This window comes from Mastigoproctus giganteus, chromosome 5, assembly GCF_048544385.1.
Source record: "Mastigoproctus giganteus isolate SK-2022 chromosome 5, ASM4854438v1, whole genome shotgun sequence".
NCBI lineage: Eukaryota > Metazoa > Arthropoda > Arachnida > Uropygi > Thelyphonidae > Mastigoproctus > Mastigoproctus giganteus.
In genome coordinates, this window is record NC_143579.1 from 210,310,873 (window position 1) to 210,839,184 (window position 528,312).

Consider the following 528,312-nt stretch of genomic DNA (forward strand, 5'->3'; position numbering starts at 1 on the left):
ACAATATAAAGGATCAGTTGTAATATGTTAAAAAACATGAGTAAAATAGATTAATTTAAATTTGTTTAATGTAATAGTAGCATAATAGATGCAGAGTACAGCAAGAATTTTACTTTGTTGTAAAAAGTGTTAAACTCTAAGCAACCACAACTCAACTGACAGCAATATCATTCCACTCCATAGTTCACAACATAATAAATGCATTGCTCAGATATTTATTGGCTGCTATGTCACATAATGTGAGAAACTTGAAATTGCTGTCTTTCCTATAAATGTATGCATCAAAACTTAGTTTCTGGAGGTCATTCTTAATTATTGCTTGAGTTGGCTACAGATACTATTGTAAGACATTTGCATTAAATTGAACTATGATTTATGTTTAGTGAAATGGTTTAGCATAACATGTTTCATTTATTTGTATTTTTACATATTTGTACTTTCAGCATTATATTAACTAAACAGAGATCACTAAGCTTTGTAGAAATTAACTTTTTTTTTTTTTTTTCTTTCTTTTTCAGTAAGAAGATTCAAAATATTCAAACCATGATTGACTGGAGAGGTTGGGTTGACTATATTGCTAGATGGGCAGCAGAAAATCCATGGGAATTCATTTACTATGTTCTGTTGGGTTTATCTCCCTTTTTCATGGCAAGTGCAATCCTTTCTTGGAAGCTAGCCAAACATATAGAAGCAGAAGAAAAAAAGAAAAAACAAAAATCTAGGAGGAATGCAAATATTGCAGACACTCGGAGAACAAAGAGTGACTGAGAACAGTGTAAGAGTGCTTTATCACAAACTGAATTGTTATCTTAAATACACTCTTCACATAAATGAATCACAAGGTGATAAGAGCTATGGCTGATATGAGAAGCATAACTAGTCTTTGATACCCATTAAAAACATTCCTTTGAACTTACTGTACAGATGTGGCTTTAAATGTAATGTGTAGTCTGTATTTGGGAAGAAAAAACAAAGAAATGTGACTTATACTGCTGATTGTTTAATTTTTACAAAATAAATAATTGTTACTTCTTGTTTGGTGGTATTCCAGGTTCTTTTTCATATTCATCATATGTTGGAAATGCTAAAAGTGAAAAAAAAAAAAAAACTTGGAATCTCAATATACTTCTAAGTTATCAATGATTAATGTTATAGCATCTTTCAAGAGGACTACCAGCAGAAATTTCTGATATCACTGCTAAAAGGCATTTCTAAAGTAAATAACCATAAAGATACTTCACATTATATTCTTTTTAATTTAAATTAGCCATAGATCTTGAGTGCTTACACTAAAAACCAAAGTTTAAAATTTTAAACTAGTGCTCTGATTTAAGTTAATGACAGTTTAGAAACTGGTATCTAAATTTGAATATTCTATTTCTATATAAAATAAATGCATTAGTATTTTTTTGTAAATAGGTATGGTATTAAACTGAGTTTAAGGTCATATTGGCATTTGTAATTTGATCAGTACAACTATTAAAAAAAAAAAAGTTAATGGATTTGTCCCAAACTTATACTGTGACCTTGTTAATTCATTGGTACCATTCATTTAGGTTTCAAGCTTGCAATTTGGAGTTTTTTGGCAGAATGAGATTAGATAGAATTTGGCATGCTATATGCATTCACAAATCCACAGCCAATTTTACCTGTTTGTGGCATACAAGTGCAATTTATATATCACAGTTTGTATAAGAGTTAAGGTGGTTAGGCTTTGGAGGTATATATGTAGGATGTATCATAACATGTGGGACCTACTTCAGGGATGGATTTAGGACTTTAAAAATAAATAAATCATGTCAGCATAGGTCTGATTTTGCCTTGTTTCCAAAGTACAGCTATTTTTTGTGTTCTAGAAATTCTTTCCAAAAACTTGAGTTAGCATAGCTGGCCTCATTCAACTGTTTACAAACAATGCTCTATCTCATGGAGGGCCTTGCTGATAGTTATGTAAACAATATCCCAGTGTTCTTTGAGTGATTTCAGTTAGTTCCACTGATACAGACACTATTTGGAGCTTATTATTAACATTTTAATACCGTACATTTGCTGTGATAATGGAGGCTTATTCAAATTGAGAGATGTCAGACATGCATCTCATGTATGGACTTGCTTGGCACAATGTAGCTGAGGAAAGACATCTACATGCAGAACTTCCCTAATTATTCTGTGCCAAATAAGACCTTTCAGATGGTGGTAGACCCATCAGCACCAGAACAGCAAATCCGACACACACCTGGAACTTTTGAGTGGGCGAGGAAATCTATAATGAGGCGTTTGCAGGGGCTTACATTCAGGTGCAGAGTGATCATTTACTGGAAATGTAAGCAGACAGTTGCTGGAACACAAAAATAGCTGTAACTGAGAAACAAGGTAAAATCAGACCTAACATGAATTTTTTTTATTATTGTTTTCTTTGAAGTGGGTCCCACAGCTTATGACACCCCAGTAGATAGTTTATATGAAAAGTTACTAAAACCTAATTTGCAGACCTGTTTACATATACACTCCGTACTGCCAAAAATAATGACACCCTGGAATTTAAGAGAAATGAACTACATCCACAAATCAGGAATAGAATATAAAAGTAACTGTATCCACATTAGAGGTAACCAGATCAACAAAATTCAATAGATGGATTGAGCTTAATGACTTCCAATAAAGAGTCAAATAAGATTTATTAGTTAAGAGGAAGTGATATTATGACCAGGAAACATTTGGGTAGACTGCAAAAATTAAAGGCAAGAGGCAGACCAGTCCTCATGTCATACTATCAACCAAGTAGAAGGAAGGCCACAGGAACTGGCATTAGTAAAGGGCAATATGTGGGGAGCTGCAACACACAGTGCACTGCCAAACTTGCCTGGTACACAACCCAATTTGTAACTAATTCTTGGAATGTTGGAACACTTTATTATGGAATGACAAATCACATGGGAAAACAAAGATTAAAATGTATAAATGCATTACTTTGACCCATATCATCAGATAAACACAGATCTCTATTACTCTTCTTCCCCTATCAGTTTCCCCAAACCCTTAAGGTATTCTCAATGATACTGGCAAAAATCCTTGTAGACCTTTGTTCAAATGAATACAATCTCTACAAAACAGATTCCTTCCACCTACAAATGTGGGCTATGCTAATAAAAATTTCCCCCCTAGAGTCTTGCACAGTCTCAAGTCTTGAGTTAATCCATAAGGCTTTCAGCATATAATCCCTCCTAGTGTGCCTGGGCAAAAATGCAGACATACACATTTTGACTAACTCACAGCATTTTTTTAACATGGTCCTATATTTATCCAACAAATTGTCACGTTGTGTTCATATAGTATTGTTAGTCTCCACATGAATAATAATGCTCTCCCTACCTCTTAAAATCTCACAATCTGTTGGTAAAATCACCAATTGTTGCTCCTGGCAAACACAAAAGGGTCCACCTATCTTTATTGCAAAAAGATGCTACCCATTCCCTGATAATAGAATCTCCCAATAAAACTAAATCTCATTCAAATCAGAACAGTATGCTCTTGATTATTCTTTTCTGAGACCTGAATCAGGGGTGGTAGTAGTAGTAGCAGCACTATTTGTATACAATGACAAATAGTGCAAGAAAGCAAGCTTATATAGCATCAGCTAAAAAAAAAACACCTATACAGTTTACCAATCCCTTCCCTCCAACAATTTGTCTAATTCTTTCTTGAATTTATTCAACCCATCCACTTCCACAACAACAGATGGAAGCCTGTTCTAATAATCAACCATCCACTGGCTGAAGGAAAACTTCCACACATCAATCCTACAACCATCCTTTCTCAACTTGAATTTATATCACCTCGTGTGTGTAGTATCAGCAAATGAAAGAATGCCATTAACATTCACCTTACTCCATACATTCAAGGCTTTAAACACTTCAGTTTAAAGTGAGGCCTTCTTCCTAAAGTGAGGCCTCCAGACCTGTATACAGTGCTCAAGATGCAGCCTAACCATGGCTTTATACAAAGGGATAATCACCTTATCCCTGCTAGCAAAGTTTTTCTATATCAATACCCTGTGAGTTGTCCTCGTAGCATGTCTGCATTGCACAGAGAATTTAATGCCTGACTGCACAATTACCCTCAGATCTCTTTCATTCTCCACTACCCGAGTGTAGTACCACACAGTTGATAAGTCACTCTGGGGTTACTGCTGCCCATATGCAGTACCTTGCATTCGTCAATGTTAAACTTCAACTGCCATTTCTCAGCCCACTGACCCAATTTTCTAAGATCTTTAACCATCCTGCCAACCTTTATATCATCTGAAAACTTAGACATTAAGCCTGATATACCTTCATCAATATTATTGATGAATATTGAAAACAACAATGGGCCCAGCACTGAACCTTGGGGAACTCCACTGATAACATTAGTCCACAAAGAACACTGCTCACTGATAACTACTCTGTCTTCTTCTCACTGATAACTACTCTGTCTTCTTCCACTTAACCATCCCTTTATCCATAGCAGTAACTTGCCCTTAATGCCACATTGTTCCAGTTTGTACAGCAGTCTTATGTGCAACAGTATCAAAAGCCTTCCTGAAATCCAAGTATATGATGTCAAAATTATTTTTTTGCATCCAGTTCCTTGGTCACGGCATCGTAGTAACCTATCAGATTGGTTAGACAAGACTTTACTTGGCTGGTCACAAGATACTTGAGTCACATTTGTTTCTAGGGCAAGCAGCCATTTCTTCAGTGACTCAAATTCTAGTAATGCATCAAGTTTTAATTTGAGAATCACCAATCAGTATACTACTTACATCAGGTGCAAAGAAATGAATCATCAGTTGAGCATGATTTTTCTACCAGACCAACCTTCAAATACATGCAACAGGGTATGCAAACAACAAATTCGTGACTTACACTGGAAATGCCCACAGGAATTTCTGTCTGAGTCATGATGCCCTTGGACGATGTATTGAAAGAGGATTGTATAACAACCATTATTTAGATAAAATCTGAGCTTAAAGATTACAAAATTTAAATTTACAATATACAGTAAACCCCCGCTATTCGCGGTATCTGTATTCGCGGTCGCTGATTTAATATAAAATGAAACCTAAAAAATGTGAATTTTAAAGTGCCATGAACATTTTCTGCCGTAGAAAAACGTGGGCGTAGCTAAAATTATCTTTCCTGGTCAAAACAGCGCTCAGTTGGGTGACAAAATCGCAAGCGTGGATGTTTCTCGCTAATCCTTGTTCAGTATGTTATGCACTTGTCATCGTTTGCTTTTAATTTATATGCTTACAAAAGTGATAAATCTACTGTTTTGCAGTGCAAAACAGACTTTTTCGAGTGTGTTAACAGAAGAAAGTGACTTTATATGGACAAGTTCTTTCTAACCCGTACAAAAATATGGCTACGAATAACAAGAGAAATGTGAAAAGATCAAAGGCGATGACATTAGCGAATAAAATTGAGTTATTAGACAAAATTTCTAATGGTGAAAGTGTCTCCTCAGTGGCAAAACATTATAAAATCAATGAGTCAACGGTAAGATCAATCAAAAAATGGGAAGAAAAAATCCACCGTAGTGTCCATGAAAATGCGCTAATTGCTTCAAAAGTTTGCTCTGTAACTCGTGATGTTAAATTAGAAAAAATGAAAAAAGCTTTAAATCTGTGGATAGAAGACCGAATTCAAACTATAATTCCGTTAAGTTCACTTTTTCCTCGTGAAAAGGCAAAACTGCTTTATCAACGCTTTAGCGAAACTGGTGATAGCACTGGCGGGATAAGTTTTTTAGCTAGCAAAGACGCTGGTTTGAAAGATTTGTTTGAAATTTCTAATAAATATTACATTTAATATTAAATTGTTTCTTATTTTCATTTCGATGCCATATGCTTGCATTTCACTATGTACATAGTCATATTATGAAGGTACATATAATACATACATAGACAAAATTTTAGACTAGTTTTTCTTATATATTTCATACTTTGGAACAGAACCCCTTTATTACTATGGGAGCCATAACTCAGTACTCACGTTTTCGGTATTCGCGGCATTTCTCAGGAACATAACCCCCGCGAATAGCGAGGGTTTACTGTATCATAGAATATAAATTAACAAAGTATTAGAAATTAAACTGTTACCAATACTTTATCCACTAGTGAAATTAAAATTAAGCTACCAAAGTTACTAGAAAGAATTTAACTTAGCAGAAATACTTTAAAAAGTTAAGGGTTATATTCACAAAATCTTGTAGAAATTAATTTCACAAAATTACTAAATAAAATTTAAAATATTACTGAAATAAGATTTTAAAATTATAGAAATTAAATTTCAACAAATTTTAAACAAAACAATGTTGTCTACCAGTCGCCTGATATTAATCCCCTTCATTTAGGCAGCTGCAGACAACTTAAAGCACATCTGCTCTCTTCGACCACCTACAGTAGAATGATATAAACTTATCCCTTATGTATACACAACTGTATTCACAAAAGGGTTAATATAGCTTATCTATGAATGCTATGCATTTAAATTTTCAAATATTTTATTACCTGATGAATGCTTTTCAGTATCAGTTTCCTCCTTTGTTTCTTTTATCTCCTGAAAGCAACAGAAAATTAATCTAGTTTTACTTCTTAAAAAACAACTAAACTTTTACAATAGTGCTGTAGCCAGAGACTTCAAAAAGATAAGGAGAGGAGTATAAAAAAAATACACAATCCAACTTCTGTACATAGCTAACAGAATGTTAATGCTGTGGTAGAGTTATTTGGAAGAATTTTCTATTGACTATATTAACAATTAAAAAATTCAAAAGTTGTTTTTGAAACAAGAACTTGCCACATGCTATGATACATCTACCATGCATTTGTCCATGGTAGATGTAGCATTGTTTTATTTCTTTGAACCTCCATTAACCACATATCTTACTTCAGCAAGTTACTGGAAGAGTTTATGTATCAGGAGTAATTGTCAAGTGTTCTTTCGACAGGATAGGAACCCAGCTCATCAGTGTATACGAATTCCTCAATTAAGTTTGAGACAAGTGGATTAAATGTGGTTCATAAATTTTTCTGGGTAATCCCAAAACTTAGATTTGCAATCTGCCATTAAGGGACAATGCACTTAGTTCTCACACCATGCATGGAGGCATATAATTGTGATTTATGAAAATGGTGTTGCATGCAAATACCCTGGATAAGTTCTGGATTGGTCTTAGCTGTTATCTTGTTGTTTATCCCCAGGAATTATTCCAATCCCTACTTTTTTTGCACACCAAAAAATACAGGGATAAGTTACAATTAAAGTTAATCTGGGGTTGAAATTTTATATTGATGAGCCAGTTTACACATGTATGAGAGGAGGAAGTCCTTACTACCAATGACTGTAAATGGATGGGAAAAAGGTAGTTGTTTTATTTGTTTAATCACAAGTTTTAGAATTCGAATTAAAATAAGTTAGGTGACAGCATTGCATTACATTACAAATAAAATAACACACCTCAAAGTGGCTAAAATCTTCTATAGTATACTTGAGAGGTGTTCATCAAACTTTACCACATCACGTTCAAGTGGTGGGCAACTATGAAGAGAGCACTGTGGAGTAGTACTTAACCCAGGAGTGGTGGAGCAAATTTTATAACATGGTAGCACAGCACCTGACAGGTGCCAAGTTTTTTTTTAATTTCTGGAAAAAACTTTTCGGTGTTTTTGGATTATGCCAATACTTCATCTTTTCTTAAGATTGCAATACTTATTGCATTATCGAATCTAAATTTCTAAAATGACCAGTCTTATACCACATGAATATTATGATAGTTTATTTATCTATTAACTAAATCACTATGCATTAAGGCAGTGGTTTTCAACCGGGGTGCCACAACAACATTCCAGGGGTGCCACGTAATTTGCGTTTAAGTTACTTAAACTTATTATTTTTTAATTTATATGTTAATTTCATTATAAAAAAGTGTACAGTATCTTTTTAATTTTGTTGATCTATAATTGATGTTTACTTAATACCTCTGTATAAAGAATAAAATTATATACTGTATATATATGAAATGTAATTTTTATAATTATATTATTATTGTAAAATATCATATAACATATATATATATTTTACACACACACACAGAATCGGATCTCACAGGGAGAAAATTGAGTAGGGGGTGCCGCAAAATAAAATAAGTTACTTAGGGGTGCCATTATTAAAAAAAAGGTTGAAAACCACTGCCTGCATTAAGGTTCAGGAACCTTGCCAGAACCCATCTTCAGACCATACATAGGCTGTTGTCAGCCTCCTGCTTGCTGAATGTCCCAATTCCAACTGCATGTTCTGTCATGTTCTTAATTCCAAATGCACATTCGAATGTGTAGTCAGAATTGAGATATTCAGCAAGTAGGAGGCTGACAACAGCCTGTATATGATCTGAGGATGGGTTCCAGCAAGGTTTTTTACTGTATAATGATTTCGTTAATAGCTAAATAAACTATCTCAATATTTACATAATGTAATACATTATAGAAATTTAGATTCCATGGAAAACTACCACATAATGTCTTTCTCCAACTATATTATTGCATTATCTTTTTATTTTTAATAAAAAATTTTTTATAAAACAGTTTTTTTTTTTATTTTTACCACTTCAAAAAAAAAATTATTTCTTCTGAAAATTAAGTATCAAGCAAAAAATAGACTTGAATCTATTCTGATACATTTTTCAGTTGAAAAATGCTTCAGAATGTGCATGTTTAATATTCCATGAATATTAAACATGCACATTCCCATATATTTCTGCTTATTATATATATATATATACAGGGTGATTCACTACCAGTGCGACAAACTTGCAGGAGGTGTAGGGGGGGGCACAAAGACGAATTGGAATCACATAGCATTGCAGGGTCCGAAATGCCTTCGTCACGTGGTAGAGGACGTTGAACGGGAGGTCGCGTGAACAGCGATCCCGCTGGAAGTCAGCATTTGAAAACCGTTTCTGTTGAAGAAACCAAGTAGCAAAAGTCCTCCGGAGTGGATAATCCGCAGGCTCCAATGATTGGACGCGTTGCAGATGGTATGAACTCATTTGGTTTGTTGACAGTAATCTTCCATACAGTGGATTGGGAAATACCCAATTGTTGGCCTATCGCTTGAGTACTCGTATTCTGATTGCCTTCTGCAAGACGTAGGACATTCTCCTCATCGTCTGGCATCCTCGTCGTTCGCTCTCGATTCATGGTACCTCTCGTGAAACAACCAGTCTCACGTAACCTTCTGTGCACACGTGTGAAAATCGTATGATGAGGAGCACGCCTGTGTGGGAAACATTCCTGGTACAAGCGCAGAGCGGCGCGCCCGTTACAGTCCGCAGCTCCATACGCGAGGTGCATGTCAGCCAGTTCGTTTGAATACTCATCCATCCTACTGCCTCAGGAACCGGTTCGCAAATGCTGACTTACAGCGGGATCACTGTTCACGCGACCTCCCGTTCAATGTCCTCTACCGCATGACGAAGGCATTTCGGACCCTGCAATGCTATGTGATTCCGATTCGTCTTTGTGCCCCCTACACCTCCTGCAAGTTTGTCGCACTGTATATACAAATACTTCTAAAAATTAAAAAAATATGTACATATCAGATACTATTCTAGACTTCATATTTCTTCAAAGTTTTATTTAAAATTTGGCTGCTTCATAATGCTCATTTGTGATACCTACTTATCTTGCTTCCCACAGAGTAGCATTCATCTTGAATAATTACTGTGTTGCATTTCTGCATCTCTACTATGTGAAAACAACTCTTGTGTGACCATAGATGTTTATTTAAGATGTGAAAGTCAAAACGCAATAAACCTTGAATGTTAAACAAATGCAGAATTCAAAAGCAAAGTCAGTTCCCACAATATTATTCACACAAATGGAAAAGTGTTACATAAACGGTGGTGCAGCACCCGATAGGCACTTGAATTTAATTACTCCACAAAAATTGCAAAAAAAAAAAAAATCCAGGAACTATTGCAGTAAAACTCTGACTATATTTAGGAACCTAAAAACTATTTGGTTTTTCATCATTAATAATTTTTCGTATCCCTCCATATGTAAATGTTTACAGGCAAAGAAAAAAGTGCAATTCAATTACTGTACTGTCAAGAAAATTCATTTATAAAGAGCTTCCATATATATATATATAAATCAGCTTACATTGTAAGAAAAACAAATTGTAATATTTTTCCTGTTTTTATTTTTAATCTTTTTTGTTTCAAATATGAAAATATCAACTCAAAATAAAATTTACTTAAACATCAAAATTCACCTCCAAAATCAATATAAAATTTGCTTTCGGTGTGACACTTGAGCTTGTTTCTTTTTTCACAAATGTTGAATTCTTGTCCAAATTTTTGACAAACACACATTTCTTCCTTGACAGGAGGCAGATGATTTCTTTCTTTGCTTTTAATGTTTGTCAGATAAGAGAAAGAGCTTGTTCACTGAGATAAGAAGCTGAGAACTGGAATAAAATGTTCACTGCTTTTGTTGAAATCACAGGATATTCTTTTCTTATTAAAATCCAAAACACATCAGGTGATACCATTAAATTTTACCTTCAAAGTTTGATCACACTGTAGTTCAGTCAGTTGTTCTTCTTGTGGACCAAGTATATATTGTGAATTTGGTGAGAACTCAAAAAAGGAGTTTCTAACCCAGTCATATATTTCTGATGACAAAGAAGGAAAGTATTGGGCAAGCTTTTTTGTCAGTGATTGCAGATAATTTATAATTAATGGGATAGCTCAGCTACTAAACAGTTTGCTTCTTGAGCATTTTCACTGACAGCTACTTTCTTCTCAAAACCTTTACATTATTTGCCTTGTGAATCGAAAAGTCAATGAAAGTAATCAACTGTTTTAATTGACAAATAGCCATGATTAGTAGTGAAGTATCAATTTAACTTGGCCAGAGTCATAGCTGTGTTAGTTTTTTCCCCCATAAACAACACATATTGGAAAAGGCAATTTTCATTTCCAGTCCATGTAAAAACCTCACAAAGTAACTGTCATTGCAAAGGCAAATTTTATTTTAATATTGTTACTTTTCATCCTGCTTTACTCACTTGGCTCTGATAATTCTGATTTATTTTCACTGTCTTCTTCTACTTCACTAGCATGCCTTCTTCTCATAATCTTCATTTTTCAATCTTCAACAACCATATGAAAATACTCTTACATCGGTAGGATTTTAGATGCACAATAAAAGCCATGGTTTCGGTAAAAATGCTAATTACAGAACTTCAAAACAGCACATGACTGTAACATGCACTAAACACCACTTGTGAAATCACTTTTGAAAATAAATCAAAGCAGTTTGAGATCCACAAAGCTGAATGCTGACTCAGCTGCTCTATCATCATTCATTATAAATTTTAAATAAAAAGAATCTTTTCAAACAATCTGGTAGCAAAGAGATAGAAAAAACGACTTGAAATGCAAAAAATTCTGGGTAGAAATCAGCAGGTGAAAGGGATTCTCAGAACTAATTCTGCAGATGCAGACACCGCTTCCAGGAAGAGTATTCACCACAATTCTCTTTATTACTTGGTGGCACAGGGCTTGGCTTTCTGTCATTTCTCCCATTTCAATCCATTCCTTTTCTTCAATAATGTCTTTTCTGTTCAGCTCCTTTGTTTGGCATGTTATTTATTTCATTTTTCTGATAAACAGATTAATGAATGAATATAGAAAGGAACACCATACATTGGACTTTCTAAAATTCAGCCCACTATACTGATTGTAAGTATTTATATGGAGTTTTTAACCCTTAAAGATATCCAGTTTTTCTGTTTTAATTTTGCTATCATTGATTTTCTACGTTTTGCTATCATTGATTTGAGGTAGAAAAAGTTATGATTTTTCTACCTTTTGAAATTTTTAACTTAGTGGCAAAACATTTTCCCATCTTCTTGACACAGTAAAATCCCATTACAATTAATGCTGTTTTAAAAAAAAAATTCAGTATAATGAATGAAACAGTTAGCATTATCATTAGCAGTGGCATATGATGCAAGAAAGCAGCATCAGCAAAAAAAAAAAAAAAAAAAATTCCCATTTCACCTAACCATTCCCTCCAATAGTTTGTCTAGTTCTTCCTTGGATTTATCCAAGCTATCAACTTTCACAACAACAGATGGAAGTCTGTTCCAGCAATCAACCACCTGCTGGCTAAAGGCAAACTTCTGCACATCTATTCTGTAACCATCCTTCCTCAATTTGAATTTGTGCCTCTTCATGTATGTGTATGGTCTGAACAAAGACTCCCAACATTACTGAGCTTGCTCAATCCATTCAAAGCCTTCAACACCTCAATCAGATCACCACACAGGTGCCTAGTCTCCAATAGTTCTGCAAATTGCAGAACTAAAGCCGTTCTTAGTAACAGTGCCCCTTTGTTCCCCTCACCAATCTGTCCTTTGTACTCATTCCATTAGCTCCACATGCTGACTAAAATTAGACCTCCAGATGTGTATGCAGTACTCAAAATGGAGCCTGACCATTGCCTTATACAATGGTATAATCACCTCCTTATCCTTGCTATCAAAATTCCTATATAACATTGATCTTTTGGGCTGTCCTGGCTGCATCTCTGCACTGCTCAGAGAACTTCATATCTGACTGCACAATTACCCCCAGGTCTTTTTTATTTTCCACTACCCTGAGCATAGTATATCACACAGGACCATGCCGAGCCATTTTAGTACCTGAGGCAAGACAACGTTGCCATCATTAACAATAATGATGGCAACGTTGACAATTATTTAATCTTTCTTTTGGTGCCTCTTTCAGCTTTTCACGTGAGGGTGAGCTTCATTCGTCTCAGCACGGCTCTGGTATCACACAATTGGTACGTTACTCTGGGGTTACTGCTACCCATATGCAGAACTTTAAATTTGTCACTGTTAAAATTCAGTTGCCATTTCTCAGTCCACCTGTCTAACTTTTCTAGATCCTGTTGCCGTAGCATACTGTCATTGACCACCCAGCCAACCTTTGTATCATCGGCAAACTTGGACATTAAGCCTGATATGCCTTCATCAATATCATTAATAAATACAGAAAACAACAATCGGCCCAACATCAAACTCTTGGGGACTCCACTAACAACATTAGTCCATGAAGAGCAGTATCCACTGATTACCACTTTGTCTTCTCTCACTCAACCTGCAACCTGCCCTTGATACCACACTGCTCCAATTTGTACAGCAGTCTTTTATCTGCAATAGTATCAAAAGCAGTATCAAAAATTCTCACAAAAAATTCAGTATAATAAATGAAACAGTTCTCACAAACAACTTGGTATGGATTAGTTTCCAAGTCCAGATATGAATAAAATGCACTGATTTACCTGAAAAACAGTCAAACAAAAAAACTTTTCAAACACCCTGTATATATTTTTGGCCCGAATAATGCTTCTAACATGGGAAAGGAACTTGTGTCCCATATTCAGGCTGACCACAAAACAAGAATTAAAAAGAACCTCTCAAGTTGGAATATCATATGGTAGCTACCATGCCACCATAACTAATATTTAAATGTTATGCAACAGTACAGTGGACCCCCCGCTTTACAATATTAATCCGTTCCAGGGACACCATCGTATCGTGAAAATATCGTAATGTGAACCCAATAACACAGTGTTTTTTGGTAATTTGTTCCAAGATTCCCCGGAAATTGGAAATTTCACTATATAACTAAGTTACTTATCTCTCTAAAAGGTGATTTTTATAATGGAAATTGAAATTATACATATTGATTAAAACTAATATATTGATTAAAGCACAACACAAAAAAATCACTTCAATTAAAGGATGCAAAAACAAAATACGTGTCCACCATGTTTACAAACACTGCTATTGGTTCAGAGGAAGGATGATGTGGTTGTGGAAGGATGATGTGGAAGGATGATGATAAGTCCATCGTAAAGTGAAATAAGTAGGCACCAGTTAACGTGATCACTTGTTAGTAGAATCAGCTGCTTTATAGAATCAAATTTCAAAAATTCAAATCATTAAAATGCTCTACACTGTCATTGTTATCATATGTTCAGTTATAAGAATCAATTCTGAATGCCTTTGTGATATTTTTCAAAAGAACATTTCTGGAGGTCACTACCATAAAACAATAAAAACAATTTGATAAAAACAATTTGCAGTTTCCAGCTTATTGTTAGTGCAATCTATTACAAATGGGTAGTAAACATGATCTTATTGCATTTGCGATAATACTGATAGCTGGAATTCTATTATTATGGTGAAATATGTTCCCCTTCCATGAAATCTTCAATCATATAAAAAACTTAAATAAATTTTCAGAATCTTCTCCTCTTCATTCCTATTTTTTAAGCTTTGTAAACTTGTTACTCTGTACCTCATTTACACATATTGTGTTAGTTGCAATTTGTGTATGCTGTGTTCTTTGTTATCGATTGCTTATCTTTTTTATTGTTTTAAATTTTACAACACAAAAAAAAAAAAAAAAAGTCAGTGAACAGAAATATCAATTAGTTAGTACGTACATATTACAGTATTAATTAAGCTATATACATAAACGTAAATTTATTTTTGTTTTGCTAACCTGTGGAAAATATTCTTCTGATTTTCACATAACACTTAATTTTGTTAATTGGTAAGATAATAGTATAAATTTGTGCTTTATACCTTTACTTTTATAGTCTGTGGATAATATTCTTCCTATTTTTGTTTATACCCGTATATAATAGAATTAAAATTCAATTCACAAATGTGATCACAATGACCACCAACACTTACTACATATCATATAGTGAACGATATTTTATTATGGAGAGTCCATCACTATATCTACGATCTAGTCATTACATCACAGCACATAAGGACTCCTTAAAATATCATCAGGAGAGTCCATCATAAAGTGATTTGATCGTACAGTGAACCAATCGTAAAGCGGGGGTCGACTATATATAATTTCATGCTGTTTATTTGTTTCCAAGTTTTAACAGCAGATTGGACAGGGATAACCATATTTCTATTTGTCCAATTTTAATGAAATGTGGAACAGCTTTACAAATATCTCTAAAAGATCCAAATTTAAAACCTCATGAAAATTCATTCAATGGGAGTTGAGTTGTTGTTGAGTAGGACAGATGGACTTTTCAAAGGACAAGATAGATGGACAGGGTCTTTCAAAAGTATATTCAAAAAAATTCTGCGATATATTCTAGAGTCAAAACTAAGAAACAAAAATGAAGGACTGTGTAGTACACTGCCAGATTCTATTACAGGGCTATAGCTGTGGAGTTTTAAATGATAAAAAATAATACAAATAAATAGACATGTACCTAGTATAAACAAGCATTTTACCGGGCACACATGTCTGCTTATCCTTATTTGTTCTTTTAATTTTTTTATTATTTTTTACCATTCAAAATTCCATAGCCATTTCTTTACAAATGCTAATAATAAGTTGATAATAATGACAAATCTGCAAAAATGAACTTTGCAATCATTCATAACTGGACACATGTTTATAATTTTTTAAAATTATTATTTTGGGTCACACAATGTCTCAAAATTTTTTGCACATCATTTTGAAACATCCTATATACAGGGAGTTCTCGACTTTACAAGTTAATTCGTTCCTAGCGCACGCTTGTAAAGCGAAAATTCTTAAAGCGGGAATTTATTTCCCATAGACTTACTTAATGTTAAAAATAGGGGTTACGTTCTCAACAATGAAATTAGTTAGCTAATTAGTTTATGTTTAAACAATGATTGATTTATCGAAAGAAACGAAAACGTAGCCTGTAAAATCAAGCAAATTATAATAACAGAGAAATTATTTACGACTTACAAACGTTAAAGAATGTTTATTCTTCATCATCATCGACTAAATGCACACTCGATCACTCATTATTGGCTCGGCATTCATTGGTTTGTTGCACAAGGAGTCTTCTTCTTCAGAAATGTTTCAAGAGGCGTTCTGTTTCCAAGATAATCTTCTCTTTTAATTATAAATTTCACGATTGCACGCATTAGCATTTTTTAACGGCACACACAAATTGCAACTAACACGATTTGCGTGGTGTAACAAGTTTACGAAGCTTAAAAAAAAAAACGGAATGAAGAGAAGATTCTGAAAATTTATTTATGTTTTTATACGATTGAAGATTTCGGTAAAGGGGAAACACATTTCACCATAATAACGTAAAAAAAAAACCCACACAATTCCAGCTATCAGTATTTTCACAAATGCAAGAAGATCGAGTTTACTACTCGTTTATATGGCGCCTCCGTAGCCAGGTGGGAAGGAGCAGCAGTGCGTAGCACACGCTTCTTGATTAGACCGGGGTTCGAGCCCGTCACCACCAAATACGGAGGATGCGGAAAGGTCAGGGAATGACCACCGCATATCCCGGAGCAATATGGCCTTAGTTGCTAATGCTCCTAAAAACCAAATAACTAACTAACTAACTAACTACTCGTTTATAATGAATAGCAGTAACAGAAAAGCGTCATAAACTGGAAAGTGCAAATTGTTTTTATTGTTTTATGGTCGTGACCTCCAGAAATGTGCGTTAGAAAAATATCACAAAGGCATTTAAAATTGATTCGTATAACGGAACACACAATAATGATGAAAGTGTAGTGCATTTTAATGATTTCAATTGGTAACTAATACAATTTACAAACCACACTCATGACCTTTTATATGCCCTTAAGGTCATGCTCATGACCTTAAAAATGACATTTTTAGAGATAATTAGCTTAGTTATACAGCGAAAAGAAACAAATTACCAAAAACTATGTGCTATTGGGTTCACATTACAATATTTTAACGATATGATGGTGTCTCTGGAACTGATTAATATCAATAAGCAGGGTACACTGTATTGTATAGCTATGCACGTGGTTTGGAACGTGGTATTTATGAACGTTTAACATTCATTTTTTGCAATTAATGTTCATATTTTCGATTTTGTTGATACTTGGGGGGAAAAAACTCGTAAACCCGAAAACTCGTAAAGCGAGAACTGCCCATATACACACGGTAGGATAAAAAGTTCCAAGACTGAATTTGTTAAAAATACTTGAACATCAAATAAAAAAACCTTATTTTATTTTGAACCTACAAGTCTAGAATTTTTTACAAGTTCGATAGCATTTTGGTTGCACACATGCAAAGGTTTATTTTTATCTATTGTCAATGGTAAGTAATTCTGTACGATTGCTCTTCAAAATGTCATTTTTTGAACCAAGGTCCACAAGAGCTTGTTTTTGCTGAAGAAATTAGCCTTAGAGATTATAGAAATGATTATTGTAGCACATGATGTAAAAACTTTATCAAGAAGTATGATATCTGAATGGTACAAGTGCTACAAAGATGTTGATTCTCCTATACATGCAATATCATGATGCAGACATCATGATATTGCAGGTATGGGAGACTTCAACAACAACAATCAGCCAAAATAAGGCTTCTAACATGAGAATGGAACGTGTGCCCTACGTTAAAGCATTATTCAGGTCGATCATAAAATAAGAATTAAAAAGAGCCTCTTGAGTTGGAATATCATATGGTAGTTACCAAGCCACCATATCTAATATTTAAACATGAAATGTTATGCAGCAGCATATCATTTAACACTGTTTATTTGTTTCCAAGTTTTTAACAGCAGATTATCCAGGGAATAGCCATATTTATATTTGTCCAATTTTAATGAAATTTTAGAATGGATTTTACAAATCTTTCTAAAAGATCAAAATTTAAAATATGAAAATTTATTCACTGGGAGTTGAGTTGTTAGATGCAGTAGGACAAATGGATACGATAATAACAACAGATGCTTTATATATTTGGGAAACAGCTAAAAAGGCATAAATGCAAGAAACAATTCTTTGTTAGGTAGAATGATAAAACTAATTTTTTTAACTATATTTGTGAAGGATTGTGTAGTGCACATTATTTTTGACAATTGCTTAATTAATGTTCTGTTCTTAATATTGACAAATGTAAAATACTGCATATGGGAAGCAGTAACTCCAGAGTAATGTATCAACTGTGTGGTACTACACTGACAGGGGTAGAGAGTGAAAAGGACCTGGGGATAATTGCAGGCAGATATGAAGTTTTCTGAACAGTGCAGACGGTCTACAAGAGTACCTCATGGTGTCTTATCAATGATATACAGGAATTTTTCTAGCAAGGATAAGGATGTGATTATCCCCTTGTATAAGGAAATGGTCAGGCCACACTTGAGTACTGTATACAGGTCTGGAGGCTTCATTTTAAGAAGGATGTAGAGCTTCTAGAACGAGTACAGAGAAGGGCAACGAGATTAGTGAATGGAACACAGGGTTGCTCTTATGAAGAAAGGCTTAAGTTTTGTAAATTACAGTGTCTGGAGACTAGGCACCTGCAAGGTGATCTGATTGAGGTGTATAAAGTCTTGAATAGTTTGAGCATGCTCAATGCTGACAGGATTCTTCCTCTTGCTCAGAATAATGACTAATCTTGCTCAGAATAATCGCCTGAGAGGGCATAAATTCAAATTGAGGAAAGACAGTTGTAGGATAGATGTGCAGAAGTTTTCCGGAATAAACTTCCATCTGTCATAGAAGTTGATAGCTTCAAGGCAAAACTAGACAAACCTTTGGAGCGAGTGGATGGGTGAAATGAGAAGGAGTTTTTTTTTGGCTGATGCTATATAAGCTTGCTTTCTTGCATCTGTGCCTTTACTAATGCTAATTCCTGTCAGCATATACATACTTGATACTTGTATACATATATTTTTTTTTCACACATATATATATATATATATATATATATATATATATTATGTAAGGTAAAAGTTAGGTAAAAGTAATAAAAATAAATAAATATGGCTATGTAGCTATCATTAGAGGCAGCAAATGCACATCCTCCACATGATGCCTAATTATATCTGATAATTAAAATAAATATGATATTTAACTGGCTGATGATTTTATTTAAATATCATATTTATTTTAATTATCAGATATATATATATATATATATATTTTTTTTTTTTTTTTTTTTAAATTACAATGCACAAAACAGTAGTATGATGTAAATATTCCTGAAACTTTTTCCAGGTCAGCTGTCTGTGGAAACTGAGCCAAAACAAATCTACAAAAGGAATAACACACACCATCTAATGCTATTACAAAAATTATCATACTGTCTGCTACTAACTATCTGCTATGCAGCAGTCACAACAGTTAAAAAATGTCATTAGTGTATTGGGCTCAATGACTAGAAAAAAAAAAAAGGTTTTAATACAGCTTGCACCAAAAACACAATAAAACATAAATATTTAACTGTCTATTAGAATTACCTAAATGTGAGTTTTAGTATTCCCCAATATGTATTCACCTTTGACCCATCATTAATTTCTTCTAACTGGAAAAGTACAGCATAAAAAAATTTTACAGCACCATTCTTATAACAAAGTTTAGGTGTCCCCCACATTTCACTGTCCTGAGATGATTTAGCCATACATTAGTTGGAAAATACAGTAGAACCCGGATAAGAAGTTTTCCAAGGGACTGGAGGTTTAGAACTTTTCACGTGGGAAAACTTCTTAGAAGGGAAAAAAATGACCCAAGGGTATGAAATATTTACTACACAAATAAAAATGAAGATACACATACATAAGTTAAAGATCATTTTTAAGTACTATTTCAGAATTAATAAATATTTTATGGGAAATATTTCTAAACTCTGCCTATGGGAAATATTTTTAAACTGAGGATTTCTAATTGCTTAACATTCTGTTCATTAAACTCGTCACCAAGTTGAAAAATGAGCTCCTTTGGAGTTTCAACATACCTTATAAGGTCACAATTACAATACGACAGAGCAACAATCCACTAAGTAATTCAGAACTGTTCACAACAATCAGAACTTAACACTCAACGTGATCTACATATCCAATTATGGATATCGATGAAAACAAATTGCAATATGTCACTTCCATTATATCAAAATGTTTCAACTAAAAAGGTTTTAGCACTGAAAGCCTCAGACTATGAAAAATTCACTAATTGAACAAGTTAATTCCAAGCATCACTTTAGTTCGCAGTAAACCACTGAAGTAGCATAGTGAAATAGCATAGTTTCTGTTATATCTCATATTGTGAATGCCTTCGCAATGAGTTGCCCTGATATTGAACTACTTCGAATAAGCAATGCTTCGCCAATGGATTCTCGAATAGGCAACACTTCGCCAATGGATTCTTGGTGGATACCATCACCCCACAACCCCTGGGTAGTGATATCTGCCAAGAATAAGTAACATTAGTCTTCTCCATTGGCGAAGCGTTGCTTATTGGAGGCAGTGCAATATCAGGGCAACTCATGAAGGCATTCACAATATGAGATAAATGTATATCAAAAGCGATGCCATTTCACCTACTTACTGGTTTACTACGAACTAAAATGATGCTTGGCACTAACTTGTTCGATTACCAAATGTTTATATTGTTTAATATTAAAAATAAATAATTTCTATATTTAAAAAAAGTATTAAGTGAGAAAATGTCATTATGATAATACACCGTGTATTCTTTATCACAAACTTTTTAAGCGGAAAATTTTTTTACCCGGGAAACTTCTTATGCGAGAAAATAATACATTACAACACATAGAGTTGAAATTGGGACTTAAGAAGCCAAACCTAGTATAGGGGAAAACTTCTTATGTGGGAATTTCTTATCAAGGTTCTATTGTACAGTAATACCCCAAAGTTACGCGATAGGTGGGTCCGACGAAAATCGCTTAAGTCGAATTCGCGTAAGTCGGGGTACAACTTTGCATATAAATACATATAAATTTTGTTTAATTGGGACCAAGGACTAACAAAAACACTAGTTTAGAAGAAAAATATTAATAAAATTGCAGTTCTTCATACATATTAATACAAAATATGTATTAAAAAAATAAATGACTTACGTAAAAAAGTTATTTCGATGTCGATGGCTTCATAAAATCTAACAAATTCGTCTGACGACACAGCGCCTTCTTTTTTTCACGCAGAATTTCTTCGTAGCAAGCTAATAATTTTTTTATTCCTTGCTTTGTAGCTATAACGCATTCTTCGTTAGAGCTATGTTTTCTAAAATTTTTAAGCCCTTTACAATTGAGCCCTTTTCAATTTTCAACCTGTCAAGTTTGCAATTGTCATGTGCTTTTCGCCGTTTCTTCATTTAGGCCTGTAGCACGTGCAATATCACAGGTCTTTCATTTCGCTCAAAGCGTTTCACAATTTCATAATTTTTCTCTATCGACAGAGGCGGACTGGCCATAAGCCTTACCAGGGAAACCCCGGTGGGCCTGTGTGATTTTGGCCATAAACCATAGTATGAGGCCACTATAAATTTTCCCGGGTAAGAATTTTTGACCCAGTCCGCCTCTGTTTATCGATAATTGCTTTTCTTTTTCTCTCTGAATCTGCAGTGTCTTCACCAGTATGCTTCCTTTTCACACCTTTTAAGTATTTTACTCATTTTTAGGGAATCAAGCACAATTACAAAATGAGGAGGCACGCCTGATACGCATAAACAAAGCGGCGCGCATGTAGCAACTGAATAAACAACAAGCTAATAATTTTTCTAGGGGTTACTACCATAAAACAATAAAAATCCAGTTACGTTTCTGCTAGTGAAATCTGCTGGTAGTAAACTCGATCTAATTGAATACCGATAGCTGGAATTGTGTCGGTTTTTACGTTATTATGGTGAAATGTGTTTCCCCTTCACTGATATAAAAAACATAAATACATTTTCTGAATCTTCTCTTCATTCCTATCGTGTTGTGTTCGGTTGGGGTGATTCTGCGTTCGACTGCCATTTCTTGTAAACACAAAGGCGAATCGTGCATAAGCCAATTCGGTTCGTGTTATATTATAAGATATCGTTACCGTATTTATAAATAGTGTATGATCGAATTCATGTAGTGTAAACACACGAATTCGATACACATACAGTCGATACACATACAGACTGACACACATACAGTCAGTCCTCGTATAACACATACGAGGACTGACTGTATACTGCTCGACCGGCGCGGTCCATTTCTCTCGTGAAAATGATGTAATTTCCGACAAAAGTTGAGCACGAATTCGAACGCACACATATAAATACGACAGTTGGAATACAAATTCTTGTATATGTGTGTGTGCAGCTCATGCGCAGCAAAGTTGAATTTTGTTCATCTTTCGCTCTCATTCTCCGCCGTCGCACCGTATATCGATAACATATGAAAAACGACCTTGAAGATAGTGGGCGGCAGTGTTGCCAAACGAAAAAATCAAGAACCGCGTAACTCCGAGTTCATGTAAGTCGGGGTAGCGTAAGTCGGGGTATTACTGTATATGTTTTTTATATTTTTGGGATAACAAGACATTAGCAATGTTTTTAATAATGTTTTTTGATTTTATTATACAATACTAGCAGTACCCACTGCAAAAATTTCGCAATTTATAGCAGAGTTTTTCTCTAGCTATCCTAAAGAAATGTAGTCCATGTTTTGTTGTTTTTGTCTGATATTTTCCCGAAAATTTATCGACAATTCGTTGTCATCTCTATAAAATACTACTGAAAAGGGCAGAATATTAAAAAGTACACTGAAAACTCACCTTTCACTAAAAACTTGGTCAAACTTTCATTATTAGTGTTTCATTTCTTTTGTTTTCTGCAGATCCTTCTACTGTACAGTACCTCTTCACTATCCAGCAAATATCAGCCCTGATATTTGCCCCAACTTCTTGAAGTTCGTCAACATATTTTCAACTGTAGTCTGATAGTCTGGATTTTTATTGTTCTCTAAAAAATTCTCAACCACAGACCTGAAACTAATGCATACCTGAATTTATCTTTTAAATTTTGTTCCCTCATTAGTGTGCAAATATAGTTTTTTCTAGCTGTTCTAAAGAAATGTAGTAAGTGTTTTGTTGTAAGCAGGTAAGCCAGAACGTGTTGAATCCTTTGTCATTTCTTGTATCTGAGGAAACATACATTTTCTTTGATTTCACCATTTCAGACCAATCCTGAATACATTTACAGAAACATGAAAAGGCAACTATCTTCTTTGCCGCAAGATACGTTCAACACAAACGATCATAGTAACAAGGCGACAGACATGTCTTCCTGACCGTGACATAATTCTAAATCCTTAAATTATTACTCACCTTAAAAAACAAATAAACTCTAAGTTGATAACAAAAATTGATAACTTCTGAACGTTTTAAACGTAACGAGTGGCAATCAATGAATGAGCTCACATGCACAATGTGGGGGGATGTATAGTGAACGAACAGTCAATAGAATCCTTTAGTTCTTTCTTTTAAGGTAAGTAATTTCGCAATTGGTAGCAGAGTTTTATTATTATTATTATTTATTATTTTTTGGAACAAAGGACACGATTGTGCAAATTGTTAATCAGAAAAAAATGCCTTATCAACTTAGACAACTGTTTGTTTAATAGTGAGCATCTTACTGTGGCTCCATCTATGAAGTGAATGTTGAAATATTTTCGTTTGTACTACAAAACTGGCCCGTTCCGTAAAATAAAACTATTTGGAATTTTTAAATTTTAACAACTTTGTGCACACCTAGGAAGAAATAGCTTCAATTTGAGCCCACTTCCAGCCCGATTGGTTAAGGCTATCGTTCACACTGACTGTTGAAAGAAAACACCTTCCGTATTATTATACAATATAACGTTAAAATTAAGAATAAAATTAGTTTCCCATTTTAAACTATTTTGTGCTTTTTTTTTTCCAAAAAAAAAAAAAAAAAAAAAACGATGATTAGTGAAGGGCACCATGCATCTGCTGTTAGTTTTTTTTTTTTTTTAAAGGTTGAAGTTTCATACCCAAGCTTCGTTTATAAAGAAAAACCCTTTGTTTCCCTTCCAAAGAAAGTTTATTTTCTATACTGTTAATAAGAAATTACAAGGAAATTACAAACAAACTTGCTGACTGAAACTGACATGTAATGCACAACCACTGGATGAGCAACCTGAGTTAACAAAGGTAATATAAATTTTAGCATCTGAACACACAAATTTTTATAATCCAAAATTTTTCCTGGTTCACTTCTATGTTAACTCTGTGAATATAAGATCAGAAATAATTAAATCTGTCAACTAGGAGGGAGGCAATGATTGCTGTTTCAAATTCTGTCTCAAGCAAGGATTGCATGATCTTTTCTCACATAGAAAAGTTCAAATTATTCATATTATACATGCAATTTGCAGGCATAATATATGCAGGCATAATGCCTAAGTGATATCCAAGTTGACATTGTGATGGGAGCCTTATTTGTCTTAGTGTAGTTAAAACAATCTCATTCACCCAATGATACCCCCCCCCACACAGAAACTTACCTTTTCCTTTTCTTCTAGTTCTTTTGCTCTTTCTTTCTTTATGAGCATTATTTCATAATTTCTTTCAACTTCCTATAGAAAGTAAAAATGAAACTATATCTCAATAAAAACTACATCATTAAAACATTGTAATTTATTTCAGAGGATAATAGTGAATGAAGTTAATAACAAAAATAACTAATACTCTACCCATGCATTTCCCATCCAAATGTACAACAGCATTCTTATCAAGAATGCTGTTGTACATGTGAAAATAAATTGTGGGTGTCAAACTATCTACAAATATTACCTTGGCAGCTAGTTTTTACTATTTTATCTACATTTGGTCTTTAACTTCAAATGTACAACCAGAAAATACTTCATGGTTGCAGGCTAGGTTAAAAAAGTGAACACTTTTCACTTGTTGAAATTTCTCATTAGAACCTGTGTGCATTTAAAACTATAGTAAAGGTTCAGTACATATCTTTATAATCAACCAATGTAAAGTTTATTTTAATAAAGTAATATGCAGACAATCATGGAATGCTCAACTAACAAGTTGGATAAATGTGAAATTGAGAGCAATAGGTATCTTGGTAATTCCACTGAAAAGGAAAGATTCAAAGTTCATCAGCAGAATGGTAAATAAGTAGAGGATTCAAATCTGGATGCAGAAGGAAATGCCGACCATGAGAGGTTATATGGAAATTTTTATAGTAAATTAAATCTGACCACATCAATTATTTTTTAATTATTACTAATAGAAATTGATTACAATTACACTCTCAATTCTTCAAACTGCCATCTAATCTGGCTTGACTTTATTTACTTGATTCACTACTTCCTCACTAACTTTACTAGCAATGAAATTTATTTTTTTTATTATTATTTTTTTTTTTTATGAACACCCCAAACAGAAGAGGTATTAGAACCTATAGACTTAGTACCATGCTTGGGTTGGAGGTTGAGAAGACGAAAGAAGATATTTGTTGACATTAGACTTGAACTTCTGTAGACTGTAATTTTCTGGAAATACGTACAAAGGAAGGTTGTTCCAGAAAACGGCAGTTGAATGAATAAATGAGGAAGATGAAAAGTTGGTTCTCTGAGTTTGAAGTTGGACAGTAAATGGATGTTGGCTGATGGCGGCATGTGTTCGGACTGTTTTGAAAGAAAGAGCGGAAATTATAGAAGCCAATTCAGAAGAACAGTGCCCATGGAAGTATCTATAGAAAAGGCATGCAGCAGAAACAGTACTTCTATGAGACAGTGAGTGGAGAGACTCTGTTAGAGAGGAGTCATTAATTAACCTAACTGCCCTCTTCTGAATGGAATCTAGAAGTCTGAGAGAGGTTTTGGGGGCACCACCCAAATGTGGGAACAATATTCCATGGTAGGGTGGATTTGCGATTTGTACAGAGTGAACAGCTGTTTGGAAGAAAAGTAACACCGAGAACGAAAGAGAAACCCAAGTTTTTTAGATGCACAGGAAGCAATATTTGTAATGTACTTGTGCCAAGAGAGATTAGAAGTCAGGGTAATCCCCAAAAGAGAAATATCATTTTCATTTTACCTAGAAATCGGAGTGTCACCAAAGATAAGCATAGGAGCGGAAGAATCCTTTTTGCGAGACGTAAGACAAGACTGAGTTTTGGAAGGATTGAATCAACTAAGTTGTCTTTGCCCCATTGGAGAAGTACCTGGAGATTGGCATTTAAGGAATTGGTAGCGGATATTCGAGAAGTTGAAGCTGATTGAGCAGAGCAAGGTTTCTCAAAATGGAAAGGGGAATGCAATGTATATCATTGGCAAAACTATGGATAGGATTTCCAGTCAATGGAAGAAGGTCATTAATATATAAGAGGAAAAGAGTGGGAGAAAGAACTGAACCTTGGAGGACACCAGCATTAGTGGAGAAGTTAGAAGACAGAGAGCCATCCACCATCACCCTCAGTGAGTGATCAGAGAGAAAACTGAATAACCAATTACAAAAAACAGTTGGCAAACCATAAGATGGAAGACCTTGTTTAGAAGACCTTTATGCCAAACACGATCAAAAGTCTTTGGGATGTCAAGAGCAACTGCTCGTGTTTCGCCAAATGAGTAACATAAGCCAGCATATCACCAGTGGATCGACACTGACGGAATCTATACTGGCGATCGGTGATCAGACAGAAGGTTTCTAGGTAGTTTAAGAGTTGGCGGTTAATTGATTTCTCCATTACTTTAGAAAGAGTAGAAGTAATTGCAATAGGACGATAATTGAATGGGAGTGATTTGTCACCCTTTTTTAGGAACTGGCTGGATATGAGCAAATTTTCAAGCAGAAGGAAAAACACCTTCGGAATAAAAAAGTGAAAAAAGGCAGCAAAGAACAGGAGTAAGTTCAGGAGCACAGGTTTTGAGAACAAGTGGAGAAATACAATCAGGCCCCGGAGCTCTCTTTGCATCAAGATTCATCAAAATCCTTCTGACATCCTTTTGACGGAAGACCACAGGAGGCATTGAATGGAGCCTGTTGGGAATGGTGGGAGGTGTTACAGTATATACAGTAGAACATTGGCTATCCAGAATAATTTGTAAGGCTGATCTTTCTTCTTTTATTAACGGTAGTATAGTAAGCTCCGGTTATAGCAATCACATTTGCAAACTGAATTTGGATTATAATAAGTGAAAGATCGAGTTTACTACCTGTTTATAACGGATTGTACAAAGAACGCCCAATAAACCAAAAACTGCAAATTGTTTTTATTGTTTTATGGTTGTGACCTCTAGAATTCTATGTGACCTTAAGAAATGTACTTTAGAAAAATATCACAGGGACTACTGGGTTTTCTTGGAAACCATGAGTGAATTTCAGATTAGTTTAGCTCCAGACTAGGTAAGAATAATATCAGCCCGAAACTGTGTAATTTATTATTTTTCTCATTTTTTTACGGTAAAATGTGAACGAAAAGAAAACACATAGTTTTAACATTGCAACAAAAAACGGAAATTATTAATAGAATTAGAAAAGGTGAAAATTTAGGAAATCTCTCCAAAGAGATTAATGTGGGGACTTCAACGATTTATGACATCAAGAAAAATTCCAATGCTATAACAGAATTTGTGTCAATTATGGATAGTGAAGGAGAATCTAGTAGGGAAAAAATTGTCGAAACCTGAAAATGCCACTGTAGAGAGTGCACTCACTTTATTTTTTTGTTTTCTTCAGAGGGAAGTTTAGGTGAACCGATATCTGGCCCAATGTTGTGTGAAAAAAGCATTGGATTTTAATAAAAAATTAATAGGTAATGAAGATTTTAAGGCAAGCACAGGTTGGCTGAAACACTTTAAACTGAGACACGGTATACGTGAGCTAGATATTCAAGGCGAGAAACTAGCCACTAAAAGAGAAATGCCTGCACCAAGTTTTAAGATGAGAAAAGAGCAAGTTACAATTGCTGTGTGTGTAAATGCCACTGGGATGCACAGATTGTCCTGTATTGTATAAAAATCATAAAAATGCTTGGATGAATGTTTCTGTTTTCCGAGATTGGTTTATAATTTTTTTAAAAATTTCATTTTATGTTTTATTTCAAATCTTATTTAATTTAACAGTGATCACAAAACAGCGTTCAGGTGCTATATCAAAGATGGAACAGCTGTTAATGATATGGATGGAAAATCAGATTCAGAAGCGAGTGCCTTGAGTCTAATGACCATTCAAGCAAAAGCAACAAGTATTTATAAAGATATTAAGGGTAAGTACGGCGAACCCCAAGCCAAGTTCATGGCAAGCAATAGGTGGTTAAATAGGTTCAAGCATTGTGCTCGTTTCCACAATGTTAAAGTATGCGGTGAAGTAGCCAATGCTAATTCTGCAGCTGCAGAGAAATTTTGTGATGTGTTGGAAAAAATTATTGATGAAGGCAACTATTCAATGCAGCAAATTTTTAACGTCGACGAGACTGCTCTGTATTGGAAAAAAATTCCGGATCGAACATAGATTGCCAAAGAGGAAAATACAATACCAGGTTTCAAGGTGTCAAAAGATAGGGCCACACTCTTGCTTGTGGCTAATGGAGCAGGAGATTACAGATTAAAACCACTGCTTGTGTACCATTCTGGAAATTCTCATGCATTTAAGGGCATCAATAAAGCCACCCTACCCGTGCATTTCCGATCAAACCAGAGATCATGGATAACAATATCTCTCTTTGAGGATTGGTTTAAATGCTACTTCATCCCCGAGGTTGAACGTTCCTTTCAAGACTTTTTATCTATTAGATAATGCTCCTGGACATCCCACGCATCTAGATGATTTCAATTTGAATGTGACAGTTATATTTTTACCACCAAACACGACTTCACTCATTCATTCAGATTAGGGTGTTATTTCGAATTTAAAAGCATACTATTTACGTACAACATTTGCTTGAGCATTGTCTGCAGTAGACAATGAGAAAAATTTGAAGTTAAGAGACTTTTGGAAATCTTTACCACGCCATCTTAAACATTCATAAGGCCTGGGTGGAAAGTACTAAAAGTTGTTTAAATGGTGCATGGAAGAAAATATGTCCATGGCACTTGAAAGGCTTCAAAGGATTTGAAAAAGACGAATCATATGAAGAGGTTACAGATAAGATTGTAAAGGTTGCAGAGTTACTTCAGCTGGAGGTTGAGGCAAAAGTTGTAGGGCAGTTAACAGAGGAAGAAGAGAAGGGATTATCTAACAAAGAACTTATTGACTAGCAGGCAGCAATAGTGAAAAAAGAAAATTCTGATGAAGCTCAAGATGAACCAAATAAGGAGCCGAGACACTTCATCACCAGAGAAATGGCAATGGCATTTCATGAAATTGCATCAGCAATGGCAAGGTTTGAGTTAGTTAGTTAGTTAGTTGAGTTTTATTGGCGCATCAGCAACTTAGGCTATAATGCGCCAAAACTCTGTCAACAAAATTAGTAAAACATTCAGTGACCTAATGAATTAGGTCACTAAGTCAGAGTATAAAAACAATTGTAAACTGTAAAAGACAAATATCTGTAAACGAGTAACAATAGTAAACCTTAAAAAAGAAGATTTTTTTTTTTTTTTTTTAAATACGAGTAAAAAGGTTTACTGTTTTTAGGAAACTAAAAATAGCAGACACATGGTCATTGTCGGATAAAATCTGACTGAGTGTATATGGCTCAGTCAGATGGTTAAAAGCGGTATAACGAGCATTTCTAAAATTGGTACAGTCACATAAAATATGTTTGATGGATAAAATGGTGTCGCACTGCTCGCACATAGGAGGGTCATCAGCCCTCAGCAAAAAGGAGTGTGTTAGATGACAGTGTCCTATGCGGAGCCGAGCAAGAACAACTTCCTCTTTGCGATCCCTGCGTAAGCTGGACCGCCATGGATGGATCATAGGCTTAATTCGACATAGTTTGTTTGTAGTAATCAGTCGATGCCACGAATCTTGCCACTGAGATTGTAGGTTACTACGGATCACTTGCCTGTAGTCTGTATAGGGGACTAACAGGTCAAGATTATCCGTCAGGGTTGCCGATTTGGCTGCAGTGTCAGCCAAATCATTTCCTCTAATCCCGATGTGACTGGGGATCCAGCAGAATCGGATATCGAATCCACCTACAAAGAGGCTGTATATTATCTGCTGGATTCGGGACAGGGTTGGATGATTAGTGTGTGACATCGCTGATAAAGCCTGTAGTGCACTCATTGAGTCGGCATATATAATACTCCGTTGGTAACGGTGTTTTCTTATGTGATCTAGAGCTAACTCTATGGCATGCAGCTCTGCAGTGTAAATGCTGCAGTCAAGGGGTATCTGCTCTGATACGGTATTATTTGGAAAGACAGCAGCAGATCCCACATACGATTCTGACTTCGAGCCGTCTGTGTAAACTGGCAAGAAGTCAGAATGTTCTGCACGGTGTTGTGAATAGAGCTGAAGGTAGACAGAGGCTGGAGTATTAGACTTCGTCGCAAGTTTGAGCGAGAAGTCACATGCTGGTGTTTGTGCATGCCAGGGTGGAAGGGGCTCCTTTGGTGATCGAGCGACCTTGTCAACCGAGATGTTAAGCTCATTGAGTAGCTCTTGAACACGAATGCCGAATGGGCGATTGGCGGTCCGCCGTGTGTTATAAAGATTTTCCCATCGTGGCTCGAAAACGGATGTCCACGTGGGATGGTCCGGCAGGGACTTCAGCTTGAAGGCATATTGTAGAGACAACTGCATTCGTCGAAGCGACAACGATGGTTCATTTGCTTCGACATACAGACTTTGGACAGGTGATGTTCGGAATGCACCAGTAGCGATACGAATGGCTTGGTGATGGATGGGGTCAAGCCAACGAACGGCGCTATTTCTGGCAGATGCATACACCTGAGACCCATAATCTAATTTTGAGCGTACAAGTGCACGGTACAGACGTAGTAGAGTGCATCGGTCTGCACCCCAAGAGGTAGAAGAGAGAGAGCGGAGGATGTTAAGCCCTCTCGTACACTTCGTACGTAGCTGACGAATGTGTTGAACAAATGTCAACTTTTTGTCAAAAATGAGTCCCAGGAAGTTTGCCTCTGATACGACTGGGATGGTGCTTTGTCCAAGTCGTAATTCAGGCTCAGGGTGGAGGTTACGTTTGCGACAAAAATGGACGCAAACGGTCTTCTCCGGTGAGAACCTGAAACCACTGGCCGTGGCCCAGATGTTAACACGGTCAATAGCTTGTTGCAGTTGTCTCTCAATAACCCTCATATTGCATGATTGAGAGAATATGCTGAAGTCATCGACATAGAGTGCACTGTTTACAGTTGGAGGAAGTTGTTCTGAAATAGAATTTATTTTAATGGCAAAAAGCGTAACACTTAAGACAGATCCTTGTGGTACCCCCTCCTCTTGGCAAAAAGGCCGCGAAAGGGAGGATCCTACACAAACTTGGAAATAACGGCAGGATAAAAAATTTTTAATAAAAATGGGAAGGTGGCCTCTCAGACCGAGATTGTATAGGTCTCTTAAAATACCAAATCTCCAAGTTGTGTCGTACGCTTTTTCCATGTCAAAGAACACCGACACCAAATGTTCTCTTTTTAGGAAAGCATCTCGGATAGATGTTTCCAGTCTAACTAAGTGGTCCAATGTGGACCTATTTCTTCGGAAGCCGCACTGAAAGCGGGAGAGAAGGTCATTCGACTCTAAATACCATAAGAGCCGAGCATTGACCATTCTCTCCAATATTTTGCACAGACAGCTGGTCAGAGCAATAGGACGATAGTTATTTGGATATTTAGGATCCTTTCCTGGCTTAGCAAAAGCAAGAATAGTTGCCTTGCGCCAGGTTTCCGGAAAGTGCTCTTCGAGGAAGATTCTGTTGTACAGGAGGAGCAGACGGTCCATGGATTCTGGTGAAAGATGTTTGATCATTTCATAATGGATGTTATCTGGTCCAACAGCGGTAGCCTTTGTACGGGCGAGTGCTGTTTTCAGCTCATGGATATTAAATGGCCCATTGTATGGGTGGGATCCCTTCGATGTGAATTTAAGGGCCTGTTTTTCAGCGTTGCGCTTTAGGACCAGAAACTCTGGGGAGTAAGATGATGTTGCGGAGATTTTAGAAAAAGTTTCCCCAAGAGCATTCGCTATTGCAGTAAAGTCTGCAATAGTACATCCATTATATTCAAGGACCGATGAGGGGTGCGCTGTGTATTTTCCCTTCATTTTCCGGATTTTATCCCAGACTACCTTAGAGTTGGTAGACTGGTTAATAGATGATGTAAAACGGATCCACGATTCCTTTTGACTCTGACGACGGATGTAGCGTGCTTTGGCTCGTGCACGTTTAAAGGCTATAAGGTTGGTCGTGGTAGGATATCGGCGGAATATCCCCCACGCTTTGTTTTGAGCCTTTTTTGCTGCTGTGCATTGTGAATTCCACCAGGGTTTGGGAAATGGTGGAAACCGGGCAGATGTTTTTGGAACAGTATTCGCAGCTGCTTGTACAATATTTTCTGTGATGTACTTAACTGCATCATTGATAGGCTCTTGACTGACTGTACTAAGATTAAAATTTGCCTGATGTTGGAAGGCAGTCCAGTCAGCCTGATCAAACTTCCACCGTGGTAACCTGAAGGGAAGACATGGTCTCCCACTGTGTAACAAGGTTATCACAGGGAAGTGATCACTTCCGTATGGATTCTCCTCCACTTCCCAAGTGAGTGAAGGGAGCAGAGAAGGGGAGCAGATAGAGAGATCAATGGCAGAAAAGGTACGGGTAGGCATGTGGAAAAAGGTGTTTGTTCCAGTATTTAGAAGGGAAAGGTCATTGTCATTGAGCATACGCTCTATGACTCGTCCCCTTCCGTTGATGCTAGCACTACCCCACAGGGTGTTATGTCCATTCATATCCCCGAGAAGTAATAAAGGGGGAGGCAACTGCGTTAGAAGATCATCAAGGTCTGCCTGGGAGATGTCAGTCCCAGGTGGCAAATAAATAGAGCATACAGTTAATAAGAATCCCACTGAAAGGCAAATTGCAACAGCCTCTATGCTGGTTGTAATTAGCAAGGGCTGCACTGGGGTATGGTTACCCACAAGGATAGCCACTCCCCCATGTACAGAGCCGTCCGCAATTCTATCCTTTCGAAAAACTGTGATGTTGTGCATGGTGGGATCATCATTTGCCTTTAGATATGTCTCCTGCAAGCAAAAGCAAACTGGCTCGTGCTTTTGCAGGAGGGCCTTGATGTCATCTATATTTCGCCGGAATCCACGACAATTCCATTGTAGGAATTTAGCCATTATTTTGGCTTGGTGGGTCCATCAGGCGGCTTCCGAGGTGCTGAGGGCTTACTTTTGTCAGTCTTGGATTTATCTTTTTTGGGGAAGAAAGGACGCTGTCCCGTGTCCATTTCCTCCTCCGCAAAGAGTTCCAAGACTGACTCTTCGGGTACCTCCTTCTGCTCGACATCCATCTTTTCTTGGGTACTAGGGGGGACTTCCCCTTTCTTATTCTTTTCTTTCATAACTACCTTTGTAATTTGTGGAGCATTAGGAGGTACCGATATAGGAGTGGCAGCTGATTGGTCCTTCTGTGTAGGTTTTTGCGAACTTAAGAGCTACCGCGCGATGGGAGTGAAAGACTCCTTTGGAGGAATGGTCATGTCCGTCTGAGTTCCGACGGAACATCTCCCTGCTACCTTCTGGGCGTAGGTAGGTCTGTTGATATTCAGGGGTTTGACCGATTTCCTTGCCTCCTGGTATGATATATTTAGCTCTGCCTTCAGCCGTTGAATTTCTTTTTCTTCTTTCCACCTCTGGCATGCTCGTGAGTAGGCCGGATGTTCGCCCTCACAGTTAATACAGGTGGGTTTTGCGGCTGAACAAGCTGTTGTTTCGTGGTCCTTTGCACCGCATCGAGCGCATGCAAGGACTCCACGGCAGGCCATTTGAGAATGTCCATACTTCTGGCACTTAAAGCACCGTAAAGGGTTCGGAACGTATGGACGCACTGAACAGTTGATGTATCCAGCTTTAATCTCGTCAGGAGGTTTAGGAGTGTTAAAAGTCAGGATTACGCTCCTGGTTTTAACAATTTTTCCATCCCTTCGCGCAGTGATTCTCTTGACAGCAATGACTCCCTGTGGTTTTAATTCGGAGCAGATTTCCTCCTCGGTCACGTCGAGAAGGTCCCACTCCGAAATGACACCTCTCGATGAATTGAGTGTTCTGTGTGGTGTCACTGTTACAGGGATTCCTCCGATTGATGTTACTCGGAGTAGATGTTCGGATTGCCTGTCATTTTTTGTTTCAATTAAGAGGTCTCCAGAACGGAGCCTCTTAACTGATTTGGGAGAACCTACTAACCCATCTAACCCTTTTTGAATAAAAAAGGGCGTACCAATCGGTTTTTCACTGGTGGAATGAATAATTAGGAATCTTGGGACAGGCCCTGATGATGATGTTTCAGTTCGCTGCCTCTTTGTTGCAATAATATCTGCCTCTCCGTCTATATTTTCAGATAGGGACCGGGTTGGGGCCCCTGAAGAAGTAAGTTTCTCAGGATTCATGAAGGTTATTTAGTTGTTCAGTGCCCGGGCTCCCCACCCACCACGGAGCCCAAAGGGACGCCCACTACCCGGCATGCAATAAATGCGCTCGGGAGTGGGACGCCAGGGCTACCCAGACACTATACCCGCACCGCCGCCAGCCTGAATCCTGTCCCTCGGACCATGAGGGTAGGGGCGTGGCATTGACACGGTTGACCCTCGCAGGCGAACCTACTAGCCGATTGATCCTAGCCGGGCCTTCCAGGACCACCCGTCTTGTCGAAGCAGGGGCCAAAGTGGTGTATTGAAGCTGGGCCCCTCAACCACCAGGATCCCCCTTTCCGAGTTTCCACGGGTCGCAGCGCACGGCAAACACGCCGGATTCCATTGATGTAAGCCCGGAACCTAGGCTGTGGGCGTTGGATCCCAGTGATGCTAGTCTGGAAGTCCAGCAGCGTCACTGGGAGGTCCCCTCACCACGTACAGGTGCCCACGTCGAGGGGCAAGGTTTGAGAAGATGGATCCTGACAGCGAATGATTCTTAAAAGTTAACAGAAGGGTGAATGATATACTTGCTTGCTACAAAGAAATCTACGATGAAAAGAAAAAAGCCACCGTCCAATCATCCATTAATATGTTCTTTCATAAGATTGAGTGGTCAACTCCTAAATCTCCACAGCCCTCAACCTCTGCAGCGGTGTACTTATCAGCTGAAAATGTCGATTTTGGCAATGATGCTCGAGAGGTAAAACTTACTGACGTTATGCCTGTCTCCTCTCATTTTTTGTAATTTCATAATTTTGAAATTTTTTTAAATTGCACACTTTTGTAATTTTTCCTGCACATGAGATAAAAAATCGAATAAATAAAATAAATAATTCTATTTACATATTCGTTGAACATTTCTTTTTTGATTCAATCAATTCAGCGAGCACAGTTGCGAGTTCTGCACAAGCGTGGAGGAAATTTTGATTTACACAGCGTTCCACGGAACGCAACCCATACGTAAGTCAGGGAGTTCCTGTATACGTAATTCAGATCAATCCATAAAGCCTATTTAAATAACATCTACAAGGATCTGTATCACAATATCTTGCATTTTTGCAATAAGTTAGCAAAGAAATATATGATAGCTCATGAAGCATTTCAAAATTGGATAAACATTGTATACCAAGACATTGTAAAAACAGTTTCTGACGATTATAATCTTTATAATAATCTGCACGTGAAGTATTCTTATCTTTAAAACCTCTTTTAGATTTACAGCAGAACTTTATCATCACCCCATTGGATAAGGCTTCAAACAACTTTTTTTTATTTTTCGCAAACAGTTCTATTATACCACTCTTAAAAAGGAAGTTGACAGCAGCAGCACTACTTTTCTACATTGTTATCTTGACATTAACACAACCATTAAAAAACTTATGGCCCTACATAAAACGTTGCACACTAAAATTTGAAATTCTACACTACCATATATATGATAGCCAAGTTCCACAAGCAACCTGTCGGCTTCAGATTCATTGCAAGCACTGAAAAAAGTGGCTGTTATATGCCAGATAAGCAAGTTTTTAAATTGAACAATAATCAAAACCATTAATTCTAATAATAACATTTTTAGCAATGAAATATATGACTTTTAAAACCTATTTAACTCTCTGCCACATCATCTGATTATTTCTGTACTTAATCAATTATACTCTAAATATAAGAACGTTTTACATGTAGATGAGGTTGTTTGGAATAGCTATATTAACCTGAGCAGATTTACTCAACAAGTACAGGTCACAGTTGAAAAAGGGTCGCGAGTTAGGGTTGGATGTGAAAGTGTCTGCAATTCTGCCCAGACACGATAGGAGGGAGTATATGATGAGAGCCTTGTCAATCAATTCGGCCCTGGAGAGATTGTGCAAGGCTCAAGGGGTAGAATTTTTTTCAGCCTGGTCTGTGCTTGTTGACAGGAGAGACTGCTTCTACAGGGATGGGATACACTTAAATAGAAAGGGTGCAAGAATATTTGCTGGTGGGTCGGAAAACTGCTAGTGTGGGGGAGATACACAGACTAAAAGGTTAACAGTGACTGCAGGCAGAGGCAAAAGTGATTCTTGCACTGCTTCTATTAGAATAGGCAGCAGACTGGAAAGCAAGGTAATGGAGATTTCCAGGACTGCTGGGAGTCAGTGGAACAAGTAAATATATGGGCTGTGTTAGGGTGGCTAGGAGCAGGAACAGGTGCATGTATACTTGCATGTACACCAATGCTAGGAGTATAGTTAATAAATTTGATGAGCTTGAAGTGCTAGTCAAGACATCAAAGGCAGATATTGTTGGGATATCAGATACGTGGTGTCACACAGATATAAGCAGTGCAGAGTTGGAATTTGCGGAGTACAATGTGTATAGGAAGGATAGACAGGATAGGAAGGGAGGAGGAGTTATGCTGTTAGTTTTTTTTTTTTTTTTTATGTGAACCCCCAAACATGAGAAGTATTAGAACCTATAGTACTTAGTACCGTGCTTGGATTGGGGTTGAGAAGACGAAAGAAGATATTTGTTGACATTAGAATTGAACTTCTGTAGATTGTAATTTTCAGGAAATACGTATGAAGGAAGGTTGTTTCAGAAAACGGCAATTGAATGAATAAATGAGGAAGATGAATAGTTAAGAAACACATAAAATCTAAGGAAGTGCATCCAATTGATGCTGGTGGACAATGCAGTGTTGAGTCTGTTTGGTGTGAAATAAGCACTGGGAAAGGAAAAATGAGAGTAGGGGTGTGTGTGTGTGTGTGTGTTATAGGCCTAATGAATCTGATGAGTATAATGAGCAATTGTGCAGAGAAATAGAGTGGGCCAGTAAATCAGAATGCCTTATAATGGGAGATTTTAACTTTCCAGATATTGACTGGAACTTGTGGGTTGGTCACTCACACACTAGCAAGACTTTTGTGGATTTACTGGATGACTGTTTTCTACAGCAACATGTTCGAGAGGCAACCAGAGGGAGTAATACTCTTGATCTGATTATCAGTAGTGATTCTTCATGCATTAAGAATCTGCAGATAAAGGAACCACTGGGCGACAGTGATCACAATGTATTGATGTGGGAATTATTTAAAGATGTAACTACAATCAAGGCTAAAGGGAAGGGCTTTTGTTTTCATAAAGGTGACTACAGAGGTCTCAGACAGTTTTTAAATTCTGTACAGTGGGATCAACTGATGATGTTACCAACAGTGAATTCTAAATGGGAAGCATTCAGAGACTTAATTTTGGAGGCTACTAGGCTTTTCATTCCAACTAAGAAATACTGTTCAAGGTTTAGGCCTAAATGGATGTCAAGTGACTTAATGAGGCGAGTGGTGGAGAAGAAGAATGTATGGGATGCATATAAAGTATCAGGTGACACAGAAGCCTAGAAGTCATGGAGGCAGTGTTTTGGGACAAAGATGGAGTTTTGCTTGTGGGCTTCTTGGAGAATGGCACCACAATCAACTCAGATCGATATTTGGAAACGTTGAAAGCCTGCATCGTAGAGTTTGACCGGACAAAAACCTTAATAAGGTTCTTCTCCATGACAATGCACAACCCCATACCAGTCCATACATGACGGAGGTCATTGCAAAACTGGGGTGCACTGTTCTTCCTCACCCCTCTCGAGTCCGGATCTTGCACCTTCTGACTATCACCTCTTTGGCCTGCTGAAGGATGCCCTCCACGGAACCCATTTTGCAGACGACAACCAGCTCAAACACAGCATTTGCAAAGCCCCCTAGAGCAAGAATAAGGACTTTTACAGGATTGGAATACAGTGTCTGACTCAGAGATGGCAGAAGTGCATAGAAAATAATGGTGACTTTGTGGAAAAATAACAGTGTTTATTATGATTGAGGATTAATTGATGTAAAATGCATAGTTGTAGGAATTAAAGTTTCTGAGGGAAAAAAATAGGAGGAATTATTTTTGTACTGCTCCTCATAAATTGTACAGATATTAATGAATAAATAATTAATTTTACAGTCAACAAAATAGCTAAAAATTAAATTTTATAACAAATAAATACAATAAAATGATTTAAAAGCTTACCATTTTTATTTATTTCAAGGCACTACTTCTACTTAAAATCAAATGCATATTTAAAATCATTCACAATTTCATGAATTTTGGGACTCTTTCAATAAAAATCAATGCTCTAAACCATTACACTCCCCCTTCCTTCTAATAACATGAAAAATGATCAGGAACCCATTCACCATGAATATCAAAAGTACAAAGCATGAGGTACTTCAATTGCAATAATGAGTTGCCAAAAGACAGATCTAATAATTTAGACCTGTCTTTTTCTGAACCTAGAGCTGTTGATTTTAAGTAAAAGTATCTAGCACCTTAAATGAAAAAGAAATATAAGCTTTCAAATCATTTTATAGTATATTCAAATTCAAGATGCAATGGACTTTATATACAGTTTTGGGTTAATAATACAACCAAAGTGGGGTCTCAACTTACAATGACATCGATATCCAATATTCTCAGGAACTGATATACCTTCCACACGATCGTTTATTTCAAGGCCCGATGATATCTGCAGGTACCGGTGGCTTTCTGATATAGTTGGAACGATACATAGGTGGAAATTTTCAGATGCATGGTGCACAGAACATCACTCGTATGATTATTCTCAACCAATTAGCGTCTTTTTTATTGTTAAACGCATGGCACCCAAAACACCTTTCGTATGATTGTTTCATATCTATAATGATCTGAAACTTATAGTTCCATCAACCAGTGACAGTACTGTGTGCTTTGAAGACTTTAAAGCCAGCAGAGGCTGGTTTGAGTCCTTCAAAAAAGGGCGTCAAAAAAAAAAAGCTTGAAGTTTTGTCCTTCAGTGAAATCTTGAGAAAAATAAGCTTCCTGTGAAGGCACTGCTCCTGCTGGATAATGTGCCAGGCCATGATACCAACCTTGTTCAATCCCTTGAGGCACAATTTGACTTTGTTCAAGTCAAATTTTTGCTACCCAACACCATTCCTCTTCTTCAACCAATGGACCAGCAAGTGAATGCAAACTTCAAGAAAATCTACACCACGAAAATGTTCACAAGTTGCTTTGCGCAACCTCTGGTGAAAATGCTGTCACCCTCAAAGATTTTTGGAGGTTGAAGTTCAACATGGATTGTGTGAAGCTAATTGTAAGTTCTTGGAATGACGTTTCCACCAGGTTCTTAAATTTAGTCTTGAAAAACATCTGGCCTTTAATTATCCATAACAGTGACTGATTTGAAGGTGATGGTGATGTTACAAATGATATTGTTGCTCTTGGTAAATCAATGGGTCTGGAGGTTAGCGAAGAGGATATGGAGGACCTTATTGATGGCCATGGGCATGAGCTAGCAACAGAGGAGCTACAAGAGTTGGAGAAAATTATGGAGAGTGACACTGGAGAGGAAGAAAAAGACACTCAAAAAAGTGTCAGCTGCAGAAGACTGTCATTTCTTGTTGGGGGCGTTTAAGCCAAGTGGTAAAAAAACGCCCAGACATTGAAAACACTGAACTCATGATGTGCAAAACGGAAAATGAAGTCATTTCTTACTTCAGGAAGCCACAAATAAAGACAGTTTCTTTGCCAGTAGCAACAAAAGACTGAAAAGACACCTGACGCTTCATATAGTCCCACCACCACTATGCCACCACTGATTTCATCAGCTCTGCACTTCAAGTCTAAGTTAAATACTAATTTATTATTTTTTTTTTATTTTAAGATATTTTGACTATTTATTAAATAATCTTTATAAAACACAAATTTTAATATAAAAATGAAGTATAACATGTAAGAAATACTTATTTCATGTGATATTGGGGGACAAATTACAGGAAATCAAAGTATTATTATTTTCAATTTACAATATTTTCAACATACAATGGGTTTTGTGGAATGAATTGCCATCGGATGTTGGGGCCCCACTATACTACAAGAATGGCATCTAACAGGCACCATGTGTTCAGATTTGATTCTATCTGCAGGGTTAAGGAAAAACACAATAGAGAAATATGCAGTCAACAGATTTAAAACCACAACACTTGTAAGATTACAAATCAACTTTCTAGAAACAAAATTTTAACCAAAGACTTGCACAAATAGAGAGAGAGAGAGAAAATACAAATAAATATTTAGGTCTTCTACAGTAAAGATATCAAAAAAAAAAAAGAAAAAAGAGCCATAGTGTTTATTAGCCCAACGTGAATTAATTATAAAAAACAAGTTCTTAACTATTGCAGATAAATGTTAATTTATCAATTTCTTGGTGCCAAAACCAGCTTTTGGCACTGATTTAGAATCTTCAAGCTAAGCTGTGACAGTCTACATTGGGAACAGATAGCACAGTTTCCCTTAAACAGACTTGGAAAACCATTCTAGTCTCTCCCTCCCCCCAACTTTTGAAGCATTCTATATTATCTCAAACCGAGGAAACTTTCCATCAAGAGAGATGGCTGCTTCAGAGTTCATACCCCTTATTTCAAGTTGGCTTCCAGCCAATAAAGAGATCTATCCCCTTTACAAATCACTCTTCACAAAATGTTTTCTATAAATCCTAGAGGAGTATAATTTCCTCAGATCTGGACTTTAGCATGCAAAGTACCATGAAAAAAAAAAAAAAAAACTTGAACCAGCTGTCACATGTGGTCCAGTTCATCATATTCCAAGCCTTGGTCTTTTAGTTTCCAGCTTGTATAGCTAACAGCAGAGGGAAAGCCCACAAGAAAACTTAATAAAAATGTCTGCTTTATTTCTATATTTAGATGTATTCTTAAGTATTGAATAAACAGTTTTTTTTTTTTAAATATCTAAAATAACTCGAAAACATTTCCTCTTACCTCTGTAGTTGGAGGTTCTGAACGTCGCTTTCGTAACCAAGCTGTAATAACAATAAAAATTTTATTAGTTATTGCTTAAGTATTATACATTATGAAAAAATAAAACGGAATGACTATTTTAATGAACCATTCACCCAATAAATATCAATGTCAATTTCAAGGACATCCTGTATACATCAAGTTGGCTTAGAAAAATGGGAATAAGTTAATAAAATTCTTATTTCTGCTATTTTGAAAGAGTCACTTGCAAGTTTGATGTAGGAAATAATTTTGACGTCATTTGTTTGGACTTGCCTTTAACACTGTTTTATACAAGAGGTTGCTGTATAAATGGGAACATGTTAGTATCAGGGGTAAGATTTTTGCAAGGACCACAAGTTGGCTGCGGGACAGGCGGCTGAGAGTTGTGAATCACAACTCTCAGCTGCCTGTCCTGCAGCATCTGGAGCTAGTGTTATAAGTGGGGTTCCGCACTTCGGGGATGGTCAGAGAAGTGGAAGTTATTTTAATGCTACAAAATACAGCAAGGTTTTATACTTGGGAAATAACAATCCCAAAATAACTTATATATTATGGAGAGATGAGTTAAAGAGAGTAAGAGAAGGAAAGAGAAAGATTTTGTGATTACTATCCATGCAGACAGTTTTTCATGTAGTGTAAACAGGTAGCAAGGAGAGCCAATGGTATCCTAATGATGATTTATAAAACATTTACTTGTAAAGAGGCTATAATCCCACTGTATAAGGTAATGGTGAGAGAGACTGCATTTTGGAGTACTGTGTCCAAATATGGACCCCACACCTAAAGAAAGAAAGAAAGCTTCTTATATTCAGCAAAAAGGGTGAATTCATTCAAGTCTTTCCTCATATGGGAAAAAATCCTTGAATATATGGGCTACAAAGCCTGGTAACTAGGCATCTTAGATCTAGAGGACATCAATACAGATTACAGGGTGGCAGTCTAGATCAGACTGATGGAAATTTCCTTTAGCAAACAAACTGTAAGTCACTAGAATTACTTACTTCCATGAGTACTTGAGGGTGACAGTTTGAGAAAATTCAAAGCTGGATTTGTGCTGATGTGATGAGTGGAATACATAAGGATTTGATTTTATTTTATTTTTCTGGCGCAGAAAAAGCCTGAAACTTCCTTACACCATATGGTACATACTAATTTCTTAGCAAAATATACATACATACAACAGAGTCATATAAATATGAGATTTTGATTGTCTAAATTCAAATTACATCCATCATAGGTGTAAATTTAAGGATTGTATTAAATATTGGGTATATTGGCTGTCCTGTATGTGCAGCGAGTGATGTGCAGCAGCAGAATCTTCTTGGCACAGTATAACCGTAGTCGTTTTTGCACCAATAAAATCAATCAATCAAGCAGCAGCATGCTTGTTACATGGATGTGCTTGAACAAGCATGTCCAAGCTATTACAACCCAATATTATTCAATTTCTCACATGCCCATGAGTATATGAGCAGACAAATCAGTTCCGTGTAGGAAGAAAAACTTTGGATGACGACCCTTACTCAGGTCAACCTCACACAGCTGTCACAGAAGAAAACATTTTGGTAGATAATATCATTAAGGTAAACTGGGATGCGGAAGGAAATGATGTGGCCATGGAGTGGAATAACAGTCGTGGGCCTGCCTACACCGTCACCCATGATTTTCATGTGTTTGGAAGACTGCAGCATGATCTAGCAAGATGCAAATTCCACAAAGATGATAACATAAAGGAAACTGTCAAAAAATGGTAATAACAGTAACCAAAAGGCTTTTATGAGCAGGATACAGGGCTTGGAATGGATGGAAAACACCAGAACTCCATTCCTGTTTGTCATATACATGGGCTGTTAGGGTAACTACAAGTAAGAACAGGTGCATGTATACTTGCATGTACAACAATGCTAGCAGTATAGTAAATAAATTTGATGAATTTGAAGTGCTGGTCAAGACATCAAAGGTGAATAGTGTTGGGATATCAGAGACATGGTATCACACAGATATAAGCAGTGCAGAATTTAAATATGAGGAGTATAATGTGCACAGAAAGGATAGACAGGATGGGAAGGGAGAAGGGGTTATGCCGTTAGTTAAGAAACTAACTAAAGAAGTGTATCCAGTTGACATAGATGTACAGTGCAACATTGAGTCAATTTGGTGTGACATCAGCGCTGAAAAACCAAAAATGAGGGTAAAAGTGTGTTATAGGCCTAATGACTCTGATGAGTACAATGAAAAACTGTACGGAGAAATAGAGTGGGCCAGTAAATCAGATTGTCTAATAATGGGGGATTTTAACTTCCCAGATATTGACCAGAACTTGTGGGTTGTTCACTCACACACTAGCAAGACTTTTGTGGATTTATTGAATGATTGTTTTCTACAACAGCATGTCCAAGAGGCAATCAGAGGGAGTAATATCTTGATCTGATTATCGGCAGTGATTAATCATGCATTAAGAATTTGAAGATAAAGGAACCACTAGGTGGCAGTGATCACAGTGTACTGATGTGGGATTTACATAAAGATGTAACTACCATCAGGTGGGTATTTGCTTTCGTAAAGTACCATGAAAACTGTAGTGGTTTGAGACCACTACAGTGGTCTCAAACAATTACAGTTTTCATGGTAAAACTGTTTAAAAACTGTTTGAGACCACTACAGTGGTCTCAAACAGTTTTTAAATTCTATACAGTTGGACCAAATGATGATGGGACTAAATGGGAAGCTACTAGGCTTTTCATCCCAACTAAGAAATATTGCTCAAGGTTTAGGCCTAAATGGATGTCACGTGAACTAATGAGACTCGTGGCTGAGAAGAAAAATGCATGGGATGCATATAAATTATCAGGTGACACAGAAGCCTATGGTAGACATAAGCTAGTCTGCAACCAAGTCACAAAGGAAGTTAAGCAAGCAAAGGCAGATTATGAGAAATCTTTGGCAAAGGATGCAAACGCTTCTTCACCTTACTTCTTTACTCTAGAAGGAAGAGGATGAATCATGTTGGTCCACTTGATATCGACGGTTCGACTGCTGATGATCCTGCTCAAACAGCTGACAAACTAAACAAGTATTTTGCATCTACATTCACACATGAGAAATTCTGTAGGGAAGTGGAGGCTCTTGACAGGGAACCAAATGATTTTGTAATAACTGAGCACAAAGTGGAGGAGAAATTGTTGAAGTTAAACATAAGAGGAGCACCTGGGGTGAATGGGATTTACCTAGTTATAATAAAGGAGGCAGCAAAGGGTAACGCAAGTAATTACAGACCTGTTAGTTTAACTTCTGTTCCGAGAAAAATAATGGAGCCACTGGTTAAAGAAGCATTGCAGGATCATCTAGACAAGACTGCAGTTATAGCTCAGACACAGCATGGGTTTCTTAAGGAGAAGTCTTGTCTGACCAATTTCATTGGATACTACAATATAGTCAACAAAGGAATTGGATGCAAAAAATAATTTTGATATCATATACTTGGATTTCAGGAAAGCTTTTGATACTGTTGCATGTGGAGACTGCTGTACAAATGGGGGTGGTGTGGCATTAAAGGCAAGTTGCTACAATGGATAAAAGGGTGGTTGAGTGGGAGAAGATAGAGTGGTAATCAATAGACACTGCTCTTCATGGATTAATGTTATTAATGGAGTCCCCCACTAATAAGGTTGGCAGGGTTGTTAATGACAGTATGCTACTGCAACAGGATCTAGAAAAGTTGGGTAGATGGGCTGAGAAGTTTAAGTGACAAATGCAAGGTACTGCACATGGGTAGAAGTAACCCGAGAGAAATGTACCAACTGTGTGGTACTACACTCAAGGTGGTAAAGAATGAAAAAGACCTGGGGGTAATTGTGCAGTCAGATATGAAGTTTTCTGAAGGTCTTTAGAAATTGCTCCAGTCTACGACAGGTCTCGAAGCCAGACCTCTCAAAATGAAAGACAAGTGGCAAAAGGACTATACATCATGATAGATCCTCCCATAGTGGCATCTCTAGTATATTAATATAAGTAGTCATCTAATCTGATATTTCTTAACATTTGGGTATAACACACCAGTGGGCCACAAAAACTTCTGGGTAGGTAGGTCAAAACATTTTTTAAAAAAGCAAAAGAATTTGATTAAAAATAAATCATAATATGCAATAATGGAGGTGTACTTTTTTTGTGAATTATATTTATAATTTGGATATGTTTGTACATGCAATAAACACTGTAAAATCTGGCACATTATAATCTGAAATTCTTTAAAATCTAGCACAATTTAGAAAAAAAATCAACATTTCAAAATTCAGAAATATTAAGAAAGAAATCCAGCAATCATATCAATGATCACATTTGTATTTAAGAATTCACACAAAAAAAAGGGTCACATTACTCTCTTTATGAGATGCTTATGGTAACCATTGTCCTTAAAATCATGCTGGTGGGAAAACAGTTTAAACGGCATAGACAATGTAATGGTCTTAATTATTCTCACAATAGAACAAACTTGACTGCAACAAATTGTCCTGGTATTGCACTATTTTCAAATAGATGGTCTCACCAAAAGATTAACAGGTCATTTGTTTAAAGGATAAGACGACTGCTATGACAGCCTGTATAAGTACCACCATCCCTCATCAGATAGTAAGTTGTCTCTAGCAGAAACACTCAAACAAAACAGTTGTAAAGAAGTCTTTCGATGTGAGCTGCCATGTGGTATATGAAATCAGAGTTTTCAAAACTCTAACATGGCTAATGCTATCTATCTTGTCTGAGTGTTATCACTTAGGACCAGTTGCTATCTCATGAGAGAGCAATTTGTCCTAATACAGTCAATCATAGGATGGGCAATTAACTTTTAAAAAGGCCATCAGTTTGAAAGTAGTACAATACAAAGGTAAGTTTAATCTGCAGTGACAATTAGACCATAGCCTTAACTGATCAACACCAAAAATGTTTCTGGCTTGAAAATAGTCAATTTTTCTTAATTTCAGCATGAGAAACACAAATACTGGAACTCCCCGACTCACATAATACTCAACTTATAGAAATTCGACTTTACGCAAGTTTTTGTTGGACGGTGCAAACTGAAAAAAATCATGGAAACGTATTTTGCATCCCGTAGGAATAAATGGAGCTATCGTGAAAATATCGTAATGTGAACCCGATAACACTGTTTTTTTTGTAATTCATTCCAAGTCCTTGGAAGTTGAAAATTTCGCTATATAACTAAGCTATTTATCTCTCTAAAAGGTCATTCTTATAATGGAAATTGTGCTACACTTTCATAATTATAACAATCAATTTTGAATGCCTTTGTGATATTTTTCTAAAGCACGTTTATGGAGTTCACGACCAGAAAACAATAAAAACAATTTGCACTTTCCGGTTTATTGGGGTTTTCTGTTATTGCAATCTATTATAAATGGATAGTAAACTCGATCTTATTGCATTTATAATCCTGATATCTGCAGTTGTGTGGGTTTTTACGTTACGGTATTATTATGAAATGAGTTCCCCTTCACTGAAATCTTCAATCATATAAAAAACAAATTTTCAGAAACTTCTCTTCATTCCTATTTACGTTTTACAATGATGAAAGGAAAGCGACCAACAAAAAGTGCAAGTGCTGGTAATTCCAGGAAACAAAACAAAATTGATTTAGAAATGAAGATGATAATGATTAAGAAGTACAAAGCAGGACAAAGTTGTCATCTATTACAAGGGAATTAGGCCTCACTGCTTCAACAGTGAATACTATTTTAAAGGATAGTGCATGTATAAAAGAACCTGTCAAAGGATCAACGAATTTAAGATCAACAGTGATCACAAAACAGCATTCAGGTGCTATATCAAAGATGGAACAGCTGTTAATAATATGGATGGAAAATCAGATTCAGAAGCGAGTGCCTTGAGTCTAATGACTATTCCAGCAAAAGCAACAAGTATTTATAAAGATATTAAGGATAAGTATGGTGAACCCCAAGCAAAGTTTGTGGCAAGCAACGGGTTGTTATTGTTATTTGGTTTTTTTCAGGAGCATTAGCAACTAAGGCCATATTGCTCCGGGATATGCGGTGGTCATTCCCTGACCTCTCCGCATCCTCCGTATTTGGTGGTGACGGGCTCGAACCCCGGTCTAATCAAGAAGCGTGTGCTACGCACTGCTGCTCCTTCCCACCTGGCTACGGAGAAGCCAAGCAACGGGTGGTTTAATAGGTTCAAGCATCGCGCTGGTTTCCTCAATGTTAAAGTACGCGGTGAAGTCACCAGTGCTGATTCTGCAGCTGCAGAGAAATTTTTTGATTTGTTGGAAAAAATTATTGATGAAGGTGGCTATTCAATGCAGCAAATTTTTAGCATTGATGAGCCTGTTCTGTATTGGAAAAAAATGATGGATCGAACATCCACTGCCAAAGAGGAAAATACAATGCCAGGTTTCAAGGTTTCAAAAGATAGGGCCATGCTCCTGCTTGGGGCTAATGCAGCAGGAGATTACAGATTAAAACCACTGCTTGCATACCATTCTGGAAATCTCACGCATTTAAGGGCATCATATAGCCACCCTACCCGTGCATTTCCGATCGAACCAGAGAGCATGGATAACAATATCTCCCTTTGAGGATTGGTTTATATGCTGCTTCATTCCCAAGGTTGAAACATATTGTAAAGACAACGACGTTCCTTCCAAGATTTTGCGTCTATTAGATAATGCTCCTGAACATCCTACACATCTAGATGATTTCAATTTGAACGTGAGAGTCATATTTCTACTACCAAATACAACTTCACTCATTCATTGAACCTATGGATCAGGGTGTTATTTCGAATTTAAAAGCATACTATTTATGTACAACATTTGCTCAGGCATTGTGTGCAGTAGACGATGAGAAAAATTTTATGTTAAGAGACTTGGAAATCTTATGATATTTACCACGTCATCTTAAACATTAATAAGACCTGGGTGGAAAGTACTAAAAGTTGTTTAAATGGCGCATGGAAGAAAATATGCTCACGGCATGTGAAAGGCTTCGAAGGATTTGAAAAAGATGAATCATACGAAGAGGTTACAGATAAGAATGTAAAGGTTGCAGAGCTACTTCAGTTGGAGATTGATGCCAAAGACATAGAGCAGTTAATAGAGGAAGAAAAGAAGGAATTATCTAACAAAGAACTTATTAACTTGCAGGCAGCAATAGTGAAAGAAGAAAATGCTGGCAAAGCTCAAGATGAACCAAATAAGGAGCCAAGACGCTTCATCACCAGAGAGATGGCAATGGCATTTTGTGAAATTGCATCGGCAATGGTGAGGTTTGAGAAGATGGATCCTGACAGCGAATGATTCTTAAAAGTTAACAGAGGGGTGAATGATATGCTTGCTTGCTTGCTTGCTACAAAGAAATCTACGACGAAAAGAAAAAACCACCGTCCAGTCATCCATTAATATGTTCTTTTGTAAGGTTGAGCAGCCAACCCCTTCTAAATCTCCATAGCCCTCAACCTCCGCAGCAGCGTACTTATCTGCTGAAGATGTCGATTCTGGCAATGATGCTGAATGAGGAGACAGGCATAACATCGGTAAAAATTACTGACGTTATGCCTGTCTCCTCTCTTTTTTGTAATTTTATAATTTTTTTAAAATTGCATGCTTTTGTAATTTTTCCTATGCATGAGATAATAAACTGAATAAATACAATAAATAATTCTATTCACATGTTCATTGAACATTTCTTTTTTGATTCAATCAATTCAGCAAGCATAGTTGCGAGTGCTGCACAAACACCAGGAAATTTCACCTTACGTAAAATCTGACTTACGCAGTGTTCCACGGAACGCAACCCTTACATAAGTCGGGGAGTTCCTGTATAAATTTAAAACTCTTAGTTAGCTCTAGGATCCATGATATAGTCCCTCTTATGATTTAGGAGAATATTGGTGAATACTAGGAAATTTTGGAGTCTAGAGAATAGATAGGGTGGTAACACTGAACCAGGAACCGAAACACCATGTTTTTTTTTTTATTTCTGTGTATCATTTACCTTGCAAGTGATGTTATGAGTGATGTTCATTTCTTTTTTTTTTTTCCTAGGTTTATGAACAAAAATTACGTAACAAGCCAGGATGCCACGTAAACGTGTTAACAGTGTTGACAATTTGGCGAAGGTAAAGAAAGCCCACACGAGAAGCACGCAAAAGTTCGATAAATTTAACGGTAAAAGTACTTTGCAGTAATGGAATTTGTATTGTTGCTCGCTCAGTAAACATACAGTGGGTGTTATCGGTCAGGAGTAGAAATTGAATCCCACGGGAGATTGAAACCCTCCCATAGTGGAGGGGGTAACCTGACCTTTTTTTTTAATTTATCCACTAGTCCACCAGTAGACGAGTGGATAAATTGTTTATTAAGAAAAAAAAAGGCAAAGGAAGCCCACACGAGAAGCAAGGCAAACTTCGAAAAAGTTTACTGGTGAAAATACATTACGAACATTTTTTACGATGCCAGAACTTCCAATATGACTCTGTTCATGATTCAGTTAGTGATCCTAAATAAAAAAGGTCAGGTTACTCCCCCTCCACTTTGGGAAGACTTCAAGCTCCCATGGGATTCAATTTCTACTCCAGATGGATAACACCCACCGTCTGTTTAGCGAGCGAGCAACAATACAAATGCCTTTACGGCAAACTACTTTTACAGGTAAATTTCATCAAACTTTTGCATGCTTATCGTGTGTGCTTTCTTTACTTTAGCCTACAATGTTTGTTATGTGTGTGGTGATGTGACATTTTCCACTCAGAAATGCCAATTGACTCCACTTGTGAAGGCAACCTATTACCATTATTTTGGCTGTAAGGTAGGGGATGAAGACAAACCTTGGGCACCTCATATTTGCTGCAACACATGTGCTGTAAATCTCCGTGGATGGTTGAATAACAAAGGACGTTCAATGCCTTTTGCCATCCCAATGATTTGGAGGGAGCCTTCAAATCATGTAAATTATTATTATTATTAGTCATATGGTGCAAGGAAGCCTGAGACATGCTGCACCAGCCAAAAAAAAAATTCTCATGTTAACCTGAGAGAAAAAGAGGGAGAAAGAAATAGAAGAGAATCACCAAGAAAGAGAAGAATGATGGTATCCAGCTCAGGACCCTGGGTTTGCCAAGCCCATACTCATCAGATGTGAGCCCCTGGGGTAGTGACTGTTATTTCAGCATGGCATGTCAATGTTACTGTTGGACAGTAACAAGAGATGCTCCAGAAGTGGAATATAAGCAACAAGTGAAAAGAAGGTGCTGTCGTGAATAGGCCACATTTTCAGAAAGTACCACCCTTTTTATTTTTGTTTTTTTACGTTTTTTATTATTATTAGCCATATGGTGCAAGGAAGCCTGAGGCTTATGCTGCACCAGCCAAAAAAAAAAAAAAAATTTCTGAATTACCCCGAGAGAGAGAGAGAGAGAGAGAGACAGAGAGAGAGAGAGAGAGAGAGAGAGAGAGAGAGAGAGAGAGAGAGAGTGTCAGAAGTAGAAGGGAATCACCAAGAAAGAGAAGAATGATGACATCCAGCTCAGGACCCTGGGTGTGCCAAGCCCATACTCACCAGATGTGAGCTTTTTTTTTTTAATTAAAAACAACTGTGATTTATGTTGTATCAAGAAAATGTAAATATGGGATTGTTTTAATATTACTTTTCACTCCGACTACTACTGAAATTACTATATTCTTAGACAATAGCGAAAGTACTGTATCTCAAAAACTAGAACTAATAAAAAATTTCTGAAGTCATATTCGTTTTTCTCGACCCAAAATTAGTAAAGTTTGCCTATTTTAAGAAAGGAAACAAATTCAAAGAATTTTTTGTTGAACAGTGCTATCAATGCTATTTAAATACAGCTGCCCATAAAAGCAGACAAAAGGACAGTGTAGTCCTGCAAACATCTTATAATTTCTCTGAGGCCTCAGCATTTCTTTGAACTTGTTCTCTTTCACTGATATTTCTTAGTCAGTAAACTTCATAAATTAATGTGAACTGCACTTATGACTAGCTATATGACTAGCCATACAGCACTTACATGAGCTGGTGACTTGGACATCACTTTAAGACAGCTGAGAGCAAAAATGAAAGACTGAAAATGCCCAGTGACAGTACAGCTAGAAAAATGTATACCTCATTAAATCTGTAGTTAATCTCTTCTATGAACAGCGACTTACTTATGCACACAAACGATAAGTTTCACACATCCAAAGTTTTTTTTGCCAACATTATAATTACTCATACGGCTCATCAGGTGCATGACTACTGCAGGAATAAAAACAGGTAGCTCAAGGTTACTCACTTGGCTTCCAATTCCATACTAACAGTTTGGAAGAGAAAGCCTAATGAGCAACCCTGACCACCTGTTTTATCTCTCTCTCTCTCTCTGATATAATTATAACGGTGGCAAAAACAAAATTCAACTATCTTTGTTATTATGTACAAGAAATTTATTGAATTTCTCCATAGTACATCATTAAAAGCAAAATGCCACATAAACTGATGAAGATTGACTCATAATAATTATTCCTCGAGAAGAATTGTTAAGATTTTCTTATTCTCCATTGGGAAAGTAATTTTTTTTCTGAAGGACATCCATAAATATTCTGAAATCTACTGTGACTATATTTATTGTCATTTAACATATTCATTAAATATGTCATTGACATTTAACAAATTGAACTGTTGTTTACATTTTACCACCAGTATTATCTTTCAGTTACTATAAACATTTACAGATGTAAATAAGTTCAGTCGTTAGTATTTATTTAATATTCATTGAAATGTGCTTCTCCAAAATTGCTTACTAGGTATGCACCCCTCTAAAATCAGGAAAATTTTAAAATCCAGCACTTCTCAATCCCCGAGGGTGCTGCGCTTTAAAGAGTTTACTGTATATCCAAATTAAAAATAATATTTTAATATAATATAATATGCAATAATGTTTAAGTATGCTTTTTTGTGAATTATATTTATAATTTCAATATGAATTTTTGCTTAGTTTATGTGGGTTGCATTATAAAAAAAGGATAAGATATGCTAATCTTATTGATCCAGAAATATACTGTTGTTGAAGCAATCCATCACAATTTTCAGTCTATCTCCTGAAAACTGAAATCCTCCATAATAATACATTCATATATCTGTTTGCCACTCCATTTGTTAGCATAAACTGCTATTATATTCATCACAGAATCACATGGTCCAATGTCATTTTTTTTGCTTTTCCATCACTAATTTCACACCAGCATCACAGAATAATACCAGATTTCAAGCTGGTCACCTAATATACCTCAAAAGTTATTAGCCAAAATCTAAGCCACATGCCTCCCTCAATGGATGAATTTGACTCCAATGAAAATTGATAGATATGTTTTTTAAAGTAACTCAAAAATAATTTAGCTATGGAAAATTCTTCAAAATAGTCTCACTTTCTTACCTTCCCACTCAGCTGGAACTTCCTGCTGAAAATTTTCACCATCTTCTGGAATGAACCACCGAACAGGATGCCGTTTTCCTTTTTGAGGTTCTAATAGTGAAAAGAAAAAAATGCACAGAAGTATCTGCATAAGAATTCACACATATCACCAAACTAAATAATTAAGAAATTGTTAACAATATTTCAAAAACATAGTATAGAAAATTGGAAAATGTATCTCACCATCCCAAATCTTCAGTAGTCACGTCACCTTTTGTGATACCATTAGTCACATGGAGGACTATTGTCCTCCAATTTTTGAAAATTCATTTTTGTGCTTGCAAATTTATTTTTGGGAGAAAAAGTTGCTGGGTCATCTCTCTCATGCTTGATAGTGGCAGGAAATGTGTTAGAATTTCACTTACATTGAACAAGGAATAAAGACATGGTTTCCAGTATGTGCCTATTAGGTAGGATATACATTTTGAAGAAACATTTCTCTTGAAAAATAGTAACTAAGCTGTTCTTTTAGTGACATGTGCACAAGTAAATTGAAATAGAGAATAGTGAAAATCTAAGTAATTCAACTTACACTGAGTGAAATCGGTCTTTAATTTATTGAAGGAATACAGATAATTTTCAGATGTTTCACAATACTTCCTGAGTCACTTCTTCAGTGAATCAATTGCCATCCTTATTACACTTCACAGATGCAAACTTGCTCTAATAAGGGCAACAATTCAGTCACTGAAGAAATGGCACAAAAAGTACCGTGGAATATCTGAGGATTATCTCTTATTCATCTAAAAATTAGACAGATTTCAGGTCTACATAGGTACTTAGATTTTCATTCTCCCAAATAATAAGTGCAATTCATTTTACTACTGTAAAAATACAGAAATAGTATTTGTAAGTTCCTTCTCCTACACTATCCATGATTCTGATTGTAAGCAATGCGGGAGAAAGATATCGGAATGCAAGCAGAAGTGAGGTTTCTGAGAGGTTTGTGGAAAGACTAAGAGAGAGAGAATATGAAACATGATCAGTAGAGAGAAAGTGGGAGAAGAATGATTACAAGAAAAAACTGAGAGGAACAGACTAAGATGGTTTGGACATATAAAGAAAATGGAGAATAGCAAGCCTGCCAAAGAGGTTGCTATAAATAGAAATGGAAGGAAAAAGACAATGAGGAAGGCCAAGAAGGAGATGGTGAGAGGAAGTGAAGAGCGTATGGAGAGAAGGGAAATTAAATGGATAGAGAGAGAGAGAGAGAGAAGAGCAATGGTAGAAACATAGAACTAAATGGAAACATAGAACTAAATGAAAAAAAACTGGTTTCTTATCAACCTGGCAAGAAGCTGAAACAACAATAGATAAGTAAGTAATAACCATACAGTGCAAGGAAGCCACAGGCTTTTGCAACACTGGCAGGGGAAAAAAAAACGGTAGATACGAAAATACTAATTATTTGCTACCCTCCTCACATAGGTAACTATCCAGTTGACCTTTTGAATTTATTCAAAATGTAATTAGTAAATGTAATTCAAAATGTAATAAATTCAAAAGGTCAACTATCCAGTTGACCTTTTGAATTTATTCAAAATGTAATTACCCATGAAGGCAACCTGTTCCAGCAATCAGGCTAAAAGAAAACTCCTACAATCTAGTATAAACCTCTTCCCCTGTAATCTGAATTTATGCCCACAATTCTAGAATTCTCTATAACAGTGAAAATTTGCCTTCATTCATTTTTCTGACCCCTCTCAAGAGCCTTATAAACCTCAATCAGATCACCCCTGAGGTGCCTGGTTGCCAAGCTCTGTAGCCACATATACGGAGTGAGCCTTTCCACATATGGTCACCCATTTGCTGATCTCACCATGAAGCTCATGTCTTTTTTCAGATGAGGTCTCCATACTTGAACACTGTATTCCAAATGTGGTCTTACAATTGTCTTATACAGTGGGACTATGACCTCCATATCTCTACAGGATAATGTTCAATAAATCATCGATAAAACACCATGGGCTTTCCTGTCAGCCTGTTTATGCTTCTCAGAAAACTTCATATCTGCCCGTATTATAACTCCCAGATCCCTTTCTTCCTCTACTGTTTATAATTCAACCCCACCAAGTGTATAATTTATTTTGGGGTTGCTATTCCCCAAGTGTAAAACCTTGCATTTTGCTGCATTAAAACATAGCTGCCACTTTTCTGACCATTCTTGCAGCCTGTTCAAGTCATCCTGAAGGATGCACTGCGTGGTACTGATCATTTATAACTACCAATCTTTATATCATCTGCAAATTTTGACATCAAGCCTTCTATCCCATCATTGATGTAGTTTATGAAATTCAGAAACAGTGGTCCAAGGCCTGATCCCTGCGGGACCCCACTTCTGACTTTACATCAGTAGGAAGAATATCCATTAATCACAACCTTCCGGCCTGCAGCCATCCTGCAATCAATCTTAAAATTTTTCCAGTAATCCCAACATGTTCCAGCTTATACAATAACCTCTCATAAAATCCAAATAAACTATGTCAAAATTGTTCCTTACATCCAGCTCATCAGTAACTGTGTCAAAATAGCTTACTAAGTTAGTTAAACATGATTTTCCCTTAACAAAACCATGTGTGTTATTCAGAATGCCATATCTATCTAAAAATCCCTGGACTGCACTCTTAATCACTGTTTCTGAGATTTTCTCTACCACTGAAGTCAGACTAACCAGTCTGCATTACCAATTTCGTTCTTAGAACTGCCTTTACAAAGGAATCTCTGCAGAGTCCAAAGATGCACTCATAATTAACTTCAGTGGTTCAATACACTCCCTGGCAGCCTCCCTCAAAATTACTGGGTATATGTCATCAACTCCAGAGCCATACTTGCCTTTATGCTCAAATATTTGTAAGTCAATAATGTATAAGTTAATGTTTGTAAGTCAAACAGGAAACTTTGAAAGATGCTAATTTTTGTTTAAGTGCTACAGTATGAGATACTATTATTATTACAGACTATGTTCAGGATAGCAAAAATTTATAAAAAAAAATTTAACCACTGAATAATATATTATAAGATCGTTCAACAATTTCATTCATCATAAGGTTGTAATGATTTTGATTCAGTTGTTGTTATTTTGGATTTTAGGAGCATTAGCAACTAAGGCCATACTGCTCCGGGGATATGCAGCGGTCATTCCCTGACCTTTCCGCATCCTCCGTATTTGGTGGTCATGGGCTTGAAGCCTGGTCTAATCAAGAAGCATGTGCTATGCACTGCTGCTCCTGCCCACCTGGCTACAGAAGCACCGATTCAGCTGTGATTGTTCAAACAGTTTACATACATATCATTAGCATAATTGGGGAAAATTCACTAAAAAAATTTTTCCAGTGTCGTCTGCTTGGAGCAGAATTGCAGACACTACATCCAATACTGTCAGCTTCAATACAGTTGTCTCCATTTTCAAAATTATTTACTTCCAGGAGTGTCAAAAGCCAGTATGGGCCCTTTGATAAACAGCCTCACTGAGTATATCTTTCTGTCCAATTTCTCTTTTCTGTAACTCATAAACAATGCCAGATTTCAGTAGTCTGGAGCCATGCACACATAAATATTGAAAGCTAAAAAAAAACTTTACTCTTCACAGTACCTGTGTCGTCTTTGCTACCCCCTCCTCCATCCCAGATGTCATCATGGCCTAGAGAAATTGCGCCACTGTACTCTAGTAAATCAGGCCTTTCATATTGGCATTCCTCAACCCACACAACATAGCGGTAGCATAAAGACAAAACTAGTCTTTGTCAGACCATAAAACACAATATAGCGACTGTCGTATTCAGCTGGATGATACAGTTATGCAAAATTCTGACTTCTAGTTTGGAAAGCAAAAATTCTCAACAGTTTTGAACTAAAGGTGATTTTGTAACATGGTCACTGTCTTAAATACAGCTATCTTAGGTATCTGTCAATATTTGGTCACCTCTCAGGCACTGCATCCTCCTAAGAGGGACATTTTAAACGAACTTCAATGTATTGAAGGACAGAATGGCCTTCCTTGTTTTTTTTTTATCACTAACACGTCCAGTCAATTCTGGCTCTAACATGTCCTTGAAGGATCACATGAACATTATGTAAGTTTTAAAACAGTGATCGAATACGAATTGGAGTAATTTAATACATCATAATTCAGAACGTAATACTAGGAAAGTGCTGAGTTGTTTTGGCACTTTTAGTACACTGACTACTCTGGTGGTAGCAACTACCAGTTCATATGGTATGTTATTTCGCATAATCTTTATCAAGTATTGACCTAGTAATATGTGTTTTCGAACTGATCTGAATGTTGTGCAGGCTGAAAAAAAATCCCACTCCCTAGAGTAAATGCGACTATTTTTACCTCTGACTTTATGACAAGGTATACACTAGTATTATCTATATACAGCACTTCTTAAAACTAATAAGAATTTTTTTCGTGACTACTTCTCTTAAATGTCCTTTAATATACGAGTATTTGTATTGGTTAGGACTTTAATAACTACGAAAGTTCACAAAACCACAGTTCGGCGTAAAATTTCAATTTATCAACACTGTGTTCATACATACCGGCAGGTATTTCATAATATGTATTTCCAAAGTGGTCTTTTCCAATTAAGTTCCCTTTAAGTTGTTTTTTCCTTAATGACTGAATAAAATTAGATACTATCATCCGCAATATACTCTTCGATCCCATGCTTCGAAGAGATATATTCTATATACGAATTAAGAGAAAATGTACCGCTCCACGCATTTTATTCAGCTGATCATCACATCCGTCTAATTTCAACTACCATGATTTAAAAAAAAAAAAACAAACTCATCAACTTTCTAAAAAGTCGATAGTTTTTAATTCGAGCACAAGCAACCAATCAAATATATGACACGTGACTTTGGCCTCGGGTAGAAAAGCAAGCACAACCCTACGCAAAGGAGCCTCACCAAGCCCGCTTTTCGCTTCCATACTTGCGCTTTCTACACCAATTCACGCCCAAAAACACGAAAAGAAGTAAAAGTGGCCGGCCCTCATACCTTAAGACAGAGACTCGAAATCGGAAGTGCTCAGGGCCACAGATATAGTTATCGGGTAACTAGAGGGGCCACTGAAACGGTTGTGGGTGGCTGCGGACCACATCATTGTGCAAACAGCATATCACTAGCATTATTCAGCAAAATATATAAATATTATTAGTCATATGGTGCAAGGAAGCCTGAGGCTTATGCTGCACCAGCCAAAAAAAAAAAAAAAAAAAAAAAAATTCCCGAGTTACCCTGAGAGAGAGAGAGAGACAGAAGTAGAAAGCAATCACCAAGAAAGAGAAGAATGATGATATCTAGTTCAGGATCGTGGGTATGCCAAGCCGATACTCACCAGATGTGAGCCCATGAGGTGAGGGACTTGAACGCTGGACAATTAGGTTAAAAGCCTAATGCTCTACAAACTGAGCTATCCGGGCTCTCAATTAAATATATTCCTTGAGCAAAAATACGCGATCTCATAACCAATTTAAATTTTATATTAGTGTATCTCCTTTAAGTGTCACAATTTACCATTTGGGTTATTATTTCCAGTAAAATATGGTGTGAAACTTTACAACACTTGGGTGGCCGCCGAACAAACGCTTGAGGGGCACACATAGCCAACTGGTCAACACTTTGACATGCCTACTTTTAGGAAATATGAAACGTCTTGCATACAACATTCTTGTTAATACCGACCAAAAAGAAAATACATGATGAAAAACTTCCATTAAAGTGCCAAACCAAAATTCGTCCACATAGAAATATACTGATAACAATATCAATATATTGGGTCTGTAACAGGTTACTTTTTCTATCTGTTTGACTCTTTGTTGGACGAAAAACGCAAATTTTTGAGAGATAAAACTATTCAATCCTCGCCCAAAACCTCGTCGAAAAGGTGGTAAATTACATCTTGGTGCACATTCAGCCATATTTCTTGCGCTTGAACTGTCAGATTGCCTACTTAGGTTGGATTTGTATTAAGCCAATAAAAATTATTCGCATCGATAGGAGATTCGAATCATACTTTTCTGCACAGTGCAGAATGAGGATGATTGAGTTCGTTACTTTTCGATCTATTCAAGTTCGACAGCTTAAGTTCGGTTTTGAATATTGAAATCTGACTTCCAATTTCTAAGCAAGCACTACATGAGTGTTTATGTTATCCATTTATTTTGTTTTTCTTCTTCTATATACACTGCTCGACAAAATTAACAGAACACGTATAAAACGTGGTGTAACTCGTGCAGTCTGCGATGAAGCGGGAAAAAATTCGGTAATGTGGGCTACCATAGAATAACCATGAAATAAGAAGATAGCGAGAAACTTCGAACAAGTATAACGAATATTTACAGGGGTTGTATAAGAATTACCAAAAAGATCACATTACAGAAATCGATACAAGATGCTCGAAAATATGGTCACATGACATCAGTACGGCGTATGATCCCCTCCAACTGTTAAACAGGCATAACAGCGGTGAAGCGCGCTCGACATAAGGGTACCTATAAGATTCTCTGGCAATAAATCCCATTCCTCTACCAGCACAGACTTTAACTCGCGAAGTGACCGAGGAGTTGGCTGTCGAGTGCAATGCAACGCTGAAGAGCGTCCCACACATGTTCGATCGGATTTAAGTGTGATTGTAAGATGATGTGCTGGCCATGGCAGTCGTTGGATATCTTCAGTTTCAAGATATTCCTCCACTACTTGAGCTCTGTGTGCGGTGGCGTTGTCGTGCATGAAAAGAAAATCTGGGCCAACCCCATTCTTAAAAAGTCGCACATAGGGTTCTAGGATCGGTTCACGGTACCTCTTCGCATTTACGATACCTCTATCAAAAACATGAAGGGGTGCGGCCGTTGATCATTATTCCGCCCTACACGAGAACACCACCTTTACCGTAAGTGTCCCTTTCTCTGATGTTGGAGGGATGGCACCACATTTCTCATTGTCTCCAGATGAAATAACGTCTAGAATCTATTTGTAGGCTAAAATGGAACTCATCAGAGAACAGAACTGTACCCCATTTGTCAGGGCTGCATGGCACCAATTTCGACGAACACTGCGGTGGTTTAGGATTAATGGGATACAATCCACTGGCTTTCTTGCTTAGAGTCCATTTCAGTTGAGCCTTCTTAGTAGAGTCCTGTCGGAAATCTTTTCACCTGTGGCCACAGCAGCCTCAACAGACAGTTGATGATAGGACATCATAGGGTTCCGTCGGATAGCAGTCTGTTCCGGTGATGTAGCCCTCGGACGACCTTGGCCAGCTCTTCTCGTAATGCAACTGCTTCCACATTATTATTATTATTAGGGTCACCCGTAATTGATTACATCTACCCATGTGTTTTTGGTCTGTAAATTGCGTGTGTTCTCTAGTCGATTTGCCTTTTTTTTTTTTTTTTCAACGAAATACTCCAGTTTCTGGGGAGGGGAACCTGCTATCTACACCTGAGACTGACTAACTCAGCCACGGAGCGAAAAAAGCCCATTAAAGTTCCTCGCGTGATCGACGGGATTCGAACCCTGGCCATTTTCACCCGGTGTGTGGAGGACGGTGACGTCTCCACTGTGCTACCCGCGCAGACAAACTGCTTCCATATTGCAAAGATGACACTGCGTGACACCTTAAGTCAACTTGCTACCTCCGCCTGCGATTGCCCGGCTTCAAGTCGTCCAACGGCCCGCCTTCTCAAAGAATCATTAAAACGACGATTACTTGTCGTTCTGAGCACTGGAGATGTAGCTGCCTCACTGCGAAAGCCAAAAAAAAAAAAAAAAAAAAAGAGAATTGAGTGATGTGGTCGCAACTGGTGTTTTTGCACGCTAGGCGTCTCCCCCAGCGCGTCCCATATGTGTTCGATGGGATTTAGATTGGCGGGGAGGAACGGCCAGGCCAATCCATACGAACAATGTCCACACTTTCCAAAAGCATATCAACAGCTGCAGTGCGATGGGGTGTATCGTTATCATCCATAAACACGAATTCGGGGCCAATGGCATCTCGGAACAGACGCACATGGGGAGGAATTACCTCAGTACTGTAGCGTGCTCCGGTTACAGTATCGCTTTCCAGTATCTGGAGTTGTGTACGTCCATCCAAGATAACGTGGATGATACCGTGTGCCAAACTTTCGCCAGATTAGCTGACGCCCAGAATCACTGCTGAGACTGAATCTACTCTCATCAGTAAAGAGTACCTTAAGTAAAGATTTTGTGGTTCTAACCTGTAGAAATAGTGTTGGTCCTTAAGTTGTAAAACACACCAGTGTATATTTATGCTAGCATGTATTTGAATTATCTAGTGTTAAATGCATACTCAACTATTTTAAAAAATGAATTAATTTTGTTAATTGTTAAAGCTGAAATTCAGGATAAACACTTAACTGTTAAAAAAAAAAAAAATGCCTGTCATATGTAATTCAGTTTTTCTCAAGGAATGCAGTTATTTGTAAATGAACATCATCGTTTTATCATAATGATACAATTTGTTTTATTATTTTATCATAATGATCGCGTGGTGAATTTGCAATATCGCCACCTGTTGACAATATTTGAGGTTGTCGGGGAAAATAAAAAGAGAAAAGGGAATTATGGGAGTAGGCTTGTGTTTTACAATCGTTTATATGACTGGATAAGTGTATTAAATGCCTTATATTTACGTGAGGGAACTAACTGCATTAGAAATGGTTAGTATATATAACGTAAATAATTTTAATAGGTATATAATAGTTTTCTTAATCTTGTAAATAATTTATAATTTGTTTGTTGGCTATGTATTACTATAAGAATATGTTTAAAAAGGATCGTCTGCTTAAATTCAATTGCTATATGTTTAAGGTTAAAAAGATATGTATTACTCATCCACAATATACACACTGACCACCGATGGATTTATGTATTATGCACAGGATCTGAGCTGCGTAATATCAGGTATTGTTATTTTTCTGTTCTCATAATCATATCAAAGCTAAGAAAGCCACTCTAATAAGAGAAATCTGAGCCAAGAAGCTTTGAAAATTTTAAAACAACATCAAACTGTTGACTCGTTATCTTTGTGTATAGTATTAAGAGGGCTAGTTTATGTATTTTTATCGTTTAAGGGCGAATTTATTTATTTTGTATTTCAAATAAACAAATATATGTTGATCTTAAGTAAGCATGGCATTGCCTTTTCATTTATTAATATTCAGCATAAATTTAACAGGAAATATATTTATATGTTTCTGTTAAATGAAATTGATACTCAAAGGTAATATTGGGTGGAATATAAAGTCTATGTTTTGTAACCTGTGTATGGTAGGTGGTTTAATAGATAATACATCACTATCAAAGTTTTACTTTCACCGTCCAAAAATTGGAAACATTTTGCAACTAGCGCAATGGATAGTTAAACGTATGTAAAAGTAGTTGTCAGCTGGTGCGATCACAGATTCCTTGATTTTAGTGGATCTGATCATGGGGTAGGACAGGTGATCTTTACGATTTTCAGTAAGTTATATCAATAAATTTGGTGTAAGTTTAGCAAGAGCCACAAATGAGAAAACAAAGCAAACTAGTTTGTCAAAAGCAACCCAAAAGTGTACAATGAGCAGAAGACGAAAGGATAACGAAACGCAGCTCTTAAAGGGAAAAATGCGGTAGAAAGTCTGCATTCCAAGAATGAGACTATATAAATTTAATGCGAATTATGGATCAGAATGCAGCAACTGACTGGAAATTCAATTTAGGCAACGAAGGGCCCATTTCGAACCGAACTTTGCGGAGGGAGTTGAAGAATCTGGGATTTGGTGGTCGCGGGCCTATAGGAAAGTCACGTGTTTCTGCAAAAAATCAAATCATTCGACTATAGTGGTGCCACCAACGACAAGACTTTACTGTGGAACAGTGGTAAAAAGATCACGTGGTCTGAGGAGTCTCCCAGTTTAGAGCGAAATTTAGTTGCTACGTAGTAGTAGTAGTGGCATGTGATGCAAGAACGCAAGTGTATGAGCTTATGTAGCATCAGCCAAAAAAAAAAAAAAATCACACCATTCCCTCCAAATGCCTGTCCAGTTCCTCCTTAAATTAATTTAACTTATCAACTTCCACAACGACAGATGGAAGTTTGTTCCAGCAATTAACCACTCCTGGCTAGAGGCAAATTTCCGCACATCTATTCTACATCTGTCTTTTGTTAATTTGAATTTATGCCCCCTTAGGTTCGTAATCTGAACAAGTGGAAGGATCCCATCAGAATTCAGCGTGCTCAACCCATTCAAGGCCTTATATACCTCAATCAGATCACCTCGCAGGTGCCTAGTCACCAGCCATTGCAATTTGCAGAACTTAAGCCTCTCTTGGAAAGAGGATCCCTTCATTCCCCTCACCAATCTTGTTGCCCTTCTCTGTACATGCTCAAGTAAATCTACATCCTTCCTAAAATGAGGCCTCCAGACCTGTACGCAGTACTCAAGGCGTGGCCTGATCATTGCCTTATACAGAGGGACAATCACCTCCTTTTCCCTGCTAGCAAAATTCCTATATATCATTGACAAAACCCCATGACCTGCCCTGGCAGCCTGTCTGCATTGCTCAGAAAACTTCATATCTGACTGCACAATTACTCCCAGGTCTTTCATTTTCTGCCACCTTAAGTGTAGTACCACACAGTTGGTACGTTTCTCTGGGGTTACTTCTACCCATATGCAGTACTTTGCATTCGTCAAGGTTAAACTTCAGTTGCCATTTCTTAGCCCTAAGCAAGTATATAACTCCATTCCTGCAATCCATTTCACTCTAATGACCCTTTACAGAGGGTTGATAAGCAAGTGAGGTGACGCCCCCCTTGTTTCCCTCTGTTTTTGTCTAAGAATTCGTTCAAATAGTAGCCAAACGTCAGCATGACGTTGGCTCTTTACAGCGGGGATAATCCCTATTAAGGTTATTATATTATAATTCATATGGTGTATGCAGTGTATGCCGGCTGATTAAGGATATTACCGATACGGCCAGTGGTTTTTTTTTTTGGCACCTTTATTAACAGTGACATTTGGATGCAATGCACTTCGAAATTTGTAATATTCCGTAACTTTTTTTCACATGTTTACTATTCAAATAAACTTAAAATTTAACTAAATTTACATCTCTTTCAAAACAGTCCGAACACGTACCACCACCACCACCAGTCAACATCCATTTACTGTCCAACTTCAAACCCACAGAACCAACTTTTCATCTTCCTCGTTTATTCATTCAACTGCCGTTTTCTGGAACAACCTTCCTTCATATGTATTTCCTGAAAATTACAGTCTACAGAAGTTCAAGTCCAATGTGAACAAATATCTTCTTTCGTCTTCTCAACCTCCAACCCAAGCACGGTACTAAGTACTATAGGTTCTAATACCTCTCGTGTTTGGGGTTTACATAAAAAAAAAAAAAAAAAAAATTTACTGTCTATTGTTAAGATATTTTCTATATAAAACTGTATAACCATTTTTATAATTCTAAATTGCTGACTCGGACCTCTGTTTAATTATTTTGAATTCCCCTTAGAAGTTACATTTGAAATAGTTTCTGTTGTGCAAAGAAAATTTTCATATAGCGAACGGATTAGGAAAGAATTAACTGGGTACGCCCTTTTCGCATTTCTGGCCTTCAGGCAATTAGTGCTCCTGCGCGAATTAAGAGCGCTAAAGGGATTAGCATTCTGCAACTTAGTGGTACCTGGTAAAACCTATCCGACCCCCTTTTCCACATACGAAGTCGCGCTTTGCTAACACCTTAAGTGTAGTACCACACAGTTGGTACGTTTCTCTGGGGTTACTTCTACCCATATGCAGTGAGCAGATCAAAGTGTATTCCCAATGGGCTCTGGCCCACCTTCTACTGCAGTGATGTCCAACCTTTTCCCGTACAGGGACCATATTCAAAAAAATTCAAAGTTACATTTCTTTAGTGTGTTGTTGCATGTAAAACTAAAATTGAAAATATTCAAAAATTTTATTAAGCGCAATACACGCGGGAGAGAGAGTATTAAGTACAATACTCGTGGGAGAGAACAGCATGAACATAGGTAGTTGATGCACAAACACTGCTGGGTCCTTTCCCCGTGTGTTCAGTAATTAATCGGAGCATTAAAGTGGCGAGTGCAGGGCATGTTGGCTTGGATGCGATGGAGAGAAAGCTTTTCATTTTGCAGACTGTCTGGACAGTCGTTGACTATTCCTTACTGGAGGGAACCTGGGGTGAATTTGCATATCACTTGATTGCTTCGAGGATGCCCTGAGTCTATGCTAAGTGATTAGAGGGCATGGGATGTGAGGGATCCCGAATCCTCTTCCTATAGTGTCGGTTAACTGAAAATTTCTCTAAATTGGCATCGATGCCCTGAATTCTTCGGAGCATCTGGTAGGGTAGGAAGCGATCTGATAAGTGGAGGCGTGAGTGAAGAGGACAAATTGTTGGGGTGGCTCAGAGCTGGGCAGGTGGAATCCTCCAGCCACAGATCTCCCAGAATGAAGGAGATGTGATGAGACCGGTCAGCATCTTTATTGTGATTACCAGTCTCCTTTGTTCAATGAGAGAGGGCAGCCTGGGAATTCCCAGGGCCATTTCAGTCGTATGGGCTTGGGGGTGGTATCCTGGGTTTGTAGGTTATCCACTTGAGGAGCCAGTACTCTGCTGCCCAGATGGATTTGTGTTCGTGGGTGCTCCCGACGCCCAGATTTCTGGTGCATAAAGTAGCGGGGGGGTATATGATGGTCCAGACATATTTTGTTGCGGTAACCTTGTCTGAGACGTAATGAAAGTGCTGCTTCGCTCTCCATTTCAGGTACGCCGTTCGCCTGATGAGTTTTTCGATGTGATGGTTAAATGTCAGCTTTTTGTCAAAAACCACCTCCAAATATAATTGACATGAAACGGGATTTTCTTTTACCATGATTTTATTTTACCGAGAAATAATCATCTGTTGTTTCGCGAAAGTGCGTTATCTACATTTCTCCCATCTCTGTTTACATGGTCACAGTACCTGAATATCCGAATGACACCGATATTTTGGACAGTTTCAAAAAAAAAAAAAAAAAAATTCAAATTTAAGAACTAATAACAATACCGATCATCGAGAGGACAACGAAGGTATTAATCCTTCTAAACATGAATTGTTGGCATTTGGTGATGAAGTTAGAAAATTGTCAATTACAGTTAAATGCAATTGATAAGAAGGTATCAGAAGAATTGAAGCATTTGATGAACGCTTTGAGTACGGTACCAATTTCACCGAGTGAATGTGAACGAGGATTTTCACAAATGAATCTGATCGCCAGCCCAACCAGCGCTTTGTTGATGACAAAAACAGTTTCTTCACTACTGTTTCTTAAAACTGTAGGCCCACTGCTGATCCGCTTTTTTTTTTTTTTTTTTTTTTGTTAGTTGTTGGCGCATCAGCGGCCATAACGCACCACACAAAGTTTTTGCATTTTACTGTGATCCAAGCCCGAAGCGGGATTCGAACCCGCGACCTTTGGGGTGCCAGGCAGGCAGTTTACCCACCTGGCTAATCCGGTCGGCTGACCCGCTTCGATCCAGCAAAATATGTCGATTCGTGGCTGCTTCGAAAACGTTATTCAGCAACTGACACACAAAGAGGAGGTTTGATTTTTGATTTGGTAGTTGTTGGCGCATCGGCTTCTGTGGCCATATTGCACCTCCCAAGGTTTTTGCAGTACTTTGATCCAAGCCCGAGGCGGGAATCGAACCCGCGACCTTTGGGTTGCCAGGCAGGTACTTTACCCATTCGGCTAGCCCGGTCGGCCACAAAGAGGAGGAAAAGCCGGCATAAGGTGTCAGATGAGAACTTAATCAAAATTTGGAATATTCTATAAAAACTTTATTATGAAATTATTTTTACTTATTTTACTCACATTTTACTTATTTTTTATATACTTTAATAATAAATTTATGCTTAATAAACTGTGTTAATATATTTAATTTGTTCTTTTTCTAAAAACATTACTACTAAAGTAACAATATCAGGGGAAAATTTTTTTAGAGTATTTTTCATATCCTTTTAATTTTCAATTTTTCCTGATTACAAAAAATGAGTACCGGCACCTATTTTTTTTTTTTTTTACAAAAAAAAAAAAATAATAATAATAAATAAAAAAAGCACTGCCGATACCTATCATCGGACCATGCTGAAATGCTGTTTACATGGATGGAACATTTAAAGTTATTCCTCTATTATTTTGCCAACTTCATGCTATGCGTAGAGGCCAAATGTTTCCATTTCTTTATATTCTTCTTCCAGATAAGTCAAAATCAACTTACAATCTCGTTCCAATTAATTCAACAGAAAGCATTGCAAATTGGGACGTCTCAACCAAGAAAATTCCAAGTTGATTACAAAAGTGCTGTCATTAGATCCATAAAAGAAATGTTTTATGATGCTGATATTAATTAATAAGGGCTGCTTATTTCATTTCAGTCAAGTAATTTGGCAGAAAGTACAACATTTAGGATTACAAGCATCATATATCGAAGAACAAATTGTCAGAAAGTTAGTGAAGTCAATGGTGGGATTGGCATGTTTCTTTAGATGAACTAGAGGAAGCTTGGGAAGGAATCATTCAAGGACGTCCACCGTCAGAACATCCTTCATCTGAAAAGTGCGAAGAGCTTATAAAATACTACGAAACAAATTGGATTTGACCCACTGGGTGGTGGTATCCGCTGAGAATAAGTAACAATAGTCTTCTCCATTAGAGAAGTGTTACTTATTCGAGGTAGTGCAATATCATGGCAACTCGCTGTGAAGGTATTCACAATATGAGATATACTTAAATGATGCCAATTCTTATCTACTTTAGTGGTTTGCTGCGCACTAAAATTATGCATTTTCACTAACTTGTACATCAGTTAACTTCTATGCAATCCGAGGCTTTAGCCCTAAAATGGTTTCTAGTACCGACAAAGATTAACCAATGAGAAAGCAATATAAAAAAAAAAAAATTGGCATTCTCCTGAACTGCTGTCTCTAGGCGATGCCTACCCACTTGCGATGGCACTGATTTTAGGATGAGGATATCGCCCAGGGGGCTCACATCTGGTTTTTTTTTTTTTTTTTTTGGTAGTTGTTGGCGCATCGGCTTCTGTGGCCATATTGCACCTCCCAAGGTTTTTGCAGTACTTTGATCCAAGCCCGAGGCGGGAATCGAACCCGCGACCTTTGGGTTGCCGGGCAGGTACTTTTACCCACTCGGCTAGCCCGGTCGGCACTCTCACATCTGGTGAATATGGGCTTGGTACACCCAGGGTCCTGAGCTGGATATCATCATTCTTCTTTTTCTTAGTGATTCCTTTCTACTTCTGTCTCTCAAGGTAACTCGGGAATTTTTTTTTTTTTTTTTTTTGGCTGGTGCAGCATAAGCCTCAGGATTCCTTGCACCATAATGCTAATAATAATAACGAAATTTATTTTTCACTTCTATGAATCACAGAAAAAGAAAAAAATATACATATTTAATTGAAATAAAATGGAACTCGCCTGAAGTGTAAACGCACTTAGTATATTAATTTTTTCGAGCTATTAACTCTTAACAAAAACTTTATTTTGTACCACTGTAGTTTTTTTTTTTAGAGATTGACTATATCAAAATGACTCGGCACTGAATAAACAAATGTCGTAAAAAAAAAAACCCAATATTAATCAAGCAATAAAAGACTTCGAAATTTTATTTTTCTATCGCAAAATGCACACCTTAAAGGAATTAAATTTATCTTTTAGAAATTTCTCAGTTCCCATTCGCTACAACACAGACAAGTGAAACAAAATTATTCATCTAATCGCGTTCACTTCTTGCTTCAGATCTTTTCCGACCAACCATGATCATCCAGCAAACAGCGGTCACTGAAACTCTACTTGCGATGTCTCCGTAGCATTTCCTTCTACTGGTCTGCGTGTTTTTCTCTTCTTAAGCTTATCCACTTCTATATTTGTTTGGCCAGCATTTTTTGAAACCTCAATAAGCTTCCCTTTTACGCTTTCCTGTTCTGCATTTTTCATCTTTGTAAAAGCTTTTAAAGTAGCGAATTCACTTTTTAGTTTTTCTATAACATCGTTCTGGTTTTGTATCGCAATGATACCGGAACAAACATCTAATTTGGCTGCATTCAACTGATGATTCAAACGACGCTCTTGCTCCAGCAAATACATTACTTCTTGGCTTCTTGCCCGATGCGCTTCTTTTAATTCCACAATATCCTTCCGTTGTCGATCCGAATAATCATTTACTCTATCGCATGTAAATGCCGAAATCCATCTCTGTACATCTTCAATTTTTTTATCCGAATCGTAGATCTGCTGGAGTAGCTCCTGATCACTTTCCAGATTCACGCCTTTTTTAAAATTTGCCTCTCTTTTTTTGGCACTAATTAAGAATTCCAACTTATTCTTCAATCTTCTGTATATAAAGACTGCATACATGGAAACTATTAGAATGTTGACCATAACGAGTAAAGTAGTATTTATTAAATCAATATAATTATTCATTGTAAATGTTCTCTTGGATTCCATCACGGAAATAGGTAAATACACAATATTTGTCCGTTTAAACAATTAAATAATGCCTTCACAGCAAACCATACTGGAATCTATAAAAACACTTTAAATACCGCAAAGAATAAGCAAAAATTCTACATGGTCTCTATCCGACATTTTACTTTGCCAGTATAACTACCTTGTAAGGGTTAACCTATAAGCAATATCGTATAATAGCAAGAATATAATATAAAATACTTCATCTATTTTAAGTTGTCCACTGGAACAAAACGTATTGAAATACAGACGCATGCCCATTGACGATCTCGCCCTTTTTTTTTTTTAATTGTGACGTCCGTGCTCACAGTACTATATGCTCTATGTTTTCACATATCAAATGAAATCACCAGTAGTGTTTAATGCATGTAAACTGGTATCATGTGGGGGTATCGCTGATACCACCACAAAGAAGCGTAGTAACGGAATTGTCATGGTTATATTTGCTGCTAAGTTACACGATGTTTTCCATTTTTTTTTTTTTTTTATGTATTTTGTCAGTAATTAGGCGCGTTAGCATATATGTAGCTATAAATTATAAGGCGCCTATTGTCTTCACCACGGCCGTTCGCGTGTAATAACTCGGCTCCTAGTGTATGAATTTGGATGAAATTTTTTATTTGGACCTTTTACTATTTGTCGACTCTTCCAAAATTTCATTAAAATCGGACCAACAGAAATCCGGAGAGTATTATTTAATTTATTATTATTTTTTAAATACATATCATCACGTAGGCTACCATAACTTTATATTGTAGCCAAAGCAGTGGCGAATACGCAGAAACGAAATGTTCTCGTTTCGCGTGGTATTTTTTCTTTTTTTAATCGTAAATTATGTGCTAACGTGCTTGAAATGTAATGCCTTGCAAATATTAAATTCTCATTATATTTGGAGTTTGGTATATATTTTAGCCTCAATAAGATTCCTACAAGCAGTCTGAGAACAATTAAAAAGTTCAAGATGAGTTAGTCCCTCAATGGAGATAGTAACACCTACCATCAGGACATGGTCTGACCACAGGGTTCTCAATTTGATGGTATTTAAATTGCCAGTCAGAAGTTGAACAAGGCTGCTCACACCATACATAAGCTTTAAGTTTGCATGTAACATATCTCATGATATTGTAAATTTATAGGATTGAGATTTGGAAATATAGATAGTTATCCCACGATTTCTTTCCACTCAGTGTAGATGATCCTGCATTATATTTTTAATCAGTCACTCCATAATCTCCCTGGAACAGAAGTTGTCTGAGTTTTTAAATTTTATGTTACCAACAGCAAATTCTAAATGGGAAGAATTCAAGGAATTAATCTTGGAAGCTACTAGGCTTTTCATACCAAGAAATACTGTTCAAGGTTTAGGCCTAAATGAATATCAGATGAACTACTGAGACTCGTCACAGAGAAAAATGTATTTGATGCATACAAATTATCAGGAAACACAGAAGCCTATGGTAGATATCAGCTAGTCTGTAATCGTCACAAGGGAAGTTAGGCAAGCGAAGGGAATGAATCAGCTTGGTCCACTTGATATCCATGGTTCGAGCTGTTGATGATCCTGCTCAGCTAGCCGAAAAAGTGAATGAGTATTTTGCTTCTATCTACATTCACACATGAGGAATTATTTGGCTAAGAGGAGGCCAGAAGTTTATCCCGCTCTAAAAAATAACAGGAAGCTAAATGATTTTGTAATAACTGAGAGGAAAGTGGAAGAGAAATTGTTGAAGTTAAACATAAATTAAACATGGGGTGAATGCAATCTATCCAATTATATTAAGGGAGGCAGCAAAGGAAGTAATTTTAGTCATAATTATGAGAGCATCCTTGTATTCAGAGGTCCCTGCAGATAGAGATGTGTGCACCTATCCCAAATTCACAGAAGGGAATCAAAGGGTGACACGATTGCTTACAGTTTGTGTTTGTTTGTTATCTGGTTTTTAGGAGCATTAGCAACTAAGGCCATATTGCTCCGGGGATATGCGGTGGTCATTCCACATTCTCCGTATTTGGTGGGCACGGGCTCGAACCCCAGTCTAATCAAGAAGCGTGTGCTACGCACTGCTGCTCCTGCCCACCTGGCTACGGAGGTGCCATGATTGCTTACAGACCTGTTAGTTTAACTTGTTCCAGGGAGATTATGGAGTGACTGGTTAAAATGTAATGCAGGATCATCTAGATAAGACTGCAGTAACTTTTCAGACAGAGCATGGTTTTTTAAGGGGAAACCTTGTCTAAGCAACCAGTGGTCACAAAGCAACTGGATGCAAAAAAAAAAAAAAAAATGTTCATTTCATATACTTGGATATAAGTGAAAATGCCTAATGTACTATGGATTCATTATATATATTATTACTATGTGACACAAAGCAACACGATAAGAAAAGTACAGGAAAGTAATACAAAGCTTTCGGACAGTATGGTGCCCTTCATCAGTTTTGACCATTAATCTAAAAATCTAGAACCTATGTATGTGTGATGGCAGTCATGTATGGTGAACTGCGTGTATGCAACAATTAGCTGTTAGAAGGCAAAGCTTGTGACTGTGATGCATGAGAATGTAAATGCCAATGTTTGTCAGCCATGAGGATGGTTACCTCAATAATGGGATAGACACAACATCCTCTGTTTCTGTTAAAAGTATCATCACAGCACGAGATGTGCAGTGATTCCAACCACGCGCAGCGACGGTAATGGCGGGACTGATCAATAATCATGACATCGCAGCGTGGGTCAATCAGAAGTGCTGAGCCTCCCTGCCAGTTTCCCCAACATAGCAGCTAGTGAAGTCACAGCAGGAAATATGGTAGACTAATCCACTCTGCAGCAAGGGGGGGGGGAACTGATGTTTTAACTATGGAAATGAGGGATCAGAACTGCCTGCCCGGGGAGCTGTAGCACTTTATCCCATGAGCCTTTAAAACTCTAGAAATCTGTTGTGATAGGTTTGGGTAGAATGGGATAAAGGCAGTTGTGGCAGAGTCATTACTGTGAACAGTCCTGTTGGCCATTCACAGTAACATGGTCACGGGACTGTAGGTTGCACCTGTCTAGGGTACTGGTGAGGTAGCCACACCTTGCAAGATCTGTCTTGACTCTAGTAATCTCAGTGCGCCTCTCATCCACAGAACTAGAGTGGGTCCAGGTGCAGGTTAACAGGGTTCGCACTGTGCCGAAAAGATGGTTGCATTTGTGTGCTGACCGGTAGTTGAATTGGTCCACACATTGCCTTGCGATAGACTGTTGTCTTCAAACACGTGCTCTCACGCCAGACAAGGGTATTGTCTGACTCCAGCTCGATGGTGAATTGTATGAAAGGCGACATAGTTAAGGTGATGCAAAAGTTGGTTGCCTGACTCCCGATGAATAACCACAAACACGTCATCCACATAGCGACACCAAAAGGCAATGGGATCTGGTAGATCCACAAATGTGCACCCCTCCAATGGAGGACATATGCAGTACTCAACGTGTAGAGTACTGCATATAGGTCTGGAAGAGCTGCTGGTACAAGTACAGAGAAGGTCAGCAAGATTGGTGATGGAAAGAACAGGGTGCTCTTATGAAGAAAGGCTTCAGTTCTGTAAATAGTCTGAAGACTAGGCACCTGCAAGGTGATCTGGTTGAGGTGTTTAAGGCTTTGAATGGTTTGAGCAAGCTTAATGCTGATGGGATTCCTCTTGCTCAGATTACACACTTGAGGGAACATAATTCAAATTGAGGAGACAGTTGCAGAATAGATGTGTGGATTTTTGTCTGTAGCTAGCAAGTGGTTGATTGCTGGAAGATTTTTCCATCTCATTGTGGAAGTTGATAGTTGAAATGAATTGAAGGAAGAACTACACAAACATTTGGAGGGAATGGATAAGTGAAATGTGTTTTTTTTTTTTGGCTGATGCTGTATAAGCTTGATTTCTTGCATCATATGCCACTACTAATGCTACTACCACAAACCCCAGGGGGTAAATGGAAGCTGCAGTTTTTTGAAGCTCTAGGCACCTAGGTGGCTTGAACAGATGTACTCCCCCTATTTAGTCAAAGTGACTATGCATACATCATTAGAATGAACAATCCAACATTTTCATCTCTTTGGCACTAACAAGTTGTCCAGAAAAATGACCAGCATTCTAAATTTTGTTCAATTTAGATCATAATTATTAATTTTTAAATGTTACCTGAGAAATATTTAAAACTTGTTGTAGGGTTTTAGTTACATCAGCAGCAGCTTGGACCATATTGAGCTGGGATTATCTGTAAATTGAGTATTAGCATTAGTAGAGGCATTTGATGCAAGAAAGCAAGCTTATGCAGCATCAGCCAAAAAAAAAAAAAAAAAAAACCCCACTTCCACTTCACCCTTCTGTTCGTTCAAAATACCTGTCCAGCTGAGCCTTAAACTTATTTAGGCTATCAACCTCCACCACAAGGGATGGAAGTCTGTTCCACCAACCAACCACCCGCTGGCTAAAGGCAAATTTCCGCACGTCTATCCTACATCTGTCTTTCCTCAATTTGAATTTATGCCCTCTCAGGTGATTTTTCTGAGCTAGAGGAAGAACCCATCAGCATTGAGCATGCTTAAACCATTCAAGGCTTTATACACCTCTATCAGATCACCTCGCTGGTGCCTAGTCTCCAGACACTGTAATTTGCAAAACTTAAGCCTTTCTTCGTAAGAGCACCCCTTTGTTCCATTCACTAATCTTGTCGCCCTTCTCTGTACTCGTTCCAGCAGCTCTACATCCTTCTTGAAATGAGGCCTCCAGACCTGTATACAATACTCTAGGTGTGGCCTGACCATTGCCTTATACAATGGAATAATCACCTCCTTATCCCTGCTGGAAAAATTCCTGTATATCATTGACAATACTCCATGAGCTACTCTTGCAGCCCGTCTGCACTGCTCAGAGAACTTCATATCTGCCTGCACAACCACCCCCAAGTCCCTTTCATTCTCTACCACTGTCAGTGTAGTACCAGACTAGGCACACATTCTCTATGAATGTATAATATATGACATCCCCAGAACAGAGCTAATAGCACAGATTGGTCCCCTTCCCAGGGGAGAAGAACATCTCTTCATCATAGAAGAGCAAAATTATAAAGCTTTTACATCTTTCACACAGAAAGTTTTCGAAATGCGCAGAGCAATTTCAGCCCCCCAGCAATTAAACAATAATCAATAGTAAAATTGCCCAAGTTTCCCACCACGCCCAGATGATGACTTAAAAACTGTTAGGATAGCAGTATTCTGCACCCTGACAGAAACCTGACATAACAAAACTCCCCATGACTACCATGCCATGTGTAGGAACCTGGGCCCCAAACCAATGTAGGGGAGGGGGATGGGAATGCATGCAGAGAAAGTGAATGGGAGTGAGCAAAAGAGCAAATGTAATTGACTGAAAGAATACAAAGTTAAAAATAACTTACATTACTTTATATATACTGTACCAACAAACATTTACAAACCACATAAACACTATCACTGCATTCTCCCCTGGCCTGCAAAAAAAAAAAAAAAAACCTTGCAGCTAGGCCTGCACCACAACTGAAGAATAACAGTAAGTTGCGGTGCCCAGAGAGTGCAGTGCAGAAAGAAAGAGTCGAATAAATGAGATGAGAGCTAGAAGAATGAATAAAAGTGCAAGCGTGAGAGAAAAGAACACAAACCACAAATGCTAAGTTAAGTACACACTAACCCTGGTTTTAATTATTATTTAAATTTACGCTACCCATCATTGCATCCCCTCCTGGTGTGTGAGAAAAAGATGAATGAGTTGAGTGAAATAAAAAAAAATAATAATAAAATATAAAATAAGAAAAAAGTATAAAAAAATAAAATAAAATAAAATAAAATAAAAATAAAAGAAATAAATAAAAAAAAATTATAAAATAAGAAAAAAAGTATTAAAAAAATAAAATAATAAATAAATAAAAAAAAAAAAAAAGAATGCAAGTAGAGCGAGAATGCACATTACGAATGAAGTAAATGTGTGCATCTCCCCCCCTTCACCTGGTAGGTTCCCCACTGCCAGCTAACATATCCCACCCCCAGAGCGGGATGGGCAGCTGGACCTTCATACTGGATTCGACACTCCTTGGACAAGACACCGACGAAGACATTCTGCAGCTTTGCTGCCAACACGCCATTGGCGATCCGAACTGGGTACTCTAACCTGGTTCCCTTTAAAACCCCATCCCCAGGCAGGGAATGGAGGAGACGGATCTCTGTCTCCTCTCCTCCCTGCCTACCCCCCATATTTCGCCTGGTGGGGCTAGTCTCCACTGACCTCTTTGGGGATGCCTACTCTATCCATCCCTATTCTTCTATCTGTTTCCTCCCCAGTCTTCAATCTCCCCCCACTCTCTCTCACTAAATCGATCGAGTACACCCCTTAACAATGCCGCCAAATTATAACCAACGTCTAAATTCTACTGGTTTTGTGCAAATCTCTAAGATATCTAACACTATCAGCTTTTATCTAGCGTTACATGTCTAAATTTAATAACATCAAAATTTTGCCCGACCTATTTGGCCTTTAACACATCTCTTTAGTGTTCAACCCTAACCAGCGATTTCCTAACAGCAATCCCATTAAGCATTAATGTCAAAAGCATAAACTTTTACTTTATTTTACTTTATTTATTTATTTATTTTTTTAAATAGGCCCTAGCCACTGAAATCCCAGGAAACTAGGTGGCAGGACCTGCCAGAGCAAATTGTTGTGATACTGGATACACCTGGCTAGCCTCCACGTGGCAGGGTATGGGCAACGTCGGGCCCCACTAGGGGCCTGGCGGCCAATAAGCCGGATAAACAATGGGCACAACATATCACACTGCACAGACACGACCCACACACTTTCAAGTCTCTGGCTTGACAGTGTACTGTCCTCGATACAGCGAAACACACGCGGAGATGGGAGAAATCCCAGGTGCCGTCTGACACGAACATACCTTATACCTTGTCAGTGTAGTACCACAGAGTTGATACGTTGCTGTTTCCCATGTGTAGTACTTTACATTTGTCAATGTTAAACTTCATTTGCCACCTCTCAGCCCATCTGCTCAACCTTTCCAGATCCTGTTGTAGCAGCATAGTGTCAGTAGTGTCCTTGACAACCCTGCCAACCTTTGTATCGTCTGCAAACTTGGACATTAAGCTTGATATACCATCGTCAATATCATTTATAAATACAGAAAACAATAATGAACCCAACACTGAGCCCTGAGGGACTCCACTAATAACATTAGTCCACGATGACCAGTGTCCATTGATTACCACTCTCTGTCTTCTCCCCCTCAACCACCCCTTTATCCATAGCAGCAATTTGCCTCCAATGTCACACTGCTCCAATTTGTGTAGCAGTCTTCCATGTGCACCAGTATCAAAAGCCTTTCTAAGATACAAGTATATAATATCAAAGTTATTCCCTGCATCCAGTTCTTTTGTGACTGCATCATAGTATCCAATCAAGTTGGTCAGGCAAGACTTCCCCTTAACAAAACTATGCTGTGTCTGAGCTATAACTGAAGTCTTGTCTAAATGATCTTGCAGTGCTTCTTTAACCAGTGCCTCCATTAATTTTCCTGGAACAGAAGTTAAGCTCACAGGTCTATAATTACTTGTGTCAGCCTTTGATCTTCCTTTGTGAATTGGGGTCACATTTGCACATTTCCAGTCTATGGGTACCTCCCCTGAGTCCAAGGAAGCTCTCATAATTATGGCTAAGGGTTTGCTTACTTCCTTTGCTGCCTCCTTTAATATAACTGGATAGATCCCATCCACCCCGGGTGCCTTTCTTGTGTTTATCTTCAACAGTTTCTCCTCCACTTTACTCCCAGTTATTTCAAGATTCTGTAGCTTACTGCTAGAGTTGAATACACCTCTGGCATTCCCTTTGCTGAATAACCCCTCATGTGTGAATGTCGATGCAAAATATTCATTTAGTTTGTTAGCTACCTGAGCAGGATCATCAACAGTTGACCCATCAATATCAAGTGGACCAATCTGATTCATCCCCTTCCTTCTAGAGTTTACATAAGTAAAGAACTATTTGCTGTTTTTCTTTGCATCCCTTGCCAAGGATTTCTCGTAATCTGCCTTCACCTGCCTAACCTCCTTTGTAACTTGGTTGCATATCAACTTGTATCCATCATAGGCTTCTGTGTCATGTGTTAATTTGTAAGTATCCCATGTATTTTTCTTCTCTGCCATATGCCTCATTAGTTCATCTGACATCCATTTTGGCCTTAACCTTGAACAATATTTCTTAGTTGGTATGTAAAGCTTAGTAGCTTCCAAGATAAGTTCTTTGAATGCTTCCCATTTTGAATTTGCTGTTGGTAACATCATCAGTTGGTCCCACTGTATAGAATTTAAATACTGTCTCAGTCCATCGTAGTCGCCTTTACGGAAGCAATAACCCTTCCCTTTACCCCTAATGGTAGTTACCTCTTTGAGTAAATCCCACTTCAGCACACTGTGATCACTGCCACCTAGTGGTTCATTTATCTGCAGATTCTTAATGCATGAAGAATCACTGCTGATAATCAAAACCAGAGTATTACTCCCTCTAGTTGCCTCCCGAACATGCTGATGTAGAAAAAATCATCCAATAAATCCACAAAAGCCCTGCTAGTGTGAGTAACCAGCCCCCAAATTCCAGTCAATATCTGGGAAATTAAAATCTCCCATTATAAGACTCTCTGATTTACTGGCCCACTCTATTTCCCTGTACAGTTCCTTATTATACTCATCAGAGTCATTAGGCCTATAGCACACTCCTACTCTCAATTTTGATCTCCCAATGCTTATGTAACACCAAACTGACTCAACACTACACTGTCCAGCGATGTCGACTGGCTTCACTTCCTTGGTTTTTATGTGTTTCTTAACTAATAGCATAACCCCTCCCCCTTCCTATCCTGTCTATCCTTTCTGTAGACGTTGTACTCCCCAAATTGCAGTTCTGCATCCCTTATATCTGTGTGACACCACGTCTCTGATATCCCAACAATATCTGCCTTCGATGTTTTGAGCAATACCTCAAATTCATCAAATTTATTTACTAAACTCCTAGCATTGGTGTACACGCAAGTATACCTGCACCTGTTTCTATTCTTAGCTACCCTAACACAACCCATGTGTTTACTTGTACCGCAATGGCTCCCAGCAGTCTCTGAAATACCATGCATCTTGTTTTTCAGGCTTCTGCTCATTCGAATAGAAGCAGTGCAAGAATCTCTTTTCACCTCTGCCAGTGGCTACTGTCAATCTATTGGTCTTTGTCTCCCCCAAGCTAGCAGTTTTCCGACCCACCTAACACTGCCTCGATAGCATCAGCAAATATTCTTGCACCCTTTCTATTTAAGTGTATCCCATCCCTGTAGAAGTAATCTCTCCTGTTAACAAGTACAGTCCAGGCTGAAAAAAATTCTACCCCTTGAGCCTTGCACAATCTTTCCAGGGCCGAATTGATCGACAAGGCTCTCATCATATACTCCCTCCTATCGTGTCTGGGCAGAATTGCAGACACTTTCAAATTCAACCCTAATTCTCGGCTTTTGTTCAACAGTGACCTGTACTTGTTAAGTAATTCTGCCGGTCTCCTACTTTTAATATTATTAGTGCCAACGTGTACAACTATATCACCTTTTGTGCCCTTAAAAGATGATATTCGCTCTACAACGTCATCAACCTTTGCACCTGGCAGACATACCCTGGTCCTGTTCCACCTATCTTTTTTACAAAGCACGTTCCCCGTTTCCCTGACAATAGTCACCAACAACTACTAGTTCCTTCGGGACCAGCGCATTCTGCCTTGGGGGTTGTCTCTGTGTCACGCGATGCCCAAGTGCAAGCTCTGGCGTTGATGTGGGCAGCTGAGAGCTTGATGGGCCCCTCAATTTAGTTTCTTCGAGGGCATCCACCCTGTCCTTCAAGCTCTCATATAGGCCCACAAGAACGCCGAGTTGTTGCCTGATATCGATACCCTCCTTGCATCGCGCACACACAAAGACATCCCTCTTGGCAGCATCATGTCCCGTACCCGATTGCTCTGCAAACATCAAGCAAACAGTGCATTTTTTAAGGCTGTGAGTCAGAGGACAACTGCCCCCCTCAGTTCTGCTCTGAGCCACAGCACTTCCATTAGCTTGAGCCTTTTGCTTTGCTGCTCTGGTCTGAGTCATGATTCTATTAAATTATTAATTAATTATGTTATGTTATTAATTATGTTAAATTAATTATATTACGTTTGTAATCTAAGTCGTTATATGTATTTATTTAAACGTACAATTTAACTGCTAACGAAGTTCAACTAACGCTATCTAGTACGGTATATAACTATCGTATCACAACGACGGGAAAGTTACGAATGGTAGCGGAGTTGAAACACGTGGAAACCCTTACCGATACTTTTATGCAATTACAAGGCCGAGTAAAGAATAAATACACCAAATTAATCAGAAAATCACAAATAATGTTATACTACTAAATTTAAATCAAAAGTTTTAGAAAAACAATAATTTCAAATCAATAAATAAGAAAAATCCACTTAGCGGCTTTGAACACGACCGTCTCCTAGTAGCCTCGTCAGCAGACAACATTTGGAGGGAATGGATAAGTGAAATGTGTTTTTTTTTTTTTTGGCTGATGCTGTATAAGCTTGATTTCTTGCATCTTATGCCACTACTAATGCTACTACCCCAAACCCCAGGGGGTAAATGGAAGCTGCAGTTTTTTGAAGCTCTAGGCACCTAGGTGGCTTGAACAGATGTACTACCCCTATTTAGTTAAAGTGACTATGCATACATCATTAGAATGAACAATCCAACATTTTCATCTCTTTGGCACTAACAAGTTGTCCAGAAAAATGACCAGCATTCTAAATTTTGTTCAATTTAGATCATAATTATTAATTTTTAAATGTTACCTGAGAAATATTTAAAACCTGTTGTAGGGTTTTAGTTACATCAGCAGCAGCTTGGACCATATTGAGCTGGGAATATCTGTAAATTGAGTATTCCGTGGCTGATTTGCTGTACAAAAAACCTGAGTTTCCAGGAGGAAAAAGACCAAGCTACCTTCATCTCAGCCACATTGTGAAAAATACTCATAAAAATTTGTCATTGATAGGATTCAAACTCAGATCTTTTCCACCCATTTGCAGGAAGGACTGTCATTATACATACTATGCTATACAAGAGGGCATTTAAATGCATCTGTTTATGGAATGAATGTATTTAATAGATAAGCCTTAAAAATTGTGTATCCTGGTTTGGAACAATAGTTCCTGACCTTTTTGAGTATAACAATCCCTTTATAACAAAAAAAAAAAAAAATTCTCACCTCCCCACTCACGATAACATTTGGTATCTGTTGACTGAGAAAATACATAAATGACAAAATACTACTGAGAATTCAGTAACTTGCTTTTAATAATTTGTATTTTACTAATTCATACTGCATATTTTGTTGGAACTAAATAAATATCAAAATCATAATGCTTGGGGCACACCAATCCCTTGCTATTACTCTACAGCTCTCATTTTGGGAACCGCTGGGATAGAAAGCGAACTATTTGATGGATGTCTCATATGTAAGAAAGTGTTCCATTGATTGTGAAATATGAGAATAAAATGAGAAAAATTTTTATACAAGTTGCGATGGATTTTTATTGAAATATATTTATCAGAATCATTCTTATCTTGATAATAAGAAATATATACAAAAATGTTAAAAAAGTTAGTCCAGTTTTTATTTACCTGTGGCAAATGCAATCACACTAAAATACGTTCATTGGTGAACTAACAGTAATAGTGGCATGTGATGCAAGAACGCAAGGGTATGAGCTTATGCAGCATCAGCCAAAAAAAAACACACCATTCCCTCCAAATGCCTGTCCAGTTCCTCCTTAAATTTATTTAACTTATCAACTTCCACAACGACAGATGGAAGTTTGTTCCAGCAATTAACCACTCGCTGGCTAAAGGCAAATTTCTGCATATCTATTCTACATCTGTCTTTTCTTAATTTGAATTTATGACCCCTTAGGTTCCTAATCTGAACAAGTGGAAGAATCCCATCAGAATTCAGCGTGCTCAACCCATTCAAGGCCTTATACACCTCAATCAGATCACCGCGCAGACGCCTAGTCTCCAGCCACTGCAATTTGCAGAACTTAAGCCTCTCTTGGTAAGAGGATCCCTTCATTCCTCTCACCAATCTTGTTGGCCTTCTCTGTACACGCTCAAGCAAATCTATATCCTTCCTAAAATGAGGCCTCCAGACCTGTACACAGTACTCAATGCGTGGCCTGACCATTGCCTTATACAGAGGGACAATCACCACCTTTTCACTGCTAGCAAAATTCCTATATATCATTGACAAAACCCCATGACCTGCCCTGGCAGCCTGTCTGCATTGCTCAGAGAACTTCATATCTGACTGCACAATTACTCCCAGGTCTTTTTCATTTTCTACCACCTTAAGTGTAGTACCACACAGTTGGTACGTTTCTCTGGGGTTACTTCTACCCATATGCAGTACTTTGCATTTGTCAAGGTTAAACTTCAGTTGCCACCTCTTAGCCCATCTGCCCAAATTATCTAGATCCTGTTGCAGTAGCACACTGCCATTACTGTCATTAACAACCTTTGTATCATCTGCAAACTTCGATACTAAGCCTGAGCCTGATATACCTTCATCAATATCATTAATAAGTATACAAAACAGAGGACCCAACACCGAACCCTGTGGGACTCCACTAATAACATTAGTCCATGAAGAGCAGCACCCATTAATTACCACCCTCTGTCTTCTCCCACTCAACCATCCTTTTATCCATTGCAGCAACTTACCCTTAATACCAATCTGCTCCAATTTGTACAATAGTCTTCCATGCGCAACAGTGTCAAAAGCTTTCCTGAAATCCAAATATATGATATCAAAATTATTTTTTGCATCCAGTTCCTTTGTAACCACATCATAATATTCTATCAAATTTGTCAGCCAAGACTTTCCCTTAACAAACCTATGCTGTGTCAGAATTATTACTGCAGTCTTGTCTAGATGATCCTGCAATGCATCTTTAACCAGTAACTCCATTATTTTACCCGGAACAGAAGTAAAACTAACTGGTCTGTAATTACTCGTGTCACCCTTCGATCCCCCTTTGTGAATTGGGGATACATTTGCACATCTCCAGTCCGTGGGAACCTCCCCTGAGTCCAATGATGCTCTCATAATTATGGCTAAGGGTTTGCTTAGTTGCTTTGCCGCCTCCTTTAATATAACTGGATAGATCCCATCCCCTCCCCAGGTGCCTTTCTTATGTTTAACTTCAATAATTTCTTAATTTCTTCTCCACTTTGCTCTCAGTTATTACAAAATCATTACGCACCCTGCTACAATTTGATAACCTTCTGCCATTTTCAAACCTTAATAACTCCTCATGTGTGAATGTAGATGCAAAATACTCATTCAGTTTGTTTGCTATCTGAGCAGGATCATCAACAGTCAAACCATCGATATCAAGTGGACCAATCAGATTCATCCCCTTCTTTTTAGCGTTTATATAAGTAAAGAAATCCTTGCTGTTTTTCTTCTCGTAATCTGCCTTCGCCTGCCTAACCTCCTTTGTGACCTGATTACAGACTGGCTTATATCTGCCATAGGCTTCTGAGTCTCTTGATAATTTATATGCATCCCATGCATTTTTCTTCTCTGTCACGAGTGTCATTAGTTCATTTGATAACCATTTAGGCCTAAACTTGAACAATATTTTTTAATAGGTATGAAACTTGTAGTAGCTTTTGAGGAGGGGGGATACAAGGACTAATAGATTAACAGTAGCCACTGGCAGAGGTGAAAGTGATTCTTGCACTGCTTCTATTAGAATGGGCAGCAGACTGGAAAGCAAGGTAATGCAGATTTCCAGGACTGCTGGGAGTCATTGCGATACAAGTAAACACATGGGTTGTGTTAGGGTAGCTAAGAATAGGAACAGGTGCATGTATACTTGCACGTACAACAATGCTAGCAGTATAGTAAATAAATTTGATGAATTTAAGGTGCTGGTCAAGATATCAAAGGCGAATATTGTTGGGATATCAGTCACACAGATATAAGGAATGTAGAACTGGAATTTGGGGAGTACAATGTGTACAGGGAGGATAGACAGGATAGGAAGGGAGGAGGGGTTATGCTATTAGTTAAGAAACAAAATCCAAGGAAGTGCAGCCAGCAGACATTGCTGGACAGTGCAGTGTCAAGTCAGTTTGGTGTGACATAAGCACTGGGAGATCAAAATTGAGAGTAGGAGTGTGTTATAGGCCTAATAACTCTGATGAATATAATAAGAAGCTGTACAGGGAAATAGAGTGGGCCAGTAAATCAGAGAGTCTTGTAAATGGGGGATTTTAATTTCCCGGATATTGACTGGAACTTGTGGGTTGGTCACTCACACACTAGCAAGGCTTTGGATTTATTGGATGATTGTTTTCTACATCAGCATGTTCGGGAGGCAACTAGAGGGAGTAATACGCTTGATCTGATTATCAGTAGTGATTCTTCATGCACTAAGAATCTGCAGATAAAGGAACCACTAGGTGGCAGTGATCACAGTGTGCTGAAGTGGGATTTACTCAAAGAGGTAACTACCATCAGTGGTAAAGGGAAGGGTTTTTGCTTTCGTAAAGGCAACTATGGTGGTCTGAGACAGTATTTAAATTCTATACGGTGGGACCAACTGATGATGTTACCAACAGCAAATTCAAAATGAGAGACATTCAAAGAATTAATCTTGGAAGCTACTAGGCTTTACATACCAACTAACGAGACATGTGGCAGAGAAGAAAAATGCATGGGATGCATATAAATTAAAGGGTGACATGGAAGCCTATGATAGATATAACCTGGTCTGTAACCAAGTCACAAAGGAGATTAGGCAGGCAAAGGCAGATGAGAAATCTTTGGAAAAGGATGCAAAGAAAAACATCAAACAGCAAAGAGTTCTTTACCTATGTAAACTCTAGAAGGAAAGGGATCAATCAGATTGGTCCACTGGATATTGATGGTTCAAGTGTTGATGATCCTGCTCAAGTGGCTAACAAACTAAATGAGTATTTTGCATCTACATTCACACATGAGGAACTCCTCATGTGTGAATGTAGAAGTTTAACTTCTGTTCCAGGGAAATTAATGGAGGCACTGGTTAAAGAAGCACTGCAGGATCATCTAGACAAGACTTCAGTTATAGCTCAGACACAGCATGGTTTTGTTAAGGGGAAGTTTTGCCTGACCAATTTGATTGGATACTATGATGTGGTCACAAAGGAACTGGATGCAGGGAATAACTTTGATATCATATATTTGGATCTTAGAAAGGCTTCTGATACTGTTGCACATGGAAGACTGCTGCACAAATTGGAGCAGTGTGGCATTGGAGGCAAATTGCTGCTATGGATAAAGGGATGGTTGAGTAGGAGAAGACAGAGTGGTAATCAATGGACACTGCTCTTCGTGGACTAATGTTATTAGTGGAGTCCCCCAGGGTTCAGTGTTGGGTCCATTGTTGTTTTCTGTATTTATAAATGATATTGATGATGGTATATCAGGCTTAATGTCGAAGTTTGCAGATGATACAAAGGTTGTCAGGGTTGTTAAGGACACTAATGACAGGACGCTGCTGCAACAGGATCTAGAGAAGTTGAGCATATGGGCTGAGAGGTGGCAAATGAAATTTAACATTGATAAATGTAAAGTACTACATATGGGAAACAGTAACCCCAGAGTATCAACTCTGTGGTACTACACTGACAGTAGTAGAGAATAAAAAGGACCTGGGGGTAATTGTGCAGGCAGATGTGAAGTTTTCTGAGCAGTGCAGATGGTCTGCAAGAGTAGCTTATGGTGTCTTGTCAGTGATATACGGGAATTTTTCTAGCAGGGATAAGGAGGTGATTATCCCCTTGTATAAGGCAACGGTCAGGTCACACCTTGAGTACTGTATACAGGTCTGGAGGCCTCATTTTAAGAAGGATATAGAGCTGTTGGAACGAGTACAGAGAAGGGCAACAAGATTAGTGAATGGAACAAAGGGTTGCTCTTACGAAGAAAGGCTTAAGTTTGCAGATTACAGTGTTTGGAGACTAGGCAGATGCGAGGTGATCTGATTGAGGCATATAAAGCCTTCAATGGTTTGAGCATGCACAATTCTGATGGGATTCTTCTCCTTGCTCAAAATAATTACCTGAGAGGGCATAAATTCAAATTGAGGAAAGACAGTTGTAGGATAGATGTGCGGAAGTTTGTCTTTAACCAGCAGGTAGTTGATAGCCTAAATAAATTTAAGGCTGAGCTGGACAAGTATTTGCAACAAACGGAGGGGTGAAATAGGAGTGTTTTTTTTTTTTTTTTTTTGGCTGATGCTGCATAAGCTTGCTTTCTTGCATCATATTCCTCTACTAATGTTATTTAGAAGGTGGGAACCAAGCATATTCAAGGACAATCTGCAGTAGATAAGCACACAATATGTGTGCCACAGAAAACCTAAGAAAGTGGGAAGAAAAGGTTAAACAATATAGAATATTATTAAAGGGGACAAGATTATGGATACCAAATCCAAGAATAATCCAAGATTCACAATCATAGTTTACAAGATTTGGCAGTGCATATTATCAGAAAAAAAATAACAATATTAAAAATGAATGCATAAAAATTAGCATTTTATTGCAAATTAAGAGAAATGGCTGATTTTATCACAAATGTAATGAATCATAAATTATCAGTGAATTCTTGCATGCATTCTACTGTAATATTTCCAGATTAACATGATATTCATTTATTATTTAAACTGTTCAAAATCTCATTTTCTCTATGCGTACATTCTGTAAGTCCGCAATGACAGCGAGTAGGGCCCACCAAATAATTACTATGTGAAATTTTGCAGAAGCTTATACTTTTACTCTAGAGAAATAACATTATGCATATTTTTTCTCTCCTTCTCAATATTGTAGTTGAAATTGTTCAAATGAACGCAAGTGTCAAGAATATCACATTAAATAAATATGTTATTTTGCTTGTCTCTATATTTATCTTAATTTTATTTCTATATCACATAAAAACATGTTTTGAAAAGTAGATTTTCCCCCTCTCAAAGTGTAAAAAGCATGTACACACCTACATGCACAGTTTTTATTTTTTAAAGATAACAGACTGGAGAAAATCAAATACTTTGTAAATACAGAAAATATATTTTAACCTCAGTTTTTGTTGCAACATGTATAAAACATCGGTACTTTCTTTTATATTCAAAGGGTATAAAAGGTTTGTACCTTGTACATATTATTTATTAGGGAAATAAAGCTGCAAAAATTTACGTCCAGCTTTGTTATTTATGCATTACACACACATCAATCAGAAAAAAAAAAAAAAAAAAAATGCTAAAAAGCTCACAAATCTGTATGCATATACAGAGTAAAAATTAATATAAATCAAGGAATAAAAACAGCTGTGTACTGTGCTCTTACCTTTCACCAGGGTTGTCCAACAACTGGCCATACACGTCACTGACTTCTCGTCATTTACAGGGGGAGAAGGGAGATCAGTGAATAATCAGTCTTCCTATTATACAATCACTGATAATGAATGATAAAACGATGATTACAGGAAAGTTTCCCACAGGACTAGTGAACTTTTGTCAGTGGATTAATCATTTAGCATGTGTGTGTGTGTGTGTGTGTGTGTGTGTGATTTCCTTTCTGAGCTCTGTGGAGTATGCACATATATACGATTTTGAAGGAGATTGTTTTGATGCAGTGTCAATGAACTATACCTGTATATGTACAAACTGTCTTTAAATTTTACAGGGATGTGGCACCATCTATTAACTGTTTAAAAGTAATCGTAACCATTTTTATATTTATGATAGTTTCAAAATTGAGCATATCAGGGTGTAACCTTTTTACAAGGGTCAAGATGATGTACACTTCTATAAGCCAAAACTGAAGAAATTCTCTGGAATTCCATCACAGAAGTTGATAAAACTGAATCAAGAAATACATATATAAATGCATGGGATACTATGCAATTAAAAAAAAAATAAAAATAAATATATATATAGGTAACCCTCGTATAAACAGTAGTTAGGTTTCTATAAAATCTTGTGTAGTGCAAAACTGTGTTATATGGGGCTAAGAACCAGTACAAAAAGGGGGAGGGGAGTAACGTTCCAAAAGCTAACAAAAATACACAATCTTTCTGTGTCATCGGCATTGAAAACTTTTCTTTTTTTTTTTTTTTATGTAAACCCCAAACATGAGAGGTTGTTGTTTGTTATTTGGTTTTTAGGAGCATTAGCAACTAAGGCCATATTGCTCCGGTGATATGCGGTGGTCATTCCCCGACCTTTCCGCATCTTCCGTATTTGGTGGTTACGGGCTCAAACCCCGGTCTAATCAAGAAGCGTGTGCTACGCACTGCTGCTCCTGCCCACCACACACGAGAGGTATTAGAACCTATAGTACTTAGTACCATGCTTGGGTTTGAGGTTGAGAAGACGAAAGAAGATATTTGTTGATATTGGACTTGAACTTCTGTAGACTGTAATTTTCTGGAAATACGTACGAAGGAAGGTTGTTCCAAAAAACGGCAGTTGAATGAATAAACGAGGAAGATGAAAATTTGGTTCTGTGAGTTTGAAGTTGGACAGTAAATGGATGTTGGCTGGTGGCTGCACGTGTTCGGACCGTTTTGAAGGAGAGAGCGGGAATTATAGAAGCCAATTCAGAAGAACAGTGCCAATGGAAATATCTGTAGAAGAGGCATGCAGCAGAAACAGTACATCTATGAGACAGCAAGTGAAGAGACTCTGTTAGAGATGAATCATTAATTAACCTAACTGCCCTCTTCTGAATGGAATCAAGAAGACTGAGAGAGGTTTTGGGGGCACCACCCAAATGTGGGAACAATATTCTATGGTAGGGCAGATTTGCAATTTATACAGAGTGAGCAGCTGTTTGGAAGAAAAGTAACGCTGAGAGCAAAAGAGAAAACCAAGTTTTTTAGATGCAGAGGAAGCAATATTTGTAATATGCTTGTGCCAAGAGAGATTAGAAGTCAGGGTAATCCCCAAAAGAGATATATCATTTTGCCTAGAAATCGGAGTGTCATCAAAGATAAGCATAGGAGGAGCAGAAGAATCCTTTTTGCGAGATATAAGACAAGACTGAGTTTCAGAAGGATTGAAATCAACTAAACTCTCTTTGCCCCACTGGAGAATTACCTGAAGATCGGCATTTAAGGAGTTGGTAGCAGATTTTCAAGAAGTTGAAGCTGATTGAGCAGGGCAAGGTTTCTCAAAATGGAAAGTGGAATGCAATGTGCTATCATCAGCAAAACTATGGATAGGATTTCCAGTCAATGGAAGAAGGTCATTAATATACAAGAGGAAAAGAGTGGGGGAAAGAACTGAACCTTGGGGGACACCGGCATTAGTGGAGAAGTTAGAAGACAGAGAGCCATCTACCATCATCCTCAGTGAGCGATTAGAGAGAAAACTGGATAACCAATTACAAAAAACATTTGGCAAACCATAAGATGGAAGTTTGTTTAGAAGACCTTTATCCCAAACACGATCGAAAGCCTTTGAGATGTCAAGAGCAACTACTTGTGTTTCACTGAACTTTTTCATTGGATTTGTCCATAAATGGGTAACATAAGCCAGAATATCACCAGTGGATCGACACTGACGGAATCCATACTGGCGATCATTGATCAGACGGAAGGTTTCTAGGTAGTTTAAGAGTTGGCTGTTAATTGATTTCTCCATTACTTTAGAAAGAGTAGAAGTAATTGCAATGGGACAACAATTGGATGGGAGGGATTTGTCACCCTTTTTAGGAACTGGCTGGATATGAGCAAATTTCCAAGCAGAAGAAAAAACACCTTTGGAATAAGAAAGTGAAAAAAGGAGGCAAAGAATAGGAGTAAGTTCAGGAGCACAGGTTTTGAGAACAAGTAGAGAAATATCATCGGGACCTGGAGCTTTCTTAGCATCAAGATTCATCAAAATCCTTCTGACATCCTTTTGACGGAAGGCCACAGGAGGCATTGAACGGAGTGTGTTGCGAATGGTGGGAGGTGTTTTACCAAGATCATTAATACATGAGTTGGAAGAAAAATGGGATGCTAGAAGGTCAGCTTCATCCTTGGCTGAAGTGACAACAGAACCATCTAGTTTGGACAGAGGTGGGAGCAGAGATGGGCAAAAGTTGCGGCCAATAGCTTTGGCAAGAGACCATAATGCTCGGCTACCATTAGGGAAAGAAGCAAGTTTTCTACTCTTAGCCTGTTCAAACTCTAGTTTGGACTGATTAATAACTGTTTTACAATTGTTGCAAGCTTTGGTGTAGGCAGAAAATGAAACTGAAGAATTAGAAACAAGCCAATTACACTATGCAATATTCTTCTCTTGAACAACCTTAGCACATTTATTGGAAAACCAAGATTTAGATAAAGGACGAGATTTTAAAGTGGAGTGTGGGATAAAGGATTCCATTCCTGCAAGAATAATTTCACTGACACGATCTGAGTAAACGTTGACATCAGAAGTTTTGAAACAGTAATCCGACTAAGGAAAAGAAGAAAATAAATCTCGCAGGTCATCCCATTTTGCATTCTTGTAATGCCAAACAACACGAGGTTGGGAATAGCCATGAGATAAAGGCTCCATCGGAGAAGAGACAATCACCAAGTTGTGATCTGAAGTGCCTAAAGAACCTCACTTCAACCGTGTAATTAGAAGGGTTGTTTGTGAGAAAAAGATCAAGCGGGTTGGCTGTATGATTAGGATTGTCTGGTATTCTTGTAGGTAAATGAACAATCTGTGCAAGGTCATTAGCAATTGTAAAAGCCTCAATCTCGACCAGCTGGATCAGTGTGACTATAAAACGGAAGCCAGCTGGTGTTGTGAACATTAAAATCACCAAGGAAAGTTACCTCACTGTTAGGAAAGTTAGAATAGAGGAAGTCAAGTTGCAAAGAGAGGAAGTCAAAGAGCTCCAAGTGATTAGTGGAGTTGGGAGAACAGTAGAGACAACAGATAAATTTGACACAATGAGGTAGAGAGATCTTAAGCCAGAGAACATCGAAGAGAGGAGATTCCAAATATACAAGTCTCTGACAGGGAATATCAGAACAGACATATGCACAAGTACCACCTTTGAGGCAAAAGGAATCATACAGCAAATAATTTGGGCATCTGAAATGAGCAGTAGTTGAATCAACCGATAACTGAGATTCTGTCAAAAAACGTACATGGGGTTTGGCAGACTGCAAGTGGAAATGGACATCGTTCAGATTAGAATTGAGACCACGTATATTTGTAAAATGGATTAGGAAGTGTATCCGTGCTCTTCAATAATTTTTTGAAATTTCCCAGCATACTTCTTGGCAGCTTCATTATCAGCCAATGCACTTTCCCTTGAATGCTTATGTTACATAACGAGAAGCTGTTTTTAAATCGCTCAAACCATCCCTTTACTGGCAACAAACTCTGGGTTAACAGAAGATTCTCCATTTTGTTTTAGATGGTTATAAATTTTTAGTGTCTTTTGTTTAATTACATTTCTGTCTAATGGGATCCGTTTTTTACTGCTATCATCAATCCAAATACTGAGTGCTTTTTCCATTTTCTAAATTATTGGCACTTGTGAACAAGCTATCATATTTGGGAAAATTAAAGATCCTTCATCAACAGCAGTTCTAATTTTCTGTTCATTTTTTTAATGGTCTGGATTGTTGCTTCATTTAAACTTTTTGCAATGCATGATACCTTCTCCCCATTTTTTATTTTCCTTAGGCATAATTTAGGGCTGGAATTTAATTCACAACAAAGAAATTATTCTAATACGGTTTTTAAGAACAGAGTTTAGTAATACCTACCTGGAAAAATTTATAAACAATCAAATAAAAACCAAAATAACCTTACAAAAACCTTAAAAGTCATGAGCTGCATGCTTTTAAGTCAATTTTTTATGATCCCAAACAAGCACAAGTTCAATAGCATAGAACCTAACACATGAATTTCCCAACAAAATAAAATACAAGGATTTCCCAATAATTTTTTTTTTTGCATAACAACTAGTGAGTCAACAGTAGGGATTCACAAAAAAAAAAAAAAAAAAAGGAAATGTTGAAAAATTACATCCAACGTAGGGATCTCCCTGCACGAAAGCTCAAAAATACCGTTATACAAATTTGCCACAATTCTCTAACCGTGTTAGAGCAAAACCATGTTGTAGAAGTACTGTGTTATACAGGGGTTGCCTGTATATAAATAAATAAAAAATTTAATTTAATTTCATTCCTTTAAAAATATAAAAAGTAGCTAGTTGTTATACTTATGTTTTTTTTTTTAATTTACTTTTAATCTTGATTTTATTTTTGATGATAATCTCATTGTAACATTTGATATAAAGTCATTTAAAAACATTTACATACAGTTTTTCAGTTTTTATAGAACTTCCAGATTCCCTGAGAAACAGCTTACTCTAGTGGGCTTGCATACTGCCAAGAAACCCATTTGCAAAAGGGTTAATTACTAATAACAGCAACTGAATAGTGCTTGCTAATTGCCTGCTCACTAAGAGTAGAGAAATTGTAACATGCATCAAGTAGAATTTCCCACGAGAACTGTGGCCAGAGTCAGATGATTTTATATTCACCTTCAATTTGGTGTTTTAACAGAATTGCTACATACAAAAGTGGCTGGAGTAATAAAAGCACAGATAAAGCAATTAAAAAAATATATACATATATATGTATATATTTTTTTAATTGCTTTATCTGTGCTTATATATATATATATATATATATAGGTATTTTGTTTCTACAATAATACATATAAAAATATGAAAGTACTAGAAGTGAGGCATAGCAGATGATTTTTTACAAAAAAAGTGTAATGACTTGGGTGACCCTTGCAAGAGATCAGCAAATACAGGCTGGCCTCGATTAATGCGATTAATTCATCCCGCAAGCGCATCGCGCAAAACGGAAATGCATTAATCGAATATAATAATCAATAGGAAAAATTATAATTGGTCCTTGACCTTCTGGAATATCCATAAAGAATTTTAAAAATACCTTTTAAATAACTTTTTAACTGTATACAATGTAAAAGATAATGAAAATAATTATGGAATTAAATGTTTATTGCATAAAACAGCGGTTCTCAAACTGTGTGCCGCAGAATATTTTAAATTTTCGAGGGAAACAGCGTTACTCGACATCTGTTGGACACCGCTTGAACTACTAACTCGGGGTAGTTCACAGTTTCAACATTTCTTATTAAGTTGTTTGGACATAACTACTAAATGGAACTGTTAGGTATTTCTTTTGGTCTGGGTGCGCCGTCAAAAAGTTACTGAGACACTAAGGGTGCCGTGAACCAAGAAAGTTTGGGAACCTCTGACATAAAATACATAATGAAGAAATGACTGTTGCGGAAATATTCAATTTCTGATAGCTGACAACAATCTTCTCTGGGCCCCAGCGAAGGTATTTAAAAATTAGAATTTAAAAGACTTAAAAGAATTTAAAAGTCTGTATTGACTTTATTAGCGGGAGACGAACAAGTAACACATCTTCTTCCGATGGTTGATGGAACACACCCAGGCGGGTAGCAGGCAAACGTTTGTTTATTGCCCGTCCGACTCGTGGTAAGCTTAACGTGCGATTCAAATTTTTTTCAACTATCTCATAAAAAAAAAAAAAGAGATCGCGTTAACTGGAAGTTTGCACCGTGTAAAGTTAAAACTGGTATAATTTTTTCAAATAGCGGTAACTGAAAAACGTGTTAATCAAACTCGTGTTATGCAAGGCCTGGCTGTATAGAGGAAGTCACCTGTTAAATGAATGAATAATCAATGATCTAATGTACTGTCCTCTGTTGGCATTACAATGCTTCATCCCTCAACTTGTTTACAAAAGTTTGATGAGATCCCTATTTCAAATGAAAAAGTACCTCCCATCCAAGTAACTCTGGGTTTATCAGCTTGCACAACATGCACATCAGCCCACAGAAAAGCATACTTGCACAGATAAAATACACATTGGTCATATTAAGACTAGTCACCCAACAAGCTGAGAAATTGACTTAAAAAAAAAAAAAAAAAAATATCCCTGCTCACAACAATGGGCATGTTAAAATAGATGGCAATTTTACATGCACATGCAAAATTGCCATCACACACAAACACACAGTATAAATTGCATGTGTATAAATTTATGGCAGTAGAAATCCTACATCTGTTTAAAACTGAACTTTGGTCATGACGAGTTAAAAAAAAAAAAACTTTATAACAGAGAATGTGTTAAGTCTGCAAGAAAAATTAAATCTTACACCACCTTTGTTCAAATTACAAAGTGAAAAAAACCACTACACTGTCATGGTGGATGACTGCATCTGTGATGGATAGGTGATGCAGATGTCAGTACAACACTAATTTCTAGGAAGAGCTTTTGTTCCTCCCCATACTGTTTTTCTATTTGCATTTCTGTTTTTACAAATGTTTTCAAAATTTTAAAAATTTAGTAGTTCTATATCTTATTTCTGAAAAATATAATCTTCATTAAGAAGCCATTCCAGTGGTGTGAGTAAGTTTTAATCTGAATTATAGTATTCAGATTAAAAAAGTTTAATAACTAGCTTTTAAAAATAAGACTATGTTGAAGTTCTAAAACAGAACAGTCATCAAACAAAACAAAAAAGTAAAATTTAATATAAAAATCACATGTATAAACATATATAACCACTTTCAGTTATTAAGACATTTATTCCAGCACTAATATATTTACAATGTTTTCCTTTAACAAGAATAGTTATTTTCCTTGCCACAATTACCTTTCTGTGGGGTGGGAGGGGGGGGGGAAGAATTACGCACAGTAACAACAGCAATTCTGCCTTTTTATGGAGGGAGTTGTTCAGAATATGAAAATTTATTAGAGGCTCCCATAAAAGACTTTAAATAGCATAATTTACAGCTGATGTCGCAGCTTTACAGAGAACATTTCGGTAACCTCCTGATTTTTTGATCATATTTTACAAATGCTGAAAAGCCTTCCTCACACTGAAGGATCAATTCCATCTATCAAATGGAAATTCTAGATACTTAAACAATTAGCATTTTGATGCCTTGAATTTATAAATGGCATTAAATTGTGGATTTACACAACAAATGCCAGCATAAATTAAGATTTTTTTGTTCTTAACATATATATTCATAGATACTCTAAAAGAGCACATAAAATAATGAAGCAGTAAATCAACAAAAGTAACTAAATAAAAATCGTGTATATACATACACGCAACAGTATGTTTAAAGGTATCTATAAACTGCCAAAATATTTTGCTTGTTTTATATTTAGTCCATTTCTTTTGTTTTTTAAACAGGCCAGACTACTTTCGGAATGTTAGTAATTACCACATCTCACTTGAAATAATCAAAATTCTTTCAAGATTCTAGTACTTTGAGTACTTGCAACAATTTGGATACCCCGACATAATAACTTGTTGATGGCATGGTTGCATAAGAATGTCACTATGCAACCCAAATCCTTTGTTGTCCACCTTTCCTTTTCTTCCTCCTCTGCACATGTATGTGTGATTAAAAGTTTCTTATATGAGGAGGAATAGGAATACTGAATATATTTCCCAACAATAAAGAATTAATATTGCTATCCTCATAGTGTTTTACTTGATGAAGGACATAAAAGCATCTTCATTTCATCTAACACACTTGACAGAAGCTGGCTGTTTGTGCTCTTACCGTCTATACTGAGGCGATTGGGGTTCTAGAAAGGAAAGAAAAAAAAAAAAAACATTTGAATATTTCAGAATACAGATGAGAAACATTTGCTTAAAAAAATTCTGTTAAATCAGTATTACGATTTACAAATTTATTATTATGCTAAGAATTTATACTATTATATAGGATTATTACTGTAAATAATGAACATGGAAAAAAGAAAACCTGTCTTTATAATTAGTATTAGTACTGGAAAAACAAAGACAGTAAGCTTTTGTAGCATCAGCCAAAAAATAGTAACTAATCAGTGTTTCTGATTTAATATTATTATGATTAATAGGCATTTATGTCATTTTTTGATTAAATCAATATATATGTTAAGAATTGATTGGTGTGGGTTGCTAGTATAATTTTTGGAAAGCAAAGTTTTTTTAATACTATAAACACGAGCATTGGGAAAAAAGAAAACCCATCTTTATATTACAGAAGAAAAACCCTTCACATCAATGAGAAATCCTGGGAGTGAAGTTGAAAAAAATGTAATTAATGATGTTGAAATTTCACATGTTTATTTAATGAAAAAACTTTCGAGCCTACAGGCCAGTAAGGCTCCTGGGGTTGATAGCATTAACCTATAATCTTAAGGGAGGCGGCAAGTGAGTGCATTGAACCATTGAGGCTAATTATGAGAGCATCACTGGACTCGGGAGTGATCTCGCTGGATTGGAAAAGTGCCAATGTACCTCCAATATACCTCAAGATATGAAAAAGTCTAGACTATGTATAAGTTTAGTTTATCCATCTGAGAATAATATTCTGTTAATTCAGATTTGGCTATGTATTATTGATGCTATCGCACTAAACTTAAAAATAATCTAGACTTTTTCATAGCTTGAGGCTTTAGCCTTAAACGCTTTATAGTCTAAACACATCATACACCATCACGCATCTCTCATATTGTGGAGTTATACTTCATAACTGTTTTGCCCTCATTTCATCACTTGGGTACTTACCCACCCACCCACTGAAGAATGGCCAAATAGCTCTGAAATGGTGCCGTCTTGGCGGTGGTATCCACCTGAGAATAAGTAACATTAGTCTTCTCCTCAGGTGAAGCATTACTTATTCGACATAGTGCAATATCATGGCAACTCGTGAAGGTATTCACAACGAGTTACCATGATAAGTTATATCACATTATGAGATATATCTTAAAACAATGCCGTTTTGCAAATATTCTGTTAATTCAGATTTGGCTATGTATTATTGATGCTATCGCACGAAACTTTGATGCTATCGCACTAAACTTATACATAGTATAATCTGGTTAGCTATTTTGACAGAGTTACTCAAGAGACTCAGGGAATAATTTCGATGTTGTTTATTTGGATTTCAGCAAAGCATATGACTCAGTTCCACATGAGCGGTTACTTTTTAAGCTGGAACGGGTTGGAATCACAGATAAAATCCTTAGATGGATAGCAGGGTGGCTTCAGGGCAGGAGGCAGAGGGTTGTGATAAATGGCTATTCCTCAGATTGGGTTGATGTAAGAAGTGGGGTTCCCCAAGGATCAGTATTAGGTTTGGTTTGGTTGTTTTGTTGTTTATTGGCGCATTGACAATGGAGATCATATCAGTATTAGGACCACTGTTGTTTTTAATTTTCATAAATGATATTGGTGAAGGGATAGAGAGCACGATGTCTAAATTTGCAGATGATGTAAAGATTGGTAGAGTAGTTAATGATTGCTGCCAAGCAGAGCTTCTTCAGAGTGATCTAGATAGACATTAGACTGGGGTTCGATGCCGTGCCTACCAAATACGGAGGATGCGGAAAGGTCAGGGAATGACCACTGCATATCCCCGGAGCAATATGGCCTTGGTTGCTAATGCTCCTGAAAACAACAACAACATCTAGATAGACTTCAGAGATGGTCAGAAAATGGCAGCTATGCTTTAATCCAGCAAAGTGTAAGGTATTGCACCTGGGGAACAGTAACCCCAAAATAACTTATACACTTGGCGGAGTTGAACTAAAGCCGGTAGTGGAGGAAAGGGACTTGGGTATTATGATACGGTCAGATATGAAGTTCTCTGAGCATTGTAGACTGGTTGCAAGGAGGGCCCATCGTGTCCTATCGAGGATTTCTCAAACAATCACTAGTAGAGATAAGGACGTCATAATCCCATAATATCAGGCTATTGTTAGACCACACTTGGAATACTGTGTTCAAGTATGGAGACCGCACCTAAAGAAAGACATTGTTCTTCTTGAAAGGGTCCAAAGACGGGTAACTCGCCTGGTGAGATACGCAAAAGGGCGTTCATAAGAGGAAAGACTTTGAATATGTGGGTTGTAGAGCTTGGAAACTAGGCACCTTAAAGGAGACTTGATTGAGATGTTTAAGACTCCGAGAGGCATAATCAAAATGAATAAGCATGAAATTTTCACAATTATAAATGATTCTAGAACTAGGGGCCATAATTTCAAGTTATGGGGGGAGTTGTTTAGATTGGATCACAGGAAGTTTTATTTTAGCAGCGAATTATAAATTACTGGAATAAGTGACCTAAATGGGTGGTAGACACTGACAGTCTGGGGAAATTCAAAGGTCAGCTGGATAATTACCTAAGGGAGGAGGGAAATGCATTGGTTGTCCATTTCCTTTTCTCTTATTAATTTTTATTATTATTATTTTTTAAAATATTATTATTAATTTGTTTTTATTCTTTTTATTTTATTTTATGTATTTTTTGTTATTTTATTATTATTATTTATTTATTTTATTATATTTTTTGGTTGGTGCAGCATAAGCCATAGGCTTCCTTGCACTATGTGGCCATTGCTAATACTAATTAGTATTAGAACTGGAAAAAACAATGTGAGGAAGTAAGCTTTTTTAGCATCAGCCAAAAAAAAAAAAAAGATTAATTAATTAATGTCACCTTTCCTCATTTCACGTAACCATTTCTTTCAAGTATTTCTCTAATTTCTCTTTAAATTTAGATAAACTTCTAACTTCTACAAGAATAGGTACGAGCAGTCAATCACTCTTTGAAGGAAAATTTTCAGACATTCAATCTACAATTTTATCCTCTCCTTCAATATAAATTTAATCCTTCCCCTTTGTGTATGTTACATGACTAAGAGCAAAGATGCCCTGCATTTAATTTACTCAGCTGGCTTCCAAACATTGTAACTTACAGAACACTGCCTCCCAATGAGAATTCCCCTTTGTGCATTTAACCATTTTTTGCTCTTCTCTGTACCCACTCCCAACAGGTCTATATCTTTCCTGGAATGGTGTCTCCAAATCTGTATGGAAGATTCAAAATGTGGCCTAGCTACTGCTTTATATAAATAAATAACCATCTCTTTGCCTCTGTTTTGTATTTACATGCTAAAATTTTACAATCTGCATTTTTCTTATATACATAAATTAAAGACAGTCTCCTTAAACAAAAGAATATGACAATTATTGCTTCTGTCTCTCATAGATCATGGAAGGGGGAAGCTCTGGTGTACAGTTCAGTGGGAGGGGATTTGTTTGTGTTCTTTCTCAGTGGTTCCCAAGCTTTGGTCATTTGAGTCAAACCTAAAGAGTGACAACCAACTGAACTCAATGAAACTATTTCTAAAATTGCAGCAAATTTGAAGAAAGTCTTGGGTAACACAGTTTGATAAGTCCATGCACCATTCTGGAACATCACCAATAGTATGGCATGGGGTATTATTCTGTTAAAACAAACATAGGTCTGTACCAGAGAAGTTCAGCCCACCTTTCAAACCCATCAGTACCATACACTACCCTCCAAAAAAGTATTTTGATACACAATGGCACATCAGTAACCCTTTTCATGCTGCTCTGGTACACAATACACCCACCTGGGTCAGCTTTCCACTAATGAATGATAGATTACTACAATCCATTCCTCCAGCAGAACAGTGACCAGTTAACCCACTGACGTAGGGCATGGTTTGGCCTTCACTTGACATTTCACTTCATTCCACAGGTGTTACACAATGGGCTTCTGCACTAGACATTCCAACTTTTGTACATTCATGTTCATGTACCATTCTGGAATGTTACCAATACAATGTTCAGGATTCCTTGCACTACTAAAGCTACTACCATGTGAAACAGTTCTGCACCATAACACCACCTCCTCTGACATTGAATGTTAGTACAATGCACTGTGGCAAAAAATATACTCCAGGCGTCCACCAAAAACCTGCCTACTGAATAAGAATAGGTTGTAACGAGATTTGTCGCGTTACAGAACTGATTTTCACTGCTCTATGGGTGAATTATGGCATCTGTTCCATCATGTGCAATGTGAGACTGCCAGTTGCAGTTGGCAATGTTTGGCTTGAGCATCATTGCTTTCTAAAGGCTGTGGAGATGCACATATATGGTGTGTTTCTATAGATTTCAACTCCTGTTTATTGCTTGAACTCCAGGTTGATGTTTCCCAGGGATATCTGATGAGAGTGTTATATTAAGTACCCACTAGTCATGTGTATGAACTTCCACGAACCTTCCTGCTTGTTGCTGGGTGTGTCATGCTAACATCATCGATAGTTAACAATTGCCTGCACCATTAGCAATTCATTTAACTGCTGATGGTGTAGGCCATCAGCAATTAATGAATTTACAAGCCAGTATATGTAGCAACTGAGAACACCTCACTTGAAATCAGTATACTTATTTCAAATTAGTTGTTCATGCCATGACAAGAACAACTAATTTCTGTGGCACTGCACATGGATGTGTTACTGACTCTGCAGAGTTATGTTTCTGACTACATTTATGTTTTTGACAGATGTATTCTGGACTTGTTATGAAAGGCTTTGAAGCTTACCAACATTTTGTATGTATACATATCTGTTCAATCATTAATCTTTTTATCTTATTGTGCTAAAAACTGCATTTTTGTATTGCATAAAAGGAAAATAAAGTTTAGTGTGTTTTTTCATATTTTATTGGCATATTTACTATTTTCCCCCGAACTTTCTATTTTCTGTACGACTTGAGCCTTTCCAGTGATACTTTTCAAGAATGTATTACCCATAGTAGAGAAGGGATTACTGGGCAATATACTTTTTAGATTATATAATATTAATGTTGGATATAATTAAAATCTTAAACAAAAATACTTAAAAATATACTTACTAAGTGCTTGACTAGTAAACATATGTGATCATCTTGGATGGAGCGGCTATACAATGAGGCACTTAGTCCTACTTGCTCTACAACTGCAAAATTAGAGAAAATATCTTAAATAAAAGGATAAATAATTTAATCAATTGCAACCTTAATTTCATGTTAAAAAAATTAAAGTTGGAAAAAGGTATTCTCTCTTTTATTTAGATGTTAACAATGGAATTTATCACAATCAACTACTATGAATTAACTGTAATAAAAACAGTAATGAAGAAATGATGTAAACAGGGTAGTGTAAGTTTCTCAATTAGCAGTCAGAACATGCCCTCACTGCAACCATTTGCATCCCAAAAGATATCCTCAAGGGATGATGATATGTTTCTCAACCAGAAAATTCCCTCTCCAAGGAGATCTTTGGGAGCGTGATTTTTTCTATCTTGCTTCTAAATGACACAAATAAAGCTCACATAATCAATAAATAATAAAAACGACTATAACAAACAAACCACAAGAACAGGTGTACAAAACTCTTAAGATGTTTTGTACACCTGTAAAAAAACTATCACCAAAACATAAAAGGTTCTCAAGTATGGCATTGTTTCTAACATGTACTATTTTTTGTTATGCATCCCTTTAATTTCCCTGATCTCTATGTACATGTTGTCACATCCTATTTATCGTGTTAATAACAAATGAATGACAAACACTGAGACTAATATCTTACACTTATTTGAGGCTACTGTTCTGCTGAAAACCAAATCTAAAATGCCCACTTACAACTACAGCATGCTTACAATGGATATTGCAGAAATGATGCTTCAAAATAAATACAACTCATCAAGAATAATTTACAAATACTAGGTGACAGAGGTGATTGACTAATGGAATAAATAGATGCAATGGAGACAGTCAGTGGAGATAGAAATGAACATCAAGAAATGTGTAGGTAATAGCTGTTTATTTCTCTTCATAATTTCATTACAGAGTTCTTTATAAGGTATACAGCAGTTTCAATTTTCTTTTCATGGTTGGGCTTTGGTCCATAAAAAGATCAGCCTAACAATTCTGGCATTAATTTCACTACCCGTTTTTAAAATTTTTGCTATTGCTACTATAAAGCTGTTAAGGCAAAGTTCAATGGGCAGTTCCTCTAAATGTTTGGTGGAACTATCCATTTAACCTATCTCCAACATTAGAGGAGAGGTTCAATGACACATTCTGGCTACAGTTTCTTTCAGCAGCAGCTGTTTAATGTCATCTATATCTCTCAGAATATTGGTCTTCCCAGCAATCCAAAGCAGTTATAGAAGGATCAACCTCAACTGTTTCCAAGAGATATGGCTGGAGTACTACTATCAATGATATTTTAATGATAAAAATGACAAGTGAACTTATTATCACAGTGGCTAAACAGACAAATGGCCAAAAGTGTGAATATTTACATTCACACTTTTGGCCATTTATCTGTTTATTGACAATAGCCAATACTGTTTTATTTAATTACTGAATAGTTATTGATTTTGTTAATTTAACATTACAATAAGTTTTGATGTAATATTTTTCTCCTTGCATATTAAAAATAAATAATACATGTATGTATGTATGTTCAAAAGTAATTACAGAATTTAACAAATATGAGATAGTAAGAGTTGCATTTTTTTTTTTTTTATAAAACCTAAACTCAATGATAATTTGCTGAATATCAATCTCTGTATTCTCCACGAATAAGCAAAATCGCAACTGATTAAATTTTCACAATTTGTTATATATTTTTAAATTTTATATAATATGTAGACAGTAAAGGACACAAATTGCAATTGTAAATTTTTCACAAAACAAGCATTAGAACTGGAACAATTGCCCCACAGATGGAATTTGGTTAATAAAATGTCCAAAAATGAGTAACTACTATTTTACATTTGGTGATCACTGAACCACCTACCTGATACCATGTTGTGCCACCATTCACATGGATAACAGCCACTATTCATCTAGGCAATGACTCCATTAGATGTTTGAAGACATCCATAAGGATCTGTACCGGTGCTGCCTGCACGGCTTTCCACAGTATTAGAATAGATGACAGCTGCATGTCCATACACCTCACTTTCCACTCCAAAACATCCCACAGGTGTTAAATTGGATTGAGGTCAGGTGAATTTGGAGGTATTAGTATTAGCAATGGTCGCATTGTGCAAGGAAGCCTATAGCTTATGCTGTACCAGCTAAAAAAATAAAAATAAAAAATCAAGATGGGTGATACTTCACCGTGTTCCTCAAACCATGCACTGTGTGGGCCCAATGACTCAGCTCATTATCATCTTGGAAGGTCCTGTTTCTGTCCAGGAAAAAATGCGACATGGTAAGGTGTATGTGTTCTCCTAAGGGCTGCCAGTAGACCTCACCAGTGAAATGCTTGTCCATACACAACAGGGGTCATAGTTCTTGCCAGCAAAACATGCCCCATACATGATGGGTCCATGGACTCATATTGCTCGTGCCACGCACAAAGGTATTGGCCTATTGCATTAGGTATTAGACTATCATCTAATTAGCACACTCACTTCCAGTTCTTCAATGTCCAGCCAGCATGTTGTTGACACCAGTGCATTCACCATCAATGATGGTGAATGCGCTGGTGGTGAATCAGCAGTGAGGAGAGGGTGTCTTGAGTCATTTGCTGTGGAACCCCATACATCTGGTGTGAGGTCCATCCTCATTTGGGCTATTGTTCTTTCATTTCGCTATATTGTATTGGAATGTTAACCGTCACACAGTGACCTGCTGTTAAGCCCATACAATGCAATGCACCCTTCAATACCATTCTTTGTAGTACACCTCAACCACAGCAGACCTGAGCAACTGACAAGGTGTGCCATTTCTGATATGGAAGCACCAGATTCATAAGCTCCCACAATCATGCCCTTTTGAAACTCCATGATATCTGTACTACACCCCATAATTGCTAATCACTTTGACTTGCATAACCAGATGAAAATTACCACTGATCTAGTGTACAAAGTTGTTTGGTTTTTTTATACTGCGAGCTATGCAGCATAGTCCATATGGATGGGGTGATCATAATTCAGTGATCAGTGAGCATATTGATAACAGAAATTAAAAAACTTAACTATTTAAGCATATTCAGAAAAAGAGAAATGCAGTGATGACCACATGAACACTTTTCTGTTGTGAATGATGTTCAGAGTTGCATTATAAAAATAAATTACTAATTCAAATCAAAAGGGACTACGAAGCCCAATAAGTCATTATTATAATAATCTTAAAGTATAGGAGAAAACCTCATACCTTTCTAGTAGGACTGTTAATCTCTCAACACTCAATCGTGAATGATTTTAATATGAACTTACCCCCCCCCCAGGGGGATAGTCATAAATAAATCAAATTAATTATTTCTTTTTTTTTTTTTTATGTAAACCCCAAACACGAGGTATTGGAACATATAGTACTTAGTACCGTGCTTGGGCTAGAGGTTGACATTAGACTTGAACTTCTGCAGACTGTAATTTTCAGGAAATATGTACGAAGGAAGGTTGTTCCAGAAAACAGCAGTTGAATGAATAAACGAGGAAGATGAAAAGTTGGTTCTGTGAGTTTGAAGTTGGGCAGTAAATAGATGTTGGCTGGTGGCGGCATGTGTTCGGACTGTTTTGAAAGAGAGAGGGGGAATTATAGAAGCCAATTCAGAAGAACAGTCCCCATGGAAGTATCTGTAGAAGAGGCATGCAGCAGAAACAGTACGTCTATGAGACAGCGAGTGGATAGACTCTGTTAGAGATGAATCATTAATGAACCTAACTGCTCTCTTCTGAATGGAATCAAGATGCTTGAGAGAGGTTTTGGGGGCATCACCCCAAGATGTGGGAACAATATTCCATGGTACGATGGATTTGCGATTTATAAAGAGTGAACAGCTGTTTGGAAGAAAAGTAACGCCAAGAGTGAAAGAGAAAACCAAGTTTTTTAGATGCAGAGGAAGCAATATTTGTAATGTGCTTGTGCCAAGAGAGATTAGAAGTCAGGGTAATCCCCAAAAGAGATATATCATTTTGCCTAGAAATCGGAGTGTCACCAAAGATAAGCATAGGAGCAGAAGAATCCTTTTTGCGAGATATAAGACAAGACTGAGTTTTAGAAGGATTGAAATCAACTAAATTGTCTTTGCCCCACTGGAGAATTACCTGGAGATCGGCATTTAAGGAATTGGTAGCAGATTTTCGAGAAGTTGAAGCTGATTGAGCAGGGCAGGGGCTTAGAGGGGAACAGGTATTCTGTGTGTTAACAGCCACTCAGTCTAAAACACTGATGGATCCAATATCTTTCTATTACAGAAGATTTAGGAGAAGTCCAGTTGGCCTGCCTCCATAAAATCCACTCATGCACACCTTCTCGATGGTAAGCCCTGTTACGCCACTTAGGTGGCAACAAACGTGTAGAGTGGTTCTCTTCAAGACGCCTGGTCAGCGTGAAGAGGAAAAGACCAAACCCTCCAGCATATGACAGCATGAAGAAACAAATGGCCCTCAGTCCGCAGCGGCTTTCACTCCCCCTCTTACGGCAGTGAGAGGATCAGAGTGGAAGCAGAGGATGCTAAGAATCTCTGGGTATGACCAGGCTGCCATGCACGGAAACTGAACTTGGTCTGTTACAACATAAGATCACTCATCAGTAAAGACAGGATATTAGAGCTGGAAAAGGAATTAGAAAATGTGAATTGGAATATCATCGGTTTGGCTGAAACAAGAAGAAGAAATGAATCACTTATAAGTTTACCAAGTGGAAATCTGCTGTACACCAATGGAAACAGTGAAAGGAGTGAAGGTGGAGTTGGGTTTCTGGTCCATCAAGATTTATTATAATTTTTTTGGTTTTTTTAGGAGCATTAGCAACTAAGGCCATATCACTCCTGGGATATGCGGTGGTCATTCCCTGACCTTTCCACATCCTCCGTATTTGGTGGTCATGGGCTCGAACCCCAGTCTAATCAAGAAGCATGTGCTATGCACTGCTGCTCCTGCCCACCTGGCTACGGAAGCACCATAAAGATTAAAAAAAAAAAAACCATTTTGGAATTAAAAAGTACATCACCAAGGGTGTCAAGACTAATGCTCAAAATTTCTAAGAGGTACAAGCTAAAGGTTATAATGATTTATGCACCAACATCAAGCCATGATAATGAAGAGGTTGAAGAAATGCACACCAAAATTGAGTCTTCTAGATGAGCAGAAAACCCACTACACTACACTATGCTATTATTATAGGGGACTTCAATGCTAAGGTTGGAAAAAGACAAAACAGCACAGAAAGGGGAACTATAGGAAATTTTGGAATTGGTGAAAGAGATGAAAGAGGCGAAAGACTTATTGCTGGACAGTGCAGTGTTGAGTCAGTTTGGTGTGACATAAGCATTGGGAGATCAAAATTGAGAGTAGGAGTGTGCTATAGGCCTAATGACTCTGATGAGTATAATAAGGAACTGTACAGGGAAATAGAGTGGGCCAGTAAATCAGAGTCTTATAATGGGAGATTTTAATTTCCCAGATATTGACTGGAATTTGGGGGCTGGTTACTCACACTAGCAGGGCTTTTGTGGATTTATTGGATGATTGTTTTCTACATCAGCATGTTCGGGAGGCAACTAGAGGGAGTAATACTCTGGATTTGATTATCAGTAGTGATTCTTCATGCATTAAGAATCTGCAGATAAATGAACCACTAGGTGGCAGTGAACACAGTGTGCTGAAGTGGAATTTACTCAAAGAGGTAACTACCATTAGGGGTAAAGGGAAGGGTTATTGTTTCCGTAAAGGCGACTACGATGGACTGAGACAGTATTTAAATTCTATACAGTGGGACCAACTGATGATGTTACCAACAGCAAATTCAAAATGGGAAGCATTCAAAGAACTTATCTTGGAAGCTACTAGGCTTTACATACCAACTAAGAAATATTGTTCAAGGTTTAGGCCAAAATGGATGTCAGATGAACTAATGAGGCATATGGCAGAGAAGAAAAATGCATGGGATACTTACAAATTAACACATGACACAGAAGCCTATGATAGATACAAGTTGATATGCAACCAAGTTACAAAGGAGGTTAGGCAGGCGAAGGCAGATTACGAGAAATCCTTGGCAAGGAATGCAAAGAAAAACAGCAAAAGAGTTCTTTACTTATGTAAACTCTAGAAGGAAGGGGATGAATCAGATTGGTCCACTTGATATTGATGGGTCAACTGTTGATGAGCCTGCTCAGGTAGCTAACAAACTAAATGAATATTTTGCATCGACATTCACACATGAGGAGTTATTCAGCGAGGGGAATGCCAGAGGTGTATTCAACTCTAGCAGTAAGCTACAGAATCTTGAAATAACTGGGAGTAAAGTGGAGGAGAAACTGTTGAAGATAAACACAAGAAAGGCACCCGGGGTGGATGGGATCTATCCAGTTATATTAAAGGAGGCAGCAAAGGAAGTAAGCAAACCCTTAGCCATAATTATGAGAGCTTCCTTGGACTCGGGGAGGTACCCATAGACTGGAAATGTGCAAATGTGACCCCAATTCACAAAGGAGGATCAAAGGCTGACACAAGTAATTATAGACCTGTGAGCTTAACTTCTGTTCCAGGAAAATTAATGGAGGCACTGGTTAAAGAAGCACTGCAGGATCATTTAGACAAGACTTCAGTTATAGCTCAGACACAGCATGGTTTTGTTAAGGGGAAGTCTTGCCTGACCAACTTGATTGGATACTATGATGCAGTCACAAAAGAACTGGATGCAGGGAATAGCTTTGATATTATATACTTGGATCTTAGAAAGGCTTTTGATACTGTTGCACATGGAAGACTGCTACACAAATTGGAGCAGTGTGACATTGGAGGCAAATTGCTGCTATGGATAAAGGGGTTGTTGAGGGGGAGAAGACAAAGAGTGGTAAACAATGGACACTGCTCATCGTGGACTAATGTTATTAGTGGAGTCCCTCATGGCTCAGTGTTGGGTCCATTATTGTTTTCTGTATTTATAAATGATATTGATGATGGTATATCAAGCTTAATGTCCAAGTTTGCAGACGATACAAAGGTTGGCAGGGTTGTCAAGGACACTACTGACACTATGCTACTGCAACAGGATCTGGAAAGGTTGAGCAGATGGGCTGAGAGGTGGCAAATGAAGTTTAACATTGACAAATGTAAAGTGCTACACATGGGAAACAGCAACCGCAGAGCAACGTATCAACTCTGTGGTACTACACTGACAGTGGTAGAGAATGAAAGGGACTTGGGGGTGGTTGTGCAGGCAGATATGAAGTTCTCTGAGCAGTGCAGACGGGCTGCAAGAGTAGCTCATGGAGTATTGTCAATGATATACAGGAATTTTTCCAGCAGGGATAAGTTAGTGATTATTCCCTTGTATAAGGCAATGGTCAGGCCACACCTAGAGTACTGTATACAGGTCTGGAGGCCTCATTTCAAGAAGGATGTAGAGCTGCTGGAACGAGTACAGAGAAGGGCAACAAGATTAGCGAATGGAACAAAGGGGAGCTCTTACGAAGAAAGGCTTAAGTTTTGCAAATTACAGTGTCTGGAGACTAGGCACCAGCGAGGTGATCAGATAGAGGTGTATAACGCCTTGTATGGTTTGAGCATGCTCAGTGCTGATGGGATTCTTCCTCTAGCTCAGAAAAATCACCTGAGAGGGCATAAATTCAAATTGAGGAAAGACAGATGTAGGATAGACGTGCGGAAATTTGCCTTTAGCCAGCGGGTGGTTGGTTGGTGGAACAGACTTCCATCCCTTGTAGTGGAGGTTGATAGCCTAAATAAGTTTAAGGCTCAGCTGGACAGGTATTTTGAACGAACAGAGGGGTGAAGTGGAAGTGTTTTTTTTTTTTTTTTTTTTTTGGCTGATGCTGCATAAGCTTGCTTTCTTGCATCAAATGCCTCTACTAATGCTAGTGCTAAGACATGGAATTTGCAGAATCTCAAGGATTGTCAGTAATGAACACTTTTTTCAAGAAAAGAGTGAACAGAAAGTGGACATGGAAGAGTCCAAATGGATTAACAACTAATGAAATCGACTTCATCCTCATTAACAGAAGATATATCATGAATGATGTTACCGTCCTGAATAAGGTAAATGTTGGAAATGATCACAGAATGGTAAGATGTACACTTGATATAGACGTAGGAAAGCAAAAAAACTGACTCGAGTAAATAATACAGAGGTCTTTGAGATAACAGAAGATGAGAAAAAGCAGTATGTACTGGAACTTAAGAACAATTAAGCTCAGGACCAAGATATCGACGAGGAATATTACAACTTTCTGAAAGTGATAAAGCCCAAGAAACCTATAGTGAAAAAGAAATCCAAAGAAGAAAAATTAGTCAAGAAACACTTGTTATGATGAACCGAAGGCGACAAATGAAGAGCAAGATAAACACTGACAAGGAGAAAATTTAGTATAATGAGTTATGCAAAGCCATTAGAAAGAGACTCAGAGAGAGGACATAAGAAGATTTAACACAAGAAAAGTAGAACAAGAATTAAGGGAAAACAAAAGACTTAAATCGGCAGCCACGAGCAGTAATACAGAAGGACAAATGATACTAAAACTGAAGAATACCATACCAATGGTGTACTTATAAATAGCAGAGAAGGCATAATTCAAATAGCAGAAGACTACTATAGAGAATTATACAAGTAGCGAGGGAATGATGCCAGCAGTGGGAAAGATGGATCGCAAATTAGCAACACATACGACATACCCGATATTCTTCCTGATGAGGTAGAACACACATTGAAGAAAATGAAGAATCAGAAAGCCCCGGTGGAAGATGAAGTTACTTTTTTTTTTTTATTTTGGTAGTTGTTGGCACATTGGCTTCTGTAGCCATAATGCACCTCCCAAGGTTTTTGCAGTACTTTGATCCAAGCCCGAGGCGGGATTCGAACCCGCAACCTTTGGGTTGCCAGGCAGGCACTTTACCCACCTGGCTAGCCCGGTTGGGGATGAAGTTACTGTAGAGTTGTTAAAATTAGGAGGAAGAGACATAACACAAAAACTGGCAAGGCTCTTCACAAAGTGCATTAGAAAAGGTGTGACGCCTAAGCAATGGAATAATGCAATCATAGTTTTGCTGCATAAGAAAGGAGATAAATCAGAAATTGGAAATTATAGACCAATTAGTTTGGAAATTGGAAATTATAGACCAATCCCACATCTACAAGTTGTTCACAAGGGGCATTACTAACAGATTAGAAAGAATACTTGATGAAAATCAACCGAAAGAGCAAGATGGCTTTAGGACAGGATTCTCAACTATGGATCACCTTCACGTAATATCACAGCTAATGGAGAAAGCAAATGAATATAAAACACCATTATGCCTGGCATTTGTGGATTATGAAAAGGCATTTGATTCCATAAAGCATAAGGCAATGTTTTAGGCACTGGAAAGGCACAGATACCCCATATATTATGATTTTGAAGAAAATATATGAGAACGCTATCTCCTTTATTAGACTAGACAAAGACAGTAGCAAATTTAAAATTGAGAAAGGAGTTTGATAAGGAGACATAATATCTCCTAAGCTGTTTACTGCTGCCCTTGAGGGAGTTTTCAGTAGATTAGACTGGTCGCAGAAAGGAGTCAATGTGAATGGAGAGTACCTAAACCATTTACGATTTGCAGATGACACTGTGGTCATAAGCCACGATACCAAAGAATTAGAGGAAAATCTTAATCAGTTATGCACAGTTAGTAAGGATTTTGGACTAAAGATGAATATGACTAAAACAAAAGTAATGATGAACAAGTATGCCACAGAAAGGGACATAATGATTGAAGGAGCAGTAATTGAAAAGGTGGAGTCATATACTTATCTGGGACAAGTTATTAGCTCTAATAATGATAAATGGCTGGAAGTCAAGAGAAGAATAAATTTTGGATGGATAGCATTCAGGAAATATAGTCCCATACTGCAGAGCAATATCCTAGTTTGTCTGAAACGTAAAATAATGAACCAATGTATACTTTCCACCATGACTTATGGAAGTGAAACTTGGGCACTCACCAAAAGAATGGAAGAGAAGCTGAGAACTACACAGCAAAAAATGGAACAAATTATATTGGGAATCAGACTGTTAGATAAGAAGAGAAACACATGGATTAGGCAGAAAACTCAAGTAAAGGATATTCTTATCAAAACTAAAGAACTAAAATGGTCTTGGGCAGGACACATAGCTCGAAGACATGATGACAGATGGACTAAGAAAATAACACAGTTGTACCCAAGAGGAGCTAAGAGAAAACCTGGAAGACAACAATGGAGAGGGAAAAATGAAATTCATGAGTTTGTGGGTAGTAAATGGATGGCCATTGCACAAAACAGAAGGAACTGGAAAGTTGTTGGAGAGGCCTTCATCCTGCAATGGATTTAAAATGGCTGATGATGAGCAGGGCAAGGTTTCTCAAAATGAAAAGTGGAATGCAATGTGCTATCATTGGCAAAATTGTGGATAGGATTTCCAGTCAATGGAAGGTCATTAATATACAAGAGGAAAAGAGTGGGGGAAAGAACTGAACCTTGGGGGATACCAGCATTACTGGAGAAGTTAGAAGACAGAGAGCCATCTACCATCACCCTCAGTGAGCGATCAGAGAGAAAACTGGATAACCAATTACAAAAAACAGTTGGCAAACCACAAGATGGAAGCTTGTTTAGAAGACCTTTATGCCAAACACGATCGAAACCCTTTGAGATGTCAAGAGCAACTGCTTGTGTTTCACCGAACTTTTCCATAGAATTAGTCCATAAATGGGTAACATAAGCCAGAATATCACCAGTGGATCGACACTGACGGAATCCATACTGGCGATCATTGATCAGACGGAAGGTTTCTAGGTAGTTTAAGAGTTGGCTGTTAATTGATTTCTCCATTACTTTAGAAAGAGTAGAAGTAATTGCAATGGGATAATAACTGGATGGGAGGGATTTGTCACCCTTTTTAAGAACTGGCTGGATATGAGCAAATTTCCAATCAGAAGGAAAAACACCTTTAGAATAAGAAAGTGAAAAAAGGCGGCAAAGAAAAGGAATAAGTTCAGGAGCACAGATTTTGAGAACAAGTGGAGAAATACCATCAGGACCTGGGGCTTTCTTAGCATCAAGATTTGTCAAAATCCTGACATCCTTTTGACGGAAGACCACAGGAGACATTGAATGGGGCGTGTTGGGAATGGTGGAAGGTGTTTTATCAAGATCAATAATACATGAGTTGGAAGAAAAATGGGTTGCTAGCAGGTCAGCTTTATCCTTGGCTGAAGTGACAACAGAACCATCTGGTTTGGACAGAGGTGGGAGCAGAGATGGGCAAAAGTTGAGGCCAATAGCTTTGGAAAGAGACCAGAATGCTCGGCTACCATTAGGGCAAGAAGCAAGTTTTCTACTCTTAGCCTGTTCAAACTCTAGTTTGGAATGATTAATAACTGCTTTACAATTGTTGCAAGCTTTGGTGTAGGCAGAAAATGAAACTGAAGAATTAGAAACAAGACAATTATGGTATGCAATGTTCTTCTCTTGAACAGCCTTAGCACATTTATTGGAAAACTAAGGTTTAGATAAAGGACGAGATTTTAAAGTGGAGTGTGGGATAAACGATTCCATTCTTACAAGAATAATTTCACTGACACGATCTGAGCCAATGTTGACATCAGAAGTTTTGAAACAGTAATCCGACCAAGGAAAAGAAGAAAATAAATATCGCAGGTCATCCCATTTTGCATTCTTGTAATGCCAAACAATACGAGGTTGGGAATAGCCATGAGATAAAGGCTCCATTGGAGAAGAGACAATCACCAAGTTGTGATCTGAGGTGCCTAAAGGACCTCTCACTTTGACCATGTACTTAGAAGAGTTGTTTGTGAGAAAAAGATCAAGCATGTTGGCTGTATGATTAGGATTGTCCGGTATTCTTGTAGGTAAATGAACAATCTGTGCAAGGTCATTTGTAATTGCAAAAGCCTCAGTATCTCGACTAGCTGAGTCTGTGTGACTAGAAAACGGAAGCCAGCTGGAGCTGTGAACATTAAAATCACCAAGGAAAATTACCTCACTGTTAGGAAAGTTGGACAGGAGAAAGTCAAGTTGCAAAGAGAGGATGTCAAAGAGCTCCAAGTGATTAGTGGAATTGGGAGAATGGTAGACAGAACAGACGAATATGACACGAGGTAGAGAGATTTTATGCCAGAGAAGATCGAAAAGAGGAGATTCCAAATTACTAAGTTTCTGACAGGGAATATCAGAACGGACATATGCACAAGTACCACCTTTGAGGCGAAAGGAATCATACAGCGAATAATTTGGGCAACTGATATGGGTTGATTCAACTACTTGAATCAACTGATAACTGAGTTTCTGTCAGAAAAAGTACATGGGATTTGGTAGACTGTAAGTGGAAATGGATATCGTTGAGATTAGAATTGAGACCATGTATATTTGTGAAATGAATTAGGAAGTGTTTGGGAAGTTTAGATCTTTTCGCAGATAAGCTTACTCTATTAGTTTGAGAATTCGTGATGTATTCAATGATAATAAAAGTGGGTGGGACATGCTGTATGAAGTATTGAAATTTTTGGATATGGCGTACATATGGTAAGAATATACCCAGATCCTTGACATAACGTGGCCTTGACAATGCTGTGTGCACACCAACACTGTGTGCACAAGTCAACTGCATAGTTGCTACGTAGTAGTAGTAGTGGCATGTGATGCAAGAAAGCAAGTGTATGAGCTTATGCAGCATCAGCCAAAAAAAAAAAAAAAAAAAAAACACACCATTCTCTCCAAATGCCTGTCCAGTTCCTCCTTAAATTTATTTAACCTATCAACTTCCACAATGACAGATGGAAGTTTGTTCCAGCAATTAACCACCCACTGGCTAAAGGCAAATTTCCGCACATCTATTCTACATCTGTCTTTTCTTAATTTGAATTTATGGCCCCTTAAGTTCGTAATCTGAACAAGTGGAAGGATCCCATCAGAATTCAGTGCATACTCAACCCATTCAAGGCCTTATACACCTCAATCAGATCACCGCGCAGGTGCTTAGTCTATAGCCACTGCAATTTGCAGAACTTAAGTCTCTCTTGGTAAGAGGATCCCTTCATTCCCCTCACCAATCTTGTTGCCCTTCTCTGTACACACTCAAGCAAATCTACATCCTTCCTAAAATGAAGCCTTCAGACCTGTACGCAGTACTCAAGGCGTGGCCTGACCATTGCCTTATACAGAGGGACAATCACCTCCTTTTCCCTGCTAGAAAAATTCCTATATATCATTGACAAAACCCCATTACCAGCCCTGGCAGCCTGTCTGCATTGCTCAGAAAACTTCATATCTGACTGCACAATTACTCCCAGGTCTTTTTCATTTTCTACCACCTTAAGTGTAGTACCACACAGTTGGTATGTTTCTCTGGGGTTACTTCTACCCATATGCAGTACTTTGCATTTGTCAAGGTTAAACTTCAGTTGCCGCTTCTTAGCCCATCTGCCCAAATTTTCCAGATTCTGTTGCAGTAGCACACTGCCATTACTGTCATTAACAACCCTGCCAACCTTTGTATCATTTGCAACTTCGACACTAAGCCTGAGCCTGATATACCTTCATCAATATCATTGATAAATATACAAAACAACAGTGGACCCAACACCGATGATGTAGATTTTTAAACCAAGCTATATGATGTAGCTTGGTTTGGTCTTAAATTCCACAGCTCAGCTAGAAATAGCATGCACTATGGTTGTTCATGAAAAATTATGATCATCATTATACAACTCTCCTAACTTGGAGGTAATATTTTTTATGATTGCTGTGTGCATATACATAAGCCATGATTTGTGAGGAACAAAACTTTTTTTTTAACGTGCACAAATAGAATTTAAGAGTATACATACCAGAAAAATGACAGTGGAAGCAAATTTTGGCTAAAACATGAGAGAATTCAAACTCCACACCATCAAGAGTAAGACAACTCTTTTCAATAAGTTCTCCACTTGTTAGCAACTCAGCAAACGTATCCCTGTAACATAGAAGGGGTTTTAATAGAAATAATACATATTATATTATTTAAAATTTAGATAATTTTTAATTACATTTATTTAGTTATTTATATTCCTCAATTTTGTTATTAATTTATTGGACAAAGTATGCAGTTTTATAAGTTTTCTGATTATCATCATGTAAGGTACAGTGATTATAAAAACAGAACTAAATCTGAACCAGTTTTCTCCCGTAGAAACAATAATATAATACAGTTGTTTTTATTATTTTTATTATTATTTATATATTACATTAGCATTTACAATGTAACAGGGACTATATTCTTGAACAAGGGCAACTTTCTGTAGATATAAATGCAAATACACATTCAATCAGCTACCAGCTATAGTGCTCATAACTATCGTAATTCTCTGTCAAGCCATTGTAAATGTTATCATTTCCCCCCCTCCCCTTTCACTTCTGATGTAATGGCCTTTCTTTATGCTATGTTTCTTTATAATTAAATCATTTGAGCACTGACCTTCCATTAACTATTTTTAAGAAGAAAATACACAAAACATGCTTAAAAATCAAAAATATACATACATTTAGCACCAGGGTGATTTGAAAAGAAAACTGTGGTGTACTAATTTCTTTGTGCAGAACACTAAATGTTGAACTGAGTCAGCATCATGGTGTAAGTGCAGATCAAATCATGTATTTTTAAAAAAATGTAAAAATTGTGTATTTCATGGCATTAAAAGTATAATTTTGATTTTTTTAAAGGTTGATTTTCATGTGTGTAAATGTCATATGCTATTCTTATTTTAATGAAAAAGGCCTACGTGCTCTGGATTCATTACGAAAAATTTTTTATTGTTTCTCAGAGCAAACTAAACTAAAATTACAATTAATTAGCTTTCGGCTGAGTGGACAGCCTTCTTCAGATAGAAAAATACTTTGAATGGCAGTTGGAATAGAGATGTGCACTACCAGGATTGTGTGTGAGGTGCGTGGCTAATTGTTTGAGGTTGATGTTTGTGGCTGTGACGTATGGTGGTGACGTGGCCAGCGTTTGTCTATGGACAGAATTACTGCCTCTGTGATGGGGTTAACTTGACAACCACTGTTCCTGTTCAAAGAGGTATCCGAGCATTTTATGTTTAACGATTCCAACCAGGTGCGCCTTAGATAATTGTAGGACCTGTCCAGACATGCTCGGCGACAGCTGAGTGTTCCACATCTGCCAAACGGATCGCCCTTTTATGTTCTGAAAGATGTTTCTCGAGTCAACGTCCAGTCTCTCCAAAGTAGCAGCTAGTGCAGTCACGGCAAGAGATGCGATAGATGCTATCGCATCTCTTGCCGTGACTGCACTAGCTAACCGCTCAGTAGAAGGGTGGGGACGGGTGTTTTTACGTTGGAAATGAGAAAACGCAGTTTCTTGCCTGGGAGTTGGATGCACTTTATCCCATGTGATTTTAGGATTCTACCGATCTGTTGTGACAGGTTGGGGTAGTATGGGATAAATGCCCTCGTAGATGACTCGTCACTGTTGGCGTTGCTGTTGGTAAATTGGCCAGCACACATAGGTTTACGATAAACTGTCATCTTCAAGCATTTGTCTTGGCGCCGGACGAGGGTATCTAGGTATGGTATAGTGTTGTTCGACTCCAGCTCAATCGTGAATTTTATGAAGGGCGATAGTGAGTTGAGGTGGGTTAGGAGTCGCTGACCTGAGTCTCTAGGGATAACTACGAACACATCGTCTACATAGCGACACCAAAAGGCGATGTGATCTGGTGCGTGTGTAAACGCACGTCCCTCTAACTCCTCCATCACGATGTTTGCTGTGACTGAACTGACAGGGGAACCCATGGCTCTGCCATGTACCTGCTGGTAGATTGAGTCGTTAAACATGATTGCACCCCTGTTAAGCACAGTCTGAGGGCGGCGGAAATGTCATCAGGCGTCAGTCTAGTTCTGTCGTTAAGGGTTTCATCATTGTCCAAGAGTTGTTTTGCACAAGAGATGGCAAGTTCCACTGGGATGGAGGTAAAGAGTGATATTACGTCGAACGATGCCATGACTTGATCTTGTGAGATGGATACAGTGTGGATCCTTTCTATAAACTCAATACTGTTGGAGACGGTGTAGGTGGTCTTGCCAACTAGAGGAGAAAGAAGCCTCGAGACAAACTTAGGCAACTCGTAAGTCGGTGATCCACAGCAGGATACAATTGGTCTTAGTGGTGTGTCTTCTTTGTGTACCTTCGGCAGGCCGTAAAACCGTGGGATCTGACACCCGGAGGCACGGAGGTGATTACGGGTTGACTGCGTTATTTCCCCCCCTGTTTGAGCCAATTGTTGATGAGAATATTCACCTCTGACTCCCATTGTTCCAAAACTCTGTTGGGGTTAACGGTTAACATAAAATGCTCGGATACCTCTTTGAACAGGTTGTCAAGTTAACCCCATCACAGAGGCAGTAATTCTGTCCATAGACAAACGCTGGCCACGTCACCACCGCCATATGTCACAGCCACAAACATCAACTTCAAACAATTAGCCACGCACCTCACGCACAATCCTGGCAGTGCACATCTCTATTCCAACTGCCATTCAAAGTATTTTTCTATCTGAAGAAGGCTGTCCACTCAGCCGAAAGCTAATTAATTGTAATTTTAGTTTAGTTTGCTCTGAGAAACAATAATAAAAATTTTTCGTAATGAATCCAGAGCACGTAGGCCTTTTTCATTATATTCGGACTATTCTTGGCCAACCAGCATACGATATGGTTGTGAGACTACAGAAAGATTTCATCTTTATAGCCCGTGGCAGACAACAGCTGAGGTTTGCACATAGATGCAAAGCTAACAAGATTATACCGAAAGGGTTTCGGTATAAACAACCGTTTTCTAATGAGCGTATGGGACGTGCCTGTCGGAACTTCGGCTTCAAGACTCTGCACATATGGATCGGCTGCCTCCACCATGACATACAACGTGCTTCAGCGAGCAAAGCAGCCCTACTAGCCGACATTAAGGCTCTGATTCCCGATCCTATCTACACCAATGTAATCAATACTTTATGTTACCAGGCCGTCAGAGAATCAGATCATTATTGTGCCCGACAGAAACGTAAGTTCAATACTTTAATTAATGAATCCCATCAATTTCGTCGCCAGCATAATGCCCCTTCCACAACTTGCACAGATTTCGTATTGAACCTGAGTAGCAAGCAGTTATCTGCAGAACAAATAAACTTATTGACCCCTGGCATGACATTTGCCGTTCTTCCAAAGTACCCACCGATCACCGACATCGCCTTGGGTGTGGAAACATGTCTATCATGCCTCCCAGAAGATGTAGCCAACACAATCCGCTTAAAGACCGCAGCAGTTCTACACCATGCTCGCCCCGTCTCTTCAAACCTCAGCCGTATGCAGATTTCTACCCTCAAGGCACTGAAACAGGATTCGTCCATCGTCATTCTACCGGTGGACAAAGGCCGTTGTACGGTTGTAATGAACCACGCTGATTACATGGCGAAAGCCTTACTGCTTTTACGAGACACTTCTGTCTACAAACCCTTAACCGTTAACCCCAACAGAGTTTTGGAATGACGGTAGTCAGAGGTGAATATCCTCATCAACAATTGGCTCAAACAGGGGAAAATAACGCAGTCAACCCGTAATCACCTCCGTGCCTCCGGGTGTCAGATCCCACGGTTTTACGGCCTGCCGAAGGTACACAAAGAAGACACACCACTAAGACCAATTGTATCCTGCTGTGGATCACCGACTTACGAGTTGCCTAAGTTTGTCTCGAGGCTTCTTTCTCCTCTAGTTGGCAAGACCACCTACACCGTCTCCAACAGTATTGAGTTCATAGAAAGGATCCACACTATATCCATCTCACAAGATCAAGTCATGGCATCGTTCAATGTAATATCACTCTTTCCCTCCATCCCAGTGGAACTTGCCATCTCTTGTGCAAAACAACTCTTGGGCAATGATGAAACCCTTAACGACAGAACTAGACTGACGCCTGATGACATTTCTGCCGCCCTCAGACTGTGCTTAACAGGGGGTGCAATCATGTTTAACGACTCAATCTACCAGCAGGTACATGGCACAGCCATGGGTTCCCCTGTCAGTTCAGTCACAGCAAACATCGTGATGGAGGAGTTTGAGGTACGTGCGTTTACACACGCACCAGATCACATCGCCTTTTGGTGTCGCTATGTAGACGATGTGTTCGTAGTTATCCCTAGAGACTCAGGTCAGCGACTCCTAACCCACCTCAACTCACTATCGCCCTTCATAAAATTCACGATTGAGCTGGAGTCGAACAACACTATACCGTACCTAGATACCCTTGTCCGGCGCAAAGACACATGCTTGAAGACGACAGTTTATCGCAAACCTATGTGTGCTGGCCAATTTACCAACTTCCGGCCAGCACACGCGCGGGGCCACCTCCTCTCCACTGCCCGAACCTTGCTAACTCACGCCTGGACACACTCCAGCTCCGCAGATGAAAGACGCAAAGAGATCACCAGGGTCAAAGTAGACCTTACGAGGTGTGGCTACCCCATCCTTGACAGGTGTGATCTACAGGCACGGGACAACGTGACGACCAACAGCAACGCCAATAGTGACGAGTCATCTACGAGGGCATTTATCCCATACTACCCCAACTTGTCACAACAGATCGGTAGAATCCTAAAATCACATGGGATAAAGTGCATCCAACTCCCAGGCAAGAAGCTGCGTTCTCTCATTTCCAACGTAAAAACACCCGTCCCCACCCTTCTACAGAGCGGTTAGCTAGTGCAGTCACGGCAAGAGATGTGATAGCATCTATCGCATCTCTTGCCGTGACTGCACTAGCTGCTACTTTGGAGAGACTGGACGTCGACTCGAGAAACGTCTTTCAGAACATAAAAGGGCGATCCGTTTGGCAGATGTGGAACACTCAGCTATCGCTGAGCATGTCTGGACAACCCACCACGACATTGACCCACACCGCGATGTCATGGTCGTGGACAGGTCCCACCATTATCTAAGGCGCACCTGGTTGGAATCGTTAAACATAAAATGCTCGGATACCTCTTTGAACAGGAACAGTGGTTGTCAAGTTAACCCCATCACAGAGGCAGTAATTCTGTCCATAGACAAACGCTGGCCACGTCACCACCATACGTCACAGCCACAAACATCAACCTCAAACAATTAGCCACGCACCTCACGCACAATCCTGGCAGTGCACATCTCTATTCCAACTGCCATTCAAAGTATTTTTCTATCTGAAGAAGGCTGTCCACTCAGCCGAAAGCTAATTAATTGTAATTTTAGTTTAGTTTGCTCTGAGAAACAATAATAAAAATTTTTCGTATTCTTATTTTGTCTGTGCTGTTGCTGTATTGTACTGTTTGGTGAAATATAAAAATAAAAAAAAAAGTGGAGCAAACTGCTATAAATAATAACACACCTGACATTAAGGAAGTGCAGGTTAGCATAAGTTGCAATCTGTCCGTATTTTCAAATTCTTACGCTTCAAAGTTTTCTTAAAAAAAATTTAATGAAATTTATAAAATTCATTTATTTGTACATAACTCTAAATGCTAAACACTTCATGAACCTTTACTGACTGGACATTTTTCATTGCTTCAGCATTATTTTTCTGATCAAAAACTTATAAAACTGCAATGATCTGCTTCCCATTGTATTTGACAAACAAAGTTTAACACTTGCAAATATGCTGCATATGTGATCAAAGAAAGGGGAGGGAATTCCACACTTTTGGGGACTATCCTTAGACACTAGATCATTATGCTTGAAATTATGATCACACACTGTTTAAATGAATTAATTGAAGACTGCTTCAACAAAACTGCCTAAAAGGTAAGTTTATACTCTTACTGTACAGTACTTGAAGTTTTATTTTTGTGTGTGAAATGGAATTGTAGTGCCCCAGTAATTATTAAAAATATTAAACACTAATGTATTAATACCCAAAGTATCCAATGCTTATGGGCACTGCACCTACCTTAAGATAACCCTGGTAAATGTAATCACTACTATCAGCAAAGGCAACCTATTGTTTGAATCTTTCTTGTAAAAATTCTGTCAATGTCCTAATTTTATATTTGATTTTGCTACCTAATTATCTAATGTATGTTGAAGCAAAGCAATCTAAAATATGTGGAGGTAGTGAGAAATCACTCATACCATCTGTTAATAGATTAAATTTTGTTTAATTAGCAAACCTTCCTCAAAATCACTATCTAAAAGTTTTCTTTATTTCTTTTTTTATTATTATAATTTTTTGTTAAAATGGGTTAATTTAGTGATATTCAATAACTTCAAGACTTCTAGACAAACACTTTCTACTCAAATTAATGTAACAACTTTTTCTAACCTCTTCTTGGCACAAACAATCACTTCTTACTGATCTGCAATCACTTTGAATAGACCTGAACAGAAAGCATTTTGTGTGTTTCATCACATTTTAAAATGAGTGATTTTATTGACTTATAATGAATTTGCATCAAATTTTAATTAAACTTGAGAAGGACATTATATGGAATTACTACTAAGTACGGTTAGTAAAGACACTCTACCATAAAGTATTCAATTAGTTTACTGGAATGAGAAGAGAAGTTATTACAATAGACCCAAACAGCCCCAACAACTAAATAAATGACTATGTTTCGGATTACTGTGTTGAATTCTGTCTTTGATCTTTGAGTTAGGATAAGTTTATAACTCAACCATGGAGAGACCTTGTTGTGCCACAATTTGGTATCTCCTGCAGTACAGTTTGGTCTTCCATGGTCAAGTTATAAACTTATCTTAAACTAAAAATCCAGGCTCAAACTCAAAAATAGATTTCAACAAAGAAATATGAAATGCAACCAATTTATTTAGCGTTTGGGACTGTTTGGGTCTATAATAATAATTGTCCTCTAGTTAAAATAAACTAATTAAGTACTTCACATGGTAAAGTGTCTTTACTAAACCTGCACCAGATTCTGTTTCAAACTAATGAAAAATTCAAGAGAAACACACAAAATTAAAACTGAAATGGAAGATGCTATGTGCTTTTTGAAGACTTTCATGTGCTTTATTAATTATGTAACTCTGGTGAGATAATTAATAAAGCTGCCAGAGTGAGATAAATTATTATCTTACTTTGGCAGTCCTTCAAAAAAACCAGTGGTTCAATTGCTTGCATTCCTGATCAGAAGCGATAATTCACTATATTTAACTTTCTTCACAGAAAGTTAAATATAGTGAATGTCTGGATATCATTCATTCCAAATTTTGCTTTTGCAATTAAATTAACAATATAATTTAAATTAATGACAATTTAATTATGGCTACTCTGCATTAATTCTCAAAATTAGTCTGCTTCTTGTGTTTTAGACTAATCTACATTATCTCTCACCTTTTATATAAAGTACCAATTAGGTAGGAAGAGACAGGGAGATGAAGCTTGAAGTCCAATTTCTCATGCGTGGACCCATCTTCTTTCTGTAAAAAGAGGTTTCATAATACATTAATTTAAAGAGACAACAAATTCAACTATTAATATTAATGATTAGCTTCAAATCTAAAAGAAATCTGCCATTATTGAAATAAAATAAAGCCTTTAAAAACTGATGATTTCGCAGGGGTGAAATCATCAGTTTTTAAACTATCCAGTTTGTTCATATTTTTTAAAAATCTGAATCCCAAGACTACAAGTGAACACGTGGTCTGTTAAGTAAATAAGATCTACTAGAACTAGAATACCCATGGCAAATATTTCCCCAAAACTGTTTCAGAGAAGAGGTAAAGATTAATATTGAAGTAATTATAAAAGCCTTTCCCTTGGCTCCCTTTGCTGCTAGTTAAGATGTCAATGGGATGGACTTGAGTAAAAATGTAATTTGATAATTTTTCACATGTATGACTATATCGTCCTTTTAAAAAAAATTACAATACTGCAAAAGGAACTGGGCCAGAAGCTTGTTCAGTCTGAGTTATTCAAGTTCAGAGAGTGTTCCCAGACAGAGGGACATAAGCAAATTATTATATAGATAACCAAACAGCACATAAAAAGAAAATATAAGATCAGAGAATGAACAATTAAATTCTTGTGAACAGCCTGAAGTGACCAGGAAATACTTGTATAGGGAGTAATATTCTTTTTTTTTTTTTTTTTTTTTTGACATCTCTCTTTTGAAACATTTGACATGCCTTTTAAAACATTCAGGAATGAGATAAATATCAATTATACCTCACAATATGGAGAAGTGACATTTTCAGTGTAAGAATTAGGCAATTCAAGGTTATCTGCTTCACAACATGAGATGTTTAACGATTTTGTGACAAATCTAGTTCAGGTTTTTAGCTGAATATGGGAACTAGCCAATGCAATTGGCAATACAAAATCAGGGCAGGCTCTAGCTTGACTATACAGAAATAGATGTAGTTAAACACTTCTACTAATCATGATATGAGGTCTTGTTATCAATAATATAATGCTTGTAGGAGGTCAAGTCTTTCCGGATGTTAAGAAAGAAGTTCTATTACAGATTTTATTAAAGCCAGAAAAACCCGTTCACAAACTTCACAGACCTTAGGTAAAATATCAGAAAGACGCATGGCACCCCAGTTTTTCCAAGAATATATTCTGTATAAAAGCTAGTTCTCATTAGCAATTTTCTTTTAAGAAATGAAAATCAGCTGGGGATACCATGCAGCAGATTACAAATTCTCAGGTGAGTAAACGTGTCTTAGGAACCTTTGTTGACATCAAGGTTGCCTTAAATAACCTTTAATGGAAGGCACCCTCGAAGGAATAAAAATCTAAGTGCTCACTGACTTGTTTGGCTTATTTTGAGAATGTTTTAGAAACAGGCACATGCTTGTAAAAACCAAATATGACATTAGCATTGGTAGAGGCATATGATGCAAGAAAGCAAGCTTATACAGCATCAGCCAAAAAAACCCCCTTCCCATTTCACCCTTCCATTCGCTCCAAATGTTTCTCTAGTTTTGCCTTGAATTTATTTAACCCTCCTGTGGTGTTCGCATTTTGGTTACACTTATTGTGTTCAGGTCAATATGACCCGAGCATCTATGGGTTTCGTTTTAACCCATAAACGTCTCTCCTAATCCGTTTGTTATATGAAAATTTTCTTCACTGAATGGAAAATATTTTAAATGTAATTTCCAAGGAAAATTCAAAAATATTCGCTATAAAAGTAGTTCGTTAAACAGAGGTCCGACTGAGTAATTTAGAATTCTAAAAATGGTTATAAAGTTTTATATAGAAAATATCTTTACAACAAACTTCTTCTTCTTCCAGTCACATAGCTGCCTGTGGCCACCAACAAATTCCTTCAACTGCATCGATCGTGTGCTATACGAGCAGTATAAAAAAGTGTCATGCCCAGAAGTTCACTGATCCCATCCTTCCACCTAGTTGCAGGTCTTCCTCTGCAAGACTTCCCCTCGGTTTTTCCTTCCATTATATTCTTGAACAGAAAATTTTCCCTTCTTACTATATGATCAAAAAACTAGAGTTTTCTTTTGTTGATGCTATGAAGAAGAATTAGGCCTGCCAATTTTATTCAATACCCACTCATATGTTCTTTGATCCAAGTAAGTTATACACAGTATTCTCCTGTAACACCACATTTCAAATGACTCAATTTTCTTCCTGTAAAGTCTTTTCAGATTCCATCCTTCACATCCATAAGTGGTAACTGGAAAAATTAACAAATCAATGATTCTCAGTTTCATCTTTAGGGGCAGATCATGATCTCTCCATAATTTTATCAGATCAGTGATCAACATTTTAGCAATTGCCTGTCTTCTCTTTACGTCATTTGAGCAGTCACTATTTTTATTTATTCTTGACCCTAAGTAATCAAATTCATCAACTTCTTCGATATCTTGCCAATTAACCTTCACTTTACTGGAACTGAGATTATCATTAATCACCATAATTTTAGTTTTACACACATTCAGAAACAATCCTTTTTTCTTGCTTCACATACTCTCCTCAGAGTTTTTTTACAAATTAGCACAGTATCATCTGCATAACGAAGGTTGTTTATCTTTGCTCCTCCAATTTTGATGCCAGTCTCTAAATCTTCTAAAGCTCCACACATGATATCTTCGGCATAAAGATTAAAAAGGTGAGGTGACAAAATACAGCCCTGCCTGATACCGTTACCTATTAAGAAAAAGTCTGTGTTTCCCATGTGCGTTCTCACAGTTCCTTCCTGTTCCTGGTACAGTAGCTTAATCAGCTGAATTATGTGGATTGGGAAACCCATAATAGTCATTGTTTCCCATAGTTTCTCATGTTGAACACAGTCAAATTTGCATAATCTATAAAACACAAAACGACGAATTCTTTTGTCGAATTGAAAACATTGAATTCTTTGCATTTTTTGTAGACTTACGATCTGATCTCTGGTTTCTCTACCCCTTCTGAAACCTGCTTGCTCTTCTGGCATTTCTTCAAGTTTTCTTGAGATTCTGTTTAATATGATTTTTTAAGAAGAATCTTGCTAGTGTGAGAAATTAGGCTAACAGTCCTGCCTGTAATTTGAGAAAATTTTCAGATCTCTTTTTTTGGTAAGGGGATGAAAATTGATTCCTTCCAATCTGAGAACCACCGTCCCATTTTCCAAATTTTTACAATCATTTTATGAAAAAACTCTGCACCCTTTTCACCTGTAGCTTTAATCAATTCCGCTGGGATTTCATCAATTCCAGGTGACTTGCCACACGTTAGTTCTCTGATGGCTTTTTCAACTTCTTCCTTCAGTGGTACTGGTTCATGATCACATCCTTGAAAAGGGGGTGGCGGATCATTACTGCCTGCAGGTGTGTATTCTTTCCACCTTCCTTTGATTGTTCTCCTCCGTTAAAATCTATCTCCCCTTTGGAGTCCTTAATTACATTAAGTTTTGGTCGGAACTTTTGTCTTAAGGACTTAATTACACCATCCATCTTTTTAGTCTTGTTGTTTTGTTTGTTGTGGTATTCAATTTCTCTACACTTTCAATTGATATAATCCTGTTTGTAATGGCTTAAACAGCACTTGATGACTTTGCTTAGTTCCTGATACCCTTTGTTTCCTTGTACACCCTGCAGTTTTGCAGTTCTTCTCTGTTCAATAAGTTTAAAAGTGGCTTCTGTAATCCAAGGCTTCCTGATCCTTGACCTTTCTCTAATGTGTCTATTTAACTAAATGCAAATTTAGTTAAATAACTTTAAGCTTATTTGAATAGTAGGTAAACGTGAAAAAAATTTACGGAATATTACAAATTTCGAAGTGTACTGCATACAAATGTCACACGTCACTGTTAATAAAGGTGTCGGTACACCATACCATTGCGTACTGTGCCAAAAAAAGCACTGGTTCCAGTAATCAACCATCTGCTGGCTAAAGGCAAATTTCCACACATCTATTCTACAACTGTCTTTCCTCAATTTGAATTTGTCCCCTCAGGCACTGTCATTATTGACAACCTTCGTATCATCGTATTGTCAACATTAAAAGACAAGTTTAGAAAGAATTCTTTCAGGTGTCGATTTCAGGTCCATTTTGTGGAATACCGCAATGGACCAACTCTTAGACCAGGGGTAGGCAACCTCCGGCCTGCAAAAGTGCGTGATCTGGCCCGTGGCCATATTCAAAATATATATAATAAACAGCCAGCTGTTTATTATATATATTTTTGAATTAATGGAATTTCTAACAAATTTGGAAAACACTCTGCACATTGTTATGACAAATATCGATTCACTGATAAAAATAAACAGTATCAAATCTCTCATTAAATATTATAAAAATAAAATATTGCAATTTTTGTTACTGGAATTGTATTTGTATTTTTTTGTTACTATAATTCTATTTTTGTAATTTTATCTTGAATTTGTATTTCGTTTTTCTTATTAATAACTAATTATATGTATGTGTATGTATTACAATGAATACATGAATGAATATTACAATGAATAATATAAAACTGGTTAAGACAATTTTTTCATTACACACCAGTTCAATAATCCTAAAAATCGTGGAAAGCTAAAAAAAATTATGGCGCACCATTTATAAAGGCTGCTCGCCTCTGTCTTAGACTATAGCATATGCATATTATTTCCTTATGTTAACTAAAGCAAATTCAAGGAGAGAATTGGAAGAAAGGGCTGCAAGTGCAGTTAAAAATCATTGAGATCTGGAGCATCCTTAAAGTATAAGTTTCATCATTCACGAACATCCTACTGTTAAATTTTTTGGTGTCTATTTTTCCTGTTATCACAGTCCGATATTTAGTTCTTTGATAAAAGACTGACATTATTGAATCACAATAAATATCTTAAGAATAAAATGAGGGTTATTTTAAATTTAAGAAAATAATAAGAGCAAAATGGGGATTTAAGGACAGATCACAGAATAACTATATCAATGTACATTTGTAATGGTTAGGCTATGCTGCTGCTAAGGCCTACTGACATTTCAGTAGCAATAAAAGGTATTAGGAATTTTTTCAGAGCTTAATAGAATGTACAATAGGGATTCTATTAGAGAGGAAACTAAGAGAATATATAAATTATGTATATTCCATGGTAGGATTCCCGAGAGACAGATCAATACTGGCAATCTTAAAAAGAAATCATGATTAATTAAGAATTAAAGAGCAAATCTTAAGTTTGGGTTTCACTGAGAATGATCTCTGTTGGGCTCCTGGAAATTGGGGTTCATATTGTACTGCACTCTCCTATTTACCTGCATTTAGACATGTTTATTATGTTTTTTATGTTTATTATCTTCACAGAAATTATTTGCAAATAATAATGCAAGTTTACAAGGCTTATTCTGTTAATAAGGTCTTTAACATATCATTTGAATTTATAAATATCTGCAGAAATTGTCTGAACTAAGTTTTAATAACACTAGCCATCAAGATTTTTAACCTCCAAGAACTTAAATGCTGTTTTTAATCACTTTTTATGAGTAGATTTTGAAAAGCACCATGAGTTTCACATAATGTCACAGTTATTAAATATAGAGGGAGTGTTACATTTTACCAAAATATGCCAATTTCACATAATCTAGCCAGTAATGTAAGACATACTGATTTATTTTAACAGATATAACTAATTCTCTTAATTTTATCAGTTGATTCTGGCCTTGGTTTTCTTGTGATAAACATAATCAGATTTCTACCTATGGTTCTTAGGTTCAAATTCCGATGCAACAATTTACAATTTGAAGAGAGATCACTTAGCATTTTTGGCAAGGATTTTTGTACACTGTGCCAAGGTTTTCCAAGTATTAACTGATTGTGACATGTTCTCATGGGTGAAAATCTATCCTCCAAACAGTAGTTTGGAAGATAGATTTACAACAGTAGTGAGGAAGGTAATACTGATCAAGATCAAGTTGAGGATTCCCTGGAAGCCTCAACTTCACAAGATGTCAACTATCAGCCAGTAAGTTCAGGTAGTGAGGTGCATTTAATCAAACAAGATGAGTTGAATGATTTGTTTCGAGACTTAAATTTGCCGAAAGAACAAGCTGAACCATTAGGTTCTAGGTTACAGCAGTGGAATATACTCAGAGCAGAAACAAAGATTTCAGTGTTTTGAAAAAGACATAAGTTTTTGAAATATTTTGCTATGGAGGACAGTATGCATTTTTGCAAAGACATTATTGGACTTCTGAAAGAACTAGGTGTCATGCATAAGTCTGATGAAAGGCGTTTATTCATAGATGCCTCAAAATTAAGTTTGAAAGCAGTTCTGCTTCATAATGGCAACGAATCAGTTCCTGTGTTTCATTCAGTTGGACTAAAAGAAAGTCATGAAAGCATGTCTAAGATTCTACATGCTATAAAATACTAGAACTATGGTTGCAAGGTCGTATGCAGTGATCTTAAGGTGTGTAGGAGGTTTCCTTTATTGGTTTGTAGGAGGGTTTCACAAAATATTGTTTATGTTTGTGGGACACGTGTGTCAGAAGAACATATGTTGTGAAATATTGGGACAAGTGGGAGGAGTTCATACCATGACAATGTAATGTAAAATATATTCCTTTAGTGCAATCAAACAAGGTTCTTCTTCCACTCCTGTACATCACAAAAATTTTGTGAAGGGATTAGATAGAAAAGGTAACGGATTGCATACTTGAGAAGTGTGGTTTCTAATTTAGCATATGCCAAACTTAAGAATTTTTGTAGGACCCCAACTTAGGAAACACCTGAAAGATGATGTGTTTGAAACCCAGTTAAGGAGGTTGAATTGGCAGCTTGCCGATCATTTAAGGCAGTAGTACATGGTTTTTTTGGGTAATAGGAAAGAAGAAAACTATGAAATGTTGGTGTCTAATTTACTCGAGTACTACAAAAACATGGGCTGTCGAATGTCTTTGAAAATTCATTTTCTTCATTTCTATCTCGAAATTTTCCCTGAAAATCTGGGAGATGTGAGTGATGATTGGGGATTACTGCTGATTCCTTGTGAGGGAGAGCAAGCAGGAATACAAGAGAAAATCCCTTAGTAGCAAACATTTTTAAGGACAATTACAGGTATGCTGATTATATATTATTGAAATATAACTATTTCGTATGATTTATGATATTTTTTCCAAAGTTAAATAATTATAGATAACGTATATTTTTTTACTTATATTACCAACTTGAATTATACGTATATATCCCTTTATTTAAAAATTAAATGTTGGTTCATCTTTTGATGTGGATGTGATAGAGACTTTTGATGGTTATTTCTGGAATCAGCGCGTTTATTTCCTCTATATTTTCATTGTAGAGGTGTGACAAAAAATATTTTTTGTTGGATAGTTTAATTAGAGTTAGCAATGCTTTTAGTGTTATTACCCAAGCTTTAGCACTGAGAACTCGGTGCTTGATCCTCAGTGAGGGCACAATGTCTCACCATAATCAAAATTGAACACAGGTAATGCATACAAATATTGATTTTTTTTTTTTCAACTGCTGCATTGAAATAATGCTAGCACTGTAATTTTTACTTTAGTAAAAACTACAAAGAAACCAGTACATATTCAATACAATTCTAATTATAATACAATGATGCACTTTTAAAAATATCCTATGCTACAATTTATAATATAGAAGTGTATATAACTTAAGTTAGAACACCAGTAAAATTAGTTCAACTTAAAAAAAAAAATTAAGAACTTTAAAATCCCAAGAAAAAGTGAGTGCACCTTTCAGAAGATTAGACTAGAATTTCATAACAAAAAAAAAAAACAAAAAAAAAAAAAAAAAAAAACACAAACACCCCTAACCCCTAGAACTTAAGAAATATACTTTGAATGGAAAATACCCCATGAAATTATTTAATAATTTTAGTGTGAGACACTTAAGAGGTACAAACCCCTTCAAGCATTTTCAGTGTTAAAATATACAATCTGGTTATGTTTCTAGATTCTTACTGAATCTGATCTTCAGACCAACATGAGGTAGGGAATATCTATAAATTATATTAATTATTAATTAATTTTACTTATTAAAGAAAAATTAGTAAACAATACATGTCAAACTACTAATCGAAATTCTATATGATTACCAACTAAAAAATTCAACATAAATTCTTTAAATCAGTGAAATAGTTTGATGTAGTACAAAGCTGAAAATTGTACCCAGTATTAAGGATACCAGTACACCCTGTAAATTTTTCATTTATGTACTTCATTGATGTCTCCATTAACCAAACATGGAATATTATCCTTGTTATGTAACACTGCCTTCTCATTTATAGGCAGATAATATACCTAAGTTCCCATGTCTATTCAAATCTAGTCAAGAGGGTCTTTTCAGAAAATAAGAATAAAAGTTTCTCATGAAAGAAATTAGGTACTCACCACAACCATGTATGTGAAAGTCCCTCGTAACCTCTGAGACATAACAATGCTATCTACACTGAAGGCAAACTGTCCTTCATTGGCAGTGCTAGGAGGTAGCTGAAATGGAACCTTAATGCCATCATGATTATTTGTATTTCCCTGTAAAAGTACAAACCAAATGACTATTTTTTTTTTTTAATCTGGTTTAAGAGAACTTATACTATACAAATTAAATATCCTTCTAAACAAATACAAAGCTAATGTTTCCCTTTAAAAGTTAAATAAGTTTAAAAATGGTAATATAATGCTAAAAAAAGCCCTGTAACTAATACTATAATAATAGTATTTACACATTAACCAGTCCCCCTTTCCACAAGTCTGTGAAACAAACTTGTTATAGGTGTGTACATATTTTTAACAATCCTTAAAAAGGAAAGCGATTTTCTTTATAAACAAATTTCAAAAAATTACTGCTGTATGGTGCCTATAAAGATAAAATATAAATTACAAAATGATCTGTAATTGATAGTTACCAATTATATGCGCTTTTTGAAAAAAATATATTATTAACTTTTTTGTGCTTGAGAAACAGACGTTTAATTTTATTATGCATATTTTTTTAATGTCCAAACTTCTTTTTACCTAAATTTGAATAACCAGAAAAAAATAACTTCAACTCTTTTAATTGTGAAAATCCACATCACCTGCTCTCCATGGCCTAGGTAGTTGAATACTTGCCACCACCAGCTTGGGAAAAAGATCTAGACTCAAAAAAATATATATATTTTTAAATGAAAACTCCAAACACAAAAGGCATTAGAACAGTGTAAGGGCTGAAGGCTGAGGGGACAGAAAATACCCGTTGACACTATACTTGAATTTCTATACATTGTAATATTTAAGAAATACATGTAAAGAAAAGGCCATGCTAGGAGAACAGAAATAGGAGGAATAAATGATTGGAATTGGACAGTGAGTGAGTGCTGACTGGTTCAGGCATGTGTCCAGACTGATTTTGAAGGAGGTTGGGAGAATAACAGATGCCAGAGAGAAAGAGAGAGGGAGAGAGAGAGAGAGAGAAAGAAAGAAATGTGGGAACAATATTCTATAGTAGAGTAAATCTGTATAGAATGAGTAGTTGTTTAGAAGAAAAGTAACACTGATTGAAAAAAAAAAACAAAAAAAACCAGTTTCTTTGATGCAGAGGAAGCAATACTAGAAATCTTAGTGTGATCAAAGATGACACGGAGCATGTAGACTGTTTTATATAAAAAATAAGATTGAATTTAACTAAGTTTTCTTTGCCCCACTGGAGAATTACCTGGAGATTTGGAATTTAGGAGTTGGTGGTGGATAATCACGATGTTGATGGTGTTTGTGCAGGCACGGTTTCTCAAACTGGAAGATGAAATGTAGCACACAGCTGAGTGCTGTCATCATATGGACAGGATTTCCAATAAGTGGAAGAAGATCATTTATTTATTTCGTATGATGTGATCAATACACGAAGGAACCAGTTTTTTCTTGCTTCCTTTGTGTATCGTGGCCGGGATATCCAACCAACCGGTTGGTTCGGCACCATCCACTGTCCAGCCCGAGGCGGGAATCGAACCCACGACCTTTGGGTTGCCAGGCAGGCACTTTACCTACCCGGCTAGCCCGGTCGGCAAGAAGATCATTAATATATATATGAGGAAAAGAGTGAAGAAAGAACCAAACCTTGGGGAACACTAGCATTGCTGAAGAAATTATAAGATGTTTCTAATAAAACTAGAAATTAGAAATCTGATTGCAAAAAACAGTCAGCAATCTATAGGATGAGAGCTTGTGTTGAAGACGTTTTTGCCAAACAGTCAAAAGACTTAGAAAGGTTAAGCACAACTGCTTGAGTTTCACCAATTTTTCCATCAAATTTGTACAAATATGAGTAACATAAGCCAATATATCACCAGTGGATCAACAACAACCTTTCAATCTGAATCCATACTGGTGATCCTTGATCGAATGAAACGTTTTGATTTATTCACAAGCAATATTCACAATAATAGATATTTTTCCATGTCCAACAACATGGTTTGGCCTCTCCAAGTCCTTCCTTTCCTTCGAGGTTGTTTACACATACTGAGTATGTGAACAACTACCCCCAAGATTGTATCTACTTTTTCATTTCATTCACCAAAGTGAGGTCTACATGTAGCTTGGTCTCGGTAAATCAACACAGATTTTAATCTAATTTTTCCTTTTGATTTTTACTCTGTATTTTAATTCATTAGTTCTCTGTAGGGTTAACAATAATCAAAGTGCACTGTGCATACATACATTTATAAAATTATAAAAAAAAAATTTAAATTAAAACATTATTGGCTTTTACATAACCTATAAGGCTGATTAATACATTTGGTAATGCCATACTGTGTATTGATTATCACAGATACAAAGAATCCCTTATCATTGTTTTTCCTTTCAATCTGAGTGGTTGATACTTGAAAATGTCACCCTGATTGTGGGTATGCAATGATTGGTATTTTGTATATCACCCCATAGATATTTTAACAATCTCTAACATGAATTTACCTATGCACACTCTATATATTTAAAAAAAATCTTTTATATTTATGTTTATTTTAATATAAACTTTTAGGTTTCTTTTAAGTTTATTTAAATATAAAAATCATTATATTTAAATAAACTCAGTGCCTTGTACATAATTACACTCAATCCAGGTTGCCAAAAGTTTTCCATTCTTTCCATTACATTGCTTCTTGTTATTCTGGTGGCACTCAATACACACTATATGTACAATTTATAAAAGTAGAAAAAAAATTAAAAAGTTAAAACATTATACTGTAGTTGTACATAACCTTTAGGCCTGATTATACATTTGGTAATGCCATACCATATTGATTATCACAGAAATAGAGTACCCCCTTATTGTTATGTTTCCTTTCAATTTGAATGGATGATCCTTGAAAAAGTCACTCAGATCTGGGGTAAGCAATGATAGGCATTTTGTATATTATTCTGTAGATATTAACAGAGCAGTCTCATCAAGGTTAAAAATTTGCTGCATTGAATAGCCGCCTTCATCAATAATTTTTTCCAACACATCACAAAATTTCTCTGCAGCTGCAGAATCGGAACTGACGACTTCACCGCATACTTTAATGTTGTGGTAACCAGCGCGATGCTTGAACCTATTAAACCACCCGTTGCTTGCCACGAACTTGGCTTGGGGTTCACCGTACTTATCCTTAATATCTTCATAAATACTTCTTGTTTTTGCTTCAATGACAATTGGACTTAGGGGCACTTGCTTCTGAATCTGATTTTCCATCCATATTATTAATAGCTGTTCCATCCATATTATTAATAGCTGTTCCATCTTCGATATAGCACCCGAACGCTGTTTTGTGATCACCGTTGATCCTTTAACATGTTCTTTTATATGTGCAGTGTCCCTTAAAATAGTATTCACTGTTGAAGCAGCGTGACCTAATTCCGTGCAATAGATGACAAACTTTGTCCTGCTTCATACTTCTTAATCATTTTCATCTTCATTTCCAAATAAATTTTGTTTCATTTCCCAGCACAAGCACTTTCCATTGGTCCCTTTCCCTTCACCATTGTAATAAGTAAAGGGATGAAGAGAAGATTCTGAAAATTTATTTGTTTTTTATATGATTGAGGATTTCAGTGAAGGGGAACTCATTTCACCGTAATGTAAAAACCCACATAATTCCAGTTATCAGTATTATCGCAAATGCAATAAGATCGAGTTTACTACCCATTTATAATTAGATTGTACTAACAGAAAAGCCCAATAAACCGGAAAGTGCAAATTGTTCTTATTGTTTTATGGTAGTAACCTCCAGAAATGTGTTTTAGAAAAATATCACAAAGATGTTCAAAATTGATTCTTATAATGGGAACATATGATAACGATGAAAGTATAGTGCAATTTGCATTATAAATATGATCCTTTAGAGAAATAAATAGCTTAGTAATATAGTGAAATTTTCAACTTCCAAGGACTTGGAACGAATTACAAAAAAAAAAAAAAAAAACCCAATGTGTTATTGGGTTCACATTATGATATTTTCAATACCTCCATTTATTCCTACACATACAAAATGCATTTCCATATTTTTTTCAGTTTGCACCAGCTGGTAAAAACTTATGTAAAGTCGAATTTGCGTAAGTCGGGGAGTTCCTGTATTCAATTTTTTAATAGAAGGTTAAGCATTGTACTTCTGCAAGCTGGATTAAAAACTAAAAACATTTTTTCAGAAATAAAAACAAGTGGGCTTGTCAGATCCTGAAAAACCATTTTTGTAACAGTTGTTACCATCGCCATTGAGTTAAGACTGTTTTAAATGAAGCAGTGATATACCTCAATGTATCTCTTTATTTACTTGGTTTGCTTAAGGAATAATAAGAATCCAATTTTCTTTATATATTTTTCTGTATAAATTTATGATTAATTAATCCTTAAACACTAACATATACACTCTGCTGCCACTTTATTAGGTACACCTACCTAGTAGCATGTTGAGCCATCTTTAGCCTTCAAAACAGCCTAAATTTGTCTAGGCATGGATTGAACAAGATGCTGAAAACCTTGTACAGGAATGGAGTACCATGCGGACACGAGTGTGTCACGCAGTTCCTTGAGATTCAACAGAGGTGTAGGCCTGCAGCGAACAGCTCTTTCCAACTCATCCCAAGGATATTCAATACGATTGAGAACTGGGGACTGAGTGGGCCACTGCAGCAAAGAAAAGTCACCATCATGTTCCTGGAACCATCCCATAGTGATTCAGGCTTTTTGCACCGGCATATTATCCTGCTGGAAGTAACCATCTGACTGAGGATAAACTGTCAACATGAACGTATGCACTTGGTCAGCAACGATGTTTAGGTGCGATGTGGCATTCAGAAGTGAATCTATGGGTATCAATGGACCCAATGTGCGCCAAGAAAACATTCCCCACACCATAACACTTTCCCCACCACTTTGCACAGTAGTAGTCAGACATGACGGGCCCATGGATTCATGTTGTTTTTGCCAAATTCTGAGCCTTCCATCAACATGATGCACCAGAAACATCAACTTGTGAGACCAAGCAAATGTTTTCCAATCCTCGATAGTTCATTGCTGGTGTTGCTGTGCACACAGGAGGTGTGCTCTCTTGTTCTTCATTGATAACAAAGTATGCGATGTGGCTGTCGGCTGTTGTAGCCCATTCGCGACAAAGTGCAACTAGTGGTCCATTGCGATATTTTGTTCTGCGCACCAAGGTTGTATTCTGATGTGATGTGCGACATTGTGGCCCGTCTGTTTGCTTGCACAATTCTAGCCATCCTTCTCTGACCTCTCTCATCAACAAGCGATTTTCTTCCACAGGAGTGCCATTGAGAGGATGTTTTCTGTTCATTGCACCATTCTTGATACACCCTTCAAACTGTGCTGCACGAAAAGTTCAGGAGAACTGCCGTTTCAGAGATGCTTTGTCCAGCATGTCTTGCACCTACTACCATGCTAGGTTCAAAGTTCGTTAGATCACTCCTTTTCCCCATTCTTGCTACGGTTTTTAGGTTGTTCTATTGCATTTATATCCACAACTGTGGTCATGTGACTTGCAACATTGTGGGACAAACCATTTGTTTGCACAGCAGGAGTGTACCTAATAAAGTGGCAGCACAGTATATATATATATATTCTGTATTTTTAAAACAGCGTAAGAGGCTTTTCAATGTATTTAAAATAGACTTTATTAAAATACAATTAAAAAATTTCCACAAAAATTAAAACTGTTATAAGAACTTACTGAACGAATCATTTTGGTATTGAGGGTATCCAAGATATTAAATTCCATCTCTTTGATTTGATAACCACTGAGATTATGGAAAATAACTGACACAACAATTTGATGTCTGTGATTGGGTAGCACCCGTGTCTCATGTGTCTGTTAAATAACAAATAATAAAGCATGAATTATACATAAATGTACAAATTAAATAGATTATAGAACAACCGATGGCATATGATATTTATCCCTTATCAATATAATAACGGTTCATATACAAATCAAAAATCATTTCAAAAGTACATAACCATATATGTTTGAATCTAAGAAAATCTTTGCCCCCTCATTTGTAGTGCTCGGGTTTTTTTTATTTTTTTTTATTTTTAGGAGCATTAGCAACTAAGGCCATATTGCTCCGGGGATATGCGGTGGTCATTCCCTGACCTTTCTGCATCCTCCATATTTGGTGGTCACGGGCTTGAACCCCGGTCTAATCAAGAAGCATGTGCTACGCATTTCTGCTCCTGTTCACCTGGCTATGGAGGCGCCGTAGTGCTCAGATATCAGTAGTAGTATTAGAACTGTTACCATTCTTTATAAAGGACTTTTTGAATGTTATTGTTATTTGGTTTTTAGGAGCATTAGCAACTAAGGCCATATTGCTCCGGGAATATGCGGTGGTCATTCCCTGACCTTTCCGCATCCTCCGTATTTGGTGGTGACGGGATTGAACCCCGATCTAATCAAGAAGCGTGTGTTATGCACTGCTGCTCCTTCCCACCTGGCTACAGAGGTGCCCCTTTTTGAATGCAGATATATATCAAAATAATTATTCTCAAAGTAAAACTGTTGTTTATAGTTAGGTAACCATTAACTTATTGAACTAGGCTTTACTAAAGTCAGTTCAGTACTTGGAAGCTCTAAGATTAAGATAGCATCCTCTATGTTAAATTTCATATGAAGTACAGACTGTGATTAAATCCTTAACAATCAAAAATGGTACCAAAATGATTCAGAAAACTGTAATGCTAACTGCATAATAAAATGATTATAACAAGCTTATCTTAATTTTATTAAATTTTTACTCATTTACTAAAATGAGTTTACAACAAAGTGAAACATCAGTAATCATATCCACAGTTTTATTTTCATAAAAACATGCAAAATACAATGGTTTCTTTCTTGGTCCCTCGCTTAATTTTTATGCGACATGTACTAAATAAAACATACCACCAAAATATATGAATTAGGGATAAAAGTAAAATGAAATTATACTGGCATTATATCAATATCAATATTATAGGTTCAATCAATAATTCATGGCTATGACAATATTTCATTTAAATGTACCACACTTATATTTAAAATACAATTATTCATTATTTTTGACTTTTTAAAACATGCACCTAAATTCCTTTTAAAAATTGCTTAAATATAAAATAAAACAAATTTAATGTGGCGTAACCAACTAACAATGTCTCAAAATAAACACTATTGCACCACATATTAAAATCGCATTTGAATGTAACAAAAAGTTGTACCTGCAACAAGCAATTAAACCAAAATTAGAGAAAACAATTAACTATAAAATAAAATCTAGATTTCTATAATGATCACTTAATATTATACCACATGAATATAAGATAGTTTATTTAGCTTAAAACTAAATCCCTATACATTAAGGTGACATTTCATAGGCTGTTGCCAGCCTCCTGCTGGTGGAATGTCTCAATTCTGACTGCACATTCTGAACTGAGACAATCAGCAAGCAGGAGGCTGGCAACAGCCTACGTATGGTCTAAGGATGGGTTCCAGCAAAGTTCCCAAAATGTTACCTTAACATACAGGAATTTAGTTATAAGCTAAATAAACTATCTTAATATTCATGTGGTATAAGGATAGTCATGTAGAAATCTAGATTTCATGGAAAACCAGAACATAACATCCTTCTCCAAATATATAAAATATATTTCCTACTGGTGCCCATGATTGTACATATTCCTAAATGTTCACATTTCTGTTATGGTCTGCTTATTACCAGAAAACCAACCACGGATGTCCCAATGCAAACAGTATACACAGATTCAACTGAAAAAAAAAAAAAAAAAAAAAAAACGCATACTTAAATATGGTTGGGCTGACACCCTGTAACAAGAATTGACTCAAACTAACTAAAAGATGAAACGTAAATTTCACTGTCCATCAAAGTTGATCAATGAGCCTAAACATAATGTAAACATGTAAAATTAACTCTTACTGACTCAAGTAAAAAGCAGGATAGAAATTAAAATAAATTATAACTCTAAAAAAATCTATATTTTCAGTTTTGAGTGTGGTGGTTTTTTGCTTATGTTAGCAGATAAAGGAAGGTAATCAAGCACATTGGTCCACTTTACCCAAGGCAACAATACTGATCATGATTATGAATTGGTTTCTAATAAGCTGAATAAATATTTTGCATTTGCATTTATACATGGAAGGAGCTTTTAAACTTGAGAGAATGATTTTTATGATATCTGAAAATGCACTAGATGTGAAAAAATTATTACAATTTAAAGTGAACAAGGCACTAAGAGCTGACAGAATCCATCCAATTATACTGAAAGAATCAGCAAAACAGATCTTCAAATATACTTATAGGTACCTTATATACTTATAGAGGTATATAAGGTACCAAAGTGAATCAGATTAAAATGAACAAGACAGGTATATTTTCACTTTATAGAGAGAACAAGGCTGCACAAAACCAAAATTTTGGGAAGTAACAAGAAGGCTGGATCTTATGAAGTTTATTTTCAGGCAGCACGTGGTGGATCATTGGAATGAATTGACAGCCACAGTGGTGGAAGTGGAGAGTTTGGTAAGATTCAAAGTGGAATTGGATAAGCACTTTTTGGTGATGGGAAAGTTATGTGATAGATTATTTTTTTAATTTCATTTTTTGGCAGATGCAGAAAAACTTTACCTCTTTGCATGATTCAGCCATAATAATAATAGTACCTGCAATTTCATTACAGATCAGTCTTCCAGATAGATCTTGCACTCGTCTCCCCCCCCCCCATAATTCTGTTATTAGTAGCAAGCTGAGAGGCTATGACTCTGGTTACTGAACAACCCGAATATCAATTTAGTGATGTTCATGAATGGGTTAATGAATTCCTTCTGCTAACCAAGTAGACAGAGGTGGTTAGCTATGTGGTTGCTGGAGAAGTTAATGAATGTAATCTCTGGTACACTTCCTGTATTATCTTGTGAGGATGTATATTGGATAAGCTAGGTAATGCTTAAAAATTTGCCTGCTTGTTCCATTTGCATTGGTATTGAATGCTCCCTCCTGCTGGGTTTACCCTTTTGTAACTCTGTAGGGAAATTTGAGCAGTTTGGTAACCATAATACGCAGTGATCAAGTCAAATGAGTCCTGATCTACCCCAGCTCCCATCCAGGGTGCAAAAGCTGCCCCCGATGTTACTGTGACATGGAAACAGGTTCTCCTCTGGCACTGTTAAAGAAGCCTCTATAGCCAAGTTTGCTGATCTTGGTCAGGGGCAGCAGGGTTTTCCTCTTGGGGGGTTCTGTTTTTTCCCCTGTACCTTGAAATCATCTCATTTTACAATTGTCTTCAGTAGAAAACCCAATTTTTCATCTTTTCTCCTCCTATGGCTATAAATGCTGCATCTTGGTAGGCTACACAGTCTGGAATGGGGATAATAGATTGCCTGAGTACCCCTTGGACTTGCAACAGAGAGGGCAGAAAATGAAATGAAACACCAGAGCATGTCAAATGTCCCATATTAAGATGTGGCTCCAAGATATGAGAAAAGGAATTAGGAAGTATATAGGCACACCTCTTGCAAAGATTAGTGCATTTCAAATGTTCATTTTCTATGTGATGTTTCAATAATTACAATTCCTCAATCAACTCTGTTCTTTGGCCATCATCATGCCACATAGTTGCACATTTTTCTCTCATACTCTGCAACAGAGAATGTGATATCACTGAGTTTGTCGATGTATGTTGAAAAACAAACTGCTCTTTAAAAACAAGTTTACTAATATTTTATGAAATATTGAAGACTATTGAAGACTATGTAGAACTTACTGACTGACTCATATATACTATTAAACACAGGGTAAGCTAGAGTGGAAAGACAATGCCCCCACCAAGAACACAAAAGGTGGAGTGCCCCCCCCACACAGGATCATTTCTAAAAAAAAAAATCTCATCACTTGTTCATCCCGACAATAATCTGTCTAGTTTTTCCTTAAATTTATTCACACTGCCAACAACAGATAGAAGTTTGTTCCAACAGTCAACCACCTGTGGCCAAAGGCAAACTTCTGCACATCTGTCCTACAACCATCATCAGTTTGAATTTATGTCCCCTCATTGGTGTAATCTGAGCAAGAGGAAGGATTCCATCAGCATTGAACTTGTCCAATCCATTCAAAGCCTTAAACACTTCAGTCAGATCACCTTGCACATACCTAGTCTCATGATACTGCAATTTGCAGATTTGAAGTTTTTCTTGGTGAGACCACCCTTTTGTTCCCTTCACTAATCTCGTTGCCCTTCTCTGCACATGTTCCATGTGCAGAGTAGGGCAACGAGAAAATGAGGCCTCCAGACCTGTATACAGTGCTCAAGATGTGGTCTGACCATTGCCTTATGCAATGGGTTAATCACCCCCTTATCCCTGCTAGCAAAATTCCTGTCTATAACTGACAAAACCCCACGAGCTCCTGGCTGCCTGTTTGTACTGCTCAGAGAATTTCATATCTGACTGAACAATTACCCCCAAGACCTTTTTCATTTTTCACTACTCTGAGTGCAGTACCAACAGTTGGTACTGCACAACTGAGATAGCTGCTAACCATATGCAGTACCTTGCATTTGTCATTGTTAAACTTCAACTGCCATTTTTCAGCCTGTCTGGCTAATTTTTCTTGATCTTGTTACAGTAGCTTGTCATGATTACTGTCATTAACCACCCTGCCAACCTTTGTATCATCTGCAAACTTACACGTTAAGACGAAGGTGATACTATGCAAAAGCTTTTCCTAAATCTATGTAAGTATTGTCAAAATTATTCTTTGCATCCAGTTGTTTGGTGACAACTCTGTAATAGCTAATTAGACTAGTTACACATGATCTCCCCCTTTAACAAAGCCAGGCTGTGATTTCCTTATAATTCCATTCCTGTCCAGACAATCCTTCCTCTCCCCAAGAGACCTAGTTTCCAAGCTTTGCAGTCCACATCCTGTAAGCTGTTCTTCATATGGACATTAAGTAGTACCCCTCACTAATCTAGCTGCCCTTATTTGAACCCATTCTAGAAGCTTTGACTTTCTTCAAGTGTGGTCTCTAATCCTGAGCACAGTATTCTAAATGCAGTATCACCACTGTCTTACAGAAAGGAACAATGACATCCATCCATACCTGAAAGGGTCTTATATATCATAGACAAGACACCTTGTATCCGTCATCCTAGCTAGTTGTTTAGACTACGTGAAAAATTTCATGTCTGCCTCAATTGTCCCATCTAATTTTTTTCATCCTGAACCACTTTTAACTCTACTCCATATGGCTTATAAGAACTCCTGAATTTCTGTTCCCTTGGTGAAAAACCTTACATTTAAAAGCATTAAACTTTAGTTGCCATTTTTCAGATCATTTATGCAACCAATCTACGTCATTTTGAAGCAAAATAGACTGGATCTGGTCATTAACCACCTTTGCCACCTTTAAATCATCATCAAACTGACAACTTCTTCTTCTTCTGCACTCTCTCATTGAAGGAGGGTAAGAAACAGAAGTGGCAACAACACTGATCCTCGTGGGACTCCACTTGTTACACTAGTCTGCTCTGAGGTATATCCATTTATGACTATTCTTTATCTCTTGTCATTTAGCCAGACTTTGATCTAATGAATGCTTTGCCATTAATCTCAATTTGCTTTGGTTTATAAAAAATACTTTTTTGGGGAACTGTATCAAAAGCTTTACTGAAATCAGGGTAAATAATGTCAAAGTTGTTTCTTGCATCCAGCTGTTTTACAATTCCATCATAATAATTAACCATATTGGTCGGGCAAGACTTCCCCTAAACAAACCCCCTCAGTAATCCATTAAGGATATTATCACTATCAAGATAGTCTTGTATTGTATCCTTAACTGCAGAATCCAATATCTGGCCCATCACTGAAGTCAAACTCATTATTCAAAAGTTGCTAATCACATCTTTTGCACCTCCTTTGTGGATTGCGAAAATGTTAGCACTTCTTCAATCTGGGAGGAGGATTGTCCTGGAATTTAATGGTGATCTCTTTAACATCCTCAATGTAATGACACGAACACAACTTTTTTTTAGATCTACACTGGTATTCAAAGAAAGTGCATCACCTAGGAATTTTACATTTCTAACCCTTTTTAATGATGGTACGTTACATTAATGACTAGCATCACAAATAGAAATATAAACAAAAGATATTTATTAATAGTTAAGGCAAATCTAAGTAAAATTTGACAGGTGCTCTCAAAATATTCCAAAATGAGCATTTGCTCATTTTGGAATATTTTGGGGGCACAACAATTTTGGAATATTTTGAGAACACGACAATTATGGCTGAAATGTTATCAGAAGCCCTCAATTTGCTTCAGTTTATCATTTTAAATGGAAAACAAAATGAAAAGTTCATTTTCTTTTCCGTTTAAAAAAATGAAAAGTTCAGGTGCAAACTAATATTTAGTTGAACCGCCACTGGCCCTGATGACAGCAGCACACTGTCGAGGCATTGACAAGATGAATTTCTGAAAATAATCAACTGATAGCGTGTGATTCCAAACACGAATTATGGCTTCCTGAAGTTCACAAAGGGTCTTTGGTTTCTTTCTGGCAACTGTAGATTCCACCGATGCCAACGGTTCTCTATAGGATTCAGGTCCGGGCTGTTTCCTGGCCAGCTAAGAGTTGTAATGGACTGTTCTTCCAACCATTTTTTTCACCTGTAACAAATGTAAACACATTACTATTGAACCTCTAATGCAGAAATGAAGCTAAAGTAACTACAAAAGTGCCTACTTACACTTTCTGTCCGATGACAAAGAGCAGAGTCGTCTTGAGAAATGCATTTACTTGGCAGGTTGAAATGGTCTCTAATGGTTGGGAGCAAGCAATTTGCCTTCCAATATAGGCATTTACAGAACCTTTTATAAACTGCAGGTGACCTACTCCGCGATACAAAATGCACTCCCATTTCATTTGGCTGGTAGGGAATTTCACTGTAGACACCATACAGTCTGGATGGTATTCTTCCCCACATCTACAGCGAATCATTTGTCTCCCATCAGAGCCATGCAAGTTGATTTTATTCTCATTCAAGAAAATAACTGACTTCCACTGCTCAGGGGTACATTTGACATGCTCCTTACACCAAATTAATCGGGCCTTTTTCATTTTTTGTGTGAGGAGGGGCTTCTTCTTAGGACAGGCTACAAGTCCATTTTTGAAGAGGTGTCTTCTAACTGTTACTGCACTTGCTACCACTCCTGTATGCTCTTCCCATTCTCTTTTCAGCTCAGACTAAGAAGCTTTACGGTTTTTAAGGCATAAGTGCTTCAAAACACGGTCCTGTTTTGGTGTAGAGACTTGTTTGCATCTGGTTCCTTTTTTTCCTATCAGTAGAACAAGTATTCTTGAGTTTGGAAAGAAATTACTCACTGTCAACTGATTACAAGACACTCTATAAGCAATATGACGGGAAGAACATCCTTCCTCATGTAAAGCAACAATAGCACTCTTTCTTCGTGGCGTCAACTGCACGTAACTCGCCATCCTGACACAAGCAAGGAATGACTGCAACTCTTGCAGAGTGTGCTTATATAACTGAAAGTAACAGCTGATGCAATATTACTTCATCATCTACGCGTGTCAATTTTATCTGATGCAATCTGTAAGAAATATTGCCATATATAGGTAGTTCCCGACTTTACAAGTTAATTCGTTCCTAGTGAGCACTCGCAAAGCGAAAACTCGTAAAGCAGGAATTTATTTCCCATAGACAATGTTAAAAACAGGGGTTACGTTCTCAACAATGAAATTAGTTAGCTAATAAGTTTATATTTAAACAATTTTATTTTTATTTTATTATTAGCCATATGGTGCAAGGAAGCCTGAGGCTTATGCTGCACCAGCCAAAGGGAAAAAAAAAAAAAAAAAAAATTTGAGAGAGAGAGAGAGTCAGCAGTAGAAGGAAATCACCACAAAAGAGAAGAATGATGATATTCAGCTCAGAACCCTGGGTGTGCCAAGCCCATATTCACCAGATGAGAGCCCCCTGGATGATGGATTGATCCAAAGAAATGAAAACAGCCTGTAAAATCAAGCAAATTATAATTTAAAGAAATTATTTATGACTTAGAAATGTTAAAGAATGTTTATTCTTCATCATCATCGACTAAATGCACACTCGTTGATCACTCACTGTTGGGTGGTCACTTGTTGGTTTGTTGCACAAGGAGTCATCTTCTTCAGAAATGCTTCAAGAGGTGTTTGTTTCCAAGATAATCTCTTCTCCTTTCTTTATAAATTTCACGATAGCATGCATAAGCATTTTTCATGCACAAATTGCAACTACACGATTTGTGCGGAGTAACAAGTTTATGAAGCTTAAAAAAAAAAAAAAGGAATGAAGAGAAGATTCTGAAAATTTATTTAGGTCTTGGCACAAATAACTAAAAAACAATGTGTTACTGGGTTCAGATTACGATATTTTCACGATACGATGGTGTCTCTGGAATGGATTAATATCGTAAAGTGAGGTGCACTGTATTGTATAGCTATGCACTATGGTTTGAAATGCGGTATTTATGAATGTTTACCATTCATTTTTTTTGCAATTAATGTTCATATATTCGATTTTCCTGGAAAAGGCCTCTGAGGTTGGGTAAATTCATGTCTTGACGATAAATAAGCTCATAACACCAACCATTAATTGAAATAGCTCTTTACTGTGACTAGAATTTACAAATTAAAATAACATGTTTGCTCACGGTATTTCACCACGTGGTTCCATCGGCGCATGGCCAGAACTGGAAGTGGAAATAGCTCAGGAGCACGAAAAGCAAAACCGTTCATCTGTACTTAGGACAATAGTTTCAAATAGGGGATGCAAACGCATACTCCTGTCCCTATTCATGGTATTGTTGTCGGATGAACAGATTCGCAGGCTCTCGAGCCATTTACGGTCCCAGAATCCATGTGCTCAATCTACAATAACTGCATCCTCTGGGACCGTAAATGGCTTGAGAGCATGCAAATCTGTTCATCTGACAACAATACCATGAATAGGGACAGGGGTATGTGTTTGCATCCCCTATTTGAAACTATTGTCCTAAGTATGGATGAACGAACAGTTTTACTTTTCATGCTCCCGAGCTATTTCCGCTTCCAGTTCTGACCATGCGCCGATGGAACCACGTGGTGAAATACCGTGAGCCTGTTATATATAAGGAAGTGTTGCCAGAAGATTTATTACTGTTGAGGAAGGAAGCTGATGCTTCCGAAAGCTACAGGTTTTATCGCTTTTAATTCAGTTTATTTTAGGTAATTTTATTACAATGATTTTATTACAGTTTTAATTCTTATACAGTGTATCATAGCAGTTTTATTTTATACATTAAATTTTATTGTAAACATGTTATTTTAATTTGTAAATTATAGTCACAGTAAAGAGCTATTTCAATTAATGGTTGGTGTATGAGCTTATTTATCGTCAAGACATTCGATTTTGTTGATACCTGATACTTGGGGGGAAAAAAAAAAACCTCTTAAAGCGAAAACTTGTAAAGCAGGAACTGCCTGTACTTATGTTATTCGGAAGACAATTACAATTTTAAGGGGTGATGCACTTTCTCCACCATTAACTCCTCTGAGATTATATATCACTCAATTTACAGCAATATAACTCCTTGTCACTGATCCATCATGGTTCAGATAGTCTTTCAACTGTAAAGATCATTGCCAAGTGTATATTCAACTCATCTGCCACTTCTGCTGTACAGTATATCATGATTAAAGAGGCCTGTCGCACTGTATTCATTATTAATATCAACTTACTGTTGCTCAAGTGAAACGGATACAAAAATAGATTGTGACAAGTTTAATAATAGGAAAATATACATATATTAGATTAGATTCATACAAATAAAAGCTTTCGGTTGTTTTGTCAACCTTCCTCAGTTGTACGTGAAGTGCGTGATTGATTGTTGGATGTTGAAGCCTGTGGCTGTGATGTATGCGGATGTTGCCAGCGTTTGTCAGTGGACAGGATTGCTGTTTCGGTGATAGGGTGGACTTGACATCCACTGTTCCTGTTCACTGAGGTATTGAAGCATTTGATGTTTAACGACTCCAGCCAGGTGTGTCGCCGATAGTGGCGGGACTTATCCACAATCACAACATCACGGTGTGGGTCAATGTCGTGGTGGGTTGCCCAAACGTGTTCGGCAATAGCTGAGTGCTCCACATCCGCTAAGCGGATTGCTCTTTTGTGTTCGGAAAGGCGTTTTTTTTATCCCATACTACCCAAACCTATCGCAACAGGTTTGTAGAATCTTAAAATCACATGGGATAAAATACATATAACTCCCAGGCAGAAAATTACGATCCCTCATCTCTAAGGTAAAAACACCTGTCCCCCACCCTACTACAAAGCGGATTGGTCTACCGCATCTCTTGCCGTGACTGCACTAGCTGCTACATCGGGGAAATGGCTCGAAAAATGCCTTTCCGAACACAAAAGAGCAATCCGCTTAGTGGATGTGGAGCACTCAGCTATTGCCGAACATGTTTGGGCAACCCACCACAACATTGACCCACAGCGCGATGTCGTGATTGTGGATAAGTCCAGCCACTATTGGCGACATGCCTGGCTGGAGTCGTTAAACATCAAATGCTCCAATACCTCAGTGAACAGGAACAGTGGATGTCAAGTCCACCCTATCACCGAAACAGCAATCCTGTCCATTGACAAATGCTGGCAACGTCCACATACATCACAGCCACAGGCTTCAACATCCAACAATCAATCATGCACTTCACGTACAAGATTGGCAGTATATGCTCTCATGCTCCATTCTTAACTGTCAGTTTAACTGAGGAAGGTTGACAAAACAACCGAAAGCTTTTATTTGTATGTATCTAATATATGTATATTTTCCTATTATTAAACTTGTCACAATCTATTTTTGTATCCATTTCGCTCTGAGCAACAGTAATTTGATATTAATGCACAGTATATCATTTTGATGAAACATTTGGGGAAGGAAAAAACTGCATGTTGCTGGGTACTCATCTTCTGTTCAACGACAATAGAGACAATCACCTGGAGAATTACAATTTCATTACTATCCCAGATGGAAAAGAGAGAGAGCAAGCATTTCCATTTTAAACTGAACTTTTTTTTTTTCCCCCTTTTTAGATTTACTGTTATGGTGTTCTGAACTTGAATTAAAATGACGTTCTGTTGAATGGCACTATCCTTTATTATTAAGATCCAAGAAACTTCAACATAAGCCAAGCAAAATGAAAATTCACACCTTTACAGGTATTTTTTGCACTTATGGATTTCACAAGGTCAGTGAACTGAGCCAACAGAATACTGGGTTTCATTTCTGTGAAAATTTGAGACCTGAAAAGGGGTGGGGGGATGAAATTAGCCACCTTCTCCAAACTGTCATTGACAAGCAGGAGGACCACAGTGATGACATAAATGTTCAGGTTTAATAAACTATGCCATTTATAACACTTATGCAAATCTTAACTGACTGGTCCTTATATCCCAGTTCTCTTCTCATTAACCGAATCTTGCTTTAAATTTTGTTATACACAAATAATTATACAATAATATCTATTAATAACAGAATTTTAGTGAAATCTATAGTATGAAATGAAAGGGGTTTCTCAGTATAAAATATACTTACAAGTTTCATATTTGGGTCTTCTGCTAACAGCCTATAGCTTGATGCAGGCTAGAACGATGAACAAAATGATGTTTATCAAAAAATAATATTTAATGTAATAAAATAAAAAATAAAAAATTTTTTAAATTACAGTAAATATCATCTTGTAAGAAAACTGGTCTGAAGCTACTTCTAGTATTGAAAATGTTAGGTTGTAGTTACCTGGAAACTACTCATGCTTTCAGAAAGACCTGTCTGGAAAGAAGATACAGAATTTTTTACCAATTTTCGGTAAAAACTAAAGTTTGGCATTGGGTCATCTGGTCTCTGTACTGGCTTGGCTCATAGTGCCCTGTCACCTTGGCTGCCTCAACTGTGTATATCTACATTAGATTTCAAAGAAGATCCAAGAATTTTGAGACTGATCATTTTATTAAAATGATCTTGATGAAAAAAAACTGTGTGCTAGGGAGTGCAAATCTTTGTGCTCCTTTGGTGTCATTGGTGGTTATCCTCATATCATGCTCCTGCATGCAGTTCCTGTGTGGCTCCTTATGTCACTAGTGGTGCCTCTACACAGATTTAGCACTGCTCAGATCTGTCTTCAAGAAGATACTGCTCAATCTATTCCTGCGCTGGACTTGAGATCTTGTGGTGTGTGTGTGTGTGTGTGTGTTTTAAGGAGTAAATCTATAAATTGTAAATATGTGTCTATGTTGTTATAAATATAGGCATGGTTTCCAAGGTTTGGTTGGGACTGCTTAGTACAATAAAAATTTAAAGAAAAGTTCATGACCAATTTTCTTGCATTACATGATTACATTTTAATATTTTAATAAAATTATCAAAAGATGCAAATTTGTTATTCATTAAAAACTAAAGGTAACAATGCAAAAGCTGTTTCAGGCCTTACTGAACTGTTGAATTTTTACCAAATAACATCTTTTAATAATGCTTTTAATGTTATTATGTTATATTCATGTGTTTACTGAATAGCAAAAAACAAGATGCAGAAATGTATCTATTATTCAATTATTTCAATTTGCATTGAAATAAAAAAACAAAACAAAACTCACTCCTTTACCAATTTGCTGCATCAAGCCAAAGTAATTTGATATTAAAGGTTCATTACAGGGATAACTTTTATTATATATATTTTACCAGAAGTTTTCCTTATATACACACTTCTTGGCTTGATCCACTTTCTTCCAAAAACATTGCTTAGCATTTAGATGTCACACATTATTCCTGATTCATCATAAAATTTCCAACTCAGAATATCCACTGTCTGATGAAGGTCAATCCAGTAATACCTGAAACAGATATCACAGTAGGGGTGCCTCTGAGTTTCAAGAGGTAAATAAATTTGCCTCTTTTTGATGTTATTCAATTAAAAACGATATTACTTGGTTGACTTGTGGATAACAATGTCATTTCTAAAATGAATCTAAGCTCAATTTAGTTTTCTGGACCAATTCTGTTGGATTGGTCTGCAAAACTATCCAGCAGCTGACTGCAAAAATTATTTTAAAGTTTTGCTCTTGGAAGGCAATGAACACTTAGTTTCTCCAAAATGCCTGTCACAATTTACCAAGACATTATGTATATACTGTATGATTGAGAGAGAGACCCAAACTGGATGTCACGCATGGTTCAGCCACTTTTAACCTCCATTAAGCAAATTACAAACATACCTATGAATAAACCAAGTGGTTAATTATTGCATTCACATTTCCTTCAATAATTCTGATATGCAATGACAACTCCTGTATGTGACTTGCTGAGCCTGTCATTTGAACATTATTTGGTGTTACTGCCAAGGTGAGCAACCTCTGTCTGGTTGCCCACCATGGGGGGTCAGCTTTTCCTTGTTCTGATGAGTTTGCATGCTTTGCTCATTCCTTTATACATTTTTCAAATATTTATGAATATTTCCCACTGTTTCCTTCTTTGCCAATGAAAACTCTATCTCTTGATTAAGATGAACTTCAGGATCCACTTTAGCAATCATTTGACTACTTTGGAAGGTAAGTTAAGTACTATTGCAAACAAGTTCATCTTTTCTTAATAAATTCTTGCCAAGAAAAATGAGCAAAACTTAGAGTGCTCCTCTTATCTATCAAGATTCTATAAATATTATCTTGAAAATTATTTATTAAAGGTGTTTTAACTAATTCTGCTTTACAAATTATTTATAGAAAGACTGATTCTGCTTTATTGTTAAATCTTGAAAATTACAAAATTCTTCCACAACTGTAACATCATAGCTACCATCTTAGCTTTCCTTACCATATTTCAATACCAGAGATGGATTGAAAATTGGGAGACTAAATGTCCTTCCTAATATAAAATACACAGAAGTTCCTAATACAGGAAGGGATATTATTCTAACTTACATAATATTCAAAGGATGGTTGTTGATGAGAGAAAAAGAGAATTTTGAGGGCTGGCTGGTTTATTGGTACAGAGCAGGGGGTCAGCAGCATTTCAGGGATCCTTGGTGCCAAAGGTGAAATTTGGAAATCAGAGAGAGTTTATATGTGTGCAAAGTACTGCTGCTGCTGCTGTTACAGTAAAAGCTCAAATTTCAAATTCAAAAATGCAGTTATCCAAATCCAGTACTTCTTGAATATTTCTTTAAGGATAGTCGACTATACAAAGGCAAAGAGGAAATAAGCTGGCAGATTTCAAAAAAAGCACCACTGGTGATGGATTTATGCATTATGTTCCATTAATTTCTTAACACACACTTTCTGTTTTACATATTTATTATATTGTATGCCACTGTTACTAAGTATTTGCAACATATAATAAAATCATTCAATTTGCAAAACATTCAATAGTTCACAGAATAGTATTTAGTAGTATACAGGGTGTCTCAAAAATATTGGTACAAATGTTTAGGGGAGGTAGGTAACATCTAAAGGAATGTGAATCGCATAGGAATCCATAACCGGAATTGTCACCATAAGTCGGTACACGGCGCTGTTCATCAGTTCGGGAGAGAGAAAATTTCTGGTTTACTCATTCAAGCAGTAGTCGCCGCATGAAGAGCATGCATCGATATACGAACTGTGAGCTGGCAGACATGCACCTAGTGTATGGATTAGCAGAGGGCCCGCATGAGGCACAACATCGCTTCGCAATAAATGTGTGGGTAGGTATGGTCGGTGACTGCTTAGTCAGCCCATACCTGTTACCATCCCGCATGAACTCCGTTTACCCATCATTTTCGCGATTTCTAAACAATAAAAAAAAATTTTGACATCCCTAACATAAATAACAAAACAAAATTTGTCTTTTTGCGATGCAAAGGAACACAACAATCGATGCAATGCACTAAAACAAACTAAACATTTGTCTCTTTTTTGAGCGGTAGGTGTGAAGACAGAGGGGTTGCAAGATAATAGGTACACTAATCTCCCAATGAAGATTTATAATGCCGCTTATTTTCGGTTTTCGGTGTTTATGAATGATATTGATGATGGGATATCAAGTTTAATGTCCAAGTTTGCAGATGATACAAAGGTTGGCAGGGTTGTTAAGGACACCACTGACGCTATGCTGCTGCAACAGGATCTGGAAAGGTTGAACAGATGGGCTGAGAGGTGGCAAATGAAGTTTAACATTGACAAATGTAAAGTACTACATATGGGAAACAGTAACCCCAGAGCAACGTATCAACTCTGCGGTACTACACTGACAGTGGTGGAGAATGAAAAGGACCTGGGGGTAATTGTGCAGGCAGACAAAGTTCTCTGAGCAGCAGTGCAGACGAGCTGCAAGAGTAGCTCATGGTGTCTTGTCAATGATATACAGGAATTTTTCTAGCAGGGATAAGGAGGTGATTATTCTCTTGTATAAGACAATGGTTAGGCCACATCTTGAGTACTGTATACAGGTCTGGAGGCCTCATTTCAAGAAGGATGTAGAGCTGCTGGAACGGGTACAGAGAAGGGCAACAAGATTAGTGAATGGAACAAAGGGTTGCTCTTATGAAGAAAGGCTTAAGTTTTGCAAATTACAGAGTCTGGAGACTAGGCACCAGCAAGGTGATCTGATAGAGGTGTATAAGGCTTTGAATAGTTTGAGCATGCTCAATGCCAATGGGATTCTTCATCTTGCTCAGAATAATCAGCTCAGAGGGCATAAATTCAAATTGAGGAAGGACGGATGTCGGATAGATGTGCGGAAATTTGCCTTTGGCCAGAGGGTGGTTGGTTGGTGGAACCGACTTCCATCACTTGTTGTTGAAGTTGATAGCCTAAACAAATTTAAGGCTCAACTGGACAGGTATTTCGAGCAAATGGAGGGGTGAAATGGGAGGGGTGTGTTTTTTTTTTTTTTTTTTGGCTGATGCTGAATAAGCTTGCTTTCTTGCATCATATGCCTCTACTAATGCTAATGCTAATTTACGACTCGCAAAACATCGGTTTATACCTATTCTATTTATTACTTGAATTTTATAAGTTCTGGTGGTTTTTTTTTTTTTTTTTAAATTTGGAATCTTGAAGTGTCCCGTTTAATCCGCTTCCCAGTTAATCCGATCCCGGTAAATCGAGAGTCTGCTGTATGTTTAAATACTTAAGGCTGTGCACACAACTTTCAAAAAATCAGAAATTTTTAAAAAATTCATCATGTGTTAAGTCCTGAGGATGCTGGTTTTGTGTAGTTCTATCGTATTTTTCAAAAATGGGTGCAAAAGCATGGGGACAGAGTATTTTGTAATGTTTTTATTTGGCTTCAGTTTGAAAGTAAACTGGAATACGGGCATCCTTGTGTGCCTTTGTTGCAACCTTCGTGCAATGTCTCAGGATGATTTAATGAAATCATTTTGTAGGTTCCACTTGAGGAAATACCTGACACTGCTTTTCGGACTAGTGTAGTAGACTGCAGATCTCTGGTGTAGAGGTTTCTTGGTGTATAGAACCATAATTTCTGCCCCGCATATATTTATTACCAGCAGTGATACTCTGTGGAATGTCACTGTGGATAATAAATATTCTGTGGACTGAAAACTCTATTTGTAATAAATATTCTTGAACTGAATACTCTACTTGTAAACTGGAATACCAGCGTTCATTGAGAATATGATGGTGCACTGCCAGAGCCATCATTTTCAAATTCAGTTCCCCAATATGGAAAAAAGGTGCAGTGCAGATGCTATATCCTTACCCAATAAAGTTTAACATCTGCTTAGCTACTGAAGGATTCTCTCTCTCTCTCTCTCTCTCTCTCCCCTTATTAATTACCTCAATATTTACTAATTTTAATTACCTCCTCGTCAACTGAGACTGTATTACTACTCGACAAGTTTATTGATGAAACAATTTTAATGAAGCCTTCTGCTGCTGCTCCTATTGCACTTAAGTATTTTAATATTAGTAACCTCTGTTTCTTATTTTCAGCACACAGATTATGCCTTATGACCACATTCCCATTAATTTTGATCTAACTAGTGAATCAAATTCAATGTTCTTGCTACAATCTGTATATTACTTCAGATTGACAATTAGTTAATTGACTGGAGATGTTCCTTGGCACACTGACTACTTTGGTCATAATACAAATTAGGAATAAGTCATGGAGAGGGGACCCCATCCCCATGAGTTATTCCAAAGATCCAGCATCCTCAGGACAGTATGGGATTCTACTCTTCCATTTAAGATCAGCTATCTACAGCCTTGATTGAAGAGGCTTTTACAAATTCCTCCAGTCTGATTGATGAATTGGTCTTCTCACATTCAATATTTCACAGAGTTACACCGCTGAAATATTTCTTAGTTTGAGTTTGTTGTTTCATTTATCAGCTATCTTTATAATATGCTTTATTTTGGAATCCAGTGAGAATAGCCATTTGAGAGGGCTATAATATATCCCATAGATTAAATCCTTTGATTCAAAAGGAATTGAATCAAAGAATGAAGTTCTTCATAATCATTATATTTGGATTGTGATTTTGTGAGCTTTACACAACCTGGAATTAATGACACATTCTTTTATCTTTTTGTCATTATCATAAATTAATAGAATAGGGAAAAAGATAATATGGTAACATTTCATATTTACTAGCTAAGTATCTAAGTGAGCAATTCAGGAACTCTATTAAATTGTTACTTCAGACAATAAGGAACAGAAACATCTATATTTTTGCATACTAAATATAAATTTAGGCTAAGTCATTCTTACAATTTTAAAAAGAATAAGTTAATTGGTGAACTAAGACATACTGGCACAAGTGGTGTCATGGGTGTTTGGGCAATACTGGCTCCTGGCTCTTTGGAGGGTGTAGCAATTCCAGGAGCTTCCTCATATTCTGTTTTATCCTTAGGCTGATCTTCCTGCAATAATGAAGCATGTCGTTCTTTCTCTCTTTCCCTTTTCTTTTTTTCTTTTTTTGATTTCCTTTCCTTATCTCTATGCTTTTCTTTCTCTTTCCTTTTTTTTTTCCCTTTCTGAAAAAGAAAAGTACTTTCATTTTGGAAAATATTTAACTACTTAAATAAGAAAATTTCCATGTTCATTATACACTACCCTACAAAAACTATTTGGATGCCATTATATTTGCAAAAACATGGGTTAGACTGAAAATATTAATAAGGTGTGGGCCCACCTTTAGCCACAGTGACAGTATTGTTCCACCATGGAACATTTTCAGCCAATTCTGTGTAGCAGGCATCAGAAATTTGTATCTACGTCACCAGCTCAGCTGTAGAAGGGGGTGGGTATTGACCTTGCTCTTATCTGGCATTCCAGTTCATTCCGAATCCAAATCAGACCAAATTCATCTCTGGACCCCAAACTGGCTTTTGTTTCTATGTGGCTCCGTGTATGCAATGAATCATTATTGTGCTGAAACAATAAAACAAAGAAGTGATAATTTTTGGTATTACAACTATTTGAGTCCAAAGCATAAGATGCAGCCACCATGGCGTGCGATCACTTCTTCAAACTTCTTGGGCACATGCACCTGCAGAAGATGGCATTCCCAATACACATATATGTACAAATATACATTTGTTTATGTATACTAATCAAGTAAAATCAGAGCAAAAGCATTGGATATACAACAGATATAAAACATTTCTTGATGATAAATAAGCTCATACACCAACCATTAATTGAAATAGCTCTTTACTGTGACTAGAATTTACTAATTAAAATAACATATTTACAATAAAATTTAATGTATAAAATAAAACTGCTATGATACACTGTATAAGAATTAAAAATGTAATAAAATCATTGTAATAAAATTACCTAAAATAAACTGGATTAAAAGCAATAAAACCTGTAGCTTTCGGAAGCATCAGCTTCCTTATATATACAAAGGGTACTAGGAAAGTTTTGCAATATGACGCAACAATGAATCACAGGAAGCTGCTTGTTGCTGCATGTTGAGACATGTTCATACGTGCATAGTAGCCGCCGCGCCAAGTCGATGGGCTCAGTTATTCATTAGTAGTGAGAGTGTAAAGTGCTTGCGATGGCATCGTGGTCACGAAATGAGATAAGGACAGTTTTGCGGTATAATTTCGTGCGTGGTTTAACCATAGACCAGTGCTTAGAAGAAATGACTCTTGCACTAGATGATGACTGTCCACATCGTACAACGATATTCAGGTGGTATAGAGAATTCCAAAGGGGAAATTTCACTCTGGAGGATTCTGAGAGGCTGGGAAGGCCACGAACGTCAGTTACGGAGGAAAACGTTACTGCTGTGAGGAAAATGCTTGATGAAAACAGGCAAGTGACCTACCAACAGATAGAGGATACTTTGGGGCTAAATGCACCAGCAATTCGTTCGATTCTGCAAGATCATTTGCACGTGAAGAAACTTTGTTCTCTCTGGGTGCCGCATCAACTGACAAGAGCAGATGACACGACGTGTGACTTGGTGCCGGGAGATGTTAAAAAAGTTTGATGAGGGACAATCTCGGTATGTGAACAACATCATGACAGGTGACGAGACTTGGCTGTACTATTACGATCTGCCGACCAAGGCTCAAAACAAAGTTTGGGTCTTTGATGATAACGACACACCCGTAATTGTCAGAAAATCCCGATCTGTAAAGAAGAAAATGATAGCTGTATTTTTCAAATCGAGTGGAATTGTGGAACGTGTCGTTTTGGACACGCAGAAGACAGTCACAGCTAAGTGGTATACTGAACAATGCCTGCCTAAAGTCATTGGATCTATGAAGAACCTGCGGCCAAAGTCAAGAATGGACACCTGGTACCTCCATCATGATAATGCTCCAGCTTACCGCGCCAAAGCCTGCACCGAATATTTGACCACGACAGGACTGAAACTTCTGGAGCACCCTCCCTACAGTCCAGACCTTGCTCCCTGCGACTTTGCACTGTTCCCGCATGTGAAAATGAAGCTAAAAGGGAGGCGGTTTTCCAGTGATGAGGACCTTCTACGGGCTTGGGACAACGAGTGTGCTTTACTCCCTAGTGAAACTTGGCAGAACTGGTTTAAAGATTGGTTTCGGAGGATGGAGAGGTATATTGAATGTAGAGGAAATTACTTTGAAAAAATTAAATAAACAAAGCTGTATTGCAAAACTTTCCTAGTACCCTTTGAATAACAGGCTCACGGTATTTCACCACGTGGTTCCATCGGCGCATGGTCAGAACTGGAAGCGGAAATAGCTCGGGAGCGCAAAAAGCAAAACCGTTCATCCGTACTTAGGACAATAGTTTCAAATAGGGGATGCAAACACATACCCCTGTCCCTATTCGTGGTATTTTTGTTGGATGAACAGATTCGCAGGCTTTCAATCTACAATAACTGCATCTTCTGGGGAGATTTGATGCTACCTCTCCCAATAATGCTCGGCTACACCAGACTTATTATAACAAGCGGTTTTTATAGCATTTAAATGCTCCCCCAGACAATCCTTTAACCGCCGTTTTGTTTCGCCCACATAGCATTCCCCACAATCCGGGCATTTTATCCTGTAAACAACTCCACTACTAAGGTCCTTTGCGATTGAATCTTTTACCTGAGACACAACTGTGTGCAACCTCCGCCCGGGAAGCTGAACACAGTGTGTTTTGAAACCCCCGTAAAAATAACTGAGCGGTTAACCAGAATTTTACGGGGTTTCAAAACAAGCTGTGTGCACTTTCCTGGGCAGAGGTTGCACACAGTTGTGTCCCAGGTAAAAGATTCAATCGCAAAGGACCTTAGTAGTGGAGTTGTTTACAGGATAAAATGCCTGGATTGTGGGGAATGCTACGTAGGCGAAACAAAACGGCGGTTAAAGGATCGTCTGGGGGAGCATTTAAATGCTATAAAAACCACTGATTATAATAAGTCTGCTGTGGCCTAGCATTATTGGGAGAGGCAGCATCAAATCTCCCCAGAGGATGTGGTTATTGTAGATCGAGAGCATGGATTCTGTGACCGTAAATGGCTCGAGAGTCTGCAAATCTGTTCATCCAACAACAATACCATGAATAGGGACAGGGGTATGCGTTTGCATCCCCTATCTGAAACTATTGTCCTAAGTACGGTTGAACGGTTTTGCTTTTCGCGCTCCTGAGCTATTTCCGCTTCCAGTTTTGACCATGCGCCGATGGAACCACGTGGTGAAATACTGTGAGCCTGTTATATATAAGGAAGTGTTGCCAGAAGATTTATTACTGTTGAGGAAGGAAGCTGATGCTTCCGAAAGCTACAGGTTTTATCGCTTTTAATCCAGTTTATTTTAGGTAATTTTATTACAATGATTTTATTACAGTTTTAATTCTTATACAGTGTATCATAGCAGTTTTATTTTATACATTAAATTTTATTGTAAATATGTTATTTTAATTTGTAAATTCTAGTCACAGTAAAGAGCTATTTCAATTAATGGTTGGTGTTATGAGCTTATTTATCGTCAAGACATGAATTTACCCAACCTCAGAGGTCTTTTCCAGGATAGATATAAAACATTACTATAAAAGGGTTTGCAAAAGCCTCACTTGTATGTAGCAATTACTAAATTATTTTAGATGAGTGCCATTCCAAATAAAAAAAGCATCATATTTCTTAAGAGCAATGTTTTTTTATCTGTAATACAGGTGCAGTACTTTGCAAACTCATGGTGACTTGCTTTGCAATAAGAGATGGTGGCAAACTTGGTTTACTCTTTGCCTCATCCTGAATCATAGACAATTCTATGTTAAATTCTTCAGCTTTTTTATCATAAGCATTCCCTCCTTATGTCTATTCTTTTGAGGATAGTGATTTTGTCTTTGAATTGAATATAAAACACTTATGTTTCAGAACCATTACTGTACATGAATAAACTCTCAACAAACAATTAAACATGCCCTCAACTTCTGCCATCACTTAAAGAATGTGGATCATACTATAAAACTGAATTTGAAAGAATACCATAAGGATACAATGCACATATAAAGAAATATGTGCAACTGATCACACAATGTAATTCTTAAAACCACCTTATGGTTTACATATCAACTACTGATATGTAATAAGGCAAATTTTAGATTGAGGACTCCATATAGGTTTGTTCAATGCTGGTTTGCTCCTTACATGATAAATTAAGAATAAAGGCTAGAGGGATGGTTGAGTATGAGAAGACAGAGAGTGGCAATCAATGTGTGCTGCTCTTCGTAGACTAATGTTATTAGTGAAGTCCTCCCCAGGGTTCTGTGTTGGGCCCATTGCTGTTTTCTATATTTATCAATGATATTGATGAAGGTATATCAGGCTTAATGTAGTTTGCAGATGATGTAAAAGTTGGCAGGGTGATTAATGATGGAATGCTACTGCAACAGGATATAGGAAAGTTAGGCAGATGGGCTGAGAAATGACAACTGAAGTTTAGCAGTGACAAATGCAAAGTACTGTATATGGGTAGCAGTAACCCCAGGGTAACATACTGTGTGATACTATGCTCAGGGTAGTCGAAAATGAAAAAGACCTGGGTGTAATTGTGCAGTCAGATATGAAGTTTTCTGAGCAGTGCAGATAGGCTGCCAGAAGAGCTCATGGGGTTTTGTCAATGATATACAGGAATATTGCTAGCAGAGATAAGAAAGTGATTAACCCACTGTATAAGGCAATGGTCAAGCCACATCTCGAGTACTGCATACAGGTCTAGAGACCTCATTTTAGGAAAAATGAGGATCTTCTGGAACAAGTACAGAGAAGGGCAATGGGATTGGTGAGGGAAACAAAGGGAGTGCACTTACACAAAAGAATTCAGTTCTGCAAATTGCAGCATCTAGAGACCAGGAACCCATTAGGTCATCTGATTGAGGTGTTTAAGGCTTTGAATGAATTTTGCAAGCTCAATGCTGATAGGATTTTTCCTCTTGCTCACATTACACACATGAGGGTGCATAAATTCAAAACAAGGAAAGATGGTTACAGAATAGATGTGCAGAAGTTTGCATTTAGCCTGCAAGTGATTGAATGCTAGAACAAATTTCTATCTGTTGTTGATGAAGTTGATAGCTTAAATAATAAATTCAAGGAAGAACTAGACGAGCTATTGGAAGGAATGGATAAGTGAAATGGAAAAGTTGAAAGGTTTTTTTTTTTTTGGCTGATGCACTGCATAAAACTTGCTTTCTTGCATCACGTGTCACTATTAATAAGACACAATCTCTGTAAATGTGGCTTTTCTGAAACAGTACTGGACACACTTCCCCCTTCCCAACTCCCCCCTGAGGATTCATGCACTCAAAATCTTCTGGCATTGGCTACAATGTTTATTTCTAGATCTTTTTTTATTCATTGCATGGATCTTGTGAGTGGAAGGAGTCTGGTGCATCCAAATTTCAGCCTGCAATGTCTTGTCAGTGGTCTCACACAATATCACCTTTGCTGCTATTCATGCAGAGTGAGGCAGTTTATTGTGTAGACTGCCTGATTGCAATTATTGTTACATGGGCCTAACTAAGTGTCATCTTTAAGAATGCCTAGACAAACATTTAACTTCTATTTGTGAGGAGGAGGTTGAAGATTCCACACTGGTTAAACATTTTTGGATTACAGGATATACACTTGATCCTAATGAAGTTTATGTGGTAGATCATGTCCATCACCTTAGCTGAAATCACTTTGTCACTCCCCCCCCCAAAAAATAGAGGAAAATTAAGGAAGCAAAAGAAGAGTGGATCTTGAAAAATCAACAGGGATAGCAGAATTAGAATGAAGACATGATAATTTCCATACATAAGAAGCTAAAAGAATTAACAGGAAATACAAACAGAAGGATGCCCAGAATCAATTAGTTTTAAGAGGTGATGACAGAAAGAATATGTGGGAAACTTACATCAAGATGCTTTTTGATGATGCCAGACAGGAGGTAAATGTTGAAATACCCATGGAGGAAGACCTTGAAATTCTACAGTCTAAAGTAAAATATGCTGCAATGCATATTTTACTTCAGATTTACTTCTGGGGGTGGCAAAGCCTGAAAGGCAGTCAGCCCAGATCAGATCCCAATTGAAATAGTGAAACTTCTAGATGAAGAAAATCTGAAAGATCTAATCAAAATGCTCAATAAAATATATTTAAATGGAACACTACCGAACAATTGGTTGAGGTCCTCATTCATCCCTCTTCCAAAGAAGAAGAACAACACTTCATGCAGTAATTTTCATCTTATTAGTCTGATGAGCTACACGTTGAAGCTGCTGCTACGGATAATCCTAAACAGGATTTACAAAAAATTTGAATCAGTAATCTCCGACATCCAATTTGGATTCCAAAGCAGACTAAGCACAAGAGAAGCTCTCCTAGGTATAAGTATGTTGTTACAAAAATGTAGAGAATATCAGGACAGTTTCATTGACTTTGAAAAGGCTTTCGATCACTTACAACATGTAAAGCTTATAGAAGCATTTAAAAAGATAGATCTTGATGGAAGGGACATCAGACTCATAAAAAAATCTACTGGAATTAAACAGCCACTGTAAGTGTTGAAGAGGGTGAAACTGATGAGATCAATATAAGGCAGGGTTGTATTCTCTCACCCATGCTATTTAACATCTATTCTGAAATTATTTTCCAAAATGCATTGTGGGAAAGGAAAGAAGGAATTAAAATAAATGGTCAGCTGATGAATAACATACGATACACTGATGATACTGCTATATTCACAGAAAATATAGATGACCTTCAATTGCTTTTGGACTGTATTAAAAACAAATGTAATGATATGGGTTTAAGAATCAATGTCAACAATACATGACTGTAAGTAAATCTCCAGTAAGCCAAGTCCAGCTATTATTGAATGGAGCTCCAATAGATAGTGACTCATTTTAAATACCTTGGTAGTTGGCTAAATGCTGATCTAGATCAGGAAGCAGAAATAAAAGCAAGAATAGAGGTTGCAAGAAATGCCTTTACAAAATACAGAACAATGCTGTGTCACAAAGCTCTAGATCTGTCAATCAGTCTGAAATTCGTTAGGTGCTATGTGTGGTCCATACTATTAAACGGAGTTGAAACTTGGACGCTGAACATCAAGCACGAACAAAATAGAGGCCTTCGAAATGTGGATCTACAGACACATGCTAAAAATATCTCTCTATAAAAATATATAACAGGTACAAAATTAGGACAGAATCACCAACCAATGTTGGTGATTCTGTCTTGAAAAGAGCAGGAAGAAAATGTGAATTGTTGAACTTAGTGAAGAGAAGGAAAACTGCCTACCTGGGACAAAACCTTAGAAATGTTTTGTTTGTTATTTGGTTTTTAGGAGCATTAGCAACTAAGGCCATATTGCTCCGGGAATATGCAGTGGTCATTCCCTGACCTTTCCGCATCTGGTGGTGACTGGCTCGAACCCCGGTCTAATCAAGAAGCATGTGCTACGCACTGCTGCTCCTTCCCACCTGGCTACGGAGGCACCTCCTTAGAAATGTGAAATATAAATTGCTCCAAGTAATAATAGATAGAGGGAAAGAGAGGAATGGGGATATAATGCTGTTTATACTTAGGATAAAAGATATCATTTCCCTATACATTACACGTACAATTAGATTTTACATTACAATCCTTATGAGAACTCCCAACAGCAGATGATACTTTAATTAAACGTACTTCCCTAAGTATAAACAGCATTATGGAACTTACCTCGTCCCTACTTGATGGCAGATATTTCCGGTTTCAGGACCAAATATTCAAACAAATATTTGGTCTCCCTATGGGAATTTTTGGTCTCCCTAGGAATTTCAGCCCCCTTATCCAAAATCTATTTAGCCACCATTGAGAACCAAGTACTTCAATCGTTTCCACAGGTATTAAGCTCTACATGTGTTATGCTGATGACGTATTGTTAATCGGAGATAAATCTTCCATTGACAATCTCTTTATTAAGTTCAATACCATACACAATAGACTGAAATACACCCTCAAAATAGAAAAAGACAATAAAATCAATTTCCTTAACCTTACAATATATATAACAGGTACAAAATTAGGAACAAAAATTTATAGAAAAGATACGAACACAAGTAAATACCTACATTTCCGATCACACCATCCACTTAGTATAAAAATATCCATCCTGTACAATCAGATTCATAATGCCATAAAATACATTTCTTCACATGACAATTTAGTCACAGTTGTTGTTATTTGGTTTTTAGGAGCATTATCAACTAAGGCCATATTGCTCCGGGGATATGCGGTAGTCATTCTGACCTTTCTGCATCCTCCGTATTTGGTGGTGACGGGTTCGAACCCCAGTCTAATCAAGAAGCGTGTGCTACGCACTGCTGCTCTTGTCCACCTGGATTTAGTCACAGAACTTCAATATCTTACAAAGAAGTTTACTGCTAGACAATATAATATCTCTTACGACTAATTCATCGCATAATTTCTACTGCCGAATACAGAATTAACAATCCACACAATCAAAACACCAACCGGGATAATAAACAAAATATATGTATTGTCCTCCCTTACCATTATAGACTTGCTCGACAACTTCGTAAAGTATTTGTCAACACCGATATAACGTTTTCTTCATATAATAAATTAGGGTCTATGTTCAATGCTTACAAAGAAACAGACAGTTACCCTATATGCGACATCAATAATGTCATTTATTTAATTAAGTGTTAACCAGGATGCAACACATGCTATGTCTGAAGCACCACTGCAAAATACAGTACAGTAAAAACCTCCAACACATGTGCTTATTACCATTTTAATAATTTCAAAACTGACCACACCAGCACTGAACTCACTCAACACGTTCACTTCCATAACCATAACCCCCAAATCGATTCAGCTGTTCCTATTATTAATTTATTAATTTAAAATCCAGTTACAAAATTTTTCAATATGAGGCACTCGTTATAGAATTGTGTCACAATAACACTAATTTTCGACAAATCTTTCACCAGTCTGGAACTTGACACACATGAGGTTAACACGTGTTTCAAAATGCATCAAGGGAAATCAGGACTCTTTAAATACATACTACTTCTTTTACCCACCATTGCCAACTGAAGACATTTATACGAAAGTCTCTCGGTATGACTATTGGCCTCATCTAGCTTTCACGTTAATATTTTACATATATGAAAACTGGAATAAGATGGTTCACTTCTTCCCTGGGTAAATCTTAACCACAGATCTTTTAATATTTCTGTCCTTATTTATTTTTAAAAGAATTTAATTTTTAATCTATAATCTAAATTAGTTTTAATCCTATTCCACTTTAACATCATGTAACAGAGCAGATCAATTGAGGTGAGTACTGACAATTAAGCCTTTATGCTATCATCCCCATTTAGTTAAACCTTTAATTTTTAACTTTTTTTTTGAATTTTTAATTAATATTTTAATTGTTTTTTTGAATTGTTTTCAACTGATTTTTTACTGTAATCATTTTGTGTTTATCTTTTATTCGATTAATTTCTGAAGAGTAGCATACAGAAGTGCTCTATGTATCATATTGAGATAACTTTCTCTGTGAGTAATGTAAGTTCAACTAACATGAGCTTTTATTTTTATACTCTGATTTGACACAAGCATTTTCAACAATAACGTTAGTGTAATAGTTGCAAAAGTTCATGTTGTGTGTACCAATATTCTATTGAGCGGGTTTCTGTGACAGTCTGTAAATGCTATTTTATTTAGTGTGTACATCCTTAACTAGGAATAGCCATTATAAGATAATTTAGACTGATTTTTGCTACTTCAGATAACAATTAAAAATTAGTGGGAATCTATATATTGTTTAATACCCTTAAATAAATGTTAATGATGTTTGTATTATTTTGCATTACGTGAACAAATTTTAAAAAGTAACTGAACTTTAGTAAGTTTAGGTTTAGAAAAGAATTTCTTAACGAGGGGTAAGTAAATTACTACAGAAGTTTTACAAAAAGAATATCTTACTGTTTCGTAAAATGTAATTAATTCAGAATTTAATAAAAACCTAAATTTTGAATTTACAGTATTTATATTTATTAAAATTAAAGCAGTTATAACAGTTTCAACTGAAAGTTAATTTTAAACAATATCCATAAGCTTGGAGATCTAATCATATTTTTCCAAATAAAAATAGACTACACAAAGTTTACTAAAGTTTAACAACTGTTGGGCTTGGAGATTAAATCACTTTTTTACAGCATCTTTGAAGGTAAGATTTAAATCATCTATGTAAGCATTCTTATTTTAACTCTAATTTATATTTCCATATGAACATTCTTTTATTATACTACTTCTATGTTAATTTACTGTTCAAATTCATTTTATACAATAAAAAAATTTCTTCCAAGGTGCATCAGAATGCAGCCTCACATTAATAATATCATGCTTATGGAGAAAAAAATGACTCAATCAACATTAAATTAAAGTGACCTTTTCCAGGAATACATTATTTGGAGGGGGCGGGTAACTACAAACTAAACTGAGAAAGTTAACAAGTCCAAATATCATTAGTCACGGTCACATATGAAAGGCTGAATATATTATTTCAGTATTCTGTACTATCAATCTCTAATCTAAGTTAAACTAAATCTATTTGAAAACTAAAGGACAATTTACCAATGGAGTCTCTCCATCTTCAGCTCTATGCAACAGTGCATCGTTTTCTAATGGTAGGGATGATGGAGGCTGTGGACCAATACGAGGTTGCTGGTTAGGCAGAGCTGAATCATTTACATTGGGCTGTGAATCTGGAGCTTCAGGAGCTAACCAAAATTCAAGGTCCAGCTAGAAAATAAGTATTAAATTCATCAGCATTATGGAGAAAAAGGATGGAGAATGAATGATTGTTACTGGGCATCAACAACAACAACAAAAAAAAACATACAGCACATTATAAACAAATGATATTTCATTACTTATATTCTATTCTATTTGTAAATGCAGAGAACTATAATGTAATGTCATAATTAACTATAAATAAAGAAGTATTTATTATAATGAACTAGATAAAGAGAAAAGTATGAACTTAATGTTTCATTTTTATTTATGACAGACACATATACATAGGGTATATCAAATAACATGTGGATAATACTTTCAGGACTGGTTCAGAAACTAAACACAAAAAAAAAAAAAGTATATAAATGTCTAATTCTGGATGGTTACAAAGCTATGACTGTTTGAATTTTAAAACTGGATATGGAGTTTTAATGGTAAAAAAAATAATTAAAATAATAAATAAGAACAAGTAGACACATGCATAGTAAAATGTTTAATTTATTCATATTAGGTACGTTTGCTTATTCTTTTTTTTTTCTTTTTTTTTTTTTTTAAAAACCATTGAAAGCTTTAAAACCATTTTTTAAAATTGAAGCCATACCCCCAGAAAACATTCAGAATCGGACATTTTTATATGAATGTTTTTCATTTTGTTCAGATCCTGACCCAATCCTGAAAGTATGTCCCATGTGTTATAACTCTGTAAAGGTGTTTGTGTGCACACAAGGTGTTCATTTTAAAAGTAAACCAAAAAACAATTCAATTTATTATCAAGAATAAAGTGTCTTCCATTGTTAAAAATACATAAATTCACCCTTCTGATCATGTTGCAAGTGAAGCAACAAAGAAATTATGTCAATACACTCTTGATGGTATTTTCAATGATCAATTTGAGCTGCTGAGTGCTTCATGGATTGCTCTTGTAAACTTTCTGCTTTAATAATCTCCATAAGAAAAGTCTGGGGATGTTAAATCAGGAGACCAAAAAAAAAACTCTTGAAACGTTTTAGTGATTGGGCATGCAGCACAGTAGATTGTCCCATCCCTTTGGAGCCAGATCTCTTTCAGTTTCCTCTAATAATGTATAAACTGCATCGTGATGCCTTGCTAAACATCAGGTGATAGTTTGTTAAAAAAATAAATAAATACATAAAATAAAATAAAAAAAAGGTCCAGCTATCCTTCTTTGAGAAATGCCACCCAAAACACTGACATTCTGGGCACACACAAGAGGGTTTCACAAAAACTGTGGATTTTCAGTGGTCCACGTGCTCCAATTTTGAGAATATGATGCACTTTATTTCATCAATGAAATAAATTTTATCCAAAATTTCAATACCTTCACAGTGAAATAAACTTTTAAACCAGTGACAGTGCTGTAATATTTTAAAATTATCCAAAAATCAAAGCTCATGCATACTGTAAATTCGGTATGGAAAAAAGTTTGACATTTTCTTACAGCAAAAGGAGCTGAACCAAGTGACATCTCATTTTAAATGCTGAGTTTCCATGAAGATCTGTTTGGAGATTGCAGAATTATTTTTCTAATGCTGTCTAAAGTTTCATACAAGAATGCTCCTCCTTTCATGTTTCATTCCCAGCTGATCCACATTCACAAAACTTCCTTATTATCTTGAAAATTGCAACTTTGTAAGGAATGGATAGTTAGAGAATTTTTCAACAAATTTTTGTTGACATCCACTGAGATTCTTTCCAAGTAAGATTCCACAAAAAAAAAAAAAAAAAAATTAGATATACAGTATGAAGTTTACTCATCAGTAATGATGAATGTGACTTCAAATACTGATTGAACACAAATTGAACACCTAAAATGCAAAACTGTCACCTCCTCCAGTTACATAACATTCTCCACTAGCACCCTCACACAATTACACCAACGATTGATACTTGATAGTGCTATACTTAATATAAATAACATAGATTCATTTTTAAAATAAAAAATGTTTATACATAGGGTGTTTCAAATAAAATGCACTGAGGTTTATCTCACTTATTTTTGGATTTATGTTATTTACTGTATTGACCATTTTTGTCATCGGAGCTGAAATTTTTGAATTTAATATTAAATAGGATTAAGTGTTACCATTTAGATTTTATGCTTTCTAAATTTAAATTTTAGCCTAATAAACTATTTGTTTCTCAACAGGAAAATTGTTCCCTGGCCTCAGTTGAGCCTAAAAGCATCATCAGTGAACCTCTGAAACAAGCATAAACTAATTTTATTTGAAGAGAAAAAAAAAAAAAAAACAAAAAAAATACAACCACAATGGTTGTAGCATGAATACAGGCAATGCAACCTGTGTTTGCATTGCCAGCAGTTCTATAGTCAAATGCATACTGAAGGGCAAGCATCACACAACCACTGTGGTCGTTTTGTTTTTCTTCAAATAAAATCAGCTTATGTTCATTTCAAAAGTACACCAATGATTTTAGTTTGGTGAGTTGAACTATGAATGTATGTTGAGGTATAAGTTCAGAATAATTTTGAAGAAATATCTACAGCCAGGCCTCGCATAACGCGAGTTCGATTAATGCGATTTTCAGTTAACGCTATTTGAAAAATTATACCACTTTTCACTTTACACGATGCGAATTTCCAGTTAACGTGATCTTTTTTTTTTTTTTTTTATGCGACAGTTGAAAAAGATTTGAATCACGCGTTAAGCTTACTGCGAGTTGTACGGTCAATAAACAAACGTTTGGCTGCTGCCCACCTCGGTGTGTTCCATCAACCATCGGAAGAAGACGTGTTACTTGTTTGTCTCCTGCTAATAAAGGCAATGCACACTTGCATAAAAATTCAAATTTTTAAATGAGCCAGATGAAAATGTTACCGCGAAGGAGATAACGGTAAAAGAATTAGATGAAATCTTTCATATAGCATAGAACCTCAAACAAAAGGTTTGAGGTTCTCTGCGATATTTATTTCGCCAGGGCCCAGAGAAGATTGTTGTCGGCTATCAGAAATTGATTAATGAAAAGAGAAAGTCAACACTGTTCAAATATTTCAGCAACAGTCATTTCTTCATTGTGTATTTTATATCAGAGGTTTCCAAACTTTCTCGGTTCACAGTGCCCTTAGTGTCTCAGTAATTTTTTCAAGGCGCACCCAAACCAAAAGAAATACCTAACAGTTAGGTCCAAACAACTTAATAAGAAATGTTGAAACTGTGAACTACCTCAAGCTGTTCGCGTGGTGTCTGACAGATGTCGAGTATCGCTGTGTTTCCCTCGAAAATTTAAAATATTCTGCGGCGCAGTTTGGGAACCGCTGTTTTATGCAATAAACATTTAATTCCATAATTATTTTCATTATCTTTTACATTGTATACAGTTAAAAAGTTATTTAAAAGGTATTTTTAAAATTCTTTATGGACATTCCAGAAGGTCAAGGACCAATTATAATTTTTCTTATTGATTATTATATTCGATTAACGCGTTTTTGTTTTGCGCGATGCGCTCGCAGGACGAATTAATCGCATTAATCGAGGCCAGCCCGTACTTAAAAATACGTAAAAGTTTACCACAATACTTCTTCATAGGATGACTTCTGCACCACACTCTCCAAATAAGACCGACTTAAAAATGTATAATCACATCTTTAAAATAATTTAACGCATTCATCGCTCTTGAACATGAATGATCCGACATGCAGGGATTACAATCAAAGGCCCCAACCTGACCCAAGACCCATCAAACCCTCCATGAAATTTCGAGTGACTGAAAACATTGTCAAATATATCTCGTGGTATAAAAAAAAAAATAAATAAATAACGAAAACTATTTATATCGTAGTGCACACACACACTTTGCGTTAGTTTTCTAACCTGTGAACAAAACAGGAGTTGAAAAGCTTTGTCCAATTAAGGGAGGAAAGTGTCGTAAATTATTTTCCGTTGTTGCATTTTTATCAAACTTTTATTTCACCTTATATAATTTTATCGGTGTCAATCTTTATTTATTTTTTTTTATACCACAATATATTTGACAACGTCTTCAGTCACTTGAAGTTTCGTGGAGGGTTTAATGGGTCTATGGTCTAGGGTCAGGTTGGGCCTTTGACTGTGATCCCGGCATGTCGGATCATTCACATGCTAAGAGTGATGAATGCATTAAATTATTTTAAAGAAGTGATTATACATTTTTAAGTCAGTCTTACTTGGAGAGTATAGTGCAGAAGTCATCCTATGAAGAAGTATTGAGGTAAACTCTTACGTATTTTTAAGTATTGACAAAACATACACATACTAAGCTGCAGTAGCTCTTAGTTTTATAGAAATATCTACAGAAAAAGCATGCAGCTGGAACAGAATATCTGTTTGATAGGGAACAGAATTAATTTCTAAGTGAGGCATCATTAATTAACCTGGCTGCCCGCTTTTGAATAAGGTCTAGACATTTAGAAAATGTTTTTAGAGCACCACCATCTCAGATATGGAAACTATTCCATGGTTGGGTAGGTTTCTGATTTGGACAAAGCAAGTAGCAATAGAAGAAAATTAAAATAAGAGAAAACTTAGTTTCTTTGATGCACAGAAAGTTTGAGGAAGCAACACTGAAGCAATATTTGCTTATGCTAAAAGAGATTAGATGTCAGAGTTATACCCAGTAGTCATGCAATGGTGCAATAGTCATGCAATAGTCATGCAATCATGCATAATGCAGATTAGCATTAAAAGAACTGCTAGTGGATATTTGAAAATTGGAGCTGTTTGTAAATAGCATGGGTTGTCAAACTCAAAGGTGGAATATAGTATACTGTCATAAGAAAAAACTATGGTCAGAACTTTCAGTTAGTGGAACATAATCACAACATAAAGGAGGTAAGACGTGAGTAAAAAAAACAAAACCTTGGGAAACTCTAGCATTAGTTGGGAGATTAGATATCAGTATTTATTGACTGGTCAGAGTGAAACTGGATACCCAATTTACAAAAAAAAAACAGATCATAAAATGGAAGAATGTTTAGTAAGGCTTCATGCCAAACATGATCAAAAGTCTTAAAAATTTTGTAAGTAACGGCCTTGAGTTTTTCAAATTTTTCCATGGAATATGCCCATGGATGAGTATAATATAAGACAAGATGAACAGCCCAATATCACTCACTACTGATAACAATACCATATATTGTACTGAAGGGACTATAATTTTCATTATTTCATTATAATTTTCATTATAGTCCCTTCAATTTTGTTATAATGATGTTCAGTAGCTGGTTTCAGTAGTCATTTCAAGGCAGACAAGTTATTCAAAAGTTTGGGACCCAAATCAGACTTTGAATTTCATTGCATATGTATTTTGAATTAGCCATACTTAAAGGTATGTAAAAACTTATACACTTCATTATGAATAATCCAACATCAAATTAACAAATTACTGTACAAAATTCATATGTATGAGTGCTAAATTTTGTGAAACAAAATTTCATAAAAATGGACTATTAAGACAACTCACGAGAAATACTTAAGAACGAGAAATACTTAAGACAGGTTTTGTTCCATACTTTTAAGTCTGCGAAGCTTTGATATTTTTATGTTCTTAGAGGATTAATCTGAGATATCAATATACTGTCAAAAGCTCACTAAGTTTTAGTGTGATGTATTTATATTTTTAGTAATAAGAATAACAGAAACATTACCTAACATGAAACTAGACCATTTTTGGAAGTGTTCAGACATCAAGATTTTTTTTTTTTTGGCAAATTACTGAAAGTAACCTCAGGTAAACCTTGACAAAAATTATCCTATCCTGCCAATCTCCTTTTGAAGCAACCTTATAATGGCAACATCTTCAAGAAACACAAAGCATAATTTGCTTGAAGATCTTAAAAATATCTCAGTAAGTAACATGGTCAGCCACTGAAAAGTTGGAATGCTGCTTACTATAAACCACTCTTGCAAACCATTTGCATTATGGCAAGAGCATTTGGAAGAGATCAGAGCAACTCTAAAATCAGTTGAAAAAAGAATTGGAAGTACTGTACTATAAAAATGCTAGGATAACTAACAAAATTATGGCTTTGAGAATAAGAAGAATCAAGTTGTAATAGTAGATCCAATTACTGAAGTAATAGACCCAATACCAACAATGGATCTATTACTTCATTCATTTTGGCAAAAAAAACCCCTCAAGCTGAGAGAATTGGAGTTTGTTAAATCATATGCTTCTATTTTAATGAACAATGGTAAACATGACTAATTACTGATAAAGAGAATGATTCCAAATGGTCTCCCAAAGTTAAGAGGGTAACTTCCACTAAAAAACAATGGTGGAGGTGGGGGGGAAATGTTCATATGAACATAGGTATCGGAATGCTGCCTTGCTGAATTATAGCCACTTTTGCTACTTCCGGTGAGGATACTGTCAGCAATGCTATCAACTGAGTTTTATTTCATCTCATCATAGATTCGGATGGACATGAATTATTATTCAAATGTGCAAATGGCAGACATGCGTTTTAAGTATGGCTGTGCAACTAGTAAAGACAAGGAAGCAAAACATTTCTATTAAGAAGCATACACAGAACCTCAGAGCTAAGCTGCAGAAAATCTTGGAATGAGCACAAGAAGATTAACACAGAGAGGTCGATATTTCACAACACAAGTCTAGAGGAATCTTCACAAGCAGCACCTACACCCTTATCATCTACAGCAAATACAAGCCCTATAATGAAATGATTTTCTTGCAAGCATTGCATTCTACCAGTAATTTATGAGGCGGTGTACTGATGTTCACTTCATTTTGTCAGTTCTTTTTACAGATGAAATACAGTTTACAAGGGATACTATCATCCACTGCCATAATAAACAATGTAGGCAAAGGAAAATCCATATGCAATCATTCAATCTCAGTATCAGCAGTTTGGCATCAACAATTGTGCTGGTATCACTGGTGACAATTTGACTGGACTGCTATATAGTCTTGGCAGTAACATTTACAGATATTTTTTTTAAAATAATCTACCTGCACTGCTTGAAAATGTATCGTTACAGACAAGTGCAAGCAAGTGATCTATACCCAATGTAGCTCCCTCACATTTCAGGATTACCACTTGCAAGGTGCCCAATGCCTATTATCTTGGGTGTTGAATAAATCTCTTGTAAGTGTGTGTTGTTGTCATACGGCACCAGGAATTTCTCCCATCTCCGCGTTGCTTTCATTGTGGGTGAACCAGTTCTCTGGGAAATGTCAGAGATTTAAAAGTGTGTGGGAATTGTTCATGTGTGGTGTACTGTTGCTCATCTGATCATTTAGCCATTGGACCCCTACTGAGGCCCAATGCTGCCCCACTTATGCCCCATGGAGGCAGACCAGGAACCCAGTAACCTTAGACTTACTCTGGCAGGTCCGTCCACTTAATTTCCTGGGATTTTGGTAGCTAGGACCTAAAAAAAAAAAAAAAAAAAAAAAAAAAAGCTGCACTATCATAGCGGTAATATCGCTTGAGTTTGCTAGGCCGAGTTTTGGGCGTAAGGTAATTTTATCATGTTAAGTTTTTGATATGTGGGGCTTTCGCTATGGCGAAGGTAGGGGGGAGACCAAAGACTGGGGGAAAAGACAGAAATATAAGGCCAATAGAATAAATAGCCCTAGTTTTCAGTGGGACATGTCCATGCCCCACCAGAGTAGAAGTTAGGGGTTGGCAAGGAGGGGAGGGAAGAACAGAGATCCCCACAAGGAAGTGGGAATAATAGGTGAAGTGGGCTAGGGTGCTCTCTTCAGATCATCATCAGGCTGTTTGCAGCTGTGCTGCATTTAGTTTGTTCCATCACACATGAGGCAAGCCCCATTCTTGCTTTTCTGTTCCGCATGATCAGCGCTCTTCTTGTCCAAATACTAGTCACCTGTAGGTTTCAGTTTTCTGTCACATTTGGCAGTAATTTTTATCAATCTCTATGTATGCTGCTGTAGATAGCTATTAGTGTTTTTCTCCTGGTGAATAGGTCTTGCGCATACCAGGAGAGCTCCCTATATTCCTCCTCAGTGTCCAGGAAGTGGTGCTCCAGTCCTTTTGGGAGGTATCTCAAGCTTGTTATTAGTAACCCTCTGAGGTCTTCATAGTGTTGACAATCATAGACTATGTGGCTTCAGCTTTTGCTCTCCCACATACGCAGTTGGGGTCCTCAAGAGTCCAAAGCCAAACAGTTTTTCCTTGTAGGGTCTGTGTCTGGTTAACAGCATTGTCATATGGTACCCTGGGAAGTACTAGGCCAGCTGCTTTGAGTATATTTTCCAGAGGTCTGGTAGAAATCTTTTTGTTACTTCGCCTTTTGTAGTCTCCATCCACCTTCTCTGCCAAAAGGTCTAGGAGGTGGGTCTGTAGCCTAATTTTTTAATTTTTTAGGTTGCCCACTGGGTTAGTCGTGTATCCTTGGTGGGTGGCGGCCACTCCCATGGCCAGCAAAAACAGTAGCCCTGCCCGAATAGCCTCCAGGTCCAGGGGAGTGCTCTAGCAAGTACCTGCAATGCTGGGGTACTTACCGTGCTGCAAGTGCATGTTGTTGATAGCAGTATGGCCCTTTGGGTCATTTCTAGTGTTCTTTTGTTGACTCCCAACATCATTTTTGGATACCACACCACTGCCGCATAGGTGACTGCTGGCAGGAAGGTTGTTTTATAGTAAAGCATCAAGGTTTTTTTTCTTGAGTCCCCAATCTTTCCTTATGATTATGGTTGCCAATCTGAAGTATCCTCTGATTTTTCTTCTTATATATTTCAGATGCGGCTGGAACGTCAGGTTGTTATCTAGGATAATGCTCAGATACTTCAGCTGGCTCACAAATTTGATGGTTACATTGCTGATTTGAAGTTGCAGGGGTCATCATGGTTGTAGAGTCCCCTTTAGGAAGATTGATGAGGTCTTGTCTGATGATATTTTCAGTTGGTTCTTTGATGCAAATTGCTGCAGAAGCTGCAGTGCCCAATTTGCCAGAATCTCCAATTGGGCTCTGGAGTTTGCCTCTACTGTTAGTGTCAAGTTGTCTGCAAAGGTATGCACTCCCACAGAACCCAGGTCCATCATCAGGAATTCATTGAGGACTATTGTCCACAGGAGCAGCCCAAGCACCAACCCCTGTGGACATCCTCTGTGCATTTCTCTTGTTATTTTTTGATAGTGTACATTGATTTCCACTCTTCTTTGCGTTAAATAGCTTTAAATTACTTTGTACAGGTTAAGCGGTTAACTCTCGCATAGAGTAATCTTTCAAACAATTTGCTTGCCACTGGGCACAGTTGCGATGGGTAGATATGAATCCGGATATTTTGGATTTTTGGTAGGATTTTTCAGTATTAGTTTTAAATTTGCTGTTTTCCATGCAGTTGGGAGAAGGCCTGTTTCCAAGCATCTATTGTATAGTGTGAGGAGTAGGTGTGACATGTATTCCACAGTTTTCTTGAGTATTTCAGGCTCAATAAGATCAAGGCCTTGGCATTTTCTATTTCTGACCTTACTAGTGGCCATGCCGAGTTCATCCAGGGTGAGGGGGAAGCCCAATTGCTTGGTTGTTGTAGTTATTGTTTCTGTCACATGTCTGTTGCTGAGCTGGCATATCTGGTTTTTGATATATTGAGTCGAGTATGTTATTCATCGACTGCTCCCAGGTTGTGGTATGGTCTCCCTGCCGAGTCGGTGGTAGCAATCACCTCCCCACTAGGCAGCCTATTGGTGGTTACCTTGTAGACAATGCCCCAGGGGTCAGTGTTCCCTGCTGTGGAGACCAAGAGCTCCCAAGAGAGCCTTTTACTTGTCAGAAATCGGTGTACCGGTTTCTGATTTGTCTATCTTTGCCTCAGGGCTTTGACCTCATTTGTTGGCCATGTTCTTCGGGCCCCCTGGAAGTCCTTCCTACTCTTGTTCATTTGTTGCTGGAGCATGGCAATCTCCCACACCCAGCTGGGGGTTTTTCTTCCTGATAGTTTGGTTGCTGACATCTATCATCAGTTTAGTAGTTGCCTTCTGCAGTTCATTTGGATTGTTCTGTGGATCCAGGGACGGAGGTTTGTTGTTAACCACTGTAGTTAGTAGCTCTTTGTATTGGCACTGCGTATCTGTGGCATGTTTGTATATCTGCTATTGTTCTTGGCAATGTTCTTGTTACTTTGCAGGTGATGACTCAATGGTCCGAGGTGGTCCAAGTGCCCTCCACCCTACAGTCGGTCACATGGTTCGCCAGGTTCCCAGTTGCTAGGGTGATGTCAATGGTGGCCTCCCAGAGGGTGTTGCAGAACGTTGGCAGCTGGTGCGGTTGGTTCAGTACAGCAAACTGGGATCCTATCAGATAGTTTGAGTTGCTGCCCGTTTGCTGTTCCTCTTCTGTGGGCAGTAGCGCTGTGCCATAGTGGACAACTAACTAAATAGTCAGACGACTAACACACTTTGTGCCATAGTGGAGAGTGACAGTTTACATCCGCTCCTATAATCATTTTTTCATTTGGTAGAGTGTTTTGGAGATGGTGCAGGTAGTTGATTGTGGTCTCTATTTCCTGTCCTGGCCTACTGTAAAGGGATACTACATATAGAGAGCCTAGTGCTGTAATGAACTGGGCACAGGCAGCCCAGGTTGTGCACAGTTGAGTTATTTTTGTTGCAGTGATATTGGTGTTTCTGACTAGGACCGCCACCCATGGGATGTCCTCCTCTGTGTGGATGGCTCTATATTGCAGCGGATATCCCATCACCACCTGCTTTGCATGAATGTATGGTCTTGCAATATGATTATGTCAGTGTCTTCCTCATCAGCCCTGACCTGGATTTGGTCTGCCACTGTTTTGGCTCATTGCACGTTAGTCTGGATTATCTTAATCATTGCTGTATTATACTCTTTATTTCTGGTCCCCATAGTCGATTCTATTTTGGTATATGCTTTTGGCTTTAAGGTAGACTGGGCACTTGGGGTCCTTGATTGAATGCACGTGTTCCATTTTCATTGCCTTACAGTTAGCACAGGTGGCTTCCTTGTCTGTGTGTGGACAGTCTTTAAAGGCATGTCCCTTCTCTGTGCAGTGTCCACAAGTTGTAACCGTCTGGGTGTAGACATGCGTAGTGTGTCCGAAATTGCAGCATCTAATGCATTTCGGAACCACCACTTGCTCCTGAAAGTGGAAACTGCCCCACTCAATATATACCCTTGTCCTGTCCTTTAAGATTTGCCATCCTTCCGGTATAAGCTTCACGCTCCAGTTGTTGTTTATTCCTCCTCTCACCTTTATATGAAACTTTGGGGTTATTACTTCGTGTGGTATTTTGTCCAGTATTTCCCTTTGCAGATTCTCTTTGGCCAGCTGGGTGGCTGTGATTTTTCGGTTGACGTCATAGATCATTATTGACGGGCCCTTCCTTTTGGGCAGCTGGGTCGTTATTCCAAGTGCGTCTATCTTGAGGTTTTCTATGATACTTTGTATTTCTTGTCTAGTTTCGGTTTCAATTACCAGTCCTATGTCTCTCATCTTCTGTATTCCTTTTATTCTTGTATTTTTAAGGTCCTCCCTCATATTACTAATTATTTTTGTTTTTAATTCCTCACTACAGGGGATCTTGCCTGTCTCCTTTAGTCGGAGTATCACCAGGTTTGGTGTTGGTAACAGTGTTTTCCTCTTCTGATTGGTTGGGTTTCCGTTGCTATTAGGATCTTCAGTGCTTCCGAATATGTCTGGGCACGCTGTGGCATGTTTTGCCCCGCAATATTTATATGCTTGTAGCCGTGCGTTAGCTTCCTGGCTTTCTACATAAGTATCATGGAGGATAGTCTCCATTTTGTGAAATGTGGTCACTATTTGCAACCTCAGTCCTGTGGATAACCGATTGGGATTGTCCTTAAAGATATGTTCTAGGGCCGTTTTCAATATGAGGGTTTTCTCATAGACTACCCTCGGGCAGCATGTGGTCCAGGAGTAGCTCCTGCTGTTTATTCTCATTTATATCTCTTTGGGGTACAGCTGGTTCCAGTTGTTCTCCTGCTTCTGCTTGCGAGTGAGTCTCCCTTTCTGATTTAGGGACTGTTTGTTTGCATTTTTTTCTCTTTTTTTTGGTGGCCTCTGAGTGGGCGTCCTCAGTCTCGTCAGGTTGGTCTATGATGACCAGATCATCGTTTTAAACTTGCGTATGGGAATCCTTGAATCTATCAGGTCTCCCTTCCACTTTTTGCGGATTCCGAATAATCGGATTATCGGGAATGCTTTAGTATGTTCAACTAGATCTATTCAAAAGATGACAGTTCTTTTGATCTATTCAATACCCACCACAAGTCCGTAGCTGTATCCGTTGGTGCACAATTCGTCTTCAAAGTTTTGGGCTATCCCCCCACAACACTTGGGGGGGACAGCTGAACGAAAAAATACCCCTAGGAGAATGGAATTACTTCAAGGGGTTTCTGGGGGGCGGCGAATTTAATGGTGGCTTCCAAAAGTCTATGGGATACTCCAAAAAAAGTTTGGACATCACCAGTATCAGTTTATATTGGTGGGGGAGTCACTGTCATACATATTTCTCTCATATAATACGCTCAATGTGGACACAATTTGATGAGGCACAGTAGCTATTCAGTGTACACATGTTGGGAGCACCTCCCCAGTCAAGGTTTCAGGTTGAAATGTGGCCGCAGTGTTATATCGGCAGCCTCTCTATAGCCCTGTCGTCGGTCACATGGTGACCATGCGGTGTGGAAACAAAGGATACAGATAATAACACTTCAACCAGACTAAATTCCCAAGTAAAAGGCAAAAATTTTCTCACCAGCGAGTTCCTCTGCTGTTTATATTCCTGTATGGCATTTGGTTTAAAAAGCACTTAGAATACATATTTACAACTAAAAATTACGGAGCTGAATAACATGCGACCGTATAGTAAGGCAGCCATATTGGAGATATGTGGGGGCAGTTTGAGAATTGTGGGGATACCTAAAACTCTAATCTATTCAATTTCAGTCAGCAGTGAAGGAAGTCTTTACAGATGTACTACATTAGCCATAGTACATCCATAAACCACACCTTCGGCCACACCATGCTTGGAATTATATGTCTGACAATCAATGTGAAGACATGTCAGCACCTAAATTACTGCAGAAGGAAGTCCTGCTATGATGTGGAAGCCACCAATTACAATACAGTTTTTCTGGATCAGCATCAAGAGCAGCAATATGGCTGTATCTCAGGAAGGAAGCAATTCCAGTCCTATGTTATATGAGTGTTTTTCATTGTTGTAGTAAATAGAATTTATTTCCCAATTATGTCTCATGTGCTTTGACCCATCTCAGGCATTGTATTTTGTTGTTTAGTGTGACCAAAGGCTTGAAAGCAGCAGTTCACTCAAGTTGAGCCAAACCACAATGCTCTTTTTATGAGCTGTCCTTGTGGTGGCCATACCTTCGGCTAACTCAAACACTTCAACACTTATTGATGTGAACTGATGCTCACACCTAGATATTTTTACTGACCACTTTCTTTCTGTAACTCAGAGTTTGCCTAATTTGTACTAACTGCTGATGTTAATTCTCTGTATAAATTAACATTACACATTTGTCAAGGGAATGTTAAATAAATTGCTAGTAAATCTACTCTATGTTGCCTGACTTTCGTGACCTGGAGACAGAAGTTTGTTCTCATTACACTTGCCAGACCTTTTAAAATTCAGTTCTATATGTTTGTAAGCTGTCACTGGTCTGCTACTTTTTAACATTAACCTATCTGCATGTATTATGTGACCTTTTATACCTAGCAGTACCAAATAATATCATATGATATTACCTGCATTTTTATTTGTAAGCATACACTTTTAGGAAGTTTATATACAAGATAGTTATAATAAAAAATGCAAAAGCATGTCTACAGATAATAGATAATGGAACAGCAAAGAAATTTCAAATGAACAATATTCAGACCATGCAGAAATAAAAACAATAAGAACATGCAATAGCTTGAAAAAAATGGTTCACAGAGAAGAATGATACAATGTACAACTGACCACAGCATACAGTACTATGACTAAGATATTGTGACAAATAAGAGAACAGTAAATGGAACAAATTGTTTATTCAAACACAATACAACCATATTGATCAAACTTTGTACTGATGATTTTGTAATTTATTTTTAAAAAGCATTTTAATACCAGCCCATAAAATGCTGAAAGCAAAGAAGTGCACTGCAAGTGGATCACCTAACCATAGGAAATCATCAGGCATACTTTTCCTTGGAACTGAGCATGAAAGAGCAAAATAATACCAAGACAATAAGTGCAAATGTCTCCTTGAAGTGTAAAATATATCAGTAAAAGTAATGATTGCTGGCAGTGTGGGTCACTTCGCTTAATCTCCCATTCTAATTACTGATCCTTGAATGGGAGTGTTAGCCAGCATTTTACTGCTAGTTAAAATTTACAGCTATAATGGATGATTCCCAGTTGTCAATTACTGAAAGCTAACAAGAGTAACATCAGCCACACCACAAGTCTAATTACATGAAATTATTTGCATAAAAGTAGCAATCATTTTACCATGGCAGTAAAAATATTACTAATCTAGCCATATCTATCATTTCGTATATGTATATTTCACTAACAATAAAAATAAATTGAATTATAGTTATTTCAAGAAAAGCAGGAAAAAAAAAAAAAAACCTTCTGTTCTTCTGGTATGGATCCTTCATCAATTGCTTTGCTTACAATTTTGCTTTCAGAATCAGTAATTCCATTTTCTTGTATATCTCCCTTATCATAATTCTGCTGTATATCACTGTCTTTTTCTTCTTGATTTTCCAGAATATTATTATTTTTATTCTTCTGGATCTTTTCTTTCTGAAAACAAAATTAAATTAAATTAGTTTCTTTTCAAAAGTAAAATTTCATTTATAGCCAATTAATGAAATAGATGTTCAAGCAGAAATAACCGACTCTTCTATGACAAAAATGGAAACATACTCCAAAATAGTGTTTCCATTTTAGCCATAGATAAAAAAAATATATAAAATAAATAAGTATAAAAAAGAATACAAAATAAAAGGAAGAAAATTAAGTAACCATAACTTCTATAAAACTAAAGAAAGGAGATGAAAATATTTAGGGGGGAAAAATATTATAATGAATGATTAAGCTTTAAAAATTTGTTTCCATTTCAATGAAGAAAAGCTTTAAATTTATGCTGCATATTTACACTAGAAAAACATTCCAATAGGTTTTTGAGCTGAACATTATAACAAAGGGTTTGTAGCATTCAACTGTACAATCCACTTTTATCCTAAGTGGATTATGCAATTGAAAGCACTGTACTGTGAAAATTCTAGGATAACTCATTATATTTTGTCACACTATAAGTTTCTTATTTTCACATATGATAAAGGAATGCACAATGTAGTCCACTAACGAGAAACTAACACTCTTGAAAAAAGAATATATATATATATAACACAGATATAGGAAATTCACTCCTCTTATATGAGATTGATAAATACACATATTTGATACTTGCAATTACTACCAAACATACTGGACAGCATCCACACCTACACCTGCACTCCATCTTATTGTTCCTTTAGGCATGACAACTTCAAGAATTTCCTTATGTAATAAAATTGTCTTGGAGTGAACTAATCTTTTTACTGACTCTGCACAGGATAGATATTTTTAAATACTCTCCACATATGTTTTTCTTAAGTGAATCTTCTAAATCTAAACTCCAATCTTACAGTAGGACCATATATGAGGTGTAGCAAAAAAAAGTTCCCAGACTGGTGCAATAAAAAGAATATAAAGTGAAGAAGCTCAAAATGGTTTTATTTTTATTCAAAATAACCACATAAGTAACTCTTCCCAATTAATAAATAAGCAGACTGATAATAAATCTCCAAGAAATATGGGAAAGTGAATTTCAAGAAATTTTTGGATATGCTGCTACCACAGCAGAAAAAAATGGATATACCAGCTACATTTCCAGATGAAAGAAGAAGGGAAAAAAAAGCAACACTTTATGAATCTCAAGATTTCAATTTATCTGCAGAACACAATTTTGTATTAAAATTAAATACGTTTTGAATGTTCTTAAGAATGACAAACACTGGATTTGAAAAACTGAATACTATTTCTTCAGATTATGATTTTCTATTTGAAACTTCACTCACGTTAATTAATTAATAAATCTGACTTGCAGAAGGTGATCTGACCTTGCATTAAAATATGACAGAGATTTAAATGCATCAGATATTTCAACAAAAATTGAAAGTTTCAAAAATCATGTTTTATCAATTCTGCATGATATAAAATCTGTAACCCCCTTTACGACTTCTCCAATTCATTCATGAGTATTGTCTAACAGAATCTTATCCAAATATAGAAATAGAGTTATGAATTTTTCTTACTTTTGCCTGTAAGAGTAGCTTCTTGTGAAAGGTCTTTCAGTAAACTTAAACTGATTAAAAATTACCTTAGATCAACAACTAGACAAGAACAACTAACCACCATATCAATTATATCCATTGAAAATAAGGTTGCACAGAACAAATTATGATTAAATTATCAATGATTCTGCTTCAGCAAAAGTGAGAAAAATTCAATAAAAACAATTTACATTACATATTTTTAGCTTGTGTTATAAGTACTATATTTCACAATATTTTGTTTCTATGATTTTACACTAGGTATAAAAACAGACTAACTGTGATTTTTTTTAATTTCTTTGTAGTTATATGTATTTTCTTTTTTCAAAGTCTCTGTAGATATAAACAACTATCTGTAAGTTTCTTTTTCTTTGATATTTTTGTTTTATATTAATTGCATGTTTGTTTGTTATTTTATTAATAAATATATGCAAACCATAGATCATTGCAATAGTAATTTTTATAAATTCATAAATACTGACTACCTGCATATAATGGGGGCATACTTACGTTGACCAAGAATTTTGCAGCTCTGGCAAAAGCTAAGTTTTCATATATATTTAGTCATTTTATTGACTTAATTGTTATACTAAATTATTTTCTATAAGTAGCTTTATAGTTCTAACCAAGCTCCGTGGTTTATTTTTGAATTTATATAGCGATTTTGAAAGTTAATACTTAGTGTCCGTAGATTTTAAGTTCATAGCTTGCTGCCACTGTTATACGATACGGAATAGCGTAAGGTTTAACGTAAAACTAGATAGCAGAAAAACATAGCACTATATTAGAAATCTGTTAGATTAGTATGGTATTATCAATTAATCAGTAAAATTTATTAATCTTATTAAAGTTCATTGTTAATTAAATTATACTTAACGGAATCATAACCCAGACTAGACCAGCAAAGCAGCGTTCACAGAATAGCCAGAGTGCCGTGGCCACGGGAGAACCAAAGGGATGATTCTCCAATGCATCACAGTCTAAAACAATGTGCAAAATGTGAAATGTTTGCAGACCTGTCTAGAACAGGACATGATTTAGCCAAGGAGAATACCTTTGTGTGTGTGCTAGGTGCAGAGACTGTGAAGAAATTAGGCACCAACTCAGCGTTCTGATGGGCGTCTATGAAAGTTTGAGGTGTAGGATAAATGCCCTCGAAGAAATTAATGAGGGGCCCATCAAGCTCTCAGCTGCCCAACTCAATGCCAGAGCTCACTCCTGTGCATCAGGCAACACAGTGGCAATCTCCAAGGCAGAATGCGCTGGTCCCACAGGAACTAGTTATTGTCAGTGACTCTATTGTCAGAGAGATGGGGAATATATTTTGCAAAAAAAGGATAGGTGGAACAGAACTAAGGTATGTGTGCCAGGGGCAAAAGTTGATGACATTGTTGGGCAGATATCTTCTTTTAAGGGTGCAAAAGGTGATACTGTTGTACACGTTGGCACTAATGGCCTTTAGAGTAAGAGATCTTCAGATTTACTTAAAAAGTACTGGTCAATGCTGGAAAAAAGTTGTGAGTTGAGGTTAAATTAGAAAGTATCTGCAATTCTGCCCAGACACGATAGGAAGGAGTACATGACGAGAGCCTTGTCAATCAATTCAGCCCTGGAGAGATTATACAAGGCTCATGGGGTAGATTTCTTTTCAGCATGGTCTGTGCTTGCTAACAGGAGAGACTGCTTCTACAGGGATGGGATACACTTAAATAGAAAGGATGCAAGAATACTTGCTGATGCTATTGAGGCAGTGTTAGGTGGGTCGGAAAACTGCTAGATTGGTGGGATTCATAGACTGTCACACATATATAAGCAGTGCAGAATTGAAATCTGGGGAGTATAATGTGTACAGAAAGGACAGAAAAGGTACGAAGGGATGAGGGGTTATGCTGGTAGTTAAGAAACACAAAAATCTAAGGAATTTTATCCAATTGTTGGTGAACAGTGCAATGTTGAGTCTGTTTGGTGTGACAAACACTGGGAAAGGGAAAATGAGAGTAGGAGTATGTTATCGGCCCAATGACTCTGATGAGTACAATGAACAGTTGGGCAGAGAAATAGAATGGGCCAGTAAATCAGAATGTCTCATAATGGAGGATTTTAACTTTCCAGACATTAACTGGAACTTGTGGGTTGGTACTTGCACGCTAGCCGACTTTTGGATTTATTGGAGGATTGTTTTCTACAGAAACATGTTCAAGGGGCAAACAGAGGAAATAAATACCCTTGATCTGATTATCAGCAGTGATTATTCATGCATTAAGAATTTACAAATAAAGGAATCACTAGGTGGCAGTGACCACAGTGTACTGATGTGGGATTTACTTAAAGATGTAACTACCATCACGGATAAAGGGAAGAGTTTTTGTAAAAGTGACTACATTGGTCTCAGACAGTTTTTAAATTCCATACAGTGGGATCAACTGATGATGTTACCAACGGTGAATTCTAAATGGGAAGCCTTCAGGGACTTAATCTTGGAGGCTACTAGGCTTTTCATACCAACTAAGAAATACTGTTCTTTCATCCAACATCCATTTAGTTGGCCTAAATGGATGGCGGATGAATTAATGACGCTTGTGGCAGAGAATAAAAATGCATGGGATGCATATAAATTGGCACTAATGTTATTAGCGGAGTCCTCCAGGATTCGGTGATGGGCCCATTGTTGTTTTGTGTATTTATCAATGATATCGACTAAGGTATATCAGGCTTAATGTCCAAGTTTGCAGATGATACAAAGGTTGGCAGGGTTGTTAATGACAGTAAACACAGTATGCTATTGCAACAGGATCTAGAAAAGTTAGGCATATGGGCTGAGAAGTGCAGTGGTGTATTCGGGCCAGAACAACGTTCTGGTACTTTTTTCTAAATGTTATAATAGAAAATCATTAAATTTATACACCCAATATTATGAAACAATAATCAAAGTGGAAGGGAGAAATAATATCTATTTTATCCATTGCTACTAAAAATATATATTAATAGTAATCTTTCAAATTAATAGATTTCTTTAAAAACAAAAATATAAATTTCGCAATGAAACGTGAAAATTTCTTACTAAAGTACAATGTGTTAGATAAAGAGATCCAACGAATGAGATATACTGTGATGTGTGCGAATGCTGCATTTTGATTCGCCACGAGCTGAATGCTATAACTGGTTGTTCTATGAAACGTGAGTCTGAAGTCTGATTCAGTTACTGTACAGTCGATGTGGCGTAATCATCCACCATTAGAATTATGGAATCCAAATTTTTATGTCCAAATTTGGTTGCGGGCTCATCGTTCTGCCGCTGACCAACAAACAAAAAGGACAGTCGCACAAGAATACATAATTGATCCTGTATGGAAATTTCTGATTCTTCTGAACAGTATTTTTTGTATTATTTTGGGGTTTTTGTTTGCGTTTTTTCCTTTTCTGATTTTTAAAAGTTTTGTCTTTGTTTTTTACTTTTAAATTTTTATTTAATAGTTATAAATAAATACTAAACAAATATTCTAATCTTTGACTTATTTATTTTTGCAAATGAAAAAAGCATAGGTAACTATTTGTAGTTAATCAACGAGTGTTCTGGTACTATTTTTTTGAGCAATACACTTCCGGAGAAGTGGCAACTGAAGTTTAACATTGAAAAATGCAAACTACTCCATATGGGTAGCAGTAACCCAAGAGAAATGTACCAACTGTGTGGTACTACACTCAAGGTGGTAGAAAATGAAAAAGACCTTGGGGGTAATTGTGCAGTCAGATATGGAGTTCTCTGAGCAGTGCAGACAGACTCCCAGAGCAGGTCATGGAGTTTAGTCAATGATATATAGGAATTTTGCTATCAGAGACAAGGAGGTGATTATCCCTTTGTATAAGGCAATGGTCAGGCCACACATTGAGTACTGTATACAGGTCTGGAGGCATCATTTTAGGAAGGATGTAGAGTTGTTAGAATGAGTACAGAGATGGGCAACAAGATTGGTGAGGGCTACGCTTATGAAGAAAGGCTTAAGTTCTGCAAGTTGTAGCATCTGGAGACTAGGCACCTGCGAGGTGATCTGATCGAGGCGTATAAGGCCTTGAATGGTTTGAGTAGGCTCAATACTGACGGGATACTTCCACTTGCTCAGATTAAGAACCTGGGGGGGGGGGGGCATAGATTCCAATTAAGGAAAGATAGTTGTAGAATAGATGTGCAGAAGTTTGCCTTTAGCCAGCGGTTAGTTGATTGCTGGAACAGACTTCCAACTGTTCTTGTGGGAGTTGATAGCTTAAATAAATTTAAGGCTGAACTAGACAAACATTTGGATTGATTGGATGAGTGAAATGGAAAGGGATTTTTTTTTTTTTGGCTGATGTATAAGCTTGCTTTCTTGAATCATATGCCTCAACTAATGCTAATTAAACTGTGATATCTGTTGTGATTTTTTAGTTTCTTTGTAGTTATATGTATTTTCTTTGTACAAAGTCTGTAGATATAAACAACTATTTTTAAGTTTCTTTTTCTTTGATAATTTTGTTTTGTTATATTAATTGCATTATTTAAATTATTTTATTAATAAATATATGCAAATAATAGATCATTGCAATAGTAATTTTTATAAATTCATAAAGATTGACTACCTGCATATAATGGGGTCATACTAATATTACTTTTGCCCCAGGAATCAGATTGCCTCATTGCGGCTCTGTATCTGAGGCAACACAAAAAAAAAAAAAAAAAAAAACTGAAACAGTATGATTTGTCCAAACTAAGCCTAGAATTGCAGAAAATATGAATCCATTGAGGGTGAACAACAAGATTAAATGTTTTGTTCAACTATTTCAAGAAAGACAAGAAAATCCTGGACAATGAAAAATCCATAACTGATGCTGTCTCATATTTCACGGATCCACATTCATTTTATAAAAACCTGAAAATTTCTATAGAAAAGACATTGTTTGCCTTCTAAGATTATTTCAGTTTCCTCAAGTGAGTGTGAAAAATTTGTGTACTTTCTTTCTTTTTTTTTTTTTTTTTGCAGATGAACCTTGTAAGTTCTTTAGGATCTGCGCTGTTCACAAAAACAGTACTGGATTGTTAAATTGTTGACCTTCCTCTGGTCAATTCAATCCAACAAAGTTTGTTGAACCTTGGCTACTCTGTGGTCATTATTCTGCAACAAACATGCCAAAAGCAGATGACAAAATTAAGACAGCCTGCTGAAGACATGATTCAAATATGGAGCCTCTTAATAAATTTGTCTGAAGGTGGATTTGTTAACTTTATATTTTATTTTACTACTTATCTTACTGCCAGCTTATCTGACACCTCTGACACCAAGCCCACTAATTATTTAACAGGAAAAAAGTTTTTCATAAATCATTATTGAAATACTGTACTTTTATTTTAAATTGCAGAATATAAAATTATATTAAAAGATGCATTTTATAAAGCACTGCAGTTAATATAAGCAGGAAAATGTAAAAGCAAGTAACAGCTTATACAGGATGTATTCTAGGATACAAAATGGGAGGGGGGGGGGGTAAATATTAACAAGTGTGACTGTTCAGTCACACTTGTTAGTATATCACACTTATAATATATAATACACTAGTTAACACTAGTTCAGTAACTGAACAGTAACTGTTCAGTTGCTGAACTAGGGCCATTGAATTTCTGAAAATGTCTATGGAGTTTTGAATTGTAAAAATAAAAATAATTAAAATATTAATATATTTATTGTATAATACTGTAAAAACAAATAAAAATAAAATAAGAATAATATACACATGCCTAATACAATGTTTATTCACACACACCAAAGTCTGCTCATTCTTATTCATCTTTTTATTATTTTTTACCATTTAAAACCCCAGTTACTTTTTAAAATCCAAATATTGATATTTGTGTAACAACTGATAATCAGACCTTAGAATTCATCCCAGAATTTTTTGCACACTATTTTGAAATATTCTATATGTGAAAAAAAAAAAGGAAAAAAAGTGGGTTAATTATTATAAAATCTCATTTTTAAAACCTTTCACATCACAGTTTGATGTGAAAGGTTTTAAATAGCGAACTTTTTTGTTATATTCTAAATTAATGCTTAATTGATTAATATTTGGTGAAAGTTGTTCTACTGCTTTTAAAAATGTAATTACGTACAAATTACAAAATACGTTGTACAAATTAGTTGACTGGACTAATTTTATGATTTATTTTATCTAAGTTTACATCATATACAAGTACATCAATTCTGTACGTAGTAAGTCAACCGAAGTTGATTACATGGCATTGTTTTACTTACATCTCATATTGTGAATGCCTTCACAGTGAATTTCCTATTGATTATACTTTGAATAAGTAATGCTTCCACAATAGAGAAGATATTGTTACTTATTCTCAGTGGATATGACAACCCAGATGGCAGTTTCAGGCCTATTTGGCCTTTCATCATTACATACCTATTTGGTGGGTAGAGTAGTTTTAAATTCAATAAGAATTTAGGCCGGAAAGCCTCAGACTACGGAAAACTTACTGGACATAAGTTAGTGCAAGGCCAAATAGTATAAAATCTAGTATAAAATCATAGAAACAAAATATTGCAAAATATAGTACTTTTAACATTACAACACAAACTAAAATGGCCATCTGAGTGGTGGTATCCACTGAGAATAAGTAACAATAGTCTCCTCCACTTGGGAAGCATTACTTATTCAAAGTATAATGAATGGCCAACTCATTATGAAGGCATTCACAAAATGAGATGTAAATAAAATGATGCTATGTAATCAACTTTGGTCTGTCACAGTCTGTCATAGTCAACTATGACAGACTTGATCCAATGCACTAACTTGTAAGTTTTCTGTAGTCTGGGGCTTTCAGACCTAAATTCTTATTCAGTTTAAAATTATTGTACATCATTTGACGTCCTCATGTTGTGGAGTTAATTTCATGACTGGGTTGTCACTCATACCACTGGGTAAACTGATGAAGGGACAAATAGCCCTGAAAAGGCCAACTGGGTGATGGTATCCACTGAGAATAAGTAACAATAGTCTTCTCTACTTATTTGAAGTATAATGAACAGTGAACTCATTGTGAAGGCATTCACAATATGAGATGCAAATAAAATTAAGCCATGCAATCAACATTCATTGACTTTTACTACCTACAACTTGTATATCTAGTAAGTGTTCCATAGTCGAGGCTTCCAGACCTAAATTCATAGTTTTAAGTGAAGTTTATCATAATAAATACTATGAATAAAATTTGTTGACAGCAAACAAAGTTTAATGTTTTCTAAAAGAGTATTTAAATTCAGAAAATCCCCTCTTTAAACAAAATGGTGCAGAAAATAGAAATTATAATATGAGAGAAATACAAATGATATTCATCAATACAATTTGGTGTTGTTTTTAATCTAAAAAAAAACTTACAACTGCTATAAAAACCTTATTAATAAATTTAAATGTTAAATATGCACAAAATACCTTTTTATCTTTTTGTTCTTTACTTCGTTTACGTTTATCTTTTCTAAGTTTTTTCTTTCTCCTCTCACTAGGTTCTAAACTTTCCATAATATCAGGAATAGCAATATGGTGTGTTCTAACTGGAAGTTGTTCTTCATCACGAAGTGGCCTGTAAAGCAAACATGACTTAACTCTCAAAATCTGATAACTTATTAAAAATAAGCATCAGAAAATCTTACAGGATTTTGTAATGCTCCTTTTTGACAACTTTTTAAATTTTGGGGGTACTCACCGATTTGTTAATATATTTACTAACAATTAATTTACTTAATACCAAGGATTCAGCATTTTTGCTAATAAGGAAGTGAAAGTAAATTTATGCAAATTATATGCATTAATTTTTTGAGTTGTTTTCAGATTTTTTTGTATTAGCAGTAGTGAGAACTTAAATTTTCACTGAAATGAAAAATATAAATTCTCTCTGTCACTGTTTTGAACAAAGTATGTTCAAAAATATTTTTTTGAACATACTTTTATAAAAAAAAAATTAAGGTTATAAATGAACTTATCATATAATAGAATTTCCAATAAACTATGAGAATATTTTCAGTGCAATGATTTCCCTTTTCCCAACAAAATTCAAATCAAAAGTAGAATTCCATGACCAATTTCTTGGGAGAAAGACATACATGGAAATTAAATTCTAATAAGAGATTAAACAACATTAACTGCTACCAATTAGAAACTTGAACACAATGGATGTATAGTTAACACATTAATCTTATCATTCACAATTAAATTAATACAAGATAATGAGTGCCTCAGCCCATGTGTGTATAAAGTAGCATTTATAAATGCTATTTTATATGTTTGTTCTAATATTTAATTATCCCCTTTCATGAGAGAGAGAGATTGGTGAACATGTGTAGACTCACAGGAGTCAGATTTCCATTAGAGGTCTGGTGGAGTTTCTTCATAGAATTTTGAAGATTTGTAAAAATTAAAACTTGTACATAAATGCTTTTTAATATTAACTTGTTCATATTAATTTATTGGATACCCAACATTTGAGTTAAATCATTGTCAAAAATCAAATCAATTTAGAAAAAATGAACAGTTGGACACCCCTCCACTAATGCTGTGTACTCTGCCAAAAATACATTCCCATGTATATATCAGTTCAGTCATATCAATCTAAATCTTGAGGGTCTGCTTGTGCAGCAACAGTACACCACAAGCCAGTGGAGGTAAAAAATCAGAATTCACAGACTTTTAATGTGGGATGGTGATAAGCCACATCAATAATCATTCTGTGGACATGACTGCAACTTGTCTGAACCTCCAAAAATCCAATGAAAGTGTTAATCAAAGATGAAATTAAAAACAAGTCTGGAAAGTATCACAAACTCACAGAACTTGTCTGAACCTCCAAAAATCCAATGAAAGTGTTAATCAAAGATGAAATTAAAAACAAGTCTGGAAAGTATCACAAACTCACAGAACTTGTTCAATGAACCACAAAGAGAGCAGTTTGTGTCATGCATTTAATCTGAAGAAAACCTTGTACAGCATCTAAGAGGCCACAGAAACATCAGCCAGTAAGTCAACCATCCACAGACAGTTGCACATTACCCAATACCATGGTTACCAGTGCAAAATGACATTCGGAGTGGCATCATTCCCATTATTCCTGGACTCTAAAACAGCATCAGAAGAAGAGCAATGTTTCATTCTGAAGGATGTGCTTAGATATGGAGACTGTCCAAAGACCATTTCCTGTTGCAGTACATCCTCTTGACCATGTTTGGTGGAAGTATGGGGTTGTATCAGTTGTTACAGAACTGGTCTGTTGAAAGTAGTGCCTGAAACTATAGTCTATTATCTACTTATTTGGTACAATTATGAGCTATCTACACCATGGCAGTATTATGGAAATGGGCCCTGTTGTTACTGGTGTAACAAAGTTCCTTGTCATACAGTATGGGTTATATAGGACTGATTTGTGGACAATGATAATAGTTTTAATACAGCTTTTATTTTAGTTGTATTGATTAGAGCTATCGCGAATATAACATACCTTAGAGAATTTTATACCTTCATTTTTGTTCTATTAGTGTATCTCCATGGCATCATACACAAAACACAAAGTACCACTCAATTTGGAGAAGTCTGTCTTCCTGTCGAAGGCTGGAGGAATTTCTAAAGTCTGCTTCAACAAAGGCTAGTTAGCAGATGCTTCCCCCCATGAGCTATTCTGGGTTTTGCACCACAAAAAAAACAAAAAAAAAAACATGCAAATTGTCCCATGAACAAACAAACACTTCTACAAATAAATATATCTATTAACAGATATGAACAACAAGCTCCAGTGTCATAATAATAGGTAACTGTGTATTTAATTGTCATATTTATGCATATGTTTATCTTAGATAATTGTTGAATCTGAGTTCATAGTAGAAAAATATTTAATATTTTTATTTCTCTAAAAAAATTATAATATTGTTTTGTTAATTATCAGCTTACATATTAAACTGCACTTTTACAAGTAGTATATGTGACTGAATTTCAAACATTCAGTTTGCAGTTCGAACAATATAAATGTGTGTCAAGAAGTATAAAGCATCTGTGTATTTATGATATAAGAATTGGTGTTGTGCACTAGTAATACAGTTGCTAAGGAGTTGGAGCCTAACTGATGAGGATTGGGTCACCAAATTTAAGAAAATATCTCTAGCACCTTTGATAGAAATGAAGACAAAGACAGTTGGAATAACCAGAATGATAGACAATCAGTTTGAAATCAGTGTTTTAAGTAACATGAATATCTGTAATTAGGTAACTTGTTTTCATTTCCAAGTGACTCATTACACAGCTAACCTTTTTTGGGAAAGGGGAAGAAATCCCTTTATTTAAGCAGAGTTCATTAATTCCACCAACATTTGTCTGCAAAAATTCCTCAAATACAGCATTACACCTGCAATTTCTTTTATAGTGAAAACACTGATCATTATGCAACATGCAATATATACTTATAGCAGTATTTCCTAAAACAGAAATACAACAGAAAACTAGATTTATAACCTTTGTCCTCTTGAGGATAAAGTCTTTAAATCTAGCTAGCTGAAAAGAGACATACTAAGGTGTGTCATATACTAAACTGATAACATTTTGGAAATATCCAATATAATCATCATGCTCATATTTTCAGACTGCAAAACCACAATAAAAAGTGCAACAATTATGTGAGTAAATACAGTACATGAAAGCATTATGAAACTTATCAATTTCAAGATATAATAAAGAATATCACATACTCTTCTAAATTAATGTCTAAAGCTCGATGAGGATCATCTGGATTTCGATCATCATCTTCATCTTCAGTACTCCTAGCTCCTTCAGGCATTTCACCTCCTATGATATTTACAACATGGACAGGCTGGATATCTTCTTCTTCACTTTCTGATGGAATGTGTTTGTTTTTCTTTCCTTTTCTGTACTTTTTCTTAACCTTTTTAGGCTTTTTTTTAACTTGTTCTTTATTAGTTTGTAAATATCTGTCTGATGAGATTAAACCTAAGAAACAACATTATGTATATCAATGTTGGATTAAAGAAAAGCATTAAAGTGTATTCATAGACCATTAACAATGATATTAAAAAAAAAAAAAGGTGTAACATAATAAACTAAAGCCATCTCACAGTTTACAATTAGAATAATATAAGTTAACAAGTTAGCATCCTGTGGCACGCATGCCACCCCTGGCTTATGAGATTATTTAATTTTTCATTTAATTATTCCAATCAAGTATTCACTCTTAAGACAGTTAACAGGATAAAGAGTTGAAGACACTTCTACGGGACAAAGTTTTATTCTGTTGGGTCTTCTTCAGAGGACATTTAGATAACTACAAAGAATTCATAACATAAGTTACATCTAGACTACATTTAACATCACTTGACTGCTGACTGCAGTCAAGTGATAGGTCACAATACCAGTTCTTTGTAATTATTGTAATTTTGCAGTTGTGTTACACATACAGTAGAAATTTCCACATATAAGTTTTCCCCTGTACTAGGTTTGGTTTCTTAATTCCCAATTTCAACTCAATATATTGTAATGTATTATTTTCCTGCATAAGAAGTTTTCCAGCATAAAAAGTTCGTGATACAAGAATATATGGTGTATTATTATAATGATGTTTTCCCACTTAATGTTTTTTAAATATAGAAATTCTTAATTTTTATATTAAAACAATATAAACTTTTTGGTAATCGAACAAGTCAGTGTATGGCATCATTTTAGTTCACAGTAAATCACCAAAGTAGGTGAAATGGCATAGTTTTTGTTACATCTTACATCTCATATTGTGAATATACCTTCACAACGAGTTGCCCTGATATTGCACTACCTCGAACAAGCAACTCTTTGCCAGTGGAGAAGACTAATGTTACTTATTCTTGGCAGATGCCACCACCACCACCAAGGGATGGTGGTATCTGCCGAGAATCCACTGGCAAAGTGTTGCCTATTTGAGAATCCACTGTCAAAGCAATATTGAACTACCTTATTCGAGGTAGTTCAATATCAGGGCAACTTGTTGTGAAGGCATTCACAACATGAGATATAGCAGAAATGATGCCATTTCATCTACTTCAGTCGGTGATTTACTACGAACTAAAATGATATTATGCACTAACTTGTTCAATTAGTAAATTTCCCATAGTCAGAGGCTTTCAGTGCTAAAACCTTTTGGTTTTAGCTCTCAAAAAATATAATAGAAGTGACATATTGCAATTGTTTTCATCGATATCCATAATTGGGTACGCAGACCACATTAAGCTTTAAGATCAGTGGCACAATATCCTATAGGCAAAAAAGACATCTGCCTAGGGCCCCAAAATCACTGTTTCAAAAACTTATTGCTGTTTTTTACAAATATTTTAAGTGATTTTTATCAGAAACTGAACTTTCTACCTACCAAGGTCAATGAATTTTACTTGAATTAATATGACAATTACGTTTTTTTCAAAAATGGTTTTACCGATTTTGACGAAATTTTATATTTAGTCCTTCCTTAAACTGTTGAGTTAATTGAAAAAATAAAGATTGCCTTGTATGTAACCGGCACTACTGGTTACATACAAGGTTCCCCTGTAAGGCAGTACAGTAGCAGGGAGAAGGTAGCCATGATCTTATCAAGCAGTCTTGAGTAAATGTCCAAGCAGAACTGAGGTGCAGCGGAATGATTCGCCAGTTTTTGATTTTAATGAGTGTAAGAAGACTAAATGAACCCGTAAGAAACAAAAAAACAAATGCAAGGATATTAAACATTGAGTGACAGAGAACATGGAGATTTGAACTCTTCTGATAAGAATATTTTAACTTAAATAGCATAGGTATTTTATTTTGTTTTTAGTATATTCATTTTTATTTTGTTTATATTAACAAATACAGTGGATACCCGATATATAGAGATAACTCATGGTTTATGTTTGTTTCTTAAAAAACAAACTTAATAGATGGATTTCTTTAATTTTATTTCATGTAGTTTGGGAATTCTCAAATTCCATTTACGGTATGCTGAAACTCCAAAGGAGTTTCAGCATACCGTTGGAAGATGAGTTGAATGAACAGAATGTTAAACAATTAGAAATTCTCAGTTTAAAAAAGTTTCCCATAGGCAGAGTAAAATATTTATAAATTCTGAAATAGTACTTAAAAATGATCTTTAACTTATTTGATAAGAATTTGTGTGTGTCCCTCTTTTCATTTTTATTTGTGTAGTTAATATTTCATACTCTTAGGTCATTTTCCCTTCTAAGTAGTTTTCCCTTGTAAGAAGTTCTAAACCTCTGGTCCCTTGGAAAACTTCTTATCCAGATTCTACTGTATTATATTTTTATACATATTACTGCTCAATTGATATGTTAACATAATTTAAATGTTTCTAATATTTACAGAGGAATGCTCAAAGAGGGTTCACAAATGTAGATTGAATAAAACTTTGTCCCTAAGTGAAGTTAAAATGGCACATCTCAAGTGTCTTTTAAAAACCTTTACTTTGTGTCTACTTTTGATACATGAGTTTTTATAAACAAACACACAATTCAGCCTGATTTTAACACCATACTTTTTAATAGCCTTTCATTTTTAGCAACAAAAATCTATCACTGGAAGTTTCTTGTGAAATATTACTCTTGTATAACATCAATTATACAAGAGTAATATTGTTTGTTTGGTTTGCTTTTAATGAAAATTTGCCACTATAGTAATATAAATTGGAATACTGTTTTCTTCTCTGTGTTAACAATTGTTTAATTTTAATATAACTCTGCAGGCAAGTCCAGTTTTACAACAGGTTTCTATCAATTATCAGTTATCATAATCCGTTATCATAATCTATCAATTATCATAAATCAGATTCTAACTTACAGAACTAATTATTTTTTGGGGCCTGTAACTGGAACTCTATTGTACGTTACATACACTACACTCATACAAGAAAAGTTAAATTTGCAAGAAATTTCATTGTTTGATAGACCACATTCACTAGCTTTAATTACTTTAACTTTGAATTCCAAAGAAATACACTTTCTACATTTTTTTGCTTATCAGAAAGAGCAACAGTATTACCTCTTACGCCATTACTAGCCATTGTTTCTAGACAAACAATTTTTAATTTAGCCAAGACAGCGGAAAATCAATGGATGGTTAAAAAAAAAAAGACCAAAATTATGTACCAGGTACATAATGATTTGCTGTCACTCTACTCTGGGACACAGTGCCACAGTGGCAGCTGTTAAAAACGTCTTTACTGCAGCAACTCGTTATGAAACTGGCACAGTAAAATAAATATATTAAAACAACACTAAAATTGCTGGTCTATGGTAACTGGAATAAGATATATAATTTTGACACTCAAATGATTTTAATTCCCGAACGAATACTCCATCGACTGTCATTCCATTACGTATAGTATTTACTAAAGTATTTGACTTAATAGCAAAATTAAAAACACCTTTCATAAATTTACAAAACTTCTTTCCAGTCTCAGAATTTAATTCTAATCACCAGATTGAAATCACCAGCCAGAACTATAGGTATACGATCCAGTGGCTCTTCCAATAATTTTGCACCTTCAATGGAATACGGCATCAAATTCTTGTTTATGAATTTTTGAATTATATCTAACGACATCCCTGAAGTGATGTATATGGCGATGATGAAAATAGATTCACTATTGAATTTGCATAAAGATCCACAAATGTCTCCAATTTCATCTGATACCACTGTCGCATTGCTGCTATTATGTTGTGCAAAGATATGTGGTGTACTGATGATAGTTGAACCTTTACGCTGATATATCGCGACACCACCACCACTACGAACATCCAACCTTTTAAACTGAATCACACATTGGAATGGTTTAAGTAATATATGTTCATCATTATTCAACCACGTTTCACTTAACATCAATATTTTGGATTGCTGTAAGATTGTGTCCATTTTGATATCTCGAACATGGGGCCGTAAACTTTTTTGTATGTTCATTGACGATATAGATATACCACTTTGTATGAAATCTTGCAGTTCATCCTGTAGAGACAGTAGCTTATTATTTTTCAAGCAATCTAGTTCAGCACAAAGTTCTATATTACTAATAGCTTTGCCATGGTGAAATGTGAAGTCATTGTGAGGATTTGTAATATATAAATCCTTGCAATGAGGTCACTCGAGAGAATGCCATGTATACAAGTTGCTGTTGATGATCTTTCTCATAATTATATACAACTTTGTTGAAGGTGCCTCCTCGAGATTTATGTATAGTCAAAGCACAAAGGAAATTGTGTACATCTATGTGTTAATTTCCTATTGTTCTTGAATGGAACTGTACTTGATCGTTTTATAATAGGTACAGATTGACTAAGTAAATGTTTATCTTTTGCATATTGTTTATAACGGGACAGAAGGTTATGTCCTATTTTTGACTCAGGAAATTTCATCCATACTCGTTTAACTGTTTCGTCTTCCTCAAATTCGAAATATACTAAAGTACTGATTGCACCGTTTACCAATCTGTCGACCACATCTATATTTGTAGTAATCATGTACGGTTTTTCTTTCAATAATGGCAGAATGTATGGAAGTCCTGCAGTTTCAGTCACTGACATTTTATTAATTTTATTTCGTATACTTGCTAATTGTTTTTCAGAATGATATCCTTGGTATAAATCTTGTGCAACCACTTCATGGGTTTCATCTGCAACTAAAGCATTTGTATTATATAGGCATTTACATCACTATTTCTTAAAAACAGTCGAATCCCTTACGGACAAATTAGTAGCATCTTCTTTGGTAACAAATCTTAATTCTATAATTTTAAGTTTATCTGGTAATAACACTTCTCCATTGCCTATTTTTGCAAGAATTTTAGAAAATATACTATCGGACTGTAGAACAACATGTACTAATTCATGAAATTGTAGTGAATGCCATAATTCTGGAGCAATCAATGAGTTTTTCAGGCATTTATATATAGGTGTAGCATGCACTGGAAGCAATTGCTGAAAATCTCCAAGGAAGTATATATTCATACCTCCAAATGGTATTTCATGAACACCAGTTATCTGCACTAATCATATTAACTTCATTGATTATAATAGTACGTACATGTTGAAATGCAGTACTATATTGCTGAAGAATTTCATTAACAAGTTGAAGATTATTTGATAGACATATACGGAAAACAGAATGTACTGTTGTACCATCGATTGCCACAACGGCGTTGCCCGTGGAGGCATAAGTAACATATGTGTTGTGAATATTTGATACATTACAAAAGTGACTATACGTTTCCGTCAATAATTTAAGAGTAAATTCCACAGTCAGCAGGTCCAGTGAGAAATACTTGTATCGTTTCATGTATCTGATTATCAATTTGATGATAGATAGCTTCAAGTAATAATGCACGTTGTTCTTTATTAGTACTACTCGTCAGACAACAGTATTCTTCAGATGGTAAGAAATTCTCTCGCTTCCTAACGATAGATGATAATTTATCCATCATCGCCATTCTCATCTCCTCATCAATAGTTTTTGTCAGTAAAGAAATCATCAATTTCTTTTGATTTAAGAAATTCTTCATTTTTTTCCAGCGCCAGTCCATTTTCATCATTCTCATCAAGTTCGATACAAAGTTGCCTACAAATTGCTAGTGTCTTTTCAATACCAATATCAGATCCGAACTCTTTTCTTCTCAAGGTAATTCTCTTTGTTGGTTTCATAAAGTTCAAAATATTTATTTTCATTCAAAATTTCATTCTCCTTATTGATAAATGGTATGTGTAAAGTTTCCATTTCGCCTATATGTTCATGAAGACATGTATTATAATTCCGATACCAAATTATTTTAGGAAATTGTCTTTTAACCCATCCCCCATTTCCTTTTCGATAATGAGCAGTAAATTGTGCAAAGAGTTATATCTTTTAATGTTTTGCCCCATTTTTCATATTTATCAAAAATACTATCATCTTTCCATATATCCAAAGACTCACTATCAACTTGTTGTTCATCCAATTCAGCTGTTGATTTACGTAATTTCTGACGCTCATGTGGTCATCATACTGTTGGCATGTATTCAATCGAGCTTGAAGACACGGACGTTGGGTATCGTAATAAATACCAAGCTGCCTCTTGTGAACTCATCTGCACAGAATTCAATACATCTACAATTAATGCTCGTGTTAGATCAGTTATATCCATATCAGGATATTCTTCTTGTAGCTCTATAATTTTCCATTGCAGGTTGCTTATTCCTCTGTTAGTTTTATTCACATATTCAACTACATATGCTGCATATGAATATTTTTCTATGATAAATTGTAAATCGAAATTAGACTCGAGCACTCCTAAAATCCAAGGATTGTAATTATTCATAAATTTCTCTTAAAAAAAAGTAAAAAAGTAAATTGCAGCCATTATCAACCGACTGTAGGATGGAAGCCTCCTCAACAATTCATGCTGAGGGAAATGGACCATAATCTGCCACGCTGGTCCAGTGTGGGTTGGCAGAGCGACCGTATTTAGCAGTCAGGGGCTTGAACCCCTGGCTACTCAAAGAGCATGTGCCACTGCACTCCCGCTCCTGACCACTCAGATACCAGTCTCATAAAAAGTTATTCATAAAAAGTGGTCGTCTGATACCAGCCTTCAAAATATTTAGATATTCTTCTTCTGATTGGCATTGATTTGATTTAAGGAATTCTTTGAAATTAACATGATTATCCAACTCTAATGAGTCGTGCATTTTACGATGAGTCGATATTTTTTGTGATAAGCTGATCTTCAATTGTCATCTGTGGCCATCGGTATCAATATAAGAGTTTGCGACAGTGGCCAAAAAGGCTTTCAAATCGACATTCGTGTCGGTTTGCATTATTATTTTTATAACATGTTTATGTTGCTGTAAATTTGAATAATTGGATATTTTCTCTATAGAACATAATGCATCTATCATTTGGATTGCTTCTTCCATCTCACCTTCTTTTTCTTCTAATGGTGCAGAGAGTGCATTGTTCATCCATAATAATATGTGCATGTGGACTTTCTCAATGTTGAAATTCAATGCGTTTTTAAAGAAATTCACAACAATATTTCCAAAAGGACTATCGGTTTTCGATTTTAAAATTTTGAGTATACTCTCAATTTTATTAAAGTATATGGCACGTTACGGGGTCTCCTTTTATTAATGTAGCGCTTTCCATGTAAGGTAGATCCATAACTTCGTTAGTTGTTGTTGTTATAAAAAATTTCACGACACAAGGGCAACTGTGGCCAATATGTGTCTGTCAGTATCATTATGTTCATTTTAATCATTTATGGATGGATATATCAGAGTGTATTTATTATTCCTAGATGTTTAATATATATAAAGAGTTCACTTAGGTTTGCTTTGTCACCAAGTACATGAGAGAGGGTTAGAGGAGCTTGCAAGTTTGCTAATGATTGGAAGGATGTGGATCGAACGGCTGAACAGGATGGACAATCAATCAGTATGTGCCTTACTGTAAGTTGTATCTGACAGACAGAGCAGAGTAGAGGATCTTCTCTTAGAAGTAAATGTTTGTGAGTGAGGAAAGTATGTCCAATGCACAGTCTTGTTAATATAACTTCCTCCTGCCTATTTGTACGTGAGCCAGAATGCCACGAACATAGATCTTTCTTTTTATTCTGTGAAGTTTATTGCACGGTTGGTCCCTCCAAAGTTGTTTCCAAATGGAAGTATATTTGGTACGAAATACATCCCTACAATCTGTAAATGGTACAAACTGAAAGTTATCTTGTATATTAAGATCTGGATTTTTTGCAGCTTGGTCTGCATGATTATTTCCTGGGATTCCAACATGGCTGGGAATCCAACAGATAGACACTTGTTTTCTTGCTTTGTGCAAAATTCAAAAAATGAGTTGTTTTTTGAGATGCTGAATCAAGGAATTTGAGGAATATTTGCTATTCTGTAGAGCTGCTACTGCACTAAGGGAGTCAGTATAGATTAGAGCAGGTAGAAGTTGATGCTCGGTAATATCATCCAGTGCTAGTTTAATAGCATATAATTCTGCTGTGAAAATACTGCAAACATGAGGCAAGGAGACAGATATAATATATTCCAGTAAAACTACTGCGGCACCTACTGAGTTGTTCGAATTTGAACCATCCGTGTAAATCTGATGACTGTTTCTATTTTCAAAACTGTACAGTGCATGGAGCTTCTGTATAATGATTGGAGAGATCTCTTTTTTTATTCCTGTTTGTAAGATATGATATGGACAAAGGCACAGTCAGAATCCAAGGAGGTTCTGAGTTTATATCTACTGCAGAAATGTGCTGGAAATGTATTTCCCAAACTTGAGCTAAGTGTCTGAGACGCAGTCCTACTGGTTTATTTTCATTTGGCTTGCAATCATAATTCCTTGTCCATGGTGGATCGTGAATAATGGACCAATTTGGATGTGATGGCTGACTGTATATCTTTGCGCATACATGCACAGTAGATAATCTTGTCGAAGGTGCAGCGGGGGCTCCGATGCATCTGCATACAGGCTGTAAATTGGTGAAGTTCTAAATGCTCCTAGAGCTATGCGGAGAGCATTATGGTGAATGGTATCTAGGCGACGTAAGATGCTCCTTCTTGCTGTAGCATATATAGGAGATCCATAATCCAAACGAGATCTAATCAAAGTTTTATATAATAGTAATAATGTGTACCTGTCGGCTCCCCAAGCCATTGAAGATACTGTGCACAAGATGTTAAGTTTTAAGAAGTAACTGGTTCGAAGTCTTACTATATGTTCGTGAAAGTTTAGTTTTCTATTTAATGTTAAGCCCAAGAAGAGAAATTTTGAACAACAGGTAGAGCAATTTTATTTAAGTATAAGACCGGTTCAAGATGAAGACCACACATTTTACAGAAGTGTATAACAGCTGATTTTTTCTCAGATATTTTATATCCATTATTTTTAGTCCATACTTCTATTTTGTTTATGGATAACTGGAGCTGTCATTCAATTGTGTTCATGCTTTGTGATTGAAATGAAATGGAAAGATCATCTGCATACATATATATTTCCAATGGATGGTGGTATAACCTTTGTGATATTGTTCACCCTCAGTGCAAACAGGGTTGCACTAACTACTGAACAACCCCTTCCTGTTGTATATATATATTGTAGATAAAGTCTTTATATCGTACCTGAAATGTTCTGTCAGCAAGGAATTTTTCTATAAATTGTGGAAGTTGTCCTCTGTATCCTAATTGAAATAGATCTCGTAGAATTCCGAATCTACATGTTGTGTCAAAAGCTTTTTCAAGATCTAGATTTACCATCACCATATGCTGCTTTCTTATAAATGAGTTTCTAATATTTGTTTCCACTTTGACTTGTGGGTCAAGTGTTGATCTATTTTTTCTAAATTCAAATTGGTGGAGTGATAAAACATTCTCTTTTTCCAGCAACCATGTAAGTCTATTATGCACCATTTGTTCAAAGATTTCCCTAAGCAGCTGGTCAGTGAAATCAGGCGATAATTATATGTATAGGAAGGATCTTTTCCGGGTTTGGGAAATGCAAGGACAATTGCATGCCGCCATATGGATGGATACAGGTTGTTCAGAAAAATTCTATTATATAGAGCTAGTAGGATTTCCAGACAATCAGAGTTTAGGTGTTAGATCATAGTATAATAAATGCCATCGGGACCTGGTGCGCTATTAGGCAATTTTGTAATGGTTGTAAGTAATTCCTCTTTTAGAAATGGTAGTTTATAAGGATGAGATGTCTTGGTAGAGAAATTCAACTTACTCCGTCCAGCTTGCTCTTTATATTTTTGAAAGTCAGTGTAGTAGCTTGTAACTGCTGATATGGAAGCAAAAGATTCAGCCAGAATTTCTGATATCTGGTCTGTTGCAAAAACGTCCTGCCCTTTCCAATGGAAGATTGGAGATTGTGTGCTTGGATATCTTCCACTTAAAATCCAAATTTTTTTCCACACCAAACCACGACTCAAATTCCTAGTAAGTGTGGAAGCAAACACGATCCAAGAATTTTTCTTTGCTTTTTTCTGAATTCTCCTCGCTTCAGCTTTGGCTTTTTTATATGCAATCAAATTGAGGGTAGTTGGATATTTCCGGAATCTATTCCATGCACGATTTTGTTTTGTTTTTGCTGTTCCACATTCTGCACACCAAGAGTTGTACCGTGACTGCCTTGCCTTACTTATTTGAGGTATTGTAGCTTTGGAGCTTCTAGCAGTTGATTGTTGATGTATAAGACAGCATCATCTATTGGCAGGGTTTCTATTAATTGCATATATTTACTCCAATTAGCTTTTTTAAAATTCCATACTGTTCTGGTTCCTTCTGTAAGAGTCGATTGTGTCTGTATGGAACATACTATTGGAAAATGATCACTGTTGTAAGGATCATTTAATACGAACCATTCTGTACTAGGATAAATTGATGGAGAACATATTGTTAAGTCTATTGCAGAAGTGATATCTGTAGCCAAACTGATATAAGTATGAGATCCGGTATTCAGTAAATTCAGTTGTTGATCATCTAGGAAAGTTTCGATTAAGTTACCTCTACTGTCTGTGTGAGAAGATCCCCACAAATGATGATGGGCAGTCATATCTCCCATAAGGCAATAGGGAGGTTGAAGCTGCATAGCAAGATCATTTAATTCCGATCTGGAGAGAGGAATATTTGGTGGAAGATAAAGGAACGAGATTGTGATAGAAATTCCGATGGCTATTCTCACTGCTACTGCTTCTAAGTTGGTTTTTAATGTTGTTTGCTTAGCTGGTATATTAGTATCCACCAAAATTGCCACTCCTCCTTTGGCAGTTCTGTTATCATTTGTCTCTCCAGAAAAGTGTATAATTTTGAAATGTGGGTGAAGATTGAAGTGTTAGATGGGTCTCCTGAAGGCAAATGCAGGCCGGTTTATACTGCTGAATAATATCTTTTATTTCATCCCATTTTCCACGTAAACCACGACAGTTCCATTGTATAATAATATGTTGCATTATTTATGTCTGGGAACGATTTGTTGAATCTGACTGCGCTTTTGAGTTTTTTCGTTTATCATATTTGGGTCTGTCATTTTTCGGAAAATTAGGACGAGGTGTATCAATATCTTCTGCAGGGTGTAGTTCTAGTATGTTCTCTCTCTGTTCATCAGTATCCATTTTGTCTATGTTTGTTTGTTTCTGTTCACACAGTTTACTGGATTCTGTTTGCTTTTGAAGACGTTACTTCTGATTTCTGCTTTCCAGGCACAGAAGTATCTTGCTCTTTAGCACTGGATGTTTCTTGGAAGCTGTTTTTGTCATTGATGTTACTTTACTCCAGTCTATAATTTGATTTAGAGGTATTACTACCTCTGTTTGAGTGGCTATAGTTTGCTGTCGTTTCACCGCTGAAGCATAGGCACGTGAAGGTTTGGTTGCAAGTATCTGTTTTCTTGCTTCCGGATAAGAAACTTTATTTTCTACTTTGTATTTTTGAATTTGCTTTCCCAATACCCACATTTCGGCATGTCTAAAATAAAAAATTAAAAAAAAAAAAATAAAAAATACAACAGTTGTAGAATGAGATGATGCACCACGACTGCATTCATAGCCAGCCATTTGCAGCTAGATGCATGTACCGAAGATTGAACATCATTACAGCCTTTTTTTTTTTAATGAAAACACCACACGCAAAATTTATTAGAGCCTATAATAATTGGTACCCTTCATGGGTTGAAGATTGAGAAGTTGAAAGAAGATACCTGTTGACATTAGACTTGAATTTCTGTAGATTGTAATTGGGGGAGGTTGTTCCAGAAAATGGAAGTTGAAGGAATAAATGAGGAAGAAGAAAGGTTGGTTCTGTGAATTTGAAGTTGGACAGTAAATGGATGTTTACTGGTTGTGGCATGTGTTCGGACTGATTTGGAGGGGGGGGGGCATTATAAGAACATTGCTCATGGAAGTATCTACAGAAAAAGAATGCAACAAAAACAATGTCTGTGAGACAGAGTGTCTTAAAAAAGAGTAAAAGAGATGGGTCATTAATTAACCTAACCACCATCTTTTTAATGAAATGTAGAAGCCCAAGAGAGATTATGGGGACAGTTCTCCAGATGCGGGAACAATATTCCATAGTAGGGCGGATATGAGATTTGTACAGAGTAGCTATACAGAAGAAAAGTAAAGCCGAGAGCAAAATAGAGAAAACAGATTTTTTGATGCAGAGGAAGCAATATTTGTGATATGCTTATGCCAACTGAGATTAGAAATCAAGATAATCCCTAATACAGATATGTAACCTTGTCTAGAAATCCGAGTGTCATCAAAAATAAGCACAGGAGCAGAAAAATCCTTTTTGCAAGATATGAGACAGGACTGAGTTTTAGAAGGCTTGCAATTAACTATCTTTGCCCCATTGGAGAATTATCTGGAGATCAGCATTTAAGTAATTGGCAGTGGATATTTCAGAAGTTGAAGCTTTTTGTGTAGGGCCAGGTTTCTCAAACTAGTAGGTGGAATGCAGTGTGCTATCATCAGCAAAGCTATGGATAGAATTTCCAGTCAATGGTAAAGTTCATTAATAAACAAGAGAATAAGAGTGGGAGAAAGAACTGAACCTTGGGAAGCAGAAGTAGTTTTTCGAAATTAAAACTTATAAAAAATTATTTATGCTCGAGTATATTGCAGCAGAAACTAGTTGGGCTATCGCTAGTTGCAATTGAAAGAAACATTTGCAATGGGATAGATTTTTCACAAATTACAGATGATTTTGCAGCAAAAAAAGCACTCAGTATTACTTTGTAATAAAATATAGTTTTTTTGTTTATATTAATATTGTATTTGTTTCTTTTGCTATAAAACTTCTGTGCATGATTTTCTGAACATTCTTGTAGCCTGTTCAAATCATCCTTGGCACTAATCATTAATGACTCAATCTCCCAATCTTAACATAGCCTGCAAATTGTGAAATAACACCTCTATTCCTTCGTCAATGTCATTTATGAAAATCAGAAACAACAGTGACCCAAGAACCGAAGTAGGGAACCTCAATCCTCAAGATTCCCCACTTCTGAAGTTACACCAATCTGAAAAATATTCAATAACCACAACCTTCTGCCCTGCAGTCACCCTGCAATGCATCTTTTAATCTTTCCAGTAATCTCTCATGAGGGGCTGAGTCAAAAGCCTTGCTAAAATCCAAATAAACTATGTCGAAATTGTTCCCTACATCTAGTTCATGAGTAAATGTGCCAAAATAGCATACCAGGTTAGTTAAATGTGGTTTTCCCTTAACAAAACCATGTTGCGTGTTCTTCAGAATGCATTTCTATCTAAATGTCTCTGGATTGCACTCTTAATCATTGCTTCTAAGATTTTCACTACCAGTGAAGTCAAACTAACCAGTCTGTAGTTACTGACTTCAAGATGGAAGCTTATTTAGAAGACCTTTATGCCAAACATGATCAAAAGCCTTTGAAATGTCAAGAGTAACTTCTTAGGTTTCACCAAACTTTTCCACTGAATCTGTCTACAGATGGGTAATATAAGCCTGTATATCACCAGTAGAGCGACACCAACAGAATCCATACTGGCAATCATTGATCAGATGGAAAGTTTCAAGATAGTTTAGAAGTTAGTGGTTAATAGAGTTCTCCATACTTTCGAATGAGTGGAAGTAAGTGCAATCGGATGATAACTGGATAGTAGGGATTTGTCACCCCTTTTTAGGAAGTGGCTGGATATGGAGCAAAGTTCCAAGCATAAGGGAAATAAGGAAGTATAAAAAGGTGACTCAGAACAGGAATAAGCACAGGAACACAGGTTTTGAGAATAAGTGGAGAAATACCACCAGGACCAGGAGCTTCCTTGGCATCAAGACAGTTTAAAATTCTTCCAACATCCTTTTAATGAGAGATACAGGAGGCATTGAGTGATGTGTACTGGGAATAGTAGTAAGTAGTTTACAAGACTGTCAATACAAGAGTTAGAAGAAAAGTAGGAAGCTAGCAGGTCAGCTCTATCTTTAGCTGAGATGGCAAAAGAACCATCAGATTTTAACAGGTGGAATAGTATGGATGGGCAAAAGTTGTGGCCAATAGCTTTGGCAAGAGACTAGAATGCTTGACTACCATTTGTTTTTTATTCCAAATAAAATTGATTTATCATTAATTTCAGAAGTATAAAGATGATGTTTTTAGACTACACTGAGGATGAGGAACAACTTTTCCACTGAAGGAAAAAAAAAAAAAAAAAAAACAGCTGATTAGGCAAAATTTTAATTTAAAAATCATAAATTTGAAATGATAATACTTAGTCCAATTTTAACATTAACATCTCTGGGGGGAGGGGGGGGGGTTCAAATGATATATAAAATAAAATAAAATAAATTGCAGCCAATATCAACCCACTGTAGGATGGAAGCCTCCTCAACAATTCATGCTGAGGAAAATGGACCATAATTTTCCACGCTGGTCCAGTGCGGGTTGGCAGATCGACCGTATTTAGCAGCCAGGGGCTTGAACCCCGGTCTACTCAAAGAGCGTGTGCCACTGCACTCCCGCTCCTGACCACTCGGCTATGGAGCCTAAACCTAAAAATAAGCAAGAATGATCCCAAAGCATTTGAACACCCAGATTATAGGCAGACTTGATTTGATTTCTTTAAAATTTCAAGCTTCATTCCTGTTTGTGTTTGGCAAATAAAAGGAAATGATATTTTATGGCAAATAAAAGGAAATGATAGTTTATGGCAAATAATTGTAAACATACTAAATAAGAGTATTAGAAGTTTAGGTATAATTTTGGAATCAGCATGGAAATAATGCTACTTACCAGGTATGTGAAGAGGCACTGAGAGATCAATTTGTGTAACTGGAATGTCATCAACATAGGAGTCAGCTCGATCCTATTTAAAAAAAAAAAAAAAAAAAGGGAAAATTAAAGTGCATTACATGAACCCTTCAAGCTATTCTGGCAGGAGCTAAGGGCAATGCCATCACTAGTTCCTGCAACAGAAGAAAAGCAGAATTATTTCTATATATCTGTTATGTATATTCATATATATTCCGTATATTCATACCAATTATTTAAGATATTTAAGATATTACCTATGCATTTATTAATACATTTTCTCTTTGCAAAGTATTTCCCAATAAGAAAAGCAGTGCATCACAATAAGAAAGAAGGCACATTGATTTCAATTATGAAGAAACGTAGTGGCGAAATGATTTCCAAAATTTTTAGTGTACACAATGAAAAAATGTGTTTGCGATAAATACAAAATATTACAATATGAAATACCACTAAAATCACTCTTGAAACCAATGGATAGATTTCAATACCTTATGGACCTTGTGTCGCTTAGCCTTTATGAATAGAACTATTGTGTACAAAACTACTGCTCTCAGTAATCAGATGAATAGCAGCCCCACCAGCTTGTTGGTAGGGCCTCTAACTATGTATTAACATTGTTTGCAGTTCTGATAATTTCATATAGCACCTGAATATCTGTAAATATATTCTGCGGTTAACTTCTAGATAATCAGTATATTCTAATGTGCTGAAAAGCATGTCATCGTGCATTAAGATCGATATTACTCTGGATGACAGGTTACTTCAGCTACAATACATGATATTTCATTTCATTTCATTTGAATGAGCTATTAGCTAGTTGCTTCTCAGGCAACTAGCTAATAGCTCATTCAAATGAAATAACTCTCATTAACTCAAACACATCAGTTGGCTAATTAACAGACCATACTTCGGTCAATCCAAATGAACAAAATTATAATAAATCATGACATTTTATCCCTACTGTGTGGAGGGACACTCACACCCCCAGCACGAGGAGGTAGGTAGGTAGGTCTCTACTATCTAAACAACAAAAGTGACTTAAGCTCCTGAACTCCAAGAGAAAAATAACAAAACAATTCAAACAATTAGCTGACACTATAATCGTCAATATGCATTCCGTGTTATCATTGAAACTCTGGATGACTCCACCTAAACAGGTCATAAGTCCTATCAGTCAAGGAGCTCACACAGCGAATCATGTCTTACACCTAGTCATGCATGGGTGACAACCTCCTCTGCCTCCACAAGAGACATCATTGAGCTTATCCATAAAACCATTCACAGCAATTGTGGCCTCATAACCCGCTGGATGTATCCATAATCAGTATGCAGCCAGACTGTATCTAAAGTCCTAGAATATTCTGGGCAAGTTTTATCCACAGTGGTATGGTTACAAGGAATCTTCCTTTGCCAACAGTTTACATACCTTGGTGGTGCATCTTTTTTGAGACATTGCCTAAAATCATGGTCTTTGCCTATGCAGTGACTTCAGAAAGCATTGCTTCTGCAATATCATGCCACATGGCCAAAGGCCATGCAGCAATAGCACTGTGTGGGAATGAGATCACATACCCTGTATGAGTTCCGCTCCAATCTTGCTGATATCACCAGGAAAACTGTACCACAAAATTGTATGTTGACCTATCCTTGGCTTTATTCCTTGCTACCACTGTAACAAAAGAATGGAATCAATCTTCCTCAACCCCAGAAACTTTCAACCTCCTTTGCCACAGTTCCTGAAGGAAATAATCATGAGAAACAATATTTTCAAGGTCAAAAACAACCACCTTCGGAGAAAGTTTCAAGGGTCTATTTACCTCGAGTCCTAACTCCTTAACCCGAGAGCATGTCATAACCTTATTAACATCCGCTTAAGTAGCAGCCTCAACTACTACCCTCTGTCTCTAATTGGTCATACATTTACGACCTTTCTCTTGCAATATTGGGTGCACTGTATGGAGAAGCTCATTCTTGATCTCCTCACTAGAGCAGAATCTGTCAGTAACTGACTTCAAGATTAAGGTCTTAGTCACAGGCAGTTCCACCTTTTCTTTAGCAGACACTGCCAGAGCATATGTCTTCACAGAAGGCAGTCCACCTGGCAAAACTGATGCCAATTTGGCCATCAGCACTGTTTTTCAATCTGAGTTTTAGTCACAAAAGTTTCCATCTTTTCCCAGATCAACAAAATCTTGTAAACCACTGAAAAGGACCAATTCATCAGCCAGAGTGATCTTCCTCAGCTGCCGTCGAGCTTAACACAACTAACCACAACCATCTTCCTGATCACTTAAGTCCTCTAAAACTTCCTCAATCATAACTGTTACCAGAGAAGACTGAGCCAACAAAGCAGAATCCCCTGTAACAGATTCCACTTTGGACTCATCAGAGTCCTGATCAAATATCTCAGGCTTTTGCTGCACCAGCCGAAAAAAAAAAAAAAAAAATTTGAGTTACCCCTGAGAGAGAGAGAGAGTCAGAAATAGAAAGAAAGGAATCACCAAGAAAGAGAAGAATGATGATATCCAGCTCAGGACCCTGGGTGTGCTAAGCCCATATTCACCAGATGTGAGCCCCTGCCTTCTTCCAACTTTCCTGGCTTTAGACTGAGCGACTGTAAGAGGTATATCCTCCCTTGCTTATTCTTGTTTCTTCCAATAAACTTCTTTAGAAAGATCTAAGACGTATCTGCCATATGCCATTCTTTCCTCTCCAGAGAGAGAATAATAATGCTCTAAAACTTTTAAGAAAGAGTTGTCTTCAATAACCCTTTATTCAGTAGCACTCAAAACAGGAATTTTCTTGGAACTAGAAGCCATACTTAAAACTAAATAAACTATAACTTAACTAAATGGTCAGAAAAGTGGCAGCTTTGCTTTAATCCAACAAAGTGCAAGGTCTTACATCTGGGGAACAGTAACCCCGAAATAACTTATACACTGGAATTACTATATGGTCAGACAAAGTTCTCCAAGTATTGTAAACAGGTTGCAAGGAAAAACCCATGGTGTCCTATCGATGATTTATCGAACATTTGCTAGTAGAGATAAGGATGTCATAATCCCATTATACAAGGCTATTGTTAGATCACACTTGGAATACTGTGTTCAAGTATGATGACCGCACATAAAAAAAGACACTGAGCTTCCTGAAGGGGTTCAAAGATGGGTAACTCACCAGGTGAGATCCGCAAAAGGGCATCCATACGAGGAAAGACTTCAAATATGTGGGTTGCACAGCTTGGAAACTAGAGGAGACTTAATTGAGGTGTATAAGGTTCTGAGAGACAAAAGTAAAATGAATGAGGACAAAATTTTCATTATTCTAAATGAATGTAGAACTAAGGAACATAAATCCAAGTTACAGGGTGAGAAGTTTAGACTTGACTGCAGGAAGTTTTATTTTAGCCAGCAAGTTATAAATTACTGGAATGAGTTACCTAAATGGGTGTTAGAAGGTGATAGTTTGTAGAAATTCAAAAGTTAGTTGGATAGTTACCTATGGGAGGAGGGAAATGCATAGGTTGTCTATTTCCTTTCTTTTATTAATTATTTAATCTTTTTATTATTATTTTACTCTTCCCCCCTCCCATGCTGATGCAGCATAAGCCTTAGGCTTCCTTGCACTATATGGCCATTGCTAATACTAACACTAAATAATGCTATTATATTAATGGATGATCTAATAGCTCAGACAAGTACAGCCAAAAAATTTCATGGAATTTAGAGCCAAAGCTGGAAAAAGGCTCACTCTGCCATCTAGGGGAAATCACCCTCCAGCTGCCTAGCCCAGACCACGTGGAAGTGAAAGCTTCTTTAATGGATTGAACTGTGGGTAAAAAATGAAGGCTATATTTACAAGGTCAAAAAAAAAACCAACAACCATCATGCATTAAAATCAACTTGACTCTAGATAACAAGTTACTTCAGCTAAAAATATATGGAGGGACGAATAATAATAATTGGTGAATTTATATTGATCCAATTTTAACAAAATTTGGGAAGGATCAACAACAACTCATTACAGAACAGCCAAATATAAAATTTCATGAGTCTGTTCAGTGGGAGTTGAGTTATTAGATGCAGATGAATCGAGAAAGAAATAATTTTTGGATTTCTATTATTTACATTTGAGCTTTTTTAAAAAGCTCAAATATAAAATTTCACAAAAATCCATCAAGTAGGAGTGAAGTTATTATAAGAGGACAGAAAAACAAATAATAATTGTTGAATTTCTATTGGTCAGATTTTAAAGAAATTTGGGATAACCCTACGAATGTTTTTTGAATATAAAATTTCATGAAAATCCATTCACTGGGAGTTACTACATGTGGATGGACAGACAAAAGAAATAACAATTGGATTTCTACTGATCAAATTTTAATGAAATTTGAAAGGATTCCACAAATCTTTCTAAAAGGCCCAAATGTAAAATTTCATGAAAATCCATCCACTGGAAATCAAATTATTACATCAGGAGAGGGGGGAAAAATAAATAATAATAATGATTACCAGATTTTTATTGGTCCAATTTTAATGAAATTTGGAATGGCTCAACAAATCTTTTTAAAAGGCCCAACCATAAAATTTTATGAAAACCCATCTGCTGGGAGTTGAGTTGTTACACACAGGCAAGTGTATGGACAGACATGGTGAAGACAATTGGCACATTATGCATATAGACTAAAATGCTTAATTGGGTACTTGTGGCTCCAGTTAGCATACATGTTGCCAAAAGAGGGTTAATGTAATAATTCCAAAATAAATCTTTTTCAGGCTTTTCATAAAATGTCTTATTAAATAAAAAATAATTTTTTTATTTTTTTATAATTTTTTGTTTATAAATTTTTTTCTTATTTTGAAAACTAGACTATCTCAGAATTTTTTTCACATACTTTTGGAACACCCTGTAGATCCAAAGTTTTTGGCTATGGAAATTTTGATATGAACAGCTAATACATTAAAATTAACAAACTAGTATTTAAAAGTATTAACAAAAACCTCACCCTACAAACCGGAGAACTTTTTAAATAATGAGGATTATTGGCCTGCTCCTGTTTCCTTGCCTCCCTTCTCTGAAAAAAAGCCGTAATACTATGTAATTTAGCTATCAATATAAAACACATTAAAATTCAAATTAAACAGCACAGTTGAACAAAACTACTATAAGAAATTAAATCAAATATGAAAATTTTTTTAATCTAATGAATACTCTAGGACAAGGAATTCCAATGGACCAAAAACACATATTTTTGTACCATCTAGTACAATTTCATTTAAATTTCAAGGTGTCTAAATTCACATATAAATGTTAATTATTTTAATTCAAATATGCATAGCTTCTTTATACATTATGTGTTTCAAAATGTTTCATACTCCCTTGTGATATTTGCTTTACCTTCATGTTTGCCAAAGAAATAATATTAAACACATAAACATGATTTTATCATTGAACTACAGTGCCAGCTAGCATAAGAACAAATATTAGGCATGTAAACAAAATGTTATGATTGAACTACAGCATAAGTTAGTGTTAGAACAAGCAAAATTATTCCTGGAAGTTAGACTGACAAAGAATCAAAATTTAAACACAACACACACACACACACACCAGTTTCCTGTTACTCTCATTTCAAGTTTGTTAATTAGGATTGGCTTATTTACAAGGAATAAGAAGAGGTAAAATGGATTTAAAGCATTTTAGTATTTACTTATATTTTCATTATACTCTTTTTTAATATAGTGCATGCTTGAGGTAAAATTTAAAAAAATATACTCTATATATGGGTACATACTGCACCTGAAAACAAAATTATTTTTAACATACAAATTTTAAAGCACCACATAAAATTTTTTTGTAATAATGTTACAATTATGAAATTAATTTTACTGTTCAGCTATGAGTATCCCACATAGAGTAAAAGGAAATGGACATTTTTAACTTTGGATATACAACTATTTTACAAAGTGTAAAAAAGTATAGTGACAAGGTAATCTACAGCACAAACAGTGATGCTTGACCATTAGTAAGATCAATTTTCATTTTAAGATTAAAAAATTACTGAAAGCAAGTCTTTAGCACTCTTACAGAAGGCATTAAAGCATATTGGGATGAAGTAAAAGCAACCAGAATAAGTTTTACTTATTATGGTTGCTTTTACTCCATCCCAAGATGCTGGAGAAAACTGTGGCCAAAAGCAGTATTCTAACTATTGAGTATTTCCCAAACATTTCAACTACTGAGATCACTGAACTAACTAAAAACATTAAGGATGTAAAGAACTAAAGCAGCAATAGCAAACCAATGGCATACATACCAAAAGAGGGACATGCATAGGAAAATATACTGGCATGCAGCCACTCAAACAGTTTATACCAGGTATGTGAAGAGGTATTATTTTAGTGCTATTCAACCTATTCTGGGGCCACTATCTTTCATAAACAATTGAGAATACTCATCTACCACAATACTTATCTGCCACAGATGAAAGTCTTAATTTAAAATGATTTAATGACAAAAAGATAAGCATACACATTATTATTTACTTCCAGCTGTATGCATTTATTATCTCAAAATGCACTGACTGCTACCATCATCAACCACTAGGCATTTAGTAGTATGATGAAAAACTCATCTTGGCATGAGTATGATGTGGGCTATCAAAATAGCTGGAAAAAAATTAGCCACTGTTTCATCAACTAAAGTTTCCTGCTTGTAAACATGGTTTGGGCATGTCAATACATTTTCTAATGAAATGTACCATATAAAACACTATTACAAATCATGAGCTTTCATTTTTAATTGTAGTAAAAATGTGTCCATGAATTAACTGAAAACAGAAGAAATTTTTAAAGTGCTACTAATTATAGATGCATTTTAAAAGAAAAAGGAGAGAAGGTTGATGTCATCAGCCAATCCATCCCAACAAAATAAATCTTATCTTGCCCAAGAGAGAGGATCATCCATACTAGTTGGATTGCACTGGTTTATACTATAAGAAATGTATATTTTATTCAAGGAAAAATTTATTATATAATCTATCAGTCATATCTAGTGACAAAAACTGCAAAGTGAAGTGTAATTGAACACTACTGATGAATGTGTAACTGAGCACTATTTTTGCTTAAAAGTAGACATCACTTAATGTATTTCTGCAGTTATGTTTTCACTGGAGTTGACTGAGTGAAAATGCCTACGAGTGATGCATGGCTTGCTACTATGGCATGGTTGTCTCTCTGCACAATCCTCAAAAAAAACCTTCCTGTAGTATGGGTGTGGCAGAGAGGAAAATGGAATAGTGGTAATAGGTTTTGAGTTGAATTCTGAAGAAAGTGTCATTATCTGTTTAGCCTGCCTGAAATTTTTTATCCAGGTTTCACTAATATATGCTAGGCTCAACACATGGAGAATCAAGGTCAGCAGATATATCCCTTTATGGATTAAGCAGAATATCTCGAAATGTTTAATGGAATTTTAGAAAGTATGTTATTCTGAATAAGTTGCTATTATTTTGGCAATTTTTAAGACTCTTAAGATTTCATTCACTGTATAAATGTTCATAGAATAATAAACTGTCAAAACAATTCATTATAATTGTTTTAGTCATAAAATACTCTACTTGCAAAAAATAATCAGAATTTTTAATATTTAGTTAAAAAAAAAAAACAAAAAAACCCCACCCAAGTAGCCACAAAGTAAGTCAAGATAGAAAGGTATAAGGAGAGTGAATAAAATGCATTATTAACTTTCTTTTCATCTGGCCTGAACATTTAAGCAAGCTATACATACCTTCTCTAATTCTTCTTCACTTGGCTCATACCTTTTAGATGTATAGTTTTGTTGAATCATCATTCTGTGAATGAAATGTTATGATACAATCAACTAGTGAAAACAAAACATAATATGTAATGTAAAAAAAAAAAAATATATACTTTAAAATTCAAAATAGGCAAAAAAAAAAAAAAAAATCTGCAATCCCTGATACAGCATTATAACACTCAGTTGATTATAACAATCTGTAAAGTACAGGGTGATGGACAAAAATGAATCATATTTTAAAACTATCTTTATTACAATTTAAAATACACAAATGAAAAATCATTTAATCATACAGCTCTTTTATTTATTTATTTTTTGCTTTCCTTTAATAGACATGTTCAAAATGACCAACATATGTTCCCCTAATTTTAAAAAAATGGAGAATAGCATTTTCAATTACCTAAGGTTTCTTACAATATGACAATAATCTATTCAATAAAAGCACAATGAAAGTCTGTACAAGTGTGGCCTTCTTGAAAATACTTTGTGCTTCCAACAATCCCACAAGAAAATAGTAAATAACTATGGCATTCATCTGCAGAGCATGTCATCCAAAGAAAAAATATCATTGTCACACATTTCAAAAAATTCTATTTGCCTTCCTTTCTTCTCACTGTTACAAATGCTTGAAATTTGTAAAAGAAGAGGTGACAGCCAGCATGCACAATTCTTTGATGGTTTTTCTTATTCTCTAAACTACTAATAAGTTCATGTTTGATTTTCTGGAAATTTCTAATGGCCTTTCATCGTCAAATGGTTCTGGTGCACAACTTGATTACGATGTAGTAGTAGTGGAAAATGATGCAAGAAAGCAAGCTTCTACAGCATCAGTCAAAAAAAAAACACATTACACACTTCACTCGTACATACCCTACAAGAATTTGTCTAGTTCTTCCTTCAATTTATTCAGACCATCCGCTTCCACAATAACAGATGGAAGCCTGTTCCAACAATCAAGCACACGCAGGCTGAAGGCAAACTTCGCACATCTATCCTGCAGCCACCCTTCCTCAACTAAACTTTATGTCCCCTCATATGTGTAGTCGCAAAAGAGGAAAAATGCCATATTGAGCTTGCTCAATCCATTCAAAGCTTTAAAAACTTCAATCAGGTCACTCCACAGGTGCCTCATCTCCAGAAGCTGCAATTGTAAGAATTGAAGCCTTTCTAGATAAGAGCATCCTTTTGTTCCTTTGACCAATCTGGGTTGCCCTTCTCTGCACCCATTCCAGCAGGTCTACCTCCTTCCTAAATTGAGGCCCCCCAGAGCTTTATACAATACTCAAGATGCAGTCTAACAATGGCTTGGTACAAAGAGATAATCACCTCCTTATCTCTGCTAGCAAACTTTCTGAATATCATTGACAAACCCCCGTGAGCTGTCCTGGCAGCACACCTGCACTGCTCAGAGAATTTTATATCTAACTGCGCAATTATCCTAGGTCTTTGTCATTTTTCACTACCCCAAGTGTAGTACCATGCAGTTTATAAGTTATTCTAGGATTACTACTACCCATATACAGTACCTTGCATTTGTCAATGTAAAACTTCAACTGCCATTTCTCAGCCCAACAACCCAATTTTCCTAGATCTTGTTGCATAGCTCACCTTGATTACTGTCATTAACCAATCTTCCAACCTTTGTATCATCTGCAAACTTAGATATTAAGCCTGATATACCCTCATCAATATCATTAATAAATATCGAAAACAACAATGGGCCCAGCAATGAACCCTTGGAGAATCAACGTTAGTCCATGAAAAGAGGTGCCCATTGATAACCACTCTCTGTCTTCTTCCACTTAACCATCCCTTTATCCATAGCAGTAACTTGCCCTTAATGCCACACTGCTCCAGTTTATAAGAAGAGGTACAGCTTTGCTCTGGGAGCCAAACATTGTTTTGGCCACATTAAACTTTCATCAAGGATCCTAATATACATCCATCCAGAAGGATGGTTACCTCCAATATATCAGTTATCCATTTTACAAGTTAGTGCAATTGCATCATTTCAGCATATAGCCAACTACTTAAATAGTTATAAATTGGCATCATTAAGAATATCTCATATTGCGAAGTATAAATCCACAATATGAGAGATGCCTGATGGTGGAGTAATTTAGATTATGATATAGTTTAGGGCTAAAGCCTCAGGTAATGTAAGAATTTAACAAATGTACAAGTTAGTGCAATTGCATCATTTCATTTGTGGATTTATACTTTGCAACTGGGTTGTCATCATTGCAACACCAGGGTACCTGCCCACCCACTGATGAGGAGCCAATATGCTCCGAAACGGTGCCGTATGGGTGATGGTATCCACTGAAAATAAGTAACAATAGTCTTCTCCTATGGTGAAGTGTTACTTATTCGAGGTAGTGCAATATCATGACAACTCGTTGTGAAGGTATTCACAATATGAGATATACTTAATGATGCCAATTCATAACTGTTTAAGTAGTTGGCTATGTACTGAAATGATGCAAATGCACTAAAGTACATTAGTTAAACTCTTACATAACCTGAGACTTTAGCCTTAAACTATATCGTTATCCATTGTATCACTGAACTTGCTTATATTACATATAACCACCTGGAATGAAAAGTCATTTAATCGTACAGCTTTTTTTTTTTTTTTTTTTTGCTTTCTTTTAATGTACATTTCAAGGGTTATTAATAGTCCTGCCAATGCAGAAGTGAAAGCAGAGGATTTAGCTATTAAACAATAGTTTGACTTTGTCTAAATTTGCCACACTTGACTCTCTATTAAAACGTGAATTTCTGTCCCCTCAGTGGAAGTATTCAGTGAAAACATTTATTCTGAAAATCTTGATTTCAGAGATGAGACTAAGAGACATTCAAACAGTATAAAAATTATTTACATCTTCCTATATGGCTATATAATTTCAATCTTGCTATAATCACACTGTTTGCACTTGCATAAGGTAAATAAAAATATACATGACTATGTATATGTACCAGTTCCATTTGGAATGGCATACTTTAGCAAACCAATTTCTGAAATTAAACAATTAGCAGAAGTAACTTACCTGTGATCTGTTTTAACGAATATATCACCACTATACTCCTCTTCTTCTGATGATTCTGAAGGAGGCTCATTAATCCATTGATCCAAGTCAAGACTGCAAAAAATGAAATATAAAAATAAATGAAATATTTAATTTAATAAAATACAAATATAAATAAAATATATAAAGGTCACCATTAGAGTAATTATTCCTAACATGAGTGTTAGATATTACAATTTTGATCTGGAAATCCCCCCCCCTTTATTTTTTCACAACTGTGCCAAAATGGAAGCTATACCACTATGCAGTCACAAAATAAAATTTGTCTTGTTCATGAGACGAGCAACAAACTGGTCTTCATATCATGATTAGATTCAACAATTCATAATTAATAATTATTAGTGAAAAAAACAGTCATAGTACTTCCTTGTCAATAACATAAGTAATCACATTACTCAAGAAATTCACCAGCAACATACAACCCTAATCATTTAAAAATACAATATTCTACACCGAGCGAAAGGCAGCACATAAGAGTGAGTTAGAGGAATGTGAATTCCAAATGATCCTGCTCTATACAGCACACAATTCTGGAGAAAGTGAATAAAAATGTAAAATTACAAGGAGACATGCTGTGTACTGACATTACATATATGGTATAAAAGAGGCATACTGTATTAATATTAGTCAGGGATGGTAATAACTTTGAAATACAGCACATTTTGAATAATTCAATATACAAATAGATAATTATATTATCTATATAATATTGGTGTAGATACACCATAGTTTACCCATAAATTAAACTACTTACGTAGTGTGAAACGCATCGTTTTTAATTGTATCTCATATGGTGCCTACCTTCACGAGATACCAGGTATTGCACTACTTCGAATAAGTAAAGCTTCTCTAGTAGAGAAGACTAATTAATGTTATTTATTCTCAGTGGATACCACCACCCAGATGGCACCGTTGGCCTATCATTGGTGGGTGGGGAGGTACCCAGATAATGCAAACATGCCATCACAGTTGCGAAGTGGTCCCACAATATGAGATGCCAAATGGTGTACAGAATGTGTCAAAGTAGTGCAATACCTAGTATCTTGTTGTGATGGTAGCCACCATATGAGATACAATTAAAAATGAAGCCTTTCACAATATGTAAGTGGTTTAATTTATGGGTAAACTATGGTGTATCTACACCAATATTATATAGTTAATTTAAACCCATATCATATTATGCCTTGTGCATTTAATCTACAAATAGGGAATATATTACATATGGAAAAGCAATTTGATATTCTGTCCAATATGTGTTTTTGTGACCTGCTATCTAATGAGAAACTTCATAGTCTTGAAACAGGATGTCACAGCCTTTTGGTGATGTTAGCATTAGAATTATTACTTGAAGAAAATCATGATTAATATTCTTATCAGGATATTTTAGCAGTTTAAAATTTATTGCAGAGTTTGCTGTGCTACTTCTCTATTGGTAGGCCCACTAAGATTTCAAATGGTTTTATACTCCAGAAATGTTCCCAAACATTTCTGGAGTATAAACAGAACATTCCAAAATTTATACTGGAATGTTCTGTTTATATTCCAGCATGACCACCAAGTAAGGAAGCTTACAATCATTAACCATATTCCAAACAGGAGTGCTATCAAACACTAACACTTGACCACTCAGCTATATCAAGCTGTATGGTAACTATGATGGGTTGGAATAAAGGTCCAAATCAATGCATGCAAATGTATTTGTTTCTGTAACCTCAATATGAACAATATATTCTATGTAACATTTAATCACATTAATTTTTGTAATATATAATCACATTAATGAGTTTGCTGCACATGTGCAGATCCCCCTGTAGTAAATTTTCATACTGATGGGCTCAAAATTTCATGAGATTTTGTTTATTGAATGCCTTAAAATATTAATACGCTCTTATTTCAACTTTATTGCCCAACACTAGAGTATAATTATTATCAAAGATCAAATTATAATTAAAAAAAAAAAATTCATCAATAAAACTTATCCACTTTTTTGATGCAATAATATCCACTATATCTATATGTATTACTTAATTCAGTTTTATCAAATTTTGCATCTGGATTCCACAGAAATTCTTCAATTTTGGCTTTTGTATTCCCAAATCAGACAACTGAGGTCAACAGATGTAACGTTCTCCAATTTTCAAAGCAATTTTCATGCTACCATCTACAGGCACTCCCTGAATTACGTAATACTCAATTTCTGTAAATTCGACTTTATGTAAGTTTTTGCCAGCCGGTTTAAACTTAAACAAATCGTGCAAATGTATTTTGCATCCCATAGGAATAAATGGAGGCAGTGGTTTTCAACCAGGGTGCCACAAAAACATTCCAGTGGTGCTACATAATTTGGGTTTAAGTTACTTAAACTTTTTTTTTTTTTTATTTATATGTTTATTTCATTATAAAAAGGTGTACGGTATCCATTGTGTAGTATCTTTTTAATTTTGTGGTGATCTATAATTGATGTTTATTTAGTAATCTATATAAAAATAATATTATTATATATAATTTGTATTATGAATTGTAATTTTTTTATAGTTATATTATTTTAATAACTCATATAACATTTTTTTAATATTAGATACATATATACACAGAGAGAGAGAATTGGATCTAACAAGCAGAAAATTGAGTAGGGGTGCCACAAAATAAAATAAATTACTCATGGGTACAGTTATTAAAAAAAATGTCGAAAATCACTGAATGGAGGTATCATGAAAACATTGTAATGTAAACCCAATAACACATTGTTTTTTTGATAATTTGTTCCGAGTCCTCGGAAGTTGAAATTTTCGTTATATAACTAAGCTATTTATCTCTCTAAAAGGGCGTTTTTATAATGGAGTGCTACCCTTTCATCATTATCATATGTTCCGTTATAAGAATCAATTTTGAATGCTTTTAGAATATTTTTCTAAAGAACATTTCTGGAGTTCACAACAATAAAACAATAAAAACAATTTGCACAACAATAAAACAATTTGCACTTTCTGTTTATTGGGCTTTTCTGTTAGTGCATCTATAAATGGTTGGTAAACTCGATCTATTGCATTTGCGATAATCCCTGTAACTCGAATTGTGCAGGTTTTTAAGTTATGGTAACAACGTGTTCCCCTTCACTGAAATCTTCAATCATATAAGAAACAAATTTTCAGAATCTTCTCTTCATTCCTATTTACTTATAACAATGATGAAGGGAAAGCGACCAACAGAAAGTGAAAGTGGTGGCAGTGATAGGAAACCAAACAAAATTGATTTAGAAATGAAGATGAAAATGATTAAGAAGCAGCACAATGTTTGCCATCTATTACATGGGAATTAGGTCTCGCTACTTCAACAGTGAATACTATTTTAAAGGACAGTGCACGTATAAAAGAACATGTTAAGGGATCAAGGCATTTAAGATCAACAGTGATCACAAAACAGCGTTCAGGTGCTATATTGAGATGGAAAAGCAATTAATAATATGGATGGAAAATCAGATTCAGAAGCAAGTGCCCTTAAGTCTAATGGCCATTCAAGCAAAAGCAAAAAAGTATTTATGAATATATTTAGGATAAGTACGGCAAACCCCAAGCCAAGTTTGTGGCAAGCAACAGGTGGTTTAATAGGTTCATGTTGTTGTTTTTTTTTTGGTGCAAGGGCAACTTAGGCCATATTGCACTAATCAACGTTACAAGTGCATAGTAACTGTTATGCCATCAGTCAAAAACTGATATAATTTTATCTGTTCAATAAAGTGGAAAAATTCCAGCAGATTAGCATCATTACCTATGATGTGGTAGAGTGTCAGGGGTTCTTTAAGATTTGGAAGAAAGCTAAATGAGACTTGACAGGCAGTGGTGTATAAAGTACACTCAACAAGAATATGTTTCATAGTAAGAGGAGAATTGCACTGTGTGCATTGCAGAGGACCATTACCTGTGAGGAGATAAAAGTGGGTAAGTTGACTGTGGCCAATTCGTACTCTAGTTAAAATTACTTCCTCCTTTCTGTTTACTCGGAAGCTGGAGGACCATAACTGCAGTTCAGGTTTTATTTGGAGGAGTTTATTATGCGTTTGGGCTTGCCACTGAATTGTCCACTGTTCCCTACATATTCTTTATATATTATTTTTGTAGTCAAGATATGGAACATAATACTGTGATGATTCTCTGTTGGATGGATGTTTAGCGGCATAGTCCGCACATTCATTTCCCGGTATCCCAGCATGGCCTGCAATCCAGCAGAAAATGACCACTCGCTGGAGTTCTTGGATATGCATCAGTTTGGATTTTATAAATTTTATTAAAGGATGTGTTTGAGAATAAATGTTCTGTAAAGCTATAAGCGCACTCTGGGAGTCTGTATATATCATACCTATTTTTGCAAAATGCAGATAATTTTGTGTGTGGGCAATGCGGATTAATAGGTTAAAGCTGGTTTCCAAAACATTAGAGTATGTGGTGAAATTGCCAGTGCTGATTCTAAAAAACCCCCTTCTAAATTTCCACAGCCTTCAACCTTTGCAGTGGCGTACCTATCTGGTGGAGATGTTGATTCTGGCAATGATGCTTGAAATGTAAAACTTGCTGGCATTATGCCTGTCCCCTCCCTTTTTTTGTAATTTTATAATTTTGAAATTTTTGTAATTGCACAGTTTTGTAATTTTTCCTATGCATGAGATAAAAAAAATTGAATAAATAATTTATTTACATGTTCGTCAAACATTTCTTTTTTTCTTCAATCAAATTCAGCAAGCATAGTTGCAAGTGCTACATAAGAATTTAGGGAAATTCCGAAGTGTAAAACTTGACTTATGAAGAGTTTCGCAGAACACAACCCATCTGTAAGTCGAGGAGTTGCTGTAGTTGTAAATAGAGTTAATAAGTGGCAACATATATACTGGAAAAATTAAGACAATTTGTGCATTAAAAGACACATTGCTTGAGGCAAACTTAAAAAACATAGATCTATGTATGTAATTTCCAGAGTCTACTCATTAAATGTAAATCTACATATATGTGTTCCCTAGTGCTAACACATGAACCACTTAAATCTATATATATGTGAAAGGATAACGATATTTCTTGAATAATAACCATAATGTTCTTTTCACAATACATTATAAATTGACAAACAAACATTACAACAAATTCTGTATCTTATACTAAATTGAATACTTGAATATTAATACTAAATTACATAGTTGAATATTGATACTAAATTGAATACTTGAATATTAATACTAAATTACATAGTTGAATATTGATACTAAATTGAATACTTGAATATTAATACTAAATTGAATACAGTCAGTCCTCGTATAACACGTGTTTACACTACACGAATTTGAGCATACACGATTTATAAATAGGGGAACGATATCGTATACAGGGTGATTCACTACCAGTGCGACAAACTTGCAGGAGGTGTAGGGGTCACAAAGACGAATCGGAATCACATTCATTGCAGTAGAGGACGTTGAACGGGAGGTCGCGTGAACAGCGATCCCGCTGGAAGTCAGCATTTGCAAACCGGTTCCCAAGGCAGTAGGATGGACGAGTATTCAAACGTTGAACTGGCCGACATGCAACTCGCGTATGGAGCTGCGGACTGTAATGGGTGCGCCACTCTGCGCTTGTACCAGGAACGTTTGCCGCACAGGCGTGCTCCTCATCATGATTTTTACACGTGTGCACAGAAGGTTACGTGAGACTGGTTGTTTCATGAGAGGTACCATGAATCGAGAGTGAACGACGAGGACGCCAGACAATGAGGAGAATGTCCTACATCTTGCAGAAGGCAATCCAAGTACGAGTACTCGAGCGATAGGCCAAATTTGGGTATTTCCCAATCCACTGTATGGAGGATACTGTCAACAAACCAAATGAGTTCATACCATCTGCAACCCGTCCAATCATTGGAGCCTGCAGATTATTCACTCCAGAGGACTTTTGCTACTTGGTTTCTTCAACAGAAACGGTTCGCAAATGCTGACTTCCAGCGGGATCGCTGTTCACGCGACCTCTCGTTCAACGTCCTCTACTGCATGACGAAGACATTTCGGACCCTGCAATGCTATGTGATTCCGATTCGTCTTTGTGCCCCCTACACCACTTGCAAGTTTGTCGCACTGGTAGTGAATCACCCTGTATAACACGAACCGAATTCGCTTATACACGATTCGCCTTTGTGTTTACAAGAAATGGCAGTCGAATGCGGAATCATCCCAACTGAATGCAACACGATAGCAAAGAAGAGAAGATTCTGAAAATGTATTTGTTTTTTATACCAGTGAAGGGGAAACACTTTTCGCCATAATAAAGTAAAAACCCACACAATTCCAGCTATTGGTATTATCGTAAATGCAATTAGATTGAGTTTACTACCAGTTTTTTAACAGATTCCACTAGCAGAAACGCAGCTGGAAATAGTTTTTATTGTTTTATGGTAGTGACCCCTAGAAATGTGCTTTAGTAAAATGTGAGCTAGTGAGGTGTTAGTGTGTCTCTTCCTTTACGGTGTTGTTTATTCAGTTGCTAGACATGCACAGCTTTGTTTATGTGTATTAAGCATGCCTGCTCATTTTGTAATTGTGCTTTATTCCCTAAAAATGAGTAAAATACTTAAAAGGTGTGAAAAGGAAACGTCCTAGTGAAGACACTACAGATTCATAGAGAAAAAGAAAAGCGAAAAGCAATATTGATAAACACAGGCGGACTGGGTCAAAAATTCTTACCCGGGAAAATTTGTAGCAGCCTCATACTAGCGTTTATACTAGCCATAAGCCTCACCGGGGTTTCCCCGGTAAGGCTTATGGCTAGTCTGCCTCTGTTGATAGAGAAAAAATATGAAATTTTGAAACACTTTGAGCGAAATTAAGACCATGTGATACTGCACGTGCTACTGGCCTAAATGGGGCAATGCCGAGAATTAGAAAGAATGCAGAGAAAATAAAAACAACTTTCATTGCAGGAACAACTCAAAGTGTAATTAAATCCATTAGATCAAGACACAAAGAATTAGAAGAGATGGAACGGCTGTCATCTGTTTGGATAGAAAATCAAACAAAAAAACACGTTTGCTTATGACAGAAGCAAAAGCATTAGCACTATTTTATTATGATCATTTATTGTGTTTGGTAATGTTTTGGTTACAAATGTGTGTTCAATCTTGGGTGGTCGGCACCTAACCCTATTTTTCCCATAGGGCCTGTTATTTATATTGCACGATTTTGCATTTCACGACGATTTCTAGGAACACAACTATCGTGCTATACGAGGACTGACTGTACTTAAATATTAAAGAAATAAAATTTACACTACATTGGAATTCCTAATACAATGCAGAAACCAGACCACTATTTCTAAAGCTGTTAAAACTAAAAGATGCCATCGAGAACCATCCTATCCATACAATAATTCAAAAATCAAACTATTAAGGTTGGTCACTCAATGTCTGAGAAGATTTTCTCAACAAAAAAGAATACAGTAAGTCCTCGTATAACACGTGTTTACCCTACACGAATTCGATCATACACGATTTATAAATAGGGGAACGATATCGTATATTTGTGTTTACAAGAAATGGCAGTCGAACGCAGAATCACACCAACTGAACACAACACGATAGGAATGAAGAGAAGATTCAGAAAATGTATTTATGTTTTTTATATTAGTGAAGGGGAAACACATTTTGCCATAATAACGTAAAAATCGACACAATTCCAGCTATTAGTATTATCACAAATGCAATTAGATCGAGTTTACTAACCGTTTATAACAAATTCCACAGCGGAAATGCAACTGGAAATTGTTTTTATTGTTTTATGGTAGTAACCCCCAGAAATGTGCTTTAGTAAAATGTGAGCTAGTGAGGTATTAATAGTGTCTCTGCCTTTATGGTGTTGTTTATTCAGTTGCTACACATGTGCAGCTTTTTTTGTGTGTATCAAAACGTGCCTCCTCATTTTGTAATTGTGCTTTATTCCTTAAAAATGAGTAAAAAGGAAGCATCCTGGTGAAGATACTACAGATTCAGAGAGAAAAAGAAAAGAAATATCGATAAACAGAGGCGGACTGGGTAAAAAAATTCTTACCTGGGAAAATTTGTAGTGGCCAGTACAAATACTAGCATTTATGGCTAAAATCACACTGGCCTCCGGCCCACTGGTGTTTCCCCCCTCTAAGGCTTATGGCCAGTACACCTCTGTCTATAGAGAAAAAAATATAAAATTGTGAAATGCTTTGAGCAAAATGAAAGACCATGTGATATTGCACATGCTACAGGCCTAAATGAGGCAATGCCAAGAATCAGAAAAAATGCAGAGAAAATAAAAACAACTTTCTTAGCAGGAACAACTCAATGTAATTAAAATCCATTAGATCAAGACACAAAGAATTGGAAGAGATGGAACGGCTGTCATCTGTTTGGATAGAAAATCAAAAAAAGAACAAATTTGCTTACGACAGAAGCAAAAGCATTAGCAATATTTTATTACGTAATAGTCATAATAAAATACGTAAGTATTTTATTACGATTATTTATTGTTTGGTAATGTTTTGGTTACAAATGTGTGTTCAATCTTGGGTGGTCGGCACATAACCCTATTTTTCCCATAGGGCCTGGTGTTTATATTGCATGATTTTGCACTGCACAAGGGTTTCTAGGAACACAGCTATCGTGCTATACGAGGACTGACTGTACAACAAAATCTTTAATCTTATAAAAATTTTATTCTCATTTATGGAACTATAATAAATTACACTGATTGTTGATTGTTGTTGCACATGGATTATTGGAACAAGTTGCCCTCACAGATAGTCGAGGCCAAATATTTGAATAAATTCAAAGGTCAACTAGACAGATACCTGAGGAGGGAAGCATATAATTTGTATTTTCTTATCCACTTGGGTTTTTTTTTTTTTTTTTTTTTTTCCCCTTGCCAGTGCAGCAAAAGTGTGTCTTCCTTGCACTACATAGCATATACTATTATATCAGACATTAAAACAAAATCTCAGTTTACAAGTAGTAAAAATTTTTTAATTAACAAAAATGCAAATATGGACTGTTGCATCTGAAAGTCAAATCCTAAAACTGTAACAAAAAACTACTGTTCTTCCAATTCCACTAATCACTTGGAACTCTTTGAATTCCTCTCTTTGCAACAGCGACTTTCTCCAGTCCAACTTTCCTAATAGTGAGGTAATTTTCATTGGTGATTTTAATATTCACAACTCTAGCTGGCTTCCATTTTCTAGTCACACCGAAACCCAGCTGGTTGAGAAGCTTAGGCTTCTGCAATTACTAATGACCTTGCACAGATTGTTCGTTTAACAACAAGAATCCTGGACAATCCTAACCAGATGGCACTTGATCTTTTTCTCACTAACAATCCTTCCAAGTACACAGTTGAAGTGAGTGGTACTTTAGACATCTCAGTTCACAACTTGGTGATTGTCTCTTCTCCAATGGAGCCTTTATCTCATAGCTATTCCCAATCTCGTGTTATTTGGCATTACAAGAATGCAAAATGGGATAACCTGCGAGATTTCTTTTCTTTTCCTTGGTTGGATTACTGTTTCAAAACTTCTGATGTCAACGTTTGCTCAGATCTTGTCAGTGAAATTATTCTTGTAGGAATGAAATCCTTTATTCCACACTCCACTTTAAAATCTCATCCTTTATCTAAACCTTGGTTTTCCAATAAATATGCTAAGGCTGTTCATGAGAAGAATGCTGCATATCGTAATTAGCTTGTTTCCAATTCTTCAGTTTCATTTTCTGCCTACACCAAAGCTCACAACAATTGTAAAGCAGTTATTAATCAGTCCAAACTAGATTTTGAACAGGCTAAGAGTAGAAAACTTGCTTCTTGCCCTAATGGTAGCCGAGCATTCTGGTCTCTTGCCAAAGCTATTGGCCACAACTTTTGCTCATCTCTGCTCCCACCTCTGTCAAAACGAGATGGTTCTATTGTCACTTCAGCCAAGGATAAAGCTGACATGCTAGCATCCCATTTTTCTTCCAACTCATGTATTAATCATCTTGGTAAAACACCTCCCACCATTCCCAACACACTCCATTCAATGCCTCCTGTGGTCTTCTGTCAAAAGGAAGTCATAAGGATTTTGACGAAATTTGATGCTCAGAAAGCTCCAGATCCTGATGGTGTTTCTCCACTTGTTCGCAAAACCTGTGTTCCTGAACTTACTTCTGTTCTTTACCACCTTTTTTTCACTTTCTTATTCCAAAGGTGTTTTTCCTTCTACTTGGAAATTGGCTCATATCCAGCCAGTTCCTAAAAAGGATGACAAATCCCTCTCATCCAATTATCATCCCATTTCAATTACTTCTTGGCAAAGACAACTTGGCTAACTTCAATCCTTCTAAAACTCAGTCCTGTCTTATATCTCGCAAAAAGGATTCTTCTGATCTTATGCTTATCTTTGGTGACACTCCGATTTCTAGGCAAGATGATATATCTCTTTTGGGGATTACCCTGACTTCTAATCTCTCTCTCTCTCTCTTGGCACAAGCACATTACAAATATTGCTTCCTCTGCATCTAAAAAAACTTGATTTTCTCTTTTGCACTCGGCATTACTTTTCTTCCAAACAGCTGTTCACTCTGTACAAATCGCAGATCCACCCTACCATGGAATATTATTCCCACATCTGGGGCGGTGCCCCCAAAACCTCTCTCAGGCTTCTAGATTCCATTCAGAAGAGGGCAGTTAGGTTAATTAATGACTCATCTCTAACAGTGTCTCTCCACTCTGTCTCATAGATATACTGTTTCTGCTGCATGCCTTTTCTATAGATATTTCCACGGGCACTGTTATTCTGAATTGGCTTCCTGTTCCTGTATAATTCCTGTTCTCTCTTTCAAAACAGTCCGAACACATGCCACCACTAGTCAACATCCATTTACTGTCCAACTTCAAACTCACAGAACCAACTTTTCATCTTCCTCATTTATTCATTCAACTGCTATTTTCTGAAACAACCTTCCTCCACACGTATTTTCTGAAAACTACAGTCTACAGAAGTTCAAGTCTAATGTCAACAAATATCTTCTTTCGTCTTCTCAACCTCCAACCCATGCACAGTACTAAGTACTATAGGTTCTAATATCTCTCGTGTTTGGAGTTTTCATTAAAAAAAATCTAATTCTTCCTTAAAGTTATTCAAACTACCCACTATCCACAACACCAGATGGTAATTTGTTCCAACAATCAGTTACTCTGGTTAAAAGTAAATTTTCACACATCTAACAACACAGCAATCTTTTTTCAATTTTAATTTTTTATATCCCTTGTTTGTGTTTCCCAAGAAAGAGTAAGAAATCATCACTAAAAGTTTAGTGATGATTTCTTACTCTTATTTCATTTAAAAATACCGCTAATTAAGTTTACTCAATCCATGGAAAGCCTTAAACACTTCAATCAGGTCTCCTTGAAAGTGCCTAGTTTTCAAGCACTGCAATTTGCCGAACTAAAGTCTTTTGAGGTAAGGGTACTCCTTCGTGTTCCTGAATAATCTGGTTGCTCTTCACTGCACACATTCCAAGAGATTTACATCCTTCTTAAAATGAAACTTCAAGGTTTATATGCAGTACTCAACATGTGGCCTAACCATTTTCTTATTTAATGGGATAAGCACCTTGTTCCTGATGGCAAAATTCCTGTATATCAACAAAACCCCATGAGCTGTTCTAGCAGCCTGTCTGTACTGCTCAGAAACTTCATGCTGGACTGTACAATTACCTAGTCTTTATTGTTCTCTGCTTTGAGTGTGGTACTACCTAACTGATATATTAATCTGGGATTAATGCTGTCCATATAGAGCACCTTACATTTATCAATATTAAAACTCAATTGCCACTTCTCAGCTTATTTTCCCAACCTTTCTATGTCTTTTCAAGGTATACCTTGATTTCTGTCTTTAATCACTCTGCCAACCTTTGTATCATCTGCAAACTTAGACAATAAGCTTGATATATACCTTCATCAGTACTATTAATAATTACTGTAAACAATAAGGAGCCCAGAACTGAATCTTGAGGGATTTCACTAACAACATTAGTCCAAGAAGAGCAGTGCAAATTCATAACTACCCTCTGTCTTCTGCCACTCAGCCATCCCATTATCCATAGCAATAACATGCCCCTATTTCCACACTGCATCCATTTTGCTACAGCAGTCTTTTGTATGGAATAGGGTCAAAAGTTTTACTGAAATCTAAATATATATTATGTCACAGTTATTAACTGCATTCAGTTCCTCTGTTGCTGCATCGTATTAGCTAATCAGACTTGTCATATGGGATTTCCCCCCCCCCTAACAAACCAAAGCTGTGATTTCTGTATAATTCCATTCCTGTTAAGGTGATCTGCAATACTTCTTGAACTACTAACTCCATTATTTTCCTTGAGACAGAAGTGAAGCTTACAAGTCTATAAGTGATCATATCACCCTTTGATTCTCCTTTGCAACTAGGAGAGACATTTGCATATGTCCAATCCATAAGAACTTCCTTGATTCCAAGGATGTGTTCATAATTATGGCCAAACGTTTGCTTATATCTCGCAAAAAGGATTCTTCTGATCTTATGCTTATCTTTGGTAACACTCCGATTTCTAGGCAAGATGATATATCTCTTTTGGGGATTACCCTGACTTCTAATCTCTCTCTCTCTCTCTCTCTCTCTCTCTCTCTCTCTCTTGGCACAAGCACATTACAAATATTGCTTCCTCTGCATCTAAATTCCCCTTTGCAGCTTCTTTTAATATAACTGGATAAATTTCATCAGCTGTAAAAAGCTGTAGGGGTGCCTTATTTACTTTTGGCTTCTCTTGGCACAAGCACATTACAAATATTGCTTCCTCTGCATCTAAATTCCCCTTTGCAGCTTCTTTTAATATAACTGGATAAATTTCATCAGCTGTAAAAAGCTGTAGGGGTGCCTTATTTACTTTTGGCTTCAGAAATTTCTCTTACACTTTCTTCTCAGTTATCATATTTATTTATTTATTTATTTATGCAAAATATTTATTTAGTTTGTCAGCAACCTGAACAAGATCATAATAATCATATGACGATAGCAGTAGAGAGGCATGTGATGCAAGAAAGCAAGCATATGAGCTTATGTAGCATCAGCCAAAAAAAGCACAATTTCATACGTCCATTCCCTCTAAAAGTTGTTGACAAATAGGGAATAATTAAAAGTATCTGCTTCAAAATTCTTGAATTCTGATATTTGTGCTACACTCTAAAGATTAGTCGACTACACTGCATACATTAGGGCCAAAATTATTAAATATAAATGATATTTAAAAAAGCTGTAGTTAAATTAAGCTATTCATTAGATGTTAATCATCACTAATTGTTCAAATTTATATTAAAATTCAAAAATACAGAATAAATTTCTAACCCTTCAGGAACAGGTACCTTCTTCTGAGCTTTTGGGGCTACCGGATTAAGTTCTCCAGTAAACAATGCTTGTAAATCTTCTGCTATCTTCTCTCCTTTGGCTTGAAGTTTAATCAAATGCTTTACTAAATGAAGCACAGAACATGCCTAAAATATAATCAATTTAAATGAATGTAAAGATTGTGAGTTGAAAAAAAAAAATAAAATAAATAAAAAAAATAATAATAAATAAATAAATATATATATATATATATAATAATATAATATATAAAAGATAGTATTAAAGAGTAAAAACAGAAAACATCAGAGAGTTAAATAAACTTTCTAACTTTCTAACCTGTACAAAAATATGGCTACGAATAACAAGGGAAATGTGAAAAGATCAAAAAAGGCGATGACATTAGCAAATAAAATTGAGTTATTAGACAATTTCTAATGGTGAAAGTGTCTCCTCAGTGGCAAAACATTATAAAATCAATGCGTCAACGGTACGATCAATCAAAAAATCGGAAGAAAAAATCCACCATAGTGTCCGTGAAAACGCGCTAATTGCTTCAAAAATTTGCTCTGTAACTCGCGATGTTAAATTTAAAAAAAATGGAAAAGGCTTTAAATCTGTGGATAGAAGACCGAACTAAAAATAAAATTCTGTTAAGTTCACTCATCATTCGTGAAAAGGGAAAACTCCTTTATCAACACTTTTGCGAAATTGGTGATAACACTGGCCAGATAAGTTTTTTTTTTAGCTAGCAAAGGTGCTGGTTTGAAAGATTTGTTTGAAATTTCTAATAAATATTACATTTAATATTAAATTGTTTCTTATTTTCATTTCGATGCCATATGCTTGCATTTCACTATGTAATATTATGAAGGTACATATAATACATACATAGACAAAATTTTAGACTAGTTTTTCTTATATATTTCATACTTGCAGTCCTTGAGGCTGTCACAGACATTCTCTCAGATATGCCAGACAAGCTGTTCTTGCTACCTGTGAGTCTAAAACGCTGATGGAACTGATATTCGGGTGACACTCAAGTCAAAGTGGACCCAATTTCGGCGAAGTCCGGACGGTCTATGACAGCCAAATCCTCTGCTTGCACCTTCACGATGGTGGGACTGTTAGTAATCCTGGGTATAACCTTCATGCACAAGTACATGGTGGGTGACCATCCAGGTGTGAACCAACGTAAGCAGGGGTCGAGGTGTGGCGCCCACACCACATGGAGGAACGCCGCCCCTCTATGTTACCAGGCAGTACTAGGTGGTAGATTACTCTCATCAACCGGTGAAAAACCACCACTTTGCTTATTGGAGGCTTGAAGTGGTGGAACCCATGTTTAGTCTCTAGAGCTAAGTTCCGGCCAACCCTTCCCTATCTCTTCCATCATGCAGTATGATTGATGATTTTTGAGGTTATGATGAATGTCGTGGCGAGATCCAATATTCCTTACATTTCGAGGGTACAGCTCTAAAACGGTGTTCGCAGGCCGGCCGCTAGTTAGTACACCGGACTGAACCTATTGGTAACTCTCTAGGAAGCTTCCAGATCAGCTAGTGTATAATCTTGCTACCTCTACTCTGCCAGATAGTGACTGGAGGGAGTCCGAGTAGTGTGTATGCGGGGAGCATTGTCGAGGCCACGTTATGTCAAGGATCTGGGTATATTCTTACCACATGTACGCCATATCCAAAAATTTCATTACATCATACAGCATGTCCCACCCACTTTTTCTTACTATTGAATACACCATGAATTGTCAAAATAATAGAGCAAGCTTATCTGCGAAAAGATCTAAACCTCCCAAGGACTTCCTAATTCATTTCACAAATATACGTGGTCTCAATTCTAATCTCAACGATGTCCATTTCCACTTGCAGTCTTCCAAACCCCATGTACTTTTTCTGACTGAATCTCAGTTATCAGTTGATTCAACTACTGCTCATCTCAGATGTCCAAATTATTTGCTGTATGATTCCTTTCGCCTCAAAGGTGGTACTTGTGCATATGTCCGTTCTGATATTCCCTGTCAGAGACTTGGCAATTTGGAATCTCCTCTCTTTGATCTTCTCTGGCTTAAAATCTCTCTGCCTCATTGTGTAAAATTCATCTGTTGTCTCTACCGTTCTCCCAACTCCACTAATCACTTGGAGCTCTTTGACTTACTCTCTTTGCAACTTGACTTTCTCCAGTCCAACTTTCCTAACAGTGAGGTAATTTTCCTTGGTGATTTTAACGTTCACAACTCCAGCTGGCTTCCGTTTCCTAGTCACACCGACCCAGCAGGTCGAGATGCTGAGGCTTTTGCAATTACTAATGACCTAGCACAGATTGTTCATTTACCTACAAGAATACCGGACAATCCTAATCATACAGCCAATACGCTTGATCTTTTTCTCACAAACAATCCTTCTAAGTACAAGGTTGAAGTGAGAGGTCCTTTAGGCACTTCAGATCACAACTTGGTGATTGCCTCTTCTCCAATGGAACCTTTATCTCATGGCTATTCCCAACCTCGTATTGTTTGGCATTACAAGAATGCAAAATGGGATGACCTGCGAGACTTCTTTTCTTCTTTTCCTTGGTCTGATTACTGTTTCCAAACTTCTGATGTCAACGTTTGCTCAGATCGTGTCAGTGAAATTATTCTTGCAGGAATGGAATCCTTTATCCCACACTCCACTTTAAAATCTCGTCCTTTATCTAAACCTTGGTTTTCCAATAAATGTGTTAAGGCTGTCCAAGAGAAGAACGTTGCATATCGTAATTGGCTTGTTTCTAATTCTTCAGTTTCATTTTCTGCCTACACCAAAGCTCGCAACAATTGTAAAGCAGTTATTAATCAATCCAAACTAGAGTTTGAACAGGCTAAGAGTAGAAAACTTGCTTCTTGCCCTAATGGCAGCCGAGCATTCTGGTCTCTTGCCAAAGCTATTGGCCGCAACTTTTGCCCATCTCTGCTCCCACCTCTGTCCAAACAAGATGGTTCAGTTGTCACTTCAGCCAAGGATAAAGCTGACCTGCTAGCATCCCATTTTTCTTTGAGCTCATGTATTAATGATCTTGGTAAAACACCTCCCACCATTCCTAACACGCTCCATTCAATGCCTCCTGTGGTCTTCCGTCAAAAGGATATCAGAAGGATTTTGATGAATCTTGATGCTAAGAAAGCTCCAGGTCCTGATGGTATTTCTCCACTTGTTCTCAAAACCTGTGCTCCTGAACTTACTCCTATTCTTTGCCGCCTTTTTTCACTTTCTTATTCCAAAGGTGTTTTTCCTTCTGCTTGGAAATTTGCTCATATCCAGCCAGTTCCTAAAAAGGGTGACAAATCCCTCCCATCCAATTATCGTCCCATTGCAATTACTTCTACTCTTTCTAAAGTAATGGAGAAATCAATTAACCGCCAACTCTTAAACTACCTAGAAACCTTCCGTCTGATCAACGATCGCCAGTATGGATTCCGTCAGTGTCGATCCACTGGTGATATTCTGGCTTATGTTACCCATTTATGGACTAATTCAATGGAAAGGTTCGGTGAAACACAAGTAGTTGCTCTTGACATCTCAAAGGCTTTTGATCATGTTTGGCATAAAGGTCTTCTAAACAAGCTTCCATCTTATGGTTTGCCAACTGTTTTTAGTAATTGGTTATCCAGTTTTCTCTCTGATCGCTCACTGAGGGTGATGGTAGATGGCTCTCTGTCTTCTAACTTCTCCACTAATGCCGGTGTCCCCCAAGGTTCAGTTCTTTCCCCCACTCTTTTCCTCTTGTATATCAATGACCTTCTTCCATTGACTGGAAATCCTATCCATAGTTTTGCCGATGATAGCACATTGCATTCAACTTTCCATTTTGAGAAACCTTGTCCAGCTCAATCAGCTTCAAGTTTTCGAAAATCTGCTGCCAATTCCTTAAATGCCGATCTTCAGGTAATTCTCCAGTGGGGCAAAGACAACTTAGTTGATTTCAACCCTTCTAAAACTCAATCTTGTCTTATATCTCGCAAAAAGGATTCTTCTGCTCCTATGCTTATCTTTAGTGACACTCCAATTTCTAGGCAAAATGATATATCTCTTTTGGGGGTTACCCTGACTTCTAATCTCTCTTGGCACATGCACATTACAAATATTGCTTCCTCTGCATCTAAAAAACTTGGTTTTCTCTTTCACTCTCGGCGTTACTTTTCTTCCAAACAGCTGCTCACTCTGTATAAATCGCAAATCCGCCCTGCCATGGAATATTGTTCCCACATGGGGTGGTGCCCCCAAAACCTCTCTCAGGCTTCTTGATTCCATTCAGAAGAGGGCAGTTAGGTTAATTAATGATTCATCTCTAACAGAGTCTCTCCACTCGCTGTCTCATAGACGCACTGTTTCTGCTGCATGCCTCTTCTACAGATACTTCCATGGGCACTGTTCTTCTGAATTGGCTTCTATAATTCCCGCTCTCTCTTTCAAAACAGTCCGAACACGTGCCGCCACCAGCCAACATCCATTTACTGTCCAACTTCAAACCCACAGAACCAACTTTTCATCTTCCTCATGTATTCATTCAACTGCCGTTTTCTGGAACAACCTTCCTTCATACGTATTTCCTGAAAATTACAATCTACAGAAGTTCAAGTCCAATATCAACAAATATCTTCTTTCGTCTTCTCAACCTCCAACCCAAGCACGGTACTAAGTACTATAGGTTATAATACCTCTCGCGTTTGGGGTTCTCATAAAAAAAAAAAAAAAAAAAAAAAACTGGATATGGCAAATGCACCGAAGCGCGCAAAGCAGCAGCAACGGATGCAAATGTAAATATATGTATATTTTAATTAATATGATAAATAAAAGTAAAGATGGCAGTTCGAAACTCCGGAAAGCTTAAAAAATTACATCAAAACGTCAAAAGAAAGTTACGATAGCCTACATCAGATAAAGGCGGGAAAAATTTACTAAATACAGAACTCCGAAACGGGGTCTATTTATTAATTTTTCATATTTTATTCCCCGTTTCGGAGTTCTGTATTTAGTAAACTTTTCCCGCCTTTATCTGATGTAGGCTATTGAAACTTTCTTTTGACGTTTTGATGTAATTTTTTAAGTTTTCCGGAGTTTCGAACTGCCATCTTTACTTTTATTTATCATATTAATTAAAATATACATATATATATATATATATATATATATACATACACACATACCGATGAGCTCTTAACATTATGACCACCTACCTAATGATGTTAGTCCCCCACGTGCAGCCAAAACAGCTCGTACCCGGCGAGGCATGAACTCTACAAGATTTCTAAACATGTCTTGTGGTATCTGGCACCAACATGTAACCAGCAGATCCTTTAACTCCTGTAATGTCTGTGGCTGAGATGCCGCAGATCGGAGTTGCTGTTCCAATACAAACCACAGATGCTCAATGGGATTGATGCCTGGGAAATTTGGAAGCAAGGGCAATACCTGGAAGTAGAGACATGTTCCACGAACCAGTCTCAAACAATCCGGGCGGTGTGGCATGGCACATTATCCTGCTGAAAGACGGCACCGTCAGAGGAGAAGACCACTGCCACGTAAGGGTATACCTGGTCAGCAATGATGTTTAGGTAAGTGTATTTGTGTCAAATGGCACCAGGGGGTTTCCCCCATCTCCACGCAGTATACACTGTGCACATCACAGTGCCCGGCACATGGATGACTGGACCCAGAGTATCCTAGCAGAACATCACCCAAAGCATGACATCGGCTTGTTTTCGTCCCACGGTGCATCTAGGCACCGTCACTTCCCCAGGTAAACGATGCATGCATACCTGGCTGTCCACACGGTGCAAGAGGAAACGTGATTCATCGAACCGGACAACCTTCTTCTAATCACTCAGGGTCCAGTTTTGATGCTCGCGTGCCCATTGCAGGTGCTGTCGCCAGTGAACCATGGTTAGCATGGGCACTCGGAGTGGCCTGCGGCCATGCAGCCCCATTTTTAGCAGGATTCAATGTACCGTGTGTTGTGACACATTACCCCCATCACAAGCATTCCAATTACTGGCACGTTGCACCGCAGTCACCCTTATGTTGCCACGTACCATCCGAGACAGCCTTCACTCACCTTGAGCATCGATGAGCTGTGGTCGTCCAACACCTCGCCGGCAGTTTGTGGGTTCCCTCTTCTCAGACTATTTTCGGTAGGTACTAACCACAGCTGATTGTGAGCATCCCACCAGCCGTGCCATTTTGGACATGCTCTGACCCAGTCATCTGGCCATTACAATTTGGCCTTTGTCAAACTCGCTCAAGTCTTCCTGCCTTTCCCATCTGAAGAACAAGAGTAACACTGATAAACAGAACTCAGCATCAGGTGTTTTTTATACCGTGTCCCGACCTGCACATGACCGTAGTTCACCTGCAGTTACTTCAATTTGCATAACATGCAGTAAAGACAGTATGCTACTTCAACTGGATCTAAATAAGTTGGGCAAATGGGCTGAGAAGTGGCAACTGAAGTTTAACATTGACAAATGCAAAGTACTGCATATGGGTAGCAATAACCCAAGAGAAACGTACCAACTGTGTGGTAATACTCTCAAGGAAGTGGAAAGCGAAAAAGACCTGGAGGTAATTGTGCAGTCAAATATGAAGTTCGCTGAGCAGTGCAGATGGGCTGCCAGGGCAGGTCATGGAGTCTTGTCAATGATATACAGGAATTTTGCTAGCAGGGACAATGAGGTTGTTGTTATTTGGTTTTTAGGAGCATTAGCAACTAAGGCCATATTGCTCCGGGGATATGCGGTGGTCGTTTCCTGACCTTTCCGCATCCTCCGTATTTGGTAGCTCATGGGCTCGAACCCCAGGTCTAATCAAGAAGCATGTGCTACGCACTGCTGCTCCTGCCCACCTGGCGGATAATGAGGTGATTATCCTGTTATACAAGGCAATGGACAGGCCATACCTAGAGTACTGTGAACAGGTCTGGAGGCCTCATTTTAGGAAGGATGTAGAGCTGCTGGAATGAGTACAGAGAAGGGCAACAAGATTAGCGAATGGAACAAAGGGTTGCTCTTAGCAAGAAAGACTTAAGTTCTGCAAATTGCAGCACCTGGAGAGTAGGCACCTGCGAGGTGATCTGATTGAGGTGTATAAGACCTTGAATGGGTTGAGCAAGCTGAATGCTGATGGGATTCTTCCTCTTGCTCAGATTAAGAACCTGAGGGGGCATAAATTCAAATTGAGGAAAGACAGTTGTAGAATAGATGAGTGGAAATTTGCCTTTAGCCAGCGGATGGTTGATTGGTGGAACAGACTTCCATCTTTTGTTGTGGAAGTTGATAGGCTAAATAAATTTAAGGCCGAACTGGATAGGTATTTGGAACGAATGGAGGGGTGAAATGGGTGCTTTTTTTTTTTTTTTTTTTGGTGATGCTGCATAAGCTTGCTTTCTTGCATCGTATTCCTCTACTAATGCTAATGCTATTAAAATTAACCTTTCAGTTCTATATATATTTACATAAACAAACAGTAATAGACTTATAAGTGTTGAAATTTGAATAAAGTCATCTGGCATGCTTCATATCCATGGCAGTGAACCTTTAAAACAAGACTGTTAACACCTTAATGCTGGTAGATATTATTTTATATTTTTATATTATATGGCTTCAATAGGACTTTTAATATAACTAAAAGTTAATGTTGTGTAATAAACTATTATTATTCTGTGCTATTACTGTTTATTTTGTCAAAAATAAGCATCCAAGTTGCATACCTTATCATGATACACCCAATACTTTTTCTATACTGAATAAATTGATTCACCGTTGTGTAGACTTTGAATAAAATGAAATATAACATTTTATTCATACAATACTTATGGTGCCACTAACCATGAATGGGGAAATGAGTATGAAAATGGCTTCAATATAGTAGTATAAATTTGAAGTAGACATCTACACTTATGCATCCACTTTTATCAATGAAATATGCCAATTTTATGGATAAAAATTTGTCTGATAAAGTAACAATTAAAGATATTAGTATCAATATTAAAATGGCAGCAAATATAAAAAGCGAAGCCTATGTGGTATCTATTGTTTGTCAAAAATAAACAAGTCTCTAGTTTCATATTTTCTCTAATTCTTCCAAAACATTTAACTGATCACTCTTTAAATGTAACAAGCTCAGACTCTAGGTAAGGCTAGGTAATAGTTTGTTCCAAGAGATGATTACGCTTTGACTAGAGAAAAATTTTCATACATCAAGTCTACAATTATTTTCTTTAATTTGAATCTATATTCTCCCTGTTTGTGTCATCCTTTTAAGCATAATTTCAAGCTCTAATTTTGGCATATTTTTTAGACTCTGAAGTCTCTTTCTGATGAGTTTTGTGTTCCCATCATTTCAGTGTACTTACATGTTTGAGTTTTATCAACTTAATGAGAAGAAATATGAACATACTGAGGTCAATTTTCTGTCTGAAATTTATGGGCTTCTAACATGCTGTTCTTTGAGATTATGGAATTACCCCTAAAGAGGACTAAATGTGTAGTTAACTAAATGTTAATGCAGTGTTCACTGCAATTTTTGTCATGTATGCTTCTCTACTGTTGATCATCCTTCTCACTAGCATAAGAAAAAAAGTTAAAAATGCCTTGTGTTTAAGATGAGTTCTTTGCAGCCAGGAATTTCGGTTAAGGTTGATTAATTTATGTTATAAGAGGTCTGATGTTTACTATAGCTGTGTGCTAAATCTTGTTGGTGTGTTACACGTGAAATTCAAACTTATTAAAGTGGTCACTGCTGCTGTCTATTAAAAAAACATACCCGCCCACACACACGCCAACTAATGAAATTAAAGTATTTTTCATTTTTAATGAGTTTTAGAGTGAAACTAAGTGAACTGTATTCAAGGTTAATCAAGTGTCTTCTGTGCCATGCAGCAAGGTGATTTACCTATGCATTCTATGAGCTTACTGAGATGGAAGGTAAATAACTTCCTATTACTTGGATCTCATTATTTTCACACCCTACTATTTACTTTTATGCAAAAGACTATTTGCTGTATTGAGTTTATACTAATTATGAGAATGACAGAGTGCTAATCTGGTTGACAATATTAACTGTGACAGTATTCCAATGTGATGGAATGGTATTGTTTAGATTTCTCTTTCTTTCTTTTTTGTTTTACAAATTTATCAACTTTTTTGGTGATATTCTCCATTGATTTCTTTATTTATCTGCCATTAGGCATTTATAAATGTAAAAATTTAACTGGGTATATTAACCTAGTTTTTTTCTTGATTTTTTAAAAAAAATTTCTTTTCTTGCATTAATGTGAGTGGTCTCACATGATTAAACAATGAGGGCTCTGCATAATCAGATGAAGACCTCTAATTAATTCAACCACTGGCAATCATCCATACAGATATTTCTCTTTTATTTTAATTTTATTATGTCTTTTTTTCGAACCCTTATTTTTTGATTCGACATAATATAAATTCCATATTGAACAGGGTCTCTTGATATATTTTAGGGACAGTGGAGACAACAGGTGGTCATAATCAGAGCTGCAAACCAAACCGCAAACCGAACCCATTTTTCTGAACCATGAACTGAACCGAAACCACCGAACCCATTTTTTTTTCTGAACCACAAACAACCAATATTTTTTGTAAAAGTGGTTCGGTTTCATTGACCCATAGGTCGTAGTCAAAAACATTGACTACGACCTATGGGTCAATGAAAATTTTTGAACATGGGAAGGATGCTCTTGATGCAGCAGAACACTGATCAAATCAGTGATAAGGAAGTGAAAGGACACAGTACTGAGAATCACTCATTAGTGTTTTTCTTTGAAAAGATTAACACGTTTAGTTTCTGAGGGTTCATCATTCCTGTTTCCGCTCTGGCATAGTGACTTTGGCTGCAATATTAGGTTACGCATGGACTTCTTAGAGGAAAGATTCCCAGAAGAAGCATCTTCGGTAGGTGTATATGTATTATTTTATTGAAAACGGATGATGTATGGGTGATGGTATCTGCTGAGAATAAGTAACAATAGACTTCTCCTATGGTGAAGCGTTACTTATTCGAGTTAGTGCAATATCATGGCAACTCGTTGTGAAGGTATTCACAATATGAGATATATCTAATGATACCAATTTATAACTACAGCAGGCCCCCGTTATAACGCGGTTTGCTTTACGCTGATTCGCTATAACGCTGTTCTTATATTATAACCCGTATCTGACTATAACGCTGTCACAGATCACTATAACGCTCTTTTACAGATTGCATATTTAATGAAATTGTTTCATTTGATGGAGTCAATAGCTTGAAAATGAATAGCAAAACAGCATTAAAGCGTTTCCCACGCCGACTTGAGAAATTTTCTCACGCTCAGTGAAATTTTCTTGCACGCTAATTTAATTGCAGTACAGTGACTTGTTACATAGTTCCTAGATCAACATTTTAAAAAATGATCACGTATATTGCTTGTAATATTTGCATTATATGCATTTATCCGAAGTCTAGTCATCATATCATATTATATTAGTCATCATCATATTAGACATCGTGTGAAACGGACAATTTACTTGAACATTGTATCATAATTAATGCACCCAACACAGTTACATTTTCGAAGAGTTAATAATGGCGAATAAGAATGAAAAAGCAACAACGTCTGGACGCAGTACGAACACTACAAATGTAAGAAAAAGACTGAATTTGAAAATTAAATTAGACGTTTTGAAGCGAATCGATTCCGGTCAAAGACAAGAGGATGTGTGCCATAATTTAGGACTTGCAAGTTTAACTGTAAGAACAATTATAAAAAAAAATAAAGAATTAATTTTAGCAGCGGGAAAGATAGCTGTTCCACTGCAAGCAACTAGGGCTAGGCTGGCTATTAGGATTGAAATGGAAAGACTTTTAACTAATTTTATTGAAAATAATATCCAATGCAGAATTCAGTTAAGTTAAATATTATTATAAAAAAAAAAAAAAAAGAGAAAGATTAGCCAATATGATGATCTGAAGAAAACTCACCTAAAAAAAATGTGGAACCATTTAAAACTAGTAAGAGCTGGTTGAATAGATTTAAAATCCAGGGAGAAGCCGCAAGTGCAGAAGGAGCCGAAACTTTCAAAAAAGAACTTGTTAAAATTATTGAAGAGGGGTATTGTGTTATACTGTACTTCTCAACAAGTTTTTAACATAGATGAAGCAGGACTTTTGTGGAAATGAATGCCTAAAAGAAGTTTCACATTGAAAGAATAAAAAAACATGGTTTCAAAGCGGTGAAGGATCGGTTGACTTTATTGTTGAGTGATAATTAAACTGCGGGGGATTTAAAATTAATACCCCTTTTAGTTTATTTGGAAGAGGGCCAAAGGTCAACCCAAAATCGACACATTTTTCATGATTAAATTCATCAATTAAATTAAATCAATTTAGATCAATCAAATTCATGATTTTAATTAGAATTTTATGTTTAATTTTGATACGTGAGTATCAAAATTAAATATATACGTATGTAACGCAGAATATTTTTTATGTACAAATATTTGAATATTAAATATTTTGACCGACATTTGTGCATCTTTTCACTACCGTTTATTATTGATTAGGAAATATCCTATGGCATCAACCGCAACTCACAAATGCATATGTTACCTTATGGGAATGCGGCGCTCGCTTAGCGCGGATTCACTTAGCGCTCTGTTTTTACGGAACGAATTATCAGTGTTAAGCAGGGGTCACCTGTACTTAAGTAGTTGGCTATGTACTGAAATGATGCAATTGCACTAACTTGTACATTAGTATAGTTCTAATAACTATGTGCATAAATGGAAAACTTCTCTGCAGTATTTTTATTTATTATTATTTTTAATACTTTATTTTATTTAATATTCACGATGAGATATAATTAAAATGATGTCGTTTTTAACTATTTTTTAGAGTTTGCTGCATACTGATATGCTGCTTTTGCACAAACTTGTACGTTGTCAAATTCTTTTGCAGCCTAAACCATAAAAATGCTTCAGTCTAATTCACTTTATACACCATCAGGCACCTCTCATATTGTGGAGTTATACTTCATAGCTGTTTTGTCATCACTGCATCACCAGGGTACCTACCCACCGAAAGAGGGCCAAATAGCCCTGAAACGGTCACCAGGGAGCCTGATGCTGCCCAGAGTTTCCAAAAATAGGCAACGACAGTCTTCTCTACTGGGGAAGCATTGCCTATTCGAGGAGTTTGAGATTTTTAAGTGGTGTGAGTTGAAGGAGTTGCTGTCCCTTTCATTCTTCTATACCGTTTCTTTTCTTCTTCCATTCCTATTATTACTTTCCCTCTACTTTTTTAAGTCTAATAGAGACAAGTGGATAGTAGAGTTATTATCCCACACATATAGAAAATAGCCCAGAAATGGTGCCATCTGGGTGATGGTAGCCGCCGAGAATAAGTAACAATAGTCTTCTCCGTTGGTGAAGCATTACAGATTTGAAGTAGTGCAATACCATGGCAACTCATTGTGAAGGTATTCACAATATGGTATATAACTAAAACGATGCAGTCATTAGTTTTTTTTAGAATTGCTGCATACTAATATGTTGCATTTGCACAAACTTGTGCATTATTCAATTTTTTTATTTATTATTCAATTTTTTTAATATTCAATTTTTAGTTTTAGAGAAAAATAGGTGTGAAGGAATCTATGTATTCATCACTTTTTTGTGGCAGATAAGCTTAGAAAAGATCAATAATGTAGCCCCGCTGCTAATCAAAGATTATGCACTCTTATTTACTTTTAAGTGCTTCATAATATTTAAGAAATAAAGGATATTCTAAGTAATTTAATGATAATGTTTTTGTTCATTTTATGCACATACTTTGGTAGTTTTTGATTGGAACATTTGGCATAATTCACCTTTGTTGAGTAGTTACAACAACTTGTTAGCATATGTCTCTTAAATATTATTTTTGTAACAGTTTAAAGATAAATATTTATTTCTGTTTTTCCCTCTCTCAGATAACAATGAACGGCAACATAAAAGGAAATTTCATTTCTTTTATTTGAAAAAGAGACATAGTGGAAACAAAGAAATTCAACTTAATGGCTCATCTGAACAATTTTGACGATATCGAAAGGGTACCAACAAAAACAAGCGTCTTAGGATATTGGAAAGCAAAAGAGTTTAGTCACCCAGAGCTTTATGAGCTAGCCACCAAAGTAATCTTTGCAGTTCCTGCCACAAAGGGTGGTTTTTTTTTTTTTTTTGGCCGATGCTATATAAGCTTGCTTTCTTGCATCATGTGCCTTTGCTAATGCTAATGCACACAAGCAAGTGTAGAAAGATGCTTTTCGACATTAAAAATCAGGCTCAAGGTTAATGGAGGATATTATTTTTAAAATTAAATAATTAATTTCAAATTACCTATGTAATCTATGTTGTTTTTAAGATTTTATGATTAATTTTCAAAGTAAAATTATTTTGATACATTAATTCCTTATGTCCATTATCTGAGTAACTAATAATATTTTGCTTGTAATTCATGTTTGTTTCTTCTGTTCTTAAAAGTGTTATTGTGATTTTTTTATATTATCTGGAAATATCTGCCTTACTTAGTATTATTAAATTACATTAATTTTTGTTTGAATAATTATTTTCTTTCCAAATTAAACGTTCTCTTATTGTATACGTTTTATTGTATAATTGTATACGTTTATGAGTACTGAATACGAGAAGAGATTAATATTCAGAGTTAATGTTTTGGTAATTTCTGCTCCTGTTTCAATCAGATTTAAAATGATTAACATGCGATTTTATTACTTGTCAAATATATTATTAATATAATTTACTTTTATTTAAAATAAGATTTTATACTAATATTTTATTATAATATGATATTATTACTATCATTAATGAACTAAGAAACTATATGAATTGAATTATCTCAGACAATACTTGACTGAACCGAACAAAACCACAGGTCAAAATCACCTTTTGAACTAGACTGCGAACCGAACCACTTGAGAAATTTTTGAACCGAACCAAACCAGTCCAAAATTTTATGTGGTTTGCAGCTCTGGTCATAATATCTCATATTGAAAAGGGTTTAAATCATTAAGTTTTTACCAACCCTACCATGTGTCAGTAATTTGTACCATAATCATTTCAAATTTTTTAACAGACAAAATGCCATTTAAACTTATTTCCTGCAATGCTTCAGTTAGAATTATTATAACTGTGTCGTGTATGCATTATATATGTAACACATTAAACTGCTAAGTCAATAAACAAAAATTAAATAAATGAAAGAGAGCATGGTAAATATTTTATTCCATTTAATGAAATCATCATCATCTAAATCTGTTATATAACCAGTGAGTGTACAGGTCACGATGTGAAAACAAATTATTCCTTCTAGGCTATCATCAACCATCCTTTCACTATTTTCTGCCATGCTATTCTAATTCTGTTAAATCTTTAACTCTATCCACAATAAGCCTTCTTTCTTTTAATACTTGCAATCCTTCTGTTAGAATTATTATAACTGTGTTATAACCATTAAGAGTGTATTACCATTCACTTTTGTTTCAAGTATCTGTTTGGCTAATTTCTGTTCCAATTTATAGCATGATACACTATACGTCTTTAAAAGTATTCAGATATTTTATTCACATGAGTAACTCCAACCAACCAAATACAAAGTAGGAGAAGCTATAAAAGTTATAAGGTAGTATCATAGATAACAGAAGCAGCCAGCAGAACAGTGATACAGAACTCAAACTTTTAAAGGGATTTGTTTACAGGATGCCACATTAGATATTTGTTAACGAAAATGATTGATGTGGACTTCCTACAAATCTCACTGGACCTCCTATAGTCAACTAGCTAAAGATGAAAAAATGAGGATAACATAGCCGAATACTTGAATCAAGAATATGCAGAGTATGTGAACAATAAATTATTCCAATACAAAGAGAGGTACTGATAATCACCAGAGGAGGGGCAGTTATATCATCCTAAAAGTTATCATTGATAATTACAGACATACCCCACTTAGTGCTCTTATAATTGGGGTCATAAAAACAAAGCACCAAGTGAATATGAGTTAAGTTGGGGAGATTTGTTCATAGGAAATAATATAAATAATTTTAAGTGGTTAATGTAACTTGGATTTTTGGATGATTTCAAAGCAGCATTTCTCTATATAACAATATTAAATGAAGCAGAAATAACACTTTAAATACAAATACATAAATTATACAATGAAACAAAAATACATGTTCAGGAAAATGCAAGAAACTTATCTTAAAATAACAGAACTTTATATATTTAATTTATGTTATTTACAACAGAATGCAATACTGTTAATTTTCAGATTACTCAAAACCACTAAATATGGTGTAAAAGCTTGAGATGGGAAGGAATATTTTCACTAGCATCTCTGCAGAAGCATAATGTTCTCTATAAACAAATTTAACAACCTTTCCTTCTCAATCACGATTTGAAGGTCTAGATCAATTTAATTTCATTGCATTTTTGAATTTCTACCTTGTCACATTCCAAGATTTTTCCTTATTCTTTATTAAGGTTCTGATGGTGGACCCAATTAAATCAAACACTGGGCACAAGTCAGCATGGTCACAGGTCAGGTTATTTAGAATATCCAAGTTTCTAATAACAAGCTTTCCCGTTGGTTTTCACCTCCTTTAAAACTTTAAATTATTATCTCTTGTTGACTTACTTGATCACTTTGAGGCAATTAAAAAAAAAAAAAAAAAATAGAAGTTGAAGCTACCTATAGAGTAAACTAAAATCAATAATGCAGAAACAAAATGCTCATAAATAATACATAAACCAGAAGTGACTGGAAAACAGTACTAACGAGCAGTACTACTGCAGTGTGCTAAACGCAACTCTGTCAGAGACATGGCAGTTGCTGAAGAGAAACTTTATAAACAACTTCAATAAATTTCAATTAATTAGAATCCCTGAGCAGGCATTCCCTTTCTGATTACACAACTGGGCAGGAGGATGTATAAAGTGTATGCAAGAAATAATATGCACATATTTTCCCCCTGATACTATTGAATGGCCATAGCATTTTATAGCCATTAACACAGGAAACTTGCATCAGTACAAACAGCTACAGAAAATTAACAGAGATGTAATTCACTCATGGGCACAATAAATAACTTTTATGGCAATAAAAAGACGCTTTCAAAGTTTCCCCTTGTCATAAAATTGGAATTCAGCCATTTTGACATTAAAGTACTGATCAAAAGTTTATTTTTAATAGCAAAAGGATACCCCTTTGAAGGCATGCACTATGGACAATGGTTGATTAGAAAATCAGATTGAAGAGCATTAAAATATAAGGCACCCAAATATATGATTATGGGTAACTCCTCCAAGGCCACTTGGAGTGAATACATTATTCTGTGGAGAAGAGCACAACCCTTGGGTTATGTTATGTTATTTGGTTTTTAGGAGCATTAGCAACTAAGGCCATATTGCTCCGGGAATATGCAGTGGTCATTCCCTGACCTTTCCGTATCCTCCGTATTTGGTGGTACACAACCCTTGGGAGAAAGTATCAAAAAATGTTTAGTACTATAGTAAACAAGCACTGAGCAAAAAGCACTATAGTGGGGATAACTGTACTAGGCCACAGGAGAAGTAGTTGTGCAACTTCTGGCCATTTCAAGAATATACAGCTTCATCTGCATGAAGCTGTAGATCCTTGGTTTCTATGATAGAACTGTAGATCACAAGCCAAAGCCATTGCATGTAGAGGAAGTGACAAACCTATTCAGCCATGGATATCTGTGATAAAAGTGATAATGGCAGTTCTTCAATGGATGCATCAATATGAAGCCAAATTCTAGAAACAAATTAGTTTACTGAAAAGAACAAATACCTTATTTTCATAGGGCTGGAGTAAGGTGACAGTTCAGAAGCATATCCTTTAGATTCTTATAAATAAATGTCTTTTCACAAAAACCCTTAATTTTTGAATAGTACTCAAAACAACTGTAAAATTTTAAATGATTTTATAAATTTAAAATCTTAATATGAAATGCTCAAATTATTTGTATTTACTAACTTGTTTCTCTAGTATTATAATCATATAAGCAAAGCTTATCAAATGTGTGAACCCAATTTTTAATTATTACAAGGTTATTATTACAAATTAGGCAGTAAATATTCAGTTAATACATCAGTGTTCACTGAAAATTAGTTGTACAGTCTTTACATTCCTCTTATTTAAAAAAAAATATTTAACATTAAACTGATACTTACTCAGTATCTATTTAATTGATATCTCTGATAAAATTTAGAATTATTCAATTATAATAAAATTTATTCAATCATGTAATCCAAAATAAATATTTCCCTATTGCTTTGCTTCCAACATGCAGCAACACGGAGAAAGAGAAATTGAAGCCAAAACCAAAAACTCTATGGGAAAATAATATATGAGCAGGTGTATTATGGATTTTTATGACTATGATACACCAATTCTATAATACAGACTGAAATTGAAGACCACACTGGAGATATATAATAAAAAGAAAGAAATAAATAAAAAAAAACTTACTTAATTCTAACAGATATTTTAACATTTAAATTAAATTTGCTGTGTTGCTTGCTCTGGGTTCAACAGTACACTCACTGCAAGGTTCATAGCAGCATGAATAAGTACCAATGTGGAACATTAGTTTCTTTACAAACACTATTTCAATTTACAAAAATGAATGCCAAATAAAATAAGTTTTAATAACTTCAGAACATTGTATTACATAATAAAAGGATTGATATACATACCCGTTCTTGAACTTCTAAGTCTGCACTCTGCACAAACATTGGTAATTTGTCAATAAGCATTTGACCAAACGCTTGAGCTCCTTCCATATCATCTTCAGATTCAGCATTTGCAACTACCTTTGCATATAATTTAGTAACATTCTGAACATAAACACTTTGAATATGAGGTGGTAACAACATTACTTTAGGCATTAACATGGCTTCAAGAGTAGATTTTGGATCAGGTAACAAACTGAAATTTATAATAATTAAATATTTTAGAAATATTTTATGGTGTTTATATTAGTAATTTATCATTTCTAATAAAATACACCAATTTATTTTGGATATGTGATGCAAATCTAATTTCTACACATGCATGCTAATAGTAGAAATAAACACCAAACACACAAGAAAGTAAAATAACATTAACCAGAAAAAGAAAAAAAAAAATAACTAATAACCTTTTTTTAAAAAACTAATAAATGCACTAGGTACCAAGTGTTGAAGTCATACTCTGGAGACCAGCAGGATTAATAAAGACTATAAAGTTAATGTGGAAGAAAGTTGCCCATGATAGATGACTTACAGACAGAAAACTTATCATTATGGTACCAGCAAGTCGTTATGCAAATCGAAACAACTGCAGGTGAACTATGGCACATACGTAGATTAGGATACGGTATAAAAAACACTTGATACTGAAGCCCATTAATCAGTGTTGTTACTCTCGTTCTTCAGATGGGAAAGGCAGCGGACTTAATGAGTTTGACAAAGGCCAAATTGTAATGGCCAGACGACTGGGTCAGAGCATATCCGAAATGGCACAGCTGGTGGGGTGCTCACAGAAGTGGTCCAAGGAGGGAAACCCACAAACACGCAGCGAGGTGTTGGATGACCACGGCTCATTGATTCTTGAGGTGAGCGAAGGCTCTCCTGGATGGTACGTGGCAACAGAAGGGCGACTGTGGCTCAACTAGCCAGTAATTGGAATGCTGGTGACGGGAGTAATGTGTCACAACACAGAGTACATTGAACCCTGCTGAAAATGGGTCTGTGTAGCCGAAGGCCACTCTCAGTGCCCATGCTAACCATGGTTCACCTGGGACAGCCCCTACAATGGGCACATGAGCATCGAAACTGCACTTTGAGTGATTGGAAGGTCGTCTGGTCCGATGAATCACGTTTCCTGTTGCACCATGTGGACAGCAAGGGAATGTGTGTAGTTTACCTCAGGAAAGTTATGGCACCTGATGCACCATGGGACAAAAACAAGCTGGTGGCAGCGGTGTCATGCTTTGGGTGATGTGTTCTGCTGAGAAACCCTGGGTCCAGTCAGCCATGTTTTTTTTTTTTTTTTTTTTTATGAAACCCTAAACATGAGAGGTATTAGAACCTATAGTACTTAGTACCATGCTTGAGTTGGAGTTTGAGAAGACGAAAAGATATTTGTTGACATTAGACTTGAACTTCTGTAGACTGTAATTTCCAGGAAATACATATGTAGGAAGGTTGTTCCAGAAAATGGCAGCTGAATGAATAAATGAGGAAGATGAAAAGTTGGTTCAGTGAATTTAAAGCTGGACAGTAAATGGATGTCGGCTGGCGGCGGCACATGTTCGGACTGTTTTGAAAGAAAGAGCGAGAATTATAGAAACCAATTCAGAGGAACAGTACCCATGGAAGTATCTGTAGAAAAGGCAAACCTAACTGCCCTCTTCTGAATGGAATCTAGAAGCCTGAGACAGGTTTTGGGGGTCACCACCCGAGATGTGGGAACAATATTCCATGGCAGGGCGGATTTGATTTGTACAGAGTGAACAGCTGCTTGGAAGAAAACTAACACCGAGAGCAAAAGAGAAAACTAAGTTTTTTAGATGCAGAGGAAGTAATATTTGTAATGTGCTTGTGCCAAGAGAGATTAGAAGTCGGGTAATCCCCAAAAGAGATGTATCATTTTGCCTAGAAATCGGAGTGTTGGCAAAGATAAGCATAGGAGCAGAAGAATCCTTTTTGTGACATAACACAAGACAGAGTTTTAGAAGGATTGAAATCAACTAAGTTGTCTTTGTCCCACTGGAGAATTATCTGGAGATCGGCATTTAAGGAATGGTAGCGGATATTCAAGAAGTTGAAGCTGATTCAGCAGGACAAGGTTTCTCAAACTGGAAAACAGAATGCAATGCGCTATCATCGGCAAAAATATGGATAGGATTTCCAGTCAAATGAAGAAGGATATTAATATACAATAGGAAAAGAGTGGGGGATAGAACTGAACCTTGGGGGGGACACCAGCATTAGTGGAGAAGTTAGAAGACAGAGAGCCATCTACCATTACCCTCAGAGAGCAATCAGAGAGAAAACTGGATAACCAATTACAAAAAACAGTTGAAAAACCATAAGATGGAAGCTTGTTTAGAAGGCCTTTATGCCAAACATGATCGAAAGCCTTTGAGATGTCAAGAGCAACTGCTTGTGTTTCACCAAACTTTTCCATTGAATTTGTCCATAAATCGGTAACATAAGCCAGAATATCACCAGTGGATTGACATTGACGGAATCTATACTGGCGATCGTTGATCAGACGGAAGGTTTCTAGGTAGTTTAAGAGTTGGCGGTTAATTGATTTCTCCATTACTTTAGAAAGGGTAGAAGTAATTGCAATGGGAGGGATTTGTCACCCTTTTTAGGAACTGGCTGGATATGAGCAAATTTTCAAGCAGAAGGAAAAACACCTTTGGAATAAAAAAGTGAACAAAAGGCAGAAAAGAACAAGAGTACAGGTTTTGAGAACAAGTGGAGAAATACCATCAGGACCTGGAGCTTTCTTAGCATCAAGATTCGTCAATATCCTTCTGACATTCTTTTGACGGAAGACCACAGGAGGCATTGAACAGAAGGTGTTGGGAATGGTGGGAGGTGTTTTACCAAGATGATTAATACATGAGTTGGAAGAAAAATGGGATGTTAGCAGGTCAGCTTGATTCCTGGCTGAAGTGACAACAGAATCATATGGTTTTGACAGAGGTGGGAGCAGAGATGGGCAAAAGTTGCGGCCAATACCTTTGGCAAGGGACCAGGATGCTCGGCTACCATTAGAGCAAGACCCAAGTTTTCTATTCTTAAGCCTGTTCAAAATCTAGTTTGGACTGCTTTACAATTGTTGCGAGCTTTGGTGTAGGCAGAAAATGAAACTGAAGAATTGGGAACAAGCCAATTACAATATGCAATGTTCTTCTCTTGAACAGTCTTAGCACATTTATTGGAAAACCAAGGTTTAGATAAAGGATGAGATTTTAAAGTGGAGTGTGGAATAAAGAATTCCATTCCTACAAGAATAAATTCACTAACATGATCTGAGCAAACGTTGACATTGGAAGTTTTGAAACAGTAATCCGACCAAGAAAAAGAAATCTCGCATGCCCATTTTGCATTCTTGTAATGCCAAACAATACGAGGTTGGGAATAGCCATGAGATAAAGGCTCCGTTGGAGAAGAGACGATCACCAAGTTGTGATCTGAGGTGCCTAAAGGACCACTCACTTCGACTGTGTACTTAGAACGGTTGTTTGTGAGAAAAAGATCAAGCATGTTGGCTGTATGGTTAGGATTGTCTGGTATTCTGGTAGGTAAATGAACAATCTGTGCGAGATCATTAGTAATTGCAAAAGCCTCAGCATCTCGACCAGCTGGGTTGGTGTGACTACAAAAAACAAGCCAGCTGGAGTTGTGAACTTTAAAATCACCAAGGAAAATTACCTCACTGTTAGGAAAGTTGGACTGGAGAAAGTCAAGTTGCAAAGAGAGGAAGTCAAAGAGTTCCAAGTGATTAGTGGAGTTGGGAGAACGGTAGAGACAAAAGATGAATTTGACACAATGAGGTAGAGAGATTTTAAGCCAGAGAAGATCGAAAAGAGGAGATTTCAAATGATGAAGTCTCTGACAGGGAATATTGGAACGGACGTATGCACAAGTACCACCTTTGAGGCAAAAAGAATCATACAGCAAATAATTTGGGCAACTGAGATGAGCAGGAATTGATTCAACCGATAACTGAGATTTGGTCAGAAAAAGTACATGGGGTTTGGCAGACTGCAAGTGGAAATGGACATCGTTCAGATTAGAATTGAGATCACGTATATTTGTGAAATAAACTAGGCAGTGTTTAGGAGGTTTAGATCTTTTTGTAGATAAGTTTACTCTATTAGTTTGAGAATTCATGGTGTATTCAATAGTAAGAAAAAGTGGGGGGGGGGACATGCTGTATGAAGTAATGAAATTTTTGGATATGGCGTACACATAAGGATATGCCCAGATCCTTGACATAACGCGGCCTCGACAATGCCCCCCCTCATACACACTACTTAGACTCCCTCCAGTCACTATCTGGCAGAGTAGAGGCAGCAAGAGTATACACTAACTGATCCAGAAGCCTCCTAGAGAGCTACCAATAGGTTCAGTCGGGTGTACTAACTAGCGGCCAGCCTGTGAACACCGTTTTAGACCCTCGAAATGTAACGAAGATTGTATCTTGCCATGATGTCCATCATAACCTCAAAAGTCAGTCATATTGCATGATGGAAGAGATGCGGAAGGGTTGGTCGGAACTTAGCTCTGGAGACTAAACATGGGTTTCACCAAGTCAAGCCTCCACTGAACAAAAATTGTAGTATTGCACCAGTTGATGAGAGTCATAACTACCGCATAGTATTGCCTGGTAACACGGAGGGGCAGCATTCCTCCATGTGGTGTGAGCACCACACATCGAAGACTCCTTACGTTGGTTCACACCTGGGTGATCGCCCAGTGTGCTTGCACATGGGGGTTACACCCAGGATTACTAACAGTCCCGCCATCGTGAAGGTGCAAGTAGAGGATTTGGCTGTCACAGACCATCCGGACTTTGCCGTAATTGGGTCCACTTGACTTGAATGTCACCTGAATATCAGTTCCATCTGCGTTTTAGACTCCCAGGTAGCAAGTACAGCTTGTCTGCCATATCTGAGAGAATGTGTGCAACAACCTCAAGGATGCTGTGACGTCTACCACCTACCTGAACATCATTGCTGACCAGGAACACCCTTTCATGGCAAGTCTTCTCCTCTGGCGGTGCCATCTTTCAGCAGGATAATGCACCATGCCACACCACCCGGTTTGTTCGAGACTGGTTCGCGGAACATGAGGAAGACTTCCAGGTATTGCCCTGGCCTCCAAATTCCCCAAACATCAATCCCATTGAGTATCTGTGGTTTGTGTTGGAACAGCAACGATCTGTGGCATCTCAACTACGGACCTTACAAGAGTTAAAGGATCTCCTGGTTATGTATTGGTACCAGATACCACAAGATACATTTAGAAATATTGTAGCGTCCATGACTCGCCAGGTATGAGCTGTTTTGGTTGCATGTGGAGGACCAACATCATATTAGGTAGGTGGTCATAATGTTTTGACTCATTGGTGTACCACAAACTAGACAGCACCGTTTCAAGGTCCGTTGGCCTTTCATCGGCGGGTGGGCAGGTACCTTGGTATTGCAAACATGACAACCCAGTTGTGAAGATAATCCCACAATATGAGAGATGCCAAAAGATGTACTGATAATGTTTAAGTAAGACTAAATGCAACTGGGCATAATATTTTTAAGAGTTATAATTATCTACCTAATTAATATCGGTGTAAAAACACTATAGAAAACTCTTAAAGGAAAAACTATGATAGTAGTGTAAAAGGCATCGTTTCAACTGTCTCTCATATTGTGCTCCTCCTTCACAACAATTACCATGTATTGCACTACCTCGAACAAGTAATGCTTCACTAATAGAGAAGACTAACATTTACTTATTCCCGGTGGGCTACACCCCCCAAACGGCACTGTTTTAAGGCTTATTAGCCTTTCATTGGATCTGGGTGTTTTTTTTTTTTTTTATAGGAGCATTAGCAACTAAGGCCATATTGCTCCGGGGATATGCGGTGGTCATTCCCTGACCTTTCCGCATCCTCCATATTTGGTGGGCTCAAACCCCGGTCTAATCAAGAAGAGTGTGCTACGCGCTGCTACTCCTGCCCACCTGGCTACGGAGGCACCTTGGATCTAGGTGGTGGTGCCCACTGAGAATAAGTAATGTTAGTCTTCTCTATTAGTGAAGCGTTACTTATTCGAGGTAGTGTAATACATGGTAACTTGTTGTGAAGGAGGAGCACAATATGATAGACAGTTGAAATGATGCCATTTAAAGTACTATTGTAGTTTTTCCTTTATGAGTTGTCTATAGTGTTTTTACACCGATATTAATTATATATCTGCATTTAGTCTTACTTTTTACCTCATATATATAAACCCAGCTGCATTTAATCTTACTTTTTACCTCATATATATATAAACTTTTTGTATCCTTTGCTGCTGCTTTGCACACTCAGGTGCAAATGTTATATTATTTTTCTCTCTCTATTACCACTTAACTTTTCATCCCATTTTTATCCTTATTATATCTATATATATAGTATATATACACAGGATCATTATAAAGTCCTTGTGCAGTTTTAAATTTTCATAACTTCCATTCTATACATGATAAAATCAATCGGTAAAAAGGGTAAGGGAAAGAATTTATTACAGTTTTACATGCATTTATTCTTGGGATTGTTAATTCTCAACAAACTGAGGTACGATTCTGAAGTTCTACAAATACGTTTTGCAGTTGATTCTCAGTAATACCCTGAATCATTAGTTATCCTACTCCGAAGATCATCTAAAGAGCGAGGTTTTGTTGTATAAACAATACTCTGAACATGTCCCTATTAAAAAAATCCAATGGGCTCATATCTGTGAACGTGGTTGCCAAGAGATCAGTCCCACACCATCTGTTAGGAAATTTTCATTCAGAAACTGCATAACAATGAAAGCATTGACAAGGTGCACCATCTTACTGAAATTCTGCAGCATTTCCAAATAACTCTCACTATTAAAAACCCGTCCTTGGCCTTCCAGATCATGGTTTATCACTGACGGAACTCATTTCTTTAAACTTTTTCATCCAGTTAATTATGGAATTCCTGTGTGGTACGTCTTTGTCGTAATGGGTTTTAAATCTTTTTGTACTGTGATTAAGACTTTAACTCGACCAACCACAACACACAGTTTACTTTCTCTTCTATTTGAAGCCATTTAGTCAAGCGTAATTCTGCAAAAAAAAATAATAATAAAATTTTTGTTAAACTACAATAAAATAAATGAATCACTCTTAGTACATACTAAACTTCACTAAATTACATTTCTAACATTTTTTACAGATTGATTTTATGATGTATAGAACGAAAGTTATGAAATTTAAAACCGCACAAGGACTTTATAATGTTGCTGTGTGTGTGTGTGTGTGTATATATATATATATATATATATAAGTAAAGTTATAATAATTAAGTGAGAGAAAGAGCTAACAGGTGGAAATGTAAAGAGCATAAGGTGCCAAACTAGTAGGGAAAGGATAGTTCAGGCAAAATTAAACTTAGCTATAGCAAAATAGAGCAAATTGCTTTAATTTTGTCATGTACACTGCATTGGGACTACCCACCCTATCTTCATGGAAGAATTTGTTGCTTTTACCCTCATTATACAAAAAAATAATTTTTTTTTTTTTTTTTTGCATATTATTTTCATTCTATTAGGGTATCCCTTTTTAATATTTTTTTCCCATGTATGCACAAAAACAGTTTTTGATATATAATCAGATGTACTCCCCAGAAGAATTACCTGCATTATGTATCAACCATTTATAGCATGCATCAAAATTTTATTCTTTTACTCGTCTTTACTTTCTCACATCTTTAGATCTTCCTTACATCAAAATTTTTCTACCCCGTTATTTGATGCATGCTATTTTATTGTAACCATTAATATTAATAATTTATTTTTACTTTTCTTTGTAGCTTCATTCCATCTAATTGGCTTTTTAATTCAGCCTTTAATTTTAATTTCTTATAATTCAGTGTATCACTTAGGTTTTTTCACCTTCTTTCCCTGTCATCCACCCTTAATACTTCTCTTTCTTTCTATCCTTTTCCTACTAGTTTGGCACCTTGTGCTCTTTACATTTCCATGTGTCAGCTCTTTCTCTCACTTAATTATTATAACCTTGTTTATATACTTTTGTATCCTTTGTTGCTGCTTCACACACTTAGGTACATTTGCCATACAACCTTTATGCAATAACTAAATACTTATATCCCTACTTTTCCATATTATATGGTGTTACTTTAAACTTAAAAATCTAAACTTTATATATACACACATTTTTTTTAATAATCTAAATGTAATTGAACAATAACCAATAGAAATAATCAATGAATTTGAATTAACTGGAGTATAACATCACTGAAGGCATTCACAATGAGATGTAATCAAATTATGCCATTATAATTAACTTCAGTTAAGTTACTACATATAGACATGATGCATTTGCACTAACTTATACGTCTATAAGTTTTTCCATAGTCTGAGGCTTTTAGCTCTGAATTTTTATTAGGTCAAACTACTAAATGCCATTTGGCATCTCTCATATTGGGGAGTTATTTTCACAACTGGGTCGTCAGCCATTATACCACCAGGTACCTACTCACTCACTGATGAAGGGCCAAATGGCCCTGAAACGGTTGCCTGGGTGGTGGTATCCACTAAGAATAAGTAACAATAGTCTTCTCTATTTGGGAAGTGTTACTTATTCAAAATATAACTGGAGAGACAACTCGTTGTGAAGGCATTCACAATATGAGATGTAATCAAATGATGCCATTATAATCAACTTTGGTTAACTTACATGATGCGTTTACACTAACTTATATGTTTTTTTTTTTTTTTAAAGGAATATTTACAAACAGGGGTCAAGAAAATAAGAATTAAATGAAAAGGAGTCCTTAGGCTATTAAAGTTTAAGAACTACTGGTTCAGAAGGTTTAACTGACTGGGAAGTCAGTTAAACTACTTATTCAGTAGAGTTATTTGAGCAAAATTTAAGATGGAAAACTGGGGTGAAATTTGTTTGTGCAGATGGCATAAGTCAAGGGCTTGAAAAGAGATGAAACAAAAGAGTTCTTTAATATCTCAGAAAGACCAATAGACACTGACAAATAAAGAATGGTATTGGTTAGAGATTTAAATAGTAGGATAGGAAATGACAACTATCTATAAAGATATTTTAGGAAAATTGACAGAGAAAGGTAAACCAAACAATAATGGTGAAATGCTACTAGAATTCTGTATAAATCACTGTCTTAATTACAAGAATAGTATCTCAGCATAAAGACAGCCATAAGTTTATGTGGAAATGGCATAATAGAAACAAGAAAAGCATCACTGACTATATCATTATAGAAAATTCCCAATAATTCTTCTTTTTGCTCTTCTTTTTAAAAGAAGAAGAATAATATCCCCCCCCCCTCTCTCTCTGCTGGCAAAGGCAACTGATCACTGATAATATAAAAACTTCATATCTGCTCATATTGTTACCCTAAATTTTTCTTGTCCAGAACCATGTTCCTTAGTCCTTTCTCTCCAAATGTAAAAGCTTATATTCAGCTGGATTAAACTTCAATTGCATCTTTCAAAACACAAGTGTAACCAATCTAAGTCACTCTGAAGCTGCACAACTTCGTCCTAATTGTTAACCAACCTACCTTCAGAGCCTTTCAATCATCAGTAAACTCTGAAGCTTTCCCTGTATACCTTCATCAATATAACTAAGGAAAATCAGAAACAAGAGGGGGGGGGGACTCCAACACCAATTATGGATGCCACTCACTACTGATGTGGTGGTGAGTAGGATCTCCTATAGTTCAGTGTTTAGATTAGGTTCCCCTGAATCAAAAGCTTTACTAAAATTGAGATATATAATATCAAAATTGTTTCCGTCTAATTTTTTTTTGCGAAATAAGATAAATGTAAATCCAGTAAATATCTTTAATTATGAATACTTTGGAGCTTTCAAAACAATTGTGTCTCTTCTTCAACAGAGTTTAAACTTAACGGATACAGTTATGCGTGCAGTGCCTGCTTTAACTTCAGTCTGCAGACCTTGGAATTATGGATAACCCATCTCCACTATGAAATCAAGGGAGCTGGCTAAAACAAATTCAGACTCTTACAGGAACTACAAGGTAAGATTTCACCTATCATATTTACCAACCTTGTACATACCATCTATTGCCGAGCTAATCACATCTCCGATACTTATCGTTCGTGGCAACAACGAAAATTTATTAATTTACATAAAGAGGTCAACTCCTCAAGAGCAAACACCCGTTCAACTGACACGACTTCCTTTGTCCTAAACCTAAGCAGCAAACAACTAACCATGGAGAAGCTCAACGTCTTTTCCACTGGTATGAAGTTCGCCATCGTGCTATCGAAACCACCGATCACACAGCTTGCTATGGGAGTAGAGGCAAGCGTTACCAACCTCCCTGAAGAAACTACTAATGAAATCCGTTTCAGAACAGCTGCCATCCTCTGTAGCACATGGCCCACCTATTCAAACCTTAACCACCGTCAACACGCCGCCCTTTCCTCTATAAGAAAGGACAACACTATCGTCATACTCCCTGCTGACAAAGGCCGTCGGACTGTCGTATTACACCAGTCAGCCTACCAAGAGAAAGTCCTGGCCCTCCTACTTGACCCCAGCATATATGAACCTGTGACAGATCCACCCATTAAGGTCTTAAAACATCTGGAGTCATGCATCAATAAGCTTGTCCATGCATGGTTTAAAGAAAAGAAAATCTCCGCTCCAACTCAGCGACTCCTTCATGTCACGAGCTGCCAACTGCCACAGTTTTATGGATTACTGAAAATCCATAAGCCAGGCGTTCCTCTCAGACCTATAGTGTCCTGCTGCAATGCATCTACGTATGAACTGTCCAAGTATAGTTCACGTCTTCTCTCACCTCTTGTAGGAAATACCATGCACACCGTCAATAACAGCGGCGAATTTATTCGCCTTATTAAAGACCTCTCAATTTCTGAAAACGCTGTTATGGCATCATTTGATGTAGTGTCGCTATTTAAGTCAATCCTTGTCCAGCAGGCCGTACACTGCACCAAGAGGCTCCTTGATAATGACTTAAACCTTCCAAACAGAACATCACTGTCTACTGATGACATCTGTACCGCCCTCATCCTGTGCTTGTCAAGCAGCATCTTCACTTTCGAGGATTCCATATACCAACAAGTACATGGCACTGCTATGGGTGCCCCTGTTAGTTCCATAGTAGCCAACATCGCCATGGAAGAATTAGAAAACAGATATTCCTGAACCCACCTGTACCTATTACAACATGGTGCAGATATGTTGATGACATCTTCACCGTCATCCCACGTGGCTCTGAAACAACACTACTAGAATATCTCAATTCCCTGTCTAGGTTCATCCAGTTCACTCTAGAGTTAGAGGTTAACGGATCACTCCTGTTCCTGAATGTCCTAGTAAAACGTGTGGGCCCACATCTGGAAACCTCAGTATACCGTAAGCCTATGTGGTGCGGGCAATTCACAAACTACAGATCCAGCCATGCCCCCCAGTCATCTCAACAGCACTGCCTGCACTCTATTCTCCAGAGCTTGGAGCCATTCCAGCACAGAGGCAGCTAGGTGCAGAGAGATTTCTCGTGTGAGGACAGACAATCAATTGTGGCTACCCAACACACGTACTAGACAAGTGCCTATTGCAAGCACAAGAGCTCACAGTCCACCCGAGACCACCAACCCAGGACAATATACTTACCGCCTACGTTCCCTACTATCCAGACGTGTCAGGCCAGATCTCTAAAATCCTCAGGGAATACCGCATAAAATGCATACAGTTATCCTATGGAAGCCTACGTTCTCTAGTCTCCAGTGTAAAGACCCCTGTCACCCCTCTCTTACGCATCAGTGTAATATACTGCATAAACTGTAGAGACTGTGACAGCTGCTACGTAGGAGAGACTTCGAGACATCTTCAAGACCGCCTTGCGGAACATGACAGAGCAATCCGCCTTGCTGAGACCGACCGGTCCGTAATCGCGCAGCACTTCTGGGCTACCCAAATGAGACTATTTTTTTTACATTTATTTATACACACAATTCTATATACATTCTCAAGATTTATATACATCCATTTATATATACATGATACAAGATTTATATACAATTTATATACATTCTCACATATATATCCATTCGCGACATGTATACAGAAAAAGTGTATTTGTAAGTTATTAGCGGCTTCCAGGGTTTCCCCTATATCCGCCGTTTGTTAGGCTTTTTGCCAAGTAATGTGATGACATTTACATTTACAAAGGCTTTTTGCCAAGTAATGTAGTGACACTGCAAAGTATTTATGTAGGTTACTGGCGGTTTCCAGGGTGTCCCCTATGTCCGCCGTATGTTAAGCGTTTTTTGTTGCCAGCAGTGTTGTGAAATTCCACTAATAAGGTTAAGTTAAGGTTTAGATTAACATTTAAGTTAGGTTCAAGCTAAGGTTTGAAGTAAGTTGAAGTTTAATTTATTGTTTTCGTTTAAATTAAAGTTCAAGTTTAAGTTTAGATTAAGGTTCAGTTTTAAGTTTAAGTTTATGTTGAAGTTAGGGTTAGAGTTGAGGTTAAGATTAATTTTAAGTTCAAGTTTAAGTCTAAGTTAAGATTGAGTTATAGATAAAGTTTAGATTTAAGTTTGAGTTCGAGTTTAAGTTTGAATTTATGTTTAATTGTTCTGATTTTAATTTATTGATTACTAGTTGGGTAGGTTAGTGTGAGTTGTGTGTTGTTTTATGTTGGTTGTGGCTGGCGCCTGGCGTTTAGCAGCAGGGGGTCGAAGGCGAGGTGTGCCCCAACCCCCCCGCTCCCATCCCTAGCCACGAGGAGGCAGCCAGGTTCTACTATTTTAGCTAATAACAATGTGTAATAGAATAATAAAATCCCTAAACGTGCATTGTTCCTGCAGGGCCCAATCCTGTCCTGGAACTGGCACACCCAGCAGTTGGGTGAGGGAGGGAGGAGAAAGCTATTACAAGGTTTACCTGTACTGAGCCAGTTGCTTCAGTGCATGGCTTAGAATCCTGTCGCATGAGTCCAGTGTGTTGAGACTCGTCCCTCAGCTCGCAGGGCTCAGTCCTGTCCAGAGTGGGGCATAGTATATGGTTGTGTCCACCATTCTTGTCTCTGATTCTTCTAGTGGTTGTGGCTGTTTGACATGGCAGGCTTCAGCACAGTTCCCGCAGGGCGCATCCTGTCCTAGAGCTGGCAACCTGTGTTTGGTTGTTTGTGTTAGTTATTGTCTAGTACAAGGAAGAGTATCTGATCCACCAGTTTATGTGCATCAGAATCAGTTACCTAACAGTCAGTTGGTTGAGTGTTCAACCTCTTCTTGTAGTCAGTCTTTAAGTTGCTGTCAGTTTTTAATGGTTTTTTGGATGTGGTTATGCTGGTCACAATCACTCACTTCACGCACTTGTCAACAACAGGTTTGAGTTTCCTATTCAGGCATGTGCCCACATTGACTGAGTCTTCTACTTGGTAGGCAATGCGGCTGTACTCACCAGCTCCTTACAGTTTCATACAGATGTAGAGTGCAGACCTCCATCAAATTTCGACCTAGGTCTGTTCTCTTGCGTTCAGTAGTCTTGATCTGCGGGAGAAGACCTTTTCTGCAAATAGGGAGAGGGCAGAGAAATGGTCCGGGGAGGCCACCAATATTGGTAGCTCACTTGGCAAGTAAACATTAGTAACAAGTTGCAGCGGCATCCTCAGGTCCGTATATTGTGTGCAGCCGAATAGGATGTGTTGTACTGTCTCTGGGGAGCCACAGTGGCAGTTTGGGGACGCTGTCAAGTTGAAGGAGTAGAGCTTGAAGTTCAGGCTACCATGTCCTGATAGTAAGAACATCGTGTATAAGCTTGGGTTAAGCCAGGGTTTGCAGTTTTTACCGAATTCCATGACTTCAGGGAAGTATAGGAGCGTGGTTCTTCCTTTTGTGTTTGTGGCCCATTCTTCCTGCCATTGTTGCAGGAATTGGCATCTAAGACGGGTGCTGTCTTCCTTTCCTGATAGGTTTTGGTCTATGCTGTATTGCCCAATTTCCTTTGGTGTATCTAGTTTGCGTTGGTATTTTAGGAATGAGTTTATGAGCTCAAATTTGATTGGGAGTTTCCCACATATGACTTCTAGGGCTGCTGATGATATTGTGCGGCAGGCTCTGGATGTGGCCAGGAGGAAGAAGGGTTGAGCCCTAGTAAGGATTTTGTTTACTTGGTCCCGGCAGACACTAGGGGCCCAGGCCCCTGCGGCGTAGCATATGGTAGGAAGGAAAAGCGTTTTGTAATATAACTGCAAGGTTGATGGCTTGATTTTCCATTTTTTCCTGGTGATTTTAAGTAGTTTCCCAGTTATGATTTTTGTTTTATTTAGTAGGTATCTAGAGTGGGGTACAAAGTTTAGCCTGTTATCTAGGATTACTCCCAGGTATTTGTGGAAGTCTACCAGTGAAATAGTAGACCACTCCAGGCACTTCCGCTACTGCCTATGATGGGAGTCACTCAATATATTGAGAAATTCGAGAGCCATGAACCGCTGCAAGGGCATGAGACTGCACCCCATCTTGGAAACAACCGTTTTATACCTCGACAAGCACTGGAGAAGAACTGTGCATGTCCCTACAGCAACAATGAATGCCAGTTTAATGACTGAATAACGTGCCTTCACTCGCCTCACTGCACGCATAACTGTATCCGTTAAGTTTAAACTCTGTTGAAGAAGAGACACAATTGTCTCAAAAGCTCCAAAGTATTCATAATTAAAGATATTTACTGGATTTACACTTATCTTATTTCATTATACCATGGATCCCAGTACAACAGGCCCATTTATACTTAAATTTTTTATGACTTTATCACAGTAATCAACATTAACCAGGTTTGTCAAGTGCAGTGTCAAGAAATACTTTCCCTTCAAAAACCTATGCTATGATCCCTCCAGGAATTTGTTGTTATCAATATGTTTATGTGTTACATCCATAATCACCAATTCCATTACCTCACCGAAGTCAAACTCACTGGTCTATAATTACTCATTCTGAACCTAGCCCCCTTCCATAAAAATGAGGAATTGCACTTTTCCAGTCCAAATAAATCACCACAGTATCTAGTGATGATGTTAGTATGATGCACTCCTTTGCAGCATTTTTTAACATTAGGATTAGCTATATAATGCAAGAGAGCCACAGGCTTCTGTTGTACAGCCCAAAATAAAATAATAAAAATAAATAATAAAATTAAAACATATATGAAAAATAAAATGAACAACCTGTTTCCCTCCTCACGCAGACAACTATCCTACTTGCCTCTGAATCTCACCAAGCTATCAATCCCAACTACCCATGGAGATAACTTATTCCAGTAATTAACTCACTATCTAAAAGAAAATTTCCCACAATCCTGTCCAGATTTCTTTCGGTGTAATTTGAATTTATAGACTTATTTCTGGAATCACTTAAAACAATGAAAATTTCGCCTTCATTCATTTTACTATCCCCCTCTCAGAGCCTAGGGGATAGTAAATCCCTTATAATGAAAATTTCACCTTCATTCATTTTACTATCCTCCTCTCAGAGCCTAGGTCCTCTCTAACTTCTGATTGCCATACTATGTAGCCCATATATTTGAAGCTTTTCCTCATACAGGCACACTTTTTGAAGATCTCACCAAGCAAGTTGACAGTTTGAGAAAAGGCCTTTGGTTTCGGGTTGCATAACTATTAGGAATATATTGATACCTCCGAAAACACTGAAAACGATTTATTAAACTAGGATACAATAAGCAAAAACAGAAGCTTTTGGGGCAAGGTGCCCCTTCGTCAGCTCGACAAAGGTACAAATATGTTATACAAATATATAGAATAACAATATAAGACTGGGAGTGATCATGCGTTAGACAAAGTAAGGCGCATACACAAGGTGGATGAACGTTATATGAAATAAAACAATGAATGAGTCACTAGACAGAATCAGATGTCTGGTGTTGGGAATGTAAAGCATGAACGTGAGACGTATACCAGTGTTCATCGCACTGTAAAACAATTGTCTCCATGATTAGGTGCATGTGTACTCTCCTATTACAGTTCAAGAGACTACTATTCAGGGTGTTTCAAAAGTGAAGGCCAATAATTTAAAGGTGAACTGTACAGACTGCAATATGCAAAATAAGCCTAGTAAACATGGGTCCTTAAGGAAATCGTTTTCGAGATATTGCACATTTCTAGTTGGGATCCACCACTGACTTGTTTGTTTATACACATGCTCATTCTCTCCCTTTCCCCTCTCCCAATGCTCTGCGATGTAGCAGGCACATTAGTACTTGTCAAAGGATAGTCAACATGGAAAGAGGTTACAGCAATGAAGAGTAAGCGGACATGCACTTCATGTACAGTAAAGCCAATGGCAGTGCACTCGAGGCTGCACGCTTGTACCAAGAAGCATTTCCCCGCCGAAGGCAGCCTAGCAGGTGCACATTCATCAGGGTACATCAATGCCTTAGAGAACATGGGCGCTTTGCACATAGAGTACAAGTAGGTAGGCCCAGAAGCATAACACCTGATGTTGAGGAAAGGGCATTAAAAAGAATAGAACAAATTCCAGGAATTTCAACAAGGAGGGCTGCTCTACAAGAGCTGTACTGAGTCATAGCAGTGTGTGGTGAATCTTACATCGCCAATTACTGTATTCCCTACCATATCCAGCATGTACAAGATCTCAGCAATACAGACTGAGTGAACTTCTCCCAGAGTGAACTTCTGCCAGCGGATGCAACAACATTGTGTCCTGAACCCCCAATTTTTAAACAACATTTTTTTTCACTGACGAAACTCGTGATGGTATTTTTAATTTTCATAACTGTCATGTTTGGTCTGACGAAAATCCTAATGCATATTCACAAGCAATTAAATTGATACACCACCGTATTGTATTAAAATAATAATTTAATACTGCAAAATAAATGTACATAACATAGATATTTATAATTAAAACAATTAAAACTATTTACAATAAAATAATACAAATAAAATAAAATAAGAGCGATAAAAGTATTATAAAATGTTAAAACACATTAAAATACTTTATAAAATAAATACTTTAAAATACTTTTTTGATTGATTCCACCTAGCACGCTTCAGAGCCACTTCCGGTTCTAGTACGCATGAGGGGAATACCGCCCACGTACCCGTGGAACCACGTGAGCCATGAACCTGCTATTTAAGGATGTGTTACAATTAAAAATTACAATTACTGTTGAGAGAGGAGGCAGATGCCTCTGAAAGCTTCAGTATCCGGTACTTTAAGTCTTAAAAAAAGACTTAAAATACCGGATTCACAAATTGTTCAGACAAGACCTCCCTTTAACAAACACATACTGTGTCTTAATTATTACTACAGTCTTGTCAAGATGATCCTGCAATGCTTCTTTAACCAGTGACTCCTTTATTTTCCCCAGAAAACAAGTTAAACTAACAGGTCTATAGTTACTTGTGTCACCTTTCGAACCCCCTTTGTGAATTGATGTTACATTTACACACCTCCATGGACTGGAGGCGTGTAAACTTAAATAACCCTCCCCGTGTCCAAGGAAACTCTCGTAATTATGGCTAAGGGTTTGCTTACTTTCTTTGCTGCCTCCTTTAATATAACCGGATAGACCCCGTCCACCCCAGGTGCCTTCCTTATGTTTAACTTCAACAATTTCTCCTCTACTTTGCTCTTAGTTATTACAAAATCACTTAGCTCCCTGTTAGTTTGATAAACTTCTGGCATTCCCCTCATTGAATAACTCCTCATGTGTGAATGTAAATGCAAAATACTCATTCAGTTTATCAGCTACCTGAGCATGATCATCAATAGTCAACCCATCTATGTTAAGTGGTCCAATCTGATTCATCCCTTTCCTTCTGAGTTTACATAAGTAAAGAACTCCTTGCTGTTTTTCTTTGCATCTTTGCCAAAGATTTCTTGTAATCTGCCTTCACCTGCCTAACCTCCTTTGTGACTTGATTACAGACAAGCTTATATCTGCCATAAACTTCTGTGTCACCTGATAATTTATATGCATCCCTTACATTTTTCTTCTCTGCCACAATCCTCATTAATTCATCTGACATCCATTTAGGCCTGAACCTTGAAGAGTATTTCTTAGTTGGAATGAAAAGCCTAGTAGCCTCCAAGATTAAGTCCCCAAAGGCTTCTCATTTAGAATTCAATGTTGGTAATATCATAAGTTGATCCCACTGTACAGAATTTAAAAACTGTCTGAGACCCCTGTAGTCACCTTTACGAAAGCAAAAGCTCTTCCCTTTAGCCTTGATGGTAGTTACATCTAGTAATTCCTATATCAATATCATAAGTCTCATGTTCATGCCTTACATTTCCAACAACAGACGTCTGATTCTGCCTAGTGACTCATTCATTGTTTTATTTCATATAATGTTCATTCACCTCGTGTACACGCCTTACTTTGTCTAATGCATGATCACATCCAGTCTTATATTGTTATTCTATATATAACGTATTTGTACCTTTGTCCACCTGAAGAAGGGGCATCTCGCCCCAAAAGCTCCTGTTTTTGTTTATTGTATCCTAGTTTAATAAATCAGTTTCAGTGTTTTCGGAAGTATCAATATATTCCTAATAATAATAAGTTGCCAGATTTTGGACTCTTTCAACAAGTGCAATGTCTTTTAGGTACCAGTCTCCATACTCAGACACAGTATTATAATTGCCCTATGCAGTGTGACCATGACCTACCTATTTCCGCATGCAAATGTTTGATAAATCAACAACAGAACACTATGGGCCAATCCTCAAGTGTAATCCCTTCATCAATGTCATTTATGAAAATCAGAAACTACAGTGGTCCCAGAACGGATCCTTGGAGAACTCAAATTCAAATAGTAACCATTAATTACAACCCCCTCTGCTTCCTGCTTTGCAGCCAAATGTGAGCCCCCAGGGGCTCACATTTGGTGAGTATGGGCTTGGCACACCCAGGGTCCTGAACTGAATATCATCATTCATCATTCTTCTTTTTCTTGGTGATTCCCTTCTACTCTCTCTCTCTCTCTCTCTCTCTCTCTCTCTCTCTCTCTCTCTCTCTCTCTCTCTCTCTCTCGGGGTAATTCAGAAATTTTTTTTTTTTTTGGCTGGTGCAGCATAAGCCTCAGGCTTCCTTGCACCATACATGGCTAATGATAATAATAATAATAATTGGATGTATCTCACCAACCTTAAGAACCTTACTCTCTTTCAACCTCAATAATTTTTTCTGATAAGTTCTTCTCAAAGAACATTCCCATTGCAATCTGACTTTTTCCTCTGAATTCCTCCTTGTCCAAATGTGCTTTCAATTGTAAAAATGGATGCAAAATGCCTGTTCAACCAATGAATCAAACCTCTCCAAAGAAGTGACAGGTGGCAATGTACCCTGCTGAATAAGCTACCATGAAAGACTTTTTTAAAAAAGGTATACCCTGAATGATTCTTTAATAAGCAACTGAAATGAACTGATGAATTAAGAAAACGTGACCCAGTAATTCTATATTAACTAATCATATATTTTAATATTTTCTACATATGACAAAACAATTTATACTGCAAAAAATGAAAAAACAAATAATTAATAGATAATTTCATTTTATACCCAAAGCAAAACTCTATTTTAAAAGAATATGTATACTCACTCAGCAAATTCTCCACATATCCAGACAGCACCATAAAGCACTTCAGAGATACTGTTTCTCTGAGCACTGCCAACCAACAAATGTGCATTGTCAAGCAACACAGCCTAAAAAACATGATCACATGAAGCTTCCATAAACAGAGAGAAAAGTAAAAAGATAACTAAGATTATATCAAACTGAAACAAGAATTAATGTGATAAATTTTGATTAACTTAATCTCTGTTCTCACCATTTGTGACACAGCAAAAGAACGAATAGCTTGAACCCTAATGGCAACATCTAACATTTGGGATGCTATCAAAGATCCATGTTTAGTGCCTTCTATCCTTGTTAACTCAACAAGAATGCTGACATACCTAAAAATAAATATACTTCATAAAATATCTTGGTATCTGTTTATTGAATAATCTATAACATTTGTAATAGGTTTACAAAAATTACAGAAATAAATTAAGAAATTTTTATCTATACGATTAATTAAAATAAATGTTTTATAAACTGAGAAAGATTGCTATCTAGGAAACCACTAAATGAAGCAATGCTCAAGTTTTACAGTTATAATCATGCACCCTGAAATTTCTTTTATCATGGCATATGAGAATACCTGGAAGTGAAATATTTATAGAGAAATGAGCAATAAAAATAAAGCTGATCTTGTATAAATTTTAATTTTCTTGTATACCTATTAATAAAAGGGGTTGGAATAAGGTCTTTACTCACTTATGAAGAGAGTGAACTTAAAGTAATATTTTATCTGATGAAATTTTTAAATGAGATAAATAAGAAACATGCCACAAATAGAGAATTAAAAGACAAACAAACTTCCCCTTTCTTTACAGACTAGATTGTGTAAACTTGAACAGCATGTTGCACATACACATGCCAAAGTTAATGAACTCAAAATTTATTATTTTTCCAATGTAAACTGGTTATGCAGATGGCATGAAATTTCCAAAAATTTCTTCTAAAGCTAAATGTCGAAAATGAGATGTATCTGAATAGGTCTAAGTACAGTTGGCTGATAACTCTCATGTGAGAAAAAAATTTGCTCAAATAGTTTACATGTTTAATTAAATGTAATGAGTAACATTAAAATATTAAAAAAATATTTTAAAAAAAATTGCTCAAATAGTTTACATGTTTAATTAAATGTAATGAGTAATATTAAAATATTATTAAAGGTCTCTCATTTTAAACAAGTTTATTAATGCTTATGAGTATTGCACATCTGAGTTGGCTTCAAATTTTTAGATACAGGTATTAACTAACAGATTTCTAAACAGAGGTTATCCTCTTACTACAATTAACCAAATTAGAACACAAGCAGATTGTTTGTTTGTTATTTGGTTTTTAGGAGCATTAAGCAACTAAGGCCATATTGCTCCGGGAATATGTGGTGTTCATTCCCTGACCTTTCCGCATCCTCCGTATTTGGTGGTGACGGGCTCGAACCCCGGTCTAATCAAGAAGCGTGTGCTACGCATTGCTGCTCCTTCCCACCTGGCTACGGAGGCAACACAAGCAGAAACAAGTTAAAAATAATCACACCTTCCAATAACAGTAACACTAAAAAATACTTTTTTTTCCATTCCATACATTGAACAATGGTAAAAACAGCTAAACAGACTTTTTAAAGACACAGAATTCAAAATTGTAGGCAGGCCCACAAGGAAACTTCATAATAATCGCACCTTTGCATTCCAAATAAATTATTTGGTTTTCAACATACCCTGCAAAGATTGCAATTCATCTTACCAAGATTCTATGCAATGTACGCTTGATTTGAGGGTTAAGCAACACTCGGTATTGGTCCAAGCTTCCTGTTCTTTTGTTTTAGAGTTAGCTTTTAATGCTGTTAAAAGTCATACCTTTTTATTCAACAAAACTAAAATACTTAACATTCAACACAATTATACGAAGTTTCTAATTACGGAGACCCTGGAAATTAAACTACATTAAAACTCTATTAATATCCATCGCCCCTGTTATATCTCCGATTCGTGGTCCTTTATGCATATGTGGCATGTGAACAACTGATCTCTCTCTTCTATAAATTCTAAACATTCCGGTACGTGCACATTTCGCATTTCTATCCTGTGATCATGACTTGAGTCGAAAAGCCCAGTCAAATTAAGGAAGGCAAGTAAATTTTAAATTATAGAGAGTAAAGTAAATTAATTTTTTATATCATTTCCACAATAGTTTCATTCGGTTTTATTAATTGACAAAATGACTTCTTTAACTCATCGTTACTGGTTGCCGATTTGATGATTTGGGGTCGGGGTGGAGCTCCAGTATCTCGATTCTGAATGTGTTGGATCATTGATGTTTCTTTGGGTGCAAGAATTCATGTAAACTAGTTTTTAGATTCATTTTAATTTGGAGAGAGTTGCTGTGCAGTGTTCTGCAAGACAATATAGAGGTAAATTTCTCTATATTTTATTAATGTTTAATTAAAGGAATGAACAACGAGTATTATTATTCTACTCCACTGTTACTTTGAAAAATCAAGTGGAACATTAAATATCTTAACATTCCCTGCAATTTCAATGTGGGAAATTAGTGACCCTGATCATTTCGCATGGGGGTAAAGAACTTCCCATAGCCTTAAATGTTCACTTCTGTAAATAGAAGCCAAACATTCCTTATTTTTGTTACTTTTAACTAATTATTTTTAAATTCAAGTTTTTGAAAATCAACATAATTGGAGTATCGTTTATCCATTATTAGTTGACAAAACATATACATATTCATTTTAATTTGGAGAGTGTCACTGTGAAGTGTTCTGCAAGACAATACAGAGGTAAAGTTCTCTAAATTTTATTAATGTTTAATTAAAGGAATGAACAACTTGAGTATTATTATTATACTCCACTGTTACTTCAAAAAATTAAGTGGAATGTTAAATATCTTAACATTCCCTGCAATTTCAATGTGAGAATTTAGTGACCCTGATCATTTCACTGCTGCAGTTTCCCTGATCATTTCACAGGGAGATAAAGAGCTTCTTCCCATGGCCTTAAATAATTTGTTTACTTCTATAAATAAGAGCCAAACTTTCCTTATTTTTTTGTTACTTTTAACTTTTTGAAAAATTAACACAATTGGAGTATCTTTCATCCATTATTAGTTGACAAAAAAAAAAAATATATATATATATATATATATATATATATATATATATATATATAACTAATTGGTCACTTTATTAGAACCATGTCCTGAAAGTGCACGGGTCACTTTCACCAATATTTCAGCTTTACACACCTGTTCTCAAAGGTTTCAGGAGGAACACTGTTGTCTGAAGTTTTATGATGCAAATGCAGCTACATTGCACCTCTTCAAATTTTGCTATTACCATTTATGCTGTTACTGATGTTAAAGTTGCACCAGATGCAGTTGGTAAGATTTATTAACATAAGGTAAGTAAAGCCCTCAATTTACATTTGATTGTCTCCCAGAATAAGTTGAAGAGTTAATGGTTTGTATAACTCTGCAAGAAAGTTGAAAGCTGATTGACAAGCTGCTTGGTAATGTGGTTCCATGATTAGATTCTTTACTGTAAGCTGGGAATGACCTGAAGACACTGTGGAATATTGTTTTACATTAGGAAATAAGAATGTGTTAACTGTGTGTTTAATATGAAGCATGGTGAGGGTATCCTTTTCGTGTACAATCAAAAACTTGACTTTCAGAATTTCAAATGCTGTCAGGAGGAATACTATACTGGCAAAATGTGTTGAGACTGTTAAACCTGTAAAATTCTGCTCAAAAAGGTCTAGGCCAGAATTTATCAGCATAAGACCTTCCTGAATATCATTGGCTAAAACCTTCCCATTTGGACCCTCTTTAAATACAGCACTACTGGTCAACACAGTGTGACACAGGAATCGCTGATGACATCTGGTACTCTTCCACCAAACACTGTTCATACAGTTATAACTGACTTCTTATCCAGACTCCTCATCAATATTATTATTATGGTATAATGGTGGTCATCAATATTATTGATGACCACCATTATACCATACTTAACGTGAATGATTCAAACTGAAATTACATACAGATTTGAACAATACTCGCACCATAATGAATCTGGGTAAAATAAGGCTACATAAGGCACAGTATGACTGTAGTACCAAGTAAAGGATACCACGTGAACTGTCACGTTGATCATGACCCAAATCTGCTAAACCCAACAGATGTACAGGTCACTACGATAATACAAATCAGAACTTTTGGAATGTCAGCCTTCCATTCACTATTTTTGTCCAAGGCATAGTATTTCCTGTTCGGTCTTTAACACTAGTCAGAATAAACCCCCTATATTTTAATGCTTATTTGAAATACCATTAATCCACCTGCTTTCCTGTGAGCCCCTTACTAGTAATTTTTATATCAAATATGTTTAGCTAATCTCCCTTCTTCCATCCTTTCTACAGGTCATATCTTCACTTACCTCTGAATGAATATTTGTTATCCCACATTTTCTCAGATTTGCTCATTTGTAATATGGCTTTTCCATAGCAGGTAGGAGCAATCACATTTGTTTCCACAAGCTAGTTCAATATATATTTCTAAAAACTTTCATTCCTAAAGATTATAATTTTTTATTTATTTCTTATTCAGTGTTCAACTTCATAGGTTAAAATAAGTTTAAAAACTGTTATAAACAGCTAATTTTGTCATATGCTTCAAACAAATTTGTAAAATTGGCTTCCTGCTTCACCTATTCTATTGTTTATTTGTAGTGCTGAGAGCAAAGCCCAAACTCTAATTTTTACTTCTCCAAACTTATATATCTTTTTTTGTAAGCAATTTTTATGTCAAATTCTCTAAAATCTTATTCAGATTTTAAATAAAATCACTCATCAATCTCGCTGCTCTTCTCTGTACTCATTCCAGCAGCTCTACATCCTTCTTAAAAAGGGATACACTTAATTATAGAAAGTGTGCAAGAATATTTGCTGATGCTATTGAGGCAGTATTAGGTGGTCAGAAAACTGCTAGCTCGGGGGGATACACAGAATAATAGATTAACAGATTAACAAGAATCACTTTGTGATTCTTGCACTGCTTCTATTGGAATGAGCAGCAGCCTGGAAAACAAGATGCATTGACTGCTGGGAGTCATTGCAGTACAAGTAAATCCATGGACTGTGTTAGGGTAGCTAAGTATAGGAACAGGTGTATGTATACTTGCGTATACACCAATGCTAGGAGTTTGGTAAATAAATTTGATGAATTTGAGGCGTTGGTGAAAACATCAAAGGCAGATATTGTTGGATATCAGAGACGTGGTGTCACACAGATATAAAGAATGCAGAACTGGAATTTGGGGAGTACAATGTGTACAGAAAGGATAGACAGGACAGGAAGGGTTTTTGATTTGATTTCGATTTTATTGGCGCATTAGCAGCTAGGGCTATAATGCGCCAAGACCAGGTAAAAATTTAACATCTCAGTGACCTAATTAATTAGGCCACCATGTCCAGATCTAAAAATAAATATATAAAAAAGATAAATCAATAAAAGAGATAACAACAACATATAAATTTTAAATACGATTAAAAACCTTTATTGCTTTCAAAAAGCTAAAAATCGCAGACACATTGTTGTCATTGTCGGATAAAATCTGACTGAGTGTATAAGGCTCAGTCAGGTGATTAAAAGCTGTAAAACGGGAGCTGCTAAAATCTGGACAGTCAATTAAAAGGTGTCTGATCGTTAAAATTGTGCCACACGACTCACACATAGGAGGGTCATCAGCCCTCAGCAAAAACGAATGAGTTAAATGACTGTGTCCTATGCGGGTCCGGGCAAGAACAACTTCCTCCTTACGATTCCTGCGCAGACTAGACTGCCACGGTTCAATAACAGGCTTTATACAATATAATTTATTCGCAGTCTGTCTATTCCACGAATCCTGCCATTGGGAATATATCTTTTTGTGAATTATTTGCCTGTAGTCTGTATAGGGGACTGACAGTCAGTGGTTATTATTGGGAATTGCTGATTTGGCTGCGGCGTCAGCCAAATCATTTCCCCTAATCCCAATGTGGCTGGGAATCCAGCAGAAGCGGATATCATATTCACGTCCGAGGAGGAAGTGAATCTTCTGCTGAATACTAGACAGAACTGGATGAGGATTATATCTTACAGATATTAAGGCCTGTAACACGCTGAGAGAATCAGAGTATAAAATGAACCGTTGGTATTGGCATTCACTAATGTGATCCAAGGCTAACTCTATAGCATGCAGCTCTGCAGTAAATATACTGCATTCAGAGGGAATCTGCTCCGATGTAGTGCTGTCTGTAAAGACAGCAGTAGATCCCACATATGATTCCAACTTCGAACTGTCTGTGTAAACTGGCGCGAAGTCAGAATGTTCAGCTCGGTGTGCTGAATAAAGCTGCAGGTAGACAGACGATGGAGTGTCCGACTTTCCCCAATTTCTAAGGGACAAGTCACACGTTGGGAAATGAGCATGCCAGGGTGGAAGGGGTTGCTTTGGTATTTGGGCAACCTTGTCTACCTTAATATTAAGTTCTTTGAGTAGCTCTTGGAGACGAATACCAAAAGGACGATTGGCAGTCTTACGGGTGTTGTACAAATTTTCCCATCGTGGCTCAAAAACGAATGGCCACGTAGGATGGTCTGGCAGGGATTTTAGTTTTAAGGCGTACTTTAGAGACAACTGTTTACGTCGAAGTGATAACGGTGGTTCGTTTGCTTCGACGTATAAGCTCTGGACGGGAGATGTTCGAAATGCTCCAATAGCGATACGGAGAGCCTGATGATGGACAGGATCCAGCCATCGAAGTACACTGTCTCTGGCCGAATTGTATACCAGGGACCCGTAATCTATTCTGGATCGTACAAGTGCACGATAGATGCGCAGTAGGGTGCATCGATCCGCACCCCAAGATGTTGAGGAAAGAGAGCGCAGAATATTCAGCCTTCTTGTGCACTTTGTGCGGAGTTGACGGATGTGATCCAGAAAGGTCAGCTTTTTATCGAATACGAGTCCCAAGAATTTTGTGTCCGCTGCTACTGGAATTGCATTTTGTCCGAGCTTTAATTCAGGTTCAGGATGAAGATTACGCTTGCGACAAAAGTGTATGCAAACGGTCTTCTCCGGCGAGAACCTGAAGCCATTAGCAAGTGCCCAGGAGTTGAGGCGATCGATAGCTTTCTGCAGTTGTCTTTCAATAACCCTCATGTTGCATGACTGACAAAATATGCTAAAGTCATCAACATAGAGGGCACTGTGTACAGTTGGAGGAAGTTGTTCTGTAATGGAATTTACTTTGTTGGCAAAAAGCGTAACACTTAATACTGATCCTTGTGGTACTCCCTCCTCTTGAGTGAAGGAACGAGAGAGTGAGGATCCCACACGAACTTGGAAAGATCGATTGGCTAGAAAGTTTTTAATAAAAATGGGGAGTTGCCCCCTAAGGCCAAGGCTATGCAGATCTTTTAAGATGCCAAATCTCCAAGTTGTGTCATACGCTTTTTCCATGTCAAAGAACACCGACACCAAGTGTTCGCGTTTTAGGAAAGCATCCCGGATGGATGCTTCCAATCTAATAAGATGGTCCAAAGTGGACCGGTTCCTTCGGAAGCCGCACTGGATGTTGGAGAGACGGTCATTTGTTTCGAGATACCATATTAAACGAGAATTAACCATTCTCTCCAGGATTTTGCACAGACAGCTGGTCAGAGCAATAGGACGATAATTGGTGGTGACTTTTGGATCCTTTCCTGGCTTAGGAAAGCCAAGAACGATTGCCTTTCGCCAGGAGTCCGGAAACTGCCCTTCAGTAAAGATTCTGTTATACAGAAGGAGCAGACAACCCATAGATTTTGGTGAAAGATTTTTAACCATTTCATAATGGATGCCATCTGGTCCAACGGCACTTGCTTTGGAAAGAGCGAGGGCTCTTTCCAGTTCTGGAATAGTGAAATCCCCGTTGTAGGGATAAATACTCTTAAAGTTAAGTGCCTGTTTTTCGATTTGATATTTCAGGACCAGGAACTCTGGGGAGTACGAGGATGTTGCGGAGATGTCAGAGAATGTTTCCCCAAGAGCATTGGCTATTGCAGTTGGATCTGCAATAGCGCATCCATTATAATCTAGGATTGAAGAAGGGTGGGATGTATATTTTCCCTTCATTTTCCGGATTTTATCCCAGACTACCTTAGAGTTGGTAGACTGGTTAACAGATGATGTAAAACGGATCCACGATTCCTTTTGACTCTGACGACGGATGTAGCGTGCTTTGGCTCGTGCACGTTTAAAGGCTATAAGGTTGGTCGTGGTAGGATATCGGCGGAATATCCCCCACGCTTTGTTTTGAGCCTTTTTTGCTGCTGTGCATTGTGAATTCCACCAAGGTTTGGGAAATGGTGGAAACCGGGCAGATGTTTTTGGAACTGTATTCGCAGCTGCTTGGACAATATTTTCTGTGATGTACTTAACTGCATCATTGATAGGCTCTTGACTGACTGTGCCAAGATCAAAATTTGCCTGATGTTGGAAGGCAGTCCAGTCAGCCTGATCAATCTTCCACCGAGGTAACCTGAAGGGAAGACAGGATCTCCCACTGTGTAACAAGGTTATCACGGGGAAGTGATCGCTTCCGTATGGATTCTCCTCCACCTCCCAAGTGAGTGAAGGGAGTAGAGAAGGGGAGCAGATAGAGAGATCAATGGCAGAAAATGTACGGGTAGGCATGTGGAAGAAGGTGTTTGTTCCAGTATTTAGAAGGGAAAGGTCGTTGTCATTGAGCATACGCTCTATGACTCGTCCCCTTCCGTTGATGTTAGCACTACCCCACAGGGTGTTATGTCCATTCATATCCCCGAGAAGTAAGAAAGGGGGAGGCAACTGCGTTAGAAGAGCATCAAGGTCTGCCTGGGAGATGTCGGTCTCAGGTGGCAAATAGATAGAGCACACAGTTAATAAAAATCCCACCGTAAGGCGAATTGCAACAGCCTCTATGCTAGTTGTAATTAGTAAGGGCTGCACTGGGGTCTGGTTACCCACAAGGATAGCCACTCCCCCATGTACAAAGCCATCCGCAATTCTGTCCTTACGATAAATTGTGGTGTTATGCATCGTGGGATCGTCATTTGCCTTTAGATATGTCTCCTGCAAGCAAAAGCAAACTGGCTCGTGCTTTTGCAGGAGGGCCTTGATGTCATCAATATTTCTCCGGAATCCACGACAATTCCATTGTAGGAATTTAGCCATTATTTTGGCTTGGTGGGTCCATCAGGCGGCTTCCGAGGTGCTGAGGGCTTACTTTTATCAGTCTTGGATTTATCTTTCTTGGGGAAGAATGGACGCTGTCCTGTGTCCATTTCCTCCTCCGCAAAGAGTTCCAAGACTGAATCTTCGGGTGCCTCCTTCTGCTCGACATCCATCTTTTCTTGGGTACTAGGGGGGACTTCCCCTTTCTTATTCTTTTCTTTCATAGTTACCTTTGGAACTTGTGGAGCATTAGGAGGTACCGATATAGGAGTGGCAGCTGATTGGTCCTTTTGTGTAGGTTTTTGCGAACTTAAGAGATACCGCGCGATGGGAGTGAAAGACTCCTTTGGAGGAATGGTCATGTCCGTCTGAGTTCCGACGGAACATCTCCCTGCTACCTTCTGGGCGTAGGTAGGTCTGTTGATATTCAGGGGTTTGACCGATTTCCTTGCCTACTGGTATGATATATTTAGCTCTGCCTTCAGCCGTTGGATTTCTTTTTCTTCTTTCCACCTCTGGAAAGAAGAAAAAGAAAACCAAAGAAATCCTTGCCTACTGGTATGATATATTTAGCTCTGCCTTCAGCCGTTGGATTTCTTTTTCTTCTTTCCACCTCTGGCATGCTCGTGAGTAGGCCGGATGTTCGCCCTCACAGTTAATACAGGTGGGTTTTGCGGCTGAACATGCTGTTGTTTCATGGTCCTTTGCACCGCATCATGCGCATGCAAGGACTCCACGGCAGGCCATTTGAGAGTGTCCATACTTCTGGCATTTAAAACACCGTAAAGGGTTCGGAACGTATGGACGCACTGAACAATTAATGTATCCAGCTTTGATCTCGTCAGGAGGTTTAGGAGAGTTAAAAGTCAGGATAACGCTCCTGGTTTTAACTATTTTTCCATCCCTTCGCGCAGTGATTCTCTTGACGGCAATGACTCCCTGTGGTTTTAATTCGGAGCAGATTTCCTCCTCGGTGACGTCGAGAAGGTCCCACTCCGAAATGACACCTCTCGATGAATTGAGTGTTCTGTGTGGTGTCACCGTTATAGGGATTCCTCCGATTGATGTTACTCGGAGTAGATGTTCGGATTGCCTGTCATTTTTAGTTTCAATTAAGAGGTCTCCAGAGCGGAGCCTCTTAACTGATTTGGGTGAACCTACTAACCCATCTAACCCTTTCTGTATAAAGAAAGTTGACATTTTTCCAATCGGTTTTTCATTGGTGGAGTGCATGATTAAAAACCGCGGGATAGGACCTGATGGTAATTCAGTCCGCTGCCTCTTTGAAGCAATATTGCTGTCAGTGTCTGTATTTTCAGATAGGGACCGGGTTGGGGCCCCTGAAGAAGTAAGTTTCTCAGGATTCATGAAGTTTTTTATATGGTTCAGTGCCCGGGCTCCCCACCCACCACGGAGCCCAAAGGGACGCCCACTACCCGGCATGCAATAAATGCGCTCGGGAGTGGGACGCCAGGGGTTCCCAGACACTATACCCGCACCGCCGCCAGCCTGAATCCTGTCCCTCGGACCATGAGGGTAGGGGCGTGGCATTGAAACGGTTGATCCTCGTAGGCGAGCCTACTAGCCGATTGATCCTAGCCGGGCCTTCCAGGACCACCCGTCTTGTCGAAGCAGGGGCCAAAGTGGTGTATTGAAGCTGGGCCCCTCAACCACCAGGATCCCCCTTTCCGAATTTCCATGGGTCGCAGCGCACGGCAAACACGCCAGATTCCATTGATGTAAGCCCGGAACCTAGGCTGTGGGCGTCGGATACCAGTGATGCTAGCTAGTCTGGAAGTCCAGCAGCGTCACTGGGAGGTCCCCTCACCACGTACAGGTGCCCACGTCGAGGGGGAACAGGAAGGGAGGAGGGGTTATGCTGTTAGTTAAGAAACATACAAAATCTAAGGAAGTGCAATTGGGCGGACAATCCAATTTTGAGTCTCTTTGGTGTGATATAAGCACTGGGAGATCAAAATTGAGAGTAGGAGTGTGTTATAGGCCTAATGATTCTGATGAGTATAATAAAAAAACTGCACAGGGAAATAGAGTATGCCAGAGAGTCTTATAATGGGGGATTTTAATTTCCTGGATATTGACTGGAATTTGTGGGTTGGTCACGCACACGCACACACGGCTTTGTGGATTTAATGGATGATTGTTTTCTACATCAGCAGGTTCGGGAGGCAACTAGTGGGAGTAATACTCTTGATCTGATTATCAGTAGTGATTCTTCATGCATTAAGAATCTGCAGATAAAGGAACCAATAGGTGGCAGTGATCACAGTGTGCTGAAGTGGGATTTACTCAAAGAAGTAACTACCATCAGGGGTAAAGAGAAGGGTTTTTGCTTTCATAAAGGCAACTACAGAGGTCTGAGACAGTATTTGAATTCTATACGGTGGGACCAACTAATGATGTTACCAACAGCAAATTCAAAATGGGAGGCATTCAAAGAATTAATCTTGGAAGCTAGTAAGCTTTACATACCAACTAAGAAATATCGTTCAAGGTTTAGGCCTAAATAGATGTCAGATGAACTAATGAGACATTATTATTATTTGGTTTTTAGGAGCATTAAGCAACTAAGGCCATATTGCTCCGGTGATATGCGGTGGTCATTTTCTGACCTTTCCGCATCCTCCATATTTGGTAGGCACAGGCTCGAACCCTGGTCTAATCAAGAAGCGTGTGCTATGCACTGCTGCTCCTGCCCACCTGGCTATGGAGACACCAATGAGACATGTGGCAGAGAAGAAAATCCATGGGATACATATAAATTAATGGGTGACATGGAAGCCTACGATAGATATAAGCTGGTATGTAACCAAATCACAAAGAAGATTAGGCAGGCAAAGGCAGATTATGATAAATCTTTGGCAAAGGATGCAAAGAAAAACAGCAAAGAGTTCTTTATCTATGTAAACTCTAGAGGGAAAGGGATGAATCAGATTGGTCTACTGGATATTGATGGTTCAACTAATGATCCTGCTCATGTCGCTAACAAACTAAATGAGTATTTTGCATCTACATTCACACATGAGTAGTTATTCAGGGAGGGGATTTCTAAAGGTGAATTAAACTCTGGCAGTGAGCTGTTTGTTTGTTATTTGGTTTTTAGGAGCATTAGCAACTAAGGCCATATTTATCCGGGGATAGGCTGTGGTCATGTGCTTGAACCCCGGCTGGCAGTGAACTAGATGATTTTGTAATAACTGAGAGGAAAGTGGAGGAGAAATTGTTGAAGATAAACATAAAAAAGGCACCTGGGGTGGATGGGATCTATCCAGTTATATTAAAGGAGGCAGCAAAGGAAGTAAGAAAACTCTTAGCCATAATTATGAGAGCTTCCTTGGACTCAGGGGAGGTACCCATGGACTGGAGGTGAGCAAATGTGACCCCAATTTACAAAGGAGGGTCAAAGGGCAACAAGTAATTATAGACTTGTTAGTTTAACTTCTGTTGCAGGGAAATTAATGGAGGCACTGCTGGATCATCTAGACAAGACAAAGTTATAGTTCGGACACCGCATGGTTTTGTTAAGGGGGAAGTCTTGTCTGACCAATTTGAGTGGATACTATGATGTAGTCACAAAGGAACTGGATGCAGGGAATAACTTTGATATCACATATTAGAAAGGCTTTTGATACTGTTGCACATGGAAGACTGCTGCACAAATTGGAGCAGTGTGGCATTGGAGGCAAATTGCTGCTATGGATAAAAGGATGTTTGAGTGGGAGAAGACAGAGAGTGGTAATCAATGGACACTGCTCTTCGTGGACTAATGTTATTAGTGGAGTCCCTTAGGGTTCAGCATTGGGTCCATTGTTGTTTTCTGTATTTATAAATGATATTGATGATGGTATATCAGGCTTAATGTCCAAGTTTGCAGACAATACGAAGGTTGGTATGGTTGTTAAGGACACTAATAACAGTACACCGGCTGCAACTAGATCTAGAAAAGTTGAGCAGATGGACTGAGAGGTGGCAAATGAAGTTTAACACAGAAATATAAAGTACTACATATGGGAGGCAGTAACCCCAGAGTAACATATCAACTCTGTGGTACTACACTGACAGTGGTAGAGAATGAAAAGGACCTAGGGGTAATTGTGCAGGTAGATATGAAGTTTTTCTGAGCAGACAGTCTGCAAGAGTAGCTCGTGGTGACTTATCAATGATATACAGGTGACCCTCGCTTAACGCTAATAATTCATTCTGGAAAAACAGAGCACTAAGTGAATCCGCACTAAGCGAGCGCTGCATTCCCATAAGGTAACATATATATATTTGAGAGTTGTGGTCCGTGCCATAGGATATTGCCCAATCAATAAAAAAACGGTAGTGAAAAGATGCACAAATGTCGGTCAAAATATTTAATATTCAAATAATTGTACATACAAAATATTCTGCATTACATACGTATAAAAATTAAACTTAAAATTCCAATTAAAATCATGAAAAATGTGTCGATTTTGGGTTGTACTTTAGCCCTCTTCCTGGTAAACTAAAAGGAGTTTTAATTTTAAATCCCCCACACTAGTTTTAAACGGTTCCACATTTTTTTTTTTTTTTTTTTAGGTGAGTTTTCAGATCATCATATAGGCTAATCTCTCTCTCTTTTTCTATAATATTTAACTTAACTGAATTCTGCATTGGATATTATCTTCAATAAAATTAGTTAAAAGCCTCTCCATTTCAATCCTAATAGCCAGTCTAGCCCTAGTTGCTTGCAGTGGAACAGCTGTCTTTCCCGCTGCTAAAATTAATTCTTTATTTTTTATAATTGTTCTTACAGTTAAACCTGCCAATCCTAAATTATTGCACACATCCACTTGTCATTGACTGGAATCGATTCACATCCAAACATCTAATTTGATTTTCAAATTCAGTCTTTTTCTTACATTTGTAGTCTTCATACTGCGTCCAGACGTTGTTGCTTTTTCATTCTTATCCACCATTATTAACTCTACGAAAATGTAACTGCGTTGATTTCTTTAATTATGATATAATGTTCGAGTAAACTGTCCGTTACGTACTATGCCTCATACTGTACTGAGTGATGACTAGATTTCGGATAAATGCATATAACGCAAATATTATAAGCAATATACTTGATAATTTTTTTTTTAAATGTTGATCTTGGAACTACGTAACAAGTAACTGTACTGCAATTAAATTAACGTACGAGAATATTTCACTGAGCGTGTGAAAATTTAAGTTGGCGTGGGAAACGTTTTAATGCTGTTTTGCTATTCATTTTCAAGCTATCATCTCCATCAGATGAAACGTTTTTGTTAAATATGCCAAAAATGCAATCTGCATGCTGGTTTGGGGTTGTTTTTTTTTTTTTAGGAGCATTAGCAACTAAGGCCATATTGCTCCGAGAATATGCGGTAGTCATTCCCTGACCTTTCCGCATCCTCTGTATTTGTTGGTCACGGGCTCAAACCCCAGTCTAATCAAGAAGTGTGTGCTACGCACTGCCGCTCCTGCCCACCTGGCTATGGAGGCACCAGTGTGTATGCTGGTAAAAGAGCGCTATAGTGATTTGTGACAGCGTTATAACCAGATATGGGTTATAATATAAGAACAGCATTATAGCGAATCAGTGTTAAGTGAACTGCGTTATAACAAGGACCTGCTGTACAGGAATTTTTCTAGCAGGGAGGTGATTATCCCCTTGTATAAGGCAATGGTCAGGCCACACCTTGAGTACTGTATACAGGTCTGGAGGCCTCATTTTAAGGATGTAGAGCTGTTGGAACAAGTACAGACAAAGGCAACAAGATTAGTGAATGGAATGAAGGGTTGCTCTTACGAAGAAAGGCTTAAGTTTTGCAAATTACAGTGTCTGGAGACTAGGCACCTGCGAGGTGATCTGATTGAGGTGTATAAAGCCTTGAATGGTTTGAGCATGCTCAATGCTGATGGGATTCATTCTCTTGCGCAGAATAATCGCCTGAGAGTGCATAAATTCAAATTGAGGAAAGACGGTTATAGGATAGATGTGCGGAAGTTTGCCTTTAGGCAGTGGGTGGTTGATTGCTGGAGCAAACTTCCATCTGTCATTGTTGTAGAAGTTGATAGCTTAAACAGATTCAAGGCAGAACTTGACAAACATTTGGAGCGAGGGGGATGGGTGAAATAAGGGGTTTTTTTTTTTTTTTTGTTGATGCTATATATACTTGCTTTCTTGCATTATGTGCCCTTGCTAATGCTTATGGGATTATTCCTCTTGCTCAGATAATCACCTGAGAGGGCATAAATTCAAATTGAGGAAAGACAGTTGTAGGATAGATGTGCGGAAGTTTGCCTTAAGCCAGCGGGTAGTTAATTGGTGGAACAGACTTCCATCTTTTGTTGTGGAAGTTGATAGCCTAAATAAATTTAAGGCTGAGCTGGACAGGTATTTGGAACGAACGGAGGAGTGAAAAGGGAGCAGGTTGTTTTTTTTTTTTTTTTTTTTTTTTTGGCTGATGCTGCATAAGCTTGCTTTCTTGCATCATATGCTAATTCTCTACTAATGCTAATTCTAAAAATTACTGATGAATATTTATTAGAAAAACTTTCAAGCAAGAAGGAAAATAAGGCTCCTGGAGTTGATAGAACATACCCAGTAATTTTGAGGGAGGCTGCCACAACATGTATTGAACCATTGAGATTAATTATGAGGGCATCTTTGGACTCAGGAGAGATTTCTTTGGACTGGAGAAGTGCCAACATATTGCCAATACATTAAGGTAGTTCTAAGAGTGAAGTTTGTAACTACAGACCAGTTAGTCTGACTTCGGTAGTAGGGAAAATCTTAGAGGCAATGATTAAGAGTGCAATTCAAGGAGATTGAAATGGCATTCTGAAGAATGCACAACATGGTTTTAAGGGAAAATCATGTTTAACTAACTTAGTAAGTTATTTTGACAAAGTTACTCATGAGTTGGGTGTACAGAACAATTTCAAAATAGTTTATTTGGATTTTAGCAAAGCATTTGACTCATCCCTCATGAGGTTACTGTGTAAGCTGGAACATATTAAGAACACTGGAAAGATTCTAAGATGAATTACTGGATGGCTGCAGGGCAGAAGGAAGAGGGTTGTGATTAATGGATATTCTTCCGATTGCTGTAAAGTCAGTAGTAGGGTACCCCAAGGATTGGTTCTTGGACCACTGTTGTTTCTGATTTTCATAAATAAACAATGTTGACAAAGAAGCTGTAATGTCAAAATCTGCAGATGATGTAAAGATTAGAAGAGCCATTAATGATCAGGACCAAGCAGCACTGCTTCAGGATGACTTACACAGGCTTTAGGCCAGAAAAGTGGAAGCTAAGTTTTAATGCAGCAAAATGCAAGGTTTTATACTTGGGGAATAGCAACTCCAAATTAAATTATACACCTGGTGGAGGTGAATTAAAAACAGCAGAGGAAAAAGGGGATCTGGGAGTTGCAATATGGGCAGATTTCTGAACAGTAAGAAGTTTTCTGAACAATGTAAAACAAGCAGCCAGGAGATCTCATGGTGTCCTATTGATGATTTATCGAACATTATCTCGTAGAGATAGGGAAGTCATACTCCACTGTATAAGGTAATTGTAAGACCATATTTGGAATCCTGTCCAAAGTATAAAGACCTTATCTGAAAAAAGACAGTAAACTTCTTGAAAGGGTCCAAAGATGGACAACTAGCATGGTTATTAGAATTATTACAATTATTAAAAAGACAATACTTAACTGCATTGTTAAATTTCCAATGAATAACTATAGGTTTGTCAAAGCAGTTAAACTAAATGTGAGATCAGAAAAGGGGTGATTGTGTGAGGAAAGACTTTGATTATGTCGGCTAAAGAGCTTGGCAACCAGGCACAGAGGGGACTTAATTGAGGTTTACAAGGCTTTGAGAGGGGTAAAATTTTAAATAAAATAAACGAAGACAGAATTTTCACTACTACAAAGAATTCCGGAACTTGGGACCATAAATTCAAATTACAGGGAAGAGGTTTACACTAGATTGTAGGAAGTTTTCTTTTAGCTAGTGAGTCATCAATTACTGGAACAAGTTACCTCCACAAGTAGTTGAGGCTGACAGTTTGAAGAAATTCAAAGGTCAACCAGATAATTATCTTCATGATGAGGGAAGTTTTTAATTTCTTGTTCTTTTTTTTGCCAGTGCATCAAAAGCCTGTGGCTTCCTTACACTATACAGCCAATACTAATACTAATTCATATGATATACATTGAAGGACATGAATAAACACAGGTAAAAATTATTAGAAAGACAATACTTAACTGCATTGTTAAATTTCCAATGAATAACTATAGGTTTGTCAAAAGAAGTTAAACTAGATGTAACAATGAACTTTATTTTTTATCATTATATCCTATGCAGCATTATTTTTCGAACAAGTTATTTATTTATAAAAATACAGAAACAAACACTACATTTCAATCAAGAACTCTACCATATCTCTTGATCACATGCAAAGAGCAGCAACAGATAACAACAAGCATGAACATTTAGCCAATCAATGTGATGAGCAGGAACATAACAGCTGCCTTTAAAAAAATGACAAAAAACTTCCAAATTTAGAGAATAAATACATATATCTTCATAGTACAATATCTCAACAAACATGTAGCAGCTTATTAAAGAGGAAAAGTCTTGTAGCTCGCAGACTATAGACCCCCCCACTCCAGCCTGGAAAAAGAAGAGATATTTACCAAGTTGGCCAGCTGTTCATCTTGCTCAATGCTCAGGTGACACATGAACAGGGGAAATAACTAGTGAAACACAAAATTATAAATAAGCAAGTGCAACATAATGCACTTTAGCTTATGTTTGATTTAACCTGTTAGCAAGAGAATTTATTCATTAATTATATAATAATAAAAATGGGTATGATGCAAGACAGACTATTATCCTGCAATGTCCTTTAAATCAGTGAGGTATGATGATAATTCATGTAAAGTGCAGTGTGGTTACCTTAAACCAGGCATCAGGAAGCTTTTTTGGGTCAAGAGCCAAATCAGCAAAAAAAAAAAAACAAACAAAAGACATTTTGGGAGCTGTAACATATTATACAGGATTATTCAAAAAGTAAACATGACAAACAATACAACAGAAGATAATCTTATCACATATATTTCATTTGTGATATTTACTTAACCTTTTCTGGATTATGTACACATTTTTATATTTTTTATGTGGGCCCTGAGGTATATATCTATGTTTTTCAAAGTCATTTCAAGTATATTGCAAATTTTTCATTAAGTGCTGCCATCATCTTATCTCTGTTTCTGTAAACACATTTTATAACAGCATGCATGCAGATTTCAAAATCAGAAAAAGAGACAGTGGCTGTCAGCCACTCTTGCCAGAATTTGGCTCACAAAAGCCAAAATTCTCTAGAATTCAGAACCAGAAGCTGATTAAATTGAATCAATTGACACAAAAATAGAAATAGAAGGATGTTACATCAGAAAAGAAGTAATGAGTTTTTACAAATTTTTAAAAAAAATTAAAAAAAAAAAAAATTATGATTTTATTTTTGAAACAGTTTCTCTAATACTGGGCAGCCAATTAATAAAAACAAATTAATATTTAAAAACATTTACACCCGAAGTTTTAATTCTTATGAATTTTCAAAATTTCATAACGAAACTCAGTCCACTCCACACAGGCCACTGCTAACAAAAAAATTCACTGCTCTGGGCCCAGCATTGCTCAAGAGAAGATATTTAATTTTCTTTTATTCAACTACAAAATGAGAGTTGCAGTTTTGTGTGCTTGGAGCCACTGGGTCTTGACCACTACTTTATACTCCAATATGTACGACACTATTTACAAAAATCATAGTTCTTGAAACTACAGATATACAATGTTAAACAACAGCTCACTCAATGCTTCATTAAATGAGAATAAGGCTGATAAATGAGCAAGAATCACCATTATGTTTGAGTGTGGAGAAATGAGTCTGAATGATGCATAAGTGAAATGTTTGAGAAAGACTGCTTTAACTAGTGATTCCAAACCAATGCACCACCTCAATGAAGCCCTCAAGGTATCCCACACACACACACACACACACACACACACACACACAATTATGGTTGTGGGTGTATGAGAGTGATACTTTTAAACAACCTTGCATTTTCCCCCCACCACACTCACTGTACCCCTGTTTAAGTAACTGTTTTAAACACTTAAAATATAACCACTAATGAATACTTTTCAAATTTCTTTCCTAGTTGATATACAATACTTAAAAATAAAAATAAAAAATAATAATCTCATGAGTTGTGCAGGATCATTTTCCCATCCCAACATTCAGAAACTTATAAATTTGATTGTATATGAATATTTTTACTGAATCCTCCAATTCCCATCTCATCCTAAATCAAAGAAAGATGCTCTAATGATGTTGCTCTCAAAAATTTGTGAAAAATGGCAATTAGATGACGACAATTTCAAAGCAAACAATTTTTGGCCTTAGCTTAATAATTACAAACCTCTTTGTTCTATATTATTAAATTCAACCAGCTCTTGTCAAGCAATCCAAAGAGCATCAAGTGATTTATTCTTTGCTTCCCTAAACAGGTGTGATATTACTATCAAAGAGTCATAAATTTCCCATATGAAATAAAGTGCCTTTAAAAACTTTGTCCAAACAGGATATGGGAATGTGATGATACCTCAAGCATTTTTTGTTCACTGGCATTCTCCATAATCTCTCCTTACAAGTGGTATTTTTAATTACTGAATAAATGAACACTTTCCCCCTGAAAGGTTTTATAAATTTCAAAGTGAGTGGTCACTGTTTTTGGGAAGTAACTGAATTTGACCAATGGACTCACTACTCATCCCATGCAGCCACTGATAGGTTAATAAACACTTTAAACTGACCAGATTAATATTAATATTTCATTACCTCTGACCAACATGATCAAGTACTCACAGTCTCCCAAAAACTTGGATACCAGCAATTATCGTCACTCAGTATGTCTAGAAATAAATTAATCAAAATCAGTGCAAAAATGACCTGCACTACAATGAGGAAGATCCCTCTACCTCTTTACTATAAGTAGGGCCATGATTTAAAACTGATTATCACACAGACCTTGGCTTAGTATATGGGGACAGAAGCCTTTACTTTCAATATCATTTTAGGGAAGAAACAAAGAATGAATCACTTGATGCTCTTTGGACTGCTTGAAAGAGCTAGTGGCTTTCATAATATGAAATTATCAGAAGATACATCCCAAGTTATTCACCAGAGTTGGATATTTATTCTAGCAAAAAAATATCAAAATATGTTCATCAAACTAGAGTACTGGCTACTAAGATGTTAATTCTAATTCTAAATCAAATAGATGGACCCCCCCCCCACACCAAATGTGATTGGAATTTTCAATATCACGAATCAATCTTCAGAGTATATGTAAGTATATAAATGCTATGTGACAATGGTTTATGCTACCTTACAGTTCTTAAAACACAGTTGTACTGTGAACTTATGTATCTGCTACACTTGTACCTTTTATACAATTTAGAATGCATTTGTAATTACTACGCAATCAACAAGTGTGTGTAAAAATTCCTCAGTATGTATGTAAAATTTATTAATACTGATGATATGTTTCATAAAGCAGTGTGCATGTTTAAATGACTGTATAAGACTAAGTTATATATGTTACACTTTATAACTTGCTGTAATGCCCACTTGTACATGAATGCTGTGTTTGTGCAAATGTATTTTATTTAATGAATGAACAATAATAATACTGGAATAATTTATAGAGTACTAACCATTCAAAATTTGTAATATACTGATAGTTGTTTTGAGAACAGATATCAATTATCTTCGATAATAGTTCATCACGATAAGTTGTACCTTCTGCCTTATCCATGTGAATCATAAGCTTCTTCACTATTTCCATCAGGTTCTTTTTTGATACCTATAAAATGCAAGGTAAACTAATATCAGAGGTATTCCGTATTAAATTTACCTAGTAAAATACAGCAGCATAGCGAAAAAGCCAAAATAAATTTAAGTAATCATTATTAACCGCTTTGTTAAAGGAAAACAGGCAGCAGCAATCCATTTTATTTTAGCATTTTTACTATGCTGTTATATTTTACTAGATTATAAAATATAACAGCATAGTACATACATGGTTTTCTTTGCTAAACAACCCAGTAAGGAGCATATCTCTAAGAAATATGCAACAAATGAAATAACATTATATGATATACCAGTGTCCAAGTAAGTTTCTATATGTCAATAAATGTTGTAACTGGCCAGTCTGTTCTTTAAATATCCTCACAGAAAGCCTGGAAGGTATAAATCAAGGCACTCAGAGTGGGATGACATGGAGTCTGTAACAACTCTCCACAAAGGTGGGGTGAGGGAAGTGATCTACACTATGCTTAAATGTGGCATGTTGCACAGTCCTACAGTAAATAGCTCTGCCAATAACAAATAAATCTGTTAAAAAGTTTCAAGTAACATTTAGCATTTGGCACTTGTCATTCTGCACAAGATACTAATCATCTGTGGAAGTAGAGACTGCACAAATTTTGGATTATAAGCTTGCATACACATTTGGGAGACACTAGTTGTAGTTCAGGACGCAGTGATGTAAAAAAAAGTGCATGTGTACAGTGTACGCACGAAAGATGTTTTATGTGAAAACACCTTTGACAAAAATCAGAACTATTTTAAAATCAAACACCTAGAACCAAAGTTATGAACAATGTAACGTTTTATGCTCATGCCTGCTACTTCCTAAATGATGTCTCGCATTCTTCCTAAGTGTTGTCCTGCATTTTTGTTACCAATCGCTTTTATTTCAGTCAGAAATATTTTGCATGAACGATGTAGCGTTTTATGCTCACACCCACTACTTACTCTACCGAATCAACGTTAATCACTGAGTTAGCATCATTTAGGAAGTGATGTCATTTGCATCATTTCCATTACCAATCTGTTTTACTTCAGTCCGAAATAATGATGTAACGTTTGATGCTCACACCTGCTACTTACTCTATCGAATCAATGTTAGTGACTGCATTATCATTATTTAGGAAGTGACGTAATTTGCGTCATTTCTCTTTCCCATTTTCATGACAAATTGGTTTTACTTCAGTCCGAAATACTTTAGGCCACTAAAGATGTTTTCACATCAAAAATGAATTGCTGGAATAATTCACAGAAGTAAATTCTCTTCACAAAGTCAGGAGGTTTCAATTTGTACGTGGCAGCAATGTGATAAGGATAGAGGCCACATTATTCTTATGTTTTATGACATGCTGAAAGCATCAGCTTTGTTTCTGCAGACAATCTGTATAACTATTTATGGAGAGAAGTCAGGATGACCAACATTGCTACCCAGCCTCCACCATGTTCTTTTAAAATGGAACTAGTCTTCTAAATTTTATCCACTAAATTTCTGATTAGAGAATGCTAGCTTCCTATGGGTAATGGATATATTTTATATAAATAAATGATAAAAAGGTAACTGCATGCAGCATCAATAAAGCACTAAAAAAAATTACTACTTTTTTTTTTTTTTTGAGAAAAGTACATTTTTTTCTTGAAAGTGTTACTAAATACCCACACTCAACTTACTTTTACATGCTCAACTGAACATGGAAGAAAAAACAGGAAAACTATTACCCCAGCAATTCAGTTAAACACTGTTGAATTGAGTTGTTGGTTAATAATTTTACTTAACTTTCTTCTGAAACTGCCTTGCCCCATCAAACTTCTGCAGGTCTGAACTCTTTAAAGATTTTCAACAGTCAGTGTATTTGACCAAAAAATACACAATTGATTTTGAATATGGTATCATCTGATACAAATTCAACTAATAGCATCAAAAAAAAAATTTGTTCTGCAGCACAAAACAAACTGCAGAAACAATAACAACTGCAAATTCAGATGTCAAAAGAAACAAAGTAGTGGTAACCTTCATGACTGTGTTTGTTACATATGGAGGTAAATTCTCATGTACATTCATTTTACTGCTGGCACTTCTTTTGTAGATACTCAAATTGATGGGTTTATAGCAAAGCAAATATAGTATTTTATAATATATTAAATTCTAAAGATTTAAATTTTAAAATAAATGGTTTTCCTCGAATCTATAAATTTTTTTTTTAGTTCAAAACATTATTTCATTGTTCAATTTAAAAAAAAAAAAAAAAAACAGTGCTTTATATTTTTTCACCCACTAGTTCCTGTTCTGACATTCTTTTCATAAATTAATTTTAAAAAAAAAATTACCATTGCCTTATTTTCTAAGATACAGTGACGTTGCTGTCATCATGATTATGTATGCAGCACAAACTACTGACTGAAAAACATAGCATTATTCACAGCTCTGTTTAATTTCTTCCTAATGGTGTGAATATTTTGATGTGCAATTCAACAATGTTTCAATCAGTGAATATTGTACTATTACTAGTCAAGATACTAGTTTCACTGTACCCCCAATCCCTGCCACACAAACATTCCATTTTTTTAAATCTTCTTTATTTGCATTAAGGTGCAATAAAACAGATGATAAATAAAAAGGAAACTGCCGTAATTTCTGCCTTTACTCACCATACCATACAGAAGATCTAGGGCACGAAGTCTAATAGATTCATCTTTGTCATCTAAACACTGTAGAACTAGATCCTTATGTGCTTGAACACTTTTTGGATGAGTTTTCAAAATTTTTGACATGGCTAACAATCCAAGATATTTCACTATAACATGAAAAATTAAATTTAATATTTGAAAAAGGAATTAATCTTTTAAATAATGATTTGCCAATAAACTTTTTTGAACAAATGTTTAACACTAGCTTCCTATGAGTAATGGATATATTTTATACAAATAAATTATCAAAAAAGGTAACTGCATGCATCAATAAAGCACTTTAAAAAATTACTACCACTGTAGTAATTTTTTTTGAGAAAAGTAAACCTTTTTCTTGAATGTATCACTAAATATCCCCATGCAACTTACTTTTACATACTCAACTGAACATGGAAGAAAAGACAGGAAAATTATTATCCCAACAACTCAGTTCAATGCTGTTGAACTGAGTTGTTAGTTAATAATTTTACTTAACTTTCTTCTGAAACTGCCTTGCCCTATATCTGCATTAATACTTAATAATTTTATGCAACACATTTGAAACTTCATGCAATCCCAACTGTAAGTGTTAAATTACCATTTAAAATTTGATTCTAACTGCTACAGTAGAATTTTTCATCCCCATATGTCCAATAGTTGTTATTATTATATGTTAGCTTTCAGTCACTAATCAGGTGTTTTGGTTAAAATAAAGGCATCACATTTTTCCAGGCATAGCATACCTTCACGAATGAACATCTGTGATCCTTCGATGTTATCTTTTGGACCAATAAAAATGAATGGTACTGTATACACTAACATATCGGGAGAATTAAAAGTCAACATGATTGAACTGAGCCGACCGGGCTAGCCGAGTGGGTAAAGTACCTGCCCGGCAACCCAAAGGTCGCGGGTTCGATTCCCGCCTCGGGCTTGGATCAAAGTACTGCAAAAACCTTGGGAGGTGCAATATGGCCACAGAAGCCGATGCGCCAACAACTACCAAATCAAAAAAAAAAAAAAAAAAAAAAAAAAAAAAGATTGAACTGAGTTGTTTGTTGGAAACAGGAATTTCAATGATAACTTTAAGATACTATTCCAAGTATCACCAAACAGCGTCAAAAGAGTTTTGACCCTGTTTGAATCACCTTGTACTTTTATCAAGTACTTTGTATCACTAGGTACTTTTATGCAAGTTTGTAATATCTGTAAATGTGGCTGATGGGGTGGCCATTTAGGCTTAATCCAGGCTTTAAACTTAAGACCTTTGGTTCATGCAAGAATATGCCACTAACAAGGGGCTATCTCATATTTATTTTTTTAAACATCATGAAGGTGAAGTAGTCTTTTTCTGCATATGGGGGTTGTATATAATGCTTGGTCAATTTGCTTCATTTAAGGAATACTTTATATATAATCCCCTTGTAAGATATATTTAATACACTAAATATATCTATTCATTTTTTTCCAAATCAATGGTTTCTATTTTTCAGTTCAATCACTGCAAGTGTTAATGAATTAAATTCAATACTCCTATGAGTGAAACCCAAACAATTAAAATACAAGTTAAAAAAAAAAAAAAAAAACATGGCAAAAAAAAAAAAAATAACTGTGCATTTATTTTGTTTATCATTTTAATGTTAAATTTTATCATTAAAATGTTAAATGGTTCAATACTTGATACAAGTACCCGATACATTAACACACTGATCATCATTCTAAGACATTGCACAGGAATGTCTTGGAAAGATTAACTAACTAAGCATTAACAGTACGAAACACAAATTACACTATGTTGTTAATTAAGCAACAATTTATTAGCTCTGATGGATGGTTTGGAAATAATCACACATTTCCAAACAAATCCTAAAAACAGTTCTTGTTATCTTCCCATGACTTTTCAATAATTTATCTTAGGGAAAATATTTAATCTTGACACCCCCCTTGTTTGTCCTAAAACCTGCCTGTTCTTCTCCAAGGTTACACTTAACACTTCTAACCCCCTTTTTCTCTAAAATACCTGCATATGTTTTATCTGGTACACTTCATTGCTGGGGTTGATTGGATCCCAGCAGTGCAGTTTGCAGTTCCCCCATGCATGTGGAGTGGATTAGGAACTGTACACTTCACTCTGGCACCCAGAGAGAGAGAGTTGGAAGTAAGGTTTGTCTCAAAATGGCAAAGCTAGAGGTGAATTAGTGTCTAGCATGTAGTAATGATTTTTGAGGCAAACTAACACATCATGAATAAATGTGTACACACTGTGAACGTACGTACGTACGTACGTACGTGTGTGTGTGTGTGTGTGTGTGTGTGTGTGTGTGTGTGTGTGTGTGTGTGTGTGTGTGTGTGTGTGTGTGTGGTAATTTAATTATAAATGAAAAAAATATGCCAGTCACACAAAGCGAAATAAATGAAATAAATGCGTGCAATTTAAATATAAATGAAAAATGCCAGTCACACAGCAAGTCAAACGAATGAAGAATGAAATCTGTACCAGTGTAACACAGCAACGAATGGGGAGATAAATCAAAGATAAAGGGTGTTGTAGTTTTTTTTTTTTTAATGAAAACCCCAAACACGAAAGGTATCAAAACTTATATTACTTAATACCATGCATGGGCTGAAGGAGATGGGGATGCCAGAAACTTTGCTCTGGTGACTAAACATGGGTTTCACCACTTCAAGCCTCCAATAAGCAAGTGGTGGTATTGCACTGGTTGTAGAAGGAATATGCTCCTAATATAATTTAGAAGAAATGCTAATTAATAAAAATACTAAATGATATAAATTTACGAAAATGCCAATTAATTCAAATTCAGCGGTGCTCCCTAGATGGCCCCAGGTCCAAATTACTTGAAATATCACTATAAACAGAAACAAAAACCAACCACTACAAGTGACAAACAGAATGAAACAAAATAAGATTGACTATTGTGTCCCATCTTGTCAGAGGATAACAATGCTAACAAATAGTAAGGGAATCACTGCATTTTGAACATTTAAACAAATCAATGTATCACTGAGTCTGACACATACACTAATCAGCTTGCCAATGCAATACATTTGAATAACAGTGGCCATTATGCAGTGAAAATTATTCCAAAACAAATCAGAACACTTACATGACAACTTCAAACCACGTGACACAAAGTAACAGTTAAATAAAAATACATTCAAAAGAAATTGAGCTACAGATGGCAAGTACAAGCAGTTCATTAGCATCAACTCACTACTAACCACGTAACGTAAAAATAAACTAACTAAATAGGCAATAAATAAAATAATAATATAGTAAGGAAAATTGAAAAAGAAGAAAATCAGCATTGCAAACATCACTGGCTGCAAAGCATTACCCATCACATGTTGTGGAAACAATTTAAATATAAATGAAAAATATGCCAGTCATATGGTAAGCCAAATAACTGAAGAACAGAAGTAAACTATTGCAACAGGGCAACAAATGTGTGGAGGGGGGATAAATCAAAATTAAGGGTATTGCACAGAAGGAATACACTCCTAATATAATTTAGAAGAAATGCCAATTAATCAAAATAACAAATAATACAAATTTTTAAAAATGCCAATTAATTCAAATTCAGTGGAAACCCCTAGATGGCACAGGCCCAAAAAACAACCACTACAAAGTGATCAACAAAATGAAACATTTATATATAAATAAGAGATCATTCATTGTCAACCAATAAACTAAGGGGTAACTTGGTACAGTCGAGTGAAGGAGTTATGAAATTTAAGTGGTAATAATAAAATATAAAATAAGAGAATGTGGCTTAACATGTTCATTGCTTTTCACACAAATTTATACACACAAAGAATTTTAATCCATTTGAAGGGGAAACAAGCCCTACTTTTAGGACTTTTTCTTCCAATTTGAGAGAGAAAAAACTAGATATTTTTGTCAAGCAACCTTCACTGGAGACTGATTAATTCAGTTAGAGTGAAAAGATAGTCCAAAATGTCTCTGCCCCTTTTGATCCAGATTGATTCAATCCTATAGTTTTCAATCCACGTTAAAAATGTCATCAGAAAAGCTGGCAGCAAGTATTAACAAGGAATAAAATAAAATAAAAATGTAATAAGCTCAATGAAACTGTAGATAACAAAGTCTGTAAAAGTTAAAAGTTTGATATGAGTGAATCTAAATACTTTTTCTGTACACCTCATGAATCCAGACATCAGGATCAACATACAGGGTATCTCAAAAATATTGGTACAAACGTTTAGGGGAGGTAGGTAACATCTAAAGGAATGTGAATCGCATAGGAATCCATAACCGAAACGTCACGGGAAAGTAGTAGCAGAGGCACAAGGAGCAGAATTGCCACAAGACAGTAATTAGTGGCTAGTTAGTTAGTTAGTTATTTGGTTTTTAGGAGCATTAGCAACTAAGGCCATATTGCTCCGGGATATGCGGTGGTCATTCTCTGACCTTTCCACATCCTCCGTATTTGGTGGTGATGGGCTCGAACCCCAGTAATTAGTGGCAAACATTTATTTGACATAATATTAACAATGGAGAGTACGAGATAAATGCATTTCATGATGTTACAACAGATGCTCGAAGGTTCCACCATGGGACGCGATGCATGCGTGACACCGATGCAGCATGGTTGACGGACACTGTTGAACACACCTGGAATTTCTTTGACAGTAGCAGCAGCGCAGAAGAGTCTCACCACGAGATCCATTTCCGTCTCCACAGGCGATTCATACACAATAGATTTGAGGGCCCTCCACAGAAAGAAATCAAGGCTCGATAAATCAGGTGAGCATGGGGGCCAGGCAATGGGTCCACCACGGCCAATCCATTGACGCCCAAAACACCTGTTCAAATGGTCACGAACACACCTTCCATAATGGGCAGGCGCCCCGTCATGTTGAAACCAAATGTTGCGTCTCACATTTGCTGGAACATCGTCAAGTAACCCCGGTAGAACTTGTTCAAGAAAGATCAGATATTTAGCGGAGTTCATGCGGGATGGTAACAGGTATGGGCCGACTAAGCAGTCACCGACCATACCTGCCCACACATTTATTGCATAGCGATATTGTGCCGCATGGGGGCACACACTGTGTGGATTGTCGTGAGCCCATACATAAGCATTGTGCTGATTGAATAAGCCTTCCTGAGTGAAATAAGTCTCATCCGTTAACAAAACATAGGCTGGAAAATTCAAGTCTTGAACACTTTCTTGGAGAAACCACTGCGCAAAAGCTACACGTGCAGGATGATCTTGGGGGAGCAGTAACTGAACCCTTTGGAGATGAAAGGGGTGTAAGGAATCGTCGTGCCAGACACGCTGTACACTGCATAAGGTATAAGGTATGTTCGTGTCAGACGGCACCTGGGATTTCTCCCATCTCCGCGTGTGTTTCGCTGTATCGAGGACAGTACACTGTCAAGCCAGAGACTTGAAGTGATGGGATTTCTCCCATCTCCGCGTGTGTTTCGCTGTATCGAGGACAGTACACTGTCAAGCCAGAGACTTGAAAATGTGTGGGTCGTGTCTGTGCAGTGTGATATGTTGTGCCCATTGTTTATCCGGCTTATTGGCCGCCAGGCCCCTAGTGGGGCCCGACGTTGCCCATACCCTGCCACGTGGAGGCTAGCCGGGTGTATCCAGTATCACAACAATTTGCTCTGGCAGGTCCTGCCACCTAGTTTCCTGGGATTTCAGTGGCTAGGGCCTATTTAAAAAAAATAAAATAAAATAAAAATTTTATGCATTTGACATTAATGCTTAATGGGATTGCTGTTAGGAAATCGCTGGTTAGGGTTGAGCACTAAAGAGATGTGTTAAAGGCCAAATAGGTCGGGCAAAATTTTGATGTTATTAAATTTAGAGATGTAACGCTGGATAAAAGCGGATAGTGTTAGATATCTTAGAGATTTACACAAAACCGGTAGAATTTAGACGTTGGTTATAATTTGGCGGCATTGTTAAGGGGTGTACTTGGTCGATTTAGTGAGAGAGAGAGAGAGAGAGGGGGGGGCAGATTGAAGACTGGGGAGGAAACAGATAGAAGAATAGGGACGGATAGAGTAGGCATCCCCAAAGAGGTCAGTGGAGACGAGCCCCACCAGGCGAAATATGGGGGGTAGGCAGGGAGGAGAGGAGACAGAGATCAATCTCCTCCATTCCCTGCCTGGGGATGGGGTTTTAAAGGGAACCAGGTTAGAGTACCCAGTTCGGATCGCCAATGGCGTGTTGGCAGCAAAGCTGCAGAATGTCTTCGTCGGTGTCTTGTCCAAGGAGTGTCGAATCCAGTATGAAGGTCCAGCTGCCCATCCCGCTCTGGGGGTGGGATATGTTAGCTCGCAGTGGGGAACCTACCAGGTGAAGGGGGGGGGAGAGACACACATTTACTTCATTCGTAATGTGCATTCTCACTCTACTTGCATTCTTTTTTTTTATTTTTTTTTATTTATTTATTTATTATTTTTTTTTTTATACTTTTTTCTTATTTTATAATTTTTTTTTTATTTTTTTTTTTATACTTTTTTCTTATTTTATAATTTATATATATATATATATATATATATATATATATATATATATATATATATTTTTTTTTTTTATTTATTATTATTTTTTTTTTTATTTCACTCAACTCATTCATCTTTTTCTCACACACCAGGAGGGGATGCAATGATGGGTAGCGTAAATTTAAATACTAATTAAAACCAGGGTTAGTGTGTACTTAACTTAGCATTTGTGGTTTGTGTTCTTTTCTCTCACGCTTGCACTTTTATTCATTCTTCTAGCTCTCATCTCATTTATTCAACTCTTTCTTTCTGCACTGCACTCTCTGGGCACCGCAACTTACTGTTATTCTTCAGTTGTGGTGCAGGCCTAGCCGCAAGTTTTTTTTTTTTTTTTTTTTGCAGGCCAGGGGAGAATGCAGTGATAGTGTTTATGTGGTTTGTAAATGTTTGTTGGTACAGTATATATAAAGTAATGTAAGTTATTTTTAACTTTGTATTCTTTCGGCCAATTACATTTGCTCTTCTGCTCACTCCCATTCACTTTCTCTGCATGCATTCCCATCCCCCTCCCCTACATTGGTTTGGGGCCCCAGGTTCCTACACATGGCATGGTAGTCATGGGGAGTTTTGTTATGTCAGGTTTCTGTCAGGGTGCAGAATACTGCTATCCTAACAGTTTTTAAGTCATCATCTGGGCGTGGTGGGAAACTTGGGCAATTTTACTATTGATTATTGTTTAATTGCTGGGGGTCTGAAATTGCTCTGCGCATTTCGAAAACTTTCTGTGCTGTACACTGCAACGAGACACTCCTAAGGCAGAGGCAACGGCACGTGTGCTGGAAGTAGGATTATTCTGGACGGCATTCAACACACTTTCTTCCACGGCAGGAGTTCACATCAAACGTGGTCCGCCTGCACTACTTCTGTTACCTCTAAATGACCCATAATCGCACAAATTTTGATGCACATGCAAAACAAAAGGTGGTCCGGTACATGTCTGTCTGTCTGGTAAGCATTCTCCGTAAATTCGTTGAGCGGCTCGTCCATTGCCCTCTGCTAATCCATACACTAGGTGCATGTCTGCCAGCTCACAGTTCGTATATCGATGCATGCTCTTCGTGCGGAAACTACTGCTTGAATGAGTAAACCAGAAATTTTCCCCTCTCGCAAACTGATGAACAACGCGTCTACCGACTTATGGTGACGCTTGCAGTTATGGGTTCCCATGCGATTCACATTCATTTAGATGTTACCTACCTCCCCTAAACATTTGTACCAATATTTTTGAGACACCCTGTATATGAAAAAAAAAAGTGAACTAAATAACATCAGAGAAGTAACAAATTTTTTAGTAATGAACATGCTCCACAATGATACAGCCTGCTTATCAATCAGCATCTCATGCCATTTACTGAATCCTTCAGAAAAAAAATTACTACTAATTTCAAATAGATAATGCAGTTTAGACTTGGAATGGTTCCAGCTAATGGTATTTCCATGACAAACTAGCTACCATACTTGCCAGATGTAAACACCATGGAGAACATGTGGAGAATATCAGTGAAACAGGTTAACAGGTATGGTGGCCAGTACAGTAATGCAGAAAAAGACCACTCAAGATGTCATGCATGGATGCAATTACAAATAATCAATGTTAGCCACTCACTGAATACTCACTGTCAGAGTATTTAAAGATATTGAAAAGTAAGAAGTAAGGTTCTTTTATTGGATATAAATTTCTTTTTTCCTTTTTTTTTTTTTATCTCACTGCTTGCATTATTATACAGCTCTATCATTTTGGAACAAGTCTGACACCCTAAAACAATCATATTTTGCCAATTAATTCTTGTATGTTTATTTATTTTTGTTCATCTTTTCGTTGTTGTTGTTTGGTTAGGAGCATTAGCAACTAAGGCCATACTGCTCCGGGATATGCGGTGGTCATTCCTTGACCTTTCCGCATCCTCCGTATTTGGTGGTGGCGGGCTCGAACCCCGGTCTAATCAAGAAGCATGTGCTGCGCACTGCTGCTCCTTCCCACCTGGCTACGGAGGCGCCCATCTTTTCGTAGTGCAACTTGTTCACAATCAACGTAGTACTTATACTGGCAATAAGTTTTACCTCAGAAATTACTATACTGCTAGACACATCACTTTTGTTCTGGTTCTATCATTTTGAAATACAGGTAGTTCCTAGCACGTGCTCGTAAAGCGAAACCTCTTAAAGCGGGAATTTATTTCCCATAGACAATGTTAAAAACAGGGGTTACATTCTCAACAATGAAATTAGTTAGCTAATTAGTTTATGTTTAAACAATGACTGATTTATCCAAAGAAATGAAAACGTAGCCTGTAAAGTCAAGCAAATTATAATAAAGAAATTATTTATGCCTTACAAATGTTAAAGAATGTTTATTCTTCATCATCATCGACTAAATGCATACTTGTTGATCATTCATTATTATAGCTTGGCACTAGGAGTAGTCTTCTTCAGAAATGCTTCAAAAGGTACTCCAAGATAATCCAATCTTCTCTTTTCTTTATAAATTTCACGATAGCATGCATAAGCATTTTTTAATGGAATGCACAAATTGCAACTAACATGATTTGTGTGGAGTAACAAGTTTATGAAGCTTAAAAAAAAATTCTGAAAATTTATTTATGTTTTTTTATATGATTGAAGATTTCAGTGAAGGGGAAACACATTTCACCATAATAATGCAAAAACCCACACAATTCCGGTTATCAAGATTATCGCAAATGCAATAAGATCAAGTTTACTACCCATTTAAAATTAGATGCAGAACTTACAACAGAAAAGCCCAATAAACTAGAAAATGCAAATTGTTTTATGGTTGTGACCTCCAAAATGTGCTTTAGAAAAATACCAACAAAGCTGTTCAAAATTGATTCTTATAACAGAACATATGATAATGATGATAAAGTGTTGTGAATTTTAATGATTTGAATTGGTAACTAATACAATTTACATTATAAAATGACCTTTTAGAGAGATAAATAGCTTAGTTATATAGTGAAAATTTCAACTTCTGAGGTCTTGGAACGAATAACCAAAACGTGTTATTGGGTTCACATTATATTTTCATGATATGATAGTGTCTCTTGAACTGATTAATATCGTAGAGCAGGATATAATGTATTGTATAACTATGCGCGTGGTTTGAAATGTGCTATTTATGAATGTTTAACATTCATTTTTTGCAATTAATGTTCATATTTCGATTCTGTTGATACTTGGGGGGAAAAAAAAAAAAATGTAAACCTGGGAACTCGTAAAGTAAAAACTCGCAAAGCAGGAACTGCCTGTAAATGCTAACTACTAAGCTAACTATGTCTTAAAATATTTAGACATAGTTAACTTAAAATTAATTAACTCTACTTAAAATATTTAGTTTTATAGTTAACGATAAAACTAAATATTTTAACACAGGTCACACCAAGACTTCATTTCAAATAACTGATGAAATGCAACTAATTCAACAAAAAAATTTAATAATAAAAAAACCTCCTCAAAATACCTCAACGTTACTATTGTTTAAAGGTTAATAGTTAAAATTTGGATTCTCCTGACTTCTATATTAGTTTAAAAGTGCTCTACAAAGGAATAACAAAAGAGTTTTACAGCATTAAAAAGAATGAAAATATAAAGACTTACAATTCTGATCAGAATCTTCTATAAGGATTCGAAGCTTTTGGACACAAAGCTGGGGATAAAAAAAAAAAAAAAAAAATTACAATAGTAATAAACAGCAAATTAATAGTGGAAAAAATAAATTGCATGTCATTCTAAACCCAAACATATCATGTTCTTTATGGATAATGCCATAAATTTCATTTGTATTCACAGCTGATTTAGGGAGAAAGTTACCACTTTCAATTTTTTTTTTTTTTTTTTGTAGAAGTGAAAGATAAGGTTCAATCAAAACATTTGGGGTATGATCTTATAATTCATGAATGGATAGAGCATAGCTTGTTTTGAATCAAAAACAAGCTCCTGCTTTTTTTCTGAAAAATAGATTTTTCAGAAAAAAGCAGGAGCTTTCTTCCTGATTTCACTAACAATGCCTGCTGTGTTTGTTCTTCCACAATCATAGTTTTTTGATATTTTGCTATTGGGAAAAATATTTCTGAACAATGCATAAACAGCAAAACTCAGTGGATGATGACATTCTATGACGATTGTTATTGTTATTTTTGGTTTTTAGGAGCATTAGCAACTAAGGCCATATTGCTCCGGGGATATGCGGTGGTCATTCCCTGACCTTTCCGCAACCTCCATATTTGGTGGTCACGGGCTCGAACCCCGGTCTAATCAAGAAGCGTGTGCTATGCACTGCTACTCCTGCCCATCTGACTACGGAGGCACCATTCTATGACAAAAGATGCAAATAAACATTTGGCACATGTGAGATAATTGTCCCTGTGAAATGCATGCTTATTTGTTTGCATATGTCCAATTATATACTGCTTCCCACTGTCTAAAATTGAAAAATAATGCCTATATACAATACAGAAGCAAACTGTTAAGTTTTTTTAAGATTTTAAAATACATTACAATACTATTAAAATTTTACACTATTTCTTTGGCATTTTACTGAAAGGCACTTTCATGAGCACTGCATCACACAACAATGATATTATTCCATTTTTCTATTTTGTAATGTAGACTTGCACACCTGACAACCTATTTGTTAATGAAAATAAACAGACATCAATTATATTATGACAACAAGGAGAAGATGGGAGTCATCAAATTGAGCAAAAAAACAAAACAAAACAGATTGTAAATCCAGAGTCAGGAACTACGATAATGGCAGCTAAAAGAATGTAAGGGGAACTTACAGTGACACCCTTTAACATGTGCACACACCAAGTTTAAATGTTGTTATATGTCAGCACCTAGTGGGAAGCTGGTACACTCATTTTTCTGATCTGTCACATGTACTGAAAATGATTAAATTTGAATAATATGCAAACATCAAATTTTGTTGTAAACTTGAAAAGTCAGCCACAGAAACACAAGAAATGCTCATTACAGTCTATACAGATGGAGGTGGAGAGGGGATAGTTTTTAAGTGGTCAGAGATTTCATGTGGGAAATTTTTGCTTAAAGATAAAGAAGGAAGCAGCATGTCAACATTAAAGGCCACACCACCATTAGATTGGATTAGCAACTAACCATTCAAGAAAATATCAGGAAGGTGTCTCTTTACTATGTTCAGTTCATGCAACAATTTTGACTGAGGATTTCGGCAAGAGGCAAGTAAGTGCCAGATTTGTTTCATGTGTTCTCACTCAACATCAAAGGTAGCATCAATTCCTCATTTCATCTGAATTGTTTGAGAAAGCTAACATCTTTTATATTTTTAACAAAATTTATAACAATTCTTGGGTGTATGGATTTATATCCATATATAAGAGATCAGGATTCAAAGCTTCCAATGTAAAACATCATCACCAAGATTATGACATTTTACCAAAAGAGGCATTAGCAGTCAAAATCACATGAGACGGTTATGCTGATTGCACTTTTTTGACGAGGGGATGGTATTATCAGAATTCACTCTGTGAGGTGTGAATTCTGTTAATGTATCCTACTACCAAGAAGTTTTTTAAAAATGGTTAGGAAATGCAATCTGCCATAAATGACTTGAAAAATAGCAAAATGGCTGGCTTCTTCACAACAGCAATGCACTGTATCATGTCACTCACCTTCAACAATTTTTTAACAAAACAAACTTCCTATCATGCTGCTCCCACCTTATTTTCCTGATTTGATGGTGACTTTTGGCTATTCCCATAATTAAGACAGGGCATGAAATGAAAAAGATTCCATTTGATTCATGAAATCCAATCAAACAACATATCACCTATAAAAATTCACAAAAGAAAACTTCCAAAAATATTCTGATCAGTGACAGGAATGATGAAACAAGTACGTGTTTGCAGAAGGAAATTATATTGAAGAATGTTAACAATGTTAACATTTATCGTTGAACAAAATGAATTTTTTGCAACTTTCAAACTTTTGATCAAACCTTCTTTCATACTGTAAAAAATATACAGTAGTTTTATTTATTCGAAGAGTCCCCCCCCCCACTCCAGAATCATCACATCAATTTATTAGGATAAAATTGAAATATTTACTCCCTATAATTTTTCAATGTCCAAACTTGGCTTACAAATACAAAGGGTACTAGGAAAGTTTTGCAATATGACGCAACAATGAATCACAGGAAGCTGCTTGTTGCTGCATGTTGCTGCATGTTGAGACATGTTCATACGTGCATAGTAGCCGCCGCGCCAAGTCGATGGGCTCAGTTATTCATTAGTAGTGAGAGTGTAAAGTGCTTGCGATGGCATCGTGGTCACAAAATGAGATAAGGACAGTTTTGCGGTATAATTTCGTGCGTGGTTTAACCATAGACCAGTGCTTAGAAGAAATGACTCTTGCACTAGATGATGATTGTCCACATCGTACAACGATATTCAGGTGGTATAGAGAATTCCAAAGGGGAAATTTCACTCTGGAGGATTCTGAGAGGCCGGGAAGGCCACGAACGTCAGTTACGGAGGAAAACGTTACTGCTGTGAGGAAAATGCTTGACGAAAACAGGCGAGTGACCTACCAACAGATAGAGGATACTTTGGGCCTAAATGCACCAGCAATTCGTTCGATTCTGCAAGATCATTTGCACGTGAAGAAACTTTGTTCTCTCTGGGTGCCGCATCAACTGACTGAAGAGCAGATGACACGACGTGTGACTTGGTGCCGGGAGATGTTAAAAAAGTTTGATAAGGGACAATCTCAGTATGTGAACAACATCGTGACAGGTGACGAGACTTGGCTGTACTATTACGATCTGCCGACCAAGGCTCAAAACAAAGTTTGGGTCTTTGATGATGACGACACACCCGTAATTGTCAGAAAATCCCGATCTGTAAAGAAGAAAATGATAGCTGTATTTTTCAAATCGAGTGGAATTGTGGAACGTGTCGTTTTGGACACGCAGAAGACAGTCACAGCTAAGTGGTATACTGAACAATGCCTGCCTAAAGTCATTGGATCTATGAAGAACCTGCGGCCAAAGTCAAGAATGGACACCTGGTACCTCCATCACGATAATGCTGCAGCTCACCGCGCCAAAGCCTGCACCGAATATTTGACCACGACAGGACTGAAACTTCTCGAGTACCCTCCCTACAGTCCAGACCTTGCTCCCTGCGACTTTGCACTGTTCCCGCATGTGAAAATGAAGCTAAAAGGGAGGCGGTTTTCCAGTGATGAGGACCTTCTATGGGTTTGGGGCAACGAGTGTGCTTTACTCCCTAGTGAAACTTGGCAGAACTGGTTTAAAGATTGGTTTCGGAGGATGGAGAGGTGTATTGAATGTAGAGGAAATTACTTTGAAAAAATTAAATAAACAAAGCTGTATTGCAAAACTTTCCTAGTACCCTTTGTATGTCCAAGAAACGGCACGCATCACTTGACATGTCAGTCAACAGCTGACTGACTGAAATTTGTTTACATTATCCATCCTTCACTCCTGTCGTGTAATAAATGAACAAATCACAAGTTAAATTAAATTTGAGCCTCATTCAGCCTTTAATAATAGTTTGGATGCAGTTTGTGACTTAAACCAAATGTTTTAGTGAAATGTGAGGTTGTGAGTACTGTTCAAGAAAGAAGCTTTAAAAGGTGTGTTCCACATATGTGAAGTCACACAAAATTAGAGCAATTAGGATAAGCTACTTTTATCCTCTCTACAAAAGCTACAGTAGTCTTGTCATTTTGCACAGTAATATATTTTCCCACCTCATATTTTAGGATAAAAACTAGCAAGGTAGAAGATTCTGTTTTGATTATTTGCAGGTTTTATATTATTCGCTCTTTATACAGTATGTTTATTTAACATTTTGTTTTGATTATTCAAGAGTAGTTTCTCAACATGCTGATTTACATTTCCAGCATATATATGTACAGTCGGTCCTCGTATAACACGTGTTTGCATTACACGAATTCGATCATACGCAATTTATAAATAGGGGAACGTTATCTTATATAACACGAACCGAATTCGCTTATACACGATTCGCCTTTGTGTTTACAAGAAATGGCAGTCGAATGCGGAATCACCCCAACTGAACGCAACACGATAGGAACGAAGAAGATTCTGAAAATGAATTTATGTGTTTTATATCAGTGAAGGAGAAACACATTTCACCATAATAACGTAAAAACCAACACAATTCCAGCTATCGATATAATCGCAAATGCAATTAGATGGAGTTTACTACCAGTTTATAACAGATTCCACTAGCAGAAACGCAACTGGAAATTGTTTTTATTGTTTTATGGTAGTAACCCCCAGAAATGTGCTTTAGTTAAATGTGGGGTGTTAATAGTGTATCTCGGCCTTTACGGTGTTGTTTATTCAGTTGCTACAGGCGCACAGCTTTGTTTCTGTGTATCAAGCGAGCCACCTCGTTTGTAATTGTGCTTTATTCCCTAAAAATTAGTAAAATACTTAAAAGGTGTGAAAAGGAAGCGTCCTGGCTAAGACACTGCAGATTCAGAGAGGAAAAAAAAAGAAGCAATATCGATAAACAGAAGCGGACTGGGTCAAAAATTCTTACCCGGAAAATTTGTAGTGGCCTCATACTACGGTTTACGGCCAAAATCACACCGGCCTCCGGCACACCATGGTTTCCCCCATAAGGCTTATGGCCAGTCCGCTTCTGTCGATAGAGAAAAAATATGAAATTGTGAAACGCTTTGAGCGAAATGAAAGACCATGTGATATTGCACGTGCTACAGACCTAAATGAGGCAACGCGGAGAATTACAAAGAATGCAGAGAAAATAAAAACAACTTTCATAGCGGGAACAACTCAAAGTGTAATTAAAATCCATTAGATTAAGACACAAAGAATTGGAAGAGATGGAACGGCTGTCATCTCTTTGGATAGAAAATCAAACAAAAAGCAAGTTTGCTTACGATAGAAGCAAAAGCATTAGCAATATTTTATTACGACTTACGTATTATAATTTATACTTACATATTATAAAATACGTAAGTATTTTATTACGACTATTTTATTTAATATAATAAATTTTTTACGAATAAAATACGTATTTTATCCGTAAAAAATACTTTTTTAGTATTAAAAAATACTAAAAATACTTTATTATCATATAACATTATTTTTATTACGTATTTTAATCGTTATAAAATACGTAAGTATTTTATAACGATTAAAATCACCCGATTATTTATTGTGTTTGGTAATGTTTTGGTTCCAAATGTGTGTTCAATCTTGGGTGGTCGGCACCTAACCCTACTTTTCCCATAGGGGCTGTTGTTTATATTGCACGGTTTTGCATTGCACGAGGGTTTCTAGGAACGCAACTATCGTGCTATACGAGGACAGACTGTACTTGTCTCATCTACACCTCTGCAGCTGTTTATTTGTTTGGTTTTTAGGAGCATTAGCAACTAAGGCCATATTGCTCCGGGAAATGCGGTGGTCATTCCCTGACCTTTCTGCATCTTCCGTATTTGGTGGTGATGGGCTCAAACCCTGGTCTAATCAAGAAGCATGTGCTACGCACTGCTGCTCCTTCCCACCTGGCTACGGAGGCACCCACACCTCTGCAGCACCACAACATTGAAGTTATATTACACTCTCCACATGTTTGTCAGAATCCTCAACCCGATGGAGAGCGATTCTTTTACATCAGTAAACAACTGTTGGAAAAAATACAAATATAAAGGAATCTCTAGATGAAAACCACCAGCACGAAGCAGATTGCGAATCTGGCACGTAATGTGGGAGGGGACAGTTTAGAAGATCTCAAAGATTATTTTATTTTCAGTTATAATGTGACTAACTTATAAAGCAGGTTTAAAAACCATTTCCCAACACAAATGTTACACTCACTGCAATGTATCATATTCACTTTAAATTATTAATGTTATCTACTGAACTGACATAATTAATTACAGTGTCAAAATTACACTACAGCTTTTTTTTTTATTTTTTTTAATGTAAGAACATCTCATTTTATTTTCTTTCTTATGTTTTTCACTTTACATTTATTCCATGCAAGATTTCAGCATTCTCTAAAAAAAGAAAAATATTTATCTTGACATAAAAACACTAACAATTATATTAGTTTATAGTTTCACCCACTTATCCACTACACTGCACACCAAAAATTTATATATTCTTGTTTGAAATATGGCCCATGATGCATATCAAGGAAGAATTTTTAAAGTTAGGTATAGATTTCAAACATCTGCTCTTTAAGTAGTCCCAATATGGGTGATCCAAAGCAATTTTGAATAATACAGAAGAGAGCAACCCCATATACATGATTAGCTTTACAAAGCTACTGTAGGAGTGAGGCTTGACAGAACACCATATTACTCATAATTCTCCTACAACACAAGAGTCTAAGGCTGAAATTTTTAGACTTGTTTTAAGGACATCAGGTATAAATTAAGGCAAACAAGTAGCACATATTGTCAACAGAATTGGTGAAACCCAAAAAGTGCTATATAATATTCAGTGATCACTGTGGAAGAAAGTAAAACAACAGCCAGTAAATGGCTGTATTAAAAATGGAGACAAATAAATAAGACTGTGTAAATCAGACAATTTTAATAGTTGGAAATCAGCTTGCAATCCATGCCAGGCAAGAATAAGACTAATGCGCATAACAATTATACTGTAAACACATTATTAATAAATCCAACAATTTTGAAAAGTCCAGGGGGTAATAAACTTTCTTGTCGAAATGGTTGCCTTGTAGTTTCCTGCCAAACCATTCAGATTCCATTCACTTTAAGCTCGTCAAATCATAGATAACATTTTAAAGACTTTCTTTTAACCTCTGAGATCTCCTTTCTAACTTTTCCAACAGGGAAGTAGTTTACCTTAGTATTCATTTGACTTCAACTTTATAGTTTTATGGGCCCAGCTGAAGATACTCAGGATTTTCCAATTATTAATGATCTTACATAATTTGATGTTAACCTACTAGAATGCCAAACAGCTCATGACCAAGCTGCAGGCTTGTGCAACAACCAATTGTTTTTTTGGGTTTTTTTTTAATCAAATAAGTTGGTATATAGTTATAAATTATTTTAATTAATTGGTACTCTATACTTTGCAATAAAGTAATATTATTTACTTCTACAAACAAGTAAACTGCCAACACGAATGAATGCAATTCTGGGATCTCGCACTGTTGCTGTAGTGCAGTATTTCAAAGTGTTTGCAGATTCAGACATATGGGATCATCACAGTCATACAGTTTGACTGGGCTGCAAGAATATTTGCAACTCTACAGCTCAGTGAATGCTTTATTGTGGCTTCATATGGATCAAACAAGCGTGAAACTATGTGACTATAGCAGCTTCATGAATATAACTCAGCTTTAAATTTAAAAACATTATCCACAATAACAAGTTGCAACCACAATTTTCTTATACCACAAGCTTTCCCTGTTAATCACACAGCTTATATCCTTGATCCTCACCACATTAACAACACTTCAAAATATACAAATGCTTTTGGTTCCTTCAGATCATAAGCTGCTAATGATCTCTTATCTAATGCCATTCTTCCCCAGAGCCATTCTTAGCCTTGTAGTGCTTGGCATTACAACAATGCTAAAGAGGATGTTTAAATTGACATTTAAATTCCCTGATCCCAATTTTTCTCAGATCATGTAAGTGACTTTATTCTTACAGGAATGAAATATTTGATTCCCAATTCTATCTCTGACACCCATCCTTTATCTAAATCACAGCTCCTTAAAAAAAACGTGCAAAGGTTGTCCAGGTTAAGAATAAGACTAATGCGCATAACAATTATACTGTAAACACATTATTAATAAATCCAACAATTTTGAAAAGTCCAGGGGGTAATAAACTTTCTTGTCGAAATGGTTGCCTTGTAGTTTCCTGCCAAAGCTATTGGCCACAACTTCTACCTACCCATACTTCCACCTCTGTTACATCCTAATAGTGTTATTGCATCTTCATCAAAAGATAAAGCTGACTTATTAGCATCTTACTTTTTCTCTAGCTCATCCATTAATAATCTTCCCAAAATACCAAACTAATGCCAATTAATGCCTCACTTGGTTTTTCAGCATATTTCTGGTTATAGAGATATTTAAGAGGTCCATAGATCATATAGGGATTCCACAACAATAACAGAAAAATTGGCTTTAATTAATCCATACCAGAGTGCATTTATCAACCGTTCATGTGCGTTGTAGCCTGCAAGCTACAAGTAGCAAGTTTCTTCATGCAATTTAAGTTTTGTGAAAATGGTAACTATGTAAAATACTTTTAAATATTAATTTGTTCTTATTTTGATTTGATAGCATAATATCAGAATGAGACTACTATCAAAAATCCAATTAAAAGTAAAAAAATAAATTTTATTTTTATAAAATGATATCCTCTACACCAATGTATTATTATTCAACTTCAGGAGCTGAATTCCAGATCTAAATCTGAATAACAAAGAATTCCTTCAATATCAACTTGTTTAAGGCCAAACAAGACATTTGAGGCTAATAGGTGTAATCCCTTCCTCCTATGATTTTCAAAGCTATCTTTGTGTAATTATTTTTAATTATTCTACTATTACTTAGAAATGCATAACATAAGACAGTGCACATCAGAAAAGAGCTAAAAACATAAGTACCCCCAAATGAGTTAAAGAACAAACATCTCAAATCTCAAGCGATCAGCCATATGTAATGTGTTGTAGATTTCTGCGGAAGTCATGTCAATTTATACTGGCAATAAAGTACATTTGATAGTTACTTTGTTATTTTTCTTATCAGTTTCTTTATTTTTCCTAATAATGGTCTCAATGGACTTGGTGGTACAAAGTCAAATATGCAACAGCACAAATCTAGGTCAATATTCTAAAATTTCAACTTTCCAACAACTCTTGTTGACCCACAGATATAAGGCCTTGGAAAAACACTAAATGTTTAGTTTATATTCATTCAATATATTCTAATTTCATAATTCCCTCCATTTTATATCTGTCTGAATGGTATTCTATTATGTTTCTTTCTGTTCAAAGCATAAACATGCCATACAGGGGAGTGGTCATTCGAATCAGTTTATTCAAATTCAAAATACTATGCCTTCTCTGAGGTGGTAAGACATCTGTGCTATGGCTGTCTTTCCCCCTTTTTCTTTTCGTTCCCCCCACATGGCTTTTCTTTTTCTGTGATTGAATCCTGTTTACACAGCAATCTTCTAGAGAGCAGTCTTACACAGGACTTTTCCACCGAAAGCCTGTGACATTTCACATTTTCTCAGCCTGGTCTGTGCTTGTTAACAGGAGAGACTGCTCTACAGGGATGGGATACACTTAAATAGAAAGTGTGCAAGAATATTTGCTGATGCTATTGGGGTAGTGTTAGGTGGTCAGAAAACTGATAGCTCAGGGGATACACAGAATAATAGATTAACAGTAGCCACCGGCATAGGTGAAAGTGATTCTTGCACTGCTTCTATTAGAATGAGCAGCAGCCTGGAAAACAATGTGTCGGGGATTTCGGAGACTGCTGGGAGTCATTGCGGAACAAGTAAATACATGGGCTGTGTTAGGGTAGCTAAGAATAGGGATAGGAATAAGTGCATGTATACTTGCATGTACACTGATACTAGGAGTTTTGTAAATAAATATGATGAATTTGAGGTGGTGGTCAAAACATCAAAGGCAGATATTGTTGGGATATCAGAGACGTGTTGTCACACAGATATAAGGAATGCAGAAATGGAATTTGGGGAGCACAATGTATACAGGAAGGATAGACAGGATAGGAAGAGAGGAGGGGTTATGCCATTAGTTAAGAAACACATAAAATACAAGGAAGTACAGCCAGTCGACATGGGTGGACAGAGCAGTGTTGAGTCAGTTTGGTGTGACATAAGCACTAGGAAAGCAAAATTGAGAGTAGGAGTGTGTTATAGGCCTAATGACTCTGATGAGTATGATAAACAACTATACAGAGAAATAGAGTGGGCAAGTAAATCAGATAGTCTTATAATAGGGAATTTTAATTTCCCAGATACTGACTTGAATTTGGGTTGGACACACACTAGCAAGGCTTTGTGGATTTATTGGATGATTGTTTTCTACAGCAGCATGTTCGGGAGGAAACTAGAGGGAGTAATACTCTTGACCTGATTAACAGTAGTGATTCTTCATGCATTAAGAATCTGCAGATAAAGGAACCACTAGGTGGCAGTGATCATGGTGTGCTGAAGTGGGATTTACTCAAAGAGGTAACTACCATCAGGGGTAAAGGGAAGGGTTTTTGCTTTCGTAAAAGTGACTATGGTGGTCGGAGACAGTTTTTAAATTCTATACGGTGGGACCAACTGATGATGTTGCCAACAGCAAATTCAAAATGGGAAGCATTCAAAGAATTAATCTTGGAAGCTACTAGGCTTTTCATACCAACTAAGAAATACTGTTCAAGGTTTAGGGCTAAATGGAGGTCAGATGAACGAATGAGACATGTGGCAGAGAAGAAAAATGCATGGGATACATAAAAATTAACAAGTGACATGGAAGCCTATGATAGATATAAGCTGATCTGTAAGCAAGTCACAAAAGAGGTTAGGCAGGCAAAGGCAAATTACGAGAAATCTTTGGCAAAGGATGCAAAGAAAAAAAACAAAGAGTTCTTTACTTATGTAAACTCTAGAAGGAAGGGGATGAATCAGATTGATCCACTTGATACTGATGGTTCAACTGTGGATGATTCTGCTCAGGTAGCTACCAAATGAAATGAGTATTTTGCATCTACATTCACACATGAGGAGTTATTCAGGGAGGGGAAGGCCAGGACTCTGGCAGTCAGCTAGATGATTTTGTAATAACTGAGAGCAAAGTGAGGAGAAATTGTTGAAGATAAATATAAGAAAGGCACCTGGGGTGAATGGGATCCATCCAGTTATATTAAAGGCGGCAGCAAAGGAAGTAAGCAAACCCTTAGCCATAATTATGAGAGCTACCTTGGACTCAGGGGAAGTACCCATGGACTGGAGATGTGATCCCAATTCACAAAAGAGATCAAAGGGCGACAATAGTAATTACAGACCCGTTAGTTTAACTTCTGTTCCACGAAAATTAATGGAGGCCTGCTTAAAGAAAAACTGCAGGATCATCTAGACAAGACTTCAGTTATAGGTCAGGCACAGCATGGGTTTGTTAAAGGGAAGACTTGTCTGACCAATCGGATTGGATACTATGATGTAGTCATAAAGGAACTGGATGCAAAGGATAATTTTGATTTCATGTATTTGGATCTTAGAAAGGCTTTTGATACTGTTGCACATGGAAGACTGCTGCACAAATTGGAGCAGTGTGGCAATGGAGGCAAACTGCTGGTATGGATAAAGGAATGGTTGAGTGGGAGAAGACAGAGTATGGTAATCAATGGACACTGCTCTTCGTGGGCTAATGTTATTATTTAGTGGAGTCCCTCAGGGTTCAGCATTGGGTTCACTGTTGGTTTCTGTATTTATTAATGATATTGATGATGGTATATCAGGCTTAATGACTAAGTTTGCACACGAACGAAGGTTGGCAGGGTTGTTAATGACACTAATGACAGTACGCTACTGCAACAAGGATCTAGAAAAGTTGAGCAGATGGGCTGAGAGGTGGCAACTGAAGTTTAACATTGACAAATGTAAAGTACTGCATATGGGAAGCAGTAACCCCAGAGTAACGTATCAGTTGCATGGTACTACACTGACGGAAGTAGAGAATGAAAAGGACCTGGGGGTAATTGTGCAGTCAGGTATGAAGTTTTCTGAGCAGTGCAGATGGTCTGCAAGAGTAGCTTATGGTGTCTTGTTAATGATATATGGGAATTTTTCTAGCAGGGATAAGGTGATTATCCCCTTGTATAAGGCAATGGTCAGACCACACCTTGAGTAATACAGGTCTGGAGGCCGCATTTTAAGAAGGATGTAGAGCTGCTGGAACAAGTACAGAGAAAGGCAACAAGAAGAAAGGCTTAAGTTTTGCAAATTAGTGTCTGGAGACTAGGCACCTGCAAAGTAATCTGATTGAAGTGCCTTGAATGGTTTGAGCATGCTCAGTGCTGATGGGATTATTCCTCTTGCTCAGAATAATCACCTGAGATGGCAGAAATTCAAATTGAGGAAAGACGTTTGTAGGATAGATGTGTGAAAGGAAGTTTTCCTTTAGCCAGCGGATGGTTGTTTGCTGGAACAAACTTCCATCTGTCATTGTAGAAATTGATAGATTAAATAGATTTAAGGCAGAACTAGAAAAATATTTGGAGTGAGTGGATGGGTGAAATGAGGTGGTTTTTTTTTTTTGGCTGATGCTATATAAGCTTGCTTTCTTGCATCATATGCATTTACTAATGCCAAGACTGCTGTAAAAGTTGGAGAAGTGTGGCATTAGGAGGCAACTTACTGTTATGGATAAATGGATGGTCAAATGGCAAAAGACAGATGATGGTTAAATATGGATACTGTTATTACTGGACTAATGCTATAAGTGGAGTCCCTCAGGGTTCAGTGCTAGGCCCTTGCTATTTACAATATTTATTAATGATGCTGTGATGGCATATCAAGCTTATTGTCTATATTTCCAGATGATAGAAACATTGGCAGGGTGATAGAAATATTTAGAAAAATTGAAGGAAACAGGTTTAACATTGGTAAATGCAAGGTACTGCACATGGACACCAGTAATTCCACAATAATACACCAATTAGATGGCACCACACACACACTGGGTAGTGGGGAACAAAAGAGACCTTGGAATTGTACAGTCCAACATGAAGTTCTCTCAGCAGTACAAACAGGCTATCAGATTAGTAAAGAACAGAAAGAGGTACTTTTACCAGAAAAGGCTTTAGTTCTGTAAATTGTAGTGCTTGGAACTAGGCACTTGCAGGGAGACCTGATTGAAGCGTTTAAGGCTTTAAATCAATTGAATAAACTTAATGTTGATGATATTCTTGTTCTTTCTAGGATGACACAAACAAGGGGACATAAACTGAATAAGAACTGTTGCAGGATAGATATGCAAAAATTTGCACTCAGCTAGAGAGTAACTGATTGTTGGAAGAAACTATCATCTAGTGTTGGGGAAGTGAGTAGTGTGAATAAAATTAGTAGGCAATGGACAGATGAGGTGGGTAGTTTTTTTGTTTTGCTTGTTTCCTTACATCATTTGCCAGTACTACTACTGCTAATATTAATAAATTTTAGCCAGCAATTTTTAACACAAAAATTTTTATAATTATTTAGTTTATTTCTGAGAACATTGCAAATTGAAAATCCCCAGGACAAATGACCTGTGGCACTCTTATAAGAAACAATCTATTTAAGCAGGAAGGGTTCACAGTGCTTTTAGATTTCTTCTTAATATCTTGTAGCTTTTAACACTTCACATACAGTTCGATTTGTTTTCCTGAATGCACCTGTAAGTATATTCCCTGGGCAAAGTTCATTATCTGAGAAGTTTGTAGGTAAATGCATTATCCTGGTAAAAGACTGTTTAGACTCATTTTGGCCTTTTAAACAGCCATCAGACTCCTTCAGTTTATCTCACTTCTCCCCATAATTCTAGTTAATATTTTCTGTTATTTTATTTTGTTTTTAAAATTACCCACATTCAGTAACCATATTTCCATCTTGAATTTTTAGTCAAGCAGCAAAGTGATATATTTATAGTTACAAGTTTTTCTGTGCATCTCTGACCATTATACACACATAAAAATTCCACTTTTACATACATTATATAAAAGTTTGGAAAAATGTCCAGTTTAGGGACAGTTGGGTTTATTTCTAATTTTGTAAACACTGACTTTCTAACTTTTCTACTTTTAAACTGTATATAAATTTGTTTTTTATATATATATGCTTATTTAGTTCATTAAAATTACAATTAAGAGAATTAAAACATTTCCTTTATATTTACACTTGAATTAAAATTTATATATATATGTGCAATATCAGGACCCTCATAAATATGAAAATTTGGCCTTAAGGTTGCCGGACCTGGGGTGCCCAACTGTACATTTTTAAAATTAATATATCTTTTAAATGAGGTTGACAAGGGTATTATATACCCTTGTCAGACTATACAAAAAAGCAGACTTTCATCATGTGGCACCAATGCTTTACTCTCAAAATTTTCTGAATTCTTTATAAATTTATATATTCTGAGTTATTCTGTCTGCATGAAGTAAGAGTATCTGAACAAAATTTAGATTTACAAAATTAAGCCATGTGATTATTATTATTATTATTACACATAACAAATCAAAAAAAAAAATATATATATATATAAAAAAACAAAAAAAAAACAGGAATTAACCAAAATTTCATATACTGTGTTCAGTGTATTATTAGACAAAAATTATTAAAAGGGCAAGCTTTTCACGGTACCAAATTACTGATTCATTGAAATGCACAGTTGGATTTTTTTTTTGTAAATAAGAGACTGTTCACTGTAAGATAAGAAATTACACACCAGTATTGCAGCTTTAGTCTGAAATTAAAAGGGCTTAATATAAGTAACTGGATTTCTTATCTTTTGGCTCATAAGAATTGTATAACAAAACTAATTCAGTATTACAATATTATGGAATAAATTTCATTTTGACCTAATGACTAATATTCAACTGATCTATAAAATAAAAATTTCGTTAAAAAAATGAAACAGAAAATTAGCTGCAACAGTAACAAAAAAATTCACAGATATTAGAAATATAATTTAAGGGAATTATAAACAAACACACAATAATTAGATAGGCCCATAACCACAGTAAAAGAAAATTATAAAATAAAAAAATACAAGTAACAGGGACAAAAGAATCACTTATAAATAATAATTAAAAAAAAAAAAAAAAAAAAAAAGGGAACAGAAAAGTAACACTTAGGCATGCTGAGAAGGTGGAAATACAATGGCAAGTCAAAAGTTGCAGTTAGTGCACACACACAAGAGCAGTCCCAGAACTTCAGCATATTGTAGATACCTGAATCGAAGCAGAGTGGTTCGGCATGCCTGAAGATATAGAAATTAAAACTGTAAGTACAAAAAAAATAATTTCAGTGCATGACTTCTTTTTTATAGAACCTGAAACAGGTAAAAACAATTACTCTTAAGTGAAAATTTGTGTTACAGATATCTCATGTTCCCTTCAGAAAACCAACTACAGTTATATCCAGTTATAACGTCTTTATTTTTTCAATAAATAATTGTAATTAATTTTATTTTAAAGGAGAATTATTCTTTCTAATGAGAAATTTAGCTAAAAACTAATTTTCAAATGTACTTTTATTTTTATATAGCCTAGTTATTAGATCTAGTGTTATTAACTATTTAATAACACTAGATCCTAAATATATAAACATGCAAAAATATTTTAGATGAATATTAAAATAACTTCCTTAAAAATTCATTTAAACTAATTTTTTAATATTTTTCTCACACTGCATTTAACAAAGGGAATATGTTTTTTGCAGTTTTAAGTAAATCCTATCTGATTTCAGGGTAATTCATCCATTTATTATGTAAATATTTTATATGTAACATTTAGAAATTGTGCTAGGCTAGTGAAACTGAAAGATAAACCATAATCTGAAATGGTAATAATTCAATATTTTATTTAAAATAATATTTTAGTTACTAGTCAGATGAAATTAAATTTTAATAAACAGTTTATTAAATATATATTAATTAATTATAGATTATTTCATAAATTTTCATGTAAAAATTATTTTATAATGACACACGTCAGAGGCACAGAAAAGTTAATTTGTCTCATAAAAGTAAACAAACTTTAAGCCACAGCTCATCTGTCTGTTAGGAACTAAGTGAAATAAAACAGATGAAGTTCAATTAAAAAGTTCAGTTAATGATCTTAACTCCTGAATGCATAGCAGCAGCTAAAAGATTGTAAGTGGAGCTCTACAGTATCTTTTGAGCATGTGTAAAGCAAGGTTTAACTTATTATGTGCCAGTCTAACAACAGAAAGCTGCTTTGAATGAAAAGTTTTTCTCATTAGTCTCATGCATTGAAAATGGTGAAATCTAACAATCTGACCAACAAAAACATTCCTTGTGCCACAACCATATGGTGCCTGATTTGGCACAATGTGACTTTTGGCAATTCCCAAAATAAAAACACAACATGAAAGGAAAATGATTTCAGTCAATTCAAGGAATTCAAACAAATACGACTGACCACCTAATGCAAAGGAAGGCTTCCAAAAATGTTCCGAACAGTAACAGGCATAATGAAATAAATGTGTGGCTGCAAGAGATTATGCTAAAAAACATTAACAAAGTAAATATTTATCATTGAATAAAATTTATTTTTTGTAACATTCACATGAACTTTTTGACCAAAGCTTGTAGAAGCATGAACACTGAATTAAATATATTTAATATATTTAATATATTTAATTTATTTAACTAATAAATTTATTAGATTATTAAATATTAAATATTTAATAATCTAATAATGCTTTGTGTACTTTTAATAGCATTTTAATTACATTTAATATAAAGATAACACATTTATTGTAATAAGTACAGTTGAGTTTGCAGTTTCATTGAAGCTAATACAGTCAGTCCTCGTTATAGCACGATAGTTGTGTTCCTAGAAACCCTCGTGCAATGCAAAATTGTGCAATATAAACACCAGGCCCTATGGGAAAAATAGGATTAGGTGCCGACCACCCAAGATTGAACACACACATTTGTAACCAAAACATTACCAAACACAATAAATAATCGTAATAAAATACTTACGTATTTTATTATGTAATATATTGCTAATGCTTTTGCTTCTATTGTAAGCAAACATGTTTTTTGTTTGATTTTCTATCCAAACAGATGACAGCCGTTCCATCTATTCCAATTCTTTGTGTCTTAATCTAATGGATTTTAATTACACTTTAAGTTGTTCCTACTATGAAAGTTGTTTTTATTTTCTCTGCATTCTTTGCAATTCTCGGCGCTGCCTCATTTAGGTCTGCAGCACGTGCAATATCACATGGTCTTTCATTTCGCTCAAAGCGTTTCACAATTTCATATTTTTTCTCTATCAACAGAGGTGAACTGGCCATAAGCCTTACCGGGGAAACCCCGGTGGGCCGGAGCTAGGTGTGATTTTGGCCATAAACCGTAGTATGAGGCCACTATAAATTTTCCCGGGTAAGAATTTTTGACCCAGTACGCCTCTGTTTATCGATATTGCTTTTCTTTTCTCTCTGAATCTGTAGTATCTTCACCAGGATGCTTCCTTTTCACACCTTTTAAGTATTTTACTCATCTTTAGGGAATAAAGCACAATTACAAAACGAGGAAGCACGCTTGATACACATAAACAAAGCTGCGCATGTGTAGCAACTGAATAAACAACACCGTAAAGGCAGAGATACACTATTAACACCTCCTATTTTACTAAAGCACATTTCTGGGGGTTACGACCATAAAACAATAAAAACAATTTCCAGTTACGTTCCTGCTAGTGGAATCTGTTATAAACTGGTAGTAAACTCGATCTAATTGCATTTGCGATAATACCGATAGCTGGAATTGTGTGGGTTTTACGTTATTATGGTGAAATGTGTTTCCCCTTCACTGATATAAAAAACAAATACATTTTCAGAATCTTCTCTTCATTCCTATCGTGTTGCGTTCGATTGGGGTGATTCTGCGTTCGACTGCCATTTCTTGTAAACACAAAGGTGAATCATGCATAAGCGAATTCGGTTCGTGTTATATAAGATATCGTTCCCTATTTATAAATTGTGTATGATCAAATTCGTGTAGTTTAAACACGTGTTATACGAGAACTGACTGTATACATTTTACAATGCTTATGATATTTTACAATTACTTCAAAACTGCTTTATTTTTCCATCATTTCCATGATGGAAAAATAAAGCAGCACTGAAGCACTAAAATAAATTTTAATCTTAAATCAGCTGGAAGAAAGAAAAGAGTTGGTATTTATTCTTATGTGTGAAAGTGGTGGTATCACTTATTGAGTAAAAAGAAACTGTCATTTATCTGTGGAGTTTTATTATTTAGACACTGGTATAACAAGATAGATTTATAACAAGATATTACTAAAACAGAAGGATTTAAATGCAAAAATAGAATGTTCAATCTGCATGATGTAAACAAGGTGGAATTGAGCACTGACTTTCTACAATAAATAAGTGCCAATTCCATAGTTTCTTTATGTTGTCTAAAAATCTGTCAAGTTCATCACTTAAAAGGTATTCCTCACTACAAAGAGTTCATATATAGAGTCCATAATAAACCAAAAAAAATAAAAATAAAAATGCCCTTTTCCTATACATACCAAGGGCAGAACCTGATATTTTTCACTGTCAACCATCTTTGTCTGGAGCACAGAAAAGTAATTTTTCAGTCCAGGTTTATAAATTTTCATATATACATTGAAATCCATGCTCAATGTTTATTGCAATCTTCAAACTTGTTACTTTACTGGTTACCACTAGAGGTCAGTGGCTTTTGTAGAATGCATGCACAGTACACTTTTATACATACTGCTTTCGTGAAGATTAACAAACTTTCATTCAGTGGTCCAATGAACTGTACAATTTATTTTCATGATATCATTCTGGTTATCATCAGTGCCAGTCTATCAACCATGATTATCAATTCCTCATTTCCATAATACATGATAATCCTGGAAAGAATAAAAATTGTAGAAGCTTACTTCTAATGTATGTGATCTAAATGATAAGTAAAGAAAGTTACTTATCGCTTTCATCAGTGATATGAAAGAGAAAATAGTGACCAGCTTCTGAAACTGAACTTACTATCTGAACCTGATTGGAACACTTCTCAACAAGAGGAACTTCTGCAGAGGAAATTCCATAGAATACAAGTCCAGAAGAACAGCCCAAGAAGGGATAGGCTTTTCTTCTGAACGTGCACCATAAGGACTCCCAACCCACAACCTTGAAGAAGAGTTTTTGCTATAGAAGCCTAATCCATCAAATACTAATTGCAAAATTTTACATATTAATCCTCTTCCCCTTACTAAAAATTAGGACAATTTATGGACTCTACTGGCAGTGGTGTGGGAAAGACTATCAAGCAGAACTAGTAAAGTGGTTTTTAGTGTACATAAACTGGTGACCTGAATCAGTAAACACAACAGTTTTTGTGATTAACCCGAGACATCCATAGATACTTAAAAATGAATGGCATGGTAGGAGAAGTGATTTTTATGAGATCAGGATTATTTCACAGTCCAAACTCCAACAAAAAACAGCAAAAAGAGGAGACTCACTATCTCCTCCCCCCACCCACTCTCCACCACAGCTTACATCAGATATCTCTACAACAGATCTCACAGGTTCTCAACAATGCAGTAGAGCAAAAATCCACCAACTTCAAGTAGTAACAACGAAGTAACCAGGGTGGATGAAATAAGACACGCCTCTGTCTGATCTGACCTCCCATGGCTGTCATCAATTCTGCAGGGCTGTAACCAAGAGGGCAGCCAGTCAGTAAAACATAGCCCCTATCCCCAAGAACCTAGCAGAACACAGTTACCACATCAACTAATCAGAATCGCAGTCAAATGCAGTCCTTTCTGATCATAATTTGAGAACACCATTTCTTCAGAGACCAAGAATCAAACCCAAGAGTGAAAGAGACTACACAAGTCCCTCTCTCTCTTTTTCTTTTCTTTTTTTTTTTTTTTTTTTGTTGAGTCAGAAAATTTTTTTCAGTCTGAAAGAAGTATACTGAAACATATGGCTTTTGTTGTTTGCAATTCACAGTTAATTCCATAGCAATGTTTAAATGCTAACTTTTTATCAAAATTTATTCTAAGTTCAATACTGATTAGCTATTTAATTTTAAGTTGAACTTTTTATCTGTTACTTTCCATGCTGAGAAGCATTTCTGATTCATTGCAAATATTTTTCTGCACATCTGCCGCATAACCTTCAAACAGTTAGTCATATCTCCTTAAAACCTGCTCAGCTTCTGCTTTCTAGAGTTATCAAACCAAATGGAAAATTCTGTTAAGTAACTGTAAACACAATGGCACATGCTACTGAGCAAAATATTTTGTGTGACACTATCATATTGGTAGTGTCAGTGTAATTGCTATGTGTGTGTTTGTGTGTGTGTGTGTGTGAGAGAGAGAGAGAGAGAGAGAGAGAGAGAGAGAGAGAGAGACTTTATTGCAATTTCAGAATAGATGCCAAAAATTGCAAAGTTACCCTTTATGGCCATAAGGCCAGGGATTAAGTTTCAAGTAAAACCAACAGGAGAGAATGCCTAAGAAAATACACAATTAACAGCAGTACCAGGTTAATCAATAAGCAAAATAAGCACGTACTTAGGGCACCAAGGGAAAGAGGGACATCACAGTTTTTTCCCCTAGCTATCATGGCAACTTTAACTCTTTCACATATGCTATTTTAGTTGATTTTTTGTAATTGTTCTTACCTGCCGTGTCCGACTTTTCTCCGCATTGTTAAAAAAAAAGTTTTCCACCAAAAAAATAACTCTTGTGATACTGAAGGTTAAACAAAATCCACTCTCAATTAGTGTATTTATTACGAATTTAAAATAATAGCTTTCGCGAGTTTCATGTGTATTTTTTTACATTTATTCTTCTGTAATTTTGAGACCCAAAATGAAACGACTTCAATTAAGTGGTGCAAAAAAAAAGAGAAAACTAGCTAAAAAGAATCAACAAAAGGTTTTGGATTTAGTGGCTGAGACTGGAAAACTAATTTCTTCACAAAAGTTACACAACCTGATCTTCCAAATCAAAACAGATCTCTGCCATCAGAAGCTACTTGTACTGTATTTGATGATGACAAGATTGAAGATGAACAAAGCTCCCCACTTATCAGTACTGCTCGGTCAACTTCAAGATCAAAACTTCATGATGATCTTGAGGTGTTACAGGCTGGCTCAACTGTCACGAGTTTCAATACTGATTACACTTTGGCTGTTAATTCTCTTGATATGTCTAGTGTAAATGTTGAAGTAAGTTGCACTACAAGACTGAAGTTGAAAATATTGCTGAAAATGAAATCTACTTGACCAAGGCGAAATGATTCAGACTGCAAAAGATGAAGTAAATAAAACAAAAGACCCAGGGTTATGGTGAGATTTTTCTGCTGATGATGTCACTTACTGGACTGCTTGAGGACCTAGTTTCAACACCACAATGGGCCATATCACAAATCTTGCTGAACTTTCAAAAGTGGCAAACAAACAAGATACTGTTCACAAAAACATTTCTTTGGGGTAAAAGCCAATGGGGAGCAATACAAGAGAGAGTGGTAGAAGTAGTGGCATGTGATGCAAGAAAGCAAGTGTATGAGCTTATGCAGCATCAGCCAAAAAGAAAAAAAAAAAATCACACCATTCCCTCCAAATGCCTGTCCAGTTCCTCCTTAAATTTATTTAACCTATCAACTTCCACAACGACAGATGGAAGTTTGTTCCAGCAATTAACCATCCGTTGGCTAAAGGCAAATTTCCGCACATCTATTCTAAATCTGTCCTTTCTTAATTTGAATTTATGCCCCCTTAGGTTCATAATCTGAACAAGTGGAAGGGTCCCATCAGAATTCAGAGTGCTCAACCCATTCAAGGCCTTATACACCTCAATCAGATCACCGCACAGATGCCTAGTCTCCAGCCACTGCAATTTGCAGAACTTAAGCCTCTCTTGGTAAGAGGATCCCTTCATTCCCCTCACCAATCTTGTTGCCCTTCTCTGCATACACTCAAGCAAATCTACATCCTTCCTAAAATGAGGCCTCCAGACCTGTGCGCAGTACTCAAGGCATGGCCTGACCATTGCCTTATACAGAGGGACAATCACCTCCTTTTCCCTGCTAGCAAAATTCCTATATATCATTGACAAAACCCCATGACCTGCCCTGGCAGCCTGTCTGCATTGCTCAGAAAACTTCATATCTGATTCCACATTACTCAGAGGTCTTTTTCATTTTCTTCCACCTTTAGTAGTACCACACAGTTGGTGCGTTTCTCTGGGGTTACTTCTACCCATATGCAGTACTTTGCATTTGTCAAGGTTAAACTTCAGTTGCCACTTCTTAGCCCATCTGCCCAAATTATCTAGATCCTGTTGCAATAGCAGACTGCCATTACTGTCATTAACAACCCTGCCAACCTTTGTATCATCTGCAAACTTCGACACTAAGCCTGATATACCTTCATCAATATAAATATACAAAACAACAGAGGACCCAACACCGAACGTGTGGGACTCCACTAATAACATTAGTCCACGAAGAGCAGCACCCATTAATTACCACCCTCTGTCTTCTCCCACTCAACCATCCTTTTATCCATTGTAGCCACTTACCCTTAATACCATTCTGCTCCAATTTGTACAATAGTCTTCCATGCGCAACAGTGTCAAAAGCTTTCCTGAAATCCAAATATATGATATCAAAATTATTTTTTTCATCCAGTTCCTTTGTAACCTCATCATAATATCCTATAAAATTTGTCAGACAAGACTTTCCCTTAACAAACCCATGCTGTGTCTGAATTATTGCAGTCTTGTCTAGATGATCCTGCAATGCATCTTTAACCAGTGACTCCATTATTTTACCCGGAACAGAAGTTAAACTAACTGGTCTGTAATTACTCGTGTCACCCTTCGACCCCCCTTTGTGAATTGGGGATACATTTGCACATCTCCAGTCAGTGGGGACCTCCCCTGAGTCCAAGGATGCTCTCATAATTATGGCTAAGGGTTTGCTTAGTTGCTTTGCTGCCTCCTTTAATATAACTGGATAGATCCCATCCACCCCAAGTGCCTTTCTTATGTTTAACTTCAACAATTTCTCCTCCACTTTGCTCTCAGTTATTACAAAATCATTAAACACCCTGCTACAATTCGATAACCTTCTGCCATTTTCAAACCTTAATAACTCCTCATGTGTGAATGTAAATACAAAATACTCATTCAGTTTGTTTGCTATCTCAGCAGGATCAACAGTGGAACCGTCGATATCAAGTGGACCAATAAGATTCATCCCCTTCCTTTTAGAGTTTATATAAGTAAAGAAATCCTTGCTGTTTTTCTTAGCATCTTTTGCCAAAGATTTCTCGTAATCTGCCTTCGCCTGCCTAACCTCCTTTGTGACTTGATTATAGACTAGCTTATATCTGCCATAGGCTTCTGAGTCTGGTTATTGTATTCACCTTCAACAGAGTCAGTTTACTGCTTTGTTTTTAAACTTTTTGCTCCTAAATGTTCCTCATGTTTTGTTGAAAGAGAAGGGTTCAATGGCTGGAGAAATACTAGTGTAATTGCTCATCGGGAAAGAAGCACTACTCAACGAGACTCTATGTTAACATACTTAACTTGCAGACAATGTTTGGACTTGAGACAAGGATTGGAAAAACAAATTAAAGAAGACTGCAATTACCGGTAACATGTCTTGGAGTGTGTCTAATAGCTGTTATTTGTATGTTAGCTGAAAAATGGCCTAGTTTTCGAGGAACAGTTGAAAATTTTGGTTTGCTGCAGAATGGGAATTTTTTAGGGCTGCTTGAGCTCATAAGTCAGTTTGATTCATTTTTAACTTGGCGCATTTCGAAATATGGAAATTCTGGAAAAGGAAATCCTTATCTGTCCAAAACCATCTGTGAGGAGCTCATTGTACTAATGGCTCAGAAGGTCCAAACGCTCATTGTTGACGAAGTAAATTCTTCTGTTTATTTTGCCATGTCAGTTGATTCAATGCCAGATCTATCACATATAGATCAGTTAAGTGTTGTACTTCGATACTTAAAAGATGGGCAGCCTACTGAATGCTTTTTAACCTTTTTGGAACAGAAAAACCATACCAGTGAGAAAATGGTAAAACAGGTATTGCAGTACTTATGTGAAGTTTGCAAATTAAATTTTTCAAAATGTAGAGGTCAGCCTTACAACAATGCTGCTAACATATCTGGTCATTATAAGGGGATGCAGCAAAAGATTTTAGAAGAAAATAAGTTTGCCATATATGTATTTTGTGCAGCCCGTTCACTAAATCTGGTAGGCCAAAGTGCTGCTGACTGCTGTCAAGTGGCAGTTAATTTTCTCTCTACAGTTGCATTTGCTCTGTACATTTTTTTTAGCCTCATTCAGCCAGTAGAAAATTTTTAAAGCTTGTCTTGGAAATGAACCTGTGTTAAAATTGCTCTCTAATACCAGATGGGAGGCATATGCAATGGCAACAGCAGAAATTTTGAAGTGTTTCTTTAAGATACTGGAAGCTTTAGAGTGTTTAGCTGAAGTCACAAGAGGGAGACACTAGAAGACAATATAGAGATGCTTAGCAGACAATATTGCAAATAAGATACAAGAGGTAGAATTTGTTCTACAAAAGTTCTACAAAAGTCAAGATGTGAACTTAAAAACATGTGCAGATCTTTAGTGGTCATTAGCTGACAAACTATGCTGTTTAAGAGATGATTTTGAAAGATTTGAAGAACTTGAAAGATAATACTACCAGATATCGATTACAAGGCCGTTCAAACTCGCAAATGTATCAGAAAGAAGGTACTCAATGATGGAGATGCACCAGAAGTAGATCTGAATGCCAGAGATAAATTTCGTATCACCAACTTTTACCCAACTATTGACAAACTAGAAACTCGATGAGAAGAGGAGGTGTACAAATAAATAGTAGACAGTTTTTTCTTTCTAAGTGAGGAAGTCACTTCATCTGCTGAAATTGAAAAGTACTTTCACTGTTCTCAAAAATTAATTGATGCTTACCAGAAGACCTGGACAATAATCTCTCTGCTGAGCTTCAGCAGTTTCACACATATGTGCACCATAAGTTCAGTGCAACAAAAAAGTGTAAAAACCAGATTCAGTCATGTTAGGTTATACAGCGGATTCTGGTTATTTGGGCCACCAGTTAATTGGAGCAGCCGTTTATTTGGGGCAAATCTTAAAAAAACAGAAACCAATCAAGAAAATAGCCAGGGTTTACTTCGCTTAATTGGGACAGCATGCCATTTAATCGGGGCAGGAGACCACAGCACTGGAGATTACCCTACGATTGTCTCCGACGGTACCACGTGGTTCGGTCGAAATTCTGGAGGTCACAACCATAAAACAATAAAAACAATTAGCAGTCACCTGTTTATTGGGCTTTTCTGTTAGTGAAATCTATCATAAACGGACAGTAAACTGGATCTTATTGAATTTGCAATAATACCGACAGCTGGAATTCTGTGGGTTATTGTGGTGAAATGTGTTTACACTACCACGAAATCTTCAATCGTATAAAAAAATTAATTTTCAGATCTTCTCTTCATTCTTATTTTTAAAGCTTTGTAACTCGTTACTCGGTCCTCACTTGCACGTATTGTGTTACTTGCAATTTGTGTGTGCGTATTCTTTGTTATTGATTGCTTATCTTTTTACTGTTTTAAATTTTAACCCCCACCCACAAATGTCAGTAAACAGAAATGTCAACTTGTTCGTATGTACATATTACAGTACGTATTAATTATTCCGATTATCACATATATTCTTCCGATTTTCGCGTATTTTTTAATTGGTAAGGTAATAAAGGGAAAATTTCTGCTTAATATATCTTTGATTTTATAGCCTGTGGATAATATTCCTCCTATTTTTGCTAATTAGAATTGCTGTTTAATAGAATTAAAATTCAATTCACAAATGTGATCACAATGACCGGCGCTTACTGCACATCGTATAGTGAACGGTACTTTACTATGTTGAGTTTGCCGTAACGTGATTTGATTGTACAGTGAACCAATTGTAAAAAGTGAGAGGGGGTACATTGTATTTTTAACTATTTATGTGAAACTTCGGATAATTGGGGCAACCGCTTAATCGGGCCAAAATGCACTAGTCCCGATGTGTCTCAAATAACCGGAATGGACTGTACTTTATAAAATAATTGTAGAAGACAAAATTGATTGTGCGTTTTCAAATGTAGATATTGCTTTGTGTATTTTTTTTAACATTAATGGTTATAAACTGCACAGCTGAGCGTTCATTTTCTTAACTAAAGCACATTAAAAATCCTAAGAGAACAGCTATGTGACAAGACAGATCGGATGCCTTTTCTCTGCTACGTATAGAAGCAGATTTGTTATGCCAAATTAGTTTTGAGGACTTGATCAAAGACTTTGCAATTAAAAAAATCTAGAAGAAAATGTTTTAAAAAGTAAATAAACATAAATCTATAAGTAAATCATTGCTTATATTTTTTACTGCTATTTAGTGTTTTTGTTAAAGAAATAAAAATTTAAAAAAACCAAAAGTTTTTATTTAATATAGTTGTGGGTTCTTGCCTGGAAGAAAACTGAAAAAGGGTTATAAATTTTCAAACTCTTATTTCAAGGTTCAGCACTTATTAAGCCTTAATGTCTTGTAAGTTAAGCAATGGATAAGACAAGGCCAAGGTGGCGCCATTGTTGGGCTGTGCTTAGGGCATTTACTTGGCCTTAATCCGGCACTGATTAACAGGTTAGTTAAAAAGTATTTAGTGCCGTGTATGAGAGTTAGACAATATGAATTCCAACGATTACTTGCAAGTCCTTCATAACCACTTTACTGCAAATCCTCAAGGTGCAGAAGTTAATACACCTGCACACTCACTTTTCTAACAAGACAAGGCAAGACACATACAGCACATATAGTTCTCAATTTTCTTAGCAAATATTTTCATGGTAGGGTCATCTGGAATCAATACCATGGATGTTTCAGAGTTGGATGGAGTCATCATATTTACAAAGTTTAAATCCGTGTGATTATTTCTTATGGGGAGGATTTTTCAATCCACTGTTGGTTGCATGAAGATAATTTTGGCTTCCATGTTATTCATTTTTTTTTTTCCTTCTTACTTCACTCGAAATTCATTATTTTCACTCTGGAGTAACTCAGTTTCACAAGGTGGTTTTTTCATAGTATCTCGTTAAAAATTCAATGTCTCTATCAAGTAGGACCAAAATGTGCTACAAAATTGGCAATATTATATATATGATTTCACACAACTGTATTAATTTATATAGGGACTGTTCACGGTTAAGGACAATTTGTATATCTTTACAAGAATAATCCACATTTGGTTGAAAAACTTCCAGGTCTTCAACCAATTCTCAGTTCTTCACCCATATGTGGTTGAAGAACTGAGAACTGGATTATTAGCTTTCAGTACTTCACCCAAATGTGGTTAAAGAACTGAGAATTGGATTATTAGCTTTCGGTTCTTCAACCAAATGCGGTTGAGGAACTGAAAACTAAATACAGTAGACTGTCGAAATAATGGCATCCCAATTAAAGGCACATTGAGATCGGATTTTTACATACATCACAGATGTCTTGCATGGCGGAAAAAAAAAAAGAAAAATAAAACTGCATCACGTGATTACTGTATTTGTTTACAGTTTGTCATTTTGAAAGTGAATTCTGCAGATATTACAGATTATACAGCTGTTTAACATTTATTTTAAATTAAAAACCACTCACTATGGCTCCTAAAGTTAATAAACCTCATACAGAGAAGAAAAGAACAACATTAAAGCTTAGTGACAAACTTGACATAATCCAAACTATTACATTAGGGGCACCAGGTAATTTCTTATGTATACCCATGTGTATAATGTCTTTAAATTGTGTGTTCTCTGGTCTATTTGCCTGTTTTGCTGGACAAAAAACTCCAGTTTCTGGGAGGGAAACCTTGCTATCTACACCTGAGACCAACTCAACCACAGAATGAAAAAAAGCCCATAAAAGCTCCTCACATCATTGATGGGATTCGAAACAGGTCTTCTCCATCTTGTGTGGGGAGGATGGTGACAATACCACCATGCTACTGCACAGACTAAACTTGATACAATAAAGAAAATAGAACAAGGATGTAGGAAGGAGTGTATTAATGGCAGAATATAACATTGGATTATCAAAATGTTTGTTTTTTTATGTGCAGTTAATAAAATCGCATTCTTAATCTCTCTATTTCTTATTTAGCCTCCTTATTTCTATATTAAATATATTAAAAATCAAAAAATTTCTAGATAATGGAAAAATCTAAATAACGGCACCTTGAATCCCCGAAGGTGCCGTTATTCTGAAAGTCTACTGTATTCTTTTAGTGCCATGGTGCACAGATATATCAAGAAATGGTAAATGGTGAAATAAGGAGCACTTCAGTCTGCATGGAGTGTAATTTGCCTTTAATTTCTTAAAAGAATTACAAATTATTCTCAGACATTTCACAGTACTTCCTGTACCACTTCTTCAGTGAATTCCTGTAATACTGTCTTCATGATAGCATTACAGGAATAGTGAGGCTCATGTTATAAGGACAGCATTACAGGAATTCAGTGAAGAAGTAGTACAGGAAGAACCGCAAAACATTTGAGAATAATCTGTAATTTTTTAAGAAATTAAAAGCAGATTACACTCTGTGCAGGTTGAAGTGCTCATCATTTTACCAATTTCCATAACTGAAAACTAAACAACAGCTACTGTGGAGAATATCACTGGAGAAATACTAGCTGCAGTTACAAAAAATTTATTTCAGTAGATGTCCTTATCCTATCCTTATAGTCTCTCTAAACTTTAGTATGTACTATCACTCTTCCCCATTCCCTTTCGAATGTGAACATTAACCTTCTTTAGTGTACATTACATGCAGAACAACAAACATAAAGAGTTTATAATAACCTTTAATTTTAAAAATATTTTTAGAATTAACTAAGGTTACCTAACATTAATAACATCACACTCATCTTACTGTGGAAAATTTACCTGCTATCACAGTGTTGATACATTCATAAAGAAGGGACATGGCTGATGTGCTGCAAAAGAAAACCATAATAATCTCACTTCCATACAGGGATACCTGACAAGAGTAAGAAAACTGAATTTATTAAAACAGAAATTCCTAACCTTAGACTGATCAGAAAATTAAATAATGATTGTGGTACTTTAAGAAAAGCTTAACATGAACAAATGTGTAAATTCACAAGGCAAAAACTATCACCAGAATATTCAATTGGAGCTTGACTAGTTTTCTTTAATGAAAACGCTTTTGTTGTTCACTCTTGCTACACTGATATGTCTTCTATCCCACTATTTCCATCCCATCTCTTCCCTGTAAATACATTTACTTTCAGATCATTTGACAGATGGATCCTTTAGGATAAATGAATTCATGCTGTAAGTGTTCAAAAGGACATTTGCAAATAACACAGTTATATTTTTATTACAGTATCACTATTGAGTACAGAGATTATAATAATTTAATTACTATTATAAATAAACTAAATGAAAATAATAATATCTCTGAAAAATGAACACATGTAAGCTAGTATACAGGTCGTTCTCGACTTTACGAGTTAATTCGTTCCTAGCGTGCACTCGTAAAGCAGAAATTTATTTCCCATAGACAATGTTAAAAACAGGGGTTACGTTATCAACAATGAAATTAGTAGCTAATTAGTTTATGTTTAAACAATGATTGACTTATCCAAAGAAATGAAAAAGTAGCCTGTAAAATCAAGAAAATTATAATAATAAAGAAATTATTTATGACTTACAAATGATAAAGAATGTTGATTCTTCACCATTGTCGTCGACTAAATGTACACTCATTATTGGCTCGGCACTTGTTGAGTTGTTGCACAAGGAATCTTCAGAAATGCTTCAAGAGGCAATTTCCAAGATAATCTCTTTTCTTTTTAAATTTAAATAGCATGCATAAGCATTTTTTAATGGCACGCACAAATTGCAACTAACATGATTAGCGCAGAGTAACAAGTTTACGAAGCTTTAAAAAAAAAAAAAAAAAAAAAAAGAATGAAGAGAAGATTCTGAAAATTTATTTATGTTTTTTATACGACTGAAGATTTCAGTAAAGGGGAAACATATTTCACCATAATAACATAAAAACCACACAATTCCAGCTATTGGTATTTTTGCAAGCAAAAATATCGACTTTACTACCCGTTTATAATTGATTGCAGTAACAGAAAAGTCCAATAAACCGGAAAGTGCAAATTGTTTTTATTGTTTTATGGTGGTGACCTCCAGAAATGTACTTTAGAAAAATATCATAAAGCCATCCAAAATTGGTTCTTATAACAGAACATATGATAATGATGAAAGTGTAGTGCATTTTAATGATTTGAATTGATAACTAATACAATTTACACTATAAAAACAACCTTTTAGAGAGCTATATAGCGAAAATTTCAACTTCCGAGGTCATGGAACAAGTTACCAAAAAACAATGTGTTATTGGGTTCACATTATGATATTTTCACGATACGATGGTGTCTCTGGAACGGATTAATATCAAAGTGGGGTACACTGTATTGTACAGCTATTTATGAATGTTTAACATTCATTCCCCCCCCCCCAATTAACATTCATATTTTCGATTTTGTTGATACTTGAAAAAAAAAAAAAAAAAACTCGTAAAGTGGGAACTACCTGTATATAATGGGAATGTAAAAGATAAACAACTCCACAGAAAAGATAATAAACTAATCTATTTTAAGAATCGTTCAAACATATATCTACCAGATGTTACAAGTTCTGATAATTCTAAGACTGCTCACTGGTATTAATAATGCACAAAATGATCAAGAAATTTTGATCACAAAGTACATAGATTTAAAATAATAACAAAGTACACATCTAACTAAATGTAAGTACAAGACATGGCAGTTTATTTTGTATTTATACATGGTACTTTATGTTAGCTTAATGTTTATATTACACATATTTTATCTATTTTTATCCATATTTTATGTAACTCTGGCTTATACTCATAATGGGATTTGTATACTAGCATGTACTAAACATTCACATATACAATAAAGTTATTTAGACCAAAAGAAAACTATGGTAGGCCTGGTCAATACCATACAATTCAGAAATATACTACTCAGGACCAACTGGGATTGCATTGCAAGCTATAGCATAACAAAGCCCTTTAGACTGGTTCATAATCCTCCAACAAAATGTGTGCAGTTGAACCTGCAGAAAGCAGCATATAATAGTTATTTTTCTAAGATTTCTCGATAAAAAGTGTCTGGTACTTTCTGTATGATTAATAAATTCATTACCACATAGCTTTCAAAATAAAAAAAAAAAAAAAAAAAAAAAAAAAAAATTATGATATTGCTATCATGTTGACTAGAGTTCTGCCTTGCTTGAAAAGAACAAATTTAAATTTTATCTCAGCTGTTAAAATTGAGTATATATTTTCTTTTGACTGAAAACAATTTAATTCCCCATTTCCATAACTAAACCTAAATAATAAAAAAATTATCTCCTATTCTGCAAAGGTTTCTACCATGATTATTCTCTTAAAATAAATTTTTTTGATGTCTTAAAATCTTGAAGTGTAATCATAGCTTCCCCACACACACACAGTGCCCCCAGTAAGTGTTCAGAAATTCATTATATTGATTATGTAGTTTAGTGTTAAACTACATAATCAATATGATTACACAGTTTAATCAAGCAAACTACAGAATGATTATGTAGTTTGTTTGACACTTCAAACAAACTTCACTGATTTCATGGGCAACGCAGTTTGCTAAATATTACAATGTTTTGTTCAGTTTATGAACTTAGGCTTAATTAAGTGTGGAACTAAAGAAAAGCTGATTAAGTTTGATTGCTTACCTGATTAATTTTCAGAGTTATCCATACCTGAAGGTAATCTGCAATGGTAATTATATGGTCTTAATACTCAATATTCATGGTTGTTGTTTGCGCTTTTTGTCACGATGGTTCAAGTCTACACTGTATTATGTGATGCATAATAAAGTCTTGAGCATTCAACACAGCGAGAGAGACCTGACAATTTCTGGACTTGTGCTGCACTGTTTGACATTTGAAATGTGCACCCAGGTTTCAGTAATAACCATTCCACACACAAAGTTAAAAGTGACAAACCTATGGCTCTAATGAAAAATATTTAACTCCTGCATAAACATTCATGTCTACTTAGTGGCATCAAAAATATCTGGAATACCAAATGCAGCAGACTCTCGATTTACCAGGATCGGATTAACTGGGAAGCGGATTAATGGGGGCCACTTCAAGATTCCAAATTAAAAAAAAAAAAAAAAAAATCAAAAAGAAATTACAAAATTCAAGTAATAAATAGAATAGGTATAAATAGATGTTTTGCAAGTCGTAAATAAGCGACAAGCAGCATTATAAGTCATCATTGGGAGATTAAGTGTACCTATTATCTTGCAACCACCGCTGTCTTCACACTCGCTGCTCAAAAAAAAAAATAATAATAAAAAAGAGAGAGAGAGAGAGAGAGAGAGAGAGAGAGAGAGAGCACATGTTTAGTTTGTTTTAGTGCGCTGCGTCAATTGTTGTTCCACTGCACCGCAAAAAGACAAATTTTGTTTCGTTATTTATGTCAGGGATGTCGAAATCTTTTTTTATAGTAAATTTTTTTTTGTTTAGAAATCGCAAAAATGATGGGTAAACACAAAAGAGTTGCACTTTCAGTTAAACAAAAACTTGAAATTATTCAAAAGTTTGAAAATGGTACATCCATCCGTTAAATCTCTAATGAACCATTATAATGTTGGTGATCAAACCATATGCAACATTGTAAAAAATAGAGGAAAGCTATAGATTTAAAATCGACATCACAAAAAACAAAGGGAAGCATCATATTGGACACAAGATAAAGCATGGTAAGTTTTTTCATTTTTTATCTATCGCCATATTTTTTTATATAGGTTGCTGAACATTTTTTGAAACAGTAACTCTCCAACTTACGCAACTATGGATTTACGTAAATTTTTTTTCACTCAATTTTTTTTTTTTTTTTTTGGATTGTAAAATTTAAAACAAAAAAATAATAATAAATAAAATAAGCAATCAATAATGACAATCACAGCACGCACAAATTGCAAAAGTGAGATACGGAGTGACAAGCAAAAAAATAGGAAAGAAGAGACGATTCTTACAATTTATTTATATTTATATATATATATATATATTTTATATGACTGAAGATTTTAGTGAAGGGGGACACATCTCATCATAATAACGTAAAAACCCACAGAATTCCAGCTATCGGTATTTTTGCAAATGCAATAAGATATAGTTTACTATCCGTTTATAATTAGATGCACAAACAGAAAAGCCCAATAACACGGAAAGTGCAAATTGTTTTTATTGTTTTATGGTAGTGACCTCCAGAAATGTGCTTTAGCAAAATGTGAAGTCACGCAGTGTAATAATAGTGATAATTCCGCCTTAACCCTGTGAAGTTCTTTACAGAAAATTTCATTTTGACCATTATCATGGTGCCGACTAAGAGAATAAGTGACAGCGGTACTAGTAAATCTACCAAGAAAAGGAAAGCGATAATAAGGATGTATGGAAATGGTGAAACATTAACAAGTATCGCGCTGAATTCAGATTTGTCAATAATAATATAGTAGCAATATGTTATTAGTCATTCCCAAGTTATGTAAACTCGATGAAGTAATAAGTCCTGGAACATATCTCTTACATATGTCGGAGACTTCTGTATTTTTGGATTAACCGGGAAATCGATTATCCGGGATTTGTTTTTTACCATCTATCCCAGGAAATCGAGAGTCTACTGTATTTATTAATGGCTTCTTAGACACAGATAAATAGTTAAACAAGAGGCTGATTTTTGTTTCACCAAGATCGAACAGCTGTACATGGTTAGCTGCCTCTGATTTAATCTGAGCATAAAGAGCAGAATTCTCCACATTCAGATATAAGTATGCACATTTAGCCTCAGAAATAATATTGTCCATTTAGCAATGCAAGATGAACTACACTATTACAAGATACGTTAAACAGGGTACGCACACCAGGAGTCCAAAAGTGAGATTAGATCCATGACATGGATAAATACTTACCTACCCAATAGGCTGTATAAAAAAAAAAATAATAATAAATAAACAAATAATCATTACAGCTGGGTTTACCATCAATTTTAAATAGAGCCAACAAATACCCCAAGCCTTGGTGAATATCTTGAAACAATGATCAATGCAGTATCAGCTCAGACCATTCCCACTGATAACCAACAGACTCCCCAACATAACCACCAGATTTACCAATTTGCATATAATATCCACAACACCAGAAATTTTGCCAGAGAGTGACAACAGCAGCATCTATGCCTCGGGTTTTGCAAATTTTAAAGTGCTATGTGAGATTGCCATAACAAGGATGCCCACGCAACTTTGCAACCGTTACTCTGCTGCAGAAGGATCCTAATAAACAAAGTATGTGCTGTAGCTACAATGAAACCTCCATCTGGTCAAAGGCTGTGTCCTTTCAAGACTATATGGTACTGGCCATAATTTTTTGGAGGATTTTCTTGACAATTCCTGTGGACTGGTAACGGATAATGAGAAATCTACAAATCTGATTATATTGTACTGGCTCCTTTGATATCATCTGTGAAATTTTTCTCTTCTTTTTAAAAAAATAATTTGTTGCGTCTTATGTCTACAAAAATGTGTGCTGTTCACGAGACAATTTGCATGTTACACAAGTTGATAAACCCACAATGGAAAAAAAAAAAAAACACCTCACGATCTAACTATAGCTTTGACTGACTCCAGTCTAACAGAATTTTAATTCAGATCTCTCCAAATAAGGGAAAAATCGTGATCTAACTATAATTATACTATTACAAAAGATGGCCACATCCATCACAGCTTTCTTTTGGGCCACCAATCATATACATGAAATCAACTATGGTTACAATTGTGTACTTTCTTTTTCCGTTGTATCTTTAAATCTATATAATTTGATGCAAGTTTCTTGATCTGTACTCCTTAATCAAATGAAGGATTTAGTAATTATCGGGCCTTAGCATCTGGTAACTAGGCAGCAGATATTTCAGGCATTCAATGATCATGAGTTTTACTGTGAGTTGAGTTTGACAGTTGCTACATAGTGGAGGATCATCCCATGTGAGCAGGTAACTATGGGTTAGGTGGGCATGTCCAATCTGCAATCTAGCACGTATGACTTCTTTCCTATTCCCTCTTAGGCTTGATAGCCACTGCTTGTGATCATTTTTAATCTGTAACAGTTTACTGCTTTCATTCTCCTGCCAAATGGATAGCCACTCTTTCTGCCAGTACATTATATGATGTGTTTGTAATCAGTGTAAGGTATCTGGATATCTGATGTCATGTGACTGACATTCTTGGTGGCAAAATCCACTCGCTCATTTCCTGTGATTCCAGAATATCCAGGTATCCAACGTATTCCCTGTAGCCTCAAATTTAACTCATTTAAATGGCTGAAGATGTCAACCATGAATGAAAGTGTAATCTTGAAATCTTCAGTAAAAATTTCATTAAAAAGGTTTTCTTTATTGCTTTCTATTAGAAAAGCTTTTACTTTTTCAGACACCTCCCAAATTCTGGAGAGCGCCTTTCCACGACTGAGCCAACGAACCTATGTATGGGTAATAAGATCAGAATGTGGTGCTTGAAGCTCTTCCAAAAATATTTTTAGAAGAAGTCGCTTATTTAGGGATTTAGTAATAAAATGGTTAATGACTTTTACAATGACTTCAAGACATCCTATAATTTCTTTTTGATCTTTCATTCATGAACACAAGGCCTCAATATGAATCAAACAGTGATTATGCACAAAATTAGGTTCATCTCTATTAAGATAAGAAATAAGGCCTTTGTTTTTACCTATCATGGAAAGTGCACCATCGGTAACAACTGATCAATTTTGTGCACTGTCAGGAATTTCATAAATGCCTCATATACAACTTTTCCAGTTGTATGACCAGTAAGCGGCAAAACAGCCAAAAAACCTTCACAGCTGCCATCTTTTTAAATCAAACAAACAAAGCACACGGGTTGTGATATGCCCGAAACATTAGTCGACTCATCAAGTGCCAGTGAAAAAAAATACACACTTTTCGATTCTATCTAATAATTCATTGAATATTTCATCTGCCATTTTATGAACTCGATTTGAAACTGTATCATTACTCAATGGAATATTTTTGGCAGAGCTAATGAAGGTAGCTCTGTTTTTCTGGTAATACACATTTTTTTATTATTTTTATTAATGATGACACTACACATTTTTTATTATTTCACTAGTGTAAGTCAATGAATTCTTTGCAAATTATATTTGATAAAATAAAATAAATGAAACTTCATTCGCTGGCACTTTACTATCATTAGTTTGACCTAAATTTGAAATATTTTTCTGTCTTTCAAGTTTCTTTTTTTTCTTCTTGAACTTTAGCTTTTCTAATATCACTAAATTTGGGAAAAGCTTCATGAAAATTCCTGTGGCATGTTTGGTAATGTCTTTCACAATTCGACTTTCGATAGCCAGCCAAACACACCTGGCCTAATAAGCAAGTTCCACTACTATTATCTATTACTAAATAATCATATTCCCAAGAGGACTGAAATGCATACTTTTTAATTTTTTTTTCTTTGCACTTGAAACGTGTAGGTCAAAATGAGATTACTGTGAAGGTAGTGTTAATGAATAATTTTTTCCCTCATCATAGTCGTTTCGGTTTCTTTTTAAACTTATCCATTTTGAAAGGGTTTAGTAACTTTAGTTAAATCTATTAAAAGAAAATACATTTAAGCATTTGCACACAAAATCAATAGATTTCTTACTATAACACTTTCACCACCTTTAAAGTCAGCATTATACATATACAGTATCTACCGGAGCAGCGCAATTGAGCGTAACCTAGCAGAAACAGCAGACTACTGAATTCTATGACATTATTATATGATTCTACACTATTTTGTAGAATTTGAGGCATCGGGTGAAAAAAAGGATTTTCTAGCGAAGATTTGCATGGATTTTTCTGGAATATCCAGAAAGTTTTAAAACAGAAAGCATCTTTTTTAAATACAATGATTTATATATAAATCATTTAGCTTAAGCGAAGGTGCTCCCGAGCACCCATTTTAGGATAGGTCGTGAGCAAAATTTATTTTTTAAAGAGTGAGCACCAGGTTAAGAACCCCTGGTATAGATGATGGTTTGAGGGTATAAAGACTGTTTTACATTCTCTAAAGCCATCAGGATAGAATAAAGTTCTGCAGTGTAAGTGCTGTACTCCAAAGGGAGCAGCTGAGATACTGAAATGTTCCGAGAACTACAGCTCCACCAACTTTACTGTCTGTCTTGGAACCGTCAGTGTAAATTTGTGCTAAGGTAGAGAAATGAATATAGTGAACTGCTTAGATTTGCTTAATATTGAAATATGAAAGCGCATTCTTTCCCCATTGTTAGAAATGTTTATCAACTTGTGACAACGGTATTTGCCATGGCAGTGTAGCCATGCTATCATCTGGAATTACGTTATCCATATTTAGCCCCGACATGTGTTTAAGCTTTGTAACCTAATACCACATAATTCCACATGGTTTATTTTTGTACAAATTGTCCCATTTTGGTGTGAACAGATATTACCATAGGATGATGCAGGAAACTTATGATTTTTGCTGCATAATTTAATAGCAGAGCAGAGTAGAGTAGAGGTGGTTTGTGTGCTTCTGTATAAAAACTCTGAGCTGGTGATGTACAAAACACTCCTTGTGCAATTCAGAGAGCACAATGTGATGTAGAGGGTCAAGCCATTTTATTACACTTTGTCTAGTCTAGATCTAATTAATGAATGGTATAGCAACATGTACTGATCTGCACTCCATGACATAGCAGAAATTGCCCTAAGTAGATTCAGCTTTCTCAAACAGGTTGTACAAATATGCTTAATATGCTCCAAGAAACTTAATTTTTTTTTTCTTTTTATCCAGAGTTAGTCCAAGAAGTTGTGTGGATTCAGTTTATGGGAAAAATAATTGCTGTTGCTTTCTCCTTTTGAGAGTTGATAACCATTATTTTTGTCTGCTGAACAAGCTTGTTAATTGTGCCTTAAAGCTGTCTTTCAATTAGATGCTTGTTTTTGGAGTGGCATGAAATTGCGAGATCGTCAGCTTACAGGTATGTTTTGACTGTGTCAAGAATGCACTTAGTAACTGAATTGATCCTGATGGAGAAGAGTGTGGCACTAAGCACAGAACCATGAAGGACTCTTGCACAAACATTTGGGAAAGAGCAGAGTGAAAAAACACCTGAAAGGATCTACTGCTCAAAAAGTTAGATAAATTTTGGAAGACGACCCAAAGACCGAATTCATAGACATCATCAAGAATCCCATATCACCAGGTTGTGTCAAAAACCGTTTTTGACGTTAAGACATTATCATCGCTAAGTGTTCATTCCTGAGAAAAGCATTTTGAATGTTTCCTTCAGCTTTGACCATAAGAAGCATTGATCTACTTCTTTGAAAGCCATATTGGTTTTGACTTAGGATGTTTTCAGTCTCTAGGAACCATGTCAACCTGGCATTAATTATTTTTTATGATGTTTTTCCAAAACAGCTAGTTAAAGAGGTTGGTCAGTAATTTGTTGGATTAGAATGGTCCTTCCTAATTTTGGGAATGCTAATAACAATGGAACAATACTAGCTAGTAGGGCAGTGGTCCTCGTGAAAGATTCTACTGCACAGTTTTAGAAGAGCAGAATGGGAGTCTTCACTCAAATGATTTATCATGACATAATAAATTCCATCAGGACCCAGCAACACTATTTTTTGATCGCAAGAGTGCACCTGCTTAGGTCAGCCATGGTAAAGGGTACATTGTACAGAAGCTGGTGGACAGTATTAAAATTCAGGCTGCATTTTTCTGCCTGTATTTTATATGACTGAAATGTTGACTCATAGACAGTTACAGCTGAGAGTGTTTGAAATGTTTCACTTAATGAATTGGCAATTTCAAGAGGATTAAGGATTTCTTTCCTTTTTGGAAGTAACATTAGAGTGGTTATAGGAAGGTATTTCCCATTAATTATTCTGACTTTAGTCCAAACTGCCTGTATTTTAGAACTCAATGTCTGTAGTTCTGTTTATAGAGGAGGCATATCGGGATAATGTCTCATTTTTACTCATTCGTTGAGTATGACAAGCTTTAGGTCTTGCTTTCTTAAACTATTAGATTAGTAGTGGTTGGGTGTTTGCAAAATAAATTCCAGTATCTATTTTTCTCTTTTTTAGCATTGTTACAGGCTTCGTCCCACCATATTTCTGGGTGGGTCTTCACATGATTTGGGTAAGGCAGATTCTGCAGCTGCCATTATTTGCCAAGTGATGTAGTTTACTGCAGAGTCAATGGTGAAAGACAATGGTCTGAATATCTAAATGTGCCAGATTTTGATATTTCATTCAGTTAACTTTGTTAAACTTCCAGACTGTTTTAACTTCAGTTTGAGGAGGAGAGTTAGTCAAAAGTGTGAATATTACTGGAATGCGGTCATTGTTACGAAGGTTATCAGTAACTGTCCAATCGATAAGTGGAAAAAAGGTTGGAGAGCATATTGAAAGGTCAATTTCAGAAGTTGACCTTGAGGAGAGATGACTGCCATTGTTTAACAACATTATATTATACCTTGCAAATAATTTTTCAATTAATTGACCTCTCTTATCAAGATGTAAGGAACCCCATAGGGGGAGATGCCCATTCCAGTCACACAAGATAAAAAAAAGGGAATGGCAACTTACTAACCAAATCATCCAAATCAGCAGAAGTGTATGAATGATTGGGCAAAAGGTATAAAGAAACCACTATTATTGCAATAATGACCATAACTCAGACAGTGACTGCTTCTACAATGATTGCAGATGGTTAGGCCTGAAGGGAGTTCTGGAGATTACTAGCAATGCTACACCTCCATGAGCTATGTTAGAGTCGTTCCTATCTTTTCTTAGCATTATGTGATGTTTTATGCTCATAGATATTTGAAAGGTCAGGTTTGTTTCCTGTAGACAAAGAACAACAGGCTTATATTTGGTAATTAGGTCATATACATCATCTACATTTGCTTGGAGTCCATGACAATTATGCCAAATGATTCTCTGCATTATTGAGGATGATCAGGTGTGTCTGCTTTCTTATGGGATGCAGTTTGTTTACACGTCTATTCTTGTTTTTTTCCCTTTTTGGGATTATTGGTCTGCTGATGTCCGTGTCTTTTTTTTTTTTTTTTATGAAAACCCCAAACACGAAAGATATCAAAACCTATAGTACTTAGTACCGTGCATGGATTGAAGGAGAAGTATGGGGGAAGGGGGATGCCGGAAACTTTGCTCTAGAGACTAAACATGGGTTTCACCACTTCAAGCCTCCAATAAGCAAAGTGGTAGTATTTCACCGGTTGATGAAAGTCATCTACCACCTACAATCTGCATCTACATGTCTGCATGAATTTCAAGAAATGGATCATCCTCATGATTTTTTGTCTGTGTCCATGGTATCAGTATGGAATTTTTGATTCTCTCCTTCAGAACTTGTTTGCTTTACTAGCTGCTATACAATGTTTTTACCTGGTGTATTTACATCAGTGGCATATTTACTAAAAGAGTTTTATACTGTTGAGTAGGGTATTCTTTTAGTGAGGAAAGCACAGATCTTGCCCAGTCAGATATTGACATGCTTGGAGGAACTGAATAATCGGTATGTACCATTATGGAGCAGTGTTGATTTGTGCAACTGAAGCACAGGAGGGCGATTCATATGCCACTTTGTGTTCAACTCTGTACTTTTGAATTTTCTTTTCTCATTGCCACTGGGTGAACTCCTTTGACTATGCCAAATGGTTTCGTTGGCAATTTGGACAGCATTGTGTTTTAGTGCAGTTTGTGTGAACGTGCTCTTTTGAACCACAGGTGGTTACACCTCTGCAGACTGCTTGGAGTGCCCAAATTTCTGGCACTTAAAACAGCAAACTGCATTAGGAATGTAAGATCGAATTTTACATCTTAAATATCTGGCATTTATGGTTAATGGCAGAGTTGATGTACTGAATGTAAGAATGACTGAAGTAGGAGTAGGTACTCCATCTTTCTTGATGACTATCATTTTCGCAGCCCTAGGGGCTATTCTGGGATACATCATACAGTGAAAGATTCTAAGTGATTCTTAAAATTTAAGTGAGATCGATTATTTTTATTTTCTAGTTTTTCTTGCTGTTGATGTGTTTGTTTACACCAAAATCAGTTTAGCTAGCCCTACTTCCAAGCAGTCTGGGGGATTCCCCAGCTGACTAGATAGGCTACTATACTGAGTGGAGCAGAGGAGAATATCACTAACCCTATTTCTGTGCCCTTGAGTGTAACTCTTGGGACCACAACTCATTACACTTGGGCATGGATAGTTTTAATCTCTTCTGATAGATTACAGAAGTATTTTAGTGATTTCATTCAAAAAAGTTGAGCCAGGACTCTCCAATCTTGAATTGTATATACTGTAAATAGTAATTTTTTCTCTGAATTGGGATATGACTTTAATTTTGTAAATTAATGTACATTAAATTATAGTTTTAATTTAAATTTATACAATGAAGGGCTCTTCAGGTGCTTCAGTACAAGAAGATATAATAAGTGTGCAAGAATTGACCAAAGCTATGTCAGACATTACAGACAATGAAAGAGAGTAGATAATGGGTGAAATCTAATGCAAGTTCAGGAGCTTACTGAAATGGAGGTGTTTTCTGGTAAGACTTTTCTGAGGATGAAATATATGAAATAATGAAATATATTGGGGTGCTCTGACAACAGAAGAATAAGTAAGTAAATTACAAGATGCTATGTACAGAACCTCAGACTTAAGTATGAGGGAAAAGAAATTAAGATTGAGGCCAGTGATGTGGTGGAATGAAGATTTACGACAAAAGAGGCTTGATTTAATAACTGTTAGGGAAAGGTTTCAACATAACAGAAGAGTAAGTGACACTCCCATGATTGAGTTGTACAGACCCTTGTATGAGAACTTGCAAAAGGAATATGTCAAGGTCATAAATGTATCTAAGTAGACTTTATGGAAGAAGTTTGTTTCAGAGAAAGGTTCACGAGATCCCTGGAATTCTATCTTTAAGTTAATCATGGAAAAATATATTTTTAATTCTGTGAATTTTACAGTGAGAAGTAGGAATGTAGACACTCTTGGCTGAAGTGAGTCCATGGGCATGATTCTGGATGAATTGTTTCCGGATATAAAAAAACCAAGATTTAAGTCGAGAACAGTGCAGCATGGTTGAGGGAAATGCTACCTATTGTTCCAATATACATGAACCACTTTTCTTCAGAAGAGATATATAATGCCATCATGGAGGCTGTGGATGGCCAATCGCCTGGCCTTAATCTCGTCGAGGTAAAGATATCGAAAAGGGTATATCAAATAAGATCAGATCTTATTATACAGATGTTTAATAGGAGTTTGGAGTTGGATCCTTCCCTCACACATGGAGAGTGGCCGTTTTGAAATTGATAATTAAAAGTCCAGACAAGTTACCTAGAGAACCAGGATCATACCGTCTCATGGCCTTGTTATCTGTGATAGCAAAGATTTATGAAGAAATATGTATTATTCATATAATGATTAAATATGATGAGAATAAAATGTCCTCTCGTAATCAACATAGTTACAGAAAAGGCAAGTCGACTGAGGATGCTATCTATCAGATGGTTAAGTAAGTACAGGGTTATGAGGGGTGGTATGTCCTGAGAATCTTTGGATTTTGACATGTTGTGGTGGGAGGGCATCCTCTCTAGAATTAGAACAATAGGGCCGACTGAGCTAGCTGGGTGGGTAAAGTGCCTGCCTGGTCACAGGTTCGAATCCCGCCTCGGGCTTGGATCAGAGTAGAAAATGCAAAAACCTTGGGAGGTGCAATATGGCCGCAGAAGCCGATGCGCTAACAACAACAACAAAAAAAAGAACAATAGGATGTTCTGACAATCTGTATTCAGTGTTTCGGCTATTTTGATAAGAGAGAATTTATTGTAAAAACTGGATACACAGAGATATGCAGAAGTGTAAAAAAGGATGTCCTAAGGGGTCGGTGGTTGGCCCTCATGTCTGGACAATCGTGATAGATGACTTTTTGTGTTGGTGTGAACGTGGTAGTATATACCGACGACCTGCTTATATCAGTATATGGGAATGCAAGGTCTCAATTACAGACTCAATCATCTCAAGTTTGAGAAGAATTAACTGAATGGTCCAATTTGCAGATTTCAAAAACCAAGATTGTGCAATTACTGTTAAAAGGCCACCTGAGTATGAATATATGTCCAGTAGTAAGGGCATATGAGACATCTATAAGGTATGTAACTGTCGTTGAGTAACTTGGGGTGTGCATAGGGGAGCAGATCAGCTTTGTTGAGCATGCAAAGTATTTAAGGAACAAGGTACACACTTTGTACGCCAAGCTCAGAAGAGTAGTTAGAGTTGATTGGGGTATCAAGGGAAGATCATTGAATCTACTATATGATTGTCTTTTTGTCCCCATCATCTCCTATGCTTCTGCAGTTTGGCTGCACAAAATTATAAATTCTTTGATAAAGAAGTATGTGTTCCAAGCTCAGAGGTTCACTCTCCTGTGCATAACCCAGGCTTGCCATGCAGTTTCAGAGGCCCTACAAGTACTCTCAGGTAGACTGCCAGCAGATCTACAAATTGTGCTATCTGCAACAATGTATTTCACAAAGAACAACATTAGGACGTCTGTATTAAATATAGTTTCATGTCCTATTGAGGATAGGCTTTATACTAGACAGGATTTAAAATCAGAAAAGGCCAGGATAAAGACTGAATTAATGGTACAGTGGTCAAATAGGTGGGACTTGTCTGACAAAGGACGAGTGATCCATACGTACTTACCAAGAGTTGACATCTTGGATGTAAAAAGAAATCATTGGCAATCATTTGGGCTATATGTTGCCTTTTTGATAACAGGACAGACTAGCTAAAAGATTGTGTGAATTGGGCCTTGTTGAAAATGATCTGTGTGTAATTCACTGTACACTTTCTATTAACAACCGACAAACTGATTTAAGCTCAACTTTATTAAGATAAATAAAATATATACATAAAGTAAGTTTCTAGTTGTTTTTGAGTTTGGAGTTAAAATAGTTTTTGATGATTTAGTTAAAAATTTTAGTTACAGCTAAGAATTGTAAACCAAAAGTAACATTATCCATATATAAACCTCGGTTTGGGAGGTGAATGTACTGAAGGTGTTCCTGAATGACTATGCTTATCAATTACATTTTGATCGTTTAGTTCTTGAACAATCCCTTCCTTGGATATATTAAGGAGATCCCACTCTGCTATTACCCCTTTAGAGGAGTTCAAGGTGACATGTGGGGTAACCTTGGTGGGAATTCCAACAAAATTCCAACGATATTTTTAAGAAGTCGTTCTGAGTGTTTATGCTCACTTATCTCTACTAGATTTCCCAAATTAGGTCTTCGGACCATTTTTGGAGGGCCAGCCACATTTTCAAGACATTTCTGAATTAGGAATAGGGACAGCTTACTCGATGGGTTGTCTGTCAAGGAGTGCAGAATTAGAAAAAGAGGAGCAAGGTTTTCAGTTCCTTCTTTTTTCTGCCTCTTTGCATTGGATATATTGTCACCTCTGGTCTATGGATCTGGATCAAGGTCAAAATCACTGCTCCTTTTAGCCATGGGAGTGTGAGTTTCTTTCCCCAGGTTACTGGCCACGCCACGAGGAGGCAGGAGCGGTGCCACCAGTGACCATGCAATTGTAGAAGTTAGTATTAGCATTAGTAAAGGCATGATACAAGAGAGCAAGCTTATATAGCATCTTGAAATAAACAAAAGATAAAAAGACACTAGAAAATAAATTATACTTTATTGCTTATCATTATCGCTTGGCACTCAGGGCCAGATCTCACCAGTAAAATGCTGTTCCATACACACCAGGGGGCCTAGTTCTTGTCAGCAAAACATGCTTAATATTAAGGAACCACTGCCACTTGCCTGGATAGTGAGCACCATGCATGATGAGGTCCATGAAATTGTGTTACCTGCACCACACAAAGGCATCTGATCAGATGAGTGTGCTGGTCAAATGATTCCAAATAGCTGGTGCAATATTGGCATGTTGCACCTGGTATTTGGAATCATCTGACCAGCACACTGGTTTCCAGTCCTCCAGTGTCCAACCAGCATGTTGTTGATGCTACAGCATTCACTGTCGATGATGATCAGTGGCAAGGAGATGGTGTCGCTTGAGTTGCCTGCTGTGGAACCCATACACCTAAGTGTGTGGTGCATCTTATTTTGGATATTGTTCTTGTATTCCTCATACTGTATTGCAATGTCAACCTTCACACAGTGACCTGCCACTGAGCCTGTACAACACACCGCACCCCTCACTTACCACAAACATCCACCTTGCGTAACCCTTTTACAGTTCTTTCGGAGGGAGTTGGTGTGACCTGTTTGACACCATTCTTTGTACACCTTAACCGAAGTGGGTTGTGAGCAAGCAACAAGATATGCTGTTTCCAATATGAGAAGCACCAAATGCATGAGCTCTCATAATCATGCCCTTTTGAAACTCTGTGATATCTTTACTACCACCCATAACTGCTACTTTATCACTTTGACTTGCATGACCAGATACAAATTACCACTGCTCTAGTGTAGGAAGCTGTTTGGCTTTTAATACTGCAACTATGCAGCATAGTCCATTACGGATAGTGTGGTCAAAATTCAGCAATCACTGATTGGAAAAACAAAAAAAAAATACATACAGTACATGCTCCAGAAAGATCAAGGGAGCCATTAATCAAGAAATATAGCTGCAATACACAAGTGAATCTTCTTAAGGAAAATATAGCATGAATGTTATCTCACAATGTTTGTTTTTGATATGCCTGAAAAGACGGTAGGCATTTAGCTGGAATCAATTTCAGGAATGCTATGTTACAAAGCCCCAAATCTTTGTTTATAAAAAAATCTTTATAAGCTCAAACCTTTATAAACCTCAAATCGTTCAGCTCATTTGATGTGGACTGTTGTGGTTTGCATGCAACTACTGAAAATGGTTGCTGTAATACCATATACACTACATTTTGAAGATATAGGGAGATGGAGATTCAGTCCCTGAATAATAAGTCATATAGCAGATAACAGGTGTACAAATATTAAATATCCATTTTATTTTTAGTGTTTCTAGTTGTATACTGTAAACTAAGATTTCTGAAAGAATAAAAAACTACATGAATGCTAATTAAAGAAAATCTTTTACTAATTGCCCAAACTGTTGTTCTTTTTTTTTTTTTTTTTTTCTAAATTTCTAATTGAAATAATGTTATAATCATTTAGTATTTTAAAAATTCTAAAAATGAATTTTTTCATATTAATGAAAACTTGTGATTTATGTACACTCATTTACTATTACCTTTAAGAGTAAAAAAAAATATATTTCAATTTATTTTATATAAAAATTTTAATTTACCTAATTTTCTAAAGATTTTCCTTATTAATATCATGCTTATGGGTACCATTTTATTACACACAGCACTAAAAAGAAATTAAAACACAGCAACATACAAGTTGCAAAAACCCAGATTACCAACAAAGAGCATTAATTTTAGAAGAGGCCAAACATCTATCACAATAATGACTTTATAACAGTGATGTAAAACTACAATCTACAACATTGCTATGCAAAACAATTGCAAATGGCTGAGTAAGAAAACATTCATATCATTTAAAAATATTAGAGTATCATATTTTGAAAAAAATATATAAAATATAAGAAATTAATTCACACTTTTTTTTCATTTTTAATTAAAAATAAAACTTTTTATGTTTAATTTTTCTTTAAATAGACAGCTTTCCACATGGAAGTATTTTTCATTTTTATTCAGAAGGTCAGGTCACAATTTCATGATTTTTATTTAAGATAATTAGCAGTCTTTTTGGTAATGCTCACTCCCACCCAATAACTTGTTTGAATAAAACAGGTTATTGAACAGGATTTTTATTACAAGGTCTAGCTCTTATTGAAGAGCTAGACCTTGCACTAAAAAATGAATAATTGATGAACTGAGATTAAATAAAAAATCTCTCTACAATTGACATTTGTACGTGTATTTTAAAATTTGTTAATCAATTCAACACCTTATGCAGTAATATGAAATGAACTTACTATATGAGATGTTGAAATTTGAAATTTGGTTTTCTTCTGGTGAAAACTAAATTTCAAATCTCCAGAGCACCTGATCCAAAATGTGTATATGCCTGCATTGCCATTCTTACAGCAGCAACATGTTATCATGTGATGATATACCACAAAAGTAAACACTTAAATTTCCACTTGAGGAAAGACTAAAAACTTATGATATAAATTTAGCAGAACTGTGTTTAAGTTGCAGGATCATACTTCAGGAATATTATAATATTAACTGAACCTTAAACTCAGTACAAAATAACATATTATAAAACTGAAAGGCATGATGTATAAGGTAAATTTACTACACAAAATGTCACTTTCTGAAAATTTTTTACAGGAAAGGCCAAATAGCAGCACAACACTAATATAGTGCTTGACTACATAAAGATATACGGAAAGAATAATTAATAATACAAATTTACAACAGTTATAAAGAAGAATTTATCGAACAATAAATTTGGTTGGATGAGAGGGAACTAACCATACTGATACGACACAGCCTTCAATAGCCAATTTGAAGGTGTTTTTCAACTTACTAGGGGAAAAAAAATGAATGTACATATTATTTTTATGTGAGCAAACTGATATAGCGGCGGCAGCAGACTTTGTGGACTATGACTGGCCTCTAATCTGTATTCCAGACCTTCCAGAGAACTATAATGCTAAATGAATTTCCAGTCCAAGTTACTGGTTGTGAGATGAAGCAAACAATGACTGATTGACTACAGCTTATCTTGATGGCCTGTTTTCTATTTTGCTGGAACCTTCTTGGACCAAAGGTTATATCGATGTACATCTGGTTGGCTACCTTGCCCGGACAGTTCCCTTTTTATATATTTTCCTATTTTCTAGATAAACTTATTTTGAGAGAAGGCACCTTCTCTCTTTGCAAGGGGATTTACAGAAAACCCAGATATACACACATTCTACAATTTTTTTCTAATCATCTACCTGTAGTGTTAAGGCATGGATAGTAAAGGGAGAGAGCCAAGAATGAGACCCCGAGCTCAGATGAGTACAAGACTTACTCCTTAACAATTACAAACTCCTCCCCCCCCCCTTCTGACTGAGTTCACCTACTACAGAGGTTCCCAAACTTTCTCGGTTCATGGCACCCCTAAGGCCAAAAGAAATACCTCACTTTTTCATTATTAAGTAGTCAGATCCAAACAACTTAATAAGTAATGTTGAAACTGTGAACTACCTCAAGCTAGTAGTTTGCATGGTGTCTGACAGATGTCGAGTATCGCTGTGTTTCCCTCGAAAATTTTAAATATCCTATGGTACCCTGAAGTAAAACCGATTGGTAACAAAAGTGCAAGACAACATTTAGGAAGTATGCGAGACGCCATTTAGGAAGTCACAGGCATGCGCTTATGCTCACTCCCACCCAATACTTCCTAAATGACTTGATAAATGACCCATTGATTCAGTAGAGTAAGTAGCAGGTGTGACGTAAACATTACATCGTTCATATGAAATATGGATGAAGTAACATTTTATGCTCCCGCCCGCAACTTACTCTATCGAATTAACATTAGTGACTAAGTTTGCATCATTTCTGTCTTACATTTTCATTACCAATCGGTTTTATTTCAGTCCAAAATAACGATTTAACATTTTATGCTCACACCCACTACTTACTCTACTGAATCAACATTGGCGACTGCATTAACATCATTTAGGAAGTGACTTGATTTGCTTCATTTATGTTTCATGTTTTTGTGACAAATTGGTTTTACTTCAGTCCAAAATTTAGTAGATGCCGCCAAAAATGTTTTCACATCAACCCCCCCCCCCCCCCCAATCAAATCTGCTGTTGAAAGCTGTGATATGTCAGTCATAGCAACAGTTATTTCCCCCCCCCCCACCCCAACTTCATCAGTAAATCGTTGTTTGTAACTATTCTAAATTTATTTATTTTATTAATCTTCCATCTCCATATACCTTTATGTTGTCAACCATTATATTTATATAATGGTTGACAACTACGTCAACTATGCCAGCTACGTCATTATATTTAGCATTATACTGCTTTTGGCCTTTCTGTAAAAAATTGCCAGGAGTAGTTTCTGACATGTAATAAATTTAGCTTATATGTCATTCCAAGTGGTCTTATCCTCTCAAAACATTCAATTTCATGTTACATGCATATAAGATAATGCCCTTCTACTCCTATATCAATAATATATTATTATACGTAACAAAATTCATAACTGTTGAGATATTTGGTATTAAAAATTTTTAGATATTTCTTCTTTAAAAGATGCGAAGATTAAAATATGGATTCTAGTTTGTGCTTTCATCTGGAAAAAGAGACAATATCTTGTTCTTTTTTAATATAATTATAGAAGTTTGGTAGTCAAAGAATTAAAATTCTATGCATGTAGGTACAATATTTATATTATTCTGGGTTGTAAATTTGGCTGTTAATAATTATTCAGGTACAAATTGTTATCTCCTGCTTACTATACAATTTTTTTTTTTTTTTTTTGTCTTTTTTAAGTCATTCAATTATTTGAGCAAATAAGGTGCTTTTACAAACTCAAAGTGATACAAATAAAGCTAACAGAATTGTTATTAAAGCAGTAGGCAAATAAATACTACATGCAACGAAACAGCTGCAGCAAAAAAAAAAAAAAAAAAAAAAAATCTATTAGACAAAAAGCTTTAACAAATAATAAGAGCAAATTCAAACTCAAGGCATTTACCTGTGAATTAAATTAGTGAGAGGTTCAATCAACTTTTTACCCAGCCTAGGTTCTAGAGGAGTCAGGGCACCAAACTGTAAGAAGCAGAAATCTGCTATTAGAGTGCTTCTGGGAAATGATGCAGGTTTACTACCCACACTATGTAGATAGCACATGTACTGAATGAAAGCTGAAGTGCTTATGCAAAAGAAACTGGCTTGCAAATATAATTAGCACTAGTGTATATGAAAATGGAAAAAAAAATCCCAAAAATCTACAAAACAAAGCAAATTTTAAAGTGCATTTCCAGCAAAAAATTTTATCTTCAACTTTCATTCAAGATGGGATATACAGTGTAAGATAAGGCAGATAATTAGACTTCTTTACATTAGACTGGCATATGGGCCCAAGTTACTACAAAGAATAAAAGCGTGTTGCACATGCCAGCTACGTCAGCACTCTAGAAAACTGCATTATGGGATAAATTAAAATGTGAACAAACAAAAAAAGTAAATGAAAATTAATTAAAAACTTAAATACAAACATCATACATATATAATATATATATATTTATATCCACACACTAGCAGCTGAACACAAAAGTACAGTGGAAAGTAATGTTTACCTGCGAATAATATTAATGAGAGGCTGACTCAACTTTCTACCCAGCCTGGGTTCAATGTAGGTGAGAACACCGAACTAGAAGAGGGAGAAAGAGATGGCAGAGAAGAGACAATTGGACAGACACTCCCATGCAACACATTATTAACAAAGGAGAAGTAATTGAGAAGGGAAAGTGAATACATAAAATAAAAATAACAAAGGGATCAAGCAATTAGTTCAAAAAAGAGAAAAATTAAATGGCTTTTCTTTATACATTCACTGAAATAGCATGGATTTCCATACTAATTTTTTTACGAAAACTGATAAATTATATTATATCCGAATTTATTTTAACAGATTTTTAATAATAATTTTAATAATTTATTAATAATATTTATTTATGAACAGTATTTGGGTACATTTTAAAGGATTGTTTTTAGATTTATCTTACAAAGTTCAAGGTTAATGTCTTTATAAATTTATGGCTCTGAAGCAAACTTACATCATTAGTTATAGCACATTTTAAGGTGCATTACTTAATCTCTGCTATCTGTGGAATAGTTTGTTTGGATTAACTATTATCTAATTTTGATAGACATTAAGTTCATATTTGTGTCTATCAGAATTAGAAGACAGCCAATCCAAAGGATAATTGGTTTAGAAAAAAGCAAATTTCAACAAGCCAAAGCCATAAACATATTAAGAGATATACATTTTAAACACCTAAAAGTAAGAATAATCCAATGAGATTTCTATAAAAATGAAGAATAATAATTTATCATGCATTCAAAAGTGAAATTTTAATATATACAAAATATATAATCTCGTTACAGTAAACATCACTTCAGGAACATCACTTTTGACTCTTGACTCCTTAATAGGAGTCAAAAATATTCTAACTTTGCCAGAGAGAGAGAGAGAGAGAGAGAGAGAGAGAGAGAGAGAGAGAGAGAGAGAGAGAGAGAGAGAGAGAGAGAGAGAGAGACTGCTAGTGGATAAATTTAACTAACAAAGTTACACTTTCATTGTCCAAGTCAATGCAGTCCAATAGCATTTATAGAACTGCAAGTATTAATTCTAAAATTTCTTTCTTTCAAATTGATTAATCTCATATGCAAAGATAAAACATTAACAGAGTAAAAATATCACTAACAAGAACAGCAGGCAACCATCTAAAAACAAACAATACCTAACTTCGGTCTGCATAGGAAAAAAAAAAAAAAAAAACCTTAAACATAAGATGGTTACAAAATGAAATTTTTTAATGGAAGAGTTAATGAGAATAATAAGAATGCTATACAAAAATTCACAAGAAGAGTTAAAATAAGACTGAATAACATGTTACGCTGGCATTAAAGATAATTCACACTAAGAAAAATCTTTATTTTGCATATTTTTATGGAACTTGTTGATAAGCAAGTAAAACAATTTCTTATTTATCAATCCCGAAGCACTATCTTTTCATTTTCTATTCATTTCAGTTTCATATATATCAGCAGGTTGTTAAATGATGTAATATACAACAGCAACTCCCCAAAGTCAAGTTTTAAACAACAGATCATATTTCTTATTTAATAAAGGCTTCATTATTTTTAAAATAAAGTGTGTGTGTTCCTTTGAAAATATAGCCTTTTTGTTGGAATATGCAAACTGGCTTTCCACATATTTACTCCTCCCCTATTTTTTCTACTTCTCTTCTCATATTTGTTGTATCATAGTTAAATTAAAAAAACATCAAGCAACTGGATATTCTAAAACAACCTTGATTTACATTGTTTCCACACATCATCGTTTTTGATATTTTAACACTTTCAAACATTGTGTCCAAACTACTTTTGGGCTGCATCATCACCGTGCTAAATCGCTAAACTGCAAATATATATTTTTACATGACCTACTTCAACAGTAGGTCAGTTTAATCATATGCACATTGTTTAGTTTCAAAAGTTTCAATGTGAATTGTGCTGTAATTAATTTCAACATTAACTCACTGAACTTATCCCAAAATCCTAAAATATAGCTGGAAAAAGAAAAATAACAAAGTACTCCAGTAAAGATGCCTTGTCACACTCAATTTGAAGACAAGGTTAGGTTAAAAGTGCTAAGGCAGTTTGGAGCCTACTGCAATATTCTGCTTAACATCTCTGTATAAAATATTTTATAGTGTGTATTCTTTAGAAACAATTGCCACTCAATTGTCCAAAGGAAGTAGAATTCTTTTTAACCAAGTCTCAATAACTCATGATCCCAATGAAGCAGCCCAAATAAAACAAGGCCGATGTCATCCAAGATTTTTATTTGTGCTATATCAAACAGGTGTTGGGGTTTTTCTTTTTTTTTTTTTTTTTGTTTTTTTTTTTTTAATCAATTCTAAAGTACTATTCTTTTCATAAAATAAAATTTTTGTAAACATCACAGATTTTTAGATTTTTCCTATGAAAACATTTCTTGGTTAGCCTTTACAACATGGTGCTCCTTCCAATTGATCATTGCATGTAGTAGTGATTGACAAGTCTGGCCCCTTCGGCTTGTTGCTTTCCTCATGGTGATTGGAAGCTCCAACGTCTTCAGTATACGGTACCCGTTTTAGTTAGCAGGTTTACCCCCCCCCATATCAAACAGGTGTTGGTTTTTTTTTTTTTTTTTTTTGTTTTTTTTTTTAATCAATTCTAAAGTACTATTCTTTTCATAAAATAAAATTTTTGAAAACATCACAGATTTTTAGATTTTTCCTATGAAAACATTTCTTGGTTAGTCTTTACAACATGGTGCTCCTTCCAATTGATCATTGCATGTAGTAGTGATTGACAAGTCTGGCCCCTTTGGCTTGTTGCTTTCCTCATGGTGATTGGAAGCTCCAACGTCTTCAGTATACGGTACCCGTTTTAGTTAGCAGGTTTATCCCCCCCCACACGTGCATGCGGCTGTTTTATAATCAAAAAATGAGTTTCCAATTTGAAAACAGTGAGAAGGGGGAATAAACATCCTTCCCTTGCTGCTGTTTTAAAATTGGGAACTCATTTTCTGATTTTAAAACAGCAGTGGGGGGCATTCACTCTAACAATAAGTAAAAACAACCGGTGGGAGGGATTAGACCTATCAATCATTGAGACTTGCAACGATCACTCAGAAGGGGTACTAGATTGTAAAGACTAACCCACTTCTTTTCTTTCTGTGCTATTCAAATTAATCCAAACAAGGACTCTGATATGATCTACTGACAGTTTGCCACCTAAGCACTTTTCACTTTTGAATTTAAACAGAAGACCTATCTTATCTGCATTAGAAATATCTTTATCCATCTCCTTCATGCACTTTGGGTCAGTGAATTTAATCATGCTTTTGCTTCACTTATAACATTTCCAAAATATGTTGTGACAAAACTTAAACTGATCTCAGCCACCAGTGGAATACAGAGTTCTCAATTCCAAATAAAAGTGGAAAGCTTACCATGATATTTTCACTCCTTAGCTGTTCACCATTTTAAAGGAACCTGTTAACATCTGAATGCTTCTGTTTACAAATGTGTTTCATTTTGCTACAATTATTTTTACATGACTAATTTTTTGCTCTGAATTCTAAGTTGTGTACACTGTTGGGTACAATAACTGAAATTCATCAGCAATGACATATTTTTCCTGCTTGTTTTCTATTTCTCTAATAGCTTTAATTTTACCCTCAACACCTAAAACGTTTTGCTTGCCAGCCATTGTAAAAGCACTGTACTGTATTACATAAAAACCACATCTTAATCTTTGGAACATAATGATGCAAACTGACCAGAATTGAAAACAAAAACAATGTTCTCAAGCAGAGGGTATCTGAACGTGTGAGGGTGATACTAAATGCTCAAGAGATTACTCTGAGTTCCTGAAAAGTTTCTCATGAGACTGTCAATTTCTTATAGTAAATGTGCTTCTATAATGAAACAATGTTTAGAGAGAAACCAATCTGCAGTACAGAGCTAAACAGGCAACAAGGAATGGCTCAGTAACATAATCAAAGCCTATCACATCAGCATCCATGCCTGCAAGTTTTGGTTTCGTCACCTTCTACGTAAGAGCTGTATATTTACCACTTTCTTCACAGTTTACTGAATTTAATAAAATGTCAGAATGTAAATTTTTAAAAGAAAGAGCAGAAATAATTGAATTAAAAGTAGATGGTGGTTCTTAATGCAGATTTTAATGATACACCAACATGTGTAAAGCAGAAGATGACCATAAAAAAAAAGGGAACTGACTTGTAGAGCAAAATACATATTGTCATTTTAAAATTGCACTGACTGCAATTTTAAAATGACACTGCTATGAAACTAAAACAGCACAACTTATATGGAGATTTTTCTTAACTGACTTCATTATGACAATATTATAGCCAAATTGATGTTATTTCTAAAGTTATTTTAACCAAAATTTGACTGCATTCATTATTTCTGCTCTGAAATATAGGAATTGCAAAATTAGTTTTTGGGATAATGCAGATGCACACACAGCAATGTCTACCAACAGTTTTTGACCAAAAGAAAAGTCGCTATCTAACACCAAACACCATTAGCAAAAGGTGCCTTGAGCATCGAGTGCAAGCATATTAAAAATAAATATTGTTACAACTGATGAAATAAAACTTCCTTAAAATATATAAAAATATAAAAGAAAATATACACAAACCTATTGAAATAAAATACTATATTTATTTCACAAAAATGGTAAAGCAAAAATTAAAACCCAATAAAACAAATATAGAGACTAAAAGTGATAACACAAACACAAATAAATATTCACAAGACAGCTTTTGAGGTGGTGTGACTCTTTATCAACTTAGATAAAATGTTAAAAAGCATGACAGCATACCATTATATCTGCAAAAGTTAAACCTACGTGCATGCACTATCGCTGAGCATGTGCAAATCATGGACAGCAAAAGATAGGAGGGGGTTGGAAAGGAGGAAAAGAAGAACAGAAAACATCAACCATCAGACTCTGTGGTACACAAACATTTAACATTTCTCATCATGCTGCAAGATAACTGCTTCCATAATAGGCTGTATACGGGTTCCACGACTGCGATTAATTATGGACCACACAAGAGCTACATGGAGCACTTCTAACCAAGAACAATGATGGAAATCATGCATAAAGCCGAATATTTCAATGTTAAAACATGGGTTATAATTTATGTTCTGCTCACAGCAATAATGTTCAACAATGGCAGAGATGGTGAAACTGGCAAATAGCCTCCTCATGCTCCAAGACATGATCACAAAGTTTCTGTTAGGACTTGCTAATGTAACAAACCTTACAATCCAGGCAAGTAGTTTGATAAACAATATCTGCATGTTGCAGCAGGGAATAATTGAACTTCTATGCTCCAATATTTGCTGATCTGTCACTACTTAATTTCTTTCTGTTCTTACAGCTAAAAAAGCTATGAAAAGTTATCACTCTGAGGGCATTCCACACATTCAAGTAGCTGTGCCAGAGTTATGAACAATATTTCCAAAAATGATTTCCCAAGATGCTTCAACAATCACTAGTAACAATAATTTATGCAGGGGAATGCTTCAAAGAAGAAAAGTAACATTAGTGTAAAAGTACCTTTCTATGATTTTTTAGACCCTCAGTCCAAGATGAATGCAGAAAATATGGAACTTATATTTTCTGTATTCATCATGCTATGTTAGAGTGAGCATTAAGGATGCTTTCAATGAGCTTAATCTCCCACCTTCATTTCAAACTACTTCTTACTTACGCATACATACTTAGCAAAAACTGAATAATAAAATTATTTTTTACTGGTGTAAAACTAATTAATTATTATTATTATTTTCTAATTAATTCAGACAGTAGAAATACCTAAATATTGTTCACTGACATTTAAACTGCTAACTAATAACTTCCTACTAATACATTTTAAATTGTATTTTCTATTGTGTTAAAAGGGTAAAAAAAAATTAGTGTGGAAATCCTACAAAAAAACCTTCATGCAATTAAGTTTCCACATTTCATTTGTGAATGATAAGCAAATTAAGCAGGTAAAACTTCAAAATTTAAGATAAGAATGTTTACGTTTTTTAGCATACTTCTAATCCAAGAAACAAGCAGTTCAACATTAGTTTTAATACTAATAAAAAAATTACACACACAGAAATATTTTATATCAAAAATTGTGTCAAAATAATTTTTTATACCAAGTTTATTAATTTAAATTTTCAAAAAATCAAATTTAGTAATAATTGTACAAGATGAATTAAGAAAATTTATTGCATTCAGTTTACTATTAAAACTTTCTAATACAATGGATGCAATATGAATTAGAAAAAAATTTAAATTCATGCAGCAAGCTGACAAAATTCAAATATTTATTACTCACATATCAAAATGTGCTATTCTCTTGTTATTCCTTGTAGAAGTGATCAATATATTCTCAAGCTGATAACCAAAATAATGTTATCAGCAAGAAGAGATATCTCCAGTAACAATTTTTAAGAAAAATGAAATTTTTATGTTCTCTTTTTGAAGAACATTATTCAAATAACACAATATAAGATCTGTGCAAAATGTTTAAAAAATAGGTGACAAAAAAAGGAACAACAAGGAACAGTCAGGAACACAGTAAATTATACATTTTCAGTTTAAAGTTAGGAGGTTTTTAATACAATGTTAGCAATTTCTAATACTTACCAACTTAATAATTTTAATAAGCATCCAATTGTTTGTAGAACTAGTCATCAACTTAAAGAAAACTGGGGCTAAAGAAAGATAGTTCTTTGGATTTTTTCTTGCCAATTCACATATTACATTTACTGAGGCTGACTGCACACCTATCAGAATATAATTAATGAGTAAAAATTACTTTTAAGAGAAAAATGATACTGGAAGAAGAACAAATAATCTTTATACAACTGTTTGTGCAACCCATAACATACATGTTTTTCAGCTTTCCGCCAATTCAGATCTTTTTCATAATCTTAAAAAGACATTTCATACATATATAGAGTTTAAATTAATCTAAATAAAAAATCTTTATTGCTGCTAAGTATGGTACAAGTACTAGGAAAAATAATACTCATCATGGCAACATGGCCAGGAGTTTTATATTAAGGTAGAAAATGACACGTGATTAAAAAATGGGAAAAGGAAAAGATATATAAGAAAATATAAGTTACACAAAAATGAAAAAGCATAAAAAAGAGGACAATATAAAGAGAAAAAATATGAACACCATAGCATAAAGCAAGAACAATTACATTTAGCTGCTCAGCCATGTCAGTGGTTCCCAAGTAATGGGGGGGGGGGGTAAGCAATGCTTATCTGTGGCCCATTTCAGGGTCCAGCATTCAAATGTGAACACCAGTTTTTGAAACAGATGTTCAAATTTCAGCAGCATATAAAATAACCAGGTAAACAGTGGTTTATACATATCTGGTAATGGTTGCATGGCATTGTTGGCATAAAGTGTGTTGCTTTGCTCTCCAGCATAAGGTGATAAATCACAGTGTACACATTTTTTTATTTTTGGATCAGAATAGACATTGAGGTCCTTATGGCTGGTAACCACTGGGATGAGAGTGCCACAAACTGATGGCTGAATTACTGTTGGTCGCTGTTTGAGTGAATAAATCATTATTGAAGATTTAGAGGGTTAAGGTTTAACCCAAAAATCTGTAAGCTGAAAGAGTAGTCAAGCTCTCTATGGTTGAAGAAGCAATTGCCATTGGGTTTGCGGTGGTGGAATTAAGGTAAGCAACTTTATATCATTAGCATATATTAAAGCAATGTCACAGGTTCACATAAAAGGAATTGGAATGGGTGAGAATAAGAGGCCAGAAAGATCTTCACCTGCAGTGATCTTCCATGTAAGGCGAGATGGACATTTCTATTCCTCAATAAAGTGGTGAATAAAGCTAGTAGATTGCCATCAATCCTGAAGAAGGATTACAAAAGAGTGAGAAGGGCTGTAATGTCTAAGCTAGTCAAAGGCAGCTTCAATATCAGCATACACAATAGCTAATTTGTGCTGCCGTGAGGTTTATTATGGTTGATCTATTTGCAACTGTGAAGTAGAACTGCTTCAGTTTCTGTGGCATGAACTTAATGCTGGAAGGAGTACCTTTTCTAGGAGTTTGAGAATGGTGGAAAAGGTTGAGATTGGTCTGAAATCTTTTGGGATTATTGGCACTTTAACTTTAGGCAGTGGGATCACAGAGTATTCATTCCATTGGGCAGGGAATACTCATGTGGAAAGGACTGAGTTTCAGATTGACACAATGCATCCACAATGTAGGGGGGAAAGGAACTTAATGATGAAATGAGGTATCTTATCTCTGACTGCCATACTAGATGGATGCAGGGAGTTTATAGCATTTATAAGTTGCTGTCTGGTGATAGAGATGATGGAGAGGTTATCAGTAAAAGAAATCTGAGAGTGTTGAAGAGGTAGTTCTGCGCAAGTGGAATTGGCTTTGAATCTGATAACGCGGTCCATCCAGTTATCTGGATCAAGATTTGAATTAATGATGTTGTGTCTGGAAGTGTATAGAGCTTTTCCTTTAGACAAGGTAGCAACAGTAACTCTTTATGGCTGATGCCTTGAGTTGGTTGAAAATAGCTCTTGCTCTAGAATACAGGATCCAGTCTTGAGTTGTGCCAGAGATTTTCCAATGCCTGTGAAGAAACTGATTATTGTGAAAACTGCACGCTAAATCTTTGGTCCATCAAGCCCCAGTACTTGAAAAAACTGTGTACAGTTTTGGCCAATGCATAGACAGTTACTGTATTTATCCATCTTGTGATTAGGCAACTGCGAGGAATGGGACACATCCTTCAAGCACATGCCATGGAATACACTGTGCTGCCTTACTGGATCAAGAAATGTCAAAGAAAATATGACCTTCTCCACAGTATTATGGCAATTGAAGATAGGCATAGGCAGTAAAAGAAGTAATGCAATTGGCTCATCATCTGATTTGAAGGACATTTCTGGTGGAATGTTGACTCTGCAAATGCCTGAACACAGAACCAGGTCAAGACAATTAGTGCCTCTAGTTGGCTCCTCATTGACAACTGTAAAATTCAATGGGAAAAGATTGTTCATTAGTCACTGTAGGAGAGGGTTCAGATGCAGTGGAAGGTAGATTACATTTCACAGTCATGAGTATTGCTTCATAAAATAAGGAGTTACTAGACATGGCATGAACAAATTTCAGGTTGGGATCTTTGACAAAGATGGTAACACCGCTGCCCCTGGAATGAAATCTTGATGTGAAGAACAATGAAAATCTACTGGTAGAAGCACAGGCTACTGACTCTTGGTCCAGTTTGAGCCATGTTTCTGATAGACAAATTACATATGTATCGTTAGACAAAAGGAGTTGTTCAAGGGTCTCACACTTATTTCAGAGATTCTGGACATTTTGATAGAAAACTAAGGGTGGGTTCAAAGAGAATTTTTATAAATGCTGAATATGCACTTAAGTTTTTTTACCAGGCCTAATCTGTCAAGGTATCAAAAATCATCTGTTGATGATTTTGGATACCTTGAAGGCCTGGTAAAAAAAAAACTCCGAATTTTAATCTGAAATATTACATTAAGACCTTCATATAGTGAAATTCAGATTCAAGGGATAATTTAACTATATTTGATGGAGTTATAAAGAGGTTAGTATTATAATGGCTAAATTATACTGTCTGCCAAAAGAGTGGGGGGGAATTTGCCAATCACTCATTTCCCCATTGCTAAAAAGTGATTATCCAATATGCTTTAAACTTTACCAAACTTTGCCTCAACCACTGTGTCAAGTAATTTATCATAATGGGAAGGAACAAATTACCCACTGGTGGGTTGGGTAACAATGAGTTGGAGTGCAGAATAGGTTTCAGTTAATTTGTAGTTCAGTTTCCAAATGTAAATAATTTATTAAATTAAGATCACCCATTAATATTCTAATATTAGTAACATGCTGCTAGTCTCACAGCAAAACTTACAGCACCAGGCAAAATTGTCAAGGAAAAAAAGCATTATCACTGACTTCAGGCGATTCTGCAATGAGAAGCACACAATAAGGAGAACGAGCTGACTACTGCTCAAAGGGTCTAATACTTCTGGTGTAAGCTCCATGAGTGAATTAGGAACAGAGGTCAGGACAATAGAGAGGCTGGAGAATAGCAGGTTTGAAGAGGAGATAGCCATTCTGGTTTGGTGTTGACCCTGCCAAGCTTGACTGATTATGAGATAAGATAAATTTTTAGATGAGAACGGTTTCCTTATATTCCCCATGAAAATGGAAATTGTCAGTAGTCAGGTTCTAGAGATATGAGAATCAGAAGTGGCCCCTGGCAATACAGTACATCAATTCCTGAGATGAAGGTGTGTCCCAGTCTCGAGTGCCACCAATAGTCCTCAATGCATGCTTGGGTGTAGCACTAGTGTGACCAACGTAGTTCACCTCACACCAGCATTTGACCTGTAAATACCTCCACTTATTTACTTTTGAATTCATTACCTACATTTGTCTGTGAGATGTAATTCCATAGTGTTCTTGCATAATGCAGGCATCAGTATCATGCTAACTTCACAGACTTCTGGGAGAGAGTTTTTTCAAAAGTAGGCTTTTATATTTAATTATTTATTTAATATGGTAACATAAAAACCCATGGAAGTTCCTCCCATCAAAATAGGATTTAAACTCAGGCCTTTGCCACAGTGTGAGGAAGGACAGCAGTTGCAACCATTGCACTGATTGTGAGGACTACAATATTTATACCTTAATCACTTACTCTGCAGTAAAAGACAAAAATATTTGAAAAATACTAAATTCTAAAAGGTTAATTTTATGCAGAACAGATAAATTTTAAGAATCCACCCATATATTCTACAAGCAGTTAATTGAATGTATTCAAAAAATTATTATAATGAATGAAATACCTGGATCTGGGTCCTCAAGCTTTTCTTTTAATCTTGGAAATGCAGGCCTTAATGCTTCAGGAAACTTAAGAAATATTTTGTACATCAAAAGAACAGCTTTTTTCCTTAAATATGGCTTCGTAGATGTTAACTAACAATTAAAAAACAAGATACACAATAAGAGATCACTGAGATAAGCTTTAAAGAGCATTCTAAAAGAGGTAACTAAATATAATGGTTCCTAAAATTTAAGTAACAATTGCAAATAGAGCATACTGAGGAAACCTGTGGAAATATTCATCTGTAACTTTTCAAGTATATCATATTTAATGAGTTCTACAAACACAGTGACAATGGCAATGAATACATATGCACAAATCATAGAGGACGGAATACTTGTCAAGGATGAAGTTATAGATGTAATGTCCACTGCTAGTCACTAGAGAGTATTCTCCCAGCTGCAATGCAGAACTTGCAATAATGTTGCAGAATTTACATGAGACTAGCAAGAATCGTGATAGTGATAATGTCCACTGGTTTACAGGAGCACTTATAAACTCTCGCAGATTGTAGACATGACTGAAGAATAGTAATGTCTTACAAGAGCACCAAATGCATGCTCTATCAAAGTGAGGGTAGGATATCACTGTTTATGCCATTCATATAATGGCGTTCACCTCCAGATAGTAGTCAAGCTGTCTGGAATGATTTGGTTGCGAATTATCATCCTGTAAGATGAAATTGTTTCCTACTGCACCTGCATAAAGTCTCGCATAGGGATTCAGAATGTTATCTCTACACCTTGTACAACATATGCTCCCTAAAACACATATGTCAGTTCAAACACCCAAAGAGATGTGTGCCTAGTATAGACAACCGTTCCCCTCTCCTGATGTTCCTTTCAATGACATCGAGAGACTGCTGTCCCTAGTTTCCTCTAGATAAAGAAGGAAAAAAGTGTACATCTCAAATTATTCGGAATATTTTCTAAATGCCTGTGAATAACTACACCGATATTCAGTGTTGCTCATAACCAGATGGCACAATCAACATTAGCATTAGTTGAGGCATACGATGCAAGAAAGCAAGCTTACGCAGCATCAGCCAAAAAAAAACTTCCCATTTCACCCTTCTATTCACCCCAAATACCTGTCCAGCACAGTCATAAATTTATTTAAGCTATCAACTTCCACGACAAGAGATAGAAATCTGTTCAGGCAATCAACTACCCGCTGGCTAAAGGCAAATTTCCATACATCTATTCTACAATTGTCTTTCCTCAATTAGAATCCATGCTCCCTCGGGTTCTTAATCTGAGCAAGAATAAGAATCCCATCAGCACTGAGCTTGCTCAACCCATTCAGGGCCTTATGTGCCTCAATCAGATCATCTCGTATGTGCCTAGTCTCCAAGTGCTGCAATTTGCAGAACTTAAGTTTCTGAGTAAGAGCACCCCTTTGTTCCCCTGACCAATCTTGTTGCCCTTCTTTGTACTCGTTCTGGCAAATCTACATCCTTCCTAAAATGAGGCCTCCAGACCTGTACACAGTACTCAAGGTATGGCCTGACCACCGCCTTGTACAACGGAATAATCACCTTGTCCCTGCTAGCGAAATTCCTATATAACATTGACAAGACTCTATAGCCTGCTCTGGCAGCCCATCTGCACTGCTCAGTGAACTTCATATCTGACTGCACAATTACCAACAGGTCTTTTTCCCTCTCCACTTCCCTGAGTGTAGTACCACACAGTTGGTATGTTTCTCTTGGGTTACTGCTACCCATATGCAGTACTTTGCATTTGTCAATGTTAAACTTCAGTTGCCACTTCTCTGCCCATTTGCCCAACTTATCTAGATCCAGTTGGAATAGCATACTGTCTTTACTGTCATTAACAACCCTGCCAACCTTTGTATCACCTGCAAACTTGGACATTAAAACTTGATTTTTTTTTTTTGATTTGGTAGTTGTTGGCGCATCGGCTTCTGTGGCCATATTGCACCTCCCAAGGTTTTTGCAGTACTTTGATCCAAGCCCGAGGCGGGAATCGAACCCGCGACCTTTGGGTTGCCGGGCAGGTACTTTATCCACTCGGCTAGCCCGGTCGGCTCACACACATTAAAACTAATATACCTTCATCAATAACATTGATAAATATACAAAATAACAATGGGCCCAGCAGCGAACACTGGGGAACTCCACTAATAACATTAGTCCGCAAAGAGCAGTGTCCATTGATTACCACTCTGTCATCTCCAACTCAACCATCCCTTTATCCATTGTAGCAACTTGCCCTTAATGCCAAACTGCTCCAATTTGTACAGCAGTCTTCCATGTGCAACAGTATCAAAAGCTTTCCTGAAATCCAAGTATATGATATCAACATTATTTTTTGCATCCAATTCCTTTGTGACCACATCATAGTATCCAATAAAATTGGTCAGACAAGACCACCCTTCAACAAACCCATGATGTGTCTTAACTATTACTGCAGTCTCGTCTAGATGATCTTGCAATGCTTCTTTAACCATTACTTGTTGACAGTGACTCCATTACTTTCCCCGGAACACAGGTTCCGGGGAAAGTAATGGAGTCATGGAAGTAATACAATGAAAGTAATGGAAACTAACAGGTCTATAGTTCTTGTTTCACCTTTTTTATCCCCTTTGTGAGTTGGGGAAGCCAAGGAAGCTCTCATAATTATGGCTAAGGGTCTGCTTACTTCCTTTGCTGTCTCCTTTAATATAACTGGATAGATCCCATCCACCCCAGGTGCCTTCCTTATGTTTAGCTTCAACAATTTTTCCTCCACTTTGCTCTCAGTTATTACAAAACCACTTGGCTTCCTGTTAAGAGTTTGGTAAACTTCTGGCATTCCCCTCCTTGGACACCTAGATTAAGACACCTGGATATACATACTTGAATATAACCAGTCTCAAGAACAAACATTTCAAGCAAGTGGTTCCTTTCAGACATTGGCAAACCTGACATGCTTGGTTGGTTCACCAAAAAATGAATAAGCTTTCTTTTCTCACCATTCCCTTATAAAGCAAAGGAATTCAGAATGTCATCTCTCTACCTGTGTGCAGTCAGTGCCTCCTAAAAACACACAAGTCAGTAGATCTGCCCAACAGGATGCCTGCCCAGCACAGACATAAATATTCTCCTCTCCACTGGTATTCCTTTCAATGACATTGAAAATTAAAATTGTACAATAAGCTTTTTCACAGCAAAGTGAGACCACATTAATTTTTATGTGGTACGTAATGATTATGCATATTTACAACTTATGTTTAAAATATGTTCCAAAGTAGATTTTGCTTAAGCTCAGGAAACCAGTGTATTAATAAGAATAATATTAAACAATACAATTATAAAGAACCACTTCATTCCACATAAGAGAGAAATAATAGTAGCTGATGTCTCTTAATAGTTCCACATTGTTTCTTAATGTGTTCACAATAAATTAGAGAGAGTGAAAGACATATATAGGGCTATATATAGGTGTGGTTGTAATTATACTCTTGAGTTAGCAAACTAAAATCATTAGGAGACTAAACATTAATAACAGTAATGGAATTAGCAATGATATCATCATTGCTAATTCCATTCACAGTCTGATTATCACACAACAACAACAGGCCAGATGTCTTGAATCACAACAGTACACTGGATATGACCAATGATAAACCCCATCATCATAGCAATTACACTGAAGGCAGGGAACACTAATAGGACTACATATGTATAAAACCAGATGTTAAACATACTGCAAACCACGTTAACTAAAAGCAAGAAGAGCAAGTATTACAGTAGGAAAATACATAGGGTGAGATGAAAGAATTTTAGCTGGAGATGAGCAAAAACTTAACATGACTTAATTAGACAATTAATTATAAAGAATGACTGACTGCGTAATGAAGTCTGGAAGGGGGAGGGCATGAAATTTCAGGAAACTAGTTTTTACTGATTCTGTCATCCTCTCTGTTCAAATCAGTTGGTCCAAACAGAATTGATTAGGAACATGTTTTGTGTTGACAGTGGTCCATGAGGTTTCAATGAATAAACTTCTAATATCTAGGCCAATCAGGCATTTCCCTAAAATTTAGAATTTAGGAAAAGCAAAAAAATAGCGGATACATAATGTATTAATATACAAATATTCCCTCCTTTCTTAAATTCTGGATTCACTGATGCAGCTAACATCAGCAAATGCTTCATTTAGATTTTTGTGCTATATGTTGTAATACTGCAAAAACCAGAGCTAATAGCATTTATTAAGCCCATACCATTTAGTATGAAAAGTCTTAATACTCAATCACTATGGTCTTAATACTCAAGATAAAACAAGTTTCATTAATCAGAAGTTTTCTGAAGAAGCACTTTTTTTTAAACAAATATCATTACCAAGAGGCTATTCTGTTATTTGTTTAAAATGCAAGACTTCACAAGAGTACTAGTTTATCTCATAGACTTGACAGCTTCTGCCATATTAAAATAATTTAAGTTACTTCTTTATACTCTATGGAAACTCAGAACTGCTTCATTATTCAAAAGTCAGAGTTCACTAAGACTACCTGTTATCTGATGAGACACCAATAAGTCTTGAAACAAGCCATCATAATAGTGTCTTGTGTATTAAATAAACAACACTTAGGCCTCTCAGTAATGTTATTTATTTCTTTAAAAGCAGTGCTTCTTGAAGTGATTCGTGGTTAATAAAGGTTGTTCTGTCTTGAGTATTAAGATCACAGCATTTACTTGTGGCAGTTGAAATCCTGTTGGCTGTAAAACACATAGGATAAGATGATTATCAATTTAACAGTTTATTTCAAATGTGCCATATAGTCATTTTCTATTGACACATCATGAAGCAATATCTTTCAATATCAGTTACCATTAATTGCCTACCAACCATCAAAGGAGCTAAACATTTCTTAAGCTCAATAGATGACAGCACAAAAATACCTTTGAAAATTAGAGGAGGACACTGCAGACTATAGGTGCAGTGTCCTCCTCTCCAGAGGCCACTGCTGTCTAATTTTAGCTTAGAAAAAGCAGAAACTGAAAAAATTTTCTGGATTCATATCCAGAAGTTGACGAAACTGAATTAACATAAATAGACACAGAGGATATCATTGGTTCAAAAAATAAATAAATAAAATAATAGAATAGTAATGAGTTTATTTTTTAACTGTTTTTATTATACATTTTTAAAGAATTTTTAAAATTTGCTTTGATTTTTGATAATATTATGCTAGGCAATCAAGTAAAAATAAGCAGGTATTAATATTTAAATATTTTATAAAAATTTTCATTTTTATAAAACGAAAAGGGTTGGACTTTTTACAGTCACAACTCACTGCAAAAAATTCAACTCTATCAGAAACTCACTATAGGCAGCCCGCACACATTCATACACATTTTACTCGCAAAATAGTTAAGTATCATCAGAAGTACTTTTGTGTTCAATTTATTGCTCCAGGTTTTTGAAGAAATCTAAATTCTTCATATGATATCACTTTAAGAAACATTATTTTGTGGAATTAAATTAGCCTGCTAATCTAAGTAACTTCACGTAGCAAGCTGGATACATTCATTTTACCTTCTGAGTTTAGATACTACAATTCTTTCAATTTATGCTTAGGGTGTCTGGTTAGATTGTTGCATATTATTTCCTAGTGTCACTACCTTCCACCACTGCATTGCCAAATATACAATCAATCCACTCAAGTCTGGTGACTTTTAATGGAAGCTGGCCATAAAGAACTGATTTATTAATCACGTGAGCACTTGTTATGTAAAATTCATAATTTTCCTCCCCTGAATGCAAGCTTAAATATTTTAAGTATTATGGTATTCTGGTTTATTTAGTAATTTTAAGCTTTAGAAATATTTATACTGCACTGTAAACATTTCATTATCAACCTTATTTATCTAAAAAATAACTTTTATGCACTTTGGTTGTAATGTTAGTTTTTTATTTTTCTCTGTGTTTACCATTTTTGATCATATACTTTACATGAATCATTTTATATACCCTTGGCTATGAAATATAGTAGTTGTCTTTAATTTTGGATTTTCTTTTGGGGTGGGGGGGGGGTGATATTAGAAAAAAGGATTGGGTAAACTTTTAGTCTGCCATTTGGCAAAATGGTACATAATGAAAATAACCTGCCCATATTGAGAATAATTAACTTTGTCTAGGGCATAAATATAAATTACTAAGTCTAGAGCACAAATGTAAATTGAATTTTTCAGTTTTTAGTAATTGCTAATTACTAAAAACTGAAGTACTTTAAAAGGAAAAAATTTTAATAGCATTAGTAGAGGCATATGATGCAAGAAAGCAAGCTTATGTAGCACCATCAAAAAAAAAACATTTCGCACATCCATTACCTCTAAGCATTTGTCCAGTTCTCCCCTGAATTTATTTAAGCTATCAACTTACATGGAAGTTTGTTCCAGCAATCAACAACCCGCTGGCTAAAGGCAAATTTCCACACATCTATTCTACAACTGTCTTTCCTCAATTTGGATTTATGTCCCCTCAGGTTCATAATCTGAGCAGGAGGCAGAATACCATCAGAACTGAGCTTGCTCAACCCATTCAAGATCATATCAGATCACCTCGCAGGTGCCTAGGCTCCAATTGCTGAAATTTGCAGAACTTAAGCCTTTCTTGGTAAGACCACCCCTTTGTTCCCCTCACTAATCTCATTGCCCTTCTCTGTACTCGTTCTAGTAGCTGAACATCTTTCCTAAAATGAGGTCTCCAAACTTGTGCGCAGTACTCAAGGCATGGCCTGACCATTGCCTTATACAAAGGGATAATCACCTTTTTCCTACTAGCAAAATTCCTGTATATCATTGACAATACCCCATGATCTGCTCTGGAAGCCTATCTGCACTGCTCAGAAAACTTTATATCTGACTGCACAATTACTCCCAGGTCTTTTTCATTTTTTACCACCCTAAGTGTAGTACCACACAGTTGGTATGTTATTCTGGGTTACTTCTACCCAAATGCCGAACTTTGCATTTGCCACTTCTCAGCCCATCTGCCCAACTTGTCTAGATCCTGTTGTAGTGGCACACTGCCATTACTGTCTTTAACAACCCTGCCAACCTTTGTATCATCTGCAAACTTCGACATTAAGCCTGATATACCTTCATCAATATCATTGATAAATATACAAAACAAAAGTGGGCCCAACACCGAACTCTGGGGGACTCGACTAATAACATTACTCTACAAAGAGCAGCATCCATTGATTACCACTCTGTCTTCTCCCACTCAACAACCCTTTTATCCATTGTGGCAACTTGACCTTAATACCATAAAGGTAAAGTGCAGCCATTATCAACCCACTGCAGGATGGAAGCCTCCTCAACAATTCATGCTGAGGGAAATGGACCATAATCTGCCACGCTGGTCCAGTGCGGGTTGGCAGATCGACCATATTCAGCAGTCAGGGGCTTGAACCCCGGTCTACTCAAGGAGCGTGTGGTATTGCACTCCTGCTCCTGACCACTCGGCTACGGAGGCCATCCTTAATACCATACTGCTCCAATTTGTACAATAGTCTTCCAAGTGCAAGTGTCAAAAGCTTTCAAGAAATTCAAGTATATGGTATCAAAATTATTTTTTAGATCCATTTCCTTTGTAACCACATCATAGTATCCAATCATATTTGTCAGACAAGACTTTCCCTTAACAAGTCTGAATTATTACTGCAGTCTTGTCTAGATGATCCTGCAATGCACCTTTAACCAGTGACTCCATTATTTTCCCCTGAACAGAAGTTAAACTAACTTCTGGTCTGTAATTACTTGTGTCGCCCTTTGTGAACTGAAGAAACATTTGCACATCTCCAGTCTGTGGGGACTTCCCCTGAGTCCAAGGATGCACTCATAATTATGGCTAAGGGTTTGCTTACTGCCTTTGCTGCCTCCTCTAATATAACTGGATAGATCTCATCCACTCCGGATGCCTTTCTTATGTTTAACTTTACTTGATCAATCACTTGGAACACACTTAAACAGCAAGTTTTTGAATGTCAGTAACTTGTTATCAGAGCTCAGAATGGATCAGAACACACCAGGCCATCATTCCAGTTCATTACAAGCATCTACAATATCAGGTACATATTTAATTATTAAAAATAAGATAGCTTATTAAAGAGCATTGTTTCAACAAATTTTCTATTCTGACCCTGCCTGTTGTGTGCTACTTTCTTCTAAAGAACAAAATTCACAAAATTTCAAAGCTTGAAAAACTAGTAAATAAAATAAAATCACATCCTTGAGCAAGAATTCCACTTTTTGAATCAGGTAGAATTCACTTTTAGTCCACAGGGAGATACTCTGTAGAATGGTGCCTCCGTAGCCAGGTGGGAAGGAGCAGCAGTGCGTAGCATACGCTTCTTGATTAGACCGGGGTTCGAGCCCATGACCACCAAATATGGAGAATGCAGAAAGGTCAGGGAATGACCACCGCATATCCCCGGAGCAATATGGCCTTAGTTGCTAATGCTCCTAAAAACCAAATAACAAACAAGCTCTGTAGAATGGTACAGCGGAGGCAAAATATACACCACTAAGACCACATACAGATGGAGAAAAAGAAAAAGGAAAAGAAATATATGCCCAGCTCTCATCCTTATTTTCTTAGAATCAGTTCTTAGTGAATTTTATGCATCAGTGTTTTTTCCAGCACTATAAATATAAATTCCTTTTATAAAATATTTGGTAGATATATTTTGGGAATGAAAATGAATTCCTGCAAATGTAATGATAAAGACTGCTCAGTAAACCCTTACATTTAAAATTCAGAAAACAAGGACATTTATTCATACTAAAAAGAAAATTGTGGGACATTCTGGGACAAATCCTGGAAAAACAGGGAATCTGAAAAAAAAAAAAATGTATCAACTACAATTTACTACAGCAATTAATCTATTATTTTAAAGTCAAATTATTTATATTTTGTGAAAATTCAGCAGTTTATTAATTAGTTTATTTAAAGATGAAAGTAACACTTCTCTACTAGAGAAAACTACTGTTATTTATTCTCAGTGGATAACCCAGATGGCACCGTTTCAAAGCTGTTGGCCTATCATCGGTGGGCGGGAAGGTACCCTCGTAATGTAACATCACAGTTGAGAAGTGATTCCACAATATGAGAGATGTCAAATGGTGTACAGATAATGTACACCATGGTATCACATTGTGAAGGCAGCCACAATATGAGATACAATTAAAACGATGCCTTTACAACTACATACATAGTTTAAATTTATGGGTAAACTATGGTGTATCTACACCGATATTATATAATTATTTAGTTTAAGAAAAGCAGAGTTCTCCACTTTGGAACAGACTCCATTCCTTACAAAATTTGCTAAAAGTATTCACCTGCATAACAAAATTGGAAATAGAAAATATTTACTGTAACAATAATGTTAAACCAAGGTTTTAAAATACACAAAATACTTACCAGGGTCATGACATCGTTTGCTAAGTCTCTAGCTAAATCAGGAGTTACAAAACAAGACAAACCACTCATAGCAGTTCCTGCATCATACATATTCTGGCTATTTAGGTCCTATAAAAAGTTATTAAAATGTATGAATATTTTTAATCCAATCAATCACTTCAAAATGATTGAATGAATCATTTTGAAATGATGAATCATTAAAAAAAAAAATTATTATTCATGCACACATGCAAACTATAGAGATGGTACACACATACACTCTATACTGAAACAGGTACTGCCACTTGATTATCTGGATGTTTAGGGGCTTCTTTGGTGGCTCAACCACTTTGGTTATAGTATGCCCAGTGACATTTATTGCATATCATGTCAGTACAAGTGTACATTCATTAGTGTAATGTATAGGTTAAAAAACTTCAAATAATTCACAGTAAAAAAATAAAACTATACTTTCTATTCATTACTCAGATCTGTAGTTAGCCTGAGATTAGCTAACTGCAGATCTAAGTGGCTTTTAAGAATTCCTATATTTTCCAACAGCAGTACACCTACTATAATATCATAGAGGACACTGTTTAAGGGCAAATTCAAAAACAATCAAATTAAAAAATCGAATTAATGATTAATAATTTGGTTCAGTAACTATTTAACCTAGTAAATGAGTCCCTAAAAAGTCACAATGACTGGCACATCTGAGTCTTCCATGATACCAAGAAAATTTTTGGAATAAACACAATCAATAATTTAAAATTGGCACTTCTTAAGGTATTCATTATCTTAACAGTATAGTGAATATAAGAAGAAATAATATATAATGTTTGAACTATTAATTTAATTTTTTTGTAAATTAACATTAAATGGATTAAAAATTGCCAAAACAACTAGCAGTTATTTTCATAAACATACAGATGAACACAGAAATATCCTGTAGAATATCTGAGCAAATATGGCAAACATATTTTTAAAAGTTTTAAAATAAAACTTTAAGAATAAAAGTCTTATAAGTTTTTATTATATTTGCTGTTTTAAAAAATTTAAAGAATCTGAGAGGCAGATTTGGTCCTGTCACATTCCTGCTTTTGTTTGAAATTCCACAATCAAGAGCATAATAAATGAGAATCAGATCACAAATAAAAGTCAACAAATCTGTAAATGTAAATGGATAATCTTGTAAGCTAAAGTAATCATAAAGTTTAATTATTTTTCTTCTTAGTATTGTGGATAATGATGGCTGCATAAAAAATTGAAGTGCCAATGCATTCAGAAATTTCGAGTCACATTGGTTGTCTATTAGTGATCACTTATATTTTGTATGCCAAGCTGTGCTAGCTGAATAGTAGCACAACAGATATTTGGCAGAGCTTACAGAAATTAAAAATTCCACTTACATGATCCATTGCACAGAATGTACACTAACAACAGTAACACAACGGTCAACCGAACATCGACCAAAAACTTGTAATCTAAATTATAATATCCACCAAAAGATTATAATCCAACTAACACACTAAAATCATCAGAATAATGACATGCAAGATATGATATCAAAACCAAAAACAAAGTTAAACATCTACACCTCTCTAGAAGTAATTTGCTGACCAATGATGTCGATTTTTATTACAAAATCATGGCATTCTAAACAAATGCTTAACTCTATTGTTATATGAACTGGCACACCGACGTGTACAGAATGCCTAAAACATCTGTTTTTTTTTTTTGGACATACTTCTCAAATTCCAACAAAATCAAAGATACAGGTAAAAATCAAAATTATACTGAATAAAAGGAATGTTAAAATTCATGTTTACATCAAACCCTCCAGCAATGAGAGCACAACAATACAAATGGCCCTCAGTCCCCAGCAGCTTTCACTCTCCCTCTTACGGCAGCGAGAGGATCAGAGTGGAAGCAGAGGGTGCTAAGAATCTCTGGGTACGACCAGGCTGCCATGCACAGAAATTGAACTTGGCCTGTTATAACGTACGATCACTCATCAGTGAAGATAGGATATTAGAGCTGGAAAAGGAATTAGAAAATGTGAATTGGAATATCATCAGTTTGGCTGAAACAAGAAGAAGAAATGAATCACTTATAAGTTTATCAAGTGGAAATCTGCTGTACACCAATGGAAACAGTGAAAGGAGTGAAGGTGGAGTTGGGTTTCTGGTCCATAAAGATTTTAAAAACAACATTTTGGAATTCAAAAGTACATCACCAAGGGTGTCAAGACTAATACTCAAGATTTCTAAGAGGTACAAGCTAAAGATTATAATGATTTATGCATCAACATCGAGCCATGATGATGAAGAGGTTGAAGAAATGTACACTGAAATTGAGTCTTCTAGATGAGCAGAAAACCCACTACACTATTATTATGGGCGACTTCAATGCTAAGGTTGGAAAAAGGCAAAACAGCGCAGAAAGAGGAACTATAGGAAATTTTGGAATTGGTGAAAGAAATAAAAGAGGTGAAAGACTTGTGGAATTTGCAGAATCTCAAGGAATGTCAGTAATGAACACTTTTTTCAAGAAAAGGGTGAACAGAAAGTGGACATGGAAGAGTCCAAATGGATTAACAACTAATGAAATCGACTTCATCCTCACTAACAGAAGATATATTGTGAATGATGTTACCGTCCTGAATAAGGTAAATGTTGGAAGTGATCACAGAATGGTAAGATGTACACTTGATATAGATGTAGGAAAGGAAAGGAAAAAACTGACTCGAGTAAATAATACAAAGGTCTTTGAAATAACAGAGGAGGAGAAAAAGCAGTATGTACTGGAACTTAAGAACAAGTTTGAGCTTCTGCAGACTGCTCAGGACCAAGATATCGACGAGGAATATTACAACTTTCTGAAAGTGATAAAGCCCAAGAAACCTATAGGGAAACAGAAATCCAAAGAAGAAAAAATTAGTCAAGAAACACTTGTCATGATGAACCAAAGACGAATGAAGAGCAAGAAAAACACTGACAGGGAGAAAATTGAGTATACTGAGTTATGCAAAGCCATTAGAAAGAGACTCAGAGAGGACATAAGAAGATTTAACACAACAAAAGTAGAACAAGCATCAAGGGAAAACAAAGGATTTAAATCAGCAGCCATGAGCAGTAATACAGAAAGACAAATGATACTGAAACTGAAGAATAGCGATGGTGTACTTATAAACAGCAGAGAAGGCATAATTCAAATAGCAGAAGACTACTATAGAGAATTATACAAGGAGCGAGGGAATGATACCAGCAGTGGGGAAGATGGATTGCAAAGCAGCAACACATACGACATACCCGATATTCTTCCTGATGAGGTAGAACATGCATTGAAGAAAATGAAGAATCGGAAAGCCCCGGGGGAAGATGAAGTTACTATAGAGTTGTTAAAATTGGGAGGAAGAGACATAACACAAAAACTGGCAAGGCTCTTCACAAAGTGCATTAGAAAAGGTGTGATGCCTAAGCAGTGGAATAATGCAATCATAGTTTTGCTGCATAAGAAAGGAGATAAATCAGAAATTGGAAATTATAGACCAATTAGCTTATTATCCCATATCTACAAGTTGTTCACAAGGGTCATTACTAACAGATTAGAAAGAATACTTGATGAGAATCAACCGAAAGAGCAAGCTGGCTTTAGGACAGGATTCTCAACTATGGATCACCTTCACGTAATATCACAGCTAATGGAGAAAGCAAATGAATATAAAACACCATTATGCATGGCATTTGTCGATTATGAAAAGGCATTTGACCCCATACAGCATAAGGCAATGTTTCGGGCACTGGAAAGACAAGGCATAGATACTCCATATATTATGATTTTGAAGAAAATATATGAGAGTGCTACATCCTTTATTAGACTAGACAAAGACAGTAGCAAATTTAAAATCGAGAAAGGAGTTCGACAAGGAGACACAATATCTCCGAAGCTGTTTACTGCTGCCCTTGAGGAAGCTTTCAGAAGATTAGACTGGTCGCAGAAAGGAGTCAATGTGAACGGAGAGTACCTAAACCATTTATGATTTGCAGATGACATAAGCCACGATCCCAAAGAATTAGAGGAAAATCTTAATCAGTTATGCACAGTTAGTAAGGATTTTGAACTAAAGATGAATATGGCTAAAACAAAAGTAATGATGAACAAGTATGCCACGGAAAGGGAAATAATGATTGAAGGAGCAGTAATTGAAAAGGTGGAGTCATATACTTATTTGGGACAAGTTATTAGCTGTAATAATGATAAATGGTTGGAAGTCAAGAGAAGAATAAATTTTGGATGGATAGCATTCAGGAAATATAGTTACATACTGAAGAGCAATATCCCAGTTTGTCTGAAACGTAAAATAATGAATCAATGTATACTCCCCACCATGACTTATGGAAGTGAAACTTGGGCACTCACCAAAAGAATGGAAGAGAAGCTAAGAACTACACAGCGAAGAATGGAATGAATTATATTGGGAATCAGACTGTTAGATAAGAAGAGAAACACATGGATTAGGCAGCAAACTCAAGTAAAGGACATTCTTATCAAAACTAAAGAACTAAAATGGTCTTGGGCAGGACACATAGCTCGAAGACATAATGACAGATGGACTAAGAAAATAACAGAATGGTACCCAAGAGGAGCTAGAAGAAAACCTGGAAGACAAAGGCGGAGATGGATAGATGAAATTCATGAGTTTTTGAGTAGTAAATGGATGGCCAGTGCTCAAAACAGAAGGAACTGGAAAGTTGCTGGAGAGGCCTTCATCCTGCAGTGGATTGAAAATGGCTGATGATGGTGATGATGATAGCCATTTTAATTTAAGGTAGGTTTTTTTTTTTTTTTTTAAATAGGCACATGCTACATGCCACTGTTGCTGAGATAAGAATGGAATTTTGCAGGTTGAGTTCATATGAAACATCAGCATTTAAATACATAGCTTCCCAGTGATGAAATGTAAATTAGCACAGAAATAGCAGATAATTTACATATAACTTTCTAAATAAATATTTACATATAAATTTATATTTAATTTAAATGGTGCTTCTTTTTTCAAATCCATTCTTCCCTTCCCACCATCTGTAATTTTTATTGACAATGCTTTTGCACAGTGGAACAGAAGTAGAGTACACATTATTACTTTCAAACATGTAATTGAGAGTAAAATAAAAATACTGTTTCAAACATTAGTTGTTTGAAAACCTACCAAACTTCTGCACTCTTTCCGAAATTCATATTGAAGGTAAATGATTAAAATATTCAAAGTGTATCATTCTAACTTCTCGCTTAACACTATGCTATACTGAGATTGAAAAAAATGAATTTTGTAATCACAAAACTAAATGAGGCGTGCAAAAACAAACTTATTTAGAGCAGGTACTTCCAAGAAGCTGTTGGATCTGTGAGCTAAACTGGCAAAAATAATAAACAAATGAATGACAAAATTCAATTAACTAATTTATTTAGTCTCCCACTCACCACAATTTTCTGGTAAGCTAGCAATATAAAGGAACTGGATGCAAAAAATAATTTTGATATCATATATTTGGATTTCAGGAAAGCTTTTGACACTGTTGCACATGGAAGACTATTGTACAAATTGGTGCAGAATGGTATTAAGGGTAAGTTGCTACAATGGATAAAAGGATGGTTAAGTGGGAGAAGACAGAGGATGGTAATCAATGGGTGCTGCTCTTCTTGGACTAATGTTATTAGTGGTGTCCCGCAGGGGGAACCTAAGGGGGCATAAATTCAAATTAAGAAAAGACAGATGTAGAATAGATGTGCGGAAATTTGCCTTTAGCCAGTGGGTGGTTAATTGCTGGAACAAACTTCCATCTGTCGTTGTGGAAGTTGATAGGTTGAATAAATTTAAGGAGGAACTGGACAGGCATTTTGGACCAGCACTATTTGGAGGGAATGGTGTGATTTTTTTTTTTTTTTTTTTGTTGGCTGATGCTGCATAAGCTCATACACTTGCTTTCTTGCATCACATGTCACTACTACTACTACTGTTGTATTATTATTTTTTTCCTTCGTTTTTTTTTATTCATTTTCAAAAATCCCATCCTGTTCCCATATCTGATATTTGGTTGGCACTCAAGTCAAGTGGACTTGTTATTTGTTAGTTATTTGGTTTTTAGGAACATTAGCAACTAAGGCCATATTACTCCAGGGATATGCAGTGGTCATTTCCTGACCTTTCCGCATCCCCCGTATTTGGTGGTCACGGGCTCGAACCCTGGTCTAATCAAGAAGCGTGTACTATGCACTGCTGCTCCTGCCCACCTGGCTATGGTCAAGTGGACCTAATTTCAGCAAAGTCCAGTCGGTCTGTAACAGACCGACTTGCACCTTCATGATGGTGGAACTGTTAGTATAACCTACATGTGCAAGTTATACTAACGGTAACCTGGGTATAACCTGCATGTGCAAGGTTATACCCAGGTTACTGTTAGTATAATAGTAACCTGTTAGCAGGGGTGGAGGTGTGGCACCCACACCACACACGGAGGAATGCCACCCCTCTGTGTTACCACATAATACTAGGTAGTTGATGACTCTCATCAACCAGCACAATACCGCCACCACTTTGCTTATTGGAGGCTTGAAGTGGTGGAACCCATGTTCAGTCTCCAAAGCAAAGCTCCAGCAATCCCCCAAATCTCTTCCATCATGCAGTACAATTGATGTCTTTTGAGGTTGGTTATGTTTGACATTATGGTGAGATCCAATCTTCCTTACATTTCGAGGGTACAGCATTAAAATGATGTTCGCAGGCCACCACTATATCGTCCACCAGACCAAACCTACTGGTAACTCGCTAGGAGGCTCGTGATCACCTAGTGTATAATCTCACTGCCTCTAGCTCTGCCTCCAAATGAACTCTGAATGAGAGTGGAGAAGATTGAGTGAATGGGCTGGGCACTAAATGATAGAGCGAGTTAGTTTTGGTGACACAGTAAGGGAGCAAGGGAGTTAATGAGTGTTGTGATAAATGGGGGTGACTGAAGGAATAAATATAATTTGGCTGCATGAGTACACAGTTAAAAATAATTTATTTATCTTAAGATACTTACACAATCTGATCTATGTACTAACAACACCAACATGCACACCACTTTTCCCTGGCCTACAGTAATGCAGCTGGGGCTGCAATGCAACTGAAAAATATTAGTAAGCTGGAGTGCCTGAGGAAGGAAGAGTGCAAAGAAAAAAGAAAGAACTGCATAAATGAGCTGAATGCCAGAAGAATGAATGAGAGTGTGTCTGTGAGTATGAAAGAACACAAAACACATACTATTAGATAAGTAATTATTAACCAACTACTCTTATAGATAACTGTCATAATCCTAGTTATTAGTACACTAATTTACACTACACATCACTGTATTATCCCCACCCCTGGTGTAGGAAAGAGAATGGATGTATGGGGGAAAAAATATATATAATTTAACAGAAAATGTAAGAAAAAACTGGAAAACAGCATAAAGTAGAATGGAAGCAGAGTGTGAATGAAGAGTTCAGTGAATTAAATTGTCTCCCCCCCCCCAGATTGGATGATGGGCAGATGGCCCATTATGGCTCCCTGCCCATCCTAGCAGACACCATGCCGTGGCTACTTAGCCAGTGTGGTGTGTGATGCTAACACTGGCCAGTGTGGAATAAAGCACCAACACAGGCACTCCAACATAGAGATCCCTTTCCCTATGATGCTTCATTCCTACCACCTGGGTTGGCTGTTCTTTCACACCCCATGTCTCCCCAACCCGAGTGGTCCCTCATCCCTTTCACCTGGTGGGTAATGCCACTGCCACCTGTCAAATCTCACCCCTAATACAGGTTGGGCATCCAGTCCTGGCAGGTGCTCTTCTGTCCCCCTTTCAATCAGGTGGGTGCCTTCACTTTCTTTTCTTTTTCTTTTTTTTTTTTACTGGGCTTTCACTGTCCGTAGATATGCCTACCACAGGGTTCGCCCCACCACTGCTTCATACTCCCTACTGCCCCGCCTACCTCCTCGTGGCATTAGACAGTAACCTAGAGGTGTTTGTGTGAAAACACAGGCCCCTAGGCTAAGAGACCAGATGAACAAAACAACCCCACACTAATACTACATGAACACTCACTAACCTACATAAATCCAGCCTATACAGTTTTGTATTCATCACATTGCCTGACGTGGAGTTTGGAAAAAAACCCCGGTTGGGGGAAACATTACAAATAACACTGTCTTTACTCTAACACATAGTGACTGCAGGAAGTCCAAGTAGTATGTATGCGGGGAGACATTGTCGAGGACACGTTATATCAAGGAGCTGGGTATATTCTTACCATGTGTGCCATATCAGAAATTTCATTACTTCATACAGCATGTCCTTGCCATCTTTTCTTACTTCTGAATGCACCATGAATTGTCAAAATAACAGAACAAACTTATCTGCAAAAAGATCTACCCTCCCAATCACTTCCTTTTATATTTCACAAATATACATAATCTCAGTTATAATGACAATGATGTCCATTTCCACTTACAATCTACCAAACCCCATGTACTTTTTCGGGCAGAATCCCAGTTATCAGTGGATTCAATCACTGCTCATCTCAGTTGTCCGAATTATTAGCTGCATAATTCCTTTCACTTCAAAGGGTGGTACTTGTGCATATGTCCATTCTGATATTACCTGTCAGTCAATTTGGAATCTCCACTTTTCGATCTTCTCTAGCTTAAAATCTCTCTACCACATTCTGTAAAATTCATCTGTTGCCTCTATCATTATCCAAACTCTACTATTCATTTGGAACTCTGACTTCCTCTCTTTGAAACTTGACTTTCTCCAGTCCAACTTTCATAACAGTGAGTAATTTTCCTTGGTAATTTTTAATGTTCACAACTCCAGCTGACTTCTGTTTTCTAGCCACATGGACCCAGCTGGTCTAGATGCTGAGGCTTTTGCAATTACTAATGATCTCACACAGACTGTTCATTTACCTACCAGAATACCAGACAATCCTAACCATGCAACCAACACACTTGATCTTTTTCTTCACAAACAACCCTTCTAAGTAAATGGTCAAGGTAAGTGCTCCTCTAGGCACCTCAGATTACAACTTGGTGATGGTCTCTTCTCCACTGGAGCCTTTCTCTCATGGCCCTTCTCAACTTCATGTCGTTTGGTATTACAAGAATGTAAAATGGGATGATCTGCGAGATTTCTTTTCTTCTTTTCCTTAGTTGGACTACTGTTTCAAATCCTCTGATTTCAATGTTTGCTCAGATCATGTCAGTGAAATTATTCTTGTAGGGATGGAATCCTTTATTTTATACGTTGCCTTAAAATCTCATCCTTTATCTAAACCTTGGTTTACCAATAAATGTGCTAAGGCTGTTCAAGAAAAGAACGTAATTGGCTTGTTTCCAAATCTCCAGGTTCATTTTCTGCCTACAAGCTGGTAGATAAAGTTGGCAACAATTGTAAAGCAGTTATTAATCAGTCCAAACTAGATTTCAAACAGGCTAAGAGTAGAAAATATGCTTCTTGTCCAAATGGTAGCCAAGCATTATGGTATTTTGCCAAAGCTATTGGCTGCAACTTTTGCTCATCTCTGTTCCCACCTCTATCAAAACTAGATGGTTCTATTGCTACTTCAGCCAAAGAAAAAACTGACCTGCTACCATCCTATTTTCCTTCCAACTCGTGTATTGATAATTTTGGTAAACCACCTCCCATCATTCTCAGTACACTCCATTCAATGCCTTCTGTAGTCTTCGTCAGAAGAATTTTGATCAATCTTGATGCTAAGAAACTCCAGGTCCTGATGGTACTTCTCCACTAGTTCTTAAAACCTGTGCTCCTGAACTTGCACCTGTTCTGTGTCGCTTTTTTTACTTTCTTATTCTAAAGGTGTTTTTCCTTCTGCTTGGAAATTTGCTCTTATCCAGCCAGTTCCTAAAAAGGGTGGCAAAACCATGCCATCCAATTATCATCCCATTGCAATTACTTCTGCTCTTTCTAAAGTAATGGAGAAATCAATTAACCACCAACTCAAACTATCTAGAAACCTTCTATCTGATCAAGGATTGCCAGTATACATTCTTTCAGTGTGATCCGCTGGTAATATTCTGGCTTATGTTATCCATCTGCAGACAAATTCAAAGGAAAAGTTTGATGAAACTCAAGCAGTTGCTCTTGCCATTTCAAAGGCCTTTGGATACCCAATTACAACTGTTTTTTTTTATAATTGGGTATCTAGTTTTCTCTCTTACCGATGGCTCTCTGTTCTCCAACTTCTCCAGTAATGCTGGTGTTCCCCAAGGTTCAGTTTCTTTCTCCCACTCTTTTCCTCTTGTATATTAATGACCTTCTTCCATTGACCAGAAATCCTAACCATAGTTTTGCTGATAATAGCACATTGCATTCCAGTTTGAGAAACCTTGCCTTGCACAAACAGCTTGAACTTTCAAATATCCATTACCAATTACTTAATTGCTGATCTCCAGGGAATTCTCCAGTGGGGCAAATATAATTTAGTTGATTTCAATCCTTCTAAATCTCAGTCATCACTCTTATATCTCACAAAAAGAATTCTTCTGCTCTTATGCTTATCTTCGATTACACTCTGCTTTCTAGGCAAGATCATACATCTCTATTGGGGATTATCCTGACTTCTAATCTTTTTCTCTTTCTCTCTCTCCCCGCAGTGCATGCATTGCTTGCAACCACTGACTAAAGCATATACTCACTGACTGTAGCTTGTACAATGTCCGACAGTCTATTTTCAGCTCCTTGTAAAATTTACAAGAACCCTTGTCACTCAGCTGCATCATAGGTAACAATGCAAATCTCTCCAAATTCTTTTTGTACCTAAAATGAATTCAAATGTATATCGATTTTAACTGCTTCCAGAGAAGTTGTCACATATAACTTCACTAACTTTGGTAGGCGTATTTTGGCCTAAGTAGCCCTTGCACGAGAAACTCCCATATCAACAACTCTCTCTCGGCATAAGCACACTACAAATATTGCTTCCTCTGAATCTAAAAAAGTGGATTTTCTCTTTTGCTCTCGGTATTACTTTTCTTCTAAACAGTTGTTTACTCTGTACAAATCCCAAAAATGCCCTGCCATGGAATACTGTTCCCACAAGAGAGGTTTTGGGGTGGTGCCCCCAAAACCTCTCTCAAGCTTCTAGATTCCATTCAAAGGGGGACAGTTAGATTAATTAATGACTCATCTCTAACAGAGTCTCTCCACTCACTGTCTCATAGACGTGCTGTTTCTGCTACAAGCCTTTTCTATAAATACTTCCATGGGCACTGTTCTTCTGAATTGGCTTCCATAATATCCACTCTCTTTCTCTCTTCCAAAGCAGTCTGAACAAGTGCCACAACCAGTCAACATCCTTTTACTGTCCAACTTAAAACTCACAGAACCAACTTTTCTTCTTCTTCCTCAGTTAGTAATTCAACTTCCATTTTCTGGAACAACCTTCCTTCATACATATTTCTCGAAAATTACAATCTACAGAAGTTCAAGTGTAATGTCAACAAATATCTTCTTTCATCATCAACCTTCAACCCATGCATGGAACTAAGTACGTGTAAAAGAATAAGAGAAGTTTACCTCAATATGATACATAGAACACCTTCATATGATACTCTCCAGAAATTAAAATAAATAAAACATTAATACAAAATGATTACAGTAAAAAATAAATAATAATAAATAAATAAATTGAAAACAATTAAAAATATAATTAAAAATTAATTTTTAAAAAGTTTAATGTAAATTTTAATTAACAATTTTCCTTCCTCTAGCTGAAAAAAATTTCTGACCATATGTCATGATCACAGGAATGAAAATACCATCCTATTTCCATTATCATATTTATTTGAATTTTCCTTCCTGTGATCATGACATATGGTCGAAAAGCATTGTCAGCTACAGGAAGGAAAATTGTTTTTTTTAAATTTACATTAAATTTTTTAAAATTAATTTAATTATTTTTTAATTGTGTTCAATTTATTTATTTTATTTTACTGTAATCATTTTGAGTTAATGTTTTATTCGTTTTAACTTCTGGAGAGTAGCATATGGAAGTGTTCTACATATCATATTGAGGTAAACGTCTCATTCTTTTATAAATATTGAAATCAACAAATTGAGCATCATAGCTCTGGTTTATACACTGGTGTGCAAAATTTAAGGATCAACACTACTTCTAAAGGTTACAACCACAAAATCTTTACGTAGGGTACTCTTTACTGATGAGAGTAGATTCAGTCTCAACAGTGATTCTGGCGAGAGGTTGGCACACGGTATCATCCCGCAAACATCACTGAAAGGGATCGATATGGTGGTCGAGGCGTTCTTGTCTGGGGAAGCATTATCTTGAATGGGCGTACATAACTCCAGATACGGGAAGGCGGTACTGTAACCAATGCATGCTACTGTACTGAGGTAATCCTTTCTTGTATACATCTGTTCCGAGGTACCATTGGCCCCCGAGTTCACGTTTATGGATGATAACGCCACACCCCATCGCACTGCAGCTGTTGATATGCTTTTGGAAAGTGAGGACATTGTTCGTATGGATTGGCCTGCCCGTTCTACCGATCTAAATCCCATCGAACACATATGGAATGCTCTGGGGAGATGCCTAGTGGCACATCCCACCCACCATAAAATGTTCACCAGATGAAGGTGCCACTGACAGAGGAATGGATGATGTTACCACAAGAACTTAACAACATTGTTCTAAGTATGGACAGGCAGTGCAAAGCCTGCTTTAACATTAAGGGTGGCCACATCTCCTATCGAGGACCACCTCTTCCCTTTGTTCCACCTTTGGCAGCAATGCATCTGTATCATGGCAGCCAGTGCTATGTTGCCATTTTTGAATAAAGTCCCTCTGTACTGTTTTGTTAGCATTAGTAGAGGCATTTGATGCAAGAAAGCAAGCTTATGCAGCATCAGCCAAAAAAAAAAAAAAATAAATAAAATAAAATAAAATAAACAAATAAAAATTAACCACTTCCACTTCACCCCTCTGTTCGTTCGAAATACCTGTCCAGCTGAGCCTTAAACTTATTTAAGATATCAACTTCCACGACAAGGGATGGAAGTCTGTTGCACCAACCAACCACACGCTGGCTAAAGGCAAATTTCCTCACGTCTATCCTACATCTGTCTTTCCTCAATTTGAATTTATGCCCTCTCAGGTGATTATTCTGAGCAAGAGGAAGAATCCCATCAGCATTGAGCATGCTCAAACCACTCAACGCTTTATACACCTCTATCAGATCACTTCGCTGGTGCCTAGTCTCCAGACACTGTAATTTGCAAAACTTAAGCCTTTCTTCGTAAGAGCACCCCTTTGTTCCATTCGCTAATCTTGTTGCTCTTCTCTGTACTCGTTCCAGCAGCTCTACATCCTTCTTGAAATGAGGCCTCCAGACCTGTATACAGTACTCTAGGTGCGGCCTGACCATTGTCTTATACAAAGAAATAATCACCTCCTTATCTCTGCTAGAAAAATTCCTATATATCATTGACAATACACCATGAGCTACTCTTGCAGCCCGTCTGCACTGCTCAGAGAACTTCATATCTGCCTGCACAACCACCCCCAGGTCCCTTTCATTCTCTACCACTGTCAGTGTAGTACCACAGAGTTGATACGTTGCTCTCGGGTTGCTGTTTCCCATATGTAGTACTTTACATTTGTCAATGTTAAACTTCATTTGCCACCACTCAGCCCATCTGCTCAACCTTTCCAGATCCTGTTGCAGCAGCATAGTGTCAGTAGTGTCCTTGACAACCCTGCCAACCTTCGTATCATCTGCAAACTTGGACATTAAGCTTGATATACCATCATCAATATCATTTATAAATACAGAAAACAATAATGGGCCCAGCACTGAACCCTGAGGGACTCCACTAATAACATTAGTCCACGATGAGCAGTGTCCATTGATTACCACTCTCTGTCTTCTCCCCCTCAACCACCCCTTTATCCATAGCAGCAATTTGCCTCAATGTCACACTGCTCCAATTTGTGCAGCAGTCTTCCATGTGCAACAGTATCAAAAGCCTTTCTAAGATCCAAGTATATAATATCAAAGTTATTCCCTGCATCCAGTTCTTTTGTGACTACATCATAGTATCCAATCAAATTGGTCAAGCAAGACTTCCCCTTAACAAAACCATGCTGTGTCCGAGCTATAACTGAAGTCTTGTCTAGATGAACCTGCAGTGCTTCTTTAACCAGTGCCTCCATTAATTTTCCTGGAACAGAAGTTAAACTCACAGGTCTGTAATTACTTGTGTCAGCCTTTGATCCTCCTTTGTGAATTGGGGTCACATTTGCACATCTCCAGTCCATGGGTAATTCCCCTGAGTCCAAGGAAGCTCTCATAATTATGGCTAAGGGTTTGCTTACTTCCTTTGCTGCCTCCTTTAATATAACTGGATAGATCCCATCCACCCCAGGTGCCTTTCTTGTGTTTATCTTCAACAATTTCTCCTCCACTTTACTCTCAGTTATTACAAGATCCTCTAGCTTACTGCCAAAGTTGAATACACCTCTGGAATTCCCCTCGCTGAATAACTCCAATGTGTGAATGTCGATGCAAAATATTCATTTAGTTTGTTAGCAACCTGAGCAGGATCATCAACAGTTGACCCATCGATATCAAGTGGACCAATCTGATTCATCCCCTTCCTTCTAGAGTTTATATACGTAAAGAACTCTTTGCTGTTTTTCTTTGCATCCCTTGCCAAAGATTTCTCGTAATCTGCCTTCGCCTGCCTAACCTCCTTTGTAACTTGGTTACAGATCAACTTGTATCTATCATAGGTTTCTGTGTCACGTGTTAATTTGTATGTATCCCATGCATTTTTCTTCTCTGCCATATGTCTCATTAGTTCATCTGACATCCATTTAGGCCTAAACCTTGAACAATATTTCTTAGTTGGTATGTAAAGCCTAGTAGCTTCCAAGATAAGTTCTTTTAATGATTCCCATTTTGAATTTGCTGTTGGTAACATCATCAGTTGGTCCCACTGTATAGAATTTAAATACCATCTCGGTCCATCGTAGTCACCTTTACGAAAGCAATAACCCTTCCCTTTACCCCTAATGGTAGTTACCTCTGAGTAAATCCCACTTCAGCACACTGTGATCACTGCCACCTAGTGGTTCATTTATCTGCAGATTCTTAATGCATGAAGAATCACTACTGATAATCAAATCAAGAGTATTATTCCCTCTAGTTGCCTCCCGAACATACTGGTGTAGAAAACAATCATCCAATAAATCCACAAAAGCCTTGCTATTGTGAGTGACCAGCCCCCAAATTCCAGTCAATATCTGGGAAATTAAAATCCCCCATTATAAGACTCTCTGATTTACTGGCCCACTCTATTTCCCTGTACAGTTTCTTATTATACTCATCAGAGTCATTAGGCCTATAGCACACTCCTACTCTCAATTTTGATCTCCCAATGCTTATGTCACACCAAACTAACTCGACACTGCACTGTCCAGCGATGTCGACTGGTTTCACTTCCTTGGATTTTATGTATTTCTTAACTAATAGCATAACCCCTCCTCCCTTCCTATCCTGTCTATCCTTTCTGTAGACATTGTACTCCCCAAATTCCAGTTCTGCATTCCTTATATCTGTGTGACACCACGTCTCTGAAATCCGAACAATATCTGCCTTTGATGTTTTGAGCAATACCTCAAATTCATCAAATTTATTTACTAAACTCCTAGCATTGTGTACAAGCAAGTATACATGCACCTGTTCTTTTTCTTAGCTACCCTAACACAACCCATGTGTTTACTTGTACCCCAATGATTCCCCGCAGTCTCTGAAATATCATGCATCTTATTTTCCAGGCTGCTGCTCATTCCAATAGAAGCAGTGCAAGAATCACTTCCACCTCTGCCAGTGGCTACTGTTAATCTATTAGTCCTTGTATCCCCCAATCTAGCAGTTTTCCGACCCACCTAACACTGCCTCGATAGCATCAGCAAACATTCTTGCACCCTTTCTATTTAAGTGTATCCCATCCCTGTAGAAGCAGTCTCTCCTGTTAACAAGTACAGACCAGGCTGAAAAAAATTCTACCCCTTGAGCCTTGCACAATCTTTCCAGGGCCGAATTGATCGACAGGGCTCTCAACATATACTCCCTCCTATCGTGTCTGGGCAGAATTGCAGACACTTTCAAATTCAACCCTAATTCACGGCTTTTTTTCAACAGTGACCGGTACTTGTTAAGTAATTCCGCCGGTCTCCTACTCTTAATATCATTAGTGCCAACGTGTACAACTATATCACCTTTTGTGCATTTAAAATATGATATCCGCTCTACAACGTCATCAACCTTTGCCCCTGGCAGACATACCCTGGTCCTGTTCCACCTATAATTTTTACAAAGCATGTTTCCCATTTCCCTGACAATAGAGTCACCAACTACTACTAGTTCCTTTGGGTCCAGTGCATTCTGCCTTGGGGGCCGCCGCTGTGTTGTGTGATGACCAAGTGCAAGCTCTGGCATTGGTGTAGGCAGCTGAGAGCTTGATGGGCCCCTCACTTTTAATCCTTCGAGGGCATCCACCCTGTCCTTCGAGCTCTTATATAGGCCCATAACAACGCTGAGTTGTCGCCTGATTTCCTTACACTCCTTGCATCGCGTACACACAAAGACATCCCCCATGGCAGTATCATGTCCCGTTGTTGTACAGTCAGTCCTCGTATAACACGTGTTTACATTACACAAATTCGATCATACACGATTTATAAACAGGGGAACAATATCTTATATAACACGAACCGAATTCGCTTATGCACGATTCGCCTTTGTGTTTACAAGAAATGGCAGTTGAACGCAGAATCACCCCAACCGCACGCAACACGATAGGAATTAAGAGAAAATTCTGAAAATGTATTTATGTTTCTTATATCAGTGAAGGGGAAACACATTTCATCATAATAACGTAATAACCTACACAATTCCAGCTATCGGAATTATCACAAATGCAATTAGATCGAGTTTACTACCAGTTTATAACATATTCCACTAGCAGAAACGCAACTGGAAATTGTTTTTATTGTTTTATGGTAGTAACCCCTAGAAATGTGTGTTAGTAAAATGTGAGGTGTTAATAGTATATCTCTGCCTTTACGGTGTTGTTTATTCAGTTGCTACACGCGCGCAGCTTTGTTTATGTGTATCAAGCGTGCCTCCTCATTTTGTAATTGTGCTTTATTCCCTAAAAATGAGTGAAATACTTAAAAGGTGTGAAAAGGAAGCATCCTGGTGAAGACACTACAGATTCAGAGAGAAAAAGAAAAGCAATATCGATAAACAGAGGCGGACTGGGTCAAAAATTCTTACCCGGGAAAATTTATAATGGCCTCATACTAGCGTTTATGGCCAAAATCACACCAGCCTCCGGCCAACCGGGGTTTTCCCGGTAAGGCTTATGGCCAGTCCGCCTCTGTCGATAGAGAAAAAATATGAAATTGTGAAACGCTTTGAGCGAAATGAAAGACCATGTGATATTGCACATGCTACAGACCTAAATGAGGCAACGCCGAGAATTAGAAAGAATGCAGAGAAAATAAAAACAATTTTCATAGCAGGAACAACTCAAAGTGTAATTAAAATCCATTAGATTAAGACACAAGAATTGGAAGAGATGGAACGGCTGTCATCTGTTTGGATAGAAAATCAAACAAAAAACAAGTTTGCTTACGATAGAAGCAAAAGCATTAGCAATATTTTATTACGTAATAGTCGTAATAAAATACGTAAGTATTTTATTACGAATATTTATTGTGTTTGGTAATGTTTTGGTTACAAATGTGTGTTCAATCTTGGGTGGTCGGCACCTAACCCTATATTTCCCATAGGGCTTGTTGTTCATATTGCACAATTTTGCATTGCACGAGGGTTTCTAGGAACACAACTATCATGCTATACGAGGACTGACTGTATCTTGTAGTTTCCTTCATCTTTTCTGTACCTCACGAGGTTCCTTTGGAATGCTTTTCCCATATCCAGGCCACTCCTATGAGAAGCTACAGGTGAAATCCTGACTGGTCTTTAAGTTTTGCACACCAGTGTACTATCAAATGGTACTAAGTACTATTGGTTCTAATACCTCTCATGTTTGGAGTTTTCATAAAAAAAATATATATATATATATATATATATATTGTTTGTGTGTGTGTGTGTGTGTGTGTGTGTGTGTGTGTGTGTGTGTGTGTGTGTGTATATATATATACACACACACACACACACACACATACTGCTCGCCAGTTATACTGCGGGGTTTCGGGGGCAGGTTGTGACCCACGTTATAAGACAACTGCGCTATAACTGATGGCCACAAATTTTCTCCAATTCATTGATTCTCACTACGAATACATACGTGAGTGAAATCCAACCATTTGCGATATTTACCACGCTCTATTCCGTGCATTAATTTTTTTTTATTCCCACCTGCAGACCAAGAAAATCCACTTGGGAAGGGTTAATACTAATGTATGAAGAAATGAATTTTTCAAAATTATTTTATTTTCACAAAAAACATGTAGCAATAGATACATAATTATAAAAAAATTCAAGGAATTTATTTGATCACTTCTTTAAAAAGTCTAATTTTTTGCTGCTTTTTACGGGAGAATTGTTTTTGCAAGATCACATTTTTTTAAAGACACTAATTGCAAAATCTTTACTTGCTCAACCTCCTGCTGTGCTCTAACTACCCAATCACAGGTTCTAAGTCTTGTAACTGCTTCCTGATCTGTGGGAACTTTCAACAGGCTGCTCCTTTAGTTCTTCCGTTTCCCCATCACTTCCATCCATCCTGTTCTCGCTGGTGACACTTTCAACAATGTTTTCGTCAGTTAATAAGTGACACACCAATTCTTCTTTGTCAATATCAACTAATCAATAATAATCAATAAACAATAACCACTAATCAATCATATTCTCTGTGAGTTCCTGTTCCTGTATATCAACTGCCTGTATATCACAATGTATAGCAATTTGACCACTGTTTTGCTCTTTATTGACCACAGTTTGATTCTCTAAATCAGCTGTTCTCAGAAAAACACTTTTTCTCCAACAACTTTGAATTGTATCTTCCGAAATACTCTCCCAAGCAAGATCAATTTTGTATGCTACTCCCTTTAAAAGTAACACCTTTAGAAATTCAGGAACATTGTGATCGGAGGACAGCAAAAATAAAAGTAGCTCGCATCTGTAATTTACCTTAAAATTATAAATGATTCTTTGATCAAGGGGCTGGATTAATGCTGTGGTATTTTTTGGTAAATACATGGCCCGAATCTTTCCATCTTTGGATATGAGATTATCAACAGGTGGGTGTGGTGGACAGTTATCTCAAAATAGTAATGCTTTTGATTCGATGCATATTTTTCTCAAATGTCGTTGCACTGAGGGTACAAACATTTTGTGGAACCAAATCAAAAATAAATTTGCAGTCATCCATGCTTTTGAGCTGCTCACGTATTCTACAAGGAGATGTTTTCAGTTGACGGATTAAAAACATTGCGGATTCTTACTTTTCCCAATTACCACGGGAGGCAGCTTATGGGTTCCTGTTTTATTCAAATAAAACAATAGAGTGACACGATCTTTACTTAACTTCAATCCTGCCTTGTTTGGAGCTGAATTTAAATCCAAAAATTTTGTTGGTAAGATTCTGTAAAACAGTGCAGACTCATCACAATTGTATAGTTGCTCATCACAGAAACCACAATTTAAGTCACTAATAAATTGTTTTGCACTATCAGCATCTGATGATTTTGCTTCACCGCTAATTGTTATTTCCCCAATGCCATGACGTTTCTGCCAATGACATAGCTATCTATCACTGGCAGAGGATTCAACATTACACTTTACGTCTTGAAAACAATTTCTCCACTTGCATCTTCAGAATGGGACCTGACAGTGGAAATCCTAAATTGCATTTCTGAACAATGCCACATGTATAAACAATCATCTACTGCCTCGTTTTTGCAGTCTTGATCTCTTTCTTTCCAGTCCTGGGGTTTTGTCCAATGTATCCAAAAGGAATGTAGTCTTCCTTCTTCTGTAATCCATCCTTGTATTGTTCCCTCCAGAATACCCAATTACTGTTTTATTTGTGCTTTCGATAACACCAATTTTTACTTATTAGATTACAGTCAGCTTTTCCTTGATGGTGTACGACTTTCTTTTATTAACATTTGCCATAACCCCTGAAATCAATTTATTTATTATGAATGATAGCTATGTCTGTAAAGTTCGCAAAAATGTAAAAAAAATCACCAATACAAACCGAACGGACAAAAAACCCAACCGGCACAGGTAAATCTCAAACTACGGATCATCTTTTTTTTTGCAGTGACAACCCTTACACAAGGAAAGGTGGTTGATACTAACTGCAGAGGTTAAAACAATCTCACATCTTTCGAATGCACTGCTCCCATCTGACTTAAAATGGAAACACCATTCTTTTGTGTTGGAGGAGATAAGCAAATCGCACGACTCAAGCTATGGGTGTAACGGTTAGTGACCTTGAAGAAGATTAGCAAATTTTCTTTGTTCGATAAACACTCTTTTTGCTTCTTAATTCAGCAGGAGGGTAAAGGTCCCTGGGATTTCCAAGAACCCCGTTTTTTCCCCCTCTCACACACACTGGGCCATTCGAGTGGGAAAGCCACCTGCAGTGCAAGGTTTGCAAAAGAACATTAATATTTTTCTCGGAATTTTTTCCAATGGCAATGTCAGGCAGTAAGATCCATGGTATATCCAAATCTGCGGTATAAACGACTGCGTTATATCCAGGGAGCGGTGTATATATCTGATTAAGTTTTCATTAAGAGGGCAGTCTCTGGAGGAGTTTTTTTCTTTTTTTTTTTTTTTTGTTAGTTGTTGGCGCATCGGCTTCTGTGGCCATAATGCACCTCCCACGGTTTTCGTACTACTCTGATCCAAGCCTGAGGCAGGATTCGAACCCACAACCTTTGGGTTGCCAGGCAGGCACCATACCCACCCGGCTAGCCAGGTCGGCTGTCTCTGGAGTATTCATTGATGAAGTTCTTCCAACATTTTCTTTTGTCATTCATTTTCAGGATAAGAACTTCTTTCGATAGTTTGTATAGCATAAGATTATACAAACACATCACTATGGCAGGTTTAGTGGTTACTTAAATGCTATGTCTCTCTTTTTTTTGGATGTCAATGCTTTGTAGTTTCTAATGAGATGAGGCTCTGGCAGCAGAAAATCCTTCTTTATTCACTATAGATTTCTACAGCATTTCACCATCCATTTGTTTATTTATTTATTTTTTTTTGGCACTTTAGTTCATAAATCCAGCACCTTTAAAAACATCTGCAGCAAAGAAGACAAGGTCATCTTTGAAATAGTATCACTTTTTAAATAGTTTCATTATCTATTTTATTAGATCACACAATTACAGACAATCCACCTTTACCTTTTAGCATAAAAACAGAAAGTAAAACATTTAACTTACTTTTCTGATCATATTAGTGGTTAGCATAAGAACCTCTGTACCTTCATGAAAACTCTGAGCAGCTGCTAAATATCCTATTCTCTGAAATTTTAAAAACACTTTTTAGTATTTAAAAAACAAGTTTTCACAAATTATTACAATAATTCATTTAAAATCTTACCTTAAATGTAAATTTTGTTGAGCTCATAACTTCTATGACGTTAAATGCAGCCCAGCTAATGTCATACCCAAGCATTTGTAGCTGTTAAAATAAAACAGGGCATTTTAGATAAAAATAGAAATTAACACCATAATATTAATCTGTATAAAATATGTGAAAAAACATTCGAAAATAAACTAATGCAATCTCAAATCTCAGACACAGGCTAGAAAAAGCACAGAAGTCTAAATCTGAAATGACTTAACAATCAGTTTCATTGGAATTATGGTCCATTACTTTAAATAGTAATTAATTAATAAATAAAATAAAAACACCTTTCCCAGGTAAAAATTTAGTATGTTCATGTCCACTAAACCCTTGACTACCTTTCAGAATTAGCACAAAGATTGGATCAGCAAAAAAAATCTTTTTAGGTGCATTTTAGGTGGTGGTAGTAGTAATAGTAGTGGCAAATGATGCAAGAGACCAAGCTTATATATCCTCTGCAAAAAACGCAAACACGTACGCACACATCCCAAGAATTTGTTTACTTCTTCCTTGAATTTATTAAAACAATCCACTTACACAGCGGATGGAAGCCTATTCCAACAATCAACCACTTGCCAACTGAAGGCAAGCTTCTGCACATCCATCCTGGAACCATCCTTCAACTTAAATTTATGCTATCTCATGTGTGTAGTCTCAGCAAGAGGAAGAATAAGTAAGCTGAATGTGAATGGCATTCACATTCAGCTTACTCAATCCATTAAGGGCCTTCAACACCTCAATCAGATCACCTCACAGGTGCCTAAATCTTCAGAAGCTGCAATTTACAGAACTGAAGTCTTTCTAGGTAAGAGCACCCTTTTGTTCCCTTCATCAATCTGGTTGCCCTTCTCCACACTCATTCAAGCAGATCTACATCTTTTCTAAAGGCCTCCGGTCTGGTATACAGGTCTTGTATGCAATACTCCAGATGCAGCCTAACCATGGCCTTGTAGAAAGGGATAATCGCCTCCTTATCCCTACTAGTTAAGTTTCTGCATATCACTGACAGAGCCCATAAGCTGTCCTGGCAGCACGTCTGCACTGCTCAGAGATTTCACATCTGGCTGCATAATTACCCACAGGTATTTTTCATTTTCTACTACCTAATATAATATATACAGTTGATAAGTTATTATGGGATAACTGCTACCCATATGCAATACCTTGCATTTGTCAATGTTAAATTTCAACTGCCATTTCTAAGTGCATCAACCTAATTTTTCTAAATCTTGTTGCAGTAGCATACAGTCATTACTGTCATTAACCACCCTGCCAACCTTTGAATCAACTGCAAACTTTGAAATTAAGCCTGATATACCTTCAACATCATTATTAAATATTGAAAATATTTAATAATGGACCCACTTCAACAATGGACCCAGCACTGAACTCTGGGGAACTTCACTAATAATAGTCCACAAAGAGCAGTGCCCATTAATAACCGCTTTGTGTTATTCCACTTAATCACCCCTTTATCTATAGCAGTAACTTCCCCATAATGCCACATTCCTCCAGTTTATACAGCAGTCTTTTATGTACAATAGTATCAAAAGCTTCCTTGAAATTTAAGTACACGATATTGAAATTATTTTTTGCATCCAGTTCCTTGGTCACTGCATCATAGTAACCTATCGGATTGGTTAGTCAAGACTGCCCCTTAACAAATCCATGTTGTCAGTGCAGTATACTTGCATTCCAGTCCAGATGGTCCTACATTATTTCTTTAACCTGTGATGCCATTATTTTCCCTGGAACAGATGTTAAGCTAATAGGTTTGTAATTACTTGTGTCATCTTTTGATCCTCCTTCATGAATTGGGAATACATTCGCACACCTCCAATCCACAGATATCTCACCTAAATCCAAGGATGCTCTCATAATTATGGCTAAGGGTTTGCTCACCTCATTTGCTACCTCCCTTAATATGATTAGATAGATCCCATCCACCCCAGGCACCTTTTTTATATTCAGGTTCAACTATTGCTCTACCACTTTCCTTTCAATTATTGCAAAGTCATTTAGCTCCCCATTGGAATTTGTTAAACTCCTGATATCCCCTTCCATAAAAAATTTCTCATGTGTGAATGTAGATGCAAAATACCTATTCAATTTGCCACAACCTGAGCAGGGTCATCAACAGTTAACCCATTGACATCAATTGACCCAATGTGACTCAAACCCTTCCTTCTACTGTTAATATAAGCATAGAAGTCTTTCCTGCTTTTCTTGGCATTCTTCACCAGAGACTTATCATAATCTGCCTTAGTTTGCTTAATCTACTTTGTGATTTGCTTACAGACTAATTTATATCTACCATAAGCTTCTGTATCACCTGATAATTTGTATGCATCCCATGCACTTTTCTTCTCTGTCACATGTTTCAATAGTTCATCTGATATCCATTTAGGTTGAACCCTTTGAACAGTATTTCTTTGTTGGTATGAAAAGCTTAGCAACTTCGATTAGTTCCCTGATTACTTCCCATTTAGAATTTTCTTTTGGTAACGTCATCAGTCGGTCCCACTGCACAGAATTTAAAAACTGTCTGAGACCACTTTAGTCACCCTCACAAAAGCAAAGGCCTTTCCCTTTACCCTTCACAGTAGATATGTCTTTAATTAAATCCCACATTAATACAAAATGATTGCTGCCACCCAGTGGGTCTTTTACCTGCAGTTTTCACAGCATAGTATTACAGCCTTCCAACACATCACTATGGCAGGTTTAATGGTTATTGAAATGCTATGTCTCCTGGTTTTTTTTTGGATGCCAATGCTTTGTGGTTTCTAATGAGATGAGATGAGGCTCTGGCAGCAGACAAAATCCTTCAAAATTCTCAAAGCATCTATTCTCAATTTGCTATTCTCAAAGCAAATCATGTGTAATCATGTGCATATGCTTATTAACTAAAGGAATAACCCCTCCACTCCTCCTGTCCTGTCCTGTCTACACACGTATGCACTGTTATACACACGATTGTGCACATTAACTTAAATTAAAAGACATAATTCTACTTTTATGGCTTATATAACACTGGTTTTATTTTAAGAGCAACACAAGTTCATTTCAATATTGATTCAGGCAAGAAAAAAATTCTCAGAATCCTTTCTGATAAAGCAGTCCACTCATTCCTTTGTATTCTAACTCAATGCCTTGGGGAGTTGAGTTATCACAAGAGTGACAAATGGTTTGTGATGCTACTCAGTCACTCCACTAGATAGTTAGTTGGCTAAGTTTGATTCATCAGAACAATAATTCTTCAATGTTCTTTAAAACAAGCCTTCTTTGTAAAAATTAAAAAAAAAAATATATATATATATATATATTCATCAGATTCCAATTTTTCATTGCAAACCAATATGGACTTGATCTCTTATCTGGAACCTTTCAGAGAGAGACAGAGAGAGAGAGGGGGGGGGGGGTAAGGAATAACATAGCATGTAGGGTTACAAATTTTTTTTTTTATTCTTTAAATCCCAAAACAGCTGATAATTGAAGTTAATTAATACAGGTAAATGTTTAAACATGTAGCAAAAACTAACGTATCTTTGCATGTTAATGACTTGTATATATCTATATTCATATAAACTTCCTTAGATTACTGGTATAACAAACATATAAAATTAATTTCATGTAGCAACAATCTTGAATTACTCTAAATATATATTTTAATACAGGGGAAAATGCATCCTATATATATTTTTTTAATCTCTCTCTCTCTCTCTCTCTCTCTCTCTCTCTCTCTCTCTCTCTCTCTCTCTCTCTCTCTAAAAATCCAGCATCTCTAGCAGATGCATGCATTAGTGAATCTTGCATACAAGGCAAAAGTTACTATTTTCTTGGTAAATCAGGCAAAATAATGCTAGATAAATAAATTTGCATTGTGTTGAGATTTTCACATTTCAGTCTTTTCAGATTTCAAATTCAAAGATTTTTATGAGAAACAAATTTCAAAAAACATTAAACAGATTATTTACAGTCTACAATACAACATTTAAAAAAACATCAATTAAACTTCAAAGCTAGCAGAAGCAAGGTTCTACAATCTGGATTATGGTAATTCCATGTTAAATTATTATCAATTAGTGGAGCAGTACACTCAAAATTGTTGAAGATGAAAAGGATCTGGAGTTGTAACATATTCTGATAAAAAGTTCTCCCAATGGTGCACTAAGGTTGCTAAAACAGAACATGAGATAACATGCAGATATTTTGCCAATAGATATTTACAGATATTTTGTCAATAACATGCAGAAATTTTGCCAGTAGAGTTAAACAGGTAACCCATTCTGCTGTACAAATCAATCATCAGATCATACCTTGAGCACTGTATACAGGTCTGAAAGCCTCAAAGAAATAATATGAGCTAATTGAGAGGATACAAAGGGATAGGGGGGACAACGATATTAGTTCTGCATGCAGAGAGATCTTACAGGCTCCGAAAAAGCGATAAGTGTTTGCCATTTAATTTACTTAATGGTTATTTTATATTGTACTTTCTAGGTAGTTTTATAGTTCTAGTTACGCTGGTTATTTTTATTTTTAATTTATATAAAGAGTTTTTGTAGATTACTACTTAATATAGGTAAAACCGTTATTTCGTTCGAATCTTGCAGCCACTGTTTTTGTATAGAGTGGTAGGGAATTCATATTTTTAATTGTGATAGCTAGGTAGCACTAACGTAAAATTATATAGCATAATATGCATCACTGCTTGTTATGTTATTTGGTTTTTAGGAGCATTAGCAACTAAGGCCATATTGCTCCGGGAATATGCGGTGGTCATTCCCTGACCTTTCCGCACCCTTCGTATTTGGTGGTCACGGGCTTGAACCCCGGTCTAATCAAGAAACGTGTGCTACGCACTGCTGCTCCTGCCCACCTGGCTACGGAGGCGCCATACATCACTGCATTTAGGATTCTATTAGTGTAGTATTGGCAATTAATTAATTAAATTTATTGATCTTATTAATTTAAAATATCATGCCCCAGACTAGAGCAGCAAAGCAAAGGGCACAAAGTGGCAGGAGTGCTGTGACTCGGGGGAGAACTGAGGGGGGCGATTCTCCAATGCATCACAGCCTAAAAAAATGTGCAACTTGTGAAATGTTTGCCGAACTCTCTGTAACAGAACATGATCTAGCCAAGGAGGATGTCTTTGTGTGTGCCAGGTGCAGAGAATGTGTCTAGAAATTAGGCGTCAACTCAGCGTTCTAATGGCAGTCTAAGAGAGCTTGAGGTGTATGGTAGGTGCCCTCGAATAAATTAATATGAGGGGCCCATCAAGCTCTCAGCTGCCCAACTCAAGTCTCACTCCTGGGAATCAGGCAACATAGCGGCAATCTCCAAGGCAGAATGCACTGGTCCCACAGGAGTTAGTTATTGTTGGTGCCTCTATTGTCAGGGAGACGGAGAATATATTGTGTAAAATGGATAGATGGAATAGGACCAGAGTATGTTGGTTTTTGGTTTTTGGTTTTTTTTTTTTTTTTTAGGAGCATTAGCAACTAAGGCCATATTGCTCCAGAATATGCGGTGGTCATTCTCAGACCTTTCAGCATTCTCCGTATTTGGTGGTGATGGGCTCGAACCCCGGTCTAATCAAGAACTGTGTGGTACGCACTGCTGCTCCTTCCCACCTGGCTACGGAGGTGCCACCAGGGTATGTCTGCCAGGGGAAAAAAGATTATGACGTTGTAAAGCATATATCATCTTTTAAGGGCACAAAAGGTGATATTGATGTACACGTTGGCACCAATGACATTAAGAGTAGATCTGCAGATTTACTTAACAAGTATAGGTCAATGTTGCAAAAAAGTCGCGAGTTAGGATTAAATTTGAAAGTGTCTGCAATTCTGCACAGACACGATAGGAGGGAGTACATGATGAGAGCCTTGTCAATCAATTCGGCCCTGGAGGGAATGTGCAAGGCTCAAGGGATAGAATTTTTTCAGCGTGGTCTGTGCTTGTTAATAGGAGAGACTGCTTCTACAGGGATGGGATACATTTAAATATAAAGGGTGCAAGAATATTTGCTGATGCTATCGAGGCAGTGTTAGGTGGGTTGGAAAACTGCTAGCTTGGGGGATTTACAGACTAAAAGGTTAAAAGTAGCAGTAGGCAGAGGTGAAGGAGATTCTTGCACTACTATTAGAATAAGAAGCAGCCTGGAGTGAGAGGTGCTGGGGATTTCAGGGACTGATGGCAGTCATCATGAAACAGGTGGGTATATGGGATGTGTTAGGGTAAATAAAAATAAGAATAGGTGCATGTATATCAATGCTAGAAGTATAGTAAATAAATTTGATGAATTTGAAGTGTTGGTCAAGACATCAAAGGCGGATATTGTTGGGATGTCAGAGACGTGGTGTCACACAGATATTAGGAATGCAGAATTGGAATTTGGGGAGTACAAAGTGTACAGAAAGGATAGACAGGATGGGAAGGGAGAAGGTGTTATCCTTTAATTAAGAAAAACATAAAATCAAAAGAAGTGCATCCAACTGATACAGATGAACAGTGCACTGTTGAGTCAGTTTGGTGTGACATAAGCACTGCGAAAGCAAAAATAAGAGTAGGAGTGTGTTATAGGCCTAATGACTCGAATGAGTACAATGAACAATTGTACAGAGAAATAGAGTGGGCTAGTAAATCAGAATGTCTTATAAATGGGAGATTTTAACTTCTGAGATATTGACTGGAACTTGTGGGTTGGTCACTCGCACACTAGTAACATTTTGTGGATTTATTGGATGATTGTTTTCTGCAGCAGCATGTTCGGGAGGCAACCAGAGAGGGTAACACTCTTGACCTGGTAATTAGCAGTGATCATTTGTGTATTAAGAATTTGCAGATAAAGGAATTACTAGGTGGCAGTGATCAGTGTACCGATGTGGGATTTACTTAAAGATATAATTACCATCAGGGGTACAGGAAAGGGTTTTTGCTTCCGTAAAGGTGACTACAGTGGTCTCAGACAGTTTTTAAATTCTGTACAGTGGGATCAACTGATGATGTTACAAACAGCAAATTCTATGCTTCCCACTTAGAATTTACCAACAGCAAATTCTAAGTGAGAAGCATTCAAGGAATTAATTGTGGAAGCTACTAAAAGTTTCATACCTACTAAGAAATATTGTTCAAGGTTTAGGCCTAAATGGTTATCAAATGAACTAATGATACTCGTGACAGAGAAGAAAAATGCATGGGATGCATATAAATTATCAGGCGACACAGAAGCCTATGGCAGATATAAGCTAGTTTGTAATCAGGTCACAAAGAAGATTAGGCAAGCGAAGGCAGATTACGAGAAATCTTTGGCAAAGGATGCTAAGAAAAACAGCAAGGATTTCTTTACTTGCATAAACTCTAAAAGGAGGGGGATGAATCAGATTAGTCCACTTGATATCAATAGTTCGACTGTTGATGATCCTGCTCAGATAGCAAACAAACTGAATGAGTATTTTGCATCTAGATTCACACATGAGGAATTATTAAGGAAGGAAAATGCCAGAAGGTTATCAAATTGTAGCAGGGTGCTTAATGATTTTGTAATAACTGAGAGCAAAGTGGAGGAGAAATTGTTGAAGTTAATCATAAGAAAGGCACCTGAGGTGAATGGAATCTATCCAGTTATATTAAAAGAGGTGGCAAAGGAAGGAAGCAAACTCCTAGCCATAATTATGAGAGCATCCTTGGACTCAGGAAGACTATTGTACAAATTGAAGCAGAATGGTATTAAGGATAAGTTGCTACAATGGATAAAAGGATGGTTGAGTGGGAGAAGAGAGAGGGTGGTAATCAATGGGTGCTGCTCTTCATGGACTAATGTTATTAGTGGAGTCCCAAAGGGTTTGGTGTTGGGTCCACTTTTGTTTTGTATATTTATCAATGATATTGATGAAGGTATATCAGGATTAGTGTCGAAGTTTGCAGATGATACAAAGGTTGGCAGGGTTATTAATGATAGTAATGGCAGTGTGCTACTGCAACAGGATATAGAAAATTTGGGCAGATGGGCTGAGAAGTGGCAACTGAAGTTTAACGTTCACAAATGCGAAGTACTGCATATGGGTAGAAGTAACCCCAGAGAAACTTACCAACTGTGTGATACTACACTTAAGGTGGTAGAAAATGAAAAAGACCTGGGAGTAATTGACCTGGTAATCAGCAGTGTTAAGAATTTGCAGATAAAGGAATTACTTCAGCCAGATATGAAGTTTTCTGAGCAAGGCTGCCAGGGCAGGTCATGGGGTTTTGTCAATGACATATAGGAATTTTGCTAGCAGGGAAAAGGTGATTGTCCCTCTGTATAAGGCAATGGTCAGGCCATGCCTTCAGTACTGCATACAGGTCTGGAGGCCTCATTTTAGGAAGGATGTAGATTTGCTTGAGCGTGTACAGAGAAGGGCAACAAGATTGGTGAAGGGAATGAAGGGATCCTCTTTCCAAGAGAAGCTTAAGTTCTGCAAACTGCAATGGCTGGTGACTAGGCACTTGCACAGTGATCTGATTGAGGTGTATAAGGCCTTGAATGGGTTGAGCACGCTGAATTCTGAAGGGATTCTTATGCTTATTCAGATTTAAAACCTAAGGGGGCAAAAATTCAAATTAAGGAAAGACAGATGTAGAATAGATGTTCGGAAATTTGCCTTTAGCTAGCGGGTGGTTAATTGCTGGAACAAACTTCCATCTGTCGCTGTGGAAGTTGATAAGTTAAATAAATTTAAGGAGGAACTGGACAAACATTTAGAGGGAATGGTTGTGATAATTTTTTTTTTTTTTTTTGGCTGATGCTATATAAGCTGATGCACTTGCTTTCTTGCATCACGTGCCACTACTGTTATTACAGAAAGAGAGCCAGCTCTGTCAAGTTAAGAAACTAGGCACCGGCATGGGAACCTGACTAAGTTGTTTAAAAGCTTAAATAAGCTGAGAAAACTTATTTATGAAAACATTTTTTTTTCTCACGATGATACTAAGTGAAACAGATTCAAATTACAAAAAGACAATTGTCCTCAATGCAAGAAAATTTGCCTTTAGCAAGAGTAATCAAACGTTGGAACAAAATATCACCATTCAGCTGCAACTTTTTTTTTTTATTTTTTATTTTATTAATGTCTGTCATTGTGAAAATGTTAGTGGGTATTTAATGAAAGCAGAGTCCAAACAATATTTCTGGTAGGTGAATTGTTAATATGGTAAAACACCATGCTTACCGAATATCGCTCATGAGCAAAAACCTCTGAATAATGGACATTTCTTTATGCACAGGTAAAATACAATACCAGATGCAACAGTGCAAAATTGCATTTGCAACCTTGATGGATAATGCAGTAAAAATGTGGGATGTTCTTGGAATCTGATGCTCTGTGAACCCAAATGAAATTACTTAGAAATTATTAATCCTTCACACTACTGTTTTCCTTGCATATTTTTGAAATAAATGATTCAGCCTGGATTTCAGTTTCCTATCTGTCTTGTCTCAAAAAAGCGTTTTATTCATTTTAGAATTTTAAATGTTGGTAGCACTTACGTCTCAGATGTATTTAAAAAATATAAAAAAAGAAATTGCTTTCAAAGCAAGTTGCATGTATCATACTACTTTCAAACAAATTGCATATCCAAAAGGTTAATCTGCTATTCATTTAAATGATGATCAAGAAGAACAAAATGGTCCAGTCCTCCTAACTACATAGTCAGAAAATTCAGTTAGAGCTCAAAAAAGGTATTTTATACCTTTTTTGAGCTCTAACTTTACATACCAAATGGCAGCTCATATTGAACAACTTATTTACAACTGTTTTGTTTGAGTATTGTCACTAGAGATCCCCTGCTACACGATAAGGATGGAATTAACAGATGTCCCTGGATTCAACTAACAGTCCTCTAGTTTTCAGAATGTGTCCCCAGGAAAGTGACACATGCTTGAAACTTCATTTTCCAGGACAATATTCCGCACATCACACAACAATATGGCCAACGACTAAATCTTGATATACCAGGTTTATCAAGATTTATTAAATTTTAGCACTCTGATGCACTTATATTTAGAGGCCAAAAAAGCAGATTGTGGGAGGCTCTGAAGCAATAGTAACTGCACTGTTTCAGGATCTCCCACTACCTTGGGGTCCTGGACAAACTGAGCTACTGCACCTCAAATAGTCCAACTTTGTCAACAATGACAAATTTGCTACTACATATTGGCTGCATTAACGTAAATGTAGCCTCAAACTACAGAACAACTTTCTGCCTTCATAATGAGTTGCCCTGGTATTGCACTACTTTCAAATACTTTTTTTAAACCAGTACCATTTTAAGATGAAATTAACCAAACTGGTAATCTTCTGTTTAGCCACAGTCTCATCTTTCAAAAAAAAAAATGAAAGACCATTGCATTAACAAAGCAGTTTAAATGTTGCTGGCTATTAAAAAAAAAAAAAAAAACCATAAGAGAGGACAGGATATTCCTTCTACTTCTATAATTTAACAATCGTTTTACTTTATTTGTATAATCTAATTAATATAATTTATTAATATTATAAATATAACTATAACATGTTTAATTATTAATTAAATAAGTTTAAAATTTAATTTATTTAATTATAACTGTCCTCAGAAATAAAGAACAATACATGTTTCTTTTCCACATTTATGTTGAAGCCATTTTGCACCCAGACTTGACAGATAAAATGGTAATCCCCAGATAAGGGACAAAAAAAAAATTCCTGAGAGAGCAGTGCCTTATCTTTTAAATAAATATAATAAAGATAAAAATAAAGCCATTTTGGCAATACCATTTTATTTAAGTAATGAAATTCAATACCAGTGAAACTTGTGAGGAAAAGTTTGTTGCGTTTACAGTACATTAACACCAGGGCAATTCATTGTAAAAGCAATGTTTGTTCTGCTGTGTGCATTAAAAAACCAGGGACAGTCCCAAGTGGGGTGGTACAGCCCCCCCAATGGTACAGCAATCAAAAAAAGGTTTGGCCCCCATTTAAATCCCCTTTTAGAAAATTCTGGGATTTTCTCTGAAAATCCCAGAATTAAATCAACCACTGAATTAAACGTGCAATTTAAATTCTGCAGGTCACAAAAACACATCAAAGGACAAGCTAGTCCACTGAACTTCATATAGTCACAATTAGCAGTAGCAATACTACCAGGTCCACCATCGCAAGGAGTCGTAATGGCTGGTTAGTGAGAACCAGCCATTACGACTCCTTGCGATGATAAAGACCCCATAGGGCCATTTAACAATCTGGTGGGGGGAGTTACAGTTTCAAGTTACAGTTTTTTGAAGGCAAGCATTAATCAGGTTGCAATTCCAATTCTCCATAACCTCAAGTGCAATGTCAATTTAAAGAAGCTAAACATTTATCAGTATTAGCAAATGATGCAAGGAGGAAGAAGAATTGAGCTTTCTCAATCCAATCAGTCTTAAACATCTCAATCAGGTCACCTTGCAGATCCTTAGTTCCCCAGGTATTGCAATTTGCAGAATCTAAGCCTTCCTTGGTAAGCGTACTCCCTTTGTTCCCCTCACTAATCTCACTGCCCTTCTTTGTACTTGTTCCAGCAGCTCTACATCCTTCCTAAAATGAGGCCTGACCATGGCCTTATACAATGGGATAATCACCTCCTTACCCCTACTAACAAAATTCCTGTATATCATTGACAAAACCCCACGAGCTGTCCTGGCACCTGTCTGCACTACTCAGAGAACTTCATACCTGAATGGCACAATTACTCCCAGATCTTTTATTATTTGGAAAGTGATGATTATTTATCCATTGACAATAATCTTTGTACTGAAAATACTTCTGTAAATATCACAGACATAATTAGTGCACTTAAGGAAATTAGGGAACTAATGGTAACTGCAAGAGCAACCAGGATGAAATTTGCATGGAAATGCTCTCTTAAAATAAAACTTTCAGAGACCATCAAGCCAAAGCTATATTGAAAAAGCAAAAACTTTCTGTCTTCAACATATCACATGATGCCACTGGACTATGACTAGTACCAGACATAAAAATCCATTTTGAGATAGTTTTTAGTAAAAGAACTGTCCAATATAAAATTTCAAATAATTTTTCATTCAGTTTTAATAATCCATTTTTAAAATCTTAACTGTAACTAAAGTACACATATAACCTGCTCCTTGAGTCCTTGAGGTCCTATTGGTCCTTGAGGTTGTCACAGACATTCTCTCAGATAAGCTATACTTGCTATCTGGGAGTCTAAAACGCTGATGAAACTGATATTCGGGTGGCACTCAAGTCAAGTGGACCCAATTTCGGCGAAGTCCGGACGGTCTGTGACAGCCAAATCCTCTGCTTGCACCTTCACGATGGTGGGACTGTTAGTAATCCTGGGTATAACCTCCATGCACAAGTATATGGTGGGTGACCACCCAGGTGTGAACCAACGTAAGCAGGGGTCGAGGTGTGGTGCCCACACCACATGGAGGAACGCCACCCCTCTATGTTACCAGGCAGTACTAGGTGGAAGATGACTCTCATCAACCGGTGAAATACCACCACTTTGCTTATTGGAGGCTTGAAATGGTGGAACCTATGTTTAGTCTCTAGAACTAAGTTCCGGTCAACCTTTCCCTATCTCTTCCATCATGCAGTATGATTGATGACTTTTGAGGTTATGATGAACGTCGTGGCGAGATCCAATATTCCTTACATTTCGAGGGTACAGCTCTAAAACGGTGTTCGCAGGCCGGCCGCTAGTTAGTACACCAGACTGAACCTATTGGTAACTCTCTAGGAAGCTTCCGGATCAGCTAGTGCATAATCTTGCTGCCTCTACTCTGCCAGATAGTGACTGGAGGGAGTCCGAGTAGTGTATATGCGGGGAGCATTGTCGAGGCCACGTTATGTCAAGGATCTGGGTATATTCTTATCACATGTACACCATATCCAAAAATTTCATTACTTCATACAGCATGTCCCACCAACTTTTCCTTACTATTGAATACACCATGAATTGTCAAACTAATAGAGCAAGCTTATCTGCGAAAAGATCTAAACCTCCCAAGGACTTCCTAATTCATTTCACAAATATACGTGGTCTCAATTCTAATCTCAACGATGTCCATTTCCACTTGCAGTCTGCCAAACCCCATGTACTTTTTCTGACAGAATCTCAGTTATCGGTTGATTCATCTACTGCTCATCTCAGATGCCCAAATTATTCGCTGTATGATTCCTTTCGCCTCAAAGGTGGTACTTGTGCATATGTCCGTTCTGATATTCCCTGTCAGAGACTTGGCAATTTGGAATCTCCTCTCTTTGATCTTCTCTGGCTTAAAATCTCTCTACCTCATTGTGTCAAATTCATCTGTTGTCTCTACCGTTCTCCCAACTCCACTAATCACTTGGAGCTCTTTGACTTCCTCTCTTTGCAACTTGACTTTCTCCAGTCCAACTTTCCTAACAGTGAAGTAATTTTCCTTGGTGATTTTAATGTTCACAACTCCAGCTGGCTTCCGTTTTCTAGTCACACCGACCCAGCAGGTCGAGATGCTGAGGCTTTTGCAATTACTAATGACCTAGCACAGATTGTTCATTTACTTACAAGAATACCGGACAATCCTAATCATACCGCCAATACGCTTGATCTTTTTCTCACAAACAACCCTTCTAAGTACACGGTCGAAGTGAGAGGTCCTTTAGGCACTTCAGATCACAACTTGGTGATTGTCTCTTCTCCAATGGAACCTTATCTCATGGCTATTCCCAACCATGCGTTGTTTGGCATTACAAGAATGCAAAATGGGATGACCTGCGAGACTTCTTTTCAGCCAGTTCCTAAAAAGGGTGACAAATCCCTCCCATCCAATTATCGTCCCATTGCAATTACTTCTACTCTTTCTAAAGTAATGGAGAAATCAATTAACCGCCAACTCTTAAACTACCTAGAAACCTTCCGTCTGATCAACGATCACCAGTATGGATTCCGTCAGTGTCGATCCACTGGAGATATTGTGGCTTATGTTACCCATTTATGGACTAATTCAATGGAAAGGTTCGGTTTGGTTTTTTTTTTAGGAGCATTAGCAACTAAGGCCATATTGCTCCGGGATATGCGGTGGTCATTCCTTGACCTTTCCGCATCCTCCGTACTTTGGTGGTGACGGGCTCGAACCCCGGTCTAATCAAGAAGCGTATGCTATGCACTGCTGCTCCTTCCCACCTGGCTACGGAGGCGCCGGAAAGGTTCGGTGAAACACAAGTAGTTGCTCTTGACGTCTCAAAGGCTTTTGATCGTGTTTGGCATAAAGGTCTTCTAAACAAGCTTCCATCTTATGGTTTGCCAACTGATTTTAGTAATTGGTTATCCAGTTTTCTCTCTGATCGCTCACTGAGGGTGATGGTAGATGGCTCTCTGTCTTCTTTTTTTTTTTTTTTTTTTTTTTGATTTGGTAGTTATTGGCGCATCGGCTTCTGTGGCCATATTGCACCTCCCAAGGTTTTTGCAGTACTTTGATCCAAGCCCGAGGCGGGAATCGAACCCGCGACCTTTGGGTTGCCGGGCAGGTACTTTACCCACTCGGCTAGCCCGGTCGGCTTCTGTCTTCTAACTTCTCCACTAATGCCGGTGTCCCCCAAGGTTCAGTTATTTCCCCCACTCTTTTCCTCTTGTATATCAATGACCTTCTTGCATTGACTGGAAATCCTATCCATAGTTTTGCCGATGATAGCACATTGCATTCAACTTTCCATTTTGAGAAACCTTGTCCTGCTCATCAGCTTCAACTTCTCGAAAATCTGCTACCAATTCCTTAAATGCCGATCTTCAGGTAATTCTCAGTGGAGCAAAGACAACTTAGTTGATTTCAACCCTTCTAAAACTCAGTCTTGTCTTATATCTCGCAAAAAGGATTCTTCTACTCCTATGCTTATCTTTAGTGACACTCCGATTTCTAGGCAAAATGATATATCTCTTTGGGGATTACCCTGACTTCTAATCTCTCTTGGCACAAGCACATTACAAATATTGCTTCCTCTGCATCTAAAAAACTTAGTTTTCTCTTTCGCTCTTGGCGTTACTTTTCTTCCAAACAGCTGCTCACTCTGTATAGATCGCAAATTCGCCCTGCCATGGAATATTGTTCCCATATCTGGGGTGGTGCCCCCAAAACCTCTCTTCGGCTTCTTGATTCCATTCAGAAGAGGGCAGTTAGGTTAATTAATGATTCATCTCTAACAGAGTCTCTCCACTCGCTTTCTCATAGACGCACTGTTTCTGCTGCATGCCTCTTCTACAGATACTTCCATGGGCACTGTTCTTCTGAATTGGCTTCTATAATTCCTGCTCTCTCTTTCAAAACAGTCCGAACACGTGCCGCCACCAGCCAACATCCATTTACTGTCCAACTTCAAACCCACAGAACCAACTTTTCATCTTCCTCATTTATTCATTCAACTGCTGTTTTCTGGAACAACCTTCCTTCATGCGTATTTCCTGAAAATTACAATCTACAGAAGTTCAAGTCCAATGTCAACAAATATCTTCTTTCGTCTTCTTAACCTCAAACCCAAGCACGGTACTAAGTACTATAGGTCCTAATACCTCTCGTGTTTGGGGTTCACATAAAAAAAAAAAAAAACCTGAAAATTTATTTGCTCATTTTTGTACTACTGGAAATTAAAACAGATACGCTCATGCTGCTTGTAAATTTTAAAGCATACATTTTCGTGCTCCTCCCATTAGCAGACACCTCTCAATAATGGACATCGCAGCATGCACCACTGGTATCTTATTACCTGGAAGGTTTCATTGTATTTCTTACTGATCCATTGTTCATATGACCATGATAAAGTAAACCCAGAAAGAACAAGTTTGTGATGGTCATATTTAATGTTATAAAATCCAAATTTGAAGCTTCTGTTTGTGGGTCATATGAAATTAAGTTGAATAATGTGACACATCACACCACTCCTTTGTAATACTATATATAATTCAGAGTGAATAAAAACTATACTAAAACTTACATATGTCAACTTGGCCACAGCATTTGATTTGACTGCAATATTTTCCTGCCGAAGTTCTTCTTTGATTTCTTCAATACACTGAGCAATATATTTGGACTGAAATTAAAAAGTATTCCCATTAATAAAAAAATTTTATATAAATATAAGCTCAACCAATGATAGCACATATGAATTATTTCATACAGGAGAGAGAGAGAGAAAAAAAAAAAAAAAACTGGTGCCCCTCCCCCCAAAATTTTATGCATTTCACAGTTTGCCAATTAAAAAATATTGTTCAAAAAATACTGATGAGTTATAAATTATCAGGGCACATAGAAGCCTAAAGTAGAAACCAAAAACCTTACATATAAAAAATAAGATAAAAAATAAAATAATAATAAGATAAACAAATCGGTCAACTACTGAGTGCCAGGCACTCGGGATGAATGGTCCATAGTCACGAATGGTCATTAGTGTAGTATCTCAAATAAAGAGCTTTATAGTAACTGAAAAAAAGTTTCTAGAACCCCGGCTTGGCCTAAAACTCATAAACTAACAAAAACATCTATTTGAGTGTTTCCAGTTGTGAATGACAAGGGTGGGAAAAGCGACTCAGACTTCTTCCTGGAGAAGTGATTAAAGTCTTGGGGGAAGAAGCAACTGGCAGGTGAGGGCTGTGCAAGACTCTGCACAGGTGCCTCCCCACCACCGCTGCCTCAACACTGGCTCTATGAGTACCTCCTTTCCAGGACAACTCCAGCTTTGAAAACTGTTAAAAAATACTTCTCATCGCAAAATTTATAAATGACCTTTATAGAATTATTAACTAACTATAAACTAACTTTTTATCACCAAAAGGAAAGTTACTTAGTACAAAGTGCAATAAAAAATTGATTTTTTAATTGTAACACAAAAAGTAAATGATAGATTTCAATCGGAATAGTTATCCCTTGATAATACAGGAGGGCATGAAAATTACTCATCTTCCTGTCTGGCACTGTCATTTTTAATTTTAAAAATATTTTAAAATTATATATTAAACCTACTCATTGAGCTCTTTCCAACAGTGTATAATAAGCTATAAGTTGTCGACAAAATTTTTTGTCTCCCCCACATTTCCCCCCATTTCTCAGACAAATTTTTGTCAACAATGATCAATATGCCGTTATGTTGGCCCACATGATGTACAAACCCATGCAAAATTTCAAGTCAACAGGTTGAGTGGTTCCAGAGATTTTTTTTTTTTTATTATCGTATGATGTGAGCAATACACGAAGGAACCAGTTTTTTCCTGCTTTCTTCGTGTTTGTTGTTATTGTTTGTTATTTGGTTTTTAGGAGCATTAGCAACTAAGGCCATATTGCTTAGGGAATATGCGGTGGTCATTCCCTGACCTTTCCGCATCCTCCGTATTTGGTGGTGACGGACTCGAACCCCGGTCTAATCAAGAAGCGTGTGCTACGCACTGCTGCTCCTTCCCACCTGGCTACGGAGGTGCCCTTTCTTCGTGTATCGTAGCCGTGAGATCCAACTGGATAGTGTGGCATCATCATGATATCCAAGCCCAAGGCGGGATTCGAGCCCGCAACCTTTGGGTTGCCAGGCAGGCACTTTACCCACCCAGCTAGCCTGGTCGGTGGTTCTAGGGATACAATGCTGTGACAGATGGATGGACAGACAGACAACCGAGTGACATTAAAATGGTCCTTCGTTAGACTACGGACCCTAAAAATAATAAAATATAATAATAAAAAATAAATAAAAACCTAAGATAAACTATGTCTGCAATCAAATTACTTGGGGGAGGGCTTGTCATGCTAAAGCAGATCATTAGTAGTGGTAAACAATTCAAGAAAGCAGCACCAGCAAAAAAAAAAAAATACTTCTATTTCACCTATTCATTTTCACCAATAGTTTGTCTAGTTCTTCCTTGAATTTATTTAAGCCATCAACTTCCAAAGGCAAACTTCTGCACGTCTATTATGCAACCATCCTTCCTCAATCTGAATTTGTGGCCCCTCATGTTTAGTCCAAGCAAGAAGAAGAATTCCACCAGCATTGAGCTTGCTCGATCTATCCAAAACCTTAAACACCTCAAAGATCACTACACAGGTGTCTCCAAAACACTGCAATTTACCGAACTGAATCCTTTCTTGGTAACAGCACCTCTTTTCTCCCCTTGCCAATCTTGTTGCCCTTCTCTATACTCATTCCAGCAGCTCTATATCCTTCCTAAAATGAGGCCTCCAGGCCTGTATGCAGTACTCAAGATGTGGCTTGACTAGTTATGAATATTAGACAAAGTATTAAAAAGGATAGGCAATATGAAGCAGGTATTTTTTTTTTTAATAATGGCTGATACTGTACATGCATAGCATACTTCATAGCATCATTTAGTCACTACTCATACTCATTATACTTGGTGAAAGAATAATTAGTTTGTACCAAATTCAAAACTGTACTTTTTTTTAAGAATTAAGAGATTACAAAATTATTAAAAAAAAATCTGCAAAACTGAAAATGCAGTGAATTATAAATCTATTTCTACTTAAGATAGAGAATTCATCGAAAGATCACTCTAATCTTAAAAACAACTTCAGAAATGAGATATACACTCAATTTTAAAAAATTATAAAAGTTTTAAAAAATAATAAAATATTTACATATATACTTAGATAAGTAACTTTACAAGAAGAATGTGTGAAAAATAATTCAGTGCATATAAGTATATTATATTAAACAATGAAATACTGTATTAAAGATAGAGAGAGTTTTATATCTCCACATCAATATCTTAGTTATATAAAAGCAATACAATGTCAAAGTTACAGAGTACACAAAATAAAACAATTATCTCCAAATTACTGCTCCCAAGTAAAAGCTTCCCCCCCACCCACCCATTTCATTCTTTTTCATGTTGCTTAAATAGACAAATCTTTAAACTCATTAAGTACAAGCAATTGGTTCGTCTTGAAAAACTTTTTAAATATTTTTTATTCTATTGCCTTTTACATTTCTGCAAGCGTTTTCAGTCTATCTGTTACAAATTTGCCAAAAAAAGTTCTCTGTTCAACACTGCATAGTTCTATTTCCAGTGAGCCTTTTCTTTGCTTTTTTTCGGGCTATCTGGAACAATTTTCTTTCTTCACCACTACAAGTCACTACAGATACAAAACAATTGGTTTGAATTTGGATGTCAAATGCTCTTTCATTATTTTTATTTTTTTTATTTTTTCTAAAGTCATGAATGGGCAACATTGCCTTCAATTCCCTCTGGGTACAACTAATCGGTTCATTCTGGAAACAGTAATTTTTATCTCTTTTACATTTCTGTAATCTTCACCTCGATCTGATTTGATTTTCTTCTACTTTTAGTTTATATTACTTGGTATTTATCTAAATTTTAGTAACTGAATTCTCTGTTGGGAAAAAAAAAAAAAAAAAATATATATATATATATATATATATTTTGTAGTTGTTGGCGCATCGGCTTCTGTGGCCATAATGCACCTCCCAAGGTTTTTGCAGTACTTTGATCCAAGCCAGAGGCGGGATTCGAACCCGCGACCTTTGGGTTGCCAGGCAGGCAGGCACTTTACCCACCCGGCTAGCCCAGTCGACGAAAAAATATATACTTCCATAATAATATTATTTGCAACTTATTTGGCCTAACCTTCTGGATTAAAAAAGTTTTTCTTATTGATTGTTATTCATTTTTACTGCTTGAATATATCATACTACAGCAGAAACAGAGGGCCTGTATATTGATATCTTTCCTTTCAATTCTGATGGTTGAACTTGATAGCACTATTGAAATTGTACAGTATACAAAACCATGCTTTGCATAACATGGACACCCCCCCCCCCACACACCGTACGACTGGTTCGCTGTACGGGACAACTAACACTACGATCAAATTGGTTTACGATGGACTCTCCACAACAAAATACCGTTCACTATATGATATGTGGTGATAAGCGCCGGTCATTGTGATCATGTTTGCAAATTGAATTTTAATTCTATTAAACGGCAATTCTAATAAGCAGAAAGAGGAGGAATATTATCCACAGGCTATAAAAGTAAAGATCACAAATTTACATTTTATTATATTACCAATTAACAAAATTGAATGATACGTGAAAATTGGAAGAATATTTTCCACAGGTTAGCAAAATAAAAAATAAATTTATGCTTCCATACGTAGATTAATTAATACTGTAATATGTACATCCTAATTAGTTGATATTTCTGTTCACTGACATTTGGCGGAGGGGATTGTAAAATTTAAAACAGTAAAAAAGATAAACAATCAATAATAAAGAACACGGCATGCACTAACAGGATACATGCAAGTGAGATACAGCATAACAAGTTTATGAAGCTTTAAAAGTATGAATGAAGAGAAGATTCTGAAAATTTATTTATGTTTTTTTATATGACTGAAGAGGAAGGGTAAACACATTTTACTATAACAACATAAAAACCCATGGAATTCCAGCTATCAGTATTATTCCAAATGCAGTAAGGTAAAGTTTACTACCCATTTATAATAGATTTCACTGAAAGAAAAGCTCAATAAACCAAAAACTGCAAACTGTTTTTATTGTTTTATAGTAGTGACCTTCAAAAATGTGCTTTAGAAAAATATCACAAAGATGTTCAAAATTGATTCTTATAACTGAACATACGATAATGATGAAAGTGTAATGCATTTTAATGATTTGAATTAGTTTTTTATATTTTGTATGTATAGTATAAGCATACTATATTTTGTATAGTTTGCTTATACTATACATACTCAATGAATTTTTTTTTTTTTTCATGCATTAATCTTATAAACTTACCTAAGCACATATTCTTTATATGTGCTAAGATTTAAACAATGACCTTAGTCCATAATTTACTTTAATGTTAAAATCACTTTAAATTTCTTCCAACTGATTTAATCGCTTATCATCCCCTGTAAACTATCACATAATACCCAAATAATATATATATATATATATATATATATATTTTTTTTTTTTTTTTTTTTTCAGGATCAAAGAAACAAAATAAAACAAATCTTCACTACCCAATACCCTTTCCATTGTTAAAAAAAAAAAAAAAAAAAAAAAAAAAAAAATATACGCTCTTGCTTGAACTACAGGCTACAAAATGCCAAATATAATTCTGGGATCACAATGAAATATACTAGACTAAAGTATTAATTTCCCAAGCAGCATGATCACTCTGCACTAATTGTGAGTAAAAAAATTTTAATAAATTGGAGATTTTGTGGCCAAAAAAAAAAAAAAAAAAAAAAATGGTTTTAAACAGCTGAATGATGTTTCACATTTAAAGCCCCTTTCAACAGCTTCAAAAAGAGCTCACTAAGAATTCTGTTTCATGCAGATTTGTACAGATTACAGTGCATATTCAATTTTGTATTTTGAAAATTTCTGTTAATTTTCAGAACAAATTATATAATTTTGAAGTATGGCATAAATTATTCTTTCATGAAGTATAATATATATGCTGAATATATACTTATGTACAATTTTCATTGAGTAACATAAGTACACTATATTTCATATGTACATAAGTATACTAAGGTGTTCTTATGAATGTACAGCTTGTACTCCCAATGACTCTAATAATTACAGCCACACTAATTATTATTATTACTAGCCATATAGTTCAAGGAAGCCTGAGGCTTATGCTGCACCAACTAAAAAAAAATTTCCGAGTTACCCTGAGAAAGAGAGAAAGAGAGAGAGAGAGAGAGACAGAAGTAGAAGGGAATCACCCAGAAAGAGAAGAATGATGATATCCAGCTCAGGACCTTGAGTGTGCCAAGCCTATACTCACCAGAGTTACAAAAGCAAAAAGCAGAAGGAAATTGTAATCATCGCTGTATTGTATAAGTGTCATGCAATGTCCAGTTTGCACTTAGATTAAATTATAGAAAGTCAAAGGACAGCCCCAACACACACATACAGTATTTGTATATCTTAATAAGGTATTTGAAAATACAGCTGCAGCCTACCATAGACACCTGTTCACTTGCATATTAGTAAGTCTGCCCATCTGATTGAAAAGCATCCTTGAACTGATGTTTTCCAATGTATGTGAGTACATGACGCCTTGATGCATACTTTAGGTTTCCTGTGACATGGGATGGGGGATTTAACGTATGCAAATCACTGTAAATGACATTAAATATGTTTATGGAAATGCCTATGATTAATAACTTTGTGTTAAATTTATATAAACACTTAATAACCAATATCTGCTATAATGATGTAATTAGTGTTAAATATGTCTGTGTTATATACAGGGTTGTTAAAATTAAAGTATCCCAATGTAGAGGGCTCCGGAGCGAGTTCTAAGGCTTGTACTGAAGAGAAATTTGGACAACAGGTACAATAAAGAATGCGCTCGCCATTTATTGGAAAAAAAAAATTAGTTACAAAATTTGTCACTGTATGGCACGTAATTATCTTAGTTACGTGCCTTCTTTCTTTTCAATTTTTCAGTTCCACCCATGTATTTTCTTCCACAATCTCTATCTCTGCTAGCCATACTGGAACTGGATACCAAAAAAATTATAATTTACAATTTAATTTAAAAAATAAAAACGGAACTTACCGTAAAAAATTTAAGTAGCAGCTATCAGCAATAAATCTCTCACAACGTCACAACACAACTAATTAACGAAATGAATAAATAATCATAAATGCAACATGTAATGCATAGTGCACGCACCCAAAAGACCAGTCGTTCAGTTGTATATTTAACCGATCATCACGACGTCACATATTTAAAATACATGACGAACAAAATACAGTATTTTGTTCGTCTGGTTGTACGTAATGACATACTGTTGTGAAGTGATTTTCCAGTAGGTTGAATGGTGGCACGGTCATTAAGTGACACAGAAACATTGGGGAAGTACAGCAGCAGAAAAAGCGCACATATTTGTAAGTTGTAACGCGCCTTAGAAAGCGTGGGGCCGTCTAAAGCACAGGGACAGGTACCGGGGAACGCGCTGAACCCGCCACGTGCCGGCGCTGCATCTTAGTCTAAATACATCATACACCATCAGGCATCTCTCATATTGTGGAGTTATACTTCATAACTGTTTTGCCATTAATTGCATCACTTGGGTACCTAGCCACCGAAGAAGGGCCAAATAGCCCTGAAATGGTACCGTCTGGGTGGTGGTACCTATATGAGAATAAGTAACATTAGGCTTCTCCTTAGGTGAAGCGTTACTTATTCGAAGTAGTGCAATATCATAGCAACTCATTGTAAAGGTATTCACAATATGAGATATAACTTAAAACAATGCCACCTTATAAATATTCTGTTTATTCAGAAATGGCTGTGTATTAATGATGCTATTTGCACTTAATATATACATAGTCTAAATTTGCTCGCAGCTTGAGGCTTTAGCCCTAAATGCATCTTAGTCTAAATACATGAGAAGTATTTAAGAAAACTTCTGATGTAGAAATTTTGGAACACTCCTTGATGTCCGTGTGATGAGATTAGGAAGCAACATATGTACAAAAGAAGTGAGTTCACTTACTGACATGAAATTTAGAAAAGGATTAGAATTATTGTCCCAAATATACTGCAATGTTTCAGTAAGAGTGACAACTGGAGGCCTATGCAGTTGGAATTGTACTTAAAACCTTCCCAGGAAGAAAGCAGGGGAGGAAAAAAATTAACATATATTGAAAATCTGGTTATCGATTACACTTTTCCTTCTTGAGTAATGGCATAACATCTAGTGGAATCAATGCCTAGGCAAATAGTGGCTGTTATCCATGCAAATGGTAGCACAACATGGTATTAAGTAGGTGGTCATAACTCAGTGATTATTTAGTATATGTAGATGGGAAAAAAATTTAATTCTTTAGTTGAATTTTAATGAAATTTCAGATGGCTTGACAAATTTTTCTAGAAGAGACAAATAAAAAAATTTATTCACTGGGAGCTGATTTATTACATTATTATGTAATAAATAAACTCCCACAACGGACATCATAAAGACAATAGGTGTACATGGCACATTTGAGAGTGCACCTAAAAATGAAGAGATACTTAAAATAGTTCTTCAGAAAGTTTCACTTAGCAATCTTACTAAATTTCTGAAACACCTAGTGATATCAGAATTGACCAAAGATTTTTTAATTTTGCAAATTGGAATTTTTTTTTCTAAAATTTATGTATGTGCAACAAATTCTCTCCAACGATGTACTTGGTCTGTACTTGTTAAGAGGAGAGACTGCTTCTACAGGGATGGGATACACTTAAATAGAAAGGGTGAAAGAATGTTTGCTGATGCTATCGAGGCAGTGTTAGGTGGGTCAGAAAACTGCTAAGTTGGGGGGGGGATCCAAGGACTAAGAGATTAACAAGTAGCCACTGGCAGAGGTGAAAGTGATTCTTGCACTGCTTCTATTGGAATGAGCAGCAGCTTGGAAAATAAGATGCAGGATATTTCTGAGACTGCTGGGAGTCATTGGGGTACAAGTAAACACATGGGTTGTGTTAGGGTAGCTAAGAAAAAGAACAGGTGCATGTATACTAGCGTGTACACCAATGCTAGGAGTTTAGTAAATAAATTTGATGAATTTGAGGTATTGCTCAAAGCATCAAAGGTGGATATTGTTGGGATATCAGAGACGTGGTGTCACACAGATATAAGTAATGCAGAACTGGAATTTGGACTGGAATTGTACGTCTACAGAAAGGATAGACAGGATAGGAAGGGAGGAGGGGTTATGCTATTAGTTAAAAAACACATAAAATCCAAGGAAGTGAAACCAGTCGACATCACTGGACAGTGCAGTGTTGAGTCAGTTTGGTGTGACATAAGCATTGGGAGATCAAAATTGAGAGTAGGAGTGTGCTATAGGCCTAATGACTCGATGAGTATAATCAGAAACTGTACAGGGAAATAGAGTGGGCCAGTAAATCAGAGAGTCTTATAATGATGGATTTTAATTTCCCAGATATTGACTGGAATTTGTGGGTTGGTCACTCACACACCAGCAAGGCTTTTGTGGATTTATTGGATGATTGTTTTCTAAATCAGCATGTTCGGGAGGCAACTAGAGGGAGCAATACTCTTGATTTGATTATCAGTAGTGATTCTTCATGCATTAAGAATCTGCAGATACAGGAACCACTAGGCAGCAGTGATCACAGTGTGCTGAAGTGGGATTTACTCAAGGAGGTAACTACCATCAGGGGTAAAGGGAAGGGTTATTGCTTTCGTAAAGGCAACTACGATGGTCTGAGACAGTATTTAAATTCTATACAGTGGGACCAACTGATGATGTTACCAACAGCAAACTCAAAATGGAACCATTCAAAGAACTTATCTTGGAAGCTACTAGGCTTTACATACCAACAAAGAAATATTGTTCAGGGTTCAGACCTAAATGGATGTCAGATGAACTAATGAGACATATGGCAGAGAAGAAAAATGCATGGGATACATACAAATTAACACGTGACACAGAAGCCTATGATAGATACAAGTTGATCTGTAACCATGTTACAAAGGAGGTTAGGCAGGCGAAGGCACATTACGACAAATCTTTGGCAAGGGATGCAAAGGAAAACAGCAAAGAGTTCTTTACGTATGTAAACTCTAGAAGGAAGGGGATGAATCAGACTGGTCCACTTGATATCGATGGGTCAACCGTTGATGATCCTGCTCAGGTTGCTAACAAACTAAATGAATATTTTGCATCTATATTCACACATGAGGAGTTATTCAGGAAGGGGAATGCCATAGATGAAGTAAACACTGGCAGTGAGCTAGATGATCTTGTAATAATTGAGAGTAAAGTGGAGGAGAAATTGTTGAAGATAAATACAAGAAAGACACCTGGGGTGGATGGGATCTATCCAGTTATATTAAAGGAGGCAGCAAAGGAAGTAAGCAATCTGTTAGCCATAATTATGAGCTTCCTTGGACTCAAGGGAGGTAACCACAGACTGGAGATGTGCAAATGTAACCCCAATTCACAAAGGAGGATCAAAGGCTGATACAAGTAATTATAGACCTGTGAGTTTAACTTCTGTTACAGGAAAATTAATGGAGGCACTGGTTAAAGAATACTGCAGGATCATCTTGACAAGAATTCAGTTATAGCTCAGACACAGCATGGTTTTGTTAAGTGAAGGTCTTGCTTGACCAATTTGATTGGATACTATGATGTAGTCACAAAAGAATTGGATGCAGGGAATAACTTTGATATTATATATTTGGATTTTAGAAAGGCTTTTGATACTGTTGCACATGGAAGACTGCTGCACAAATTGGAGCAGTGTGGCTTGGTGGCAAATTGTTGCTATGGATAAAGGGATGGTTGAGTGGCAGAAGACAGAGTGGTAATTAATGGACACTGTTCATCGTGGACTAATGTTTTAGTGGAGTCCCTCAGGGTTCAGTGTTGGGTCCATTGTTGTTTTCTGTATTGATAAATAATATTGATGATGGTATATATCAAGCTTAATGTCCAAGTATGGAGACGATTTAAAGGTTGGCAGGATTGTTAAGGACGCTACTGATGCTATGCTGGTGCAACAGGATCTGGAAAAGTTGAGCAGATGGGCTGAGAGGTGGCAAATGAAGTTTAACATTGAAAAATGTAAAGTACTACATATGGGAAACAGCAACCCCAGAGCAATGTATCAACTCTGTGGTACTACACTGACAGTGGTAGAGAATGAAAAGGACCTGGGGATAATTGTGCAGGCAGATATGAAGTTCTCTGAGCAGTGCAGACGGGCTGCACGAGTAGCTCATGGTGTCTTATCAATGATATACAGGAATTTTTCTAGTAGGGATAGGGAGGTGATTATTTCCTTGTATAAGACAATAGTCAGGCCGCACCTTGAGTACTGTATACAGGTCTGGAGGTATTTCAAGAAGGATGTAGAGCTGCTGGAACGAGTACAGAGAAGGGCAACAAGGTTAGTGAACGGAATGAAGGGTTGCTCTTACGAAGAAAGGCTTAAGCTTTGAAAATTACAGTGTCTGGAGACTAGGCACCGGCGAGGTGATCTGATAGAGGTGTACAAAGCCTTGAATGGTCAACAATGCAACATATACCAGTTGCTGTTCGAGACTCTTATCATAATCAAATACGATTTCTTTGAAAGTTCCACCATGAGATTTATGAACCGTCATGGCACAATCTTCAACCAAAGGAAATTGGATTCTTTTTACATTTAAGCATTTTGCTTTTGAAAGATAGTGGCAGAATATCTCATAATCGAAGTCCAGCCAGATTTTAATACACCATGATGCAACAATATGTGCGGTCGAGACTTGAGACAACTCTTAGTTCCAACCTTCTTGCTTTCGAAATGTAACCACAATCTTTTGATTTCTGTTTCTTCCATCTCAACGTGTTGAGATGGAAGAAACAGAAATCAAAAATTGTTGTTACATTTACCTCGCTCCATTGATCAAACCATCTTCAACATCGATGTTTGTAGTGATCGTGTAAGGTTTCCCAGTCGATAAATGCAATACATATGGCAAACTTCTGGTCTCTGCTAAGCTCATTTTGGAGTTTTGTTTGCATACTAGTCAACTGTTCATGACCCTTGTAACCGGTGAAGTGATCATCGGCTGTACGATCGATGGTGGCGTTTCCTTCCAAAGCTTGGGTGTGTTATATTAAACATTGTTGTTATGATGAAACAAACAAACAGAATTTGTTCCATGACAAAGTAACGAAGTAGTTACTTTAACAAGTTGTTCAACTCTCGAAAACTAAAAACCCGATTTGAAATCTAGTTATATATCCTTGTAGTGCTCAAAGGGCAACAATTTTGTTGCGTACAATTGAGTTTTCTTGGGCACATGCGTTGTACAGTCAGTCCTCGTATAGCACGATAGTTGTGTTCCTAGAAACCCTCGTGCAATGCAAAATCGTGCAATATAAACAACAGGCCCTATGGGAAAAATAGGATTAGGTGCCAACCACCCAAGATTGAACACACATTTGTAACCAAAACATTACCAAACACAAATAAATAATCGTAATAAAATACTTACATATTTTATTGTGACTATTACGTAATAAAATATTGCTAATGCTTTTGCTTCTATCGTAAGCAGACTTGTTCTTTGTTTGATTTTCTATCTAAACAGATGACAGCCGTTCCATCTCTTCCAATTCTTTGTGTCTTGGTCTAATGGATTTTTAGCATTAGCAAAGGCACATGATGCAAGGTAGCAAGCTTATATAACATCAACCAAAAAAAAAAAAAAAAAAAACACACACACACAACACACACACACTTTGGGTTGTTCCCACTATGAAAGTTGTTTTCATTTTCTCTGCATGATTTCTATTTCTCGGCATTGCCTCATTTAGGCCTGTAGCATGTGCAATATCACATGTTCATTCATTTTGCTCAAAGTTTTTCACAATTTCACATTTTTTTCTCTATCGACAGAAAACTGGACTGGCCATAAGCCTTACTGGAGAAAGTCCAGTGGGCCGGAAGCCAGAAGACTATGGAGCCCAGTGTGATTTGGACCATACACGGTAGTATGAGGCCACTACAAATTTTCCCGGGTAAGAATTTTTGACCCCGCCTGCCTCTGTCTATCGATATTGCTTTTCTTTTTCTCTCTGAATCTGTAGTGTCTTCACCAGGATGCTTCCTCTTCACACCTTTTAAGAATTTTACTCATTTTTAGGGAATAAAGCACAATTACAAAATGAGGAGGCACACTTGATACACATAAACAAAGCTGCACAAGTGTAGCAACTGAATAAACAACACCGTAAAGGCAGAGACACACTATTAACATCTCACTAAAGCACATTTCTGGGGGTTACCACCATAAAACAATAAAAAACAATTTCCAGTTGCATTTCTCATAGTGGAATCTGTTATAATCTGGTAGTAAACTTGATCTGATTGCATTTGCAATAATACGATAGCTGGAATTGTGGGTTTTTATGGTGAAATGTGTTTCCTCTTCACCGATATGAAAAACAAATACATTTTCAGAATCTTCTCTTCATTCCTATCGTGTTGCATTCAGTTGGGGTGATTCCATGTTCAACTGCCATTTTTTGTACACAAAGGCGAATCATGCATAAGCGAATTCGGTTTGTGTTATATACGATATCGTTCCCCTATTTATAAATTGTGTATTATCGAATTTGTGTAGTATAAACACGTGGTATATGAGGACTGACTGTACTTGTTGCATCACTGCATGCAACAAGTACAACACATGCCAAAATCTACAGCCCAGCATTTGATGTTATATTGTGAAAGAAAGGGAAATTGGAACAGAAATGTGAATCTCTCTCTCTCTCTCTCTCTCTCTCTCTCTCTCTCTCTCTCTCTCTCTCTCTCTCTCTCTTCATGGACTAATGTTATTAGTGGAGTCCCACAGGATTCAGTGTTGGGTCCATTGTTGTTTTCTATATTCATTAATGATGGTATATCAGCCTTAAAGTCCAAGTCTGCAGATGATATGAAGGTCGGTAGGGTTGTTAATGACACTAATGACAGTATGCTGCTGCTGCAACAGGATCTAAAAAAAGTTGAGCAGATGGGCTGAGAGGTGGCAACTGAAGTTTAACATTGACAAATGTAAAGTACTGCATATGGGAAACAGTAACCCCAGAGTAATATATCAACTGTGTGATACTACATTGACAGTGGCAGAGAGTGAAAATGACCTGGGGGTAATTGTGCAGGCAGATATGAAGTTGAGCAATGCAGATGGTCTGCAAGAGTAGCTCATGGTATCTTGTCAATGATATACAGGAATTTTTCTAGCAGGGATAAGGAGGTGATTATCCCCTTGTATAAAGCAATGGTCAGCCCACACCTTGAGTACTGTATACAGGTCTGGAGGTCTAATTTTAAGAAGGATGTAGAGCTGTTGGAACGAGTACAGAGAAGGGCAACAAGATTAGTGAATTGAACAAAGGGTTGCTGTTATGAAGAAGAGCTTAAGTTTTGCAAATTACAGTGTCTGGAAACTAGGCACCTGCGAGGTGTATGAATGGTTTGAGCATGGTCAATGCTGATGGGATTCTTCCTCTTGCTCAGAATAATCACCTGAGAAGGCATAAATTCAAAGTGAGGAAAGACAGTAGTAGGATAGATGTGCGAAAGTTTGCCTTTAGCCAGTGGGCGGTTGATTGCTAGAACAAACTTCCCCCTGTGGTTGTAGAAGTTGATAACTTAAACAGATTCAAGGCAGAACTAGACAAACATTTGGGGTGAGCGGATGGGTGAAATGAGAAAGGGGTGTGTGCGTGCATGCGTTTTGGCTGGTACTATATAAGCTTGCTTTCTTGCATCATGTGTTAATGCTAAAGGAGAAATTGAGTCATCTAGATGAGCAGAAAACCCACTACACTATCATTATGGGGGACTTCAATGCTAAGGTTGGAAAGTGACAAAACAGCACAGAAAGGAGAACTATAGGAAATTTTGGAATTCCTGAAAGAAACAAAAGACTTATGGAATTTGCACAATCTTGAGGATTGTCAGCAATGAACACTTTTTTTTTTTCAAGAAAAGGGTGAACAGAAAGTGGACATGGAAGAGCCCAAATGGATTAACAACTAATGAAATTGACTTCATTCTCAGAAGATATCTCGTGAACAATGTCACTGTCCTGAACCAGGTAGGTATTGGAAGTGATCACAGAATTGTAAGATGCACACTTGAAATAGATGTAAGAAAAGAAAGGGAAAAAAATGAATCGAGTAAATAATACGATATATATAACACGACAGTCTTTGTGATAACAGAAGAGAAGAAAATCCAGTATGAATTGGAACTTAAGAACAAGTTTCAGCTTATGCAGACTGTTCATGACAAAGATATCGAGAAGGAATAGGTAAAAATAAATCCAAAGAAGAAAAATCAGTCAAGAAACACTTGTCATTATGAACCAAAGATGACAAATGAAGAGCAAGATAAACATTGACAAGGAGAAAATTGAGTATATTGAGTTAAGCAAAGCCATTAGAAAGAGACTCAGAGAGGACATAAGAAGATTTAACACAAGAAAAGTAGAACAAGCATTAAGGAAAAACAAAGGATTCAAATCAGTAGCCATGAGCAGGAATACAGAAAGACAAATGATACTGAAACTGAAGAATAGCAATGAAGTACTTATAAATAGCAGAGAAGGCATAATTCAAATAGCAGAAGACTACTATAGAGAGTATGGACTTGGCATATCCAGGGTCCTGAGCTGGATATCATTATTGTTCTCTTTCTTGGTGATTCCCTTCTACTTCTCTCTCTCAGGGTAATTTAGAATTTTTTTTGGCCGGTGCAGCATAAGCCACAGGCTTCCTTGCACCATATGCTAATAATAATAATTATTATTATACAAGGAGCTAGGGAATGATGCCAGCAGTGGGGAGGATGGATCAGTTTTGATCCATCCTCCCATTTGATCACATACGACATACCCAATATCCTTCCTGATGAGGTAGAGCATGCATTGAAGAAAATGAAGAATCAGAAAACTCCCGGGAGAAGATGAAGTTACTGTAGAGTTGTTAAAATTGGGAGGAAAAGACATGACACAGAAATTGGCAACTCTTCACAAAATGCATTAGAAAAGGTGTGATGTCTAAGGAGTGGAATAATGCAATCATAGTTTTGCTGCATAAAAAAAGGAGATAAATCAGGAATTGGAAATTATATACAAATTAGCTTGTTATCCCACAAGTTGTTCACAAGGGACATTACTAACAGATTAGAAAGAATACTTAATGAGAATCAACTGAAAGAGCAAGCTGACTTTGGGACAAGATTATGAACTATGGATCACCTTCATGTAATAATATTATTATACATTAGCCATAGGGTGCAAAGGAAGCATGAAACTTTTGCTGCACCAGACAAAAAAAAAAAAAAAAAATTAAGTTACCCTGAGAGAGAGAGAGAGAGAGAGAGAGAGAGAGAGAGAGAGAGAGAGAGAGAGAGAGAGAGAGAGACGTAGAAGGGAATCACCAGGAAAGAGAAGAATGATGATATCCAGCTGAGGACGATGGGTGTGCCAAGCCCATACTCACCAGATGTGAGCCCCTTGGGTTAATATCACAGCTAACAGAGAAAGCAAATGAATATAAAACAGCATTATGCCTGGCATTTGTGAATTATGAAAAGGCATTTGGCTCCATACAGCATAAGGCAACGTTTCGGGCACTGGAAAGACAAAGGCATAGATACCCCATATATTATGATTTTGAAGAAAATATATGAGAATGCTACCACTTTTATTAGACTAGAGAAAAACAGTAGCAAATTTAAAATTGAGAAAGGAGTTCAACAAGGAGAGACAATATCTCCGAAGTTGTTTACTGCTGTCCTTGAGGATGCTTTCAGAATATTAGACTGGTCGCAGAATGGAGCCAATGTGAATGGAGAGTACCTAAACCATTTATGATTTGCAGATGACACTGTAATCATAAGCCATGATCCCAAAGAATTAAAGGAAAATTTTAATCAGTTATGCTGAGTTAGTAAGGTTTTCGGACTAAAGATGAATATGGCTAAAACAAAAGTTATAATGAATAAGTATGCCACACAAAAGGGATATGATGATTAAAGGAGCAGTAATTGAAAAGGTGGATTCATATTCTTATCTGGGACAAGTCATTAGCTGTAATGTAATAATGATAAATGGCTGGAAGTCAAAAAGAGAAAAATAAATTTTGGATGGACAGCATTCAGGAAATATAGTCACATACTGAGGAGAAAAATCCCAATTTGTCTGAAACATAAAATAATGAACCAATGTATAATCCCACCGTGACTCATGGAAGTGAAACTTGGGCACTCACCAAAAGAATGGAAGATAAGCTGAGAACTACACAGCGAAGAATGGAACAAATTATATTAGGAATCAGACTGTTAGATAAGAAGAGAAAAACATGGATTAGGCAGCAAACTCAAGTAAAGGACATTCATATCAAAACTAAAGAGCTAAAATGGTCTTGAGCAGGCCACATAGCTCAAACACATGACAGATGGACTAAGAAAATAACAGAATAATACCCAAGAAATAAATCCTAGAAAACAACGATGGAGATGAACAGATGAAATTCACAAGTTTATGGGTAGTAAATGGATGGCCATTGCACAAAACAGAAGGAACTGGAAAGTTGCTGGAGAGGCCTTCATCCTGCAGTGGATTGAAAATGGCTGATGATGATGATGATGAAATGTTGTGTGGCCAGTGCCATAGTCGAGTTTTTTTGGGCCTTTAGAGAGTTTTGGGCCTCTTATTTTTATAAAAATAAATTGTAATTTTTATATAATATAAAATATTTATATAATATATAAATTTTAATATAAAAAATGTTGAATCATTTTAATAACATAAATATGCATTTTATTTACAATTTATTTATAATTTTACAAACATCAAAATTAATATTACGATATGATACTACTTATTGAATACAATTTGAGAAACAAAAAATTATACTATTGCTAATAAATTTACTAAAATAAGTTAAAATGTTACTTTTAGCACTTTTACATTTGCAAAATCATTAATAAAATCCATTGCACAGTCTACTTTGACAAATAGCATTTCTTTAGCATTAGCAGAGGCATATGATGCACAAAAGCAAGCTTATGCAGCATCAGCCAAAAGGAAAAAAAAAAAAAAAAAAAAAAAACACTCCCATTTCCAGCTCAGCCTTAAATGTATTTAGGCTATCAACTTCCACAACAAGGGATGGAAGTCTGTTCCACCAACCAAGTACCCGCTGGCTAAAGGCAAATTTCCACACATCTATCCTACATCTGTCTTTCCTCAATTTTGAGCAAGAGGAAGAATGAAGAATCCCATCAGCACTGACCATGCTCAAACCATTCAAGGCTTTATGCACCTCTATCATATCACCTTGCCAGTGCCTAGTCTCCAGACACTGTAATTTGCAAAACGTAAGCCTTTCTTCGTAAGAGCAACCCTTTGTTCCATTCACTAATCTTGTTGCCCTCTCTGTACTCGTTCCAGCAGCTCTACATCCTTATTGAAATGAGACCTCCAGATCTGTATATTGTACTCAAGGTGTGGCCTGACCATTGCCTTATACAAAAGAATAATCACCTCCTTACCCCTGCTAGAAAAATTCCTGTATATCATTGACAAGACACCATGAGCTACTCTTGCAGCCCATCTGCACTGCTCAGATAACTTCATATCTGCCTGCACAATTACCCCCAGGTTCTTTTCATTCTCTACCACTGTCAGTGTAGTACCACAGAGTTGATATGTTACTCTGGGGTACTGATATGTAAAGTACCATATGTAGTACTTTACATTTGTTAATGTTAAACTTCATTTGCCACCTCTCAGCCCATCTGCTCAACCTTTCCAGATCCTGTTGCAGCAGCATACTGTCAGTAGTGTCCTTAACAACCCTGCCAACCTTTGTATCGTCTGCAAACTTATTTAAATGATATTAATGATATACTATCATCAATATCATTTATCAATACAGAAAACAACAATGGACCCAACACTGAACCCTGAGGGACTCCACTAATAGCATTAGTCCACGACGAGTAGTGTCCATTGATTACCACTCTGTCTTCTCCTCCTCAACCATCCCTTTATCCAATAGCAGCAATTTGCTTCCAATGTCACACTGCTTCAATTTGTGCAGCAGTCTTCCATGTGCAACAGAATCAAAAGCCTTTCTAAGATCCAAATATATAATATCAAAGTTATTTCCTGCATCCAGTTCTTTTGTGACTGCATCATAGTATCCAATCAAATTGGTCAGGCAAGACTTTCCTTTAACAAAATCATGCTGTGTCAAAGCTGTAACTGAAGTCTTGTCTAGATGATCCTGCAGTGCTTCTTTAACCAGTGCCTCCATTAAATTTCCTGGAACAGAAGTTAAACTCACAGGTCTATAATTACTTATGTCAGCCTTTTCTTTTATAATCTTTTATTATTCTTAATTTACTAAATAATCTTTCAGCAGAGGCAACTGGCAAGGAAAAAATAACATAAATAAAGTAAAAATTTCTGAAAACTCAAATAAAAAAATTGTCTGATAGACAAGTCTGCTGATCAATTTTGTTTAATAAGTGTGATTAAATTACAATATTGAATCGGCAGATGAATACTTTTTTATGAGATTTTCACGCTCAAAACATCAGCATTTGACATATTTTATTCGGTTCTAGTATTGCAAAATAAATTTTTTACTAATTTCATACTTTCAAAACGATTTTTAATTTGTATTGTAATTTTGTCTAAAACAGTAAAAACTGATTTTAAAAAAAATTATCTCTATTATGAAACAAAAAATCTGAAACTAATTCATCGTATAGTGGATTCCGGTTATTTGGGTTAATCGGGGCAACCATTTATTTGGGGCAAATCTTAAAAAACAGAACCCAATCGAGGAAATAGCCAAGGTTTACTTTGCTTAACTGAGACAATATGCCAGTTAATCAGGGCAGGAGACTGCAGCACTGGAGATTACCCTACGATTGTCTCCGACTGTACCACATGGTTCGGTCAGATTTCTGCAGGTCACAACCATAAAACAATTAGCAGTCGCCTGTTTATTGGTCTTTTCTGTTAGTGCAATCTGTAATAAACTTGATTTTATTGGATTTACGATAATACCGACAGTTAGAATTCTGTGGGTTATTATGGTGAAATGTGTTTACACTTCCATGGAATTTTCAATCATATAAAAAAATTAATTTTCAGAATCTTCTCTTCATCCCTATTTTTAAAGCTTCATAACTTTTTACTCCATTCTCACTTGCACGTATCGTGTTACTTGCAATTTGTGTGTGCCGTGTTCTTTGTTATTGATTGCTTATCTTTTTACTGTTTTAAATTTTAACTTCCACTCACAAATGTCAGTGAACAGAAATGTCAACTAGTTAGTATGTACATATTACAGTACATGTTAATTATTCCGATTATCACGTATATTCTTCCTATTTTCATGTATCATTTAATTTTTTTAATTGGTAAGGTAATAAAGGGTAAAGTTGTGCTTAATGAATCTTTACTTTTATAGCCTGTGGATAATATTCCTCCTATTTTTGCTAATTAGAATTGCTGTTTAATAGAATTAAAACTCAATTCACAAACATGATCACAATGACCGGCACTTACTACACATCATATAGTGAACGGTACTTTACCATGATGACTCCATCGTAGCGTGATTTGATTGTATAGCGAACCAATTGTAAAATGGGGATACATTGTATTTTTTACTTTTTTTTACGTGAAACTTCGGATAATTGGGGCAGCCGCTCAATCAGGACAAAATGCACTAGTCCCGATGTGTCCCAAATAACCGGAATTGACTGTACTCTCTTTTAGTTCTATGTTGTCGTTTTGTTTTCAAATTTGGAATCTACTTGCAATTTGCTCAGATTCGTATTTAATTTGTTCGTATGAATTTCAAATGTTTCGTAAATTTTTACTGACTTGATCCAATACAGAAGTACATTCATTGAGGTCTATATCGTGGCATTAGCCCCATCATATCCCTGACCATAACATTTTTCAATGGAAATATTTTGTTTGTGTAATATTTTCATTATACTATCCATCATCATTTCTGCCGAGTGACCGGCACTTACTACACATCAGATCATTCATGTCATAGAATCCTATTTTCAAAATCTTTGGATTTTTCATTTTCATTGCAAATTATGTGAACATGTCGTACAATAATACTTAATTGATCTTTTTTTTTGTGAGATCTTAAGTAGTATCCAAAATTAGTGACTACAATGGAGCTGAATTAATTTTGAGTGTAACACTTTTCTTTTGTTAATTTGGTTTCTTTTGATAATTTGGTACCTAAACATTCTATTAACTCCTTTTGGATAGTGGGACTTAAATAAGTTACTGAACCAGATAGCTTATTAATTTGTTTCATTACGTCATCATAGTAGGAAAGTAAACAGAATTGCGATAAAAAATTGCCATTGTAATCTTCTGAAAATCCTTCCCGATGACTGTGAAATGCTAAAGAATTTTTAGCAACATAAGCATTATCTGAAATAACTGTTCAAGTACCATTTTCCAAAATGAGGATCTGCATCTTACTTGTTCCTCAAGATCTTTATCAATTGTTGCATTCTTTGCCACATTTCATGTATAGCACATGCCTCGATATGACGTTGAGAAACACCGAGATTTTATCCAAAAAGATAGATTTTTCCAATCTCTTAGTCCGGAGTAGCACAGTGACAAATGAGGAACTGGACCATAAGTTGAAGTAGAATAGTAGTACGTGTCACTAAAACTTCTATTTTGTTGTTCAGGATCCCTTGGAAACGGTCCTTTAGGTCTCAAGGTGACAAACTCAATGTTTCTTTTGTTTCAGAAATGTTGATGTCTACGTATTGTCCAAAATCGCTTGAGGGAATAAACAGTGCAGTGCATTCAACACTAATTTCCAACAAATGCATATCTATTATTGTTGAATTGTTTTTGTTTGACGACCCTGCTTGATTTAAATGATCCACAGATATATTTACACCAGCAGCATTCTTTTCCGCATTTTCTGATTCAATACTGGTTTTTTCTTTACCTTCTTCTGGACATAATTCATTACTGTGTTTTGTAAAGAAATGAGACCTAATTTAGGTAATTTATTAACTGCTTGTTCTTTTGCTTTCTTCGTTTTTTTTTTTCATCCATTTTTAACCAAAAATTTCATTAATTTAATTTTAAACTTTATATTTTAAATACAAATAGCAATAATAAACACATTTTTGTATGTCAATTGCTGAATTGAATTGAAACTAATCAACTAACAACTTTTGACCAGCGTATATGGCTAAATGTTCATATACGGTGGGGCTTTTCCCCCCTGTCCTCCTGTCAAGTTGGGGAATCCCAAACACCATACGATGTGACACATACACATACAGTAACCAAATGTGTGTCTGATCACTATACAAAGTTGCTGTTGTTGTTGTTATGGGGGTTTGATGGCGAATAAGCTATTATGGCTATAATGTGATACAAAGTTGCATTTGTAAAAGCAAAATAAAGACTGCCGCTGCTTGGGTTTGTTATGTTTTGCCGATAAGATATAAGAAGAATTCCTTCCTTATTCTACATTGTTGAGGAACTCAGTGGAAAAAAATATTTTAATTACATGTTGCATCTGTCTATAGGACCTAGCGTTGTAGGGGTGGCCCCTACTTGCATCTGTTTATGAGCCGTGGTGAAGTAGAGTCCCTAATTCACTAGGACCCCTAGGCTTTGCTTACTTTTGCTATATGATAGCTATGCCCCTGTGTAGGGCCTATAATATATAGAGTAGCCAGTTTATTAGGTAAATGTTCATCATCAAAGGAATGTCAGAAAAAATGTCATATCTGTACTAGACTGCATAAGGGCAGACCTATACTAAGGGATAATGATTGCAAGTCAGTGTGTGTGGGTGTGTGTGTGTGTACGCATACAATTCAGAGACATGAGATGAGCCGACTGCTACCAAGCAAAATACCGTATTTCTTCGATTCTAAGACGCACTTTTTTTTCCCTATAAACGTCTCTAAAAACGAGGTGCATCTTAGAATCGATGGAGTCTTATAATTGCAGTTTTTTTTTTCAAATTTTCCTGCGCTTTGCACAGCACCACACGTTTTGTTTTTACGTGGAAACCCTGCCTCCAAGTTTGACTGTTATCGCATTCTCCAATTCCATTGGAGATTAAAGTGGTGGGAGTGATTTCACGTGCTTTCAAAATGTGAAGCCACCGTTATTTCATTATAGTGGAACTCACTCAACGAAAACTAGAAAGTTTTGTTTGTATCTTCGAAAGTACGTAAGAAGTGGAGTTATTGTATTTTGTTAATTTTGATCCCTTATTGCACATTAAAATGTCAAAAAGATTACACTATGAAGCCGCATTGAAACGAAAAGTTATTGTGTATGCAAAAGAACATGGAAATAGAGCTGCAGGTCAACATTTTGACATTAGTGAAGTAAATGTTCGTCACTGGAGAAATGATCGCAATTCCATATTTTCATGCAAAGCAACAACCAAGTGCTTTACAGGGCCTAAGAAAGGAAGATTTCCACAAGTCGATGAAGCTGTAATACATTTTGTAACAGAGACATGCACAAAAGGATTACCCATCACTCGACAAGCCATGCAATTGAAAGCCAGAGAAATTGCCAAGTCCCTCAGAATAGAGAAAATAATTTTTAAAGGCAGTCGTGGCTGGTGCGACAGACTCATGCGTCGTAGTGGATTATCGTTAAGGTGCCAAACATCTATCTGTCAAAAAATTCCTGCAGACTTTCAACAGAAGCTGATTATCTTTCAGCGACAGGTGATGAAATTAAGGAAAAAAAGAAACTGAGTTTAGTCAAATTGGAAATGCTGATGAAACCCTAGTATTTTTCGATATGCCTCAAAATTACACAGTCAATGCTAAAGGTGCTAAAGAAATCGACATTATAAGCACGGGCTACAAAAAGCAGCATATCATTTGTATAAATTATACATTTATAATAACACCACTGATGCTCAAAAGTTGCCACCATATTTAATTTTAAATCGAAAAACCATACCGAAGAATGAAATTTTCTCCAAAGATGTTATTGTGCGTGCACAAAAAAATGGATGGATGTTGGCAGAGATTATGGAAGACTGGCTAAATGTTGTGTGGAATCGACGTCCTGGAAGTCTTCATAACCCACCTAGCATGCTAGTACTTGATGCATTTTGTGGACATTTGTCCAAACGGGTAAAAAATAAAATCGTGCAAAAACGTGGTGACTTGGTTGTGATTCCTGGTGGCATGACTAGCTAACTGCAGCCACTCGACATTTCAGTCAACAAACCATTTAAGAATACTTGAGAAAGGAATATGAATCCTGGCTGTTGACCGACAACCTTCTGCTAACACCTTCCAGAAAAATTAAGAAAGCACCGGCATCAAAATTGGCAGAATGGGTATCAACAGCTTGGAAGCTGATCCCAGAGAGAATAGTCAAGCACTCATTTAAAAAATGTTGCATCACCAATGCTCTTGATGGCTCAGATGTTATACTACTGGATAATGAAGATTACAACAGCTCAGAATAATCTGATCCTGAATGTGAAGTAGACTCTGGTACTGATTCAGATATCGACAGCTCAGAAGATTCAGAAGGAAGTGAATAACATACCTACTGATAAATACCGGTACTATTGTTGTTAGTAAATTGAATTCTATTATAATAAAAATATTTGTTAGATTTATTTTAGTGTTATTTTTTCTTAGAATCAAAGCTTTTTTTCTGAAATTAAGGTGCGTCTTACAATTGAAGAAATATGGTAGTTTTTTTTTACCAGTGATGAAAGTTAAAATTAAAATGCACGGAACACAGAGAGATATGGCTGATATTAATAATAATAATTAATTAATTACAGTAATATTGATAACAAAACAACTGTCGCATTTGATAATGGTTGTGCTATGATTAAGAATGCACAAAAGACAAACTATGCAAATGAAATTAGATTATTTCTTTAAATTAGATTAATTTATTAAACAGTTAATTTGGTTTCATCTATTATTTAATATTAATATGTACTGTAATTCTGCTTTTACAATATAATTATACATTTATATATTTATATGATATAATTATATATTTGCATTTCAATTATGCTTTTCTTTTTGCATGGTTTCTCTTAAAAATTAGAAGAAAATCTACACAAAATATTATTATTAGATAAAACTTAAGTTATAGCCAGGAGGTATGATGCAAAGAAAATAGTCAAGATTTGGCAGACTTTTGTTATTATCATAAAACCTGAAAATTTAGACTTTGTATTAATGAGATTTTACTGTATTTCTCTTCACTGCCATGCCACTTCTCATTTCATGTGAAAATAAAGTCATTATAAACGTGTCAAGTTGTAACAGCTACTTTGTAAATAATCCTGACTTTTGTCTACAACAACCACACACATGTTTCAGAGTTCAAATATTATTCAAGAACATATTCTGGATTTTCCTTGCTTAAAAATCAGCTGTGTAGATGCTTGAACTGAAATTAGCATTTATAATTGAAGGAATGTTTTTGAAACAGTATGCTGGCTAATTTTGAATTAAGGGCACTCTTTGACACTTGCTGTTAAAAGGCATTTGTGTGCATGTATGTGTATCTATATGTGCTCTTGTGTGCTTTAACCTACACTTCCTGAATAAATGTCAAATGCATTTGAAAGAGTACTGTTGGCTTCAGTTACACAGTGGTTACATTCTTATAAAATAATGTTAACCTGGAATCAGTTGAGTGCGGCTGATTCGAACCCGACAATCTTTCAGCAATTTGCACTTCTGTCTGCAAAGCTGAAACTCCTAATTGCTGTTTTGAAAATGTTTTCATTGAATTCAACACAGAAAATTCCAGAAATGCCTGTTAATGCTAGGATCATAGTAAATAAAATTTAATGAATTTGATACTGGTTAAAGTCATCAAATGCAGACACTGTCGGGATATCAGAGATGTGGTGTCACTAAGATATAATGGATTCACAATTTGAATATGGGGAGAACAATGTGTACAGAAAGGATAGCGAGCACAGGAGGTGGGAGGGTTATGCTCTTAGTTAAGAAGCATATTAAATCTAAGGCAGTGCATCAAGTTGACATGGGTGGCCAGTGCATGTTGAGTCTTTGGTGTGACATAAGCACTAGAAAAACAAAAATGAGGGTAAGAGTGTTACAGACCTCATGATATAATTATATATTTTCATTTCAATTAACTTTTCTTTTTGCATGGTTTCTCTTGATGAATGATCAACTATCAGAGAAATACAGTGAACCAGTAAATCAGAATGTCTTATAATGGAGAATTTTAACTTTCCAGATATTGACTGAAACTTGTTGGTTGGTCACTCACACACTAGCAAGATATTGTGGATTTATTGGATGACTATTTTCGACAGCAGTAGCATGTCAGAGAGACAACAAGAGAGAGCAATACTCTCGATATTATCAGCAGATTCATTATTGCATTAAGAACCTGCAGATAAAAGAACCACCAAGTGGCAGTGATCAGTGTACTCGTGTGATTTATGTAAAGATGTAACTACGATCAAAGGGGTAAAGGGAAGGGCTTTTTATTTCATAAAGGTGACTACTGCAGTCACCACATTATTAAAATCATAGCACAACCAAGTTTTTAAATGCTATATAGTAGAAATAACAGATGATGTTACCAACAGCAAATTCTAAGTGGAAAGCATTCAGGGAAATATTGATCAAAGCTACTAGGCCTTTCTTGCCAACTAAGAAATACTGTTCAAGGCTTAGACCAAAATGAATGAAAGATTAACTATTAAGACATGTGTTAGAGAATAAAAATGCATGAGATGCATATAAATTATCAGGTGATACAGAAGACTGGTAGATATAAACTAGACTGCAATCAATTCACAAAGGAGGTTAGGCAACTAGTAATGGCATGTGATGCAAGAAAGCAAGTGTATGAGCTTATGCAGCATCAGCCAAAAAAAAAAAAAATATATCACACCATTCCCTCCAAATGCCTGTCCAGTTCCTCCTTAAATTTATTTAACTTATCAACTTCCACAATGACAGATGGAAGTTTGTTCCAGCAATTAACCACCTGCTGGCTAAAGGCAAATTTCCGCACATCTATTCTACATCTGTCTTTTCTTAATTTGAATTTATGCCCCATTAGGTTTGTAATCTGAACAAGTGAAAGGATCCCATCAGAATTCAGCGTGCTCAACCCATTCAAGGCCTTATACACCTCAATCAGATCACCGCACAGGTGCCTAGTCTCTAGCCACTGCAATTTGCAGAACTTAAGCCTCTCTTGGTAAGAGGATCCCTTCATTCCCCTCACCAATCTTGTTGCCCTTCTCTGTACACGCTCAAGCAAATCTACATCCTTCCTAAAATGAGGCCTCCAGACCTACACACAGTACTCAAGGCGTGGCCTGACCATTGCCTTATACAGAGGGACAATCACCTCCTTTTCCCTGCTAGCAAAATTCCTATATATCATTGACAAAACCCCATGACCTGCCCTGGCAGCCTGTCTGCATTGCTCAGAAAACTTCATATCTGATTCCACATTACTCAGAGGTCTTTTTCATTTTCTTCCACCTTTAGTAGTACCACACAGTTGGTACGTTTCTCTGGGGTTACTTCTACCCATATGCAGTACTTTGCATTTGTCAAGGTTAAACTTCAGTTACCACTTCTTAGCCCATCTGCCCAAATTATCTAGATCCTGTTGCAGTAGCACACTGCCATTACTGTCATTAACAACCCTGCCAACCTTTGTATCATCTGCAAACTTCGACACTAAGCCTGATATACCTTCATCAATATCATTGATAAATATACAAAACAACAGAGGACCCAACACTGAACCCTGAGGGACTCCGCTAATAACATTAGTCCACGAAGAGCAGCACCCATTAATCACCACCCTCTGTCTTCTCCCACTCAACCATCCTTTTATCCATTGTAGCAACTTACACATAATACCATTCTGCTCCAATTTGTACAATAGTCTTCCATGCGCAACAGTGTCAAAAGCTTTTCTGAAATCCAAATATATGATACCAAAATTTTATTTTTTGCATCCAGTTCCTTTGTAACCACATCATAATATCCTATCAAATTTGTCAGACAAGACTTTCCCTTAACAAACCCATGCTGTGTCTGAATTATTGCTGCAGTTTTGTCTAGATGATCCTGCAATGTATCTTTAACCAGTGACTCCATTATTTTACCCAGAACAGAAGTTAAACTAACTGGTCTGTAATTACTCGTGTCACCCTTCGATCCCCCTTTGTGAATTGGGAATACATTTGCACATCTCCAGTCCGTGGGAACCTCCCCTGGGTCCAAGGATGCTCTCATAATTATGGCTAAGGCTTTGCTTAGTTGCTTTGCCGCCTCCTTTAATATAACTGGATAGATCCCATCCACCTCAGGTGCCTTTCTTATGTTTAACTTCAACAATTTCTCCTCCATGGCAGATTATTAAAAGTTTTTGAGAAAGGATGCAAAGTAAAACAGCAAAGACTTCTATGGGGATGAATCACATTTATCCACTTAATATTGATGGTTTTACCATTGATGATCCTGCTCAGGTTGCTGACAAACTGAATAGCTATTTTGCATCTACATACACATATAAGGAATTCTTTAGGGAAGGGGGATACCTGAATTTCATCAAACTCTGACAGAGAGCTAAAGATTCTGTGATAACTGAAAGGAAAGTGGTAAAAAAACCGTTAAAGCTGAATATAAGAAAAGGCCCCTAAGGTGGATGGGATCTATCCAATTAAATTATAGCAAATAGGTAAACAAATCCTTAGTCATAATTATGAGAGCATCTTTGGATTCAGTGGTGTTCCCTGTGAACTGAAGATGGGCAAATATATCCCCAATTCATAAAGGAGGGACCAACGAGTGAATGTAATTACAGAGCTCTTAACGTAACTTGCTGTTCCAGAGGAAACAATGGAGTCCACAGCTGAAGAAGTAATGCTGGACCATCTGGACAAGAGTGCTGCTATACTTCAGTCACAGCATGGATTTGTTAAGGGGCAATCTTGTCTGACCAATCTGACTGGATACTATGATGTCATAACAAAGGAACTGGATGCAAAAATAATTTCGATATCATATACTTGGATTTCAGTGAAGCTTTTCATACTGTTGCACATAAGACTGCTGGAACAATGTGACATTATGGGCAAGTTACTGCTAAGGGTAAGACGATGGTTGAGTGAGAGAAGACAGAGTGGTTATCAATGCTCTTTGTGGACTAATGTTATTAGTGGAGATCCACAGGATTCAGTACTGTGCCCATTGTTGTTTTCTGTATTTATTAAAGATATTTATGAAGGTATATCAGACTTAATGTCTAAGTTTGTAAATGATACAAAGGTTAGCAGATTAGTTAATAACAGTAATCAAGGCATGCTACTGCAACAAGATCTGAGAAATGGCAATTGAAGTTTAACATTGACAAATGCAAAGTACAGTTGGTCGTCGACTTACGACCGACTTCTGTTCTGACTGACAGGTCGTAAGTCGATCTGGTCGTATGTCAGCCATATATTTATTAACGGTATTTTTTAACCTTTCTAATCTTTTTATCATCTTTATAATCTTTTAAATTTTTATCATCTTTTATTTTTCATTTTAAATATAGTAATGTTTTTATCTTTTACTTTGCGATACTGCACATACCTTCGTTTCTATGCCTAGGCTATTTCTCTCTATGAGGTTAAATTCAAACGTTCTCTACATTGGTTTATTATTCATACTGTTTATAAAAACTACAATCTATAATTATATTGTACATAATGTGAAAAATAATACTGTACATAATGTAGTGTAAACACAAAAATACAATCTAATATTAACGTAAAAATTAATACAAATGAAATTTACAAAATCAATTTTTAACCTTTACTTGTGCTGGGTTGTGCATTGTCAGGGTCATGTTCTTGGGTTGAGGTAGGAGATGTTTATTTATAGAGACATTATGCAAAGCAAATCTTTTTTTAAAACGCTTAAACCACCCAGTACTAGCCTGAAAATCTTCTGCGTAATCGTCTCTGGCACATGAGTTTAAACTCTGAAACAAACTTCTAGCCTTTGCTTTAAAATACACCCATGAGCCTTCACTGTGTGAAGGCTCATGGGTGTATTTTTTTTGTATTAAATCTTCCATCCAGATAAACAACAATTTCTCCATTTCATGGATGGGTTCCTGTCGTTGTTTGGTTAAAATTGTAAACTTAATAGGTGAAGAACCTTTCACAGCTTCCCGAATTCTTTCTTTGTCCTTAAGTATCGTCAATACCGTGGAATGTGATAACTTCAAGTCACGTGCTATCGTATTCACTTTCTTTCCGCCTTCATACTGCTGGATAATTTTCATTTTACACTCTAAATCAATAATTTTCCTTGACTTCTTAGCTGGCGTATATGTAGATGAAGGCATTTTCCTTTTACTAAACATTTTATGGGTATTACAGTAGAATTTTAATTAATACACCACGCGCAACAGATGCTTGAAAGCGACTGGGTGTATGTGAGAGAGAGCGACTGAGCGTATGTGCCTGGTGCTGCCCTCAGGCCTCCCGTCATCGATGTGCCTCCTCACCTGGGTTATGGGTGTCTTCAGTAGTGACTTCCTGATTTATTATTAATTTATTCATTTATTTATTATTATTTTTTTTTTTTTGTGGTCGTAAGTCGACAACCAAGTGTACTGCATATGGGTAGCAGTATTCCAGAGTTATGTACCAACCGTATGGCATTACACACACGGTAGTGGAAAATTAAAAAGACCTGGGGTTGGGAGAGGGGAAAAGAAGAGCCCCAAAATATAAAGTGGTTTTTTTTGTTGTTGTTGTTTGTTTGTTTCTTTTTTAGCTTTAGCAAATATTTTTATTTTTTTCTCTTCACCTGTATATTTTCAAGTTGTAATGTGTACAATGTGACTTTGAACAACAAGATCCTTTCAGAATGTTTTGATTGTATATGTCATTTATAATTTTTAAACTGAAATAGGGAGGAAGGGGAGTATCAGGACAAAACTGGAAGGGAGGTAACTATACAAAAAAGTTAAGATTTCCAGTACCAGAAGAGCAGGTTCCACTTACATATTGATAATCACAGATATTGATTCCTTCTGAAAACAAAATGAAAACAGCTGCCTGCTCAAAGCACTAAACTGGTGAAATACAGGATGAGTCAAAATAGTGTACAAAAACTTCAAATAGTAATATTTTGTAAACACGATGACCAATTTAAATAAACAGTTGTACATTTTAAAGAAAAAATAAACAATTAGGTTTTTAATAAGTTTCTATTATGTTTCAGATAAACTGGTAACTCATTAAAATATGGAAGGTAATCAACTAACATTTGAAAAAAATAATTACATTCTGGATTATAATGGATGTATTAAAGTGTTCATTCACTGTGTATGGAAACAACTCATGATGATTTTGGTTTAGGGATTTATTAGGTGCATCGGCAACTATGGCCACAGTGAACCATCCATATGGTAAATATTTATGCTATTTCCTGTCAGATAAATATACTTGCAAAAAATAGTACCAGAAAGTTAGTTCTTAACTAGTTAAAGAAGGAGGTATACATTGATCATTTTGAGAAAGGTAAAAATGCTTGAGACATTTCTTTTATTGCCCAAAAGTGAAGTCGGTGTAAGAGGGTCTTTTGCTAGAATTAGCATTAGTAGAGGCATACTATGTAAGAAAGCAAGCTTATGCAGCATCAGCCAAAAAAAACACTCTCCCATTTCACCTCTCCATTCGTTCCAATGCCTGTCCAGCTCAGCCTTATATTTATTTAGGCTATCAACTTCCACAACAAAAGATGGAAATCAGCTCCACCAATTAACTACCCACTGGCTAAAGGCAAATTTCCGCACAACCTATTCTACAACTGTCTTTCCTCAATTTGAATCCGTGTCCTGTCAGGTTCTTAATCTGAGCAAGAGCATTAGCATTAGTAGAGGCATATGATGCACGAAAGCAAGCTTATGCAGCACCAGACAAAAAAAAACCACTTCCATTTCATCCCTCGTTCGTCCGAAATACCTGTCCAGCTGAGCCTTAAATTTATTTAGCATATCAACTTCCACAACAAGGGATGGAAGTCTGTTCCACCAACCAACTACCCACTGACTAAAGGCAAATTTCCGCACATCTACCTTACATCTGTCTTTCCTCAATTTGAATTTATGCCTTCTCAGGTGATTATTCTGAGCAAGAGGAGGAGTCCCATCGGCATTGCGCATGCCCAAACCATTGAAGGCTTTATACGCCTCTATCAGATAACCTAGTGCCTAGTCTCCGACACTGTAATTTGCAAAACTTAAGCCTTTCTTCATTCCATTCACTAATCTTTTTGCCCTTCTCTATACTCGTTCCAACAGCTCTATATCCTTTTTAAAATGAGGCCTCCAGACCTGTATACAGTACTCAAGGTATGGCCTGAGCATTGCCTTATACAAGGGAATAATCACCTCCTTATCCCTGCTAGAAAAATTCCTGTATATTATTGACAAGACACCATGAGCTACTCTTGCAGCCGTCTGCACTGCTCAGAGAACTTCATATCTGCCTGCACAATTACCCCCAGGGCCTTTTCATTCTTTACCACTGTCAGTGTAGTACCACACAGTTGATATGTTACTCTGGGGTTACTGCTTACCATATGTAGTACTTTACGCTTATCAATGTTAAACTTCATTTGCCACCTCTCAGCACATCTGCTTCATTTTTCTAGATCCTGTTGCAGCAGCAAACTGTCATTAGTGTCCTTAATAACCCAGCCAACCTTTGTATCGTCTGCAAACGTGGACATTAAACTTGATATACCATCATCAATATCATTTATAAATACAGAAAACAACAATGGACCCAATACTGAACCCTGAGGGACTCCACAAATAACATTAGTCCACGATGAGCAGTGTCCATTGATTACCACTCTGTCTTCTCCCACTCAACCATCCCTTTGTCCATAGCAGCAATTTGCCTCCAATGCCACACTGCTCCAATTTGTTCAGCAGTCTTCCATTTGCAACAGTATCAAAAGCCTTTCTAAGATCCAAATATATGATATCAAAGTTATTCCCTGCATCCAGTTCCTTTGTGACCACATCATAGTATCCAATCAAATTGGTCAGGCAAGACTTTCCCTTAACAAAACCATGCTGTGTCCGAGCTATAACTGAAGTATTGTCTAGATGATCCTGCAGTGCTTCTTTAACCAGTGCCTCCATTAATTTTCCTAGAACAGAAGTTAAACTCACAGGTCTATAATTACTTGTCAGCCTTTGATCCTCCTTTGTGAATTGGAGTCACATTTGCAAATCTCTAGTCCATGGATAACTCTCCCCTGAGTCCAGCTCTCATAATTATGGCTAGGGGTTTGCTTACCTCCTTTGCTGCCTCCTTTAATATAACTGGATAGATCCCATCCACCCCAGGTGTCGTTTTTATGTTTATCCTCAACAATTGCTCCTCCACTTTCCTCTCAGTTATTACAAAATCATCTAGCTCACTGCCAGAGTTTAACTCGCCTCTGGCATTTCCCTTCCTGAATAACTTCTCATGTGTGAATGTAGATGCAAAATACTCGTTTAGTTTGTTAGCCACCTGAGCAGGATCCTCAACTGTTGAACCATCAATATCCAGTGGACCAATCTGATTCATCCCTTTCCTTCTAGAGGTTACATAGGTAAAGAACTCTTTTCTGTTTTTCATTGCATCCTTTGCCAAGGATTTTTCAAAATCTGCCTTTGCTTGCCTAATCTCTTTTGTGACTTGGTTACAGACCAGCTTATATCTATCATAGCCTTCCATGTCACCCATTAATTTATATGTATCCCATGCATTTTTCTTCTCTGCCATATGTGTCATCAGTTCATCTGACATCCATTTAGGCCTAAACCTTGAACAATATTTCTTAGTTGGTATGTAAACCCAATAGTAGCTTCCAAGATAAATTCTTTGAATGCTTCCCATTTTGAATTTGACGTTGGTAACATCATTAGTTGGTCCCACTGTATAGAATTTAAATACTGTCTCAGACCATCATAGTTGCCTTTAAGAAAGCAAAAACCCTTCCCTTTACCCCTGATGGTAGTTACCTCTTTGAGTAAATCCCACTTCAACACACTGTGATCACTGCCACCTAGTGGTTCCTTTATCTGCAGATTCTTAATGCATGAAGAATCACAAGGATCTGATAATCAGATCAAGAGTATTACTCCCTCTAGTTGCCTCCCAAACATGCTGATGTAGAAAACAATCATCCAATAAATCCACAAAAGCCTTGCTAGTGTGTGAGTGACCAACCCACAAATTCCAGTCAATATCTGGGAAATTAAAATCCCCCATTATAAGACTCTCTCTGATTTACTGGCCCACTATTTCCCTGTAGTGTTTCTGATTATACTCATCAGAGTCATTAGGTCTATAGCACACTCCTACTCTCAATTTTGATCTCCCAATGCTTATGTCACACCAAACTGACTCGACATTGCACTGTCCAGCGATGTCGAATGGCTTCACTTCCTTGGGTTTTATGTGTTTCTTAACTAATAGCATAACCCCTCCTCCCTTCCTATCCCTTCTGTAGACATTGTACTCCCCAAATTCCAGTTCTGCATCCCTTATATCTGTGTGACACCATGTCTCTGATATCCCAACAATATCTGCCTTCGATGTTTTGAGCAATACCTCAAATTCATCAAATTTATTTACTAAACTGCTAGCATTGGTGTACACGCAATTATACATGCACCTGTTCTTTTTCTTAGCTATCCTAACACAACCCATGTGTTTACTTGTACCCCAATGATTCCCAGCAGTCTCTGAAATATCCTGCATCTTGTTTTCCAGGCTGCTGCTCATTCCAATAGAAGCAGCGCAAGAATCACTTTCACCTCTGCCAGTGGCTACTTTTAATCTACTATTCCTTGTATCCCCCCAATCTAGCAGTTTTCCAACACACCAAACACTGCCTCGATAGCATCAGTAAATATTCTTGCATCCTTTCTATTTAAGTGTATCCCATTCCTTGTAGAAGCAGTCTCTCCTGTTAATAAGTACAGACCAGGCTGAAAAAAATTCTACCCCTTGAGCCTTGCACAATCTTTCCAGGGCCGAATTGATCGACAAGGCTCTTGTCATATACTCCCTCCTATCGTGTCTGGGCAGAATTGCAGACAATTTCAAATTCAACCGTAATTCACGGCTTTTTTTCAACAGTGACCTGTACTTGTTAAGTAATTCTGCCGGTCTCCTACTCTTAATATCATTAGTGCCAACGTGTACAACTATATCACCTTTTCTTCCCTTTAGAGATGATATCCGCTCTGCAACGTAATCAACCTTTGCCTCTGGCAGACATACCTTGGTCCTGTTCCACCTATCCTTTTTACAAAGCATGTTCCCCGTTTCCCTGACAATAGAGTCACCAACAACTACTAGTTCCTGTGGGACTAGCACATTCTGCCTTGGGGGTTGCTGCTGTGTTGCGTGATGACCAAGTACAAGCTCTGGCATTGATGTGGGCAGCTGAGAGCTTGATGGGCCCCTCAATTTAGATCCTTCGAGGGCATCCACCCTGTCCTTCAAGTTCTCATATAGGCTCATAACAACGCTGAGTTGTTGCCTGATTTCCTTACACTCCTTACATCACGCGCATACACAAAGACAACCCCCATGACAATATCATGTCCCGTACCCGATTGCCCCACAAACATCATGCAAGCTGTGCATTTTAAAAGGCTGTTTCATTCTAGAAACTCTATATCCTTCCTAAAATAAGGCCTCCAGAGCTGTACACAGTACTCTAGGTGTGGCCTAATCATTGCCTTGTATAACGGGATAATCACCTCCCTGTCCGTGCTACCAAAATTCCTATATATCATTGACAAGACTCCATGACCTACCCTGGCAGCCTGTCTGCACTGCTCAGCGAACTTCATATTCAACTGCACAATTACACCAGGTCTTTTTCATTTTCCACTTCCCTGAGTATAGTACCACACAGTTGGTACGTTTCTCTTTGGTTATTGCTACCCCATATGCAGTACTTTGCATTTGTCAACGTAAAACTTCAGTTGCCACTTCTCAGCCAATTTGCCCAAGTTATCTAGATCCAGTTGGAATAGCATACTGTCTTTACAGTTGTTAACAACCCTGCCAACCTTTGTATCATCTGCAAACTTGGACATTATATCGGATATACCTTCATCAATATCATTGATAAATATACAAAACAACAATGGGCACAACACCGAACCCTGGATAACTACACTAATAACATTTGTCCATGAAGAGCAGTGTCCACTGATTACCACTCTCTGTCGTCTCCCACTCAACCATCCCTTTATCCATTGTAGCAACTTACCCTTAATGCCATATATCTTCAATTTGTACAGCAGTTTTCCATTTGCAACAGTACCAAAGGCTTTCCTGAAATCCAAGTATATGATATCAAAATTATTTTTGGCATTCAGTTCCTTTGTGACCACATCATAGTATCCAATCAAGTTGGTCAGAAAGGATCTTTAACAAACCCATGCTCTGTCTTGACTATTACTGCAGTCTTGTCTAGATGACCCTGCAATGCTTCTTTAACCAGTGACTCCATTATTTTCCCCAGAACACAAATTAAACTAAGAGGTCTATAGTTACTTGTGTCACCTTTTGACACCCCTTTGTGAATTGGTGATACATTTGCACACCTCCAGTCCATAGAGGTGTGCTCTGGTCTGAGTCATAATTTCAATTTAATTTCAATTTCAGTACAAAATTATAACCCTAAACTTGTATACCAACACAGTTATAATGCTATATATATTTTTCAGTATCAAGTATTATCCCCTGAGTCCAAGGAAGCTCTCATAATTATGGCTAAGGGTTTGCTTACTTCCTTTGCTGCCTCCTTTCATATAACTGGATAGATCCCATCCACCCCAGGTGACTTTTTTATGTTTAACTTCAACAATTTCTCCTCCACTTTGCTCTCAGTTATTACAAATCACTTAGCTCCCTGTTAGAGTTTGATAAACTTCTGGCACTACCCTCATTGAATAACTCCTCATGTGTGAATGTAGATGCAAAATACTCATTCTGTTTATCAGCTGCCTGAGCATGATCATCAATAGTAAACCCATCTATGTTAAGTGTTCCAATCTGATTCATCTTTTTCCTTCTGGAGTTTACATAAGAACTCTTTGCATCCTTTGCCAAGGATTTCTTGTAATGTGCCTTCACCTGCCTAACCTCCTTTGTGACTTGATTACAGACTAGTTTATATCTGCCATAGGCTTCTGTATCACCTGATACTTTATATGCATCCCATACATTTTTCTTCTCTGCCACGAGCCTCGTTAGTTCATCTGACATCCATTTAGGCCTAAAGCTTGAACAGTATTTCTTAGTTGGAATGAAAAGCCTAGTACCCTCCAAAATTAAGTCCCCGAAGGCTTCCCATTTAGAATTCAACGTTGGTAACATAATCAGCTGATCCCACTGTACCGAATTTAAAAACTGTCTGAGACCCCTGTAGTCACCTTTACAAAAGCAACAGCCTTTCCCTTTAGCATTGATGGTAGTTACATCTTTAAGTAATTCCCACATCAGTACATTGTGATCACTGTCACCAAGTGGTTCCTTTATCTGCAAATTCTTAATGCATGAATAATCAGAGCTTTTAATCAGATCAAGAGTATTACTCCCTCTGGTTGCCTCTCGAACATGTTGCTGTAGAAAACAGTCATCCAATAAATCCACAAAAGTCTTGCTAGTGTGCGAATGACCAATCCACAAGTTCCAGTTGATATCTGGAAAATTAAAATCCCCCATTATAAGACATTCTGATTTACTGGCCCACTCTATTTCTCTGCACAATTGCTCATTATACTCATCAGATTCATTAGGCCTATAACACACCGACCTCATTTTTCCTTTCCCAGTGCTTATGTCACACCAAACAGATTCGACATTGCATTGTCCACCAACATCAACTGGATGCACTTCCTTAGATTTTATGTGTTTCTTAACTAACAGCATAATCCCTCCTCCCTTCTTGACTTGTCTATCCTTTCTGTACACATTGTACTCCCTAAATTCCAATTCTGCACTGGTTATGTTTGTGTGAAACCACATCTCTGATATCCCAACAATATCTGCCTTTGATGTCTTCACTAGCACTTCAAGCTCATCAAATTTATTAACTATACTCCTAGCATTGTTGTGGCTGGACTGAAAAGATTCTGGCATTCTCTTGCATATTTTAGACATTCAACAAGAATATGTTTTACTGAAAGCACTGTGTTGCAGTGATGACACTCAGCAGGGGATCTCCCCCTCTTAATAGATAACTATGAGTGATATTTGTGTGACCTATTTGAAGGCTTGCCAACTCATCATGAAGCAGGACCAATAACTTACTCCATGATGAGTTTTAACAACATGAAACTGAAAACATTAACAGTGAAAGTTATAGGAAAAAAAAGAACATCAAGAAATGCAAAACACATTAGAAGTGAATACAACTAGTCACTAAGAGACCATATTGCTGAGAACTGCATTTGAGTCAGCAGACTGAAATATGAGGTGTAGCTATTAAATAACGGGACTGTGCAAGCAACCTCTGAACACCAAGTGTCAACTATCAAAGATATACTAGTTTACCTTGAACCTTTCCCTTGTTGTCTGCCAATTCATGTTCCAACATGCTCATTTGCTTTGCAGTGGGATAGGTTTCATTAACTTGTGTTTTTCAGTTTGCTGGAAAATTGACAGACAAAAGAATCAAACAATGAATCAACCTCAAATTTTGAACAAAACTAGAGAAAACACCAATTGAAAGTTAAGTTATTACGTTAAGTTTATGGGAAAGATACTATGTCAAGAGATCGCATATTTGAATGCCATAAAAGATTTTTAGAAGGAAGAGAGTGTGTAAGAAGATGAACGAAAAGGCCATCCAGTATCCACAGAAAACTGATGAAAATGTGGACAGTAAGGACATTGATTAGAAATGGTCATCATTTAAGCATTAGAATGGTTGCATCAGAACTCAATATGGACAAAGAAATAGACAAATTTTAAACTGAAAAGTAAGGTTTGAGAAAAGCATGTGCCAAGGTGGTGCCAAAAATTTTGAATGAAGATCAAAGAATGAGACGAGTCCAAATTTGTGAAGATGTTTTGAAAAAACTGAAGATCCAGACTTTTTGGCACTGTCAGAGCCGGATTTTCCATTAGGCACAGTGCATAGGGCCTATGAAATTTTAGGGCCTACAAAGGAAGGTAAAAATTAAAAAAAAAAAAAAAAAAACAATAGTTAACTCTTTTCATTGTGACTAACGAAACACGAGCTGAGAAAAGATGTGTACAATCAGCTCTGGGAGCTTCAATTCAATATGCATATACTATCTAGTGACTGTTCTTGAAACTAGAAGAATCAAGGTGATGGTCGCTCAGTCAATTGAGGTGGTTTATCATTTATTATAGTTGAAACCAGAGTCGCGTTAACTGACATGATTCACAGTTCAAGTATTAAAACAGAAGAAACATTTGTTTCTTACAAGAAAAAACAGAACATTATAAGAAATTTAAAAAAATTCTCAATAATATACAAAGCAAACTGATTTAACAGCAATATGACCCAATGGGATCTATCAAGACCATGGCGTGCACATGATAGCAAGTGGCAACGAATTAAAAAAAATGACAAACGAGGGATTCCTGTACACACACGCATACCGAGTGGCCGGTTTATAAAGTACACTGCCCATCATTCAAGGAATCAATCAAAGAAGTGCCATTTTACATACCAAGCTACATAAAGCAGGTAGTTAGATTCTGAGGGATAATGGTGAAGTATTGTCATTTTCATATAAGTTTAACACTATGAATCTGCAAAACCTGTAAAAGTTGAAAACACAGTACTGGCTACAAGACAAATCCTCCAGAACTGCATGTAGCCCACCAGTTTAGCAACCCCCCCCCCCAAGGAGTGCTAAACTGGTAATGAAATCTCTGATGTGAAATCTCATGTGACAGTGGAAATTTTCAAAATGTAGTGGTCTATAAGTCTGTCTGTCAAAAAATTGGTTAACAGATAAATGATACTTAAATAATGTCACATAACAGAAAAATTTTGATTAAAGAAAGGAAAAAAAACATACTAGGTTTGTCCTGATGTGAAATCTCATGTGACAGTGGAAATTTTCAAAATATAGAGGTCTATAAGTCTATCTGTCTGTCAAAAAATTAATATATACATGGGGAGTAGATTTTCTTGAAATGCATTCAGAGATTTCACTTTGAAATTATGAGGGTTCTTCAATTAAACATGTGACATGTGATACAAAAGATATAGAGGTAGAAGGAGCAAGTGAACATGCACTTAAATCAATATATCAGCATTCTAGTTAAAAAAAAAAAGCAAGACCTGCTTTATTTTGAACGGTTTAATTTTTCGTAAGGCATTTCAAATTTTTTTTTTTTTCACTGTTACATGATTATTAAAGCTCAATAATTTCCCAGAACGCTGCTGATGCACCCAAAACAGATCAGTATACAGTTATTCAATGGTTACAGTGGGAGAACAAGAAATTTATAAAATTCAAATATGTTTTATTGAAGATATGGCTCAAAATAACACTAGCACTCATCATAATAGCTCTTTATAGAGGACCACATTATTGAATATAAGAAAGACAATCACAATCCAAAGGAACAGGAAGATAAAGCTAGGCAAAAAAATGTTTAAATAACTGTAAGAGATGTGTTATTGTAGTGAAAAATACAAGAAAACTTAGTCTTATTGGAATGAAATTTTAAGAGTATTACAAATAAAATGAGTATGAACTCTGATTAGGAGAAATAATGACAACACAGTACAGCTAATGGAGGCTTGGTTTTACTCAAAAATATGGGACAATGAGCTTTTCTATGGTATGTACAATGTATTTGAAGACATTCAAATACATTGTACATACCATAGACAGAAAAGAAAGAGGGAGACAGAAAAGGAAGGGTGGGGTGATGCACCACATCCCACAGAGGAACGAGCCTCTATGATGCTAAGAAATAGTAAAAAATATCATTTTAAGTAGTAGATACCACATATGGTGCAATAACACTACCACTACTTTGCTTAAAGGAGGTTTTAAGTGGAAAAACCCATGTTTTTGGTCGACAGAGCAAACTACAGCCTCATCTCCATTTCCTCAATCATGCGGTATGCGAGACATTTCTCAAAAAGTTATGACAGGCACTATGGTGAGATCCCACATTCCTTACGTTTTCACAACCTGACCACCGAGTTCCGGTCAACCCTTCCCTATCTCTTCCATTATGCAATATGACTGATGACTTTTGAGGTTATGATGGACATCATGGCGAGATACAATTTTCCTTACATTTCGAGGGTACAGCTCTAAAATAGTGTTCGTAGGCCGGCTGCTATTTAGTACACCGGACCGAACCTATTGGTAACTCTTTAGGAGGCTTCTGGATCAGCTAGTGCATAACCTTGTAACCTCTACTCTGCCAGATAGCGACTGGAGGGAGTCCGAGTAGTGTGAATACGGGGGGGGGGGGGGGGGCATTGTCGAGGCCACGTTATGTCAAGGATGTGGGTATATTCTTACCATGTGTACGCCATGTCCAAAAATTTAATTACTTCATACAGCATGTCCCCCCCACACACTTTTTCTTACTATTGAATACACCATGAATTGTCAAACTAATAGAGTAAGCTTATCTGCGAAAAGATCTAAACCTCTCAAATACTTCCTAGTTCATTTCACAAATATACATGGTCTCAATTCTAATCTCAACGATGTCCATTTCCACTTGCAATCTGCCAGACTCCATGTACTTTTTCTGACAGAATCTCAGTTACTGGTTGATTCAACTATTGCTCATCTCAGTTGCCCTAACTATTTGCTCTATGATTCCTTTCACCTCAAAGGTGGTACTTGTGTATATGTCCATTCTGATATTCCCTGTCAAAGACTTGGTAACTTAGAACCTCCTCTTTTTGATCTTTTCTGGCTTAAAATCTCTCTACCTCATCGTGTCAAATTCATCTGTTGTCTCTACCATTCTCCCAACTCCACTAATCACTTGGAGCTCTTTGACTTCCTCTCCTTGCAACTTGACTTTCTCCAGTCCAACTTTCCTAACAGTGAGGTAATTTTCCTTGGTGATTTTAATGTTCACAACTCCAACTGGCTTCCGTTTTCTAGTCACACTGACCCGGCTGGTCGAGATGCTGAGGTTTTTGCAATTACTAATGACCTTGCACAGATTGTTCATTTACTACAAGAATACCAGACAATCCTAACCATATAGCCAACACGCTTGATCTTTTTCTCACAAACAACTCTTTTGAGAACACGGTCGAAGTGAGTGGTCCTTTAGGCACCTCAGATCACAACTTGGTGATTGTCTCTTCTCCAATGGATAGACAAATTCAATGGAAAAGTTCAGTGAAACACAAGCAGTTGCTCTTGACATCTCAAAGGCTTTTGATCGTGTTTGGCATAAAGGTCTTCTAAGCAAGCTTCCATCTTATGGTTTCCCAACTGTTTTTTGTAATTGGTTATCCAGTTTTCTCTCCGATCGCTCACTGAGGGTGATTATAGATGGTTCTCTGTCTTCTAACTTCTCCACTAATGCTTGTGTCCCCAAGGTTCAGTTCTTTTCCTCTTGTATATTAAAGACCTTCCATTGACTGGAAATCCTATCCATAGTTTTGCCGATGACAGCATTCCACTTTCCATTTTGAAAAACCTTGCCCTGCTCAATCAGCTTCAACTTCTCGAATATCTGCTACCAATTCCTTAAATGCCGCTCTCCAGGTAATTCTCCAGTGGAGCAAAGACAACTTAGTTGATTTCAATCCTTCTAAAACTCAGTCTTGTCTTATATCTTGCAAAAAGGATTCTTCTGCTCCTATGCTTATCTTTGGCGACACTCCAATTTCTAGGCAAGATGATATATCTATTTTGGGGATTACCCTGACTTCTAATCTCTCTTGGCACAAGCACATTACAAATATTGCTTCCTCTGCATCTAAACTTGGTTTTCTCTTTCGCTCTCAGCGTTACTTTTCTTCCTAACAGCTGTTCACTCTGCACAAATCGCAAATCCATCCTACCATGGAATATTGTTCCCACATTTGGGGTGGTGCCCCCAAATCCTCTCTCAGGTTTCTAGATTCCATTCAGAAGAGGGCAGTTAGGTTAATTAATGACTCATCTCCAACAGAGTCTCTCCACTCGCTTTCTCATAGACGCACTGTTTCTGCTGCATGCCTCTTCTACAGATACTTCCATGGGCACTGTTCTTCTGAATTGGCTTCTATAATTCCCGCTCTCTCTTTCAAAACAGTCCGAACACGTGCCGCCACCAGCCAACATCCATTTACTGTCCAACTTCAAACTCACAGAACCAACTTTTCATCTTCCTCGTTTATTCATTCAACTGCCATTTTCTGGAACAACCTTCCTTCATACGTATTTCCTGAAAATTACAGTCTACACAAGTTCAAGTCTAAATATTTTCTTTTATCTTCTAACATCCAACCCAAGCATGGTACTAAGTACTATAGGTTCTAATATCTCTTGTGTTTTGGGTTTTCGTAAAAAAAAAAAAAAAAAAGATCAGGGGTCAGCAACCTGTGGCTCTTTAACTTTTAACCCACTTGTACGACAAGCTACATATTTCAGCGAGAAATAAGAATAAGAATGATTCTAAAGTGTGAATTATAATAATGAAATGTATGGGTATGAGTCTAAATATTCTTGTTCCAACAAAAAGGGATAATCCAGTATGTATATAGTAGATTCAAATACATAGTTGAGGAATTGTTGTTTGTTGTATGTATATATATAACGTGTTATATAGTAGATATCTCATGTGTACTTTTATATAATGTATATATAAATGTAATAAAATTTCCTGTTAGTTTAAAATAAAAAAAAAACTGAGTAGTTATTCAAAAACACGAGCCTGTCCTGTGAAGTGGAATTTTGTTTGGTGCAACACCCTTGGAAGCCGACGACTAAAAGATATAATTACTCTCACATTCCTGAGACATCGTCTTCAAAGGAACTGAGAATATGAAGACTTCCTTGAGAAGTCTTCATATACCTTAAAGTATATGAATTGAATAGTGGAAAGGTGGGTTTGAAAGGTTCCTGGTAAGTTTTAATAAATATATAAATATTAACTCCCACAATTCCTTATTGAATCTTGTCATCAGCTTAATCAGAAAGGATTGGCACTTTCTGCTAATTATACAGAGTATATTCTTCTTCTACCTGTTATTGATAACCAGCACTATCAATAACAGGTAGAAAATTTGACAGGAAAAATTCTGAATCACTCAACATGACTGATTAATATAATCAGCTACTTTTTTTTTTTTTTAGTAGAGTATCCTTGATACACTCTTTTGTCCTAATGATAAATGAAATCTATTATATGGTTAAATATCTTTTTCAGCAAAAAACATAAAAAAGCAGGATACATTGTGCTATATACTTATTGATTGAATACTTGGATACTCTACAACCAAAAAAAAAACACCAATTGCATGTCCATGGATCAACTTACAGTCAACAGATATATGCTATAAAAATTACATCAAAACAATAAATAAGGGCAGGGCCAGTCCTAACATTCAGGAGACCAAGTGCAAGAATTAATACTTTCCTTGTCTTTGCAATCTGGGGCCCAGAAGCATTACACCCCTGCACCAACCCTCAATAACTGTTCTGGAATGAGAACTGAACTCCAGTATCCTATTGAGCAAAGTCTGTTTCACAAGTGGTTACTACAGTCCTTCTCATACAAGCACCAAAGACATTAAAAAAATACAGAACTTTTTTTTTTTTTATTTGTGTTCATCTTAATTCAAAGAAGTTATTTTACAAACAAATTTTAACTCCTTTTAACCAATGTGGAGCGTGAACAAAACACGTAAAACAAATGAAATACAGAGCATGGTAACAAGGTTGTGAAGCTTCATGACTGAAGTTGACATTCGTGGATCCGAATCCCGGATGCGGAAGTAGTTCTCATGTATAAGATTCACGACAAAAGTCAATCATAAAATGCATATGTTCTTCAGTTGAGTAATGCTATAGGCCAATAAAAGCGTGAAGCTGACCACTAATTTCGTGCGTAACATTGGTCACGCAACGGCACAACTTAATCACCGCTGTCCAAGTAAAACTCCTGAGCGAATAAGCGAAATCAGGCTAGCACTGGCACTAAACACTCAAGAATTTAGCAAATATTTAAGTAGTAATTTATTGGTTTACATGCTAGTGCTTAAGTACGCTGCAAAGTTGGTTGAATAAGCAGTTTCTATTTATGAACGATTTTACGCTGTTGAAAAAATAATGAAGTAAGGAAAAAAAATAAAGTACCACTAAAAATATATATAAATATTAATAAATAATAATACAATATTACTTTACTACTAATTCAATCAAATAAAATGATCGAAGCAAACAACCCAGAGAAGTCAGTTCTTTAATATTTCAAAAAATTTCATTACATTATAACTGCAAATAAATCACTAAACCAATTTAAAAAAATAAAAAAAAAAAAAGCGCTGAAGTGGCACTCCTTATCTGTCAATGTTTACGATTGTTGCATCAAAAAAAAAAAATAAAAAAGCACTTATCTGCTATCACTGAAATAAAACAAGAACAATAGTAAAAGGCAACATTTAAAGTTCATTCGACCCATGTGCATAAACACCGATGCACACCAAACACCTTTTGCCATAGAAAAATTGACAATGCGCTCCTCCCCCTCGGCTTCCAAGTACCGTCATTTCTGACCCCCATAATGCTATAATCGATATATATGTATACATATTTACTTATTTATTTAGATATATATGTATGTACATATATTTATCCGATATATTTATCAGTAAAGTTGGCCGTAAGATTCCTATATCGTCTGGTAATACTACACTAACCTCATTATCCTTATTATTCCTTATTCCACGTACTAAATCTGTCAAGTTTTTGTCAAAAATTCGCTCAAGATTTCCTTTAACTTTGCGTAAAGCCATTTTATCAGAATGCACTTAAAAACCGTTTTCTAACTTTTCTGTTTATATATATTAGCAACGACCATTATCAGATGGCACCAATTTCTTGCAAGCGAAACATCAGCGATCCACAGCCCTTCGGCTTGCGTGGATAGGAACGATGGCTGACAGCAGCCTAACTTGTCACGTGATAAACTGATACTGCCCTCTACCACCTTAAATATAATATTTTTTAATAATTTGATATAAAACAAAAAACATTCATTTATGATTTATTCAAAAATGTAATAATTTTTTTTCAAAATAACAAAGAATAGGTGCAGAACATTTTATTTGTGCTCTCGAACATTTTATATTTTTAATACAGTATTTCAAATATTTTGTAACGCTTTCAGTAATAATTCAATTCGAGTCATTTGTGCTCGGTGACCTGTTTAAATAGAACTTGACGAACTACATTTTCTTTACAATATTACGGATAACGGAATCGAAATACAGGCAACTCTCGGTTTACGAACGAGTTCCGTTTCAAGACGTTGTTCGTTATATGTTTTGTTCGTTATGTGTATCTTGCATTCCTGAGCTTTTACAATACGTAAAGTGTATGCTAGCAGCCATTTTAAAACATTAAAACCATGTACTAAGCATCGATTGGTCTATACCAGTGTTTCTCAACCTTTTTTGTTCGCGTACCCCCAAAGAACCAGGTTCTTATTTTTCTACCCCCATATATGTACGGGACCTATATTTTACTACAACTAAACCTCTACACCTGAATTCTAAGTGCTTACAGCGAGTTAACTTTTTTTTGTACTTATATATAAAAAAATTATTATATTAGAGTTACCCGTAAATGACTACATTAACCCGTATTCGTGTCTGTAAATTGCGTGTGTTCTTTGGTCGATTTGCCTGTTTTGCTGGACGAAAAAAACACAGTTTCTGGAGATAAAAACCTCGCTATCTACACCTGAGACCGACTAACTCAGTAACGGAGTGAAAAAAGCCCACTAAAGTTCCTCGCGTCATCGACGGGACTCGAACCCAGGAATTTTCCACCCGATGACGCTACCGCGCAGACTTTTTTCTTATATAGTAAAACTATATAAACTATATGGCAGAGAAGAAAAATGCATGGGATACTTACAAATTAACACATGACACAGAAGCCTATGATAGATACAAGTTGATATGCAACCAAGTTACAAAGGAGGTTAGGCAGGCGAAGGCAGATTACGAGAAATCCTTGGCAAGGGATGCAAAGAAAAACAGCAAAGAGTTCTTTACTTATGTAAACTCTAGAAGGAAGGGGATGAATCAGATTGGTCCACTTGATATTGAAGGGTCAACTGTTGATGATCCTGCTCAGGTAGCTAACAAACTAAATGAATATTTTGCATCGACATTCACACATGAGGAGTTATTCAGCGAGGGAAATGCCAGAGGTGTACATTTGTATTCAACTCTAGCAGTAAGCTACAGAATCTTGAAATAACTGGGAGTAAAGTGAAAGAGAAACTGTTGAAGATAAACACAAGAAAGGCACCCGGGGTGGATGGGATCTATCCAGTTATATTAAAGGAGGCAGCAAAGGAAGTAAGCAAATCCTTAGCCATAATTATGAGAGCTTCCTTCGACTCAGGGGAGGTACCCATAGACTGGAGATGTGCAAATGTGACCCCAATTCACAAAGGAGGATCAAAGGCTGACACAAGTAATTATAGACCTGTGAGCTTAACTTCTGTTCCAGGAAAATTAATGGAGGCACTGGTTAAAGAAGCACTGCAGGATCATTTAGACAAGACTTCAGTTATAGCTCGGACACAGCATGGTTTTGTTAAGAGGAAGTCTTGCCTGACCAATTTGATTGGGTACTATGATGCAGTCACAAAACAACTGGATGCAGGGAATAGCTTTGATATTATATACTTGGATCTTAGAAAGGCTTTTGATACTGTTGCACATGGAAGACTGCTACACAAATTGGAGCAATGTGACATTGGAGGCAAGTTGCTGCTATGGATAAAGGGATGGTTGAGGGGGAGAAGACAGAGAGTGGTAATCAATGGACACTGCTCATCGTGGACTAATGTTATTAGTGGAGTCCCTCAGGGCTCAGTGTTGCGTCCATTATTTTCTGTATTTATAAATGATATTGATGATGGTATATCAAGCTCAATGTCCAAGTTTGCAGACGATACAAAGGTTGGCAGGGTTGTCAAGGACACTACTGACACTATGCGGCTGCAACAGGATCTGGCAAGGTTGAGCAGATGGGCTGAGAGGTGGCATATGAAGTTTAACATTGACAAATGTAAAGTACTACATATGGGAAATAGCAACCCCAGAAAGTACTACATATGGGAAATAGCAAACACAAGAAAGGCACCCGGGGTGGATGGGATCTATCCAGTTATATTAAAGGAGGCAGCAAAGGAAGTAAGCAAATACCCAGAGCAACGTATCAACTCTGTGGTACTACACTGACAGTGGTAGAGAATGAAAGGGACCTGGGGGTGGTTGTGCAGGCAGATATGAAGTTCTCTGAGCAATGCAGACGGGCTGCAAGAGTAGCTCATGGTGTATTGTCAATGATATATAGGAAATTTTTCTAGCAGGGATAAGGAGGTGATTATTCCCTTGTATAAGGCAATGGTCAGACCACACCTAGAGTACTGTATACAGGCCTGGAGGCCTCATTTCAAGAAGGATGTAGAGCTGCTGGAACGAGTACAGAGAAGGGCAACAAGATTAGTGAATGGAACAAAGGGGTGCTCTTACGAAGAAAGGCTTAAGTTTTGCAAATTACAGTGTCTGGAGACTAGGCACCGGCGAGGTGATCTGATAGAGGTGTATAAAACCTTGAATGGTTTGAGCATGCTCAATGCTGATGGGATTCTTCCTCTTGCTCAGAATAATCACCTGAGAGGGCATAAATTCAAATTGAGGAAAGACAGATGTAAGATATATGTGCAGAAATTTACCTTTAGCCAGCGGGTGGTTGGTTGGTGGAACAGACTTCCATCCCTTGTCGTGGAAGTTGATAGCCTAAATAAGTTTAAGGCTCAGCTGGACAGGTATTTTGAACGAACAGAGGGGTGAAGTGGAAGTGGGTTTTTTTTTTTTTTTTTTTTTTGGCTGATGCTGCATAAGCTTGCTTTCCTGCATCAAATGCCTCTACTAATGCTAATGCTAAAAAACAGATTATAAGACCCCTTTTTATGCACATGTTTTGTGTGCATATAAGGGATCTTATCCAAGAATGATGAGTGTTTCAACCGCTGCGTACGCTTTTTTATTTTTAGTAGCTAATAAAGCTAATTCGTAAGATGTTTCTAAAGCATCTTTAGAATTCGAAGTTTGGGTAAAACTTTGAATAACTTTTTGATTTTTTTTTATTATAGAGTTAGCTTTGCGCTTAAAAAAATCAATAACTTTATATTTCAATTCAATTCGACATGATTTTTTACAAGATGTCGTTCTAATAGACAGGGCTTCATGCTATTATTAGACAAAGTTTCATTGCATATTACACAGACTAGAACAGGTGGATCACACGTCTTTGAAATGAAACCATAATTAACATAACTTTCGTCATAATAACGATATTTGGGTTTAGTCTCAGCTCTCAACGATTTTGCGGTATTCTGTTTAGTTTTAGTAGATTTTCCAACGACATTCTTAACACCACTCGGTCCAGATGGAGTAACAAGTGTAACTTCATTAGATCTTTGCAATTTATTATTTTCACTATATACACACAGCCGTTCTCACCTTCACATTTTCGCTTTAAAACGAACTTATCCATAATGGGGTATTAAAATAATCACACGGAAGAATTAACAGGAAAAATCACCACACAACTACAACCGTGCGCGCACAACCGTCCCCGCGAGCTTACAAAAAATAACTAAAACAAAATGGATAGTGAACTGCTGGTAATCCAACAATCATCGGACACAGTTCGAGTGAATTCGTAAATACTCGGTAGTACTTTTTTTTTATTATTATTTATTAACACACAACTGTATATACATTCTCAAGATACATATTAATCAATTTATATACAAGATTTATATACAGATTTTATATACATACTCTTATATATACTGTAGTCTTTCTGTACATTTGCTTGTGTGTGTCCTGATATCAAGGGTGGCTCCTAGCCATAAGCCTATCTCCACCTATTACTCTTGTAGAGCTCAGAACCTCTGCAAAACAGGCCTGAAAAAAGAATGTTATGTCAGGCCATTTCGCCACCAGGAACTAACCAACACCTGGATCAACCATTCTCTGTGTGTGCTGTAATGCACAAATACTGCGCCTACCGGAAGTAGTGCTATACTGGTAGGTGCCAGCAATCCCGCCCCCAAGGCTGCCCAAACTTGGAGGCCAGGGAAAAAAATAAAATAAAATAATAATAACAAAAAAAAAAAAATTCCAACTAGGAACAATGTATACTTGTTGAAACAAAAGCAACATTATACAATTATTTACATGTAAATAGCAAATACATACATACATACACTTAGAATGACATTAACTTAACAATAACACTTAGAAAACATTAACATTAACACTTAGATTAACATTATCTTCACTTAGAATACATCCACAAATGCAAGCCTGCATTTGGGTATCCAGGACGGAAGTTGAACTCGCACTGTAAACCAGAAACATCCTATAAAGATGACGGTACACGAAGCGTTCTGTCGTCAAATGTGCAGCACTTCCCTTAATTGGTATCCTGCAATAGATTCTTAACTCCTGTCTTCTTTTAAAAACTTTGGCCGAGAATTCCTGAAGCAAAGCAAAGATGTCCCACCTCTGAACCAAGAGAGGTAAATTATCCTCCGTGAGGTTTGGTAACCTATTTAGTAATTCCTGCCGGTCTGAAGTATACGTTCCGCATTCAAGGATGACATGTCTCCAAGATTCAACCTCACTGCACGAACAGTAGGGGTCAGGTTCTAATCCTCTTTCAAATAGTTTGGCCCTTAAGCAATGTCCAGTGATTAAGTAACTCGTGGTCATGGTGGGAGCAAACGAAGAAGACACCCTCCTGTCCACTGCAAAGCTTACGGTTGGAATGAACCCTCACTCAAATCCCAACGTTGCTGCCAGCAATTCACAAGCTCACCCCAAATTCTACGTTTTTCCTCCTTTATGTTGTTATTTGGATTAGAGGTGATATTTAGTATTTGTAACGCCCTTCCCTTCTTTAAGTTATATACAATACATCGGGAATAATGTGTAAATCCAAGTGGATGGTACCTACAATAAACTGTAAGGCATTTGTTGACACTGTCCTGGGAACGCGTATAACTGTAAACAGCGTTGTATGTTGTAGGGACAGAAGCTTGGCTTTAGTTGTAACCTTGGTAGCAGCCGCAAACCAAATACCAGTACCATAAACTACAATGGGAAGGAATATCGTCTTGTAGTACAATACCAGAATTTTTTTTTTAGGAAAAACCCCATTCCTTGCGGAAAATTCTAAGAACTGTAGCTACGAACTTTTTGATTTTTTTTAGTGACATGTACATGAAACCTGAGACGATCATCTAAAGTTAAACGCAAATACTTAGTGTTCTGTACATATGGAATTTGAGGACCATATAGGGTTACCTTTGGCGGCCTTCCATAATCGAAGTGGTGTTTAAACACCATGAAATTGGTCTTGGTGACGGAAATCTTTAGTTTATTTAAACCTGTCCATGCCACTAAATTATCCAAAACTGACTGAATTTTTTGTTCGAGAATTTGTCTTGATCCTCCCTGCACTGCCACCACCAGGTCATCTGCATATGCAACTTTGGTGAACTCCTCGCTATCCCTCGTGAGCCACTGGTCTAGCACTGCATTCCAGAAGAGAGGTCCCAAGACTGAACCCTGAGGGCATCCTCTTGAAACGGTAGTCGTGTATGATAAATGCTTAGCACATACTCTAATTTGTTGGTCCTTAAAATAAGATCTAAGTACTTTGAACAGGTAGTCATCACACTTTGCCAGTTGCAGTTACCTGAGAGTACTCTCCCATCAGAGGGAATCGAAAGCACCCTCAAAGTCAATAAAAACAGCAAGAACATATTTGCTGTTTGCCTCCTGAATGCAAGTCAGCAAGATTTAGATTGCGTCCTCAGTGGATCGTCCTTTTTTGAATCCAAACTGGCAATCAGAGGAGAGTTTATGTTCTGTAAATAATTTTAAAATCCTTGGGACAATCATCCTTTCAAATAATTTGCCAAGATTTGCCAATATAGAGATTAGCCTGTATGCTCTGGGGTTTGTTTTTGGCTTTCCCGGTTTATGCAAGATTTTTAGGAGCGCAAGCTTCCATTCAAGAGGGAAAAGCCCTTCTAGCAAGCATTTATTAAATAAGTTTAATAAAGTTTCAGGGAAGAATTCATAAAATTTTTCAATAACTTGATTCTCAATAAGGTCAATGCCAGGACATTTTTTATGGTTCAATTTAGCTACTGAAGCTCCTACCTCAAGCAAGTTAAAAATGGCAATTTCAGTTGTCCCCTTATATTCCCGATTAAGGCTGCGTCTAATTTCCGCTTGGTCAGGCCTGTCCATATACGGCAAGTCTTCAGGAAAGAGGCTACTCACTATCGCTTCGACTGTAGATTCCCAGTCCGAAGTTTCTTGATTCTCTCTAATTACCGTATTGTAAATTTCACCACACAAAAAGTTATTTCTTGAAAACTTATAGGTTATACCCCAAGGGTCAGCATTTCCTGTTTCCTTCACCAGACGCCAACAATTTTCCCAGCTATCAGCAATTGCTTTATGGTACCTCTTCCTCAAGTCTCTGTTATCATTTTTCAAAGCCTGAGTGTCTGCGACCGATAGATACCTATTCCTTTGCTATGCTTTTCGTGCTTGTTGAGTTTGTTGTCTCAATTCAGCCAGTGCTGAAGACCACCATGGGACAGAACTTCTTCTTGTCTGTTTTCTTTTCGTCGAATAGGCCATCGCCTGATATAAATATTATTGAACCAGAAAAACATATTCTTTTGCTGTTACGGTGTTAATGATTACTTTGTCATCTCCATTAAAAATTGTATTCAGATATTCACGAAACCTGGTCCAGTTCACCCTGTTCATCTGAAAACGCCTTAAATCCCTTATTGTTGTATCTACTTGTCTATCCTCCGGTAAAACCGTGGTGATTGCTCGATGGTCACTATTAATTAGATACGGATTGACGTCCCAGTATTGCACCCTATCCACCAGATTAATGGAGGTTAAAGTAGCATCTATATTAGATTCACCATTTGTCGTCGAGAATGCAATGGTTTATTAGGTAAGTTCTTTACACAGAGATTATGATCCACGATCAGATCAACCAACTGCTCGCCTCGAGCATCAGAAAAGCCGCTGTTCCAAAGAGTAGACTTAGCGTTTAGATCGGCTGTAATTAGAAAATTGTTAGCTGAAAATCTGCTACATACCCTGTCAAGTCTGTGTAAGGCTGGCTGAATATCTTCCGAGGGAGGAAAATATTGGGAAACCAGATAAAACGACTGGTCCCTTAAGGAAACCAGGATACAAACTGTGGTAGTAGAACATTCACTTGCGATAGTTGTTATTACTAGTTCACTGTTAAAGATAATTATAGCGGCCTTGGGTCGATCGTCACTTGAGGCAATATCCTTGCCGAAATTGGATATCCTGTAACTTTATACGCTGAATCCCCTACCTGAGAAGAGTAATACGGTTCTTGCAAGCATGCAATATCAAACCCCAGATCATCAGCAGCTTTCCTAATCTCGTCCGCCGCGGCACGAGATCCCTGCCCATTAATTTGAAGAATTTTTATTTCGCCGTATTGCAGGTTAACACTTGTTGAATCAATTACCGTTATATTATTCATGTCTGGTTCTTCGGTCTGTCAATTCAACAGCTTTAAGATACTCAGGGCATTTATTGTCCCTAACCGAGTGATTACAATCTTTACCTCTACGTTTACAATTAACGCACTGAGGTAGTTCCTCCTTGTAGATACAGTCAGCAAAAACATGGCCTCCACCCCGCAGTGGCCACAAGATACAGCTTTATGGGAACTTTATGTTAGAGGCAGAACTGCGCACTGTGACCATATCCCAGACATCTGAAGCATTTACTTACAAATGTAAACTTACGAAATCTATGTGACATAAAACCTAGATAAATTTTGTCACTCTGAATCACGTATCGTGGTTCATAAGGCGTGGGCTGAAATCAGTAATCCAATTGGTCACTCTGGTTCCGGTGCCAGAATTAAATCTGAATGTAATTTCATTCTTAACTTCCTCCTGGCTAAAACCAAAGTCTTTTAAGTCTTTTAAATCCTCCTTTGAGTAGTCCTTCTGGACACCGTATATCAAAACTGTAGAATCGGACAATCTGAGTTTTTCCATTGACAATCCTGCTTCTTTTAATGCAGAAGCACCTGAGATCTTCTTGGCATCATTAGGATTTGTTGTCTCTAACAACACACCCTTGATTTTCATGTCCTTGTGATCTTTTTTAATCACTTCAGTAACTGCCTTCCTGACATCCTGACTAGACGCCAGGGACGATTCTGCTGAGGGTCTAAGTATCAGTATGTTTTCGGAATCAGAGACCCCACTTACGGAATCCATCCTATCTTCACCAGCAATTGATCTGCCCGAAAATGCCACCTCCACTGAAGAAGTCAGCAGTGAAATCTCTGTTATTTCAGGAGTCTGTCTATTTCGCTTTGAACTACCACGAACACCTTCCGCAAAAGTCTTATGAGGATGTAGATCACGTTGGATCTGTATCATCCTGTCCAAAAGACCTGCTCTGATTTCAAATTCAGACGCTTTGGTCTTAAGTCGTTCATTATTAATTAAGATTGCGGTGGTAACTGCCTCTAGATCCGCCCATAGATATGAATGCGGTTAGAGGCAGACTTAGTTATCTTGCTAGAATCCTTTGATAAAACTCCCAAAGCTTTCCTGATTTTGACAACTGTGGCATATACAATTGAAGCATTCAAAGACCCACCCAGGTCGTAGTACTGGCAAAATCCGATTACACACACATTCCGTTTTTGGATTAATTAAATTCGACTAAGAACAAAATTGGATTATGTGTATTAATACCCGACAAATTATGGGGCAGTAATTTTTTTTAACCACTAAATTAACAATAATTAAAATGAAAATTTAATTATAAAGCATCAATATATACTTAAAAATATCGTAATTTCGCATTTCTTAATAGCAATAAATAAATATAGAATAAATTAGTTTTTTTATTAGACGTTAATTATTTCGTTAATTATTGTCTCCATAAAGTCTTAAAAAATCATTTTTTTATAAAATTTTTGCAAATATATATCATCTCAATCAGAATGTAAAAATTTTTAATCAAATTTAATTAATCCAAAAAAGGAATGTGCATATAATCGGATTTTTCCGTACTTGACACTTCAACGCAGCACTTCGGGTGAATCATCACTTAAATCGCAATAGTGTATATACAACAATAAAAATACACTAAGTAAAAAAATCAATAAAATAATCAATTCTGATGAATCATCACTTAGCTTAATAATGGCAATAGTGTAACTACTACAGAATATGGTTAAGCAAAAAATACGCTTCAAATGTTCCAAAATATTTTTGTTTCTTGTTAATTTTTCGCGTACCCCCCTGGGGAGCTCTCGCGTACCCCTTCTGGGGAGCTCCTGCGTACCCCGGTTGAATAACGCTGGTCTATACAATACGTTTTATTATAATGTATGTATGAGTTATGGTTTTTTGTATGCAATACGTAATGTAAAATAAAATAAGAAAAGAATGAAAAAACAAGATATCTTACTTGTTAATTTTAATTAAGAATATAAAGAGTTGCAAAATAGAAATAAAGAAAATGAGTACAGTACCAACGTAATATATGTACTGTACATACATTTGTACTGTATTCAGCTTTTCCACATAAGTGACACTATGCGCAAATGAGGTAGATGGAAAGGCGTCTGATAATGAAGAAACAGCTGGGTTTCCACTTTTATTAAAATATGTTTTGATAGAAGATTGCACAATTAGTTTCTTTTTTCTTCAAAAATCTCACTGTAGCATGCTAGACAGTCATAAACGCCTCTTCACTTTTGCAATTCTTTCCATATTTGCGTCTTCTTCAAAGATTGCCAACTCCTCAGAAATTGATTTAAAAGCTGCAGCCATTTTCTTCCAAGAGAAAGAAAACATTCTACCCGGCGTGACATATAAACCAAGGTTTTTTTTACTGGCTAGAATAGTTTTATTAACCAAGAACAGTTCAGTATAATTATCATATAATAATTTTCTGATTATTATTGTAATGAATACATTTTTTAAAAGTTTATTTATTTAAATCTTACAATTATGTTCACTATACGTTTGGCATTTCGTTTTATAAGGAACTCTATCTATCGGCGACTTTAAGAAATTTTGAATGAATTGTGACATTCGTTATAGCGAATGTTCATAAATCAAACTTTCGAGAGTTGCCTGTACCGTATTCTGTTAAATTTGACACGAGTCTGTGATCCTGAGCAGGGGCGACTCGGGACTCTGAGTTTGGGGGTGCTGCGTCTTAAAATTACATTAAATTGTCTTGGTTATATGACATGCAGACATACACAGTAATAATAATAAGCAAGTTAAAAATACTACAAAACAATAACTAGACCTTTGCCACAAACTTGGACTTTTATTTAAAAACAAAATCCATTTCTTCGGTTTTTATTTGTTGAAAATAGATTAATAATTTTTTTCATTCAAGTTTGGTGCACTGTTGACCAAACTTTTCTCTATTGAAAGCATTACTTGAGCATTTAGCCTTTCTTGATTCGTACTGCTCCTTAAAAATGTTTTTATTCTTTTTAATGTCGAATGGCAGCATTTGGGCTCTGAAGTAGTCATCGGAATGGTCAAAAGAACTTTTATGAGTTTTGTAAGCTCACCAAGAACTTCAGCTAGATTATTTTCTGAGATAAATTTCAGCAAGTCAGTTAATTTGCAATAATTGTGTAGATCGTGTCCGCTATAGAAAGCTTGTAATTTCGTAAGACGTTTTTCTCTTTCAATCATGGGATATGCCTCAGTAGTCTCCCATACCTCTGCCATGGGCATTTTCGTACGAAAAATAAGAAAGTTCTCCTTGTTAAAAAATTTAGCAGCAATTAATTGCTTTATAAAAGAATATCTCTAACCTATACCAACACTTATATAGTCGCATACTTCCTTTGCTTCAATCATGAATGTTTTTGAAGGATTTTCACAGTACATTGAATTCCTGATTTTTAGAATGGCATTCTTAAAGTTTCCTATATATTCATGTATTTTAACTGCTTCAATTTCTCGAGATTGCATTTGATTATAAATAAGTTTCACGTGAGGCATTATCTGATTGAAAAGTTCTAACCAGAATAATTTTTCAGTACTCAAGATGTGCAAAATTCCAGTTGCTTCTGAAATCATCTTATCTGCGTTTTCTGTCACCTATAGTTACTCCATGCACTTCTTTAAGGATTCAAAATTTTCATAAACGCTGTTCACGATGCGTATATTGAAGTTCCATCTTGTAGGGGAAGGTCGGGCAACACGGCTGTCCATATGCTTTCTGAGAACAGAGAGAGAGATGCTGTGGTAACCACGAGAAAAATGTTGGTATCGACATGAGGTTTGAAAAGAATATTTTTGAATCTCGGGTACTACTTACTGTATTTCTCATCATCAGATTCAGTTGGTGTGCATAGCAGTGAATAAAATGTGCATTTTTGTACACTTCTTTTATTTTAGCCTGAACTCCCCCTTTCTTGCTTTTCATCACACTTGTGCCATCAAATGTCTCAGCAACCAGTTTTAGTATTTCCTTCGAGGATTATGTCTAACTGATCTAGAATGCATTTCGATATTCCGTTTGGTTTTCCAGAGTGAAAAACCCCAAAAATGCTCAAAAATATCTCCATTCAGTTCATATCTCAGAACAATTACCATTTGTCTATGTTCTGAAACATCTGTTGTGTCATCAGCCATGACACAACAAATGAAGCTTCTTTAATTTCTCTTTTTATTTCATCCCGGCATATTTGCAGCAAACAGTCAAGAATATCTTTCTGAATAGTTTTTGAAATGCCTTTAAATGCTGCATTACTTTCTAAATGGATCTTTAAATTGGAATCTAATGTACAGGCGAAATTTATTAATCCTCTGAATACTGTACTCCTGGATTTTTAGAACGTCTTTTTCGTCATGTCCACGTAAAGGAATTTCAAACTTTCCACAAAATTTAATGCAGTCTATTATTTTAGATAATACCTCACGATTCTTGGTAACTTTTCTGTTAGTTTGCAGATCGAAAGTCTGTAGGCCTCGTTAAGCTGTTCTTTAATATTTACGCTTTCTAAAAGCAATAGGGAAATCACATTATCAATATGTTTCTTCGAACTCTCATGTTTTAGAGTTTGTTTGTTTGTTTGTAAAGCCACTTTTTTGTCCACGTTAAGTCACCTCCGAACAGTTGTTGTTGCTGTTGTTGTTGTTTGGTTTTTAGGAGCATTAGCAACTAAGGCCATATTGCTCCAGGATATGCGGTGGTCATTCCTTAACCTTTCCGCATCCTCCGTATTTGGTGGTGACGGGCTCGAACCCCGGTCTAATCAAGAAGCGTGTGCTACGCACTGCTGCTCCTTCCCACCTGGCTACGGAGGCGCCCTCCGAACAGTAAACATGGAAAACAAAACAATGCATTTTTAACCTCACAACCACAAAGCCAACTTTTCCTTTGGTACCATTTAGTTTTAAAACTGCAAATATATTTCTTATTATTACTTATTTCCCGATGAGATATTTGAATCTTTGGTGTGGGGCGACCTTCTTTTTTAGTCGCATTTTTTTTTCTTCGAGAGATAATTGTGAAAAAATAAGTTGCTGAAGTTTATTCACTGTCACGCGATTTACTTCATGGGGAAGCATGGAGACCATGATCAAATCAAATTTCACAAAATCGTGTGTCGTAGAAATAATGTTTTACTTACACATCACCTCATAATATAACTTCAACTTACCAAGTTCAAGCTCAATTCGCAATTAAGCTGTAATCACATAATTGAATGTTGAGTATCGACTTAACACTGATATTATTTAGTTACTTAATGGGAATTCGGGCGAATAACAAAAAGAAACTGACATTGTGGCTACACACCCATCATGGTCAAAGATGAAATCTGCACTGCGCGCTTTACAGTGACTTTTATTCGTTCCCCCTATTAAAAATGTATATTGGCAAGTTGCCAATATGCTGGTTGCAATGGCATCCAACTATCAGATAATCACTGGAACGCAAAGTAGTAGTAGTAGTAGTAGTAGTAGTGGCATGTGATGCAAGAAAGCATGTGTATGAGCTTATGCAGCATCAGCCAAAAAAAAAAAAAAAAAAATCACACCATTCCCTCCAAATGCCTGTCCAGTTCCTCCTTAAATTTATTCAACCTATCAACTTCCACAACGACAGATGGAAGTTTGTTCCAGCAATTAACCACCCGCTGGCTAAAGGCAAATTTCCGCACATCTATTCTACATCTGTCTTTTCTTATTTTGAATTTATGCCCCCTTAGGTTCGTAATCTGAACAAGTGGAAGGATCCCATCAGAATTCAGCGTGCTCAACCCATTCAAGGCCTTATACACCTCAATCAGATCACCACGCAGGTGCCTAGTCTCCAGCCAATGCAATTTGCAGAACTTAAGCCTCTCTTGGTAAGAGGATCCCTTCATTCCCCTCACCAATCTTGTTGCCCTTCTCTGTACACGCTCAAGTAAATCTACATCCTTCCCAAAATGAGGCCTCCAGACCTGTACGCAGTACTCAAGGCGTGGCCTGACCATTGCCTTATACAGAGGGATAATCACCTCCTTTTCCCTGCTAACAAAATTCCTATATATCATTGACAAAACCCCATGACCTGCCCTGGCAGCCTGTCTGCATTGCTCAGAAAACTTTATATCTGACTGGACAATTACTCTCAGGTCTTTTTCATTTTCTACCACCTTAAGTGTAGTACCACACAGTTGGTACGTATCTCTGGGGTTACTTCTACCCATATGCAGTACTTTGCATTTGTCAAGGTTAAACTTCAGTTGCCACTTCTTAGCCCATCTGCCCAAATTATCTAGATCCTGTTGCAGTAGCACACTGCCATTACTGTCATTAACAACCCTGCCAACTTTGTATCATCTGCAAACTTCGACATTAAGCCTGATATACCGTCATCAATATCATTGATCAATATACAAAACAATAGTGGACCCAACACCGAACCCTGTGGGACTCCACTAATAAGATTAGTCCACGAAGAGCAGCACCCATTGATTACCACCCTCTGTCTTCTCCCACTCAACCATCCTTTTATCCCTTGTAGCAACTTACCCTTAATACCATTCTGCTCCAATTTGTACAATAGTCTTTCATGCGCAACAGTGTCAAAAGCTTGCCTGAAATCCAAATATATGATGATATCAAAATTATTTTTTGCATCCAGTTCCTTTGTAACCACATCATAATAGTATGTCTGCCTGCCGCACAGTGAGGCCTACAGTTAATTAAACTTCAAAGTTGGAAACGATTTCGTGTTTTTATTCGTTTATTATTGAAATGATTACTGGAAATTGAGGATGCCCATACTGCGGGTCCTGTTAATAAAAATATTCATTGCGTTGCATGGTTCTTCACAAAATTTCATATAACTCCGTTCATCGTATATCTAGATTTAAATATCTGGGGGTGCTGCAGTGCCTATGAACGGGCCACCCCTGATCCTGAGGTAAACAAGGAACAGAAATCAGAGAACATAGATCCGAACAGTACAAGAACAAGCACCAGTGATGCCATAAAAAATGCATGTTACAGTGTTAACTGATGGGCTGCATATCAGCTACAAGAGATTTACAATTAAGTTATTAACTCATCTGGTGCCTGTGCATAAATATATATAGAAATTATACACTCTGTGACATTGAAATTGAAGGAATGATCGAAGTGAAGAAAAATCAGTTGCACCAAGCTATAAAAATTAATAAAATATTGGACCAATGGGCAGAACCTTTGGCTAATATGAAAAGGAACGTAGAGACAGTTGAGTTCAAACAACGCGTGTGTATCGCAGTTTACGGGATTCTGTCTCCCAGGAACCGACTTCAGAGTTCAAGGAGATTATAGAGATTGTTAAGGAAATTTTCGGCACATCAATTCGACAACTGTCCTTCCTAAGTTTCAGTTTATTCCGCCTCAGGTTTGTAATATGAATAAGAGGAAAAATCCCATCAGCATTAAGCCTGCTCAATCCATTCAAGGACTTATACACCTCAATCAGAGCGCCTCGCAGGTGCATAGTCTCCAGACGCTGCAATTTGCAGCACTAAAGCCTTTCTTCGTAAGAGCACACGTTTTCCCCTCAATTCGCAAGAGCACCCATTTTTTCCCCTCAACAGATTTGTACGCAATACTCAAGGTGTGGCCGGACAATTGCGTTATACAAGGGGACAATCATTTCCTTATCCCTGCTCGCAAAATTCCTGTATATCATTAACAAGACCCCATGACTTACTCTGGCACCTGTCTTCACTGTTCGGAAAACTTCATATCTGACTGCACAATTACCCCCCAAGTCTCTTTCATTCTCCTGAGTGTAACGCCATCCAGTTAGTAGGTTCCTCTGGGGATTACTGCAACCTATATGCACTTTGTAAATGTTAAACTTCAGATGGCACTTCTCAGCCCATCTAGTCAACTTCTCCAGATCAAACTGCAGCACCATACTGTCATTACTGTTATTAACAACCCTCCCAACCTTTGTATTATATGCAAACTTTGACATTAAGCTTTCTATATTATTATTATTATTATTGGTCTTATATTATTTCTACCTGATTGGGGTTACACCTCGTGACGGGTATTGTTACCAAGTACACAGGGTGGTTATTGTTATGTCTGGTGTTACTCATTGTCGAGGAACTCTCTGACCATCCTACAGATGTTCAGGATTGCATCTTTCTGGAGTTCCTTGTAGGTGTTCCCTGGGAGACCTATTGCTAGTAAACTGTTAAGTAGGGTCTTTGGCAGCATACCTGTGGTTGATACGATGATCGAGATGGTAGTTCTTGTTGCATATGCCACATCTCTTTGATCTCCTGTCTTAGGTTCGTGTACTTCCTGATTTTTTTCCACATGGGTTTTCTGCAGTTGCCAGTGTTGGGTACCGCTATGTCAATCAGATAGGTAGCCCTTTCCTTCTTGTCCACAAGGGTTATGTCCGGTATGTTGTGCGGGATGGTGTTATCCGTTATTATGGCGCGATCCCAGTACAGCTTGTGGGTTCGGGTCTCTAGTACTGCCTGGGGTTCGTATAGTACGGTACACTTTCTTTCATCAACTGGTATTTCCTTGCTAGCTTCTGATGTATTATCCTGGCTACCTGTCGTGTGTATGAGTGTACTCATTCTGGGTGATCACCTTGCATCCCGCGGTGATCTTTTGGATCGTTTCTGAGGCCAGGTTGCATCGTCGACATGTGTCATCGGACACTCTGGGCTCCTTGGCGATGTATTTTCTATAGTTTCTTGTGTTGATTACCTGGTCTTGGATGGCGAGAATGAATCCTTCAGTCTCGGGGAAGAGCGTCCCGCTCGTGAGCCAATCATTGGAAGCAGTTTTATCTATGTGATCTTGATGGAGATCATTGCAGTGTTTGCCATGGAGTGTCTTCTCTGCCCATCGTTCTAGCTTCGTTTGTGCCTCCTGGTTGGGAGGGGACTCTTCGCTTAGGTTGAACGGAGTATACCGCTTGTCTATCTTCCTTATGGTCTGGTGGAGTGCTGCTGTATGTTCCTGGAAGTAATCCTTCAGGTTTTTCAATTGCTGTTTTCTGTTGCTCATGAGGTCTATCAGGCTACTTCCTCCTTCTTTCCGAGCAATTGTCAGTCTCTCCACGGCTCACTTCGGGTGGGGTTGGCGACCTTAGTCATCACTGTCCTTGTCTTTCTCATGATATCCTCCACCTCGGTGTTAGCCCAACTTATGATCCCGGAAGAGTACTTTTGCACTGGGACTGCATAGGTGTTTATGGCTTTAACTGTGTTCCCTGCGTTCAGCTTTGATTTCAGCTGTCTTCTGTGTCTCTGGTGGCATTTTTCGGTCAGGCAGGCCATGTATTGCATTTCCTTGCGCTAAAACTGCTGAGCCTGCATCATCCTCAAGTATTTGTAGGCCTCTCCCTCTGCCATGGCTTCGATCTCTTTACCACTCTGCAGCTGGTAGTTTCGGTTGACTTAATTTTTCTTGGTGTAATCCGTGGGTCTTGCATTTGTCTAGACCAAATTCTATCCCAATATCATTGCTGAATTCTTCAGTGATACGGAGTAGTTGCTGGAGTTGTTTCTCGGTTCCCGAGTACAGTTTGATATCCATGTACGACAGGTGGGTGAGGGTGTTCAGGTTCTACCTTCCTTCTTTGAGGTTATATCCGTACTTACTACTGTTGAGTGAGCATGGTGGACAGCGGGTTAAGCACTAGACAGAACCACAGTTGCTCAGGACACCTCCCTGAAAGATTCCTCTCCTGATGGGGATTGGCCAGGTTATGATATTCTCGACCTTAATGGTGGTACTCCATTTCTCCATCGTTTCTCCTTGGAAGTTTGTCACTATCGGATTGACTTTGTAGATATTCAGCGCTTCTATTAGCCAGCTATGACGGACGGAGTCTAAGGCCTTGCGGTAATCGATGTAGACTCTGTACATGTTGCGACGCTTCTTATAGGCTTGCTCTATAACCGTGGCAGCTACGGTTAATAGCTCCTTGCATCCTTTCTGCTGTTCAGTCATTACATTCTGGCTCTTCAGGTGATCTCATATCTTCCTGGTTATGCAGCTGGTCAGGATCTTGTATATTGTTGGGAGGCAGGTAATTGGCCTATATTTCGCCACGTTTCTTATGTCTTCGTTTTTAGGCTTCAGATATGTGATTCCATTAGCGAAAAACTTCGGGATTGTCTCTGCGTGCCTTATCATTCGGGTGTGCTGCTGCTGTGCCAGGTGCTTGTGTGCAAGTGAGCTTCTTGTACCAGTAGTTGTGGACATTATCTATTCCTGGAGTTTGCCAGTTGTGAGAGTTTTTGATCGTCTCTTGTACTTCTTCTTCCCGAATCTCCCACTCTCTCATCTCTTGTACGTCCTTGGTTTTCTTGCGTTCTAGTTCTATCCAGAGGGCTCGGCTGTTATGTCTTACTTCCCTACTCCATATGTTGCCCCACAGATCCTCAATCGTCTTCTGCTCGGGTCGTCCGTTCCCCTCTTCTCCGAGAAGCTTCTTTGGTCCTCATCGAAGATTCAGTTGTTAATTTTCCTCTGGGAGGTCTCTTTGTATTATTATTATTATTTCTCTTATATTATTTCTCCCTGATTGGGATTTCACGTCGTGACGGATATTGCTACCAAGTACGCAGGGTGGTTTTTGCTGTGTCTAGTGTTACCGATGGTCGAGGAACTCTCTGACTATCCTACAGGTTTCAGAATTGCGACTTTCTAGAGTTCCTTGTAGGTGTTCGCTGAGAGACCTATTGCTGCTAAGCACCTATGTAGGGTCTTTGGCACCATACCTGTGGTTGGCATTGTGATCGGGATTGTCGTAACTTGTTATTATTATTGTTGCTCTTATATTATTTCTTCCTGATTGGGGGATTGCACTCCGTTTCGGTACTGCTACCAAGTACACAGGGTGGTTGTTGTTATGCCTGGTGTTACTGTTGGTCGAGAAACTCTCTCACTATCCTGCAGATGTTCAGGATTGCGCTTTTCTGGAGTTCCTTGTAGTGTTCTGTGGGAGACCTATTACTGCTAGGCTGCTATGTAGGGTCTTTGGCACCATACCAGTGGTTGGCACGATGATCGGAATGGTCGTTACTTCTTGCACATGCCACATCTCTTGTCTTAGGTTCGTATACTTTCTAATTTTTTCCTCATGGGTTTCTGGACATTGCTAGTGTTGGGAACCGCTATATAAATCAGGTAGATAGCCTTTTCCACCTTGTCCACAAGAGTATATCCGGTCTTTTGTGCGGGATGGTCTTATCCGTTATTATGACGCGGTCCCAGTACAGCTTGTGGGTTATAGTACTGCCTGGGGTTAGTACCTGTAGTATGGTACACGTCTTTGGTTAACAGGTATTTCCTCCCTAGCTTCTGATGTATTATCCAGGCTATGTGGTCGTGTCTACGAGCGTACTTAGCCTGGGTGATCACCTTGCATCCCACCACTGTGAAGTGCTGGATCGTTTCTGAGGCCAGGTGGCATCGTCGACATGTCTCATCTGACATTCCTGGCTCCTTTGCGATGTATTTTCTATAGTTTCTGGTTTTGATTACCCCGTCTTGGATAGCCAGCATGAATCCTTCAGTCTCGGTGAAGAGCGTCCCACTTTTGAGCCATGAATTGGAAGCAATGTTTTCGATATGATCTTGATGGAGGTCATTGTAGTGTCTGCAATTATTATTTCTCCCTGATTGGGGGTTCTACCTTGTGACATGTATTGCTACCAAGTACACGGGGTGGTTGTTGTTATGTCTAGTGTTACTGTTTTTATGTCTGGAGTTACTTTTATTATTATTATTTGACATTAAGCTTGATAAATATACAAAACAACAATGGACCCAACACCGAACTTTGGGGGACACCACTAATAACATTAGCCCAAGAAAAGCAGTTTCCATTGATTACCACTCTCTGTCTTCTCCCACTGAACCATCCTTTTATTCATTGTAGCAACTTGCCCTTAATGTCATACTGCTCCAATTTGTACAGTCGTCTTCCATTTGCAACAGTATAAAAAGCTTTCCTGAAATCCAAGTATATGATATCAAAATTATTTTTTGCATCCGTTTGTGACCACGTCATAGAATCCAATCAAATTGGTCAGACAAGACTTCCCCTTAACAAGTCCATGCTGTGTCTGAATTATTACTGCAGTCATGTTTAGATGATCCTGCAATGCATCTTTAACCAGTGACTCCATTAACAGAAGTTAAACTAACTTCTGGTCTGTAATTACTCGTGTCACCCTTAGAGCCCCCTTTGTGAATTGGAGTTACATTTGCACATCTCCAGTCCGTGGGGACATCCTCTGAGTCCAAGGATGCTTTCATAATTATGGCTAAGGGTTTGCTTACTTCCCTTGCTGCCCCCCTCATTATAACTGGGTAGAATCCATCTGCCCCAGATGCCTTTTTTATGTTTAACTTCAACAATTTCTCCTCCAGTTTACTCTGGGTTATTACAAAATCATTTAACTCCCTGTTAGAGTTTGATAAACATCTGGCTCTCTCCTCCTTGAATAACTCCTCATGTGTGAATGTAAATGAAAAATACTCATTTAGTTTGGCAGTTGTCTGAGAATGATCATCTACAGTCAAATCATTGATATCAAGTGGATCAATCTGATTCATTCCCTTCCTTTTAGAGTTTATATATTATAAAGAAGTCTTTGCTGTTTTTCTTTTCATCCACTGCCAAAGATTTCTCAAAATCTGCCTTCGCTTGCCTAACCTCCTTTGTGACTTGATTACAGACTAGCTTATATATACTATAAGCTTCTGTGTTTCCTGAAAATTTATATGCATCTCATGCAGTGTTCTTCTCTGCCACGAGTCACATCAGTTCATCTGACATCCATTTGGGCCCTACCTAGAACAGTATTTCTTAGATAGAACAAAAAGCCTGGTAGTTTCCAAGATTACTTCCTTGAATGTTTCCCATTTAGAATTTGCTGTTAATAACATCATCAGCTGATCCCACTGTATAGAACTTAAAAATTATCTGAGACCACTGTAGTCACCTTTACGAAAGTAAAAACTCTTCCCTTTTGGGTTCAATTTACAATAACTGATCAAACGCAGGATAAAAAGACACTGTATTTCCTAAAGTGTCCGGACGCCCCAGAGATTTGGTAATAATGAAACAAAATAAATCAGTCATCTGCTCAGCTGTGCATTCACAAGTCAGCAGATCAATGAAATACAATAGACGGGTCAAGGCGTTAAACTTGGCTACTTCTAACAGGGAGTCACCATATGATACTACTTTTGCATCTGGAAGCCTCGGATTGGTAATGCGGTATGGTGTATTGCTGGATTATCTTGAGTTCGGTGCAATCGTTCTGAATGGCTTTGCTTTGGTGGAGGCATGAGGCTGCTATATTAACTGCAACTCCAGCTCCTTGTTCTCTTCTCGGTAGCTCCTTGTGCTGCTGGCTTTCCTAAACAGATTTTCTGGTACTGACAGACTCTGAGCAGATGTAGCTCTTTGCGATGAAGTTTGGACTTTGTCTGATATTTAATTATATTTATTTTTATGTAATTTGATTATTTTTAGTTTTTTCATATGTATCTGTTTCAGTCGTGGCAGTCTTTCCCTCCCTGTACTGGGGTAAATAGGAGATGGAATATATTAAAGTAATGCAAATTATGTGTAAGCAACAGCGGGGTTGCTATAGGTTGGCTGGGACCACTTCAATTAATAAATAAAAATGTGCTTGAACCCCTCTTCCCTCACCATATGATGCTAATGCCACATTAGCAATCAGTCTGTTCGTGCCATTGCAGAAAAACTGCAATATCCTATACAGGAGTCACCAATTAGTTTTAATCGCGATCCGCATGCTTGAAATGAAAATAATAATAAATCGTCTAATAAATATTAGGTGATATTTGTATTTATTTATGTAATTACTTACGAATTATATTGAGAATCAGACTGTTAGATAAGAAGAGAAACACATGGATTAGGCAGCACACTCAAGTAAAGGACATTCATATCAAAACTAAACAACTAAAATGGTCTTGGGCAGGACACATAGCTCGAAGACATGATGACAGATGGACTAAGAAAATAACAGAATGGTACCCAAGAGGAGCTAGAAGAAAACCTGGAAGACAACGGCGGAGATGGACAGATGAAATTCATGAGTTTGTGGGTAGTAAATGGATGGCCATTGCACAAAACAGAAGGAACTGGAAAGTTGCTGGAGAGGCCTTCATCCTGCAGTGGATTGAAAATGGCTGATGATGATGTAATTACTATAAATAAAATGTTAAAATTTATGTACATATACACATTAATAAAAAAAAAAAAAACTTTTCTAAAACAATTTTTCTAAAATCTGGAACAAACCTTGTACTGTACTTGATATTTGAAGAAAATTTCGCAGATAATCGTTCGTTAGCCGAGATCGAAACTTGTTCTTAATATGGTTCATTTTTGAAAACGTTGATTCACATATATATGTTGATCCGAACATTGAGCACACAGTTTCCCTATTTCAGGATACTTTTCACGTTGCACATATTTTTCCCAAAACTGTTGCAAATCACTCAATTCGTTCATTTTTTCTTTGAAAGTAAAATCTTGAAAATCACTCATTTCTAACTGCAGCGCAGCTTTATTACTTTTAAACCATTTTGCTCCCTCATTAGTCCATTCCCCATTTAGTTCAGAAAATGGACATATGAGAAGTTGTGTTAATTTTCCTATTTTTTTTTTAAATCTGCAAGCCTCTTGTCAAATTCATGTTTTACTTCTTACACAAAATTATTGTATAAAAAGTAAAACGTGCACTTTTCTGTTAGCTTTTATCTCATTGTATATTAAGTTCTTCCTTCAATACTTCTTTCATACAAAGAAAGTGCAGCACCTCATCATTTAAATCAGAGGAAAATATGTCGAGTTTGTTGCGAAATGATTGTAGCAATTCAGAAATAATAGAAAAATTCCTATAAAGAATTTCGTTAAATAGGGGTCTGACTGTGTATATAAATTAATGATTTAGGTTCATTTACTTCGCGGTCCGCAAACAAATTTTTTGGGGTCCAGATGCGGACAACTAATTGTTGACACCTGCTATTACATTGGTTAACGAAATTAGTAAATGAAAAACCGCAGCAATTGAAGGTGTACATTATGTTGTTCCCATCACCCCTCATCGAATGTCCGCGACTGTAGCACACCGGTTATAATGACATCCTCCTTCCACCTGATGGAAAAGGAACAGGTTCAAATCCGCTCGAGGAACCTTTATAAACTTTTTTTTCATTCTATGGCTAAGTTTGTTTTACTAAGCCGTGGATAGCAAGGCTTTTAATCCCCCCCCCCCCACGAAAACTTGGGTTTTCCGTCCAGCAAACAGGCAAATCAACCACAGAACACAACACCATTTACAAACATAATATATATATATACAGACAATTCTTTTGTGATAAGCTGATCAATTACAACACAACATATTATGTCATTATGTCGGCTAATTGGTCCCAGCTGAGGACGAGCCAATATGGCTGCGCTTCAGTTTACACGTGTTGTTTTCTGCTCCACGAATTTAGATCTGATTAACTAGTTTTAACTTATACTAAAGATTGGAATTTTGCTATTCCAAAGTTTTTAAAGGAGCTCTTCTAAGTGGTGAGATTTGTTTTTCATTCACTTGAGTATTTTCGTGTATTTTAGCTCGTTGAGGAACATTTTGTCTCTTTAGAGTGCCGAAATTTTGATACCTGTGGTGTCATTGTGTTGATATAGATCCTGATTTTTGTATAATTTTCTCGATTAGTGTATACTATTCCCTCCCCAAGGGTATATCTATTCCCTCTAAATTAAAATTTTGCTTGCTCGTAATGGCCATATCCGTTACTAAAATGGTAAAAAATGGAAAATTTTAATAAACGAAACATTAAATTAAATTAAAACGTTAATAATCAAGTATTTACAAGCGTGTGACGAACCTGAACATATAGCAAGCGTCTGGTTCTAAAAGCGAAAGGTAAATTTGTCCGTCTACTTGATTTGAAATAAAATATTACGAAGCACTTTCAGTTTATTTTTGACACAAAAAAAGAAAGAAATCGAAAATAAAATAAAACTGAAAGTATTTAGAAATCGGATTACACCCGGTAACATGTGTTGATAAATCGCAACTCGATATCTGCGTGAACTGTATTTCTTGAGCTTTGAAAGTTATATATAAAAAAGACTTAAAATTTAAAAAAATAAAGAAAGAAAGAAAAAGAAAAAAGATACATTAGAAATGCAAGCCAAGCCTGTTTATGCACTCTGCGACCTCCCGTACAGTTATCATAAAAATACTGGTGTCGAAATACAGTCTCACTTCCACGCTAATGATAATTTTTATAGGATATAAATATATACAACATGTCATCCTCTGGAAAAAACCGATTCACGTTTGTCTTCGATTTTTTTTATTATTGATTTTTTTATTTAAAAGAAAAAATGTAGATAAAAACTCGATTTGTACAGATAACCTACGGCTGAAGTTTATTCAGCAACCTTCGTGACTAACACCCAATGTCACGGTGACCGGTACTGAGTACAAAAGTGCAGTGGTTGGAATATGTTAAAGGCTTCTAAACACAGCATTAGAAAATTTCTAATTAGGATGCATAAAAAGAGAGAGAGAGAGAGAAAAGAAAAGAATGAAGTGTTTTTAAGCAGTTGTAACCTTTCAATAAGTTTTAATTTTTGTAGCCATTTTGTTTATTTTTTAAGGTGTTGGCAATTTGCCAGCTCACAAGGTTTCTTGTCCAGAAAATAATGCGAACATTAATGTTTATAAATCTCAATAATATTTATATACTAATAACTCTCAATAATATTTATCTAAACACTAATAACTCAGTTTTTCGTGCACTTTTCTGTACAAGTATAACCTTTTACACCAGCATATGTGAAAAGGTTATCCCAATGAAATGCACTGGGAGAGAAGTGATTAATTGATCATGATTAATTCATTATAACAATTCATGAAGAAAGCCATTTGTCTTTTTATTTTTTTATTACTTGAAATTATTATAATAAAATTTGCCATTTTTCTAATTGTCGATTAAAGAAAATAAAGTTTTGAAACAATATGGAAAATAAAAGTTCATATAGTAGTTGTATTACTACTATATCATATAAAAGAATATAACTTCGAGATCCTTTGGACTGGTAATCATAATTTATAACAAAAACAAGATTGCTCAAGGATGAAGATGTTTACAATATTTAGTATGACATGTAAGTTAGTGCAAGTGCAACATTTCTAAACGCAGCCAACTATTAAGTAACTAGGAAATGGCATCATTTAAGTACTGTACATCTCATATTGTGATGTTTGTTTGTTTATGTGGTTTTTAGGAGCATTAGCAACTAAGGCCATATTGCTCCGGGATATGCAGTGGTCATTCCTTTGACCTTTCCGCATCCTCGTATTTGGTGGTGACGGGCTCGAACCCAGGTCTAATCAAGAAGCGTGTGCTACGCACTGCTGCTCCTTCCCACCTGACTACGGAGGCGCCTCCCATATTGTGAATACCTTCACAATATGAGTTACCATGATATTGCACTACCTCGAATAAGTACCACTTTACCAATGCAGAAGACTACTGTTCCTTATTCTGGGCGGATACCACCACCCAGACAGCACTGTTTCGTAGCTTGTTGGCTCCTCATCGGTGGGTGGGCAGGTACCCTATGAGAGATGCCTAGTGGTGTGCAAGTAATTAAGATCATAGAGCACCTTAGGGCTATAAGCCTCAGGTGGCAAAATTAAGCACTCGCACTAATTTACATGTCAGTTAATTATTTCGCAACCTGAGGCTTACAGCCCTAAAGTGCTCTATGATATTTAGTATGTTGTTGTTGTTGTTGTTGTTGCTGCTATTATTGGGTTTTAGGAGCATCAGCGACTAAGGCCATATTGCTCCGTGTATATTGTCTGTAAATTGCGTGTGTTCTGTGGTTGATTTTCTTTGCTGGACGAAAAACCTGAGTTTCCGGGAGGAAAAACAACATTCTACGCTCGCCTGAGACCAACTAACTCAGCCATGTTGTGAAAAAGGCCCATAAACATTCCTTCCCACCTACGGAACTCGAACCCAGGTTTCTTCCACCCGGTGTGGAAAGGATGGCGCCTTTATGAATACCAACACATACTAAATGCCCACGAGAGCATTTAGTATGTGTTGGTATTCATAAAGGCAAAATGGTAAAGGGAAACTAGACTTATTTAACTAGAAAATAAAATAAAATGAGCTTAAATATAGAAGGAGATACGCCTAAATATAATCAAACATATTAGTGTGATTATCGTATAGCTGTTGAAGTGAAGGGCAGTGATAAATGGAATAACCCGATTCCGATGAAATGTGCACTTTGAAAGAAAGTGTATTATTAGTATTCCAATTAAATATAAATATAAATCAAACACAAAAGGGAATGCAAAAAATGCATAAAAAATCGGAAATCTGCTTCAGTCTATAGAGGACCACTTAAAAGTAGCCATTTAAAAGTAGTCACTTAAAAGTAGCCCTCGCAGATAATAATACTTGACTGCCGCAATAAAGAGAAAGTAAAATGCATAATGTTTTCTGCAAAATGGCTTTTCAGAATTCATGTGCAGAACCTATAACTAGTTGGTTCGTGTCCTGAAGGTCTTTGAAGTTGAACAACTTCGGAAACGCCATCTTGCAGTAAACATTAAGCATTTTTCTTTCTTTTTATTAGTATAGAGTACAGGCAACATGATGGAAGGAAGCAAATCTTATACAGCATCAGCAAAAAACAATGCCACTTTATTTGCCCATTCTTCCTATTTATTCCAAAAGTTACTTTTAGGCTGAATTAGAATTTTCTTACACGGATTCTGCAACTATCCTTTTTAAATTTAAATTTATGTCACCTTGTGTTTGTGTGTGCGTCATCTGGGATAGTGAATTTTGCCATCAGCATTTAGTTTACTTTGTCCTTTTGAAGCAGTATACAATACCCTCAGTTTTTAAATGTTGGGTATTCCTAGTTTCCACAGGCTACAATTTATAGAATCCCAGCCTTTCTTGGCTTTGATCTATACAGGATTATGGATTCTCTGTTGAGGGCAGTCCTTTGTAGTGTAGGCCTTCTGTTGAGTTTTTCTACATTTTTTCATACTTTCTTATTTCATTTGTGTTTATTTTTAACAACAGAATACTTCTTTTTCAGGAACAATGCATTAATACCTCATTTTTATAGATTTATGACATTTATCACCACCCTATATTTCAAAAACTTAGCAGTAATATGTGGCATTGTGAATTATTTTAGTGAATTTTATTGAAAATGTAACCTAAAAATCCATCCTTCTCTGATGTCATCGAACCACTCTCTCACTACAACAAAAAAAAAAAAAAAAAAAAAAATTGTCATATTAGGTCCGCACGAAAACCAACTTATTTACTTATGCATTTTATGTCCATAACCTGAGGGTTCTCTCTGGTCAATTTTCCTGTTTTTCTGGACAAAAAAAAACCCCGATTTTCCAGAAAGAGAACTTCGTTATCCACGTCTGAGACCGACTAACCACGGAGTAAAAAAAAAAGCCCATAAAAGTTACAGGTGTTATTGGCAAGATTCGAACGCAGGCCTTTTCTACTCGTGTGGGGAAGATAGTGAGTATAACTACTGCACTAACCCGCGTGCCGTAGAAGAAGTGAATTCCATCTCGTTGGACCCAAAAACTGTCCAACTCTGTTGAAGGTATTTCGTTGATATAATTTTCCAATAAGCCTTGCAAAATGATTTTACCAATTTTCTCTAAATTTTACCAGATTTTACCAAAGCGATTGTGATTGAAGTCGATGTTTGTAAAATATCAAAAAAATAATAATAATAAATAAAATAAAATAATAATAAATAAATAAATAAAATCTCTGTCGCCATAGAAAAATCCGTTTCATTCTGTTGATATTAGCGGCCATTTTGTCAGTAGAAATACTAACTTCAAACTCAAACTGTTTCGAAATAAGAAAAAAAAGTGGAATTTCAGAGTAATCAGATTTTCAATCTCGTTTATTATTTAGTCATTAAACGCTTTATTATTCTTAATGCTAACGGGCCTATTGTATATTCAAAATTTGGTTATTCAAGTAACCATCCTAAAATAACAGTGCATCAACTTTATCCAATGAATATGATTGGATCGATTTACTGTAATAGCATTACCAAACCAGTAAAACATTTACCTTATTGAAAAAACAGAGTCTAATGTAATATATATCCAGAAAATTTGTCGTTTACTTCCAATGGCAACTCATCTCGAATGTTTAGCTACTTAGTTTTCGACTAGAGTACAGCTCGTTATACTCTGTGATCCGGAATATTTGATATTGATTTCCTGGTGAGTCTCCGCATTTAGACTTATTTAGTGATGACGAATACTATTCATACCAAGCAGCAACTGTCATTTAACGTGAGCATTATTAATTTATTGTCATTTTAGAGTCTGAGACAGCTAGGCGACAGAAGGAGTTTACATTAGAGAGCTCTCAGATATCACTATACCACAATATAGTGATCTCCCAGCGCCATTTCACAATGCGTATTGCGTATTTTCTTTATTATGCGATTTTTTTAGAGAACATTTTCGCTTTAGGCAGAACGTGCTGCCGAGGAGTACGCAGGTTTTGCACAATCAATGGCTAACTTAATGAAAAGTTAAGTTACAGATTATTGGATTGCAATAATTTGCAAAATAATTGACCAAAATCAACCAAAATATTTAAATTTCCCTTGCAGCTGTCAAAAGTCTTTTTAAAGCGACTGTTTTGCGTTACTCACAGAGCATTGGATACTGCTAAACGAAAAAACCCCACAAAGTAATGAATTGCATTTGGCTGTAAAATTATACGGTGAAGGCTGCAACAAAAAATGCTCTTTAAAATACTCTATTATAGCATATAATAGAGTATTTTAAAAATCTCTCTTTATAAATAACAAAGTTATTTACTCTTCAACTGACAGCGATGAACTCCAGCCCTGTCTAGATTCCCTCTCCCTCTGACTCAATAAAAATAAATTATTTCTAAACGGTAAAATGTCAATTCTGTCGCTTCGCTGAGCAGTTAGACCTTCCGTCTTTACTGATTATTATATTGGAAACTTTCTAATTTCAAGTACTGATACATTCAAGGATTTAAGTGTCTTGTTTCGACCTGACCTTCGTCCCCTCTTCATATATTGATCACGTAATATCTCAGACTTCAAACTTCTTCATAAGTATTCTTCATAAGTGTTCTGCCTCGATTTTCAAGAGTGACAAAGTTATAATTCTTCTCCACAAACAGCTTATACTTCTCATTTTTGATTATCGTGATATTATTTTGTCCCCACATCTTTCTCACACACTTGAGGGAATTTAAATTAAATTCATTAAATTTTTATACTTTCGAAATCGCCTTGCCTTTCACCGTCGAAACTATAAAGCGCTTCAGAATCGTTCCTCTTCACTCCAGACGGGCCAATTGTCTTCACCATGTCCGTCTGTTCGTTTTCGTCCGTATATAATAACTCAACTCTTAGTGGATTTTCACAAAATTATAAATTTGGCTCATTTAGAAAGATTTGTGGAGTCTTCCCATCTTTCATTAAAATTGGACCAATAGAAATCCGGAAATTTCATTTCTTTTTCTTTTTTTTTTTTTTTCATATATGTCACATAGTCTCTCCGTATAGCGTGTCCTCCGGTACACTTGGTATAATCGCCATCTTTTCTACACAAAGACCTCAGTTGGAATCCCATCGATGGCGTGAGGAATTTTTATGAGTTTTTTTCACAGCGTAGTTTACAGACAATATGGTAAATAAGTCGCTGATGCCTGAAACCCAACAACAGCCATATACTGTACTGTATATTTTAGCTGAAGCACCGGATACAGTTTGTTGATGCTCACTGATTGAAGTAATGATTGGGCAATAAGGTGGATGCGCAGAAACGAAATGTTTTCTGTTTGGATAGTTACGTAAGGGAGGAGGGAAATGCATAGGTTGTTCTATTTCATTTTCTTTTATTAATTTTTTAATTTTTTTTTATTATTATTTCACTCTTTTTTCCTTTTTTTTTTTGTTTTTGTTTTTGCTGGTGCATCATAAGCCTTAGGCGTCCCTGCACCATATGGCCATTATTAATACTAATACTAATCCTAATGTTACGTAATGCCACATGCCCAAGAGTAGACTAGTGCCAGTTTTCAGAAGAACATTATTCTTTGAAGAGAAACATTATTGACATTTTTTTTTTAACACTGTGTTAAATAATTGAAGTGGTGGGATGGAGTGGAGCAACGAAATACGTTTGAATTTCATTAAACTGTATAAAATCTTAAGGATGCTATATCCTGACCATGACTTAGAACAACTGCTTGTTGTTGTTGTTGTTGTAGGGTTTTGGACCATCAGCAACTTAGGTCATATTGCGCTGTGTATAATACATCTGTAAATTGGTTGTGTGTTCTGTGGTCGAGTTGCTGTTTGCTGGGAAAAAGAAAAACGTTTCGGGGAGAAAAAACCATACTACCCTCGTCTGAGACCGACTAACTCAGCCACATGGTGAAAAATACCCAGAAAAATTGATCACGTTATTGACCTGAGTTTGAATCAACTCAGGTTTTTTCCACTAGAATTTCGAATACTAGTAGGGTTGATAAATTTCAATCCTGACCTTCAACGTAAAAAATAACATGGGTGCACTGTTCATTAAGAGAATGAACAGTGTTCAAGTCAGTATCATAGCTATCAAAAAAATGAATATGATAAGATTTGTAATTACCCACCCCTAAAATTCCACAAACATGTTCCTAGTTCTGCGTTATCTATAAAGGGAACAATTTTCCTATGCTTTTACTACCCCCCCCCACACCAAAAAAGAAATGAAATCTGGGATTCTTCTCTGCTACGAATTTCTTTAGTGAAACAGTATGACCGTTTTAGAGGAGTTGGACTCCTGCCATACCCCTAGAAAAACCAATCCTTCTTTCTTTTACAAAAACATCAACCCACTGTTAATTATTCACATATTTTTATTCGCATGGAACTCGTATTGCAGATGCTAACCCTTTCCGGTGAACTTGGGACAGCTGTTTTTTTGCCCCTGGTCAGTCACATCACCATGATTTATCAAAGTTACAAATACTGACCCACCTGTACAAAAGTACAGGTGCGTCAATATTTGTGTGCTATGCCCATGTTCCCCCCACCATCCCTTCTTATTCTCATTTCGTGATGGCGAAACCCTAAGGCAATTACACGCACATTACAAGAGAGAGCGCCAGTACATTGCCACAAAAAATTCCGCAGCTCATTTAACTGGTATATCGGTTACAGTAAAACTGTTAGTAAACACCTTTGGTTGTAGACGAATATAAACGGAAAGTAAGTTATTTAGATATTTATACCTAAATAACTTGGTTTTAATTTATATATCTAAATAACTTAGATTTAATTTATATATCTAAATAACTTAGATATATAAATAGCTATTTAAACTCCAAAAGAACATTTATCACTGTTACACGAGTATAAACCGAAAATTCTCGGGCTGGAATATAAACCAGAAATTTAGCAGTATCTTATTATAAAGCTTGGAACGTAACCTCTAACTTTTCAGTTATATCTTATGAAATTAATGATGTTCGCTTTGAGTTTTACGCATTACCTTTCAGTAGCATATTTGTCATGCTTAAAATAATAATAATAGTAATAATAAATAAAAATAAATCTCCCCTGATGGTAACATAATGACAATCCAGTCAAGAAAGCCTTAAAGTAGATTTGGTACAATTTATTGGTCTATTAAAGAACAGAAATTCAACAGACAACATACCTCCATTTCTATTTAATTATTAATACGTATGATTAGAAGGACTGGTGGAGAAAGCAAATGAATATAACGGTGTTCTCTGAAACACCGTTATGCCTGGCATTTGTGGATTATGAAAAGGCATTTGACTCCATACAGCATAAGGCAATGTTTCGGGCACTGGAAAGACAAGGCATAGATACCTCATATATTATGATTTTGAAGAAAGGATATGAGAACGCTACCTCCTTTATTAGACTAGACGAAGACAGTCGCAAATTTAAAATTGAGAAAGGAGTTTCACAAGGAGACGCAATATCTCCGAAGTTTACTGCTGCCCTTGAGGAAGCTTTCAAAATATTAGACTGGTCGCAGAAAGGAGTGAATGTGAATGGAAAGTACCTAAACCATTTACGATTTGCAGATGACATTGTGATCATAAGGCACAATCCCAAAGAATTGAGGGAAATCTTAAGCAGTTATGCAGAGTTAGTAAGGATTTTGGACTAAATATGAATATGGCTAAAACAAAAAAAAAAAAAAACAAATGCCACAGAAAGGGATATAATGATTGAAGAAGCAGTAATTGAAAAGGTGGAGTCATACTTATCTGGGACAAATCATTAGCTGTAATAATGATAAATGGCTGGAAGTCAAGAGAAGAATAAATTTTGTATGGATAGCATTCAGGAAATATAGTCACATACTGAGGAGAAATATCCCAATTTGTCTGAAACGTAAAATAATGAACCAATCTATACTCCCCACCATGACTTATGGAAGTGAACTTGGGCAGTCACCAAAAGAATAGAAGAGAAGCTGAGAACTACTCAGCGAAGAATGGAAAGAATTATATTGGGAATCAGACTGTTATATAAGAAGAGAAACACATGGATTAGGCAGCAAACTCAAGTAAAGGACATTCTTATCAAAACTGAAGAACTAAAATGGTCTTGGGCAGGACACATAGCTCGAAGACATGATGACAGATGGACTAAGATAATAACAGAATGGTACCCAAGAGGAGCTAGAAGAAAACCTGGAAGACAACGACGGAGATGGGCAGATGAAATTCATGAGTTTGTGGGTAGTAAATGGATGGCCATTGCACAAAACAGAAGGAACTGGAAAGTTGCTGGAGAGGCCTTCATCCTGCAGTGGATTGAAAATGGCTGATGATGATGATTAGAAAAAACACTGAAATACATAAAAGGATAAATACATACACGGATATGAGAGCAACAAGCAGCTCCAGTGCAGTTAAATATTAATTTGCGAATATTTTGAAATAATTTTTAACAAAACCAAACTTTAATATTTTATTTTTTTCTCCCCTACCCCTTATATTCCTGGATAAAAATAGCTTAAATATAAATAATATGAAAAATAAAGATATACCGTCATGCATTTCTGAGATATAAACCAGAATTAAATAACAATAATTAAATAAATGAATTTATGAATTTTCTAAATTAACAATTTCACAAATGATATTATCGTTAATAATATTAATTCACATTTCTAATTAATCATAATAATTTTAATTAATGATAATGTTATTCAAATTATCAAATAAAATAATTAAATTTTATGGAGGTAGGAGAACTATCCAGCCTTTTTGGGGGGGGGGCACAGGATTTAAACTGCTTACAATGGTTTTATTATGCTCACAACAAAACAAACTCTTCCTTTGCGACGAGTTGTTCCGGTACTGTACTACTTTGAAACAAATGTGTTTGTAACCCCCAGACTCTCTCTCTCTCTCAGGGTAACTCAGAAATTTTTTTTTGGTGCAGCATAAGCCTCGGGCTTCCTTGCACCATGTGGCAGCATAAGCCTCGGGCTTCCTTGCACCATGTGGCAGCATAAGCCTCGGGCTTCCTTGCACCATGTGGCTGATAATAATAATAAGTCGTGCAATAACCTGGGAATAGTGGCGTAACTAGGGTGAGGCAAGTGGAGTACGCGCCCTGGACGGCAAATTTAGTGGGGAAGCCTTTTTATGGTTAAAAAAATGCAAAAATTCCAAAAGTTTTGAAGGGGTCGCGATTTTTTTTATTTGCCCTGGGCGTATCAACCCTAGTTACGCCACTACCTGGAAACTCATTTTATTTATATTTTGTAATTATTAAATTATTATCCAAAAGTCTGTAGCTTTTATATAAAAACTGCGCACTTTTATAATAATTCATTTTAATAATAAAAACCGTAACGATATTTTTCAAATAAATCCTAAATTCGTTTATTCTGAGTCTTTTTTTAACTCCATACGAAGCGTATAGTAGAAACCACATTGCCACTTCCTCGTTAAGCCAATAACATTAATACTAATGCAGTACTAGTAGAGGATATTCTCAAATATGAGATGATTTGCATTTGTAAGTCACCTTTTGGGGACACATTTGGGGACATTCTGCCGAAGATGAGTAGTCAATTCTGGGGAGCAGGGTCGCCGGTTCTTAGGGGATGTTGCGAATGCAACGCACCACGCCTCAGTTTGAATAGCGGCCCCAAATCCAAACAAAAGCTACCCTCAATCCTGGGAAGGCTGACCGAATTATTATTTGGAAAGGACAGACAGGTTATGCAGGAGGTTTTCTCTCCTTTTTTTTTTTTTTTGGCTGACGCTGCATAAGCTTGCTTTCTTGCATAATTTGCAACTAATAATATTAAAAACAATTATAAATCAGGAAATTAGTTTTAGATTTGAAACAGTAAGCTTTGCGATTTGTTCTTCGAAGACAATTAAAGTTTATTGATTGAATGCTCAAATTTCACATATTTAACTGATTGCAATAAAGTTTAACTGTAGGCGGAACTGTGCGCTACGCAGTTGCCCATTTTGGTCTCAGTAGTTCAGTTAATACCTAGTTCGCAGGTTGCCAATACGCATTTTTCAGAGGTGGTGAAACGAGGCAAAAAGGAACTGCGGAGTGAACAGTGCACCAAACTTGAATGAAAAAGTTATTAATCTATTTTCAATAAATAAAAACCGAAGAATGGATTTTATTTTTAAATAAAATTTCAAGATTACCCAAGTCTCTTAATGATAAGTATCCAGTTAATGTTTTGTAGTATTTTTTTAACTTGCTTATTATTATTACCATCTATGTCTACATGTCTTATAACCAAGGCAATTTAATGTAACTTTAAGAAGCAGCACCCCCGTACATCAGAGTCAAGAGCCGCCACTGGTATTATTAAAATAGTACTGCTGTTAATTCGAGCATTAACTATTTCAGAAAAAAATCGAAGCATGTAATGATTGACTCCTAGCAGATGGATTTTCATAAAATTTAATACTCAGCTGTTTTAAAAAAGATTTGACGAACCATCCCAAATTTCGTAAAAATAAAACCAATAAAAAATCCGGCAATTATTATTATTTTTTGTCAGTCCGTCCGCATGTAAAAACTCGACTCCCAGAATTTTTATGAAATTTGACATCTGGCTCTTTTAAAAAGATTTTCGAGTCTTGCCAAATTTCAGTAAAATTGGACTAATAGAAATCCGGTCATTATTATTATTATTTTATTTGATTTTATTATTATATATATTTTTTTTTTCCATACATATTATATATGCTACCCATATATCGTATGTCGCAGCTGACACACTTGATATTACGTTTGTGTGCTGACAAGAAGGAGTGAACAAGAAAATGGCGAATGCACAGAAATGAAATATTGTCGGTCCGCTCATAAAAGTTGTTGCTTTTTGCTTGTTCATATAAAAATCATGAATTATTACTGTTTTATTAGTTGAATAAAAAAATCTACAAATGTTCATATTACGCCGGCGGTGGGCCGCCTCATGGGATCAGTATGAAAACTTATTACATTCAATAATATTTTATTATCTTAATAAATATCCATCAAAAATCACAATATTTCATTTGCTATGTACACATTTTCCCATTAATAAAACACAAAAATCGAGTTCTATTAGGCCAGTGTATTATGTTCAAAATATTAATTATTCGTTTTAACAAGTAACTTAACGTTTACCGGAGATACTTCAAAGGTCAAATGTTTACTTTTTTTTTTTTTTAAATCGTAATCGACACAGAATTTTCTGATAGCATATCATTTGTTAAGTACTGATTGCTGTATTGCAATATCATTCTAGCGATAGAACAATAGCAACCGTACCTTTACTAGCCATTCCAAAAATTGAAATAAAAATATATAAAATTGATAGTGTTGCAAATCGAGTTCTTTTATAGAATATGACTTAAGGGCGCACGTTGTTCATTTGTTATACGTAAAACTGAATACTGCGTTCTGAAGATAAATGAATACTGAGAAATTTTGTTGCGCTGGAAAACTGAGAGTTTTGCTGCGAATATGAAGAATATTAGGCTATAAAATTTCAGTAGCTATTTACTGATTAGGTAGATGTCATGAGTATGCACATCAACTGCGCATATACTCATTACGTCACAGTTTCAAAATAGCTGTATGTGTGTTGTGTACCGCCATATTGTAATACCTACCTAACGTGTGTACACAACACACGTTAGGTAGGTATTACAATATGATTATTGGCAGCTGAAAGTGGCAAACCTGAGAGCAGACACTGCAAACAAGCTGTGGTTACATGTGCTTGTTTGAAGATCTCATCCGTAAGTGCGTGTGGAAGACTACCTAAAAATTTTCGTTCAACACCACAACTGGGAAGATAATGCCAATTCTTTTCTGGGATAAGAACATAGCCATAAGAACAGTAATAAGAGGTAGGTAGGTATTGCAAGCTTCCAGCCTTAGAACAAGCGGTCAGCTTCTCCGGGCCCATACCCATAAAGAACTGTTATTTTTCCATATATCCGCGATGGCTCTTGACGCCCCTGTCCATACTCACTTGCCATCTGGGTAGCAGAGTTGATATAATCACTGTACTCCCCGCACCGGATGGAAAAACACCCGTCGAATCCCATCAATATCGGCAGAAATTTTTATGGGCCTTTTTTTTTTACAACGTGGCTGAATTACTCGGTCTCAAGCGAGGATATCATGTTTTTTCTCAAGGAAACGGGTTTTTCGTCCATCAAACAGCAAACCGACCACAGAGCCCATGTAATTTACAGACATTATTATATACGGTGCATATTGGCCTAAGTTGCTAATGCGCCTAAAACTCTACAACAATCAACCAACTCATTGAATCTGAGAGATTATCAGCCTTTTGAGCATATTACTTGTAATATAAAGCAATAAAGCATTAAATATTTCTTGCAAACAATACTTGCAAGAAAGCGAACGTTTTCATCTTCAGAAAACTATATTATAGTACCAAAAGTATCCGGAACCGCCTCGGATCACGAATAGGTATAGGCAGTGTATTACTGATTGATACCGATTTCCCTTAAAGCCACCCTACTCTTTCTGTCTCAGATAAATAAGTAAATTAAAAATATATTAAAAAAAAAATCCTTTTTACACAACACATAACAACAAGCTTATGAACACAAAGAAGATTGAAATAAGCAGTTTTCCCCTCTACGTAGTGCCTTCTCTAAAAACTTTTAGTTACTAGGATCAAGCTCCGTATAAATTTATAAAATCCTAAAGAAACTTATACGACGATTACACTACTCTCCAGAAAGCATCTGGACACCTGTACTTCACACTGATGAAATTGAAATACAGGTGATTTCGCTGCCGCTTCAATTTTAAAGATTAAAATTTATTTTATTAAGATATAAGTTTTTAAAAAAAATGTAGTAAGAGCAATCTCCCTAGTTTCCACTTCAGACCATAAAATTTCCGAAATCCAAAATTTTGTAAGAATGGAGGAAATTTTTAATTTTCAAGGGTCGAAATTTGTTACACTCACTGTTCCTTGTTCGGTGTTCAATCTACATCTACCACTAACTAGATTCATGAATCTCCAGGGAAAGGACGTAGCTTAAAAAAGTTCTAATTTATATTTTGGCATGACCACTAGGTCAGAGGAGTTTCCAATTAATTATTTTCACAATACAATTAATACAATTTTTAATCGTATTTAGCAGTCACACGAGCGCGAACTCCACTCAAACCCGTGTGCATTACTGCACTTTCGCCCACTTGTCTATGTCGGGCAGAAATGTTTTTCAGCTACTGTATTATCAAAGCAGCTTAGGTTATGAGGCACCAGCATATTGTGCCAGTAAATCATGTGTGTTATAAAGCTGGACTCTGTGTTCACGGGGAAAAAACCCAAGAAAACATTTGGAAGAAACCATGTATCCTTACCTTATCTTAAGACTGCTTAAAAAAGGCATTGCGAATCATCCGCTGGAGTCGAAACCAAATCATTTAAAACAGGAGGCAAGTGACAATCCACTCATTCATGATTTCCCGTGTATGAACCCTCAAGAAGAGCGAAACAACGAGCAATATTTCATAATTATTGAAATACTTGCTTCTAATATGCAAGTATTTTACGGAAACGCAGTAGTAATCAGAGAAAAATGTTAGTTCCAAGGAAGACATCCTAATCCTTTTTAGCCCTCGCATATAAAGTTTTTCAGTTATTAAAGTATTTATAATTGTCACATATGCCTGCTTTGTATTAACAAAGTATTCTATTTTCTGATCTCGTAATAGCATGTATTATCAGTTGAAGTCCAAAGATTAAAATAAAGGAGATTCCCTTAGAGTTGTATAAATGTTCAAAGTTACTTTTCCTTAAGCTCTTTCATTCTGTTTTTTTTTTTTTTTTTTTTTTTTACTACATAAATAAAGAAAAATCTGTTGTAAAAGGCAGATAACAATTAGAGTTTTGTGTTATCAAGTACATTCACCCAAGAGGGGTGTATATCTGTGTATTTTCATGATTACTGTTGAACAGTTGTGCTTATTTTCTTTTGTATCTATTATAGATGAAAATAACAATTATTATAAATCTATTATCTTGGTAGAATGGCCTCTTTATAAGTACAGTATTAGCATAATACTGAAAAAGCTCCCGTGAGTAGCACAGTTGGTAGGATCGCTGTTCTTCCCCACACCGCGTGGAAAAGACCTGAGTTCGGATCCAATCGATGACAGGGGGAATTTTTATGGGTCTTTTTCATAACGTGACTGAGTTAGTCGGTCTCAGGTGAGGATAGCATGGTTTTTCTCCCAGACACTCTGGTTTTTTGTCCAGCAAAAAAGAAAACGACAAGGAACAATACGGCCTTAGTAGCCGATGCTCCTAAAGTCCAATAACAACAATACTAAAAAAAAACATGATATTGACTTCTTTTATGGACCTACTGTACACGCAATCAGATAGATTCGACTAGGACACCATTGTTGTCCTAGTTGAATCTATCTATGGTCTCTCCCACTATCATTTATATTCCTAAATATTTTTCAGTTCTAAATGCAGTATATTATACTAATAATTATTATTTTATAAAAGTACATTTTTATTATTTATTTGTTACTTATATTTTTTTTTTACTATGGGACTGCAGGGATGTTTGAACGCAGTAGTTGAAATTGAAACAAACTTCTTACGCTTTATGCTCTCGCAGGTAGCACAGTGGTCATAATAACTTTTCCTTCACACTGGATGGAAAAAGCCTAAGTTTGAATGTTGTCAACGATGCGAGGAACTTTTAGGGACGTTCTTTCACAACTTGGCTGAGTTAGACGATCTTAGGAATTGGTTACATGATTTTTTTCTCCCCAAAATTTGGGTTATTTGTCTGTCAAACCATTGGGCGAAAACCCGATTTATTCTATATATGCTTTAAATACGACTTTGTGTATATTTTGTTAAATAAAATAAAAAATAAAAATACAATAAAAAAATAAGAGAAGTCGTTCTTTTCAAAACGCGCATCGGACACACTCATAACTCACCTTTTCCTTTTCACGAGCCTTCCACAGTGCAATCGCCGCCATACTGTTCTTATAGTAAAACATACGTTATTCTATTGCTGTTGCATCAGCAGGAAATAAGAGAAATATTTTTCTTTCAGGAACCTACAAGAGCCTAAAAAATTTAAGCATATTTTGGAAATGAAGTAAACACATTGTAACTGTTCACCTAAAGAAGATACACGTACATATGTTTTCTCTTTTATAATCATTATATCCGCCTTGAAATCTGTTTCATGAATAACACTTTGAGGCACAAAATGGCCACTGCAATCCTTGTGGAAAAACTTCCAATATCAGTAACGAATAACAAGTTTATTTTATTTGTTTATCCTAAATGCTTTTGTTTCAATGTGAACAGCAGCCCCGGCCAACGTACAGCTTTGAGGTCTCGATGTTGCTTGCACTAGATAAATGCAAGTCTGAGTGTGAAAAAAAACACACTGCAATAAACATCAATTTATTTGTAAACAAAGCCCACCTACTGTAATAGGTCTAAGAATTCCTAAAAAAGGCAGCTTTTGCACTTTAAAAAATTCTTTGAAGTGTGGTTTAAAAAATCTTTGATCTTTATCGCATAGTGACATAACGCTAATTGTCTGGCAGCACTGGGAGTCTCCCCAAACCTGCGTAGTATTTCTGTGATGTATACAGTTCACTGTAAAGGCCTGACTGTGTATGTGTGTGTTGAGTTTGCGCAGTGTAGTGTTGTGTTGTGTTGTGTTGTTATGCTCATCTGGCCTCTTAGCCGTGGGGCACTTGGAAATCAAGGAACCCCCGCTTCCCGTCACTACCTCGAGGTGGTGTGCCAGGGCAGTAGGTAAGTAGACGTATGAGTACTCTGGTGGGGGCGAATTCGCCCCCGTCAGAGTACACGTCGCAAGAGCTTGCCAGGGGGGGGAGAGCCAGACAGGAAAAAAAATGATAATGACAGGATAAAATGGAAGAGGTAAAAGCGGGAAAGGGAAAAAAAAATGAAACCGAGCAGCACGGGGATGACAGTTTGAGTTTGGGACAAAAGGGGAAGGCACAGGAAATAGATAGGAAGCCTGGAAATAGGAAAAACAAGGCCATAGAGGGGCACCCCGGTAGAGGCAACCCACCTTCTTCTGGGGGGGGGACTGTTAAGGGACAGCCACAGAATTAGGGTGACAGGGCTCACCAGGCAAAAAAGTATGGGAATCGGAAACGTCCTTGGGAGGTGAGGGATGAAAGTCATAGGGCTAGGGTGCTCTATGTGGGATGATTTGCTGTGTTTGTCGTAGCAAGTGACATACTCACGCTGGCCGGACCAGATGGAACTACGTCAGCATCCCATGCCATGCGCCTAGGAAACAGCATTGCGTCAGCACAGGGGGCTTCCAAAAGATGGTTGTTGTGCAGTCATGGTCAGGTGAGGAGGGAGCACCTGTTTACACGATTGCACAACATACATTCCGAATTCCCAAACATTTACACACATGCCAGTCATACAAGCAAACAGGATGTTTTAAGATTTTTTTTTTTGTGACATTTATTCAGGGCACATCTAGAACACTAACTTCACCTAGCATTTACCCATCTTCCGCTCACATGCATTCCTTTTTTCATACAGACAGTGCCCTGAATACAGACAGAGCACACACAAGAATTTTTTCTTTTTTTTGTTTCAGAACACATGCCCTTCATTTGGCCATTGCACAACTAAAATACACGACCAACCCATCCATATTACACTTATATGGCTTGGCCTGCAGATGACGTAAATTTATGATCGCACAGATCACGCTTTTGGGACATTCAGATTTTTTACACTGGTGTGCAGAACTTAAGGACCAACACTATTTCTCAAGGTTACAACCACAAAATATTTACTTAAGGTACTCTTTACTGATGAGAGTAGATTCATCAGTCTCAGCAGCGATTCTGGACGTCAGCTAATCTGACGAGAGGCTGACACATGGTATCACCCCGCAAACATCGCTGAAAGGGATCGATATGGCGGTCGAGGTGTTCTCGTCTGAGGAGGTGTTATCTTGGATGGACGTACACAACTCCGGATACTGGAAGGCGGTACTATAACCGGTGCACGCTACTATACTGAAGTAATCCTTTCCCCATGTGCGTCTGTTCCGAGGTGCCATTGGCCACGAGCTCGTGTTTATGGCTGATAACGCCACACTCCATCGCACTGCAGCTGTTGATATGCTTTTAGAAAGTGAAGACATTGTTCGTATGGATTTTCTGCCCGTTCCACCGATCTAAATCCCATCGAACACATATGAGACGCTCTGGGGAGACGCCTAGCGGCACATCCACACCCACCAGAAAATGTTCATCAGCTGAAGATGGCGCTGACAGAGGAATGGACGATGTTACCGCAAAAACTTATCAACTACATTGTTCTAAGTATGGACAGGCGGTGCAAAGCCTGCATCGACATTAGGGGTGGCCATATCTCCTACTGAGGACCCCCTCTTCCCTTTGTTCCATCTTTGGCAGTGATGCATCTATATTATGGCAGCCATTGCTATGTTGCCATTTTTGAATAAAGTCCCTCTGTACCGTTTTGTTTCCATTGTTGTATCGGCGTTGTTTCCTTCATCATTTCTGTACCTCACGAGGCTCCTTTGGTACGGTTTTCCCATATCCAGGTCACTCCTGTGAAAATCTACGGGTGAAAACCTGACTGTCCTTAAATTTTGCACACCGATGTATGTTATCTCACTCATTACAGCGTTCAGAATATGAACGACACACTTTTTTTCGTATGTACGCAGGCCAAGTTAACACTCCACATTCACTCCGTGGGGTCACATAGGCAGCACAGGTGCCCCACACTCCCGGCAGCCAGCAGTAGCTCCAACTTGCACTCAAACACTCGAACTCAAACTTAGCACGCCCCACAAATATTCCCACTCCCAAAGCCCAGGGACCAGAGCTGGGGTTGAAGGGGAGGAATCGACTGGATACTGGATATTCAAATCCTTGGACAAAAAAAGAAAATGCGCTCAATTCATGAAACAGTTTCAGTAATTATGTCTGTCCCATCGAATGAAAATGGCCCATTACTGTACTGCTATTCATTTTTCTGTCCCCTGAGAACTGGAACCTGGCTGTGATTGCTTCCTCGCTTCCCTCGAACCATGGCCTTGAATCCACCACCTTTTTCTCAAGTGATTGTCAGCTCCAAATAGTTTGGATTGATTTACCGTTGAATGCAAGCAAGCGTATTATTTCTTGGTAAGTTTAGTAAATTCATAACACGTAGGCATTTTTTGCAATTAATGATACCTAACAAAAATGCAGGCTAACCAACAGACCATTTAGACTGTATCATTCCAGGGATGAAGAATAAATACAAAAAATTGTACCTGCAATTAGGATTGCTGCTCTGAAAAGGTGGAAAATCCTCAATTTCAATAATTCTTATTGAAATTGAGGTTAACGATCCACTTTGAAATATAATGCTGTAACACTTTCAAACAAAGTAACGTACCGAAGAAGCTATTTTTCAGTTAGGCATGGATTAGGGTTGGCTTCAGAATTTGCTATCCAACGTGACTCTGATTGCTGTACAGTATAACCTCTGACTAACTTTTCTGAGTGGCACCATGTCTCAATAAGGCAGACTGCATCAGCATCAGTTGACTTGATCAAAAGCACAGATGCGTTTAATTTGTTTATAACACTACTGGCCAGGGCCGCGTAAACGCTACGGCCAAACCGACCATGGCCGGGGTCTCACCCGAAGAGGGGCTTCATTTTCAGTGTAAATATTTTCTAAAGTAGTGATAAAAATTTCTAATGTAATAGTTTTGTGTATATATATTACATATATATACTGTATATATAAGCTTGCTTCACAATGGAATATACACCCATCGATTGCCTACTGTGTTCATATGAAAAAAAAAACTATGTGAAGCACTGGTTAGAGAAGATAAAGTATGACCAACATGAATGAAATGTTTGTGTGAAATTTCAAGATGCTGTGATTCCTTCTGGGTTTGCACGGTGGTTTCTCTAGCTCCCTTGATTTCTCTGCTTTCTCTAGAAGAGCAGCAGGGCAGTAGATCGGTACTACAGTAGAGGAGAATAGTCTGCCAGTTGAATTATAGCTTGACGCATAGATTGAAGTAATCGATCAATTGGTTCAAAGAAATAGCCTTACTTTCATCACTCCGTATCAAGCAATTTTTTAAAAGCATTTGATCCTCAAGGAGAATCTTTAGTTGAAGTATTCAATTGAAGATTCTCCTGTATGCTTGAAGGATGGTCAATTTGGTCCTTCAAAATACGCAGTCTATTTTCCCAAATCGTCTAATGCAGAAGTTTAAGATAGCATCTACCATTTGCGTCCCCTGACTAATCGCGTTGGTCTTTACACCCGCTCCAACAGATCCATGACCCTCTTGAAATGCAGTAACCGATGACGATGGTTAGACTCCGGATGCAGCCTAACCGTCGTCTCATACAATAGGATAATCATCTTGTGCCTGCTGGAAAAATTCCGGTATATCATTGATAGAACCCAATGAGCTGACTTAGCAGCCTGTCTGCACTACTTACAAAAATTTCATACCGGACTGTACAATGAACAAAAGATTAAAAATGGGGAGGGGGGGTACATGAAAAGAGAACGTTGATCAAAATTTAAATTCTTGAAATTTGCTTGAAAAATTCCATATTAAATTAAATAAATTTTAACAACGTTAACCCTTAAAACAATATAGTCGTATGCACCATGCTATTTATTTATACATTTGATTTATCGTGAAGCCATCGATAAAACTGTTTTAGTTAAAAATATTCTTCCATTGTAGTTTCGTCATGGCATTGATTTTCCAACAATATAATTTACCTTCAGTGTTCGAATGTTTCTCTTCATTCTTATAAGGAATCTGAAACGTTTAACAATCCACTAATTGTGACTACTGTAGGTGAAATCGTAATGAAAACTCCATGTTGATTGGTAAACACCACTAAAGTACTTCAGAGTAATCGGCATCTCTTTAGATGATTCGATTAGCTTAGATATATAAGTTGACTAAAAAATCCTCAGATCTACAACTTTGGAATATTGACCCAGTCTACGAGGTATCATCATTAAGGTGTCCCTTCTTACCCAAGAGGAACTGCAGCGTAGGAAGTGGGGTAGTAGTAGTAGTAGTGGCATGTGATGCAAGAAAGCAAGTATATGAGCTTATATAGTATCAGCCAAAAAAAAAAAAAAAAAAAATTACAAAACAATCCCCTCTAAATGTTTGTCCAGTTCCTCCTTAAATTCATTTAACCTATCAACTTCCACAACGACAGATGGAAGTTTGTTCCAGCAATTAACCACCAGCTGGCTAAAGGCAAATTTTCGCACATCTATTCTACATCTGTCCTTCCTCAATTTCAATTTATGCCCCCATAGGTTCGTAATCTGAACAAGTGGAAGAATTCCATCAGAATTCAGCGTGCTCAACCCATTCAAGGCCTTATACACCTCAATCAGATCACCTCGCAGGTGCCTAGTCTCCAGCTGCTGCAATTTGCAGAACTTAGGCCTCTCCTGGTAAGAGGATCCCTTCATTCCCCTCACCAATCTTGTTGCCTTTGAGGGACTCCACTAATATCATTAGTCCACAAAGAGCAGCACTCATTGATTACCACCCTCTGTCTTCTCCCACTCAACCATCCTTTTATCCATTGTAACAATTTACCCTTAATACCATTCTGCTCCAATTTGTACACTAGTCTTCCATGCGCAACAGTGTCAAAAGCTTTCCTGAAATCCAAGTATATGATATCATATATCCTCTGATGGAAGTTACCGCTGCTTTGCTGTCGGAAACAGCAGACTGCTTTTGACAACCATCCATCCAAGGATATTTACTCAACTTGAAGATGATTGTATTATCTCCCCGTGGACTAAAACTGATTTTAAAATAATTTAAATAAATTATTTATAATCATTAGTATTAGTGCAACTATTTAATATTTTCCGTTTCCTTTGATAGTTAGCTATTAACTAATACTTAAAAATTAGTAATTAAAATTAAAAATATTTTATTATATACAATTATATTTATCTCTTATGATAGTTAGAACCGTTTCCTAATATAGTAATATTAGTTCGTAAGTATGCGTTTTCTGGTTTTTTGTCTAGGGACTGTAAATGTGATGGGCGATGGATGTGTTGGATTCCAACTGAGCAGCACCCTGATGTATGGATGATGCCCGTGAGGAGGATAGAGGGCACGTTCATTATTTCTACACGGTGTGCTGCGTAGTGGAAACCCAACGTGTCCATCAAACGAGCTCATCGGGAGGGTAGTTAAGGAGAGAAATCGAAAAACGGTTACGTTGTAAGAACAGGGAGGAGGGTGGGCTTATTCAAGACGGATGAACTGGATCCCGATGATGGGGTGGGGGCACTAGTGTGGCAGACGTTTGCCCGTTAGGAGGGGGAGGTATACGGTGGTGCACTCATCTGTTTGTGCTGGTGTCCTGTAAGGGTAATCCCGTCTACGGATCCGGTACTTGCAATTCGGAATGTAAATTTCTCGTTGCTAATGAAATTGATTTTTTTTTTTATTATTAATAAAGTCCGTTTTCTCAAGTTTCCAAAGGAGAATGATCTTTCTTCAAACCAATATGCACTTTACAATCTACTCTGGATGGGCTGGGAATGAGGGTCTAGATCAGTGGTTTTTAACCGGAGTGCCGCAACAACATTCTAGGGGTACCACGTAACTTGGGTTTAAATTTCTTAAACTTATTATATTTTTTTAATTTATATGTTTATTTCATTATAAAAAGGTGTACACTATCTTTTTAATTTTGTGGTGATCTATAATTGATGTTTACTTAGTACCTTTATATAAAGAATAAAATTATTATATACTGTATATATATATATATATATATATATATATATATATATATATATATATATATATATAATTTGTATTATGAAATGTAATTTGTATAATTATATTATTGTAATAACTATCATATAACATATATATATATATTTTAATATTAGATATATACGAGTACACACACACACACAGGGAGAGAATCGGATCTAACAGACAGAAAATTGAGTAGGCGTGCCGCAAAATTAAATAAATTACTTAGGGGTGCCGATATTAAAAAAAGGTTGGAAACCACTGTCTAGATGAATAACAAAAAACTTACTATTGATGATCCCCGTACCACACATTCAATACTTTCCACCAAAATTAAGAAACGTGTTAGGATGCATAGCAAGGTGTTCCGCCACTGCTTCTATTACTGTAAACAAAAGGATAATATACAAAACTTATCGTTACTTACCCACGATCTACGTGACTTCGTCTGGGGATCACCCACTCAAATTGAAAGTAAAAACAGCGATAAGGGTTCTCTGTTTCTGTTTTACTTCCAATTTGAGTGGTGGACGAAAACTTATCGTTGCTTACCCACCTAGATTGTGGGTAAGCAATGATGTTTTGTATATTATCCTTTTGTATACTAACTTTGTATATCATATTATCCTATGCGTTTTGTATAGATCTATCTCGGTATATATCTTAATATGATTACCTTACTATAATCTTCCCCATAATATTATAAAAATACTAATGATGTACAGGGTGTCCCAAAAAGGTGTAACGAATTTTAAATGTTTGTAACAAATATAATTTTAATGATAGAAACACAAAACCTGCGCTAAATGTGAGAAAACAGTTGAAGTTTTTACTGACATTCAACATGTGCGCCACTTGTCACACGAACAAAAAGGTGTAACCAATTTTAAATGAGCAATACAAACATGTTGGAGAAAATGGAACAAGATGAACGTGTAATGACATGGATTTGTTTCACGGACAAGTGCACATTTCATGTTTCGGGAAAGGTGAATAAGCAAAATGTCAGAATTTGGGGGACTGAAAACCCACACTGCGCGCAGGAGTATCAGCGAGGTAGCACAAAGTTGAATGTGTGGTGTGGCATCATGGTTGATCGTGTTATTGGGCCCTTTTTCTTCCAAGAAGCGACTGTGAGAGCAGTTTCCTGGCCGTTGGATTGGGCGTGATGGTCCCATTGCGTGGCCACCACGTTCACTAGATTTATCCCCTTGTGATTTCTTCTTATGGGGATTCATCAAAGACACAGTCTACAAGACTCCTGTTGCAGACATCGCAGACTTAAAGCGCAGGATTACAAATGCAATTACCACGATTAACCGTGACATCCTTGAATGGGATGAGCTTTATTACCAATTAGATATTGTTCGTGTGACAAGTGATGCACATGTTGAATGTCAGTAAAAACTTCAACTGTTTTTCTCACATTTAGCGCAGGTTTTGTGTTTCTATCATTAAAATTACATTTGTTACAACCATTTAAAATTGGTTACACCTTTTTGAGATACCCTGTATATACATTACTCGGGCCTCAAATTTAAATATAGCTGGGGGGCCCATTTCATCCTCCTTAATCCTCCCCTGCTATTGGCATTGCTATATAGATAATGTTTGTGCTTTATTGCTTTTGACAGCCCTTATATCCCAAGTTGCCTATAACTGTTTTTCCACGTGGTTCTAGATTGCTAGTGGATATTACTTCTATTCCAGTTTCCCGTTCAGTGTTTAGGGTATTTAATGATTACACACAAGACCTCTCAGAAAGGTGCAAGTGTAGTTTTATCCCATACCATTGACCTAAACGCATTCATGTGCTGACTTCCCTAACCCCCCCCCCCCCGAACTAATAGTTCCCGAACCCTCAATGTCTCATCGATTGTATTAACAAAGACCCTGCACCACCTCTTTATAAGTGAATATTGTATTGTCTTTACAAAATAAATTTGGTCTATTATATACTGTTAGCTAAATATGCCAGCCATGGTGAGAAAATTTTCCCATAAGCTTTGCAGAGTCCCTCCGTCTGGAGCTGATCCACAAAGCTTTCATCGTGATACCCTCCTGTCATGTCTTATATTTATAACCGATTTATCAGTTTGTTTAAGCTTTAAATCATTAGTCCTCAAATGTATTACCATGCACCCACAAGAACAATCACCAGCTGTTGAATTTTTTGTAACATCCCATTCAATTTTGCTGCCGGTAGATATGCTCTGGTTCCATGCCATCGGTCTTTTTTATAGAACATGTTCCCTGTCTCCTTTATAACTGAGTCGCCAATTAAATTAAATTTTTAAATTGTTTATACACCGGCATGACACCAAGTCAGTAGAGTTTACAATAAATCATCAATACAAATATTTATCGTATTTAGTAGTCACGGGCTTGAACCCCGGTCCACTCAAGGAACGCATGCCATGCACCTTCGCTCCTGACCACTCGGCTACGTCAGCCTTTAAGATTACCTCCTGCAAAATGAAAGCGTTCAGTACTGGTTGGTCCAATTCCGGAACTACATTCGGAAGCACATCACCTGACATATCATCAATTTTGAAATTAGTTCGTCACACATCTGACATTTTCCACAAGGAAATGACTCACCATTAGCTAGCGAATAATCGGCATACATGCGAAGAGTGAAAGAAAAACGGCAAACTGAGGAGAATCACTGGTGGAAATTCCGCCATCATTCAGGACATCGTTTGGCATGATATGACTAACTTTTCTAGGTGAATCCACAAAGAGTTTCGCGAGAATGAGCCCTCCACTTTCCGGCACAATAATGCTCCATCTCGTTTCCATACAGCGAAGGGTTTAGAAAACTGCTTTGAGGAAAATGAAGTCAAAAAACTCAACTGGCTCGCCCAGAATCCAGAACTGAATTGTAATCGATCGCCTTTGGGATAAACTGAAACTTTATATATGGAAGCGGTAAATGAATGCTCCTCAGCTGAATTAGCAACAACACATCGACGAAAATTCCTTTTGCCTGCTACAAGGAACTAAATGAAAGTGTTTCGCAACAGAGTGATGCTATCACTGAGATCAAAGCTGGGCCAATCATTATTAATTTGTCCATTAAAATCATGTTTTTCCCAACATGATAATATCCAATTTTTCGTCCACCGAAAAAAAATTCAAATCGTTATATTAGGGCCACCCATAATTTCTAACATATACCCATACAGTATATGTATTATGACTGTAAATTGCGTGTGTTCTCTGGTCGATTTGCCCGTTTTGCTGGACGAAAAAAACCCAGTTTCTGGGGAAAAAATCTTGCTATTTACTTCTGAGACCGACTAACTCAGCCACGGAGTGAAAAAGCTCACTAACGTTCCTTGCGTCATCGACGGGGTTCGAACCCGGGCCTTTTCCACCGGCGTAGGGTTAAGGTGACGACACCACTGTGCTACTGCGCAGACTTTTCGTCCAGCAAACAGAAAATCGACCTCAAACACCCTGCGCAAATTTCGCAATTTACAGACAATATACAAGGAGCAACTTCACAGAAAGGTCTAGCTCTCGTAATATATATTCCTTTGACAGAGAGCATGATAGAAATGATGAAAACGACCTCTCATTTTTCTTGAAAGCCTGAATATTCCAAATAAATATCACATTATTTATTAATATTTTGTGGAAACGTATTATCATACATGGCATTCGTTGGAACCTGGAATCTGAACTTTCTTGCTAACACCCCTTCTCCTTGCATTACCACTTAATAACTAATAATTAATTAGCCAAGGAAGATTAAATTGCCAAGGGGGATGTCTTTGTATGTTCTCCATGTTTGTGGTTGATGTGGAATTTGATAGCTTAAATTCAAGGAAGAACTACACAATCTATTGGAGGGAATGAATAGTGAACTGGGAGATATCGTTTATTTTATTTTATTTTTTATTTTTGGCTGATGCTATATAAGCTTCCTTTCCTGCATCATTTGCCACATCTAAAGCTAATCTAAAACTTTAATGATTTCATAATAACTGAGAGCAAAGTGGAGGAGAAATTGTTGAAGTTAAACAAGAAAGGCACACGAGGTGGATGGGATCTATCTAGTTATATTAAAGGAAGCGGCAAAGGAAGTAAGCAAACCCTTAGCCATAATTATGAGAGCATTTTTGGACTCAAAAGAAGTCCCCACGGACTGGAGATGTGCAAATGAATCCCCAATTCACAAAGGGGATCTAAGGGTGACAAGAGCAATTACAGACAAGTTAGTTTAACTTCTGTTCCGGGGAAAATAATGGAGTCACTGGTTAAAGAAGCATTGCAGGATCATCTAGACAAAACTGCAGCAATAATTCAGACACAGCATGGGTTTGTTAAGGGAAAGTCTTGTCTGACAAATCTGATTGGATACTATGATGTGCTTACAAAGGAACTGGATGCAAAAAATAATTTTGATATCATATACACTGGTGTTCAAAGAAAGTGCAGCACCTAGGAATTTCACGTTTCTAGCTCTTTTCGTGATTCCAAACACGAATTATGAAGTTCACGAAGGGTCTTTGGTTTCTTTCTGGCAACTGCAGATTCCACACGATACCAACAGTTCTCTACAGGATTCAGGTGCAGCCTGTTTCATGGCCAGATAAGAGTTGTAATGGACAGTTATTCCAACCATTTTTTTCACCTGTAACAAATGTGAACACATTACTGTCGAACTTCTAATGCAGATGTGAAGCTGGAGTAACTACATAAGTGCCTACTTACACTTTTCGCCCGATGACAAGAAGCAGAGTCGTCCTGAAAGATGCAGTTACTTGGCAAGTTAAAATGGTCTCTAATGGGTGGCAGCAATTTGCATACCAATATAGCCAGGTATCCATTGGCATTTACGGAACCTTTTATAAATTGCAGGTGACCTACTCCGCGATACGAAATGCACCCCGTATCATTTGGCTGGTAGGGAATTTCATTGTAGATACCATACATTCTGGATGGTATTCTTCACCACGTCTACGGCGAATCGTTTGTCTCCCATCAGAGCCATGCAGGTTGAATTTCTTCTCTACCGAGAAAATAACTGACTTCCACTGCTCTGGGGTCCATTTGACACGCTCTTTGCACCAAATTAATCGGGCCTTTTTCAATTTTTGTGTGAGGAGGGGCTTCTTCTTCTTAGGACGACGGACTACAACTCCATTTTTTAAGAGGCGTCTTCTGACTGTTACTGCACTTGCTACCACTCCTGTATGTTCTTCCCATTCACTGATCAGCTCAGACGAAGCGTTCCGGTTTTTAAGGCATAAGTGCTTCAAAACGCGGTCCTGTTTTGGCGTAGAGACTCGTTTCCGTCCGGTTCCATTTTTCCTGTCAGCAGAACCAGTATTCTTTAGTTTGGAAGGAAATCTACTCACTGTCGACTGATTACAAGACACTCTATAAGCAATGTGATGGGAAGAACATCCTTCCTCACGTAAAGCAACAATAGCACTCTTTCTTCGTGGTGTGAACTGCACGTACTCGCCATCCTGACACAAGCAAGGAATGACTGAAACTCTTGCGAAGCGTGCTTATATAGCTGAAAGTAACAGGTGATCCAATATTACGTCATACCTACGCGCGTCAATCTTATCTGATGCAATCTGTAAGAAATATTGCCATACTTACGTTATTCGGACGACAATTACAATTTTAAGAGGTGATGCAATTTCTTTGAACACCAATGTACTTGGATTTCAGGAAAGCTTTTGACACTTCTTGCGCATGGAAGACTACTGTACAAATTGGAGCAGTATGGTATTAAGGGCAAGTTACTATAACGGATAAAAAGGTGGTTGAGTGGGCGAAGACAGAGAGTGCTAACAAATGGACGCTGTTCATCATAGACTAATGTTATTAGTGGAGTCCCCCAAGGATCGGTGTTAGACTCACTGTTGTCTTGCATATTTATCATTGATATTGATGAAGGTATATCAGGCTTAATGTTGAAGTTTGCAGATGATACAAAGGTTGGCAGGGTTGTTAATGCCATTAATGGCAGTGAGCTACTGCAACAGGATCTAGAAAAGTTGGGCAGATGGGCTGAGAAGTGGCAACTGAAGTTTAGCATAGACAAATGCAAAGTACTGCATATGGGTAGAAGTAACTAGGGCCGCCGTAGCCTAGTGGTCAGGCGCGCGGGTGCATAAGTACACGTGCCTTCAGTTACCGGGGTTCAAGCCCGTGACTGCTGAATACGGTGCTGTTTCTTGTATTCTGTCTATCTTGTTAACTCCTCTGACTGTTTGGTCGTCCCGGAGTATAAACAGAAAATTTATTTATTTATTTATTTATTTAATCCAAGAGAAACGTACCAACTGTGTGCTACTACACTTAGACCAGTAGAAAATGAAAAACACCTGGGAGTAATTGTGCAGTCAGATATGAAATTTTCAAAGCAGTGTAGCCAGGCTGCCAGAGCAGGTCATGGGGCATTGTCTATAATATACAGGAATTTTGCTAGCAGGGTAAAGGTGATTATCCCTTTGTATAAGGCAATGGTCAGGCCACGCCTTGAGTACTGCGTACAGGTCTGGAGGCGAGAAGGGCAACAAGATTGGTGAGGGGTAAGAAGGAGTGGTCTTGCCAAGAAAGGCTTAAGTTCTGCAAATTGCAGCATCTGGAGACTAGGTACCTCCGAGGTGATCTGATTGAGGTGTACAAGGCCTTGAAATGGGTTGAGAATGAGAAAGGCTTAAGTTCTGCAAATTGCAGCATCTGGAGACTAGGTACCCCCGAGGTGATCTGATTGAGGTGTACAAGGCCTTGAAATGGGTTGAGTAGGCTCAGTTCTAGTGGGGTCCTTCCTCTTACTCAGATTAAAAACATGAGTGGACACAAATTCAAATTGAGGAAAGCCAGTTATAGAATATAAGTGCGGAAATTTGTCTTTAGCCAGCAGGTAGGTGATTAGTTGAACACACTTCCATCTGTTGTTGTGGAAGTTAGCATTAATAGAGGCATACAACGCAAGAAAGCAAGCTTATGCAACATCAGCCAAAAAAAAAAAAAAAAAAACGCTACCATTTCACCCCTCCGATCATTCCAAATATCTATCCAGCTCAGCCTTAAATTATTTAGGCTATCAACTTCAACAACAAAAGATGGAAGTCTGTTCCACCAATCAACTATCCGCTGGCTAAAGGCAAACTTCGGCACATCTATCCTACAACTGTCTTTCCTCAATTTGAATTTATGCCCTCTCAGGTGATTCTTCTGAGCAAGAGGAAGGATCCCATCAGCATTGAGAATGCTCAAACCATTCAGAGCTTTATACACCTCAATCAGATCACCTCGCCGGTGCCTAGTCTCCACACACTGTAATCTGCAAAACTTAAGCCTTTATTTTAAGAGCAACCCTTCGTTCCATTCACTAATATTGTTGCCCTTCTCTATACTCGTTCCAACAGCTCTACATCCTTCTTAAAATGAGGTCTCCAGACCTGTATACAGTACTCAAGGTGTGACCTAACCATTGCCTTATACAAGGGGATAATCACCTCCATATCCCTGCTAGAAAAATTCCTGTATATCATTGACAAGACACCATGAGCTACTCTTGCAGACCGTCTGCACTGCTCAGAAAACTTCATATCTGTCTGCACAATTACCCCCAAGTCCTTTTCATTCTCTACCACTGTCAGTGTAGTACCACAGAGTTGATACGTCACTCTGGGATTACTGCTTTCCATATGTAGTACTTTACATTTGTCAATGAAACTTCATTTGCCACCTCTCAGCCCATCAGCTCAACTTTTCTAGATTCTGTTGCAGCAGCGTACTGTCATAAATGTCCTTAACAACCCTGCCAACCTTCGTATCGTTTGCAAACTTAGACATTAAGCCTGACATACTATCATCAATTTCATTTATAAATACAGAAAACAACAATGGACCCAATACTGAACTCTGAGGGACTCCACTAATATCATTAGTCCACGAAGAGCAGTGTCCATTGGTTACCATTTTCTGTCTTCTCCCACTCATCCATCCCTTTATCCATAGCAGCAATTTGCCTCCAATGCTAACTGCTCCAATTTGTGCAGCAGTCTTCCATGTGCAACAGTATCAAAAGTCTTTCAAAAATCCAAATATATGATATCAAAGTTATTCCCTGCATCCAGTTCCTTTGTGACCCCATCACAGTATCCAATCAAATCGGTCAGAGAAGACTTCCCCTTAACAAAACCATGCTGTTTGTTTGTTTGTTTGTTATTTGGTTTTTAGGAGCATTAGCAACTAAGGCTATGTTGCTTCGGGGATATGCGGTGGTCATTCCCTGACCTTTCCGCATCCTCCGTATTTGGTGGTCACGGGCTCGAACCCCGGTTTGATCAAGAAGCGTGTGCTACGCACTGCTGCTCCTGCCCACCTGGCTACGTAGGCGCCAAAAAAAAAAAAAAAAAACCCATGCTATGTCCGAGTTATAACTGAAGTCTTGTCTAGATGATCCTGCAGTGCTTCTTTAACTAGTGCCTCCATTAATTTCCCTGGAACAGAGGTTAAACTAACAGGTCTATAATTACTTGTGTCGCCCTTTGATCCTCCTTTGTGAATTGGGGTCACATTTGCACATTTATGGGTACCTCCCCTGAGTGCAAGGAAGCTCTCATAATTATGGCTAAGGGTTTGCTTACTTCCTTTGCTGCCTCCTTTAATATAACTGGATAGATCCCATCCACCCCGGGTGCCCTTTTTTATGTTTATCTTCAACAAATTCTCCTCCACTTTCTTCTCAATTGTTACAAAATCATATAGCTCACTGCCAGAGTTTATTTCACCTCTGGTATTGCCCTCCATGAATAACTCCTCATGTGTGAATGCAGATGCAAAATACTCATTTTGTTTGTTAGCTACATGAGTAGGATCATCAACAGTTGAACCATCAATATCCAGTGGACCAATCTGATTCATCACTTTCCTTCTAGAGTTTACATAGGTAAAGAACTTTTTGCTGTTTTTCTTTGCATTATTTTCCAAAGATTTCTCGAAAATTTGCCTTTGCCTGTGTAACTTCCTTTGTGACTTGGTTACAGACCAGCTTATATCTATTATAGGCTTCTGTGTCACCTGTTAATTTATATGTATCCCGTGCATTTTTCTTCTCTGCCACATATCTCATTAGTTCATTTGACATCCATTTAGGCCTAAACCTTGAACAATATATCTTAGTTGGTATGTAAAGCATAGTAGCTTCCAAGATTAATTCTTTGAATGCCTCCCATTTTTGAATTTGCTGTTGATAACATCATCAGTTGGTCCCACCGTATAGAATTTAAATAATAAATAAATAAAATAAATTTTCTCTTTATACTCCGGGACGACCACACTGTGAGAGGAGTTCACAAGGTAGAGAGAATACAATAATTAGCACCGTATTCAGCAGTCACGGAATACTGTCTCAGACCACCGTAGCCGCCTTTACGAAAGCAATAACCCTTCCCTTTGCCCCTGATGGCAGTTACCTCTTTGAGTAAATCCCACTTCAGCACACTGTGATCACTGCCACCTGGTGGTTCCTTTACCTGCAGATTCTTAATATATGAAGAATCACTACTGATAATCAGATCAAGAGTATTACTCCTTCTAGTTGCCTCCCGAACATGCTGATGTAGAAAACAATCATCCAATAAATCCACAAAAGCCTTGCTAGTGTGTGAGTGACCAACCACAAATTCCAGTCAATATCCGGGAAATTAAAATCCCCCATTATAAGACTCTGATTTACTGGCCCTCTCTGATTTACTACGTTGATAGCTTAAATAAATTCAAGGAGGAACTGGACAGACAAATGGATGTGTAAAATGGTGGTTTTTTTTTTTTTTTTTTTTGGCTGATGCTACATAAGCTTGCTTTCTTGCATCACATGCCTCCTCTACTGCTACTATTCATTACCAATTAATTCTTCATCAATACATTCTGACAAAATAAAACATAACCGTATCTTTTACTATGAAATGGTAGTTTTATCTGATAATTTGTTGGAAAAAATGAAGATCACAATGGTATTTACAATTAAAATAAATTTCAATTAAAATTGAAGTTGAATAGAATTAAAATCGCATTCGGTATTACTTTTGAAAGAGTAATGCACGTGCTGCCATCTATGTTGTATTATATTTATTACTTAAAGACACAGCGCTTATAACTTTTCTTAATTTTTTCATATATGGAATTGGTAACAGATCTTATCAGAACTTTAATTTTTGTTTTTGCCATTTTATCATTTCATACAACGTTCTGTGAGCATTAGAAACTTTATTTCCTTCATACTCCCATTTTTATTTTATTTATTTATTTATTTAGTATAAAGCTTGCATAATGAAATTATCTAATTAAGCAGTGCAAATTTGCCTTAGCTGTATGCAGTTCTAAATAACATTTATTTTTGTGTGGATAACTGGTACTTGTGTCGATCGTGAACTTCATCTCTCATTTAGAATTAAGCAAGCAGGCGTTGAGAGCATAGTAACGTTAAGAATAAGAACCAGTAAGAAAGCATAATAAATAAATCTGATGAATGTGGGATACTAGTAAAATGTCCACTACTGGTAAAACAGGAATATCAGAAACATGGTGTCACTCTGAAATAATGGCTGAAGGATTTGAATATGGTATGTACAATAAATTATTATTATTTATTTACTATTTTCATTTCTGTTTATATTAATACTGCTGTGATCAGGAGTTTACAAATTGTTAATTGACAAGAATATTATTATTAACCGTATTTAGCTGTCGCGTGGACTTGGATTCCGGTTGACTCAAACGCTTGCGTTACTGCACTCTTGCTGGCTACTCGGCTACATCAGGTTTTATAAAATAAAAAAATAATAATAATAAATAAAAAAAAGGAATTCAGTTCATTCCACATAAAATAATATCTGCATTTTTAGAACAATCCCGAGCAGTGATTTTCAGTATACGTTCAGCAGAACTCTGGAGTTCTGCAAATGGGATCCCCTTGATTCTGCAAATGTTCCGTTAATATTTAATCATTGATTTTTTATTTTATTTAATTTTTACACATATATTATCGTTTTTTATTTACTATTAATCAACCGAAAGAGCAAGCTGGCTTTAGGACAGGATTCTCAACTATGGATCACCTTCACGTAATATCACAGCTAATGGAGAAAGCAAATGAATATAAAACACCTTTATGCCTGGCATTTGTGGATTATGAAAAGGCATTTGACTCCATACAGCATAAGGCAATGTTTCGGGTACTGGAAAGACAAGGCATAGATACTCCATATATTATGATTTTGAAGAAAATATATGAGAGTGCTACATCCTTTATTAGACTAGACAAAGACAGTAGCAAATTTAAAATCGAGAAAGGAGTTCGACAAGGAGACACAATATCTCCGAAGCTGTTTACTGCTGCCCTTGAGGAAGCTTTCAGAAGATTAGACTGGTCACAGAAAGGAGTCAATGTGAACGGAGAGTACCTAAACTATTTACGATTTGCAGATGACATTGTGGTCATAAGCCACGATCCCAAAGAATTAGCGGAAAATCTTAATCAGTTATGCACAGTTAGTAAGGATTTTGGACTAAAGATGAATATGGCTAAAACAAAAGTAATGATGAACAAGTATGCCACGGAAAGGGAAATAACGATTGAAGGAGCAGTAATTGAAAAGGTGGAGTCATATACTTATCTGGGACAAGTTATTAACTGTAATAATGATAAATGGCTGGAAGTCAAGAGAAGAATAAATTTTGGATGGATAGCATTCAGGAAATATAGTCACATACTGAAGAGCAATATCCCAGTTTGTCTGAAACGTAAAATAATGAATCAATGTATACTCCCCACCATGACTTATGAAACTTGGGCACTCACCAAAAGAATGGAAGAGAAGCTAAGAACTACACAGCGAAGAATGGAACGAATTATATTGGGAATCAGACTGTTAGATAAGAAGAGAAACACATGGATTAGGCAGCAAACTCAAGTAAAGGACATTCTTATCAAAACTAAAGAACTAAAATGGTCTTGGGCAGGACACATAGCTCGAAGACATGATGACAGATGGACTAAGAAAATAACAGAATGGTACCCAAGAGGAGCTAGAAGAAAACCTGGAAGACAAAGGCGGAGATGGATAGATGAAATTCATGAGTTTTTGAGTAGTAAATGGATGGCCAGTGCTCAAAACAGAAGGAACTGGAAAGTTGCTGGAGAGGCCTTCATCCTGCAGTGGATTGAAAATGGCTGATGATGATTAATGCTTTTAGCGATATTAAGGTTCTCCGAGTTAGATTTACAAATGGGTTCTACAACTAAAAATAAAAATAAATAAATTCTAAAAAAGCGCTGGCTTAGGGTATTGAAGTTTTGACCCATTCATTTTGCTCCCTATCTGTTCTCTTTTGCTGTCCGGTACGAAACATAAGCCACACACTGGAACTTTACGGCACCACTCAGCCAACTCTTTTAATACAGCTAGAGCCTGGCACTACAGCATTCAGTAGACTAAGAGTTTCGCGCGAAGAATGGGCAGAGAAGTGACTTAACGGGGTACGTAAATTCCGCCATGATTACTTTGCAATTATGCTGCCATCTGCAGCATAAACACACACCTATCCGGTTGGTGTATGACTCAACCCTAGACTATTTTTCAGTGCTTCAAAGGTCGACTTATATGCGGAATATACGGTAACTATCATTTAACCTTTCATGACACTTCTATTTCATCCGACTTATAACTCTCAAAGAACATAATCATAATACAAAGAGCATTTTCTCAACTTAAAATTCCATTCCTGTACCTGTATAACGTAAAATCTTGCCAATATAAAATGCTTTCTAATGAAATGCCTTCGAACTATCATCATACTCTTGGAAATCACAATCCACAGAAATTTCAAATCTAATATCAACAAGTATCTTTTTGTCTTCTGAACTTTAACTTTCAACCCAACATATCGGTTTTATTAAATAAAAAAAAATAAAAATAAAAAACAATAGGATACCTTCTAATTTAAACTCAATTCATACTATATAACATCATATCTGTCATTCATAAACCTGCAATCACGTTACCCATAATACCTATGAATACCTATATACTTATAATACACTCAGATAATACCTATAATTCATAGGAAGCTGGTGGGGTCAGTGACCCGAAGGTATTCCATACCTGCAGATCACTGACCCTTCCAGCTTCCGTACAATCTATGAGTGCAATCAATGGCCCATCGTGCCACCTGGCACGATGAGTCCATTGATTCATGATACTCTCGTCATCCTGGCCCTGCAGTCAGGTTTTCCTTTAAATTACCTCTATTATCTTGCAGCATGCCAGGCATCGTATATGCTCTTTTTTGGATTACTGGTAACTCAAACACTTACACATTTTTATGTGTACAATTGACATTACTAAGTTTTATGCGCGTTAGCATATATGCGTAAAGCGACTATTGTCTTCGCCATGTCCATCCATCTGTTTGTCTGTGCTGTTCATCCGCATGTAATAACTCTACTCCTAAACGAGAAATATATTTTATATTTCTCGTTTAGTAAAATGTATCGGTCCATCGCAACTTTCATTAAAATCGGACTAATAGAAATCCCACAATTATTATTTCTTTGTTCATCCATCTGTACGTAATAACTAGACTCCCAGTGGATGGACTGTGATGCTATTTTATATTTTGCTCTTTTTAGAAAGACTTTTAGAGATATCCCAAATTCCATTAAAATCAGAATAATAGAAATGTGGCAATTATATTTCTTTATCTGTCCACCCGTCCGCATGTAATCACTCATCTCAGTGGATCGATTTTCATGAAATTTTATATAGCTCATTTAGAATGATTTTTTTGGGGGGAATTCCTAATAATTTTATTAAAATCAGAACAATAGAAATAAAGTTATTTCTTTTTTTATACATATCACGTAGGCTATCCACATCCCGTATATTTCAGCTGAAGCATTGGATATTGCTGATTGAAGGAATGGACAATATGGCGGATGTGCAGAAATACTGCTCTCGGTTCGCACATAAAAGTCGTTGTCTTTTTGTTATAAATCATACATTATTACTATTTGCTGAAGCGCCTAAAATGTAACACACAGCGTACATTAATTAACTTTTTCCTATGCTATTGTTTTTAAGTTGTTCTTCTGTTTTTTCAAACTAACTAGCCTGGAATGTAATTCTCCTTTTCCCATTATTTTAAGTACAGTATTTGCCGTTTGGGAGGACTTTCCTTTCTCCAATCTCCGCGATTGGTGAAGGATTCTTATAGTTAGTTGAGGAGGTCCTTTAAACATTTCCCGAACTTTCTTGTAACTTGAAAAAGGCTGAGAGGATATAACAGTAGAGAGGGTTTAGCGCATTCGTTCCGGTAGAGCACTTTGCACACCGCTGTTATACTTGCTATCATTTGATCGATTATGGCCAGTTTGTTATACTGCAGAAGTCTTCTCATTCTCCATCAGCTTCTCACATCAACAAGCTATCTCCAGCAACAGATTTGACTTTAGCTGAATCTTTCCAATTTTTTCCACCATTTTGGTACACTATAGACACTGTTGTTCGTAAATACCCTAGAAGAACAACAGTGCCCATGAAATTTGTACCATCATACTGTTGGCCCATTATCTCCTAAATTGCACACGCATACACGCATACGTTATCCTTCTGTATCTGCTTTATAGTGACACTGTCTCTGAAGGAGCGGTTGATCCCTTACATGGTATGGATATACCTGCATCCCTAATGTGAGACAATGCAACAGCCCTCGTGGGTAGCACGGTTGATATAATCACCGTCTTCCCCACACTGGGTAGAAAAGAAATAAGTTCGAATCCCGTCAATGACGCGAGGAATTTTTATGGGCCTTTTTTAACAATGTGACTGAGTTAGTCGGTCTCAGTCGAGGGTAGCATGATTTTTACTCCCGGAAACTCGGGTTTTTCATCCATCAAACAGAAAATCGACAGAAGAACGAGCGCAATGCTTGAGAACAGGACCATTATTGTTCGCGATGCCAATCGGCGCTACACCAGAACTATTACAGCTGGAGTCCCACAAGGTGGGGTCCTCTCTGGTATCTTGTTCTCAGCTGTTCTTCTGCCTTTGTGACGGGCCGAACCGATATTGTCACCTTCGCTGATGATATAAAGCTGTTCACTGCTATCAACCCTGCTGACTACACAAATGCTTTAATCCTACAGAAAAGTCAGAACCTGGAGGCCTTCACATCAATCCTGATAAGTCGAAACAGTTGACTTTCTCGCTCAAACGGAATCCAACAATAGTGCAACCCAATCTAAGAGGATCCGCAATTTCTGCTGTTCAGCAAGACCGATCTGAGCGTTATTTTTGACCAGAAGCTCTCCTTTCTACTACACATAGACCACCTGCAAATAAAGTTCTGTCGACTCCGGTGGATGCTTAAGCAGCAACTTATGCAATCATGCATATGGAAATTTCGGCTTCCCCCTGCACCAAGGACCACCCAGATGGCGGCAGCTTTAAACATCAGACGTCATCCATGAGAGAAGACTCGTCTTTGCTGTAAAAATGATGGTTGGCATTATTTCAAAACCAGACTTCTGGGCTAACTGCGGATGGAGAATCCCAGTACAAAGCCTTCTGGCCAATCCAGTCCTTCAGGCCACCCCAAACCAGTTAAAGTTATCCGATCGGTTCTTACCCGTGCAAATGCTGCAGTACATATACTCCTTAGACGGCGACCTCAACAAGTTCGCAGTCGATAAAAAATATAGGCAGAAATTACCCCGACTTCCTTCTCAGGACTACATCACAGGACATTACAACCTGCTCCCGAGGACCTGTCCATCACTACAGCGTTCCAACTTTCTGCGCCTGCTTGGATGACTCCAGCACTGTAAAAGGACTGCTCCCTGGAGAATAATTTAACTTCATAACATGCTGTTGTGTATATATTTTCATATGTAAATTTGTCATTTTTTTCTCTAATGTTTAATCCTACACTTGTATGATTAGTAATATTTTTTTCTCCTATTTCATTCTTGCTTATTACGTTGCATTAGCCTTTACTGTAAACCCCTGGCTTGTAGCCGTGAAGGGTATTGTGTACGGTGCGTGCCATTTGTATGCAATAAAGAGTTCTTCTTCTATATTATATATGGCGTAATGTGGCCTAAGATGCTGATGCACCTAAACTCTACAACAGCCAACCAACCACAAAGCAAAACACAGTGGTCTTTGTTTGTCTTACTTTTTTTTGGCACACTGACAGCTATGGCCATAACATGCCAAATCCATGGTGAAATTGGTTGTTGGATTTTAGGAGTATCGGCGACTAGGGCCATGTTGCTCCATGTATATTGTCTGTAAATTGCGCGTGTTCTAAGGTCGATTTTTTGTTTGCTGGACGAAACACCCGACTTTCCGGGAGGAAAAACCACAATACCTTCAACTGAGATCGACTAACTGAACCACGTTGTGAAAAGGACCCATAAAAATTCCTCCCGTCATCGACGGGACTCGAACTCAGGTATTTTCCACCCGGTGTAGGGAGGACGGCGATCCTACCAACTGTGCTACACACGACGGCATGGTGAAATTAAATTATAAATCATTCTCCTGGTATATAATGACTACGACATATGCACAAGATGTGATTAAAGAAGTTCCGGTACTTTGTATCTTGAAATTTCGGAGTCCTAACAGTAGAGACCTCTCGCAACCTGAGACTTGTTCGAGTGACTCGTTTAGACATAGTAATTTAAAATAAATAAATGCACAAGGCATAATACTTTAAGAGTTTGGTATCTATATAATATCGGTGTTTAAATACACCATAGATAACTCTTAATAAACTACAAAGTAGTTGTTGTAGGCATCATTTGCTCTTTCTCATATTGTGCTCTGCCTTCACGACGAGTTGCCATGATATTGCACTACTTCGAATAAGTAACTCTTCACTAATAGAGAAGGCTATTGTTACTTATTCTCAGTTGAGTACCACCACCCAGACAGCACTGTTTCACGGCTATTGGCCGATCATCAGTGGGTGGGCAGGTACCCTGGTAATGCAGACATGACGACCCAGTTGTGAAGTTAATCACACAATATGAGAGATGCCAAGAGGTGTAGATGTCAATATTTAAAATAAATAAATGCACAAGGCATAATACTTTAAGAGTTTGGTATCTATGTATATAAAGTGCTTAGCATCATAATACACAGCCATTTCTGAATAAACAGAAAATTTTTATGGTGGCATCGTTTTAGGTTGTATCTCATATTGTGAATGCCTTCACAACGAGTTGCCATGATATTGCACTACTTCGAATAAGTAACGCTTCACCTAAGGAGAAGACTAGTGTTACTTATTCTCAGATAGGTACCACCACCCAGACAGCACTGTTTCAGGGCTATTTGATGTATGTATGTGAATATCTACTCGAATATCCACTTGTCCCTATTAGACTTAGAAAAGCAAAAAAGGTAGAGGGAAAGTTAAAGTAGGAGTGGAAGAGGAAAAGAAACAGTGTAGAAGAATGAAAGGGACAGTAACTCCTGCAACTCACACCACTCAAAAACTCATAAACTCCTCGAATAGGCAACGCTTCCCCAGTGGAGAAGGCTGTTGTTACCTATTCTCGGAAACTCCGGACATCATCAAGCTCCCCCTAGCAGCACTGTTTCAGGGCTATTTGGCCCTTCGTCAGTGAGTGGGTAGGTACCCAAGTGATGCAATGATGGCAAAAACAGTTATGAAGTATAACTCCACAATATGAGAGATGCCTGATGGTGTATGATGTATTTAGACTAAGGCGCATTTAGGGCTAGAGCCTCAAGCTGCGAACAAATTTAGACTATGTATATAAAGTGCTTAGCATCATAATACACAGCCATTTATAGGCAAAAACAGTTATACTTCATAACTGTTTTTGCCATCATTGCATCACTTGGGTACCTACCCACTCACTGACGAAGGGCCAAATAGCCCTGAAACAGTGCTGTCTGGGTGGTGGTACCTATCTGAGAATAAGTAACACTAGTCTTCTCCTTAGGTGAAGCGTTACTTATTCGAAGTAGTGCAATATCATGGCAACTCGTTGTGAAGGCATTCACAATATGAGATATAACCTAAAACGATGCCACCATAAAAATTTTCTGTTTATTCAGAAATGGCTGTGTATTATGATGCTAAGCACTTTATATACATAGTCTAAATTTGTTCGCAGCTTGAGGCTCTAGCCCTAAATGCGCCTTAGTTTGGTATCTATATAATATCGGTGTTTAAATACACCATAGATAACTCTTAATAAACTACAAAGTAGTTGTTGTAGGCATTTATTTATTTTAAATATTGACATCTACACCTCTTGGCATCTCTCATATTGTGTGATTAACTTCACAACTGGGTCGTCATGTCTGCATTACCAGGGTACCTGCCCACCCACTGATGATCGGCCAATAGCCGTGAAACAGTGCTGTCTGGGTGGTGGTACTCAACTGAGAATAAGTAACAATAGCCTTCTCTATTAGTGAAGAGTTACTTATTCGAAGTAGTGCAATATCATGGCAACTCGTCGTGAAGGCAGAGCACAATATGAGAAAGAGCAAATGATGCCTACAACAACTACTTTGTAGTTTATTAAGAGTTATCTATGGTGTATTTAAACACCGATATTATATAGACATAGTAATGTATAAATCATCCATTTATCTGCAGTCAGCTCGAATTAGCATGCTTTGAACAGAAAGTGTCCTGTGTCACATTTTAAAACGAGCGACTGTATGAGTTTGAATTTTAAATGATTTTAATGAGCAGGAATTTGTTCCAAATCCTGTTGCGAATTAGGGAAAGTGCAACAGAACCGCGAAAAATGTTAAAAACAGCGCTTTAGAAGCCATATGTGATTCCAACACTTTTCAGTGGTTCGCAAGGTTTAAAAAGGACATTGTGTGGATGTGATTCGAAGGAAATTCGTCTGCGTATTGGTCCTGGTGCCATGCAGGAGGCTAAGGTAACATACAGATCTAAGGGCAGGTTGCCTGAAATTACTCGAAGTACTGGTGTAGAGGTTGTTCTGCAGCTCTGGTTGAGGGGAGAAGGAAAAGGCACTGAGTTTGGTTAAGTTTGTTAGCATAGATTTAAAGAGGAGCCACTTGCTCGTTGAAGATGATTCTCGCTTTGTTGTTGTAGGCCCTACAATGTAGGGTGTTAGGCCATATTGCGCCGTACATAATATGTCTGTAAATTGCGTGTGTTCTGTGATCGTTTTTCTGTTTGCGGGAAAAATCCGACTTTCAAGGGGAAAAAAAACCTTTCTGTCCTCGTCTGAGACCAACTAACTCAGCCACGTTGTGAAAAAGCGTCTTTGACGGGATTCGAACTTATTTCTTTTCCATCCGGTGTGGAGGATGGTGATGAAACCAACTGTGCTACCTAGGAGGATTCTCGCTATGATTCAATCGCTCGGATTCATGATCTGATCAGAAGTGGTTGATATTTAACTATCCACGAAGTTGCTGGTGAAATTGGTATTTATTATGGAACATGAAAGTCAATTTTACCAAAAGATTTGGGAATTTGCGACGCGCTTGTACCCCACATCCTCACTGGTGATGACAAAGAATGGCGAGTTCTCGCATGTCAGGATCTTCACCAACGTGCTGCTGCTGACTCACTTTTTTCTGCCACCATTAATAGTGACAAATCGGTAATGTACGGCTCTGACCCGAAAACAAAGGTACGGTCCTTTCAATGGAAAACTTTGTTTCTCCTAAAAGGCAAGACAATCTCAATCAAATGTGAAGACCACGCTCATCATATTTATTTTATTTTATTATTATTATTTTTTTTATTTGCAGGGCATTGTTCATTAATGAATTTGGCCCGCATGGTCAAACTGTGTACAGTACTAGGCACAATACACAACACTTCTACAGATCGCGCGATGCTGTTCGGAGAAAACAGCTGTAAATGTGGGTTTCAAGGATTGGCGCTTGCATCATGACAACGCCCATTCACATTCTGCGCTTTCAGTTAAAGAATTTCTTGAGAAGCACACCATCACAGTAACCATTAACAAATATAAAAGAAGCCTTCAAGACTGCTTCCAGAAGATACAGTAGAAACGTTGGTGCGGGGTGTACAGTGTCAAGGAAACTATTTCGAGGGGGATCCATCCGAATGGCATGCTTCATGATTTCCAAAATGATGAATCAGTTTAGTCTCCGAATTTTTTGATCACACCTCGTATATGTAAAATAGAACAAGTAAAAATTGGCGTAAAAAGCCAGGTATAATATTAGTCAATGGTTTTGAACAGCTTAAGTCTGGCAGTAGTAATCGGTTGCACACACAAAAAATAAAAAACTACGATATTGCTATGGTCTGCTGAAATTGTGTAAAAGTCTCGGAAAAGTGTCTAAAGGTGGTAAAAATAGTATGGCGTCCATTAAATAAAACAATTAAAACCTATTAATATACAGCATGTCGCACTTTAAGGCAATATTATAGCAGATGCATGTTTAAAGATCAACAAACTGAAGATCATCAAGAAAACAAAGGAGTCACATTAAATAACTGTGTCCTGTTCGAAGCCGGCCCAGTACAACTAATGATGAGTATAATCGAGAGAAAGAGAGCGAGCGATCATAATCGATTACAGCAAATCATTTGATTATTTAAATTATAGAAAATCATTGGATATTTGATTATAGGAAATCATTCATTATTTTAATTATAAAAATTCTTTCAATATTTTGATTATAGAAAATCATTTGATATTTTAATTATAGAAAATTATTCAATATTTTTATTATAGAAAATCATTCGATTTTAACAAATCATTCCATTATCGAAAATCATTCGATATTTTGATTACAGAAAATCATTCGATTATATTATTCGAATGATTAGTACTTAGTAACTACCACACGCCCTTTGAGTGGACCAGGGTTCGATCCCGTGACTGCTAAATACGATTAACGTCTGTATTGATTAATTTATTGTAAACTCCACTGACCTGGTGGTTGTGCCGTAGTATAAACAAGAACTTATAATCATTCGATTGCGTGCATCACTTCCAGTTTACTTTACAGTGGTCTTAGATGAGGGCAGCACTGTTCTCAGCACCTGTTCCCCACGGGGGTGGGGTAGCACAGTGATTATAATCACCGCCCTCTCGACACCGGTGGAGAAAGACAGGTTGGAATTCCGTCAATAACACTAGGAACTTTGATGGGCTTTTTTTCACTTCGTGGCTGAGTGAGTCGGTCTCAGGCAGGGATGGCAAGGTCTTTTATTTTCCAGAAAACTCGAGTTTTTCGTCCAGAAAAACAGGCTAACCGAGCAGTGAACATGTGCAAATTATGTAAATAATCCACATTGATGGATGAAGTTGTTCTGTGGTAACCCTAATATGACATGTTTTTTTTTTTATTTATTTATTTTTTATGTTTCTTGCGCCTCCCTGATACTCAGGTAATTCATCCAGCAAAATAAGAAAACAAGCAATAGCATACTCGCAATTTACAGACACAATATGCTGTGCCTCATAGCCCCAGTTTCTTTGGCGCTCAACACACATTGCAGTGATATGTCTAACTAAAATCACAATTAAGTCTCCTCCCCCACACACTCTTATATTTTTCTTTTTCTGATTTATGCAAAGGTTAAAAAAAGGATGGATTTAAGATTATAATCGATATAAATGATTCGCACGTGATAGTTTAACAAGTTTCAGCTTGTTTAATACACGCTGAAACTTCTAGAAATGTCTAGACCTGCCTTGAGTTTTGATCCAAGGGTGCAGTTGAAAGGATACTAATAGAGCCTGATTACAAGATTTTCAAATATTCTCTGTTGTTATGCCAACAGTACCTTTTCTTATAGTGATTACGTAACAGGCAAACCTCGAACACACGGCTCCGCATGGTGTTATCAAACATGAAATAAATAGTCTTAAAGTCAATATACCGTACTGCAAATCCTAAGTCCTCAGGGTCATTCTTTCCAAAATTCTATTGAACACATGTTCCAGTGGTATAAATATTACAACTACAGTATGGTCATCAGACCGGTTTTGTATAAATCATTTCTGGAGGGGAGACTGGCAAATACCAGACTCATTGTGATATGACTCCCATGGACTTAGCATTGAGCATTAGCATTAGTAGAGGCATATGATGCACGAAAGCAAGCTTATGCAGCATCAGCCAAAAATGGAAAAAAAAAAAAAAAAAAAAAAACACGCTCCCATTTCACCCCTCCGTTCGTCCAAATACCTGTCCAGCCCAGCCTTAAATTTATTTAGGCTATCAACTACCACAACAAAGGATGAAAGTCTGTTCCACCAATCAACTACACGCTGGCTATAGGCAAACTTCTGCACGTCTATCCTACAACTGTCTTTCCTCAATTTGAATTTATGCCCTCTCAGGTGATTATTCTGAGCAAAAGGAAGAATCCCATCAGCATTGAGCCTTCTCAAACCATTCAAGGCCTTATACACCTTAGTCAGGTCACCACACAGGTGCCTAGTCTCCAGACACTGTAATTTGCAAAACTTAAGCCTTTCTTCGTAAGAGCAACCCTTTGTTCCATTCACTAATCTTATTGCCCTTCTCTGTACTCGTTCCAACAGCTCCATCCTTCTTAAAATGAGGACTCCAGACCTGTATACAGTACTCAAGGTGTGGCCTGACCATTGTCTTATATCAGGGGATAATCACCTCCTTATTCCTGCTAGAAAAATTCCTGTATTTCATTGACAAGACACAATGAGCTACATTTGCAGACCGTCTGTACTGCTCAGAAACCTTCATATCTGCCTGCACAATTACCCCCAGGTCTTTTCGTTCTCTACCACTGTCAGTGTAGTACCACAGAGTTGATACGTCACTCTGGGGTTACTGCTTCCCATATGTAGTACTTTACATTTGTCAATGTTAAGCTTCATTTGCCACCTCTCAGCCCATCAGCTCAACTTTTCTAGATCCTGTTCCAGCAGCGTACTGTCATTAGTGTCATTAACTGCCAACCTTCGTATCGTCTGGAAACTTGGACATTAAGCTTGATATACCATCATCTATATCATTTATAAATACAGAACACAACAATGGACCCAATACTGAACCCTGAGGGACTCCACTAATAACATTAGTCCGCGATGAGCAGTGTCCATTGATTACCACTCTCTCTTCTCCCCCTCAACCACCCCTTTATCCATAGCAGCAATTTGCCTCCAATGCCACATTGCCCCAATTTGTGCAGCAGTCTTCCATGTGCAACAGTATCAAAAGCCTTTCTAAGATCCAAATATATAATATCAAAGTTATTCCCTGCATCCAGTTCCTTTGTGACCACATCATAGTATCCAATCAAATTGGTCAGGCAAGACTTTCCCTTGTGTTGCCCTTTGATCCTCCTTTGTGAATTGGGGTCATATTTCTCCATCTCCAGTCCATGGGTACCTCCCCTGAGTCCAAAGAAGCTCTCATAATTATGGCTAAGGGTTTGCTTACTTACTTCCTTTGCTGCCTCCTTTAATATAACTGGATAGGTCCCATCCACCTCGGGTGCCTTTTTTATGTTTATCTTCAACAATTTCTCCTCCACTTTCCTCTCAGTTATTACAAAATCATCCAGCTCAC

The 528,312-nt window shown here is 36.7% G+C and overlaps 2 protein-coding genes across 3 annotated transcripts; both read right to left on the reverse strand.

Moving 5' to 3' along the window:
- Positions 1–978: 978 nt before the first annotated feature.
- On the reverse strand, positions 979–57,616 carry LOC150086059 (NADH dehydrogenase [ubiquinone] 1 alpha subcomplex assembly factor 2). Its single transcript, XM_090373679.1, has 6 exons — positions 57,396–57,616; positions 52,812–52,901; positions 41,331–41,371; positions 24,442–24,513; positions 6,554–6,602; positions 979–1,084 (listed from the first exon to the last, which is right to left on the reverse strand). Exons 1-6 carry the CDS (start codon positions 57,520–57,522, stop codon positions 1,026–1,028), a joined length of 438 nt encoding a protein of 145 aa, XP_090229805.1. The 5' UTR covers positions 57,523–57,616; the 3' UTR covers positions 979–1,025.
- Positions 57,617–94,345: 36,729 nt separating this feature from the next.
- Positions 94,346–458,402, reverse strand: g (adaptor-related protein complex 3, delta 1 subunit-like garnet). 2 transcript variants are annotated; one of them, XM_090374354.1, is made up of 33 exons: positions 458,169–458,402; positions 412,574–412,669; positions 396,534–396,614; positions 396,374–396,454; positions 374,828–374,935; positions 365,350–365,479; positions 361,107–361,246; positions 353,842–353,915; positions 332,784–332,833; positions 318,972–319,000; positions 303,550–303,598; positions 293,349–293,494; positions 290,549–290,697; positions 269,716–269,842; positions 269,487–269,590; positions 249,758–249,989; positions 231,928–232,073; positions 218,477–218,569; positions 215,397–215,460; positions 212,614–212,682; positions 207,588–207,660; positions 192,500–192,758; positions 189,207–189,354; positions 179,989–180,165; positions 165,192–165,359; positions 154,378–154,602; positions 148,169–148,216; positions 136,209–136,346; positions 130,399–130,539; positions 121,933–122,018; positions 114,395–114,519; positions 100,419–100,501; positions 94,346–95,290 (listed from the first exon to the last, which is right to left on the reverse strand). In XM_090374354.1, exons 1-33 carry the CDS (start codon positions 458,262–458,264, stop codon positions 95,180–95,182), a joined length of 3,846 nt encoding a protein of 1,281 aa, XP_090230480.1. In that variant the 5' UTR covers positions 458,265–458,402; the 3' UTR covers positions 94,346–95,179. The 2 variants fall into 2 exon arrangements, with proteins under 2 accessions (XP_090230480.1, XP_090230479.1); XM_090374353.1 differs by having other exon boundaries at positions 318,972–319,021.
- Between the last annotated feature and the right edge of the window lie 69,910 nt (positions 458,403–528,312).

What these genes read in the sequence shown, in the direction of transcription:
- g (XM_090374353.1), bottom strand. Translation starts at nt 458,264, where the DNA reads ATGGCTTTACGCAAAGTTAAAGGAAATCTTGAGCGAATTTTTGACAAA. An exon ending in ATACCAAAATGATTCGTTCA is followed by an intron (nt 130,540 to 136,208) that starts GTAAGTTCTTAT and finishes GTACTTTTACAG; the next exon opens with GGAAATACAAATAATCATGA. An exon ending in GTTTACTAGTCAAGCACTTA is followed by an intron (nt 95,291 to 100,418) that starts GTAAGTATATTT and finishes TTTCCTTTCTAG; the next exon opens with AACCCCAATCGCCTCAGTAT.
- LOC150086059 (XM_090373679.1), bottom strand. Translation starts at nt 57,522, where the DNA reads ATGGGATCGAAGAGTATATTGCGGATGATAGTATCTAATTTTATTCAG. An exon ending in ATATTATGAAATACCTGCCG is followed by an intron (nt 52,902 to 57,395) that starts GTATGTATGAAC and finishes TTTCACTATTAG; the next exon opens with AACCTCAAAAAGGAAAACGG. An exon ending in TACTGAAAAGCATTCATCAG is followed by an intron (nt 1,085 to 6,553) that starts GTAATAAAATAT and finishes TTTCACTTTTAG; the next exon opens with CATTTCCAACATATGATGAA.